This window comes from Lissotriton helveticus, chromosome 11, assembly GCF_964261635.1.
Source record: "Lissotriton helveticus chromosome 11, aLisHel1.1, whole genome shotgun sequence".
Classification (NCBI taxonomy): Eukaryota; Metazoa; Chordata; class Amphibia; order Caudata; family Salamandridae; genus Lissotriton; species Lissotriton helveticus.
Window position 1 is genome coordinate 232,790,495 of NC_136072.1, and position 576,716 is coordinate 233,367,210.

Sequence of the window (576,716 nt, forward strand, 5' to 3'; positions counted from 1 at the left end):
CCTAGTTGCACATACTCACTGTATTGAACTATTGTGATTCTATCTAGGACCCTAATTCGATATTCCCGATTTATGCCCTTATATGGTTATAACAAATAATATCCTTATAAAGGCATAAGAATCATATCCATATTTAGTCATAGCCCATGCAGTCCAAATACGGCAAGGCTACTCCCATAGACTCCTAGAAAGTACAACGCGTTCTTTAAACAAACCAATCCTCCAGCAGCCCGGGAAATCCCCCTGCTTTTGTTTTGATTTGCACAAGAACTCCTGGAGTCCAGAAAGAACTGTTAGTTCTTAGTGACGTCTTATGTCCAACCTTACGTCAAACTCGGCACCTTTCAGGTATAAATATACCGACGTTGCCTTAAGCAAACACACAGTGGTTTGGAGCATAGCGGCTATCTACTTGCCCGAAGCCCAGCTGATGCGAGAGCCGAAGGAAGCCGACCCTCCCATTTTGACGCACTGAGAGAGACGCTGTCTTTTTCTCCAGCCGAGAAAATCCAGCTCCGGTGTTTCCAGTCACCCTTGCGGGTCACTGGGAGATAGAGTTCTGAGAGAGAGATACAAGACCTCCTTCATTCTAGAACCAAGGTACGGAGCTGATTAAACCCTTAAGAGAATTCTTGATTCAGATTCTTGGCAAAAATCAACTTAACTTAAACTGCAACTTACTTACTCCTTCCCACGTATTAGGCTTAGGTCAGGTACACCGGGGTAGGCGTATCTTAGAATCACCAGTTGAGTACATTAGTCAATGTTTTTATGTATGTATATATTTTATCCGTTTTAAAATATCATATTGCTAAGAAACTATATCCATGCTTTTACAGTATTATTTCATAATACTCTTTTTACTGTACGCACTTTACTTCATGATAAGTATTGCAATTGTGGCAATTAATTTCTCTTGCATGAGAAAGAAGACTGCTCAATAAATAACAACTTTTATTGAAAACGCCTGTCTCTCTATTTCTCTGCACTCTGGTGAAATTAAGCATGCACGATTGACTTTTTTTTTTTTTTTTTTTTTTTTATTGGATTTGTGTAGCAGGATAGACAAACAGAAACAGAGAAAAAAAAAAAAAAACGAAAATAAAAAAAATAAATACACCAAAATAAAAAAAAACAAAAAATACAACTTCATATTAATCTTACAAATACATGTCTTCAAATAGTTCATTCCATGGCTTATATACATTCTCTTATCAGCAAAAAAAAAAAAAAACATTAAACACCGCTGAATTAATTATGTCCCGTTAGTTCTCCAATTAGTTACCGGGGCCCATATCCGTTCACCCATAACTCGCTTCCTAATACCTTTAGATTCATATAAACATAGTTCAATATTATGGATCCCCAACAATCTAGTTAGCCACATTTGAAAAGATGGTGGGTTTACATCTTTCCATCCTGCCGAAATCAGTATGCGAAAAACTGCCACAAAAATAAACATCAAAGCAACTTCATCTTCCCCAAGTTTTAAATTTGCATCTACACCAAAAATCATCAATGTCGGGGATAATAGAATATTGTGGCCAGTTAAAATATCCCAGAATCTCCCTATTTCATTTTTAATAGTCTCAAGACATATACAGGAGAAAAACATATGCAGTAAGTCCGCTTGATCCTCATTACAGCGAGGGCATTTATCATTTTCAGTTAATCCCCAAGCATATAGTTTTGATGGTGTATGATACAAATTAAAAACTGTTTTATAATGTTGTGCACGTAGGTTAGATGCTCTTAATACCCGTTTATTCATTACCAAAGCAAGGTCTAAATCTACCTCTGGATCATTTAATTTGGAAGACCAGTTCGTTTCAATCTTTTCAATATCGCCAGGAAAGACTTCCAATAAACAGCTATAAATAGTTTTAATCTTATTACTATCCCTTTCTAGAATCTTAATCAGTGGCAGTTCCTGTGAGGTAAAAGCTCTTGGTCTTAAAGATTTTATAGTACGGGCTAATTGGCCGTATAGAAGCCAATGACTCCTAGGAATGCCATATTTATTCTGAAGTACCTCAAATCCCAAAACCTTCCCTTCTTCCGTTATATCTCCCAGGGTAAGAATTCCCATTCTTTCCCACATCAAAAAATTCCTGTCGTCTCTCAGTTGGAAAAAGATACTAGAATTACGTAACAGTAAGTGAGGGTTAATTCTTGAAACATGAAAAAATTTTAGAACAGTATTCCATGTCTGCCACATACTAAACAGAGTTTTTAATCGAGTTTTTTTGAAGAATTTCCGCATTAGTTCCCTCCGAAACAGCCCTGGCGCTCTATCACCCATAAGCATTCTAAATACTGGGATAGGATTTTCTTCTAATAAGGATCCAGTTCTTACCTGAGCTTTTGACTGTACTAAAATTTGCATTTGAAGCAAGAGGCATGACCAATGATACAACCGCAGATTTGGTAAGGCCAACCCACCCCTATCCTGCGCGAGGGACATATGGTTAGTCGATCGCCTTATCCTGCCATAGTGCCATATAAATCTTATAAATGTGGACTCCAGCTTTTTCAGGATTTTTTCTTCAATTAGCAATGGAATTGCTCTAAATAAGTACAATACTCGAGGAAACATTAACATTTTAAGAGCATTAACCCTCCCTATCAGAGAAAGATGAAGCACATCAATTCTCCTTAATTCCTTATCGATAGCATTTATTAAGGGGATGTAATTCTCCTCCACTATTTTTTCCACTGAGGCATGAATCTTTACACCCAAATACGTTGCGGATTCTACATATCTATAATCAGTCTTAATTATGTTTTTGGAACAAATAATCTGGGTCTTAGTATCATTTAGCTGATAACCAGAATTTGAACCAAAGACTTTGGACATTTTGATCAGAATAGGTAGTGCCTGTTGCGGATTGGGGGTGATCACAGCTAAATCATCCGCGTACGCCAGGATCTTATTAGAGTATCCATTATGAACAACTGGTTCAATTCTTGGATTGGCCAAGATCTCCTGAATTAGCGGGTCAATGTACAAGGCGAATAAAATCGGGGAACATGGGCAGCCCTGCCGCGTCCCTCTCCTGATGTTTATTATCCCTGATTTCTCACCATTTACCAACACTCTAGCTCTTGGTTCTACATACATCGCCCGAAGGGCTTCGATAATTTTTGGGCCAAAGCCTCTACCAGCCAATATGTCCCATAGAAAGCTCCAATTGACACGGTCAAAAGCTTTTTCTGCATCGAGCAGAATCATTGCCATCTCTCTTCCCGCTGCAGCCCGAGCATCAAATAGGCTAATGGCTCTAATTACATGGTCTGTCGTTCCTCGGCCAGGGACAAAGCCGTGTTGCCACGGGGAGACAAGATTACCAATGATCCCCCTCAGCCAATTAGCTAAAATGTTTGAATATAGTTTAGTATCTGAATTTATTAATGTAATGGGGCGATAGGAACCCGGGCTAGTTGCTGGTTTCCCTTTTTTATGGAAAATTATAATAGTCGTTTCTCTCCAAGACATTGGGACTGCGCCAGAGTAAAAGATCCCATTAAATAGGTCCAATAGTAGAGGTGAAATCTCATCTTCTATAGTTTTATAGACTTCAAGAGGTATACCATCTGGTCCGGAAGCCTTCCCAGAGCTTAACCCCCGAAGTGCAACAAGAACTTCATTCACTGTAATATCTTTATCTAGGTCTTCTTTACACATTCTGTCTACTTTAGGGCCTCTGTCACATATTTCTCCCCCTTCCTTGCTTCCAGGTTTTTCAAATTCGTACAGCCTTTGATAAAAGTCTTCAAATACTCTACGAATATCCTTCTCTTCCGTATACTCTATTCCTGCTTCTTCAATTTTAGTAATAGTAGTCTTTGTCTTCGCTTGCCTTAGTCGAAGGGCTAGGGCCTTACCTGCCTGTTCTCCTGTCTCATATCTTTTAGCTCTTGAAGATTGAAACTCCCTGATAGTCTTCTGTGTTATTTCATTCTGTAGGTCAGCTTTTGCAATCATTAAAATTTTTATACTCTCTGCACTATCTCTTCCCAACATAATGTCCTTCACATGATGTTCCTCTGCACTCCCTACTTTCAGCATTAAGTTATCAACTTGTTCTCGATCTTTTTTCCTAAGTCTTGCAGAGCAGCTTATTGTTTCTCCCCTTAGAGCAGCCTTGAACGTGTCCCACACTATATTCCGGGAAGCACTGTATCTATTATTATCAAAGAATTCTGTTACCCATTTTTTAAGATGTTCAGTAAATCTTTTATCCATTAATAATTTTTTTTCAAAAGACCATGTATTTCTTTTTCTTTTCAGGCTGCTCACCTCATATGTTATTAATAGTGGATTGTGATCCGAGATTACCTTTGGGAGTTTCGTGATATTTACTTTTGACAATTCTGAAGAGGAAATAAGAACATAGTCTAATTTTGTGTGTTTCTGGGCAGGATAGGAAAAATATGTGTACCCCGGGTATTGTGGTTGTTTAACTAGCCATATATCCTGTAATCCATGAGAATTAATAAGAGCATCAACTGAGCGATAAACCTTAGGTTTCCGTCCTGTATATGGTTTTAGGGTCCCCCAATCTGCCGAGATATTAAAGTCACCTGCAACTATTAGCGGGGTGGGCCATCCTACTAATTCTACCTCTAAAAAGTCAAATATATCTGGATCATCCTGATTTGATCCATAAATTACACAAAGTGTTACACCTAGTTCCATTTCCGCTATTACCCACCTTCCATTACCGTCCGCCAGTACTTTTTTTGCCTTTCCCAGAGATGTTCGAGACAAAATTGCTACTCCCCTAATTGTAGAGGTCTGAGTTGAACAGGCAACTAGCTCAAAACCATTCAGATAAAGCAAATTGCGCTTTGCCCACGGAAGATGGGTCTCTTGTATACACAAGATATCAATATTCTCATGTTTAACTATATAAGCCAACCTCTGTCTCTTTTTCCAATCATTCATGCCTCCCACGTTTATAGTGCAGATTTTAACATTTGTCATTTAATTGAATTAAGGTTCCAACATCTAGACCCAACTTCTTTTTAAATAGCCACTGCCAACAATTTTGCATTCCTTTATATAGTTGATCAACAATGACAGGTACTAGGTCCATTACTTTGCCATATAACAGAAAAAATACATTTTGTCTTATCCTACACCACTCTCCATTTTTTCTTTTTCTCCTTCGTCCCTCCCCCCACCCCCCACCACCACTTATCCCGTGCACCCCCACTAGCTCCCCCCCCAGGTGACCCCTGGATCCCCCCCTACCCTCCCAAAAATGTGAGGCACTCAGACCTAGCTGAGTGTATGATGGAATGCAGTGTAAGCAGTGAGGACTGAATTATAATAAACATCAAGACATTTCTAATTAGTAGCTCCACTTGAGTCTAAAAATTCTTTAGCTTTTATCTCTGAAGAGAAAAACAAAGTCTTCCCATTATGAATAATTTTTAGTTGAGCCGGATTAACCAGGTATGCCTGCATATTTGCGTCCTGAAATTGTTTTATCATTCCTCTCAATCGCCAGCGTCTCTCCACTGTAGTATGGCAGAAGTCTGGCCTCACAAAAAACGAAATTCCTTCCACAGTACGTTTTGCATTAGGTCTTGCCTTGTCAAAAATGGTTTGTATTAATATAAAGTTCCCAAAATAAATCAAGATGGCTCTTGGTAAATCTCCTTCCTTAGCACCTCTCCTCAAATTTTGCGGTGTACGATGGACTCTTTGAATTTCTTTGGACCAGTCCCATTCGTTGAGCTCAGGAAATGCCTGTCCGAATAATTTAATCACGAATGTTCTGATGTCGGAGCCTTCGGCCCCTTCAGATATTCCCAGAACTCGCAGGTTATTCCTGCGTTGTCGATTTTCCATCTGTTCGAGTTTCCATTGGATGTCCACCAGTTGTGCATTTTGTTGTTTAGTACTGGAGACAGCCACTGCCATATCGGATTCTACCACTACTATCCGATCTTCCAGATTAGCGACCCTGTCGTTGGTGTTAGAGCATGCCTTTGACAATTTCCGCACTACGCCTTGCATCTTTTTCATCGCAGAGTGAGCCTTCTGACTATCTCTATGGGTTTCTTCCCGATGGGCAATAATTTCTTGATGTATGGATTCTAGCAGCGATATCTGGATATGTTCGTCATCCATGTTATCCTGGTGAGGATGGTCAGAGGGAAGCTCCCAGCTTAACTCTCGCTGTGTGGTCTGCAAGCCATTATTCGGTATTCCAGGTGCTTTCATAGCTGTGGCCGGTTGTTCTATCTCAGGGTCGCTTTCCGAGTCTAAATATGAGGTGCAAACCTCGTCCTCTTCCTCAGACCATTCTTGCCCATCTGATGCCGAGAAAAAGGCTTCATTAGAAGCATTTTCTTTACCTTCATTGCCTTCTCCTGCATCATCTATAATCCCTTCATCGCCTTTAAGCAGGTCTTCCTTGCTCTTGCCACACTGAGGTTTAGCACGAATACATTTGCCCAGTTCCTCATTTCCTGCGCTTCCCTCCTGAGAGATTTCTGCCACCTGAGAATTGTTTATAGATGGGGGCTCTTTTTCTGGGACAGTAGTAGATACATAAGATTCATCTAACTTGGCTGTATTCGGAGCCAATCCAGTACCCCCTACAGTAAGGACATCACCTTCTGCCCCCCCAGCTGTATTTATCTCCTTAAGAGTCTCTTTCTTAGGAACGTTAGGGGTATTGCTAGTCTCATTAGTTCCCTCCCCGACCCCCTTCTCCTTACCGGACTTTACAAGCAATTCCGCAATTGAGATTGGAGGGGGTTGGATCCGGGCTCCATTCTGTTGCTGCCTCCTCCTGACACGCTCTTCAATCAGAGGAGTACGTGTTATCCCAGTTTCTGTACCATCCTCAACAAGCGTCTCCTCTCGTAATTTCTTCCGTGCCTGAGCAGCCTTGTTCGAGGCATTCACTTTCGGAGCCATGTCACAGATTTTTTTCCTCCGGATGGGACCGCGGCGTTCCAGAAAGTCACACCCGCTCTGTGCTGCTGTTTCGTCTTCGCCTTCGCCTCCGCCTTCAGGATTCCTCTGCCCACGGCAAGTACGTCGGAGGTTGACCCGCCCTCTGAGCGGAGCTCGTCGTCTCCACCTGTGCTGGAGGTAGGACCAAACCCCCGCCAGGTCCCGTAGAAACCGTAGTGCAGAGCCGCGGCAAGAGAGATCGGAGAATACCATCTGCACGTCGTTACTTTGTATCCATACTTGACATCGCTGAAAATTTTAAACACAGAGCGAAAGGTATTTGCGGAATGAGTAGAACGTAATTCACCCGCAGTGTTACAAGTTCGGCATCCCGGCTAGCTTCATGTATAGGAGCTCACAGCCATACAGCCATACGTCCTCACTGCTCTGCTGCTACGGCCGTGACTAAGCAGCCGCCATCTTGCCTCTCTGCATGCACGATTGACTGATTGAAATAGCTGTCTATTGTTTTCACACGACTCTAGAGATATACTCTTTATTCTGAGGGAGCAAAGTTGTCATGTTTATGCGATTGTCAGAAACTAATCCCTTCTTGTCTAAATCAGGAGAGTTAACTCTTTCCTGAACATTCGAGAAAGTATCTAGTGACCTCTGAGCTAGCTGGCAAAACTAATTAAGTCTAATATAGTCAGTACAGACCTAGATGACCTCAGTCCTACGTCTAAACTGCTGTTTATATTATTCCAATGCGCAGAGCCTATTGGGAATATAGGAACTACACTACAGAACAGTTAACTGTTTAGATAATAGTTTGCTGCCATTAAGTAAAATGTTTTAACACAATGTCTACAGAATGCCAATTATTTGTTTGGCAAACTAAATAAAGCATGAAAAAAACACTTGTATTACAAACTTTATACATGTTAAATTCACTTTCTGACCGCAGCTGTTACTAGACACGAATTGTTAATCTCTAGAAATGCACAGAACACATACAGCGGCTTGCTCACTGCCAATAATGACCATTATTTTTCAAAACATCTCCCATGCCTCATTCTAGATGGAATCTGAATACGGAAACAAGGACCAGAAAGTTAACACACTGCTCAGATGTAGAGTTTCACCAAGTTGGCCATTTATTCATAAACATACCAAGAAAAGTTTGTCAGTGCAGCAGAATAATGTTTATATAAGGCTGTAATAAAGGATAATGAAAAACACACTATAGTGACGAATCCAGTGGAATCCAGGTTGAGAAAAGCCAAACAGTACACTTTCAGTGCAATCCTCCCAACACATTGTAGAGCGTTGCTTGTCAGAGTATTGACCTCAACATATTCACCTGCAAAATTATTGACTTCTGCATATCAACTATGACAAGTATATATTTGCAAGTATACATTTACTATTAACTGCACATCTGTTGTGACTTGACATATCTTTATTAAGAAGTGGCAGAAAGTACATTATTCCTTACAAAACATGGTCATACCACCACCCTTTCAATAAACCAGTAAAACCCTCAACGTCTTGTTCCTTCATATGAAATATGTTATGGTTGCAGACATACAGAATAATGAAGTAAAAGAGCAACCTGCAGCACAGAATTAAACTTAACTAACAGCAGATGGTAATTTGTTGAAGTACATATGTTTAATGTAAAAAGGTCTGTATCGCCACATATGTATTTACACGCTGAGATTCTTTCTTTTCTGTATGAACTATGTTGAAAAAATAAGCACACTGCTTTTTCTCCTTTCTGCTGATCACAGTATGTTTTTGCGGTCTGACTCGACAGATCAGCTGTCGCCAGACAATTTTGTGAGAACCTCTGTAGCTTTGGCTCCACCCACATATTGGAACCAGAAGTACATGTTTTGATATGGGAGAAGTTGTGTGCTTACACAAAAAAGTGCTAGCCCTCCACACAGCAGTGATCATTTTGTTGATTTACCGAACTGCCTGAGCTCGAACCTTCAAAGGCACACACATGCCATTGTAATGCTATTAAAGTGTCTTAGATAACTAGATAATTATGGCCTTTTCTCTGTTAGCAGCACAGATGGGAGGAGGGTGCATTAATGCACATAGATTTCCAGGTGTAGTTTGAAAGTGCATTCTTAATCCAGACCTATTGCCATTACCAATACATGACTTTGTTTAAACTGAAGCTGTAATTATGGCCTGCATTTCACCTTGACTGTTAGCTTTAACAGTAGGCTTTATGGCATCACAATTCATTTGTAACAAGGTAATACCTCTGAGCAGAGTCATATTATAACAGGTGACTTGAAATGGCACAACTCCACGGTAATAAGGGATTTAAGTCATGCTTTTATATCAGAGTTATACTGAGATTGCAGGCTTCCATAAGTTTCATCTTTCGTCAAGTTACACATTTGTGGAGTTGAGAATAGTAAATTTATCCTTACCTACTTATATTTAACTTGACAATATGGTGGTAGTCTCTATTTGGGAGTGAATATTTGTGTAGATATTAAAAACCCGTTATTCTAGAACTACACTGGCAAGACTAAGAAGATAAGCCCTTCAGTGCCCACATCGTCCCCAAGTCTTGATTAACCTCACAATGACTCCATGAAGATCAATCACTGTTTACCGTTAACTGTACATAAAGGAGATAAAAATGCACTTCTCTTGAGAGAAAACATTGTTTTCTGCATCCATGCACGTCTTTACATGAGTGCCAGAGTGTGATGAGTAATTCTTTTGAGCATTAATTCAGATATATTAACTCAAGCTCAACTTTTCTATATTTGACGAAATTAGTCGGATTTACCATTCTTAAATATACAGTTATACTGTTGAATGCATCATGCTCTAGGCCTGTCAAGGCTTACGGAAAGCTGTTTATAAATACCAATATAAAACACAAGCTTATGGGCCACATTGAGACATTGGTGAACAGAATACTCTCACAAAAGCAGCCGTTGTCATGTCCATTATATTACACGTGTATTTTAGTTTACAGCAGTTGTAATATAGGAGTCATGATATCTGTCACGTTTTGACAAAGCATCCTATCCTCCAGACAAACTCTAAATAAGGCCCTAATTTACCTCTCAGTAAGATCTGCCACCAGCCACGGTCTGTGCAGGTAACAGGGTGGGGCCACGTGATGGGGGATTTCGAGGGATGATGCAGAGGAAAAGTTAATTATTTAATTTTCCCTCTGCATCGTCCCTCGCAATACCACCCCCACCCCCCCCCCACCTGGCCCCACCACCCCACCGCTGTTACCTGCACGGAACACGGCTGCTTGCCACTGTCCATTTTGAAGGGAACATGCGATCGTTCAGGGATTTCATTAGAGATGGTATGGTGGTTACTGTATTTTACTTTTGGTTGGGGGTTCGATTTATAGTGGTATATTTATAGTTTATTAATTTCAGTTATGTTGTGTATTTTATACTATGACCTTGGAAGGTAAAAGTTGTTCAACATTATAAGCTAAACCAAATACCTGAAGTAGTTTATATATTATCGTCAGTAAACATGTAATCTATTTTTACCTCAATCATTAAAATGTCCTATGAAATCCTGATTGAGTCAGAGATGTACATTAGTGCAGAATTGTTTTGTAAGAAAGTAATCTTCAATGTTCTCCTGTGAAGTTTTGTCCATGTGACGTCTTTAGTAAAACAAGAGTGAGGAGTTTACAGTATCAATCAAATATGTTGTCCCATTCTGGGCTGTCAAAAGCTCAGTTGTCAACTTGGCCAAGAGTCGGCTATTGAAGATATTGGAGCAAAACAACCCAACATCAAAAACTGTTTCAGATACATTGCTTTCTAAGAATGGCCCCCATTAAAGTCTTTCTAATCTACTGACCTCGTAAATAACCATTACTCTGTTTTAGGCACTGCCAAGGTTCATTGCACTATGATTAAATCTGCTGCAAGCATAAGATTCTTTTACATGTGGTAATTTATCATTGTATACAAGACAAGTCTGCCTTTGTAGCCACATAAGATTATATCTGTATTTTCTTGGAAACAGCTGGCAGGCCTTTTATCCGGGGAGACTGAAGGGCTGAAAGGGCAGTTTGGAAGACATCTCAAGTAGAAGTTGTATTATCAGCATTTGCTAGTAGTTGGCAATTTTAAAAGGTAGCGAAGGAATATATGGGAGAAATTGGGAGAAGCTATATAGTTCATTATTAGGTATATATTAAACATTAGATGATAGAAAAGATCCCCCTAAATGACCACCTTGTCTGATGTCTTAATGTGAATTGATTCTGAGTCATACCTTAGAATCTTTAATTGGGGTGGTGAGTATAATGAAGGAATCAATTCTGTCTCTGGTTCTTCAAGAAGGAAGGGTATGCCCAAGTAGGAAGGGTATGCCCACACAGAGATCTTAAGCTCGCTGTGCCTAGCAATCAAGCTTATTTTACAAATAAGACAGATGAAGATTGAAAAATGTCTTGGGTTTGGTTGTGTTTTATATTCTGAGGGAGTGTGACCTAGTAATTGTAGCAGGAGTCATTCCTCACTACAAACAGTGCAGATCCATCAAATGTCTCCAAGGAATGTCTGGACATCCATGACAATCCAGCTGATTGCATACAGCTGTGTCTTCTAAGCACTCCAATGGTGCCAATAGTTCACATTATACAGTTGGTGTTCAGGATGGTACATAACATACACCTTGCTATATCCTGTCTATCCTGAACTGTTTGAGCCAGAACAGCCAGCAAGCGCTCTCTTGCTTTGTCTCATGAGGCATGGATGTTCCTGCCCAAAAGTCACATCGCCTTCAATGCTTATTGAGAGAAACATTTTCTTACCAGAGGCATTGATACATATTGACTACCTATCATGTAGGGGTGGAGGGGGATGAGATCAAAGGGAAGGTGTTCGGTTTGACTTTACCGGTCGTTACCTGTATTTAGGTATGGGGTATTTTGTTAAAAAGTCAGGGTCACCAATCGCTGGCTAGGGTCTCCTGGCACAAGAGGGTTTGAACATGGATTACAACAAGTGGCCATGAGAATGTCGTTAAGAGCCTTGTTAAATGGTTCTTACATTGGTGGATCAACTCTGTCTCCAGGAAGGTATTTAGCCCCCCTGACATTTTGGAAGTGTAGTGATGCGGGAGAAAATTTGCAGCCTCCATTCATCATCAGTGTTAAGAGGGAAATTTGGTAAGCCCTAGACCACGTCAGAGCTGGAGCGGACTACAGCATCCAGTCTCTGATACTACTGGAGTTGAGAAAGAGGTGGAGGATCTGGCTGTATGAATACTGGTTATGCCTTCGTAAACTCATAACCCAGTATAGGCCTGGCATGAAACAATGTCGGTGTGGGGTTGGAGACTGTAATGGGATTCTCTCCAGTACCAGCACTGATAGAGTCGGCAATTGCATTGACATAGAATGAACTGGCATAAAACTTGAAGCCAGAGTACATAGTCTGGGAGGAACAGTTGGTATTGGGGGAGGGTCTTCTGGCAGAAGTTCAGCTAGAAGCCCCTACTGCTTTGTGGCCCGGAAGGCATGCCAGAGAGAGCAGGCGGATTTAGGAAGGCCTGCAGCATGGGCTTTTTGAAGGTCACATTTGGTGCGGGGTTGATGAGGGCCCAGGAAATTTAGAATACGCCAGGTGCAGTAGTGAGACTGACTCAGTCTCAGAAGACGCTATAAGTCAAAGACCCTTGGAGTATCGCCATTGCGACCGGTCGCCAGAGTTTTAGTGGCACCATAGGCTAGAGTCCTGCTGGGCTTTCTTGTACGTATGGTATGTTTCTGACTTACTTGAAGACTGAGCGATAATAGGACTTTTTTAGGAGGGACCCTGCAACCGGTATCGAGACAGCCTGTCACTTGGAGCATGAGTGGGACCACTGATTCTAATGTGGCATCCTCTTTATTTTTTTTCCGAGTTTTATATACCGCAAACTTGACCCAAAGGTATCGGAGCGCTTCACATGAGCACCAGTTGCGTTACAGATGAACACATTAATTTTTTTTGCTGTACGGAGAGATCAGGTGATCTGCTCAGAATCACAGGATGTTGAGCATCCCTGCCGAGACTCAAACCCCATTCCCCAGCGTTGACTGCTCTAGCCCTAAGGCCACATCCTCTCCTTTCCCAGGCACAGGGTTACAAAGCTTCACTTCCCACTCTCTGATCAACTTCAGGTGCATTACAGCACACTTATAGCACAACTTCAAGTGTTGCCCAGAGCCCAATCACCACAGGGACATGTCATGAGGGTCCGTAACGGGCATCTGCTTCCTATAGTCATGGCACAGCTTGAATCCTATCATATTTGGGGGAGACCTCTTCCCTAGTACAAGGCCTGGTAGTATATCTATAGTCTCTAGAAAAACCGACAAGTTGGAAGTGGATCAGTGCACAGCGGTGCAGCCCTGCTCTATCAATTATGGTGTTATGCAAGGTCACCACAGAGCCATATGACGCCACCTGGTGGCACACAGGAGCATTGCTAAAGCAAATCTTGGATCCGGTCTAGTGTCAGGTGAGGAATCTGTGATCAGATAAGTATCCATCAGAAGGAGGAAATTTGCCATCATGCTCAAGACACACTAAAGATGTTATTCAGATGCTCAACTCAACCTTTCTTGTGTGACAGGAGTTCCCTGTTGCCTAAGTAGCCTCTGTGTTAGAGTTGTGTTAAGCCTATTCAACTCCAGAGTGTTCAAGCAGCATGGATTTGACTTTCCTCTGCCAGAAAGTGGAGTCACCAAACTTTGGTTTAGATCATAAACCATCTTCTTTCAATTGGTAGTGCAGTGTTAAATCAGGTTTGCATTATTCTTCCAAGTAATGCTTACATTTGTTTACCTAAATGCATAGTTCAGTAATCAGCCCGTTGACCATATAATCATTTTATAGTGCTTAAAACAAGCCAATTTTGCATCGGCTGTAAGTTGGTCGAATGAAAACTGCCAGCTATTCTCATGCACAGCACACAAGAGCAGATTTGGTGCTGATATGAACACACATCACAGAGGTTCTATGAGATATTCAAAGGAGAGCCATGGCTCTTAAGGGCACTGACTCTATCGCAACAAAATGGAAATTACTAAATGCCCTACACATAAAGTGCAAATATTCCTGCTTCAGAAGAAAACTACAGAGTAAACACAGATTCCAATACTCATCTAGGTGTGCAAAGGACAGAAAAAATATAACAAAGATGAGATGCATGGCTGAGGGCCTGTGGAAGAACAATGTTGAAGATAAGTCTCGCAGCCTCTACTCGGAAATTAATAAACTTGCTCAGCTCCCTACAGTATGTGCAGTCTGCTTCCAAATGAGAATATTAAGCGGCAGGACAAGCAATTACCAAAGACCAAAGCCATCTCTTGGCACAATGCACGTGTGTACATAAGGAATGACTGAAGCCTCCTGACAGTTGGGAGCATTATTTCTCGTTTCAATCCAGTGACTTCTCTCTTAAAACAGTGCCTGAGGTATTGGGTTGTGGTCGGAAAGGAAATGTCTCGCGGCAATGCAATCTTGATATGGAAAGTAAATAGTCTTCTTAGTACGGAGACAGTCGACAAACCAGATCTCTGCGATGACACCACATCACAGTACTCAGTACATCATAACAGTACCTAAGAGCCTAGACTTCATATGGAAAGAATGTACACAAGAAGGGCAGAAAGTGTTTGTGAGGAAAGGCATACTTTCTCTGGATTTGAATGATCGGTAGCTATTATTGCCTTTAAAGTCTGATGTAGAAGGCTCTACCAGCCATTAATGCCCCTTCCAGCGTTAAAGAGGGTGCAGCCCATTATTGGGAGGTAGAGCCTGTTACGGAGGGCTCTAAGGCTATTAGAAAATTCCACCCCTAGATGACAGAATATTCTAAATAGGAAAACAAAGGCCTCACGGAGCCCGAGGCGGTTGAAGTCTCCTCAGACTCCATGAGGCCTTTGTTCACAGCAACAGCTGTGAACCAAACATTGGAATGTTGATGCTCCGGGCTTCTATGGGCCGTTTGAAGCCCAGAGCACTCCATTGTCTTCAATAGAGCGCTCAACATTCCAAGGTTCTAATTTGTATTCGATGTAACCTTGTATATTAGTGTACAGTACAATACCTACTTCTCCAATAAATCTTAATTATATCCTATGCGATTACATAAAATGACAGGGTAAGCATTAAACGAATAGGACTTTGAAAAAAGACTAGGATCCAATGTATATATTTGATATTTTAAGTTTTTGTAATGGCTGTTTTTGTTATAAGACGTAGAGCATCTAGATATGGATAGTTGTTGCACTAGTGAAATGTGTTTAAAGCTATATATTAAACTCTTACTGCATGGCATGCCAAAAGTTTTTTTTCAGAATACCATTCTCCATGAATATACATCAAGCATTTTAAATCCTTATACAGATATTGCAAACAGTAGCAACTTAGGACTTTAATAGGAAAGTAATGTCCACGGTGGAGGCGTAGTAAAGATGTTGTCTAGTTGTTAAACATATTGCAGTTTAAATTTCAGGGTACATACATATATGTAATGTAAATATAGGCTTTCCATGCTTCTGCAAAAACATGCATCATACAGTGGCGAATTACCACTTGTTAATTCTGTCCTTTTAAAATCAATTGTTCCTTCTACATGTTCTGAAAAGGCACAGGTTTACTTTACTTTTAAAATTCTTTGGCAGCTAGATTGCATTAGAAGGAGCAAACTATCAGCACAAGCCAGGACAGAAAAGGAGAGAGTGATTTTGTCTAGCCTCTCACAATCCAAACACTTTAGTATCCACAGATGCCTTCAGGAGGGAGTTTCCAGCTGTGACACACCCTCCCAGAGTGGAAACTAGAAAATTAAAAAAAGACACAAAATTCATAAGAATCAGGATGGTTAAACAGTGACAGCTTTAACTCAAAGGACTGTGTGTGGAAAGAAGATAGGTCGGACAGAATACTGAGAGGGAGCGAGAAAGAGAGAGACATGTAAAGAAGTTGACAGTGGATAAGCAAAGACACACACTAGCAATTATGTGAAGGTCAATAAAGAGAGACACATGCTCATATCAAGAGATGGGCGAGAGAACATTGCCAGGCTCTATGTCTTACCTGCCTTCGGCTTGACCCAAGATAACGCTTTCCATTCCAATAATTCCCACTCATCTCTACGGTCAGCACCAGTGCTGTGAAGCCAAATCAGAGCCAAAACAGTTGCCCAAACAGTAGAATCAATATCCTAGTGGGCAAAAAAGTAAGAAATGTAAAAAAGTAAACTCCACAAAACCTTAAAGAAGGAGGATGCTAGAGAACGAGAGGAATGCTTAAAAAATGAGTAAAGAACAAATGTACAAATAGTGTGTTAGACCTGGCCCTTTTTGCAGGGTATTCCCTTAACTTTATGCCTTTCTCTGCCTAATTTTCTGATCTTCTTTTTGTTAGCTGTAGGACTTTGGGCACTTTACCACTGCTAATCAGGGCTAAAGTTCATGTGCTATATCCTCTAAACATGTAATGACTGGTTTACACCTGTTTGGCATATATATATATTTTTTTAAGACCTTTATTGTATAAAATGAAGACAAATACAGACCTACAACCACCAAGGCCGGTCAGTAATGCGAAGCAAAAAGAAGAAATCAGTACACAGCTCATCAGCCGAAAACCCGAGGGTTCGGCAGCGTAGAAGCATGATGTGGTTCGGAACATCTGGTAGATGAGGATAAACTAAAGGTTTTTATATTTTTTAACATACAAACAACAAACAAGAAACCTCACAAGAAAAAGAATCGAGGCAAAATTATCAATATAGGGGCCGCTACGTGTGGCATGAGGGAGACAACAAAAAGCAAGCATCAGGAAATCATGGAAATGGGGGGCGGGGACCAAGAGCGAGCAATATTTCACAGAGAATAGAAAGTCAAAATACTGGAACGTACAGTCAAGGAGATCATGTAGTGTCAGGGGGTTCTGCAAGGGGAGGAACACAAATCTCACCACGATACGAGTTCCACTGACCCCAAATCCTATCCCACTTCCTGGGCCTACCTCGGGAGATGTATAACATTTTTTCTCTAAACATGCACCAGTCCATGTTCTCCTCCCAGGCTGAGACCAGCGGTGCCCTATGAGACCCCCAGAGTTGAGCAATGTCTCTTTTTGCGATAATGTTGCCCAGCGTGACCCATTGAGTCTGAGCAACGGTACAATCATTCGGTTCCCAAACATTCAGCAAACAGCGTCGGGCCTCAGGAAGTAACCCGACTCCCGTCACTTCTCTCATCACCGCATGGACTAGATTCCAAAAAACCACCCCCGCCGGGCATCCCCATATAATATGGAGGAAAGTAGCAAGCAAACCACATCCACGCCGACATAACCCATCCACAGAATAACCCATATGTATCAATCGTGGACCCGTGACATAGATACGATGAAGAATCTTGAGCTGCACCAGTCGGAGACGCGCCGGAATAGCGACTTCCTTTGGGGAGGATACTGCAGCCTGCCAGTCTTCATCGTCTAACTCCAGCCCGTCACCAGTCCATGCCTCACGGAGCTGTATGAGAAGGTCCGAACGGGTATTAATACGTTTTTTGTATATGCGGGAGATAGTGCTGTCGGGAACATGCCCATCCAGCACTCTATCCTCCAAGGGAGAAGACTCAGGAATCGAGGCACCAGCAGGGAAGACCGAATCGAGCGCATGGCGGATTTGAAGGTATCGGAAATATTCTCTGTCACTCAGCTTATATTCCCGTTTCAACTCGTCAAAAGTTTTGACTCTATTGGTGGCCCAAAGATCACCCATTTTGCTGATACCGATAAGGTCCCATCTATCGAACCCCTTCGAAGACCACAGACCACCCAATCTCTCAGCTGCATATAGAGGAGTTGCCCTAGTGAGTTTATCAGTCCAGCCCGTGGCCGATGTCGCACTATCCCATACACGTATTGCCACCGCAGTGGGGCCCGTCAAAGACCTCCTGTCGGTCTTGGAATAAAGCGCTCTATTATAATCGCCCCCCGGCAGTTGCCACCTATCCATATCATAAGCGGGATTAGGAACAGGACCATACATGGCGTGGTTGATAGCACTTAACTGGGACGCCCAATAATAGCGTTTGACATCCGGTAAAGCTATACCACCGTCATACCAGGGCAAAGTCAACTTCGCAAGCGCTATACGCGGCCGCCCGCCCCAAACCAATTTCCTCTGGAGGCCCTCGATTTCTCTGAAATAACCAGCTGGAACCAGATCCAGCGTGTTCTGGATGGCGTATAAGAACCGGGGAAGGGACATCATTTTAAACAAAGCCGCCCTCCCCAAAGGGGAAAGAGGCAACCCACACCACAACGCCACAACCGACCGAAGTCGGGCGAGTGGAGGCAGTAGATTCCGCTCGAAGCGGACCTTGGGGTCCATAGAAATGTAAATCCCCAAGTACTTGAAACCAACACTGGAAACAGGTATAGGGCAATAGCGTGGCAGAGAAGGCTGTCCACCCGTAAGTGAGTAAATACAGGATTTAGTCCAGTTGATAACCAAACCAGAGTTCTTTCCGAAAGAGCACAGAACATCAAACAGGACACCCAACGACTTACGGGGAGAAGTACGGTACAATAGAATATCATCGGCATAGAGAAACACCCGATCCTCGAAGGTAGGGGACCACCGTATGCCCTTGAGCGAGGGCTCCCAGCGGAGCCACGCGGCAAGGGGTTCAAGAGCCAGCGCAAAAAGGAGAGGCGACAAAGGGCAGCCCTGTCTCGTGCCGCGCCCGAGGACAAAAGGATCCGAGGCTCTTCCATTAACCACCACCTGTGCAAGCGGTTGTTCATATAGAAGTTTAACCCACCCAATAAACTTAGGACCAAACCCAAATTTAGCAAGGGCAGCCCACAAATAGGGCCATTCCACCGTGTCGAAGGCCATCGAGGCATCAAGGGAAACCAAAATGGCCGGTTCCACAAGAGACCCCGCCCTTGCCAAGACACCGTGGAGGCGTCGGAGATTAAGTGCAGTATTACGGTGAGGGATAAAGCCAGACTGATCGGGGTGCACCAAATCGCCGATCACTGTGATCATGCGGCCCGCCAAGATTTTGGCCAGAACCTTAGGCTCTACATTTAAAAGCGAGATCGGCCGATATGACGAACAGTGTTCCCGGGGCTTTCCGCCTCCATAAGCTCCCTGTCCTAGTCCGATAATGTAGGCAACGTGATATCTCGGAGCAACAGATGCGAGTCTTCCTCAGGTCTGTCCGAGACCGGCGAGTACACCTTCCGAAAGTGCTGGGCAAAGACCTCAACGATCTCGACCGGGTCCACAACTCGCACACCATCCACTCGTTCAATAACAGGCACCACACGATTCACTCTATCGTGTTTATCGAGCCAAGCAAGCAATTTCCCCGCCTTGTCACCCACATCATACAGGCGTCCCTGCTGTTCACGATTCATCGCCTTAGCCGCATCGGTCACCAGAGCTCTATATTCAAACTGTTTAAGCGCCAAGGAGTGCAGGCTATCAGGTGTAATCACAGATTCCATCCGTTCCTCCAACTCAGATATATCGTTTTCAAGTCGTACCACGTCTGCAGTCCTGCGCCCCCTTTCGCCAGCAATCAAAGAGAGACTCTGACCCCGGATCACAGTCTTACACGCCTCCCATAAAGTAACAGGGGAGGATACTGACCCTTCATTCTCAGCAAAGTAATAATCCACACACTTAACCACTTCCTTACTAATGTTGGGGTTCGAAAGATGCCACGGATTAATAGGAGCGACACGACCCCCGGACTCCAGCCGCACATCAATAGTGAGCCACAGTGGGGAGTGATCTGAAATCCCCCTTGCCAAATGCCTAATTTCTCTCACGGAGACCATCTGTGCCGCTGGTATAAACATGTAATCAAGTCTCGAGAGACTACCATGGGCCCCCGAATAAAAGGTGTACTGGAGTTGTCCAGGATGAAGTTGTCTCTAACAATCCTCTAATCCCAGTGTATCCATGAAATTTCCCAACCATAGCTGCGACGTGGGGAGGGTTCTACGAGGGCTACGATCCTCTTCTCCACGGACAACCGAATTGAAATCTCCACCCATCACCAGCAAGCCATCGGGGAGTCCTAGGACCACTCCACCCAAATCAGAAAACGTGGTAGCCTGCAGACCAGGGGGAACATACACAGACAAAATGGAGATCGTCTTCCCCTCCCACCGACCTACAACAGCGGCATAATGACCCCTATCATCCAGCACCTCGTCATCTATCTCGAGGGGGAGGGAGTTCCTAACCAAGATACCCGCCCCTCTCGACCCAGTGGTAAATCCAGAGTGGGCCACCAAACGATAGCCTCTTCTATTCAGTGCGCGGCACGTATTTCCTACCAGGTGCGTTTCCTGTAGGAGAACAATATCCGGGGAGTGCCGCTTCAAATACTGTAAAACTATCCCCCGTTTTATTCTATCCCCGAGACCATTAACGTTCCAGCTCAACACCCTCAGCCCCCTACCCCCCATCCCAGACAAAAACCAACAGCCCCCCGCCACAAAGCAGGCACAAAGGATAACATAGCGACCACATCAGAGCCTCGAAACAAACAAACAAGTAAAGACCCCCCCTCCTCCCCCCAAGGAACCCTCAACACGCAACCCCCCACCCTGCACCCCTGCGGTAGACCAGAAAGCCACCCCAACTTGCAGTGTGCCTGTCGCCCCATTAAACTAACCACCAAAAAGAGAGAGAAAAATGTCCCCTGAGGAGGAAGAGTCCCGAATCCCCCCACCCCCGGGTATCCACAGCGTATAAACATAGCAGTCACAGAGCCACTGCAAAGCGTCCAATAATGGCTCATCGGCACCGACTCACTATTCCTGTTCTTCCAGCCCGCCTTCGGCACCTCTCGAACTCTCCGGGTTGGCATGCTGTGTCGGCAAGCTGTCCAGCCAGTCACTGGCTACCTCAGGGCGATCAAAGAAAAATGCACGTTCGTTATGCTCAATCCGCAGGCGAGCCGGAAAAAGCATGGCATATTTCAGTTCCATGTCCCTGAGGCGTCGTTTCACCCCCGTAAAGGCCATACGCTGCTTCTGCACTGCCTGAGTGAAGTCCGGATAGAAGCTAATCGATACATTTTCAAACTTAGTGGGACCATTAGTGCGGGAGGCCTGCAGGATAGCGTCTCTGTCCCGAAAATTAAAAATCCTGGCTATGATAGGCCTCGGAGCTGCCCCAAGCTTGGGCTTCCCACCTGGAATCCTATGAGCACGCTCCACCGCAAAAAGACTACTAAGGCCCTTTGGTGACAGATAGTTCTGGATAAGGTCCTCTACCAAAAGATCCGTTGGTACATCCGTAGAAGTCTCCGGAACGCCTACGATGCGAACATTATTTCGTCTGGCCCGGCTCTCGAAATCGTCCAGCCGACGTGCAAACGAGTCTCTGGCCATGCGAAGATCGCGGACCTCGGTTTGAAGGTCCGAAACATCTGTAATTAGGCTTGCTGTCTTAACATCCAGAGATTTGACCCGTTCGTTGGTTTTCCCCAGGTCCGTCCTGATAAGGTTGACCTCAATCGCAACCGTATCCAACTTAGTAGCAAGAGTTTCATATTGCTGACCCATCGCAGTCTGGATATTGGCAATGGCACCCATGACATCCGCCAAAGTCGGCTCCTCAGTCGCAGGAGTACCGTCAACAGCCTCTCCGGGGCCCCTGCTCGATCCACCCAGGGAACCCTTCGGGCGAGTGAAGCGTTCTATAGTCTGGGTCTGAACGGCTCCCCCTCGATTCGGGCCTCTGGTGTTACGCCTTTCAGCGTCCGTCCTGCCCGCCATGATGGTCGACGAGCTCCGAAGGGTCCTCTGAGATCTGGGCAGAATGATTTCCTCTATGGCCAGTTCATTAAGTCGAGAGGTCAAGGAACAACAGCCAAAGGAGAGCTGGCGACTGAATCAGGGCAGCAGTAGCAATCAGCAATGAGTCGGCACCAACAATGACCGAAATCGAAACCGAAAGTACCACAGAGACAGCGGAGACGTCTCTCCAGCCGTTGTTGTTCAATTGCCACCTGGGCACCTCGGGAACTCAAGCCCCTGGATGGCCTCTGCCGTAGGCCTCAGATTACAGGGTGCAGCAAGTCCAGTTCCCGGCGGCCAAATCAAATTCTGGAAAAAGCTTTCAATATCAGCAGGGCATCAACAAGAAATACCCGTCGTCCAAATCAGGATTTGTTGCAGGATAGATGAGGGTGGCGGAAGGGGTCTCGGGAACCCTCTGCTCACGCGTCCATCTTGGGTCCGCACGTAGCTCCTCCTCCCTGTTTGGCATATTTGATTTACTTGTAAGTCCCTTGTAAAGTGGTATACCATATACCCAGGGCTGTAAATTAAATGCTACTAGTGGACCTGCAGCACTGCTTGTGCCCCCCACAGTCATAGCCTTTCAAAGCTGTTTCAGGCCTGCCACTACAGGGCCTGTGTGTGCAGTTTACTACCACCTTAACTTGGCATTTAAAACTACCTGCTAAGCCTTAAACTCCCCATTGATTACACATAGGTCAACCCTAGGGTAGGCCCTAAGTAACCCCATAGGCAGGGTGCCGTGTAAGTAAAAGGTATGGCATATGCCTTTATGTGTTGCATGGCTGTGTGAGACCTACTCATTTCATAGGCGAGCATTGGTAATTTCCTTATCTATTTTTAAGTGGAACTTTCTGATCGGTAAGGAGTAGCGTTGCCATGTTTGTTATGCTTAGAATAGTGGTGATAAATCCTGCTCACTGGGGTTGTTGGATTTTACAATACTATTTTAGAAATGTCACTTTTAGAAAGTGGGTAGTTCTCTGTGCTTATGACTGTGTGCTTTGCAGCAAGACTCTGTAGGAAGCTGGCTCTGTATATACCATACCAAAGTAAGGTCTAGTGTGCACAAGGTCCAGTGGATCCCCAAAGGTAGGCAGAGGTAAAAGTAGATAATACCTTACTCTCCATTTGTGGTAGGGTGGGCGAGCAGTAAGGCTTTATTAGAGGGTAGTGTTAAGCATTTATTTTACACGCTCAGGCTAGAAATGATGTCACATACTCAAAGACTGAACTCAGACCAATTTGTTTGTATAAAAATATTATTCAGTTATTTTATTTCTAGAACCAAGCCAGGCCAGGCCTGGAACAGGTAAGTGAAATAATACTTTCCAGGTATATTGCAGTTGAAATACAATTGAGATGCAGTTGGATGCAATTGCTTTGTTTACAGGTAAGTCAACAGTCAAAATTACTTTACAGTTACTTTTGAGATTACCTTCAACGTTAATTTTCAGGTTACCTTTTAAGTTACTTTTTCTACTGAGTGTGATATGCCTAGATATCACACTGGGACGTATCCTAGAGAAAAGGGAAGTAATTCAGTTTTTGAACATTTGTATTTTCTTAGGTTTTCATACAAACCAAGTCCACACTTAAAACAATTTTCACAAGAAAGCAGTCAATGCAGTCCTATAGGAGAAAACAAAGTTATTGGTTTACATGTAAGTACTTGGTTTGGGGAGTTGGTTTTCTGGTGTTAGAACCAGGGTTTCCCTAGGGTCAAGGACAAAATTTCAAAACACCCTCAGCGGCACTAGGGCAATTGGGTGCAGAGTGATGAGGCCCAATGTTCTCCAAAGGGGGCCAGGAGGCCTCTGGTTATTGGCTGCTTACGAGCAGGCCTCAAGGTTGTGGGAGCAAAGCTCAGGGCAAAGGGGGATCCGGTTTAGCACACAAGGTGCACCCACACTGTCATAGGGGTGGCTGAGTGCAGGGTGCTGGTTTGGCGTTGGGTGCCTGTTGTTTTTAATGGAGATTGCCAGTTTTGGTTTTTAGCTGCAGACTCGGTCCAGTAAGTCTTTCAGGAGGAACAAACAACTGCGCAGGTATGTTGGATGACTCGGGGACGTAGGTGCATCCTCAGTTCTCTTCTCTAGGGCACAGGGCCGCTGGATGCAGGGGTGTCTTTTGACCTTACTGGACCACTCTCAGTCATGGGGGGTGGGGTCTCCGTGCAGAGACTGTAGGCAACGTTAGGGAGTCCTGGAGGTGTCAACCCACAGTGGGCTCAGACTCTGGAGCGCTGCGGGGCCTTGCTGGGACCAGTAGGCCACTCGGACTCGGGCCGTAGGCATCGGTTGAAGTGGTGGTTCCATGCTTCGGGTTTCTTTGTCCTCAGCAGGCTCAGAGTCTTTCTTGTCTGTTTCTTTTGAACTGAGCCGCCGTTCACAGAAGATCCGGTCTTTTTGGAAGGCAGTCAGTCCTTCCAGGGGTTCCGCAGGTTGCTGGCTGCAGGACAAGGTGACTTTTGATGCAGGATCTCTGGAAACTGTAGACAGCCCGGGAGGGCTGGGGCCAAGTCAGTTCTTCTCTGCAGTCTCCTCTGCTGGGCGTCTTCTTTCATCCTTCTTCTTCGTAGGTTGCGGGAATCTCCCTTCTTGGTTCAGGGCTGCCCCCTAAATGCTGTATTTAGGGGGGTTTTAGGGCCTTAGGGTGACTACATGGTTGGTGTGCTCACCCCACATGGGGGAGTGGGCACTATCCCTAATCCTGATTGGAGATTGTCTGCCATCTGCAAGATGGCGGGCACTGAAGAGTGGGCTTCACCTTACCTCCTCCAATGGAAGGGTGGGGTTGGCAGAGGTGGGCATACCTTCTGGGCTGTGCTAATGTTCCCCACCTGTCTTCCAGTGGAAAAGGAGGGGAGACAGGAAAGGGGCCTGCTCCTGATAGCAGGAGAGGCTGAGGGGTCACATTACAAAGGCGGTAAGGCCTTTGAAGCTCTCCTGCCACAGATGGCTATTCCTGGCCTGGCCCAGGAAAGGCTTTGTTTCTGAGCTCAGGGAGCGAAGACTTCCACCCCAGTGATCCAGAAACATGATTCACAGGCTGGTGTGTACCAGTCAGGAAACGCACCAGAAGCTGGTCGTTTTTCAGGGGGTATCTCTAAGATGGATCAACAAAGTGGGTTGCTGAACTGTTCCTTAGATAGGACAGTGTGTGTATCTGGCGTGACCGGAGGTGAAGATGTAACACCTTTGGGCATTCATTTTGTTGGAAGTATTTGCCTCACACACCCATACAGGTGTCATGCTTCATCATCGGCGCTGCTCCTCGTCGGGGAGGCGGTGCAATCCCCGACGGGCTCACCTCAAAAGGGGCTCTTTGGCGGAGATCTTTTAATTCCAACTGCCTTTGGGGGGTGTGCGGGTGGTACAGTATGTAGCCTAGGTGGTGATTTAAAATGAAGTAGAGGGTACCGGAAACTACTTTATTCTGGGGGTCCCCTACTGCAATTAAAAACGTGAATCTAATTATCTGGGTGCCAGCAGGTTAGGTATAGTGGCCCTAGATTAGATTTGTAACGAAATTGGTCAACATGTTTCTCGCATGGGCTAGGTACCCGCGATTCATCAGGACCTATAGTGGGTGAAAGGAAGGTCTACAAACATTAAACAACATGCTAGTGTCATGTGCCTAATACCGAAATTGTGGAATACTTGATGTTACCTCTGTAGCTTTATCCTATGCCTAAATGGGAAATAAGAGTACAGGGTTAATAGCATTGAATGATCGCCAGAATAGATACAAGGTGCTAGACCAAATAACCACACAGTGTCATGCTAGTGATCGTGTATTTTTACTAGCTTCAAGTCGGCGTGACTGTATTGTGACAACGTGAATTAATCCTGTCACACCAACCTAGTATAAGTGAAAGGTTTAAAACTAGCAAGTATAAAAACAGCAGCAGGCTATCAGGAGAGACCACCTTCTTCTCTTTTGAAAAGTAGGTCCACTATGTGATGACGTGGTGCTCACTAGGTGTGCATAGTGCAGATTGCCGTAATGTAAGGATAAAACCTGACTCACCTAATGGTCAGGGACTAAATGCCACAACAATGCTCGGCGGGTTGGTACTGCCAGTTGGGGCCCATTGGGTGTGGCTGGGGGTGTAAAAGGAAGGCGTGTACAGAGTCAGAACACGACTTGCATCAAGGTAATCAAAATCCTATGAGGATTCAAGTTCAGAACCCCCGATGTTATCAGACTGGCAAAGAAACAATATACGGGTCCCAAAAGCGTCCCTCGTATGTCCTCCTTACCTCTCCGTCACCGCGTACTGGTTACCTCACCTACCCATCGCTGCCGAGCTCGGATAGATACTGGGGCTCGGTGGCGGTAGCACTTTCTAGGTGAAAGCGTCACTGTTCGGTGCGTGACTCCGCCCCCAACGTCAGGTGCCTAACTCCGGCCCCAATTTCAGGTCAGGTGATAGTATGAGTAACTGGGGCGGCCATTTCAGCAGGGTGGTCGAAGTCTTATCAAACTAAATATCGGACCAAGTTACGTTAGTGGCTGCTTTGTAGGAGAGGGTATGCCTCACTCTCATATACCCAGGGAGTTGTTATTTGTTGTAAGAATATTAGCACTAGTTGTTCGCCCCTTGTGCCAAAAAATATATGATGCCGCATTGTATTGGTCAAGGCTAAGGTTTTATTGAGGATGAGTCAGGAAGTTGAGAATAAGCCAGACAATTGAGGGTGGGTTTAACGCGCGAGATGTTGATCTCAACTAGTCGCGTTAGGCGCCCCCAACGTCAGGTGCCTGACTCCGTCCCCGTTATCAGGTCAGGTGATGGTGTAGGTAATTCTGACGGCCATTACAGAAAGGAGGTCGAAGTCTATTCAAACCAGATGTCGGGCCAAGTTAGGTAGTGGGTGCTTCGTGGGAGAGGGTATGCCTACTCGCATATACCTAGGCAGTTGTTATATATTGTAAAAATGTAAGCACATGTTGTTCGCCCCTTGTGCAAAGATGTAATATTACCGTGTTATATTGTGTTGGTCACGGCTACAGTTAGTAGAGGATAAGTCAGAAAGTTAGGGTGGGTTTAACACGCGGGATGTTGGTCTCAACTAGTCGCGTAAGGTGCAGAGTAAGTACATGTGTCAGGAATTCCAGCACGGCTGTATTATAATGCGTGCCAAGGAATGTCCTCATTCAAGCCCCAACTGTCTGACGATAATCGGTGGATCCACCTCTGTTCTTTGTGAAACAAGGCTTGTTTTGTGCAATTGGGGCTAGATTCAAGTACAAGCCATTTAAGAGAGTCAGTTGTGTGGTTAGCTTCCACATAGTGTTTGCACATCTTAGTATTGGTCTTTCTACATCGGAAATTACTGCGATGTTCAGTGATGCGGGTTTTGATCGGACGTGTCGTCATTCCTATGTATTGTAGTCCGCATGGGCAGGTAAGCATGTAGATACAGTGTGAGGTATTACAATTGGTATGTCCCCTGAGCTCCCAATTGAAGGTGTCAGTGAGTTGTATTGTCTTATGTACAGATGTGTAAGCACAAGCTGTGCAAGAGCCACAAGGATAATGACCCTTCACAGGGGGCAGATGCCATAGTGTCTGTTGAGACCCCTTCTTGGTGACTTTGGGTCTCGTGCTGATCAGAATGTCTTTAACATTCTGCGATCTTTTGAACGCGAATCTAGGTTGTTCAAAGGTTAGATCTCCTGTGTTCAGGATAGCCCAGTGGCGTTTGATCACACTTTTGACTTTGGTTGACGCGGGGGTGAATGTTGTGACACAAGTTATGGGTTGTTTCTCTACAGGTACCAACTCCCGTTGTTCGAGGAGAGCTTCTCGTGGTTATTTTTAGCTCGTTTTTGTGCTGTAGAGACATCTCTTACAGGGTATCCTCTATCCAGTAGATTCCTGGAAAGAATTGCTGATTCTTTCTTGTAATCAGTTAAATCACTACAATTTTGCCGGATTCGGAGAAATTGCTCAAAGGGGAGGTTGGTGCGTAGAGCTTTGGGGTGGTGGCTGGTGTAATGGAGCAGGCTATTGCGGTCGGTGGGTTTTCTGTACATCGTGGTACTAAGGGACCCATCTTTCAGTTTTATTGTCAGATCAAGGAAGGCAATTTCACTGGGTGACACAGACATCGTGAAGCGTAGGAATGGGTTCAGAGTATTGACCCATTCAAAGATGGCCTCATGTAAGGTCGGTGGTCCTGTCCACAGGATCAGGATGTCATCAATAAATCGCCTCCACATCTTGATGTTATTGAGGAAGGGATTAGACTGGTGTTGTATGTGTCTGCCTTCAAAATCAGCCATGTAAAGGCATGCCACCGATGGGGCAAAAGTACTGCCCATCGAAGTTCCTTGTGTTTGATGGTAGTAGTTCCCCTTGAATTCAAAGAAATTCTCTGTTAATGCTAAAGTGGCACACTCCATAATGAATGAAGGTGGGGTAGCAGAGTTCCAAGTTTCCAGCCCAAGTATCTCCTCGATTACTCCTAGTGTGTCCCTCTGTGGGATGTTTGTATAGAGGGCCTCCACATCGAGAGTAATCAGGAGATTGATCTGCCCGCTATCCTGGAGAGTTTCCAGTATGCGCAAGACATCAGAGGTATCTTGGATGAACGAGGGGGTGCGTCTCACTAGGGGTTACAGGAAATGGTCACAAAATTGTGAAAGAGGTTCAAGGATGGAATCAATCCCCGAGACTATAGGTCGCCCGGGTACCGGTCTCGTCTCTTTATGGATTTTAGGAAGAATGTAAAAATAGGGGACCCTGGGTTCTTTTTTCATCAGGAAGTCCGCCTCTTTCTTACTGATCCACTGTTCACATTCTGCACTGTCTACCAAGCCTGTTATTATGGTTTGTAGGCGTGGTGTTGGGTCACACGGAATAGGAGTGTAATAGCGTGTGTCACTTAGTTGTCTTATGCACTCAAGGTCATAGTCTACGGTATTCATAAGGACTGTGGCACCACCCTTATCCGCCTGTTTGATGGTGATCTGGGGATTTTCCGCAAGTGACTTGAGTGTATGCATCTCATTTTTAGAGATGTTTTGGTAGGTTCCCTGCTGATCCAATGTCCTAATGTCTTTGAGCACAGCCTGCTCAAAAGTCAGGAATCATTCGGAATCATCCCATTATGGGGGGTGAAGGTGAAGGGGTTATGGAGGCCAGAATCTTCTATAGGTTCACCTAGTCTACCCTCAAAAAAGGCTTTAAGCCTGATTTTACGGAAAAAGGCATGAACTTCCCGAGTTTGTTGGAAGAGGTCAATTCTTGGAGTGGGTACAAAGCCCAGTCCCTTTTGTAGGACTTTCTCTTCTTTCTCAGTCAAGGGCCGGTCTGATAAATTAACCACCAGACTCATTTTTGTCCCGATCTGTTCGTATTCCTCGTGTCCATTCCCTGGGGGGCGCGTATCCTCCCACTGTACTCTTTTCTCCGGAGCGTTGCCTCGCTTTCGCCCTCGCCCTCTGCCCCAACCTCTGTCTAAAAAAGGGGGTTGCATAGAACCCTGTGGGGCATGGTAGGGAGGATATTGCGGGGCGTAAGGTGGTTGGAACTGTGGAAACTGTGGGTAGGGCCACATGGGAAGTCCGTGGGGTGGCCCATGGGGAGTGAAGTTTTGATAAACGTGTTGGCCCCGTCCCCTGCCACTTCTACCTCTTGGTGGTATCTGTGGCAGTCCACCCTCCCCGCTACTATCAGATACACTCTAAGATGCCTTCAGAGTGCATTGTATAATAAATCCCACACTGACATCAGTGTGAGTTTAATATGTTGAGAAGTTTGCTACCAAACTTCCCGGAATTCAGTGATGCCATTATGGTGCTGTGGAGTTCGTAATGACAAACTCCCAGACCATATACCCTTTATGGCTTTACTGCACTACTGTAGGGGTACCGTGCTCATGCAACTGTACCCTCACCAGTGGTACAGTGCACCCAGCTAGAGGGATGTCTTACCTATACCATAGGCAGTGGGTTACAGGCAGGCATAGCGCACAGTAATGTGTGCCATGTCAACTCTTCACTTTTCTCTGCACCAAAACACGCAACCTGCAATGGCAGTGTGTGCTGCAGCCCTTCGAGGCCTTCCCTGGTCACAATGCCCTTGGTACCCGTGGTACATTTTACAAGGAACTTGCATGTGGCCAGAGAGGTGCCAATTTAGGGTACAAAGGTACAGTTTTGGGAAAGAACACAGGCCCTGGGAACCTTATTGGCAGGGACCCAGGGCACATCAAGTAAAAGTACATCAAAAATCCGGTAAAAAGTGGTGGTGGGGGGTTACTGCAATAGAAACCCGGCTTCCTACGTCTAGGGCTGGGTGACAACTACACTTGGTGCATACTTTCCAGACAACAACAACACAGGATGGGCTGGGTGTGACAGGGGCTATATCTGCATTCATCTGCATACAGATATTCTTACTGGGCTGGGAGAGGCGGGACACAATCATATTTGTATAGGTCGGGTCCTGCCCTCACACAAAAGGCTGATTTACCCTTCACAGATAGTCTGGAACAAGGGCTAGATTGAAAGGGATTGTTGCACACTTGCAAGGGTTCCTTTTGAAGTCACCCATTCATCTAAGACTTTTTTGAGTATAAGTACTGGGGCCCTGACCCCATGTTTTAGTATACTACTGGACCTAGAAGAAGTTACACTGGAGCAAAGGCTGCTGTGCTGAAGGATTGCCATGTTGCTATGCCTGACTGTTCTGAGGAACTGCTTCCCTAGCTGACTATTTTCCTGTGTTTCCAGCTTCATTCCAATATTTGTGTTATTCATTACACTCATGAAGCCTGTTGTTTTTAGGTTATAATTCAACCTATGGTCATCTATATCTAAGTTGGAGTATTTGTTTATCTAACATTGTGTGGCCTTCTGGCCCTTTTTTCTATGTCACTTACCCCTTCCTATACTCACTGCACATTCCCCTTCCCCTTCCCAGGGCACGGTAACCAACAAGTTTTTATCTTTGTAATATCAATTGTTGCCCAAATTCTTGGCTTTGCTTCATTGCAATTAAAACAATGTTAGCAGATTGACTCTTTTGTTTATATATTTGGACTACCTGTTGTGGTTTACGAATAATTGTGTGTGTGTCTATTGGGACTACATTCCTGTGGCGGGAGAGTATTGATTCAGCACCTGAGCGCTGAAAGCCCCCTCGCAACTGGTTGTCAGGACAACAAGATCACCGATGGAGATCCTCTCCAGTTATGTAATTTCTTTTTCTGCCACCGCACCTCGGGAACCTCCTTCAGCGTGGCTACCGTGCGGCTGAGTGTTTGTGCAGGGCGTCCTCGGAGGAGCCTGTATTTACTCCCCACCCTGTCGGAGCAGCCAGAGCCTGACACCGTGTTTCAGGGTCAGTGAACACCACCAGCGACAAAGCAACCCCAAGAGCAGCTTCAATGTCCTCAAAACTGACCAGGTGTCTTGAGCCCAGCAACATGGCCATGTGCCTAAGTGATTTATTTAGTTGCCTGGCTTGGACCCGAGTGGACCCAACGTCACTGTACTGTGCTCCTCACAGTGGGGACAGACACTTTGCGGATGCCTCCAATGCATACCCTGTCCGTATCCCAGACTCGAGCGGGCCCTAACCACAAGCGGCTGGCCCTAGCCTACGACTGAGGGTCACAGGGATTTATTTTGATTAACTGAATAGGACCAGAGAGGTCCCAGCAGTACCGTGCTATGCTTCGCATACTTTCAAATTGCCTACTACAAAACCCACAGTTGGACTCTAATTGACCTACAGCAAGCATGCTGGCTTCCAGGACTAAAGTATTTACCAATACTCGTATATCTTAAAGCACTACTTTGATTCCTTTAAAAGTGAATATCTCTGAATCTACGAACTGGATTTTTGTCCTTTTGGTTTTATTTTACCTATAAGAAATTGCCAAATGTTCTAAACCTGTGGTGTATACATTGGGTTAATATTTGTGTGTGTTGCACAAACGCCTTACACATTGCCTCTGATTATAAGCCTGACCTGCACCACCTTTACTAGAGCATGAGCACAGGATATCTTTGGTGTGTAACTTATTTACCCTGACTAGAGAGGTGGGTTCTGCCTGGCTTAGGTGCATACCCTAGCCAACTAGAAACTCCATTTCTAAAAGAGTATGTTACTGTAAAATTAAAGTAGCATAAAGCACGTAGACAGACAATAGTATCAACATGAGGTCCTTCATGGAATCAGACTCTTTAAAGCACTTCATTTCAAAGCCAGGTTTACTAATGAATGTAACCATATAGAATGCCTGATGACCTCTACAAAATGGTACTTGATAAAATCTCCCAGGTTAGCCAAAAGCAGGCAAATAACTAGTAAGGTACTGATGTTTTTTCTTCAGAAGAAAGAAAAGAGAAGCTGCGTTATATAGAGTTGTGAGATGAGTCAAATAAGAAACCAAATAGCATGATCTCAGTCACTGATTGTCTAATATTAAATCTACATACAGACAAGCCTCGGGTAAAAAAAAACACATAGGAACTTTCTATCACTGCAAAGTATGTGGCTTTAACTATGCATTTTCTACACATTTCCTTTAGAACAAAGAAATCAAAAAGATCAAATGACGTGATCTTCTTCTAGATGGTGCCTAACGTTACATAGAACATGACAGCATATTTCAGGGATGTATGTGTCACGCTCCCTGAGGAAGCTTCAATGAAAGTCAATGGTCTGGAGGATTTTGAGATGGACATGAGAGTAGGAGACTGAGCTGACCTAACATGATGAATTCTGACAGTCACCAATAGTAATAGGGCACGCAGTTGTGTTCTTGCAGTAGCTCACTGATATGGGCAGCAGCCACTAATGAGCAGTAGCAGAAGGAGATTATATACTTAAGTCTCTGCCTCCAAACAAGTCAGTCAACATGTAGATGTGGTATCTAGCGTGGAACCGAAAGCAAAAGACCACAGTGACTCTGCAGCACCACCATGCAGGATCTGAAGTGTCCGAAGGTAAAGGAGACACCAAGAGGGAATTCCAAGCAATAGTCTCTCTGATCAGTATTCCAATCAGTCTCACCTAGCCACCAAGTGCGATGAGGTGTCTACTGGCATTTAGAAGTATCTCAGTATGACAGGGCGAGGCCCTGTATGTTCCTGCTGAATCACTGCCCTAGCATGTGTGCCTCTGATCATGCAGGAAGCATGTGTTAGGAAGTATTAGGTGTCAGTAAATTGTTAATATCTTCACGCTTCCTCTATCAGATGCTGGCATCAGGGATATATTCTCCCAAAAACAATGTAGACGGTGTTCATTAACAACAAAGAGGGGAAGAGAAAAACCACCTACAACATCGTGTTGTCTCTCTCAAGGTTCACCTCCACTGAAGTATTATAGATTCTAGCTAACAGGTGCCATACCAATGAAGTGTGCTAGAGAACACCATGATTATCACTGTCAGTCAGCCAGTGTCCACTGTCACTACTTGTGCATGCGGCTCACAAATCCAGGGTTGTACTACCAATACTGAGCCGTATCTGATGGGTACCAGGCTTGTGCTTAGGCCAGTATAGGCCCTGGTAACATCAGATGGTGAATCCCAGAGGGTCAGATTCCTGCCCCCAACATGTAGTGTACGGGGATCGCCACCGCCCTAAGTCAGGGTTTATGAACTTGAGGGTCTTCCCGATCCACCAGACCTTTCTATGGCACCTCCATCTTGGGTCCTTGTAGATTCTGCCCTCTCCACCACATGTGTTTAAGAAAACCACATTCTGAAGACTGTCAGAAACTGGATCGGTGACAGCCCTCTAGTGTCTTTTGATCTTACCATTAACAACCATAAAGGCTGATTAAACTCCTTTATTTCACATTTCTACTGATTACTGTTTTGTAAGTTGAGAGAAGTTGATGGAATTGGAATGTGGTAATATACAGGCCTTATAAAACACCCTGAAAAGCACTGGTGCTGCTCCTTCTTCAAGTGGCTGATTTGAGCATCCTAATTATAATGTAGGCAATATATGTGATTTCATTATTTACACTTTCACTGCCCAATTCACTAAATGACAAAGCTAGTATACTGACAAAACTCTGCATGGTTTAACCCTTCATGTACTACTTACTTTAATAGCTTGACTATCAATCACCATAAAATGTTTGTTGTTTCGCAACACAAGAGAATTTTTAAACCATCATATGAACTAAAACGTGTTTAGGTGCCAAATGTTTATAAATACTTAGGTAAGAGTGCTTTTTTTTTGTCTACACCAACATCTGAACGGAATACTTAAACCTGATAGCAATTTTAACAATGTATTGAGGTTTCAAAGTCAACAAATAGATTAAGGGGCATATGTAGGTAATTTTCATTTTGCGATTCTCAAATTGAGATTTTTAGGGAATCGCAATTAGAGAATCGCAAAACGAAATGTAGGTAGGATTAGCAAATTTTATTGCGAATCCCACTTATTCCTTATTTGCGAATCGCAAATTGCGATTCGTAAATAAGGAATACCTTCCCATTCATTCCTATGGGCTAGAAGGCCCATAGGAATGAGTGGGAAGACATTCTCAATTTACGATTCTCTAATTGAGAATCGCAAATTGAGAATGCAATTTCAGGGTTGTAAAGGTGTCAATAGGACACCCTTTTGCACCCCCCCTGAAATTGACATGTGTGCACATGTGGCCCACATACATGCCCTAAGGGCATGTATGTGACCCACATGGCACTTTTTGAAAAATGCCAAAAAGTGCATTTATCTAAGAAATTGCAAAATACCACCAACCTGAAGTTGGTGGTATTTTGCGATTCCTTAAGCCAAAAGTTGCACAACTTGGGTGCTTCCTACATTGCATTTAAGGAATCGCAATTTGCGATTCCTTAAATGCAATAGCAAAATAAGGAATCAAACATTTTGCGATTCCTTATTTTGCATGTGGGTTTTTGTGTGCTACATAGCACACTGCCCTAATTGCGATCACAAATGCTGAAATTCTGCGAATTTCAGCATTTGCGAGCGCAATTAGGCTTCCTACATATGGCCCTTGATTAGTTAACGAAAACATATTGAATGGCAGATTTTTTAATGAAACTCAAATTCATGTCTCAAGGGTATACAAGAGGAATGGCCATTCTATGAAGAGAATACCAACTATTTGTATTGCTTAGTCATGTAGCCTTCTCTTGAAGAAAAATAGAGATAAAAAAGAAAAGCTTAATCAATAAATATTTATTCCTACTTCTACAGGGTTTCCTTTATGCTAGAGTTGAGTGTAAGCTTCATAAAACAAGAATGCTATACAAAACCTTAGGCATTCTGAATTCAGCTTTGGTGTGTGTCAATATGTACACCCATATCATGTTGAGGTATACTAGTGCATACTCCACTTTGTTGGAGAGTCTAGCTTTGCTTGGTCTGTGAACTGGAGGTCTATGTTAGGTAAGATAGGGATAATGCACTCGCGTCCCAATCCTATCTTAGTGTGAAAAACAATTATGAAAATAGCTAAAACAAATGGGTTTGGGTGAATCATAGTTGGGCTCAGTACAATGTGGATTGTTTATAGCCTTAAGTATTTTAAAAGAGGAGCCCTAACTAGATGACATCAAGCCATAATTTGCAAAAAAATGTGTTTGCAAAATTAAGATTTGAGTTGCTGCCTCTGGATAAGTATATTGGAAGTTGGATGTTGAGGATGGATCAAACAAGATTCCTTGTCATATGTAATTGCAAAGGAACCCATCAAAAGATCATGAACCACTTGTTATCTTCATGTTGTATGCACTATACAATCTAAACAGGAAAATGCGGAGGTTGATAATAGGTAATTATGCAAAAAGAACTACCAATTTTCTTCAGTACCATTCATATTTTCTCGAATAGATGTATCCTAAACTCCGATCATAAACATAGACAACATGAATAAAGATCTCTCACACTTTAACAAGTAGAGGTTAGCCTAATAGTGATGTCTCCTTTCAGTTACACTACTGGTATTCGCAGCAAGTACAAAGTTAAAACGCCATTGTGGCTTTGATATTACTCATCGCGCATTTTGAATAATACAAGTACATAAAATTGTGATTGCAATAAAGGGAGGGATGATGAATCCTTATTAGGAGACTCCTTGTTTATATGCTGCTTTTAAGTGCTATGTTTTTAAACATAGGTTACCAGAACGTTTTTTCAATTGTAGTCTTAATCGCATGAGGGGATGTAGGTTGGGGAAAAAATGAAAGAGTACCATGCTATATTTACTTTACCTCTGTGTGTGTTTTTTTTGTCTCTCCATAAAATTACATTTGACATACAATGAATGAATTCTTTGAATTTTGTTTTGTCCTCTTTATGATTTTAAAATGTGTAACCCCTGATGAATATTTATGATTGACTGAGCCATTCCCCTTTGCTAGATTGGTTCATGCCACGTAAGTGTCTATAAATATACAGTAATTACTGTTACATCATTTATTATAAATCAAACATACATGCTAACTATAAAACTAATGTTTCAATCTTCTGGGTGTCCCTTAATTTTATACCACTATTTCTATCACAATATCTTGCCTGCTTAGAAGGGACGTCTTCAATAATTTCACAGTTCTTTATTATGAACCAGGAATTGAATTTGTACAGTGTGCCAGTAAAACTCAAGTTTTTCTACCTCTGTTGGATCAGTTATCATTATTTTTCCTTTATTTGCTTACTTTTTAAGAAACTGTGACAAAAAAGTTAATCTCTACTGACAAGTTGACACATGAATGTTTTCATTTCATTTTGCCAATAATTCTACAAATATTCAATTATACTCTATTCTAGGGTCTGAAAATCAAATATGATATAGAGACTTATTCTCACAATTGTCTTACTCCTATTGTATCTTAAAACCTGCAGATATGTTTAATCCTTCTGCAAAGAATGCCTTAAGCTGGCAGTCACCTGGAATGAAAAAGTGAGCTTGTTTGCTCAATTTAAGAAGATGATCCAGGCGTCATCCCTTTGCCTTCACCAGATGAGGCGTACTCCACAGTTTGACACAAAAAGTTGTAGTTGAGACATTGATTGTGCTAACTAGACTACACCCATGTCTTTAGCTTGTTGTCAGTTTATTAAATGGTGCGCCCAGAGTGCCCAAAAAGGGACAGATAGCATAAAATGTAATCTGTTTTTCTAGCCCTGTTAAAGCTCCATCGATTGACAGTAGGAAAGAGTCATCTAAAAGAAACTCAACTTGACTTTAAAGTGCTTACATGGCCCTTACTTACAATCTGTACGAGTGAAAGAACACCCACATTCACCAAGATTAACTTTCAGTTTAGGTGAAGCGGAATTAATAGATTCCAAACTCAACATTTAGGTGATCACCAGATTGCAAACTAACTCCGAAATCATGAAACTGGCCTTGCCTGAGTTAGAATGCTTTCAGACATTAGTTTATTTTGCCGAAGTGGTACTACTTTCATGTCCGAATAAACACTGCAATGACTGCATTAGTATTTTAACTTCATACTGGTAACGGTGTCAAGAATCGGCTCACTTTGCAATGTTCACAAAGCATACAGTTACAAAGGTTAACTTTGTCAGAATACAGCATACACAAATAAAACAGTCAATATGGGGGCTATATTTACTGCAATTAAGACAGAATATAATAGGAGGCATGACATTTTTGTAAAGAAACACTTCTGGTGATCACGCTAAAATCTTTACATTCCTCTCTCAAGCCACATAGAACGAAAGACGGACCAATTATATATAAATAAAAACAATATGATCACAAACTTTGATAAAACCTGAATTTCCTAACAGCAGCAAAACCTGTACAGATATAACACATTCATTTAGATCCCTGACATCACTTTGACTAAACAAGCCTAATGTTCTCAAAAACTTTCAAACAAAGTCAGAAAAAAAATCCAGTCCAACATGTCCCTAAATATGGTCAACAGTTAATTCTAGAAGGAATTTTTATATCCAAGAGACACAAGACCTGATAGAACTCAGTACATTTTTGGTAATCGATTGACCAATTAGGCTGTGCTACCTAGGGAAATTGGTATTTATTTGAAGAACATAATCAATTTACACATTTGGCAATCATATTTTGTTGATTGTATTGTATCTGCAACTTACTTGTTTCTTCCTTTTAAAAGTAATTGGAACACAAAAATGTTTCTGTTCACGTCGGGTCTTTCCCAGATGGAAGTTATTCTCATGCTTGAGATAGGATCTCTTGCACTCATAGGGAGAAACTAATTTCAAGTTTCAAAATCTCAAAAATCAATATTTCCACTGACTATTACCTTGTTAGGTTTATTTGCCTCGAGCTTCTCTTCAGGTATTCCCAGGGCAGACGCAAAATCTGTGTTCAAGCACCAGGAGCCATCAGCATTCTGCAGAGAAATAAGTCTAAGGACAGAGTCTGTCTCCTTCTGTTCAACTAAGAGAGAAATCATATTGTAAGAGAAGAGCAGTTGCCAATATTTAACATATATGAACCAATTTAACAACATTCCTGCAAATTAAATCGTCCCTTTGAGATGGGTATACAAAAGGACAATGGAAAATTTCACCGGACCCATCAAACCTGAGATACAAACCAGATGAAAAACTGCATGTAAGATGTGCAGCTTGTGAGCTGTGTTGACTAGACCCAATTCAACCTTGTTTCACCCCTTGGAGTTCTGCTCACAGTTTGGGAAACAATGCTCTACAGTATTTTGACTTTACGAACTTGGAACTCACAAACCTGTACACGCTAAGGAACCGAGACTGAGATGCATCACACGTCTTCACTTTTTTCCCAAAGACAAATACCACAACCCTTACTGACAAACCTAGGAAACAAACATGCCCCTCAATTGGAAGAAGGCACATAGAGACAAGAGCAACAAAAGAATAAGAAAGGAGAACAATGAATGGACAACTAGAGACACCAAGATGACCAATTTTAGATATAGTCCTTTAAATAAGTTGGCTTCCTCTGGATTATTTTCTCCTTGGCAAGATAATGATCAACTGTCCAAGTACATTCCCATCACAATCATTCTTCCACCTATGTTAGCCTAATATCCGACCTCTCCTGAACATTAGTATGAACATCTTTCAAAAGCTACTATTTGGGATGCTAGTGTTTAGGGAAAGACTGTTATCAATGGCAGCCAATGCGAAGAAGGAAACAGCACTTAAATATGCTCCTGGTCAACAAATCAAGCCTACCAGAAGCTGAGGCAGAAAACTTACAAGAATAGCTATGATGCCCAATGAATGTTAGTAAGGTAAAGATCACCAATGTATATACTTATCCCACACAAACCCCCAGGGCTTATTGACTGTGAACTGGCATATGATGAGCAGAACATGGCATCCCTGGAACTTTAAGAAGATTCTATTTTCTGGAATAAGTCATGGAGATACAGGATGCATATTCAGAGGTGCTCAACATCCACTGTCAGAGAAGAACTTTAAGTCAGTAAGTTCCAATGCATTCTCAAGTATGTTCTTAAGATAGGACATAAGGAAATGGACCCAGTGCTAATGTCTACATAAAACACCTTCAATGTAAGAGGCATGGTAGGCCTTCGATGTCCAGGACATATAAGGTGAAACAGAGTAATGCTCAGTACAGACTGCAAAATCTACATCAAGTGCTTGCAAATAGAATGCCATATTTATTGCCCAATTTTATCAGGGTGGATTTCTGCAAGTGTGTTCAAGCATCATTTGAAGCACGAAACCTCTTTCCATCGAATGGACATTTGATCAGGTGTTTCAAGAATTCCTGAAGAGGTAAATTCTGCCTACTTGCCGTCATCACAACCATAACAGAAGCCAGCAATTGGTGGCTTTGACCAGTGTTATTATCCCTGCCACTTTAGTTTACTACACACAAAATATTATACATTTAGAGACATCTTCCTTACCTTGGAAACTACAGAAATGGCACTTTCTCTCAGTTTTATTCTGTGTATATACATTTTAGAACAGCCCTACTTGTATTTAAATATGGGAAATGTTTGGCAAAATCCTAACATTCGTCTTCCAGCTGCTTCACACACACTTGAGGTTGGGCATTAAGATCCAGAGAGATTCCCAACTCTTTGTGGTAGGGCTAACCCAAAATACAATCCCTTGCATAGCCTAATAACTTTTACCCAGGACTACTGAACTCTATGACTGCATAGAAATACCCTTTCATGTTTATTTCTTGTTCTGGAAGAACGAAGAGCAGAATCAGCTTGCTGCTTATTGACGTTCACACCATGTGCCAACAGGTAGGGTAGGACTCCATTTGAGCTCTTCAGAGATTGTACGTCCAACTCGAAAACGGTTCGAAGATGCTCGATGTGGAACAATGGTTGGGTGATGGTATTACTGAGCTATGAGTGAGTGGAGTCTGAGGAGATGAAGATGGTGGAAAGAAAGCAGTGCTCTGAGGTGTAAAAAAAACTGTCAAGAATTGTGAAGTGAATGTGGGTGACTGTATTAGAATTTGTTTGCCTGTGGAGGTTAGGTCATGGTACAAAATTACTGAACCATGAACAGAAGTAAAATAGTTTAACAATGCTGTAAAACAGCAGATGTGCAAATTTGGAATTTGAGTGGTGTGGCTATTCTGTGCAAAACCCCAATGGATCAAGATGTTCAAACCAATGTTCGGGAGAGGTCAGATATTAGGCTATCATAAGTGGAAGAACAAGCGTGATGGGAATGTACTTGGCACAGTTGATCATTATCTTGCCAAGGAGAAAATAATCCAGACGAAGCCAACTTATTTAAAGGACTATATTTAAAATTGCTCATCTTGGTGTCTCTAGTTGTCCATTCATTTTTCTCCTTTCTTATTTTTTTGTTGCTCTTGTCTCAATGTGCCTTCTTCCAATAGAGGGGCATGTTCGCTTCCTAGGTTTGTCAGTAAGGGTTGTGGTATTTGTCTTTCGGAAAAAAGTGAAGACGTGTGATGCATCTTAGTCTCGGTTCCTTAGCTTGTACAGTTTTGTGAGCTCCAAGTTTGTAAAGTCAAAATACTCTAGAGCATGGTTTCCCAAACTGTGAGCAGATTTTTGGTAGCTCACGAATGTCCAAACAATAAATAAAGATGCCTTTTAATGCTGTATTCATCAGGTTACATTTGCTGTGCTTCAAAAACAAGGATCCAATGTCAGACTCTGTCTTCTGACAAATTGCTATTTATTTTTAACAAGGGGATTCGTGTTTACAAAATAATCTCAGTTTACAGTCAGAGAAAGACAAGTAAAGTGAACTACGTGCCAATCTTGCTGAGATAGAGGAAGTGTAAAAGGAAAGCCTGTAAGATTACATTTGCTTGTACCACACAATAACAAGTAAACACCAGTAAATGAGCTGTACACGTTCAGTAGTTAGGAAAGCAAAAATTAAGATTTGTTTGGGTAATTCTGAAGTGTGATGGAATCAAAGATTTTGATAGGATCAAAACGAATCAAGACACTTTATGTGGTGATGCATAAATGCTAAATATTCACGGAAACCCAATTTCCATGTACTGTCATTTGTGTGCAATATAGTTTTATTATTAAAACTGTATGTCTGCACAAATTTAGTGGCCATTTCAATGGATAACGTGCTGTCTGAGAATGACAGTGCGCTACCACATAACACTTTAGTTACATTAAAAAAAATTACCAGCCTTACATCCATTAAAGCTAGGTGGGTCGCAAATGTTTGTTGTTCTAAAAATTGGTTCATGGTACTAAAAAGTTTGGGAAGCAATGATCTAGACTGCCTTTCCTGCTCAGCATTCTGCAGTTGACTTTCTTTTGGTGGTCTAACATTTAGTTGCGAGTGGGTTGATTTTGTAAATGTTGTCGTGGTTGACAAACTAATATTTTGGTTGGTCCCAAAAGACCTTGACACAGACCATGGTACAGGTCTTTTTATCTCTAGAGCTAGTCTCTGTTTTGACCCTCTCACTCACTTGTAGATAAATGTATAATAAAGCAGAAGTGTGTTCAAAATTGCTTGCTTAGCTTAAACTATACCAAGTGGGGTGCACATTTACATGGTAACAACCTCATTCTTTCTGAGGGTTTACATAAAATCATATAGGCCACCCTGTCCTTAAAACTCTTCTTCTTAAAAAAACACATCAAAGCTTCCAACATATATTCGCAAACCTGGATCTCACTACCACAAAATGCTCATCTAATCAAGTAACTGTGTTTTTTTTCTGAAACTGTATAAACAGAAACTTGTTTTATTTGCTTAAATCATTTAATCTACTACTGTTAGTAAAGGACATAAATAGTTTGAATTGACACTGTTCCTGGCACCTATTAAGTCAGAAAGACAAATGTCTGCTGTTGAGGGCCAAAAAAGAGCCCTACAGAACTTGTTAGCATAAGCATCTCAAAGGATATGAACCTTGAGAGGCGTTTTGTAATAAGGAATTTATCCAGGTGAACGATAACATTGGGCCAATAGTGGGATGGTGCAGAAATCTGAAGCCTCTAATGAGAACTTACATATCTAAATGGTTACACAAAAAAGAGTTACCTAACTTTGGTAGGATTATGTTACTTACCCTGTAAGCATCTGTTTTTAGCATGTAGTGCTGTAGATTTACATGCTTTGGATACTCCTGCCATCTAGTGTTGGGTCCGGATGCGTGCAAGTTGTTTTTCTTTGAAGAAGTCTTTCAATTCACGAGGTAAAGTGACTCCTCCTCTTGGAGATAATGCGCATGGGCATCAACTCCACTCTTAAATTGTTTTCCTGCAGGCTGGTGAGAATAGAGTGTAAGTATCAGAAAAAGAGATTTCCATGAATATGAAAAGGTAAAAGGAACTGCAACGACCACAGGTTCCCAGGGAGGAGGGTGGTTGCATGTGATTCTACAGCACTCCATGCCAAGAACAGATGCTTGCAGGGTAAGTAACATAATTCATTCAAGACATGTGTGGCTGTAGATACACATGCTTTGCATAGACCGTAAAGCGGTGCCCTCCAAAAGTGGTGGCTAACCTGTGGGTGCTGCAGTTGTTTGAAAAACTGTACTTAGCACTGCCTGACCCACATTAGCTTGTTGGCGTGCTAGAACATCCACACAATAATGCTTAGTGAAAGTGAGTGATGTAGTCTATGTAGCTACCATACATATGTCAGCTATTGGGATATTGCCCAGGAAAGTCACGGAAGCCCCTATTTTACCAGTAAAGTGTTCTCTAGGGGGTGTAAATAAAGTCCTTTTAGCTTTGGCGTAACACAACTGCCTGCATTCACTTCTCCATCAAGAAATGCCCTGATTTGGATATGGACTTTCTTTTGTGAGGGGGTAAAAAGTTTGATTATATGGAAATCTTTAGTTCTGTCAATGTAATGTTTTAACATCTAGGGTGTGAAGAGCCTTTCTGCAACCGAGTCTAGATGAGGAAAGAAAACGGATAACAACTGATTTTAGGTGGAAGGAGGAGCCCACCTTTGGAAGGAATTCTGGGTTGCTGCAAAGGACCACCCTATCCCTGTGTAGTTGGAAGGAAGGCTCTTCTAAGGTTAGTGCCTGGAGCTCCTCAACTCGACTAAGTGAAGTAAAGGCAATTGAAAAGGCGACCTTCCAAAATAGAAATTGCAGGGAACAATTATGTAATGGTTCAAATTGTAGACCCATTAGTCTGGTGAGAACAATATTGAAATTCCATCGTTTCAGACTAGTTCAGCTCAAAATATTACATAGGGTATACATATCCTGCACAACACTGGTGAAGATGGACCGCAGTGTGGGTGTAAACCGTAACAAAGTGTGTGTGTGTGTGGGGGGCGGTGAGATCGTTTTTTCATATCATATGGACGTATCATGAGATTCAGGAATCCTGGCAGGCGATAGTGTCATGCATGTCAAGGGGTGGTGGGAGAGGAGCTCACTCTCTTGCCTAAGTGGTGCCTTTTAAATGTGTGGAAAGACACCTACTTGGGAGAAGCAGACCAAACCAGGGTAACTCTGCACCTGATGCTGGCAAAACGCAATATAGCTCGCCACTGGGGGGCTATCCACCCACCCAAACTCCAAGACTGGAAAAGAGATATGGACTGGTATCTGCTGGTGGAGAAAGCAGTCTATGTGAAAAGAGGGTGCCCGAAAACATGGGAGATAATTTGGAACAAATGGAACAAATATAGGGGTAATCCATGCACGCCTCCAGATGGTGAAACAATTATTTCGGTAATTCATTGAGAGACTAACGGAGGGTGACATCAATATAACGGTGGGCAAAAAAGCCTGGGACCCAGCAATGATTAAAAAGGATGCCATGTGACAAAGTGTAATAATGCTTGGTTGTGTATTTAATAATGACAATGTAAAACTATTTGTACTGCTCTGTTACGATAAAAAGATGAAAAAAATAAATATTGAGATTCCATGTAGGTGCAGGTGGAACTCTGGGTGGAATTACTCTTTTAAGGCCTTCCAGAAAGGCTTTAATAACTAACAGTTTGACTAAAGATTAATGTTGCTTGTTTGGTAGATCAGCAGCCACTGCAGCTAGATGTAAGCATATTGAAATGAAGGCAAGGCAAGAGAGTTGTACATGTAGAAGGTAGCAAACAATGCTTTGTACCGTTGCATTAAATGGATCAATGTGCTTGCTAAGGCAGTAAAAAGACAAATATTTTCCATTTATCTGCATAGCATGCCCTGGTTGCAGGCCCAGGTGCTTCTTTGAGGATCGTCATACATTCAGGTGGACGATTGAGGTAACCAAATTCTATGACCTCAGTAGCCAAATCACAAGGTTGACTTCCCTTGGGTTTGGATGCCCGACTTCTCCTTGGTTCTGAGTGAGAAGGTACGGGTTGAGGTAAAGCTTCTAGCGGCGAAGTATGGACAGTTTGAATAGCGTTGTGAATCAGGGCTGATGAGCTCAAGTGGGAGCTATTAGGATGAGGGAGAGAGACGTTTGTCTTAGCCTCCAATCCAGAAATGGAAGAAGAGGGAGAGGCGGAAAAGCATAAGCAAATATCCCAGACCAGTTCATCCATAATATTTACAACAAGGGGTGGTGAGGGACAGAGTCTCTGAATTAAGCAGAATACTCTCACCCAGTCAAAAGATCAGGGCTAGATCCAACACCGTTTTTTAGCTCATTGCACCATCCCAGTTTCAGAACCTGGCTGTATGCAAATTAGTCTGTTCCTGCCCCAGTGCATGATGGGAACAGGGCAAACCAAACTACAAAAGCCAATTCTTACACTGGGAAGGAAACAAGCTTCCGGGGACCGGTTTCTGGCATTACAGCCGTCTTCGGCCCGGCTTGCTTGAATCCTGATGGTGCAATGAGCAAGGGACTCATGTCTGAGTATACCCTTCCACGCTTAGGGTGGACAAAAATATTTACAACAAGGGGTGGTGAGGGACAGAGTCTCTGAATTAAGCAGAATACTCTCACCCAGTCAAAAGATCAGGGCTAGATCCAACACCGTTTTTTAGCTCATTGCACCATCCCAGTTTCAGAACCTGGCTGTATGCAAATTAGTCTGTTCCTGCCCCAGTGCATGATGGGAACAGGGCAAACCAAACTACAAAAGCCAATTCTTACACTGGGAAGGAAACAAGCTTCCGGGGACCGGTTTCTGGCATTACAGCCGTCTTCGGCCCGGCTTGCTTGAATCCTGATGGTGCAATGAGCAAGGGACTCATGTCTGAGTATACCCTTCCACGCTTAGGGTGGACAAAAATATTTACAACAAGGGGTGGTGAGGGACAGAGTCTCTGAATTAAGCAGAATACTCTCACCCAGTCAAAAGATCAGGGCTAGATCCAACACCGTTTTTTAGCTCATTGCACCATCCCAGTTTCAGAACCTGGCTGTATGCAAATTAGTCTGTTCCTGTCCCAGTGCATGATGGGAACAGGGCAAACCAAACTACAAAAGCCAATTCTTACACTGGGAAGGAAACAAGCTTCCGGGGACCGGTTTCTGGCATTACAGCCGTCTTCGGCCCGGCTTGCTTGAATCCTGATGGTGCAATGAGCAAGGGACTCATGTCTGAGTATACCCTTCCACGCTTAGGGTGGACAAAAATATTTACAACAAGGGGTGGTGAGGGACAGAGTCTCTGAATTAAGCAGAATACTCTCACCCAGTCAAAAGATCAGGGCTAGATCCAACACCGTTTTTTAGCTCATTGCACCATCCCAGTTTCAGAACCTGGCTGTATGCAAATTAGTCTGTTCCTGTCCCAGTGCATGATGGGAACAGGGCAAACCAAACTACAAAAGCCAATTCTTACACTGGGAAGGAAACAAGCTTCCGGGGACCGGTTTCTGGCATTACAGCCGTCTTCGGCCCGGCTTGCTTGAATCCTGATGGTGCAATGAGCAAGGGACTCATGTCTGAGTATACCCTTCCATGCTTAGGGTGGACAAAAATATTTACAACAAGGGGTGGTGAGGGACAGAGTCTCTGAATTAAGCAGAATACTCTCACCCAGTCAAAAGATCAGGGCTAGATCCAACACCGTTTTTTAGCTCATTGCACCATCCCAGTTTCAGAACCTGGCTGTATGCAAATTAGTCTGTTGCTGTCCCAGTGCATGATGGGAACAGGGCAAACCAAACTACAAAAGCCAATTCTTACACTGGGAAGGAAACAAGCTTCCGGGGACCAGTTTCTGGCATTACAGCCGTCTTCGGCCCGGCTTGCTTGAATCCTGATGGTGCAATGAGCAAGGGACTCATGTCTGAGTATACCCTTCCACGCTTAGGGTGGACAAAAATATTTACAACAAGGGGTGGTGAGGGACAGAGTCTCTGAATTAAGCAGAATACTCTCACCCAGTCAAAAGATCAGGGCTAGATCCAACACCGTTTTTTAGCTCATTGCACCATCCCAGTTTCAGAACCTGGCTGTATGCAAATTAGTCTGTTCCTGTCCCAGTGCATGATGGGAACAGGGCAAACCAAACTACAAAAGCCAATTCTTACACTGGGAAGGAAACAAGCTTCCGGGGACCGGTTTCTGGCATTACAGCCGTCTTCGGCCCGGCTTGCTTGAATCCTGATGGTGCAATGAGCAAGGGACTCATGTCTGAGTATACCCTTCCACGCTTAGGGTGGACAAAAATATTTACAACAAGGGGTGGTGAGGGACAGAGTCTCTGAATTAAGCAGAATACTCTCACCCAGTCAAAAGATCAGGGCTAGATCCAACACCGTATTTTAGCTCATTGCACCATCCCAGTTTCAGAACCTGGCTGTATGCAAATTAGTCTGTTCCTGTCCCAGTGCATGATGGGAACAGGGCAAACCAAACTACAAAAGCCAATTCTTACACTGGGAAGGAAACAAGCTTCCGGGGACCGGTTTCTGGCATTACAGCCGTCTTCGGCCCGGCTTGCTTGAATCCTGATGGTGCAATGAGCCAGGGACTCATGTCTGAGTATACCCTTCCACGCTTAGGGTGGACAAAAATATTTACAACAAGGGGTGGTGAGGGACAGAGTCTCTGAATTAAGCAGAATACTCTCACCCAGTCAAAAGATCAGGGCTAGATCCAACACCGTTTTTTAGCTCATTGCACCATCCCAGTTTCAGAACCTGGCTGTATGCAAATTAGTCTGTTCCTGTCCCAGTGCACGATGGGAACAGGGCAAACCAAACTACAAAAGCCAATTCTTACACTGGGAAGGAAACAAGCTTCAGTTCATCCATAAAGCATTGCCCTTTGATAGTGGGTGTGGGAACCTGAAAGTAAAGTTTGGGCATTCTGTGTTGTCTGCTGTTGCGAACCGGTCTATCTGTGGAAACACCCAGCTGTTGAAGTATGGGAGGAGGACTTGAGGGGTGGAGTTCCAACTCGTGGAATTGCTGCATCCTGCTGAAGAGATCGGCAAAGTTTCTGTCAGTTCCAGGGAGTTGTTCCACTATCAGCTGGATGTTGTAATATATTGTCCAATGCCCAATAGTATGAGATGTGTGATAACTGTAGAAAGTGTGTCCCCTTCTGTTTTTGGTTATAGTACATGGCTTTCATATTGTACGTTTGGACTAATGCAACCTTGCCTATCAGGTGGGGTAAGAACTCTTTCAACGCTAGGTGAAAACAGCTTGAAGCTTGAGGTGGTTGTTGTGGAGACCATGTTGTTTGGTGTCCCAGAGATCCTGAACTGAGGTATCCTGTAGGGGAGCACCCCATCCTGTTAGGAATGCATCTGCTGTTCCACCACTGCAGAGAGTGAGGAGTAAGGCTACCTACCAACACTAGATCTTGTAACAAACCCTGTGACTGAGACCACTGGTGTGATAGACATTCCTGCAGCGGACATATGTTTAATATAGCATGTGGTACTATGTAGATGCATGAGGACATCATGCCTAGCAGACACATAACTATTCTGACTGTCAATTGTTGATTGGTTTGAAAGTGTGCTCCCATTGTGGGGAAATGTTGTATGCTTGCTGAATTGGGATAGGTTAATTCCACGTTTGTGTTGAGAATAGCCCCTAGATACAGCTGAACCTATAAAGATGGGATTTTTTACATTGATGGTAAACCATAGTTGATGAAGCAGGGCTATGGTGACTTGAGTGTGTTGGTGGTACAGAGTAAGGGTACTGGCTTTGATAAGCCAGTCGTCCAGATACGGGAAGACATGGATGTTTTATCTGCGTACGTGCTGCTACTATTGGTAAGCATTTGGGCTACACTCGGAGTGCAGTAGTCTCCCCGAATGGAAGAACTTTGAACTGATGGGATCTGCCAGCTATGACAAACTTGAGGTATTTGTGCTGTGCTTCTTGAATTGGGGTCTGAAAGTAGGTGTCCTTTAAGTCTGGTACTGACAAAGTTGCCTTGCTGGAGAGGTGGGACCACGTCTTGGAGGGTTACCATATGGAAATGCTCTGACAGGGTGTAATGATTTAAAGGCCTCAGATCTAAGGTGGGCCATAATGAACGAGAAAGTACAGGGAGTATACTCCTGATCCCTGAAGTTGAAGGGTGATGGGTTCTATAGCTCCTTGAGCATGAGAACTTGAACATCATGTTTGAGCAGTGCTTGAGGTGGAATGTTTGGTGGTGTGGTAATGAGCTCCAGCCCACAAAATATATTGGATAATGTTCAACACCCACTGATCTGTTGTTAGGGATCGCCCGGTGGGGAGAAACTGTTGTAATTGACCCCAGACACATGTTAAAGGGTCAGTGTGCGAGGCGAAGAGAGTCGCTGTTTTTGGCAGGTGCAGCACCATGTGAGGAAGCACCTCTGCCAAAACCTTTTGAGTTGTTACCCCTATAGGTGCTCCTGTAATAGCTGTGTGAAGGGGAGTTGTGAGTTTGTGGGCGATAGATGAAGAAGAGGCATCAGAAGATGCTGCTTTTGAGCCTGCTCTATATGAGGAGTGGTGACAGGAGCCATGGGGAGAGGGTGTTTTGAGTGCACCTATGGACTTAGCAACCTCAGTGTCCTTCTTCATCTTCTATAACACTTGGTCGACTTCTGGACCAAAAAGGTGTTCCTTGTGAAAGGGGACATTTAAAGTAGTTTGCTGGACTTCTGCCTTGAAGCAAGATATACGCAGCCAAGTATGTCTGTATAATAATACACTAGTATTAATATCCCTGGCAGCTGTATCGGCAAAGTCCAGGGCACACCTAATGGAGTTATTGGAAATTAGTTTGCCCTTCACTACGAGTTCATTCTCCCATTTCCTATGGTCTTCTGGAAGGTACTAGAGAAGTTCCTCCATTTCGTCTGTTATCATGATAATATCTTGCTAGTAGGCCTTGTCTATTTGGAATTCGCCAATTATTGGCAGACTGAGCATCTACTCATTTTCCTGAGGCATCAATTGGCTTAGAATCTTTATCAGGAGGTGGATCGTCAGCTGTGTTTTGTGAATGAGCCCTCTTACGGGCATTGGGCACAACTAACGAATCAGGATGATGTTGCCCTCGGGTCAAAACAGGGTGTGAGGGTGTGGCTCTGTATTGTTTGTTGACCCTAGGAGTGATAAAGCATGCTCGTGCAGGGTCTAAAAAGATGTCATCGGTGTGACGCAGCATGCCTTTTAACACAGGGAGGAATTCGGTAGTCCAATGTGTACTGTATACAGTTTCAAATATAAAGCAGGACCTGGAGGTACTTTGCAGCCCTGCTGATGAAATCCTTATAGGTGATTTTGTCCTCAGGAGGCAATTGTTTGGCAGGGTACAGGTCTAGATCTTTGTCCCCCTGGGGATCAATGCCATAATTGGGCCAGGGATATAGAGGCTGTGGTGCATCATAAAATTAATCTGCCTTCCCATGCCCACCCATGTAGAAATGTGGGGACCCCTGCGGAGTAATATCTAGGGGATCACCCCGAGAATGAGGTGGAGAGGGTGCAGGTGTTGGTGGAATGAAGGGTGGAGGTGGTGAAGAAGCTGGAAAAGGTTGCAAGGGACTGGTAGCCTAGCCTGTCTTCCTCCTTTTAGCTGGTACTGGCATGTCTATTGGTTCTCCAAAGAAAAGTTAACGCTTGGTTGGAGGGAGCACTGACTGACAGTTTTTGTTAAGATACGGCCAGACTGAGGCTACAATTGTATTTTGTTCTGTCGTGCATCAAGCTGTTTCTTCATTTTATGGAGGATTCATTGCACAGGAGTACTGGGGCGGATTTCGATGCAGATCCCAAAATGTTCAGTGCAGAGATGGTCTTTAGTTTTGGAGCCGAATTGGTCAGAGCCCATGATGGATAAGGGTGGCTCAGTGAGGAAACCAATGACTTTGGCTGTGCTTTCAGTGCCGAGCTCAAGGTTGGGGCATCTGTAGTAGATGTTCAGTGCCGACCATGGCCTGCTGGCAGTTGTGGGTGGGGAGCCTTATGTTCAGTCGGGACCAAATTATTTTGGTGCTGGGACAGGGACGTCAGTACTCATGGTATGGTGACCCAGTGGAAGGTCCTGCCTCTGACGGTCGATCTACAAGTCCAAGCCAGAATTTTTTATGGAAAAAGCCTAGTCGTTGGCCGCAGAGGCCTTGTGGAGTTCTTCTTCCTTGACATCCTGGTGTCCAAAGATGTAGTGTGTATCGCTGACCTCTCTCCGCTGCATCTCCCTGCGACGTGCACTTCGGTCCTGTAAAGCTTTCTTCATTCGAAATGATCAGCAGGCCTCTCATCTTTCTTCCCTGTGATCGGGAGACAGGCACAGGTTGCTGAGCTGGTGATGGTTGGTTCGTGGGTACGCAGTGTGGCACATCTGGCAGAAATGTAATGGCGTCCATTCCAGCAGCAGAGCATGTTACGAGCTGAGGAGATAGAAAGATAGGCCCAGCTGGGCGGGACCTGAAGGCCTCTGTCTGTGTGCATTGATGCTACAGGCGTTTTTCAGATTTTGAAATGTAAAAATGGGAATGCTTTCAACAACAACTGACGAGGGTTAGGGTGGACTACGAACTCAAACCAATGCGCCCAAAGATGGAAAGAAAACAATCTAGCAATGGAGCTAATGCCTATGTGATTATTACCAAGAGGAGGAGTCACTTTATCTCATGACTCAAAAAACGTCAAAAAAGAAACAACTTGCACACATCCGGACCCAACATTAGATGGCAAGAGTATGCAAAGCATGTGTATCTAAGCCACACATGCCTCAAACATAATATTTCTGGTGAATATTCTATCTACCTTGAGATTCATCACCAACTGACTCTTCCCCGAGGAGCCAGACTGGATCGGATATCATGAAACAGCTCTCCAGCACCAGCAGGTGATGTAGAGGTATCACATCTACTCCAGCAGCGCCTCAACAAGCGATTTTCCGATGCTCTCTCAGTTCTCATTTTATTGTACCACACTCATGGTAGAAACAAGCCTGACAAAATGGAAGAGATGCAGTGTACAAAACTAAATTGCCATTTTATCAAGCTTTGTAAGTCCGATCCTTGCTGATGTGTGGGTAAGTGGGGACTCTTTAGTGAGAGAGTTCACTAGAAATATCATAACCAAAGGTAAGTATATTTTTCTTCAGAAGGGTCTGAGTAGAAACAGAAGACACAGGGTTTTGCATCACAGAAAACAAAGTATACCAGCCCAGTGCATCCCATAGGCAAGGCGGTTAGTGAGCAAAGGCTCCCAATCAAGACCCATGGTTAAGCTGAAAATTCTTAAGCCGGTAATGTCTTGGGTGAGTAAAAGTTGCATTACAACCAGAAGAATGCAATGCAAAGATCGCATGGCACTGAGCCAGCACATTTCAGGAAATGGGTACACAGCAAAGTGAACAAAATACAAATAATAGCGGAGGGTCAAAAAAGCGAATTTCAAAGAAAACGACTATGTGAGAGAACCAGTGGCAATAGTCCACTAATCAGGGTACATCATTCGAGGTTGTTGAAAAATACCCATCAGTAGCTCTTCCTTGGCGCCCTTTTCATCATGTGGGTTCCTTCTAACCATGAAGGATGGTATTTTAGTATGGTCAATATTGACAGCATAAGGACCAGTGATGGTATGACTGGGTCACAGGGGGCTACTAAAAAGCAGTGCGAGGGGGTGTGGTAAAGTGCAAAAAGTGCAGGGTAGTGATATATAAAATTAGATAACTTTGAGGAAAATTTATTTATTGCAGACCTCAGAGTTTCTAAGAGTTAAAAAGAGCGAAATTGGTAGTTTCACCTAATAGCTACCAACAGGTTGGGCAAAAGTGCCCAAACACGAATGCCTCATTTTTATAGAGCCAGCAAGCTAATTAAAGTTGCTTTCTCTTACCAATATAGAAGTTGATATTTAACAAAATAAGCAGATGATCCACCCATGCTCTCTTGGGGCAGCATTTTGGGAGAAGGCTTGTGACTAAGGCTTGCTTTCATTATCCTAATGCTTCAATCAAAAAGGTCCAAATCTTTTGAAGGTCAGATAGTGGATCCAAAGCCAGTGCAGTTCATGGCAAAATAGCCAACAAGGTGTTCCATGGCAGAATGGCAGCTGTCAGGGCTGAAAAGATGTCCGCATGCCCATCGAGGTCAGAAAGGAGTGGTGGCCACCTGCAGAAATATGACCAAGGATCTCATATGCAATTTGAGGACTGAAGGATTATAGTCTGTAAGGCCCTGGTGATTACCATCTCTTGAGTAGGGTCAGTATCAAAAGTGGGAAAATCCAGAACCAGGTCCAGCAAAACCGGGCATGGAGACAGGCATCAGACCAGGGCCTATGCCCACTAGGGCATGTGTTAAATCCAAAGATGAAGTTAAGGTCCGAGCCATCAAATGAACCAGCAGACTGCACAACCTGCTCAGTAACCAGCAGCAAAATCATCAGCAGAGTCCCTTGTTCCAAATGATGAATAATGCAAGAGAGGGTGTCTCCGATGAAGACGTTTTGATCTCGCTGATTAACGTGGTTGCATGTCATCTAAATTTGGTCTCATGTTCACAGGTCATCATTGAAAGAAGAAGCGCACATCTCGGCCAAGACTAGAAGTTGTGCTCAGGCGCCATAATCCGAGGGCTGATGTCATAGATATATGAAATGGATTTTAAACACAATACTACTGGATGCGGCATAAGCCTTAAAAGCACAGAAAAATTACATTTAGAAAGAAAATTCCATCCAGATTCGCATTAAAGAGTGCAGCAAAAACAGAAACTGACACCAGAGCTCAACATAGAGCTCACTGACAAAGCATCAGGAAGAAGGAGTAGTTTCTTACCTGTAACTCCATTTCTGTAGTAGGGGTATCTCTGTTATAGTCATAATCTTGTGAATAGTCCCGCTCAGGTTCGGGGACCCCGCATCAATCGAAATAGTCTCTTAAGTTGTCTTCTTCTGCAGTCCTGCATAGACACTTAAGAGAAAATAAAAGACAAATAATGCAGCCTGACATTAGCAAGGCTACATTGGCCAGCACTTCAGCCTGAAGTGAAAAGGATAGCCAAATAATATCAAATTTTACACATTTTGCTAAGTTTCACACATAGAGAAACTCCCCTTCACAAAAATCCTTTGAAATGATAGAGAGGAAGGGTTGGACAGACAAGCCACCATAGGCTGCCATTATGTGTCTGGATAAGGGATACCGTACCTTTGAGGAACTCTCCAGAGACCCTCGCTATGCCAGGATGCACAGCCAGAGTCCTCTTACTTTCAGTTCTTTTTGGAGGTGTATAAAGCCAGGCCTGTAGCATACAGTACATTATCATTTGCTCCACCGGGGAGGAGGGCGGGCGCTTATGACTATAACAGAGATACCCCTTCTACAGAACTGGAGTTACAGGTAAGAAACTACTCCTTCTGTAGTAGGGAATCTTTGTGTAGAGTCATAATCTTGTGAATAGAATGGCAAGCCCATCCCAACAAACCAACCTCGCGGTGGAGGAAACAGACAACACCACTACTGTGCAAACAGATTTCTCAACGAAGCCTGCCGAACCTTAGCATCTGCTCTGGCATCAGAGTCCAGACAGTAGTGTTTTACAAAGGTATTGACCGACTTCCAAGTGGCAGCCCTACAGATATCTGCAATGGGAATATTACGTAGCAAAGCCGTTGTAGCCGCTTTGCCCCTGGTGAAATGAGCCTTAGGCTTACCCCCTAAGGTTTTGTTAGCCTTCTGGTAACATAACTGGATACAGGACACAATCCACCTAGAGATGGACTGTTTTGAGGTGGCAAGATCAGTCCTGAACGATCCATAATTGACAAACAATTGGTCTGACCTACGAATGTCCATGGTCTTATCCAAGTAGAACTTCAACACTCTTCTGACATCCAGGGAATGAAGAGACCTCTCCGCTGGAGTGGAAGGATGTTGAAGAAACGTAGGCAAAGTTATCGTCTGATTGACATGGAAATCAGAAGTCACCTTAGGAAGGAATTTAGGGTGAATACGCATAACAACCTTAGAAGCATGAAATACAGTATAAGGTTCTTGGCAACACAATGCCTGGATTTCACTCACCCTGCGGGCCGATGTAATGGCCACAAGGAAGGCCGCCTTTCAGGATAAGTGCTCTAGCGAAGCCTTATGAATAAGTTCAAAAGGTTCTTTCATCAATCTGGCCAGCACCACATTCAGCTCCCATGAAGGCGAAGGACGCCAAACAGGAGGAAACACTTTCTTCAATCCTTCCAAAAAATCTTTAATCACAGGAATCTGGAAGAAGGATGTTTGTGAAGGGCATTTCCTATACGCAGTTAATGCTGCGAGGTGAACCTTAATAGAATGGAAATTAAGGCCAGATTGAGCCAAATGCAAGAGGTATGGAAGGATGACATCCTCCTTGCAGGTGGTAGGATCATAGTTCTTGGACTCGCACCAGATGCAGAACCTTTTCCACTTGTAGGCATAGGACGTCCTTGTGGAAGTTCGCTTCGCCTCCTTGAGTATCTCCATGCAATTGTCAGGTAAATGCAGGTGTCCATATTGCACTATCTCAGGAGCCATACCGCCAAACTCAACGTTGAGAGGTTGGGGTGCACCATCTGCCCCCCGAACTTCGTGAGAAGGTCTGGCCGACACAGCAGCCGCAGGTGGGGATGAAGAGACCAGTGAAGCAGATCTGTGAACCACCACTGTCGAGGCCACTCCGGAGCAATGAGGATCATTCGTGCTCTGGACTGAGACAGCTTGATGATTACTGCCGAAATCAGGGGAATGGGTGGAAAAGCGTACAGAAAGCTGTTTGACCAGTTGATCCATAGCGCATTTCCCAGAGTCCCCGGTTGGTAGAAACTGGAGGCGAAGTCTTGGCATTTTCTGTTTTCGACGGAGGCGAACAGATCTATTTCTGGAGTGCCCCATCTGTTGAAGATGTTTCCTAGCACCTCGTCGTTTAGAACCCACTCGTGGTTTTCTTGGACCAGCCTGCTGACTGCGTCCGCCTGAGCATTCTGCACACCTGGCAGATGGGTAGCCGTTATCGTCAGTCGTCTGGTTAGCAGCCAGTGCCAGATCGCCTGCGCTTCTTGTGACAGTGTGCGTTATCTCGAGCCCCCCTGCTTGTTGAGGTAATACATTGTGGTCGTATTGTCCGTCTGTACAAGCAAGGAGTTGGCCTGGAAGGACGGATGAAAGGCCTTCAGTGCCAAATGAACAGCTCTTAATTCCAGAAAATGTATGCGATACGTGGATTCCGCCGGGGACCACGTTCCTTGAATCTGTCAATGGTCTGAATACGCTCCCCAGCCATGGAGAGAAGCATCCGTCATGATAGTCTGAATGGGACCTTATGGAATGGAACCCCCTTGAGGAGATTCTCTGCTGAGCACCACCATCTCAGGGACTGTTGAGCGGGTAGAGACAGTCGGATCCTGTCGTCCCAGCTCCCTCGTTTCTGGTCCCACTGATCCTCCAGACATTCCTGCAGCGGCCTCATGCGGAGGCGTGCATGTGGCGTGAGGAAGATGCATGAGGCCATTGACCCCAGAAGAGAAGACACCGTCCTCACTGTCGTAGATGGAACGGACATGAGAGCCTGAGCCTTCCGAAGGATTGATAAGAGTCGCTCCTCCGAAGGAGACACGCTTGCTGAGAGAGTATCGATGGAGGCTCCGAAGTACTGTAGGCACTAAACAGGAGTCGGAACAGACTTGGACATCTTTATGTGCAAACCCAGCTGGTTCAACAAAACGGCCGTCCTGTTGAAGTGCAATTGCGCTTCCTGGAAGGTGGAGGCTTTGATCAACCAGTCGTCCAGGTAAGGGTAGACGAACACCTTGTTCTTTCTCAGATGCGCTGCCACCACTGCCATGCATTTTGAAAAAGTCCTGGGTGCAGACTTCAGTCCAAACGGTAGTACGGTGTACTGATAGTGATTGGTGCCGACTAGAAAGTGCAGGAATGTCCAGTGTTTCCATGCAATGGGCACATGGAAGTACGCATCCTGCAGATCTATTGAGCAAACCCAGTCTCCTCTTTGCAGCTGAGGATAAATTTGGTGCAAAGACAGCATGCAAAACTTCTCTCTGCGAATCCATTTGTTTGCTTGTCACAAATCCAGAATGGGCCTGAACTCGTTTTTGTCCTTCTTACGTACCAGAAAGAACCTTGAGTATAGACCCTTTACCCTTTGAGACAGAGGGACGTCTTCTAACGCCCTTTTTCTTAACAGGGTATCGGACTCCGCTTGAAGCTCGCGCAGCTGGGACTGTGAGCAAACCAGTGGAATTGCTGGAGGAGGGCTGACAAAACGAAGACTGTATCCATTGCAAACAATATTCAGCACCCACTTCTCCGGAGTAATTTTTCTCTCCACTCTGCCAAGTAATTTTGTATGCTTCCCCCCACCGGAGCGGGTAACGGACGAAGGGGAAGTAACTCCTCAGGGCTTAGACCCGGCCGGGCCCTTGTTCGCCGAGGAGGACTGCTGGCCGCCTCTGCCCCTCTGACGCTTCTGGAAGGGCTGCCGCTGGTATTTCTGCTGCTGTTGTTGCTGCTGGCCAGCTTGATGACCTTTCCCTCGCCTCTGGGAACTGTACCGCCTCTGGAAAGGACGGAAGGACTTCCGTTGTTCCTTTGGTTTCTGCAAACCAACAGCCTTCAGCGTCTCTACTTCCGCCTTCATGCGGGTCATTTCCTCACCCGCATGCGTCCCGAAGAGGGTCGATCCCGAGAATGGCAAATTCGCGACCCTCTGTTGCGCCTCTGGCTTAAGAGAGGCTTATGAGAAGTCTTCTCGCCTATCCCTCGGGAGGAGCTCAATAAACTGTTGCAGGGACTCCCACAAGGAGCGGTCATAGTGACCCAAGAGCACCGAGGCACTTGCCACTTTCATCGAGGTGGCAGCCGTACTGCAGACCTTTCGTCCAGCTGCGTCCATCTGATGGCTCTCCTTGTCCGGAGGGACCGTAGACGAAGGGGCAGTCAAATGCTGCTTCTTGGCCGCTGTCACGATTACAGAATCCGGGACAGGATCTGACCTCAAGAACGCCGGATCAGAATCCGGGGGCTGTACTTCTTTTGAAGTCGAGATGGTGCCGACTTCACCGAGGCTGGCGTCAGATACAGCTCCATGGCCGGTTCCTCCAGTCCTGGCAGCAAAGGCAACAAAGGGCGAGAGAGATGTCTTTTGTGCAAAGTCTCAAAGATCACAGAGGTGGGTACCGTCAATGTGATCCCTAACTTCGCTGCCCCCCTCAGCAGCACATCCTGGAATGTCACAATGTCGTCCACTGGCGACACTCTCATAGGAGGAGGGTCCGATAACGTGGGAGAATACCTCCGGTCACTGGAAGAGTCAGTGTATCGGGACCGTGACCTTTCCCTCTGGACCTTTACCTAGACCTCCTGGGTCTCGCAGGAACCGCCGGCCTTGGATGAGGCGGAAGCGAAGGAGTCGGAACCGGAACCCCAGGTTGTGGTTGTGGAGGCCAAAAGCGGGGGAGGAGGAGGTGAGGTGGTGGAGGAAGAGGTGGAGGAGGAGGAGGAGAAGAAGGCTTCCTAGGAGGAAGTGGCGGAAGAGTAGGAGGTATAGGATTCCTGGGCCTAGAGGGCGAATAGGTCCGTGAATAATCAGATTCCGGTGACCTAAGCACCCTCCTCTTCTTACGAGTAGGCCTCGAGGAGGATGCTCTGGAGGCACACCTCTTTGCGGATGAGCGCCGGCGCCGCCGCGAACAGGAACTCGCCGATGAAGACGATAGACTAACCACCGAGGCACTAGACACCGTCCTGGGCCTTGACTGTCTCCTCAACGTCGATTTTTCTCTCGACGTCGACCTCTTCGACTTCTCTTTTCTCAGCGTCGACAAACTCCTCAACGTCGAACGTCTTCTCCTTGACGTCGACTTATCTCTCCTCGACGTCGACCTTCGCGTCGACAGCGAACGGCGGTGTCTCCTCAACGTCGAGCGCCTTCGCCTTCGGGACACATCGCGACGTCGATGTTGTGTCGACGCCGGTGAAGTCCTCGACGTCGACCTCGTCCGTGGTCTCGACGTCCTTCCCCTCGACGTCGAACGGCGACATGCCGCTTCGACCCAGAGCCCTGGGTCAACAGGGAGCATATGGTGGTCATACCTCTCGACGCCAACGTCGAGGCCCTCGACGTCGACCGGGACCGGTGCCTTTTCACGGCCTTTTCTTGACTGGGGAGCCCCCAGAGGCCGATGCACGGGCAGAGGACGATGACAGAGTCCCATGCCCAGAAGTCCCACCTGCTTCTTGTCTCCTCTGCTCCAGGCCTTGGAGACGAATCTTCTCCCTGTCACGCAGGGTCCTCCTGGAGAAAGAGTGACAGATTTCACAGGCGTCAGGGACATGGGTGGAAGGGAGACATAGTATGCATACTCTGTGGGAGTCAGATTTAGCCTTCTTCCTACCACACTCAGGGAACTTGTCGAATAAAGCTGGCATTTTCGACAGAAAAATTTGGCCAAACTGGCCAAAAAGCACGGCAACTGGAAGAGGAAGACCCCAGACGTCGAGTGAAACACTCAAAACACTGCAAAAGTGCCAAAAATGTAAGTAATACCCAAAAAGGTAGAGCTCAATGCTCCAGGGTCCTGCTAGCAGGAGCCGGAAAAAGAACTGAAAGCAAAAGGACTTTGGCTGTGCATCCTGGGATACCGAGGGTCTCTGGAGAGTTCCTTAAAGGCACTGTATCCTTTTTCCAGACACATAATGGCAGCCTATGGGGGCTTGTCTTTCTAACCCTTCCTCTCTATCATTTCAAAGGATTTTTGTGAAGGGGAGTTTCTCTATGTATGTGTGAAACTTAGCAAAATGTGTAAGATTTGATATTATTTGGCCTTCCTTTTCACTTCATGATGAAGTTCTGGCCAATGTCGCCTTGTAGTTTTAGGCTGCATTGCTTGTCTTTGAATTTCTCTTAAGTGTCTATGCAGGACTGCAGAAGAAGACAACTTAAGAGACTATTTCGATTGCTCCGGGGTCCCCGCACATGGGTGGGACTATTCACAAGATTATGACTAAACGCAGAGATCCCCTACTACAGAAGTACTGAAGTTGAGATGGAGCCACAGCACCACCAACTGGTGCAGGAAAGCCATTTCAAGCTGCTGTCACCTAGGGGAGTTTCATGAGGTGAGGAATCTGCAGATAGAAATAACCATCGAACCAACTGTATTGTCAAGTGATGAAACATAACTTTTTTGAAGTCTAATGGCTGAACATCTACTTATTTTTGGCATGTAAATGAACCAATCCCATTGTTCCCTCATAGACCAAGAACTTCAATGTAACTCAAGCCTAAGCCTCAAAACGGTCTTCTAAGGCGACCTTACAGCTCAGGCTTTACACACAGTAATAATTTCCACTATAGAATCCACTTTCTTGCTATCTCTCTCTTCTGTTCAATTGTTATTGATTTCCAAATTTGCTATTAATAATATTGTCTGAAAAACAATATTTTCTTGTTTTTAATTTATTTCTGTCTGTGAAAGGCTCAGGTGCCCCAAAGTGGTATTTAATCTTAACAATGATTTGCCTTGATGAGCATCATTGATAATTAAAAACACACTTAAATTAAAGAAGAAAATAATGCAGGCACCCGGCCTCCTGGAGAATAGGCTTCCTGCAGGAGAGTGAGACCATCTGACCACTACTTAGTGCTTACCTGCAATATCAGCACTGTTGGCACTGTTGACACTGAAGGTTGAACAGTCTTGCATCAAACTGATACCTCCTAAGTGTTGGGAAGGTGCTGTAAAATAAAACATAACACTGATATTATTTCAGACATAACAGAAATGTATTACGTTAAAAGCTCCTCCCCAGCTCACAAACTCAAACATTGTTCTCACACTAGACACTGGTGTATTTGTGTGAATATCCAACAAGAATGGTAAACACATAAAGGCGACTGTACTAAAATTGGGTATTTGTTGTGTTTGAGTGAGAACCCACCCCAAAAAATAACAACACTTGTCAGGGTGAACCACTAAAGTGACCAAATAAACCTGAGCTTAACCCACTGGTAGCTTGGACCAAAGCAGTTAGGCTTAAATTTGAGGCAATGTGTACTTCTCAAGCACACATACAGAGCCCTACACATCACAGAACCAGAATACCTGAACAGCTGCATACACTTTCGTCAACCCACCAGATACATACGCTCTGCCTCACTCTCACACCTTCCACGCATTTGCGAAGGCAAACTTGGAGGTTGCTTATTCTCCTACATTGCAAGGAACACATGGACCAACCTCCCTCCCAACATATCAGAACCCTCCTCATGACTTCTTTAGTTCCACAAGAAGCTGAAGACCTAGCTCTTCGTATAAGTACTTTGGAGCTCTCATACCTACACACCTAGCCAAGTGTCTGGATACCCTCTCCGGCGATTATTGCGCTATATAAATCAATATAACATGAAATATTGTACAGTGCCTCAACAGTAATAAAACTGAAATTCAAAACAATAAAAATCTATTTCCTCTGCTCCACTACTGGTCAAACGTTACTTGCTACTCTCTCCATAATTATTCTACACGGAAACCTCCCTTCATCAAGCCGGGCCAGCGTTGATTGGCAACGGAAATAAAACAATAAATACCCAACCCAGAGCCTTGAAAAAGCCCAGTGGGCGAAATGCACGTTGGCTGCTGTTGTTCTTCGTATAATGAGAAAATGGAAATAAATGTTAAACGTAAAAGACCTGATTCAGAAGGGTGCTTGAAACTTTATTGAAAGGACACTTGACAAGGAGAATTGGAACGCATCTCGAGGAAGAATCTCCACTATTGTTTGTTTCACTATCTTATTGGATTATAGATATAGTGATCGGGTGTGCTCTGATGTATTGTGGTTGATCAGTCCCCAGAGTCTTGCAATATCTGGGGATTACTTTTTTGTAGAAGGGACATGGCTACTAGGTTTACCCCCACAAAACTGCCACTAACCGCTATGGCATCTCTCAGATCAAGAATTATAACGGTACCTTCTACGGTTCTACTAATGCCGAAGAACATTACAAACCACCAGAAAATCATCAACTGAGACATAAGAAAATAGCTAAATGTCTTCTTTCCATAACAGTTTCAAAGTGGATAATGACAACCCGAACCCTAATATCAAAGAGAAGCCAACAGCTAAAATATAATAAGAAATCAGAGAGCACAAAGACAGGAATCCCAATCTAAAATGTCACTAGCACACTAAATCTCACCATTCAAATACCTACTCATATCATATATTCCAAATCCTGACAACAATCACCCACTTGTGCAGAAATCTAGTCCAGATTTACAAATCCCACCACTAGAGCAAATAAATAGTTCACAATTATAAGTCCCAATAATTCCTAATGGCTCAGTTCAAGCATACTGACTAAATCATACATACAGCTTTCCAAGAGCTACTCACAGTTGAAGTTCAGGTTTTCAGAGTTATTTCTTTTAAATCATCAATGCCAATCAGTGCAATCACTGTGCTTTCTCTTAAGCTACTACAGTTCCCTCACATGTTACTCAGTTGACTGTCTATCAGTGTGTGACAGTGGAGTTTACTGAATTAGCTCTACATTCCAGCAGAGGTGCATGTTTCCCAAGACTCCTTGAGGGTGTTGAATTTACCATTCAAAGCTATCAACACCTGTGCCTTTACCTCCTCTGTATCAGACAAAGTTAATATCTGCTGGAGGTGAAATATAAAAAATAACAAGACACAGAAGGGAATCTAGCCTGAAGTCCGAAACTTCATAAGTCATTGACAGGTAAGCATTGTTTCTGTCATTCAGTGGCATGGCTATAATACAAACTCTGCCAGCAACATTAAAGATCCAGCCTTTACCGGTGGACTCTAGAAAACCTCATTAAGACTGTACCCTACAGAAAATGTCTAGGAAAATATTGCTTGCATCCAATTCTACTTATCCTCTAGAACCTTCTTCTCCCGAACTCTCCACATTCACCTATGGAGTCCTATGAGCACCCCTCTTTTTCTTCAAACTGTACCTTTACTACTTCCCATCTGTGCTGGTTTTAACAATTTCTGTTAAGTTTTACTTTCATTTGCTTTCTAATCTATACAGAGTTTGATATTATAGTAACGACTGCTGCTGGGTCCATCTTGGTTTATTGTAAAATGCTTTGATGTCCTTTGGGTAATATATGCTCTCTAAAAAAAAAAAAAACACTATCAAGTGACCGAGGGTGGGGTTAAAACCATGAGTCTACAGCTGCTCACCACGCAACCGATACTCAAGCACAGTACCTAATCTACAACATGGGAGCCAATGGGTTATTACCCCACCAACCAGACACATTCCTTATTGACTTCTCTGAAGGTAAACTGTAGACTAATCTCGAAACGTACCATTTATATGTAGGAAGCAATGATAAAATATTTAAACTCAAGTATAAAAGTAATACCTGATCTGCTACGTGGTCAGTTAGGCCACGGGCAAGAACACCATCATTTTACAGGCTCACATTTAAAGTTGACATCTTTCTGGAACGTTGACACAAGACACACATTTGTTTGCGTGCCCTTATGGTATAATATTCACTGAAATGGCTTTGTTTACATTTTTTTGTAGGCATATTATCAGAGCCTTGAACATCCATACGAGGACTAAGTTCACTGTGCAAAATGTTAATGTCTGTTGTTCACTTGGGACAGCTCTGCAAGAATAGAATCAATAATGACAGCTTGACTGGGCTACAGGCATGGTATCATGGGTGATGTTTATTATATAAACAACATAACTACTCTGTTTAAACAGAGGAGCATTTTGCTGACACTGTCAAGTTCGTACCATGCCGGAATTCCAGCCCAGCTGAATCCTGTTTACCTCTTGAGAAGGATGTTGCCCAGCTCTACACCAAAAGGGGCCTATATTAAACATACCAGCAGGTAACTGGGGAAGTTTACCCACAAGGATTCTGGCGGATTTACCCACACTAGGCACACTAGGATAGGGAGAGCTAGGTAGCAGCATAACTATAATTACATGCAAAAATATAATCCATGTAACACTACAATGGTCGAACTATTCTTTTTCTTTACCGTTCTTGTGATGCTGATTACTCTGCTTCGTTTCATTCTATCAATCAATGCACAAATCTTACACAAGAATATTATTGCTTCAATAAAGGTTTGAAATGCCAATTCAAGTATTTCTTGTGTCTCCCTTTGGGCAAGCATGCGTTGCTAAACAAAACGGGTTAGATCTGTTTCCAAGATTTCCTTTGGAAGTCAGCGTTGTCATGATCGGAGGTTGCACATACCAACTGTTACCTTTCCAGGTTAGTGGTACAGATGGTGCACAGTGAGTTAGCCAGGACTAAGGCCTAAATAGCCTGATGGTGTGCGTGAACTCCGTCTTGCACAGTTTTGACGTTTATGTTGTTCAAAAGTCAGTCAGGCATTATGTTTAATCAATTAATATTGTGATGTCTGTTCAACTTTAGAATGGTCCCTATGTATAAGTTAAAGTATTTACTGTTAGCAGTACTTGTTGGAATATCTTGTGCAGCGCTTCAATGCCTTTTGGTGCCTAAACAAAGCTTACACAAGACTACAAATATAATTCAGATACAAAATAAACTCAGGCAAAATTAAATACTCATAACCATCATCAAACACACTAGGAAGCAGAATTGCTGACAATACTCTAATATCTTTGAACAGATCTGTTTGCACCTTCACTTGTTTGATGTTTGCCATCAAACTAATGTTAAACAAGGAATAAATAGCTCTATAGTACACTAAGTCTCTGGTGCGCCTGAGACAGAAAATCCCAGATAACTATTGTAAATGATTTTGTTGTTGCTTTGCAGCAGAGTGATGGATGAGATTATAGACATTTCTACATGCATCCCATATGGGAGGCTATCTACTGGTCTTTTTGTTTTTTGATAAACACAAGAGCACGCCCACTGTTGTATATGAATTTAGGACCCTAGTGTAATTTTCCCGATTCATGCCCATATGTAGGTATTAATCACCCTATCCTTATATAGGCATAGAAATCATTACCATATTTAGACTTAGCCTATGCAGTCCAAATACGGCATGGCTACTTCCACTAGTTCCGAGAATCCACAACGATTTCTTGGAAAAACCCGCCTTCAGCAGTTAAGTTAGGGACTTCCCCTTGCTTGAATATTAATTTATCTAAGAAATCATGGAGTTTTCAAAGAACTGAGTCTTTGATGACGTTATTATGTCCAACCTTACGTCAAACTCGGCACCTTCAAGGTATAAATATGCCCACACTTGCCAAGGCAAACACACAGTGGTTTGGAGCAGTTCGACTATCTACTTACCCGACGCCCTGTCGAAGCAAGTGCCGAAGGAAGCCGACCCTCCAGCAGACGCACTAAGAGAGACGCTGTCTTTTCTCTTGCCGAGAAATCCAGCTCAAGTGTTTCCAGGCTACCCTTGCGGGTTGCTGGTAAATCGTGGTCTGAGAGAGAGATACAAGACCTCCTTCATTCTAAACCAAGGTACGGAGCTGATTAGATCCTTAGAGAATTCTTGGAGAGATTCTTGGCAAAGAATACTAAACTTAAGCTACACCACACTTACTTCTTCCCTTGTACTAGACTTAGGTTAGGTATACCAGGGTAGGCGTATTTTAGAAGCACCAGTTGAGTACTATTAGTCTTTATTTATTAATGTATGAATTTTATGTTGTTCTGGAGTGGGTGAAAGGATAATATCCGCCAAAACTGAGTAGGACGAAAAATCTTATGTATTAGTTTTTGGTTTGTTCAACGTTGAAGGATACAGTGTTCCAAAATATTGTGCACCTAATCTTTGTTTCCTTGAAACTTGCTCTGCAAACTTTCATTAAACAATGCCGGATAAGGGCAAAAACAACGCGACCCGTGGACCTGCAGTAAATGCAAACCAACCGGGTTTAGACGTTACAGGGTTTAATGAAGACGACGATGATGCTATATCATTCCGGAAAACTATAGCCATAAAACCTATAGAAAATGGCCTATCACCCAGAGGTGGTAGAGTTATATTTGTCATAGAGTCACATGAATATCGACAGACAGAGGTATTCTATTCATGGATTATCTTTCCACAAGAAAATCCAACAACACATGTGTTCCACTACTACAAAGTAGAGGAATCTCCAGCGGAATACGTCCCTTTTGAGGACGTTGAAATTCCACTAACTTACCAAGAGCATCAGCTCTGGTTTAAACATCAAAATCACATTACCAGGCTGCGTCCACTCGGTAGACCAGGAGCTACATGGCCGGTACTAGCCAGCTATCGCCACATCCTGACATTGAAAGGCTGACAGGCCAAGAACTGTTAGCATAGCTCAAACAGTTAATTAAAATACATAGACAATTGGTTCAATATGTCATGCGGACCTTAACAGTCCAACCTGCTATAAGGATCCCACAGCACACCCCTCATCAGGGGAACACAAACAAAATTACACTTCAGACTATACAATCAGTCATTGGTAAATTGCCCACAAAAACGGAACAAATTCCGTTCTGGTTAGCTCAGAAAATTACTCAAATTGAGGCAGTATTCCCTGATAGTACACCTCATGAGAAACATAGAATTCTGACAATATGTTTACCAACGGGGATTGCACCACATGTGGAGGACTGTGACACTTGGGGTACAGTCTTTGCTTCAATCTACACAAAAACACATGGTGTTCTGTCTGTGGCGGTAATACCAGACGTCCTAAGACAGATTCAAAATGAATACGGACCTGAACCTGCCTTAAATCTTGGTATGAAATTAGTAAAAGATTTAAAACAGGTCTCGGCTATACTGTTAGCCAACATTAAAGGTGAAGCAGCATCCGTGGCAATCAGCCAAAAGCTAAAAGAAACAGATATAGCAGAGCAACCATATGAACTTGGAAGAATGATTGAAAAATCATATGAAGAACTAGGTAGATATAGTTTGGGTGGGAAACCACTAAAACCCCAACTAATTGAAAATCCTGAAAAAGTTTTTATTAAAAATAATCTCACTACTAAGTGGGAAAATAATAAACAAATACTTCCTAAAGAGAAGCGTTCTCAGTTCAGAGGAAGGTCTCCCCAACAGGAGCCCTCTGAAAAGAGATATAACCTCAGAAATAGGGATAATTTGAGAAAACCTGATAGATATCAAGATTCTGATATACGTTCCTCTCGTACCTTTCAGTCTTCCTCACAGAAATTCAAAAGAAGAGGACGATCAGAACAAAAAGAAGAACGTGTGAAGTCCAAAGACGATCAGCACATTCCAAAAAATAAGAAAACTCAATTCACGAAGAAGAAGGTAGCAAGCGTAAAGATCAGACATGCCGAGGATCTTGAGGACACAACTCAAGAACGGGGAGTGGGCCCAGACAATGCTAGACAGCGCAGCAGAAGTCACCATAGCTCGCAAGATCCTGAAGGATCATCTGGAGACAGTGGACTTGAATGAATGCATTCAAGTTGAAACTGCCGACACTAGGGTTAGTTCACCCCATAAGTTTATGAAGTAACACTCCGGATGGAGTGGGACATAACTAGGAAAATAAAAGCACTCTTTTGGGAAAAGCTATCTAAGGGTTATGACATTCTTCTAGCTGAACAAGACTGGACACCTGAATTTGTCAGGGAGTGCCCACATGGGGAAGAGATAATTATGCCAGCCTTCTCAAATCCCATTCCAATTTATAAAAAATACACATATGCCAGGAAATGGGCAGTATCTCAGGCTCCAGCATTATACAAAAATCACATAGGATGGGATGAGGATTCTCCTCACCATAAAATCCAGTAAAAAAATCAACCAACAATGCAAAGGCAATCCATACTAATATTATAAAGAGAGAGCCCAAACCTTTGAGGCGGGTAATCTCAGTAACCACAGCACCAATCACAACACCCAATACAGCGTTGGAAAGGGCAGTTGCAGCAGAAGGACAGGCTATGCAGACGGACACCATATACATTTTCCTTTTTTTTTTTTTTAAATTGTTTTTATTAACTTTTCAAGAAACAGTGGTGTTCATCACAATCATACAGTGCAAGACATACAATTGTACCGTACGACACCATATACATTTAAAAGGTAAAAGAACCGTGCCAGCAAAGTAGTCCCTTGTGGGCATGTCTGCGTTGTGCTGTGGGCGTGGGCGTGACTAACACTGGGGGCATGTGGTACGGCCATCACATCGTGGGCTGTGGGCGTGTGCTGGGGGCCTGACAAATGCTGGGGGCGTGACAAACGCTGGGGGCGTGTGTCCGCCCTTCATGCCATGTGAGTCGTACATACAAGTGCCAATTACGTTGCTGCGCAGCATCAAGGGGCACACTGGGGGCGTGAGAAATGCTGGGGGCGTGTGTCCGGCCTTCATGCCATGTGAACGCAATTGCGCCGCATCAAGGGGCACGCTGGGGGCATGAGAAACGCTGGGGCGTGTGCTACGTGGGTCGTACATTAATCAGAAGATCGTCTGATGTGGCCGTGTGCTGGGGGCATGACAAACGCGTTCAGCTGGAGGCCTGGTTAGTAACATTACTGCAGCCTCTCCGGCGTGCTGTTACTGAACTCTCTCATTCAACTAAATTAGACGCGCCTTCTTCCATCAACCAGGGTTCTAGCTGGGCTCAGGCGGCGGATCAGTACACTAATTACACGCGCCTGATAACATCAACCAGGGCTGCAGCTGGGCCTCAAGCGGGGGAACACGCAAATGAGCGTGTCTGCGGGGACAATTACTGCAGCCTCTCCTACTCGCTGTCACTGAACTCTCTCATTAAACGGATTTACCCGCGGCTGATAACTCTCTCATTCAAAGACATTACACGCGCCTGCTAACATCAACCAGGGCTGTAGCCGGGCTCAGGGGGCGGATCACTACACCAATTACACGCGCCTGCTAACATCAACCAGGGCTGCAGCTGGCCCTTCTCCGTCCCTATTCTAATGAAACAAAAAATGTTGTCTACCGCGAGATTTTAAAATAAATTGCCCATGCCAAATACACACATCACACAATCTATTTCATACCCGGACAACGTCGGGACGGGCTGCTAGTACCCTATAAAACAGGAAGCTAAAAAACAGGTCAGGGAGATTTTAAATCAACTTGAATACCAAGGGGTGATTGAAACATGCACCTCATCTATGAACAATCCTTTGTTTCCTGTCTCCAAGCCAGACAATACATATCGTCTAGTTTTGGACTACAGACACTTAAACTCTTGTTGCAAAACTTTTGCAGTACAAAATGCACACAGTGCAGCACTGATGAATAACATCGTGCAGAAAAAATACAAAACGACATTAGACATTTCAAATGGTTTCTTCTGTCAAAACATTGCACCAGAAAGTAGGTACTTGACCGCTTTCTCAATAATTGGGCACAGCGACAATTTTGCCATCTCCCCCAGTGATTCAAGAATAGTCCAGGGTTATTTTCAGCCAGAGTAACAGAGTTACTACAAACGTATGATGATGAGGCATTATCTTATGTCGATGACATCTATCTTACAGAAGACGACTTGGACGTGCACTTGAAAAGAGTGAATACCATAATACTTGGGTTCACTTCTGAAGGGTACAAATTCGATTTTATGAAATCACGAATTGCCCACCACAACGTCCTATTCTTAGGATATGAACTTTCAAGTGTAGGCAAAAGCCTGGCAGCAAACTTTCTAGAGAAATGTGCGCTGCTCCAACCTCCAAAGACGCTGAAAAATTTACAGTCAATTCTAGGTTTCCTGACTTTTGGAAGAACTTACGTTCTGAATTAAAACATCTCTAAGAACTAATCAAACCTGATTTCAAACCAACTAATTGGACTCAAAAACAAACAGAAATGTTGCATTCAGTGCAAACAGACATGTTAGCAAAAACACAATTACGTGCGCAACCTTGTGATCCGAATCATCCCAGGGAGATGCGGATTCACATACCTGACCTTTAATGAAGGTGAAAAGGTACCAATAGCATACAAATCACACTTGTACACACAAGCTGAAATGAAATTCACTTTAACAGAAAAAATTCTGACAGCGGTCCAAACTGCAGTAGCAAAAGAGAGAGCCCTAGTGCAGGGAAAACGCATAATGATTGTTACACCTGTACCTGCCTTAGAGGCAGTAACAAAAGCAAGCATTCCAAATGCTAAGGCTTTACATCCGAGATGGATACAATGGGTTAATACTCTTGCTGCAACAGACGTTGAATACGTTATTGACCCCTACTTGAAAACACAAGAATTTCTACAAGACGAACACGAATGTCCTCTGCCGACCAAAATTCTGCCTCTAGAACATTACGGATAAATAATTTAAACAGACGGATCAGCACAGCCCGCCATTGGGGGTAAACAAGCCTATAGTGCTGCGTGCGCGATTGTTAAAGGTCGCTTGCACAAAGGTAACTTTAGACCTATGGTCACTAAAACTCAATCACTCGGAGACTGTACAGCTCAGCGAGCTGAACTACAGGCTTTCAAGATGGCGCTTGGAAATGCCGATTGCGAATTCCGAACACTCATAGTGTGCGATTCGTATTTCTGTGTTGAATCTTACAACCAACACTTGCCGAGCTGGGTTCAAAACGGTTTCAAAAACAGAAAAGGTGGCACAATTAAGCATTTTATGCTTTGGGAACAAGTAGTTCAATTACAGAAAGAACTACAAAAGACTCACGTGATTCATGCACTGAGTCATCAGAGTGATGGCGTTCACGTTGCAGGGAATTAATTGGCTGACGAAGCCACAAAGGCAGCTGTGCAAACCGCTTCTGTAGCTACAATCACTCGTTCAAAAAGAGTAATAGACGGTGAAACATTGCTAGCAGTCAAAGCCTCAATGAAAGGTAGCTATGCAGCATTACCTCTAAACTATCCACTCACGTATACATACATAATTGATGCAAACTCCGTTCCTTTTGCTCGAGTCCCTGGAGTGGGGGACAGAGTAATTCCAAACAGGAACCGGAGAGGTGCTTTGGTTCAAGAAGCACATATGGGAGAGGGTCTGACACATCAAGGGGTCTTAAAATCTCTAATAGAATTAGAAGAGATGTTCTGGTGGCCAGGAATGAGCGTCCAAGTTTATGAATTCGGAATTAACTGCGATACCTGTTACGGATATCATAGTTTTGAAAACCACCAGATACCTGACTACAGTGTAGCCAGCCCAGTTCAGACACCATTGTTAGACAGCATTAGACTATCTACAAGCAGACGTCACCATAGACGGAGGCGGTCCCAGAACTATTAGGACAAGATTTATTTGGATGTGGCCTCAGTGCTTGGCTGACGCCCAAACTGTTATAAAAGATTTGCGAGTCTTTATCGGCACATACGCAATCGCCACGCTACATTCTGACCAGGGTCCTGTGTTTAATTCTTGGGCTTACAAGGAGGCCATGGCCAGTTTGGGCGTTGCATTGCGGTACTCAAGTCCATTCCATCCTGAGGGACATGCGGTAGTGGAAAGAAAAAAACGTGACATAAAGCAATCTATAACAGCTAGGGTATTAGGTTCGGGTGATGGGTGGGTCAAACATCTAATAAGTGTCCAACGTAGTCTTAACAATCTGCCAAGAAATTCTCTGGGTGGAATCACTCCATATGAATTACTGTTTGGTACTAGAATGATAATCAAAGACCTCGATTGTCAAACTTCAGTGGTGGAACAAAAACCCTTTGATATCAAAGATTGTTAGGCTATTTTACAGAACTTAAATGAAACAAGAAGTCTGAGTAACACAATACAGAAGCAAATGACCACTGAAGATAAACCACCTGTCCCAGCAAGACCTATCTGGAATCCAAAGATTGGGGATCTAGTCAGGGAAAAGATCGCGGTGAAGAAGGAATTTGGGCCTTCTTACAGAAAAGCAGTACCTGTCTCAGCTATCCACGGGACAAGATCAGTGTTACTACCGACGCTTGCTGGTAAAAGGGAGAACAGAGTTGTGTCCATCGACCTGGTCAAACCACATCATGTGGCCGATAATAAGTAGTAGGCCCAGTGGACTCCCAAGATGTAGCAGACAACCAAATCTTGCTACAATCCAAGAGGTTCAAACTGAAAGACTTATCACATTTGATAAACCTGCAGTGAGAAAAGAGGGACTATGCAACAAATCCATGGAACTTGTGCCTCTTGAGACCCAAATACCTGTCTACAATGATATAGCATCTGACTATACAAATATGACAAAGGAAGAAGCAGCTCCAACGATTCAAAACAATCATGATGCTATTTCAACAATTGACAGAACTGCCTCTGGCTATTTTATCAACTTTGATACCTTTTCTGAGGATCCCAGTGAACCTGAAACAACGCCAGCAAATACAACTTTCAAAGAAAAGATAACAGCACTCTTTCATCAACTTGAAAATACATATCTGGTTTCACCATGGGTAGAATTTTGGATTGTGTTAGGTGTGCTTTTTCTCATACTTTGGCTCATTCTTGTTTTAAGTTTGGGAAAGATGATAGATGGAAAATACAGTACAATGGACACAGCAAGTATGAATATCAACTTGCTCCTGAAACCTCACAAATCATCTCATCATGAGCGAAGAGACCTGTCATCAGTGAACATCATAGCCGTTCCTATACCTGGGGGTATAGCATGGGACACAACTGATTATGACATTTATGGCCCGGTGGAACTGTTGAAGATTCCACACCAGTTTAAGGTTTCTTTGAGTGTCTTTGTTTCACCCAGCACATTTTCTGATGATTGGGACTTTGAGACTGTTAATAACATGATGACAGATTTAGAAATGTCAGCTAAATTCACAAAACATGAATACTTACGAGGTTCATCAGACTATGAACAAATGTATTGTTTTAATCATTATGGTCACCATTATTTGCACAAATCTGCAAACCCTAGAAATGTTGTTACTTACAATCAATGGGAACATTGTCCAACACCGCCAAAAGGAAGCTCAAAAACATTTTATGAAAAGTTTCCATACTTCTCAGGGTTTAATGTCACAAATCCAGAAACGTTTTATTTCAAAAATATGAATAAGACCGGAATGAAATACATGTTGACCAATACTAAACAAATTTATTCTGCAAACTTTTATGCTCAGCTGTCTACATTAGGTTTTAACTTTTGGAAAGAAAACATTGAGACAAAAAGTATTTGGGGCACAAAAGACTGGCAGGTACAAGGTTTAGAAGCCTTATTCAGAGCCTGCATTATCCCAGAAAAAATAATGTTTTTAAATGACACTGTTCAACAAACATCTTGTCTTGGCTTAGCTAAGATAAAAGATTTAAACAAACCGTCCATACGTAAGCCCTCGCCTGACAGTAATAGCACTGCGGATGAGGAGGTAGACGTAAAACAGATTTTAAAACACAACAGAACTAATCCTGATTGGAAAAAATGGTTAATCTGGCCCACACGTACTAATAACTGTCAAGATAGATTCCTGAACAAAACACAAGGGTTCACAGTGAATAGGCCAGATCCAAGATACTCCCAGAGACAACATCCAGGGATAGTAACAACTTACAGTCTAGGAAAACTATGCCTTGAGTGGCTACAGAAATCCACACTTCCAGAACTTAAACAACACTTATCTTTACTTAAAGAAGGCGTTGATTTACGAGACTTCTTACTTGGACCTCGTAAGCCACGTAAAAAACGTTTCATAAACGCCGGTATATACGCTGCTTACAACGAAGCATGGAAGGTCACACAAATGGAAACAGCAGAAAAAATACGAGAAATTGATTAATTTTGAGAAAGCTCTCTCTGTAGTGGACAATGGGTTAACGACTCTGTCCACCAGAATTTATTCTTTGGACAGCATTGTATCATCTGCCATTGACATAATAGAGCAAGACTTGCTAATGTTACAACATGGCCAGTCTCAATTACGTTCTATAATGCTGCTAGGCTGGACGTTACAAAATCTCTGTTCAGGCTACGTGCCATGGCATCTAATCAACACCATGTCATTGTTTACTGTATTTAACCTTACAGATAAACAAATATCATTGGCACAAAGAGGAGCAGACTATACGGTGCTGAGCATTGAAAAACTGGAAAGATTACCATTAACTGTTTCTGAGAAACCATTTGTAGAATGGATAATACATGGCACCATCACAATACCAGTGACGATTTTCCAATTTCAGTACTGTCTACAGCACATACTAGCAGGCATGTATGAAAGGTTGGATAAAGAATACATTAAGTCGGCCTGGAATTTACCATACACACACAAATGTTTGAGTGGGGGAAAGGAAGTATTTCTTAGTGGTAAAAATTGTAAGAACTCACTAAGCGGTACACTTTTGTGTCAAGGTATTAATTTACACTGAGCGTGTGATGGTTCTTCAAATAACTTTTCTTGCCACCTGCACGGTTCACCAGCAGCAGTGATAGATCCAGTTTTTAGGCAGCTATCCAATGTACATAATGTTGAATGATCACAGCTGTTCTGGCATGTTGCCAGGAAAAGCCTATCTAGTTAGTGTGTCAGCCAGGGTCACTTGTTGTATGCAAGTATTGTTTCCAAAAAGCAAGTCAGACAGGAAGTCGGCGTTATGGCCTTCACTGAATATCTCTTCTATGCGAATTGATACTTTAAGCAGAATGAAAGTCATTCTTTTACAAAAAACTGTGCCACTGACCTCGTCTAGAGAAACGTATGATCTGCAAGTTTCAAAGACTTCTGCAGAGATACAAGCATTATTATCAACAGACTGCCCAGTACATTTCGCAGAAATGTTAGGTCAAATCTTAAACATGTCTGAGACCAGCGGCATCGCACATGTATTTAAGATGATTTTTTCTGGACTGTTAGCTCCCTTTGAAGCAGTCCTCTGCTTTTTTTCCAAATTTCGTGCACTCTTTGTTCGGCGGCCTGCCTCATTTTGGAACTCGTAGCAGGAATTCTATTTTTATTCCTTCTGCTCCGATATGGCAAGTCCAGTCACCAATGATACCCAGACTACCATGGAACAAGCCCTCCTAGCCATGCGGTATCGTGCAAGGATTACAGAGATTCTTGGCTTGGCTCATTTAAGAGATGTGAATACCACTTGGTTCCTTTCGTTCAGACCAATCTGGCAAGATTGCATCTTACCTGTTCTACGATGCCTGCTTTGCGGAGAAGAATGCGTGTTGGACATTTGTCTTACACTTCCATCAGTACTGCCATCGAATGTTGACACCTTGCTAGGTTCGGTAACGACTCATGCATTGTGTTGCCCCCAACGGCTACCAATCCTGATGACGGCATTCATTGAGGTCTCACCGGCAAGTCTAGCTGATGGTGAGATACGAGGAACAACAGGCACACAGGTACCATCTGATATGAACATGGCTAACGCGGCAACTGATGCTGACGGCGATGTTTCTCATCTGTGCACATTTGATCTACTTGATGAAGTAGTTCCGATTTCACCTACTGTGGTAGACTATTTCTTTGCCAGCTTAGACGATCTGATGTTTTCTCCTGACACAGAGAAAAACTTTTGATTCTTGCACACAGCGTTCCATGAACTCTGAAATTCGACCTTCAATTTTCAAAACAAACCGTCTAAACTTGAGAAGCTTTTTTGATACAATTTTAACTTTTTCCAAAATAGAACTTTTTATGGCACAGAGTAATCTGCTTAAAGTAGAACTATTCTTAGAGAACAAGAATTCTTTTGAACACTTCCTAAAGGCAATATTTGGCCTTGTCCTCAAAACCAAAACAGTTCATATATTCTGCTATGGGATGGTCTCGACCTTTCTTCTGTACTTAAGAGCCATTTCATAAATATACATTTGTGATTCATTAGGTTAGCATTAATCATTTCATGCTATATATCATATATGAATACACTTTGCTCAAATGCGTACAGTTTATACTCATTTCGTATATAGCCTTTTTCAAATGCAATTTTTGTATTTTGGGTGGGACTGTAAACACATGCTTTAGATATGTTTCAGTACTTATAATTTAGTAATGTTGAACTTAATAAAGTGGAGTGGGTGTTGTATATGAATTTAGGACCCTAGTGTAATTTTCCAGATTCATGCCCATATATAGGTATAAATCACCCTATCCTTATATAGGCATAGAAATCATTACCATATTTAGACTTAGCCTATGCAGTCCAAATACGGCATGGCTACTTCCACTAGTTCCGAGAATCCACAATGATTTCTTGGAAAAACCCGCCTTCAGCAGTTAGGGACTTCCCCTTGCTTGAATATTAATTTATCCAAGAAATCATGGAGTTTTCAAAGAACTGAGTCTTTGATGGCGTTATTATGTCCAACCTTACGTAAAACTTGGCACCTTCAAAGTATAAATATGCCCACACTTGCCCAGGCAAACACACAGTGGTTTGCAGCAGTTCGACTATCTACTTACCCGACGCCCTGCCGAAGCAAGTGCCGAAGGAAGCCGACCCTTCAGCAGACGCACTGAGAGAGACGCAGTCTTTTCTCTTGCCGAGAAATCCAGCTCCAGTGTTTCCAGGCTACCCTTGCGGGTTACTGGGAAATCAAGCTCTGAGAGAGAGATACAAGACCTCCTTCATTCTAAACCAAGGTACGAAGCTGATTAGACCCGTAGAGATTTCTTGGAGAGATTCTTGGCAAAGAATACTAAACAAGCTACACCTCACTTACTTCTACCCTTGTACTAGACTTAGGTTAGGTACACCGGGATAGGCGTATTTTAGAAGCACCAATTGAGTACTTTTAGTCTTTATTTATTAATGTATGTATTTTGTTATTTTATATGGCTTAGAAACCATACTATGCTTTTACAGTATTATTTTATAATACTCTTCGTACTGTATGCATTATACTTTGCAACCAGTATTACGATTGTAGCAGTTCATTTCTTATGATTGAGAAAGAAGAACGTTCAATAAATACCTTTTATTGAAAACGCCCGTCTCTCTATTTCTCTGCACCTCTGGTGAAACGAAGCATGCACGATTGACTGAGTGAAATAGCCATCTATTGTTTCCGCGACTCTAGAGATTGATTTCTTATTCTTGGGAAACAAAGTTGTCATGTTTATGCGGTTGTCAGACACTAATCCCTTCTTGTGAATTTGAGAAAGTTTCTAGTGACCTCTGAGCTAGCTGGCACTCACAATTAAGTCTAATATATTCGATAGAGACCTCAGCCCTACATCTAAACTATAATATATATTATTCCAATGCGCAGAGCCTATTGGGAATATAGGAACTACACTACGCCACCAGGGGCTCACTGCGCACATTCACTGCACTTTGTGGGCAACTTTAAGGCGATATATAATAACCGGGCAGAATGTGCACTACTACGGCTCTGTCAAATCTCCTAAATGCAAGGAAACAAAATAGGCAAACACTTGGTTAGACAACTGAGGGAAAAAGGGGAAAGGAATACATTGGAAACATACAAGATGGGGAGGGTCGGATAGCGTCCACAGATAAAGGGAAGGCTGACATATTCAGGGCATTTTATGAGAGTCTTTACACAGGGGAAACAAGGGACATAGAGGAACAAAATCGATATCTCCACATGTTGAACTTCCCTAAGGTCTCACAAGAGAGGAATGATGCTCTCGCGGCACCTATCACTAAGGAGGAGTTGGGCAAAGCCATCAAACCCCTCAAGGTCAATGAGGCTCCAGGTCCGGATGGATTGACGCCACATTTTTCTAAAACCTTCATGCCCGACCTCATCCCACACCTCAAACTCTTTAATAATATGGTAGAAGAGATAGGGACGGCCCCATCCATGGCTGAGGTGGTGATCACAGGGGAAATATGAGCTCCTCTGCACTTCCTACCAGCCTATTGCGCTCTTAAACTTAGATGTAAAGCTTTATTCAGCTATCTTAGCAGATAGGTTAAATTACCTAATGCCACACCTTGTCCACCCTGATCAATCAGGCTTCATAAAAGGCTGGCAAACCCATGATAACATTAGATGGGGCCGTGCACCTGATCGAAAAAGTGACTAAGCGAAAGATACCAACTGTTCTCGGGGGACTGGATGCCGAAAAGGATTTTGGAAGGGTGTTCTGGCCCTTTCTTTTTAACACACTCAAAACACTTCGGTTTTGCAGATAAATGTACCAATATGATCAAGGCCAACTACATACAGCCACGTTCCAGAGTGCTGGTTAATGGGACAATGTCTGCCCCCTTTTCTCTTACTAGAGGGACCAGGCAGGGGTGCCCTTTGTCACCCCAGCTATTTGCTCTTAGCATTGAACTGCTGGCGATGCATATCCGGGAGACCCCAGAAATAAAGGGGATTCCCTTTGGGGGAGATGCACACAAAATATCGCTGTTCGTGGATGATGTGCTTTTATCCCTCACAGAGCCATCACTCTCACTTCCAGTGTTGCAGGCAGAGCTGACTAGGTATGAGACAGTGGAGTGGCTTAAGGTTTACCTAGATAAATCCTATATACTTAATCCCACACTTCTGGAGGCTGTGGTTTAGGAGCTACAGGACCGTTCTCCACTCCATTGGGCACACCACTCTCTACAATATTTGGGGATCCAACTGACACCACGAGTAGAGGGGTTATACAAGGCTAACTTTCCACCCACACTGATTCAGCTTCAAAGCGATCTTCAACGTTGGAAACCTCTTTTTATCTCTTGGTTGGGTTACATACATGCAATGAAAATGACGGTGCTCCCTAAATATTTGTAACTCTTTCAGGCTCTACTGATAGAACTGGATAAAGAGCTCCTCCCTTAAATAAGATCGCTCTTCACTCGCTTTATCTGGCAAGGCGGGAGGGCTCGCTTATACTTTCATATCTTATGGCGTCCAAGGGCTTAGGGTGGGGTGGGTCTACCCAACTTCGGCCTTTACTATGAAGTGGCTCAACTGCGGATAGTGGCAGAATGGTCTAAAAGGGAGTCGGAGAAGCACTGGATTCACATGGATCGGGCCATTAAAGGGAGAACAATCTGGGACCTCATATGGAAGCTCAAGACAGAGAGACACACCAATGCATACTTCAGTACCCTCACCACTGCTTTAAGCTCTTGAGGGATAAGCTTTTTCACAAACATACAGGAACTATCAAAAGGCGTGTCCAACACAATTGCCCCAACGTATCCTGAAAAGGCCATTGAATGAAGCCAGGCATGGTAGAAGATGGTCATCGATGACCACCAGGGACTGCCACAGAGTGTCTACATGTCCAGCCCTGAGTGAAAGATCGGATTCACTACATTCTGCCCATCTTGAAAGACCATGACAAAGTAGGTGGTCCGAAAAGTCAAACAAGGCTGTCTGCATTATCTTGGAGAGCTCACACGAATACCTTGCCAAAAGGCATAGTGGAACTGAGGGCAATACCCTCTGAGGAAAACACCTTCTTTCCACATAGTCTTAATCCCCTTTAACTCCCGATCAGGAGCGGCAGTGGAAAAGGACCGCAGTTTTTGCTTAGAACAGATAGAAATTTAAGGAATCTTGGTGGTGGTAGGGAGCCAGGTGGTTCATCGAGGGGCAAAAGCTGATCCGACCCATGAGAAAAGAGTAATGATTGCAGGAGCGCATCAATAAAGGGAAACAATCCCTCTAAAGCCAAAGAGGATAGCTGGAGGATCTCCATAAGGAGGTCTGGCTTATTTTCTTCCATGTGGAGAAGTAACTCAAGTACCTCATCTGCCTTTTAAGACTGCTGTAAAAGAAGCCATCTACTCTGTTGGAAGCCCAAAGTGCTATTGAAATGCATATATCACAAAGTATTGAGTCTCAGAGAATTTAAGAGAATCCCTGTTCAGAGAATTTAAGATGGCAAGAAGGGTCCAGTGGGTGGGCTTGCGTGGGAAACTCTTTCTGGGAGACTGTATTGTTTTGACTTTTAGATCCCCCCAGCTGGTTAATACAATATTGCGAGAGAGTGGGAACTATGCCATAGCAAGGGGTGAAATTAATATATTGCCACTCGGTTTCTTTTATCACCCATCCATCGGGACCCAGTCGGCCTAGGGGTTTGGTAGAAATGTATTAACCCAGGACTGTGTTTATGGTATGCCAACTTGTAATAGATTTAATTTGCTGTCAGGACTGGTGGAGACCGATTGACTTGTTCTGCCAATCTCAGAGCCTGCTGGGAATCACAAACTTCAGAGTCTGGTAAATCAGAATCAGAATCCTCCACTTCTCCTTCCACAAGGTCTACAACAGTAAATATCACTGGACCTGAATCGTATTCTTCCACTGACCACTGAAAATTCGCTAGTAATCCGGGCCTAGTCATGAGCAACAGACAACCAGTTCCTTATAGTAAGAGCCAGTACAACACACAAGCAGAGACTATCAGTTTAGGTCCTGCCCTCGATAGTCCTCGGAACAAATCCTCTATCAATATACTTAACTGGAAAATTGCAGGTCTGCTTTCAAAGGTGGTGAACGACACTTGGCTTAGTTTTGTTCACAAGTTTAATATTCTTTGTTTTCAAGAAACGTGGGCTACTTCTGTGACACATATAGAGGGCTACAAAACCTATTTTCCATCAGCACTACCGTCACCATCCAGTAGAGTTAAAGGAGGTTTGGCCATTTTTGTTTCCAACCTAGTGGAGATTAAGAAAATTGTCCCAATTAAACTAGAACCCAATTTTCAAATAATAACCTTGCACTTGAGTAAAACCGACATCTTTTATAAAAACTTACACCAGGGAGAATTAATAACAGTAATAAGACACATTTTTCTCTCCCTGCAGGAATTAATCAATAAGGCTACAAAAGATGTGGTAATCATTTGGGGTAGTGATTTTAATCAAATATTGTGTAGGAATAGCGACCAGTTGACCTGTGGTCTCATGGATGAGATTGAACACCTGATAACACACTTTCCCCACACTACAATTGGGGACTGTCTGAATGAAACCTTTTTTGGTCTAGACCTAGGCTTGGCTAACGACATGATAAACCCTTCAGTCCCGCTTATTCCCACTTTCAACGGTAGAGGAACCCCTAGTACAATAGATTTTATTTTCATCTCCTCTAAAGCTGGATCACGAGTTTTAAATTTCAAGACTCATGATAATATTAGTAGTGATCATTACCCTAATAGCATTACCCTATCACTTCTACAGAAGTCAGATAGGTGTAATACATCGAGGACACTGGGGCAAAACACTCAGATTTTAGACAGGCTCAAGGGGTATTCACTCAAATGGGACAAAGTGAATCCAGCAGTTATTACTACAAATGTAGTTAAAAAAATCACGAAAGGCGATGAACAGTGCCTTGACATCGCCACCTGCAACGAGGAAGTCATGACCAATTTTATGAACGTAACTAAAACAATAAAAAAAGCCCTTTTTGCTAAACTAAAAGATAGAAAGCCTAAAACAAAAGGATGGTTTAACAGTAGCTGCACTAAAGCATACACAACACCAAAAGTAGCACTACATAAAACAGAACAGGGTGCCCAGGAAATCGCCATCCTCAGAAGGGAGTACAACCAAGTCATAAAATCTAGGAAAACCGAACTGAAAAAAGAATTATGGGATCAACTCCACAAAAGTTGCACCTTAAGGGATAGTGTTGCTTACTGGGCAGTCATTAAATCTCCCTTCCTTTCAGATTCTAGAGATAACCCTAAAATTGATGTGGCGATAGACGAACAAATATGGGTTGAACACTTCGCTCGGATATTTGGCCTCCCCTCTAAGGGGCAAGAAGCGTATAATGCACAGGAAAAGACCAATCCTGCACCCAAAATCACTCCATTTCCTATAGCCCTTGACATAACGTACAACTAAGTAGAGCTTGCCTTGATGGCTAGCAAAAATGTAAAGGCGCCAGGCCCCCGATGGGGTCCCAATTGATTTCTTCAAATTTAATTTGGACCTGTGGACCCCAATTCTGACCAGAGTTCTGCAAGCATCATGCGCTGTGGGGCTTGTTGACTCATGGTCAGAATCTATTTTTGTTCCTATTTGTAAAAAAGGGGACCGTCAATCGCCCTCTTGTTACCGTCCGATCTCGTTGCTGGATACTCTAGGGAAAGTGGCGGGGCGAGTTATTCTAGACCGCCTCCAGCATTGGGCGGCGATAACAAGATTTTATCAGACATACAATTTGGGTTCCGAGAAGGCCTTGGCACCATCGAACAAGCTCTCAACTTGTCTCTTTTGATGGGCAAGTACATAAATGCTAAGGGGGGCTCTATACATGGCGTATGTCAATCTATCAGCAGCTTTCGACTGCGTCAGCCACTCAAAATTATGGTCTATTTTACTGGAAATGGGGGTAGAGCAGGCTCTCGTTAATTTCCTGCACGAGCTATATTCGGACGCTACAGCAAGAGTGAGGTACGGGGTTGGGGGGGGACTAACGGCGTCATTCGGGGTAGAGAGAGGGGTTAGGCAGGGCTGTGTCCTGGCCCCCTTTCCTTTTACACCCTATACTAATGGCTTGGAACAGGACATGGTAAAAGGGTCCCAGGACCTGCCTACTATTAACAAATGCCCAATACCGGCCTTACTCTACGCCGATGACGCCGTGATTTTAGCTCGCACCCCTGTAGAATTACAATGTGCTCTTGTGAGATATAATACTTTTATGGCCAATCTGGACCTGAATATCAATATTAAAAAAACCTTTGTTTTTTCTTCAGGTTCCAGAATTAAGAAAACCAAGGCTATTTTTATCGATAATGTAAAACTCGAGAGCACCAACACGTACCCGTACCTGGGAATTGTAATAGATCACAAAAGCTCTTGTAGGCAGGCTATCAAGTCAAGGAAACTGCTTTTTATGAGGTCAACAGTGGCGCTAGTAAACTTTTCACGAAGATTAGGAAGAAGGCCCCCCACTGAACTCATCAAGCTATATAAGGCTAAATGTTTAACCATCGCAACTTATGGGGCCGGAGTGTGGGGCTACGGAAAGGTAGATGCTTTACAAAAGGTCGAAAACAGTTTTTTAAGGTTCCTCCTTGCCGTGCCACAAGGTACTGTGACCTACTCGTGCCATTTGGAACTTGGTCGGTCTTATTTGATAGACCTAGTTAAAATCCAACCACTTCTTCTATGGCACCGTATCTGGTCGTCAAATAAAACTATTTTCTCTCAAGGGTTTATACAGGACTGTATTTCTCTAGAGAATGCACATAAGATTGGGTGGATAGTCTACATTAAAAACTTCCTGTACGATCTGGGTATGGCAAAATACTTCCACTCTCCCATCCTAATCTCAGAACTCTCTAAAAAAGCATTTAAAAAACATTGTTTGACGCACCTAGAACAACTGCGGCTGACTAATGAGGTCAGTAAACCATCAGTCCAACATATGTTAACAATTCAAACGACTTTGACCATCCAACCCCATCTAACCTTTAACTTGTCCAGCTATGAAAGATTCCTATTAATACGGTTTAGGCTGGACACTTTTTACCGTCTAGTTACCTTTCCAAAAATTAATGACCGGGCAAAGTCTTTACCAACCTGCCCTTGTGATGATGTCTCTACCCAATCTTCAATTCACACAATCTTATTTTGTACGTTTTATAGTGAACCAAGAAAACGTTGGCTGATCCCGATTTTAAAAACTATGGGTCTCTGAAGGTGTCGTCCTGCATTTATCTCTCTCCAATTTTTGGACAAGGAGTGTATTGCGAAGGCCATAGTTACATTTTTGAAGTTTGTCGTTCGACACAGGTCAAATTTAGAGTAGGTTATGAAAATTAAATTTTAAGATTATATTTACTTCTACTCGCTGTATTGCTCAAGATATTTTAGATTGTTTTTAAAGGATTGTACTTTTGCACTTTACAATTTGCTATAGCTGTAAATGATTTTTCTATATGTATCTTTTTAGGAAAATGAATTTTAAAACCATTTGCTGTACGAACATTTTAAATGTAATTTTATGGTTTTCCTAACTGATGGAAGCTGAATAAAGGATTTTGACTGACCGAGTCTCCTACCATTTTAGAGATAATCCTCAGTGTCTGTCCCAGTAGGAGGGAGGAAGTTTTCCGCCTTGCTACTGTCATCGTTGCCATGGCCACTGATCTATGTATGGTATTTTGAACAAAATATTGAAATCAAAATATCAGAACTCTAAAATAGTAGTAAAAAATAGTTGTGATGCAAAAATATCTTGGTATATAATATCGTTATCCAGAATATAGATTTTTTTGTAAGTAATATTTTTAAGAATATAGTTTTTAATTTAGTTAATACTGTGATAAAAATATGTTTTTTAATTAATATTGTAATGGGTTTGAGCTATTATACTAATTTTAGTTCTTAGTATTGTTGGTTTAAATGTTATTTGTTTTAAAATGTAGCTTGTAATTTAAAAAATAAAGTTTTTTATGTTATTAGTGATTTATAGTGGTGTGGCGGGATGTTGGGTTTATAAAGCTACAGGGAGGAAAGTTATTATTATTATAATAAGTTTAATTTAGTGTTAATTTATTTTTCATTTGTAAATCGTTTCTTAAATGGTCGCCAGTAGTTAGTTATGGTTAGGACCTAGTTTCCATAGGAAAAGCATTTTTTTATTTGCCAATAACTTTGGCACGTTTGACAACTCTTCACCAAATGTTTAAATACGCATTGGCATAGCCAATAGGTCTCGCTTTTGGAACTTATAAGTATTTAGTTATGCAGCAAAATATCCTAGGTGCAGCAACATTGACTGTAGCACGGTTGAACACTTATAAGGTCCCAAAGGCGAGACCTATTGGCTATGCCAATGCTTGTTTTATACTGTCTACACGTTTCAGCCACTTCATTCAGGCCTCATCTGGACAAGGGTATAAGGAACAACATAAAGCATAATAAAGAAAATCAAAACTACAGGTACCTCCAATTCAATTCCAGTTACCTATGTTCATACTCTAAGATGTGCTGATCACCCGGACATGCAAAAGTGCCCATATAGCCTAAACTCAAAAGAAATAGTCAAAGCGTATTGTGAAGTAAAATTGCTATTAAACAAAGTCCTTGAATCTAAAACGACCAGAAAGCAGCATAACTGCAAAAAACCTACTGATCGGACTAATCATCCAAGAAAAATCACAATAAACCTTGTTTCCATGCCATCATCATGTTACAGTGTTACAAAAGTGAATACAATTAATCAAGTGGCGTCACCCACCTTAGTGAGTGTGACCCTGTGGGCCTCAAACTTCGTGGGCACCACCTGTCTCATGCATAAAAAAAATATATTTTTACAGAACTCACTTGTGAAGCCTCACCCAGAGGGCTCGTGTGTGCCTGTATCACGGTCTCAACACTCACTGTGTAGTACAAAGAAACCGGTCCTCAATATTACTTGGACCCACCCACACGCTTAAGGGGAGACAGAGCAACAAACCATCAATCTCAATGGAAAATCACTCTCAACTGAATAGCATATATGTGGATAAATACTCTATCTGACGTACCTTACAACTTCAAAGAGAGCACTCGATCCCATTAATGCATGCATACGAGTGTTCCTGAATGAGTCTTAATCATTCATGAACCAGCAAGTCTTTACATCACACTGTGGTGACAAACATATATATGCCTGCTCAGTCTACAAGTGCCAACTACACCTCCGGGATATTCTAAGTACCCTTCTGCAGAGTAAAGTCCCTTACCCCAAATGCACTCCTCCACGGACACAGATATGTTCCTCCTCTATTACGGACAAACACCTTCGCGGGATCCGCGTTATGCCTATGATTAAAGATAGCCTCCCTCTGACACTAACCAATCTTGTGATCTCTATATAAGTGCAATGGAGGAAATACTCCATGTACCTAAAGCGCGCTACTGCTCGGGGCCCTCCCAAACGGGTCAACAAGGAATCTTATAATTACCAAAAAACACACAAAAGCAATAATGAAATATAAAGAAACTGCAATATTATAGCGAAATGACATCCAAAAAGTGACACCTTCCCCCGATTCTACGTGAGTGGAATGGAAACAAGCACAAGCGTGCGAGGCAGCAGGGGGAGGGGAGAGAGGAGGGGGCCTGCGCGATTCCCTTGCGGGAGCGAGCAGCAAGGCGTGATAATTGCTAACATATGGCGCCGCTGCTCGCTCCCGCAAGGGAATCGCCAAACGTGCACGTGTTGCCATTCAAAGCAATGCAACGCATGCACGTTTTTGCCCACAAAGTTGTGCCAATTACTAAAGGTCTTTTTCCTATGCAGCGCATGCACGCTGATTACGCGAGACCTAAAAAATGAGTGCGTCACTCACATCAGATGCTGTCTTGAAAGTATCAGGGTGATTTGTCAAGAGAGGGCTGAGAAAAAGGATTTTACCCCTGCAGTTTCCCATAGAAATTTGGAAAAGGACTACAGCCCGAACCGCTGAACGGAATTACACCAAATTTGGCAGGAAGATAGCTTATGGTCTAGAAAGCGTGGTTTTTGTTATTTTGTGTATATCCATTCAGTAGTTTGAAAAATATAAAAACAAATTGTATATGTAGGGACGTGGACCCTCAGTGGATCCACACACGGTGAATCTGCAGCTCCACGCGCCACAGCAAGGTCCTGATTTGCTAACCGCAACCTGAGAGAAAGGTTGCAGCCACCATTTTATATATCAGGAAACAATCCTAGGGGCTGAACAGTTGCTTGTAAACTAACTGAAGAGGTGAGGTGAGAGCTTTTCTGACCACACATGTGTGATAACATTTGTGGGAAAAGCATGTTTAATGGGCAGTAAAATGCCAGACATTTTGTTTTTTTGCTGCACTTGAGATCGGCAGATCCCTATGCTAATCCACGAATCTCACTACAAATCAGAAACAGGACACTGAGTCAAATACATGTGTATCAACTAAAGATGGGGACACCCAGTCCACGTAGATGCAATGTACGGGTTGTAGAAATATGAAAAAATGAATAATTATTAAAGTATAAAATATTTAACTATGGCACATATTGAAACACATTGGGATGCAAGATAGTAATACACGTTTGGCCAACTGGGCATGAGACTAAATGTGACACTAAGTGGATAAGATTGCAGTAAACGGATATTGTTAACAACTAATAGTTTTTCTAAACAATGTATGAATATATTGAAGATATACGTATATCTTGTGCCATATAATATGTCTATATATATAAATAAAACATGTGGACTTTGTATCAATTCACCTTGACAAACGTTAAAAGATATTGTAATCTAAATGCGTGTGTGTAGGAACTACTGATCCCACAATGCCTCATAATGGGTTGAGTGGGAGACTTGTATGTAAGTGTAAAAGTGAAAAGGGACTACGCTAAAACACCGTGATTAACACCGTGATGGTCGAAACACGTAGGAGTAGAGAGATGGAGGAATAAATAAATTAACTAAATCCCAAGGAGAGTGCTGCGATATTTTTCACTTTTGATGACGAATACATATATATATATATATCAAAACCAAAGATGCCCCAAAGCAACGAGCGCGCACACAGCTTAAGAGGAAAACCTTCTGGTTTATTTTCACAAAGAACAGGCATCAGCTTTCAAAATTAGATATCCCAACGCGTTTCGAGGCACCTGCCTCTTAATCATGGGTGATTAGCAAATACAGCAGATTGACTCTGAAACTTTCCCTCGCAGCATGCCTAATTTAAATACCCCCAGTGGGCTTTGGCAGTGCATTAGTGTGGCAATATCATGCTGGGACCTGTAGTTCATAAACAGAGTCACTTACAATTTAAAACCTTCAGTGGGCTCCGCTGATAAATGCTTATTTTAATCTATTTACTCACACACACATACTCACACACCCACTTCAATACACACACACACTCTCACACCCACTTTGACACCCAGACACTCTTACACCCACTGTGGCACCCATATAGATACTCCCACATCCACTCTGACACCGATACAGACACTGTCACACCCACTCACACAGACAGTCTCACACCAAATGACACCCTCTCACACCCGGTGACACACCCAGACAGCAGGGCTGGACTGGCCGTAGTGGGTATTAGAAGGCTGGGGGTGATTTTTGACCCATGGGGGCCGGTGTATCGCCCCCTGTAACAAAAGCAGCAGCAGTGCTTGACACTAGCACCCCCACACACAGACAGGTACTCTTTCACCCACGCAGACAAACCAACTATGATGCCATACAGTCTCACACCCACACACAGACCGGCACTCTCACATGCCCTCATACACACAGACACTCACACCCATTCTGATGCCCATACAGTCACACACCCACACAGATGCTCTCACGCCCACTCTGACACACATACCTCTCTCACACTCACTGAAACCCACTCACACACAGTCATACACCCTATCACAGACTGTCAGACATCCAATCATAGACCCACTTATCTTCTCACACACCCACTCATAGACCCGACACACACTTACGCACCTACTCACACACAAACATATGCACTTACACACCTACTGTTAGAGTGATGAACCACTCATATATGCAATAAGACATTCTCTAGTGCTACTGGTATGTATTGGATGAATGCTTTAGGTTTGTGAATCTGCAAAGGATAAACGAATCCGGATGAGATTTAAGAAATTGGAATCGTTTAAGAGGTGTAGGTGATTACACATAGTACAGGATGCAGTCTTTGAAGTTCTTGGGAAACAAACGGTTGCCTTTCTCTGTCAAACAAATGCCAACATTTCCATATATATATACCCTCCATGTCAAAGTGTAAATTGTTGTTGTAAATGGAGCCCAAGTAGTGGTTTCCAAGGAATGCAGAAACAGTTTTAGCTACATGTTTCCAGGCTTTGTCTATCTGTGAGCAGAATTCGTTTCACCACTTGCATTTCTGTCTTTGGCAAATGTTAGAGAACACCAAGGCAGTGTGAAGGAAAAGTACCATTAATTGGGCAAAGGTATCCTTCATTCAGATTTCCAGTCCAACCCAAGTAAGTGTGCCTCGGTCATTGCCACCACAGTGCACAATCATGAGGTCTGTATGTTGGTAATCTGCAATGCTTTCAACCATAAGCAGCAATTGATGCCACTTTAATCCTCTATGGCCAACCCAAGTAATGAACACACATTAGGCAAGCCTAAATCTTTGTCAATCTTTGTTAATGCCAATCTTTCTTGCATACACTCTAGCCTTAAACAAAGCACTCTGAAAGTTCTCCGTAAGGTCCTAGACATCCTCCCCATTGAATCAAGAAAGACCATAGTCCACGCCTTGGTGACCCCCCACCTTGATTATGGGAATGCTCTGCTTTTGGGATTGAGCAAAAAAGGCCTTCACCAACTTCAGTGTGCTCAAAATGCCGCCGCTCGCCTTGTGCTCAAACTCCCTCGCAGAGCATCTGGGAAAACCGCTTTGGCTAAATTCCACTGGCTCCCTATTAAGGAGCGAATTAAATTCAAGTCCCTGTGCTTTGTGCATCGCATTGCCCATGATAAAGGTCCGAACTACCTGAAAAAACTTTTTGCCATACATCGCCCCATCAGGAACCTGAGATCATCCGGAACGATGATGTTCACTCCCCAAAGTCACCAGAGCCAGGATGGGTGGGTGTTCGTTCAGATACCTGGCCTCCAAATGTTGGAACGAGCTCCCGCTTGATCTTAGGATGGAACCCTCGGAAACTAGGTTCCGGGGAAAACTCAAAACTTTCCTTTTCCCCCCGGTATAATACCTTAGTCATCCCTCTGCACTTTTTTGGCCCTCTCTCGTTCGCTCCTCTGGCAATTTAGCAGTATTTAGCGCGGGGACACACTGTTTTGTGTAGCCAGGCGCTTTAAAAATGTTTTTTATTTATTTATTTATTTATTTATTTATGACCCACGCTCCACACTCTAACCATTTTGAAGGCAAGCAGGAGTAGCAGGAGAAGTCTGGATTGGAAATAGACAATTTTCAAAATGAAAAGCAGTTAAAGTGGAGGACAGCACCTAATTTGAAAAAGAAAAATGGATTGGATAGTGTAAATATGCAGATTGCTAAAATTAGGTTGCGATTTTGATATAAAAATGTAACTAGATCTGTGATTGACTCTGGAAAAAAATTAAAAATGTTATGCTATTTGGGAAATGCTTATATTTTCAAGCAGTCAACCACTCCTGCTGTAGTTGAACTTGAAGCTAATATGAAGCTAAGACGCTGCTCACAGTAAGTGTTGCAGAACTTTTGAGCTTCTGTACAAGAGAGTGTTTCCAAGGTGGTTGCTATGGAAACTGAGCTAAGACAGTGTGGGAGGGAAGGGTTCTGAAGAAACTGTACTTTAAAATGTAACATTAGACTGGTTTAGACACATTCCTCATAATTTAGAGGAGTGATTTACGACTTCAGTACTATCTCATAAAGTTAAATGTAGGTGCAAACTTATAGTAGTATAATGTTAAATGGTTAAATGGACTCCTGCATAGATTTGCAAATCCACTGAGGAGTTACAAGAGGAGGCCGCACTGAGTGTTGTGGAGGATTCACGGTTTTGTGGAAAAAATACAACCAAATTTGACTTTTTTTGCAGGAAACACAGAAAGAGTTAAATAAATACTGACCATTTACAAGTGGTATAACAAAAAAGAAAGATGAAAGGAAGGGTTTGATATGTTAACTATAGCAACATACGAAAGAGCACATGGTGAGGGGTAGCCCTTTTATCTGCTTTTCTACTGACAAAGTAGTTGGTTTACTGGATTTCTGACTGGAGATTTCACTTGAAAACAGATGTTACCAGAAGTTGAAATAAAACTGAGAGAAAAGCAAAGACCTTTTACAGTTATGTTAATTAGGTTCAAGAATATAAAAGTAAATTCAGAAAAAATAGATAGCGTATGTAAGCTGAAAGAAAATGTGTAGCTTCTAGACACTATACTAGAAGGAAAATAGAAGGGTGCTTAGATGAGAACTTAAGAAAAAAAACAGTGAGCTGAAAAGGAGAAAGAGGAGTTGGTTTACTGAATGAACATTCATTTTATTACACCCGTTTAAATATGTTTCAAATTAGATCTGTGTGCTTGCTTATAGTATGTAATTTAATCGTATGTAATTTCCATACACTCATACAGTCAGGCAAGCACTTACCGACTCAGCTACACTCCTACAAAAGCACTTATGTACCAATCACACATATAGCCAGATAGCGACTGCACACTCACTCACACATCCATAAGACCATACACACATCCAATTACTGGACTGTACGTTCAAGCTAATATGCTACAGGTCACCGGGGCACTTCAATGCCTCACAACAGCAGGAATTGATCACGGTCATAAGTAATATTTCTATCTCTCGCAGCAGGCTGCTGATATTGGGCGATTTTAATATATGGGACAATGACCAACTACGCACAGCTCTGTATAATATCACTGCAATCCTGCCACAATCTAGGGCTGAAACAGTGGATAAATACTCCCACACACATACTAGGTAACACACTAGGTCGCGATTCCACCTGGTAAATCCACCTCGCACCCGCTCACTACGGGTGTTCCACAGGGATCATCTCTGAGCCCCACTCTTTTTAATTTATATGTGAGTCCGCTGGCTGCGGTAGTCAAACGCTGGGGCCTGTCAATGGTGTCCTATGCGGACGACACGCAGCTGGCGGTCACACTAACTGAGGACTCACCTGTGGACGCCTTGAATTTCCGAGAGGGGTTGCGCGCGGTGTCCAATTGGATGAACCAAAATTGCCTCCAATTGAATACAAAGAAAACTGAGGTGATGGTGGTTGGGAAGCAACCTGGACGGTGGAGTGACAACTGGTGGCCCCCCGAACTAGGAATGATTCCGGCGCCCGTTATGGAGATAAAAAATCTCGGGGTATGGCTGGATACCACACTGAGTTTTACTTGCCAAACTAAGAGGGTAGCTGCCTCTTGTTTTGGTATACTCAGGGGCATCAGGCCAGTGCTTAAGTTTTTCGATGCCCCTACTAGACAGCTCGTGGTTCAGGCCTCTGTGCTGTCTAGGATAGATTATGCCAGCGCCCTCTTGGCAGGTACGAACAAGGCAGAACTCACACGGCTGCAGCGAGTTCAGAACTCCGCCGCAAGAGCGGTATTAGGATTGCCTAAACGCTGCTCAGCATCTAGAGCATTGCAATCACTCCATTGGTTGCCTGTGGCTCGCCGGATCGAGTTCAAGGTGCTCTGCCTAGCTTTTAAAATTCTGAAAGGTACGGCACCACCTATCTTGATGAATTTACTGACCCCTTATGTACCCTCTCGTTCCTTGAGGTCGATGGGGCAGAATTTGTCTGTTGTTCCTCGCTTTCTGCTAAGCAGGATGGGCGGCCGCTCATTCCGAGTAGTGGCGGCGAAACTGTGGAACTCACTTCCCAGTGAAATTCGAGCTATGGAGGATTTACTCCTTTTTAGACGTGCTATTAAAACTGTCCTTTTTAACTAAGTCCTCTGGATTCAGGTGCGCTTAGTGATGTTGTGTTGACCTTTCTTTGGCGCCAGGACGCCCCTTTGCTGGGGTAGCTGTGCGCGGTACAAAAACCTATAACATAACATAACATAACATAACTAGATTTAATATTTGCGGCAGAAGACCTACTGACCTTGGATACTATTCTTCCAGTAGGTTGGTCAGATCATCACCTCCTCAGTTTTAATACCCACTTCCCGATCCACACAGGATCCTTGAGGTCACAGACCAAAACCTACATAGGTCGCGACTGGAAGAACCTGATGAAGAGGAAAGAGGAAGGAAAACTCGATCTCCGCCAGGTCGGGACCTCGTTCAAAATAGAGAACGATGTCACTACAAACTACCTCTCTTTTTGCAACGAGATAACTAAGAAACTCGACGCCATTATTCCGTTGAAAACAATCAAGAAAAGGGGAAAACCCTCCGCACCCTGGTACACGGGCAAACTGAAAGAACTGAACAAATCCTGCAAAAAGGCGGAGAAGCTCTGGAGGAAAAATTACTCAGACCAGGAGAAAGTGCGATGGAGGCTTACCATTGCACAATACAAGAAGGAAATAATTTTAGCCGAAACAAGCCACTTCGCAGACTTAATCCACAAAAACGCTCCAATAAATCCCGCGACACTTTCAGGCTCATCAGAGAGCTTTCCCATACCGCTTGTGCTGATAGCCAAATCAAGCCCTCACAAGAACTCTGTGATGGCCTAGCAGTGTTCTTCCAGGAAAAAATCAGTAAAATCGTAGAGGGAATGAATAGCAAATCCATACCCACAATGCAGGATAACAGCTTTCAAGCAAACAAAGATGGGAAGGTGGCATATGTTAGTAACCCCTCCTCTAACGCTACTCTGGAAAACTTTGTGGTTCCTACAGAACAGGAATTTTTACGAACAGCTCTTGATACTTCATCAGGCTCCCCTCTAGACCCTCTTCCCCATAGAATAGCCAAGAAATTCGAGGATGACATTCTCCCAGCGCTGCATCAACTCTGCAATCAGTCTCTTTGCACAGGCTCTGTGCCAAAAAACTGGAAATTGGCGGTTGTTACCCCGCTATTAAAAAAACCAAATCTGGATCCAAGCTGCCAAGGGAACTACCGACCAATATCCCTCTTACCATATCCAATAAAGATCATAGAGAGATGGGTCAGTAGATCCCTAGCCCTCTTCCTTGAAACCAACAACATTCTGGAAGAGGAGCAGTTTGGATTCAGACCAGCTCATGGCACAGAGTCAGCTCTGCTGACAGTCATGGATGACCTGCGAATGAGGGCGGACAGGGGAGAATCAGCAATCCTGATTCTGCTTGACCTGTCCGCCGCGTTCGATACGGTGAACCACGGCATCCTGATAGAAAGATTAAAGAACATCGGAGTCGGAGGTGTCGCGCTTGACTGGTTTCGCTCTTATCTGACGGACAGATTCCAGGCAGTAGCTATTCCTCCGTACCAATCAGAGTTCATCGAAGTCCCGCATGGGGTCCCACAGGGGTCTGCTATCAGCCCCATACTTTTTAACATTTATATGCAACCCCTGATGCGAATTATCAAAAGCTATGGCATCAGCGTGACAAATTACGCAGATGACACTCAGCTGATAATTTCGCTCCAGGGAGCCCATGCAAACTCACTGGACACTTTCCACACCTGCATGCTGGAAATGTCACTCTGGCTCAACCAGAACTCACTACAATTTAACAGTGAGAAAACTGAAATACTGCACTGCACAGTAGGAAAAATTCCCAAAAGTTTACCTCTAGACTTTTGGCCTCAGCTGTTAGGGGACTCGCCCACCCCAGTGAACTCAGTAAAAAATCTCGGAGTCACTATTAATAACAAATTGAACCTAGAAACTAACATCAATAAGCAGGTCAGCTGCTGTTTCGCTTTACTGAGAGGACTCCGAAGGCTGCTACCTCTCCTGCCCCCGCAGACCAGAGCCGATATAGTCAGGAGTACCATCCTCAGCCGCCTGGATTACTGTAATGCTCTTCTGCTGGAATCCCCTGCCTATCTTATTTCCAGACTTCAAAGTGTCCAGGCGGCAGCAGCCAAACTGGCTCTCTCTCGCGAGCGAAGATCCTCTACCACTCTTGCCCTGGCCGATCTACACTGGCTGCCCATACATCAGAGGATTTGTTTCAAATCCCTATGTATTGTTTTTAGGGCAGCTCATGGCCTAGGCCCCCAACCACTCCAGAACAAATTTAATTGGTATGAGCCCACCCGGTCTCTTCGATCCTCATCTCTAAACTTTATTAGCATCCCTAGGATCAAGAAAGCCACCTGTGGGGGACGAGCCTTCAGTATAGCTGCAGCCCACCTATGGAACAACCTCCCTATCGACATTAGAAAGACAAACGAATTTATGACCTTTCGTAAAAAGGTGAAGACATGGCTTTTTCCGAAAGTTCCCAAATAAACCCTCCTATATAAACAGTACCATGTCCTTTGTCCTTCCCTGTCCCCACAGAGTTCCTTAGCTATATGTACTCAGCGCCAGGATGCCCGTAGGGTTACAGAGCGCTTTACAAATGCTTAAATAAATAAATAAATAAATAAGTTTGAGTACTAGTCGGCCCTTGCAGTCAGGGAGGGCATCCACAGAATGAAATCTGCACCACAGGGAGAGTTTTTTAAGAGTACTACTTCAGCACTCTTGAGAAGGGAGAATCCTGATTGTAGTTGACTTTAGAATCTCTGCCCCTAAGGGTACAGCCTCTGAGAAGGAGGGAAAGGAGTAGAGAAATGACTGGGCAAAGGTTTCAGAGGAGAGAGGGGATCCCCCACAGAAAGAGAGAGAGATCCCAAACCCAGTCCCCCGAGGAGCTCAAGAACACACAGGCTTAGAGGGGGGGGAGGCTGCAGCTGGCCCAGGTAGCTGCAGAAGAGAGATAAGCTGAGGCCGAGAAAGCCTAGGAGTAGAAAAGGGTCTTGTTGGCTCGTGACGTGACTGTCAAGTAGATGGAGTTGTAGGCCAAATAGCTGTTAGCATCTAACAAAAATGGTGGGAGCAGAATTACTGTGTCCAGTGCAGGACAAAGAGTCCATATACCTAGAGACTTGGTGCCTGACTGTAAGGAGGGAGGTGATATAGACTGGTTGTTTCAGACATATGAATCAGCGCTAGCAGTACAGAGGATCTCTGAGGAGGATTGGGGAGCTGGCCTTTACAGTCATATTACTGGTGATGAAAGGTGCGCCTTGGTGACCCTAGAAAAGGGGAAGAGGTTGAGTTATCCTATTATGAAGGAGGCCGTTGTCAGTAAGTATGAATGTACCACAGAGGAGTGCAGGTTGAAAAACAGGGGCAGCCGGAAAGTGTCTCACCAGTCCTGGGAGGGTTTTGTGGGTTACTTTTGAAATGTTTGTAAAAAGTATTGCTGTTTTTTAAGAAGCTTTTTCTACCAGTTTTATACTTTTTGCGGGTTTTTCCCTAAAGAGGACTGGCAAGAAAAAACTGGTCTCAGACTGTGAAAAACATGATGGTTCAATGGGGGGCAAAGAAAACAATTAAGTATTTCTGCTGACAGTACTTAGTGATGGAGAAAGGACTCCTAGAAAAGAGACTTGCTTGGACGCAATCCTCTCATGTAACTTCTAACCTCATATTAACCTTGTATCGTGTGAAATGAAGATGCACAACAGACGACGCAAAAGAAAAAGAAGCTTGCCTATGTGTTTTACCAATAAGTAACTCAAGCGAGATTCTAAAATGGCCGCTAACTGAAAAACTTTAGTGCGCATGCGTCTACTGCAATGACGTAGTATGACATGCAGTCGCTTGGAGGGAATTTCTTGCACTTGCGCAGTTACTAATAAAATGGCTGCTTTGAAACTCACATGCTTTGCATCTTCTTTGCTGAAAACTAAAACAATCTATTTTACTAATGCTAATGCGGGAAAAGCATTAATAAGTAAATGGGGTTAGAATAGAGATAGGTGGTATACAGTGAAACCATTTATTTTTTATTTTAACATTTGTCTTTTTGACTCTTTCAATAGTACGTATAAATGGGCCTTTTGCGTGAACCAAAGTCTGTTCCCTCCTGATTGCTGCACATGCGTAGTGCAATTGAACTCGAAGAAGTGATGTGACTCTTGAACACCGTCCAAGGTTGAAAAGGGATACATATCCTGGGAAACGAAACGACAGTCTACTGACACGGATGGGAACCCATGAATATTTACAAACTTGTGATAATTAAAATGTGAATGCGGTAGGAATAAAGACTGGTGAATAAAAATGAAGGGGTGGGATTTAAAACAAAGAACCGAAAGACTATATTAGGGGTGCTACGCTAGCGTCGGTGGTAGAGAGGTAATCTATCTATCCTGTCCTGATTCCTGACCTGAAGCCTTTGGTCGCCAGATCGTTCCTTGGGGACCCTTCCCAGCTCCCTGGCCAGGGGGTTGGTTTTTACACCATACTTGGTAAATATAATTATATGTCTGTATATGTGCCTATGTCCTTTTCTCTCTATCCTCTCCTTTCCATGCATCGTCAGTGCATAGTATAAATGTATGTATTTCATAGTTGTATAATTGAATCGTCCTTCCTATGAGAGACGGAGACTGTTCTGTACTTTGTAAGTGGTTCACGTGAAATTATTCTTAGATAAAGATTTAAAGATTTAAAATATTAAAATATTTCCTGACTCTGTGATCATTCACATTTGAAAGAAAGCTGATTTATGTAATTTCACCATCAACTAATTCAACTAATGGTCCATCGACCAGAGGAAAGAACTTTTTGATCAGTGAAAGATTAGTTAGAAACCAGAGGTAACTAATCTTGATATGGTAAGAAACTCATAAACATGACCCCAGCGGTTATTGCCAGGTTGTTGTGAATGCGTGTATGGGCCCAGGTAAGTATATCGTTGGATTAGCTGTTGCTGGTAAGATGCTGGATCATTTGGGCATGTATGTGAATGGAAGAGCAGTACTTCCAGCTTTATGCTTTTTTCCTCTCTGTCTTTTGGAGTGGTCTACGTAATATACTGCTCTTTGTGGTGCTTCTTTTACCCACAAGAGCATATGAATATAAGGAGCACCTCTTGCTCGGTACTTTTTGTGTAAAGAAATCAGTAATTTCTGCATAAAGTAGTTTTTTTGTTGCAGATGAAGGACAGCATGCTTTAAAATATGTGCTTAAAGTACCTGCAAACATTTGCCAAATCCAAAGAGCTAAGTCCTCCTGGTGTCTCGAATTTGATGTCTTCGATGTCGCAATGTGTTTTTGTAAAAAAGTTATGCAAGTTATCCCATATATATTCTACACAGCTCAGTGTTGGAAACCAAGTTTTTTTGTACAAGCTTCATGAATATTTTTTCCACTATATTCATTGATGATTCTTTCAACAGTACATCACTTTTGGGGTATGAGTATTGAACCTGAGAACAGGAAAAAGGGAAAATTCATTCATAGAACACATTTGGATGGTGAGAATCATGTGGCAATTCGCAGTGTAAGCACCTCAATTACATTTGTGAAGGCAGTTGCTGTTATGATTGCAGCTGGTGGTGGTTCTGCCAAGAGTACTCTGTCCTCCATGATTTACTTATAGCCCCACTCTGGAATTGTTTTTTAAGTGCTTCCACGTAGAAGGTGTCCCATGTAACTAATTTGTTGCAGTGCCCCTGGATAACTGCTTGCAGTAAGTATTGCAGAACAGCTATTTATCTGTAACATTTTTTTCCATTGCCAGTATTGTAGGATGCTTCAAACCATCACTTGTTTTGTGCTTCCTGAAGTACTTGTGCACAAAGGTGTGTAAATAGTTAAATAAGTTATGTTATGATTATTTGTTAATTGTTTGGTTACATTGTTTTGTAATGTGTTAATACAATGTATTTGTAAAGTTATAAAAATGTATCCTGGTAATTTTAGCTATAGGCCACAAACATACCCACACAAGTATTCATACATGAACTCGCACACAAGTCATTTATACAGGTACTGACACACCCACACATACACTCATACAACCACTCAAAATCCAATAACAGTCACATACCCATATACACATGGAAACTGTTACTTAGATAGACTCATACATCTATACAGCCAGCCATTCATACAACAACTCACACACTCATACAGTAATTCACAAACCAAGCCACACACAAATATAGTGACTTTTAAACCCAGCTATACACTGATACTCTCACTCTTATGCCCAAACAGATACCAATACAGCTACTCTCATACCCAATCACACACTGATTTAACTACACATTCATGCACAGACCAACGAAGACACTGACACACCCAGGCAGTCATCTATACAGCCAATGACCACCTCAGGCTCACATAGATACAACCTCTGACACACCTAAGGACTCACTGATACAGTCACTGACATACCCAAACATGCACTGATACAACCAATGATATACCCAGCCACACTCTGATACAGAAACTAACACACCCAGGTGCATACTCATACAAGCAATTACACTCCCAGTCACATATTTATACAGCAACGTAGACATTTAGTCAAACAGTAATACAGCGTCTCAAACATCTATATACATACTGATACAATTGACACTAACACAGCCAGACAAACACTAATGTATCCAATAATATACACAGGCACACACTGATGCATACGCTGACACACCGAGGCATACACCAATGCAGACACTGACACAGCCAGGCAGACACCACCAGGCAATGACACAGCCAGCCAGCCATTAATGCATTCAATAATACACCCAAACACACACTAATGCATAAACTAAGACAGCCAGGCAAACACTTATCCATGCACTAACACACTCAGCCACACACTAATGCATATTCTCACACACCTTGCCAGACACTGATGTAAACACTGACACAGCGAGGCAAACACTAATGCAAACACTAACACACCCAGGCACACACTCATGCATAGACTGACACAACCAGGCACGCACCAGTGGAGACACTGATAAACCCAGACATACAGTGTGAAGACACTGATACATACAGTGATCCAATATCACAACCAGGCACACACTGACATACACCGATGCATAGACTGACACATCCAGGCATACAGCAATGCAGACACTCACACACCCAGCCAAACATTAATTCATCCACTTACGCCCCTAGGCATACACTTATGCATATACTGACACACCCACTCATAATTCAATACAATCACTCTGACACATTAGAAACAGAGAGTAAGCTCTTTGTTTGACCAGATAGTGGTTCTAACAAGAACTATTTTTTTCTAAAAGGGTTTAACAGTTTTTTGATTTTAAAAAAATGTTTTCAACAAAAAATGAACAGGGAAGTAAAAAAGGGTAAGGATGGGGAAATGTAAAGATGCAACTGGCATCGGCTTTTCAAAAACATTATGTAGTCGCCGGCTGCAAAAAAACAACAAAAAGAACCCTACCAGCGATACCTCTTCACTGTATCCAAGAATGGACCCACAGAAGAAATTTTTCCAGCGACAGCCATGTGGAGTTTTGTGCAGTGAATAACCATGTAACTCAGTTCTTTGTAGACAGCTGGTATTGTAATGACTGTAGCTGATGATGGTTCTCCCAAGGATGCTGTAGAGGTCAAATGTCCTGCTACACCTGCTTTCTCCTATATCATCCAGTTGTAGACCTTGTTGTGAATTGTTTCTAGGTGCTTCCCCATGGAACTTGTCCCATGTAAATACTTTTTTGCAGTGCCTCTGGATAACTCTTGCCACAAATATTACACTGCACATATTTTTCTGATACCTTCTTTTCCCCAGAAGGTATAGTATAGTGCTTCCACACATCACTTTCTTTTCTACGAGGTGGTGTGTCTTCCTCCTTACCTTGTTTCTTCATTTACGGTGGGAGCGCACGCCGGTCCAGGATTCTGACAGCATTTTCTTGATGATGCCCGTTTCGTGACATATAATCTTGCTGCCAACTTTTGTTATCCATCTCTGAACTTTGTAGCCACGGTGGTAAAGGGTATTTTCGCCCACACTTCTGTTTGTACTTCTACATTGAGTTTAAACAGTAAAGAACATATGTGCACAGTGCAGCACTATCACTTCACACTTTGGTTATGAGGCAGGAATTTAATATATTCAGGTTCCATTTCTTCCTGACATCGATTCAGTGCATCCCTTGAAAAAACAGATTGAATCTATGTTATGGCTACCTTGTTCTGCTCCCTCCATTCTTTGTTTTTATTGGTTACTTATCTGGAAAACTATCAGAGTGTGCCCTGAAGAAGGTGGGTGGTCGGCTGATCGCCGGCACCAAAATGTGCATCTACACCAGCGCTAGAGCCACTGGGACACCAATCAAAGATTATAACATGTATAAGGATAATCTATATGTAAAAAGAAAAACAGACAATTTATACGATATGTATTAATAAAACAGGTGAGTTATTAATATAGTTTTGGAATCGATCATTCTTGTTAGAATGTCTTTATGACCCCTTTTGGGTGGATTGTTGAGGATGTTCCATGCTATGGCTCTACACATGTTTTTATAGTATGAATGATTGAGTGCATGGATTTGGTATGAGTGGCATGTGTGAATTTTGAGTGACTGTGAGATATGTATTCTAAATGGTGGGAGGTTTAGGATTTTTTTTAATTACATGGTTTATGCGATGCACAGCTATCGCAATGAGTGCAATTGAAGTAAATTGACACTGAAAGAAGTCGATCGTCTCTAAAACATCGCCAAACAGTTCTTCCGCCTCAATCTCGGAGGATACTGAGGAATATCGTTGTGCCATGTAGATGTTTACCTCAGAGAAATGTGCGCATGTTGTATTGGCTGCATATGAGTAAAACTACCAGTCAAAGAAAAGTCGATATGCCAAACCAATAAAGTCATACAAACATTTTCCAAAGATTACATTGAATATGATTGGTTGCTCGGTACCTTTGATCATCGATAGTGGTGCATCGATAAATGCTTGAAGAGGAATACAATGAAGTATTTCCAGTGCCACGACTTGCACCATCGAAAACCAAAGTATACACATGGACTGCATCGACACCCATAAAAAGTAATGGTTAGTTTGTGGCGACAATGAAACAAAATTAACTTGCAAGCACTCATCCATGTCCTTCAAGGTACAGTGTTAAGTGCCTGTCTGCTTAGTTGCAGTACAGCTGCTGATATGGGACTGATATTGGTGAACTACGATATGAATGTTTATCAGTAAATAGCAAGTCAAACCCCTTTGTTGTTTAATGGTTAGGGAAAACACAAGACTATGAAAGTAAAGTTGCATATTAATGACGAGGTCTGTCCTTTTGCTCAGAGACCTAGATTAATTGCTTTCCATTTACAAGATGCTGTTAAAAAAGAACTTGAATCATTGCTTAAGCAGGACATTATTGAGCTTTCGATTGGTCTTACACAATGTGTTTCTGCCATAGTGGTAGTGCTTAAAAAGGACATTGATGAAGCTGTACACATATGCGTTGACATGCGTCAAGCAAATAAAGTAACTGAATGAGAATGATATCCAAGTCCACACATTGCGGACATAATAACACAACTGAATGGTGCAAAGGTCTTGTCTTGATTTAAATAAAGGTTATCATCATTAATGGACACCCTCCTGTAGGTGCTCATGATATTCTCACACTCAGTTTTGCATGATATTTGAATGTCTGATTATTGCATGCTCTCTTTCAGAGCCCTAATATAGTACCAATACTAGGGTGACAAAAACATCTCATATGTAGGCAGGACGCTGTTCACGAGTACTATGTAAATGGTCTAGAATATTAAGAATAACAATACCCACAGGATATATGTTTTTTCTAGGAAAACCTATATGATTGTTGCTTTTCTCACGAAGGTGGCATTTCAGCTGCAAGAAAACTGATTTTCTTGTTAAGTAATGTTAGTAATATTGATAACCATTTGCTTGTGATTTCAGGACAGAGTCACAATTACGCTCCTCCTCACTTCACTCCATCCCCCGGTTGCCGGTGTAACTGCCAATAGGCCCTATTGCCAAATTAATCCTTTACCCTATTGAATAGGTTAAAGGATTAATTTGATTGCAAAAGTTATGGACCATTAAAGAATTAAGATCTAAGGTGGAACAAATAATACTCAAATTTAAAACAAAATTCCCAAATTCCCTATTCAAGCGTGCTACAGAGTGACACATTATCAGACGTTGTAGCCCTTTAGAATTAATGGAAGCAGAAATGACGTTCGAGTTAACATGACAAGAGTACAAGTAGAGATATTGAACTACGATTTACAATGCGAGTGTTGGAAAATTCTTGCATAGTGCATCCAACTAATGAGGGCACATTCTGGGGGAGTGCGAAAGTTGTTGTTACATACTCTCCCTGCTTTAGGGACTGCATTGGACAATAAATGTAAATACATTTCTGGGTGGTATCTCTAAAATCGATCTAGTGCAGACGTACTCTCCTTTCACGTTAAAGTTTGATCAGAGACAAGACAACACAGGATGCAAAAAAAACAACAGGCTTTTACCTTCTCTTACATTTTAAATGACCAAATGCCGTTGTGAAAAACAGCAAATGCTAGCAGTCATCGATAACATATGAAAGGGTAGAGATGCCTTCAAGGGAATTCGTTTAAGAAGATATTTATGACTTTCAATGTGATTTGTTTAAGAATCAATTAATAATCCTCATCAGAATTCAATTCGACAGAATCCAATTTAAATCAAACAAACATAACTACATGTATAACAAACATAAACACAAGCCAGGTGTATAGAAAAAGAAATTTATCAAAATTTTTTTTTAAAACAATTCATCTGATATACAGAAAATAATATAGGACTGCAGGTTGACACTTAGTATATGTACAAACAACTCAACAGAACCTATAAACGCCTATCCCAAAAGCATAGTGAAAAAACAAACAGGATGAAGCGGAGGTCGACGTTTCGGTCTCCTACAGAATACTTGATGAGACCATCTTCAGGACTGATGATACTTTAAATCTGTATATTACAAATTGTAATAGCGAGTATTGTGACTGTTGTAAATTGAATTTCAACAACAGGGACACATCACGTAATTTAGTGGTGGACAAGGGTGCTCGAAAAAAATTTTGGGGCATATCAACCAGTCTTTAGTATTGGTAAGCCACAAGAATACAGAGTACCGCTTTCACTCGGTACGTCAGTCAGGCAGTAATTCGGCCGAATAGATCAAACAAAGAGGATCTGACGTTGCCTAGCATCAACTTCAAAAAACTTCCGTCAATACGATAGCGTACTACCGGAGGTCCACAAGGCGGGGGTCCTGTTACTATCAAATAGGCGGCCTATTTGATAGTAACAGGACCCCCGCCTACGTACGCTATCGTATTGACGGAAGTTTTTTGAAGTTGATGCTAGGCAACGTCAGATCCTCTTTGTTTGATCTATTCGGCCGAATTACTGCCTGACTGACGTACCGAGTGAAAGCGGTACTCTGTATTCTTGTGGCTTACCAATACTAAAGACTGGTTGATATGCCCAAATTTTTTTTTTGACCACCCTTGTCCACCACTAAATGACGTGATGTGTCCCTGTTGTTGAAATTCAATTTACAACAGTCACAATACTCGCTATTACAATTTGTAATATACAGATTTAAAGTATCATCAGTCCTGAAGATGGTCTCATCAAGTATTCTGTAGGAGACCGAAACGTCGACCTCCGCTTCATCCTGTTTGTTTTTTCACTATGCTTTTGGGATAGGCGTTTATAGGTTCTGTTGAGTTGTTTGTACATATACTAAGTGTCAACCTGCAGTCCTATATTATTTTCTGTATATAAGATGAATTGTTTTAAAAAAAAAATTTGATACATTTCTTTTTCTATACACCTGGCTTGTGTTTATGTTTGTTATACATGTAGTTATGTTTGTTTGATTTAAATTGGATTCTGTCGAATTGAATTCTGATGAGGATTATTAATTGATTCTTAAACAAATCACATTGAAAGTCATAAATATCTTCTTAAACGAATTCCCTTGAAGGCATCTCTACCCTTTCATTTAATTACCCAAGCCCTCAAGGGTAATCTGGGTCGCTCACTTCTTGTATCAATCGATAACATATGTCACCTCCAGAGCCACCAACACTGAGGGACCAGTTGAGCCAGGGGAGGAGGGGAAACAACTGATAGAAAGGGGCCGTCCAAGTTCTGGCACCCACGATCCAGCTGTGAGGGCGGGGAGGTAGCATCAGGAGTACCAACTTCTGCCGAAGATCTCAACAGACACTGAGGGGGAGGAGAGCGGGGCTGAGAAAGCAGATCTGGCCGGGAGAGCTGAAAAAGCTGTGCTGGATCTCCACCCCCTCCATACACAGCATAGGTCTACTTGCACGCGGAAAGGCGGGGCACAAACAGGCAGCCGCAATGAGGGAAGTCGCCTTTGTTCTATAACCCTGGGGGCTCACACTGCCGCACGGTGCTCTAACTCCCACAGAGAAGGATTGCAATACAACAGCCTCCCAATCACCAGAGCCACAGGAGGAGCTTACACTTCGCTTGCAGCCTGGCCTCCCAGTGTTAGTGCAACGACGGTGAAATCTCTCCTGCAGCGCTACCACACACTGCAATACAATAACACTCTGTGGATGTGGTTAGGCATACACGTCTCCCCGAAGCATGGTATACAGTATTTCTTCTGGATAGTCAAAAAATATTTAACTTGTAGATACGAAGAAAGAATATTAAAGGCAGCGCTCTGCTCAATCGGTGTAAACTGGTAGTTCCAGCACGCAGGTAATGCAAAATTTTGCTATTTCCTGCTTCCCATAACCCGACCCCACGCAACGAGCACAAGACACTTTACCATTCACTTAGATAGACTGCACCCTTAGCAAAACACAAGTTTACAAGCATCTACCATGCAAGAGCAAAGCTAGATAACAGGTTTCCAAGTGGATGCAACTGATAAGGAAAGAACTAAATACGCGAATGTCTAAGTTTTGTTTTCTTGGCCCCTTGCAATATTTGAGAAGGGAAAACTTAGGAAGACGAATTAACACTGCCCAGAAACGGCAAGGCTATATTACCGTCAACACCTCACTCGACCACTGGTAAATATCCTGCGACTCTGATTTTCGGGAGAGCAATGACAACCAAGTTACCTCAATGGACCAACAAAAGAGAAGGAAATGGGAACACAACTCATAAAAAGGACTTGGATAACAAGCAGAAAACTAAAGCCTATGCGGACAAGAGGCAAGACACAAAGAACATCAAATTTAAGAGAGGACATCTAGTGATCGCCCAACAAACGCGCAGAATGAAGTCTGAAGCTTCATATGGTGCTGAGCCTTTCTACGTAGTGTCCGCCAAGGGACTTATAGTGACCGCACATTGTCCTGGAAATTATTTTATCAGAGACTCTTCTCACTTTCGGCCTTTGATTCATCGGTCTTCTGATCGAGATGGTAAAGCAAAGATAAAGCAAAGACTGAACCTTAAAACTCAGTGATTGGTGTTACTTCTTCATTGTCTTCGACGATCTGACACTGAAGATGACAGCTCCCAGTAACCAGATCAGGTCGAATATTTGAAGCGCTAAGAAGGTTGACTGAAGAAATGCAATTGTATATGTTTATATATGGGTATATATATGTATATATATATTCATTCTGCAAAAAAAATTGTAATTTTTCTAATTAACAGAGGGGGAGATGCAGTGCCTTGCGAGCTTTGTGACGGAACCTTTTTTGGCTCCGAACGGACTCAGTAGAGCTGTGACGTAGGTTTAGAATGTTGAGTTGCAGCTACATACACATGAATAAAGATGTGTAATACTAAGCTCTGTGTGTGGCGTAGTTATTCGCTGGTACCCAGGCTGGGGAAGACGCTACAAATGGCTTCACCCTCTCCTAGTAAAGTGGGAGAAATTACATGTTTTTTGTCCAGTGCCCATCTAAAGTGAACTCCCAAATGCCTCACAGTGCAAGAGCCTCCCATCACCCATTAAAAAGCTTAAAACAGAATGCACCCTAAAGACTAGCGATTTCTGCACAGAGGTACAAGCCACTGTCCTCTCTCAGTTACACTATGGTAACTCTATTCTCTCAGGCATTCCTTGCTCTTTTTTTAGAGCCAATGAACCTGCTGAATATATTTACTTCCTTTAAATGTCATCACTTGCCTTAACAATGTCCAGACGTTTCAGTTTCCCCTTCATTTCCCAGCCACCACTGGCAGACTTCTGACACCATTAAACCATTGTTATGGCAGCAGTACTATGTGCACCAGGTGATGAGACAGTGGGACTCTCTCCAGGTTTTTATGTTTCAATCATGCAGCAATACCATTACTGGGCACTCATATGGTTATATTACTCACCCTACACTCATATAGGTACACTGTGGACCCTGCACTCAAATAGGCTGACTCCCCCTTGCACTCGCATGGGCACAATTCTCCCCCGCACTTGCACATATACAACTCTCACTACACTCAAACAGGCAGCCATGCCACTCACCCTGTAGTCGCTCAGGCACATGACTCACCCTTCACCCACACCTAGGCCTGCACTCACACAGGTACAATCCTCACCCTGCGCTCAAACTAAAAGGCAATGTTGCCTTGATGAGGATGAAGCAGCAAGTAGGGGAAGAGCAAGAGAACATAGGCAAGGGGAAGGAAAGCAGAGGTGCTCTTTGGCAAAAGCAAATGCTTGATCTTACATGTGGCACTTGTATGAACTTCACATTCCCTTCACTCACTGCTTATACTTGGTTGGGCTTATGGGGTAAGCTGGTCTCTGATGCCTGCAGACTCCGGCAAGCAGTTGGGTAGCAGCCTGTGCGCTCTTCACCTTCTCGTTGTCAGCAAGGCCCTTCATAGCTTGGAGTGGCAGGGCTGTTGAGTGGCCCTGGCACTGACATAAAGGGCTCAGAAGCTAGATGCAGTGATGAAGACAAAGAACTACAAGTAGGGGCAGGGGACCAACAGGAGTGGGCTCTGAAGGCCAATTATGCAGTCCAGATACAGACCTTTTGGGAATCTGGAACCAGATGTCAGCTGAAAATAGGATGGCAAAGCGTGGGCCTAAAGATGACAATGTAAGGCTGTGTAGGGGCATGTGGTCTTAAACAGGAAGGCACCGGTAGGGACCAGAGGCATGCAGTGTAAGGCTCTGAACCTAGAAGTGGCAATGACCACAGGGAGCAGTCAGTGTGCAGCTCAGAAGGTAGATGTGGCAGAAGGTAGCTAAATATTGACTGCTAGCAAGGCCCTGCTCACCAGTGGCCGAGATCCCTGGCATTGCCAGTGTAGGGTACTGCATAACAGGCAAAAACTGGCCTTCACGGTGTGAGAAGAGGACTTTGCCTTGGCCCAAAGAATGGGCTAATACTGGGTAACTCTTCCATCCCACAAAGAGGAGATGTGGGTATTAATAGAGAGACAAGGCAGGTGGCTAACATCCAGGAGATGGAGAGGACTAGCTAAGAGCCCTTTAACCTAGGGCCCCTGCAGTTGACCAGCCCTATACCTCACCCTCCAAGGGGAGCATTTGACTGGCAAACTGTGCCCACAAGGGATGCAGGTGACTAACCCTCAGCACCTTGCCCTAGGGGGGACAAATGTGAGCTAATCTGGCTCATAAAGCGCCCTTGGCGGACTGCATCATAGTAACTGAGGAATGACTGAGACTAGGAGTGTGCCTGTTATTGGTAATTACTCTAAACCAAGGGACTGTAGATGACTACTACTACAAATAGCTATAGTGATAATAATAGCTATTTATATAGTGCATCCCATAAACCGAAGTGTGTGTAGTCAGTCAGATACTATAATTCTTGCTCAATTCACAGATACTCCTTTTTTAACCTCCGAAAAATGAAGGATTGGGAACCTGCGTTAGCATTCAAACCAGTAAGCTGTACTCCTTTCGTTCGTATCTAGCAGTATCCCAATGAGAATATATTTAGCGAAAGATAGACCACATACATTTTAAGTTCTGACTTTTGCCTGGCTATCTCATACACAGTCATGAGTTAAGATGCTTTTACCAATGCATCAAACAAGTCTTCATGGTCCCTTTAAATGCACTGCCACAGAATATATTACAAGCTGTCTGATATTGGCAGCCAGGTGTTATGAGGCTAAGTAGTATTTCACAGACAAATGTACTTCTGTGAAATCAAAATTAGGTTATAGATGTTTAGCTCATATAATGGTAAGTGGCAAACAATCTGAGCAAATTTGTGAGTTACATTGATTGTAAGGACACACTACAATTTAAAAACATGCAATTTAGGAATCATTTTCCAGATCTGCTAAAATGATATGAAAGTCACATTGGGACTACATAAATCTAAGGTTTTTACTTTTGAACAAAATGGCATTTGTTTAGTCTTGTGCGCTGCTATAATATACTGCTAACTGTATAGTAAATGTATATTGTAACACACCTGGGTTTTGTTGATGTTTAGGACAACAAATTATTTATACCTAACTCCAACAGAACAAGCTTCTTTCTAGGAGGAATGTGGGTATGAATTTGAGCGGAACTCTGTTCTTACCTGACTTCTTCGCAGACTTCTTGCACGGCATTCCTCCCCCTTTCATCCTCATCATCGGAGCTTTAAAAAAACATGACACAAGTAGATATAAATTCAGATGGATAGAAGGTCTTTATAGTTTAAATGTTCTCATGATCCCCTCCCATGTTCTCATGATCCCCACCTACCTTTTTCTATATCATTGTAATCTTGCCTCTCCAGATAGTTGTTGAGTTAACAACATCTACCACTATAGTCAACAATGACTTTGAATATCCTAGTCTAGGAATAGATGCTTTAACAACAGGGCAAAACTGAACATTTTGGTGCTGCCATGCTGAACTCTGGAATTCTGAATCTTTATTTCGAGAACACCAGAAACATTAGGAATCACATTAACCTGAATGACATTCTCATTCTTGAAAAAACGATTTCTAAACCAGTAATTACATACAAGAAGCTTTAGTGACAAATATGGTGAAACAATTGGAAATTACTGTATATAAGGGAAGTTAGAGAATGCAAACACAGCGGTAAAGAGATTGTGCATTAGGTTAGGTGTGTGAAGGGGCCGAGACATTTTTCCTACATACAAGTGAGGATGCAGTAGTCGACTACTTATGTGTGCACATGATGTGCCTTTTAGATATGTTGTCCAAATCTTTCTGGGAGTGGAGGAGAGTAGGAAGTTGACAGATCTTTGTAGGAGAATAGTATTCCAGATACTGGATGCATTTCCGAAGCTTTTTGTTCTGAACCACCCTTTTCTGCTCAAGTCATTATTGCCTGTATTGCTTTGACCACTGGCAATCCTGAGGTTGTCTGGAAGGTCGAATGGCATGTAACAGTTGAAAATCTTGAATGGTATGCAACAAATCTTGAATGTAGAGACAGTTGGAGTGATCCAGTCTTACTTTATCAGTCACTTGATTTGTGAAGCCCTGTACGGTACAATCTCTAAGGGTGGCAGTGGATAGTCTAGGTTTATGATACGTAGGACATTTCTTGCACCCCTGTAGGCAAGGAATGGGACTTTTATGGCAATTCTGCAATATGTACACATTAGTAAGGTAGGATGCAAAACATTGCAAGATCATGTAATTAAAAGCAGTCTGGGAAGTGTTAAGCAGGACTTGGTGGTTGATAATGTCAAAATCCGCGTAAAGTTTAAAGTAGATTAGGAGACATGCAGCCATTGTTATCGGAGGTCAATGTCCTCATTGATGAAGTGACCTACAGAGAACTGAAGTAGTTCGTTTCTGGCCAGTGTGAAGTGTGACCACTTTGGTGCATAACAGGGCGTTAAAGTAAGAATGACTACTGATTTTGTCAATCTACACCTTGAAGAGGTTGTTGATCATGCTATTGAAGTCTACGAGATGTTCTGTTGGGTAGCTTGATATGGAATTAATACAGTGCTTTATAGCTTTGACGAGAGCTTTGCTTTTAGTGGAGGTAGCTTTTATTATGTTGACTTAGGACGTTACCTTGAACTGAGTCTTGGAGCTGTGCAGAGTGTTTTCCAGACCAGAAGATCTTGGCACTGCATATAAAGCAGCTTGAACTATGATGAACAGTTCCATATGGATGCATGGGTGAACATGCTTGGTTGGAGCATACGGGTGAATATGTAAAGTTAGTTACTTGCAGCTGTTGATGGTCCTGCTATGGCAGCAAGTGCACCAGCTCCTCTTGGAAGAATCAGTGGTGTAGGTTAGAAAGAATTGAATTCCTGCATGAAGGTCTTCTGCTGTGTTTCAAGAGAGTGCCTGGGGAAGCATGGCCTGCCCATTCCAGGATAAGTGAATGATGGCAACAAATAAGGAGCACCTTAGGCAAAAGATGTTGCCTTTTATACAAGTTGAAAATATGTTGTGTTGTCTGATGTCATTTGCCTTAAAAAGATTGAGGGATAAACAGATGATGCTGGGAATAGATGATGCAAGCTACGGTGATAAAAACACAGTGTGTTGTGTGAGTGTTATATGTGTGATGAGAGAGATATGAAAGGGGCTGATGAGGCTGTGCACAGGAGATGTGTGTTTGGCAGAGGTTTGTAATCAACGTGTATGATAGCAGTTATGCTGTTGGTTCAGGTGGCAGAAGGCACATCGTGGCTTCTGAAATGTGGCGTCAGGCCACAGAAGCAGCCAATTTTTCCTGTGACCCTTCTAGGCCATAAAGTAACCAAAAAGAGACACCGCTGTTATAGATGTCCATGTAAGACACATTGGGAATGTTGGAAAAGCACAAGAGACCTGATCTCCGCAAACCAATGTGAAGTCTTTCAGCTCAATGTACAAAGACCTTTTGTGGTCGCAAATCCTGCACCTCGCATATTCAGTGTTTGCAACTGCAAGAGGACTATTTTGAATTTAAAAACCTATTTTGTAAGTCGAAAAGTATTTCCGACTCTTAAAATGGGTTCTACAGTCTAAACCCAATATCAATTAGGAAGGGTTGAAAAAGTTATGTTCCTTCCTCTTTGTAAATTGGTTAGCGATGTATCAATGGTTTGCGACTAAGAATCCAGTCATAAACCACTGAACACTACTCAACACCTCAGGAGGGCATTAATTCTCTAGGAACCCATTGCCCTTCAGGAATAGAGTTGTCAGCCTCATAAAGAGTAAGCTGTGGTCTGAAATGGGAAACTTATTTTTTAAAGCAGCACTGCTTCCCTTAAGGAACAGGGGCTGTTTTTTAAATGTATTTAAGTTGCCCATTTGTAAACGTAGGGGTGGCGGTCTGCTGTTCCTTGCAGGCCACCATCCCCGTGTTTGAATCAATAACAGGCTGTCGCAACTAGCAACCTGCATAGTTAATATTTGTTAGGTAGGTAAATTTACAACCTGTCCCCTCCCGAGATATGAGATTTTGCAAAATGGCTTTTTAGTGCGTAGGTCATACCACAAAATTAAAGGCTGGTCACAAAAGTAGGGGTGAAAGCTACAACCTATTTTAGTGATTAGTCTTTCAGTACATCAGGCCTTATGTACTTTACTTGGACGTGTTTGGGTAAGGGTGCACCTTCCCTTCCTGCAGAAACATTGACTAAGGTTTAGGACTGCTGGGTCTTGGTTTGGAGCCTACGTGGCTGGACACTAAGTTTTGTACTTTATTTTTTAAGGCTTTTATATTTGTGGCTGAATGGAGCCCAGCCCCTGGTAGGAAGGCACAAAAAGCCAAACCATACAGCTGGAACAGAATTCTTCAATGACAGGGTTGTCCGCCCCCTAATTTGTCCAGAGAATAAAAAACTATTGACATACATGCAACAAGTTAAGGCTTATAAATATCTTTCAACAGTGAACAAGCAATGCTTAGATAACATACATTAGATCCTGGTGACCCAAGCAATTTCCACCTAATTTCCTTACTTTGCTAGCTGGGCAAGCTTGTAGATACAAAATATCCTACTTCAGCTACAACAGTTTACAGAATAGAACTCTTTATTCAATGCCTGGGGTAGATGCACATCAGTGATACAATATAAATTTGCACAACAATCCATGATTTAAGAAAGCTTGTTTATTCAGGTAATGTGGATATTATTATAAAACTTTTCTGCAGCGTCTGATACCACTCATGACCGCATCCTCTTTCCTACACCTAAAGAAGCCGGATTAAGGAGTCGTTTTCTTCAATGGATTGGGTCCATCTTTCCAAAAAAAACAAATAGATCCTTATTCTATTCAGATTAAAAACCTCTCACCTACAGTGTCCTTCAGGATTTTGCCCTATCTCAGATTCTGTTCAATTTTACTTGCTGCCACTTGCATCACTTTTGCTTGAGTTTGGGTCAATATTCCGTCTATCATGTGAATTATACTGTTATATCTAAGGTTTCCACCTTACATCTTCCCTGTTTCTCTTCCTCTGCTGTTCAGCCAGGGAGAGTAGAATGTTAGTGTGAATGGTGATGTCATTGGAATGTGTGGTGTGCTGTGAGTGGGACTGTCAGTTGGATCCTGGGCTGAGCAGCAGAGAGGTCGCTCCTGGTGGGGGTGATTACATCTTTACTGGAAAACATCTAAGATCAATAAACTTGTCATCTGTAACCAGTGGTAGAAGTGGGCGGGATCGGAAGGGCACGGCGTGCCCCTACTTAAAAAAATTATTTCCGTCCGTTCCCCTACTTCTTTTTTTCAAAAAATCGTCCCGGGACGGCAAATGATAACTTTTTCCTTCAGCTTCCAGGGGCTGCTTGCACTTCTCTGTTGAACTCCAGAGGCTGCAGCAGCCCCTCCCTGAGCTCTCACAGACTGTGGGTAGGCCATTGTTCATTCCGAATGAGGCCGATTATCCCCTTTGGAATGACAATGCACCCACCCTCTCTGCCTTTAGCATATCATGTGCCAGTGAGATCAGAGTTAGTGATTACAGAGGAGCTTTCCCCAAACAGAGTACTGTGGGGAATTTGCCCATCTTGTACACAGAGTGAACTGGGCAGGCGACAGGGCAGGAGAGGCGACAGGGCAGGAGAGGCGACAGGGCAGGAGAGGCGACAGGGCAGGAGAGGCATCAGGGCAGGAAAGGCAACAGGGCAGGAAAGGCAACAGGGCAGGCGAGGCAACGGGGCAGGAGAGGCGACGGGGCAGGAGAGGCGACGGGGCAGGAGAGGCGACGGGGCAGGAGAGGCGACGGGGCAGGAGAGGCGACGGGGCAGGAGAGGCGACGGGGCGGGAGAGGTGACGGGTCAGGAGAGGTGACGGGGCAGAAGCAGTGATTAGGCATGAGCAGGAGCAGTGACCGGGCAGGAGCAGATAATGGGCAGGAGTAGTGAACAGGGCAGGAGCGGTGAACTGGGCAGGCAAAGTGAACAGGGCAGGCGAAGTGAACAGGGCAGGCGAAGTGAACAGGGCAGGCGAAGTGAACAGGGCAAAGTGAACAGGGCAGGAGAAGTGCACAGGGCAGGAGAAGTGACGGGCCAGAAGAAATGAGGGGACAAGAGAAGGGAAGGGTCAGTAGAAGGGAGGGGGCAGGGGAATTGAGAGGGCAGGGGAATTGACGAGGCAGGAGCGTTGATCGTGCATGAGCAGGAGTACTGACTGGACAGGAGCAGTGAAAGGGCAGGAGCAGTGACGGGGCACGAAAAGTGATGGGGCAGGAGAAGTGACAGGCCAGGAGATGTGATGAAGCAGGAGATGTGACGGGGCAGGAGACGTGACGGGGCAGGGGAAGTGACTGGCAGTAGAAGTGATTAGGCATGAGCAGGAGCAGTGAATTGGCAGGAGCATATAACGGGCAGGAGCAGATAACGGGTAGGAGTAGTGAACGGGCAGGCGAAGTGAACAGGGCAGGCAAAGTGAACAGGGCAGGCAAAGTGAACAGGGCAGGCAAAGTGAACAGGGCAGGCAAAGTGAACAGGGCAGGCAAAGTGAACAGGGCAGGTAAAGTGAACAGGGCAGGTAAAGTGAACAGGGCAGGCAAAGTGACGGGCCAGGAGAAGGGAGGGGGCAGGAGAAGGGAGGGGGCAGGAGAAGGGAGGGGACAGGAGAAGGGTGGGGGCAGGAGAAGGGAGGGGGCAGGAGAAGGGAGGGGGCAGGAGAAGGGAGGGGGCAGGGGAATTGAGGGGGCAGGGGAATTGACGAGGCAGGAGCATTGATCGTGCATGAGCAGGAGTACTGACTGGACAGGAGCAGTGAAAGGGCAGGAGCAGTGACGGGGCAGTAAAAGCGACAGGGCAGGAGTGGTGATGGGGCAGGAGATGCGACGGGGCAGTAGAGGTGACGGGGAAGAAGCAGTGATTAAGCATTAGCAGGAGCAGTGACCGGGCAGGAGCGGTGACCGGGAAGGAGCGGTGACCGGGAAGGAGTGGTGAACAGGGCAGGAGCGGTGAACAGGGCAGGAGCGGTGAACAGGGCAGGAGTAGTGAACAGGGCAGGAGCGGTGAACAGGGCAGGCGAAGTGAACAGGGCAAGCGAAGTGAACAGGGCAGGTGAAGTGAACAGGGCAGGCGAAGGGAGGGGGCAGGGCAATTGAGGGGGCAGGAGCATTGATCGTGCATGAGCAGGAGTACTGACTGGGCAGGAGCAGTGACGGGGCAGGAAAAGTGATGGGGCAGGAGATGTGATGGGGCAGGAGATGTGATGGGGCAGGAGAAGTGATTGGGCAGGAGACGTGACAGGGCAGGAGAAGTGACAGGGCAGGAGAAGTGACGGGCTGGAGAAATGATTAGGCATGAGCAGGAGCAGTGAATTGGCAGGAGCAGATAACGGGCAGGAGCAGATAATGGGCAGGAGTAGTGAACAGGGCAGGCAAAGTGAACAGGGCAGGCAAAGTGAACAGGGCAGGCCAAGTGAACAGGGCAGGCCAAGTGAACAGGGCAGGCCAAGTGAACAGGGTAGGCAAAGGGAGGGGGCAGGGGAATTGAGGGGGCAGGGGAATTAATGAGGCAGGAGTGTTGATCGTGTATGGCTGGAGTACTGACTGGACAGGAGCAGTGAAAGGGCCGGAGCAGTGACGGGGCAGGAAAAGTGATGAGGAAGGAGAAGTGACGGTGCCGGAGACGTGATGGAGCAGGAGACGTGACGGGGCAGGAGACGTGATGGGGCAGGAGAAGTGACGGGGCAGGAGAAGTGACTGGGCAGGAGAAGTGATGGGGCAGGAGAAGTGACTAGGCATGAGCCGGAGCGCTGAATTGGCAGGAGCAGATAAGGGGCAGGAGCAGATAATGGGCAGGAGTAGTGAACGGGCAGGAGCAGTGACAGGGCAGGAGCAGTGAACGGGAAGGAGCAGTGAACGGGAAGGAGCAGTGACGGAGCAGGGGAAATGACAGGGAAGGAGCGGTGATGGGGTAGGAGAAGTGACCGGGCAGGAGAAAGTGACAGGGCAGGAGAAGTGATTAGGCATGAGCCGGAGCAGTGAATTGGCAGGACCAGATAAGGGGCAGGAGCAGATAATGGGCAGGAGTAGTGAACGGGCAGGAGCAGTGACAGGGCAGGAGCAGTGACGGGGAAGGAGCAGTGACGGAGCAGGGGAAATGACAGGGAAGGAGCGGTGATGGGGTAGGAGAAGTGACCGGGCAGGAGAAAGTGACAGGGCAGGAGAAGTGACTTGTACTTATGTTCCTTTCCTATTTATTTATATACTATTGCATGACATCCACTGATGTGTCTGCAAAGCATACCTGTTGCCCTGAATTTTTGTCCTCACTTTTGACCTCCTGTCCTGAATTTTTGTTGTGAATTTTGACCCCTTCTCCTAATTTTTTATACTCACCATCCTAAATATGCGCACATGCCAGTTGGCCACCCTACTCTGCAGTGCCCACGACCTCCTCCCCCTTCCCTTCTATCAAGGGGCCTGCAAAGCATCACTGAAAGGGCCATCAGACAACTGTGAATTAACTGGTGACACAACAGAGCAGAGCAGATTGTTGACAATGCAATATCGGCCCTTGATTAGCAGTGGATTCCAGAACAAGGAGTGTAAAATCCTCTGTGAAGAGGATGCTGTGGCGCAGGGAGGCACACATACTAGTTTATTTTAACAAACTGACTACACTGAACGGGGTACCTGTGCACCCTAAACTGGAAACACAGTGATCCATGACGTTTATATCTAATATACATATCTGTAGTATTGCATTGAAAAAGGTAACTATGCCGGACTGGCCGTTCCAGGCATCAGGCGTTTTCCAGGGCAGTTTTGTACAAGTGCAGGAGTTTTAAAAACACTGCAAAGTTCTTTGTATATTCAGCAGGTTTTGGTCAACAATACAAGTGCCAAGATAACAAATAATGATCTGCTGGAGAGAGATGGGAGCATGTTTTGTCTAATGGCTGTTTTCCTCACCTAAGGTAGCGCAGAGGGGTAATATGCCTGCTGGAAAGAACGTGTACCATGCATATCAAAGAGCAATATTTTATGTGCATGGTTCAGTGGGTACTGCTTTGTGTTCACTTCCCGAATGAAAGGACACTTGAATACATGTGACCTGGCAGTTCGGGCTGGACTGTTCCCATTGGGCGCAGGATCAAGACTGATTTGCATATGGATGGGTCCAAACTGGAATGGCATGGTGAGCAAAAAATCGATGGATTTAGGCCAAGATCGCTGTACTGGGGTGAATGTATGACATTGTTCTGCATTCTGTCGACCAGTTGTTTTTTTGCTATATTATGATTGAGCAGCTAGCTGGCTGACATGAAAATGAAGGGGCCTTTGTGGGTTTCCGTGAGTCTAGATTCTCCTGAAGAGTCCCTTTCTCTTCTGAGCCCTGCTTAACCCATGTGTACAGGAGGAGCCCTGTATTCATGTCCTCAGTGTTTGAGACAAAAAAAACTCATGGATTTCTGAACAATGAGAGTAAAAGCATTAAGGTAACATATTATTCCTGCTTATATTTCACACGCTTTACATAAACCTGTATTCCCCATGAGTGTTTGCTGTTTCCTGAATTAAATCCCAAATAAACATGTTCATCCATTGTTTTAATTAAATAACATTTAAGCTGTAACAGGTCAGTGAAATGCTAAACGTACTAAAAATGGTATGTTTTGCTATTTCTAGCCACACCCCTGACTCTGCCCACTGATCCAATCTTTGGTTATTCCCACCCCCTGATTCTCCACCCACAGTTCCCCTACTTTTTTCCCCCACTTCGACCACTGTCCGTAACCTACAAAGTCTACTGGAACTCTTTACTACGACACAACAGATGCCAAGTTGATTTTTGCTCTCTCTTATTTGGAAAGACAACAGACTACTTAACAAGATCATCCCCTTTGGCCTCTGTCTTGCGTACAGTGCGCAGATGGACATCAACCAGTTTTATGTGGCTTACACTGCAAGGACCAAGTTTCTAACAGGCCCTTTTTCTCCCTCCCGATGGGAACTTTCTTGGTGGCTCTAAATCATCGACCTTCCCCACCCAAAACAGTTTGTAATCTAGTGGTCTATATGGATGGCACTTTGTCCTTAGATCCCCATCTAACCAGAGTCGCCCAAATCCACTTTATTTAGCTTCGGATTTAAAAAAAGATCCTGCTTACAATGCAGCTAATTTTCATATTCCATTTATGTTTTGATTCAAACTAGATTAGACTATGCCAGTGCTATTTTTTTCCCTGCTCCTTAAAATCTTCTCCATCGTCTCTAACTTATCTAGAGGATTGTGACCTATTTGGTGATGAATACACAAGGATGCCCTCATATTAGCCTGATGTTGAAATTGTTAGTGTGGCTATCTGTTAAATCCAGGACACTTTTAAATCGGAGACAATTGTTTTATTTCACCTTGCCTTCTATTTTTTCATAATTACATTTGAGAACACCAAATGCATGAGCTCAGGGTGAGATCTGCACAATAACCTCTCTTGTGTAATAAACCACACCATCTAACTATCCGCCCAGCGGTCACGGCATTCGCCGGGGTCCATTTCCAAACTGGACCACCACCTTTGCCAGTGACTCGGTGTAATCATTGGGACAGATAACCAACACCCAAGGAGTTGCACCAGATTAAGAAGTCAGTGTATGGAGTTGAAGTGGGGCTCATTGATGTTTCCTGATCCAACCGACAGATCCTAGAAGCAGCCCTGACCCAATCTACCACTCTCGGAGGCAAAGGGTCCCTCCATTTCAAACAGATTTCTCTTCTGGTGATAAAAATCAAATAAAAGAGCAACCTTCTGCGGGACCACCTCAACACGTAGTTAGTACTCCATCTTCTCCTAGGAGGATAAGTATTGCGTTCGATTTGATGTCCCGACCAAAGATACCTTTTAGTGCAAGTTCTATTCTGCCCCAAAAGTCACTCAGGCACGAGTATTAGACAAAAAAATAAACACCGTTCACTCCTACACAACCACACCTTACACACTTAGGGGGAGGTTGAGGGGCAAACTTGGATATTTTGTGTGGGTTTTAATAAAGACGATTAATAGTGAGGAAGTGGTTACCTGGTTTGACAGTTGAGTAGAGTCTTAAAAAAGAATTCTTCCATACCGTCTTAATATCTCCCACAAGAAGAGTTCCACTTCACATCGAATAGGGGGGCGGTAGCATCTTTTCCTCTACCACCAGAAGTCTTTCATACCACCTTGCGACCTCCTTGTTCTTAGGTCTAATGTCTTGAAGAGAATACTCCAACTCACAGTCACGCCGATCTCCTTTTTAGATGCCACAAATCAAGAGGATAGTTGGATAAACTTAATTCTGGACAGCTCATTACCAGTTTTAGCCTTTAGTACTTCCCAAAGATGCACTCCGTCTGATAACAACAGATCTGAACAAGTTGTAACCCCCACTTTCCTAAGTGGAAGACTTAAGGCGCCCTTCAAACATTCTGGGGTTCTGGGAGAGTCCCAAACTGGGGCTAAATCTGAATATTAACCAATGCCCCACCTCCTCCTGACGTTATACCATGTATTTAAGGCAGATCTTAATACTTTTAATCAAACTTTCTTAAAATACCTGGGAGCACCAAACTTATACAGGAAGACCTCCCCACTCCAATGCCTTTCCATCGCCCCCAAAAGTTTCCCCCAAGTGGAACCATCTGCCTTTACCAGGAGCATTCTAATATTTTTAGATGGAAAGCGACCCAGTACCAGTTAAAATCGGGTAAGGCCAATCCCCCTTTATTCAGCTTGAGTCTGAGTTTTTTCCAAGACAACCTAGCTCCTTTATGAGCCCAAATAAAGCTCAAAACCTTCCCCTGAATTTTGTCAATACCTTGTTTTGGAAACCCAAGAGGGAGAGCATTAAAAAGTTAGGTTAATTTAGGAAGAATGTCCATTTTTATTAAATTAACACGTCCAAAAATTGTCAACGGGAGAGTTTTCCATCTACTTAATAGGCAGTCAATTTCTTTAGTGACCCATAACAAATTAAGCTGCGGAATTTCATCTAGATCACTCACTACTGTAATGCCCAAATATCTAAAATTGGAACTCACTCTCCCCTCCCAATCTGTGATGTTCCCACACATAACCTCAGTTTTAGCAGTGTTTACTAAGCAACCTCTGTGCCCTCCCATACCTCCCCTAGGGAACCTCCCCCAACCAATATAGGTATAAAGCCTAGAGGCCTTCAATTTCGGCAACAACAAAAAAATAAGCAAGCTATATAGGGCCAACCTTCTCATCTCCCACCTCATACCCACCTCATACCCCGCCCCTCTATTTGCTGGCTCCCTTCCTTATTTCCTCAATCAGCATATCAGCTTCCTCCATGGAGAGATGGATATACATATGGTTATTCCACATTGAGGCAGAACATTTTAACTGGGCAATAGCACCAAGTTTATTCAATTCCTCCATCCTTTTCCCCAGCTCCCACTGCCTTAGAGCGGTAGCATTGCAGACATCTGACCTTATCAAAAAAGAATAGGAGCCTGCTGAGAAAGAACCTTCTTTCAAAGCGGAGGACAGAATAGCCTTCTTAGTAGTGTAAGTAAGGAAGTTGATTACAATTCTCCTTGGCTTCTTTCGCCCGGGGTTCCTCTTAAATGGATCTTGATGTACCCGCTGGATTTCAGAAACAAGGTCGCTATCTGACCAATTTTTTAAGGCTGTATCCTGTAGCAGTGAAATTAAAAAGGCCTTAATATCCGAGCGATCCACGTTATCAGGGATATTGACGAGTCTAAGATTGTTCCTCCGTGTGTGATTTTCAAGACGTTCCAGATCCTCTTTCATCTCCCTGTTTTGACAAGTTAACCGGCTCACCTCTGCAGACGTCTTGTCCATAGCTTGTTTAATTATAGGGATTTCCTGCTCCCAGTCCTCGTTTCTCACAGAAACTTCCTCAAGTTTCTGGGCTAAAACAGCACAAGAAGCCTGTATTGCCACCTGATTCTGCTCAGAGATCGAAACCTGCTCTTCATTTCCTCCTTGAAGGCCAAAAGGATGTCCACCAGTGATTCTGAGCTCGCCTGAGGGGGATGACTAGCGACAGGAGTTGATTGAAATGGTTGTGAGAGTTCCTCCTGTCCATCGTGGAGATCATCTTCGCGTGCATGTAATGCCCCCAGCGCCTGAAACCGATTTGATGTAGAGATAGGGATTGGGGTTACAACTTGTGGGCCCATTTAATTAGATAGCCTTACAGTCTGAGCCACCAGCAAGGAAGAGTCAGTAGAGATCACTGTATCAGAACTCTGGATTGAACCTGCCGAGGACTCCATTCTGGAAGAGCTAGGAACTCCAACAACCACGGGGATGCAAGGACCTTGTAAAAGGATTTCAAGGAGGGGGTGGCCTTCACCTTAGATTGAGCTGCCTTTTTTCCTCTGCCCCTATTCCTGGGGCTCTTATCACTCGTAGTAAAAGTAGATGTTATTTTCTCTGCCTACCCACCTGGGCCCTTCTCAAAAGGTTCTGGTGATTTACTGCAACCCTTTGTCGTGATATTTATATCAATCCCAGGTTGGAAAGGGGGCAAAGCTTCTAGCCACTGAAGAGGTGTTATAGGGCCCCCATAGTGTGAAGAGTATATCTGCACTCTTTCCTGATTGATAGAGAGTGTCTATTCTGCGTTGTCTTAATCTTCTCCATAGGGTGGAAGGCGAGTCCCCCACTTGTCCCTCTGGACCCTTCTGTAGTCTCCATCACAGAGCCCCTATAATAGAGTATTGAAAAAGTCACTTCAGTTTTATTAGGGTAGGGGTGTGTGGGCTCAACCTGATCAAAACAATTCCCAAATGACACCAGCACCCCACGACGGACAGACCTTACCACAGTTCGCCTCAGGCCTGTCTTCCCTGCGTAGCTCTAGGCAGAGAATAGCCTCCCGCAGAATGCCGGAACACGGTCCCACCGCCATCGGACTCATCATAGATAGACCGACACCACGCATCCGAAGGGCTCCTTGAGCCTGCCGGTGCAGCGGAGGGGGCCGTATTCCCTACAACGGTGGTGGTGCCTACCATGTACCCCCATAGGGATTACGATGTCGCTTTCTGCCCATCTGTTCAGGGCAGTTAACCTGCCATGAACAGGCAGGCGGAAAGGGACTTTGGGGCCTTGACACCTGGTCATCTGATGTGGGTGCTGGGGGGCACTACATATCCCTGCACCATGTGCCTGCCACGTAGGGCAGGGATAGGAACAAGGAGAATATTTTGGATTGCTGCGAGTACTGCAGCCAGCAGCACCAGCCGCAATGCAAAGAAGACGCAGTGCGAATGCCTTGCAGGCAGTCGCATTGTCATCCCTATGGGGGGACTGCTATCCTTATCGGGAACTTGTGTCCTGTAAGTTTACCAAAATGTTCCCCACTACAGGGGGCGTGGCCAAGATTTCAATCATGGAGGGTGTGTGAGCTCTGAGCTCCATCTCGGCCTAACAGAAATCCCGATCCAGCAAACATCAATATCGTAATTGGTGACTCGCAAAATAAACTATCATTAACGCATTACAACTGCCCCGAGGGGGTAAAGGAGAAATTCTCACTCGCCTGAGGAGGTTTTGGAGAGAGCCATTAGAGCGAAGATGAAGAGGCCTAAATGGACAGGTGAAAGCCTGAGACCGAAACGTGATATACGACACTTGAGAGGGGTGACCGTCATCTAGGGGTGTTCTCGGCATCCTGGCCTCCACACCTCGTAAGATCCATCAATTCTGGGCGTTGAACAGATGCAAGGGAGGTGAAAAACCCCTAAACAGCATACAAGCGCTGAACGGAGCACAGTCTCTGTCTATGCCGCCTGCAGTGAGCATGGAGGGGGATCGGGACAAGGGGCAGGGTCCGGAGGCGAAGATAGAGTAGCCTGGGGAGAGGCCTCGGTGCAGCAGAGACCTGGAGAGCCTCTCGGGGCTTAGGGTGAATCATAAACAGGCACCGCACTGCTGACAACGCCCTACTGAGGCCAACACAGAAACGTCTGCCGAGGCGAAGAGGGACCTCATGTGTGGCCAGTGCAGTGACCGGAGGTGCTAGGAACGGTACCTGGGTTTGGCGGTCGACACCCAGACATAACCCCCTGCTCCGACCCCCACATCTCAAGAGGTTTGCTGGCACTGGGTGACATCCTGGGACGGAAGAAATAATAGGCCTAGGGCAGGGTGGAGGGTGTGTTGCAAGTGCCCCCCCCGCCCAGGCTACCAACATCATACACCAAAGGAGACTTGCTGAGCAGGGCGCAGTCTCCGCCTAAGCCGATTGCAGTGGGCATTGTGGGTGGTCGGGGTCAAGAGTGAGGCACAGAGACAGAGAAAGAGCAGCCTGGAGAGAGTCTTCAGAGCAGAAGAGATCCGGAGTGCATCCTGGTGCCGAGGGCATTTCATACATGAGTGCAGAACTGCCAAATACAAAACAAAAATTTCCTTTCTGTGCTATTATACTTTTAGTTGGTGACCAAAGGGCCTACACCATAGAACATAATCAGTTGCGAAATCACATTATAGCACAATCCTTTCAATGTTACACAACACAAGTGTTCAATATCCAATTCTCAAATTTTATTTTGGTTAAAACATTTCATTGTATTTAAAACCACAATTTTATATAGCATTTCATGTTACTTTGTGATCAGGATCCTGTGCTCTGGTACATATATACACACTATTCTAACAATCCCGATTTACGGTTTACTCAATCAGAGTCACTGGTCCTCCTGTTATTAAACAAGATTTATGCTCAGATCACAATATAATCCATAAACCAAACATTCAATTATTAAAATAAAATTACATATAAAACAGTCCTTTGTCGACGCGTTTCGGTGCTGTTTGTAGTATAATAACACCTTCCTCAGGACGGACGAATAAAAAAAAAAAAACAGGTTTGATCTTCTTTCTATGGAATGAATGCACATAATTACTATAAGTTTATAGAAGAGAACGTACGAACAATACATATTGTGTGCTAGTTGTAACATTGGGCTGCAATGTGGTTCAGTTTTATTGATAAAACTAACAGGCTTACTTAGGTTAGTTGTATGTAGGTCCTTCTTTATCTTTAGAGGCCAACGAAGATTCATGTATAATCAGGAATCGTTTAGATGTACGTATAATTCCACGATAGAAGTTCCTATAATTTTAGAAAAACTATCTTTAGCATAGAACCAAATGCATTAACCGTAACTATCTTACATTGGGGATTGGATTATAATGCCCACTTACTTAAAAACGGGTCAGCTTGATTTTGCGGTGTCTATGCTTTGGGTTACTGCGTCTTTCAATCTGCGCACAATAGTTCCTTTAGTTCAAGTATCCCAATTGCCTCTGTGATTAATCAAACATTTGCTTTCAATAATAATTTTACTCAATTTTAGCCCCATAGTTCTGTAGCTTTAACTGGAGGCTCCATACCTGTTAGTTCGCGGTATGTCGATTACTGCGTCTTGACTGTAATCCCACATCAGTCACCTTCGGGACGGCGATACCACTGTCAAGTTGATATCTAAATAGTGACATTCACTTATTACACACATTTTCTTGGCATGTCATATACAGCTACAGAGTTATTTCGTCCTCACTTTACTTATTTCTCTGTTTCAGGACATACTTCAAAGTTTGTTTAGTCTATAGTTGTATATTTCTGCAAGATAGATGCAAGGATCGTATAAATCGCATTTCTATCTTAAGCCTCCAAATACCATGTTTTGGGGCTCAGTTGTACGTCCTAGCTTGCTGTTATTGCAGAGTATATATCTCTACATGGCCTGTAGTCCGTCCAAAATTTAATCACTTTCATTATATTGATAGTTCCACCATATAGTTCAAGATGGCGTTTTTTTTAAATGTATATATTTTATCTCGGGTGAGAATGGTGTTTTTCTATCTATCACCCCTCTTTCCCTGTATCTATTTAAAAGTTCACTACACTATAACCACGTTTAAGGGCAGGGTATCTACCCGGCGAAATTACATAACGCTCCTGTGCCCCCTCGGGTTTCCTCGCGCTCCTTACCGCTTGTTTCTCGAACCGCTCCCGTCTGACACCTTTCTGCTTCCCGTGCTGTATGGGAAGTGGTGCGTGTTCCTCTCTATTTATGCGGACCACCTATTCACTAGTAATTGGCGTGATTGGCAAAATTAACCTCCGTTAATCCGCGGCGCCTGTGTGTAAAAAACGGTCACCATGATTGTAGTTTTTGTCAATGCGTGCCTGTAGTTTTTACTAACTCCTCCTATCGACACGCAATACTTCTTACGGCCAAACATTACCGTAGTTTATGACTATAGCTTTAAATCTGATGGTTATTTTCATTCATATATCTTTTAATTCACACACGGAATAATTATTGGGAGTTGTTTGTGCATCAAATTTAGTTTCCGTGTACAACTGTATTTTTGTGTATGTAACTACGGAGTTTATTATACCGGCTCAAATATCGTTTATTTTCGGCACAAGAGAGCTAATGTTTATTTGATTGAGTAACTACGCGGATCTCATCCCAGGGGCGTATATCAATGAACCTTCGTAGAAAGAGAAATAAACCCAGTCCTTCTTTCATTTCCGCATTTCCACCCTCGCTCTGCCTCGTATTCTCTACAGTTTGGCTTGAGTAGTGCGAGATGTTTATCGTATTGCGATCATTGTATGCTTCTCAAAAACACAAGCTATCATAAGATGTGCGAGGAATTCAATAAATATATATTTATTTATCTCACAATTTAGCATTATTAGTGAATTTCAATGACATTGCACAACTTAGGTACACACAGTATTGCCAAAAAATACGGCAGCCTATTCATAATAATGAATGCACTAAAGAATACATTTTGTGAGTACTTCCAGTTTGGTCATTCTCATGAGTACTTTCATTCTCATCATTATCATTGTATATTGTATCAATGCATTTCTCATGGTTTACATCATTAATGATACAACAAAGTAAAATGTAGTTATCAGTGTGATCCTCTAGTCTCATTATCCAAATTATGTCTATGTATATTCAGACTACAGGTGAGGGAATTGATAAAGACTTCATTTTATCATTCTATCCCATTCTTCACGTCCATTCAGTCCTAAATAATAGGATTTGAATTTGGACATAAAGAATTGTTCCCTCTGCTTACGTTTCTTATTAGGGTCACCACCTCTGACTGAAATTTTGATCTTTTCTAAGATGAACCATTTGATGTCCTCTATATTATGTTTTTCTGTGATCCAATGCTCCACTAAAGGGGCATTTCTTTTTTGATTTTTTATCGCAGACTGGTGTTCCGTGAGGTGTAACCGCATTTCACGGCCCGTTTCTCCAATATAACACTTCTGACATGGACAGATAATTATATTATATAGACTACGTTAGATGTGCGGCAATTTACATGCTCATTCATCCAATGAACGATGCCTTTTACTTCTAGTTTGTCTGTTTTTACAACATTTTTACAGTGTGTACATGATCCACACGGGAAGTTTCCTCTAATTGGGGTGTTGTTTATAACATTTTTTTGTACCGACACTTTTGGTTCTCTAAAAGTCTGTACTAGGTGGTTTCTGATAGTTTTATTTCACCTGTATGCATAAGTCGGCTTAGCTAAAGCTGTCGTCCCTGCTTTATTCAGTGTGCTCCAGTTTTTGTTGATCAAATTCTTAACCTTATTGCTCATGCCATTGTACTCTGAGACCATAATGATCCCGCTACTTGGTTCTTTCTTTTTTGCTTGACCTTCCAGTAGGCTTTCACGGTTATAATATTTCGCTCGTTTATACGCTTCTTTTATTAAGTTAATAAGCGTTTCGGATAGCCTCGTTGGGCAAGTTTGATTTTCAATTTTTCAGCGTGTAGTTCAAAACCTTTTCTGTCGCTGCAATTACGCCTAATGCGTAAAAATTGACTAAATGGTATCCCATCTTTCTGGCATTTGGGATGATAACTGGTGTGGTGCAACAGAGTGTTGCGGTCCGATGGTTTTACATACAGTTCCACATTCAAGAGACCACTATTTTCATGGATCCTGATGTCTAGAAAATCTACTGTCCTCTGGCTCTTAGTGGACGTGAATCTGAGATTTTGGTCACCACAGTTCAACCAATCTAAAAATTGGTCAAGATCCTCTTCAACTCCATCCCAAATGAAAAAGATATCATCTATGAATCTTGACCAATTTTTCACATTTTCAAAATATGGACTCATCTCGTTGTATATGTGCTTGGTTTCAAAATTGCCCACATATAAGCAGGCAAGGCTCGGAGCACATGTTGCTCCCATACTGGTCCCTTTGATTTGACAAAAATAATCTTTCTTAAACAAAAAAATATTGTTTTTCAGAATTGTATCAATGCATTCTAGAATAAATATATCGTGAGGGGTCAGATCACCCGACTCACCCTTCAAGATCTCTTCCATCATGCTGACTGTGTCTGCTTGTGGAATGTTCGTATATAAAGCTTCAATGTCGAGACATACGAGCCATTGTTGTTCTTTATCGAACGACAGTCCTTCAATCTTCGAGATCATGTGTGTGGTATCCTTAATGTAAGATGGTAACTGAACCACTAAAGGTTGTATATAATGGTCCACATATTTACTAAGTGGCTCAGTTAGTGAGTCGATACCGGATACTATGGGCCGCATAGGGGGATCATCCATACTCTTGTGGACCTTAGGTAGCCCATAAAGGGCGGGGATCTTTGGAAAATCGTTAATTAAGTATCGGTATTCCTCGTCACAAATAATTTGATCGTCCTTGGCGAAGGTAACCAAATCCCTGACTTTCTTTTTTAATTTGTCCCAGTCCTTTGCCTTGCAGGTTTTACAGTGATCTCTTCACAGGCTGAGTGAAGAGATCACTGTAAAACCTGGAGACAAGGGGGGGGAGTATAGTGGTATTGAACACTGGTGATTATGAGAAGAGGATGTTAAAATTATTAAATAATCCGACTCACTAACTGAGCCACTTAGTAAATATGTGGACCATTATATACAACCTTTAGTGGTTCAGTTACCATCTTACATTAAGGATACCACACACATGATCTCAAAGATTGAAGGACTGTCGTTCGATAAAGAACAACAATGGCTCGTATGTCTTGACATTGAAGCCTTATATACGAACATTCCACAAGCAGACACAGTCAGCATGATGGAAGAGATCTTGAAGGGTGAGTCGGGTGATCTGACCCCTCACGATATATTTATTCTAGAATGCATTGATACAATTCTGAAAAACAATATTTTTTTGTTTAAGAAAGATTATTTTTGTCAAATCAAAGGGACCAGTATGGGAGCAACATGTGCTCCGAGCCTTGCCTGCTTATATGTGGGCAATTTTGAAACCAAGCACATATACAACGAGATGAGTCCATATTTTGAAAATGTGAAAAATTGGTCAAGATTCACAGATGATATCTTTTTCATTTGGGATGGAGTTGAAGAGGATCTTGACCAATTTTTAGATTGGTTGAACTGTGGTGACCAAAATCTCAGATTCACGTCCACTAAGAGCCAGAGGACAGTAGATTTTCTAGACATCAGGATCCATGAAAATAGTGGTCTCTTGAATGTGGAACTGTATGTAAAACCATCGGACTGCAACACTCTGTTGCACCACACCAGTTATCATCCCAAATGCCAGAAAGATGGGATACCATTTAGTCAATTTTTACGCATTAGGCGTAATTGCAGCGACAGAAAAGGTTTTGAACTACACGCTGAAAAATTGAAAATCAAACTTGCCCAACGAGGCTATCCGAAACGCTTAATAAAAGAAGCGTATAAACGAGCGAAATATTATAACCGTGAAAGCCTACTGGAAGGTCAAGCAAAAAAGAAAGAACCAAGTAGCGGGATCATTATGGTCTCAGAGTACAATGGCATGAGCAATAAGGTTAAGAATTTGATCAACAAAAACTGGAGCACACTGAATAAAGCAGGGACGACAGCTTTAGCTAAGCCGACTTATGCATACAGGCGAAATAAAACGATCAGAAACCACCTAGTACAGACTTTTAGAGAACCAAAAGTGTCGGTACAAAAATTTTTTATAAACAACACCCCAATTAGAGGAAACTTCCCGTGTGGATCATGTACACACTGTAAAAATGTTGTAAAAACAGACAAACTAGAAGTAAAAGGCATCGTTCATTGGATGAATGAGCATGTAAATTGCCGCACTTCTAACGTAGTCTATATAATTATCTGTCCATGTCAGAAGTGTTATATTGGAGAAACGGGCCGTGCAATGCGGTTACGCCTCACGGAACACCGGTCTGCGATAAAAAATCAAAAAAGAAATGCCCCTTTAGTGGAGCATTGGATCACAGAAAAACATAATATAGAGGACATCAAATGGTTCATCTTAGAAAAGATCAAAATTTCAGTCAGAGGTGGTGACCCTAATAAGAAACGTAAGCAGAGGGAACAATTCTTTATGTCCAAATTAAAATCCTATTATTTAGGACTGAATGGACGTGAAGAATGGGATAGAATGATAAAATGAAGTCTTTATCAATTCCCTCACCTGTAGTCTGAATATACATAGACATAATTTGGATAATGAGACTAGAGGATCACACTGATAACTACATTTTACTTTGTTGTATCATTAATGATGTAAACCATGAGAAATGCATTGATACAATATACAATGATAATGATGAGAATGAAAATACTCATGAGAATGACCAAACTGGAAGTACTCACAAAATGTATTCTTTAGTGCATTCATTATTATGAATAGGCTGCCGTATTTTTTGGCAATACTGTGTGTACCTAAGTTGTGCAATGTCATTGAAATTCACTAATAATGCTAAATTGTGAGATAAATAAATATATATTTATTGAATTCCTCGCACATCTTATGATAGCTTGTGTTTTTGAGAAGCATACAATGATCGCAATACGATAAACATCTCGCACTACTCAAGCCAAACTGTAGAGAATACGAGGCAGAGCGAGGGTGGAAATGCGGAAATGAAAGAAGGACTGGGTTTATTTCTCTTTCTACGAAGGTTCATTGATATACGCCCCTGGGATGAGATCCGCGTAGTTACTCAATCAAATAAACATTAGCTCTCTTGTGCCGAAAATAAACGATATTTGAGCCGGTATAATAAACTCCGTAGTTACATATACAAAAATACAGTTGTACACGGAAACTAAATTTGATGCACAAACAACTCCCAATAATTATTCCGTGTGTGAATTAAAAGATATATGAATGAAAATAACCATCAGATTTAAAGCTATAGTCATAAACTACGGTAATGTTTGGCCGTAAGAAGTATTGCGTGTCGATAGGAGGAGTTAGTAAAAACTACAGGCACGCATTGACAAAAACTACAATCATGGCGACCGTTTTTTACACACAGGCGCCGCGGATTAACGGAGGTTAATTTTGCCAATCACGTCAATTACTAGTGAATAGGTGGTCCGCATAAATAGAGAGGAACACGCACCACTTCCCATACAGCACGGGAAGCAGAAAGGTGTCAGACGGGAGCGGTTCGAGAAACAAGCGGTAAGGAGCGCGAGGAAACCCGAGGGGGCACAGGAGCGTTATGTAATTTCGCCGGGTAGATACCCTGCCCTTAAACGTGGTTATAGTGTAGTGAACTTTTAAATAGATACAGGGAAAGAGGGGTGATAGATAGAAAAACACCATTCTCACCCGAGATAAAATATATACATTTTAAAAAAACGCCATCTTGAACTATATGGTGGAACTATAAATATAATGAAAGTGATTAAATTTTGGACGGACTACAGGCCATGTAGAGATATATACTCTGCAATAACAGCAAGCTAGGACGTACAACTGAGCCCCAAAACATGGTATTTGGAGGCTTAAGATAGAAATGCGATTTATACGATCCTTGCATCTATCTTGCAGAAATATACAACTATAGACTAAACAAACTATGAAGTATGTCCTGAAACAGAGAAATAAGTAAAGTGAGGACGAAATAACTCTGTAGCTGTATATGACATGCCAAGAAAATGTGTGTAATAAGTGAATCTCACTATTTAGATATCAACTTGACAGTGGTATCGCCGTCCCGAAGGTGACTGATGTGGGATTACAGTCAAGACGCAGTAATCGACATACCGCGAACTAACAGGTATGGAGCCTCCAGTTAAAGCTACAGAACTATGGGGCTAAAATTGAGTAAAGTTATTATTGAAAGCAAATGTTTGATTAATCACACAGGCAATTGGGATACTTGAACTAAAGGAACTATCGTGCGCAGATTGAAAGACGCAGTAACCCAAAGCATAGACACCGCAAAATCAAGCTGACCCGTTTTTAAGTAAGTGGGAATTATAATCCAATCCCCAATGTAAGATAGTTACGGTTACCGCATTTGGTTCTATGCTAAAGATAGTTTTTCTAAAATTATAGAAACTTCTATCGTGGAATTATACGTACATCTAAACGATTCCTGATTATACATGAATCTTCGTTGGCCCTTAAAGATAAAGAAGGACCTACATACAACTAACCTAAGTAAGCCTGTTAGTTTTATCAATAAAACTGAACCACATTGCAGCCCAATGTTACAACTAGCACACAATATGTATTGTTTGTACGTTCTCTTCGATAAACTTATAGTAATTATGTGCATTCATTCCATAGAAAGAAGATCAAACCTGTTTTTTTTTTTAAATTCGTCCGTCCTGAGGAAGGTGTTATAATACTACAAACAGCACCGAAACGCGTCGACAAAGGACTGTTTTATATGTAATTTTATTTTAATAATTGAATGTTTGGTATGGATTATATTGTGATCTGAGCATAAATCTTGTTTAATAACAGGAGGACCAGTGACTCTGATTGAGTAAACCGTAAATCGGGATTGTTAGAATAGTGTGTATATATGTACCAGAGCACATGATCCTGATCACAAAGTAACATGAAATGCTATATAAAATTGTGGTTTTAAATACAATGAAATGTTTTAACCAAAATAAAATTTGAGAATTGGATATTGAACACTTGTGTTGTGTAACATTGAAAGGATTGTGCTATAATGTGATTTCGCAACTGATTATGTTCTATGGTGTAGGCCCTTTGGTTACCAACTAAAAGTATAATAGCACAGAAAGGAAATTTTTGTTTTATACTGTTAATACCCGGTCCTTTCTGGTTTCTGGGAAACTCTCTTATTTTTTAAGAACTGCCAAATACGCCCCTCTACCCACATGGAGGCCTGGAGGCACAGACCCATTGCTCTGTCGTCATAATAGGAGCTTCTGCTGCAGCAAACGGCACCCAGACGTGATTCTGTGGCCAACGTGGGCAAACAATGCTGTAAGGAGAAGGCTTTGGGCCAGATGGAGGGGAGGCTCTTGCAACTACCAGGGCCCTGAGACAATATCGTGGGAGAAACGGTAAGCCTGAAGACTCAATGGAGGGTTCCCCGAACACCTGACACTAAGACCACTCTGTCATAGACCTGTATACAATTAGAGAGTTCATCAGGAGAGCTGCGAAGGGATGGGACCAGGCCCTTGGGGTGATCCCATCTTTTACCCTGCTTCTCTTCTGTGCAGAGATATATGAACTGCAATGTATGATACAGAGCACCCCATTAACAGAGTAGCAAGACAAGTGGTGACGGATCTGAGTGGTGGGTTCCTGAGTGCAGAGGGAAATTGGGTACTCAGCTAACACGCCACTCTAATAAGGCGATGCTTAGAACCTCCCAGCTGTTGGATGACTAGCGTCAGACTTGAACAAAGACTCATTGACACCAGAGAGGGAAGCAACGGCATGGACGACTCTCCTCACTAACACCTGGACAGGGTGCTGGCTGCCATAGCAGACACCAAAACATCCCTATAGCAAGAAATTGGGGTGGTCTCTGTTGGACTGGGCCTTCCGAAGGCAGAGCACCACAAGCTAACAGACAGAGTAAAAGAAGTGGAGAGCTCAATAAAAGAAATACGACATGAACAAAAATTGAACACCTCCAGGAGAGAAGAGCTCAACTCCAGGAAACAATCCTAGAATGAAGGGCTGAAAATGCGGAAGGTCGCAGCTGATGCAATAACATAAGAGTAATAGGCGTCCCGGAGGGCACAGTGGGAACAGACTTGGTGGCATTCTTGAAAAAGTGGCTGCGATCAGTGACTGCTCCTGAACATCTTTCACAATTCTTTGCGCTGGAGAGAGCCTACAGGGTTCCAGCTCGCCCACAGGTGCCAGGAAGACCGCCATCCCCGTTCTGTCGTAGCAAGACCCCTTCACTATAGGGACTGTGACAATATTTTACAACAAGCCCACACTCATGGCCCTAATATAATGGATAATAGTAAAGAGTTAATATTTCCAGATATCACAGCCAAGGTACAGGCCCAACGCAATTCTTTCCTTGACGCCAAAAAGGCCCTCCAGGAAGCCGGAGTCCAATACTCCCTAATGTTCCCTGTGAAGCTTAGAATTAAAAGATGGTGCCACACACTTTTGTGAATCTCCGGAAGAGACCTGGTCCTGGCTGGAAGCATACAAGGCGGGCACAACCCTACCTAGGACATAACAGGGCCCAGGCACCGACCTACCCTAACAGAAAGAGGCAACGTTGCCCAAGAGAAAAATGCAATTGCAAAAACCTACAGCCTCTCAACCTGAACAAGACAGACAAGCGGAGCTACAAGCAGTGGCACAGATTATATCACCACATAATTGTGACCGAAATACAGATGCCTCATGAGAATAAAGATACGCATCCTCAGAATCTGGATACTCCATTGGGAGTGATCTGCCACTGCCAAAATTAACCCTACGGTCAGCAGATGACATTCTAGGAACACGCTGGACTCAGGGCTAACCCACAGGCGTGACACTCTCAGATGATCTGACACAGGACTCGAGATGGAACGAAGAGGCCTACAAGGTTGCCTCCATGGATGGGAAACTCGGCACTGCATTAACTTGACTTCCTCCCCGAAGCACAGGGTTCTGTCTGTCATATTGGAGGCAGCATTCTTACTTAATGTATTGGTTTGTTTACAGGTTTGGGTGATTAGTGATTGCTCTGTTGCCCTTGAGTAGGGGAGTTGGGTTTAGGAACTTAAAGTTATGCATTCAGAGGTCAAAACATAACCCCACTCTGTCCACAGGACTAAATCATACTCTAATATTTGCATGGCAGTAGCAAACACTCCTCATAATGTGTAGGAAAGTAGGATCTGCTTCTTATGGTTATCCCCACTTTTTGCAGAATGTGATGCTGTTTTTGACTAGCCTGACTGGGATCCTGCTAATCAGGACCCCAGTTTATCTGCTTTCTCCCTAAACTGTTGAGTTATGGACTTAGGTACACTCCAGATGGGATACTGGTGTACCCTTGTCAGTCCCTAGTATATGGTACCCACGGCATAGGTACCCCAGAGGTATATGGCCTGCAGCATGTATTATGCCACCCATGAAAGACTATGCAAAACGGAATGCTGGCGACCACAGGCACATTTCTGCCCTCCTGCTTCTGAGTCAATCGTGAGCAGGGGAAGGGAGAACAATAGGCATCCTGTCACAGGGAGGTGTGACCACCCCCCAGGCAAGATTTAATGTATTAGGACTGGGTGGGTGCACTTGCCAGTGCCTGAAAGTCTGCATGAAGGGCATATTTGGTGTCCCTGTGCATAGTTCAGCTCAAACCAGTCCGGGGAGCTGTTGGCTTCCGCTCTGGTGCGAAATTCGACAAAGGACTTGGGAGTAACCTTCCCACTGTCCAGCCCTTCCCCTGGGAGGGTCCCCTGAATCTTCCCTACTCTCTGCTTGTGGTTCTTAAGGGCTTACTTGGGTGTAGGTCCCTATATTCTTCATGGATAAGATTCAGAACTGAAACCAATGCAATTTTACCGCCTGGGTACTCTGGACTTCTCTGGACTTCGTTTGGGCATGACTTTGTCTCCCTTCCAGTCTGCTCCATCGTCTGTGCGGGTGCATCATACAGGAACCTTCCAAGGCCTGTGACGCATCAAGGACAACCGAAGTAATCTCACTTGGAGTAAAGGAGTAACTCCCCTACATTCGTAGGCATCTCAACACTGCTGACCAGTTTGATGATCCCGAGCTCCTGCCGACTCAGAAGGGTTCAACAACACAGGTGGTGGTTATCTACATCTCTCGAGCTGCCCTCTCAGAAAGTCTGAGGTCATAATTCCTCATGAGGGCTGGATTAACCCAACACCTGTGCACTGCGTACTTTTGGAAGTGTACATGCTTTTGGCAACTTTGCAACAATTGCTTTGAGCTCCAAGTAGCCTCAACCTCCGTCAACTTCTTCCACCAAGATCTTCAGCCACATCGCCTCGTGGGCTTCGTGGCCTGCTCCTTTTCTTGAGGTGCTCTAGGTCCTCTCACGACTCCTGTGCCTCTGGTCTGTGGGTCCAATTGAGGGTCATCTTTGTTTTCCTTGGGCTTCCCAGGTTGCTCGAGGCTTGCCCTGACTCCCCTGATTGTGGCGAGTAACCTGGTGCTTGCTGGTCAAACCGTGCACATTCTTTACTTCATGTGTGGGCTGCAGTTGCCAAGGCTTGTTGGTGCTCCCACCGGGAACAGACTACTCAGCATTTGACATCCTTTGTGGGACAGTTCGTAGCCAGCTCCTGGTCATCCTCAGCATCCCTCGTCCTCGTAGCTGCAGAGTCAAGGGCACCGTCGACTATCCTGAAGCACCAGACATCGGAGGGCATTTGTCTTCCAAGGCTCCTGGTCACCTCCGAGTGACATAGACACTGTCCCCTCTGCTTTCAGGTACTCTTCATCCAGAATCCAAATTTGGATTCCATCAGACACTTTCTCCTCTTACAGCAGCGACACTGTCCTGAAGTCCTCCATTGGGTTCAACAGCGGTTTCCGACACCACTTCACACCTATGCACCCGGCTTCCCTGGGATAGGTAACTTGGGTACTACGGTATCCAATGGGGGGGGGGGGGTATCTCCAACCTTCTGTCCGCCAAAAGATTTCTTCAGGGTCCAAAGGGCAGGGTCCTTAAACTTTGAAATGAAAGCCGCGACTTACACATAGTACAGAGCACGCAGTCGTGTTTACACACTGCACACGCACTCCGTGGGGTCCCAATCTACTTATCTTGGGTGATTCTTATACCACTTTCTTAGTATATGGTTTGGGCCCCTTGGGTCTCACTGTGTATTAGTGCTATTTACTGTGATTTCTTCTCTATAGTATTGTGTGCTTTGTGTCTATCTCAGTGTAGGAGATACTACTACGTACTAGATAGTGTTATACAATAAATACATATTTTTATAAATACTTTGTGTGGTTCTCTTTAATTTAATCTATACTATAAGATTGCATTCTGGTAAAACAAGCTGCTTTAAACTCCTTCAAGACTAAGCCTGAAGGCTGCTCTCCACAGCTACCATATGAATAGCAATTCAATTTATAAACTTTTTTTCGATTTTAAAAAATAAATCACAAAAGTCATCACGAAACCACAGAGGGACTGAATTGATTGGTAACATTACACTGACACAAGAAGCATGATGTGAGTGTCACGAACAATTATGACTTCTATTAAAACAATAAATAATGAAATACAACTATAAAAACATATCAAGTGGTCCCCGAGATCATTGTATCTTTTGCATAAGAGCATCATCATACAGAAATAAAAGAAATCCACAAGCTATACATTATAAAATGTTAAAAAAGGAGGTTTAACTATGCCTCCCTGCGTACCAACGAATCACCCACGCCCATCCCAAAAACTTGGCTAGAGCAACCACAAGGGGGCCATTCACTGCTGTTTTCAATAATCCATAGGCCTCACTGTGGTCCCTTGTACCCATGTTTAAACACACTGGTTTCAGCCAGCGTCTTCTCGGATTACAAAGCGCTGGACAAGCAAATAACATATGTTTCACAGTGTCACGCTGGCCTGGGCAAAACCGGCAATCACTAGAGTTAGAACACAAGTTAGACCATTTAGAGGTAAAGGTCTTTGTAGGTAAAGTTCCTACTCTGAATTGATGGAAAAGTTTTCTATCACAAGACGATGTGATGAGATCCCAATATGGTTCATACTTGGGTTCGTGTTTAGTTTGAAGAAAAGTGCTAGACATAGTTGAATTGCATGAGGATGCAAATTACCTGGAATATATGAGATGCCAGTATGCACCCTTCAACTCTGTTTTGCTCGGGAATGGGCTGTCAGCCGAGGCAGTCCACAATTGGTTCATACCCAATTCACAGAGAACATTTTTGATACTCCAAAACCACCCAATTTTGTTGCTCACGTCCATGTCGCAGAGTTCTAAAACCGCCGAAGCATAGATGGCAAGTTCAGGAGTCACCCAAAGCCTTCTCCAGTATAGTAGTAACCTATAACGGACTACATCCCTGATGAAATGGCACCCCAGATCCAAATACAGGGGAATCAATGGGGTAGATTGAGGCAACCCCAGCAATGAACGAAAGAATTTATTTTGTGCCACCACCAGAGGCCTCATAGTTCGCATGGGCCCATAACTCTGAGCCATATAGAATTGAGGCACTAATTTTTGAGTTATATATCTGTAGTACTGGAGTTACGGGTTTGGTGAGTGAGCGACTATGCTCCCTGAGCAGCACACCCGAAAGTTGGGCATGTCTGACCGAAAGACAATCAATTTGCGGCTTTCAGTTCATCCGTTTGTCTAAAATTACACCCAAATAGGAAAAAATCTCAGTTTGCTCTAAGGCCCCACCATGCATCCTAACTTCACCGATAGCCTTACTATAGTTCTGGAGAATCATGAATTTAGTTTTATCTACATTAACTGCTAGGTCATGATCTGCACAGAACTCTTCAAATCTATTTAGCGCGCGTTGGAGTCCTTGACGTGTCTTTGATAGCATAAAAGTATCATCGGCGAACATTAGGAGTGGGATCTTTTTGCCACCAAGGTTGGGGCGTCCGTTGGGCAATTTTCTAAATATTCAAGTACCCCATTAATGTAGATAGAAAAAAGGGTGGGTGCGAGAACGCATCCCTGCTTTACCCCCTTCTCCACCAAAAATGTGTCGGTGTGTGTCCTAAACTGTTCCATCTAACCTGGGCATAGTTGTCTGAATACAATTTGACCACAAAGGCCAGGATTTCCAGTGGCATACCCAGCTTTATAAGATTTTGCCACAGTTTGGAGCGCGGTACTAGGTCAAATGCAGACCTACGGTCCACAAAAGCTGCGTAAATTGACCCTTTCCCCTAAGTAACAGTGCGCCAGTAGATGAGAATGAACCTCAGCACCTGGTCCACCGTACTAATTCCATGACGAAAACCTACTTGTAAATCTGAGAGAATGTTAAAATCGTCCATCCATACCTGCATTCTAGACAAAATCACTCTTGCCACAACCTTCTGAATGCAGTCGATCAGACTTATGGGCCTATAATTACCTGGTTGGGATGGATCCCCCTTTTTGTGAATTGGAAGGATAACCGCACCTGCCCACGAGCCAGGAATCGCTGCTCCTTCATCAATGGCGTTCATCATTATTTGGATGTACGTTGCCCAAGATGTCAGGTCTTGGACGATAAGATCTGCAGGGACACAGTCAAGGCCTGGGGCCCTACCTTTTGGAACTTGGTTGAGAGCTTGTTCTACTTCCATTTTGGTAATATTAAGTGGAGCAGAGGGCAATGCCATGACAAAAGTGTCCTGGGCCCCCAAAGTATTTGCAAATTGGCTGCTATAGTGGCTGATCCACTGATCCGGTTCCACATGATTAACTGGAACATTACTTGGAGTACCTCTTGGAGTACCTCTTCCCCATTTTACCAGGTGCCAGAAACGAGTCATATCCCTCCCTGAGCAGCCTCAAAAAGTTTCGCCCAATGAGCCTCATCCAATTCACGTTTAGCTTTCGATTTAGCCGTCTTGTAAGCCTGCCTCAGCTTTGATAGTGGCCTGATCCTTACTCCTGATTGCCCTTGCCAAGGATTTGTAAGCTAAACGACAATTAGAATTGTACCACGCTGCCCCCTTTGGGGTAGATGAAAATGGCCCTTTTTTTGGGTCTCGCTGGCAATGCATCCTGCAAGGATGCATTTGTCCAGCTGGAGACCAATAGCGATCAGTCTGGGGGGAAGGAGGACAAGAGGGTGCACGAGCTTTTTCAGGCTGGATTCGTGTGCGCGAACGCGCACGTTCCGTCCTGCGCCGCCCTCCCATACTCCCAGCCTAACGCGCATGCATGCATGCACACAGACAGACACACACACGCGCACGCACACACGCACTTACACAGACACGCAGGCACCCAGACAGGCAACCCCCTCCTCCTCCCCCACAGTCACACACGCATACACACAGACTCCAAGACGCACGCACGCACGCACGCGCGCACACACACATACATACACAGCCCGCCGCCGCGCGCGCGCACACACACACATGCCCCCCCCCCGCCCTCGCAAGCCAGCCACAAAGCCCCACTCACCGGCAGCAGGACTCTTCCTCCCTTCTTCGGCACCGGGGCGCAGGGTAGGCTCCTGCCTGCTCCGGTGCTGCAAACAATCGCGGCTCTTCCGGCTCTTCCGTGGGAGGCGGGGTAGGCTCCCGCCCTCCTACTTCCTGTTTCCGGTTGTCCCGCCCGGCCTGCCTGACTTCCTGGTCGCAGGCCGGCGGCGTAGCGCGGTTGCGCTTCTGGGATGCCATGTAAGTTATGTAAATACAAAACATATTGCATTACAAATGCTATAGGTATCACATTTGCGAAAGTTATAACTATTGGCATTGTAAATGACAAAGCTATTAATTTAGCTATTTAAAAAAAAAAAATACATAAATAAAAACTTTGCCATTTACAATACCAATAGCTCAAACTTTCCTAATGCGAGACCCATTGCATTGCAAATGCTTGTGTTAGTAGTAAAAAAACTTTTCAGTTGGTTAAAAAGATGCTCATGAGTCTGGGGAAACCTGTCCCATGCAACCCCCGTTACGGCCTCTGTCTGGAGAATGTCAATAGTATTAACTACTACATTGTTCCTAGCTAGCAGCTTCTCAGGACCAATTGCGACCTTACACCATTTGAGACGTCTGGTGTCATTGGATAAGTTGGCTTCTATAAAGTCCGGACAATCTACCACACCTTCTCCACAATTAGGGCCAAATACCCGCATTGAGACTAAGAGTGGATTATGATCGCTCTCAGGTCGGGCTTCCACCTTCATATCAAGCAATTCTGGCCACATTTCCTTATTTAAAATAAAACTGTCTATACGACTAGATCAAAGACCGTTGGTAAATGTCAGTGTCCCTGGTTTGTCGGACTTTGTACGCCCATTAGCCGCTCTCAACCCATGTTCCAGGCAGAGAGCTCTTAATGGGAGTGCTGCACTCGTCCACTTTTTTATTGGAGGAAGTTCCAGTGATGGAATCAACCACTGGTCATTTTCCTCAAAGCTAACATTCATGTCCTCACAATCAAGCGGTTCATAGGTACAGTTAAAGTCCCCTGCAATTATAATGTTACTATTGTCTCTATGATGTGTTAAAAAGATGTCTAAAAGATCAATTGTAGCTGATGCCTTCCCTTCTTGCTGTCCCCTGGAATAAACATTAACTAGTATAACGTCGGGGAGATTACCCTGTAATAGTTTCACTATAAGGATATCATGGCTGTCAATGACAATCTCCTGAAGTTTATAAGAAAGGAGCTGTCTGACCCAGATCAATATGCCCCCCTTCGGTCTGTCCCTATCACCCTGTACAGCTGGTTTGGAGAGGTTAGTAAACCCCTCATAAAATACTTGGTCCACAGCCCAGGTTTCTTGTAGGAATATGATATCTTGTTCTTCAATAAATGAAGTCCATTCAGTGGTTATACGTTTGGTTGCAAGCCCCGCTAGGTTCCACGAAATGATTTTGAGTGCTGCATGGGGTCCCCCTTGTACAATAGTTGATGAGCCTAGGTCTAGATCTGATTTTGGGGTAATTGGTACTTGATCGTTGGTTGTGAATGATGAGCCCTCAGTATTGTCACCGAGCCCTAATGTGACCGAGAGGCCCAAGCTTCTTTCGTATAGTACTAGGATCCTCCAACTACTTGAATGGGGAGGTCCACTGCCACTACGTACATTAGCCTGACCTTGGTGAGCTGGACAGGACTGGGTCTCCAGTCCCAGTCAGTCTATCTCCTCCAGGTTTGTAAAAGATTGAAATCTATTAAAGGTTGGGACAGAGAACTCATATCGCCCCTGTGCTTGCGGAACAAAATTACGTTCACCCATGGCTGTCAACGGTGGCCGTATATCTTGATAAAAAAAACATATGGATAGCTTTCTAAGGTCCTTTGAGACCTCTAAATCACCATAAGGGTTGTCTGGACTGGTGCCCACTTATCTTAGTGGACATCATATACCAGGACAGGTTCTCACAAGATCATACTCTAATATTTGCATGGCAGTTGCAAACACACCTCATAAGGGGAAAAAAGTTTTATCTTGGAATGTTAGGGGCATGGGGTCTCCCATAAAACGCCACAACATGCACAGTTATATACAGGGAAGTGGAGCACACATAGGGATGCTCCAAGAAACACATCTTACAGCGGAAGAAAGCCTCCTTCCCCGCAGAAGATGGAGGGGGCAACTTTTTCCGACTTCATACTTGGCATACTCCCAGGGGGCTCTAGTGTTGATACGCACGGGGACTCCCGTTGAAGCTACACATACACTCACTGAACCCAAGAGCAGTTACGTGATTGTTAAGGACAGACTACTGGGCAGGGAGGAGACAGTGGGAAGTGTCTATGCTCCTAACCATGACCAAACAATTCCTACACAGGCTGTCCGAACCACTAATGGGGGTTGCAGAAAATGACCTTCTACTGGGAGGAGATTATACCTGCGTTGCAGACATAGGTTTGGATAGGTCTACTCAGCCACTGCATGGAACAGTGGAGAGCACAACCACAAAAGGTCTCCGCAAATGGCTGGGACATTTGGGCTTGGTCGACATTTTGCGACTCCAGCATAAACACCCGCTAGACTATTCATACTACTCATCACTATATCGCTTACACACCAGATTAGATATGTTCCTCTGCTCGACGCATCTGAGTACCTGGGGCACACCCGGTCAGACCACAGTCCATTGATCCAGTCTCTGTCCCTGGCTCCCGAATCTGTGGCCATCCCGGTCTGGCGTTTAGACCCTGCCATGCTGGAGGACACCTTTTTCCAGCACACATAACATTAATCTATTTCCGACTATTTCCAGGCAAATCAGGGCACTGAGATCCTCGCTGATCGAATGGGAAGCATTTCAAAAAGTAACAAGAGGCCAATGCATGGATCAGACAATAGGTGTGAGGAGGGAAATTGATAGTGAGCTCCATAAATTAGAAACCCAGATTCACTCCTTGGAAACCAGTCTAGGGGTGCAGGAAGACACTCAGAGACAACTCTCCGAAGCCAAGAGCAAACATAACACAACACTGGCAAGATCGCAATTATTAGACCTCAAAGCCTACCAGAAATGGCAACACATCGAGGGTGGGAAATCAAGGAAGTTATTGGCATGGCTGATTAAGCCAGAAAGCAGGGGCACCCCCATTACTCATTTACAGGCAAAGGATTGGAGCTCAGTATATTCACCCAAAACTATTAATACCGCCTTTTTAGAATATTATACGACATTCTATGAGAAACCAGCAGATCTGCCTGGCGACCGCATAGACAGATATCTAGAAACACTGCAATTGAATAGAGTAGGACCTGATTTACAGTAAACTCTGGGGGAGTCTTTGAGACGAGAAGAGTATCATCTGTGAATAAAAGGGTAGAGATTTTTTGCTTAGCTAAGGCGGTGACATCCGCTGAGATGGCTCCTAAGAGCTCAATAATGTTAATAATGTAGAGGGAGAACAAGGTTGGTGTCAGGACGCAGCCTTGGCGGACCCCACGTTGTACTTCAATGGGGTCAGTGGCCTGTCCCTGGCAGCCCCATATAACCCTGGCAAAAGTCTCAGCGTGGAGCCTGACAAAGAGTGTGAGATAATTCAGTGCATACCCATTTTCTTCAGCACCTGCCAACATTTGTCCCTTGGAACAAGATCAAAGGCAGGTTTTAAATTTATAAATGCGATGTAAGGGCTCCCTTTGCTCAGTTCAACTACCTTCCGATAAAGCATAAAGAGGCGGAAGAGCTGATCGATTGTGCCAGTTTTCCGTCGAAAGCCCGCTTGGAGGGGGGAGAGGATGTCATTCTCCTCTATCCAATCCGAGATTTTTGCGAGGAGCGATCAACAGAAACCTTTCTGGATGCAGTCGATCAGGCTAATTGGCCGATAGTTGGCTGGATTAGACCGATGGCCTTTTTTAAAAATAGGAATCACTTCCAGCTCTTTCAAGGAATCTGGGATCCTCCCCCCACATGAGAGATCGATTGAAAGTGGGGCAGGTACTGATAATTCGTTGTCAAACGTGCTAAAATGATTTTGCCAGTCATTGGCTGGAATATTATTTGCCAGAGGAGGGGATCTTTCGTGATTGTCCTTACCCACGAGTAGCCAAAACAACCTAGGATCTGGGTGCAAAATGGACTCTCAGTTCTTCCCACCTCATTTCATTCCATTCTCTCTTGGTCTTAAACTGCGCCAGCTTGTATCTCCCCCTCAGTTCCCGAATTAACGGGAAGTCCTTTGGCATTAGGGCTAGAGACAGCCATTTTTTCCAGGATCTGCACTCCTTTGAGAACCATAAGGTAGTCTTAGTCGGTTTGACCTGGTTTGAGTGAACCCTGTGCGAGGGAACAATGAAATTCCTTGCCAAGTAATCAAAAACCGTGAGATGTAGGGCACTACAACTGGATGGTGTAGTCGTATCACTTGTCCGTGAAGACAGCACCTCTAAATGGATCTCTAGGTCATGTTATAAAGTATTGAGTTTTTGTTCATCAGCCAGAAAATTCATAATCTCTCTTTATGCAGATGACATTCTTCTGTACTTAAAAAGAGGCGACTAAGGGATCACACGCACTATGACCATACTGGGGGAGTATGCAGATCTGACGGGTATACTTGTGAACACATGTCCTTCCACTCACACCTTCAATCCCTCGCCCACTAACATTTCCAAAGGACATAAACTGGGCCCCGCTCTTCAAAATACTTGGGTATACAAGTGTTCCATGAACAAATGGATCATATGGAGGGTAACCTGGGGCAGGCAATGTGCTCCCATAAATCAAACACTTTGTTTTGGCGCTCCCTTAAACTTATCACTATGTCTAGGGTGGCTCTATCCAAAATGGTGGTACTGCCAAGACTATTATATTACTTTGTCAATCTCCCAGTGGTGATCCCAAAGAAATGGTCCAGAGACTTAGACACCATGATGAAAGAGCCGATTTGGCATGAAGTGGGCTGGGAGCGCCAGTCATCGAAGCATATTACTTGGCAGCTTAACTCCAGTGGCCTGCACAATGGTTAGATGGGACGGGACTGGAGACTATAGATCTACAGACACATACAGATCAAGGGGGAGACTACTTGCAAAATTACTGAACGCAAAGGTGCAAATTCAACCCCAGGGCACTTTATTAAAGGTAGCGCTGAAATGCTGGAACAGAGGCACCCTCTATACGCACCTGACCGTCCCCTGGTGGGCCTTCAGCGCGGCGACACTTCCTCCTTTTTCACAGAGGCCCAGTTAAGAGAATGGACAGTCTTAACAACCCACGACTGCTACCAGGAGGGAGAGCTGATCCCCCATGATGATCTTATCACTTATTACGACTTGTCACCAGGCCAATTCTTGAACTATCACACATTATTGCAATCTTTTAGAACACTTTGTGGAAGAGGCAGCCAAGAACCGGGCACATATGCATTACTGCAAGCAATGGTGACACTGGGGTCGGCAAGACACCTTATAAAATGGATATTCAGAGCCCTTATGAAGATGTCAGAAGGTTTTCTTTTAATTAGTTGAAGTGAAATGGGGGGACCTAAGAGGTAGAGAAGTGACCGAGGCAGAGTGGAACAAAGTCCTGAGTATCCCAAAGAAGATTTCTAGGAACTCCAATTTTAAATACACTCAGGTTAACCTCTTACACATGACCGACCTCAACCCACACAGACTCTACATCATGTTAGGAACCACAAGACCGGCAATGCCCTAGGTGCACAACACCAGACGGAGGATTTGGGCATATGGTGTGGGACCATCCGGTTGTGAAAGGAGATTGTTGCCAGATCACCAAGATCTTACAGTAAGTATTGCCACACACAATACCCCTCACAGCAGAGGTCTACTGAGCCTGTTCCCAAGGCCCTAGGCCCAGAAAGTGGGCACTAAATTTGTAGATCTGGCGCTGGAGTTGAGAAAGAGGTGTATAGCCCTTTGTTGTCAGACTACAATAAGCCCGAAAGCATCTGACTGGGAAAAAGATGTTACAGCCTGGGCAAGGCGGAGGAGCGGGCACTGATAGAGGAGGACAACTGAGGCATAAGATGCTGCCCACTTGTAGGACTGTGGTTGGAGGTGTTGCTGGAGTGGGATACCAGGGGAGGTGATGGGGGGGGAGGGTTCTTCGACCACCACACAGAACCACAAACACTCAACCTCATCTACCCGCAAACAGGTCCAGTGCGAGGGAATGAACAACCCATTTGAAAAGTAATTCATTCCCCCTAACCAGACCCTAAATATGTATGGACCTCCACTTACAGATTGAAGAGTAACCCATTACAGAGTGAGGGAAATTATACGATGAACTAGCTAATAAACCCCTGAGTGCTTTCGTTGTTCTAAAGTTAAAAGGTAATTTTGTTTTAATACATTCTATCATAATGCACTGAGATATCGATCGGATGATAATACAGAAGACTCCCTTACGACATATGGCGAAAATTGAGCACTGAGGTTATTCCTGTATTGATTCTGCTAACAAACACAATGTAACATTGCAGGTCTTTAGAATGAGAATGTGTAACTCCTTCAGCACTGCATGCCTAATGACATTGCGTCTTTATACCAAAAAGCCAAATTGTATATACATAGTCTAAAAGAAAATACTAGTAAAAAGATATTTAATAAAAAAAATTCCCCATTGTACAGTTGATACAAGTTTTGAGAAGATGACTAAAATATTGGTTAAAACTGAAAGAAACTCTAAGTTACCTTAAAACAAATACCAGCAGTTTAGATTGTACAGTTAAAGAGTACATGCAGGCAATGCAGTTGAAATGTGGGATAATTCCCAGTTTCACTCCATAAAATAGGGGTTAAAAGAACCTGCAGCAAGCCTCGGCCCGGTTTATAGTCATTCCAAGTATATCATTACTTCCCTTTATAAGACTTAAAACCTGTATCTCTATTTTCACAAAAGATGTAGTTTATGTCAGTAGTGAATTGAATCTCCAAATCTGAAGCAAAGTGAATAACTCCTTCTGGTGAACCGCTTTATCTGTGATGAGTAGGAACCTTGGTTCATCTGGACATTGCTATTTCTAAGAATGTTTTTACGTTTTTGCTTTTAGCATTTTGAGTGAAGTAACCACAGTTTTGTTTCAGTAGCATGGAGCAAAGCAGGCAGTCCAAACATCCAATTCTCACAATTGCCCACATCGGACGAGGAGGAACAGCAGGACAAGCTAAAAGTATTGTAGCAGAGTTTAGCAATCCCAATTTGAAATATTTATTGCGAACTATGTACTAATAAGTATTTACCAATTGCTAGGCTTCTCATATCAGACTTAATGGGAGTAAAATACATGCTAGGTGTTATATTTACACTGCAATTGTCATAATATGAATATGAACTGGGGATGACCAGTAATGAAACATCATTTTTATTTGAGACCTTACTTAGGGCCTGATTTAGATCTTGGCGGACGGGTTACTCCGTCACAACGGTGACGGATATCCTGTCTGCCAAAATATAAATCCCTTAGGCTATAATGGGATTTATATTTTGGCAGACAGGATATCAGTCACTAATTGACGGAGTACCCCTTCCACCAAGATCTATATCAGGCCCTTGGTCACAAGCAGTAATCAAGTGATGTTGTGGAAACTACAAAGACCAAAATGCCACTGGATAGTTTCTTTATATCAAGTAAAATAAATGTTGTTCATAAATATAGGACTTCAGAATCTCTACTCCAAATATGACTTGACTGAGCAGTGAATCTCAGGGATTCATAAAACACCTGCCTGATAACATTTCAAGAAGCCACGGACAGAGTTAGGCTACAAACATTTTGATTGTAAAAGTAAAACACTGAATACTGGATATCGAAAGAGATTCCATTGCCCCTATTGAAACGTGAGTCAAACAGTATATTTTTTATAATGTCATTACAAACTGTGTGTTTCATCAAGACAACCCATCATGCTTTTAGAAAGTTTGGGACTAGGGGCCAGATGTAGGTAATTCATATTTACCGACTCTTAAATACCGAATGTTACCGATCGGTATTTAAGAGTAGGTAAATATGAAGTGGGGAGATGTAGGTATTTCCAGATGTTGAAATACCGAATCGTTAGAATTCTGTATTTACCGATTCGGTAAATACCGAATCGGTATTCCCTATTGATTCCTATGGGCTGTGAAGCCCATAGGAATCAATGGGAAATACCGATTCGGTAATTACTGAATCGGTAAATACCGAATTTTGCAAAGGTGCAGGGGGTGTCACTTTGACACCCTCTGGCACCCCAAAAATAGGCATGTGCGCCATGTGGCACACAGACATGCCCTAAGGGCATGTCTGTCTGTCACATGGCTAGGTGTGCATGCACACATGTGCATGCACACCTGAATTCGGTATTTTAACACCCAATTGGATTGGGTGGTAAAATACCGAATTTGTAGGGCCTTTGGGACTCAGAAGAGTCCCACCTACATCTGGGATTTACCGAATCGGTAAAAATACCGATTCGGTATTTTACAGAATCGGTAAATTTACCGAATCGGTAAATTTACCGATTCTGTAAAATAATGCCCCTACATACCAATTCTTACATACCGCTCGGTAACGGCCGAAAATACTGATTTTCGGCCGTTACCGACCGACCTACATCTGGCCCCTAGTCCCTAAAAGGCGGCATTCAGTCATCAACAAATAAAAAAAATAATAGGTTCCCAGATGGGCATCAATTTTGGCAAGATTACCTGGCATAGGTGGTGGACAGGCAGAAGGCATGCAACCAAAAGCTAAAACAGAAGAAAAAGAAAAGAAAGTCTTAAGGTTTCTGCAGCTTTCAATTACCAACAGAAATTCCTATATTTGAGGAGTGAGTGGAAGGTTAAAGGTGTTCCTTCTGGATAGCCATCTCTTTTTGTAAGGATGCATTCAAGGCACCTGTTGAATGAATGGAGTTTTCCTACCTCTACATATTTACTGTGTTGATCAGCAGAGTTTTCAATTAAAAGTCTGACCCGTGGAAGATATGAGAAATCCACGATCTCCGACTTGTGAGTTAAAGAAAATGTGCACCTGTGAAAATATATGTTGTGGCTTCATTAATAATATTTGTATACAAATTATGCTGTAGTTACCAGTAAATGATTTGAACAGATGTGCACCGCGCCAAAATTAAGTGAACAGAGAAAGTATGCAGGGTAACCCGTAACCATCTGTGCACCATTGCGGCAAAATCATTTTTCTGCACAAAAAGCTTTGGCCGCATCAGAATTTTTGTACTAATTTGGTTCCAAAGTACATGCTTGGCATGAATGCTTAAATTATGTGAAATAGGCCATTTCCCTTAGTCAAAGAATCTCCAGTCATGACAACTGCCTTTGTGACCTGTTTACCGGTGGTGGTATGTAGATATAAATGCACGTCTGGTTCTTATGATGCCTTCAATTTCTCGTCTTATTTGCTTTAAGTTTGCCAACATGTTCCCAACTGTGCAGTAGATACAGATGGCAAGGAACTACCTTGCCTCGTCACGGAGGCTTTGCAGAACTCTGGCTGATCTTCAAGGATTTGCCATGTTTGGGGACATGTTCTTATTAAAGACAACTTCGGGTAGTCGCCGTACTTACTTGTTGATATATTGGTTCTCACATTGAGGTTCCTGCAAATGTACAACCATGTTTTGTCGTGTAAGTGCCATGCCTCAAAGCTTCCATATGCTATTGTATTGTGGTCGGTAGTTCTTTGAGTGCTCTGAGTTTTGGGACTCCATGTACGCGGTTGATTTTCAGCAAACTGCAGAAAACATTAAACAGGCAAAGGTAGCAATTCTTGTGAAGATATTTAGCAAAAATGTGGTACGCAGGACTTAAAACAATGCCCTTAGATTGATTTATGATCTTTGAAGAAAAACAAATATCAGAAGCAAGGAAATGTTTGCACTGAATATGTGTCAATGTTCAGATTACCTCTAAGGCTGACTGTCTTACTTTTAGAGCCCTTGAGACTTAGCAACTGATTACCTAACATTAAAACATTATTCCCTAGAAACCCTCCATGTCTTTGCAAAGGTCCAACAATCTTCATATCTACATGTGGGCATCTGCTAATTTGTTCACCTTTAAGGTCTGTTAAAGGCCCATTTGTTGAGATGCAACTTAGACTAGTGCTAGACTAGTGCCTAAATAACTCTCTGGGTGTTAGTGGGCAATGTAGTTGGTCTTACTAGACCTAGTAATTGTAGAGGTTGGTAAACAGGGGGGAGTTCATACTTTGTGGCTAGCAATCTACCTGCAAACGTGATATTCCCAAAAAAGGTTCCACGAAATGAAAGGATAAACTGAAATTAGATTTCACCAGGGTAGGTAGAGAAAAGAATCTCTGATCTGGCCAAGACAAAGCAGAGCGGTGAATTCAATGGATTCAGTTCCTCTATCACCAATTGTTGGAAACCGGTTATTTCTGGTAGGCTAAGGCTTATGCCAAAGCCAGGCAGAAACCACCATTCCAGTCAGGGCAAGGAAGTCACACGCCAAGATAACCCCTGCTCACCCTCTAGGTAGCATGGCGCGAGCAGTCTAGGCTAAACTTGGAGGCGATGTGTAAAGCATTTGCGTCAGCGCACGACAGCATCAACATACTAGGCACACCACAAAAGAGACTCCACACAAGGTTATATTAAAATAACTTTTGTATTGTCAAAACATATCAGATAGAAATCACACGTACATTGTGCCAACTGGCACGGCAATATTCACAAGGGAAATCACACATGTACATTGTGCCAACTGGCACGGCAATATTCACAAGGGATTATTTACAAGACAGGGCCACATGGGCCACTGTCTGAATCAACACTTTGCAGATATAGAAATACTTGTCAGAAATTAGAATAAAAGTATATAAACTTCACTGTCACACAAAGTAACAGTTATAGATCACATCCAGTAACTACTGGGAACAGGTAAGTACCACCTACGCAACCCTAAACTCCTTGGGAGACTGTCACGCAGGGGACCAGGACCTTACTAGGACCACCTGTACTAAGAAAGAAGAACCACCTAAGTATCACACAGCATTTAGGGGTCTAAGAAAGAATACATGACTCATGATGCAATAAACCTACATTCAGAGGAGTAGAAACGACAACCACCTAAGAATAAACACATTTAGGGGTATAAACCAGAACACCTTACCCATGATGCATGAACACATTCAGAGGAGTAATAAAGAGAAACACATGAGGCCTAAAGCATTCAGAGGTGTGAAGAATAAAGCACATGATGCAGTAAAATACATTCAGGGGTGTTAAGAATAAAGCACATGATGCAATAAAATACATTCAGGGGTGCAGCGCAAGAAGACACATGATGCAAATACTATCACATGAGCCACTACCTGTGGCAGTCCCTAGGCCAACGGCCTTGTTGGGGCTCAGGCGCCCTGAGTCCAAAGTCAGGGTGCCAGTCTCAAAGTACAAAAAGCCTAAACGTGGCAGGTGCCCACAAAGTGCTGGGCACCTGGAGAACAACAAACTTGCGCCAGGGCCCTCACTGGCCCTTAGGCGCCAACTGCGCCACTGCTGGAGCCACACAGGCTCTGGGCATATCCCACATGCCCCAGACGTTGGAGCCACAAAGGCTCTAAAGCACCATGCCAACCGTTGGAGCCACACAGGCTCTTAAAACAATGATGCCCCCAGGAGCCTCACCGGACTCTAGCCCTCACACTCGGGGGCAGGAGGGGACGAGCACCGACAATATGCCCCGAAGCCCCCCCCCTCTCGAATATGGCCCTCTCTGGAGCCAAACGGGCTCTACACACCGTTGGGGCGGCCCGCTGCCATCCGGGGCCGCCCTGAAGCAGTGCCTCTAAACCGGCACCAACGCGAAGCAATGCGGGCCCTCAAGAGCCCCTCGCGGGCTCTGTGCTCACGGTGGGGCGACCCACTGCCATTCGGGGCCGCCCTTCCTTGGTGCCTCGACCGGCACCACGAGAACCCATCTGCTCCCTCACGGAGCAGCAGCATCACGGAGCCCCCCCCAGCCCTCTTGACTCACCGGGCTGTTCTCGCCGGGGGCTCCTCTTCGCCCGGTCTCCCTCCCTGGGACCGAGTCTCTTCACCGGCAGCGGGCGGGGCTCTCCTTCGTTCGCGGTGGGGCAGGCACCGCCAATGTGCCTCGCGCCCCCGCCGCAAGTCTCCGCCTGCCGCTCCTCCTTCACTCGGGGCTCCCTCTGCACACGGGAGCCCCAGAAGCCGACCACACACCTCTTCAGAGGCCGCCGGGTTCCCTCAGATCACGGGAGCCCGGCCGACCCGCCGCCATGCTTCTCCTCCGCCTCATCCCTCGTGCCCCCGGCCTCAGGGCGGCCCAGCCAATCCCGTCGCGGCTCCTGCGACGAGCCCCTCATGACGCGAGGCCGCCAACCAATGGCAGCGCGGCCTCGCCGATGACACGACGATCCACGGGCCAATCCCGTCGCGGCCCCTTCGTGGTGGTTTTTCTCCGCGGCAAATCGAGGTGGGCCCTCGTAAATAATTAAATCAATGCAGGCAGGAATCCTCAGCGCGTCCAGCGCTATAAGCAAGCAGGAAGGCGCTCCTAAGCGCTAGAGAGTCCAGAGAAAGCGCTCTCAAGCGCTCGGGGGAAATGAAGCGCTCCAAAGCGCTAGACAGCAGGCAGAGCGCTCCCAGGCGCTCAAGGCGAAGCACAGCGCCTCCAGGCGCTAGGAAACAACTCCAGCGCTCTCCACATGAAAAGGCAGCTTCTCCATGCTGCCATGGTCCCAGAACTTCCCCAGGGGTAAAGCCAAGTCCCCCCTTCAGCCCAGGCAGGCAGAAGGGTCCCCCAGGAGTCCAGGAATCCAGGCATCCAGGGGCTGGGCAGCGCCCACCCCTGGTAGATCCAAGTCAGCCACAAGAGCAAAGACAAGAACATTTTGGAAGGGGAACAGCCCCTTCTTATACACAAAAATGCCTTTGAAGTACTTTGAAGCTTTCGTGCAAGGTGAGCCCTAAGCTCTGGGAGTATCTGGTTTCCCTCTCCTGTCAGCCTCAGGTCAGAGGTGACAGGGGGCCATCGGGAGGGAGAGTCATCCAGGGTGGGCCGACAGACACAGCCTGGCACCACCAGAGCTCTTTCCACTCCTCCCTAACAGCAGATGGGGGCCTTTCATATATGGCTGACTCAGACCCCCTCCTCCGGGGCCCTGCAGACCCTGCAGACCCTGTCCTACTCAAACCAGACAGTCCATCTACCAACAGGCCCAGGCATGCCTGGGCCAGGCCCATCAGCCAATCACGTGCTAGCAGACTCACTACACAATTATGCCAACTTCTAAAAGTGGCGCTTCTAGACTACACACAGCCATGCCGCATACACCATTCTGCAGCATTCATTCTCACGAGTTCATACATATCAAACTCGCCCCTGCACTCCCCATGCATCAGGAATCTACCATGGGCATACATATTCCCCATTCATTCCTATGGGAGGGCAGGTCACTCACCATCCATACACAGAAAGCACACGCACTTTACACTGTACCACAGTGAAAAAGTGCGCAGAGGCCTATAATCACCAACCCAGGTTCCAAAAACAGGCTAGGAAAAAGCAAAAAAGTCACGGGGTAAACCTGCCCAAAGGACCGGGTCCAACACCAATTATATGTCTATTGGCAATTCAAGTGAGAGGGCACAGGGAAAGGCAACAATACTATGAATGTGAAGGTAGTTAGCTAAATATTGTAATCATGCTACCACCTATATACCTGCGCTAATTTACTGCTGTAAACTTTAGAAAGCTAATTATATAGCAGGGCCAACACTACATATAGGCTGCTCTGTTTTACACTAAAACAGACCCTTGTGTTTTATTATCTCCACCAAACTAGCAAATAGTCAAATTGAATCTTAGACCTCGAATCCAAGCGCCTCATTATTTTGGAATCCTTACACTTGCAGAGTTTACCACACTCAGAGATTATTGGGTGCAATAAAGTCAGCATGCTTGGAGTTATCGCTATTTAATCTCTGGCACGTAAAACTTTAAAACATTTAGAAGGTGCTACTGTTTTCATCACAATAAATTTCTATCTCCAGCTCAGTGGCGGTGCGTCCATTGGGGGCACTGGGGCGTTGCCCTACTAATGCCACGGCCTCATTCAAATTATTTGTTCTTCTTTTCCGACGCTAATTCCAATCAGGACTCCTGGGTCAGAGAAGTAGAACGAGGGACGCTGAAGGGGGTGGGTGGGGGTGAGGAGGGTCTATTGCAGCACTCAGGGAGTTGAGTGACAGCTGCGCACTAGACAGATAGCAACAGTGTGCGTGTTCGTTTTTGGGCTGGTAATTTTTACGATCAGCCCGAACATGCGAACTAGCCTTCCCCTTAAGAAACAGAGGGTTGGTTCATGCCACAGCCCCGGTCTCCTAACGGGCAGGGAATATCTCTGCCCTCAAGCCAATCCTGGAGCTGCTGGAGCAGCCTCAGTAGAGGGGTTGGAAGTGATGCCGTGGCTGTTCCTGTTTGTTGAAGAGCGCGGGACCCTGGCCAGGAGCAGTCGAGCAGAGGTGGCGTGGACCGGTAAGTTTTCTTTTACTATATTTTAATTTTAAACTTCCCTGGCCCCCACCCCCCCAACGAGCCGAGCTGCGGCTTTCTTGTGTGTGTGTGTGTGTGTAAACCTAGAATGAATACATGTGTACTTGCATGCGTGTTCGGTTCTACGGACTTGTGGTTCTAAAATATTTCCTGTTACCTGGGATATGTGAGCAGTTGCTGGGAAATTACCAGAAAAAGATTATTTATGCCACGGTTTTTCGGTAGTATGATCTTAATGGAAGGATTTTCAAATTTAAGGAGATGTAATCTTAAAAGCATTAAGAATGTGCTATAATCGCAGTAATGATTTTGAGATTTCGTGAAAGATAACCTGATTTGCGGTTGATATCCTGTGAACGAAATACAGGGCCTATCAAACAACCCATGTTGAAGATCTGTGAAAGATGTACTTCCCAAAAAAAGTAACAATCTTCAAAGACTTTCTTAAAACTGATCGCCATTGAGCCGTAACATTTGGCACACGCACACACACAACATGCAAACACACACACACATACACACATGTACACATGCACACACATACCCAATCGTGTTCACCTACACACACTCACACACAAAATGCCTTTCTCCCATTTAAGAGGCCATTGGTTAACCCTTATCGAGGGATCGGAAAGGAATGAAACATTTGCAGGTCGACAGGTCTGGTGTGTAGATGCATCTGTGAAGTTAACTCTAGGAAACTTGGTGGCAATGGATACACGTGCTCCTGTGATACTGCCCTAGAGCTTGGCACTCAGCCACATGTACAGCTACACTATGACGTGACTGCTCCAGCCTTTGTCATACTCGCCATCATCCACTTGATACAGGCCAAGATGGCGCGCACCTCCGTAGCCAAGCTGTGTTCTAAATTAGTGTTTGGAATTTGGAAACTCTGAGAGCTGTGGAAGGTTGATGTGCATGTGTTGAGGGCTCCGGAAATTTGGAATGTTTTCATAATGCGGATTTAGAAACATTTCTATATTTAGTTGCCTCAGTGTTAAATGAAAGCTTATTTGACATCACAGAGGCTGTTGGATGAGGTTTCTGCAAACAACTCAGCTGCCTCATCGCCCTGAAATGGGTTCCATTTCCTTGTATCACATTCCAGAATCCTGCGCCCACAATTACCAACATGTCACAGATAGAGAGCAGGCTGGAGCGACAAAACGAAATGGCCCAATCCATACCGCTGCACTCTTTCAGATTTTGTTTCAGTAATTAGCATCCTAGCACCCAGCATCCCTTCTCTTCCATGCGGAGACAGAGAAGGAGATTGGCATCACAAGCTCACTGCCGCTCAAGGAGGTATAATTGGCTCTCATTGGCCTTCATGAACGAATCCTTAGACCCTGCATTCTCCCTCCACTACCCGACTCCCCCCCCACTCCCCGCCCCCACACTAAGTGTAGTTTGGAGTTACTGGTACTGAAAAGAGGGAATATAGCATCCTCAGTGGAATGTGTCTGTATATGCATCTCCATACACCAGAGGAGACACATTGTATTTTCATGTTTCACGCGCTCCCCTCTCTCCTGCTTTGCAGTCCACACTCTAGGTATAAAGAGGACGGCTGGAAATATTGTCTTGTTCAGAGGCAATTAACTGATTCTGTGCTGTGCCAAATTTACAGGATAGTTAGACCCTGTCGTTGAAGTGCGCGCCCCTTTAGGAAGAAGAAGGGTCCCTCGGCCTGGCTAACATAACCACATTCACTTTACTCTTCACAGTCAAAAAGGAGGGGAGCGTTGGTCTAGACTAATTATTAATTAGTTTAGGCCAACCCTCACCTAGTTTTTGACTATGAAGAGTAAAGTGCATGTGTTCTCAAATTTGCTTGAAAATGCATGTTTTGCCCGCTCATTTTTCAAATTTGTGTCGGGGGAGAACCCCCCAAACCCTCCTTAGGTCATTCGGGCTCGCTCGCTCACCGCGATGTGCTCCACCACTAATTTTACGCTGCACCACTTTCAAATGTCACCGGCCGCCACTTCTCCAGCTTACTGGTGAGATAAAATGAACTCCACCCGCCAGTGCACTAGTAAACAGTCTTTGTAGAGTTGATGATTCATTCAGTTTCTTTTTTAATAATTAGGCTTTCACAAAAAGCCAACGCGAACAATATTTCACAATACACAAAACACAGTCAAACCACTCTTGGATACACATTAAAAAGACAAGTTAAAAATCTAATAAACCACAAATAGATTTAAAAAAAGATAAGAAATATCTTACTGATTGAGAAGAAGGAAAAATGTTAGATCCAGAACTAAAGTTACTGTTAGAGTATTAAGATCTAGAGACATTCTGTGCAAATAAACTGTTCTGCAGATAGAGAAGGTGGGACAAGAAAACATAACCTCCATTACACTGTGAAATCCAGACTTGCATAATTTACAGACTCGCCCAGCACTTGGCACAGAATACAGACTCGAAATGCTCATCTCCAAAGGAAGCCCACCAACTTCTCAAATTTTTTAAAGGATAATTGGTGGCTCACCCCATTATTCCGAAACAATAAGTAGGTCCATAATGTGTAATTCTTTTAAACAACCTTTATATTCGAGAACATTTCTGGCAGTGTTTTGTATGTGGAACAAAACCATATTCGCATAGTGCCCCTCTCGCATCATTATTTTGAATGCTGCTTGCCTAGAAGTAGATCTAACTTGTTCCCAGATGAAACCTAGCAATATTCTTAATAATCATATTGTATGAATTCTTACCATCTACCTGATTGCGTATGACTTCAGTCATTGTCAAAAAATACAGAATTAAATGTTTCAAGCTGAATATCAATCTTGATAATCTTACCTGCCATTGGCATACTTTGGGCCATAGCCATGCATGCTGAAATAGAAGTAAAAACTAAATTAATTTTGAGGCTTCTGTAGCTTCTCATTGCTAATAGATCATATATTATAGTATGAGTGGAGTTATTACTCTGCAATGATGTTATGAATTTACATTTTAGCTCTACACGGATGCTCTGGTTGTCTTGTTCACTATATTTTACCTAAAAATGTCCTCATAATACAATATGTATCACTGTGTGTGGCTTACGATATTGTACCTGGTATTTGAGGTTCCTGATCATAATTACAGACTCATCACAGCCTTACACAAGTAGTATGTTTTGCCATGAATATTAGCAAAGAAGTCATAAGACCATCTACTGATTAGCATGACCTTTGTTTTGGTTACCTTTTTCTTTATATTATTTATAATAACATAATAATAATCCACATTTGTATAGCGCACAATCACCCGTAAGGGTCTCTAGGCGCTGGGGGCCGTCGGGAAGATTAAGCAAGCTATTGCCCAGAGTCACATGGTGCTGGGCTAATCTGCCGCCGGTGCCGGGGATCGAACCGTGATCCCCAGAAGCCGGAGTCAGTCGCCCTGGCCGCGGCGCCATTTAGTGATGAAGGGTAGAACAGAATGAGAAATGTGTATCAGTGGCAACAAGAAGGGAGGCCTCAGGTTAGCCCAAGAATAGATGGAAAAGATGTGCCTAAAGCGGTTTCCTGAAAGCGGTGAGGGACAGTTGTCTTCTAATGTTAACTGGAAGAGAGTTCCAGGTTGGAGCTGCTTCTCCACGAGAGGAGCAAATCCAAGCAAATAAGTTCTGAACCTAGTAGTCTCAGTCTGTGGAGTTATGCCTTGAATTGTTTGAGGCCTCGGAGGATTGGTAGCAGAACAGAATAAGGGTGGGCTGTTTCAGAGGCAAAGCATCATTGTTTAAATGTGACTCTTGTATTTAAAGGAAGCTGATGAAACCTTGGACAATGAGAGACGATGCAGCCACAATTCTAGGCTGCAGGGAGAAGAATGGCTTTGAGCAATACCCCGCATGGCTGAGGAGCACCTGCTAGAGGAGTTATTGAGTTTGCATCTGAAAATCATAAGGACATGGAATGTTATTATCAATTCTTCTGTAGACATGAGAAATTTTATTTTGAGAGGGAATGATGGAAGAAGTTGTCATTTTTAACTACATTATTGATGTATGGTGTAGGTGTCCAGGAGGCATCTACGATGAATCAGACAGATTTCACCATTGTTCCGTTTATTGTGTTAAATCTTCATGGTCTGGGAGGTTGAGTAAACTGGGATCCAATTTGCTTTATTGTAAAGGAGAGAAGAGGATGAACTCTGTTTTATAGAGTGGAAACGTCCACAGTAGTAAGAGGTTTTCAGGAAAATTTGCATCTGAATATCAGTGGAAGGACATATCTGCTCACTCTAGATTCAGAGTTAAAGGCTTTAGATATACGCTGAAAAGAGCAGGTGTAAGTAACTATCTTTGGGGTAAACCACATGGCTTTTCAGCCTTCTTAGAAATGCAGTTACCAAGCTTCACCACTTGCTGCTGCACCGTAGATAGAAAATAAGGGAACCATCTGAGTCTTAAGTGTTTGAAGTCCTTGTAGTGTTCCAATGTGTGAATTAGTATGCTGTGGTTAATTGTATCAATGGCAGATCATAGGTCCAAAGGAATGGGTAGGGAAAGAGTTACCTTTGTCCAACAAACAATGTATATTATTCAGGACATTTAGGGATGTAATTTGAATGCAGATTCCCAGACGGAACCCAGAGTAGCGGAATAGTTCTACTTGAAGGTGAAGCTGGTTGGTTGGTTTACAACCACAAATCCTATTGCTTTTTCTAGCCACAACAAGTCTCACACAGGTTGGTATTCTGAAAGAATTCTCAGTTAATGGAGTTTTTTATTTTTTATTTTAATCAGGCCAATCTTTAAAGAATCTAGGAAGATAACTTTTTTCAGCCGGTGGGTAAATTAGTGCATGTAGAGAAGTCACTGTCAGTCAGCGCCAGGATACCCGTGGGGTGATAGTGCGCTTTAGAAATTCTGTTTACATTACATTACATAACCTTGAGAGGCACAGGTTGTGGAGTTAAGAACACTTGCTGCTGAGCCAAGGTTGTAGGTGCAAGCAAGAGAATTCAGCCGGACTATTAATTACTGTATCACAGAGGCGCGCAGACTGGGTGTAAGTAATGCTCAATCATTTGTTTTTTATGTACTCAAGTATGCTCACTAGCCTATGAAAGTCAGGCTGCAACGTTATTATTACTATTTGTAGAGCACAACTTTTACCAAAAGGTGTCCTGGCGCTAATATAACTATAACATTTAAGACTCGTATGCAGCCGAGATGGAGGGTGACACCGGCGGTTATAGGTGGTTGATCTAGATGACTGGTCTGGGAGGAAGAGAAAAACGGGTAAAAGTCAAGCATGTGTTCCACATTAGCCACCACGATCTAGATCCCAATTACTTGGTCATCCAAATATAATATCTGAACTTGACCTGGGTAGGGGTGAGATCATGTCTACTCAGAGGAGAGCTCCCTAGATTAGCAAATACATTAATAGCAAGCAGAATGGTGTTTATACCCCTGAAGGGAAATGGAAGCAACTAACACGTACTCTATGCATTTTGCACTTTATACTGAAAGTAAGTCCTACAAGTAACTCCTCTACAGGACTAATACCTACTTAAAGAAATGGAGGAAAGCTGTAAGGGGTCTCCAACCTTTGCTGTAATAAGAGCTACTTATGTTCAATGAAAATCATACTGAGTTACTAATATTATTAGTTTTGTAATAGTGGCCACTTCAGATGGGAGCACATTAGTGGCCATACTGTGAAAGATAATCAGCCGTGTTTGCCTCTGTGCATTGGGCAAGGTTGCTAGGAATAATGTGGAAATGGCTTTTTCAATTTGGAATGCATCAGGACAATACGACAACCATAGCTGCAATGCCCCTGTCACAAGGTAATAATTTTAGTTATGTCTCCCCAGCGACTCATGATTATCACTCAAATACCAGCTTTAAATATATTTTTAGAAATCCAGCCATTTGTTTGCAAACATCAGGTAAGGCCCTGATTACGAGCTGAGTGGTTAATCCCGACATGGGTGTTAAACACGGTTTATGCACAGGTTGAGATTACGAGTGGTTAGGGATTTACCTCATCAGATAATTATTGGATACGTTGAATAACTAAATCATAATTAAATTTCGGCAGGTCAAACCGGCTGAAATTTTATTGGGGTAAAACATATGGTATTTTTCTGTATCAGGTGGATTTTGGTGCGTTAACACCCAAATTTGCATGTTATTTCCCAGCAACTCGTAATTTATCACATTCTATATAAAACGTACCCCATGGTAACATTATTTAACATGTGCAATAAACAACACCTATACTCTTAATCAGGCCCCAAGTGTTTGAGTTCTGAAAATAAACACATTTCTGTCTCCTCAAATACAGGCGTTTCAATTCTGAGATACATATATTAATTCAACCAAGCAAAAGCTTTTACTTTAGTAGACTGAACAGCACACATGCGAGCCACTAGCAGGTAGCTGGAGAGTTACTAGTAGCTCACGAGCTACTTGTTGGAGAAGTCTGGGTCTCTTTTCAAAATCACCATTGCCCACCGCACCTATAACAACTGAACGTTGATCTTTTGGGAAATTCTAAACCTATCACTGGCTACCTTTAGTTATGAAACAATTACGCAAAGAAAGAACCATTTAAAAGAAAAAAACAAGAAAATGCCTCGGAGAGCAGAAAAATGAAAAAATAATGGGAGAGACAAACAACAAAAGGGAATATTGATGCGAAATTGAAGAGGAAAGGAACATATCATTTTTCAGATAATAAGACAACGGTGTAAGCATTCACTGTTGATGAAAGGAACATACGGAGAAACAGAGATAACCTTTCACACATTGAAAAACTACTGCCCACTTTTTTGGGGGGGGGGGGCTTTTATCAATTTTCTTAAGTTTACTTTGATTTTACTCTATAACCCTTGCTCTTTAGTTTTTTTTAATCGCTCATTATTGAAGATTTTAAATGTCATGGAAGACAATACTGTGAATGCCCTAATCTTTTCTAATGCTTCATTTTTTTCAGTGGATGTCTGAATACTAGACTGCTTTAGAGATTGGAAATAAGACTAACAATCTGGCTACATTTAAATCCTATTAGGGATGTAGCAACAAACATTCGGTTTTAACTAATATCTAAATATTTTAATGAACAAAGCAAATGTATGCTATTAGGTTTAAATAATTTGTTTTGAACATGTTTCAATACCCATCATCTTAGAATTTTAATAATGTAATGAAACAGACTTACCCATAGGAGCACCCCTCAGACCCATCATGTAATTCCGACCACCTTTCAACACAAAGTATTGGAAAACATTAACAGCCAAGTAAAAATAAACAGGCACCATAATATATAATACATACATGTAGAATATGCAGATATGTATATATGAGATGCATTCGCTGTATTTAAGTTGAGGTCACACATTCTATAGCAAAGGAATTTTGTTTTATTAATAACCTTGGTGTCATATGAAATCTCTGCATGAAACTTCTGAAAAAACGTTGAACCACTTTGAGTTCCCACAGGCAAGTTGTGTGTAGCTCCGTCTGGGAGCGAAAATAGGAGCTGTCAAAAAGTAACTTTCTCACTTTAATTTCTATAAGAATGTTTGCTCTCCGATACAGAAAAAAAGCATATAGGATTGCAACAAACTTGCAATGAAAGTACAAAAAGATATGTCTTTTCTTACTTTGGTGTAAATCCATGCAGTAGATTTTGAGAAATTATCATTTAAAAAACATTTCAGGGTGGACTTGAAAGAGTTAACATGTAAGAGATGTTGTCACCAAGGGCTAAAAAAATTAAACTAAAGGAGCATAAGGGACAAGGGAGCGCATATCCAGATCCCATGGCTCATGTGAGTGGGGGCCCCAAAGGAGCACAACACTTACTTCAACAATTTTAAAGAAGTACATCTTGTGGTAGAGTTCGTGCACCACAAGCCAGAGCTCACTGCAAGATCGTGGAAGCTAGTGGGAGCTCTCGCAGAGATTGCAGACCTGTTACTATGGTCTGTGGGCCTGCTAGTAGTCCAACACTGCCAGGGGCAGAGACGATCCAATTGGAAGGTCCAATAACAAGGGAAAATGTATTGATGGCGATTAGAGGGCTCAAGCAGTGAAAATAACACATATATGGACAGGTTCTCAGTAGGATTGTATAAGATTCTTGCTCGCAAGTCATTAGGACGCCACGTAGACGTATCTACTGTATTCAAAGACTCAAGAGTGGTAATACTGACCTTGCAGGAGGCCACCATTTCCTTCATAATGAAACAAGGTAAGGGCTCACCTACACTCCTCTTATTGGCCAGTTTTAATGCTTAGTACTAGTTATAAGGCCTTTATGAAAATCACTGAGTTTTTGACTTACTGGTACATCCGGAGCTGGCAGGACTCATTAAAGGGAGCACTACTGATAATACAAAAATGTAATACAACTTATTGACCTACCATAACAGAGAGGTGGTACAGGTATTCCTGGACACCAAGAAGTCTTTCAATAGGACAGAGTGTGGCTGCACATGAGAGTTGTAAAGAGGAAAATCGGCTTTGCAGAACCCCTATTAGGATGGATAATGCACGGGAACCACTCACTGGTGGCTAGTTAGAGTTAACAGCATTGGTCATAAATGGTAGGCATTTGCAGCTGTTCTAGAGAGTTATACCCATTATTTCTGTTGATGCTTGGAATTTTGCTGCACCCTTCAGAACATTAAATAAGAGAACCAGCACAATAGGTGATAAAAGCTGCATTTGTTTATCACTACAAAAAACTGCATAACAAACTCTAGTTGTAGGCCTACGAGCTTGTTTAAGGATATCCATACATTGTTGTGCTAGTTTTAAATGTCTGAGGTCTAGACTTCAGAAGCAGAATCTCTAGGTTGAGCTGTTTGGGACTGGGGTTTGAGTTCTTCCCTTGCTCTTGAGTTAATAGGTGTGGCCATAGAGGTAGTTACTCGTATGCCTATAGAGATAGATATATTATTTACAACAAGGGGTGGTGATGGACAGAGTCTCTGAATTAAGCAGAATACTCTCACCCAGTCAAGAGATCAGGGCTAGATCCAACACCGTTTTTCAGCTCATTGCACCATCCCAGTTTCAGAACCTGGCTGTATGCAAATTAGTCTGTCCCTGGCCCAGTGCATCATGGGAACAGGGCAGACCAGACTACAAAAGCCAATTCTTACACTGGGAAGGAAACAAGCTTCCGGGGACCGGTTTCTGGCATTTCAGCCGTCTTCGGCCCGGCTTGCTTGAATCCTGATGGTGCAATGAGCAAGGGACTCACATCTGAGTATACCCTTCCACGCTTAGGGTGGACAAAATTATTTACAACAAGGGGTGGTGATGGACAGAGTCTCTGAATTAAGCAGAATACTCTCACCCAGTCAAGAGATCAGGGCTAGATCCAACACCGTTTTTTAGCTCATTGCACCATCCCAGTTTCAGAACCTGGCTGTATGCAAATTAGTCTGTCCCTGGCCCAGTGCATCATGGGAACAGGGCAGACCAGACTACAAAAGCCAATTCTTACACTGGGAAGGAAACAAGCTTCCGGGGACCGGTTTCTGGCATTTCAGCCGTCTTCGGCCCGGCTTGCTTGAATCCTGATGGTGCAATGAGCAAGGGACTCACATCTGAGTATACCCTTCCACGCTTAGGGTGGACAAAATTATTTACAACAAGGGGTGGTGATGGACAGAGTCTCTGAATTAAGCAGAATACTCTCACCCAGTCAAGAGATCAGGGCTAGATCCAACACCGTTTTTTAGCTCATTGCACCATCCCAGTTTCAGAACCTGGCTGTATGCAAATTAGTCTGTCCCTGGCCCAGTGCATCATGGGAACAGGGCAGACCAGACTACAAAAGCCAATTCTTACACTGGGAAGGAAACAAGCTTCCGGGGACCGGTTTCTGGCATTTCAGCCATCTTCGGCCCGGCTTATAGAGATAGATAGTTACAGTAGGGTTGTGAACCATGGCTGCCATGCCATTGTTGGGACTATTAGGATTAGCGTCAGAGAGGTTTGTGTTAACTTCTGAACCACATATGGAATGAGTGAAAGAGGATGAAAACCGTAAGCAAATACTCCTGATCAATTCATCCATGGGTCATTGCCCTTGGATACTGGGCGAGGGAACCTGGATGCAAGGTTTTGGCATTGAGGTAAGTGGCAAATATGTTTATTTCCATGTCCCCCCACGTTTTTAAGTGAACAGTTAAGTAGTGTCTGATCGATTTCCCACTGGTGCATCTATTGAGGTGTTCAATGAGCGTATCTGCGAAGCTGTTGTCCACCCCAGGTAGATATTCTGCTAGAATTTGGATTTAGAAGTAAATTGCCCTGTGCCAGATTCTCTCTGAGAGGAGAAATAGCTTTAAGAAATGTGCCCCCCCGTTTTTTAACATAATGCATTGCAGTCATATTGTCTTTTCGAATCAGCACTATTTTGTTGTACAAGTTAATGCAAAAGGCTTTGAGATGGAGTTGAATTGCTAGCAACTCCAGACTGTGAATTGCTAGCAACTCCAGACGGTTGATATGCAGGTGTTTTTGAGATACTGTCCATAGATCACAAACTGTGAGATCTTGCATGTGTCCCCCCTCCCCCCCCTTGAAGGGATGAGTCTTTAGTAACGGTGGTTTCTGGAATTGGGGCTTTGTAGGGCAGGCCCTGCAACAAGTTTTCGCTGTTCCACCACTACAGAGTGCAATGATTTGCTAGTTCCACCAACACTAGATCTTGTAGACCCCCATTCACTTGAGACCATTGAAATTGCAGAGTACGTTGAAGGGGACGCATATGTAGACTATCATCTGGTGCTATGGCTTGGTATGAGGCCATCATTCCTAATAGACCCATCCCATTGTTTACTGTGAGGTGAACTTGTGGCTGTAGAGGTAATGTCTGGAGGAACTTTGTGACTCTTTCTGCACTGGGATATGCCTCGGCTGTCATTGAGTTGAGTGTTTCATCTAGAAAAGCCTTAATTTGCAGGGGTTGCAAGTGAGACTTTTATATGTTTAGTGTAAACCACAGTTTGTGTAGAAGGTTTATTGAAGGCACTGAAAATGGGTTGGATTTTTGATAAGCCAATCGTTTAGATATGGGAAAACATGTATTACTTGATAACTGCAAGGCGTTTTGTGAAAACCATGAAGCCATTGTGACCCCAATTGTTAGCACTTTGAATTGATAATGTTGTCTGTTTTGCTGAAAGAGTAGGTAACGTCTATGTGCTGGGTGAATGGGAATATGAAAATATGCATCCTTGATGACTTTTGCTGTCACAAAATCTCCTTGCTGTAACAGTGGTATTACTTCTTGTAGTGTAACCATGTGAAGGTGTTCCGAGGAAATGTACCAGTTTAATGGCCTTAGGTCTAAAATAGGTCTTAATGTTCTGACTTTTTTGGGGATGAGGAAATAAAGTATTTTGTTTTTTATCTAGCTTGTCCTGCAAGCATTCAAGAATGGGCTCTTTTTGCTTTTTTCTGTGGCCCTGTACTATCTTTTGTTAATTTGTGCATCTTTTTGTGGTGCCGACTGCTTGTGTGGAGGTTTGGATAACAAAGCTTTTGCGGCTGAACTATGTTTCAGCTCCAATATGGTTTTTGGTTCTGATGTATGTTTCTGTGGCTCTTAGACCTTTTTCGGATCTGAGGTATACTTATTTGGCGGATGAAGCGTGTTTTGGTGCCAAAACAAATTTTATTGCTTTGAAATTTTCAACGCTTGTCAAAGGCTTTCCAGGCACTGAGTACTTCTGCTTGTGTGCCTGTTATGGAGACCTCCATGGCCCAAAGGCAGTGGGGCTCCGAAAGCCGGTATGGGTGTTCTAGGATTTTGAGCAGCTTTCATCACGGTACTCATGTGCCCTTGTACTGAGTCGGGCTCGGAGTCCGAACTGCCTCCACTGCTAGCCAGCAGTATCTGTACATATGTTGGCTTCATCTGTGCTTCCGATTCTTCCTGTCCTTGACTGGGGGCGATTGGTCCCCGAAGATATCGGGAGCACCTTCTGTGTATCACTGCATGGTTATGTGGGCCCAACGATGCTCTCTATATTGCAGAAGTGTCTTTTTCTATCTATCTAAACGCTAAGCACGTTGTGTTGAGGAGATAAACATAGATTACAGACTTTATGTAAGTCTTGTATAGAATATTTAGCCTGGCAGTTAGGACAATAACTGAAGGGCATGTTTTCCATCCCTTGTGGATGTAGTCCTGTAGAATGGAGACGAAGAAGTCGAAGAACAGCGGGCCCGAGCCCAGGCAGGCGCTGTGAATATAGTGATATCACCAGTTTCTGTCTTCTGGAGCTGAGATTTATTGGTCCGGAGAGACTACTGAAAGCCTAAGAAGGCTTTGAAGTAGATTGAAGCTTCTGTCCCGGAGCTGCTATAACGGCGTCCAAACCCGATGGCAGTAAAAAACAATCTAACAAAGGAGCCGAGTAACAAGCGCTATACACACAGGAGGAGGGGTCACTATACCTAGTGACTTGAAGACTTCTTCAAAGAACATGACTTGTAATCCTCCGAGCACAACATTAGATGGCAGGCTAATACTATGCATATGTATCTATGGCCAACAAGTGCTACGATTAATTATACTCACCCGGTACCATTCTGCAAAGTCTGCAACTTGCCTGTTTCCCAGAGGCAGGAACAGGATTTAGTCCTGGTGACTACGAGGGTGTCAGTCAGTGCCTCATTAAGGGCCCGATGTAGGTAAAATAGATTTACCGATTTTTAATTACCGAATCATACCGATTCGGTAATTAAAAATCGGTAAATCTACGTTGCAAAATCTCTGTAGGGCATTGGTTTTGACCTCCACAGTGGGCTTTTTTAAGTCGAAAACCTTCCCTGCTATCTCATCAGTACAGCAAAGGACGTACACCTTTCTGTTGTTGGCACAGTGGGAGTACACAACCCAGTGTCAAGGTGAGTGTCCAACCCACTTGCATCTTGAAAAACACTGATAAAAATTAGCATCATTGTGAGAGCGTTTTTAAATAATAAAAAATAATGCTAGATTTAAATGTGTTTTATCTAGCATAACCAGACTTTTGGTAGCATGACTAGATCTAATCAGCCAGCATGGACATTCATTTTACAATGACAGAAAGAATGATGCTTTTAAATTAAATGAATGTGTTACCTATGTGCATGTTTGACTTTCCATTTCAGAAAATAAGTGAAACAGAATTAATTTCATGGTGCTGTTTACTTGTTGAGCTGAAATGATTTAATTTGTGTTCCTGAAGAAGGAAGTCATGCGCAGTACGTTTGTATTTTTGCAACATCTCAAGGTTCTTTACCCTAGTCTACTCTAAGCAGTTAAACAGTCTATTATTTTAATGTGTTGCACACGTCATGTTATTGCCTTCATTTTCTATGTAAGTGTTATTATATTTATGCTTGAAAGTAGGTGTTCCTATATGTATCTTATTTAATGAATCACAATATCTTAAGCTATTGTATATGAAGCTTTATCAGTACAGCTTAGCTCTCACCATGTCAAGTGTTTGGTTTTCACTGGTTGAACCCTATAAAATGTGTCCATTTTGGAATGTGTGCCAGACCTATCTTGCTTTATGAACTGTACAGACTCAGTTTGTTTTATGACTGCCGCATGGAAAAATGATCAATGCTTCCCCTACATTGATAGGTTACCGGATTGCCGATTATCGAAATGAGGTTTTAAGGGTAAGAATTGGGGTAAAACCTGGTTATATAAACAAATCTGTAAAATGTGCAATGATTGATAAGACGGGAAGATGCACCTGTTCCTTGGGCACCCAATGTGATCTGCTACATATTTTAATTGATTGTCAGAATTTCCAGGATTTACGAATTATGTTCTTAAAACCAATATTTAAGAAAAATGAGGTTAAAACAAGGGCCCAGGCTGTGACCCTGATGACTGAAATGATCCATCTAGATATTGCCGTTGCTATGGGGAAATTTATGCAAAGAGTGAAGGCATTTTTTTTATACCTTTTAATGAGGTTTAGCAAATAGTTTACCTGCATTTTAGGTAACAGTGGGTTTTTAGATTGAACATGTTTTTAGGATGTATTTATGTGTGTTTAATGAAATGTTCTTTTAGATGTATTTTAAAAAAAGTTTCTTTTTACTAAGATATGTATTGTTTGTGGCCCAATGGTCCGAATAAACATGAATTTACTACTACTACATGTTAGTCTGTCTATTGAGTTATACATAGACTTTTCTTGCCTTTAAAACTGAACAATCTCTATGCCATTCTGCTTGCTGATTTATACTCTAAGGCAGACTCCACGTTAGACTGCCTATTGATTTATAGCTAGACTTTACTTGACTTTTGAACTAAGCAGATTTAATTTTTGATAATCACATTTTATTAAGTTTTCATGAGCCAACAGAGAAGGCAAGAACAAAAAGAAACAAAAACATAAAAGTAAAACTTCAAGCTGATCAACCTATACCCAACCCCACCCTTCCCCAACCCCTGAGCAGATTTAGATTATGTGATTCACCAATCATTCCAATGTGTAAGACAGACTATAGAAGTCTCACCATTTACCCCAGATCTTAAAAAAACCTTTTGAGACACCTTCTAGCATCATAAATGGATTCCTCTAGTTTTGAGCAACAGTCCATCCCAGCATGCCACGGTTTCATTGTTGGAGGGGAAGTTTGTTTTAAGAACGGGCAATGTCTTTCTTGCTGATCAAAGTCACCATCAAAATTAAGGATATGTCTCCCCGGGGTCCCCTCAGACCTTCTAGTATCCCCAGCAGAACCACTTTAGGAGTCAATTGTATTGGGGTGGCCAGTACTGTTGAAAGGGTAGTGTCAATCTGGTAACAGTATGATGTGAGTCTAGGACACAGCCATGTCATAAAAAAACTGATTACAAGGATTGGCAGCAGGGACATCTGGGAGCTGGGAGCTGTGACAAGTTTGGCATGGCCCAATCTTTGAGGCGTCATAAAGGTGTGGTGGATATACAACAACTGGACAAATCTCAGTTGGGCTGACATCATCAGCTTCCTGGGGGCCATGCAGGCTTCCCTCCAATCCACCTCATGTAAGTCTCCAACCTAGTCCTCCCATCATGAATGCAGGAGGTCCAGGGATCCTGGGGTATTTTTTACCAGGGCTCGGTATAGTTGGGAGATTCCCTAATCACCTAGTCTCCCAAACATCAGCCGGTCTTTAAGGGGATTGAAGTCAGGGTGGTCTTGTAGTTCTGTAATGTAGGAGTCAAGAGCATGCCGTATCTGCAGATATCGATGAAACTGGATAGTAGATCGAGAACTACATTTGCAATTCTGTGAAGGAATACATGTGGGATCCACACCAGATGTTGGGTAGGGTGGAGATGCCTCTGAGGTTCCATCACTGCAACCCCTCGAGTCGAGCTAGTTGTTCCAGCCAGCGGCTACACCAGAAAGTTCACTTTAGTTACTTTTAGTAATGAAGAGGGGAGTAGGAGCCCATATAGGTAGTGCATCATCCAGTCTAGCCCTAGGCTGCTAAGCTCTTATTGATAGGATGAGTCGTTCCAGCCCCCAGTCAGCCAGTCATTTATGACCAGAATATGGGATTCCCATTAGTATAGCGAATGTCCACTGCTCCAATACTTTTCTCGTAAACAGGTTAGCGACAAATCTTCTGGGCTATATGGGGCAGATTCCCCTGCCAAAGAAAGGTGCGAAGTAAGATGCTGTTTCCGTGAACCAGTAATTAGGAATATGGACCAGGTAATTTTGCGGTATGTACAGGGACCGAGGGAGTATCATTTGTATTAGTGTGACTCTACCGAGGAGGCTCAGGGATAAAGAGCACCATGTGTTTAGGCTGTTTTTGGTGCTCTTGAAGAGGGGGTCAAGTTAAGGGCACAGGTTAGTTTCAGCATGGTTGCCACATGTATACTTATTTATCTGAAACTGAGTCGCCTAAGGGGAATGCCTGGGTTCCTGTTCACCGACGCTACATCGCTATGCAGGGCGAGAAGGAGGGACTTTGTTGTATTAAGATGCAAGCCTGAGGCCTCCTCGAATAAGCGAACAAGTTAGAGTGCTCGGGGGTCTGAGGTCGTCAGGTTCTCCAGGTAGAGAAGAACCTCATTGGCATATAGCGCGATTCTGTCCTCGGAGGAGTTAGGCCAGTGCCATCCTTTCAGCTTTGCATTACAGTGGACCAGCCATGCCAGGGGCTCGATGGCCAGTGCAAAAAGCAATGGGAAAAGGGGGCAACCCTGGCAGAAGCCCTGTTGAATCAGAAATCTGTCAGACAGTATCCCATTAACCGGGACCTGGGCCATGCATGGGGTTGAAATATAAGAGAGATCATCGCCCGAAGCAGTGGCCAAAGCCAATGCAATGCTGAACTGCCGCCAATAGTCCCAAATCTATAGTATTGAAGGACTTTAATATCTACATTAATTAACAATATAAGGTGATAGAATCTGTAGTCCAGCGAGGGCGGAGGGTTTTAGGAATAACAACTATAGTCGCTAAGTCCAAGTCTATTGGTAAGGACCGTTTGTTGATGGTTTTGATATTCAGTCGAAATAGGTGGGGGAGTCTAATTGGTCGTGAAAGGAGGAATAATATTCAAGAGATAAGCCGTCGGGCCAGGGGATTTCCCAGCGTTAAGGTCCTTGATGGCAGTATGGATTTCGTCATATGTAATCAGTTTGTCTAGTGCTGATGATTGGACCGCTGTCAGAAAAGTAAGCGGGATGTCATTGAGGGTGGATGCAGTCTATGTAAGGACATTGGCTGTGGGCATAGAGCCGACGGTAATCGGCTGTAAATGTTGCAGCATAATCTCGGGGCAGTCTGGATCACAAAGCAGGAGTCATCAGCCACAGCGGGCATGAAGTGGAATGCGATGTCCCGGGATACAAGTCTTTATAGAAGTGCCCCATTTTTGTCACTGTGTTCATAAATGCGTAGGGTGGTCACCCTCCAGCACTGGTGTGCATTGCTGAAAAGTAGGGGCCGGAGACCAGTTCTGTCTATATCTAATTGGCGGATGAGTAGCTCTGTGGGTCACCCTGGTCTTGTTATTAAAGATGCATATCTTTAGCTCAACAAAGTTACACTGCCTGTCTTTTTCTTTAAGTCTAAGAAAGCTTCTTACCCGGCCCCATATCATGGGCTTGCTAGCCTCTCATAGAGTGCCGGAGTCTCACACAGAGCCAGGATTGACATCAAAGTAAGATGCAAGTTCCTTGGCTCAGTGGTCTTTCAGTCCCTCATCAGACAGGAGCCAAACATTGAGGCACCACTTAGGTTGACCAGAGGGGCTTGGGCCCACCAGTCGAAGGACCTGTGGGTAATGGTCAGACACACCCCAAGGAAGCACTGATGCACCAACGGTAGCCGGAACATCGGTAGCCCAATGGAAAACATCATCAATCCGGGACATTTCACGTATGGAGGCCGACACATGCTAGTATGTTTTTGTTTGCTGATTCCAAGTCCTCCAGGCATCACAAAGGCCCAGAGAAATAATCCATCTAACAAGGGAGCAGGCTCTGGCTCATCTGTCCTCTGTGCCGGGGCCACGGACGTCTGAGAGTGGGTCTACCACTGCGTTGAAGTCACAACAAGAATTAGGGAGCCAGAGGGCAGGTCAGCTCCTACTTGGGTCAGGTCTCGAAGTGTCTGGGTTTGCATGTGTGGTGGGACATAAACGCTAAAGATAGTGTATTGCCTACCCTCTAATCCACTCGCCACCACCACGTATCTGCCCTGCGGGTCGTAAAATGTCTGCATTATTGTAAGGGGAAAGTTTTCGTGGATAAGGATCGCCGCACCTCAGGAGCGATGAATGAAGCCCACGTGGTAGACTTGGGTGTACCCTAACCTACCTAGGAAGGAGCATTTAGTACCCAGAAGGTGAGTGTCCTGTAGTAAGACTATGTCTGGGTGGTGTCGGCAGAGAAATTTGAGAACCTCCATGCGTTTTATAAAGTTCCAAAAGACCATTAACATTCCAGGAAAGATGGGTGTGTTGCATCATGGGCATGGCCAAAATGTGTCATGTGTAAAGGGTCAGAGAAAGGGCAAGTCAGGGCACCACTGACAATAGGCAGCAGTGAGAAGCAAGACATATAAGGAAAACAAAGAAGCAACAAAACATCAGGAGACAAGCAAAAATAACCAACAACATTACCTGCTAATCCCTCCCACCCCATACCTCCACCTTGTATGCATCTGTCACCCTAAAACAATCCCTAGTGAACAGGGAGTACATAGTGGGGCCTTCAAGGAAGTCAGAAATCTCCTCCTTTTAGACGAGTCAACAGAAGAATATAAACAGTAGGAGGCATCCTAGGTGAAGAATGGAATCTGAGCAACATGCAGAGACCTAAGTTCAAGATGACTGCATCACAGGTGCTTTGGCTCCATGGGTGCAGTTGTCCCCCAGCTTCTGAATATCACAGAGTGGTGGTGGTGGGGGGGGGGACACCTCATTCCTGGGGGAGGCTGCGATCGTGGGTAGTTGGAATCTGATGATGCTGAGGAACAAGGCCAGCCTCCTCCACCACCCCTGACCTGCTGCAACGGCGAGACCGAGAGAGGGCTGTATTCTTCTGTGAGGTGAATAAGGACCCCGCTTTTGTGCATCCGGCATGGTTGTGGCTGCGGAGCGTCCACTGCTTGGTAGCCCACTCCCAGGCCACCTCCGTGGTGTTGAATAAGTGAGTACGGGAGCTGTTCACCACTCTCAATCGGGCAGGGAAGAGAAAAATGTAGGGAACCGACATAGCTCACAGTTTTAGCTTCAGCGCATCAAAGGATTTACGATGTTGGGTCGCCTTTGTATAGTCGGGAAATTTCATGACCGTCGATAATTGAAATGAGAGCATTTCTTGGGCACAGGGCTCACATAATACCATGTTGCGGTCTCTATAGTTGGAAACATGAATGATCATTGGGCGTGAGGGGGCCCCAGGAGGGGGTCTCGGAGCCTGCTGCATTCCAAACCGTGGCGAAACGAAGACCTCTGCAATTTAGGAGTGTATCCAAGTCTTAACAAAGCTTGTTGAATCAGAGGTCTTAAAACTCTCAGGGAATCCCACCAGGTGAAGATTGTTCCTTCGAGAACGATTTTCAGCGTCTTCCGCTCTAGGTTCAAGGGTCTGGACCATGACCTGTAGGGCAAAGACTTTGATTTTAATGTCTGTTGAGTCGTCTTCTAGAGTTGATTCCGGATCTCGGACTCTTCCCGCCACGTTGCAGAGGTCCTGTCGCAAGAAGGCCACTTTCAAGATTCCAGTTTCCAGGGCCTCTTTAGATGCTTGGATGGCTTGAAGGATAAGAAGTACTGCCAGGAAGACCGGGTCAGATGCTGATGGCACTCCCCCCAGGAGCTTCTTGTGTTCGAGGGTAGTGGTAGCGAACTTCCAATCTTCGGTTGGTAGCTCGGGGTAGGTTGTTATCTTTCCCCATCTTCGTACCGGAATGGTGAGGCCGTGGGTTGGGCCACTAGGAGTGGAGCGCCACAGTAAGTGTCGGCGCGCTAGTAAGCAACAATGCCCGTGAGTATCCGCATAGGCCCGATTGTAGCAGGCAGCAGGCAGAGTAGGGCGCTGGATAAGTCCTCTCAGCCCACTTGCCCAAGAGATGAGGCACCACGAGCAGCTAAGGCAAAAGTTTGGAGCCAGATGGAGGCAGGCAAGGAGGTCCCGTACATGGCAGTGGCGCCCCGTCAGAGCAGCCAGTGGAGTCTCGACCACCGCCTGGCTGGTGAAGAGAAGCAAAGCGGCAATAGACAGAGAATGAGGCGTCCTCCAAATCACCAGGCAAAAGTCAAGGTGGCTAGGAGGCCGGGGGAATCCATGTTTTCAGAGTCTGGTGTTCGAGGGCCAGCAAATGTAGCCCCCGGGGTCCAACCCACAAAGGCTCCTTCCCCGCAGCTGGCACATCAACCATTAGCGCCCTCCCCCACCCCCGGCTCATCTGTTAAGACAAGTGAAAGTATGCAGGCCTCTGAGGGATCGAGCTGCCACACACGAGGCCCCGGGCCCGCACAGGAGGTCCCACCGTCCTCAGGAAGCTGCCAGTAGATGGGCCCAGATCTGCACTATATTTAGTGCACATCAGCAGCAGAGCAATGCGGCTCAACATGCCCGCAGCTGCCAGTAGGTATATTTAGTGCCAGAAAGGCGAACAGAAGTTTCAGGGGTCTGGGGCCCACAGGGGCCAACAGGAAAGCAACGCCACCCCCAGGACCGCAGTAGAGGAAGGAATTGTCCTCAGAGGCCCACGGTCGGTGGTGCAGCATGTTGCTGTCTCAAATGCGGTTGTTTGAGCCAACAAGGAGACAAGGCAGCGCTGCAGCCCTTTACTTGCAGCCCCACATGGCGGCCGCAGGTCCTACTCCAGTGTGGCTGAGTTGAGGCGTGGGTGCCCCCCCCCGTGGAGCATCAGTCCTATGCCGCAAGGTTTCACAGCAGGTGAGGGGGATGCAAGCAATCTCAGTGGACTGCACCGCACTACCTGGTGTTCCTCCCAGGGTCCATAAGCATGCGCCCAAAGGCATGGGTTGCCGCTACAGGGCTCACACCATATTGCGTGGGACATAGGCAGGTCAGTGACAGATGGGGGTACAGGGGGGCCAAGATGAGCAATCGTGTCATTCAAGGGAGGTAGCAAGGGGAGTTGAATGCCATCAGACAGACCCAGGGAGCCAGGATTGCAGAGGATACAGTAGGAGGTCTGAGGAGCACCCTTAGGGCATGCCCTCCATTTTGTCAGTCACTGACCTGAACTGAGTAGATTTAGGTAAGACCACTTACTGAACTATACGTTAGTTTAATTTCTTTGAAGGTGACCATATGATAACCTCTCACATTTGCATTATTAGATGCATTACTGATTTGAATAACTAATATTTGCCTTCTGTAGCGATTCTAAAATTTGAATGCACCTTTATTTCTTTTGCTTGAACAAGGGCCCTTGTCTTATGAAATGCACAAGGCCCCAGTCCTGTATCTCAACACTTATTAATTAAAAATGTTGACATCATCCTGCTGTGGAGAATGCTAGGCCTCATCACCACAGTCATCCCCAAAGGCCTGTTGGTTCTGATCACAGTCTGAACTGGAAAGTTATTGTAGCATTGTGGTACGGTTCCGAGATAAAAGCATGGTACTGTCTGAGTTAGAATGAACTGGGGCAGGGTGCATCAGTGAGGTGTGAAGAAGCAACCTCTGTTGAGGCCAAACTGTTTTCCGCTCTGAGTCGAAGAGGAAGATGGAATCAGGTAGCCCTCCAGCATCTGTACCTGTCGCGATGTCGCAGGGACCAGTGAGGATTTTTGTGTTGGAATGGAAGTCTACTCCAGTGTGGAACACAAGGTGGGTTCTGTAGGCACAGACAGTGCAGAGGGTGAACCCACCAGCGGTATCCCGACTGGAGGCCTTCAGGATCATTGGGGCTCGAAGATGCACCAGAGGGAGCAGGAAAGATGCAGAGTATTCACAACTTGGCCCCTCCAAAGGCACCAATTTTTTTTGCCATATTGCAAATAGAATCAGAAACTCAGGTTATATCCAAATCAGTAGTGGAAACGGCTCTTTGGTTGTGAACTGAGAGAGAGATTGTGAAGCACTGTGACATCCTCCCAACTCCGCATGTTGAAGGTGGCGGGATTGGGACGCATCTCGCTTATCCTTCAACCACTTCAATTTCATCATACCGGAAGACTTGGTCCACGCAGGAATGTACTCCAGAGTGGAAATTCCACACCCTTGAATTGGAGCAGGGAAGGGACTTCTGAAACTTATTTTGGTGTTCGCTGACATACAGCTTGGCTTCACCGTCCCTGATCATCTTCAGGTTCAGGAGGGTGGACTTCTCACAGCACTTTGAGCCATGAGTCGAGCCCAAACAACAGAGGCAGAGCTTGTGGCAATATGTCACAGACAGTTCCAACAAGACTTAAAATCTGCAGTTTTAGGAAGGGACATAACTCCCTTTCACACTGAAAAATAGGGTCTTGACAAAAAAACTCATCAACTGACAAGAAACAATTTGGGAGGGAGCCTCAGATTCACATATAAAGGCACAGAAAGAAAGGAATGGGCATCAGCACGCAGAGGATGGCGCTTAAATGTGGCCCCATTAGTCCCTTCCACAGTAAAACAAGGTATGTGCTAAGCCCCAGAACGCCACGTACCAGCACACACCAGCAATGCTGTTTAGATCTTCTGGATAGGGTCTAGAGCTTGGGGATACTCTAGAGAATCAGTGGTTAGAGTTATCCATTAGACATGAAAAATTATAGTTGAAACCTTTTTTCATGCAACAAAGAAATACATTCAGGTCAATATCAATAGAATACAGAAAATATAAATATGGATAGACTCAGATGGAAACAGAAAATATTTAAACACCACCAAACCTGTAGGCCATGGTTCTAAGTTATATGGAATGGGGTGGGGTGTTTCCCACAACTGATAAATATTATTTCCCTTGGGTGAGGCATTTAGTGGGAATGGTAAAAACCTACTATTGCAAATGTTCAACTTCCAAATGAGGAATATCACACAGAATCAAAATTTAGCACTGCAAATTCTATGGGTTTCCCCCCACTTTCCAGACCTTTTCACCATATACATTTCAGCAGGTTTCACCTGCCAGAATCTGTGAGGGGAAACTGTGAGGTTGGGACTACTATCCCACAATTTGTAATTCCAATCCCTGTACAAACTTATTTTTTCACAGAGATTGGAACTTGGTCCTGGACTCGTAATCATATTTGATGGTGTACGAAGCAGTAGTCAGATGCTCTGCTGGAGAATAACCTTGGTCTCTATTTCCCTTGCCTGGAGAGTGCTATCTATCTTGTTTTGAACACCATATTAGGAACAGCAGTGCTAAAAAATATTATATTCCAAGTTATCTTCATTTAACAAAGTTACAATGTCGGATGGATATTCGATAATTTGTAAAAGTTTAACAAATGCGTTGTAATGTATTTAGTGTCAACGCTTAGACAACTCCCTTTGATCTTTTAGCTTTGTCTGCTTGTCCACCCATAGAGTCCACTTTACTTCGATGCCCAACTTCCTCTCTCAGCCCAAGTACTCAGCTTTTTGGTCTGTAGAAGCACTTATAACTTCATGTAGGTGGAAACTACAATTTCAAATTTTGGAAAATTCTGACTTTTAGAATTAAAAAAATCAAAAGTATAAATATTGTGATGGCCAGGTATAATATTTACAAGAGTGGAGTTACAGCTAATTAGCACATGTTTAATTGAATATTACAGGAGCAAGACAAAAACCTAAGCTACATGTGCTAACAGTGACAGTTTCAAGAATGTGTTTAAGTGTGAACGTACACCCTAAGCCTAGATTTAAAAAGTCAAATTACGTTTTCAGAACACATTTTCACAATTTTTAAAACACTGCCCAGGAGTTAAAAAACTGAGCAGTTGTTTATTTAAAAGCTTTCTGCCACACAATAATAACAATTGTCAAATCTCTTCAAAGACACTTTATACTTACAGTATGGCCCGTAAAATCTAATCATGCCCCAGTATGTGATGAATCTGAATATGTTTCTTCGCCTGAAACATTAACTAAGGTCCACAAAATGGAATGCTCTTTGCGTATGTTAGCTTGAGGTTGGCCCAAGAGATAAATATTAATCTCATGGGAGATCTGCATTGCACAGTTTGAATACCACTGCTTTAGATGGTCACTCATGGATTTAGCCACCCAGGTGTGGAAGCCCAGGGGCTTTTTAAATATGCTCCTCCTTGTTGTACGATGGATCTCTTAATTCACCTCAACCAATTCATGGCAAAAGGTCATCAACACTTTATAAGTTCCACTTCTCTCTTCTCAAGAATGTTGACAATGGTTGTGTAGTTTAAAGCAGCATATTTATGTTTGGGCACAATTATTCTTATTTATATACAATAATTTCTGTAAATTCACTTGCTACTATGTAAGTGCCTATCTTGAAGTTCTGAAAAAGTTCTATGGACTAATGAACAGGGTTAAAAGGGAAGTGAGGTTCAGAAATGAGCGATGCCATGATTAACCCTGATCCGGGTTGTAATATGGGGATCGTGGTGTTTGTAATTCTTTTAATATCAATATAGGATGACATTTGAATAAAAGATTTGAAGGATTTATATCCACACTGTGTCAGCCAGTAATTTATTTGATTTAGAAATTGAGTAAGAGGGTTATTCAGCAGAGGCTAATAATGGGACAACCGCCATACGCCAATGGATGCCCCATCCTCCCTCCTCATAGATCCCCATTTGCATTTAGAGTTGGGAGGAACTGCTTAGTTGATGAAGAAGGAATCTCAGCCAGATCAGCAGTTAAAAACATTCTGTCAGCAGGCCAGTCGCCATATGACTGTCATCCTCCTCGCATCAGAAGTAGGGGTGGGCGGTAAACTCCGCTCCCCCGCCGAGTTTTGCCCATTCTGTGCTATGCCTGGAGTGCAGAGTTCCAGAAAAACTTTGCCAACCGCAGTGTGGCGGAGTTTTCATTGAGCGCAGCTCACCAACATTAAGTTGGTGAGAGCAAGAGACAAAATTGAGGTCTAGGATAAGTTGCGGCGTGATTTCTCAATGCATGACGGTCATGGCAGGTCACTACCATTGGCGCTGAGAAAGCTGCCACTCGTGTAGAAAATCTACTTGAGTGTCAGAAAGAAGCAGCCCCCTCTGGTGTGCCGCGTATTGCCGTTCCTGCTGATTTTACAGCTTCCAGTGCTAAAAATCAGCACTAGCAGCATGACGCAATGAAATTCTGCAGCTCGTAGAACTCCACGGATTCTCACAGAGTTTTTATGGAACTACAAGAATTCCACAGAGAGAAACTGGGTGAATTCCTTCACCCCCTAATCGGAAGTCATGTCCTTTTTAGAGTAGGGCTCCAGAGGCTTATTTTTTCTGCTCGGGATGTCCATGCAAACCACAGCAATCTGCAGCAGGAAACAATTCTGTCCCTCATGAAGGGAAAGAAAACTGAATTGCTCTATTTTTCAGAAACATTCTTGGTTTCAGGGTTTGGCTCTAAATAAAGGACTTTGTTTCTGTGAAACCGCTCCTGTTGTGTTGCAGGAAGCAATTTTAGCAAAATCTTGCCAAGCATGTTGCAGATGGATTGTCAGAAGTGGGATCTCCCTTACCCCAGCAGTCTGGTGGCCCACTCTACAAAAGCTAAGTGACTCCTTATTTATTTGAATGTACCACTCTTAACAACACCTTGTCATTCCAACTTAAAACTGATGGATTATGGGGGAGGCTAGGTATCTTATCGTTAAGGCAAAAGTCCTGTATCCCAAGATCTACTCTAAAATCATACTTCTTAAATTCCTAGGTGACTCTACGTTCTAGCTTTCATTTGACAATTGTAATTTACCTGTGCTAGTGATTCTAATTCATGCACAACAGTGCTGCTTCTCTAACAGCATATGTTCAGGGTTCTACACTTGCATATTTTCCTTACTAACAAACCTGCTTTTTCTCCATCACACTTGTGCTGTTGCTGAGTAAGCAGTCATGCAAATTGGCTGCATAGCTCAGTGTTGATACATTTTATCTGTACAACCTGTGGTACAGGTCATTAGATCCTCATTATTTTGACTCAGCCATTATTGTGTTTCTCAGGTTAATACAATTCCAACAATTAGGTTGGGTAATCATCACACTTCTTAAGTACAGGTCTACTAATCTCCAAGACTGTGATAACAAGTGCTATATAAAATCTCATTTTTATTTTGCTTTCCCTTGAAATACTTGACATATAGCCACTCATTTTTGTGACAATTCAAACTTAGCTCAAGTGCATTAGAGCACCTTACAACAAAAGCATACAACGCTACACATAGCCCCCTTTTTGTTAGGCACTGGAAGATTAAGTGATTTGTCCACAATCACAGGATGTTGAGCCCAGGCTGATATTCATACCTGGTTCCCCATGTAACAAAGTCAGCAGCTCTAGCCTCTAGGCCACATCACTTGCCATGTGCACCTCCTCTACCCATAACATTGATAGCCAACACTTACAGACAAGGAGAAATATGAGCTAGTGTGTAAGTTATCTTTGAAATCAAGAGAATCGAGACACAAAAACAAGTTGACGTTCTTGATGCAAGATTTATTTCGAAATGCGGGAAATATCTATTTGAAAACTGCTGACATTGCAGCTCTTAGTCACAATGTATTGTCTAGCACAAAGCGTTAAGAAATTTGGGCCTTTACATTTTTCTAGGACTTCAATTAAGTTCAAACTCTCCTTCTTGGAGCTCTCCAAATTACACATCTACAGGACCTCGAACAACCTTCCTGAGTTGCACCTAACACACTCAAGTGGCACTTTTAATAAATCAGGTAATTTATGCCAAGAACGGCCTATGCAGTCTTGTCTTTCTTCTACATTTTCTCCTTTTCCCACTTTTACAAAAGGAAGCATGACTCAATTCTCTACTTACCTGGCAGTGGTATGTTCCGCTGTACAAGGGGCCCCTGAATGGGCTGGTTCAAGTCTTTGTTCACTGCAATGAATGCTGTGAGTGAACAGATAACTCCCGACTGCAGGCTTGTCTCCAGAATTCTTTTCTTCACTTCTTTGTCATCACTATTGGTTCCTGTCTCCAAGTCACGAATCATATTCTTTGCTGCTAGACGGTGAATGGGGAGTCTAGGAAGAGAATAAAACTAGAATTATTGGTTCATTAAGGTTTTTTTTTCCTATTTAAATCTTTTTATGGATTTTTGTACTTAAAGCTCAAGGTACATTAAATAGTAGAGTGTGCAACAGCATCATATCACTTGTGCATCCCCTTCTAAAGTCCAAATATCCAACCAACTCAACTTTAGCTGATCCCAAGCCAATGAATCCCCTCAAGTATGCAAGAACCTATGGGAGGGTTTGAGTAGGGGCCAGGAGATCTATGACTTTGGTGAAGCATGAAGGAGGGCCCCCTGCCATCCCATCCTATGGCTGTACCCATCCCAGATCTCTCACCAGCTCCCAATGTGTGCCCCACTACCCCATCCCAGGAGTCCCATGATTCTAAAGCTGGCGACCACCTCCTGCCAATGTTCAGCTGTCTTCTTTCGAAGTCACCTATACTGGTTCATTAAGGTTAAACTAAAAATATGTCTACTTGCCTAAAGTAATATATTATGATAACCTCTTCATGGGTCAGTGATAATGCATTCTCCTTGCTCCATGTGGTTCATTCTTCCTCTTTAAGTATGGTTTTTGCTTCTATCATCTTACTTGCTGGTAGGTACTCGCTAAACGTTTGAAGACTGTGTAGAATGTAATGGGTGACAAGAGTATCCATGGAAGTGGTCTCCCCAATTGCATCCAACTGTTTTCTGATTTAATTACAAAATCCTTAGCTATTGCAGTTATCTAGTTAGTCTGTGGAACCAAAGACCAGGGGTAAAAAGACAAAGATGTTGTGCCACCAACCCTCCTGTGCCTGAGGTTCACAAGGATGGACTAGTATCACAATTGCCGCAGACCTGTCAGAGCCTGTGTAAAATACTTTTGATATATACAAATTAAATATCAGGAAAATGTTAGCACAGATAGATATCAGAAATGAAAACGGGAAAGTATATACCCTATATTATATTAAGTGCTAAAAAGGGCCTGCAGTTGAATTCTGACACTATGCGAAACGGATATTAATAATAGAAACCTGAAAAGAAAAAACAAATTTTGTAACAAAGGCTAATAAGGCCTTCTCCTTCAATTTCTGCTAATATGCCAGAAAGACATAAAATCGGATGTATGACGGTACAACGCGTACCGTCACAACGCGTGCTGTTACAACGCGTCCCTTACAACGCAAGTCGTTGCCACGACTTGCGTTGGGGGCGCGGATGTCGAATAGTATAATTTACTATTCTAACACCAGTCCCTGTGGACACTAGGGAAGGTGTTGAAATAGTAAATTTACTATTTTTAATCTTCTAGCGCCCTCCAGCGCAAGTCGTGGTAACGACTTGCGTTGTTACGGACGCGTCGTAACAGCACCGCGGGGAAACCTCCGCGTTGTAACGGATGTTTCCCCATAAAAGGATGTATGACGGTACAACGCGTACCGTCACAACGCGTGCTGTTACAACGCGTCCCTTACAACGCAAGTCGTTACCACGACTTGCGTTGGGGGCGCGGATGTCGAATAGTATAATTTACTATTCTAACACCAGTCCCCGTGGACACTAGGGAAGGTGTTGGAATAGTAAATTTACTATTTTTAATCTTCTAGCGCCCTCCAGCGCAAGTCGTAGTAACGACTTGCGTTGTTACGGACGCGTCGTAACAGCACCGCGGGGAAACCTCCGCGTTGTAACGGATGTTTCCCCATAAAAGGATGTATGACGGTACAACGCGTACCGTCACAACGCCTCATAATTTGTGAATGCACCCTTTGTAGAGTCGGTGTTAGTCCATAGGCAGGGCCCTAAGGTGACCGGCATAGCGTTACTTAGAAGTGAAAAGTCCTTGTGTGAGAATCTGAAACTTGGAGTTCTTATACACTATTTATCTTAGAAATGGGAGCATTTCTTGTACCTCCATTCCCAGACATCAGGTCAGGAGATTTCAAGGTGTACTTGTGTGAGGTAATGTGAAAATAATGCATGGACTGTACATGCGATTATCGGAGTGGCTGGCGTTCATATGCTATTGTTCAAATAATATTGCTGAATAAAGTCAACAACAAACATCAATTAAATGTATATTCACAATCTGTACACACAATTCAAAATACTCATGATCCAACAACAGTGTCAGATCATCATCAGATCAGAAAATTCTTTATTCGATTTTAAGAATTAATAAAAGCAGAAAAGCAGAAAATACAAAATATCAATTCATTAAATATATACATTTAAAAGTGCATTAAACTAAGCAATAAGCTATCAATTTATACTTTTTCTCTTTCTCAGTATGCTTTTTTAAAAAACAGACATGATTTCAACACAATACACATTGCTCAGTAATTGAAGAAATAAAAAGGCCGGACGGCATTGCCGCCATGTACCCTTCTTTAAAAATGAAATAATCCATCTGGCCCGTTCATTTACATAGAATTTACAGAAAAGAGTCACGTGCATAGTCGTTTGATTTGATAAATTATCGCACGGACAAAGACAAAGCTGTCTGGACCAGTCATTAACTGTTGGAAATGAAACCAGATGATGAAAACAATCGAACCTAGTCAAGATGTATCTATCGTAACCTCTTTGACACCATACTAAATAAGGTTGAATGGAGCTACAGACCAGGGTAAGTTGATGCTGGGTCATTGTTTTTTGTTAAACTCCAACCCCATTCTTACAATCTCGAAGTGGTTCAGACACACAGCTTTAAGGTCTTTTCTAGATATTGAATGTAAGGAATCAGGGTTAACATAAAACTCACGTCTCCCAAAATCGTTAGATAATTTCCTGATGTAATGTAGCCAAGGAATTCTTCTAGCCTGGTCCAGGCCCATAGAGTCTCTAATAATATCTCGGTTTAACCCAAGATTGGGTCTGGTCCAGGCTCTATGCCAAAGTAGCATAGGTTGCATTTTAATCACATCGGTAATGTGATGGATCCCTAGTTCACTGTGACAATTAAAAACAGCTGCACTCTGAGGAAGAGCTAGTATTAATCTAAGAAAAGCATTTTCTACCACCTGAATTGGTGTAACATCATAAAACCCCCAGACCACTGCCCCGTATGTAGTAATGCTTATACACTTGGCCTGGTAGATTTTCAATAGATCTCCGGCGGCCTTCTACACTTTTTCTTAAATAACATCACGGCCGCTGTCGACCTTTTTTAATAAAAGATCCCTACTCTTTACGGCAGCGCTCCAAGAACCAGTATCCTCTAGCAAAATGCCAAGGTAGGAGAACATATTAGTTGGTTTAATATTATCGGTCCCAGCTACAAGTGTACAACGTTTGTTCCTGCCCTTACCACAAGACATAACAAAGGTTTTCTTCACGTTGAGCCTCAGTCTCCTATTGCCCATGAAGTCAATGTAAGTAGTAAGGGCCCTCTGAAGGCCAAGCTGGTTTCTGGCAATTAAAACCGCGTCATCCGCGTAAAGAAGGGAGACAATCTGCTTGTTGTTGACTTGCGGGGAATCACTCATGCTGGCCACCAGTTCCTCCTCCAAAGCATTGGTATATAATGAGAAGAAGAACGGGGCCAATACGCAGCCTTGTCTCACTCCCTTCTCCACGCAGAAGGACCTGGTACACTCCCCTTTTAGAACATACCTCACCTTAGCTGAAGCCCCCGCGTATAGCTGTCTCAGAAATAATACCAGAGACTGGTCAACCTTAAGCCCTTCTATGATCTGCCAAAGCCGACTATGATTGACACAGTCAAAGGCGTCGGTAAGATCTACAAATACCGCAAATAATTTTCCCGGCTTAGCCTGGGTATATTTCCCATGTAAAATTGAAAAGTTTAAAACCTGCTCAACAGTACTCCTTCCCTCCCTAAACCCATTTTGTACGGGGCTTAAGATGTTATTATCTTCAGTCCACTCTTGCAGTCTATTCAAGATGACACTTCCTGCAATTTTCATAAATGAATCGAGGAGGGATATGGGTATGTAACAAGCAGGATTTTCCCGGTCCCCTTTTTAAAAAATAGGTATTATTATGGACTCTGACCAGGATTTAATAAAACCTTAGCACAGCTGGCCTCGAGGACTCGAGTTAGAAGTGGGGACCAAAGCTCAGCCGTGAATTTATACAAATCAATCGGAGTCCCATTGGGTCCCGGGGTCTTTCCGCATTTACTCTCTTTTATTGCCACCATTACTTCATCATGTGTAAAATGAATGTTTATCGGTGAAAAGTGAACACACTCGCCCAGTAGTGTTGCCTCATTGGGTTCTGAAGTATTATTGTCCCCGTTACCATAAACCAAAGAAAAATAATCGACCCAGGAATTTTCACCAATTGCCACTTCAATCCTAGCTCCCTCGTTATTCATAAAGAACGGGGCCTTTACTGCCTGCCACAAAAGTGAGCAATCCCTGCTAAGAGATGCTTCATAGAGGTTGTTCCAGGCCTGATCTTTTATTTCTTTCAAAGAACCAGGTAAGGCAGCTGCAGCACTATTAGAAGATGTACAATTTGAGGAAAGACATACCCTCCCTCACTCACTAAAATAGAGAAGCAACATACCCTGCCCATCAATGAAATCAACGGGAGAAAACTGGAACTAATATCAGATCAGATTGGATCAGAAAATGCTTTATTCGATTTTAAGAATTAATAAAATCATAAAAGCAGAAAATACAAAATATCAATTCATTAAATATATACATTTAAAAGTGCATTAAACTAAGCAGGAACGAATATCACAATTGTTCTGGAATGTGTACGAGATGGAGACTGTAGATGAATTCTTTAACATTGTCGTTAGCAAACAGTTTCTTGAGGCCACATCTTGCAGCTCCTGAAGAGTATTTGTGGTATATTCTGTTCAGTTCCAGTCACATTAAAAAGGAATGAACTCACTTCTGCTCGTGTTTTTTCTGGTATTGAGCATCAGAGCCGGAAAACTCCAGAAGGACCACAAACCAAAATTAAGACGATACTAGAAAAAAAGCCTAATTAAATCTCATTGATGAAGCAATTTTACATTACATGAAAGCAAATTGATTTTGAAAATAACTAAAATAGTAAGAGGTATACTGGGGGACAATCTGGCACAAGACTACATAGTAACAATCTGAAGACAATCTCTTGGGGCAGACCCCTGTAACTCTAGGCCAATCCAGAAGTACTCATACAATGAGGCAGATAGGCTGCTATAATCCGTGTTTTTCCTAAATACTACTATGTTAAATGTATAGGGTACTCTTAGACAGAACATGAGCAATATTTCATGGCAGTTGAATGTGAGAAAACTCCAAAGCTGTGGAATGTAGGTTTATATTTGAACTTAAGGCTCCCTCAGGCTAGCCTCAGCTTCTGCCACTCAAAAAGCTCAAGCTGCTCCAAATAGCATCCCATAGTACAGGAGCAGAAAGGGAGACTGGGTATTTACTGCGGGTCCTCGGGATATCAATTTCCAAAGCAAAATATGCAAAGGACACTGAAAAGCCCTCTGTGTACTAAAAGGAAGTCAAAGGTTTAGGTTCAATTTCTTCGTTTTGGCATCAATGTGACAGTGAAGCATTCAGAGTTGTCTACCACCAACAAATCTGAACTGTGAGTATGAACAAGTCTATCCGTAAATGGACAATGGTCTATTCAGGGTCAAATCCTTATTTAAAACCATAAAGAGATTCCAACCAGTCTTAAATACTCTCAACAGCACCTGCATTTCTATTTTGATGTCAAAATACAGTAAATATTGAATACTGCTATGTTTCATAGAAAGGAGTCAATGTACCAGTGCAGTCATCTCTACTTTTGCTAGCGCGGGGACAGTTAAACAATTATTAACGTCTAGTATTGGTGCTGTTTAGCGCACACATATAGCTATAAATGAATGATGGGCTGATCAAAGACTCCAATATGGCTCACTTACACATACGACTGTGCACTCCCCTGCACCAGGCACAATTTTACTGATTATTGTTCCTTACGAAGACGTCCTATAAATGCCACTTTCTTCCTTTAAAGTTAGGGAGGAATAGGAGGTTAGGGAGGAATGAGTGAGGGTCTTTGACTGCTGGATGTTGACTGGAGCAGTGTTTTGAACCAGGTCTTGGTAGAGTACATCAGTACTGTAGCAACACAAACACACTTCACACAAGGCCATTCTGGACTAAGAAGCCACTCAGATCATAAAAGAGAGGAAAAAAGTCATGCTTGGCTCAACAGGGACTTAATGAGCTCTGTTGGTGTTGATTGTGGAAAATACATCACTAGTCACAAAGGCCAGCTACAATTGATTTATTATGGAGAAGCCAAAGCAGCCACAACCACCATTGAGTCTTGGTAGTGGAAAGTACATCACTAGCCACTAAGACCAGGTGCAATTGATTTATTATAGGCACGCCGAAGTAGCCGAAACAACCTTCATGAGTTTCAGTAGTGATGAAATCACAGAAGTCAGGGCGATTGCCATCCTCAGCCTGACCAATTCATCAAAGGCAGTTAAAGAAGTTAAGACAATGTTGACATCATTGGTTCAGCTGGTCAACATTTTGCCAGCCATACAAGAAGCATGAGAGGCCCTAGAATGCAATATAAACTTGATGGTACTTGACCTGGGACTGCTGTGTGCGTATTCAAAAATTCTGGAAGAAGGTGAATGAAAACCAGCTGACAATGCTACGACTTGAAATGGAGGGAATGCATGCACTGGTGACAGACATCTCATAAATAATCAGATACCAGGAATACTATGCCAAAGAGGAGGTCAGAAGTTCACAGTAAAACCATGAGCATGATGGCCTGCCTGAAAAGACCAAAGGTCATAGAAGACTGGTTCTGCAAAAAAGACCTCCTGTGACAGCAGAGCTTACTACTGCTAAACTACAGCAATCGTGACCTGCTCGTGCAAAGAGAGAAACAACACAGTCCCATCATTGTTGAAAACAGCAATGTGCTCTTGTGTGTCTTCTAAAATGTGGCAGCACAACATCAACAAGGTCTCTATCAATAAGTTGAACTAAATTGTTGTAAGCTAGGACTCAAATACATAACATAACATGTGTATTTGTAAAGCGCATGTTCACACATAGGTCTCTTGGCGCTGAATAACAGATGTTTATTGTTACCCAACTCAATGGTACTCATTGTATTATCAACCTCAGATGGATGAGAGGCTGAGTGGACCCACCGGGATTTGAACCTGTGACCATGAGGTCAAACACAGGCCCCTGCAGTGGATGCATTAGTCTACCAAGCCACCAGACCTGGTGGTTACTCTTTCCACTAAATTTAAATTCCTTGCCATGCCTCACTTCTTCTCAAGTTCCTGGGAGGCATGAGGCTGGGGAGAGAATTGTTCTGCGTCAAACAGAAAACACTCTGCACTGGATAACAGAGGGTACAGCACTCATGAGGTATAGATGCAGACCTAATCAAGAGCTGGGTCTTTTTAGGAAGAGAACTCTATTTGAAAGGTAATCTGCTGCGTCTCCAAAGCGAGCTCATGGTCTACAAAAACAAACTGACATCCGCTGTGTCCAATGCAGAAATAGGCTCAGAGGACTCTGAGCAGAGTGAGAGCAAACCACCAAATATCCCTCCGTGAACTGCAGATGACCATGTCTGAAACAGGAGAGGAGCTGAATTGATGTGAAATATTTAAATTTCTTTGGTACACATCTTCAGAAATACTTGCTATAGCAAGGCAGAGTGATCAGCAATGTTGGATATATTTGGGAGCATTGTAACGGACAGGGAGGTGAGTTTTAGGTGAATGATTTAACCTCCCCAATCTAAACCCTAGATCAAACACCCTCCCCTCCCGCCATGGGAATTTGACAATGCTTTCCTGCCATTTCTCTGAAACGCTTTTCCATATTTGTGGTTTGTGTTTGTAAGCAGGAGCAATTTTGAACTTGCCCTTGTGGAGGAGGGGCTCGGTATTAGTTTCTGGTGGCTCTATAGAAAGGCTGCAACACCCACACCATTCTGCTATTTGAAATATAGGAGGTATGAGTAACTTATTCAAGGGACACAGTGTAAGAAAGTGCCCTTTTCAGCATGGTAATTCCCACTTTTTGCCTTGTGTTTGATGTGAATTCAACTGGAAGTGCAATGGGTTCCAGCTAACCAGACCCCTCAGTGTCACATCTCTTTTTCCAAACTGTACAATAGTTTCCCCCAATTGGCAATACCTTTAGTACCCTCTAAAACTCCCTAGTAAATGGTACCCCTTTAACTTAGGGCTTGAGGTACTAAAGAGGGTCCCTAAGGGCGGCAGCATTAATTGTGCCAGCCTAAGAACCCCCTCGCTGAGCTCATGCAAACTGCCACTGCAGGCATGCATGTCTTGGTGTGGACACAAGTGAAAACCTGACATGGCACACAGCCTGTGTGCCATGTCTGCCAACACTGCATGCAGTATAAGTACACCCCTACCGCAGGCCTTATCGCCCTAAGGGAAGGTGCACTATACTACATGTTAGGGCATATCTGCACGAGCAGGTATGCCCCTGTGCTGGTCAGTACCATTACTACGAGTACAAGTGATCAGGAAAGCCGTTTCGAGAGAATGTGCTGGACACTGGTAAACACAAGTTCCCCAGTTAGCTGATGGCTTCACTGACAACAGCGATGTTTGGTATGAAACCTCTTGTATTAATGAACCCACATTGATGCCACTGTTGAATTCAGTAATACATGCACACAGAGGGCACCTTAAAGATGGCCCCTGACAAACTATCAACCACTAGTGTGGTGACTGACTAGTTTTCGTCAGCCTGCCAACAGAGACAAGTTTCTGACCCCCAAGGGCGAGGGCCTTTGCTCTAAGGGGACCATAAATGGGCCTGCTCGGGCAGGGGATGTTTTCACCTCCTCCCACAGGATGCTCTGCGGATTAGCATTCCAAGGCCAGGGAGCTTTAAAGGGCCTACCGCCTTTGGTATGCAAATCTGGTTTCTCTCACAGAGAAGAAGCTGACTCCCTTTGTCTAGAGCCATTTGGCACCAGGAGAGGTGGGAAACTTAGCGAGTCTAATAGGCATGTCCACCTTCAGGCTAGTGCCACCCCTAAGGTGAGCTACCAAGGGTGGAGGCGACTTTTCAAAGTTAGCTATCTTGGTGATGGCAAAATCAGGTATTCTGGGACATAGGTATGATCACCTCCCCAAGAAGTGGTCATATAGGGGGCATAGTGACCCCAAGGGTAGGTAACCCATTGGCTACTATCCTAGACTACATCAATACCAGAGAAGCAGATCCTTCTGACAACAAGAAGGGCTGAAGAGCTGTGAAAGCAATAACTGCAGAAAAAGTAACTGATCTGGCACCAGCCCTGGCTCGCCCGTTCGCCTATTCTCGACAATTGCACCTAAGTTGCCTCATCCTGCAACCACTTATCCAAAGACACAGGAACTCCCGTAAACAGTGGGGCTGTTTCCCTGCATCTTGCAGGTACCAAAGACTGAGCTGTGAGGTTCCAAGACCGCAAAAGCAGGCAGAAGGAAGCACCCCTGCACCTGAGTCGCCTAGCCTGAGCTGAAGTGGGCCAACGGTGCTAACGCGGTCCCCCGAATCTCCAGGCTCGAAGCCCACCTGGGGTTACTCCGCTGTGAACTTCTCAATGCTGCCTGCAAAATCGGTTTATAGGTCCCATCTACCACGACAGCTCCCTGTGACTAAACCCCGGCACCTAAGGACACCTCAGCACCAGTTGCGGCTGGCCCGTGGAGAAGAGGTCCAAAGGTGTCCCCCAAGCATCGTGAGGTCTGAGCACCCCTGTTAGTTCAGCGTGACTGACCTCCCAGTCTGACTCTGCAGCCTTTGTCCACAAAGGCCAATAGCCATCGACCGGCATTGGGCACCTGACACTGTTTGGCACTACTGCAGCACCCAGACGCCCTCGTGCCACTAGAGGTGATCTGTTGCCTAGAACCTTGCCCCTTCACACCTCATGTGCCGGAGGTCAGTCTTGTAAGTTGCTGAAAAGAACTTGTATGTTGTATTTGTTTTTCCTTCCATAGGATAACATTGCAGCCTCTGAAAACTGTTGACTGTTTACTTGAAAGGATAATGTTACTTACCCTGTAAGCATCTATTTGTGGCATGTAGTCCTGTAGATTCACATGCTATGCATACTCCAGGCATTTAGTGTTGGGTCCAGAGTTGTGCAAGTTGTTTGAATATGTCTTTCAAGTCACAAGACCAAGTGACTCCTCCTCTTGGTGATATTGCACATGGGCATCAACTCCTTTGTTAGATTGTTTTCCCGCAGGTTGGTGAGAAAGGAGTGTAGGGTGTGTCCAAAAACAAAGATCTCCATGCTAAATGTAAAGGTCATATAAAAATGTAATGTAACTACAATGGCCACAAGGGTTCGGGGAGGAGGAAAGGCACATGTGAATCTTCAGCACTACGTGCCACAAACTGAAGCGAACAGGGTAGGTAACCTAATCAGTTTGATTGGCATATGTGGATGTAGATACACATGCTCTGCATAGACTATAAAACAGTTCCTCCTTAAAAGCAGTGGCTAGCCTGTGGGAGTTGCAGCTGTCTGGAAAAGGGTACGTAGCACTGCCTGACCTACATTGGCCTATAGTGTTTACTAAATGTGTGTGGGGTAGACCATGTACCAGCTTTACAAATTGTCGACAATGGGAATATTTCCTAAAAATGCCATAGTAGCTCCTTTTTAGGTCTCCCCTAGGCAGTGCTTGCACTGTCTCTTCGAGACATGCTGTATTCAGGATATGAAAGACAATGGTCCTAAACCTAGTTCAGATAAGGTTTGAATCTAAAATTCCTATTTGGCATATCAATATATCTCTGAGCCTCAGAGACCAGATTTATAGGCTCACAGTACTCAATACATTATTCACAAAATATAGGGAAAGAGTGCAACACAACATGACCTCGTCCAACATGTATTTATTCTCAGATGTCAAAATATTCTGACAATTAAGAGTCTTAGTTAAAAGAGGTTGCTCCAGGGGAAACGTGCAAATAAGGAAGAGTGCTCAGGTGTAAAGGGTGGTGAAAGGAATTCAATTAGGTGACAAGGAAAAGTTTTGTACATTCAGTATTGTGGACCAGTTGTAAATCACCGTCCTAACAGGCCTGGCCACATTCACACTAAGTATGTTCTGTTTTATGAACACGAGACCGATTGCATTTCCAATGCAATTGGTCTCACCAAAGAGTTGATTTGTGTTCCTGAAAGTTTTACTTCTATCTATGTAGAACTTCAGGGCTCTTTAACATCTAGGATATGAAGATCTTTCTACTACAGAATCAGGGTTAAGGAAAATAAAGGGAGCTCAATGGATTGATTGATACAAAATTGAGAGACTACCTGAGGTAGGAATTTGGGATTAGCAAGAAGAACCAGTTTGTCTCTATGTATTTGAAAGAATGTTTCTTCTAAGGTTAAGCCTAGAGCTTACTAAACAGTCTGAGTGAGGTAATGGCAACTGAGAATGTCACTTTCCAAGAAAGAAACTGAAGGGAACATGAGTAAAGAGGCTCAAAAGGGGGACCTATGAGTCTGGTTAGATCAATGTTAAGGTTTCAAGCGGGTGCTGGAAGAACCCGAGGATGAATTACTCTTTTTAGACCTTCCATAAAGGCCTTAATGACTGGAATTTTGAATAGTGATGGGTGTTGTCTGTTCTGGAGATAGACAGCCGCTGTAGCAAAGTATAACCTAATGGAAGCGTAGGCTAAATTATCCTTCTGCAAATGCAGTAGGTAGCAGGAAATATATTGCACTGTAGCTTTCATTGGCTCAATTTGTTTGGGTTGGCAGCAGTAAACAAAATAATTCCACTTTTAATCATTACGTGTTCTAGTTGTGGGTTTGCGTGCTTGTTTAAGAATGTTCATACATTCTTCAGGTAAATGAAGATAACCAAACCCTATGATCTCAGGAGTCAAATTGCTCAATTGAAAGCTTTGGCATCTTGGTGTCTGATTTGTCAATGATTCTGACAGAGAAAGTCTGACCTGTTGGGGAGCTTCCCGTGAGGAACCAATGTGAGATCAAACAGTGTTGTGAACCAGGGCTGACACGCCCAACAGAGCTACTAGAATCATAGTGAAAGATGTTTGCCTAAGTCTTCAAACCAGAAAGGAAAGGAGAGGGAGAGGTAAAAAATTGTAAGCAAATATCCAAGACCAACTCATTCATAGTGTGTTGCACTTGGGTAGTGGGTGTGGATACCTGAATGCAAAGTTTGGGCATTTTGCTTTTTAGTTGTAGAGAAAAGGTCTATTTGAGGAAAACCCTACTTTTAAAGTTGGGAAGGAGACTTGTGGGTTAAGTTCCAAGAGGCAACCATTCCTAGCAGACACATCAGTGCCAGAATTGTAACAGTTTTGTTTGGCTGGAACTGTGGTAGAGTTATCTGAAAGTTCTGAACTCAAGCGGTATTGGGATAAGCTAGTCCTAACTGTGTGTTGAGGATAGCCCTTAGGTAAGGTTGAATTTGGAGAGGTTGAAGATGACACTTGGGAATGTTTATTGTGAACCCTAGTCTGTGAAATAGATTCACTATCAATTAAGTGAATTATTAACACTGAAGGTGGGTACTGGCTTTGATGAGCCAATCATCCAGGCAGGAAAATACATAAATGTTTTGTCTGTGTAGGACTACTGCAACTACTGCCAAACATTTTGTGAAAACCCGAGGTGTTGTGGTCACCCTGAATGATAGAGCTTTGAATCGGTAACGTTTGCCTACTATGACAAATCTAAGGTATTTACGGTGTGTGGGGTGTATTGGTATATATAAGGAAGCGTCCTTTAGGTCTAGTGTAACCATAAAGTCACCCTGTTGGAGAAGTGGAATAACATCCTGTAGAGTAACCATGTGGCAATGTTCTGAGAGAACGTTTTGAATCACATGTCTGAGATCTAAGATTGGTCTTATTGGCCTGTCTTTTTTAGGAATGAGGAACTACAGAGTATACAACCAGTCTCTGCTGTTGAAGTGGGACAGGTTCTATAGCTCCTTTGAGAAGGGCTTTAGACTTCTTGCTTGAAAAGTGTTAGATGATCTTGTTAAAACCTGAGAGTGTGTGGAGCGATATTGGGTGGTGTAGAAATGAGCTCCAGACAATAGCCATGTTAGATAATGTCCGGTACAGACTGGTCTGTGCTGATGGATTCCCAGACTGTGTTAGATGATCTTGTTAAAACCTGAGAGTGTGTGGAGCGATATTGGGTGGTGTAGAAATGAGCTCCAGACAATAGCCATGTTAGATAATGTCCAGTACCGACTGGTCTGTGCTGATAGATTCCCAGACTGGGTGGAGAAATTGTAGTCTGCCCCCGAAAGGTGTGGAGTGTTGATCCACACCTTTCGGGGGCAGACTACAATTTTTGTTGTTGGGAAATGGAGGGACCCGAGTGGTGGATTTGTATGCACCCTTGTAGCCTGAGCGATGAAAGGACCATCTGGAAGCTGTGGTCTGTAATGCTCCCATGACTTTAGCTGTGTCAGTGTCTCTTTTTATTTTGTCCAGGTGTTCTTTGTCGAAAGGCATATGGAGAACTCCCTGCTGGACATCTGGTTTGAAGCCAGAACACTTAAGCCATGCATGTCGCCTAAGAAGCAGGCTGGTATTGACAACCCAAGCAGCTGTATCCGCAGCATCTAGAACACATCGGATTGAGTTGTCGGTGATGGCCTGATCTTCTTTGAAAATTTGTTGTCCCCTTTTTCGGTGTTCTTCAGGGAGGTATTGTTGAGGTTCCTCCATTTCGTAACGATGAGCTCTGTCATAACGGACCAGAAGGGTTTGAGTATTGACAATACGCCAATGATTAGCAGCCGGTGCTGCAACTCTTTTCCCCGCTGCGTCTATCCGCCTACTTTCTTTTTCAGGTGGCGGAGTGTCTCCAGTATCCTGGCTATTTCCTCTTTTATGAGCTGTTGTGGCCACTATGGAGTCAGGTGGGACTTGATCCCCGATAAAAATTTTAGTCAGAAGGGGTTGCTTTTTATTTTTTGTCCACCCGTGGGTTGATAACTGGAGCATGGACTAGCTCTTTAAAAATATCTTCTGAATGCTTCAGAATGCCAGGAAGCCAGAGTAGATAATGTGTATCCCTATGCGTGGAAGATGGGGCGTCAAACAAAACTTCCTGTTCCAAAGAATCTTTGTGAAGATCAACATTGTAGAATGCAGCTGCCCTGGCAATGACTTGTTGGTAAGAATTGGCCCCTTCTGGAGGGGAGGGACTAGCAGGATACAAATCTGGGTCGTTAGGGGAAGGGCATCAGGGTTTTATGCATCCCATTGGTCAGGGGCCCCTAATGGCCCTTATAACCCTCCATCATCTGTACCTAGTGACCCTGGAGGTGTAGCATCAAGTGGGTTATGTGTTGGAGAGGTAGGAGGTGAAGGAGGGGGTGGAAGTGGTAGTGGGGAAGAGGAGGAGGTGGTGGTGGTGGAGGGTGAAGTGTAGGACTGGTGGCTTTGTCTTTCATCTTCCTCTTTTGAGGGATAGGGCTGTCCAGTGCTTCTTGGTAGGAGAGCCCCTTTTTGGTGTGGGAGAAGCAAGGATCCATCAAGTACCTTCCTGGATTTCGATTTTCCATTGTTAAATGTCCATTCGCATGGTAATAGGTTCGACCAGAGACATGGAAGCTGATGAAGATTTGGAAGGTTTCAGCTCCAAATATTTCAGAACCGAGGGTTTCAGTGTGAATCAGTTTTTTTTGGTCGGCACCGATGTTGATGTGATTGGTTGCTGGATCTGTCCCGAAGGGCGTTCTTGTTATTAGATTTTGGCTCCGACCTAGTGTGGGGCGATCGAAGCAATCTTTTGCATCCGACAATAGCCCGAAAGTAGTGGCGGCCTGGTGACCTCTGAATGTGAGTGTTTGGAGGCGTGCATGGGTGTTGGAGCTGGCTCAGTGGAAATGGTTCTCGTGCGCTGACCTGATTTATACTCATTTCCATATCGATCTCCTCATTGGCGCCAGAGCTTTCATCAGGAGAAAAGATCCCCTATACCTCCTCCAATGCTGGTTCCTCCTGGGCATGTCCTTACCAAAAATGTTAGGGTGTCATCAACACTTCTGCGAGACATTTTCAACCGACGCCCCCTTCGATCCTGAAGAGTCTTTTTGGACTAAAAAGACTTACACATGCCGCAGTCAGCCTCACAATGGTCCAGAGAAAGACACAAGTTGCACACTAGGTGTTGGTTGGTGTGCCGATATTTCGCATGACAGCGCGGGCAAAACTTAAAGGGTGAGTGCTCCATCAGAAAGGCATCCTCAATGGAAAATATGTGCACCGTGGTGTAGGCCTGAGACAGAGACGGCCTGAAGGGTGGTTGAGCGAAGCCTGAGCCAACGAAATTTGAAAGCAGCGCTAAATAGATACTAAATAGAACCGAAGACTCGCACTGAACAGAGTTGACACACAGAGCAGAGGCAAACACATCCAAACCCAATGGAGGAGCAAAAACAATCTAACAAAGGAGTCAATGCCCATGCGCAGTATCACCGAGAGGAGGAATCACTTTGTCTCGTAACTAGAAAGACTTCTTCGAAGAAAAACAACTTGCACCTAACACTAGATGGGAGGAATATGCAGAGCATTTCAACAGCCACACATGCTTACGAACAAATATTTCTCTTGAAAAATGTACTAACCTGACGATATTGATTCTGGTGCGTAAACATATATAAAGATACGTGTTATTTTTTTAATTGGTGTGGATCTCCTTCTTGAGCTGTGTGCATAATTTATTGACTATTGTGTGTATTTGCAGATGTCGAACACTCCTCTATGATAAGCTGAAGGCTGATCAACCACACTTCCCCCTAAAAGAGCCCCTTGAATTGCTAGAGCAAGCCCATGTTCACTCGTAAGGGAATACCCAGGCTCTTTGCCTGGTACATCTTGTTTTGATATACTACATAAATGTTCTCCCTCGAATGAGAAAAAAACCTCAAAGACCTGTTGGCATATATAGGTCCGAGGACAAGAGAGGGTAGTAGTGCACCTATACAAAGAACTATAATACCTGTCATGGGGCACAGCTGCAGTGTCTGATACTTGAAAAAAACCAAGAAAAACTATTTTTTTAATAACCAAATGACTTGGCAACTGAAAAACTTTACCAACTGCAACACAAAAAGGGTGGTACACTTGATAACTTGCCCGTGTAACCTAAAATATGTGGGTATGACAACCAGATAGATAAAACCAAGACTATGTGAACATCGCAGAAGTTTAAGGTGTGGCTTTGCGACCACTATGATGTCAACCCACTAAATAGAGAAAAAATATACAACATGGATTACCAGTGGGTCATCCTAGAACACATACATGAAGTTGTGGATTCCAACTCAAGACTGCTTGAAAGGAAACAATGATGGGTCTTTAAACTCAAAACGCATACAGATGGCTTCAATGATAATACTCTGTGGGGCCAATTCACCAGATGAACACTAAGCATCATGAAAATATAACCAAGGGTCCTTTCTCGTACATCACAGAGCCCCTGTCACTAGGCCCGGTACAGATACCAGTACATTGATAGTATAATCATCTGTAAACCTCCCCTTCATTGTTTCCTCAGCACCCTCTATAATCATGTACATTATGAGTTGGGTTTGGGGAGACGGATGTGGTATGCACCCTATGAACATCAATACCCAAACTGTACTGGGTGCCACCCCTCTCTCTCCTTTTTATAACTCCTTTTATAATCATGTTTTTACCTTTCCAGTTAAGGATACACCTTGGCACATTTAAGATCACATCATGTGAAACAACTCCCCTACCCGTTTTTTCCTATCACAGGTTAAGGGACACCCCCCCTTTTTTCATACTATGAAACTTGGGTTGCCAACCTTCCTACAGGCTAATGGAACCATACGAGAGGTTCAGTTTGAGACAGCCATTTTGTCTTGCCAATGTGTGGGCTAGTTGCTCTGACAACACAAGAAAGCATTGTTCAGATGCCTGTCTCTGGATTTAATTACGCGACGTCCACCGCTTGAGTAAGATGCGGTCCCCAGTGGTGGAACTAAATAGGCTGGCAGAGGTAGAATTTGGGGTCGTAAGCACGGCCTTAACTTTATCGCTGGATTCTTTGGGTAATTTAACAATGGTTTTCCTGTCTTTCTGATCATAATAATTAGTTTCCGAAGAGTATGACAACAAGTTCACCTTTCCCCGGAGGAACCACGAGGCATTGTATAGACGTCTTATATGTATGTGGTGTATTTACACAAGTGCTCTTCTCCCTTTTTAAAGAAAACTTTACGTACCATTCTGACATAACCATTTGGAATACAGAATGTTTGGCTTATTTAAGGGGTTCCCCTGGGAACTGCACTAGATGTGTTCGCATAGAAACTTGATTGCACGTTTATTCACTTGGAGGTGCACACATAAGGATATTGATATATTCTGAAACAAAGGAAGGCATGTCCACACAGCCACAGGGCTGCTTTTTACCTCTCCACTTTTATTTTCACATATTTACTGAATAATTGCCAATAAGGTGAATCACCAACAAGGCGGTGATTGTATACATTTCATCTGGTAAATTTTAAAATATTGGATAATCCATATAATGTTTATGGCACTCTATAATGTATGCTTTTATGATTTTGTTTTAAAAAAAGAATTGAATTGAATAAAGCTTTATTGAATTTGTATACATTTCATTAAGCATGCACGTTTTTATGCATATAGTATAAATAGCAGTTGTGCGCCCAGAGAGGTAGTTTCCCTAGATCCTGATGAAAAGCCAATAGGGGTACGGCTGGAAACATGTTGATCTTGTAGGAAAGCAGACTAATGATTTCTCTCTCCTACTTACCCCCTTATTAAAACAAACCGACTAGGGGTCAGATTCAATTAGTCATATCCACTAGCCAGGTATTTTTAAACTTCACTCTACACTAAAGCCCCCACTCCTATTTCTCAAGCATCCTCTTTATCATTATACAAAAAGTGTTCCCACGTAGTTCATAGGTTGCAACATGCCTCGTTACGCAGCGGAACAGGATGGACCCGATGATTACGCTTGCCATCAAGGGGTAACCCTGTTGGGTGAGGGTTTCACAAGAAAACTGTAGTTTTCTCCAGTGGAGGGTCGACCTTCTAAACACAGCTAGGTTCTAGTTTTGTGTAAAGATTTAACATGGAAGATGAACCTAGCATTTCCTCTCACTCGGTCTTGTTTTTGGTACATACTACATAAAGAGGCAGCTTCCTACACACAGGATTAATGTATACTTCAAAAATCAAGGAGCACACTGATCTATTGCAGGCAATGCACCTGATGAATTTGGAAGAGGAAACATTGAGAAGGAGGAGGAAGGACCAAGACTGCAGCAGAAAATACTCATCAGAAGTTAGGGGTGTCCAGATTTGGATCGAACCTGGGGTGTCATTGACAGCATGCAAAGAGCATACAGAGGAGTCAGGGAAGTTTGCTTTGAATAGTGAAATATCAGCCTGTTGACTGTTCTTTCAATATATGCCCCAAACACTACGAAAGCCAATGTTTGAGACAGCCTTGCACTCTTGCCTGTGATGGTGGTCCACATGCCATTGATGATGAAAAGAGACTTTAACTGTGTGATGGACAAACTACTGGACAGGTCTAAGCCCTCAGAGTAGGGAACAGTGATAGGTACGAAGATAAGGAATCTGAGAGGAATCATGGAATGCTGGAGTTTGACTGATGTGTGTAGGGAGGTGTATTTGAGGGCTAGTAAATACTACCATCTTGCCCCATGTATAATCTTCATACATGATTGTACATGATTCTCTGCACATAACCCTTACGTTATAATTTCACACATGCTGGTTCATGTAAAAAATAATGACCAGCATTTTAGTGTATATTTTACTATCAGGGTTGAATAGAGATATTGGGTGCTTATTTTTAGGCTCTTTTGGGTCCTTTGCATCTTTCAGGATAGGAATAATTGTTGCTTCGGTTGCTGTGCTTTTAAGAGCACCAGAGTCTGCAAAGTGGGCAAAAAGGTTCTCAAGTGGATGAATTAGGACAGGACCCCAACTACAAAGGAATTAGTCGGAATCCTCAAACAAATCTCAATACACTTGAGATGGGCCGGGACACAATTTATCTGATGAGCCAATACCTCCCCTAACCAACACCTCCGATTAAATGACCAAATGAAAACAAAATCTGGAAAAATACTTCACAAATATATGTTCCCCCCGAAACCTTGATAGAAAAGATTCAAACTACAATAACAAATCACAAATTATAATGAAGGACAAACAACATCAATTTTTCTCAACAATATCAGGGTGTCATCCCCTCCCTAAAAAGCCTGTCCCACGATACTCACCCCTCTACTCTCCTTACTTTGTTTTATCTCCTTACTTTTATATAGTTTGTTCAGGGTTTTCGCTCTCTTTTTGGAATACATTGTTAATATTTTGTATGGGGGCTCATATATGTGCTATAATGTACTTAACCATTATTTAACCATGGTATGCCTGTACTGGATATATAATTACCTAATATTAACTGCACCTTACCGTTTTTCAATGATTAGCTCTTCAACATACAATAACATTTCTTTGAAATTAAAAAAATCAGCCATGCTGAATAACTAGGTAAAATGATTTCAGATCATAAACTCTTGACATTGGTCCCTGTGTGGGAACACACTCTATGTACATCCCGAATTGGAGGTTATAGGTGGGAGCCCTACACGACGTAGCTTATCGGTATAAAGAAGGGAATCCATTGTCTAATACATTGTCTAATACAGGGTCACTGAGGGTTGTACTAATTAAATTCAGATGTTAATAAACAGGACCAGCAATAAAGACCTCAAAAGGAGTCTGTAAGGTATTGAATAAAGAAATTGAAAAATGAGATAATGAATCAACCTCCAACATAAACAAAGGTTCAATGTGAATTAACATTTGAACGGCTCAGAGCTATTCACTGCTGCACGCATGTTGCCAAACAAACATGAAATAGAGAAATCTGGATGCCTACCAGCAGATTTAGCAAGTGCAGAGGCACAACATACTCCAAAAGCGAGCCTAACTGGACAATGGCCCACACTCAGTCAGCTTTTATTGCAGTGTTTGCTGGGTTATTACTTTGTGCTGTATTACCAAGCCACTGATTTAATCTGCTTCACATAAATTGAATGCATCATGTGTAAAATGTCCTATCATACCAGCCACTGGTAAGATCCTTGGGTAGTGATTATGTTCCGTCTGAGTTTTAGGTCGCCTTCTTAGATCATCTCAGACTAAGACTGTTTGACATTTATAAAGAAGCCAGAAACGAGAATGCATAGCCACATAGAATCAGGGAGGCAGTAATGGTAGTTCCACCTAAATATCGCTGCAACGCATTGGGTGTCACCTTATATTCAGAAGGATTACAAGTAAAGAGCTATTTACAGCACCTGATAAATAACAATACCCTGGGGTTTGTTATTTATCGGGTGAGATAAAGAGAACACATTAGGAGTTATTCGGGCAATAACATGTAGATTTTGGTGTTTAACACACATTAATCTGCACAGTACGGTACATACAGATTTTTCCCTGTTAAATTTCAGCAGGTTTTACCCACCAAAATCTAACAAATGTTGGGGTATTTAATGCATACAATACTTATATGATGTGTTCAATAAAGCCAAACTCGTAATCTGGGGATTACGCATGGGATGGAATTAACCTCCCATTTTGTAATCAGGGCCTTTGTTTTTTCAAAGTTCAACCTGAATAGCCACATATTGGATAGAATTCTAGCCGCCAGACTGTGGAGGATTCTACCTACACTGGTGCAACAGGATCCAAACATCTTTGTGTCAGAAGGAAGCACATTGCCATATATTCAATGATTATTTCGTATACTGGAGAAGACTGTTGGCCTCCACTTGATCTGGAGAAGGAATTCGATACACTAGGATGTGACTATGCTTGAAGTGTTGAGGGCCATGAATTTAGTGATGGTATCCTTGCCCGGATTCAACATGTGTACTGTGACTGTGTTTGGTGGGTTAATTTTGGGCACTTAGGGGGTACAGAGAGGAACTAGTTTAGTCTGTCCTCTCTGCCCTCAGCTGCTAGCCCTGCAAAAGAGCCACTGTTCAACACTATGTGAATCTAAAAGATGAATATGGTCTACAATTAGACGGCAAGTAAAATGCTATGTCTTTACATGTGGATGGTATACTCTTGTTAGTAAGGGACCAGGACTGCAGCAATGGTTTCCAAATTGGAGGAGTTTGAGGTGGTGTCGGGTCTGTCAATGAGTAATAGTAGATTCTGTATTTTCCCTTATGGAGTCACTCCTAAACACATGGGGTGTGACATGACAATATAGCACTGAAGAGGAGTGAAATTATTATTAGGTATATAGGCATACACAAGTGGTAATTGACAGGAATATCCTACAAACCGTGATGGTAATAGAGAAGCTAATATTTGTTTGGAAAAAATGACCACCATCAGTGGCAGACAGGGTTGCACCCTCTAAAATGATAATTTTACCCAGGTTGCTCTATTATTCCACTAGCATACTGGTGGCTTTTCCACACATAAATTTGAGACAACTACAAACAATGCCAGGCGACTGATGGGGGGGTGGCAGAGGCAGAAATACAGATTCTGATTACACAAGGTGGATTTGGTGCCCTATACTTTGAGACAGATTTCTCAGCTGCCCAACTGCAGTGGGTGATGGACTAGCTCCCTTTGACTTGCTCAAGTGAAACCAGATATTGCAGCCAGACTATTAGGGACAGTAGAACATACATTCTTGTGACTCAAGCTAATGGTTGGGGGAACAGTTACATCTCACTTTTGACCTAGCTTCGACCTCAGGTCAAGTATATGGAGCAAGTCAAAAAACCTGTTTCACAGACCTCCACAACGTCACTCCGAATCATATAGTCGATCATGGGCATATGGGGTCTTCTGAATATCTACTTTTTGCAAAAGTCAACCACATGCATCTTCTATGGTGAGGGCCTGGGCTCCTTACATTACAATTTCCTGTTGGGCTTTAAATAGAGAGAATTTTACCCAGAACCAATCAAAAAATCTACAATTTGCCTTATCTGGGATAGCAAGGATGGTCTACAAGTGACCCAATAATATCTGTCTAGAGATCTCTGATGCTTGGCCAAATGCAGTGCTCAACGTCTACAGCAGTTAGGTGACATCCTCTCTTAACATGAAGTCCAGTTTATTATCCCAACTGTTAAATTGTAAGCCAAGGGCTTAGTTCAGGAGCCATTTGCTACATGAACCCATACACTGATAATACAGCAAAACTTAAACTAGCCAAAAGGACCTCAATTTGTCTGAACAAAGAAACAGATTCCATAAATGGCCATGAGAGAGGATGATCAAAGCTTTGCATATACCTGAAGTTAACTACTTTGATTTGTGGACCACTGTGCTGAAAAACATATCTATAAGAGTTAGTTTCCTAGCATCAGGCCCAAAATATATCTACAAATCTTTTTTTTAGTTGTGCAATATTACTCCCATTCACCAGTTCCAAGAACTTCTATTTGAAAACCATGACGAGTTTTTTTTCCTTTTTCTTTCTTTATTAATTATAACAACTTTAATATCTTCCTAAAATAAAGAGGTCAAGTCCATCTGGGTCTCAAATCGAGGACAGCAGAAACTTTACAATGTGGTTGACAGCACTTACCATTTCAAGGGTCTCTATTATTCATCCTGACTCTTCCCAATCAGCTTATGGAATTACTCAGGCAGAAAAGCTTCCACAGCATGTTATTTTGCCATGGATTATCTCTTACATTTATTTCATAGAGGGTCCAATTGAAGGTGCTTGCCTTGAGGAAGGAATCCATGCCCGTTCTATCAAAGACAGCCTTTGCTCCATTCTTATACAGACAAATGTAACAAGGCAGGCACAAATACCACCCCTGCCGTTTAACCACTCAGTAAGCTCTATTTTCTGGGAATACACTCATGGTATAATATCCAGCTTGGAGAGAATGTTCCATTGAATGTTTTGCCTGATCCATTCTTGCAACAAAGCACTGTTCCATGGGTTACTGCTCAGTCTCAACATCAACACTAATTGCCCAAACTGATTGTAACATAATGATTTAACAGAATATTTTTCACTATTTCAGATTTTATCTTCAAAAAGGGTTTTCAAAATAAACAGAATAATAGTTGGAGAGTGTAATGCACTCTAGCTCAATACCTGGACTCTTCCTTCAGCTGCAGAGAAAACGGTAGCGCATTCCTGAAGCTCTCGTCCTTGAACGTGTATTCCAAAGAAACTTCAGCAGTGGTTGAGTGATCAATCTACACAACACAAAGAGTAAAAGACAGGAGGAGAAAAAGAGGGTAAGAGTGACAAACATAATGCAAGAGTTTCACTAAGCACTAACATCAAGCTCAGATTGAGCTGTTTTCCATGGAACTCTGCACCAACATTAGTATCAGGATGCTTTACATCAGACAAGCACAAAGACACATTTTAAATGTGACAAGGAGTCAAAACTAGCCAGGTAGATGGATTAAGTCAGAAATATCAATGAGAAAAAAACACATCTCATAAATAGTTGGAATCTGTGGGCAGAAATATATAGAAACAAATATCTTTCACACAAACATTAAAGGATTCCTGCAAAAATAAAGGGAAGGAAATTAATGGATGCAGTGTTTCCTTCTGAACCCCACACTTCCTCCATCCAAGGTAAAGTCAATGACTGGACGACACTTCAACACCCTAGAGCCTTTTTCATACTTAAAACATTTTCAATTAAAAGAAGTGGTAGCGTCAATCATGGGGTGCACTACTATGAGATGTGTCTAGTGACATCTTAATTGATGGATGAAGGGATTGATGATGCAGTGTGTGGTGGTTGAGGTATAGAAGTAGCCAGGTATATTGAGGCATATATTTTTCTGCAAGGGTTCAAGAAAAATAAAAGCTGCTGCACAGCTGTCTATAAACTCACCTTTCCTTTCAACTGTGCATAAAGAATTGACCTCTGACCACTAAAGATGGCATTAGGGAGGTGAGAGAGGAGCAATGACTCCACACCATTTGGAAGCGTCCACTTCAAAGACACATCTTTCACCACAGGCTGTAAAGAACATTTCAAGGTCTGAAGCACCTGCACAAGAGCAAAATAATAATATGTAATTACTTGAGAGAAGGAATGAAGATTGACCCCAGGACACCCCCCATGCCGCAAGGCTCGCCAGCTGTGCCCCCTCGCTGCTGCTCATTCTCCCTGCTCCGATCTTGCCTCATTTTCGTGCTCTCTGTGATTATACTTTTACTTGTGATTGTACTTCTGTTTTTCTACTTCTGTTTTAATAGATAGTGCGCTTTTCGTTTTTCACGGTACCCTCTGGTGTGCCCCCACCCGCTCCCCGCCGCTGCTCCCTCGCAGCCCCGCCCCCTTTTCATTTCTGTACCCCATTGGCCGCCCCGCTCCGGCCTCTCAGCTATTTTCCCTCCCACTTGGCCTCATATGGAGCCCGCGCGGCGCAGGCGAGTGTGACCTGACCCCAGGACACCCCCCACGGCTCGCCAGCTGTGCCTCCTCGCTGCTGCTCGTTCTCCCTGCTCCGTTCTTGCCATATTTTCGTGCTCTCTGTGATTACATTTTTACTTGTGATTGTACTTCTGTTTTTCTACTTCTGTTTTAATAGATAGTGCGCTTTTTGTTTTTCACGGTACCCTCTGGTGTGCCCCCACCCGCTCCCCGCCGCTGCTCCCTCGCGGCCCCGCCCCCTTTTCATTTCTGCACCCCATTGGCCGCCCCGCTCCCGCCTCCCAGCTGCTCCTCCCTCCCACTTCGCCTCATATGGAGCCCGCGCGTACGCGCAGCGGGCGAGCCGATGGTGCGCCAAAGGCAAGCCCGTCCGCGCCTGGACCGCGCCCAGCGCCAGGACCCCTGGTCCCCGACGATGCCAGCCCACACGATGGACTTACGAAGCCGCCACCCTCAACGCACTCAAACCCGACCGGAATCCCGCCTGCTACCGAGCCACCCCGAACCGCACCCACAGACCCTTCACCTGTCAAGCTTGCAATTTTACCTCCCTCCGGACCTGCACCGCACCTGAAAGGCCTGGCACCAGCAACAACCACCTCAAGTGCATCCTGCTCAACACCCGCTCCGTTCACAGACACGCCATCGAACTTTGGAATCTGCTCGACACAACGTCCCCGGATGCCGCCTTCCTCGCGGAAACCTGGATGAACGCCTCCTCAGCGCCTGACATCGCCATAGCCATCCCGGACGGTACAAGATCACCCGGAGGGATCGCGTCAACCAGACCGGAGGAGGCATCGCCATCATCCACAGGAACACCATCCACATCACAAGCAACTCCGACGACACCTTCACCGCCGCCGAACACCTTCACTTCCAGATACACACCGACCCCAAGACCACCCTCAGAGGCACTATCATCTACAGACCCCCGGGACCACGCACACAATTAGCGAGGCCATCGCAGACTTCATCAGCCCGCACGCCCTCACCTCCTCTGACTACATCCTCCTAGGAGACTTCAACTTCCACCTGGAGAACAACAATGACAGCAACACCACCACCCTGCTGGACAACCTCGGACTCAAGCAACTGGTAAACACCCCCACCCACTACGCCGGCCACACGCTTGACCCCGTCTTCTCCTCCAGCAAACACATCTCCTTCAGCCACTCCACTGGACTTCATTGGACTGATCACAACTGCGTCCACTTCAGCTTCAGGAGAACCACGACCCACCACCACCCGCAACAGGTTCCCCGCAGGAGCTGGAGCAAGATCACCGCCGACCAGCTCACCACCTCCCTCAGCCAGAACCCTCCCGCCAGCACAACGGACCCCAACAAAGCCGCGCGCAACTTCACACAGTGGCTCACCAACTGCGCCAACGACCTTGCACCACTGAAGAACCCTCCCAGCAGACCCGGCAGCAAGAAAACCTTGTGGTTCACCAACGAACTCAAAACATCCAAGAAAAACTGCCGCACCCTCGAAAAAGCCTGGTGCCACGACCAGACTACAGAAAACATGACTGCCCTCAAGAACGCCACCCGCGCACACTACCAGCTGATCCGCACCACTAAAAGGACAACATTCAAAGAAGGACTGGACAACAACACCCACAACAGCAAGGAACTCTCCAGCATCGTTAAAGAGCTCTCCAACCCCAGCGCCGGAAACGACGTCACACCCTCGCAAGACCTCTGCGACTCACTTGCCTCCTTCTTCCACCGCAAGATCGCCGACATACACAACAGCTTCAGCGCACCGACCTCGCACCCAACCACCGAACCAACGCCCCCCACCACCACCCTCTGCAACTGGACACCCGTCAGCACCAAAGACACCACCCGCACGATGAACACCATCCACTCCGGATCCCCTACCGACCCCTGCCCCCACCACGTCTTCAACAAGGCCCACTCCATCATCGCACCCCAACTCCGGGACATCATCAACATCTCCTTCACCACCGCCACCTTCCCGGAGAGCTGGAAGCATGCAGAGGTCAGCGCCCTCCTGAAGAAACCGACAGCAGACCCCACCAACCTCAAAAACTTTCGCCCCATCTCGCTCCTCCCTTTCCCTGCCAAAGTCATCGAGAAGACCGTCAACAATAAGCTTGCCGCCTTCCTCGAGACCAACGGATCCCTCGAACCCTCACAGTCCGGTTTCCGAGCCAACCACAGCACCGAGACCGCCCTCATCGCAGCCACCGACGACATCAGATCCCTGCTTGACAACGGGGAAACAGCTGCCCTCATCCTCTTGGACCTCTCTGCAGCGTTCGACACAGTCTGCCACAGCACCCTAACACAGCGCTTCAGCAACATCGGAATCCAAGAGAAGGCACTGGAATGGATCATCTCGTTCCTCGCTGGAAGAACCCAGAGTCCGCCTCCCCCCGTTCGGATCCGCGGCCACCGAAGTGATCTGCGGCGTACCTCAAGGATCCTCGCTCAGCCCCACCCTCTTCAACGTCTACATGAGCCCCCTCGCAGACATCGCACGCCAACACAACCTCAACATCATCTCCTACGCCGATGACACCCAGCTGATCCTCTCCCTCACCAACGACCCGGCCACCGCCAGAGCCAACATACACGAAGGAATGAAGGACGTCGCCGAATGGATGAAGAACAGCCGCCTGAAGCTGAACTCGGACAAGATGGAAGTCCTCATCCTGGGATCATCCCCCTCCGCCAGGGACGACTCCTGGTGGCCCCCTGCCCTGGGCACCACCCCCAAGCCAACGGACCACGCACGAAACCTGGGCTTCATCCTGGACTCCTCCCTCATGATGACCAGACAAGTCAAAGCCGTCTCGTCATCCTGTTTCAACACCCTGCGCATGCTCCGAAAGATCTTCCGTTGGATCCCCACCAAAACCAGGAAGACGGTCACCCAGGCACTCGTCACCAGCCGACTGGACTACGGGAACACCCTCTACACAGGAACCACTGTCAAACTGCAGAAAAGACTCTAGCGCATACAGAACGCATCCGCACGACTCGTCCTGGACATCCTCCGCCACATCCACATCTCCGCCCACCTGAGAGACCTGCACTGGCTCCCCGTCAGCAAGAGGATCACGTTCAGACTCCTCACCCACGCACACAAGGCTCTCCACGACCTGGGACCCAATTACCTCAACAACCGCCTCACCTTCTACACACCCACCCGCCAGCTGCGATCGACCAGCCTCGCCCTCGTCACCGTTCCACGCATTCGCAGAACCACCGCCGGAGGAAGATCCTTCTCCTTCCTGGCGGCCAAAACTTGGAACTCCCTCCCCATCCACCTATGACTGACCCAGGACCATCTCTCCTTCAGGAGGCAACTCAAGACCTGGCTTTTCGAGCAGTAACAGACCCCTTCCCCCCCAGCGCCCGAGACCCTCCGGGTGAGTAGCGCGCTATATAAATTGTTGATTGATTGATTGATGCATGTACTTTTACCTAGAGATACTGTTAGAAAAATATACTAAAATAATTTTGAGTATGAAGACATTATTGTCTGTATACGTGAAATATTGCAGAGTATCAGTTCAGGGAAGGAGAATGCCTGAGATCGAAGAGGAAAGAAAAAGCAAAAGGTGTTAGAAAAAAACACTTTGTCCTATAAATAGATATATAGAAGAAAAGTAATTTCTGGTGTCAGGAGAGGCAAGACTTATTCTCCATCAAAGAGTCTCAGATCTTTCTTGCCAGCTGCAAAGCGTATCCCTTTGCAGGAGCTGATGGAGGGCTGCAGAGGAGACATCAGCCTAGACATTGGTCTGAAGTGATAATATGTGAAAAGGCAATAGACAGGACAGAGCAATATACAAAAACAGTACAGAGAATTGCAGTTTTCAAATCTAGGACATCACAGTGTTATCAGCACTTAAGGTTATCCAGTGACAAGCTTTATCACCGACTTCTTCCTGAACTCTGAGGTTCGGGACATGCTGCGACCTCTTTCCTCACAAGGGAGCACTTTTTTAAGGAAAAATGGTGTAGGATCTATAGAAGTTGATCTATAAAAATGCTTACGCGGAGTGATCACACTTAAGGTCCAAGGAGTGATAATATCTCCAACTAGCCCATTTCCCACTCGTTTTTAACCCCGACAGACGGGCTTGTGAAAAAATACTAATTTGGGCATCGCCTGACCAATTTTTTTTAGAGGTACTATTAACACAAGAAGAACCAAGTGTCTGAGGTCGGATATTGTTGTGTATAAACGAATCTTACAACCAGGCGCCTTCAGCAAATGCTTCTAATTCTCAGGTTATTGGGGCAAATATTCCCATATTTATCATGTTCTTTGAAGGTAATTTAAATTTAATCGATTTAAAGTGGAGTTTTATGCTTAAAATGTCCATTAGATTTAAACTTATTTCATTTTTCTTGGTATTCTTTTTGGCTTGTCGAAGAAGGTAGTAATACCTTCTAGCCAAATCAAGCGCAAATAATATTCAAAAGAAAATAAATAACCGAGAGTAAGGGAGGCAGACAGACAAGTTAGTGAGTTAGTTGGAAAGATTTTGCAAAATGAAGAGCAGGGCTAGATTGTTCACAAAAGATTAAGAGGTGCCTGGTATGTCTATCAATATATAAGCTTAATAGAAACAACAATCTCACCTTAGGTTGCATCCTCTCCTTCCCAGTGACAAACTCACATGTACCGTGACCTGCTCGAGCAATTCCTTTAATTAGAGCAGTAGATGCACCTTCTCCAATCCCAAATGCAAAACATCTGCAAAACAACAGAAAAACATATCATCCAAAGAACTGCACATCCATTTAACCCACCTAACATACACCAACCAACATCATTAGACTGCCTGGCTGTGAAGCCCACAGACATCAAAGTTCTATCTGTTCAGCTGAGTCAGCAAATCTTCTGCCCATTTACATTATAAGTAATAATGCTCTAAACAAGCATATGATTATGTTACTATCCAAACATCAATTGTCTAACAACTGATTTCACTTCTATTTGTTTTCAAATTGCTCTCAAAATAGCTCAAAAAGTAGGATATGATCGAGCAAAGGCATAAACATGTAAAAATAGGATTATGGAATCCCACACAAATTACTTATGATAAGCAAGCATTAGTTCAAGCAAACATGGTGGGTGAAGATTACAGATATCACAAACAGAAATGGTAACGTAAGTCACGGACAACGTAAACATTTGCATCACCATCCCACCTCTTGAAAACGAATCCTTCACTAAAATGTAAAAAAATAAAGCATTCTTATGCAAAACCCCTCAAAATTTCTCTCAATCGCAAATACCCACATAAAAGTGAAAACGTAATTGTGTTGAAAGCACAACTGCTAATCAGTTGATCAAAAAACAAACACTGAAAAACTAAATACCTGCCGTAAAATTAAGAGAAACATATACAGGTGGGAATAAAGCATGTTTTGGTGCAAATGAAACACGAGTTCAACTGAGAAGGGCTTAAATGTAGAGGATGAATGGAGCTTTGATCACAAAAGTATGTATTTTCCACAACAAAAATAGTGACATCATCTTCAACATTGTAATTAACATTCTTAAGCAGCATCTTGATGGAAATTGATTGAAAACACTGATGTAAAAAATGTTGTAAACCTGTAAATCCATGTTAAAAACATTCGAAAATAAACAGCATTTATTTCATTATCAACCATATAACTCCAGCATCCAGACGATATTGTTCATCCCAGGATAGCCCCTGTAATGTTGTCCATGAAACGGACCAGCCCACCAGACACACATTGTAAGGGGGGGGTGGCGGCTGATGACACCGAGAGCGTGCTGATAATGGGCTGGCCCAGCGTCTGCTCGGCCAGCGCGTGTGTGGTTAAATAAATAGCCCAGGGCTCTGGTTGTGGTTTCACTTAGCTGCTGGCCACTAATGAACACACGTGTGCCCGTGTCTCTCTGGCAGCCCTGCCATTCACGACACTACATTGGCGATGAGGTGGTCTCGCCACCCCGCCGATCATCGCTGCTGCTCCAGTGCCTGCTACCAGCACGTCCTACATGAGAGCACCCCAGCCATGCCTCCCATTCAGGCTACCTTGTCTCCAGTGCATCGGTCGCTGCGCACGCAGCACCCGCGGCCTTCAAGACCGGAGTCTGCTGCAGCGTCTGTGCCCTGCATCGCACCCCTGGTGCCAGCCAGTTCCACCTGCCTCGGTGCAGCGCCTGGCCGTATGAGACCCACTGCTGCCTCCGCTACGCTGCTAGCCGGCCACGCATGCGTGCCCTCGCTCGAGGTCCAGCTGCATTCCGGCCCTCCAAACCTGTCTGAGCCACGCCGGTGAGTGCGATCACGCGCGAACAGCCCTCGAGCCCCCCCAAAGAAGTGCGATGCACGCCCTGCTTAACCTCATTTGGCCCTCCCGCTCCAACCACGGCCCCAGGAATTGGTGTGTGCTGCTGACGCTGTGTGGCACGGAGGTGCACCTTAAACAGGCCCTCTACGCCGTTGAGATCACTGCCAGGCCCTGTCCCGCACCTGCAAGCCACAGCAACGCACATTCTTGGACATGCCCGGTGGCCTCGCCTGGCGCTGAACAGCAGATTACACCGCCAATTAGCTGCTTTGCTGCGCCCTGCTGCATTTGGGCCTACTCGTGGGGTCTACTGGTAACTGTCCTGCATACACCGGCGGCCCAGCCTAATCACGCATGCTAGCACACCGCCATGGCTACGGTGCCCCCGATGGAGCCCTTCGCTATCACCGGGCCCCCGCCATCCCAGACAGCTCGCTGGAGAGAGTGGGTGGAGCGCTTGGAGAACTTTCTAGAGGCTGCGGAAATAGAGGCTCCACGGAGGCGGTCCAAACTGCTCCATCTTGGTGGGGCAGACATCCACAAAATCTCGAAGCAGATCAGAGAAGGCGGCCTGCCCAGAAACGCTACGCCATTACCGCATACTTGGCGGCCTTCACCAGCCACGATTACAAACTGTTCCTGCTCCGCCAACCTCGCCAACTCCCAGAGGAGCCAGTAGATGTGTTCTACGCCAGGTTCAAGGAGCTAGCAAGCACGTGCATCCTCCCAGATGAAGACAGCGAGGTTCGCGCCCAATTCATTCAAGGCTGCGCATCCTCAAAGCTACGGGAGCGAGTCCTGCAAGAATAAAATACACCAATGAGGGACATCCTAACGCTCGGCCGCTCCAAAGAACTGTCGAAGGCCAGAGCTGCACATATGGATCCCAAACCTGCCATCTCCGTCAAGACGGAACCAGTGTGTGCCATTTGGACCGATTCCACTGAGCTGCGTCCCAGAACAATCCGGCAAGCAACCTCCAAAACCGCACAATCGTCCCGCAGCCGCCCGTGTGGGTGGTGCGGGTGTACTACCCCTCATGATGGAGCATGCCCGGCACAAGGCAAAACTTGCAGTACCTGTGGAAAAGTGAACCACTTCTCAAAGGTGTGTTCAGTGCTGAGAAGGAAGCAGAATGGCCCGCCCCGGAGGGTGCGGACGACAGAATCATCCCCCGACATCCCAGCCAGCAGAGACATGGATGACGACAAAGCAGATGCAGCTACCATCCATGTAGTCAGGATGCTGAACACTCTTTCAGCTGCCCAGCCTGCGGCACCCATGTGCACCGTCAATGTGCAAGATAAAGCGGTTGCAGCCCTCATCGACACAGGGGCCACCATTAACCTCATGGCAGCCAGCGTGTACAGAACCCTGCCGAATACTCAGACGCTTCGCCCCACCAGAGTGCAAGTTTGCGCCTACTGCACTAGGCGCCCGCTCCGACTGTGTGGAGTATTCCAGTTAGACCTCTCCAACGACGCAGCCCGCCAACGGGCCAAGGTGTATGTCTCACAAGAAGGCTCAGGATTCCTGCTAGGGTGCAGGACCGCGCAAGACCTCAGCCTGATCCACTTTGCTCTCACAGTCCGGGCCAACGACCTTGACCACATGCTACAAGGGTTTGCAAACCTTATTGAGGGATCGGATGCCTGAAAGGCCCTGCTGTTCGCCTTCATATCGACAGGTCAGTCGCCCCAGTTGCCCTTCGCCACCGAAGGAAAGCCTTCAATCTTCGGCCCAAGGATGAAGCATAACTCCGCCTCCTGGAGCACGCAGGAATCATCGAGAAAGTGAGCGGCCCCACCCCATGGGTGTCGCCCATCGTCGTCGCAAAGAAACCCAAGCAACCCGATGCTGTCCGCATCTGTGTGGACATGAGAATCTCCAACCTCGCCATCAAACGTGAGCGCCACCTGACCCCGACGGTGGACGACATTATCGGAGAGCTGTCCGGCTCAAAATGGTTCTCAAAGATGGACCTTCGGTCAGGATACCACCAAGTTCCACTCCACCCGGATTCACGTCCCATCACAACATTCTTCACACACGCAGGGCTCTGGCGCTACACTCAACTCACTTTCAGAATATCGAGCGCCGCAGAGGTATTCGAAAACATCATCAAGAACGTTCTTCAAGGGCTAGATGGCGTCCTAAACGTCAGTGACAACATTCTTGTACATGTGCCCACACTAGAAGAGCACGTCCGACTCCTCCATGCCGTGTTCTCTTGGCTCCAGGACAACGGCCTCACCCTCCACCATGAGAAGTGTGAGTTCTTGAGCAGGGACATCAGCTTATTTGGATATCGCTTCTCGGACCAAGGGATAGGCCCAGACCCGGACAAGGTCAAGGATATCCAGGACGCGCCCGCACCAACATCAGTGACCGGAGTACGCAGCTTCCTGGGTATGGTCACGTACTGCGGGCGTTTCATTAAAAACCTATCGGATCTGACTTGCCCATGCGTGACCTCACCAAGTCCACCAGCCACTAGGTGTGGGAAGCGCAGCAAGAGGAGGCATTTCAGAAGACCAAGGCCGCCATCTCGGCCAACACGACCCTGGCTTACTTTGACCCCTGGCAGTGGATGCCAGCCCAACGGGCCTAGGGGCCGTTCTAGCTCAACAGCAAGCCGTGAGTAGAACCCTCGCACCCACGGAGCAACGGTACTCGCAAATCAAAAAGGAAGCCATCGCGATCCTGTGGGGGTGCCACCACTTCCATATCTAGCTATATGGGCACCCGTTCGTGATAATAACTGATCACAAGCCCCTTATCCCGCTGTTCCAAGGATCCTTATCACGTTCTTCCCCTGTGGATAGAAAAGTGGGTACTACAAATCCAAGAATTCCAGTTCACGGTGGAATATAGACCAGGCACCCACAACCCAGCCGATTTTCTATCGCGGCATTCCCGCCCAGTCACAGAGCCAGAAGAGGCGGAAGCCACAGCCACAGAAGAGTACGTCAGGATGATCATCAGAGGTCCAGAACCCTCCCCATTTCCCTGGACGAAGTGGTACAGGCCACGCAGGACGACTTCTCCAGATCGCCATCCAGGCGCTTTCCTCTGGAGATTGGAAGCCCCTCCATAGTCCGGCGCCCTTTCGCACCACAGAAGCACAAACCACATTGAAAGCCCTATACCAAGTGCGCAACGAACTGTCAGTCTCCACCGAAGGTTGCCTCCTGAGCGGGCCTCGCCTTGTCATACCTGAACGCCTGACTCATCAAGCGGCTCTCCTAGCGAACGGTGCACATCAAGGGATAGTGAAATCAAAGAATCGCCTTTGGAGTAAGGTCTGGTTCCCCGGGTTGGACCGACAAATTAAATCCATTGTCGAACAGTGTCCTGTGTGTCTGGTGATCAGCCTCCCAAACCACCTCACGCCAGTGATCACCGAGGATGGCCCCACCTCCCCGTGGGAAAGGGCCAGCGCAGATTTTGGCAGCCTCCCAGGCGGAAAGTACATACTGGTAGTCGTGGATGACTTCTCACGATACCTGGAAGTGGAAATTCTGACCTCCACAGCAGCGGTGGACATCATACCCAAACTGGAAAAGGTGATAGCCACCCACGGCCTCATCGGGGAACTTCGCACAGACAATGGTTCACCCTTTACAAATGCTGAACTCTCCGAATTCCTGTTGTCCCACCGGATAATGCACGGCTGAGTGACCCCCAGATGGCCCCAAGCGAACGGAGAGGTGGAACGACTGATGTGGACGCTAAACAAGACAATCCAAATAGCCATCGCCGAATTGGCGTTATATCAATTCCTCCGGGAGAATCGTCTCACACCGCACTGCACCACCGGCATCCCTCCGAGCCGCCTCTATTTCGGCAGAGCCGTGTCGGATACCATCCCACACCACCCAGCATGGGCAACATCTCCGACCCCTCCAAATCAGTCAATGGACCGGCGAACAAAGACCAACCAAGACGCGTCCATGAGGAGGAGGGCAGAGGATAGCCCTATCGTAGTCAGCGACCAGGTGTTAGTGCGGGACCGCCACCCTGGCGGAAAGTTCCGGATGCCATTTGAGTTAGATCCATGGACAGTGATCGGAATCAAAGGCACTATGGTCACAGCCTCCCGAGGAGCAGAAAGAGTGACCAGGAACGTATCGTTCTTCAAGAAGCTTTCCCTGCCCGACTTCGAAGAATTCCCAGCACCCAGTGAGGCCAACCCCGAGGAACCAGTTGGCCCGTCGGAGTCCGGAAGAGACAGCAGTCATTACCTGGCCCGAACGGAGAAGACGGCCAAACCACCCAGAGTCTGGTAAGACTGCCGGGCCAGGAAGCGCAAGACAGCAGGGAGAGACCCGAGGCGGATGGCTTGGTGGACATGTCCCTGACCCCTCCAACTAGGGACAGTCAGAGGTGGTACAACTTATGACCCCATCCACGGCTGTCCCAGAGGGACCAAGACTTTGTTGCCCGCTGCGGATAGCTGTGACCTGGCGAGTGAAGGACTCTGGTGAACCAAGTAAGACTGTTCCACAAATGTTTTAATTGTCAGATACTGATGATTGTTATTTCAAAGTTTTGGAACATGTACCCTGTTAGTAATGTTTTGCTCTTTTGTGTAAAGGAGGAATGTAATGTTGTCCATGAAACAGACCAGCCCACCAGACACACATCGTAAGTGGGGGCGGCGGCTAATGACCCCGAGAGCGTGCTGATAATGGGCTGGCCCAGCGTCTGCTCGGCCAGCACATGTGTGGTTAAATAAATAGCCCAGGCTCTGGGCGTGGTTTCAGTTAGTTCCTGGCCACTAATGAACACACGTGTGCCCGTGTCTCTCTCTGGCAGCCCTGCCATTCACGACACTACAGCCCCTACCAGTACTTAATGTGGTAGTCCTACTCCACGTAAGGGTCAGGCATACAGGCGAATGAAAACAAACTCACATATTTAATGTCACAGCATTATGTGTTCATGATTTATTTAGATCTGAAAGTTATACATTGCAACGGGACCACATCTGTTCCATACATACTGCAGACACTGCGTTGAAGCAACACAACCCTGCCTCCAGGGACAGCTTCTCCGCTAAGGAAGAGAAGAGTCGCCCCACTGCTTCAAAGCAGTGCAAAGAAAAAAAGAAAATAATAACGGAGCGTTATTATCATTTTATTTTGGAGGAGGATAGGCTGCTGCTGCACTTAAAGTGCGCAACCCTGTTTGGACCAGCCGTTTCGGGCCGGCCAAACAGTCATGCGCACTTTGCATGCTCTCCACCCAGGCTGCATTAAAGCCTGCGTGGAGAACATGCTAAGGCTTCCACTCCCTCTTTGAGCGCTGAACCACTGCGCCCAGACATATAACGCTATCAACAGTGTCTTGATTTGTTAAGGGAGTCTGGAAGCCTGGGTGCTTCCTGTTCCTGCTTTGAGGGGGAAACTGCCATTACAACGCGGCCGCTTCCACACATAACCATAATCACGCATGAATTACAACGCATACGTGGTTACCACGAATAGCATTTACCACGCATACCTTTACTACGAGATGCGTAGTAAAGGCATGTGTGATAAAGTTAAAAAAAAGGGGGGAGACCCCCCCCCAAAAAAAGTGTGGGTTTAAAAAAGGGGGCTTGGGGGGTCTCCTCCCCCAAAAATAAAAATAAAACGCACCTGTTTCCGTCGTTTACAGTTTAAGAAGAAAAAAGATATGAAGGCATTCGGCATCATTAGAGGAAACGGAAAGACACTTCCGCTTCCTCTTAAAGACGTAAAACGATAATCGGAAGTGCTTGGAGTGGAGAGGTAAGGGGGAATGAGGGGGTGATGTTGCGCACGGGTACATTTTAAGGGTACATTTTCAGGGTTAATTTGTAGGGATCGGAAATATCCTTTAACATGAAAATGCCATTAACATGCATAGTTTAACAACCAAAATCGTAAAAGTATGCGTGTTAAAGGCATTTTCGTGGTATAGGATATGTGTGGTGATGGCATTCGCGTCGTAACGCATGCGTGGTAAAGGCATGCGATGCAATGGAATGTGTTGTAATGTCATACAACCGCTTCGAAGAGGTGGCAGCTCGCAGCAGCGACCAGCAGGTAAGTTTTAATTTTTATTTATGACCTAATGTATTTTGTGTTAACCTTCTAACTCATATTCATTGTTTTTTTACTCCTAATATAAAGAGTCCTTGTTTGCATTCCACTAACTATTAGTCCATATAATGTACCATCTTAGCTCCCGGAACCTATTTTCCAGTAGATTTTGCGTTGTTCAAACAGGCAGATTGATTATGCATAAGTGAGTCCGGAAGTTCTATGGTCCTTTAAAATAAATCAAACTGAAAAAACAAGTGAAAAAACAAAGTTTATCACATGAAATATTTACACAACACACAAACTCTGGTGATATTGTAAAAGCAATGTCAATATGATAATGCGCAGGCCTGTACACGCCTGAGCATAATCAGCTGCAGAGGCCGTGCTTACCAGATATGTCAGAATTTCCAGCTAACAACCTGAATACCAGAAAAGCACCAGTCTTAGACACATCGTAATAGAGTCGTAGTGGATTTACAGTCTTGCACAGAAAATACTTGCAGAGCCACCCGTCATGGAAATGCAACTATCTGGAACTCACATTCAGGCAAGATGCACGGACAAAGGGGAGAGTAAACATAACAAAGCCTTTCATAATCCCAATTCCAGTTACTAATGCATATAATATACAAGCCTCAACATCTACTGGGCATGGGAGGCACTACTGCATTTCATAATACCCTCAAAATGTTTCACTGGCTTGTGGTATGCCACTCCCATCCCAACACAGGCCTGCCACAGGGAACAGGCGTTATGCATGAACCCATATTTATTTATTTAAAGAGTTTTATATAGCGCTGGCTAGACCCGAAGGTATCAGTGCGCTTTACATGAGAATCAACAATGTAACACTGCAAAGGAAGAACTTTTGAGGGAGGAACTGGGGTTTGTGCCTACCTCAAAGATAATGCAGAGTCTGTTAAGGCCAGGACATCGGCTGCAGGTAGGCCTCATGAAGCAAAACATTGCCATCAAACCTCCCTAGCCAGGACACCAATGGATGATTCCTACCAGACTCACTGTCAGACTATTGTGACAGGCAATTGGCACAATGCTACCATCCAGTCAAGAAACACCTGATGAATTTAAAAATACATCCAGATGACAACCAAATCCACGGTAGGATAGAGAATGACCCTAACAACTGACTTCCATACCTCCGATCACATATTCACTTTTTTTTAATTTATTTTTTTAGGTGTTTTATATAGCATGAACTAGACCCATAAGGTATCAGAGCGCTTTACAGGAGCACCAGTTGCGTTACAGATGGACACATTCATTTTTGTTAGGCACAGGGAGATTGTTATGGGTGACATCGCCAGTTCTTGGCCTTCCCAGAGCTGTTCTTCTTGCAAGATGATGCCATTGGAGTTGGTGCCTAAAGACACAAACTGCCAGTTGAAATCACCTCCCATCACTTTAAAAGACCCCACTGGTAAAATTGCCATGTGAGCACAATCAACTCCTCAATGGGCGATTCCTGCCCCCTCCCCATGGGTCTAGAATGAATATTATGGATGTGGACATCTATTTTATGTAAGGTGGATGCAAAGGATATCCTCAGAGGCTATATCTACCTGGTTTGCCAAGCACCCAAGATGGGCACCTACCCAGGTGATTAAGCCTCCTGAGGATCTGCCCCTTCCTTTCCCTCTTAACAATTGCATCTTTACTAAAGGAGGCAAACCCAGCTTTTCGGATTCTCATAGTAAGCCAGGTTTCTTGAAATAGACATATATCATAGTTCTCTATGAATTGGCTCCATTCCATACATTTGAGCTTCGAAGCAAACCCAGCGACACCCCATGTGTGTTCCCTCACTAAACATTTTGTTTGGTCCTATTTTCCATAAATTTGTTTCACAACCCCTCTAGATGACTCTCCTGGATTCACACTGGCCTCACAGGGACCCTGTCATCCATATCTTCCAACCAGATGGTCGCTGCTCGATCTAAAAGAGCCCTGAGCTTCCACCACATTATTCGTGACCACCACAGTGCCCCTCACTTGGTCTTCACAGGGATACAGGCTAGTTGTTTGTATGGATACCTGCATAGGTGTATTGGATTGCTCTACGTGTATACTGGGTGATGCACCTTGTGGGGGCTCATGGACTGGATCTGTATACAGCTGGGGAGTAACTACTGTTAGATCCCTAACCTCGGTGTTGATAACTTCTATAATTGATCTTATGTCTCTTCCCTCAGGGCCGGTAGTAAAACGAGCAATAATTTCATAGCAGAGACGGAGATGGACGGGGTGATCACAAGGTTTCTGTGGGGAGGGGGAGACCGCGCATTGCCCTCGCCCGCTTGAGGATCCCGCCCTTTGACGGAGGCATGGGTATGACCGATCTCCACCTATACTACCTAGCCACCGGGCTCCTGGTCATTCACAACTGGTTCACCGGGGGCTGGTCTGACCCAGCTTATAAAACGGAGCTCAAGGTTATGGACTTCCCCCAAATACAGGCATACTTATACGTAAACACTATACCTATAGGGATACAATACCTATAGCGATATCGCCGATAACCAGAGCGGTCCTGGTGGCCTGGCGCATGGCCCAGCAACACACACGATGGGACAAACGACTGAGCCAACACACGCCTCTCTGGCAAGGCTTGTGGCTAAGGGAGGTGGCGACCCTCAAAGGATTCAGACAATGGGATCAAATAGAGATATCACTACTAAATAACTCCTTGTGTGACTCCGCTCGGAGGGATGGCTGGGTCCCCTAGAGGAAGAGGTTTGGCGCAACGCCCTTATGGCTTGCAAAACCATCACGACCTCGCTCAAACTACACCTCATTCAACTATACTATCTGTACGCGGCCTACCTCACCCCAGCATGCCTACATAAGGCAGGGTTACGTCCCTCCCCAAATTGTAAGCACTGCGGCCAAGAACAAGCAGATTTTTATCACATGATTTGGACATGCCCAAACCTTGCCCCATACTGGTTAACAATAGAGTCAGAACACACACAGGTCTTGGGTTAATGGACGGCCTAGACGGCTCCAGATCGGATAAATTATTCCTTGGGACAGCAGTTGCAGTGGCCAAACGAGATATTGCAGCTACTTGGGTGCAGGTTAAACCCCCAAGCATCGCAAAATGGCACCGGGGAGTGGATTGGTGCGCCACAAAGGAAGAACCCCTATTGGAGACTTGTGGGTACCCATCCAAGTACAACAGGGTCTGGTGCAAATGGCTAAATCAACTGGAATAAATGTACCAAAGCGCACTTCTGTACACATATGTAATGCTTTTATGTCTCGGTGGCTCGCTCAACCAGTAATCTGTTTGTGTTCAAAATTTACTTCTGCGGTGTAGACTTGTACCATTGACAAATGTCTTATGCTGTTAATGTGTTTGTTCTTAAAATCAATAAAATTGAGTATCAAAAAAAATGCTGCCATCCAACTGAGTAGATCTCTAACAATTAAACCAGTCCACAGACCATAAATATCACCAACCATCTCAAGTCATGCAAGCAACCAACAAAATCAGGTTTGACAGCAGTCCAAATGAGCATTCTTTCAAGAGTACCCATTCAACCACCAGTTTAGCAATCCAACCCACTACCACATGATCATCATGATGTCCATCAAACCATAAAATTGCCCTAACATTCAAGACTCCTACCATCCAATGACTGGCCACATGTGAATTAACTCTGGAGTACCAGTTTACCAGTATAAAAGGGAGGATGAAACCAGTGACCAGATCAGCATCTGACCCACTCCCCTGTCCTGTTCTTAAACAAATAGCAAACATAAAAACTGAATAATAGACTTTCTGGCATATCAGCCATTCCCTGCCACAAATGGAGATTCTGTATTTACAGATTTTGTAAACACAGATTCTAATATGTATGCAATATTGCTGTGAAAAAGGCGTGGAAAGGTATAATTCAAGAACTATCCAGATACAATAATGGAAATTGCATGATGAATTTCTGCATATCAAACGTGTTTCATAGATACTTTCAGCCGTGTGCTAGACATTTCACATTTGACCAGACTCTAGGCACAATTGTCCAATGTCTGCATTTCATACATGGAAGTCAGCTATAAAGATTAGAGGAAGATTTTTTTACTGAACAGCAGCATTTATGTGCTAAGTTGTCATTCTACATGTTTTGAGATTGATCTAGTACCCTGTGGTGTTTTCATCATATGTGCTGAGGGAGTTCAGTTGCACTGAGGCTCCTGGAAGCCTGCAGTGTCCTTGCACAGCAATACAAAGGAATTCTTCACAAGAACCGGTGGGAGCACATACTTCACTGTAACTCAAAAAAGAACCAACCTAAAGCCTTAGCACAGAGACATCTTTTCTTGGCATTTATCCTGTAATAATGGAAGGATGAAAATATTGTATAAGCCATCAGTGAACGTTAAATTGCGTCGCAGAGGATGGGATGCTGCAGACTCCTAACAGAGACAAACCATTATATAAGGGAGAACCATGGAATGTCACATATTGGAGTAGTAATCACAATGAGAAGGTCCCAGGGGTATATTAAAGACCCTTCCTGTTGAATCCCCTGAACAGAAATGACACCAACATAAGTCAACAGTGAGTCTACACACACAGACAGAGTACCCAAATATACTAGGGAAAAGTTTAACAAAAACGAGTTCCCATCAGTCCACCATCGAGACCGCCCTTCATCATCTGGGATCTCTTTTGACACATATAACTATTGCTGTTGAAGGTGAAAAAACCTGCACTGGCTGTTAACAAACCATGTACCAGGAAAAGCTCCTCCCCAAGATTGAGCTTAGAGGGACGACCGGTGTACCGACGGAGAGTGCCGTGCATCCACTACCTGAGCTCGCGCCAGGTGAGGTGGGGCTTCTCCTTCTCATCGAGTGGGATGAGAAGATGATTGTACAGTAACCCACACTATCCAGGTGATATGGTTTATTTTTTGATCTTTTTGATCTTATTCAGCAGTAGCACTAATGGTCCTGAGGAAGCAGCAGGAGATCTCGAGACTCTATTAGACTGCAGAAACATGTCGACCGTACATCTCTATTAAGTGGTTATTTGTTATGCCACTAATCTGCACTGTTTTTATTGATTTAGGAGTGTGACGGTGGTTATTAAAATTGTTGTCCCTGATCACGACCTAATTTTAGAACCCTTTTTCTTATTCTTTTCACAACACACTTTATTCTATGCACTGCTTTTCAGTACTCCACTAGACACGCCATTTCTCACATCTACATAATTGCTGTGGTTTTTCCTGGTACATGGTTTGTTAACAGCCAGTGCAGGTTTTTTCACCTTCAACAGCAATAGTTATATGTGTCAAAAGAGATCCCAGATGATGAAGGGCGGTCTCGATGGTGGACTGATGGGAACTCGTTTTTGTTAAACTTTTCCCTAGTATATTTGGGTACTCTGTCTGTGTGTGTAGACTCACTGTTGACTTATGTTGGTGTCACATATTGGAGTAGAACACGGAATCTGGCATGATGAGGAATCTAAAACGTATTCTGCCTTGCAAAAGGAAACAGTTCATGGCAAGACATACATGGAATGGTATTTCTGAGATACAGTAATAGTAGTAAATGTTTGACTAGACAAGGAAAAATGATATATGGGATACGGGGCAGATCAGGAGAAGAGATGAATGAATACACAGTTTAATGGGGAGAGGGGTATTGAATCATGAGTTAGGGAAGGAAGAAAGACAATGCTGGGAAAGTGAGAAAAAGATCAGAATTTTCTTACCGGTGTTTAGAGCTGTTGGCTTGGACCTCTGCAATCACTGCTTTAGTGTTCCCAACCTCTCCATCTGTGAAAACAAAGAGCTGCGAAGGGAAAATAATCATAAGAGAGAGTAACACGAGGTCATAATGAAGGCATCTGTAACAAAACAGTTTGATAGTATGGTGGAAAGGGCATATAAAGCTATTTTCATCGGTTTCTAAACCCCTTTTCTGGACATGCCAACATTACAAAAGAAAATTGTTGTAAATGTAAAGATAGATTTGCATTAATTTATTTTTACAGTTTTTAATCCATGTCCTCGGTACTAGAAGGCATTTTATTACAATTTAAACTGGATAAAACATGCAACCAAAAAGACTAAATGTTAACATGTCTTACATAGCAATATACCAATACCAGTAATGTTTTCATATCTATAAAATATCTGAATACATTCTAAATGTATCAATATAATTTTCTAGAGCAGTGTTAGACATATAGTTTGTTGACGAGGACAGCTGAGGCACTTCTGGTGTAGCGCTACCCCTGCAATAGCAAGTTATGTGTCTGTAGCAGGAATTGTACAGTCAAAGCATCCATAATGTTACACACATAACCATAAAAAATTCTGACCAAGAATAGTTCATTTTTCAACACATGGTACTAAAGCCTTAAAATGCTTTTAATTTATGTAACATACTGAACTTTATGTCAAATAAGGAATATGCTACTTACCAGTATGCATCTGTTCTTGGCATGTAGGGCTGCTGACATTCATATCTATGCATAGATCGCCGCCTAGTGTTGGGTCCGGATGATTGCACATTGTTGTCCTGGAAGAGTCTTCGAAGTATCATGAGATAGGTGGCTCCTCCCTTGGACTACAGTGCGCATGGGCATCCACTCCATGCTCAGATTGTTTTTCGCCATTGTGGCAGAGATGGAGTGTGATACAGTAAGTGATGACCATGCATGAGAGTAAGTACGTGAAGAGTGAATGCTACAGCTGTGACAGGCACCGGGGAGGAGGGCGGGCGATATGAATGTCAGCAGCCCTACATGCCAAGAACAGATGCATACTGGTAAGTAGCATATTCCGTTCGAGGCATGTGGGCTGCTGAATTCATATCTATGCATAGAATACATAGCAGTACCCTCCCTAGCGGCGGTTGCCCGTGCCAGCTGCAGCAGTCTGAAAAAGTGTTTTGAGAACAGCCTGACCTACAGCAGCTTGCTGTTTTGAGTGTACATCCACGCAGTAGTGTTTGGTGAATGTGTGTATGGTGGTCCATGTGGCTGCTCTACATATGTCCTCTAGAGGTATGTTACCTAGGAAAGCCATGGATGCCCCCAATTTGCGTGTGGAATGCGCTTTGAGGGGGAACTGTTAGCGTGCGTTTAGCCTTTTGATAACAGATTTGGATGCATTTAACAATCCATCTGGCTATGCCTGATTTTGAAATTGGGTTGCCCTTGTGCTGTGGAGAGAAGGCAACAAACAGCTGTTTAGTCTTCCTGAAGTCTTTGGTCCTGTCAATGTAATACAAGAGAGCCCTCTTGACATCTAGTGTGTGCAGCTCTCTGTCTGCCACGAAGTCAGGATTTTGGAAGAAAACAGGCAGTTCAATAGTTTGGTTGATGTGGAACTGTGATACTACCTTGGGCATGAATTTGGGGTTGGTGCGCAGCACAACCCTACTAGCATGTATCTGTATGAAGGGCTCCTGAATAGTGAGCGCTTGCAGCTCGCTAACCCGTCTGAGCGACGTAATAGCCACCAAAAAAAACACTTTCCATGTGCGAAACTGTATCTCACAAGAGTGAAGAGGCTCAAATGGCGGGCCCATGAGCCTGGTGAGGACTATGTTGAGGTTCCACACAGGCGAAGGCGGGTGTCTTGGAGGGATGACCCTTTTGAGGCCTTCCATAAAGGCTTTAATGGCTGGCACCCTGAAAAGGGACAGGCGCTGTCTATTTTGAAGGTAGGCCGCCATGGCCGCTAAATGTATCCTGATGGAACTGTACGCCAAATTACGTTTGTACAGGTGCAGCAAGTAAGCTATGATGTTTTGGGTGGAAGCATCCAGCGGAGATATGTTATTATTGGAATAATAGATAATAAAACGCTTCCATTTGGCTGCGTAGCAGGCACGTGTGGTAGGACGCCTAGCCTCCTTTATGATGTCCATGCAGGCAGGGGGCAGGCTTAGGTAACCGAACTCTATGACTTCAGGAGCCATATCGCAAGGCTCAATTGTTGCGGATCTGGGTGCTGAATGTCGCCACGGCTCTGAGTGAGGAGACTGGGCGTGAGTCTGAGGCGTTCGTGGGGCACCACGGAAAGCTCTAGGAACGTGGTGTACCACGCCTGCCTCGCCCACGTTGGAGCAACCAGGATCAGTGCCATGGAGTGTTGCCTCAGTTTGCGTGCCACTAGCGGTATGAGTGGAGCTGGAGGAAAAGCATACGCAAATCTGTTCGACCAGTCCATCCATATCGCATTGCCCTGAGACTGCAGGTGTGGGAACCTGGCGGCGAAGGCGTGGCATTTTGCGTTTTCGTGTGTGGCGAAGAGGTCTATTTGTGGATGACCCCACCGCTGGAAGTATGGTTGGAGCACTGATGGGTGTAATTCCCACTCGTGCATTTGATGACTGTGTCTGCTGAGCAGGTCCGCCATCTGGTTTTCCCTGCCCGGGAGGTGTTCCGCCATGAGGAAGATGTTCCTCTGAATGGCCCACTTCCACATGCACTGTGCTAGGTGGGACAGTTGTGGAGAGTGTGTCCCCCCTGTTTCTGAATGTAATACATTGCAGTCATGTTGTCCGTCCGGATCAGCACAACTTTGTTGCAGAGATGCAACCTGAATGCCTTCATCGCTAGAAAGATTGCCATCAGTTCCAGTAGGTTGATGTGCAACCTCTGCTGCTGCGGTGTCCATAGGCCCTGCACTGTGTAATGGAGGACATGCGCTCCCCAACCCTGGAGAGATGCGTCCGCTGTCAGCACCAGCTGTGGCACAGGCTCCTGGAACGGTCGTCCCTTGCAAAGGTTGTGTGGGTTCCACCAATGCAGAGAGCTGAATGCACGACCGGTCACCAACACTAGGTCTTTGAGATGTCCTTGAGCCTGGTTCCACTGGCGCGCCAAGCATTCCTGAAGCGGACGCATGTGCAGCCTCGCGTGAGGGACTAGAAAGATGCATGAGGCCATCATGCCGATGAGCTGCATAAACACATGTGCTGGGAGTGAATGTTGCGGCCTGAATCTTTGAATCAGAGTTTGCATACAGGCGACTCTCGCTAAGCTGGGGTGCGCTGTGGCAGTCAGCGTGTTGATCTCTGCGCCTAGGTACTGACGTACGTGTGCAGGCTGCAGATGAGACTTTGGGTAATTCAGAGAAAACCCTAGACTGTGGAGAAGGTGTATTGTACGGGACATGTGGTCGGCACACTGCTGGGCCGACTGCGCCTGGACAAGCCAGTCGTCTAGGTACGGATAGACGTGGACGTTTTGCCTCCGAAGATGCGCGGCCACTGTCGCCAAACACTTCGTGAACACTCTGGGGGCAGTAGTGACCCCGAAAGGCAAGACCTTGAACTGGTAATGCTGGTTGTGGATGGTGAACCTTAGATACTTCCTGTGACTCTTGTGAATAGGAATGTGGAAGTATGCATCCTTTAGATCTAAGGTTGCCATGAAATCTCCTTGCCTGAGCAACGGGAGAACTTGCTGTAATGTGAGCATGTGAAAATGTTCTGAGGGTATATACTGGTTTAGGGGCCTGAGGTCCAAGATGGGTCTGAGGGATCCGTCTTTTTTTGGTATGAGAAAGTACAGAGAGTACACCCCTGTTCCCTGCTGTTCCACAGGCACGAGTTCTATGTCCCCTTTTTGTAGCATGGAGACGACCTCCAGCTGCAATAAGTGCATGTGCTCTGCGGACATAGGACGGTGCCTTGGGGGTATGTTGGGTGGAGTGGAGGTGAGCTCCAGACAATAGCCGTGTTGTATAATTTGTCTCACCCACCTGTCTGTAGTTATGCTTTCCCAGACTGGCAGGAACTGCTGGAGCCTTCCCTCGACCGGGGTGGTATGGTCGGGGGGCAGTGACAAGACGTCACTGCTTGGTAGTGGCACAGGATCTGGCATTATTGTTTCCACGACCTCTGCCCTTTGCGCTGTTTCCACGGTATCTACCTCTATTGCTCTTGGCATAGGTGGATTGTGAGCCCCCTTTGTTGTATTGGGCCTGTTGTGACGCCTGCCCCCTTGAGGCTCCCCTGTTACCGGAGCAACGAAAGGAGCTGCCCCTGAACTGCTGAGACTGCAGAGCCCCCATGGATTTGGCAGTGTCAGTGTCCTTTTTAATCTTCTCAAGTGTGGTGTCTACTTCTGGACTGAAAATGAAGTCAGGGTTAACAGGCTGATTGAGCAGGTTAGTCTGGATTTCTGCCTTAAACCCAGAGATGCGCAGCCAGGCATGTCTCCGGAGCATTACGCTAGTGTTAATAGCCCTAGCTGCTGTGTCGGCCGCATCCAACGCGCACTTAATGGACGCGTTGGAGATTAACTTTCCCTCTTGTATAAGCATTTCTGCTCCCTCCTTATATGTATCTGGAAGGTGTTGGAGGAGTTGTTCTAAAGTGTCATAATGTGCCCTGTCGTATCGTGCCAGCAGGGCTTGTGTATTGGAGATCCTCCAAATATTGGCCGCTTGAGCAGCCACACGTTTTCCAGAGGCTTCAAATATCTTTGATTCCTTGTCCGGAGGGGGAGCATCACCCGTTGTCTGGGAGTTTGACCTCTTGCGAGCATTAGCCACCACTAAGGAGTCCAGTGGGAGTTGGCCCTTGATGTACGTGGGATCCACGGGCGCAGGCCGATACTTGCGCTCAATTCTCGGGTTGACCACCCGTGCCTTGGTGGGCTCCTTAAAAATGTCACTGGCATGCTTGAGCACACCTTTGAGCATAGGCAAAGTTTTAACTGAACGTTCAGATGTGGAGAATGTATCAAAAAGGAAGTCCTCCTCCACCAGGTCAGCGTGCATATCTACGTCGTGGTTATGCGCCGCCCGTTCAATGAGTGCGTTAAACGCAGCAGTGTCCTCAGCAGGGGAAGTCTTGACCGCATATGACTGAGTGTCAGGGGTGGTGTGAGGGTCATCAGGGTCAACAGTGTCAGCCCATGGCTGGGACTCATCCTGATCCTGGTCCACAGGGTAGTTGAACTGTTCCTCATTGTCACCCTCATCGACGTCTTCAGTGGCTGCAGTGGTTGAATAGGGATACCCCTGCCTATGAGAGGGTATAGGCTTCAAAGAGAACAGGAGAGGTGGTGGAGTCCCTCTTCTTCTTGAGCGGAATTTTGTATGCCTCCATAGGTGTTTCAGGCCTGATTTTCTGCTTGTAGATGGTGAGCCTGCCTGAATCAGAGTCGATGAAGAACTTAGATTGTTCGTCGTAGCTTGGAGGCTGAAAATGAACATCGGTCCGAGGGTGTGCAGTTGTGGCTGCGGGCGCCGACTTGGAAGAGGCAGCAGCCGAAGGAAGGGGCACAGCCTTAGGCCGAACTTGATTGGAGTAGAAGACATCGGCGACTGACCAATGAGCGTCGAAGACTTTGCCTTGGATCCGACAGACTCCGAGTGGTCCCCTTGCTTGTGCAACTTCGTCGACTCGAGGCGCGGCATCGGAGCGGGGATGCTGGCACCGGTGTCGGAGGTGTGTCCCTTCGGGGCGGTTGGAGTTTTCGACTCGAAGGATTTGAGCAGGTGCGTCTTTTGTGCCTTCGGCTCGACGGCCTTCTTGGCCTTGAGCGCCTTCGAATGGTCGCCATCTTTGGACGTGGGCTTTGACGTGGACTCCGACGTGAGAGTGACATGTTTAACGGCAGACATAGTCTTTGCCGCTCCGACCTTGGGGTCGACACCCCCTTTCGGCTCTGAGGGGTGGAGCACCTTCAGTGACTTGGACGGCCCCGAAGTCATCGATCCGATGGCTGTCTCCGACAGTTTCGGTTTCGGCCCACTGGGCTTCGGTTTCGTTTTTTCCACTAACGGCGGTCCATGGACCAATGGCTCGATGGAACTGTCCTTAGTCCGGCCTTGAAGCGGGACTATAGAACGGGGTCGTAGATCTTGGCTAAGGCCTTCCGGCGATGCCTCGACCTGAGCCGTGGAAGAGTCTGAATGAGGCCCCGCTACTGCGGTTGGGCCGTGTTCCTCGCTGGAGTCGTCCTCGACGGCCCCGAGGGGTAGTGCGTCGTCTCCTACCTCGATGGAGTCTTCATCTTGGACGTCGATCTGTTCGTCGTCCACGTAGTAGCTGGAGTCATGTTCTGACGCGGGGTCCGAAAGGTCCGCGTCGTCTCCCTGCACATCTGCGCTGTCGTCACCCCCGAAGATGTTCTCGGGTTCCGGCGCTGATTCACGTGCCGATTGTCGGGCAGCGGGTCGAAAGCGGAGAGTCTTCTTCGACCTGAACTTCGAACAGGCCATACAACTGGCCTCATCGTGGTCCGGCGAGAGACACTTGTTGCACACCGGGTGCACGTCGATGTGTGGATATTTGGAGTTACAGACGGGGCATCGCTTGAACGGGCTCCGTTCCATCTTCAATCTGCGACGGGCCTATGGCGTCGAAGACCAGAAGTCTTCCGAAGTCGAGAAAAAAGTACGGAAAGCTGAGAGCGCCGAGCGAAAAGACAATACCGAGGCCCCTAAGGCCTTTTGGCCTCGAAAAAAGAGTAACTATAACAGATTCCGAACAAGAGTTAAGAAGTACATCCGAACCCAATGGCGGAAAAAAACAATCTGAGCATGGAGTGGATGCCCATGCGCACTGTAGTCCAAGGGAGGAGCCACCTATCTCGTGATACTTCGAAGACTCTTCCAGGACAACAATGTGCAATCATCCGGACCCAACACTAGGCGGCGATCTATGCATAGATATGAAATCAGCAGCCCACATGCCTCGAACACAAGAGGGAAGACTTTTGTGAAAATAAGACTTTAAAATAAGGTATGCCTTTCCAGCCGCAGCATGAGAGAATTTGACAAAAGTCACTGAGTGCTTAAGTCAATACTACAAAAAGCAAGCATTAGCCTCAGGGAACTGTCAGTTAACATGGTCTCTAGCTAGATGCTGAAGGTTATGAAGGTTTCAAAAGTCTGACTTCTAGAGATCATCTTTTGCACAACAGCAGGTAGCAGCTGCCAATTTCTGTGATTTGCAATGTACAAATAATTTTGTCCTCACAGTGGCCATATTTGGGCTAGGCCCTGTGTAGTAATGTTATCCACGCTGGTTGCCATTTTTAAACTGTCAACCCACTACCACTCTACTGCTTTCATCCTGGTGTGTTCATATTCTTTCCTCTCTCTATCTCTATCAGCTGGGAGGAGTGGCAGGTGAGCTAGTTTGTGAAAGTGCTGACCAGGTTGCTCGATCTCAGTTCAAGTCCTTTTAAGGCAAATACCTCAAGTCTTTTTTTGTTTTTAGTTTTATATAGCGCAAACAAGACCCGAAGGTATCAGAGAGTTTTATATGAGCTTTACAGATGGATTCATTTTCTTAGGTACAGTGAGATTTTTTCCCCCAGAATCACAGGCTGTTGAGCGTCCCTGCTGAGACTCGAACCTGGTTCCCCAGCTTGGAGGTCGACTGCTCTAGCCATTAGGACAAATTCTCTCCCCTTCTTCATTTGGTGTGGGTTTCTTCACGTATCCTAAGGCTCCAGCAGCCTTAAAATGTTTTCATATGCCAGGAGCAGGGGCACATTGTAGGACCCCTCCCAGATCCTCCGACATCAGATTTATGATCACACCTTAGCAGACATGTTGCCTGATGACATGAGAAGTGTGATCCCAACCTAGCAGAGATGTTGCCTGATGACATCAAAATGATGATCCCGACCTAACAGAGATGTTGCCTTTATCCTGTGGTCAGTGGGATACATGAAACTAAAAAAGGCAGTGGGGACAAACCCTAGAGAGCACGTGCCTCATGGAATCCAGTGAAAGGAGCCCGGTTAGCACCTATGACCTGTAGCTTAACTGAAGCTGGAGAGGAACTAGTGCTGGAGGTTATGTGTGGAGTCTGGGACGGATAGTGAGACCTGGACAGAATGTTATATAATTCTCTAGTGGGTGAAGAGCACCCTATACCTGCTGGGCACCAAAATGTGCTCTGAGAGCCCCATATTGTGATGGTCTCCGCTTCCAGGCATGGAGCGTCTGGTGCACACAAACTGAGGCAAATGTGATCTTAACTAGTGACCCAGTGTTGAAAAGCACAGCACATAAGCCCCTTTGGTGGATAAGCTGATTCGATACCTTCAACCTGCCAGCAGAATATACCTGGTGTCGCAGCATGTGGAAGAATCTGTGCCAGAATGACAGGAAAGCAAGCAAGGGTTACTTTTGCCACATATTGGAGCAAGTACCTAGGGGCAGCACAGGGGTCTTATGGTCCCCATGGATGACGGTGAACTAACAACCGGTGGGAGAGCCTGGCTGTACTTAATCAATATGCGGTGTTCAGATTTGAGTGAGAAGACAAGTACACAGAAGCTGTGAAAGCTATAGAAAGCAAATTGGAGGGCGTGTTGGGCTAGGTTCGCAGTGCTGATCAGGAGCAAGAGCCGTCTACACTTAGGATACAGGCCCAGGAATTGTTTTCATTATAATTTACAGTACCATGAGGATGGACAAGTGTGAACTACTTGTTAGCCTGCTGGGGTGGAGGCACCTCAAGGTACTAGGGGTCCCGCATACATCCCGGCTTTAGAGAATGCGATGCCCCAAAAAGATCCACTGGACAGATTAAGTAGCGTCACTTGAGAAGTAATACCCAGCACGCACATTTTGACATGTTATAGAAGCTACACGGGTGGTGTTAGGAGACTCTAATTTCATTGTTTTATTATCTGTGAGAAGACCCTAAAGCTTGTAGAATGAACCTAAAATGTCTAATTACCACCGTAACCATTTGATGTCACTATGATGGGCAATCCAACAATGGCGTACAGCAAACACCTAGGATCCTGGTTCATCTAGACTTGCATTAATTAAAAACCCTATTTTAAGATGGCACCAAACTAAATTGAAGTCACTGTGTCATGACCTTGGTCCATTTCCATCATAACCCTTCAAACTTGTTGGCTGAAACTATTTGTTGCTATTTTTGTGTTCCTATGGTTGTTATTCCAATGCCATATGCAACAAAAACAGAGAACTACAGACACTGGTGGTTGGGCTTCTGATCGAGCTGTGTGGAAGACAAACCACCTCAGACTCATTGGTGGAGCTTAGTGAACAGCATTTAAGGTTGCCAGCAACAGTAGCAAATGTTGCTTGAGATTGCTTCCACCGGCGTTGTGGAAGTGATTTCAAGTGGTGCCTAACAAAACAAAAATTGAATGCATCGGTCTCTAACGTAACTGGTGCTCATGTAAAGCGCTCTGATACCTTCGGGTCGAGTTTGTGCTATATAAAACTTCGAGAAAAAAAAGAAGGTATAACAAGCAAAGGCAAAGACCACAAGTCTGGGATTGGCAGCCAGCCTTCTGGCAATTCTTGTTTGGTCATAACTTTTGCCAAACTTTGTTTGCGTATATGCCACACCCTTCTCAATGTAAACCCCAAAAATATTTTGCTACTGGAAAAAGATTTTTTGGTCTAAAAAACCCCCCCACATATTACTATAGTAATCCCTACCATTGAAGGGCACTACTTGGTGTATGTACGTATTCCTTGCGAAAGGGCGGCATGCCGTCACTCATAGTGAAGTCAGCCAATTGCTGAACTAGGCTGACACACTTCCCCTAATGCAAACTGGAGTGGGTGGAATAAATATGTGAATGACACCAACCACAAGCTAATGGATGAAGACTAGCCCCTATAAGTAACTATGCTATACACATAATGTTGATAAAGTCAAAATGTCTAGGCTCCTAACAAAGACCTGGCATTGGCTTCAAGGAGAGGGAAGGAGAGGGAGAGTAAAAACATAGGCAAGAAAGAAAGAAGGATAGAAAAAAGGAAAGAGAGAAGTAAAGATAGAAAGAAATCAGACAAGAAAGAAGGAAAGAAGGAAAGAAGGAAAGGAACAGGAAAAAGAGAAAGCAGACAAAAAAAGAAGGCAAGAGAAAAAGAAGGAATAAGAGGAAAAAGGGAAAAAAGGGAAAATAAAAAGGAAAGAATTAGGGAAGTAAAGAAGGAAATAAATAACGAGACGGAAAGAAGGAAGGAAGAAAAAAGGAAAGAAGAAAGGAGGAGAGAAGGAAAAATGGAATGAAAGAAGGCAGTATTGAAAGTCGAAAGAAAGTGAGAGAAGGAAAGAACAAGAGAAGGAAAGAAAAAATAAAATAGAGGGAAAGAAAAAAGACTGGCATGCCTAAATTAGGCTGCCAGTGCGACTATTTCCAACATCGTCACGAACGACTAATAGTCTTTGCATCCACATAGTCAATTCAACATCTGATTCACAGCATCAGGATTATGGAATTTTACAATTGTACACTGAACATAAGATAGTGGAAAATCCCATCCCTAACTATAAATTTTCTAACAGAGGATAATCCATCAGTATAGTAGATTCTCCACAATCGTTAACTTAAGTTTAGGGATGGATTAGTGGGGAAGTGCCCTGTAAAATGGGATAAACAGCATTCTGTAAAGTGAAGATGAGAAGGTATTTATTCAAGACATAACAACTGCAGATGGTGCCCCCTCTCCAGCCAGCAAACAACTGCCCAGAAAGAGAACTCCACTAAGTCACAATAGATAAGAACAATAGAACATAGGATATACAATATTCTGGCTTTATAGATACAGGTGACGTTATCACAGGATACAACACAGCCATAAACTTCCAAGGTATTCAAAAATCTCAGTACTTATTCTACATTACTAGAACTGCCTCCTGACATGAGTGAGTAAGAGAAAGGGACACAATATAGCTATGTTTCATAAGGGGTAGAGATGCTATCTTTTCACAAAGAACATATTTTAATGAGAAAAGAAATATACACTTTGTAATGCCAATTTCTAGAACATGTATTCAACCATCAGGTGCCACATATACATGCAAAGTTTAAGTGCTCCTGCAAAGCAAGAACTGTGTGAACAAACCTAGGATAGTATAATTCAGGTGTTTCCTGTGTCCATGTGAGCACAGGAGTCCATCCAGCTGCTGAGCACTGGTAGATACTGTAGGGTGAAACCTCCTCTGGCAGCTACTGAGAACCTTATTTTTAATCACTGCCACCCGCCATCACAGTTATTAAGGAAATTTTTTAAACATAATAAATGCATTTAAACATGTAGGAGAGTCAGATTACATGATCTGTTGCACTATGGGATGCTGGCTCCCCCTTCTCCTTTCAGCATGGACAAAAGCAAAGTCAGCTGTGGCATTTGAAGACTGGGCAAGCACACATTTCTGTAAGAGGTCAGAAACAGGGCATATCAATTAAGAACCATATGAGAAATGGAAACCTAAGTATAAATAATCAAAGTCTTTAAGAGTTTCAGTTAAGATTCTGGAAGAAAAACTAAGCTGACTACAACCAGCCTCCCTACCAGCTGGGGTCAAATGAGGGCACCAGGGAGAGGCAGGCAGACAGCCAAAAGCACTCTGTGGGCAAGAGTCAATGTGATTTAGATTCTGAGCAAACATGACTGTTGCTTCTCCAACTAGCTGAAAATACAAGCATTGACAGAACCAAAATGTTTCACCTATGCGAGAGCTATTGGTTTTGCCAATGTCTTTTAGCCTTGATGTACAACAGCATAACTAAAAGGAAAGTTAGAAAACAGTGCTATGACACAGCCAGCAGCTTTCGCTCCACATCATAGCGTTTTCTGGGGTGATGGGACAGGCAATAAGGTAAAGGGGTAGGAGTAGGGCAAGCAGGAGAGGTGGGTGGACAAGGGGCAGCAACATAGAGAGGATGTGGGTGGGGGGGAAAAAGAAATAGTACTGCAGACAGACACTAATACAGAGGACGTAATCTGTGCTTGGGACACACTTCACAGAAAGAAGAGGAAGTGGTGCCAGACACATGCTGGCCAATTAGCAGGCAGCAAAGAAGAGTGACAATGAAGTCAACAAATGATAAGTAATGGGCAGGCTCCAAGCCCATTACTGTAAACAATGCCAATTGTAAGGAGAGTGCAGGCACTGTCAGCAGACAAGACCTAAAAAGAGCCAGATGAAGGTAGTGTTCTGCGAAGATGCTTCTGAGCAACCGACAGCCGCCGAAGGCCTGCAGCAACTCCCTCTCAATGCACTACATGGAACATACGTCACACAGAAAGGATAGTAAGGTATTATAGACAGTGTCTTCCTCTGGACACAGTTAACAAGGGAGGGCTATGGACAAATAAATATTAAAGATCTGCCAATCAGCATTTCCATATGGAACCTGGTTGTTTAGGACTATTTACTTATATGGTAGACAGAGCATCTCTGAATTGCTTCTAGTAGCGAGCGGGAATACAACAGTAATAAATTGCCATTATATGTATGGATAGAGAGATATTAAAAGATATTAAACAACAATGTAAAAAATGACAGTGTTTGTGTGAGAAAAAAATACAACTTTACTGATGTTTTGAGAACTACAAAGTTGGAATCGTTAAGTAAATTACACAAAAACTACAGTTCATAAGAGCACATTCGAATAGTTGCATGGATGGAAAAATTTGATTTTGAGTTTGCTTCAGAAGGACATGAGAGAGCGAGCACTGCAGGTTAATCAAGAGGAGAGAGGCCAGCACTGAGGATCTGCAAAGGCTAATACTCCTATTTCTGGATCATGGTATAATAATACGGGCCGATGATGAGAAATTCAGTTTTTAAGCAATTTGAATTAAAACTACTATGACCAACCCAGGATTCAATTGCCTGAAACCCATTGGATTTGCTGTACAGAACGGCTGGTTCTCCAGACACCCTAAAGTGGATATGGGTTTTGTTCACAAAGAAATGGAATTGAAGGTGATGGTTGCCGAGAATTCCCATACGGACTCTGATGAATATATTGCCTTGTGAGAGGACTAGGGAGCCCAATAATAATCCCTCTGACAACTGGGCTAGTTGGAGAAGACTGATTTCGAAGTCATATTACTTGGCTTTGCTTGGACAGAAAGAATGCAAACTAATTAAAAAGTTCTCAAGAGACTATGGCACTGATGAGTGGAGTCTGTGTAGAAGGGTGTGGCTCCTGATTATTGAGTAGGGAATACAATTGTACCTTAATAGCTCAACCAAAATAATGGGACCATGTGTAGATTTTATATAACTTGCTCCACATATATGTATCTTGACAATATACATGTGTTCAAGGTACATAGATGTAGAGTGAACAGTAAACCCATACTTCCCGATATGCACTTAGCTTTCAATACTTTTGTCCTCGATGTCTCCCTACAGGTGATCTTTATGGGTGTGTCTCTCTTATAAAAGATCCACAGAAGGGGTACCTTATGCCTGAGGGGGAAGCCTAGTTCCCTGCCAGTTGCAGCTGCTCATGTACCTTTGCACATCATCTCAGATCACTCCCATCTCTTACATTGGGCTACAGCTCCTGGCGAGTTTGTGATTGTTGAGCCTTTTTTCCCTCTTGCCGGCCCTTTCTTATGCTAGGGAAAGCTACAGAGAGTAAGGAGGAATGGGGTCAGATGGGGTCTGCTTCGATCTGCTTGAGACTCACCATGGGGGTATCAGACAACTTGTGGCTAATTCCAAAGGCCCTCACTCAATTTACCCTCTTAAGGGAAAGGCCATGGCATGAAAGAGCCACAACTGTTTCGTGACAGTACTGGGAAACTATCAGGAAAGAAGGAGAGGAGCTCAGACATCACAGGGAACTCCAGCGTCCTTCATCTACCAGTGCAGCATGGGGAGCACTTGATAGGATTCTCACCCTTCATATGCCTGGGCGGGAAACAACCTGAATCCTTCTTCATCCTAGCCTAGATAATTGTCGGCCCCGGGGATCACTTAGCACAAGGTGGGCACCTCTGTAGCTAAGGGTAAAATGGATAATTATTATGTGAACGGCAGTCACCATTCTTGTAAAAAACTGACCCTGTTGTGTACCAGCATAATATTATGTGCAAGTAAGGGTCCCTAACACATGTCATGGTCTGCAGCAGATGAATCATTCTTGAACATGTGAGGAGGGAAATGCGTTAGGGAACTAATCCAGGACTGGTTACCCTAGACATTTACTAAAGTTTGGTTAGTATCAATTGTACCAAGCACAACACTCTGCATTTGAACACTGGTTAACAAGTATGGAAGTAACCTTGAAGACAAGAAGTTATAAGGAGTCCTAAGACATGGGTGTCCAGGAAGGATAGGTAATCTCTAGAATTTAAGTGGGTTACTAGGCATCGAATCCCATCCGAAACCAAATGTTAGCAGCCCACAGTAAGGATGATGCTACCCAATCACTGTCCCCTGTATTTCCAGTTCATATCCTGCTGTTGATCATCAGCAAGACAGTATAAACATTCCTTTGAGTTCATATGCGGTACAGAGGTCGGTGTATTATAAACACACAAATTAGGAAACACTATCCACCCTGCGAAGAACCTTAGAAGTTGCATTTATGCTAACAATAAACATGCAGGCACGAAGACAGTAACAATAACAGATTAATATAAAACCAAAGAAAGACCAGAAATATCTACAGTACCCAAGGTTTTCTGCAGTATCTTCTTCTGGCATTACAGATGGCCGCCTCAACTGCATTCCAACTTGAATTAAGGCTTTGAGAGGAAGGTGATAAGGTATATGCTGGACTTGGCAGTGGTCACAAGAAACACAGATTCTCGTGCTTCCTAACGTATTGAAAGCAACTCAGTTCCTGCCGCCATTTAATGTGGTGATTCACAAGAGCTTGGTGGAAGCATATATGTTGTTCATTCTGTATATGTAGCCACTTCGAAACCAGATGGAGGAGGCAGGCTTGATCCTCCACCAATACGTAAGTGACAGATCTTCTTAAAACTTTTCTCAATCCTGGATATTATTGCAAGAAATGCCATTCAAACCTACAAAATTGGACTTCTTCCAATTCTCTCATGCTTCACCCAGAGGAAACAGAATTCAGCCTAATCTGTTGACCCCAGGGCAGTAAATTCAATAATGATTGGCTTGAAAAGGTGCACTATGACTTCACTTCTTTTATAAACAAACAAATCACTATGTATGTGCCTTAATGCCTGTGTAACCATGGTGCTCAAGTAGATCATGTTGCATCCAAATGCCAAATCATTCCTGCATCGTGTAGCCATCAAGAACTATCATAGATCCATTCAGAAGGAAAGAGCTGCCTACTATGCAGATGAGATCAGAAGCAGCAGTAATCCTGCTAAATGTGTCTTTTCCCTGCTTAAAGACCTTAATTCCTCAGGGCAGCCTAAAGCCACCCCTCTTTCTTCTAATCAGCAATACGAGATCCTCACTGCCTTCTTTATCAAGAAGGTCGAGGACGTATACAAGACCTTCCCCTACACAGAAATTAAGGCTGGCCCCTCCATGCTGTCCCGCGATACTCCTTCACTCTCTGTCTTCCAAGTGCTCTCTCAAGAAGTGATGCGTACAATCTGCAATAAACTTAAATCAGGATCCCCTGCAGACCCTCTTAACCAGAACAATTCCAGAAATGTCGACCTCAACTTTTTTCCCCCTTCTGCAAACTCATCAATCAATCTTTGTCTTCTGCGGTAGTCCCCGTCGCTTGGAAACATGCCAAGGTGGTCCCTCTGCTAGAGAAGTCCACGATGGATGCCTCCAAACCAGAGAGCTTCCGCCCTATCTCCCTTCTCCCGTTGGTATCCAAGATCACGAAGCTTACATCAATGCCACCTTCACGAAGTTCATAGAATACAACAATCTGCTCAACCCCTCCCAGAACGGCTTCCGCCCATGTCACAGATCTGAGACCGCTCTTCTTGCTGTAACAGAACATCTACGGGGCACGATAGATGTCAGTCGCACCTCAGCTTTAATCTTATTGGATCCGAGCGCTGCGTTCGACACCGTGTCCCATCAGATCCTGCTGCAGCGCTTGGAGGATATCGGTGTTGACGGCTTTGCCCTGGGCTAGTTCACCTCTTTCGTAGCAGAGCATACTTTCCAAGTGTCCACCCCCACCTCCTGCTCCCAGGTACACGCTCTCCACCAAGGGGTTCCTCAGGGCTCGGCTCTGAGCTCAACCCTTTTTAAAATCTACATCCAACCTTTAGCAGCAGTAGCTAGGAACAGAGGATTAGCTGTGGTATCATATGCGGATGGCACACAGCTGGTGGTAGCATTATTTGTTGACGCTGGGCAGATGCACTTAAGTTTAAGGAAGATCTAACAGCCATTTCAGACTGAATGACTGCCAATTGCCTCCAACTTAATGCCAACAAATCTGAGATCTTGTTGGTGGGCAAAGACATCCGTCTATGGAGTGATCATTGATGGCCATCCTCTTTGGGTCTCCCGCCGGCCCCAAAACCGACAGTTACAAATCTGGAGGTCTGGGTAGTGTGCGCTCTCACTTTTCAGGACAAAACTAAGGCAGTATCCGGGGTATGCTTTGGCTCCTACGAGGGCTTAAACCACTGTTGGACTTCTTCGATCCTACCACCCGTCAGGTGATCATCCAGGCCACAATACTCTCCAGACTGGACTCTGCTAGCTCCCTATATCTTGGGGCCAACAGAGCAGAGATACTTTGCCTACAAAGAGCACAAAATGTGGCGGTCCGGACTCTCCTAGCCTTTCCGCGAACCTGTTCCACTACTACCTCCATTCGCAAACTGCACTGGCTGCCGGTGGAGAAAGGTATTAAATTTAAAACTCTTTGTATCGCCCACAGATCCATGAATATTCAATCTCCCACTATTCTGGCCAGTCATCTGGTGTCCTACATACTCACCCGTCAGCTGCGCTCCATGGACCAGCATCTGGCGGTTGTCCCCCAGGTTAAGAGAGTATGGACTGAAGGGCGCTCCTTCCACGTACTAGCTCGAAAGCTTTGAAACTCCCTCCCCGCAAATATCAGAAACATCCAAAATCATTCACTCTTCCGTAAAGCCATCAAAACACATCTTTTTCTTGCATAACTTATCTTTCGTGTGTTTTCTGGTCTGCCTATGACAGTTGCATTCTAGCGCTGGGACGCCCGGTTGCTGGGGCAGCTGTGCGCTCTATACAACTCATAACATAACGTTCGAACGAAGCTCCATCCATTTCTTTAGCTATATATATATATTTGCCATATTGTACAGAATTAATGTTAGACAGAACAGACAATGTGCACTCCATTTTACTGGTCACCCCAAAACACTCCTTTACCCTAATGAAACAAGTAATCCACTCAGCATAAATGCTTACAACTGGCATGAAAAGTTGTGGCCAAACTTCCTTTGCTTTAAGGGACATCCAATATTGCAGGCGATGGTCACTAGTCCCTACCCCTGTGTTCACTGCCTAGCTGGAAACGGCAATGTGAGATGCAGTCCTGACTCACATGTGACAAGCAGTTAGACTTTAAAACAACCGCGAGAAACGCTATCCCGACTCTGCCTTTCCTTAAGGTGAACACGGTACATATTGGTACGTTGCGTTGAGCTGCTTACTTCTCCCAATTATTTAATCGGTAAGTTAGACCTTATCCGTCTCCGTGACTTGCTTACTTCTACTATTCTGCAAGCTCGCTTTGCTATAATTTTCATGCGCACCCATTTGTGAATCGGTGGCGTGCTGACCGAAATTATCCACATACTTTCAAATATAATATTTCATATAGATAAAAAGCAGTTAATTAATCCGCAATTTGGGTTGTTAAGAACAATGTCCATAGAACAACAATTTATCGGGTGGTTTCCAAGTTCTGTCTCAACGCGTGTTTCAGCAGCTAACGCTGCCTTGCCTTCCTCAGGAGTTCCACCGCCAAAAAAGTATATTCTACAAGAACAATTGCATATCACTACCATGTTACAAAAGAATTAACAAACTAATAGTGTCACTCGTAGCAGTCATTTTGCCCTAAACTCTTTCTGCTTTGGATTCTGGGTTGCTGAGTTGCTGAGGTCTGTTAGAACTGCCAGGAACTGTGTGCGGACCCTGACTGAAAGGACGCCTACTGTGGGAGCCCGGGACTGCGAGGACCAGCATTCCTTCATCGATCTCCAGCTGGTGCCTCTTCCCGTGGCAGCCCCGCCTCTCCTCACCAGTACTTGACTGCTCGCGGCCCCCGCTCTGCGGGTGCCGCTCGTAGCAGTCATTTTGCCCTAATCTCTTTCTGCTTCGGATTCTGGGTTGCTGAGTTGCTGAGGTCTGTTAGAACTGCCAGGAACTGTGTGCGGACCCTGACTGAAAGGACGCCTACTGCGGGAGCCCGGGACTGCGAAGACCAGCATTCCTTCATCGATCTCCAGCTGGTGCCTCTTCCCGTGGCAGCCCCGCCTCTCCTCACCAGTACTTGACTGCTCGCGGCCCCCGCTCTGCGGGAGCCGCTAGTAGCAGTCATTTTGCCCTAATCTCTTTCTGCTTCGGATTCTGGGTTGCTGAGTTGCTGAGTTCTGTTAGAACTGCCAGGAACTGTGTGCGGACCCTGACTGAAAGGACGCTTACTGCGGGAGCCCGGGACTGCGAGGACCAGCATTCCTTCATCGATCTCCAGCTGGTGCCTCTTCCCGTGGCAGCCCGCCTCCCCTTGTGTATTTAATTACGCCCCCATCGCGCATCGCGGGACCAGCCGGGCTACGCCCGGGCAAAGGGCAGGCCGTTTGAGAAAGGTCGAGTCCGGGACCGGGCTATCCCCCTTGCTCTTGCTGTTATCTTGGAGTTTTTATTGCTTCAGTTTAATTTCGTGAACTATGGCGACCAGAGAAACAAGGAGCAAGAGCACGCTGGCCGCTGGTCCAGCAAAAGGTACTTTGGACACTTATTTTGCTAAAGCAGGGTCTCTTTTGATTGATGAAATCACGATACTTGAAAGGCGTATATCCCAAGAAATGGAATGGGTAAAATGATCCTCCATGGGTCCCATAGCGCACGCAAGGACTCCGGAAAATAGATTGGATCGCATAGTTTCAGATAATGGGGAAAATGTGGTCAGTTGGACGCTAGCCCTGTCTCACTTAACCAATTCTACCTTTTACAACACAGACAATGATATTAGTGCCCCTGAAGAGTTTAGTCTTTTACCCCTACCCCAGACTCAAGTACAGCCCACTCTCCCCCTACCTATTGTCATTACGGCTAACACGGATGGCACCAACGATAGTGTTAGCCGCCCAATGCAGGGGGAAAGGGAAGGAGCTATACCAAAAAGGAAAAGAGGGGCACAAAATCCTGGGGGGCGAAAGGCTAAAATCGCAAAGCACAACTGTACAGTGGAGGGTAACAGACAAGGACCAAGTAAAAAAGGACGCATACCACCGGATAAAATCACGCTATCATCTATTGTGAATCCACCTCCACAGACAACAGACACGATAATTTCTTCTCCCAGTGTAAATACAGGCGTCAATGATGTTACTCTTTCCAACATTGACGCACTTCTTAAGACATTATTGAGCCCTCTAGAAGCACGCCTACTAAAGATTGAAGCCAGGCTAGTGACCATAGAAAAAGCAACTGTGCAATTCGCTGACAGTTTTAAAATAAATAATAATGTTGTTAGAGGCGGGGCAGAGCTCAGGAATAAGAAGGTTACACCAGCGCCCATAGCGAAGGATGCTGGTTTAGCTCCCAAGATATCACAAACACAGCCGCCTATACCACATACTGCAACCCTTCAGGTGACTGATTGCGCTACAACATCTAGCCACCCTGAAAAAAAAGCTATAGGCTCACAGGGAGCACATGTCATCACCAAAAAACCTAGGCCAGTGAATCTGCCACCAGAGGCGAGCCCATACACAGTCATTTTGGCCGGTGTACCAGAGCTGAAATCCGATTCCAAAGAATCTGTCTCCGCTCTGAAAAACAAGGTGGCTAATTGGCTTACCATAAATAGACCTCTACCCTATGGAACATCGAGCGAGGTTCTTATGGTAAGGAGAGTCCCATGGCTAGGCAACACAAGGAAGTCAATCAACGGAGATTGTGTCCTAATCAATTTCAGGGATCCTAGGACCGTTTCCCACATATGTAGATGTCGCACCCTGAGCAGGGGACATCTATCCAGTCCCTACCCCTATCCTTTTTCTACCCACCACTGTTCCATGCACGCGAGGAGGAGGGATGGGATACAATCTCCAGGAGGGGGAGAGGCTGGGGCGACAGAGAAAGAGGAGACTTTGACCGTCCCAGATTCCAGCAGCCTGACTATTTTCCAACATTCAACAGGTACAGCTGTCTGGACATGGTGGATTGACAGAACTGGGGCAGGAGGGGGGAGGCTAGTGGTTTACATGGGGGCCCTAAAGAAGGAAAAATTACTCCACCTACTGAATACCTTGCCAAAACCTTGGAGAAGGACCATTGCGAGGAGCAAAACAATTCTAAAGTGGCTTACTCGAACACCGCAGGACCCCCATCTAACACGAGGGAACCCATAGTCGAACAAGGGGAACGACCGCACATCGTTAAATCATTGACGAGTCTAACTGATACGGCCACTCCTCCTTCTCCTATCTTGAATCCCAGACCACCCTCTTTCAAGATATTATCCTGGAACATGGCTGGCCTGGGGAATGAATTGAATTGCCCAGACTGGAGTTCGTTTATTGAGGCCAAAGATATATGCCTGTTCCAAGAAACCTGGGCAAGAGAGGCTTTCTCCCGTACAGGTTTCGCGGTATTCTCTATTACAGCAAAGTGGGGGGGGGGTAAGGGGAGTCCATCAGGAGGTCTCGCAACCTGGGTGGCTGTCGACCTGGGCTGTGAGGCCACATTACTCCCCACAGCTTCAGAGGACATTCTTGGTGTTTTGCTGGAGTGGCCGAACTTGAGTAGATTGGTTGTGGTAAATGTTTACTCCAGGCCGGTAAACATCACACAAAAGTCACACACCATCGAGGAACTCTCAGTCTTTCTCAGTGACATTCCCCAGGGTACACCCTTTTTGGTAGGAGGTGACTTTAACTGCCACTTTGAGCCCCTCTTAGGTTTATTGGATGGATTATCCCAGGAGGAGGATGCCGTGTGGTTGGTACCCCTTCGGTAGCTCCCCCCCTAGAGCTTGGACCCCTCTAGCTGTCCAAATTACTGCTCTAACTCTGAAACACGGCGTGCGGGCTTGCAATGGACGTACAAGCTCCGACATCCCCCCCAAATGTACATACCATAGAGAGGGCAGGGAGTCCAGACTGGATTATATTCTGGTCCAACTCTCTCTGTGGTCACATATCACTGACTTCCGGGTGATACCTAGGGAAGACAGCGACCACAATGCGCTCGAACTGGAATACGCCCTTCCCGGCCTGGAAGATAGAGGGGCTGTGGCAGACGCCGCTTCCCCAGGGTTGGTGCTGACGAATAATAGACGGAGAGTGAGGTGGGAGAAGTTGGCCTCGAATCCAGAGAAGGTTTCTGGGCTCTACTCCCGGCTCATCCTTACTCTTGAAAAGGTGTGTGCAATAATGGAGCACCCCACCTCCCTGGGCACACACAAGCAATTGTGGGTGGCGCATGAGGACCTCATCAAGTCTGTGGCCGAAGTCCTTTTTTCCACAGGTAAGAGGGCGGGTGGTCGTTATAACCGCCCCACTTGGTATAATGCTGTATGCCGCAAGGCCAAATTAGATCTCCTGACTTCGATTAAGGAAGGTACAGATAGATCTGTGATACAGGCCAGGAGAAGGGACTATAAGCGCCTGATTACCCATGCCAAAAGTGAATGGGAACAGGAAAAATGGGAAAACCTCACTATATCACTAGCTAACAGGGACTCTCGTAAATGTTGGCGTATTGTCAACACGGGGTCTGAGGAGCTAGCCTCGGCTATCGAACCGAACATCTCAGCCAAGGCCTGGCAAGATCACTTCCAGTCCCTTTACAGGGTTATTGACGAGGCCTCTGACAACCCTCCACCTACCACAAGCGCACTAGTGGAAGGGGACCCCTTCACAGAGATGGAGGTACGAGCAGCCATTGCAGGGATGATCCCAGGCAAAGCGCCGGGATTGGACGGCTTGCCGGGCGACTTATTCAAACAGGAGCCTGATGTATGGGCCCCCTACTGGTGATGATATTCAACGCTGTCCTGAGGGATATGGAGGTCCCCTGTACTTGGCTGGGCGCAGAGATTGTTCCCATATTTAAGAAGGAATCACCTCTGCTCCCAGCGAACTACAGGCCCATCAGCCTCAGATATACCCCAGAAATTATTTGGTAGGCTGATACTAGATCGCCTCCAAAATTGGATAGAGGAATTCACCATACTTAGTCCCTACCAGGCGGGATTCAGAAGGGGGTCTCAACCATGGACCAGATCTTCCGTCTGAATCTTCTGTTCTGGAAGACCGCGGTAATCGAGGGCGGCAGTTTGTACGCTGTTGTTTGTGGAATTGCGAGCCGCCTTCGATTTAGTACCAAGAGACAGACTATGGACCGTACTGGCGGAGTTATGTTATGTTATGTTAAATTTAATTTCTATAGCGTACGGCTACTCGAGTGGAGTGTCCCGGCGCTTTATTTTTGGCAGCTCAGAGAAGAAACATAACACCATATAAAACTTTCATGAACAGTAAACAGAAAACACACTAAAGGGTAAAAAGCCAGGTTTTAAGGCCCTTCCTGAAAGATAGAAGATTGGATGTACCGCGCAAGGCCAAAGGCTCCAGAGCTGTGGTGCCCTCAGTCTGAAGGAGCGCCCCCCGATACGGGCCTTCTTTACTCAGGGAACTGCCGCCAAAAACAGAGATTCAGATCGCAAAGATCGGGCCGGGCGGTAGAAGACAAGCCTGCGCTGCAAGTATTTTGCTCCAGAGCCAAAAAGCGCTTTATGAGCCAGGGTCAACGCTTTGAAAGTTATCCGCTTCCGGATGGGCAGCCAATGAAGCGACTGCACAAGGCCGGACACTCTGGCTCGCCTGTGGAGGCCAAAGATAGCGCGTGCCGCAGAGTTCTGCACAACCTGCAGCCGCTGTACAAGATAGTCCGGAAGACCCAGATAGAGGACGTTGGCATAGTCCAATCTGGAGCCAATTAAGGCTTGCACAGTGATCTTCCTGTGCTCTTCTGTGAGCAGAGGCAGGAACTTCCGGAGCATCTTGAGAATGCCAAAGCATGTGCCAGTCAGACCAAGCCATCTTAGCCATTCTGATAAGATTACACCAGGGGAACTTTGCACGTGTCAGGTGCGGTAGAAATGGGGCACTTTCCTCTCTATATCCTTAAATGTCTACCAGTCTATTCTTTTCTTTCATGTCATATTTAAAAAAAATTCAACCCTTCTTCTTCTTAGACTTCTATAATACACAATTTGCACTTTTTATGTATTTACCTGTTTCACATGGCTCCATTCAAGCTCAATATAGATGTGAACTTGTATCTTCCTTTATGAACTGTATCATCATTATTATAAAGTATGTCTAAATGTACATTGTTTGATTCATTAAGTGACACTATTAGTTTGTTAATTTTTTGGTAACATGGTAGTGATATGCAATTGTTCTTGTAGAATATACTTTTTTGGCGGTGGAACTCCTGAGGAAGGCAAGGCATTGTTAGCTGCTGAAACACGCGTGGAGACAGAACTTGGAAACCACCCGATAAATTGTTGTTCTATGGACATTGTTCTCAACAACCCAAATTGCGGATTAATTAACTGCTTTTTATCTATATGAAATATTATATTTGAAAGTATGAATAATTGACTGAAGTACATAACATTGCTCATGTCAATTTATGCCCAGAGATGTAGAACCATTATGCAACCTCTTTTTAGAAACACTGCCATGTATAACAAATAAAATTATTTTTGTATTTTTCTATATACTACTGTCACTATTGATTATTTGACTAATCTTTTGTATTATTGTGCTATTGTTGCGTTCTTTACTTAATTGAAGTTGCCCTAGCCCATTTACAGTATGTCCTGACTCACTCCTCCATGGCTCACAGGGTAGTCAAGGGCCAGGTTAGCCCAGTAAATTTAAACTGGCTCAAGGAGGACTAAGGCACATGAAGGGGCTACAGGTGAGTGGGTGGCACATAAAGGGGTGGCAAGGAGGCCATGGCAGGGTCACAGAGGGGCTGCTGGACACAGTCGGGTATTAAACAGGGGGTCTGGATGGGGGCCATGGCACAGGGAGTCAGGCGGGCGGCTCACCACAGAGAGATTGCAGTAAGGCGAAGGGGCACCCAGGGAGGCACGGAGGCAGAGGTAGAAACACCGTACTGACACTTTATCTAACCCGGCATTATTTTGGTTTTAAGTGTCATCATATTTAATTAATGTTAATATTGCATGGTCACTTACAACACAAACAATATGTTTACATAACTGGATCAGAAACTAACAGGAGGAAATTGTTAGCCTAAACTGAAAAGTTTCTCTCAAAATCCCTGAGAAGCTACCATTTATGTTTATGTCTGTGATCTAGGACTTCCTTTGTGACAGGCCACTATCTCACTTCCGGGAGTCCAAGCGCCTGCTGCTTGACACACAGTTGAGCTTCCTAGTGGGTTACAGTACTGAGCCTTCCCTACTCGAAGTCTCTGAATTCGTAAAGGAAAGCCTTGACTTAAATTCACCTGTCATGGTAATGCTACTTGATCGATCTTCAGCATTCAACACCATTTCCCACTCCATCTTACTTGACAGACTCAAAGGAATCGACATCAGAGATCAGGACCTGCGATGGCTAAAGTCTATTGAGGATAGCCCACAGGCAGTCTTCTTCCTCCCCTTTCACCTCTGCCTTTAAACCATTTTTGGGTGGTGTGCCTCAGGGATCTGCGCTGAGCCCCACCTTTTTTTATATTTATCTTGACCCACTGGCAAAACTTGTAGAGGCATGGGGATGACACTCCACTCCTCTTTGCCTTCCAATACGAATCTCCTGAAGTTGAGTTCTTTGAAATTGTGTCTGAAGGCAGTAGTCAAACGGATGAATGAAAGCTGCCTCAAACTTAACTCAGTTCCAAAGAAGAAGATTTAAAAAAACAAAAAAAGATATCTCCGGATCCTAGCATCTGGTTGTGATTAGAACTGGGTGCTCGCCCAGCCTCTACTGTTACACACCTTGGAGTGAAATTTGACTCCAACCTTTCATTCGAACTCCAAATCAAGGCAATATCAGCCTAATGTTTTGCTACACTGAAATCATTTAGGAGGATGCTCCACCTTTTCCCAGTGGACTCTCGCAAGACAACTGTCCATACACTTATCACAGCACAACCTGACTATGCGAACAGTTTGTACTTGGGTTACCCTGCCTATCTAATAAAGCATCTTCTATGTGTGCAGAACTCTACTGCCTAAATAGTCCTTTGCCTACCTCTGTGTCTAAACATCTTCGTCTACTCCACTGGCTCCCAGTCACTAAAAGAATCCAATGTTAGGCTCTTGTTTTTGCTTTCAGGGCCCTTATGTATAAGGGTGCAGTCTACCTCCATAAGGAGTTCAAGCAACATTGCCAAAGCAGATCCCGGAGATCGAATAATCTCAAGCATTTTCAGCCACCCTTGCATTCAGAAGGCTAGAAGAGGCAGTAGATCCTTGGTCTTTCTTGCTGCCAAGCTGTGGAATTCCCTTCCTCTTCACTTGCACTGTTGCCCTTCGGAACCTATTTTCAGAAAAAAATCTTTAAACCTGGTTGATTGATTCTTATTTATAGGGCACCCTACTTATTGATTTTTAACTCTCGCTTTCCTATGTGCCACTAGCGCCAGGACGCCTCTTCGGAGGTAGCAGTGCACTTTATACATTTCTTGCATTGTATTGTATTGTATTGGACGTGCTCAGTTTTGATAACCTCGTACAACCGACCCTCCTACTACACCCCTTTTCCTATTCAATTCTGCATCTTCCATATGGCTCCCCACTCTTTTCTTACCTATTGCAATCCCCAATCTAACACTTCATATCTTCCTCATGCTTCCTCAATTGCCTCTCTCTTCCATCCCAAATGTTCCTACTTCTTACCATCTTATCCAATTACCTGCTTTGGGTGTCCCGGTTTTTCAGCTTTGCTGTAAATATTCTTCAAAGGCTCTAAAATCTCAGTGCCTCCCATATCTGCCTTCATTTCTTCTATTTGCTTCAGAGCAGACTTCATGGATTCTTGGGTGTATTCCACACTATTCCTGTGAGACACGGGAAAAACAAGGCTCACTGTAAAAACAGTTGCAAAGAACTACTCAAGAATTAAAAACAGTTCACATGTATCGCAATACAGTCTGGCTTGGAGAGGTATGACAAAAGAAAGCACTATTGTTAACCCATCTCTGACTGCTGTAGATAACACACAGAATTTTTTAGAAGAACTTCAAGCATGCATATACTTTTTGTACACTTTGTAAATTGAAAAAAGAAAAATATAAATAATCTAAGAAATACAATAAAAAGATAAACTCCATCATGAATAGGTGGGTGGAATGCTGATTTCATACAATGGACAGTCCCAGAGGAGAGCTTTAGTGCATCCCTATAAAGAAATAGAGGTTGTGTGGGAGTTTATTACTTTTTACTTTTGAATCACTTCCCCCTTACTCCCAGACCTATAAGTGATATCCGAGCGGGAACCTATACATATCTATCAACAAGGTGTCCTGCCCATAGCCTGTAGTTTTTTGAGCTAGTACTGCCAAGCTTCTTACAAGGCCAAGAACAAGTAAAAAGTACTTTTAGCCAGCATTTAGCTAATACTAGAAACTCTGATGTGAGGTATGTACCCTACGTTAAGCTGAATAGAGAACATCTTCACATGTCCTTTCCTCATCTTCTTACAGTGGAAGGATTGGAAAGTAACACATGGCTTTATGTTCCTGTCACTGGACTTGTATCTCAACTGCAGTAAAGTTAGTGCTGGCCAGATCAAGGGATGCTCTGCTTAGGCAGAATAAACTGCGCCTATAGCAGAACTCTTGGGAAGATCTCATGATGTGGTTAAAACAGATTGACAAAACCATCATAGGGTCTATGATTTCCAGGCCACAGAAGCTGCTCCAATGACCAGAAATGAGTAATAGCCTTGGCCCTAATTCACAGAACACTATCTTGTGTTATGTGTACTTGCGAAAAATACTATTCGCAGAGCACATGGTTCCCAAATCTATTGCATGTAATGCAGCCACAAACTACCTTCTCAGGTAGGGAAGTGTAGGGGTGCCAGTTCTAGTCGAGTTATTAAGAGCCTTATCTACACACCTCTCCCACGGCTAAAGGCAAAAGATGCGTGTCCTTGCATACAATTCAGCACTAATCAATTTTTTGTCTTCCACAGTCTCCTGAGAGGACAGTGTCTATGTGCGGAGATTTAATTCTGAGTGAGACAATAGTTGAGCACAGCCATGTGTGCGACTGGCGGAGAAATCAAAAAAACAAAGTGAAGCAGCTCCAGGGGGTTTACAGGTATCAAAGCCACTGGAAGTAAAACATAGTGTCAGACCATGGAAAGGAAGGATGTGGAAACACATCTATTATCAATTATATCAATAATTTCCTGGGTGCTTTATAAATGTTACAAAAACTACGAGATGAACGTGTGGAATCAGAATATTAAAGTTACCCATATTAAATTTTTAGACTGCCTGTTTATTTTATGGTTATTTGTAGGGGTGGGCGATAAATTCCACTCCATCAGAGGTGTTTGTGGAGTTTTACCCACTCTGCGGCACACTTGTAATGTGGAGTTCCAGCAAAACTCCACCAAACACCGCGTTGCAGAGATTTTTCTCGAGTTTAGCTATTCAAAGTTACGTTGGCAAGTGCAAGTTAGAATAAATGTTCTCTAGTGAGATTTGTGGGTACTAGAGCGGCACCTGGTGAGATTTTCTCAACACTGGCAGCCGAAGCAGTTTGCGGTGAGAAAGCTGCCGCTGAAATAGAAAATCAACTTGAGCGGCAGCAAAGAAGCAGCAGCCTCCGGCATGCTGCGTGGTGCAGTTTGCAATGATTTTGCAGCGTGGCACAAACTCCTGGTGCTAAAGATAAGAGCAATGCACTGATTTCACTTGTGGAACTCCACAGAATCTCGCAGAGTTTTTATGCAGCTTCACAGTATTCCGCGAAGTGAAACTTTGCAAGTTCCGCCCACGTCTAGCAGTTAGCTTAAAAATTATTGTTTTCAAATAGCGAAATGATAACTAAAAATAGTTATTGAAACCATGGACTATACTATTTGCTTATTGGAAATAAACCTAAGACAACAGTACTTAATTATGTAGTCAAGAATGTAAACTTTCAGTAGAAAATAAACTTTGTACTATTAAAAAACACAGCTTGCAAAAGACTGTTAAATGTTTCATCTTTAGAGTAAAGCGAACAATGGACATTGATTAGAACAAGAATGCTTAGGTTTCCTTGCCAGACCTGGGGGGACATGTACCTCTTGCTGTGGGGTGGGAAACACCCTAGATAGCCCTGAAAACCCTGCAGTTTGGCCAGTTTAATGGGGGACTGTACCACCCAACCTGGAAGGGTATTATTGGGTAGCCCACTTAATTGTATTAAGGGCTGTTTTTTTGCCCCATTGGATCACTTGGCTTGGATTGGGCTGGATTGGGCACAGTGGGGGTCAAGCTCCGCTATATTACCTCTATGGAGGTGTTGGGGAGAGGTGACTGCTTACAGGGGAGCTGGTAAGGGGTGCAATCTCCCTAATTTTCTATACCTTGAACAACGACATGCCTGATACCCTGACACAGTTGCAGGAGTAGTGGGCAGCAGAGGTGGGGGACCTGGAGGATATTGATTGGGAGGCGACATTGATGTACAAATAGAGAGATATTGCACAGAGTATATTATCATAGGAAGAAGCTACATGCTGCGGTTAGAGCACATAATCCACATTGTTTAACACCTTGGCTGCTAGAGGGTTTTTCCCCTCCTGCGCTGAGCTTTCATGATTCCCATTATACATGACGAGTTGACCTTGTCATTAGCATGGAAAAGGTTAAGGTGCCAGGGTAAAGATGGCTTCTTTATTCACACGCTTTAGGGCTGGGCAGCGATTACTGAAGAGCTCCGGGGGATTGTGCAAGAATCCATTCTGCTGGACCCAAAATATAACCTCTTTCAGATACCCAATGATGTTGACTTACCCCGAGCAAAGATTCTATTCTGTGGCCTTGACCTCGTGGTGGCGAAGAGGTGTATACCTCGCTACTAGATAGTGCTGGAATGTCCTACATTACATGAGTGGAACCTGGGCATGGATATGGTGGCCGAAAAAGTAACATACATCTGTAGGGGCAATCCCTAAAGTTTATGCAAGTTATGGCGTGGTTTCTTGCGTTACTATTCAATACATCTACGAGATGATGATGAAGACCGGAGATAGGACAGGCTCAAATGGTTGTGGGTGTGTGGTGGACCGATGCATAAAAACTTAATGCTGTTGGTATCTGCTGCTTATTTATTGGCCGGTGCCTGCCTGGCGAGAGGGTGGTGAGGGGAGATGGGGTTTGTTTTTGAGGATTCTTGTGATTTTTATACCAGTGCTAGAACTGTGCTACCTATATTCTGTTTGATGTTGTTCTGTATGACTGATGAGCTGTTTGGAAAACTAAATAAAAATGTATTTGAAAAAAAAATAGAATGTTTAGTTTTTTTTCCCCTTGTATGAAATAATTGTTGATAAAACAACCGGTAGTGGTCAGGGACAGTGGAATTTTGCAATTCTGTGGAGGTTTAAAACATAATTATGGGTTTAACTCACTTGCCACATAACAATAGTAATGCCAGAAATTGAGCCGCATAATTTGCACTTTGCTTGTATCATAGTTTGGATTATCCAACAGAATAATTTGGTCCTCCTTTGCACTATAACCCTTTTTGCCCCGATAATGGAAAAGCTCTGCAAAGTAGTTTAAATTCTATCATTATAATGATGAAACCCATATATCATGAGACCTGTGAAATATTTACTGCATATACACAAAGTAACTTAATTGATCAAGCTACTGAAGAACCCATATTCAAAACAGGGTCAATATGTTTGTGGAGCAAGATTAGTGACTCGGAAGGTCCCCACTAAAGCACTTTAGAGACAAAGCTACCTTAAGATCAGATCAGTGCAAAAAGGCAATCCGCTTTAAAGAACAGCACAGTAGTTTCTTCTCTTAAGTGGTACACAGAGTGCACAGCCCATACAGACACATACATCTAGGAGTGTCAAAATATGGACAAAAGTTTATTGTATCATGCTCAACAAATAATATTTTTGATATAATAGGAAATAATCATAAATCTCAACTTAAACCTGACACTCACGGGAAGAATGACTGGAAGTGACTTCCAAAGCCGAAAACGTTGAAATAACAGCCAAGGGGCAAACTCTTGAGTAGGAGTACCATTGTTTCCTGAATGACAAAAGGATGAGATAGACCAGTGTTAAATGTAAACAAGCAAAAAAGTCATTGATTTGAAATCTCTTTTTTTCCTGAACAGCCCAGCTACGCCAGTTGTTCTAAACTAGTGTGGCTAGCTACACACGGATGGCCGGTCACTAATATGACTTGGTCTCCAAAAAGTAAAGCGAAAGAACGCCAACAACTGGAAATGAAGCAATAGTATAGTGATTTAAAACACAAGGTCACCCACATTGAAAGTCCAAAAACTAAATATAAGACAAATTCCAGTATATAGCAGCTGTGAAAATACGCTAAGCACACCCTAGGTATGGTTCCTAATGTCTAAAATTATCTAACAAAAATGGTGGAGCTTGACCAAATCCAACTTGCTAGCCTAGAGTGTTTCTAGCTATTTCTAAATATACAAAATTTAAAATATGTTTACCTTATAGTGGGGCAATAACATTAACAGCTACATACAATTACACAGAATATTAAGCCATGAAAATAGTTTTAAAGGATGACCATTGATTTATTCACCAAACTACACCTAAAATTACATGCATGTAGTATTTATTTATTTGAAGGTTTTATATAGCGCGAACTAGACCCTTGTGGGTATCAGAGCGCTTTACAATGTCAATATCTCAGATACATAGGCATGGTAAAATCAGTCATTAAATAGTACATCAGCGGTTCTTCGCCCACAGATGACAGATGTTACCCCAATGAATGGACTTTTAGCCCCTTTTAATTTATGTATTGAAGATCCAACATTGTAGTAAACAGTATACAAGTCGATTTATATCAGGACATCTTTGGTAGAACAGGAACTTGAAAAAGCTGATCAAAACCAAAATGCAGTTTATTTTTACGAGTATAAGCACCTGCTGCAGCCTACTCTTGTAATAGCATTCATGTCATAATCTAAATATGGTGTTTTTGTAGAGTCAACAAACATAGCATTAGCAATTGTAAGAGGTGGAAACACTCTAACTGATGTCAGTTCTACAAAAACTAGTGCCATTTCAACCCTTTACACCAAGGATAGATCTTAATACCATGTCACTCATGGGGCCTAAATTGGCAAACTTTCCTAAGTCTTGCCATAGATATTACGAGGAAAATGCCAAAGTGACTCTTCTTTCAGACATCTTGCCTACTGCTGGCTAAGCTCTGGGAGGTATCATGGGATGGTTAAAAGTATTCATCAGAAAGACTTCAATATTTCTCAAGTGATCATTATTTCTGGACTAGGCTACAGCCCTGGGTCGCTTAGCAAACAACATTAATAATCTGTCAGTGTTAAACTAATATAAAGACAAGGGTGGCCGAATCCACTTTCACCGTTGGTCAACCACTAGCACAAACTGTGAATTGCTATACTATTGAAATGGGCATGATGGGTGGACTCAGGGAATGGGACGAGTTTATGGAAGAAATTGAAACTAACAATTAGATCTATTTCAAGAACAACCTGACTTTTGAATGTCTGTAACAAGGCAGAGCTACTGAGCTACTGACTCTCTTAGGGGCCTAATTTATTACAAGTCCCATATGATATAACGCACTCGTAATAAGGCGGAGGAATATCCGTCTAGTTTGTGATAGAGTAACCAATCCATAAAAATCTAAGGGCCAGATGTAGGTGCCCAAATACCGGTCGGAAACGGCCGAAAATACCGATTTTCGGCCGTTTCCGACCGGTATTTGGACATTGTTATGTAGGTGAGTAAAATACATTCATATTCGGTAATTTTACCGAATCGGTAATTTTACCGAATATGTATTTTCAAATTTAGGTAGCACTGTTAACAGTGCTACAGGGCTTACAGGATTCAGTATTTACCATGTCATACTATTACATTGTAAATAACGAATCCCTGTGTACATGCACACCTGTGCATGTACACCTGTGCCATGTGGCACACAGACATGCCCGAAGGGCATGTATGTGTGTCACATGGCACACAAGCCTGAAACAGGGGTGCAACAGGGTGTCAAAGTGACACCCTGTTCCCCCTGTCAATTCGGTAAATTTACTGATTCGGTAATTACCGAATCGGTATTTGCTATTGATTCCTATGGGCTTCAAGGCCCATAGGAATCAATGGCAAATACCGATTCGGTAATTAGCGATTCGGTATATACCGAATCTTACCGAATCGGTATTTTTTACCGATTTTTTACCTACATAGGTTTTACCGATTCTTAAATACCGAATCGGTAAAATTCGATATTTAAGAATCGGTAAAACCTATTTACCTACATCGGGCCCTAAGTCATGCCCGTAGCCTAGACCATCCTCAATATGTAATCTGATTAAATGTCCTCAATTTGTTTTTCTATCTTCCACTTGTATCGTACAATTTTTCTTTCATTTTGGATTTTGTTTCATGCTTACCTTTCTTGTGTATGCTATAACTTGCTCAATAAAACATGGAAAAAATAAGAGCAGGACTGCACAGACATAACCTGCTCACAAGCTTTAGAAGTGGCTTTTTTTAACAATGCAAAAAAAGCCTTTGCTTCTTGAGTCTTGAAGATTCATTTAAAATGCACTGTTTGGCAAAAGGTTAAAAAATAAATTTTAAAATGTGAAGTTTTCTTTCTTCTACAGTAAACGCATATCAACTGTGACATTGAGCTATTATCTATTTATCTGCTTGATAAGCTAGCTTGTAATTATTTAGAGCATCTTTAATCATGTAACACAGCTTTACATTTCATGTTCGAAGCTGTAACGGTTTCCTTGTGTGGCCACCAACTGCTAGTGGGAAATCCCAGCTTTAAAGGCCGCCATGTGACTGACTCGATGAGAAACATTGCCCTAGGTTTCCTGAGATACTTTTGAGTTAGTATGTGAGAGGAACATTAAGACTCTGCTACAGACTGATTACAGCTGCACTTCGTGACCGCTACAAGTATCTACATTGCAATTCACACGGGTCTCTCAGTTCATGTGTATCTACTGGTCATTTTGGCACATTAGACTATGTAGTAACAGGGAAAGAAAAAATGTGCCCTGTATCAGATGGGTTGGTCAAGTGGTGAACTCAGGAACAGACTTTGAGGTTACTATGTAAACAGTACTATTGGCAGAAGTCAGTCATTAAATACAGAAGTAAATAAGCAGTGAAACTTGAATGCTAAATAAATCAAAACAAAAGCAAATGTACAAGATTTGGAGGGCCAACCCCCACTCACATTAGAGGTATAGTCATCGATAGAAGAAAGGGCCACCTAATAGTCAGTCAAAGAGACATAATGCCCTTACCTTCGCTCCCCTATTTGTTCTATGTAGATATATTGAGGAAGAGACAATATATAATGCAGATCCCCAGTCAGGCCCTTATTATGAGTGGGCAATTAATTATGATTGGCCCAGTGAAGAGAGCGACCATACCAGTCAGAATTCCAAGTTTCCCTTACAGATTTTGGCTGCCGATAGCGTAGACCAGGCTTCCCGCATAATATTTCACAAAAACATGCAATACTAGTTAATTCCCCACTCAAGAAATTACTGAGATGCCTAGTAAAGGTAATTTTGGAGGGTGGGGAAATAACGGTGATTAATCAATTTGGGCCACTCATCCAAGGTCCAAGTAATCAATTAATTGCCTTCATGCCCCTCTTCATTTACTATGTGAAGATATTGGGTCATGAGAGGAGGAAGAGAGGGAAAATGCTTATCAACTTTGGATTTTTTCCCCATGCATTGCCAGGCTTTTCCCATAGCCTCTTGTACTCCAGCAGGGGCACAACCTTTTGAAAAAGTCTGGCCAATACTCCAGGACTTCTCCATATTGTTGGGTTTGTACTTTCTGGCAGAAAAACAAAGATTACTCATGCCTATGAACCCAAGCCGCCACATTCACTCAGTTGAGGAGAGCAACACTTACTGTGGCTCAGCCTCAACTGAAGAGAAACCAGCCTTTTGGTGCCATTCCCTTGGGCACCCACATGAATTCCGTTCTGGAAGGTATGAACACCTGTTCAGTAAGGACTTGCCCATGAAAGAGGGACCATGATGCATTGGCATACTGTATTTTTTAAATAAAAGCAAAGCATTAAATGACTAGATCTCTGTAGTCTTACCTTTGCGCTGTCTATGCGCCGCGGAGAATCAGGTTCACTGCTCATACTACAACCCATACTTCCAGAGCGATCCATGAGGAAGATGAACTCCCCACAGGTGGCCTGCTCCTGGCTCTCCGGGATGTTCGGGTAAAAATTTAACATCAGATTTACATACGACATCAGGGAACCTTTTGGAAAACAAAAAACTTCATTTTTAAATTTAAGAAGCTGGGGATTACAAACTGCTACAAATGAGGCAGGAAAGAAGCAAAAAGAAAAAAGTAAAATTGAGATAGAAATGCAAAACGAGGGCACAAAGGAAGAACAAAAATAATGTCTGAATATGTTCAAAGTAAATGTTTAATAGTCAATGTAGCAATAGAAAACAAACACTATAAACACCGGATCAATTTAATTCGAGCATCAGAGGTTGCACAAGAGCAGTTCAGATTTTCCTTGTAGGAGGATGTTTAGATAAAATCTTTCTTTGAAGCAGTATTATAAAGTTGAGGCAAACCATTCTTTTTCTTTGAAATAAAAAAATGAAGATGTTTTGCTCCGCTGATTACGCTTCTCAAATTTAAAGTAATTTGGTTATTACTGAAAGCGCCTCCTTTTGCAGTAGCTACAGCACTGCTTTTTTAGAAATAGACAAGGGGACATTGTGGAGAAACTGGCTTTAGCGTCATCGCTAAAAGACCTATAGCAGTGGCACACCTTGAACTTGGCCTCCTCAGAATGAATTTACACCCAATAATCTACATACTGCTGAATGTGGTTTTAACACTTGATACATGAAGCCTGTTGATAGGCCTGCAGAAAGGCGTGAGGTAGCTCTCTTAAATGTTTATTTGCTATCTTATTACCTTATTGGGAGACGTACAAGGTATATTTTACATTGAAAAGGGATTTCAAAGAGGCAAATTTCAGAGCATACATACATTGTTTTGCATATAAAATCAAGGTAAATTTTGATTGTTCAGCCCTATTAACCCCAGTTGAAGAGATGTTGCCAACAGATAAATAAAGGGAATATTTTGAGAAAAATTTGTGCCAAATAGTGGTCTTAGCTGCAGAAGACTAGTTCCAAATGTTGAACTAAAACATCTGAGGATATTTGCCCTTGATCAAGTAGGGAATTTAGACAACATCTTTTAAAGCAGGAACTTAGAAACTGTCTATGTGGATAGTCCACTGTATAGCAACATGTAGCTTCATCTCATCTCAACATTTCAATTGCACTGCATACAGCTTGAATCACGTTTTAATGAGCTAAACCTGCGCATGCAAATGTATTAATGTATTCATAAGATAAAAACAATTGATCGTTCAATTTGATTTTACAAAAACAAATTAAGTGGAGTAATTGTAAGAGACAGATCAAGTGAGAAGGCAGGTATGAGAGATGCAAACGTATAGCTGGGATTTTAATAGAACAGGCTTTCTGATTGGCCAACCTGGGTCTGCACTAGGTAGCCCCGCCTCCACAATGACACTGGGTTTGTTGACCTCATTGTAATAAATCAAGAGCTCCACATCTTTGTCAAACTTGTGGTCATCTGCAAGAGATACCTGGAGAAAGACAAAGGACAGGAAGACAAAATGTTTTATGTGGATCTGGAAAGTATTACAGAGATGTGAGAAATAAGGATACAGTACTTAGAAAAATATACACCCCTTTGGTTGTCTTTTTGTATGTAAATCAGTTAGCTGTACAAAATTGTAATTTTGCATTTAATGAGTCTGTAGCCAGTTGATATCTACCAATGAGATGCATAGCCAAAATATCATTCAGGCCAGAATTCACATATCGCTACATCTTGTTCTTAAAACAGCTGTCTGTGAGGATCAGAGGTTTAATAAAGAACCAGTGTTAACTAGGCTCACTGAATGCGCCAGTTCTGGGGAGACATGTTGCAGGAGGGGGGAGAGCATTTTACTCTTCCAGCAGGCTGAATATGTACCTAATCTTATTTCTACCCTCTGTTGTTACAAGTTCTAGAAATAGAGAGGTCCCAATAATATTAATTGTCTTACCTTGGGTTTGTCTTGTATATTTAAACATTTTCCACGTTGGAGCTAATTTAAACAGAGCAGTCTCCAACAGTTTCCAATGTGTTTTTAAACAGTTCACATCATTGCACAGATAAGCATGGTTAATGGTCCAGTAAGCTAAATTGTGTTACATCCACAAATACCTTCCTCAAACATGTGAGATAAAAGTCAGAGATTGGGTGTGGAACAATTTCCTCAAGAAGCAGCAATTTCTCATTTAATTTTTCAGTGTACTTTTGGATCTTCATCTCAGAGCCATAAATGAGCCAGCAGTAATGCAAACATTCTGTATTCAGGAAAAAAGTGAGGCCCATCTGCGCACAATGTTGATGCGACACTAGCAGTGAATTTGAAGACTTTCCTCTAGATGATGCTGCAGTGAGTGATCAAACTTAGGACCCTGTGTTGTTAATGCACATATGAAATCAGCGGTCACAAATTTAATTGTAAGAGTAAGTCCTTCCTTTTCCAAGGCCTAATATGTTTTCGATTGACAAAATGGTTAAGGAAATCTTTAAACCTTGAATACTTTGAACAGGTAACACATGGGTAACTGCAGCAAAGAAGCCTAAAATGCCGTCTTCTGCTTTGTAACTGTGCCTTGTTTCATAAAAGCTCACACTGCTGCTATCCATGCCACACCTGTGTTACAGGTTAGTGGTTAACAACTTTTCCTTTCCACTGAACAAGAATAAAAAGGGGTTGACACTATGAAGCTAAAGGAGAGCAAATGGACAAAGGGGACAAAAGAATACTAGGGGTGCAGGACACAGGTGAACAGTAGCACAAAGTTCACAGAGATGAATAGAATGCAAGGGGCAGTGCAGGCCGCAAGGGGCAGGGCAGGATGTAAGGGTGAAAATGGAAATCTCATGGTGCAGTGAACATCCTGGGGATACAGTCAATAGAAAAGGGTGGTAGATGGAAGTGAAGCGTCTAAGAGGAAACCACATCCGGCAAGAAGGAGCAGAGAATGAAAAAGTGCAGAGCACAGTTCAAGGGGGTGCCACTTGTGTCTGGTGAAAGGCTGTGAAGGATTCCCTTGAAAAGATAATAAGTGGAGCGCAGGTCCAGCAACGACTCCCAGAGAGAGGAAAGTAGAGATAGTGACCCATATGTGAGGCAGCTTTTTGTGCCCTTTTCTCTCTGACGACAGAGCAGGAAACAGATAAAGGGCAGGGAAGAGGACCAAATAGAACAGTACACCATCCAGCAAGGCAATGAAATAAAAAAAATAGAAGGTGATGGAACAGTGTGAGTATTGGGGTGAGTGGAGACAAACCAGTAGACAATACTGATAGCAGTGTAACAAAGTAACAGCTACAACAGTCAAAGAGATGTCCCACTTGGAGAAACAGTCCATGGAAGACTCTTCACAGACACCACAGGCATCAAAACACTGTTTATGTCTTTCGAGCCTCATTTTACAGTCAAACAGGGCTAGGTTTCTGAAGGTACTCTCCGACATATCAAGCTGAATTAATTTTTACAGAAGGTAATTCTTTTTAATGTGTAAGAAGACCCTCATTTTAACAAGTTGAAAGATGTATGTCCAAAGTGTAACACCAGTCGATGCCTTCATTCTGGTTTGAAACTATAAACTTCAGCCCAAGACTAGAAAACTGCTTCATGGAAACAAAGAAGGGGTCACAAGATGCTTGTGAGTGACAACTGTGACAGAACACTGCATATATGTGGTACTATGTATTATGAAGTGTAAATTACTTGCACTTACTGAAGCTACTGCAACTCTCATCTATTTGTGTTGTGCAACCTCAAACCTCAATAAGAGAAGACCTATTTTCCATCCCATCATATAAAAAGAATATGTGAATCAACTCCCTTCTAATTGACTCTAAAAATCCAGTATTCCATCAGAATACTCAATAACTTGATACACACAAGATGGCACATACATCAACCAGCGAGCAACTGTATCTAGCATTATGCACCAAGCCCAACCTTGTGAACTCGAAGCCATCGTAACTAGGTTCCACATGTTTGGCTGTAAATACAGCCAGCTACCAACAGCGACCGCACCACTACAAGTAGGAGACAATCTAGCTCAGGTTATGTTTCTCCACCCGTACTCCAAGCATTGATAGTGAAAAATGTAGTGTAGTCCCCCTCATCTTTTTAGCTGGGGAATTAAGCCTAGTCCCATGTCCCTTTGTAACACAGACTCAGTTGAGGTATCTTCGATCCTCCCCTCTCCCGTAATACACTACGCTTCTGAACTGGAGATCCTGCAAGACGGTAACAAGATATAAATGGAGATTCTCTTATGCCCTCAGACAGTGCGGTTACCTGTAAATGACATGGGATCTGTTCAGCTATACGTCTCAGAGGCCTGCGACTCTGGACTGACCTGCTGATGGTCACTCCCCAGGCATAGCTAGCTGTGATGGCTGAAGTGTCTAGCTGTGGCAGCATCAATTATGCTTGAAGACAAGCCTTATATACTCATGTGGAATAACAAGATACTGCTGTATGTAGCTGCACACAGGTATGTTACTTCTGAAACATTAGCACAATCGCATGTAGAGGGAGGAAAAAGCTCAAAGACTACTCCCTAAAATAGCACGTGTTCTATTTCCAAAACTTGCTTTAGATTTAAGCGCAACATAACTCTGTCCGTCTACAGAAGAATCTTCTTGTTTCAGGGACAAAAACTACTGAGGAGGTGGAGGAGGTAATTACTTTAAATATGCCTCAGATATGCAATAAGATCATGCAGCTGCTGGTGACCACACATGCCTGGAAAGCAAGGGTAAAGGATGCTGATGCCAGGCCGAGAAGTAGCAATATACTATCTATTGGATTACCAGAGTGATTGGAAGGCCCTTCAGTTGAGCTCCTCCTGGAAACTTGGGATCATAAAGACACTGACAGTTACTCAGTGGAGTAAGTAAGTAGATTGTTGCCAGCCCTTTGAATCCTGGGTCTATTCCCAGTGCTATAATGTTAATATATAATATGGAGAAGTGTAGATGTGCTGTGGAATTTAATATGAAAGACATATGGGAGCCCCAATACATGTTCTGGTCTGTGGCTGAGCTCTGTTTGTTCCATTGCTGAATGCCGTTGTTGCTCGATGATCAGTTGTATGGCTGTTCCTACTGTAAATGCTAATGAAAAAAGTCAATAAATAGCCATCCCTTTATCGCAGTATTCGATATTAGGCCAAAGGATGGTGATGAGTTATTGCTATGGGATATCATTTATTATTTACGTACTTAGAAGCACAGTACCCCACCCCACCATGGTTAGTGAGCATTTGAATAGGGCACCATACAATGAATAGTTAGTAAAGAGGAAAGCTTACCTGGGCAGATGTCTTGTCCTCCTTAAGGTACTTTAGGGGGGTCAGGCCACAGTTGGACTGCACTCGATTGACACCATGAGGGGATATGACCTCTGCAGACATTTTAAGAGAATAGGGAAGTTTTCCTGTGGGCACGCGAGGTATGTCTGCGGTAACACTCTTGACCTCAACATCTGTGGAGATGAAAGATATGAGAAACAAAATGAGAGACAGAAATAAAGAGAGGCTATGTTCAAATATTCCATTTCAGATGAACACTGAATATTAGAAAACAAATAAAAAGGAGTCGCGATCCAAGATGGCCGCCGCGAAGTGAGCTCCTTTGCTTTTTCGCCCGTTTTTAATTAAAAACGACGAATTGAAGTCAGCAAATTGCCGCAAATGAGGTCGCTGGGCTAGTTTTGGATTTACCTGCTGCCTGAGGTGGTTTGAAGCCGATTTGAGGCCCTTTTTTCTGCTCTGTGGTTCCTGCTCCCAGCTCTCTCACGAGGTATTGCCTGAAGTGTCTGTCAGGGGGGGCGGAGATAACACCAGGAAAGGGCCTGGCTTGGGCCTAACCACTCCCACAGCCCTATTTAGCTGCTGCACCTGTTTTTCTTGAAGAAGAACTTAGTACTATTTTACTTCATATTCTCTGCTTTAATTACTTGCTCATTTTACTTCTAATTCAATTATTTTTCTTCTCAAAAATGGAAAATAAACTTTCTGCTAACAATAAAAGGAGACAGCAGGTTTCACCTCCTCCTTTAAAATCTAAAGTGGTGGAATCATCTGAACCTTCTCTGTCTTTAATTATAGAAGAAATTCAAGCTCTTCGTGCTAATACTGATACTATTGCGACAGAAATTAAAACTGTGCGAAAAGAAATGGCCAGTTTGTCCATGAAAGCATCTGATTATTCAATTAAAATACAAGATAATAAATCCAAAATTGATGCTTTTACCCCGCTGGTGGCGAAAATCTCTCCTATGGGTACACATCTTCTGGACATGGAAAATCGTAATCGACGATATAATCTTCGCATATTTAATTTACCAGAAGAAGTTGTGCGGTCTAATTGCCGATTATATTTGGAAAACCTGATTCCTGGTCTTTTAAATATCAAATTTCCAGAAAAATTTGAGGTTGATTAAGCACATAGAATTCCCTCTCATCGCAATCCTCAACATGCCAAACCCAGACAAGTGATATTTAAAGTTTTTCGCCATCATCACTTGGTTTTGATCAGGAAAGCTGCAAGAGACATTCCTTCACTAATGGTTAATGGCAATAAAATCTTCATTCATCAAGACTTTGCTAAGGAAACGGTTGCATTGCGTAAGGAATTCTCTGACCTTCGCCCTCAGTTACGCAGTCTTGGATACAAATATGGCCTTTTTGACCCATCTACAATGCGCATATGGAAAGACACTTTTTCAACATCTTTTCATCGACCTGCAGACCTCAGACATTTTCTTGATCTTCAAATGCAACACTCAATGGATACTCACGACACTACTACTTGAGAATGTTTTTGCTGACCTCGTCATAAGTCATACTTCAATTTTGGGCTCCAACGGTTTTAGGCCATGCTTGTAAGGCGCGTGTGCATCTCACTGTTCATATTTATGTTTTTTGTTTGTCGTTTTTCAACCTATCCTTCATATTTCATACTCTTTAGAGCTACTTGCACTCTTTTATATGTTCTTATCTCAATCATCCTCTTCTTCTCTTTTTCTTCTTCCATTCTTTCGTTATGGCTAATGTTAAAGTAATTTCGTTAAATGTAAAAGGTTTGCGACATCCAGTTAAGCGTACTAAGATTTTAGATTATTTAGGTCGTTCCAAAGCTGATTTTTGTTTTCTTCAGGAAACTCATGTTGATGATAAAATATTAGATTACATGAAAAAGAAATGGGTTGATTGTATAGTTTCTTCTCCTGCTCTTGGTAAAGAAAATGGTGTAGCAATATTAATTGCAAAAAAGTCTCATTGCCAAATATTAAACAAATTTACTGATGCAGAAGGGAGGTACTTAATTGTTAAAGCTAAAGTTCATGATACTATTATTTCCTTAATAAATGTTTATGGTCCTACTGCGGATGAACCTAAGTTTTGGTCTAATCTTGCTACTGAGGTTCTTAAACTTGGAACTGTTCCTTTAATTGTAGCAGGTGATTTCAATGTTGTCTCCGATCCTTTATTGGATAGACTGTCTCAAACGAAATTTCATACCTCTAAAGTTTATTTTGCTTTTAAACAATTTCTTCAAACTACAAAGTTAGTCGATATTTGGCGCCTCCATTTCCCTACAGATAAAAATTTTACTTTATTTTCTACTCCACACAATTCACACTCTAGAATTGATTATATTTTAGTTTCGCGACAACTTATTGCTAATATTTCAAACCCTGAGATTGGAAATATTGATGTCTCTGACCATGCCATGATTTCTTGTATTTTAAATCCCCAAACATCATCCCATAAACAATCTAGATGGAGAATGAATTCCAGCATTGCTCTTAACGACCGTAATAAACCAAAACTTTTATCTGCTATTTCAGATTACTTTCAATTGAATCCTGAAGGTTCCACTTCTTTGATTACTCGTTGGGATGCTTTTAAAGGCATATATTAGAGGGGCTACTATTTCTATTATGGCTCATGAAAATAAGACTTTTAATGCAAATATTACACGTTTGAATAAGCAAATAGCGAAATATGAACGACTATTTATCACCTCCAATGATTTAAAATATAGAGATACCTTACAAAAGTTGCGTTATGAGTTTAATAAATTTCTTAGTAAAAGAGCTGGGGTCCAACTCTCCAAAGCCAAAGCTAAATTCAGTTTTAATGCAAATAAATCTGGTAGACTCTTAGCGAATTACCTTCGTATTAAAAAAGACAAAACACAAATTACTTCCATTCGTAGTCCTACTGGTAAAATTGCCATCTCACACATGGATATTGTCAATGAATTTTTAGAGTTCTACTCTACCTTATATAATAAACCTGATTTTAACGATGATTCCCTGGTGGACGCCTTCCTATCCTCCTGTGATTTACCAAAACTTTCTCAATCAGATAAACTTGGATTAGATTTACCCATCACATCAAACGAAATTTTGTCTGCTATAAAATTCCTCAAACCAAATAAATCTCCAGGTCCTGATGGTTTACCAACAGAGTTTTATAAAGAATTTCAATCCCAACTTTCACCCTTTTTACTTCAGCTATTTACTTTATTTACATCTTCAGGAAATATGTCTGGTTCTTTTTCGGAAGCTTTAATTATTGTTCTTCCTAAACCGGACAAAGACCCCACTCTCGTTTCTAATTATCGTCCTATTTCTTTAATAAATCAGGATTGTAAATTATATGCAAAAATCTTGGCCTCACGTTTATCCCCAATATTAGATTCTATCATTCATTCTGATCAATCGGGATTTATGAAAAATAGATACTCAGCTAATAATAAAAGAACATTATTACATGTCATTGAACAAGCACAAACATTCACTAGTCCCTCAGGTGTTATGGCTTTAGATGCCGAAAAAGCCTTTGACAAGATTCATTGGCAATTTTTGTTTCATACCTTCATTTCTTTCAATTTTGGTGATAATTATATCCGTATGATCTCCGCCTTATATTCTACCCCTACAGCTAGATTATTTATTAATGGCCAAGTATCCACTCAATTTTCCCTTTATAGAGGTACACGTCAGGGATGTCCCCTTTCCCCACTTTTGTTTTTACTAGGTATTGAACCCTTTCTTACTTCTATCAGATAATGCGACTCCATTAAAGGAATTAAGGTTAAAGATGTTGTGGTTAAAACTTTGGCATATGCTGACGATGTACTTTTGTTTATTAATGATCCCATATCTTCGTTTCCTTCCTTAATAGATATAATCTCTAAATATTCATTGGTGTCTGGATATAAATTAAATTCTAATAAAACAGATTTTTTTCCCTTAAATGTTTATTGTACCCCTGATATGATTCCCATGCGTGAAATTATTTGGCAGAAGAAAAAGTTAAAATATCTGGGCACTTTATTTTTTTCTTCCATTAAATCTACAATGACTTGAAATAGTGATTTTGTTTTAAATTATATTAAAGATAAAACGTCCAAGTGGTCTGCATTGCATCTTTCATGGTGGGGACGTATGGAATGCATTAAAATGAATATTGCTCCCAAAATTTTTTACACTCTATCTATGATCCCCATTCAATTCCCATTAAAATTTTATAAAGATATTGATAAACTTCTTTCTAAATTTCTTTGGAATAATAAAGCAAAACGCATTAGTTATAAAAAAACTAAAGATGTTGAAAAGTAATGCTGGTTTTGGCATTCCAGATTTTCTTCTGTATCATAAAGCGTTTATTATGAAACAAAGTGCTATTTGGTTTAACCATACCTTTGTGCATAATCCTCCCACGTGGTTCCTTATTGAAAAATCCATTGTGAATCCCTTTCCACTTACCGCTTTACTTACCATGTCAAATAAATCCTCTTGTCTTCACAAATCTTGTATCATTAAATCCTCTAAACTAATTTTTAATGATCTTGATTCTATTTTTGAATATCCCATGTCTAATACTGTTGATTTATCGCTATGGTTAGTAATGTTATTAAATTAAATAGACACGTTCGTTTTTGGTCCTCATGGATTAAAACTGGGATTTTTTACCTTAAGGATGTTTATTCTAATAATACTTTTATATCATTTCAAATGTTACAAACTACATTCAGTTTAGCTAATTCAGATTTTATTAAATATGAATATTTAACTAATTCTATCTTGGATTCATTCTCACACGCTATTCCCTCTATTACTCATACTGATCTATCCACGTATATTCAAACTGTATCATCTAATCCTCATTGTGTTTCTATTTTATATAAAAAATTGTCTAACAATTTAGGTTCGAATATTAATATGCTTGCAGAGTTTTGGAACAATGAATTATCACTTTCATTATCCATTGATTTGTGGGAATCTATATGGATCTCCAATATATCTGGTTGGTTACCTGTTTCTCGGTTTCAAACTAATTCTTATATTTTATTTAATTGCTTATGGACACCATTACGATTATTTAATGCTAAAATCCTTCAATCTGATACTTGTTGGCATTGTAATTTGCACTCTGGTTCATTGCAACATATGCTTTTTACTTGTCCTTTAATAACTAAATTCTGGACAGACGTATGGGTCATTGTTCAAAAGATTCTTAATATTCAAGAAGACTTATCTTATAGTCTGTTAATTTGCAAATCTGTACTCTTGTCGCAAGATTTAGATGCAATTGAATGTAAACGGTTTAATTTCCTAATTTCAGCTGCGTTAAAATCTATTACCTTTTGTTGGAAAGATGCTTCAAAATTATCAGTTCATAAATAGTGGTCCTGGGTTATTTTTACGAGAAGAGGTGCACAATTATCTTTATCTGGGGTTTGTCAAAATTCTATTTCTTATCATTTATTTTGGACTCCTATTGATGTTTATTTATCGCATTAATTATAATACTTGCTTCTTTTTATGATGCCAGATTGTTACATATATTGTTATTGTATAAGTAGCTCGGCTCATTATCTATTAATTATATGATATTAATTGTTCCCTTCCCCTCCTTTCCCTTTCTTAAGTTATCATTGCATAAGGATTTCTTCATATTTTGAATTGCGAATTTCATATATTTTTCTGTCTGTCTTGTATATTGTTCCTTTTGCTTAAAATTTCAATAAACTATTTTGAACTTAAAGAAAACAAATAAAAAATAAAATCAATCAATCGGCTTCAAGGTCATCCATCTTCTAATTGCCTGAAGAGGGTTAAATATCCCAATTAGAATAGGGTTTAGTCTGACATTATTTACACTACGATTATCTAGGTGTTGTTTCCTGGCTTGTTATAGATACTTTATCATCAGTTTTTCAACTGTGGTATCTTTCTTGAGCATAAAAGGGGCTGTCGTTGCAATGTTTCTGTTTAGAATTTTCTATCATTTATATTTTTAATGTAGTTAGTGTATCTTCTAATCCTGAAAGCCTTAAACTCAGCTCAAACTCCAGCCAATTTTGTGACTCAGCCCCCGATTGCGGATTTACAATTTAAGAGATTTACATGTGGAAGCCAACACAAGCAATAAAGTATGCCAAGGCACAGTCAAAGTTTAGAAATGTTTCACTATTCACAAACGTTACTTTTGTCTCATGCATACATTACACAGGCTGACCTAAAAATGCTGATTTGAGTCTATTTTCCTCCTAACCTCACACATGTGTAGTGTAAATGTTGGTATTTTTTAAATATATTTTTCTGTGGTTTATTGCTTTGCTGTAAATACTGTTAAGTTCATGTCACCTTTGGGAGCTTAAGGGCGGATTACGATGACGGTGGGACTGCCAACGCAACACTCTTTACCGCCCACCATTTTACAATGGCGGGTGGATGGATGGCAGTCGGAAAGACCAACCGCCACGCATACGACGGGCTTAAGGAGCCCATCAGTGCATCTGAGGGAGCCGCAATCCCTACAATGGTGGCAGTGCCTGCCAGGCACCACCATAGGGATTACGATGTCCCTTCCTGCCAGCCGTTGCAGTTTACCCGGCATGAAACGGCAGGCGGAAAGGGACATTGGGGGCCCATAGCGGGCCTCACTTACCCCGTGGCCATCAGACACGGGACCTGTGGGGTCACCTATGGTGCTCCCCTACATATACCTGCACCATGTGGAGGGCACCGCATTGTGCCTGCCACATAGTGCAGGGATATGCAAAATGTGAATTTTTTGGACTGCAGCGAATACTGCAGCCTGCAGCACACACCGCATTTCAAAGAATACACTTTGTGACCGCCTTGAAGGTGGTCACAATGTAATTTACGTTGCGGGACCACCAACAGCAAGTCAGGCGGTCCCATTTCCAAAGGGATGGCAGTCTGACCGCCATCCTAATCAGGCCCTTAGATTGGTATATTTTACCACTTTTAATCCATCGTAGATCTACTGAGAAAGGGGTATTTTGCCAAAAGTAGATTTACATCTGAGTAAATCTACATGTGTGAATTTACTCGTACACTTTGTAGTAAATTTACTACATTTCACTAGTCACCATTTCAGAGTGCAATGTACTATAAAGAATTACATGTCAGGTGAAGAGCCACATTTACAAGTGTAAAGCTACTACAGCCTAAAAGGATCCTGGAATAAGTCCAGCATTACATATGGCCAGCATTACATATGGCCAGCACTGGTACTGCAGCCCTTCCCATAGAAAATAATGGCATCAGAGACCTAAAATAGAACCCCCTTAGCAAATAACTTTTAAATAAAATATTTAATTTTGTTTTTATAAAACTATACAACTATACATTTAACATATATATTTTATATATATATATATATATATATATATATATATATGAATATATTTTATTATGAAATCTTTTAATAATCTTTAATTTAATAATAAATAAATATTTTGTTTACCAAATAATTACATTTGAAATAATGTTATACCTTTTTGCATTTTTTTAATACACAATTAAGCAAATCTACACATTCTGCTTTAGGTGGGGTTGTGTTTAAAAAACCTTTAAAAGTGAATTTTAATTGAATATATTTAACTCAAATAAATATTTAATTCAATGTGAAGTTAATACTCTAAAGTTACACTAATAACGTTTCACATGTGGGTAGAGTTCTCTGCCATCAGTGCAAAGATCTCCCTGTGAAAAAGTGTTGGAAAAATGTTTATTAAACTCAAAAAGAAACTTGTAAAAAAATGTATGTTGCATATTCATATATGTTAATTTAAGTATTTATTTTATTTACAATTTAGATCTAAAAATAAAAAACAATATATCTTTGAATCAAATATTTAAACATATTTAGTTAAAATTATTTAGTAAAACATACAACCTTAAAATGATATTTACTTATTATGTATTAAAAATTACAAAACATTATGTATAGAATTAATCTAATCAATAATTATTTTTCTAAAGCAATAAAGGACATTTATATTAAATATTAAAATATTTACCTTAAAATAGTTTTTATTCTTTAGAATATTTTTAACAATTAATCAAAAGTAGATACATTTAAAAAAAGTCAAAACAAAACTTTATTTTAGCATTATTTCCTGTTGAATTATATTTTAAGTCCTTGGCTCTAGTTTCTTTCTATGGGAGGGTGTTGCAGTACCAGTGGGTGGCCATATGTGTGACTGGACGTACTCCAGGTATCATCTGAAGTACACTGACTAGTGTGTTGGGTAGTTTTTTGCTGTAGTAACTTAAGAAGTGCAGTTTTTGAATAACAATGGCCTTAATCTTTGGTGGGTTGGTGTCTGTCATTCCCTTAACCCCTCCTTAGCCGTAACTTAACCCCTCCTTACTCCTCCCTAAACCATTCCTCACATTTAGAAGTCAGCATTGCCCTTTTTCCAACTACTCCCCCAGTACCTCCCACATTTATTACTAAGTAGCAAACTTATATGTGTGAGGTTCTCCCCACAGAAAAGATATGAGATGTGGAGGATGAGATTTATCCTTGTAGGTTTGTGAAATGCATTTTGCAGTAACTAATTGCTGCTTGTGAATCGGACTAAAAAAGTGGCACAGGAATGTTTGTGAATAGTGTAAAAGTAAACAATGTATGATGGCAAACTCGCTACATTATCTTTTCTTGACCACTACCCATACTCTATTCTATTCTAGGAGGAATGTTCATGTGCACAATGTACTTGTCTTGCTTTTAATACGAATACACAACATATCATGAGCGTTTGTTCCACCTTTGTGAATCATTCACTGTATGCTTGTGCATATCATGACTTTTTCTAGGCATAAATCCAACAAACGTTCAGTCGTACTTCTTTCATCAAGTTCTGGTCATTTACTGAATAAACAGATGGCACAAGCTTTAAGCTGTGATGCTGACGTTTGCTGGTATCCTGAGCTTGGTGGAACAATGTGCAATCTGATAACCAACCACCAGCAAGCAGATTCTTCCCCAGCCAAAATGGGGGTGCAGATTGCAGTTAAAGTTAGCAATACATCATAGTTTTTTTATGAGACCTAATGCCTTTTTTTTTTAGCACAACTGAAGAACAATTAACAGAACATCTTGGCATTAAGTAACATTGAGAGTAAACAGCCAGCACAAATATTCAAGTCATGGAATACAATCTAATTCAACAAGTGAAAACAAGCATAAAATAGAACTAAATTGCTTGATGTCTTAGAAACTGAAGGGAAAGCAGGTGCAGTTGAAAGCAAATCCTATGTGATTAAGTTTGTTTCAAAGAAGTAGTGTTAAAAAATGATTCAAAAGGACACACTGAACATAAAGTCTGTATAAAGATTTCTGATCTACTGCCTCCCTCATTTTCATCGTTCTCTCACCTCGTGGAGTGTAACGTGGATTCAAGATGGTAGGTAAAACAAATCGGACAGCACCATCGGGTTCCAGTGCCAGCTCCCTCACGAAGGACAGAGTGACTGCTGCTTCCTGATTTGGGGGTAGGTTACCGACACTGCAAGAGAAGATGTCACCAGAGCTGCTGTCCTCCTCCAAGAGAAAGGCCTCCTGCCCCTGGCTGATAGCATCTGCATACGTCTCCTGGGCCTGTAAGGTTTAATAGACACATTAATAGATTTACTATTTCCAAAGGATTCAACCCATCACATTTGACATAACCTGAAGGACACACCTTTAAGATTCACAAGATTAAGTTGGAGGGTAAAAGTGAGAGGCAGTGTACAACTAGTCCATGACAATTTTGATAATGAATCTATAACTATTGCCTTGATGGAACACTCCTAATATTTGTAAAAGATGTAACACTAACCGGTAGCTTGTATGCCTAGAACTAATCTTACCAAACTGCCAAAGAATTCTCATGGTACAGAATATGGTGAGGAGAACATAATTAAATTATTTGCCCAGCCATTCTTATGACCCTGTGAAATTGCAGGTTGAGGTCCTACGCGATCAAAATATGCTCCATTTCTATTTAAGAAGGAAGTAATAATACAAAGTGACCCCCATTACCTGCTTCTTCTCTTGAATCTCGGCTACAATTCTCTTTCCATCCACCATGGCCTCAAAATTGTAGACAGCTGAATCATCATCCATGGGAAACACAAATACAGCCTCCAACGGGTTCTGCTCCTCATTCTTATAAGTGAGGGTTGCCGAAACATCAGCCACAAAGCCTTTTATTTGGACATCTACAGAGATACCCTTAAGTGGAACTGGGAAAGAAAGAACATGTCAAATTATATCACTGTGGTCTAGAGATCATCTGTCAAACTATTCTGAACTAGAAAGAGGGAACAACACCATCTAAGAAGCAGTAGATATGCCACCAAAAGACACAGGTCAATGTGAGAGGCCAGAAGCACAATATAAATTTACAGATACAAGCAACGTATTTCAGTAGATACCAAATAGATGCATAAGTAAACATATTTATGTCACTCCACGTTATGTCTCATAAGTCAAGAATAAAACTCAAAACACACAGCATACAAGTAAAAAGGTAAATCAAGAAGGATTGGCCAAATAAACAAGATAACCTATTTCAAGGATGCTTCCATTGCTTTTGATCATAGTTTGTATATGTTGGTAACTTCCAAATAACTATACAACTCACAGGACTACAACGAGGTTATCGAACATCATCCAATGAAACCTATGCAGTTGACTGCCCAAACTTTCCATTACTTAAACTACAATACTAAAATCTCACCACTATCACGGATTTGCTTACTCATTATATGCAGACATAGCCCTACAAGCTGCTCCCTGCCAATGACAGAAATGTTGAGGATTAGATTAGTGATCTGGTCACAATTATGTCTCTCTGTAGTATGACTGCAAAAGTATCATTGCAACACCCAGTATCCTCACCTAACCCTAGGGAGTTCTCCAGGCAGATCGATCAATTTCACTACAATCAATGGAATGCAGCAAAGTAACTGAGGTGCAATCAAAATGCCAATGTGTCCAAGTTTCCTTGCAGTGTTAAATTTATGGTTGGGGGATACTCAAGGTTGATGAGCCAGGTCCATAGCAATCAAAACCCAAAAGTGAAGTAGGAATTCAAACCACAAATCAAAGGTACTACTGCTTCAGAAAAATGCAAGTAGGTTAACGAGAAGGGTCCAGACAGGGTTGCAAGAAGCTTCACATATCATAAACTGGTTTCAGTCAATGCTCAGTGTGCCAATTTATACCACAGAACAGATTTTTACAACTTCTGGCACCCAAAGGAGGTCTTACACTTCAACTTAGTAAGGGCTGTTTATGGTTGACATTCTTATGTTGCAGATGCGTCGATTTGTTCAGGGACATGTACGAGACTGCTAGGCACCTAATAGTGAAAAGGTTAGCAGTCCTATCAGGGTTCTGTGCTGATACAGCAAGGTTTCATACGTAAGAATCTTGCTCGGACTCAATTCTCTCGAAATAACATGTAATAAATTAACCAACATGTTTTGTGAATACTAATAATTGCACCACACAACGTTTTCTTTATCTAGGGGAAGTTTTTATATGTGCTTTACTAACAAGTAATCCGAGTGTCTAAAAATGGCTGCTGAAAACTCGGGAACTCTTTTTGTGCATGCGTCTACTGCATCTACGTAGTATGACGTCTTTTGCTTTTGGTGGGAATTCTTTGCAGCTGCGCAGCAATAGCTAAAATGGCCGCTTTGAACCTCATATGCTAATGCATATGCTTTTGCTAAAACTAAACCTTGCATGTCTTGCTAATCTGCTAATGCAAAAGTTAAAATAAAATAATGATATTAGAGTAGGAATAAGTGGTATGCAGTGCATTCATTTATTTTCGTATTCTAACGTGTATTTCTTTGACTTTATTATTAGCTCGTATTTGGGCCTGGAGGGTGACTGAAATCTCCATCTTGAAATTTTGTACGCATAAGTCGGGGACACTGAAAGGCCTCGAGCGATGACATTGAAGAGTTGCCAAATCCCATCTTACCAGCGATGCGCCTGAGAACTTTACCTCTTGACCAGGAGAGGGCAAGAAGAACTGTATAAAAATGATATACATCATACATGAAATAATGTGAAAGTTGCTGCAAGGATTAAAGCATGGGAAAGTAAAATTAAGGGTGGGAATTTAAAACACTTAAACCAAAGAAGATGACTTCATATTAGTATGGTGTGATGACCTCTTCCCGTCCCACTGAGCAATCGAATGAAGGGAATACACGAACATTGAAACATTTGGGGGTGGTACATACACTGAGAATAGTATAACTAGGGTAGGCTTAGTCAGTTAGATTGTACGACTTGTCACAGACCTGTCACTGACCCAACGTTGCGGAAGAAGATCGTGGATGCCACGGAGCTCAGAGGGCTGGTTGAGCACTGTAAAAGAAGAAATCGGGGGTTCGCTGATGGAGAAGAATCTGTCCATCTAGAAGGGAACGAGAGCCGCGCCAGAGAGGTGTCCTGTCCTGCACCTGTCCTGATCCGTTGGCTCCTGACTAGTCGGGAGCCCTTTCTTATCCCAGCCCTTGGCCAGGGGTTGGTCCTCGCACCATTCTAGTTAAATATAAATCTGTGTGGTATGTCCTTGTACTGTTTCCTTTTTCCACCCTTCCCAGGTACCAATGTCTAGAGATTTTGCTAAGTCTTTAAAGAGTTTTGCTTTGATCATTATTTTTCTCCTGAGAAGTTGGTGATTGGCATGTACTGGCATTTGACTCATAAAATATTGCATAGATAAAGTTTTAAAACTCTCCCGAGTCAGTGGTCATTCAAAGAATAAGAATAAATGTTCCTTTGTGTTTCTTATGCTAACAACCTGATCTATCGACCAGAGGAAATTAAGTACCATGTTACTATGGCTTGGTAAGAAAAAGGTGCACAGGTAAATTATCATTTAAGTCAGATAAAGTCCAGAAACTCAGCGCAGGATTGCCAGCTTATTGTATGAATGTTTATGGGCCCAGATGAGTATGATGTTTTAGAAACAACCCAAGCTGGTAATCTTCCAGTGCTTCCAGAACTTCAAATATGGATAAGCCTGAAATTATAACCTAAGAAGCAGCCAGACTGATATCCACATTGTTAGAGATGAAGGAACAGTGCCAGCACAAGAACAGAAGCAGAACTGCTGGAAAATTAACAGAAGCAGAGGATGCTCAGCGTCAGTGTTCACACATTCTTGTGAATCATAGGCTGTACATTCTTGTATAGGCTCTATTCAGTGAGTCACCCTCCAAACACGCCACCTCAGTCGGAAGGGCCTCATGCTTGCCCTAGCTAGGGCGACTATCTTCTGATCTCCATTTTGCAACATCACTTCAGTGTCACAAAGATAGTGTAGCAGTATGGCTTCTACATTGCCCTAGATTTGGTCCTGGTGTCAAAGTGAACAGCAAAACAAAGCCCTGGCTTGACGTACCCTCTTGGTAGACATACCAGAGCTTCCTCAATATAAAGAACACCTCAGATGCTCACTTGTTTGAAATTAAAACAACCCATGGAAAACCAACGGCAAACAAAACGCATACACGCTGCTTACTAGGGCAGAAGCAGCTCTGATGACTTCCTCCTTTAGCAGGGAAAACAAAGCAGAAAACAATGGCAGCTTAGTTTATATCAGGAAGTCAATAGCACCAACATTTAGAGAAGGGCTGGGGGCAGATTAATGGGAGCCAGTTAGTAAGGAAGATAATATGTTTTAGTCAGTGTTTTATTTGACTCAGCTTTCCAGGCCATGCTGAATATGGATTTCCTAAGAGCACTTGCATGCAAGTTGTCATTTGTACAAGGATGAAGGCACATACAGAAGAACCTCAATACTCTGCTTAGACCATTAAATTCTCTAATACTAAACCATTCACAAAGAAGTTGACACATAGCCATGCCCACTCAATCACAACCACAACACACAAGTTCATAAGGGAGTGATGGATACCAGTTATGTGGAACTGAACTGATTTTACAGGAGGGGCCAGGAAACCCTCTCCAGTGGGTGAAGTCTCCCTTAATAGTTGGGTAGGGAGCAGGAGTCACTCTTTACTGGAAGTTTGGGTGGGTGGGTAGGGTGGAAGGTTCCACTTGGCCAGCAGAGCCTTGTCTTCATGAGGAAGAGCAAACTAAAATATGTTCCACACTCCACAGGTATTAAGTTCAATTAAGTTCACACTGATCACAGTGCACTCACACTGATCCACATGCACTCACAACATTCACCCACTCACCCTGCACCTACAGTGATCACAATGCACTCACACTGATCACAATGCACTCACATAATTCACCCGCTCACCCTGCACTCACACTGATCACCATGCACTCACACCATTCACCCGCTCACCCTGCACTTACCGTAATCACAATTCAATCACACTGATCACCATGCACTCACACCATTCAAAGGTACAACATGGAGGTCAGACATGTAGAAATGGACAAGGGGCGCATTTTGCCCAGTGGTGCCAAGATGTTTGCCTCTACAATCAATAATTAGCATGGGTATGATCCCATAAGGAGCTTGTTCCTATTACATGTCCTTGCCTTGCACTCCACACAAAAAACTTGACATCAACAAATTATTCATGTAAGTCAGCTTTCTTCAGCCTTTGAGAACACGGTTTGCCAACATCAGCAGAAGACCTCAGGAAACCACTGAACAAGAAATCAGATCTCATCTACTTTCTGACCCAGATGAAAAACTCAGTCTTATACCCAACACGATAATTCTATCAAAAAGCTAAGTAAGAAACCAGAAAAAAATGGGGAATCAGTTTATCCCATTAATTGCTTAATGACCCAATATCACAAGATGTAAATCAAGACTCTTATTAACAAATTTAATATTTTCCTTACCAAGTGAATGGCTCATCCATTTCTACAAGAGCCATTGTTTCAAACCTTAACGCACTGGCGTAACTCTTTAGTGAAACAGGACATCCTTCACTCAATGGAGAAAGTCACCAATGAAGCCCAAACGAAAAACAAAACATTCGCAAAGCCAATAGAGGTTGACTTATTAACCTATTAGCTTTGCCAATGCGATCTACCACGAGCAAAAAAAAAAAAAAAGGTGCAACAACACAAACGTTTTCAAGCTTGTCATGATGCTGCTGGCAGCTGTATCATTCTGCATGGGCGCACATGTGTGAAGACACGTGCACCTGCATGTGGAATGATGCAGGTGATAATTTAGACATTTTTGTATGTACTTTAAAAAATGTGGCATATGCCACTTGGAGTCCTTATTAAAATAAACTTGTGCAAAAGCAATTTCTTTTTCCCAGCAAAATTGAACAAAAAAAAATAAAATACAAACATTTGCACCTGGGAACATCGGATGGGGGAGCAAAGGAGGAGTAGCTATGGGGTATTGAGTGGGGAAGAAGTCGACAAAGCGCTTGGCAGCAAAGGAAAATGGGCTGAGGAGCAACAGAGAAGCTTCAGGAAGAGGAAAAAAATCCAAACAAGCGTTGCAAAAGTCAATAGGTTTTTGACCATGAAAGACATATTGGCTTTGTCAGTTTTTTTTTTTTAATATAGCGCAAGCTGTTTTGCCTCATGGCATAATGAAAAAAAAAGGCACTTTAAAGTGGCCAGCACTTACTGCGTTCATGACGCTTTAAACCATGTTGCACAGCAGGCCGCGCTGCTGTGCAATATATGTAAGAACAGTGCGGGAGGAATGTTTTAATTATTTTTTTTAAACCAAATGTAAGTACAGAAAAAAAATAGGTATGCTTTTTTTAAATGCATTTAAGCTTTACTGCACATAGGGTGTACACTGCAGGCCGATTAACATTCTATTTATGACTGCAATGGAAAATCCAAAGTCCTAACCATATGGTACTATAAAACCACCCTTTTATCTTTCAAGTAGCAGTTACTGTTTCTTGAGAGGCTAAGCTGGGGAGTGCATTCCCAATGCAGAGGGGTGAGTTCAAGTTTCATCTGCCCGATCAAGGTGAAGGAGAAATGTGCACTTCGGCCCCCAGCTTTACCTGGTGCATATTTCGCAGCTGTTGAAAAGGGGCTCAGTGTTTCCAAACAAAGTTGCCTGTCCTGTACTTGTGGGCACATAAAATACTAGGGCGACATGTAACTGCTTTAAGGCATGAAATGGAGAATCAATCCTGCCAATAAACGTATCAATCAAGCCAATACAAGCATTAACAAGCATTTGCAATGCAATAGGTCTCGCATTTGCGAGAGTTTGAGCTATTGGCATTGTAAATGATAATGCCATTTATTTATATGTTGGTTTCAAAACAGATAAAAAAGGCAGTGTCATTAACAATGCCAATAGCTTAAACTTCCGCAAATGCGTGACCTATTGCATTGCAAATGCTTGTTTAATGACCTGGCCATGCAGCACATCATCAATTTGGGATACCTGTTAATTCTTTAACAGCTAAAAAAAAACAAAATATACAGTAAATGTAAATGTATATGTATTGCGACTTATATAGCGCACGTATCACCCGAAGGCATCAAGGTGCTTGCCTTGGGAACCCGTCCTGGTTTTTCCCTGTGAGATAACCCCTACTGGGTATCCCCAGGGTGAAAGCCAGGCATCCCGCAGCGGGTGGGCCGCCGTAGTGGAGATTAAGCAACTATTGCCCAGAGTTGCAGCGTGGGACCCCATGATTAGAATAGGCACCGAGGCGAGAATTATCGAGTCCGTGGACATTTTTGGGCTCAGGACCCTGCCGCGTCGGGAATTGAACCCTGGTCCCGGGCCACACCTCTGCATCAGGGTCTGCCGCTCTAATCAGTGAGCCACACTCCTCCACAGGTGATTACGATTCTCTAAAGCCTGACTCCCATGCAAAAATATAGGTAAGGGTTTATTTTTTATTTTGTTTGTATTCTGCATTTGTGATGCTGAAGTGCTAAGTATGTCTTTCACAATCGTTTTTGTCAAATAATAACCTTAGTATAAAATTAAAGGAATAGTAAATTATGTATACCATGTGAGAAGTCTGTATGAAAACCTAGCTTATCTGTGTTCAGCTCTAGTTGCTGCCCCTTCTTTATGTGGTTGTAGTTCTTTTGTTTTCTTGTTAAACTTTGTTTGCCTTACAAAATCCACGCATTTTATTTTGGTCAGTTCAGACGATGGTTTGGTTTCCCTGCACTTGAGTACAAAAATGAGTCCTGTTGCTGGAAAATAGCACCGGGTCATAATAATCACATTTTGTTTCTAATACAACACTTTCTACTTCGTTTTACTGTTTCTAAGAGCTAGAGGTTGTAACATGACAACCCATTCTACATTCAGAGTTCTCAAGTTACCTATTTCCAATGCCTGTCTAGCTCATTCAATCCAACTTAATTATTTGCATTCTGGGACTTGTAGTTTTGATGTTATAATGGTGAACAGGACTATACATCCCAGAATGCAAGAGAGAAACCTGCACAGGATGAATTGTTCATCATATAAGTAATCTTCAGTTGTGTGATAGTGATTTCAAACACACCCTGAAACTTTAAAAGTGGTGTTATTTGGTTATCTGAACTACTTGGTTTTGTTCACATTGTAATTAATACATTTTTACTTTTACCACAAAAGGAAAATATTACAGTCGGCTAACATTTTAGTTGCATGGTCGCGATCTTGCATTGTTACACGAAATCCTCACAACTTTTTTTTTGTTTGTTTATTGATTTTCTTAGGTCCATAACACATCGAAAAAGGGGGAATGACGCCCAATGCTGCACAATACAGGTAGATACTATGGGGGCACTAGTGTGTCTTCATGTCGTGCTGGCGCTATCATACACAATACATTAAACTGCGTTAATTACTTCTATATGGTGCAAATCTGTTCTAGTTTCTGTACACACCTTCCTATAAATTTGCGGCAGAATATTAACACAGGATGATAGCTGCCATCTTAGAAGCTCTTCATCCCTACACATTCCGTGACATCCATGAAATAAGCTGAATGCGATAGGGCCATTAATCCTCAAAACTATGTTAATGCGTTTCATAATTATCTGCGGTTCATTCCAAGAATTGAGCACCGGAACAACATAAAATACCAGATCATGAGTAACCTCTGTGTGCTGCACTTGTGGTTTTTTTGTGCTTATTTTGTTATCATGAAATGCTTCCTCTCATACAAAATTGCTGCAAGGACGTTAATTTATGGTGCCAAATTCCGATTTTGTGTAATTCTGCAAATATGAAAATTTTACGCACCCATAGAATTTTACATTAATAAACATGTTACATGAAACAGATCATACGCCTCATCCCAGGTTTGCAACATTACTTTACAGTCACTGAATCCCTGTTTACACAAAAACAGTTCCGAAAGTGTAATTTCAGATAAGTGAGCGAACACTTCACCTTCTAAACTAGGTACATAAAAAGATTTGAAGGCAGGAGAAACAGCAGAAGTATCTAAAAAATGCGTAGGATGTGCTGGGTCAGCCCTGGGTGACGCAGCCTGCTCTGCAATGAGCGGAGAGGAGCAGAGTACCACAGATGGGTGAATTGAGCAGACTGATGTATGGTGCTGTGCAATGCAACACAAGGGTTGGTCTGCCGGAGGTCTCTTATCCCAGCCGATTAAGCTACTGCCGCTGGGCAGATACGGCAGGCATGCTTTCAGACTGGGTTAAAGAACCAATCCAGCTCACCTAAAGATGCATGCAAGTATTGGAAAATAGCGACAGAGTGTGCTGCGTCCTAGTGATCTGCAGCGGCGGTGGAGGGGGCGGGGGGGGGGTCGCCTGGCTGCCGGCGCTATAGAGGTGCACCTCGAGATGAAATTCCTCTTGAAAGCAATGCAGCAAAGCCTCATGTCAATTGACGGGAAAATAACGCCGTGAACCATCACATTACACTATGGCCACCAAATTAGAAAAACATGTAAACAGGCTCTGCGTGGCAAAACTATGATTCTCAGACATTGAAGGCAACTTAAAACAACAAGAGGTGGACGGGCGGTGGGTGCGCACAAGGTGGACGGGCAGTGGGTGTGCGCTCAGGGTCCCGGGACGGTGTGAGCTGCTCTCCGGCTGCCGCCCCACCCTGCGTGCCACACGACAGCTGCCTCACATACCTTCACCCGGGGCCCACCGTCAGAGCTGTCTGCGTCCCACTCCTGAGCTAAAAACAATGGCTGTGACTGAGCACCTTAGGAGAAACACGCTGTGAAAGTGAAAGTGTGGGAGAGCGCGAGAAGAGACACGCGCGTTCACATCGCGTGTCTCCTAAAGCACACGCTTTCACATCGCGTGTCTCCTAAAGCGCGCGGTCACAGCCATTGACTGCAATGGGTTTAATGAGCTCGTGCACCTCTCCTGTCCCACTTCGTGAGCTACACGGCGACAATAAGTCTTGCTGGCGACAGCGCTTCGCGCTGCGACGCCAGCGAGACCTAAAAAGGTTAAACATGAATCAACTGAGTCTTAACCCCTCCCATGCTGGTGACGAACCCCAGCCGTCACGCCCCGCAGTGGGCGTGTGCTGATGACGGCTGGGGTTCGTCACGGCCCCGCCCTGTTCATTTGTTTACAGCACACGGGGGAAATCGCGGCCGCAGCGAAGGGGTTAATAAGGCCGACAACATCATAGAATGAAGACCCTGAAATGTATGGTCCTTCTTTTAGAATCCAAAAGTTTGCTCTAGACACTTACAGACAGGCACTGTATTCAGAAAAGATTTTGGGAAAACAAAGTCACATCAGGGTGTATTTAGACTTCAGTAGCAACTAAGCGAATCCACTATAGTGCTCTGAAAGCCCAAAATGTATCCCGCATGGTTGCTTCTACTGAACACAAAAAAGCTATTCCTTTTTGTGTGCTTTTTAAATGGGACAGGCTACTTAAATACATCAAGTGAGTTGGGCATGGACAAGAATTGAAGATGGAGGACCTTCTAAACTAGCTTCATGTAAAGCATAAGGACTAGGTTTTCAGTAAAGAGGTTAGTTATATTTTAACTTGCATGGTGTCAAAGCCACGTGTCATAGGGTGGCTCATTTCCACAAACCCAGCCTTTGTGAGGTCTGTGTGCTGTAGATACAGTTTATGATTACAAACCGCCGACAACAAATCATCGGCTTTTGGGAGCAGGACTGTGATCCCAAGGCCCTGCCACCTCCAGCTTGAATGAACCACGGTCAGAATCTATACAAGGCTGCTGAGAGAGGGGAGAGCGAGAGTGATGGGTGGGGGAACTGGGGAGGAGTCGCCAGGGAGACAGTGCCAGCAGGATAGATGCATACATGAGAAACCAGTCTCGCAGAATGGCAGTTCTCCTGAAAAGTCCCTATGTTTCAGCTCCAAGTAAGGCGAGGTACAATCATGATGCTTAAAAGTGCGTTCAACTCACCAAACATAAGCGTTCTGTGGCTGAAGTGCGCAGGAGGATTTCTCTTCTCCATTTCACATTGGAAAGTGTGCCATGAACTAGATTCTGAATTCAGGAGTAGCTCATAACAAGGACATTGAGAAGGGGTGAGAAGGCACGCAGGGTCTGCAAACATACACTCCTAAGAAGAAGGTCAGAAACAAAAAAAGTATCTTTGCACGTGGTGGCCATTGGAAGGACACTGGCAGTAGAGATAGGAAACGGAGCTTGGTACAAGCTCCATGGATGACAGAATGACAAGAAGAATGAAGGAGAAAGTGGAAGCCACAGGGGGCCCAGACCAACGAGATGCAAGTAAATGAGAAAGACGGGAGAGCCAACCAATGATAAGTAAAGGTATGTATAGGGCGCGCTCCGAGCCTGCCGCAGGGGGCCCAGACCAACGAGATACAAGTAAATGAGAGAGACGGGAGAGCCAACCTATGATAAGTAAAGGTATGTGTAGGACGAGCTCCGAGCCTGCCGCAGGGGGCCCAGACCAACGAGATGCAAGTAAATGAGAGAGACGGGAGAGCCAACCAATGATAAGTAAAGGTATGTATAGGGCGAGCTACAAGCCTGCCGCAGGGGGCACAGACCAACGAGAAACAAGTAAATGAGAGAGACATGAGAGACAACCAAAGGTAAGTAATGGTATGTTATAGGGCGAGCTCGGAGCCTGCTTTTAACCTTTTATTTTTATGCGCACTGTGGACGAAATCTAGAAAGGAAAGAAATGAAAACTAAAAGACAAGTTGTAGGAGCATGCATCTTTTTGCATGCTCATCCCCATTTTGTCTGGGCTGATGGTGTTGTATATTAGACAAAATAACCCTGTTAACAGGACTAAACCTTTCTTTAAATAGTAGTAAGTCCCCCTAAGTAGGCCTTACTGCCCATAATGCAAGTTGCATGACAATTAAAAGTACGACAGGTACATATATTTAAGGTTAAACATGTCCTTACAGTGAATAAGCCACACAAGCTATTTTCAATGTAGCAAGGCTTGCTGTTCCATAGGAAAACACTGGGTTACATTTTTACATTTAATAATGCTAATTTCAATAACATCTAGAAATATCATTTCCAATTTTGATAGTTATTTAAAATCCAATTTTAATGGTAAAATCAATGTTTTAATAACTATTAAGGAAAATGCACTTTTAAATTATCTTTTCCATATCATAAGCCTTTGGAGGACAACTTGGATGAGATCCAACTGTCGCCTGGCAGCTAAAGAGCCCCTTTGATGAGATGTGAAAACTGCTCCCAGGACAGTACAAAAGTCTTGGGTTTGGGGAGGTGTTACAGTTTCTCTGCAAGGATGGCCAGTTGTGGCCAGGGAACTTGTCTAACGTCAAAGAGGCCGACTCTTGTCACAGACCAATGATCACCTGGGCAAGGCCATCCCCCTCCAAGTTAGGCAGGTATCAATGCCAATGATAGCAGCTGACACAGAACTGGTTGAAGTGACGACAAACGGAAGGGTTGTTCATTTTCTAGGCTACACCTTTGGGGTGGGCACACAGGCTCTATGGAGAAGGAGAAGGGTCCTGCCATGTTGAATTTAGGTAGAAAGGTGCAGTGTGGGACTGTTTAATAAAAGGCAAACGGGAACTGTTGCGAAAGTGAGTAGTATTACCCCTCTGTACTTTTTAGCTATTAGTTGGGGAAGGGCTAGGAGCCCCCCACCCACCTGCTAGTGCTAGGCATAAATGTGGCCTCCCAGCTTCAGACACTACTGAACCTCGGGAAGACAAAAGGACTGAACCAGCTGTTGAGATTTATGAGGAGACCTTAAGAGCTGGACCTGCTCCCACTTGGACCTAGGGCAATGAAGTGGACTCCAGGGGCCAACTTTGTTGACCGCCTCTTAAGCTATAGGGATACAAAAGGCTGCAAGAAGCACCTTTGACTGAATAACCCAGCTGATTAGTTCCAACTGGACCTGCCTTGGACCTGCTGGAGGCTTCTGCTGGAGTGTCTTTACCCCAAGTGTTGTTCCATGAGGTTCTAGGACCCTTTACTGTGTCAATGTGTACTTCTAAGCAATGTTCCCTCTAATTATTTTGTCTGTGTGCTGTAATAGCAAGTTTTTGAGCACACATTTCCTGACTGTGTGCACAATCGAGAGATGTAATGAGCCACTGAGGAATGATCATAGGCAGTGTGCTACTATACGTGATGGAAGTTGTAGCAGTACAAGGTCACAAAAAAAAGGCAAAAGAACACTATACACTGTCAAGGAACAATAGTAACACCATTTAATTGCAATTATGATGAAGACTCATGCAGAAGTACTCTAGTGTTCAATAACTGGGAGGATGTCTCAGTGAGTTAAATAGCTAAGATTGACAAATGCTGATCAAGAGTGCTTGAGCCTAGGTAGGCTGATTTAGGACCCGATGAGAGCTCAGCTGCCATGTTATATTGTCACAAACCTGCCGTATATCCCATCTGTCGTATTACAAGTGCACCTTAACCTACTTGTAATATGGCGGATAAGATATCTGTTGCGTTTGTGATGGAGTAACCTGTCCACCAAACTCTAAATCAGACCCCTAATCTTTTATGTACAGCACTAATTAATGGTAGGAAAAGTGTATCTAGCACTATATAAAAAGCAAGTTATCATTGTAAAGCTACATTCAAATGAAATAGCATGGTATGTGAAAGGGTAAGTTCTGGAAGCGAAGTCGTGACTTATAACTGTATAAGCCTGATCCTACTACTGTATAAAACTGATCCTACTGATCAAGATGGAGTGGGAAAACCTCGTTGATGTTTGAGCCAGATCATTGTATTTGTTTTGTTTTTCCGTTCAAAATCAGAAGATAGACTCTCTACACATTGGCAAGTAAGGTACCTAGAGAACCTCACCACAACTCCTAGAAATATAATGTCCACAGACACCACAAACACTTATAACATTGGTCTGCGAAAGAGGCTAAGCAGTGGTTGAAAAATGAATAAGGCATGTAGTGGCTAATATTTTTAGGTCTAGCCCAGGGCCCCCTTTAAAATAAAAATCATAAATAAAAACATCAACAATTATAGCAATTATTCTGAATGTGTACAAACAAAGTTCTCAATTGAAGTGTCCCTCATGTCAGGATACTTTCTCCTCTTTTATTAAATATCTATACGCACCCTCTGGCCAAACTGTTGAAAAAAGGGGGTGCACATTTTTATATGTACGCAGAAGATACACTTTGGGGTTGTGAAGGACCAATCTAATACTTCTTTTCTAGTGCAGTCTTCTGGTATGCTCATGGATGTCACAGAACTGCTTGAAATTAAAGACTGAGCTGCTAATTATTCATGAGGGCACACATGCCCTGTGTTCTCTGACCGGGCCTTCGCTAATGAACCCTTGTCCTCCTTCTGGACAACAATCATTATTATTATTATTATTAAGAAGCTTATAAAGCGCAATGGTTACTCCAACCGGAGTGTCCCCGAGCTAGGACATAAATGAACCCCAGCAACCCTCCCAAGCTAACCACCATCCAACGTGGACATCCACACAGAGATGGCACCCTACTACTTTAGAACTCCCGGGGGTGATGACGGAGGAGCCAGGTTTTCAGTTTCTTGCGGAACAGAGACTCCAACTCAGATGTCCTCAGATCCACAGGGAGCTCATTCCATGCCTTGGCTACAAGGAAACCGATGGATCTCCCGCCAGCCCGAACCTTCCGCACCTTGGGCACAGTCAATTTAGCACTGCCTAACGATCTCAGATTACGGGCAGGCTGGTAGACCATCAGGAGGGGGAGAAGAAAATGCAGCCCCCTTTTCCTAAGGATTCTATGACTAAAGCATAGGGCCTTAAAGGTAACTCTGGCATGGATAGGGAGCCAATGCAGTTCCTTCCTTGGGATATTCAAGATAAGCCGGGCTGCAGCATTTTGGACCTTCTGCAAGGTGTTTCAGAGCCTGTACAGTAGTTCTTTTAGCATCCAGGGGGAGGAGGTCAAGAATCTTACGTAGGATCTTTAGAATGTCGAAACACGTACCGGCCACAGCAGACATTTGCTCAGAGAAGGAAAAATTTTCATCGAACCACACTCCCAAATTTTTCACCTTGGCTTTCGGCACTGGGCTAGGTCCTAGTGCTTCTGGCCACCAATGCTGCAACCAGAGAGACGGCTGTTTTCCAACCACCATCACCTCTGTCTTCCCTGCATTTAACTGGAGGCAACTCAGTCTCACCCAGTCCATAAGCTCCCCTAGGCAAGTTCTGAAATCGGCAGCCCTTCCAGATTCCTTCAATCTATTATTTGGGAACCTATCCTGAAGCGAACTTATATTTGGCTCTCATGCTCCCAAGATTTCAAGCTTCTGCCTTTTCCATTTTAATGCTGCATGAAATATTCTGCCAGTTACACATAATTAGATTTCATGCTTCTCTGATCAATGCATACGTTCAGTCTCGGCTCGATTATGGCAATGCAACTTGTATCACACGGTGACAATCACTGAAACAATGCAGCAGCCGTTTGATTTGCAAGGTTCCAAAGTACCAAAATATTTCACCTTTCTTATAACAATTACATAGGCTTACGGTCCGTTAAAGAATTGCTATTAAGTTCTTAGTGCATAGAGCTGTTTTTCAACACTTCCTGTATTATATTGCATGTAAATTCTGCTGGGACAAGCAGCCCCTGATTTGAAGGTCGAATAATAAGTTTCTTCTCACGATCCCTAGAACTGTCACCTTTGGCAACAGCGCCTTCTCAATTGCAGACAGTAGGAATAATACTTCTTTACCTTTATCCATTAATTTTTAATCTTCACTTATTACGCTTGAAATATACTTATTCCTAAATTAGCTCTGCCACGGTCAGCCAGTATCAGTATCTGCCAATGTTAGGTTATTATAGTACCAAGAAACTTTGGTGTCCTCGTGCTGTATTAGTAACCTTTACATAGCATAACATACTTTGACTTTGAGTCGTACCTCTTAATCAGTTGGTCTGTTCAGCTCTCACTCATGTTATTTTCACCGACCACAGCATTCAGCGAAGGGCAATGAGTCAGCCCACTGCTACCACTAGTTCTCTTGCAATGATACTGGCATCATTCCGCAATGTACGCAATCGTACATGATCAACAAAAATCTCTCAGTTTCCTCACCTGACCTACTAGGAGTTCCACAAGGCTCCACCCTATCTCCCACGCTATTCAACCTATAGGTCGAACCACTTACCGATCTACTACAGCAAGCGAACATCTCCTTCCACATGTACGCGGATGACACCTAACTGTACATCAAGATCTCCTCTATCGAAGAGATATGGACAATGAATCTAGCTCTTGAAAACACTGTCTAATGGTTATCGACCAACTTCCTCAAGCTAAACTCTCAAAAAACAGAGTTTCTCTTAATCCCCCCCTTAATAACTCCACTGAGACAAAGGAGTCGATCAAAATGATCACTGCTCTGAACTGCACGCCGATTTTGGTGGACTCCTCCATTTCACTTGGAATCACACTGGATAAGTACCTTAACATCCAAACTCACACCACCCTGTTGGCTAAAAATGCCCGCTTTCGTCTCAGCTATCTCAGAAAAATGAAACCATTCCTCAAGAACTCAGCCCTCAAAACTGCAGTTCAGTCCTTAGTTATTTTGAGGCAGGAATACGGATGTATGACCCTCTCAAGGCTTCCCAAAATCTCAACCGCCCCTCTAAAATCCTGCCTCCATGCCGCAGCAAGACTCTTAAGAGGACCTAGGAAATACAACCACATATCGCCACACCTGCAAGCACTCAACTGGCTACCCTATGAAGCTCAAATTCACCTAAAATGGCTTGCATCACTCACAAGGTGCTACACCACAACACCTCCAGTACCTAGATCAAAAACATACCTTATTTGGAGGAAACAGACATTAAAGGAGCGCAGACAATCTACTTCTGAAACTCTCACGCATCAAGAAGAAAAAACTTCCAACAGAGCATTCTCCGGAGCAGCGCCAAGAATATGGGACTCGCTTCCACCATACATCAGAAAAATCTCCTCTACTCCTCTCTTTAAAAAGGAAGCAAAATTATTCTTGATGAGCAAATTCCTTCCTTAAATCCGGACAATCACAACACCAGCTCTACAACTTCCTAACTACCTCTACTCGCGGGACACTGAGACTGCGAAGTTAAGACCTACAGGAACTTGAACTTACTTTCTTGTTCAGAAAAATTAACAATGCTGCTATTCGCTGTTAGTTTTTGATTTTGTTTTTTTTTAGTCAATATTCCCTCCTTAAAAATGTACACCCTGCTCTCTATGTAAAGTGCTCTGATACCCTATCTTGGGTTTGGTTCGCGCTATAGAAAACTAAAAATAAATAAATAAATAAAACTTTGCCTGTTCGCATGTGCACCCCTAATTCAAAAGAATGGTGTTTCCCTTGACCGGGCTGGTGAACTAATATATTTTCCTTCCACAAGACCTTTTATTTTCCATTCATTATCCTGTTTTTTTAAATCCGTGTGTATTTCAAATAGGTATTCAGGTTGCTGCAATTCAAATAGCCCTTTTGTTTGTGCAAATAAGAATGATATTATCTCATTATCTTCATAAGAACTGAAAAGGTTCTCTACACCTGTATTATGAACACATGCCTGCTAGGAAATGTTGCTATTGCTCTGTTTAAATTATATGCCTTGGTTATTTTACTAATTTTAAAATTTGTAGTGCAATCACATGACTGACAGTTTGGGTGGTATCTCTTTTCTTTTGTTTATTTTTGTAGCACATACATTTGCATTTCTGAGTAATGTATATATATATACATTACTCAGAAATTATATTGTTTGTAATTGACCATTGCATCAGCTCGATTCAGAAAAGGGGGTGGTGATGAACAGAGTGCCTGAATTAAGCAGACCACTCTTACCCAGTCCAAAGATCAGGGCTTGATCCATCACCGTTTTTTAGCTCACTGCACCATCCCAGCTCAGAACTTGGCTATATGCAAATTAGTCTGTTCCTGTCCCAGTGCATGATGGGAACAGGGCAAACCAAACTACCAAGCCAATTCTTATACTGGGAAGGAAACAAGCTTCCGGGGACCGGTTTCTGCCATTTCAGACGTCGTCGGCCCGGCTTGCTTGAATCCTGATGGTGCAATGAGCAAGGGACTCACATCTGAGTATACCCTTCCACGCTTATGGTGGACAAAATGATTCAGAAAAGGGGGTGGTGATGAACAGAGTGCCTGAATTAAGCATTGCATCGGCTCGGCAAGGCCAGAACTCTTGGACTTTTTGGTTTTCATGCCTTTTTAAAATAACGCACTTCTTGTTTCCCATCTCAGTCAGTTATGTTTACGTGCATTTTTAGGGCAAACTGGTCAACAGTTTTAAATCTGAAAAAAATGTAAAATGTCTCTATTTAGAAATAGTACCTGATTTTACCATGTTCATAGGCCCAATGGTAGAGAGAGCTGAGAGAAACAACAAATGCTTTCAGGACCCATGAGAGTTATTTTGTTGAAGACAAAATGTATCTTTTTGAGCAATATGTGCAGCAGAATCTGCAGAGGCCTTAGTGTGCCAGCCAGAGGGTGATTTTGGCTCACTTACACGAAAGCTAAATATAGCCATGCATAGGTCAGTACCTGTATCACAAAGGCACCCGTTTTAAACTTTGTTTTGCTTTGGTGAGGCCTGAGAAGGGGTGTAAGACAGCAGAGAACTGTCCAAGTTGTGTTTTGTGCAGTGTCTGAGTACCTAAGTTTAATGAAATTAAGGGCCCATTTCAGGGTTATAATTGCTGTGTATTCCCATTTGACTTTCAAATGCACACTCTCAGACTCTTTGTGCACGGCAGAAAGGCAGCATGTGCGCTGGCACACAAGCGCACACCTAAGAGGGAACATAGCTCCTAACATCCTTAACCTGGAACTTAAAAACCTTTTGGCTCCAGAGACCTCTGGGACACCGGGACGAATCTGGAAACTAAATTCAACAAATGTGTGTTGACTCTAGCCCAAAGATTCAGGTTGCTTCTACTCTGATTTTTTCTGCAGCAGCAAATCCATTTCAGCAGGATGTTATCAGAAGGTATACTGAATAAGAACCCTATTCAGTTACAGCTTGCAGCCTTGTCCTGGAGGAACCAAACTCAAATAAAGTGCCTATGTTCAAATGTAGAAATCTTCATTGGGAGAAGGTGCCAAAACTATCAGGCCGATGAAGAGCCTTCCTTAGGCATAATTTTTGAATTTCTCCTGCTCTGAGCTTTCCTGTCAAAAGTCAATAGCTTAACCAGAACCTCGTTCTAGGACTATCCTGCCTCAGGGAGCCCTTCACAACCATGGCCTACTGCTGTGCCCTGCTGAGGATGTTTGACTTTCAATTCTGAGACCAAGTCAGAAAGTACAACTTTTGACTAGGTTGAACCTGGTTTATGTATCTAACCTGCTGTTCATTGCAGTCGGCCTTAAATCATGCCTAGGTCACAATCAAGCGCAACCAGATGACAGCATTTAGCAATTAACCTTTTTGTCGATATTTGTATTTCAAAGTTTAAAATTCATAGCTTCCGTTTCCCTTATTGGAATTTTGGCATTTTGTTAATAAATTATTCACTATCTTTAAAAATATTTTGGCTGCTTTTTTAAAATCTTTTCAATTGGTTTGATACTTGTAAATGCTTTACATATTTTCTTAAATTACGCCTGTCTGCTCTGTGGCAAAACTACCAGGGGTTGAGCTCTGGTGTAAATTACTGAAACCTTTATTGAACCTTACAAGAGTAGTAAAACCACTAACTAATAATTTGCTTTCTCATAAAGGCCACCTAGGCAGAAACGTAACCACACAGTTTGGGGGCAGAGCCACTGCTGCTGACTGGCAGCAGGCGAGTGGTGCTCATTTCACCAGCTAAGAGTGTGTATGTCATTTTGGACGGCGGTCTTGCAACGGCCAGCCTGACGTGCACTTTAAATCACTCCACTCAGCTTGTTGGACAGCAGGCACGGGCCTCGAGTGCCTGCAGGAGTGTCGAGGCAGCCTGCTCCAGCCAATCCTGGCGTTGCTCTCATGCTGCTTAACATTACCAGCAGCAAGAGAGCAGGGCCCGGATTGGTGTGGAGGCTTCAACTGCTGTAGAAACCATAAGAGCCGAGGAACTGAAGCACGAGGAGGAGGTGAGCCAGTGGGGTGTGCAGGTACATTTTGATTTCTTTCCCACTGACAAACACTTACTTCAGCCTCACCCTAAACTCCTAACCTCTCAGTCATGGTTTGTTATAACCACCGCTCATATTGATTGATGACTAACAGCTTTGGTGTTTACCTCATGCTGGTCAGTGACGCCCACCTCTAAGTAAAGCAAATGCAGGCCGGCTTTGTCAAGTGAACGCATATTTGCAAAACATAAGCCCATATTGAAAAGCACATCATCCGGCCTAGTCTGCAAACATAACCTATGGTTTAAGGTAACAATTTGACTGACGACAGCATCTTGGGATTACTGGGGATAAGCCTAAATACGTTATACAGTCATGTGTAGTTTTTATTGAGATTCATTGCCGGTAGTTTTTGGGATTAGCTTGAGGAATACAGATCAAAAATTCTTGAAGCAAACATCATGACCATTCTTTCTTCAGATGTTCTGTTTCATTGTTTTCTTTTGAAATACGCCAGTTGGCTTGAGAACGGCGGGCTACCTTTTTTGAGGAAGAAACCTCCCAGTTTTGGCTCTGAAATTGTGTACGCATTATTCCTTTCTGGTCATGGGTTTGCATTCAAAACGCCAAAATCAAATTTGGTGCAGCGGCTGTGTTGATGCTGTTCTAATGGTTTTCTCTGCTACTTAAATGAACTGACCTTGGAATTGGACCTTAATTCATTGAAGTAAAAGATAAGGAAAATGCTCGCATTCTAGAAAACCTAACGGGCTCCCTGTGGAACTGTATGGCAGTACCCATCACGCTATGCAGTATACAAACCTGACGCTATACACTGAAACAAAAATCTTAGTATGAAGATCACTGGTCAGTGCAGATTCTAGTGCAAAACGGCTCTGTACTGAGGCACATTTTGTAACTTGGCCATGTCTTTCAAGTACTGGATGATTTAGACGGTACACGATGAAGCAGTAAAGATATTCATAATAATGATTACAGAAGAGTTTTTATTTAACCTCTGTGCAAAGCTCACAGTCTGAACTTTTAGAATGGAACTTCTAGTACTCTGGAAAATAGTAGCATTTCCTAAACAACATTCAAATGCTAAAAAAATAATGCATGGTACAAAAGGTAATTTTGTTGTCATAAAGCTGCAAGATAACCCAAACAGATAGTGTGGGATGCTTGCAGGACCCTAGCAAAAATGTGTGTACCCAGAGTTTAACTTGTACCTTGAAGCCCCCACTAGTTCATCCCACACCAACCTCCCATAAGGGCTGGTGGGGCCAGGTTGTCTAGGTTTACATTTCGAATACATCGATTCTAAGCCATAAAATAAATTATTTCCTTATTTAATTTGGTAGCATCTTTAGGGTATTTCGGTCATTCAGAATAGCCAAAGCAAAAACAAGCAAACGATGGACGGAGCGCTGAAACTTTTCAGACACACCCCCAGTCACAGATCTGGGTTGAATCCATCGTCAATCTTTAGCTCACTTCTCCACCCCAGTTCAGACACAGATATATGCAAATTAGTCTTGGTCCTGTGCCTCATGGGAACAGTCCAGCCCGAACTGCCAGGCCAGGTCTTTCCTGGACTGGAAACAAGTATAATGGGACTGGTTTCGGGGTAACACCCCTCTTCAGCCAGGCTAGCTTGAATCTAGTGGCAAAGGGAGCAAGGGACCCACGTCTGGGCATACCCTGCCAACTTAGGGCAAACAAAGCAAACACAAGGAGACGATGGACAGAGCGCTGAAACATCTCCTTGTGTTTGCTTTATTCAGAATATCCAACCAGAACATCAGTGAGACATATCACTCAGTAAGCAGTATACTAAGGCATGCGTAATCCATCTTCAAGAAAATACTTCAGAAGACTTGCGCAGCACGCTTAAAAATGTCCAAATAACCTGGTTCCACACAAACAAGTGAAACGCTTGTTTGGCGTTTGCTGCCATTAGGTGTCTATCTTTTAAATAAGCAATCTTCTTTCTTGAGAACATTTTGCCATAGATTGACAATACTCAGCAACAAATCATACTCTACCTTTATGCATGTATGATATATACGTACGCATATACAGGAATGCAGATTTCATATTTGGCCTATATTAGTATCACACATTTATAGACTAAAGATATAGATTTGCAATCAACATTTTTACACTTGGTTGTCCTAACATCAATGTCAAAGTTTGTTCAATATTTTAACTTTTTATACTTTTATGATAGGAATTTAGTAACACATATAAACTAATGAACACACTTCCCGTTCAATCATGTTCCCATGACATCACAACTGCACGCTTATAATGCAATATACTGTGACGTCACACATACTTCCAAGCAGCCCAGGCAGAAGGTAAGCACAGGCACTCTAGATATCAGAAAGGCATGCCCCTGTTGTTCAAATACCCCCCAGACGGATTTCTGAGGTCTGAAAGCTTTCCCTATTCAAAAGCCACCTCTCCACTGGTCTGCTGTGGTAAGACCGACAGCATTCAATTCAAAATATGGCACTACGAGTGATAAACCCTAGCACCTCGGTCACACCACTGTGCCATTAGTGCAGCACAATCTGTTAATCTAAATCTGGCAATTTGGTCCATGGTTGGACTGTTGCCCCACCAAATATTTAGCTCACCAGCCTCCACATCAAAATTAAAGGAAATTACCCAATGATACAGTGATTAAATTCATCTTATGTAAAAATGACAAATTATATGATGATACAACATGTTAATAGTGCATAACCATTTCAAATCATGACGTTCGGAACGAGGGATTGTCCCAGGACAGCTGCTCTGCTGGACTTACAATTACAGCTAGTATATTTGTTGGCTTGAAAATTGATGTTCTATATTTTATACCTAATCCGAAGGAAACTGCACAGTGTTGCTATGATTATCCAATAAGCCTTGAGAAAGCCCTGGTTAAATAGACCAAGTAGGGCGAAACATGTGTCGGCTGTTTGCACATTCAAAATACAAAATATTACAAAATCAAGGATATAACCAATAAAGATTTGTGTTAAAAGAACATAAGAAACTTGCTTTTCTTCCAAACTTATCAGAACCAAACAGGATATTTTCCGGGAGAATTAATTTCAAATAAATGAGGAGACAACACTCAAATTTTCCTACGCAACCTAAAGAGGAGTTTGAACGTTCAACCACCTTTCAAATTCAAACTAGTAGTACATTTCAAAGCCTAAAAATAAAAAGATCACTAGCAAAGAGTAACAAGCAAACCACACTTAGGGCTTTAACATAATCTCATATTTCCCTATGGGAGCATGTACTACGGCTGGTTTACGGCCGCAACACATGCTCCCATAGGGGAATGTGGGAATGCGACCACACCATGTGCGGTTCAATCATAATTAGGCAGTCAGGACCACAGACCAGAGGTCGGTCAATCCTGTTTCCTCCACGATGTCAGTCGGAAGTAACTCCGACCAACATCGCAATAGGTTTTTTTATTTTTGATTTGTCTCATGGAAATATCTCTGGGAATTAAGAGTTTAATCTCAGACTTTGCTTTGTTTATTGCTTTTTTCTAGTTAATGTACTCATGAATACCCTATAGCCCCTTTATCTTACCACTATTCTCTTAAACCCATTTATAGGTTTAACTTTTTAAAATATTTATTCTTTTCTTTTTTTATCCAACTTAAATAATGTTTTAGCTGTGATAGTCCTTCCTTTCCTCCCGTTTCTTGTGGCCTAGTTTTCATTTATGTATTGCCTTTCTGTAAACTGAACCCCTATTACTTACTGGTTTTTACAGACGTTGCTTGTTTCCTTTATTTACGGTTCCAGTATATATAACCCTAAAATGTATGCATTCTAAAGTAATTATACTGAGAAATATATATCACATCAGCAGGATTCAGCAGCACGTCATGTAAAACATGTTTGTACAATTTGATGGGTTAGCCTTTGCCATTTCAGTTGACATCTCCTTTTCAATCATCGTCTCCATTGTAAACAATGTTACTAGAAGACATCTCATTCTGTATTCATCTTATTATTTAGTTGAGCACACAATTACATTTTTAACAACAAAGGCAGATTCTGAGCTCTGTCTTCAAGAATTTCTTCAGCCAAACATGAAGACACAATATTGTAAGTCTGAAATTTTCCATCTTGACGTAATTGACCATCATTAGGAAAAATCAACACTGCATGGCTTTAGCTTAAAGAGAACAATCACAAAGAACTGAGACCAAATAAAATTCTGAACATCAAAAATATAAAAAAATAAAATAATAAAAAGAAATTGCATGAAAAGTTTTTTATACAATATTTAAGAGAACTGTAAATAAAATCAAAAAAATCTTGGGAATCACCTAACCCTACTCTAGGGATGAGTAATACCACTATGAGACCTAGTAGGAGGATCATGAAATCCAAGACACACAAAGAGTCAGTGCACGAGACATGAGCCATATATAGTCACTGTACTTAAAAAGGGGTAAGACCACACACCTGGATCCTTGGAAGCCGTGAGGAGTCCACAACAGCAGCTCATGTCAGCCATTACTGCCTGAGGAAAAAAAGAAAAAAACATTAAGCACTTCATTTGGCCACTAATTAAATTATGATGTTGCATGTTCTCTTCCTCCTCCCTTTTCCCCCTTCCACTCCTTCTCCTCAATTTGGTAGAAGCAAAATGGAAATGACGAAGATAGTATGGAAGACAGGATTAATACTCTCTCAAGGTAACAGAGATATGAATCACTAGTTAAGACCCACCAAAACGCAAACTGCACACACTATGACAGGTTGATGGGTGTTAAGTCAAATGAAGAGGTTTAGACCTCTTTTTGAGTGAACAAGAATGGCCTTTGAGAGATCTTTAGCTATCTTGCCAGGCTACTGTTTTATCAACAAATAAACAAACAAAAAAGTCATACCTTGAGAGGCTATTGGTCAGTAACCCTGAGCCCTTTCGGGCATTGCAATTTATATAGTCATATGTTTTCTAATACTCGCAACAATTTAACAATGCTACTGTTTTGGCTGATAACCCCTAAAATATCTTAAACTATTAAAACCTGTAATCCAAACTTCCCATATTCAGGTAGAGAAGAGCAAAATATGTATCTTTTTTATCTAGAAAACATCAACAGTGTTTGATCATTTAAAAATGTAGCAAAATATTTTACTGCAGCCTGATACAATGACTCCTAAATTGAAAATACAATGTCTGTGAATGAAATGTACTTACTGCCAACTGACCAGACAGCTTGTCACGTGAATCTCTACATCACATTAAATGTAACACATTAACAATCCTAAACATCTGAAACAGTATCTTTTGGCGAGCTCCCCCCACCCCCACCCCAAAAACAGGCCACTTTTGAAACTTAAAATTGTGTTACCAGTCTCTGAAAATGGGGAAGATATTCAGAGTAAGGATACAAAGTTTTTTTGTTTTTTGAACCTCAGAAAGTGCGCTCCTGACGTAGGCCATCTAAGATTTTTAACATTTCAGATTAGGAAGCTTTAGACTATACAGACGTCTATTCTTGTGGAATTTGTCTTGCTTGCAATGTACAGATGCGTTGTTTCATGGGAAAATCTGAATATACAGTTTGAATGCACGATTCAATATCAACCTTGTGACTGTTGTTTGTTTTCATTAGATTTCAGCATACGTTTCTATATGTGTTCCCCCTTTTTATATATAGAAATTACGGCTTGTTGTAGATGCTAAAGAATGCCATTTTATGAAAGAAATCAAATAAACCCCGCTTGCCATTGCCAATGACATTCAGTTTATTGTTAGCATTTAATTTATTTATTTATTTATTTTGAAAGTTTTACATAGCACGAACAAGATCTTTGCAGAGATCAGAGAGCTTTACAAAGCAGGGAATACCAACAAGAGAGTGAATAGCAGGTCATTAGGTATAGCGAAATTATAGGTAGAAGTGAGATGGGTAGGTACGTGAGGGAGCATAGTAGCACAGGTAAATCAATAATGCAGGTAGATAGTCAGGTAAGTGCATCAATAATACAGGTAAAACACATAGTCGTAGGGATCGAGCAGAATAATACAGGAAAAACACAGTCGTAGGGATCGTGCAGAATAATACAGATCGGTGCAGAGTCTTTACAGATCCACGTTAATAGGTCAAGTGTATTTGGCTATGAGAATAGCTTTTACTTCTTTCTTAAAAAGAGTGACGGAGGATATGAGCCTGGTTTCAGGAGGGAGTGTGTTAGTGGGAGGTTCTTGCTGAATTGCTTTGCAGAGACGTTTCAGTTCTTCTGTAGTGCTGCTATTATGTGCAAAACAAAAACTACCCTGAAGTGGGAAAACACCAGAGTTGATCAATCTTTGTAATTACTTGTCAAGGCCAGACTTGTATGCACGTGTACCTCAAGTGTACTACAGACCTGCATTAAAAAGCAGGAATAAAGTGTTGCATTGTCTCCTTCCAAACACTAAAAAGATATCCTCTTACTGGAAAGCTGGGCAAGTAAATCTCAGAACCTGCCCTCCACATTACCTTTTTTTTTTTAGAGGGCCAAGTGTGGCGATATGCAGGCTTTATGAAATCAGCGAGCTATGTGAATTGGGTTCAGGGGGGCTTTCAGCTTTCTAGGAGGTATATGTAGAATTTTTGAAACAAAGAAGAGAATTATCCATATCAGTGGCAAAACAAAAAGCTACAAAATAAAACACGGTAAAAGAAATAGGATAAACAAGCACTGGCATGGCCAATTGGCCTGACTTGATTGCAGAGCTATTGGTTTAACCAATGTGGGTTTCCTCTGAATGCTTTCCATTAAAGTATAAAAGAAACCATTCAAAGATGGCCACCACTATGTGCACATGGAGACAGATGCACTAGTGTTCATCGTGTAATGGGTATTGCTGCACTTTGTCCAAAAACATTGAACAATGGTCACCGTTACATGGTCATGCAAGAGAGCGCACGGGTGGCCATCTTGGAATGGTGTGCCTGTACTTTAGTAAAAACCATTCTATAAAAATGGACGGTTAAAAAATAAAATCAATAACTAAAATAGTCTTTGCGCCTTCTGTACCTGTGTCCTAGGCAACATCAGTCACGCAGCTAGTCAAACTTTCACTCTTTAAGTGTTGTTGATCGCGTATTAACACTGCGCAGATTTTTGGCCTGATTGGGATGGTGTAGGCCGACCAGTGTGTTAAATAAACCCTGTTTGCGCATGGGTCAGAATTACAAGTTTAGAGATATTGAATACCTCAGGTAGGTCAAAAGTGCCAACATTTAACAGGGGAAATTATCAGGGTAAATATCGTACTGCGCGGATTTGGGTGTGTTCAACAACAGAATCTGCAAAATATTTCTCGAAAACTCGTAATAGCCTGGAAACAGTGTTTACAACGCTGTTTTCACAACGCATGGCTTTACAACGAGGTTGTTACAATGACTTTGTTATTACCACGCATGCCATTACATAGCAAGTCGTATCAGCGACTTGCTGTAGGGGGCGTGCAACACATGGGATTGTTTTGGATTTTAAATCTAACACCTTCCCTGCTGTTGCACAAACTGGAGTAGGAATAGTAATTAATACTAATCCTAAATCCAGCGCATCCCCTACAGCAACTCATTAATATGACTTGAGATGTAATGCCAAGCATGGTAACAATGCGGTCGTTGTAACGACCGCGTTGTAAAGCCATGCGTTGCCATGCGCATGTGTTGAAACATCATACATTCGTAATAGCCACTTCTTTATCACACTAGATAAATAACAATGGTGTATCGTTATGTATGAGGGCTGCTATATTGCACCTTGTTTCCTAACAATCAGGCTCAGAGTCTCCTTAGATCGGTGTGGAACTAATCCAGACAACATTAATGTCCATTGGCACTCCTGTTTCTGATCGTGAGAAACGAAATTTGAGTGCCAAGATTGTTTTATGTCTTAAAAAGTGGGTACTGGCCATGGAGATTAAAGTTTTAATATGTTTGGGCAGAAATTTCGCAATTTAGACTTTAATACATTTTACAACCAGTTCTGACGTTCTAAAGAGATGCTGGGGATTCATTTTACAGAAAATCTGTTGTGTACAATTAATTAGGGGTTGCATGGATCAAAGGGTAATTTTGTTAATTCTAAAATCTGTTTATGATACTTTAACTTAGTATCCAGCACTTGAAGGCTCTTAATACTCAAGTTAGTTTCTATCCACACATAAAGTAATCAATTATTCATAAGGAGAGACTCTGCTACTCAAGGTATGACTGCCATGTGAATTCCCTTTTGTTCTTCCATTTACTATACTAGATTCAATTTTACGCCCCATTGTAATAATAACTGACCGTATATGTCACAATGGATATTATATAATTGGGCGCTATTGTGGTTCCTGTAGCCATCGATTGCAGCTACGTCTAAGGCAGCATAGTCTGGGAGGAAATCCAAGCATGAAAATCAACCAGAATCCTATAAGCAGCTTATGAAAAAGAAAATATTGCAGTTTGACCTGGTTCCAATTATTTTTTCCTACAAATGGGAGTTTGTGGGACTTGTAGGAACATGAATGGTAAACAAAAGGTAAGTTTTTCTTAGCACCATCAAAGATATGCACAGTAATCTCTTTCTACCCCTGAGCCACTGATAAGTGTGCAGAGTAGAATTCCACTCAGCACAACTTGTAATCAGGGCCTTAACATGCAACTTTGTTTAATACAATATAAAATTATCAGGAAGAAAAAGCACATCAATAAAAACATCTTGCGGCAGAATTAAACTTCTGAACATTAGTAGTTAAAAACATTCATTTTGTTGGTTCAGGTGGCATCTTTTTGACAGTGAAGTACTACTGTGAGAGAAAATGCTCCATGTCCACATAAATAATTTCCCTTGCCAACAGACAACAGAATATCTTTTTGCTTTTCTCCTGTATCTATTGTGGGATCCTGTCCCCAACAATGGAACGTCCACCATTCTGACCATCAAGCATTTATGGGACTCTCTATTATTGACTTGGAGTTGTATTAGCTTTTGCCAATCTCTGAAGAAGCCTCAAATATAGGAAAAAGTGGATTGCCAGCATAGCCAAAGAAACGTTACATTAAAATCACGAAATATGCAATTCTTGCTTTAACAGACAATCCTGAATTACATGTTTTATCAGTGACGCCGTCAAACCAAATGCATAGATTAGTAGTTGTTAGGTCTCGCCTACACAGCGCCAATGCGCTGCTTAGGAGGGGACCTCTTGAAATCGATCTGCTTTTTAGCCCAAAACTTGCATGCTTTGCATTGCTTTCAATTGCAACACATGCATGTTTGGCGTTTCCCGTGCAGGAGCGAGCAGCGGCGCCATGTGTTAGCAATTATCGCGCACGCTCCCGCAAGGTAAACGCTGCGTGTCCCTGCTCTCAGCCGCACTCCCACTTGTTTATCTGCTTTGCACCTGCAGTTTCGCAGAAATGCCTGAAAATCTCAGAGTAGCCACTAGAGAGCGCACGTGCAGCGTTACGAGCCAAAGAAATCAGAACGTTTATAGGGCATTGCGCACCCTTGTTCAGTTATCTTTGAGCAGGAAAAACGTTGCAGTGCCATCCAATTACTGTATAGCACCGAGATTTTCTTTTCCTTCATAGAATGATACCACCACTAAAATTGTACGTCTGCTTTTTTAAGATAATACGGAAAGATACTTTGTGACAAGAAATAGGAAACCGGTGAACCTAGTTTAAATGCCTCAGCCTAGCCCAATTACAATGGCAGCATTAGGGCTTCTGTGAAAGCAGAGGTTTGGGACCGGTCGAAGCAGAAGCGGTGTTCTATTGCTCTAACCTATTGTAGCAAGTAGATCACATTTCAATATATGAATCCACAAGGTTTAAACAGGACATATGAGATCTTTTTTAATTGGCAGAGTATCGAACAGTAAACGAAGAGTCTCTGGAACACAGGCCAACTGTTAAAATAAAATATACGTGCATTTATTGGCAATGCATATTATTTAATTTTTGTAATATTAATTACGGAAGTATAAAACTTAGAAGGACAATATGAATTACAAAAAAGAGCAGAACTTAAAGAAACAAGCAGTGGCTAAGTCAATAGTTCTGGCTTGCTTGTAGTAAAGCTTTTATACGCTGGCATGTGCAAATGCTGTTCTTGTGGTAATAAAAATGTTGGTGTTATTAATGATGGTGGTAGTAATATGTTGGTGTTTATGGCTGTGTGCTAGTGGTAGTAAGTATAGTTGTAGCAAACCTGTTGTGGGTAATGGTGCCATCTGAGTTCCTGTCAAATAAATGTATTTAAAAAAAAGTCTACCGCCATAAACAAACTTTAAAAAAAGCACAAAATGTACATACAACAGGTTGGCAAGAGAAACTGTTGGCGCTTGCTTCTAGAATCTATAGTATATCAATATTTGTATACAAAATGCCACAGGAAATAAGTGTAAAGCTCCGCCCCTTCCAACACCTTGCGTTATACAAGTTTCATTAGTTCTCGAAGTATCCCCGCACTCACTGTTCAGTAATCAAATTAGCTATGTGTAGACCAATTCTTAATTATTAGCTCCATATGGTGCAAACAAGCAGTCAACGTGTTCTTTCATGGTATTTATGAAACCGTCGACTTTCATCAGAACTGGAATTTTAACCTAAAGAGGGAACTTAATTAACATGTCACTTTATCAGAATTTCTGTAACCACACAGTGAGTCATATGTCACCCACATCTATCCATTGTGTTACCAAGTGAGCAAACTTGGATGGGGGATCACATACATGATACTGCACATGAGACATTCCCACAGGCAGCAATAAAACATGAAGCATCACATTTACACTACATATCTAAGTGGATGTCTGCAATAAATCTTAGTTACAAAAGTAAGATGGAACCCGCGTAGCACACCAATAGTGTGAGAATGAAATAGACTGGATACTTTGCCTTAAATATATTTTTCAGGTAAGTGTTATAGTATTAAATATAAATGTTAGAACAATTATGAATTGAGAAGGCTTTGAGAAGGCTTTGGAGATTATGCATTACAAATGAGTTTTCTACTGTAATGCTTGCAAGATATATATTAATTAAGTGACATTTCCTTTACTGGCTAAACGTATATGGGAGTATATTTTGATTTAACAATCTTATTATTCCTTCTTAATGATATCATATACACTTGGTAATATGAGGTTATGAAACGCAGATGGGATACATAGTAGATATGGTGTAAGGAACTTTAGTATGAAACTAGTTCACAGGATTCTGGTGGTTGTTTTTTTATTTTGTTTCATTTGAAGGTGCATCTGATATAAATAACATGTATATTACAGATATATTAGTGAACCTTGTAACCAACTGACTCAGAGTGACTATAACGGCTTTTACTGGACTTAAGACAATTAGATTTTTTGACAGAAGTATAACTGTGGTTTATTTTGACTTACTACGTGAGCCTGACACCTTAAAAACAAGTTCTGTCTTCCAAGATAATCAGGTGGAAAAAAGTGGGCGCAGATGGAATTTCGTGGTAGTCTGGTTTCACTAAGAGTTATGACACACACGCTGACTGTATGTACAATAGGGGGCTAATAAATAAGTGTTGTTCTACACTCTCAAAAAATGACTGAATTCCATAAACAAATCTATGAGATAAACAGCGGAAAGTGTAAAGATTGCATATTTCAGATATAAAACAGTCCCTCATAGTCCCTCAGTAGTGTTATGTGAGGTGATAATACTTCTCTGGCTGGAGCCAAAGCCCATTCTTCGTAGCGCCTAAAAAACTGTGCATGGACCTGAATAGTTAACAGTAAAACGTTGCTGAAGTTTGTATTTATCAGAGTAATTCACATAAGAATGGAACTGAGGTAATCGGGTATCCAGACTAATACTTCTGCATAACCCAAGGCATATAAATCCAGAAGACATGGGTTTTATCCTCTGACTATCAACACAAAATAATTTAAGACAACTATTCTCCAAAATACGACATAAGCCCTCAGAAAAGGGATTTGACTTTACTGAATGGCCCTTTCTTCTCACAGCCGTCACACCATTCTGAATTCAGTTATTCATTTCTTATCTTTCATTAAACTGAGATACCTATTGCAAAGGAAAACGACCAAGAGGAAGACATACCACTAAACACAAACACATTCATCATCTCCTTCTGTATAAAGCATATTATAATTTGCCAAAAGAATGCAAATGTGTACTATTAATTATGGGAGATGTTACTAAATACCTAGTTCTTACTATAAATCTATAGGTCACACCTAATTTGTGCATGGACACTACACTCAAATTGCCTCATACACTAGGTATTAAATGGATTGCTTCCTTAATCAAATACTTAGCCAGTGGTGTTTCTACCTAGGAAAATATATCAATAAAAGCATACATAATCTCTATTTTAGCTGAAGGAGCGAATAAACTAATGCATATTTCAGCTACCTGTAAACTACCAATCATTAAAACTGTTATCGCTCATAGGCAGTGTGTTGGGGCAGAAAGCATGGCTGATTAGACATGCCAGGAGCAGTTTGCCTAAGGGTGAATCCTTTGGTAATATCCTAATGCAAATTGCTTAAATTGTCCCTCAACCCTCCCGAATTAAAGTGGAAATGAATACCTCTCCTATTGCTACCTGAACACACAGGGGTAACTCCGAAACACCCTTTCACATTTTGTCTCCGAACAAGCCCCAGTCTCTGCGCTAAAAGAGTGTGAACGAGGCTGCACCGGAGAGGCGACTGCAGGGAGCTGTGAATGTGGTGAGTAGGTTCTGGGGCCAATAGTCCTTTAAGTGTGGATTGGTAGTGCACGGTACTAAAGCAAATAGCCAGGTATTTTATTACAGCCAATCTTACCATTTACCAAAGTAGGCATGGATTTTGGAATTCCTTATCCCCTCTGACAAATATGGGGGTTAGACGTTTACACTGCTATATTCCTCGTTAGGCCCCATAAGATGGGTTGAAGTCATGCATTGGCATAAGCCGGTGCTCTCTGCTGCTTTATCAAACAAAGTAGGGCAAACCAAAGTCAGAAACTGACCTTGCTTGCTGTGGACAGAGAAGCATTGAATAGCTCAGAGTGTAAGGTATATGTGTAATAAAGTCATCTAGAAAACTCGTTTATATAGCATTTTTGATGATATATAACGAAATGGCCAGAGCATATGAATGGAGGGATTGCGATACATATTGGTTCGATCAATGACTTCCCTCAATGATCAATATCTAATATGTTGCTATTTTTTCAAGCATTTCTATGTATCAGATTTTCGCCTTTAATTTCTGCAATAATGATGATTCATATATTGCACTAGAACACGGCATTATATTTAATAAAATCTTGTTAAAATACGTTGCATGGATTTCTTGTGTGTCCATCAATTAAGCAAACGAGCTTCAGAACTCACAAGTAGATATAATCCTGCGGTCTCCGACAGGAATGATCAATATCCAATGCACATGGTCTCCAGCTAAGTCGTTGGAGGTGAGCATACATACTACTGTTCGTCCTTTCTAGCTCAAGTTGGCAAGTTGGACCAGAGCGGTGCTTGCAAGGAGCTGTAAAAGTCAATCTGGATAGTATTTACAATGGGGCCTGTAAATAATGTATCAGTCCGTGTAATAGCATCCTGCCTTATCACATGTGCACCTCCATCTGAAAATGAGTGCACTACAGCTCCAAGGTTAGTGGATCAGTCCTTTAGCTTTCCATTTTCATTTTTTTTTTAATTAGGATGCTCCCTAGATACTGCTACTCTGCTGCTTGCCACTCATGCCATCTATAATTTGGCCACATCTTATGCGGCCACTGCTTCTAAACCGAGAAATTGGAATGACACCGTCCTTAGTTGATCATTTTAGAGTTATAAAATCTCACACATCTTGGATCGGTACAACAATAACACAATATGGTGCATCGTCAGAGGTTCATAATCATCCACGCCTTCTCCCTTTGCCACTACTTTTTCCTTTCTCCTTTAACCCTTTGCTGCGTTTCTCTCTCTTCTTCTGGGTCAAAGTAGGCAAATTAAAAGCAAGTCACAGTCTCCAAAAAAAGAGTGGCAGTGGGCCACAACTGAAACCACTGGCTAAAATTCGACACTTCCCAAACACACAAATCAGTTCATTTACTGGAGATTTAGTACATTGATTCAGGGTATCTAAGAAGTCTTACTATAAACAATGGAGCAAATCTCTGGGTGCCACAACAGACCAATACTTGGAAAGATAACGAGATTGACCCAAGGGCACTATTCAGAATCCTCTGTGTTTTAAAAGATGGATTGTGTATGTGAAAATCACTAAAATAATATATTCAAAGTTATCTATCTCATTAAAAGATGTCAAGGAAAAGGTTACAGTTGTGAGCCCTACTACATTCATGATAATCAATGTATTTGCCTATAAAACATTGCTACCGAGTTTCTAACTATGTGCTATTGGTGAATGCAGCACGAGAAAGACTCAAAGACAAATTAGGGAAACTGATATTAACGTAGTCAAAGATGAATACAGGAAAGGTCCCCAAAATGAAGGAGTATTTTTCTGTTCTTATGAATAATTGATGCTCGAATGTGGCCACAAGTGCAGGAGACAGATAAAGGGAGGCGTTCGGCTTCAACTGATTCAGGCCGCTCGAGGACATGAAACATCATAACTAGAAACTTTGTATACAGCATGCTTGAACCATTGTGCATTATAACAATTTGTGCAGATCACTGTTGCCAGGTACAAAACAATTGCCCTGGCATATATTTCTTGCCCATATGGTACCTTCTCCCAAAATTCTTCACAGCCCTTAAGCCCACTAGTGGATCTTTCCATGCCTTCCCCGCTGCCTTTTAGAAATAGTAGTCGCAAAAGGGAGATGCCTATCAACTGTACACAAGACAATTTCAATCAGCAGACACACAATCTTAAAGTGGCTGAAAAGCAATCACCTCAAGCAGCACTACTACAATTTACCACATTCACATTTGGGATGGTTAGGTTGCAACAGTACATATATCTGCAGAGACCCCATCGTGGTCTATCTGCTTCTCTTTAAGCAGGTTAAAATACTTTGCCCATTCCTTCTATTGCCACTTGTCAGACCCCGTTCAGCAGGCCTCAGGGCAGGGGGTGCTATTGGACCACATATGTTGGGGTTCAGGCCATATGGCACTGCTTTTTCAGGGCCTGCTTGACTTTGGCTCTACAAATATGGCCAAGCACAAACCTTTCCATGCTGGACTCTCAATGGTAACAAGTGTGAACTGTCACAGGCGTCTCAGGTAGGTTAGTGCCGGGGTACTCATGCCCAGAAATCATACTTGTGCTCCAATGATCCCTCCTTCCAATCCCCATTTGGTCTTATTACTCAGTTTCTCAGGCCTATGCCCATTCGGGCTCTCACCCAGTTCGTAGGATCAGCGCTGGCCGTATTGCCTCCTCCTTAGCAGCAAGATTTCGCTAGTAACATGAAGCATCCAGTTGACACACAGCAGTCTTCCATGGGGCAGTGTGGGAGCTGGACATGCAGCGCATGGCCCAGAGGGTCGCTGCAGGAGCAGGCGTTTCTGTCAGTGGCCTTTCCCAAAGGAAGCAGACAGTAGGTCTCAGCTTATGGCACAGCTCAATCTGGCACACTGGTGTATACTTAGAACTTCTTATTAAGAAAAAGGGTCACATGCCTTCAGGTGCAGGTTCTTCGGCATGGCGTTCACCATGCACCCTATTCGGCATGCAGTGCCTTGAGCAGTTCACCTTGATTCTTCATGAGGGCACCCCTCCATGGTCACATGGTATTTAGGGCTGGTCCTGGCCCAATAGCACATTTTGGCAGTAGCATGATCAAGTGATCCATCTTGTGCAGTACTTGGGCCACTAGCAGGTTCTTATCTAGGCTTCAGTGGAGCTGAAAACTGAGACACACAGCTCCATGTACCTTGTACGATGAAGATAAGTGACGAAGATCACACTGCCCAGTCCAGCAGTGCATCAATTCCTTCAGCGCACCTGCTTACTGGATATCTGTCAGACGGACCCTAAGCCTGGGTCAATTCAGGCAGTTCCTTCTATTATCTGCTCCTTCTTCAGGATTGGCACTTATTTTCATTGAATACAGTCAGATTGTCTTGTCACCCAGGGCAGTCCAGAAATTCCGCATTCAGATCGCCTCTGACTGGGTCGCGCCGCCTCTGCTCCTGGGCCGGGGTCCCGTGTTCTGAACAGGAACAGGCATGCTGCAGCTCCCTCCCCTCCTGTAGGCCAATCACAAGACTGCAATGGCAGCGTTGTGATTGGTGCGGAATCCTGGACGGCGCCCATGCATGCAGCCTACATAGAGAAAATGTAGAGTGTGCATGACTGCTTTGGTCAGCCACAGGGCCGACCAAGCAGTCAGGGCACTCAGAGTGGTGCAGGCCACTCCACCCTGACCCGACCACCCGCCGGCCCCAACCAGGTATACGCTCCCGCCCACCCCCACCCAGGTATACCCCTGCCGTCTGCTTTGTCGCAGTGCAAGAAGCAGAAAATAAAATGGTATTTAAAATACCATTTTATTTTGTATTTGTATTTGTATTTCTATTGTGTATTTCTAAAGCGCAACTATCGCTCCGAAAGGAGCATCCTGGCGCTAGATAGACAGTGTGCAAAAGCTCAGATTAGGGGACTAGATGAAGGTCATTACATGATCGTCTGGGAGGGAATAGATCCATGTTTCAAGTTGCTTTCTGAAATGGTTTTCCTGAGTTAAGGATCTGAGGTTGTTGGGAATTGAATTCCAGGCTTTAGAAGATAGGAAGGTTAAAGACTTGCCTCCTTTAGTTTTGTACTTGAATTTCGGTAACTTAATCAAGTTTTGACCTGAGGATCTTAAAGTCCTTGAAGGATTATAATGGGGAAATCGTCTGATGTGGTAGGTCGGGCCGGTGCGATTGAATGCACGGAAGGCTATGATTAGGATTTTAAACAGTATTCTTTTGGGTAGTGGCAGCCAGTAGAGGGTTTTCAGGGCGATCGAAGCTGACGATCTCCTGGGTAACTTGAGAACAAGTCTGGCCGCTGCTTGCTGTACGCATTGAAGTTTTTTTAAGAGTGGCTTTTTTTTTTTACACCTGCCATCAAGCCATTACAGTAATCAAGACGTGCAAGGATTAAGGCCACTGCCACTGCCTTTCTTGAGTCTATGGGTAGAAAGTCAACAAACTTTTTAAGTGATTTTATAATATTGAAACAGCTTCCTGCAACATTCCTAACGTGCTGGTCAAAGGATAATTCGGCGTCAAATAGAACGCCCATATTCCTGGCTGATACCACAGCATGAGGGGGTGCAGGGGAGTCCTCCGGCCACCATTTGCTGGGACAGAATTGGGTGTTTTTCCCCATGGGGAGAATTTCTGTCTTAGTGGTGTTACATTTAAGATGGTTTCAATCCATCCAGCGGAAGACATCCCTCAAACACTTTTTTAAATTCAGCTCGGCCTCTGTGGAATTGTTCTCCAAAGGAACAATAAGCTGAGTGTCATCTGCATATGATGTCACTAATATGCCGTATGACTCAATTAAAGAGATGAGAGGGATCATATAGATGTTGAACAATAACGGGCTTAATATTGAGCCCTGAGGGACTCTAGAATGTATATTTTTCTCCTTGGAAAGAAAAGGGCCCAGGGTGACAGTTTGGGATCTGTCAGTCAGGAAGGAGATTATCCAATCTAGTGCTACGTCTGTAATTCCAATGTACCTAAGTCTGTCTATCAGTATGGGGTGGGAGATGGTATCGAACACCGCCGTGAGATCTAATAGGATCAGGACGGCGTTCTTCCCTTCATCCTGTAATAGTTTTATTGAATCAGTGAGTTCGATCAAGGCAGTTTCCGTGGAATGGTGAGGACGGAAGCCCGATTGTGGAGAGTGGAGAATATGGTGCGTTTCTACATAGTTTTTTTGTTCTTTGTGGACCATTTGTTCCGTTATCTTGCCCAGAACGGGGAGAAGTGAGATCGGGTGTAAATTTGCAAGATCTGTGGGAGGTTTATTTGATTTTTTCATCAGAGGTTTTACGATTGCTTGTTTCCATTCGCTAGGCACAACGCCTGAGCTCATGGAAGCATTGACAATCTCATTTATGATGGGATTGACAACCTCAATTAATTGATGAAGGATTCGAGGGGGGCATGAATCCGAAGGGGCACCTGATTTACATGTCAGGATTGCTTCCCGGGTCTGGGAGAGCGTGGCCGGAGTAAAGGCTCTAATACAGCCCATCGGGTTCTCTCCACAGTCTGGAGGAATGGGGGGCAGGGCTCGACAAGGTGGTAGGAAGTCCTTTTGTATTAATGACATTTTTTCCTCAAAGAAGTCCGCAATCCGGTTGCAGAGATCTAAGGATGGTGGGATTTCTGGCTGTAGGACTCTTGGATGGGTAAATGACTTGACGATGGAGAATACCGTTTTTTGTTTGGTTGTATTGATGGCATTAATATAGAAGTTCTTCTTAGCTGTTTTGATGGCATTGAGGTAGGTTTTCCTCTGCTGAATGTATAGGCTTCTGTCTATGGGATCGTAAGTTTTACGCCAGCTACGTTCTCTTTTTTTACATAGTAGATGGACTTTTGCTAGCTAGGGTGTAAACCAAGAGGCGTTTATCTTCCCGTTTTTCCCCTTTTCCTGGGGGCGTTTTGGTGGTGCCCGATCCTTGATCTCCTGTCGCATCCAAGTGTGAAAACATTTGGAGCCCTGGATAGCATCTCCAGGCATATTAGGGATAATTGCATCAATGATGGGGTGGAGTTTAAAATTAGCCTCTACTCGTGTCCAGTTGACATGGTTCGCTGGATTATAGCTAAGTTTTATAGGTGGTTGAGGCCGTGGATACTTAATGTGAAAGGGAATCAAGCAGTGGTCTGACCAGATTTGAGGGACGGGAGTCTGAGTCTCCAGAAGGGGAAAGTTAGTGCATATCCCATCAATGGTGTTACCGGCTTGATGGGTGGGCTGTGCAACTATTTGTTGGAGAATAAAGATTTCTAGAGTTTGATGAAAATTAAGTGCGTGTGTGTCAGATGTGGATTCTAGTTGTAAATTAAAATCACCCAGAAGTGTAAAATGTGGGTAGCGGAGCAGGAGTTGTCCCAGGGAGTCACTAAATGAACCTAGAAACACCGTAGCACTGCCTGGGGGGAGGTAAATCAGGCCTCCTGAAAAAGAGGAGGATTCATTTAACTTGATGGAGAAACCCAGTCCCTCTACTCCTTTTAGGGGAGCTAAGTTGAAGGAGTGGCATTTTATATTGTTTTTGAGCACCACAGCTACTCCTCCTCCCTTCCCTTTCGGTCCATCCTGTCGGAAGAGAGTATAGCCAGGTGGAAGAGCAACTGTTAGGTCAGGATTACTGTTCTCTGTCAGCCATGTCTCGGTTATGAAGAGACAATCTAACTTTGAATCAATAATAAGGTAATTTATGTCTTGACTATGGCAGCCCATAGAACGAGCGTTTATCAATCCCCCTTTGAAGTGCGAGGTAGTGGCAATAGTATTGTTAGGAGGAGTTTGAGTCTTAACTGGAGCCCAGGGCGAGTACCAGTGACAGGACCTGCATGAAAAAGGTCCCCTAACTTTATCCATATCGATCTTGCAGGGACAGCCTGAAAGCATGTTGAGGCTCTTAAGCTCCCTCACCTGGTATGGTTGGGCAGAAAGGAATTGACCAGCCCTTCCTGTCCCTGGCGCGTACTTAGCGCGGACGGGCGCAGACGGGCTTTCCTTTGGCGTGCCGCCGTCGCGCCCGCTGCGCCCGCCCGCTGCGCGGACGAGAACCGTTGTTCTTCATATACTGGTGGAGGAGGGTGGGAGGTGTCGCAAGACTGGAGCGCTACCCTTCTTCCACCCCAAGATGGCGGCCGTCCCTGTGTCCGATCGCGTCAGCTGCCAATCGCTGCGCGTGGACCAGGGTTCTAGGTGGTGCAAGGGCAGGGGTGAGCGTCAATTAAAAGGAAAGTGAATCTTCCAAAAAAAGCACAAAGCACAAAGCAATAAAAGCAATATCAACAGTTTTAAAATTGTCCAAACTAATCCCCGGCTTTCCTCCTCAGGGGAGAATAGTAATGCACACCGAATATGTGCGCGCGAGGTAGGAGGCCGATTTTATACCTGGGAGGGCGGGAGGCGTCGCAAGACTGGAGCGCTACCCTTCTTCCACCCCAAGATGGCGGCTGTCCCTGTGTCCAATCGCGTCAGCTGCCAATCGCTGCGCGTGGACCAGGGTTCTAGGTGGTGCAAGGGGTGAGTGTCAATTAAAAGGAAAGTGAATCTTCCACAAAAAAAAAGCACAAAGCAATAAAAGCAATATCAACAGTTTTAAAATTTTCCAAACTAACCCCCGGCTTTCCGCCTCAGGGGAGAATAGTAATGCACACTGAATATGCCACTGCGAGAAAGCAGTGAGGCAGTGTTCCAACGCCCTAATGTAGCAGCCGCCACTGATGTCCTCTCCACGTTAACTTCAAAGCCCAGCCTTTGTCTTAAATGAGGCTCTGCCCAGCAGGACACTCTCCATGTGGAGTGCCCACTACAGATGTACAAAGAGGTGTGAGCAAGTTGCCCTCAACTATTTAGAATCCTGCCTCACAGGGATCAAGGATAGAAACAAGAATTTTGGCCCCTTCAAAAGACTCCTTTCTTTAACAAAAGATACTGCAGGCCTCACCCCGAACCCCTCCCATCTCTTAACTGCAGCTATAGTTAGAGTTATTTACAGCCCAAATTATCAGGAAGGACCATGGTACTTCTTCAGAAAGCCTGTCTCCTCTTTCCTCACTATAGAGTCCTGGTTCCCCTCTCCCATCTAGAGGATGCCAATAATACACTAAAGCTGTCTGGGGAAAACCCCTCTTCGCCATCTTGTTCTCTGGTCCAAGTTGAGGACTTCCAAATTAGAACTCTCAAACGTCTATCTTTCATGCCCAGAACACCATCAACCCTAGGACACATTAAAAAAAGCACAGGATTGCGACGTTCATAATTCTGGGATAATGGGAGCAACATAAATTAGATGAATGGGCCTCCAAGCACAAATTAACATTTGTAAAAAGGCCTGTCACTATAATTCCCGAATCATGGTCATGCTGGCACCATCACGCCCCATGCATGAAATCCGCAACAAAGATGGCAGCCCTCTGTCACTATGAGGGAGCACCCATCCTGGTTCAGGTTAATGTCCAGAACCTATCATAGCCAAAGACCAGCCTAGGTCAACGCACTGACACATGATTGGTGTGTGGCATGACCACAAATCAAGCAAAGCAGAACATAGGTATATACAGCGTGAGCGCACAGGGCAGGGGACACGACTGTACGTCATGCAGAGAAGATTCCGGTCCAAACACCACCAACCATAGCAATGATGAAGCATATTCAGAAAAAAAACCAAGCGCTTAGTGTATATAAAATAACACAAACAAGATGCACAACTACTTTTACATTGCCTGCGAGGGTTTTACTTTGAGGTCTGGAGTTGATAAAGTTTACTTAGATGTATCTACAGTGGCAACTGGCATCACGCACTGCACAGCCTGCCTTTGAGCCCTGAAGTGCCATGTTGCCTAAGATTGCCTCATGGCCCACAGCTGAAATGCCGGATGTAAACATGTCTCTACTGGCAGACTATTTCCTAAAATGATTAGTTTATCTTTGACTGAAGTCCCATATGTGGTCTCCAAGTCCAATTGCATCAGGGAGGGCATTTGAACGCCCTGCAGCATTTGTACTCTTGAATTTGCCAAGTAGTCGCTTTCTACCAAAGCTCTAGCATGGACAATCAAGAAGTACAAGTAGATGTGGAAATAAATCAAATACAGTTGACTCTGTAATCATGTACAATAAAAGTCAATGTAGCACAAGAGGCAAATTGTATCAAATTAACATGTATTTTTATAGAAGAACAGTGATGATTACAAAGAAAACGAGAAGGCGCAAGCATCATTGAGGGTGGATGTATAGGGCCATATGTAGGTCATTTCTATTTATCGATTCCTAAATACCGAATTTTACCTATTCAGTATTTAAGAATCGGTAAATAGAATGTAGGTAAAAAAATTGGTATATTTTACCGATTCGGTAATATTCGTTATTACCAATTCGGTATTTAGAGAATCGGTAATTAGGAATACCTTCCCATTTATTCCTATGGCCCTCCATTCATTCCTATGGGCCTGGAGGCCCATAGGAATGAATGGGAAGCCATTCACTATTACTGATTCTGTAAATACCGAATCAGTAATAGGGGGAGCATATTCAAGGGTGGCAGGGTGTCACATTGACACCCGGTTGCACCCCTGAATCGTGCATGTGTGCATATGTGGCGCACATACATGCCCTAAGGGCATGAATGTCTGCCACATGGCACTTTTAAAAATGCACAGAATTGCTTTTTTAAAGGTATTCGGTATTTACCACCAACTTGTAGTTGGTGGTAAATAACGAATCCTTAAACCAAAAATGCACTCACTTGAGTGCTCCCTACATAGGATTTAAGGATTCGGTAATTTACCGATTCCTTAAATTAAGGAATCAGTATTTTACCGATTCCTTAAAATAACTAATCGGTAAATTACCGAATCCTTAAATCCAGCCTCCTAAATCGCAAAGGGCTAAATACCGGTCGGTAACAGGAAATTTACAGATTTTCGGCTGTTACCGACCGGTATTAGCCCACCTACATATGGCCCATAGCCCCTAATGCTTTCAGAGTACTTGCACAGTAAGGCTCTACAATCTTTTTAAGGCTAAAGTCTATGGCTTACATCATTTTACAGAAATAACATACAAATATTCAGCTAATTTCAGGTTTCTTCACTTCTTGCTACAAGTCTAAATTTCCCACCCGGTGTCAATGGGGTTCAGTGTTTGAAACAATGAAGTAATTATTGTGTTCCCTTTTCTGAAGTTCAGGGTGTAAATTTGCAGAGCTCAACAAAATCAAAAACCGAAATGGTTCAACGGTGATTGCAAAGCTGTGGGTAGGAGGGCTACTGAAGAGCTCTGGTAGCCGAAAGAAGCCAAAGCAAGGAGGGCCTGACTTAGAATTTGGTGAACAGGGTACGCAATCACAATGGCGACGGAGTAACCTCTTCGCCAAGCTCTCAGTCTGCCTGCTTGATTTAGAGGCGGGTACATGCCAGGTTTACACCAATGGAAAAATATACGCTGTTGGAGTAAACCTTCGTCTAACAGCCCCTTGGTAGTGGGGGCCAATGGAGGTAAACAAGCAGTAAGATGTTTTTTTTAATTGACTAGCAACTTATATGACAGAGCTTTGATGACCCTTAACTCTTGCCACCCAGGCTCCTATATACCGGTGGCCAACTACACAAACCCTTCTGGTAGGGAACATCTTTATATGTATTTGAAAAGTGGAGAAAGCGAGGACCAGGGTTTGGGACGGACGGGGTTGTGAAGCCATAAGAAATTAGGCTATTCGTGGGAAAACCAATGTGTGCTTCACACATGGTAAGAAGGACTGAACTGAGGGAGATGGATAAAGCGGTAATGCAGGTTTTCATATTTACTCGGACGACGGCAATCTGAAGTGGGAAACTGTTACCAACGTTGTGGTTCTGCCCGTATGGTCATTCTTTGTTCGGTAGAGTTCCAGTAATCGACCACACTTTCTTTTTCTGTTTTAAAGTGTTTGTAACACCATTTGAACGGGTTATTAGCATACTTATTATTCAGGAAATTAAATATGACAACATCATGACAAATGATTGGTGACAGGACATCTCGGGTAGACAATGATACTACTTTAGTTTGGTTACCAAGGTTCCCATGTAGACTGATCAGCAGTACAACATAAAACATTATGCCATGTTAAATTAAAATGTGCATATAACAAAAGAAAGATGTTCTTGGTAATCTAAAAAGATAGCGTAAGAACCAAAAGACAGAATCATTGTTACACAATTATAATATTAACTATGGCTGTAAATTTGATGGGGTGTCCAAAATTACCACTGAAACTTGCGGGGAAACCCCGCCCCATCTGGTGTTCCAGTCTCTGTGTCCTCGAAGACGCCCTCACATGAAGTGAACAAAACACAATCAGGAGTAACAAAAAGGTGTTTATGGATTTTCTAAGAGAGGGCCAGTAAACTTCTCTCCCAGGGGTACAGATAAGGTGCGCTGCATACTATTAAACTGCAGGCAAAAATCTGATTCATATCTTGATAAGGAGGGGCAGTTTTGCCCACTAAGACTAGGGGTACACATTGCGTGCCCCCAAATCCAGCAGATCCAGTGTTCTACTGTTAGAGTAACCAACACACGTGGAGCACTACCAGTGGTCTTGCAGATGTCAAGGACATGGGGCGGGGGGGATGGGGTGGTATAAAATCAAGCCAGAACACTTGAAAGACGACAGGATACCTCTCAGTACAGGGCCTTTCTTCCCTAAATCGTTAAAAGCTTAAACATGCACAATAAGCCATGAATTAGTGGGGTTTACATAGAAAATCTGTTGCCATTGCAGTAAATAATAACTAAGGCTCCCTGTTTTCCGTTTTTACTGATAAATACAGACTGAAAAACATTTATTTTCCTGTGTGTATTTATTTTTAAATATTGATGAAAACGGAAATTGGGGTGTTTTTGAGTGATTCTAAATGATGTCTATCATGACTGCCAGGTCAATAGCTGGTCAGTTTGACAGGCAATGGGATTAATAAAATATAGGGATTTTAGTAAAGAGCCTTAAACAGCAGTAGATTTGCATAACCTTGATACTAAAATGTACATATTTTCTTATAGGTGCATATTTTAAAACATGAGTGTGTATATGTTATTGAAACGTATCAGGCGTTCAGGCACGAGTGCACATTAACTGGTTAAATAAACGCAGAAATATACACATTCCAGCTACACTTTTTTTCCACAAAACCTAAAATAAATATGGATACATACAGGTAGAATCTGCAAAAAATAAATATGGATAAATACTGATGGAAATGACAAAAATATAAATACCATAAAACTGGGATACCTAATAATAACTCACAATTAAACGGAGGCATCAAGGGGCTTATAGCCGGGACTTGCCGAGATCTCCAGGTGTAAAGGTTATTTATTTATTTATTTATTTGAAGGTTTTATATAGCGCGAACAAGAACCTTGCGGGTATCAGGGCGCTTTACAAGGTAATTATCTCAGATACATAGGCATGGTGAAGTCAGTCATTAAATAGTACGGCAGCTGTTCTTAGCCCCAGGCCCGGTTCTAGAGGGTGGGCCGGGTGGGCCCGGCCCACCCAAAGATGAGCCTGGCCCACCCAAACAGGAGCCTTGGCCCTCGCAGTGAGGGCTTGAAGGCAGGCGTGCAACGCACAGGTCGTGTGTGTCAGCCCGGGGAGACAGCTTCCCGGGCGCACACACACACAGACAGACAGTTTAAGATTATTGCAGCCGCACCAAAGTACTTAACAGGTCTTTAAAGACCATTAACATGTTAACGAGGCTTTGTTTACTTTTTTCACCCCTTCATCTCTGCATGTTGAAAGGGAACAAATCCTTTCTTGGACACCGGTAACCTTTGATAACCTTTGCCTACGTCCTGCTGCGTTGATATTTCTTTTTCTATGCAGCGCAGGGGAAAAGTGGTCTGTTTATTCCTAGTCACCCCCTGACCCCTGCAGCTGCTTATCACATCAGGCTGTGACACAAAGTATGACTAATGGAGTAGGTAAGAGAATGTGTTACAAAACAAATTATTTTTAAAATCTGCACAGGCCCAGCAGGACACATACTTCGTATGCACTTCATTTAAACAGTTTTTATAATTTCATCGTAGCCGATGCTGGTCAACAATAAAACAATACAAAATGCCCAGATAAAGTTGGTGATTAATGATCCTGCTTTAGAGCAATCATTTGTCTGTTAGTATTTTTTAAATGCAGACGCACTGTATTTTTATGTGGATAGCTCAGTGGGTTACTGCCTCTGTCACAGAGATCCTTGTGTTACTTCAGAAGTTAAAATCCTAACAAAAGGCAGTGAACAATGAACTGCCACCAAAGAGCTGCAAACAAACATGAATGGTATAATTAGAACTTCGCTTTTTTGGTTTTGTGATATAGTTAGAACTTCCCCAGTCTTTCATTATTCTAATGTTGCTAAAATGAGTATGTTTGGGCAGATCTACATTTTTATCAGTAAAGCTGACCCCCATGGAATACTCTTTAAATCCTACGGTTGTGTTTCCCCAGACCAAACCCCCTTAAAATATACTGCCCACCAGAATGGATGACACGTGATTCCTACACCTTGTAATCCTCACACACTTACAGAGACAATGACATTCCCTGTAGACTGATCTACATACTTGTATGATTCATTGTCTCTGTAAGTGTGTGCGTTGTGTAAAGTACTGACACACACTACATTGATATGAGCAGCACTATACAACAAATTAAATGCATATGAGAGAGAGGATACGTAAACATGAGGGGCACTGGTGGAGGGTGGTAGTAAGGGAGTCTGAGGAGGAGGTCATGAGGGGGAGGGGCTACAGAGAGATGAGAGGCACTGGTGGAGGGTGCCAGTGAGGGAATCCGAGGAAGAGGTCATGGGGTGGAGGGGGGAGCTAGGGAGAGATGAGGGGCACTGATGTAGGGTGGTAGTGAGGGAGTCTGAGGAGGAGGTCATGAGGGGGAGGGGCTACAGAGAGACGAGGGGCACTGGGGGAGGGTGGCAGTGAGGGAATCCGGGGAGGAGCTCATAAAGGGGAGGGGCTATGGGGAGATGAGGGGCACTTGTGGCGTGTGGCAGTGAGGGAATCCAAGGAAGAGGTCAATAGGGGGGGCATGGATGGATGAGGTACACTGTTGGAAGGTGGTAGTAAAGGTGTTTATGGAGAAAGGTTTTTGGTGCAGCGCCAAAAAAGACTTTTGCATCAGCGCTGAAGCCGGCCCTGTCATGGCCTTTCTGTTTTTGTTTATTTAATTGGCAGTTGGGCCATAAGGGCCACTGTGGAACATACTTTAAAGTGCGTGCTAATTATATTTATTGCTCTATTCAATGTTTTAAGTATGTGGGGATTTTACTAAAGTTTTTACCGGGAGATGGTGCCTGACATGGGGCGGGGCCCAAGGTCATCTGTGAGATAAGGTGCACTGGAGAGGAATAGTGGCTAATTAAGCTTGTAAGGGAGTGCGTTGAAGAGTCCATGGTCAGGTGGAGGTAGTAATGAAGAGGGATTCTCACTGAAGGCTCGCACAGAGGGAGCCCGAGAAGTGTCACTTGCCTGATACTCCCACCTCAGACACCTCCTCTTCCCATCAAAGGGACATTACATAGAAAAAACACTTTTTGAGAGTGATCACATTTAGAAAGAGATTTTGAAAAGAGTGCGTTTTACTGGGCCTTGTAAGACTAAGAAGAGATAAAGGAAGGCCCTGAAGCAGGCCTGCCTAGACATATATGCGACAAATCGAGCCCGCAGTGGCCCACCCAAATGCGTCCTTGGCCCACCCAATTAAAAGTTCCTGGAGCCGGGCCTGCTTAGCCCACAGATGACAGATGTTGCCCCAATGTATGTTATGAATGGGTATGCAACATGTACGACAGGCCCAGGAATTAGGAAACAGCAAGATAAGGTATCTACAAAGTCCTTGAATTTGTGGACCGCACTGTTAAGAAGACGGGCCTGGCTCGGACTTTCCCAGATTATAAAGATCCAGTTGTCAGATATGTCCGACAGGTGGGACTTACATACAGTTACACTTCTTGGTTCAATCTGATTTGCTATCGCTGTCACCCGGCCTCCCCTTTAATTCAGCTAAATGAATATCTCACTCATTAGCAACGAAAACAAGTTTAAAGATCTAATCTGGTCTCATACGTAGACACTAATGTAAAATAAACGACAGAAAATGGGCTGGGCACAGTGACGCGCCTCGGAGAAGCGCAGAATGACCCACTTCAGTGATAAGCACAGAACTCTTGCTGCCGCACCCTTCTTGAAAAACAGCCCTGCACCTTTAAAGCTAGGAACATAAATGAGCAGTTTCAGTTAATAAATAAAAAAATTTAAAAAACGACGAGAGCAAAAAAAGAAGAAAATACCTCTTTTCTCAGCCGCGCACTCTTGGACCGTGGACAATTCTAGTAAACTCGGTTACTGCAGTGGTTCACCTTCTGCGCAAACGTCTTGTCTGTCTGGCTCTGATTCAGGGGGCAGGTTTCCTGCTGCTCCGGTCACTGCTGCCTCTTGAGTTACTGTGATACTTCCTCCTGCAAGAGCTGGGTTCAAGCCGAGCGCCTTGTGACTTTCACTTCTGCTCCTAGGCACATCAGACCCGCCCACTTCTGCTGCACTGTCTGAATGTCACTGTAGCAGCTATCTTTACTAGCGAGAAACACTCCCCCTAAATGCCCAGCCCACTGCCGGGAAACATCTGCGTATTGCTAACTCCTGAGTCAGGGCAGGGAGTGTCTAAAAAATACCAACCCCCGCAGATAGCAAACATACCACCGAGAGCTTTGGTTTAAGCAAAAAACAATGCTGTGTACTTTATAACATGCTAGGGTGGAACTGCTAAAATCAACAGAAGTGCTAGAGCTTGAGCCCAGAACACAACCCAACTGTCACTTTTAGGAGATTTGGGTCGGGTGAATTTGTAACATACAAATTAATTTGCTTGATTTCCGTGTCTTTGTTAAATCCTCTCAAGGCGTGGGCTGTAACATGAGCCTCGCTCGTACAACAAAAGTCCCTCGTTTAAATTAATGTCTGGTCTGGAGAAGGCTGCCGGAAGGCAAGAAATTATGGGATCTTTACAGGAGTTCCCATCTCAAGACAGCGAGTAGAGGCTTGGTGTCAGAAAGCTAGCTTTTATTTAGGACACGGATAGTAAGTAGTATGCAGTCTCTTGCTCTGTTTAAACCGCAGCCAAGCAAGAAACTATGTTTCTCAGTAAAACAAAAACATTAGAACTACTAAATGGCAGCACAATAAAAACACCCACTAGGAGGACGTGGAGTAACCTGATAACTATCTTCAATGAGAACAAATCTTCTTTTCTTGTAGTGAGTCAATCAATGAGGTATAGAAATAATCAAAGAACATAATAATATGTAAGCCACATAATGAACAAGTCTGTAAAACAGTCTGAAGGGAGATGAGCAGCTTCAAAGCAATCCAGCCAGTAGAAAAATCCAGGAACAGTTTTTAGGTCGAGCCTAGCTCGTTGCTCTACCAGACTGCTGTAGTAGAGTATGGGAGAGAAGCCGCGCCCACTCTCCTTCCATATTTTTCATTGGCTTGTGTCATTGTCTTTTGTAAAGGCTCCCTTCGGATACCTTAATAGGCTTGTTAGTCTCTCTTTAGTACGACCTTGTCTTCATTTGTACCCTCGCAAGGCGACTGGCCCTTTTAGTTCAGTTGTTACTGCAGGCCGGACATGCGCTGCTTCAGATGAAACTGCTTGTGTTTTTTTAAGCAGCACAGGCACCTGATTTTAATCACTTTGACCTCGCATTATCTCATTTCTGTTTCAACCCCCCCGCAAGTAAAATGGATTTAGAAATGATTAGCGAATGAAGTTAAGTGAATCCCAGGTAGCGCATAATCCTGTGCTAATGGGCTGAAGCTGACAACAGCACAACTGTGTTACATACCATCTGTACTAAAGCCACCTGATGGGTTGTTTTCAAAAGCCTGTTTTATTAACAACACCACCACCATCACCACCAATGCCATCACCACCAATACCCCCACCAATACCACCACCAACACCACCACCATCAATACCACCACCTCCACCATCAATATCACCACCTCCACCAATACCACCACCATCAATACCACCACTACTACCAATACCACCACCAATACCACCACAACCACCACCACCAATACCACTACCAAAACCACTGCCACCAATACAAATACCACCATCTCAGCACCTCTCACTCACTAGTAATAGCAGGGTCACTGTTCGAGGCCAGAGCTGCAGCCGAGACCACTTGTTTTTACACGGAGCCTTACTGAAACTGACCGGGACGTCAGCGGCGCCCATCCGTCAACGCCCACATCTCGCCGCACCCGCTCCGCGGGTGCCGCGTCGCGCAGAGGGGCTCAGGGCACATCAAGGAAGGCTTGGTTGCTGTTGTTGGCTGCGGGTGAGAGGCGCTAGCGGGGCTGCGAGCGCGCAGGGACTCCAGGAGCCAGGAGTCCCTGCGAGACCGTCCATCACCTTCCGGTCCGCTCTCCCTGCTGGCCCCGCCCCCCGCCCTGCTGAGGATTTTTAAATCTCCCGCCACTGCCTTTCCTGTGGGTCACTTGTTTTTACACGGAGCCTTACTGAAACTGACCGGGACGTCAGCGGCGCCCATCCGTCAACGCCCACATCTCGCCGCACCCGCTCCGCGGGTGCCGCGTCGCGCAGAGGGGCTCAGGGCACATCAAGGAAGGCTTGGTTGCTGTTGTTGGCTGCGGGTGAGAGGCGCTAGCGGGGCTGCGAGCGTGCAGGGACTCCAGGAGCCAGGAGTCCCTGCGAGACCGTCCATCACCTTCCGGTCCGCTCTCCCTGCTGGCCCCGCCCCCCGCCCTGCTGAGGATTTTTAAATCTCCCGCCACTGCCTTTCCTGTGGGTCACTTGTTTTTACACGGAGCCTTACTGAAACTGACCGGGACGTCAGCGGCGCCCATCCGTCAACGCCCACATCTCGCCGCAGCCGCTCCGCGGGTGCCGCGTCGCGCAGAGGGGCTCAGGGCACATCAAGGAAGGCTTGGTTGCTGTTGTTGGCTGCGGGTGAGAGGCGCTAGCGGGGCTGCGAGCGTGCAGGGACTCCAGGAGCCAGGAGTCCCTGCGAGACCGTCCATCACCTTCCGGTCCGCTCTCCCTGCTGGCCCCGCCCCTCGCCCTTCACGCCCCCTATTTCTTCCTTTCCTCCTCCCGCAGCGCGGGACGCAGCCCGGGGCGAAGACCGGGCAAAGAGCGGGCCGTTTTAGGCCGTTAGAGGCCGGAAGAGACCGGACCGGGCCACCCCTCTGACACCTGGTCTCTTCCTATACTTGCCCTTGCTTCGCTAAGTTTGCCCTTCCTGCTTGAATCCTCTCCATGGCTTTCAGAGGATCCCGGAGTAAGTCTGCCCAACAGCATGCTAACACTCTTGAAAATTTCTTCCCTAAGGCCAGCGCTGCGGCCAAGAAAAGTTCCACAGTGCCAGATACACTGCTTGAGGCGAATACCGAAAATCTGTCTCAGGAAATCCTAGTTTCTCCGTCAACTGATGCCAGTACTCCAATAATCCTCCATAACACTCATCTATCACTCCTGGATAGCATTGATGAGACAATTGAGTCAGTGCTCCAACAACTTAGGACCCCGACAACTCAACCAAGGGACAGTCAGCCCTTGTGTCCTTCCGGGGTAGTGGAAACCACTCCGTATGTGAACTGTGTGGAATCAATTGAGTCTTTGGAGGAGGGTCAGGCTTTACTGTCAACAGACTCTGTAGGTCGTGGAAGGACTCACCCACCGAAAAGGAAAAGGTCAAGAGAGATAACAGGCTCAAAAAGGGCTAAAGTGGATACGACTATTCCAATACTGGATGCCAGCACGGATATGTCGGCATCTTCTGATAGTATTGATTTGGGCTTTGAGTCTGACCAACCAGATTCACCTCATGTCACAGCTGAACCAGGGTGCTTGGGGCCATTTATATTTGGGGGGCCCCCACCCAACCCTTCAGATGCTCTAATTAGTTCACTTACGGTCATCTTTAAGAACTTGTTGGAACCGTTATCTATAAAATTAGACTCTATAGACGCGAGACTCACAGCTATAGAAAATGCGCATTTGCGAAACACTTCTGGTGGGGGGTTGGGTACAAGCGCACAGCTGGCTCCTCGAGAACCTGGGGGGAATGGTCCTCTTACTGTTGAAACATGCACACAGGCCCAGACTGGGGTACTACATAGCACTACAGTCAACCATGCCCCCCCACTTCCTCCTTCACAAACCCGTAGGCCCCCTATCCCCGCACCAAGAAGATCTAAGCCACCAGTAGCACCTGAACCAAGGAGTGTGGGGCGCGACACTAATGTACCTTTTGGTCACACTACCAGTCCTAATACCAGGCGTAGGGTGGTTAATCTGCCCCCGGAGGCAGTGCCCTATACGGCAATAATGGTGGGAGTTCCTGAGCTCACTGGTGGCACCAGAGAGCCACAGGACTCACTTCGTAATAAGGTAATTAGTTGGCTCAATATTAACAGACCCCTCCCCCCCAATATCAAAGGAGATGTTCTAATGGTTAGAAGGATTCCATGGATTGGAGTCACTCCCAAGAATAGGGCTGGGGACTGTGTTATAATTAGCTTTAAAAGCCCACTAGTTGCTCCCTACATCTGCAACTGGCTGGCAAGGCCGGATAAGTCTAATATAGATCTAGTGTCCCTCTCAGATTTCTATCCACATGTGACCAACTTACCCACGGGGAGGGAGCAGAGCTGGACTAGAGTGGGCTTCGCAATTGATGGCTCACGGAACAGACCGAAGCATAACTCAATCCCCGCTCTTGGTAACTTTGTTCACCAGAACAGATTTTCTTGCCTGGACCATGTAGACTGACCACAATGGGGAGCTATACCAAAACACTCTGTAAAATCTCCCCATGCGGTCTCAGTTAGAGGGGCGGACTTTCCCCACCCTGCAGCTGAGGTAAAGACCCAGGCTCTTTCCAATGAGGGGGGGATCTCTGAGGGAGGTACCCAAGTGCAAGTACAGGAACCATTCCACTTAAGCTCTGTCCCCACATCGCAACTGGAGGAGCGTGCTGTACTATCGATCTTGTCGCCCACCACACCTGGGTTGGGCGTTTTGGCAATGCACATATGCGATACCGTGCCCGCACTAAGCGAAGTTTCCCTCCAACCCCAAGGCTTAGCACTAAGTGAAGTCTCCCTGCAACCCCGAGGCTCAGGGCTGGTTATACTGTCATGGAACGTGGCGGGCATTATGAATAAGGTGGGTACTCCGGAGTGGGAGACCCTGGTCGATGGGAGTGACATTCTTCTCCTACAGGAGACGTGGGCAAGGGAACCGCATTTTATGAGGGGGTACGATATTTATGAAATCCCGGCAAAGTGGAATGGCAGGGGGAGACCTTCGGGCGGTTTGGCAATCTGGGTGGCGAGCCACATTGGGTGTCAGGTGGAAAGTATGGATACTCTCTCCCAGGACATCCAGTGTGTTCTCCTCAACTGGCCTGGTAAAGGGTCCTGGGCAATTGTAAATGTCTACTCTCGACCAGTTGCTGTGGGCAATGAATCTTCCACTTTAGTCGAACTCTCATCCTTTCTAGGTCAACTACCAGCTGACCTGAAATTAGTGATGGGAGGGGACTTCAATTGCCACTTTGAACCACTCGAGGGTCTAATGGAGGGACCATTCACAGCTGAGGATGATTACTGGGGAGTTCCCCCCTCCTCCTCACCTCACCCCAAAGCATGGTCCCCGTTGGCAATACAACTCACCTCCTCACTTTGAACTTTGCACTGAGGGCGTGTAATGGGCGCACTCCCTCCGATACTCCATCGGTGTGCACATTTAATAGAAAGGGGCACGAGTCCAGGCTGGATTATATTTTTATTGATATATCCTTATGGCCTAAAGTGCAAGACTTCAAAGTGGTATCAAGAACAGATAGTGATCATAATTCTCTCTTCTTGGAAATTCAGCACCCAACTTCCGCGGTAGGGCTGGCAGCCACTGACGCCGGAGGTGACCAGGGGGACATACTCCTCACTACAAGTAGGCGACGGGTGAAATGGGGGAAGCTGGTCAATAATGAAAATGCCATGAATAAGTTATATGGTATAGCACTCCCCATGTTTCAGGAGGTGGATGCTCTCATTAGTCAACCTAGACTCTTTGACTATAATGAGAGACTTTCTGGCATCCATCAGACTTTGGTCAGGGACCTTGCAGATGTTTTTAACCCGGAGGTGCCCTCAAGAAGGAAAGTTACCCGTATTGCGACTTGGTACACTCCTACCTGTAGGAAAATCAAATCCGATCTACTTTCAGCCATCAAAGAAGGTAGTGATAGGGAGAGGGTTGCAACCCTGAGGAGGGAGTACAAGTCAGCAGTGGCCAGCGCTAGGGCTGAGTGGGATTGGAACCACTGGCAGGAACTGTTTGAAGCCCTGAAGTGCAGAGACTCTAGGAAGTTCTGGGCTCTGGTTAATAACGGTACAGGGGTGCTCACGTCTGCTGTAGAGCCTAATATTGCCCCCTCTATTTGGGAGGCCCACTTCGGAGCATTATACCATGCAACCACACTATGGCCCGATGGGTTGGCGGCGGAGTTTCCCTGCCCCTCAGATACGGCCCTGGAATTTTCTCTAGGTGAGGTGAAGACAGCATTGGAGTGTCTGGCCTTGGGGAAGGCACCGGGGTTGGACAAGTTACCCGGTGATCTGTTTAGGCACCATCCCGATATCTGGGCCCCGTACCTTCTCATTCTATTTAACGCTATACTAGGAGGTATGGTGGTTCCTCCCTATTGGTTAGGGGCCGAAATAGTGCCAATCCACAAGAAAGGTTCCCCTCTGAACCCAACAAATTATAGGCCAATCAGCCTTATAGACGTCCCCCAAAAGCTCTTTGCGCGTCTTATTTTGAACCATCTATTAGACTGGGTAGAGGACAATGACATCCTGAGTCCTCTACAGGCTGGCTTCAGGAAGAACACGTCGACCATGGACCAGATCTTCCGCCTCGTCCTCCTTTACTGGAAGACCGTGATGATCGAGGGGGGAAGACTGTACATGGTCTTCGTGGACCTGAGGTCAGCCTTTGACCTAGTCCCGCGCAGAAAGCTGTGGGAGGTGCTGTAAAAGCTGGGAGTTCCCCCCCAGCTACTTAACATTTTAGTCAGGCTGCATGAGAACAACTATGCGCAGGTCAGGTGTGGGAAAGATGGCAAATTGTCATCCAGGTTCCCCGTTTCTCGAGGGGTGAGGCAGGGTTGTGTCTTGGCACCAACCCTGTTTTGTTTGTACATCAACCATGTCATCTCCCACCTGGAAAATGTCAATAACAACGACGCCCCTTGCCTGGCAGGAAGGAGGGTACCGGCAATTATGTTTGCCGACGATACCCTCCTTCTTTCCAAATCCCCCATGGGGATTCAGAGGATCCTGGATGGATTTGGACTTTTCTGTGCTCAGCACGGGTTGGAGATAAACACAGAGAAGACAAAATATATGATCTTTAATCCACCCACTAAAACAAGGCCTAATCCTACCCTGGGGACGGTCAGCCTCGAGAGGGTGTCCACCTTCATATATCTGGGGGTAACATTACAGGAAAACTTATCTTGGGACCACCAGATAGTACGCTCAAGGGTAAAACTGTCTCAACTGACCGGTGCAATTCTGAAGGTGGCCAATTCTTCGTCCTTTAAGCCTGTGAGCCCGGCCCTCGAAACCTACAGGTCCCAGGCCAAGGCAGCGGCCATCTATGGCAGTGAACTTTGGGGGCATAAAGCGGCGAAGGACTTGTCTACAGTTGAAAACAGTTTTTTAAGGCGCTTATTGGCTCTTCCACGTGCAACGCCACTTTTGCCCTTGAGAATGGACCTGGGGCTCCCCCCTATTGCAGAGGAGCTTGTGTCCAAACCAGTGAAGTTCTGGCACAGGCTCTGGTCTACGAATGAACTGCACCATTATAGGGAGGACCTTACCCACGTCATGAGCCTCAATTGTGGTGGAAAAATTCCTTGGCTTGTCTCTGTGAAAAACGAACTGATTGCAATGAATCTCCGTGACCTTTGGGAGGACCCAGCGCGAGGCTGCCAAGCAATCTCGCGCAAAGCCCTGTCAAAAATTTTTAAGGACAGGTCCCTTGCACTTTTGGTAAACGCTCAATACAGTGGCACCCTCACTTTGCGATTTTTAGAATCCAAAAATTCATACACTTTTGAACCTTTTATGGATTTTATTTTTCCCATCCTGGCGAGAAAACTCTTTGTTCAATGGAGGCTTGGCACACTGCCTACTAAAACTTTTACATCCAAGTGGTCTAACACGGCCGATAAATTTTGTCCCTGCTGTAAAACCCACTTGGAAGACGACCTTCACATTTTGTTTGTGTGCCTCGCCTACCAAAGGCCCAGGAAACGCTGGATAGCACCACTTTGTAAAAACCTAGGGTTCAGAGAGTATGCACAGGCATACAGGATTCTGAAAACCAGTACCTTGGGTCACATTGTGTTTGCCGTCTCGAAATTTCTTATGGCTATATGGTTGATCAGGAAAAAAATATCTGCTGAACCCTCTTGAACTTTTAGTGTCTTAATTATTCCCACGCCGGGATGGAGTATTTTATAACATGTATTTCTCTTAAATATAATGTGTAATTTATTGTATGTGTTGTTTTTTACTGTCTCTTTTATGGTCTATATGACCGAAATAAAGAATTTTTGGAATTGGAATTGGTTTCAACCCCCCCGCAAGTAAAATGGATTTAGAAATGATTAGCGAATGAAGTTAAGTGAATCCCAGGTAGCGCATAATCCTGTGCTAATGGGCTGAAGCTGACAACAGCACAACTGTGTTACATACCATCTGTACTAAAGCCACCTGATGGGTTGTTTTCAAAAGCCTGTTTTATTAACAACACCACCACCACCAACACCATCACCACCAATGCCATCACCACCAATACCCCCACCAATACCACCACCAACACCACCACCATCAATACCACCACCTCCACCATCAATATCACCACCTCCACCAATACCACCACCATCAATACCACCACAACTACCAATACCACCACCAATACCACCACAACCACCACCACCAATACCACTACCAAAACCACTGCCACCAATACAAATACCACCATCTCAGCACCTCTCACTCACTAGTAATAGCAGGGTCACTGTTCGAGGCCAGAGCTGCAGCCGAGACCATCCGTCCCTCCCTCCATGCCTGCCATAAAGCACAGCCTGCCATGCACAAGGAGGCGAAGCCAGGACCCTACTACAACTGGAGTGTTTTTTATTATGCCAAAGATAGCAATGACATTACACAATGCCACACTGCACATTCAAATAACGGAGAGGGCAGGAAATAGGCCCCTCCCGCTCTTCCTCCTGAGTCGCGACAGTGTAATCACAGAAATAAAGGTGTTGTAGCGCTTTGTTAGTGTTTATAGCTCGGATAATATGTAACCCTCACTTCACACTTTGTCTCTGTGTAATTTACAACACTTACACATCGTCTTCACTGCACTATTTATCACTACTCTGAAGACTTCGCAGGCCGGTCTCTTCCTCTGATATTTACAATCTAACAAGCGATTGAGAAGGCCTTTTATTGTAATTCAATACGTCTAACAATTGCGAAAGTTTAAACAATTAGTTTTGTAAATGACAATGCCTTTTATTTATGTTTTAAAACTTAAAACTTAAATGAAAGGCATTGTTATTTACGATGCCAATACCTCAAATGCGCGTCAATGCAAATGCTTGTTTTAATCCTGGACTTGAGAAAGTAACCCAGTCTGTATGGTACTGCAGAAAAAGAAACCAAAGAGGGTTAATGAACAGTGGTGGGATAATAGTTGCCTCCAAGTCTTTAATAAAATCAATAAACACCAACGCTTGGAAAATCCCACCTTTATTACAAGACCGTAGGCTCATATTCTGCATGTTCAAAACACTGTAATAGCATAATTAGAAACATGAGGAATTGGTTTACAATAAAAAGTTCTAAAGGTATTTAGATTGGACCAATCTGCAGATTTGAGAATGTCATGAAAACTAGCACCTGCACAGAAAGCACTAAAAGTATCAATGTTATTCGAGGTAAAGACATGATCCATTTGACCCAACAGGCTAGGGTGGGAGAGGAAACAGGTTTATGGGGTTTTTGAAAAGAAATGAGCAATTGAGTAGAAGAGGGAGATCTCAAATCTTCAGTGCGTGTAACACACATTTTTAAACGGTTTTCTATACACAACTTTGTGAACCTGAAATGAAATAGCCGAGGGAGGAGAGCAATGGAAAGAAGACACATCTAATGCTTTAATATCTGAAACACGTTTTAATGAAATTAAACATAAAGCTTTGTCAATTTTGCAACAAGTTGCTTTTGAGATGGAGAGATGCGTTGTCTTGCCATGGAATAAACAATTTGAGCACCAAATTGACATCCCACATTATATTATATTTAGGAACAGGAGGTTTAACACATTTAGTCTCTTTAAAAGTTGACAAATCAAAGAATGTTCTCCAATGGGTCACCCATTCACTCATTGATGTTCAGCTGAAATAGCTGATCTTTAACAGTTGATGGTGCAATATGCTTTGTCATGAGTAGATAGCAAGACTAGGAAATTAACTACCAGAGCTACATCCAATGAAAAGGGATCTGAATTCCTTTCCATACACTAGGTACACCAGGAGAGCAAGGCTGACCTGTAAACCTTTGAAGTGCCAAGGGCCCAAGATTGTTGAACTAGTTTGATAGCTTCTTCCGAAATTCCTGGGTTTCTCCAGTATGACCTAAAATCCTCCAGGCGATCAGAAAAAGGGAACTTTCTAGAATCAGGCTGATGACCCAGAGGGTTGAGCAATAAGTTGGGAAAATGAGGGGTTGAGCAATAAGTTGGGAAAATGAGGGATCCCAAACAGGGAAGTCTGAAGCCATCTCCAATAGAGTCTGATACCAAGGTTACGCTTGCCGAAAAGGAGTTATTAGGATCAGAGAAGTGTGCTGTCTGCATGCTTGAGCTAGAACTCGTGCAATTAAAAGAGGGGGGGCATAAAGAAGAGTCTATGGCCATGATGAAGAAAAGCGTCTGTGGTCAGAGTTTGTGGGTCTGTTTTCCACCTGAAAAAGGAAGGAAGTTGGGAATTGAAATGAGAGGCTAAAAGATCTATTGACATATTGCCGAAGGTGGAAGAAAGATGATTGAACACTGCAGGATGCAGTCGCAATTGCTTGAATCATTGAGGTGTTCTGGAATACCCATCTGCTCCAACGTTTAAATTACATGGGAGATAAACTGCTCCGACTGAGAGATTTTGTTGAAAACAATGCTCCAAAGATGTTGGGCGAGATGTGTTAGAATCTTGGACTTTGTACCCCCAAAGTGTCTGATATATCTGACTGCTGTCAGATTGTGCATTCGCAGAAGGATGGTTCAGCTTACTTCCGTTTGTAAAGAACCGGATGGCAAAGGATCCTGCAAGCATATCTAAGCTATTGATATTCAAGAAGGACTCCTTCAGAGACCATGTACCTCCAGTTGAGAATTGACCACATCTTGCACCCCAACACGTCCGAATTGCATCAGATTCTTAGACAAGATCTGGGGTGCCTAGAAAAAATTGTTCTTCTGTTCCAGGCATCTAAATGTGTCAGCCACCAATGGAGTTCTTCTCTGGATTCTGGGTCTAACCAAACTGGGTCTGAATAGGCGAGTCCTTTGTGAAGATGTCGGATTTTTTATATTTGTAGAGCCCAATAATGTAGAGGGCCTGGAAAAATTGCATCAGTTGAAGAAGCTAGAAGGCCTACCAATCGGGCTAGAGACCTGAGGGAGAAGTGAGACAGAGTTAAGGAATGACGGATCTACTTTTTAGGTCCGACCTAAAGCATTGCTTTAGCAATGCTTGTTTGTCAAGATTCTAGTAAGCGGTCAGAAAAGTCTACCAAAACAGCGGATTAGCCACAGTTCATGTGATCCATGTGCATGCACAAACCAGCCACGTCACACCACCATTTGTCTGTGCCTCGCATCAGACTTCAAAGGCTGCCGCTCCCCCGCCCGCCGCATCAGACTTCAAAGGAATGCGCTTCTCTCCCTATATTCGCGTCTCCTGCCCCCTCCTCCCACACCATGTCTAGGCCCTCCCCAGCCGCCCCTGTGCAACAGCCACATACCTGGCCAGCGGAGGTCAATCTGCGGCCCCCCCGCCCCCGCGTGCACATCTCACTCTACTCTGTGCCTCGGCATCAGACTTCAAAGGCTGCCGCTCCCCCGCCGCCCCCCCCCCCCGCCACAGCAATGCCAAGAGCTTGTTTCTGGACGAAAGCCTACCGTGCTTGTTCTGAATCTATCTCTGACCTTCCTTTTACCACTCTCTCATTTATAGTCTCTCTTATCTCCTAGCAAGTATTTCGTTCTTCCCGTCTTTCCTCCCTTCTCTCTCTTTCTTTCACTCCAGCTTTCTATTTCTGTGTCTTTCACTCTCCCTGATTTTTTCTCTCTAAATTTCAATCTATTTTTTCTCATTCTCTATTACACACCCGCTCTCTCTCTCTGTCTCACACACACTTTCTCATACACACACACACACTTTCTTTCTCTCTCTCTCTCCCCCTCTCTCTTCCTCTTCCTCTCTCTCGCTGGGAGTCCTTTGTTGTTATTGTGCTCCGGACCATCGAACGGGCCTTATTATCCAGGTATCAAAGCCCATTTGTCACCTGCAGCAGAAAATTGAGTTAATGGACAACTAAAGGCAACTGTGTAATATCAACTTGATTACATCAAACTAGCTGCAAACCTAATTCTGCGGGATGACACTGCGTGGAGCCTGTCATCTCCAATCACCAATGCTGTCGGGAATCCATCAGCTTTACAGCTAATTAGGTGAACACTAATGAAGCTGGCAAAACAACTTTTCTTTTTTTATGGCTGAACAGACCTTTCAGTTCGGAATAGGAAAGAAAATCAAGATTTTGCTCAAGGTTGCTGCTGGGAACTGTATTTCCTGAATTCACAATCAGCAGACATCTTTCCGGCTGCCAGCCTCCCTCCCCCTCCCTTTATCCTACACTCCTCTCGCTACAAAGCGATCAACTTTTCATCGCTGTCGTTGTGCCACGAAAGCATCCATGAACCTTCGAACTCGCAGCTGTGAGGCCAGTGGGAGACAAATCTGGGCCTGCTGCTGGTGCCCGCTCGCCGCGCCTGTCTGCACGTGCCCATCGCTCACTCGGGGCCAATGCGCGTTTTTTAACTCCTCCACTTTAAGTAACGCTCGGACTGTTCCTACGACACTTCTTCACTGGCCATCAGGCCGACACTTCCGGGAACTCTGAGCAAAGGCCCTTTCTGCAGAGCTTTGGAAGTCAATGTGGACTTGCCGCAGAGAAGGCAACACATTTCACTTGTTTCCTTCAGGTATCCATGACACCATCAGGACAAATGATCCTTTAAACGGACTTTACCCGTGTCCTATTGCCCCTTTCTAGTCATTAATATGGCATCCTAGCACACCACCAAGCATGCAAATCTGCATCTGCTCTGGAAACCATATGATTGTAAAACTATATATGTGCGAGTATGTGTGTGTATTTTTATATATATATATATATGCAGTTCCACTTCCTTCGCAGTCACCGGGACACCAAAACAGCGGTGCAATCCAGGGGCAAAGGTTACCCTGAAAACATTCAGGCTCACAACGCGTAGTCAGCACGGCTACGCAATGCACTCTCCCTGACAAAAGGATCGATCCCACTCCTTCTTGTGCGTTTTCAAAGTTTGTTTAATCCATCATGTGCAGCATCGTGACTGTAAACAACGAAAACAACCCAACGCGTTTCGGCGAACCTTCGCCTTGGTCACGGATAATTACATTGTCAGTATTCCAAACGTTAAATAAAGTTCACACGTGATATGTGCTCAAAATAAACAAAGGACTTTCAACCCCTATTTCGCGGCCATCTTAGAGTGGAGTAAATAACATGTAACTGATGGATCCTACATCTTAGTTTAAATCAAATATATGAAGACAGTCCTGTCAACTATTATCAGGCATGGAATATTGCATATAAACATAAATTCTGTTTACAAAGCATAATTTTAGCACATATAAATGTAACACCTTAATCTACCTAATTATAGGATCAACGCAAATAGTATTCCTAAGGGTGTTTGACATATTCAATGCGTGCCCCCATACGGAAAGGATACAAAATGCTGACCTGAGAAATAATATAGTGGCATAGTATATCGTAAAAATTATTGTCGTCAATGGACACAATTCAGCAAATGCATGATCCCACGTGAGATTCTATCTTATGCAACTCTAATGATATACTTAATCCGCCTAGGCAATTATAACAAGTTAAACGTCCCAAGTGAGAGCTAATTCTTAAGTCAGCATACAAATCACCAGTCAACACCCAAGTGAGGTTTCTTCCTGTGCTTCAGTGTACTTCCATTACCTGAGATAAAAATAAAAAAATGGACCAATCAGAATTCGTATGCAAAATCAATCTCTTATAGGCCCTAGCTGGGTTATTGTAAAGTCTTAATAATAAGTGAAAATAAGTGCATAACGTGAAACCAAAATAGAATCAGTTAAAAAATTGCAGAAAAGCACGTATTCAAATGCAGGCTGTTACATATTTACACATTAAAACATTCTATAGTGTTAGCATACTATTATGTCCTGAATAGAGTAAAAGATATCACATAATTAGACAATGTTGAGATAAAGTTCTTATTCCCCCAAATGCCATTTCATTTCCTCCTCAGAATTAAGCCCATTCGGCATCAGGGTATCTAATTCGATAATATATCTACTCTCCAGTTGTCTGAGTTTCCGAATTTTGTCACCCCCTCTTTTCATAACAGGAAGCTTGTCAATCACAAAAAAATTCAGCAAGTTCCTGTTGCTCTTATGCTGTTCCTCAAAGTGGCGAGCAATTGGAGAGGTTTGGTCTTTATTGTCAATTGATCTCATGTGCTCCAGGACACGTTTTTTGGCTGGGAACATAGTGCTTCCCACGTACTTCCTGGAGCAAGGACATGTTAGTACATAAACACAATATTCTGATAAACATGTGAGATGTTTGTTGATAGTTCTTTCAACAGCTTCTATAGGGAAGAAGACTTTCTTGACATTGTTGCTGTACCTGCACGCCTTACATTTCATGCAGGTATAAAATCCTTGGACATCTGTACCCTTACTGGTAATACTGCTTACATCATTCCTACTCAGTTTGTCTTTCAAGGAATGAGCCTTCTTATAAGTCATGTTCGGGTTATCACCCAGAACATTCGTTAAAGTCGGTTCAGTTTTAAGGACATTCCAATGACGATTAAGACTCTTTTGTACTTCCCAAGATCTCACATGGTAGGTAGATATAAATCTTATCACCTCTGTTTTTCTTTCAAGTCTCAAATCATCCTTGGAAGTCAGTAAGGAAGAGTGACTGATCGCACTGGCTTTATTCAGTGCTGCTTCTATGACCGAGGATTGGTAGCCTCTTTCAGTGAAACGTTCCCTCATGCATTCACTCTCAGTCCAGAAATCCTGGTCTGTGCTGCAGTTTCTCCGAGCCCGGAGAAACTCACCGAAAGGAATACTTTTTATTAAGGCTTTAGGGTGTCCACTATCCGCGTGTAATAGAGTATTACCTGCGGTTTCTTTGCGGTAAAGGTTGGTTGAGAGTTTACCATCACAAACCTTGACACGCAGGTCTAGGAACACCATCCTCTCAGTACTCATTTGACCCTCTAGCCTGATGTTCAGATCATTCTTGTTCAAATCCTCAATGAAACCTACTGCCTCCTGTTGTGATCCATCCCAGATAATGAACAAGTCATCGATGTACCGTAGCCACAATTTCACATGGCCACGATACATCGGGTGGGTCCCCTCTACTTGCTGCTCCCAGCTCGCCATGAATAGATTAGCAAAGCTGGGAGCAAAGCAAGTTCCCATCGCCGTACCTTGTCTCTGTCTATAATGCTTCTCATTAAAGACAAAGAAATTGTTCTCCAGACAAAATCTCATCATCATGATGATCATTTCAGTATGGTTTAGATACGAAATTGATCTGGAGTTCAGGAATTTCCGACATGCCTTGATACCATCATCATGCCTGATAGATGTGTAGAGGCTACAAACATCAAGGGAAATGAGTATGTAGTTGTCCTGCCAGATAAAGTCAGACAATTTTCTTATAAAATCTCTGCTGTCTTTGAGATAAGATGGAACTACTTCAACAAAGGGTCTCAAAAAGAAATCAATATATCTTGACGTATTCTCTAAGAGAGAACCAATCGAAGACACTATTGGCCTGCCCGGGGGATTGCTGGAATCTTTGTGGAGTTTTGGCAATAAGTACAGTACTGCTACTTTAGGGTGGCAGTTCAATAGGAACGAATATTCGTCCCATTCAATAATACCACTCGAACGCCAATCGTTAAGCATCTCATGATAGGTACTGTTACTCTTATCGATTGCCTGTAGGGAAGAAACTTCATAACACTCTTTCATATTCAATTGTCTCATTCCCTCCTTGATATAATCAGCCACATTCATTTAAAACAACATTACCCCCTTTGCCAGATTGGCGAATAACAATAGAAGTGTCACCCTCTAGTGACTTCACAGCTAATCTTTCCTGCTTACTTAAATTGTCATTAGACCAATGTTTTTTCTTAGCCATAGTCTTGAAGTCATTGATGACCAAGGTTTCAAAAGTATCAATGCCACATGCTGGTAGTGTGGGATTGAATGTGGATTTGGGCTTAAAAGAATTAGGATAATTCAGATCTGTCTTAAAACCCATCGATATTGCATCACGTGGAGTATTAGCTGGCGTGCCCAACTCCAAGTCTTGCATGGCAATTAAGGTAATGACTTCATCAATGGTCTCTTGTGCTGGCTCTATACTTGAAACATTACTGGCCATGTTCTTGACCTTGAGTTTATTCCATTTTTGTAACCTAAGTTTTCTAGTAAACTTAAACAAGTCTATTCGTTCCTGGGAGTAATTAAAATTAGCCGAAGGGCAAAAGAAAGACCAAATTGTAGAACATCATTTTCAACATCAGACAGTATATGAGAGGATAAATTTACCACGTTCCGTCGATTCATTTTCCTTTCGTTTTTTTCTGACCCCGTGTTTCCACTCCCACTGGGGTTGTTGTGTTTCCACTTGTTCCAGCCGCCCCTCCTGATTGACTGTTGGTCTTTGGAGTACTTCCTCCAGGATTTCCTCTTCCTCTGCCTTTTCCTCTGTATCCCCTTCCTTGCCCCCGTCCTCTGTCTATTTGCCAATTTTGTTGTTGTGATGTTTGATTCATCATCTTGAATTCCTCCCAAAAATTTTGAGCCTTGTTGGTGCTCTTGGTTACATTTTTGGTTGCCAGAACCTGGCCATCTTCTGATACGTCACTTTCCACTACCTCCTCTTCTGAGAATCCTGTTGCCGCACTTAAAGCATCAATATTGGCTTGTACACCTTTCCTTTTTATATTGTCATACTTGCGGCTAAAAGTAAAGATCCGACCATCCTGATAGTCGATTTTATCTCTAAGAAATTTTCTCTCTTTTTTTGCCACAATTTCATCCTCATGTTTGGTAATTTTTTTGTTGATTTCTTCCATTTTCTTTGTGAAATTTTCATTAGTATCTTCCTTTATTAATTCTTCTTTGAGCTCGGCAATCATTTTCAGCAACGCCATTCTGTCTTTCCATGCATGTTTGATCAGAATCGATAGCATCCGATTAGAGCAGTCCATTACATTTTCAGCCCACTCTCCTGCCAGCTCAATATCTGGTTCCTCATGTGAGGGGGCAATTAGAATCCTCAAGCCCCTAGGGATTCTCTTTTCCTCTTGGTATTTTTCTAGGGTAATTGCCTCCCACCATCGTGATATCTCTTTTCATATTAGTTTTTCTAGTCTTTGGTATTTATTCAATGTCACTTTACCAGATGGAGCAGGATCAAAGCTGGAAGACCCACTCGCGTTTGACACAAACATCGTTTGTGCCCGCAATCTCCTACGTGCTTCTGCATCATCATTCATTGTTTACTTGTTCACGCGGGGGCTTCCCCCTCCTGCATGCACAGTCTTCCAAGTATTTGAAAATAGCACAGCGTACTTATTTAGTTTAAAGGATCTGTCAGGGACCCACAGCACCGAAAATCAGTATGAACATCAACTGAAAAACGTGCGCGGGAAAGTTGCGTTTGAAATGGACTAGTCAGACGGAGAGTTCCGATCAGTGGTACTGAGCAGTTTAAAAGCGATCATGCAATTTCTTCTCGCAGACGCGGAAACGTAATACTGGTGATTTTCTCAGCGCTTTCACACATCTGTGTCAGAAAATAGGTAGAAATAAACTCACCCACCGCGTTGCCACGTCCCGTATCAGAGTGCAAGCATCCCTTCGCAGGAAAGCGGCTCACAGCGGAGAGAGTTTTCTTTCCGACACACGTCCGGTGAAAGGCTTCCCCCAATCCGTTACTGCTCACCCAACTGTGACAAAGTCAAACGCGGTCAACCGGCGGCAAAAGTTTATGCAGTTCCACTTCCTTCGCACTCACCGGGACACCAAAACAGCGGTGCAATCCAGGGGCAAAGGTTACCCTGAAAACATTCAGGCTCACAACGCGTAGTCAGCACGGCTACGCAATGCACTCTCCCTGACAAAAGGATCGTTCCCACTCCTTCTTGTGCGTTTTCAAAGTTTGTTTAATCCATCATGTGCAGCATCGTGACTGTAAACAACGAAAACAACCCAACGCGTTTCGGCGAACCTTCGCCTTGGTCACGGGTAATTACATTGTCAGTATTCCAAACGTTAAATAAAGTTCACACGTGATATGTGCTCAAAATAAACAAAGGACTTTCAACCCCTATTTCGCGGCCATCTTACAGTGGAGTAAATAACATGTAACTGATGGATCCTACATCTTAGTTTAAATCAAATATATGAAGACAGTCCTGTCAACTATTATCAGGCATGGAATATTGCATATAAACATAAATTCTGTTTACAAAGCATAATTTTAGCACATATAAATGTAACACCTTAATCTACCTAATTATAGGATCAACGCAAATAGTATTCCTAAGGGTGTTTGACATATTCAATGCGTGCCCCCATATGGAAAGGATACAAAATGCTGACCTGAGAAATAATATAGTGGCATAGTATATCGTAAAAATTATTGTCGTCAATGGACACAATTCGGCAAATGCATGATCCCACGTGAGATTCTATCTTATGCAACTCTAATGATATACTTAATCCGCCTAGGGCCTAGGGCGGATTAAGTATATCATTAGAGTTGCATAAGATAGAATCTCACGTGGGATCATGCATTTGCCGAATTGTGTCCATTGACGACAATAATTTTTACGATATACTATGCCACTATATTATTTCTCAGGTCAGCATTGTGTATCCTTTCCATATGGGGGCACGCATTGAATATGTCAAACACCCTTAGGAATACTATTTGCGTTGATCCTATAATTAGGTAGATTAAGGTGTTACATTTATATGTGCTAAAATTATGCTTTGTAAACAGAATTTATGTTTATATGCAATATTCCATGCCTGATAATAGTTGACAGGACTGTCTTCATATATTTGATTTAAACTAAGATGTAGGATCCATCAGTTACATGTTATTTACTCCACTGTAAGATGGCCGCGAAATAGAGGTTGAAAGTCCTTTGTTTATTTTGAGCACATATCACGTGTGAACTTTATTTAACGTTTGGAATACTGACAATGTAATTACCCGTGACCAAGGCGAAGGTTCGCCGAAACGCGTTGGGTTGTTTTCGTTGTTTACAGTCACGATGCTGCACATGATGGATTAAACAAACTTTGAAAACGCACAAGAAGGAGTGGGAACGATCCTTTTGTCAGGGAGAGTGCATTGCGTAGCCGTGCTGACTACGCGTTGTGAGCCTGAATATATATATATATATATGTATATATATATATATATATATATATATTACCTACTGGCGGCCGCCAGTAGGTATATATAGTTAGGATTTTTTTCCTATGGGATTTTTGAAAATTCTATGTCGAATAACTTTGGCGTTTGAGGACGGAATTGGCTGAAATTTTCAGGAAAATGGAACATTTTGTTTCTGAGCAGCCCCCGAAAATTTGGGAGGGTTTTGTGAAGGGGGGTCCGAGGAAAAAGGGGGTCCCAAAACGTGTTTTTCCCATGCAATTTTCCATAGGGCGGTTGGACTCACTTTTAGCTCGAATGGCTGAATGGATTTCCACGAAACTTGGCAAAATTGTAGATATTGTTTGCCCGATGTGCCTTTGCTAGGTCTCAATATATGTGCTCCAGTGGATTTTGATAAATTAACGTTAAAAAAAAATATATATCTGTAACATCGCTCCGGTTAGTGCCCCGGTTCGCGTACCTGACGCGTAACGGAACTTCGCGAAGCGAAGCTGATTGGCTCTCCGGTGTCTGTCAACATTCTAAGCAGTCGGGAGCGGCCGCCATCTTGTCTCTCAGTAGGATCGAGAGACAAGAGGTGTAGAAAAACGAAGGGGGAAATTAATGAAAGGGGGCAAGGTAGACCCCTCCTGACCCCCTAGGATTGATGAGGGGGCTATTAAAGGGTCCCGCAGGGCAAAAAAAATAAAAAAAATTAAAATTCTGTTTTTTCGCGGTAGAGGCGCTACCCGGTACGCGAACCGGGTAGCTAACCGGTAGCGTAACGGGAGTCCGCCATCTTGTGTTTCGGTCAAATTTAATCACAAGATGGAGGAAAAACAATGTGGGAAATGGGTATAAGGGGGCACGGGAGACGTATCCTGACCCCCTAGGTTTTCTGAGGGTGGCTGAGGAGGCCCATATGTGCGGAAAAAACCCCACATTTTTTTTAAAATTTTCGCGCGGTTAGCGTCCGGTGCGCGAACCGTGTAGCGCTCCGGAAAGCGTAAATCGTGAAAATTAGTAAAAAAAAAGTTACATTTAAAATTTGTTTAGAGTGATCACAGTTAGGGTAGCTCTGAGAAGAGCTTTTGGGTCTGTGGTAGATTTAGGTACTTATAAGTAGGTACCAATACATAGTCTTAAATTCAGGATGAAAATTCTGTTCCCCTCATCTGAGAAGTGCACACCATCTCCTCTGTAGATATCTTGCATGTAGTAACGCAAGTTATTGTTGTAGATGGAGCCCATTCCATGGTCTCTCATGTAACCTGAAACAGACTTATTTACATGCTTCCTCGCTTTCTCAATTTGTGGACAAAATTGGTTGGACCACCTCCATTTCTGCCTTTGGCATATATTTGAATATACCAAGGCAGTTTGAGGAAAAAGTGCCATAAATTGCTCAAAGGTGTCCTTTAAAAGCATTTCCAGACCTACCCCAGTCAAAGTGCCCAAGTCATTTCCTCCACAGTGCACAATTAACAGGTCAGGTTTTGGCAAATGCAAAAAGGTTTTCACCAATGGTATCAATTGGTGACATCTTAATCCTCTGTGGCCAATCCAGTTGATTTCCACATTTTGTAAATTGAGGTTGTGTAAATTTCTGTTATCAGCATACCTTTGAGCCCAGTGGATGTAACTATGTCCAACAATCCAGACAGAAAACATGGTGAGAGGAGGTTCTGCTGCAGTCAGATGAAGTGTGGGAATGAAATGGCAGTTGAAACAGTAGGAGTTTGTAATGAAAAAAACTGTGGAGTTTCAGTGCTAATGATTCAGTAGCAGTGATTGGTGGATTTTGATTGCTGAAAACAGAAAGTTAGGGTGCATGGATGAGTTCTTTGAAAGATGTAATTTGAATGGTCAAGAAAAAATCATTTTATGAAAGATTGCACTGGATACGCAGGTGTACTGAGAGTTCAGAGTTCAATTGAAACATTGTTGTGTGAACTTGTAAACATGACAGGTCTTTCAGGAGGTGGTTGCTATGGAAAAAAGGCAGAAAGGGCAGAGGGGGGAAGGGTGTTGATTTGAAAAAAGTGAGGGAAGAGTTTTGATTGGGTGATATGAGAGATATGTGTGATGAATTACAGCATTTCTGTGCCTTTGTTGGTTGCAGCCTCTGGAGTGCATACCCTTTGCTCTGCTAAAGAAAAATTGGTGTGTGTCTGAGACTGTTTTGAAACTCAAAAAGTATTTGCTAAAGTGAGAAAAGATTCATTTAATTTAGATAGAGAATAGTATGCTTTAGGGAGAAAATTATGAAGAAAGTTGTGTATTTAAAATGTTGCTTTGTGTCAAGTGTTTTTCAAATAGATTTAGTTTGTTTGAGTTTCATAGCCAAGTTAAAAGTGACGCAAAAGTGGTGCAAGGGCTTTAAAAAAACGCTTTCATGTGTGTTAGGGCATTTTAAGTCACTTCCCCATGAATCTGGGTGAATAATTTGCTTACTTGATGTGTTAAAAAACGTTTCTAGAAGTCAATTAGGTATCTTGATAAGTGCTGCTAGCCAGCATGGGGCATATTTAGAAGGACTTTGAGCCACTTTCACGTTATTTTCCCTATGTTAAAGGTGACGCTAAAGTGATAAAAGGGGCTTGTAAATACACTCTCATGTTTGAGCCACTTTCATGTTATTTTCCCTATGTTAAAAGTGACGCAAAAGTGGTGCAAGGGCCTTGTAAAATATGCCCTCATGTGTGTTAGGGCATTTTAAGTCACTTCACCATGAATCTGGGTGAATAATTTGCTTACTTGATGTGTTTAAGAACGTTTCTTGAAATCATTTAGGTTACTTGATATGTACTGATAGAGTTTCATAGTCAGCATGGACCATATTTACAAGGCCTTTGAGCCACGTTCACGTTATTTTCCCCACGTTAAAAGTGACTTTAAAGGTGGTGCAAGGTCCTTGTAAATACGCCCTCATGAGTGCTTTGCAAATGTAAGTCATTTCCCCGTGGTGCAAGGTCCTTGTAAATACGCCCCCATGTGTGCTTGGCAAATTTAATTACTGACAGGGTGTGCTTGTACATAGGAGCTGTGTTGTGTTTTCAAATTATGACCAGAAAATCGTTTTTTTTAAAAAAAGAAATGCTTTTTACATTTATGAGAAGGTCAAAATGGTGTCTGCTTCTTTAAATAAATATTTCACTTTCCACCATGAATATGGGAGAATAATTTCCTTGTTTGCCGGTTTAAAAACACGTTTCTTGAAGTCATTAAGGTTTCACAATATGTTCTGCAAGAGTTTCCTAGTCAACATGGGGGCAAATTTACAAAGCTTATGAGCCACATTCATGTCATTTTCCCCACGTTAAAAGTGACTTTAAAGGTGGTGCAAGGTCCTTGTAAATAAGCCCTCATGAGTGCTTGGTAAATTGAAGTCATTTCTCCATGGTGCAAGGCTCTTGTAAATACGCCCGCATGTGTGCTTGGCAAATTTAAGTACTGACAGGGTGTACTTGTACATAGGAGTTGTGCTGTGTTTTCAAATTATGACATGAAAATGGTTCATGAAGAAAAGGAATGCTTTTTACATTTATGACAATGACAAAAAGGTGTCTTATTCTATAAATAAATATATCACTTCTCACCATCAATCTGGGAGAATAATTTACTTGTTTGTTGGTTAAAAAATCGTTACTTTAAGACATTTAGGTTTCACAATATGTACTGCTAGAGTTTCATAGTCACTATGATGATAATGATATACATTTAGAACTGTGTAGGAGGCATGGAGAAACTGAGGCTTCTGTAAGTGTCAAGGGAGGTGAGTAATGTACATTGCTCTGTTGCATACAGTCCTCATCTTCTGCGTACTCTTGGATATGCTAGACTACATCTGCACAATGAGATACCTAAGCTGAGGAAATACAGGTGATGTGATTGTGAAATGAGCAAAAATATTTGCAAGTTTTTCAATTAGATCACCTGTGTTTCGTAACACTACAAATCACATTGTGCAGATGAGGTTTAGGCCTGTCCAGGGAGACAGAGGAGGTCTGGCCTTTGTTCAAGAGTGCAGTGGACATGACTCATACCAGCTAGCATTGTTATTTGTGTAGCGCTGAGCACGCTTTACTTAATTACGAATTGTACGATTAAAACGGTTCGTTTTTATTGAATTTTTAAAATTGTGTAAATCTGTGTATTTTCACACTGTAATGCATACAGCATACTTTTAGCCTATCTACACGCATTTCCGCCACTCTTTCACGGCTCTAGCTGCCGTTAGGGCTTTAGACCGGGGCCAGGGATTTCCACCTACGGCGGCCATTTTGAGTGTGGGCTAGAGTGGTGAGAGCGCTCTAGTGTCCCCTATAAAAGGAGTCCTGGGACAGCGCTCGCGAGACCTTTTACTCATACCAGCTAGCATTGTTATTTGTGTAGCGCTGAGCAGGCTTTACTTAATTACGAATTGTACGATTAAAACGGTTCGTTTTTATTGAATTTTTAAAATTGTGTAAATCTGTGTATTTTCACACTGTAATGCATACAGCATACTTTTAGCATATCTACACGCATTTCCGCCACTCTTTCACGGCTCTTGCTGCCGTTAGGGCTTTAGACCGGGGCCAGGGATTTCCGCCTACGGCGGCCATTTTGAGTGTGGGCTAGAGTGGTGAGAGCGCTCTAGTGTCCCATATAAAAGGAAACGGTGGTCTCCCGCGCTAGCGTCGCGTTTGCGGGGCGCCGTCGCTGCGCCGGAGTCTCGCCTGAGTCAGCCCGTCTGCGTCCCGGAGGCGCTCGGGGCGCGAGCCTGGTGGTTTTCTTTGAGCTCCCGGTAAGATATACACTAGAGATGAACTTTTGTCCTATAATGTACACACGGCCCCTTGTCAGCGAGTCATCCCCTATTATGCAGGTGCTATTACTAAGTGTTTCACGTGCGGGTGGATTCCTGATTCCACTGAAACTCTTCAGTGCGAGCTCCCCTCTTTAGGCAGTAAATGTGCATTGTTAAACACTAGGTCCCTCCCCCAACACGCTCTTGACATTCATAATCTTTTAACATATGATGAAACGGATTGTCTCTTTCTCACGGAGACATGGCTTGGTGAGGGATCGGAACCTGATCTGGCTATTGCCATCCCTCCCTCGTACGCTATTTTCCGGTGTGACAGAAGTAAGGGAAGGGGAGGTGGAGTGGCGCTCGTTATTAAGAGGCACATTCCTTGCACTATCTTGCCCGTGGAAAACCTACCAGGCTGCGAGACCCTCGCCTTTTCCTTGGCCCTTTCCCCTCATCAATCTTGTTTGGGGATCTTGCTTTATAGACCCCCTGGCCCTCTCGGCTCTTTTACTGAGGATTTGTTTTCGATTATTTCCACACTTAGTCTCAGGGCAAAACACTGCCTAATCCTAGGGGATTTTAACATCCACATGGATAAGGGCGAGGATCCTGAAGTGCAAAAATTCCTGGATATGACATCCTCGTTGGGATTTCATATGCACTTGCAAGCTCCTACACATGAGAAAGGGCACACTTTAGATCAAATTTTCTCGACCGTGCCAGTGTCCATTTCCTCCCTTGCCCCAGTCCTCTGGTCGGACCATTTCCTAGCGGACTTTGTGATAGTACATAATCTAGTGGCCGATCGCAATGTGCAGCGGCAAACAGCACGTATGCCTAGAGCCTTTCACAAAGTCACCCCAGCTATGATTACCCGGGACTTAGAAACCTATCCTTATGTTCTCCCAGGTAGGTTGGAGGACGATGTAGTGTGTTTTCAGAACTGGCTCACCGCATGTCTAGAAGCTCTGGCACCATCTCGCCAGGTCAGGTCAGAACTGGCAAGAGCATCCGCTCCGTGGTTCTCAGTTACACTGGCTGGTAAGAGAAGGCACTGCAAGAAGCTGGAGAGAATCTGGCGGAGGCAGTATGACACATCTGCTAAGCGGTCTTATAGAGAAGCAGTGAAGGAATATCATAGGGAGATTACGGCAGTGAAAAAATCCTTTTTAGCTAAAAGGATTGAGGAAGCAGACAACTCCTGCAAAGAGATCTTTAAGATTGTAAAAGAATGTATTTCTCCCTCCTGCTGTGCTCCGACGTCTGTCTTTTCGGAACCATGGATTACGGAGCTTGCAGCATTTTTTTCCAATAAAATTCGTACCATCCAGTCGGCCTTGCAAGGAGCCCATAACATCTCGGATTGTGGCTCTGTGGCTGACGGCTCTCTTAATCCATGGACATATTCATCTGTATCGGACACAAATATTCCTATTCTTGACTGCTTTCCTGTTTTAGAGCTTCAGGCTTCGCTTGACCTCTTGTCCAACTTGAAATCTGGCTCTCCACTTGATCCTTGCCCTGCCAAGTGTCTTGCGACCTTGGCGCCTGCTCTTAACTCTATTATCAATCCCATGCTTAATCTATCTTTGAGCTCGGGAAAAGTCCCCTCATCTTGGAAGCAGGCCCTTGTTCTCCCCCTTATTAAAAAGCCGAATGCAGATGCCAAATTGCACTCCAACTACAGGCCAATCTCCTTGTTGCCCGCTCTGGCCAAAATAGCGGAAAAGCATGCACATACCACCTTAACCAGCTTTCTAGAGGTTAATTCCTTATTACATCAGTCTCAGTCTGGGTTTAGATCTAACCTGAGTACAGAAACCGCTCTACTCGAGGTGACGGAGGCTGTGAAGGAAACTCTAGACAGGGGTGGAAAGGCCTTGCTCATCATGCTTGATCTGTCGGCGGCCTTCGACACCGTTCCCCACGACCTTCTCCTGACAAGACTCTGGGAGACTGGCCTGAGGGGAACGGTGTTCGAATGGTTTCAATCCTTTCTGGCCGACCGCAGACAAACGATCTGGGCCCCCCCCTTCGCCGCCCCTATGCCGCAGCTTGAGGTTGGGGTCCCGCAGGGCTCCATACTCAGCCCCTCCCTTTTTAACATCTTTATGTCACCTTTGGCGGCACGGGTGGAGGAGCTAGGGGCTCAGATCGTGTCCTAGGCGGACGATACGCAGCTCCTGTTCACTTGTGACAGGGGCTGTGATTTCAACGGGGAGACCATCCGGAAATGTCTGGAGTTTGTGTTTGATTGGTTCGGGAAAAGCGGCCTCAAATGCAACTCAGACAAATCCGAGATATTGTTTTTTGGTTGTCCTGCAGACTCAAGATGGAGGCACTGGTGGCCTGCGAACATGTTCCCCCCTGCCAGCGATTCTGTTACAGCTAAGAAGCTGGGCATGTTGGTTGATAACACTCTTTCCTTCACGGCCCAGGTAGCTGGCCTGACGGGGAAGTGCTTTGCCATACTAAGGATGTTAAGAAAGTTTCTGCCGTATCTATCTTTGCAGCACAAGAAGATTATGGTGCAGGCCCTGATAGGGTCACACCTGGACTATGCTAACATCCTCTACCTGGGTCTTCCTGAATATCTCCTGACCCGCCTGCAGATAGTCCAAAATTCGGCAGCCAGGGCAATCTTTGGTCTTACCAGAAGGGCCAGGGCGAGCAACCTCCTTGTGACTCTGCACTGGCTGCCGATTCGGAAGCGCATCGCTTTTAAGACCGTAACTACAGCCTTTAAGGCGCTTCACAATTTCGGCGCTGGTTATTTGCAGAAAAGGGTCAACTTCTATCTACCATCTAGACCCTTGAGGTCGGCTGCCCAGGCCAATGCCATCGTGCCGGCAGTGAGACGTGTGCGCTGTGGAGGCCGCTCTTTTAGCTACCTTGCCCCCCGTCTCTGGAACACTCTGCCCCTGACGTTGCGAACGTGCTCCAATTTGTTTGCTTTCAGAAAGGGACTTAAAACTTATCTCTTTGCCCTGTAAGCTGTTTTGTGGTGTCTGGTGCCGTAGGGCTGTTTTTGTTAGTTTGCTGGTGTTTGTGAGAGGATCTATAGCGCTGGGACGCTCTTTGAGCAGCTGAGCGCTTTATAAAACCCCCAGTAACATAACATCACATAACTCACTTCGTTGGTAGGCCTGCACATGTATTATCTCCTCTGAACTCTTCAACAAGCCTAAATTTCATCTGCAACCCTGAGTAGGCCTCACCTCAAACAAACCTCTGGATAGGCCACACCTTATCGGCATCCTGAATCAATCATTTAAAATGTTAGGGGCAGATTTATGATGGCTGTGCGCCTCTTTTGCGACACCGTTGCGTCACTTTTGTGACGCAGCAGCAGTGCAAAAGATGCACCATGTTGCAAGATAGGCCTCACTTCATCTGCAACAAGATACCGTCAGTTTAAACTGTATACATTTAGGACTGTGTAGGGGGCATGGAGAGGCTGAGGCTTCTGTAAGTGTCAAATTTGTTGCATACAGTGCTCTCCTTCTGCGTACTCTTTGATATGCTAGACTACATCTGCACAATGAGATACCTAAGCAAAGGAAACACAGGTGATGTGATTGTGAAATGAGCAAAAAAAATTGCACGTTTTTCAATTACATCACCTGTGTTTCCTAACATTACGAATCACATTGTGCAGATGAGGTTTAGGCCTGTCCAGGGAGACAGAGGAGGTCTGGCCTTTGTTCAAGAGTGCAGTGGACATGACTCACTTCATTGGTAGGCCTGCACATGTATTATCTCCTCTGTACTCTTCAACAAGCCTAAATGTCATCTGCAACCCTGAGTAGGCCTCACCTCAAACAAACCTCTGAATAGGCCACACCTTATCGGCATTCTGAACCAATCATTTAAAATGTTAGGGGCAGATTTATGATGGCCATGCGCCTCTTTCGCGCCGCATCACTTTTGTGACACAGCGGCGGCGCAAAAGAAGCGCTATGTTGCGATATATTTACAACTTGATGCATCTAGGCAGATGTGTCACGCTGTAGAGTCCTGCGCCACATGAAACCTGCGTCAGGTTTCATGTGGGCGTTTTGTTGCAGGGTGGGCGTTCACTTCCATGAAAGCCCTGTAAAACTAACACAGTGAAATTTACAAGATTTCACTGAGTCAGCTTTATGGTATTGCTGAATCAAATCCTTACGCCTGTTTGAAACAGGCATAAGGAGTGACGCACCATGCAATGTGTGGCTTGCACCTGTGCATTGCAGGAGTCATGTCGCGCTTGCAACGTGATTCCTGCAATGCGCCGCTTGTGCGGCACAGATGCGTGACACATCTGTGCTGTTTTTGCCCCATGGTGCTCCGCATTGTAAATGCGGCACACCATGGGTGGCAGAGCAGCGGCGCACGTTAACTGGTGCATCCCTGGGGATGCGCCAGTTAACATAAATCAGCCCCTTTACATTTAAGTATGACCAGGGGACACAGAGTCGGTGAGGCTTATACAAGGTTAAGAAGAGATGAGTCCTGTTCACTGAAAACTTGGACATACGCCTCACCTCCTCAGCATCGCTGGACATGGCTAAATAATATCTGCAAAATGTTACTCTTGTTAAACAATTTTACTAATATAGTCTCTGAGATTTGTCTCTCACTCTGCAACATCTCATTGTTGTTCTCTTTCTTTAAAGATAACGACAACATCAACCATGAGTGATAATGAGCAATCTGTTGATCTCGATCTTATCATTGAACTTGTCATTGAAATGTCAGTGGAAGTAGATCCCTTGGATGATTTATATCCTGTGGATGATGAAGAATAGGATGCTGATTTGTCAGAATTGTATGACATAGGGTGGGCAGCTGACCTGCTCGAGCCTATTGAACTATAAAGACTTTTAAAAATAAATTTAAGTTACTGGAAATGAAAAATAACCATGTTAACCGTTTTATTTAAAATTAAATACAACTTCAAAAACAGTTTGTGTGAAGTGTCTTTGATAAAATAGTGAAATATGCTAATAAAATTAGTTCAGATTCACATATAAAAGAGCACAGGTCAAATGTAGAAGCATTCCATTTCTTTGCTACTATTTGTGAGTTTTAAATTTGTCAATGCACTAAAAATTATTGTATGTAGAATTGACAACTAGTGTGTTAATTTTTTGACGACTGTTATTGATTTACTGTTTGGTAATAGTGGTTAATAACATTTTTTATTATATTTTACGACAGATTCAACTGCAGATCATTTCAAAATTAAACCATGCCTTCGAGGCAAAGAAGGAGAAAGGCTACAAAACGTCAAACACAGCAGCTTACTACATGCTTGCAGCAGTCCTCTACAATAAAAACTCGTCAAGTCACCAAAAAACTCCGGGTAAGACAACGAAATCTTTCCTAAGAAACATTTCCAGAAAAAAAAGTATCACTACAGAACATGTTTTAGTCCAGAAGAAGAGAGTCAATTTAAACAGGAAGGAAAGGCCCCTTAATAAAGTTAGTGGTAGAGCAGGAGAAAACTCTGTGAGTGCCAGTAGAAGGCACAATCAATTTAGGGACATTCGTACACGAATGTTCCGCAACAGGATAATTGTAAATTTGATGAAAAATGTAAAGAAAGGTCAACAGAAACTGGCTTTTTATAAGAAAAAGAAAAATTTTGAGAAAATTATTGATCACGCTTTGGAAATGAAGCGAAAGTTATTTATTTTGGTAATCAATAGAATTAGGAAACTAAACAAGGCAATTTATGAATTCAAAACAAATAGTAGATGGAAGAGAATAGTTAATTGTACACATTTTTGTGAAGTATTTTCAGGAGAATGGATGCATAGTTCAAGTTGTGAGGCATTTTTCAATGAGGAGAGTTACTTTCAGGATAATGATTTGGTGCATGCAGTTGACACCAGTGGTCGAGCATATGAGGTGAAATACGGTTGTCCAGTTGAAAAAGAAAAACTTGTGTAAACAGAGGCAGAAGAGGTGTTAGGTGATGAAGTTTTAGGGAGACGTCCTAAGGCTCCAGTGTACACCTGGAAGTGTAGTAGTATTTGCAGTGTGCGACAGGATTCCATCAATTTGCTTTGTGATTTTGTACGGACATTTAATAAGAAAAGTTTAAAACAGAAAATGAAGTTGTTGCAGGAATTAGATCCATGCAGAGTGAGAGAAGTGACAGGTTTACATGGTCATTCACTGGCTTGTCTTTCCAGAAGAGTATGCCAGAGTGTTTTTCATCATTTCAGGATGCTAGCAGTCCATCATAATAAAGTGAGGAAATTAGTGAGAATGTTGTATTTTGCTAAGAGTCCAGCAATTAAGCTTAAACAATTAAGCAGTGCTCTTTTGCATGGTTCTGAAGTAGATGTGAAGAATATTTGTGAAGAAATTGAGTTTTGTTACTTTGCAAGTAAAGAGGAGAATGTTGAAATTGACCCAGAAGAAGAAGGTAATGTGGAAGAGAGTGTACAGGTTTCCAGTACAGATAATTTTCAGAAGGAAATTGCCACGTTTCAGGTGAAATCAAGTGAGAGGCCTAATTTCACTTGTGTGTGTTGTCGACGCACTTATTATAAGAATCAGACTAAGTTAGTGGATTTATATGCAAAAAGTGAAAGGGAAAATAATAGTGAATGGAAGGATTTCGCAACATACTTGATGGTAGAAAATTGTTTTGATTTGGGATCGGATCAACGTGTGTGTACTTATTGTTGTAACAAATTAAATCAAAACCGGATGCCTGCTAGAGCGGTTTATAATAATCTGGAATTGGTTGACATTCCTTCTGAATTGAAGGATTTAAATACTTATGAATCTATTTTGATTCAAAGTGTCCATCCCTTTCAGGCTATTGTACGAATGGAGCCAAAGACAGGGAAATTGCCTCCATCAGATTTACAGAGAGGATTAAAGGGAAGAGTTGTTTATTTGCCTCTAGATTTGAAGAAAAACATTAATACAATTGGAGTAGAGAAAGTGGAAGAGGAACCTCTGGTTATCTTAGTTAATGGGGTTCTGACAAAGAGTAAGACAATCTGGCAAGATTTAGTGGATGTTAGGAAAGTCAAAAAGGCAACATTGTATTTGATGAAAAACAATGAGTACTACAAGAATGTATGTGTTGCAGGAGAGGAAGTAAGTGAAGAAGAGGACAGCGATTTGTGTGCTGGACAAATTGAGAAAGTAGAAGCCTCTAAAAATGAAGAAATATATGAACATTATAGTGTTCATCCTTTGCTTTCCAAGGAAGTCATGGGGAATGCTATTGAGTTGTTTCAAATGAAACAAGCCAAAGGGAGTCCCATTAGTGTTTGGGAGGAAAGTTTGGAAGCTCGGTGTTTCCCACAGCTATTTCCGACAGGTCAAGGAGGAAGATATGATGAGCGACCTGATCAAATTCCTGCTTCTGAATACCGGACTTTACGATTGTATGCAGAAGATCCTAGGTTTCGTCAATGCATTCCCTATTTGTTTCATCTACTGTTTGAAAGTGATCTGTCTGGACTGTCATATGCAGTGAACCACATCTTGAAAAGTGGTGTACAGATGCAAAATATCTCAGCAAGGGACTTTATGGATAAAGTCAATGTGCAAGACAGTATTTTGGATTCTCACCTGATTAATCTCATGGCATGTCAGCGTGGTACTAATGAGTACTGGTACCGTCGTCATGGTGATTTAAAATGTATGCTGAGGAACTTAGGAACTCCCACATGGTTCCTCACTCTCAGCTGTGCCGAGTATGGCTGGGAAGACTTACTTGAATTTCTACGAGAGGCAAATGGAAACATTGAAAATATCGAATTCAAGACACCCGGAGAACTGTGCTCTTTGGATCCAGTGAATGTATGCAGGTACTTCAATCATAGATTTGAAGCTATGATGTCTTTCATCATGAACAAGAAAAATCCACCTCTTGGAGAGGTGTTGGATGTCTTCTGGAGCAAGAGGTGCTCCTCATATACATATGCTGCTATGGATCAAAGATGCACCCAAATTTGGAACAGATCCGGATGACTTAGTGATGAGTTTCATAGAACAGTATTCTACATGTGCTGTTCCAAAGACACAGGAAGACAAAAGCCTAAGAGAACAAGTTTTACGCTTTCAAAGCCATCGTTGTGGAAAGTACTGTTGTCGTAAATTCAGAAACAAGGACAAGTTCTACACAAAATGTCGTTTCGGCTTTCCACGACCGGTGATTTCTAAAGGAAGAGTGAACAGTTTGATGTCTTCGCTGCGACATAATGTGACGAGGAAATCACCCAAAAATACATACAATTTGAAAAGAAACGAAGAGTCCAAGTACATCAACGACTACAACCCAGTGATTTTGTCCATGTGGAATGCTAACATGGATATACAGTTTGTGGCTGATAACTGTATAGCTGTGGCTCGGTATGTGACATCTTACATCACAAAAAAAGAAAAGACAGAATTGAAGGATATGTGGGAGGACATTTCCCATGAAAAGAGCCTCAGTAAGAAGTTGTACAGTTTTAGTCTGAAGATGTTGTCGCATCGAGAAATCGGAGCTTACGAATGTTCTGACCGGTTATCTTCAGCAAGTCTCTATGCCAAATCTAGGAGTATCATTTGGGCGAGTCTTGGTCTTGCTGCAACGCGTAATCGAGTTCTGAAACCTGTACGGGAAATTGAGTATTTGGCGGAAAAGGAGCCAAACAGTACAGATATTTTGAAGACCAACATGTTGGATACATATTATCCAAATAGAAGCAGTCACCTCGAGAATGTTTGTCTGTATGAGGTTCTACAAAATTACATATTCAAGAGGAACATCAAAGAAGATATTGATAAAGGAGTGTATGCTATAATTGGAAGTGAGGGATGTCTGGTCAAGCACAGAAAATGCCAATTGGTAAATCATCGAAAATTGAGTGGCGAATCTCCTGAAAGAAAAGAGTTTTTCTATTTAGCTCTTTTGCAACTTTTCAAGCCTTGGCGTGCAGAAGAGGAACTGCTTGGAGATTTCCTCTGTTACGAAGACTCTTTCAATGCAGCCAAGGAGACCATAGAATGTCCTGTTTTTCCAAAATATTTAGAAATGTTGAATGCGGAAATCGAGCAGGAAGCAACAATTGCAGCCGAGATTGCTAGAGACAGTTCTCAGGACAGTCAGAGTTCTGTTTCATTGAGTCAGGATCCACTAGGAGGACCAGTTATCGAAAATGAAGCTGCCACTGCCATGATTGAAGTGGAAAGAGCCATGGCACATGCTCAGGAGGATGCGGTTAACTTAGAAGATTTGGAAAGACAACTCAACGTTGAGCAGAGGAAAACATATGACGAAGTTACCATGCAAATTGATCATGGATTAAGTCATGAGAAGAAAGAGTGCTCATGTACGTCGTTGAAGCCTGTCCGACTGTACGTGAGTGGAGAAGCAGGAACTGGAAAAAGTTTCCTCATTAAAGCAATTTCATGTTATTTGCAGAAAAGGACTGAGTCATCGCTGTCTTGTGTTGTCACCGCTCCAACTGGACTGGCAGCACATAACATTAAAGGTATTACTTTGCATCGACTACTGATGCTGCCAGTGGAGCATGATAACAAATTACAATACCACAAGTTATCTGGAGATGCTTGTTGTGAAGTTTCAAGAGTCTTGAGGAAAATGAAACTTCTTATCATTGACGAAGTACGCATGGTTTCCAATGTCATGCTTGCCTTTGTGCATTTGAGAATGCAAGAAGTTCTTAAAACAGAGTATGATGTGTTATTTGGTGGCAAACACATCATTGTTTTCGGTGATCTTCTGCAGCTGACACCAGTGAAAGGACAACCAGTGTTTAAACTACTTACACATGAAGACACCAGGAAGTGCCTAGGGAGCATTGGCAACGTTAATATATGGTTAACCTTCAATTATGCTGAACAGCGTGAAAATATGCGTCAAGCGAAGGATGAAGATTATAAGAATATTCTACAAGAAGTTAGAATCGGAAAAGTGACCGAGCATGGGAAAGAAGCTTTACATGCACGATTATTGTCAAATTTGTATCCAGAAGAAGACGTTCTGCCAGAGAATATTTTTCAGAAAATTACTGAGAAGAAATCTGGAATATGTTTGATGCCAACTCTTGCAGAATGTGCCATCTTCAACAACAAAATGTTGAATTTAGAAAACCAAGAGATTGTGAAACTGGAAGCTATTGACAGAATAGAACATATGGGAGCAACAATTATTTTGTCTGAGAATTTGAAATCTAAATTGGATTCATTAGAGAAGACTATATCTAAAACTGCTGGTTTTGAAAAGACTCTGAATGTGTGCTTAAATTGCCGTATCATTTTGAGAAGGAATTTACATGTTGAAAGTGGTCTGGTAAATGGATCAATGGGCAATGTTGTTGATTTTGAGAAATACAGAAATAGAGATGGAATTGAATTTTTAAAAATTAAATTTGATGGCATTGAGGAGTACAGCTAATTGGTCGTTGCTCTGCTAGGTTTTTGCTTGTAAAAGACTTATATGTTCGCCGTAAGCAGTTTCCTGTTTGCTTGGCATATGCGGTGACAATCCATAAATCGCAAGGTTTAAGTGTAGACAGTGCATTGGTGAACATTGGCAGTTCTGTGTTCAAGGAGGGTATGGCATATGTGGCATTGTCACGAGTCAGAACTTTATCGGGATTGTACTTGATTGAGTGTGATGTCACAAACATTTGTGCGGATCTAGATTGTGTTAAGGAATACAATAGGTTAAGAAGAGAGTATGCGCCACATTTGCCTCAATATCCTTTGTTTGAGAAACGTGTGGTAGGCCGGAAACGAAGAAATGTGACCAGTAGTAGGGAGGTTGTAGCAAAAAGACGAAAAGTCGATGAACCCGAAATTATAAGCAGAAAGAAAATGGATTCTGTTGAAGATGTTGTTGGTTTTCAATTTGAAAATAGTTCTGGTGTCAACTGCTATGCTAATGTAGTGGTTAATGTTGTCTTTTCTCTAGAAACTTTAAAAGAAGAGATTGTGATCAATTCAGATCAAAGTTTTTGCTGTTTATTGAATTCCGTGTTAGAGAAATGTAGCACTGATGGAACAAAAATAGAAAGTGTGTCTGAAATTCGAAATCTGTTAGACAAATGTTCAGGTCAAACGCAATTCTCTCAAAATATTCAGCAAGATTGTCAGGAGTTTTTAATGTATATGATTGATGTATTGCAAGATGAAGGTGTAGATGTAGATCATCTGTTTGGCCTTTCTTATAAATGGCAGCATGACTTCGAGAACTGTAGGGTATCAAGTACTACTAGTGTAAGATTTATATATTTACCTTTGCCAGACAGTAAATCAGTGTCCTTTAATAAGCTAGTAAAAGCAGCCGATCACAACATGGAGTGTAGCCAATGTAAGTCTGCAATGCTGTCCACATTATTTATTCGAAGATATGGCCAGTATGCCATTTTAATGTTCCAACGATGTAGGCCTGATGGAACTAAATTGACAACTTTGATTAAAAATGTTGTGGCTTCGCAGTTGTCAATATCAGGAAGGACTTTTGTAACTGCAGCAATTATATATCATGACGGTCCTTCAACAACATCAGGACATTACACAGCTTATTTGAAGTCTAGAAACGGCTGGTCATTCTGCAATGATTCTGTTTTAACTTTAAAAAAAAAATTGCCTTTTGACCTTAAAAATTCTTACCTGGTGTTTTTACAACCAAAATTTTAGAGAAAGAATCTCGGGATTTGTTCTGAGGAATTTCAAGAGGTTCTAATGGCTCCTACACTATTTGGCCTTGAGGATGAGTGTAGTACAGAGTGAAAAGTTATTTTTAAGTTTTAAGTAGTTCCTGAAAAAAAAGAAGGTTTTCTTACAGAAAGTAGTGGGCACGGATTAGTTAAAGGACAACAGAGTATTTCCCAAAGCAAACGGTGTTCTTACCATAACACTTGACGTCATGGAAAAATAACTGCACTTTGAATGAGTTCAGAAAAACTGTTTCTTTTAATAAGCTAATTCAAGCAGCCAATCAAAACATGGAGTAGAGATAATGTAAGTCTGCAATGCTGTCCACATTATTTGTACAAACTTTTGGTTATAATGTCATTTTAAAATTCCAACTATATAAACCTGATGAAAGTAAGTTTTCAACTTTAATTACAAATGTTGTGGCTACACAGTCGTTGATTTTAGGAAGAACATTTGTAACTGCAGCTAATATATGACATGATGGTCCTTTGACAACATCCGCTTATTAAACAGCTTATTTAAAATGTAAAAAAAGCTGGTGTTTCGGAAATGATTCCCATTTGACTATGAAACAATGTTGCCTTTTCACTTAAAATATTCTTACTTTGTGTTTTCAGAAGAGAGAATTTAGGGTAGGTAAATGGCCTATAATGATTCTAGGAATTGATATAATTTTATGTACTGTTTTAAATTGCTTTGTGATTAACTGTGATCAAGAGAATTAAATAATTGTAGTAGTCATAGAGGTAGTGTAATGTGCCTCATAGTAAGCAGTATCAGTGTCATAGGAAATGTGGAACATGAGTGAACAAGAAGGGTGAGATATTACTAGTACAGGATTGTGAAAGTGATCTTGAACGTTTTCTTTCTGAAAGTTGTGGAAAAAGAAAATGACGGGATTTGCTTAGAAGAATTCCAAGAGTTATAAATGGCTCTTACACTATTTGGCCTTGAGGAGAAGTGCGGTAGAGAGCGAGAAGTCATTTATTGTATGTAACATACTTGTCAAAACGATGGAGCTGTTCTTTCAGAAAGTGGCGGGCAGAAAATAATAACAGCACAACAGAGTATAAGCTGTTCATAGGACATCCTTCGACGTCATGGAAAGTAAGTTACTTTTGAGGAGTTCTGATTTTTGATTGGTTATGTTATATGGGTTTTTTAAACACAATCATTTTGATTGTGTTTTTTTCCCCCCGCTGTTATATGATGAATACCTTCAACTCACTGTTTTTAGTGAAATTTGATATATTCTGAGAACAGCAAAAATAAACCATTTAACATGTATAATTAATTCTGTACTTTGTATAGTGTAACCGGGTCCCCCATGCGCGCCCCGCTGTAGGGCGCGACCTGACCATATGTGACCCCCCCCTCTTCTATCCACAGCCCACGCAGTACTCAGAGTGGACCAGCCCGGATACCTACAGCTGCGACGAGGAAGAAGTCTGGCCCTTTAACAGGAACGAAGGTGAAACAGAGGGGGAGGAGCCCAGCAGTTGGATAAAAGGAGAAGACGCCCAACACCAGGTGTGTTTATACACCGGAGGAGCGGTCAGTGAGGAGAAGAGCGGAGTGGCGGGAAGCAGCGAGGAGGAGAGGAGAAGCGGAGGACGAGAGAGCAGAGAAGAGGAGCGGAGAAGGAGAGGACGAGGTGACGGGAAGACCGAGTGGCGAAACAGCAACAGGTGGCTCAGCGAAACCAGCATCGTGGAGGAAGAGGAGACGCCGACTCGAGACTGGAGCTGGGAGCCGGACGCTGGGAGCATCCCGGACTCTACACCACAGACGGGTGGACCCGAAGGGAGAGCCGAGGACGAACAGGAAACGCCTGGAGGCCAACCCCATGATCCGCCCAGCCGTACGCCAGGAGGGGTACAGCTCACAGAGGTGCGTAACCGCTTCCTGGGGTGGTTTAGGAAAAGAGCTAGACGGATAACCTAAAGGGGGAAGAAGCCTGAGAGAGGGATCCCGGGTAGCCTTCACAAGCACCTCCCCTCCCTAGTGCTTTATAGTCACGTACCCGACGGGGTCCACTTCACTGGGTGTTTCCCTCACAGCCCCTTCCTTAAGCCTACATCGGAGTAACTGTTCCGCCATACTGATACCCGCCTCTCTTCTGTTTTCCCCTTTCTGGTGTCGGCGAGGGTGGACAGCACGGAGCCTCCAGAGCCCCACCGAAGGAGGAGCCCAGTCCGGAGAAGAGAGGAAGGAGTACTCCGGAAGACCCGATGAGAGAGAAGTAGATCACCCCGACGAGGAGCAGTTCGCAGAACATGTACTGATTCCCTGTTTGATCAATTAAAAAACTGTATCACTAAGACTCGTCTCCTGCCCTTTCCTGGTCCCGCTGTTACAGTGGTGGAGAATGCAGGCAAAATAACCGTCTGCGACCGGAAGATGGAAGGAGTAGTACAAGCGTTAGTGCAAGGGCAGGAGAGACTGGAAAGGTTGGCTGAGCAGCAACTCCGGGCGGCCGAAGCCGATAGAGAGCTGATTAGGACAGCCGTGACGGCAAGAGCATTGGACCCCCCCCTTTCGGCAGGCCCGGTAACCGTGAGCAACATACCACACACCATAGGAGGGGTCTCCCTACAGAAGTACCAGCCTGGAGAGGACCCAGACGCCTTCCTCTTAAACTTCGAGCAAGCAGCCAGAGCCTGTGGCTGGCCCGGGGCAAAATGGCCGTTCTTTTTGGCCCCATTATTGGTCGGAGAAGCCCAGGCCGCATACCAGGTGGCTAACCCGAGAGGAGACACCTCCTACTCTGACATCAAAAAGATAATCCTTGATCATCTAGGCTTAGACCGAGAAGCCTATAGGCTCCGATTCCGGAGAGAAAGAGGAGTATCCGGAGAGACGCCGAAAACCCTCTTTGTTCGGCTAAAGATGGCCGCAGACAAGTGGCTCAGCCCCAATGATAGCACAAAAGAGGAGATAATGGACAGGATATACCTGGACCAGTTCTTAGAGGCATTACCCTTTGCCACGCAAAGATGGCTAAAACAGCACCATGATCTAACAACTACTCAGGCCGTGGAGATGGCCAACACCTACTCCCGTGTGCAACAGAGACCTCTACAGACCGCCGAGACAGAAAAACAGAAACCGCCCTTTAGACCGGAGAAAAGACCCATGAGGGTCCCCGAAAATCCGAGACCTCGTACCTGGAGAAACGAGCCTCTCCCTCACACGGGGCCCCAGTGTTTTGAGTGTGGGACCTGGGGCCATATCGCTAGGCTCTGCCCTAGGAGAAAACCGACAGACGAACCCATGGAAGTGGGGTACTTACCCCGCACCGTCCTCTATTCAGCGGAGATGGGACACGCATACCGCGTAAGTATGAGGATTAACGGTAACCCCGTGCAAGCTCTCCTAGATTCGGGATGCCGCCAGTCGGTAGTCCAGGCCCACCATGTGCGTCCCCAGCAACTCATCCCCCACGAACAGGTGTTTATACGGTGCGTCCACGGGGATGTGAAACCCTACCCCGTGGCCGTCATACCTTTCGAACCACAGGAAGGACCCCCCTCCCGGGTACGAGTTGGGGTGTTATCCACGCTACCAGAAGACCTGATCATAGGAACCGACAATCCGGCCTTTCTGTCGATGTTCGAACGAAGCATGAGTAAGGCGAAGGGGAGGAGAGAGACGACGGGACCCCCATCGGCTGTAGCAGCCTTGACGTCCACAGATCCCTGGACCTTGGACCGCAGTTTCCAATTCGCCCAGGCAAACGATGCCACGTTGTTCAACGCCTGGGAAAGCGCTCACCACAACCAGGACACGGAGCCCATTCGATATCCTCGTCTGTTCATCAAAAACGGACTGTTGTATCGACAAGGAGGAAAAGATGGCCCTGAACAGTTGTTGGTTCCAACATCGTTCAGGGAACAAGTACTGTTTTTTTCCCATTCCCACTTGGTAGCAGGTCATACGGGGGCAGAAAAAACAACACAGAATCTCCTGAAATGTTTCTATTGGCCCGGAATCTATAAAGACGCAATGACATATTGTCAAGAATGAACATATGCCAAACCCGAAACATGACCCGACCCCCAGCGGTGCCCTTGCAACCCCTCCCTATCATAGGGGTTCCTTTCGAAACAATAGGGATGGATATCATCGGGCCTCTCCCGAAAACAAAAAAAGGATACTCATATGTCCTAGTAATCGTTGACTACGCCACCAGATTCCCTGAGGCTTTCCCCCTTTCCTCTACCACCTCTAAAAACGTAGCAGACAAAATGCTAGAACTATTCTCACGAGTGGGTTTCCCAAAGGAAATACTGACAGACCAGGGGACCCCCTTCATATCCCGCCTCATGGGAGAGGTATGTAAAGTGCTACACATCCACCAGATACGTACCGCAGTGTACCACCCTCAAACGGATGGACTCGTGGAAAGGTACAACCGCACCCTGAAAACCACATTGAGGAAAATGCTTGAAGTCAACAGTAATGAGTGGGATCAGGTACTCCCCCTTGCCTTGCATGTAATCAGAGGACAGAAACAAAGCAGTTTAGGGGTCTCAGCCTTTGAAATGCTGTACGGTCGACAGCCAAGATCGCTGTTGGATATGACCAAAGAGGCTTGGGAGAAAGAAACCCCTGAAGAGACAGCAAACACCCTGGACTATGCCCGTAACCTGCGCTCCAAACTAGGAAAGTTACGGGACCTGGCGTTCGCCAATTTGGAGAAAAACCAGAACAAACAAAAAACCGTCTATGACAAAGGAAAGAAATGGAGGAAAGTGGAGAAAGGGGATTGGGTACTGGTGTTGTTGCCCTCATCCACGCAAAAGTTTAAAGCCGAGTGGAGCGGGCCGTACCAAGTAGTGGAAACGATTGGTAACACCAGCTACAGACTACAGATGAACGCTAGGAAAAGACAGGTGTATCACATAAACATGTTAAAAAAATGGCTGGGGAAACCCCCTACCGAAATACACCTAGTGGAAGGGGAGAAGAAACAGGGTCTCACCACAATCCCACAACTAGTCATCAACGAAGATCTGAGACAAGAAGAAAAACAGGAGTTGATGGAAGTCCTTAGGAAACAGGAACGAGTATTTTCCGACCTTCCGGGAAAAACCGCCCTGGCAGAACATCGAATAGACACCGTTCCAGGAAAGACCATAAAACTCCGCCCCTACCGGATCCCGGAGGCCCGACGACAGGACATATGACGCGAGGTGGCCGACATGTTGAAACTCGGTGTAATCCGCCCTTCCCATAGCAACTGGTCTAGTCCGATCGTTCTAATTCCCAAACCCGACGGTACAAGAAGGTTTTGTATGGACTTCCGCGCCCTGAACGACATTTCTAAATTCGACGCATATCCCATCCCGCGGATTGATGAACTCATTGAGAAACTAGGTGATGCTAAGTACATAAGCACCATAGACCTTACAAAAGGGTACTGGCAGGTCCCTCTGTGGGAGGAGGATCGCCACAAAACCGCGTTTTCAACCGCTGAGGGACACTACGAGTTTACGGTTCTACCGTTTGGCCTGCACGGAGCACCCGCCACCTTTCAGAGGCTAATGAACAATGTGCTACATGGTCTAACAGCCTTTACGTCCGCCTATCTGGACGACATCGTGGTGTTCAGCCCCGACTGGAGGACTCACCTGGTTCATTTAGAGCAAGTGCTGGAGACCCTCGACCAAGCGGGATTGAGGATAAACGCCAAGAAATCGAGAATGGCCTTTCATAAAGTAAAGTACCTGGGGTATGTGCTGGGTCATGGTCTGATTGAACCCCAAACCGAGAAAGTACGGGCCATTTCAGAGGCTCCATTTCCCACCACAAACAAAGAACTACGGGCGTTTTTGGGGCTAATCGGATACTACAGACGTTTTATACCGAGTTTTGCACAGGTAGCAGCCCCCCTCACGGATGCCCTACAGACAAACTTCAAACAGGCCGCGTTGTCACACCCCACTCCAATCATGTTGGACGCATTTTCCGAGTTAAAGAAAAGGATCACCTCAACACCGATTCTCAACTCTCCGGACTTCACGCGGCCATTCGCTTTGCACACTGATGCGTCCGATTACGGGATCGGGGCTGTACTATCACAGGAGGGCTGTGACGGGACGGACCATCCGATCCTGTTCATCAGCAGAAAACTGTTTCCACGAGAACTCAAATATGCCACAGTTGAGAAAGAGTGCCTGGCTATTCGATGGGCCGTAGAGAAGCTGGCCTATTACCTCGAGGGCAGGTCCTTCTCGCTATACACGGATCATGCTCCTCTTACGAGGATGGCCCGTAACAAATCCACTAACGCCAGGGTCATGCGCTGGTTTTTGGCTTTGCAGCCTTTCTCCTTCAGGGTGTGTCACAAACGGGGGGTGGACAACACGGGGGCGGATTTCCTGTCACGTCACCCACTTCCCGATCGGAAGTGTCCAGAGGGGGAGGTGTGTAACCGGGTCCCCCATGCGCGCCCCGCTGTAGGGCGCGACCTGACCATATGTGACCCCCCCCTCTTCTATCCACAGCCCACGCAGTACTCAGAGTGGACCAGCCCGGATACCTACAGCTGCGACGAGGAAGAAGTCTGGCCCTTTAACAGGAACGAAGGTGAAACAGAGGGGGAGGAGCCCAGCAGTTGGATAAAAGGAGAAGACGCCCAACACCAGGTGTGTTTATACACCGGAGGAGCGGTCAGTGAGGAGAAGAGAGGAGTGGTGGGAAGCAGCGAGGAGGAGAGGAGAAGCGGAGGACGAGAGAGCAGAGAAGAGGAGCGGAGAAGGAGAGGACGAGGTGACGGGAAGACTGAGTGGCGAAACAGCAACAGGTGGCTCAGCGAAACCAGCATCGCGGAGGAAGAGGAGACGCCGACTCGAGACTGGAGCTGGGAGCCGGACGCTGGGAGCATCCCGGACTCCACACCACAGACGGGAGGACCCGAAGGGAGAGCCGAGGACGAACAGGAAACGCCTGGAGGCCAACCCCATGATCCGCCCAGCCGTACGCCAGGAGGGGTACGGCTCACAGAGGTGCGTAACCGCTTCCTGGGGTGGTTTAGGAAAAGAGCTAGACGGATAACCTAAAGGGGGAAGAAGCCTGAGAGAGGGATCCCGGGTAGCCTTCACAAGCACCTCCCCTCCCTAGTGCTTTATAGTCACGTACCCGACGGGGTCCACTTCACTGGGTGTTTCCCTCACAGCCCCCTCCTTGAGCCTACATCGGAGTAACTGTTCCGCCTTACTGATACCCGCCTCTCTTCTGTTTTCCCCTTTCTGGTGTCGGCGAGGGTGGACAGCACGGAGCCTCCAGAGCCCCACCGAAGGAGGAGCCCAGTCCGGAGAAGAGAGGAAGGAGTACTCCGGAAGACCCGACGAGAGAGAAGTAGATCACCCCGACGAGGAGCAGTTCGCAGAACATGTACTGATTCCCTGTTTGATCAATTAAAAACCGGTATCACTAAGACTCGTCTCCTGCCCTTTCCTGGTCCCGCTGTTACATATAGTGAATTTTAATCTGTACTCGTCTTGTCTCATGCTCACTCGTCTTTTACTACCTTCTATCAATCCTCTTTACATACTCACATTGACTTTTGTTTTATTCTCTTTCACCCTTGTTCTCTAACTCCACTTATCTTTCAACCTTTGTTTCCCTATTCCAACTCTGCTTTTTTCTTTTCTCCCTTGCACCATTTTCCAGCTTTTAGACCTTCTGCTTCGCTTGTCTTTTCCATCTTTCCTCCCTTTGTTTTCTAAATTAAATATTTTTGGGTTCTCCTTTTTTGGTGCAATCAGTTAGTATAACTCACCCTCACTCATTTATCTTTCTTTGTTGCCTCACTCAGTCTGTATCTGATACTCTTTCCTTCACTTCCTCTGTCTCCTCTCTCCCTCACTCTCTTTTCCTTATTCACCCTTTCCTTATATAGTTTACCTTACTCACTTTCTTTTAGTAGCTTACACAACTTCAATTTAGTTTTCTCTTCTATCCTTCTTTTCTGTCACTGAAAGTATCTTCCTTTTTTTTCTATTAGTAATTTGCTCCCTCACTGGTCTAAAGAAAAGGTAGCTGAATCGCGCTACCAGTGGGACACCTTGCGAATCATTTACCTGGCAGCGGATTGCTAGTGGCAGCGGAGTTCACCTTTCTTCCCTTTGTGTCCGTCGGCGGCTAGCGGTACCCGCTGCGCGGGTCCCGCGTCGTGGGGGAAGCAACCCTAAAGCAAGTTGCAACCGGAGAGGGACATTGCTCACCAAACTTGCAGGGCTGCGAGCAGGCGGAGGCGCAGGACTACCTGTCCCAGGAGCGCCCGCCCGCCCTCATTGAAGCCACCTGGGCAGCTCTCCCCGCAGGCTCCTCCATCTTCTTCCCTAGACCATACACATTAACCGGCTTCGCCCCGCTGCGCGGGAGCAACCGGGAGAAGCCCAGGACAAGGGCGGGACCGTCTGTGGCCGTCCGGGGCCGCAGGAGGCCGGGCTGGGCCCACTCTCTTTTGTTTGTATTCCTTTGATCCTATATGAACCTTGACACAGGCTTTGGATATGTCATCACCGTCTCTGGAGGGAACACCAGCGAAGGTGGGAGGAGGTAAAAATGGAACTTTGGATAATTACTTTACTCGGGCGCAGGGTGACGGGGATAAGGAAACCTCTTTGGAGCAGCGTAGGGCGGAGCGCCGCTGCTCTATTGAGAATATGAAAAATAGGCATCTTAGTGACGTCATCCCTTATCCTATCGCCCAAGAGGGAGGCTCCTTTAACGTTAGCCAGGATCTACTATCCCAAGATGGCGTCCCTCTACTACTGCAGGATAGTATTCCCAACCTTTGCTTACCCATGGAGCAGACCTCTGATGCCATCCCCCCCCCCAGTCCTAGCATTATGGCTGTTGATTTAGTCACTCAAACGCCCCTTGTAGTTAAAACAAGGAAAGCCAAGCCAAAGCAAATAGTTCTGGCAGAGGTGCATGGCCCACCACCAAATAAGCGTAGAAGGAAGATGAGGGGAGGGCAGGGAAAGTCTAAAATCCCCCATTCCGACTTCGGAAAAGCACCCAAGCCCCCTCCTACTTCTGATAGGTCAATACTGAATGAGCATAATGCTACTCCGGTTAAGGGTATTAAAACTAATATCGCTGACTCTGTTAGCGTCCAAGGGGCTAATCCATCTAATATATCATCCCCTGTTACTTCTATGGGGAATATAGAATTTCTACTTAAAACACTGCTTCTGCCTATTAGCGAGAGCCTGAAGAAAGTAGAGATCAGACTCACTATCTTGGAGGCAACCATAAGCAGCCTGAAAACCTCGGCTAATAAACAGAGCAGACCCCTTGATTCGAATCCCCCAACCAAAACTTCCCTTAACACCCGAAACCTCCCAATCAATGCGGGACCTTCTATAGCAACAGCTGATGTCCCCCCCCCCGCAGCCACTCATGGCCAACCCAGCCCCATTACCATGTAGTAAATTTAATATTCCATCTCTACAATCAGTAGGCCTAGTTCCCCTTGGCATACCCCCTGGCATAACCCCTGGGGATAAACCTAATGATAGTATTGTCCCCCTATTCCCTGAGAAGCCTGCTACCAGACCACGGAGACCCGACTTGCCGCCTGAGGCTAACAGCCTTATGGTGGTTTTGGCGGCCGCTCCCCCTCTTGAAGTGGGCGAAGGTGAGAACTTTCACTCACTCAAAACAAGAATCATCAAATGGCTGAACTGGAACAGACCCCTCCCGGTCCATCTCAACAATGAAATCATTATGGTTAGAAGGGTACCTTGGCTGGGGAAAACTAGAAAATCAATAATAGGGGATTGTATTATGGTGACTTTCCGAGACCCTAGGACAGTATTACATATATGTGCTGGGTCAAACAGATCCCCTGATTCCACCATACAGACTTTGCCAGTGTCTTTTTTCTTTCCCCCCACTCGTATGCATCATGATCCACTACAAAGCAATTGGACGAGGGTCGACCGGAGATCTAGATATCGGGGGTATGCTGCACGACCGGTTTATCACCCTCCGGAGACACCCTTCTACGACTTTAACCGATTTAATTGTCTTGATGGATTGGATGGGGTTGATTGACTGATCTCAGCCCCTGATCTAAACCCTGTGAACTCTGACAAAGGTTCTGGTGAACCATCTGATCCAGACCCACTTACCTCTGACATTGGTCCTGGTGTATCATCGGGTATTAGTTCCCCCTTTACTCCTACCAGTGTAATCCCCCCCGCTGCTGTTCCGGCGCATCTGAGACTAATCTGGTGGAATGTGGCCGGCTTAGCTAACAAGCTGGACAAACAAGACTGGGTTACCTATATTGAGTCTGGGGATGTTTGCATGTTCCAGGAGACCTGGGCAAGGGAAGAATATATTCAGCAGGGCTACCTGTCATTTTCTATCCCGGCTAGGTGGGAGGGTAAGGGCCGCCCCTCAGGTGGACTTACAACCTGGGTGGCGTCCTACCTTGGGTGCCAGGCTTCACGCCTACCGGTGCCATCGGATGACATTTTAGTGGTCCTATTGGCTTGGCCAAATCTAGCGAAACTTGCCTTGATAAATATCTACTCTAGGCCTGTGGGAGTATCGCGAGAATCTTCCACCATAGAGGAGCTCTCAGCTTATTTATGTGACATTCCAAGGGGCACCCCCTATGTAGTGGGAGGGGATCTAAATTCTCATTTTGAGCCACTGTCTGGTCTTCTAGAGGGATTCCCCATGGAAGAAGAGCTCAGGTGGTCAGTACCCTCTGTAGTAGCACCTCCCCCGAAGGCATGGACACCTCTAGCACTCCAGATTACTGCCCTAACCTTAAAGCATGGAATCAGAGCTTGCAACGGGCGTACTAAGTCTGATACACCAAGCAAACCCACGTACAATAGAGTGGGAAGAGAGTCCCGCTTGGATTACGCCCTTGTACAGCTAGTGAATTGGTCATCCATTCTGGACTTTAGGGTTACTGAGAGACTAGATAGCGATCATAACGCCCTAGAACTAGATCTCTCCCACCCTGGTAAAGAAGCCTCTATTACAACTAAGGACGAGAATAAACCTGAACTTCTACTGGGTAACAACAGGAGAAGAATCAGGTGGGAAAAATTAGTAACGAGCCAAGTGAAACTCCCGAGGCTCTACGCAGGATTAATTCCAATATTGGAAAAAGTGGGAGATTTAGCCAATGATGTGGGCAATAAAGATTCCCACATTAAACTACATCAGGCACATGAGGACCTTATAAAGGGAGCGGCATTTGAGCTCTTTAGCAAGGTACAGAATTCTAGGAGGGGGCAACAACACAAATCCTCCTGGTACAATGCAGCCTGCAGGAAGGCAAAGGGAGAACTCCTTGGAAATATCAAAGAGGGAATAGGCGGAGAGAAGCTACGTGAAAGTAGACGGGCATACAAAAAACTAGTTGCTCATGCCAAAACTGAATGGGAGGAGGGCCAATGGGAGGAGCTTACTAGCTCCCTCGCAACAAGAGACTACCGAATGTTTTGGCGAGTAGTAAATGGGGGATCGGGGAGCCTCCATTCGGCAATAGAGCCAAATATTGCAGCAGGGGTGTGGCAGGCACATTTTCAGTCACTCTATAGTCCAGGGCTAGGAGAAACCATGATTGCAGTCGGTAATGGACCGGCAGAGTATGGCGGGGACTTGATCACAGTGGGGGAGGTTAGGGCAGCAATTGCAGGACTGGCATCGGGAAAGGCGCCAGGATTGGACGGTCTCCCCGGGGACCTGTTTAAGCAGGAGCCCGATATTTGGGCCCCCTACCTTGCTACTGTATTTAATGCAGTCCTGCATGGCATGGAAATTCCGAGTACTTGGCTGGGGGCAGAGGTGGTTCCTATATTCAAGAAGGGCTTGCCTCTGCTCCCAGCCAACTACAGACCAATCAGTCTAATTGACGTGCCCCAGAAGCTCTTTGGTAGGATACTGTTGAATCGCCTCCAGGATTGGGTGGAGGAAACTAACGCCCTCAGCCCATACCAGGCGGGCTTTAGAAAGGGAGTCTCCACAGTGGACCAGGTTTTTCGTTTGAACATCATCTACTGGAGGACAGCGATATTCGAAGGCGGCAGCTTGTACACCATATTTGTGGACTTGCGGGCCGCCTTCGACCTGGTGCCCAGAGGGAAACTCTGGAGTGTTCTGGCCGAGATGGGGCTCCCCCGGACATCCTGGCAATTCTACAGAGATTGCACCAAAACAACTATGCCCGGGTTAGGTGCGGGAAGCTTGGGAAACTAACGGACAGATTCCCCGTTGACAGAGGGGTTAGGCAGGGTTGTGTACTGACACCGACCCTGTTCTGCCTCTTTGTCAACGGGGTAATCGCCCATCTCAATGGCATTGAATACACTGATGCCCCAAAATTGAACGGCAGCAGGGTACCTGCAATTATGTTTGCAGATGACACCCTGCTGCTGTCCAAAACCCCCATGGGGATACAGAGGATCCTTGATTCTTTTGTGGTTTTCTGCACGGAAAGGGGGTTGGAGATCAATGCTATGAAAACAAAGTTTATGGTCTTGAACCCAACCCAAAGATCACGCCCGAACCCCCTGCTGGGATCATCACGTTTAGAGAGAGTCTCCACCTTTGAATATCTGGGTGTAACGTTAAACGAAACCATGTCCTGGGGTACACACCAGACTAGGGCAAACCTCAAATTAGTGCAGACCACAGGTGGCATCGTACAGATGATGAAAAGTTCCACATATCGCCCACTGGGGCCGGTTATCCAGATCTATAAGGCACAGGCCAGGGGTGCCATCACATATGGGGCGGAACTGTGGGGCCATACATCTGCCCACAGTTTGTCTATAACGGAGAACACATTTATGAGACAGATAGTTGCACTCCCGTCTGGTACACCGCTCCTCCCTCTGAGGATGGACTTGGGCCTGAGACCCATAGCAGACGAATTGGGCCTCAGACCCATAGCCTTCTGGCGAAGGTTATGGAGCAGTGAGGAACTTTCTAACTACAGGGCAGAACTGAGGGAGTTTCTAACCCACCCCAAAGCCCTACAGATCCCCTGGATAAAATATATAAAAAAGTCCTGTATGAGATTGGGGTTCCCAGACCTATGGTCCGATCCAGCTAATGTGTCACTTAGGATCCCACGAAGAGTCTTGGCCAATGCTTATTATGAGCAGAAACTGGCTATATTTTTAGACCGCCAGGGAGAGGGGTCACTAACATCTGTATTTACACAATGCAAGGATTCCTATAGGCTGGAGAGGGTCCTGGACGGGATGACTCCTGTGCTGGCCAGGAAACTATTTCTCCAATGGAGATATGGCACACTGCCTTTGCGGCTATACACTAGCTCCTGGTCAACACCGCCTTCTACCAAGCAATGCCCGGCATGTACCTGTGCTGAGGAAAGCGACCTACATGTGGTCTTGTTCTATCCAACTTACAAGGCAGCTAGGAAATATTGGCTTCTACCACTTATTAGAAACTTTGGTTGCAGGGAATACCTCCCGATGTATAGAATTTTAAAATCTGATGTCTCGGGACCAACGGTGTTTGCACTAGCCAAATTCCTTACAAATGTCTGGCATACTCGCACCCGTATTTTAAAGTCGCAGTTGTCCACTTAACTATAAGAATATGAATTTTAATGTATGGCTTTTTATTGCACATTTCCGATGGTTTTATATTGTACTATATGTGTTTTACTGCACATCTTTGATGGTCAAATCGGCCGAAATAAAGATTGAAAATAAAAAAAATATATATTTACTCAATTACAATTTCTTTTTGTCTCTGACTGTCTATCACCGTTTCTTTCTCTTTTTTTCTGCATGTTTATCTCTAACTTTATTTCTTTGTAAAATTGGATGATTTTCAATCTTTTCCCTTGTCTTTTCTTATTTTTAAATACATGTTTTAATATTTTTCAAATTTTTGTTCTTTCTTGCACAGATTGAAAGTGTAAAAATAACAAGTGACTAAGTTAACGACAATTATAAGGTAAGTGTTTTGTACTCTTTTCGTTACATTTCTATCACATTTAACTTCTATTAGTTCCACTGCTTCATTTCTTTAACCCTCAGTTTCCTGCCTTTGCTACTTCCCTCATTCCTTTTTCTATTACTTACTTACTCTACTCCTTCCACTCCTTTTCTCAGTCCCTCTGTTCTCATAGTTCCTCACTCCTGTTCACTCACTCCGTCTCTATTACTGTCACTGTCTCTGACTCATCACTCTTTCACTACTTCTTCATTATGCTTTCTCCCTGTAGTTCAAGCACACTATGTTATTTACATTTCTTTGCTGTTTCAATTATTCCTTTTCTGTCACTTCTTCTTTTCTGCTTTCTGTTTTTTCTCTCTGTTATTCCACATGTTTTAACCTTAGTCACTGTCATACATCTTGTTTTATTCCTATTTACTTTCGCTCACTGTTTTCTTAACACTTTCCCTTTGGTTGTTCTTTTACTCCGGTTCTATCCCTACCTCTCATTCCACATCCTTTACTGTTTTTCTTCTTAATTTGAACATTCACTCACATTCTCTAAGAAACTCTTGTTTATTATTCTTCTACTCTCCTTTTTTTCTTTCACATCCTTATCTATGTTGTTTTTCTCAATTATACCCTCTTACATCTTTTCTTTGGTAAATAGATCTATTAAATAGTATCTCTGTGTTACTCCCTCTAGCTGTCTTTCTTTTCACATTACTCTCTGTTTCCTTTCCTTATACTCACTCTTCCTTTTTTTAATTTTTTTGTTTTTGTTTCGCTTCCGGTTCGCGTACCGGCGCGCGAACCGGGAAGCGAATCAAAAGAAATAGAGGTTGCCAGAGTGCTAAACATTCTAGCAATTTTTCATAAATGGGAGGTAGTTCTGAAAAGAACTTTTTTTTAAATTGTTTTTGTTGTTTTATATATATATATTTTTTTCTGAACAATTTCTTTACTTTTTTTGTATTTTTTGAACAGTTTTATATTTTTTTTGTTTTTTTGGGGGGGGGGAACGAAAACCATTCGTTATAAAGGGCTCAACAGGAGCAACAAAAAAAAGATAATTTACTTTCTTGGGCCTTTTGGACATTTATGATTTTCAATAGCTCTGTTGATTAAAGTGATGCTACTCTCCCTATAGCAAATTAATTTGCCACATAAAATGCAGACTTGCTTCACGACCCCGAAGATCATCTGAATGTTTGGGACCGTCTCCCTCGCCTCTGGTCCCGTCACTGCCTCTTCTGTTGATGTACTGGCCACAGGAGGGGGGGTTTCCTGCAGGTCACGTACCTGCGCAGCACTATAATTTATAGGGTGCCACCTCTCCATGTGCCGATGCATGGTGTAATTACCAAAGCTGTACTTTTTATTAGTCCCTCTGGACAGAGATTTGTCACAGATTAGACATGTGACGTAGCGGGCAATTACTTTTTTTTGGCCCCGGGGAAATGTAAAGAATTGCCAAATATAACTGTCCTTCACATGGGACCTCCTTGGCTCCTCAGGCAAAAACTGTCTCCTCCCTTGCTCCTCTTCCTCTTCTTCCTCTTCTTCCTCCTCTTGATTAAGGATGACCTGAGGAGGTGGTCCTTCCTTCCTAGGAGGTGGTGGTGGTGGTGGGGTGCTACTAATGAAGCCATTTCTTGTTAATCAAAATAGGTCTTCCTCTCACAAAGTTGAAAGTCAGAGTGAGAAAAAAGGTGGGGGCTTTCATCATTTGGGAATTTTTTTTTTTCTAAACCAATGAAAAGTGTTATTTTTAGGTCACATGACCTAGCCTTACATCATTAGGAAACCAAAACTGAAATGAACCAATGAAAAGTTTTATTAACAAGTCACATGACCTGTTACGCTTACGTTACGCGCTCCGCGCCGCGCCCCGGATCGCTTCCGGGGTGCTGCGCTTCGCGCCTCGGTTCGCGCTCCGGAGCACTTCCGGGTGCGCTAACGTGGCGCGTCATAAGACGCATTACGCGACAACGCGATACGTCGCGCTTACGCGATGAGTCACGATGTTGTTTTCTAACGCGGCAGTTGCGCAAACGGAACGTTTACCGGTTCGCGGACCGGGTCGCGCCACCAAATTGAGCTAACGGGAAGCTACCCGGTGCGCGGACCGGTAGCAAACCAAAAAAAAAAAAAATAAATAAATACATAAAAAATTTGTATTAAAAACATAAAATATATTTTTCGATTTAAAGAAGAATACATTTTAAAGCTTTTGATATTTGCTATTAAAAAAGCATTAAAATTCACTGAAAAAACCATAGGTTATAGACCATATATAGTTAGGAATTAGCATTTACAAAACCTTGAAAATTCACTGAAAAAACCATAGGTTATAGACCATATATAGTTAGGAATTAGCATTTACAAAACCTTATTTTACTCACACAAAACCATTGAAATTCGCATATATAGTTAGTTGCACTAACTATATATCGCGCACCCGCAATCCACTGCTGATCATGTCACATATTACATCATTCATGACATGGTCAGTGACATCACTGATGACATCACTGATGACATCTCAAATGACATCACTGATGACATCTCAAATGACATCACTGATGACATCACTGATGACATCTCATTTGACATTACTGATCACAAATTGATGACATCATTCATGTGATAATACGATGAACCTCTTCAGACTCTAATATAACCTTAGATACACTCAGTGTAAACAGACACTCACAGACTGTCACTCATCCATGAAGTTACACACACACCTACTCAGTCATGCAAAGAATCAATCACACCTCCATTTTCTCAACTATACATTTATACACACCTTACTTATTCAAAGATATACTAACACATATTTACTCTCTTATACAATCCTGGATACAAGTTCACAATGATCCATACAGCCACTCACACATTCACTGGCTCTTATGCACAGTTATTTATATATGTCAACTCTCAAATGTACTGTGTTTTACATATGTACTTACTTTGACATGTAGCACTGAGATATCCATTCACTCACCAATACACTTATGCACACAGTCAACCGCCCATACAGCTGTTTCCACATGCACTTTTGAACCCATACATCTAGTGAATCAACTGCTCACACATCTATGCACAGAGTCATACACCTCCCAGCCACCCACACACACACTCAGTCTCCCATACAAATACTTGGGCAACCAATCAATAACCCATATAGTTACTCATATAGCTACTGATCAACACATGCAGCAGTTTACAGAACAACAGATATAATAATGCACAAATTAAGACAGTTTAGTCACTAACCCATCCACTCAGTGAGACACATTTAATCACTCACTCATACAGTCAGTCATACACCTACTAAATCCTTCATCCAGACACTTATAAATCCACTCATTCTTCAATATGTAAGACATATTTTAACTTTACAGAAACATACAGTCACTGGTTGTTGTCATTAGTGATGTCATCAGTGATGTCATTTGAGATGTCATCAGTGATGTCATCAGTGATGTCATTTGAGAAGTCATCAGTGCTGTCATCAGTGATGTCACTGACCATGTCATGAATTATGTAATATGTGACATGATCAGCAGTGGATTGCGGGTGCGCGATATATAGTTAGTGCAACTAACTATATATGCGAATTTCAATGGTTTTGTGTGAGTAAAATAAGGTTTTGTTTAAATGCTAATTCCTAACTATATATGGTCTATAACCTATGGTTTTTTCAGTGAATATATATATATATAGATGACAATAAGTAGTCTTTGAACTGTTTCGGCACTGTCCATTAGAGCAAAACCTTCAAATAGGTTTGAGAGGTCTTGGTCTGCAGAAGATTGAAGTCAAATGTGGACTTTGCGCAGAGAATTGTGTGATTTGCTTCTCTTTATGTGTCCATCACACCATCAGGACAAATTCCCTTTTTTAACGTTCGGGCGCCCCCTCTTCTCTGTCCATTAGGCCAAGGCCTTAAACTTGAGCGGAGCCAATGGGCTTGCTGTAGAAGAACAGAGACATATGTGGACTTGCTGCTGGTTTCTGGGTGCGGAGAAACCACATGCTTCACTTTTGTTTATTAACTTCCTGTACCCCCTCTGCACTGTCCTTTGGACCTAGGCCTTCAACATGATAAGAGCCAAGGGGGTTTCTGCAGAAGAATGAAGTCAGATGTGGACTTGGTGAAGAAGCTCACAAGGTTGACTTGTTTCCTGCATGTGCCCTTGACACCATCAGGACAAACTCTTGTTTTTAACCTTCTGCACCCCATTCACTGTCCATGAGCCAAGGTGCTTTCAGCAGAGGTAACAGAGTAATGTGTGGTCTTGCCGCTGGTGCTGAGGTGCAGAGAAGACCACAAGGTTCATTTGACACCATGAGGACAACTTCTGTTTTTTTATCTACCTGTGCCCTCTCTTCACTGTCCATTGGGCCAAGACCTACAGCTTGATGTAAACCACAGCACTTTGTGTGGATAGACATATGTGGACTTGCTGCCTGTGCTGGGTTTGGAAATCCCCACAAGATTCACTTGTTTCCTTCATGAGCCCATCACACCAACAGGAACAATGGCCTTGTTTCACTCTTCTGAAATAAGTAACCTTTCTGCTATCCATAAGCCCCCCTCTCATCCATTAGGCCGAGCGCACCCTCACTCACCCTCACCTATCCTCACACACCCTCACTCACCCTCACATACCCTCACTCACTGTCACTTACCTTCACCCACCCTCACTCACACCTCCTCACCCTCACACCCCCTCACACTCACCCTCACCCTCACACACCCTCACCCCTGTCACCCTCACCCCCTTACCCTCACACCCCCTCACCCTCACACACCCTCACTCACCCTCACACACTCCCACTCACTCACCCTCACAACCTCACACCCTCACACCCCTCACCCTCACAACCCTCTCACCCTCAACCTCTCACACCCCACACACCCTCACACACCACATCACTCAGGAACACCACCACATCACTCAGGGACACCACCACTTCACTCAGGGGCCCCACTCAGGGGCACCGCCACATCACTCTGGAACACCATCACATCACTCAGGGGCACCACCACATCACTCCGGGACACCACCACATCACTCAGGGACACCACACACAAGATCACTCAGGAACACCACCACATCACTCAGGGACACCACCACATCACTCAGGGGCACCACCACATCACTCAGGGGCACCACCACATCACTCAGGGACACCACCACATCACTCAGGGACACCACCACATCACTCGGGGACACCACCACATCACTCGGGGACACCACCACATCACTCGGGGACACCACCACATCACTCGGGGACACCACCACATCACTCTAATACACCACCACATCACTATAATACACCACCACATTACTCAGCCCAACCACATCATCACTCAGCACCACAACAGCCCTGTCCTTGCTTGCTACCAACAAGCATTGCCATAGCCAATAGGACTCACATTAGGAAAGTGTAAGCTATTGGATTTGTGAATAACAATGCTATTATTTATATATTTTCAAAGCCAACACATATTAAAAAAAATTGTCATTTACAATACCAATAGCTCACACTTTCCTAATACGAGACCTATTGCATTGCAAATGCTTGTTTATGAGAGAAACCTTGTGCTGAGGAAGTTGAAGGATAAAGCAAGAAGTGTGGATCAGAAAACCCCGAAATTCAAACTGTTGTGCAGGGCGTACAGTTGTCTTCCGTGTTGGAAGAGAAGGAGTGGGGCAGGTCTACCGGCAGGATTATCAGCGCCAGAGCGACTCGTGGCAGTCACTGCCCAAGCCCTGATCCTACGCCCAGAGGTGCATATTAAATTTGTTTTGGACTTCCGCTGCACGGAAGGAGGAGAAGGGGTGGGGCAGGTCTACCAGCAGGACTACCGGTCTCAGAGCGACTTGCGGCAGCCATCACTCACACCCTGATCCTTCGCCCGATGGCGTATAATGATTTTGTTTGGGCTCCTGCTGTGTGGGAGGAAGAGAAGGAGTGAGGCAGGGCCACCGGTCCCAGAGCGACTTGTGGCAGCAGCCGCCCACGTCCTGATCCAGCGCCCGTAGATGCGTATTAACTTTTTTTTGGGTTCCCACTGCGTGGGGAATGCCTAGGCAAATGCCTCGACCCTGGCAGGCCCATCTGTGCCCGTCCATGGCTGACCGAGGTTGGGCTGGGCCCACTCTCTGAGGCCTTCGTAATCACATCCCAATGCCTCCACTTGATCAGAAGTCGCCGACGCCACCAAGCCACTGCTTGGAAACCAAGTCATCTGCAACTGAGAGGTACTGCCTTCTGACTATAATCGCTAAACTTTAAATAGTGGCCTCCTCTCCCAGGCCCTTAGTTTCTGTAGGCGTGCTGCTGCCTTTTGAGTTTCTTAACATAAAGTTCATCTGCTGGGACCATGGGCAAAAAAAAAAAGTGCGGTACAGTTTCATACCCATTAGCAAAGTCTATCCCTAAGCCTACCTCAATAGATCGGATGTTTGAACGAGCTGTTAGTGCCATCAGCAACAAAATCGCCTAAACCAAACGAAGGCTCTCCATAAATTCGGATGGCATTAGCGGGGGACTATCTTATCTGTCCCCTCGCCCCCTCCAGACACATCAACTGTTCCATCCCATACCAGTTCTGACCTTCCCTCTATTCAAGGAACCACAATGAATTGTGTGACCACCTCTCCCACAGGCTCCCACTCCATCACTTCCAATGCTGCAAACAATAAGTCCTTTCTCCCCATATTACCAAAGAAACCTAAATGCAGCAAGGCCGGCAAACAGACTGTAGTCCTCTTTTATCTCCTCCTGAGACCTTTCAAGCATCTGAGTTTGAGCCAGTGACTGTTTTAACATCAAGTCCAGGATTCCCAGGTTCTTCCACACTTTCACAGGAAGATAAGTCCTACATCATTAACTCAATCAACAATCTTCTGGACTGTCATCTAAAGACTTTCTCAGAAAAACAACAACAATTACTACTGCACTCTCACCCCTGGTCTCAAGACTGGATACCATTGAGTCCAATTTGACTGCATTTGGTACCAGCATCTCAGGTCGCTCGAAAGGAAATCTAAGTGGCACCCCTACCAGGCTTCGCACTGTGAACAGACTTTACAAACCTATAGAAAAGCATATCCCACAAACACAGGGCCCTCTTGCACCAAGAAAACTTGCAGTCCCCGCAGATCATTCATATAACACAAGTCTTTTAACCAGACAGAAAGTAGTCCAATTACCCACTTCTACTTCCAATTTAATTAACACAGTGAGGGACACAGAGGGTAGAGTGACTCCAGCACACCCCCAGTCGCAGACACAGTTACCAGTTATTAATCTTCCCCAGCTGCATGCTCGTACGTGGCTGTCTTGATAGAGGTACCCTCTCTGAGGCCGCACTAGCAAATACAGAGGCATGCCATTTCAGCATGTTTAGGATATCCTGCACGTAAGGAGAAGCGCATGGATTGGGGCTATGCACTCAAAATCCTTGGGAAATTGCACTGTGATTAATTTCAGATTTCCAAATTTGGCACACAATCTGTTATTTAGCGTCAGACCTAGTTATCGGGTCAGTACAGGTTAGGTTATTTTTATAGCCCCCTCGCCTTTCTTAGGCAGTGTCCATGCAACTTATCCTTAAATTGTAGCACACATGTCACAAGCCCAACCATCTGCCACGGGCCGTTAACACACCGCTTAGATAATTTCATACAGACTGACTAAGTTAGTCTACTACCCTCCAATGTTTTGACTGCAGCCCAGGCCCCACAGCAAGTACCTTCTGTCTCGTGCCCTGTACCTATATCTAATAGATTTGATACACTCTCCTACTCAGATTGACTCATCGGCCCTAAAGCAGTCTTAAAATCTGCTACTGCTTGTATTACATCTATGTCTGATAACATCTACCAACACCCCCTCCTTGAGGACAATGGAAGACACATTTCATGCTTTGCCTATGCAATACAGATCTCTATCTGTTCCTAGTTGGAACATGGCAGGCCTTAAAGGGAAGATTAACAATGAAGACTGGAGTGCTTTTGTTTCCAAGTTGGATTTAATCTTCTTGCAGGAGACCTGGCTCATTGCTGCACTGCATTTTGAGGGTTATGCTTGTTATTCAAGTCCTGCTACTCCCTCTTTTCGTGGCCGCATGGCCGGCAGATTAGCCACCTGGGTCATCTTAAATCTCCAGCTAGAGGTATCTCAGGTTAAATCTAGTTCTTCTTTTTTGTTAGCGTTAATAATCTGCATACCAAAAATGAATGTGTTTTTTTATTTGATTATTTTTGCAATAATGATATTATTAATGCTTGTTGTACACATACAACAGTCTGTTTAATTTAAAAACTTAACTACAAACTAAGGCTGATTTCCGTGGCTTCCAAGTTCACTTTTTACTCTGCAGTAATTTTAATGCAAAGGTTAGCGTTGCCTCAGAACACAAGATACTTGTATGAAGGGGCACTGCATTATGCAAGATACAAGGGGGACAGAGCTACTTAAGTATCTCCCTGCTCACGGCCTGGTTGACCTACTCGCAATTCTAGGAGCGAGCAACACATTAACATCATTTAGAGGGGGGTGAGCTTCCCTTATAGATCATATGTTTGTTAGCCCTGACTTTGTACCTTGGTTCTCCAAAGGAGAGATCCTGCCTACAGACTAGGGTGATCACAACGCCCTAAGCACCTTTTGCTCCTACCGCCTAAGGGTTTAGCCACAGTAGTTATCTAGCCTCCGTTGTGCAGCACTCTGCGGTTGGCTTAAGACTAGTTTGGTTCTTGAAAAACCCCAAAGACTCATTAGCAGGCTTACTTAAGACAAACTTAAATAACTATCTTTACTGCCTTGCAGAGAATTAACAAGACTCAAAGGATTTACATTATAATAGGCTAATACACACAATCAGGGAGTCCATGCTCAAGCCAATCCGTAGTTTGAACACAAACCCAAGATGGTTTGACTGAGCTTGTTCCCTGGTAAATAGAAAGCTGAAGAAAGGATTAAGAGTGAAATCTTCCTGGCATGTACTGAGTACAAAATTGCACTTTCAAGCAGGAAGAAGGAAATATATAAACAAGATTGGGAGTTTTTGGAACATGCCTCTCGGGGAAAGGATAGCAAATCCTTTTGGGATTTAGTAAAGCTAATCATATTCAGGAATTCCCCCATCAACCCCCTTCTGCAAAATAACATCTTGGGCGAGGACTTGGTCACCCACTTTGCTTCTATTACATCGAGGATGCACCAGTTATGTCAGCTATCCTCCATAATAGATTGCAGAACTCCCCTCTACTCTTATTAACACTGTAGATAGTGGAGTCAGCCATCCATCATAGCAAAGGTGGGAAATCCCCAGGTGCAGATGGGGTACCTATGGATCTGTTGAAATCCATGCCTGAAATATGGGCTCCCCTTATCACAAATACATTCAACATTTGTTTATCAACTACTATTCCTCCCTCATGGACCACCACAACAATTGTACCTATATTAAAAAATGGGGACCCTATGCCGCCAAAGTGCTATCGACCTATTTCAATCATCCATAGCACTATTAAAGTCATTGGAAGAGTCATCTATGATCGCTTGGTGAAATGGGCTGCTGACAAGGATATACTCTCCCCCTTCCAATTTGTTTTCCAGTCTAAACTAGGAACCACCGAACAATGTTTGAACCTGGCTCTGACTATTTCTAAATATACTAAGGCCAGGCGCACCCCCATTTACCTAGCTTTCATGGATTTACCCACTGCCTTTGATTCAGTGAACAGAACCAAACTTCGGCTAATGTTGTGGATCCTCCCTGGTGAAGTTCTTGTGCTGCCTACACTCTAGCCCCTCTGCTTGGGTCTGTTTAAACTCTTATGGGGAGTTTTCTTCTTATTTCCCTCTGAAAAGTCGCGTGAGGCAGGGGTGCATATTGGCACCTTTAATATTTATTTTATAAAATAATGGCTTAACAGCCCACTTATTTACCTCCCACCCAGACGTACCCAGGATTGCAGGCTCCTCAATTCCTGCTTTACTGTATGCAGATGATACAGTATTGCTAGCCCTCACTCCAAATGCATTGACATCAGGTGGACTGTTTTGCCTCTTTTATGTGCAACATGAACCTAAAAACCAATTATACTAAGTCTCACATCATGTCCTGTGGCCAATGCAAACTAAGGCTAAATAAAATCAGTATTAATGGGCATGTCTTGACGACTGTTGATAACTTCTGTTATTCAGTGTTAACCTTTAGTTAGTCAGGTTTGTGGAACCCGCACCCTGCCCAGGCTAGTGGAATATTAAATACATCTGCTGGTCCAGTCTGTAACCTCATTAGACCGTATATTAGGGGGAATGTGTTTCTATCATTGAAGGTCTCTAATTCATAATGTATTAGTGTAGCCATCTATGGTGCAGAAGTCTGGGGTTTTAGTAAATGCTGTTCCTTATAGGCTGAAGAAAAACACTTTTTGCAACGGTTGCTGAGCTCAACGCTGTCCACTTCTAGTTTCATTACCCACTTTGAGTTAAATCAGTAATAGATAGAAGATAAGATGCAGCTAGCGCCACTTTTATTATGAATCAGCATTTGGTGGAAACCAGCTGCTAAGCTTTGTAAGGACATTTTATTTCACTGCTTGACATTGGACAAGTGGTACAAAAGGGGGTGGTGATGGACGGAGCATCTGAACCACTCAAACACTCACACCCAGTCAAAAGATCTGTGTTTAATCCATCACCGTTCTTTAGCCCACTCTGCCACCCCAGTTCAGACATGGCTATATGCAAATCAGTCTGACCCTGTTCCTCATGGGAACAGTCCAGCCCGAACTGCCAGGCCATGTCTTCCATGGACCGGAAACAAGCATCCTGGGACCGGTTTCGGATTCATAATTCTCATCAGCCAGGCTATCTTGAATCCAGTGGCCAAGTGAGCAAGGGACTCACGTCTGAGCATACCCTGCCACACTAATGGTGGCCAAAAGTGGTACAAAAGGGGGTGGTGATGGCCGGAGCATCCGAACCAATCAAACACTCACACCCAGTCAAAAGATCTGGGTTTAATCCATCACCGTTCTTTAGCCCACTATGCCACCCCAGTTCAGACATGGCTATATGCAAATCAGTCTGACCCTGTGCCTCATGTGAACAGTCCAGCCCGAACTGCCAAGCCATGCCTTCCCTGGACCGGAAACAAGCTTCCGAGGACCGGTTTCTGGCATTACAGCCGCCTTCAGCCCGGCTTGCTTGAATCCAGTGGCAAAGTGAGCAAGGGACTCACGTCTGAGCATACCCTGCCACACTTATGGTGGCCAAAAGTGGTACAAAAGGGGGTGGTGATGGACGGAGCATCTGAACCAATCAAACACTCACACCCAGTCAAAAGATCTGGGTTTAATCCATCACCGTTCTTTAGCCCACTCTGCCACCCCAGTTCAGGCATGGCTATATGCAAATCACCCTGACCCTGTGCCTCATGTGAACAGTCCAGCCCGAACTGCCAAGCCATGCCTTCCCTGGACCGGAAACAAGCTTCCGAGGACCGGTTTCTGGCATTACAGCCGTCTTCAGCCCGGCTTGTATGAATCCAGTGGCAAAGTGAGCAAGGGACTCACGTCTGAGCATACCCTGCCACACTTATGGCGGCCAAAAGCGGTACAAAAGGGGGTGGTTATGGATGGCATGGTAGAGTGGGTTAAAGAACGGTGATGGATTAAACCCAGATCTTTTGACTGGTGTGAGTGTTTGATTGGTTCAGATGCTCCGTCCATCACCGCCCCCTTTTGGCCGCCATAAGTGTGGCAGGGTATGCTCAGACGTGAGTCCCTTGCTCACTTTGCCACTGGATTCAAGCAAGCCGGGCTGAAGACGGCTGTAATGCCAGAAACCGGTCCCCGGAAGCTTGTTTCCGGTCGAGGGAAGGCATGGCTTGGCAGTTCGGGCTGGACTGTTCCCATGAGGCACAAGGTCAGACTGATTTGCATATAGCCATGTCTGAACTGGGGTGGCAGAGTGGGCTAAAGAACGGTGATGGATTAAACCCAGATCTTTTGACTGGGTGTGAGTGTTTGATTGGTTCAGATGCTCCGTCCGTCACCACCCCCTTTTGTACCACCTGACATTGGACAAAGCCTGTTTTATACCTTGGTTGAGTTATATACGGGACACTTTTGGATCCCTTGGCATATCCTCTTGGTTTATTGAGCCCAATCGTATTGCCAAGATGGAGGTGAAAACACTATTTAAGGACTACTGTGCAAACACCAGGCTGAAAAACGAGCTATCCAAACCCTTGGTGTTGCATTATTATAGTCTTCTATGTATAGATGATTCCCCCTTGTATTTATCTCTCGATTTGTCAAGATGGAAGCAGTCACTTCTTTTTCATTTCAGAGCAGGGTCAATTTACTTGTCCATATTTTTTAAACACTCTTTAGACCCAGAGGTGAACATATTTTTCACCTGCTCCTGTGATAATCAATCCACACAGTCAATATTGCACTTTATGTTTTTCTGCAAATTGCATAGTCTAGAATGAAAGCACTTTCTGATACCTTTGTTATGGAGGTTGGGTTTCCGACATTGTAGATCAGCTCTCATTCACCTACAATATCTAAGTTCACATGAGATTATTTTCAGTGTCTGTGCCTTCTTCAAAGCTGCTAGCAGGGCCAGACAAACCATGATAAGTTGACTTGTTAAAATTTTATGTCCAATATAGCTTGGTATATGGACTTTGGTTGAGATGTTCTGGCCCAATTTTGGGGGATGTAAGGAGCACATAGAGGACCCTATTTGAGGTGTTTGTTCTCTTTCCATTCCTTTTACCCGCTCCTTTAAACCTTAGCCACTCCCTTTATGAGTGTAATGAAGCTCTGAAATTTGATTATATCATGCACCTTTCAGCTTATCTTAAACATGATAAGTTGACTTGCTTTTAACGTTAAGTTCTTTTTTAAATGTATATGTGTGATTATAGCCATGGGCAATATTTATATGTACTTTTATGGTCTATTTTTATTTAGACCGAATAAAGTGATATTGATTGATTGATTGACTTCTGGGTTTTGATAAGAAACCCTAAACGAAGAAGATCCTGGCAAAGATGCAATAAGAAAGAAGAAGATTATTGTCTTGGCCATAATGAGAAAATCATTGAGTTACAGTATGAGTCGAACTCCTTGCATTCTGAGAAAGGCCACAATTGTTCTAAGGATCTTAATGAAACACCAAGGAGCTGAAGGGAAGAGCTTTGTAGTGATAAACGGAATTTCCTCATTGAAACTTGAGATGTTTTCAGTGAGAGGGATGAATGTAAACAGTGGAGTAAGCATCTTGAAGGTCTAGTCTGATCAACCAACCATCTTGAAGCAGGATATCCCTGTGATGGAGAATAGTCTCCATTTTGAAATGATGATATACTACAAAATTGTTGAAGATTTTTAGATTTAAAACAATATGACATTTCTTGTTGTTTTTTTCTAAACCAGAAAAATGGTGTTGAGAAAACCTGGGGGATTAAAATGAATTGGTTCTATAACTTGTTTGGAAAGAAGAGATCGAATCTCATTGTGGATGATACGATGTTGATCTTGAGAAAAAGTTAGAGGATGAGGAAGTTGAAATTGTTCTGGAGGTTGGTAAAGCTCTATGAAACAGCCTTGTACTGACTAAATTATCCAGGGATCTGTGGTGAGAGAAAACCTTGAATTTAGAAACAGAGCCAATCTGCCTCCGACTGGAGGAAAGCCAGAGCTGGAAACTCTCACCTGAGTATTGTTTTCCCTTGTTTCGATATCCCCTGGACCGGAAACCTTTGGCGCTGCAGGGATAGAATTGAGGCTTGTATCTGGAGTAGATCTCAACTTGAGATTACTGGTTGAAGGAGCACCTGTTGGGGTATTGACCCCTACAGGAATAGCAGCCGGCAAAGCGACTCCTACCTTTGGTGGCTCTAGTGAAAACCAGAGAGAAGAAGATCTTTTTAAAAGAAAGATGGGTTTTGTCCATTGTAGCAAAGGTAGAAATATATTTCACTAACTCTTTGATGAAAGAGTCTCCAAACAGTAACCCTTTAGCTAAGCGACCTTCTTCCTTTGAAGCAATAGAGCCTGATTTAGGGTACAATTTTAACAAAAGGTTTTTTCTTCTCTCCTGCGAAATGTGAGCATTTGCGTTACCCAGGATACAGATACCCTGTCGGGCCCATTTGGAAAGACTCTCAGGATTGATTAGAGTGCGTTCCATTTTGGCATCTTCCACCAAATTCAACATCCTGTCCTAACAGTTGGGCCAGGCTCTGTCTATGCCCTTCTTATGTTCTTTACCAAATTTTGTGAAGAACATCAGCATAATTGGGTCAATGACATGGATAGCTGTGATATTATTGGGGTGGTAAGGGGGGACATTCAGTCTTTAATTTGTTTCTAGTGGTCTTATCGAGAGCATTGTCTAAATAAAAGGAAACATATTCACCTACATGGTCTGCAGGGAAGCATTCAGTAGAATTGGGATGGTAAATACAAGAGGGATTAAACATGGGTTGTTCAAGGTGGTCCACTAGTTCTTGAGACACTGGGTGAGAATCACCACCGTTACGAGGAGGCCCATAATAAGTAGGATCCGCAGATCCATCCAAATTATTTGTGTCAGACAACACACCATCATCGACATCAGTGTCTCTTAAATGGGATATGTGGATAGGGGAAGAAGGGGGCCCCAAAATAAAAACCTCTCAGTGGAAGGACCAATTTATACTGAAACTCCTGTTGAAGACCCAGAAAGGGACGCTACAGGTTTCCTGCCCTTACAAAGGCATTCGTTGTCGGAAGAAAACATCATGGAAATATAGGCTTCCTCATTTTTTGAGATGTCCAGTATAGAGACTGAAGCAGCCTGTTGGACAGAATCCTTTACAAAGGATTTTAAATATTCTTTGAATAGTTGAGCAAGTTTCTTGCTTGGCTGCTGTTCAAGTAAAGCAAGAAAAGACTGTATTTTATGAGCCTCTAGTCTTGTAAGAAAATGTTTGTTTTATAAAATAGATAATGACTAATGTAAAGTAATGTATTCATTTAAAACCAATAACTCTCATAAATTTCAACGCTCAACAGGAATTTTACACACAAGAATACATTTTAAAGGCAGCCTAGAATACAACAAAATGATAAATTAAGGCCTCCCACTACTTGTGCAATTGTTACCACAGACATGATAATCAAAGATTCTAAATGTGGTTTGTCCAACAGCATAGAGGCCATAGAGGGCAGATTTTTAAGAGTAGGTTAGTATTCTAGTGTTTGGTGGTTACCTGACTAATGTCATCGCACAGCATTAGAGGAGTATTCCCGCTGATCCTCTTTCTATTTGAGTACGATTACCTGTGTGCCAGCTTCTGGCAGCATGTTTGGGAAGAGTTTTGCACCGAACGACTGCTACAGGAGAGGGAGGAAGGGTTGGAATGGAGGTGTGTAGTTTGGGATACACCGCTTTGCACATTCTAGGTGGCAGCAAGAAGCACTGTACTCTTTTTAGGATTTTTATTCCAAAGTGTTGATTCTGGCACTTTACTTGGAGAGGGGGGATGCTGCCTGTCCTACAAAGTCCCATTCGGGGCAGGGAGTATTGTGATTTGTTTTTTTAATGAGTCCTTCCCTTGCTATGGGTTCCCCTTACCGTCTCATTGGATTTACCTGTAACTTCTCTTTTGTCAGCAAAATAAATAACAAGCGTGGGAAAGGTATTTTTTTGCCCTCACTTTGTGACCATATTTTGTAGTCCTCTTTACTTAGTCTATGGTGATGGTGGTCATAATTCAAAAGGAAACTTTGTGATCGAACTGGCATTTTCTATAATCGGTGTTCTAGGTACAGCAATTTAATAGTCACCATTTTTACTGCCCAGAACCGTGTAATTTAAGATCTCACTGGCAGTAGCCATGCAGGTAAGAGCGGTGGGGCTCTGGGTAGGGGGTGGGCAATAAAAAAGACATTTCCCCACCGCCCTTACTGGTACGGGCCGCGGCTGCGCACTGGACTTTAGTGCATATTGACTCCGTGTCCTGTTGTTATTTACAGCAGCTGATCTGACCAAAACGCATCAATCACGCATTTGTAAATCTTACAGGCTTTTGCATCTGTTACAGTGCTTTGTAAAAACAAAAAATATTTCCAGAGGTAATGTTTTTCAGCTTCACGATCACGGTACCACTTTCCAATGGCCTAATTTCTGACGAAAGCCGACCTTATACTTTTGGTGTCCATTCCAAAATCGAGCAGTAAGTGTGACTGAATTTCGGACTAAGGAAGCAGGAAGGCATTGATGGTTATTACCTACTACGCACTCCAGCTCTGGAAATTCAGTAAAGTTCCTGAATGTATTTTTCTTTAATATTGTGCAACTAACTCTTACCCTAATATCAGGAGAGAAGGGCTTGATGCTTCTGTGATGGAACTTTTGTTGTGTACTGTGGAGAGGGCCATTGGAATTATGCAATTTTACGGCACTTGGCGCGTTCCACATAGTTATGGATTTGCTACATTTGCCACATAATCTGCAGCTTTTAACAAAAAAATGATTGTAGGTCAAATGAATCAAGTTACTAAAAAAGTGTTGCAGAGCAGTGGAATGCCCTTCTGTTACTTATTGCTGTACTAGAGTGTTACACTGGCATTAATGAGGTGAAATCTTTGCCAAGATAGTTTTAACAATTTTAAATGGTAAAATCATAGTAACAAGTAGAAGTAGTTTGATAGAATTGGCCAGAAAGTAGATGATGGCAGTTGGGTTAACAGAAGTAGCTGTAATGAAGTTACAAGGTAGCTAATGGGAGACAGAATTGAGCAACAGATTATTCAAGGAGTGTGTTACAATGGATTGGTGAGAGGAAATCTAGTTTGAGGGTTCTGCGAACAGGATTGGACTGGGAACACCAACCAGCCCTGGCAAAGCTGTCTGGTTGAAAAATACTTATTGGGGATATCTTAATAGATGACCCAGATAGCAACTCTGCCCATTGCTTTCCATTGTTTTTTATTTATTTTGCCACTCCTATTTCTTTTTTTTTGCTTTCTATCTGATGGGTTTACTTGTTTCAGCCAGTAGATCTAGTCTCTGTCCCTCCCGTGGAGCACAGACTGTTTATTTTGACACGCGCCCAATCGCAATAACTTATATGTTTAAAAAAAGAAATAAAAAAATTAATTAAATATAATTTCTCTGACGAGTTCCTTTTATCCTTCCACAAGCGCTGCTTTTCGGGAGCTTTTTGTAAAAGCACTCCATGTGAGTCTAGTGCCTATGTTTTTCCGAATTCAATTTTTTTCTCACTTCTCCCAGTACGTTTCTTTTTATTAAAAAATATAATTTTCAACTTTGTTCTTCAAGCAGCTCTTACATACGCGTTCATTTTTATGCAACTTCACCCTTCAAGCCACTCTTCTGTGTATTTTAACTCATTGTTGCGTTCTTCTGTTTGTTTGCTTCCACCCCTTCCTGTTGCTCGGCCTCTGCTTTCCTTCCTTCCCTGCGGCCTCTGCGTGGCCTCCCCCATGCCCTCTGTGTTACTTGAAGGTGCTCTCATATAGGTTAATGAACAAAAAGGAGGTTTGGTAAAATAAGGAATTTGCTTATCTTGACCCAATTTGGAAAACGAGCAATGCTTGGATTTAACCCAGATTTTCCAGTTTCACACCACAATTCAACCACTAAATCACAATCTCTTTTTGAGATCAAATATTAATGATTAGTCAGTAATTCTTGCAGGATAAAATTAGAGCATGGGTGACAGCCAGAATTCACATTTTGCTTTCATCCGTTTTACATAGAGCGAACCTTGTCCAATGAAAGAAGAGCTCTTCACATGCGACGCAGACTACAAAAACACTTTGGAACAGATCTAACGAAAAGTGCCGCAGGGCAAGCACTTTGGCTGCGCCACACTGCAACACTTTCAAAGCACAGTAATGCGACATTTTTATAATAATATGTGGCATTCCTGTGCTCTCCCCTACGCTGGCACACAAACAGCTGCCATGCGCTGGCTCCCTTGCTTTATGGTGCAAGGATACCTGCGTCATGGGGATATTGTTTTTGTGTAGGAAGGTAAACCTTCCTGCGCAAAAAACAATCACTACAGGAATTGAAAGAGGAAAAAAACGAGGGGAAATGAATTTTTTTTTCCTCATTGCGCCTCAGGTGGCGTAGCAATCTAACACATTTACAGGTTTACAATTCCTCGTAAATCTGGAAATGTTCCATGGGTGTCACGTGGGAACACCCACAGCAATACCCATGGAATGCATCTTTCACGCAAAGTGTTGCGTGTAAAGGGGCCTTATTTACAAGGACAGGAAAAGTCACGCAGGGTGGCTTTTCCTGTCCTTGTAAATATGGGGCAGTAAAATGCGCTGCCTGTGCGTCACGAAAAGTGACGGACTGTTGGCGCAAGGGACTTGTAAACCTGCCCCTACGTTTTTTATGACTCAGTGATATTTGCTAGAATTCGCATTGCTTCCAGTGAAAGCTCGGCTCGTTTTGAGCTAGAGGTTCCAATAGGACCTCAAGCTGAACCAGGCCTTTGGCTCAAGCTTTCAATGGCTCCCCCACTTCTAGTTCCAATCAGAGGCAGTTCCTCCACAATGGCGGAGGGGCATCGCTTCACTGCAGAACGAAAAATAAAATGATAATAAAACAACATTGTTATCATTTTATTTTTCACTGGCAGATGATGCCGCAGAGACTAGGACGGGGCTAGGCTATTCTCTCTTGACACTGGCAAGGGACTGAGAGGAGAACTGGAGGGCACTTGTAAGTGTGCATGTCAGTTTGTCCGGCCATCTTATGCCGGCCAACCAGATATGCATACTTAGAATTTCTCCACCCAGCTGTATTGTACAACAGGGTGAAAAAATATCACAGGCTCCCAGACCCTTCCTGAGTGCCTAACCAGACCTCTTAAATCAATACAGGGGAGGCTATCACAGCATAAGAGCAGCGTCTGGATTGGGTGTGGAGTCTGGGAGCCTGTAATGGCCCAGGTACTTTCAGAAGAGAGGAGCAATGAGGCAGCCGACAGAAGGAGAAGCACGTAGGTGTGTTCTTTAATATTATTTGTCCCATTCGCTGCCCCACCACTTTATTTTGGCAGCAGTCACTGCTGGTCCAATGCCATTCCAGCTTTCCTTGTAGCTCAACAAAAAATAGGTTGTACACCACTTTTGTATCCATGGAGATCGCTTCCTGACGTGTGGGGTTACACTGATTTATCCCTTGCTGTGAACGGGTACGCAGTCTATAAAGAATGTTAAGTGTTTTTACCATTTTTATCATGAAGAGCAGTTAGCAGAAAGAAAAGTAGGGTGACCACCTGACTCAATGTCACTACAAACGCAGTCTCCAGTCCTGAACTTTTGAACTACAAGTCATTGATTTAAAGTGTGCTGGTATATTTAGTTCAGTGGCAGAAAACAAGCAAGACTACAACACCTAGAATGCTTTAGAACATAGAATGAGATGCAACAACAATCCAAAGTGTAACAAGCAACCACTCTAGCAAAGTACTAAAGGAAGCAAGACAAGTCAGTCTTTGCTTGTGATTTTTTTCTTAATTCCTTTTTAAGCAAGGAGACATGAAAGACTGGATGGGATAAGAAAGTTTTTCCTGTTCCAGCTTGCCCACTGATATACATTCGAATAGGTTTAAATGATGGGCATGGACATTCTTTTTTTCATGCAGTAAACCATGCTGTATCTGTTGTGTCATTTGCTGATATATTTCTTTTTGTTCAATATTTAGGTGTTCTCCCAAGTTTTCCAACTCAATAATGTCCTGTTGTGCTTGTTGCATTGCCATTTCAACTTTATTCATGGCTGTTGCTGCCTCATTTTCAAGAATTGGTTGACTATCTTGAGAACTGTCTCTAGCTATTTCAGCTGCAATAGTAGTTTCTTGTTCAATTTCTTCATGTAACATTTGTAGATAATTTAGAAAAATTGTGCATTGAATGCTATCTTTACATGCATTAAAAGAATCTTCATAGCAGTCAAAATCTCCAAGTAATTCCATTTCACTACGCCAAGGCTTAAAAGGTTGCAGAAGTGCTAAATAGAAAAATTCCCTTTTATCTGGAGATTCGCGACTGAGTTTCCTGTGGTTAATAAGATTTCCTTTGGCATGATTTACCAAAAATCCTTAACATCCCATTACTGCATATTTTTATTCATTCATATTTTCTGTAACATTTCTCTTAAAGCTGTAATGTTTCAGTACTTCAAAGATTTTTTATTTTACATTAACAGTGGTTTCTAGGTGGCCAAGGAGGTCCACAGAAAATGCAAGAGTTGCACTAAGGTTATACTTAACCAATATGCCTGTATTTAAGTGGGCATTTAAGAAATTCATGCCAGTAGGGACAGTGAGGTAAGTACTTCAACAGGGACAAGGAGAAGTTTAAATGATAGACATTTATTTGTAGTAACAAAAAAATAAGTATAATTCAAGTGCTCACACAAAGTGACAGCAAGCGTGGAGTGACACCTGAAGGTGACTATTAAAATATATACATCGCATTGACAACAGGAGGTAGAAACTCCTAAGATCCATTTTTTTTTACAATAAGAGGAGTTTCTTGTTGTAGGACGTCGATGCCGTTTCGATCTCATATACTAGAGATCATCATCAGGACAGTAAGAGTGTGAAAAGTGGAACAGAAGCACCTGGCGAGGGCCAGTGTGGTACTCGGAAATAAGTAGCTCAAGTAGCGTGGGACCGCTGTGAATGGCGTCTGAAGATAGTGCGTGCTGAAGAGAAAAACGGGGCTATTAGTAACCCGTGGTGCCTAGGATGCGAGCCGGTGTAAAAAACTTGCTGGTAGCAGTGGAGTGCCCGGATCAGAGTCAGCCATGAAGGAGGGGCCCACATAGAGCACGGCATTAGTAATGAAGAGCGTTAATTGCAGGGGGATGCCTGGTCAATAGGTAACGGTGAATTAGGAAGAAGACACTTTCATCAGTATCAGTTCCAAATTTCGGTGCATTCTTGATCCATAACAGCATGTGAATATGAGCTGCACCTCTGGCTTGGTGCTCCTTTCTTCAAAATAAATTAATAACTTCTCCAAAAGGTGGATTATTTTTATTGCAGATAAAAGACATCATAGCTTGAAACGCATGATTAAAATATCTGCACACATTTACAGGATACAAGTAACACAGTTCTCCAGCTGTCTTCAATTCAATGTGTTTCACATTTGAATTTGCTTCTCGTAGAAATTCAAGTAAATCGTCCCATGTGTACTCAGCACAGCTAAGCATAACAAACCATGTATGGGTTCCTAAGTTCCTTAACATACATTTAAGTTCTCTGTGACGACGATATCAATACTCATTAGTACAATGTTGACACACCATCAAATTAATTAACTGAGATTCCAGATGATCATCTCTTTGTTGAACGTTGCCCAAAAATTCGTGAGCAGAAACATGTGTAAGATGAACTCTTGTTTTTAATATGTGGTTCACTGCATATAAAAGTCCAGACAAGTCACTTTCAAACATAAGATTAAATAAATATGGAACACACTGACAAATTCTTGGATCTTCTGAGTACAAACTTGTACGATATTCTGAAGCTGTAATCTGCAGAGGTCGTTCATCATATCGACCACCTTTTCCAGTGGGGAAGAGCTGTGGAAAACAACAAGCTTAAAAACTTTTTCCCATACACTTATGGGAGTTCCCTTTGCTTTCTTCATCTGGAATAATTCAATAGTGTTTCCTATCACCTCTTATGAATGTAAAGCATGTATACTATAATGTTCATGAATTTCTTCACTCCTGGAGTTGTCCACTTTTTCTATTTGGCCAGTTGAAAATTCCTTACCATCTTCTAAAGATATTTCTTGTTCTTCCACACATAAATTTTTATAATAAATATTGTTCTGTACAAGATATAATGTAGCCTTTTGAAGTTTGGTGGCATCTACTAACTCTTGCCATATTTTCTGACTCTTTGTTGGTACACCATTAACTAGAATAACTACAGGTTCACTTTCCTCTCTCTCTACACCAACAGTTTCAATATTGTTCTTACAATCTGAAGGTAAATGCACAACTCTTCCTTTCAAACCTCTTTGTAAAACGGGTGCATAGATTGAATAAGAATAGACTCATACGTATTTAAATCTACCAGTTCCGGAGGAAGAGCTACCTACTCTAGATTAATATATATACAGCTCTAACTGGCATTTTGTTCTCTTCTAATTTGTTGTAACAATATTTACAAATACATTGATCACTACCCAACTCAAAACAACCCTCCACCAACAAATAAGCACCAAATTCCTCCCACTTATCATTGTTTTCTTTTTCACTTTTGAAATATATATTAACATTACTAGTTTGTGTTCTATAGTAAGTATGTCGACAACAAATACAAATATAGTTTGGTTTTTCACAAGAAACTATCTTAAACTTTGCAATTTCTTCTGCAAACTTCTCAATAGTACTATCTTCCACCTCTTCTTCAACACCAACACTTTCTGTGCACTCCTCTTGAGGACCAAAGAAACGAAACTGTATATCATCAGAAACTTTTTTTACATCCAATACTGAACCACGCAAAAGAGCTGTGTTTATTTCACTTAAAGATAATGCAGAACTTTTTACATAGTACAATCTTCTTACTAACTTACACATTTCTGAATGATGTACTGCTAACATTCTTACATGGTAAAAAGTACTTTGACACACTTTTCTAGAAAGACAAGCCAAAGAATGACCCTGCAAGCCAGTATATGTATCTCACTCTACAAGGATATAGTCCTTGCAATATCTTAATCTTCTGTTTAACACTTTTATCACCATAATCCAGTAAGAGATGTTGTAATATATCAATAGATTCATAGATTCCTGTCGTATACTACAAATAATACTGCAATCCCACTTATACACTGTTGCTTGTGTACGTCTCCCTTGAACTTGTTCAGCAATTACTTCTTCCACATTTCTAGAAAACATCTTTTCTTTTTCAATTGGACAACTGTTCTTAACCTCATAACCACGACCTCTGGTATCAACTGCATGAACTAATGTATTTTGTTGAAAATAGCTTTCTTCATTAAAAAAAGGTTCAGTACTAGAAGTGTGCTCCCATTCACCAGAATTCTTTTTCCAGAAGATAGTTCTATTAAGCAGTCTTTTTCTTTTACTTTTCTTCTTCAACAAGTGCATTGTTTTATTTAATGTTTTTATTCTCTTCAATACTAATATAAACAATTTTCTTTTAAATTCAAAAGCTTTTTCGACTACACTTTCAATCTGTTCTTTCTTCTTGTAAAATGCAGATCTTCTTTTATATTTTTTGCAATCTTTCAATACATTTTGTAGTACACTACTTTTATACATTCTCTTCCTAATATCGTTATAGTCTTTCATCCTTTTTTCAACATAGTTTGTTTTCCTATAACCTGATTTTGCATTAATTTGTCCTTTTTCGTTTGCTTCTGATTGCTTGTAGTACTTTTTTTTTCTTTTCCCCATTTTGAAAAATCGATTACATTTTTTAAAACACTTAACAAATTCTTTCGTTCTCTTACCAAAAGACTTTTTCTTCAACGTCACATGTTGTACTTTGTCTAATTACTGCTTTTCTCTCTCCTTTAAATAGTTCTATTTTCTTTGTTGTCTTTTCTTTTCAACTTTTCTTGCCATATTGAATATTTCTTAATAATTATGGAGAGTATCTAAAAAACAGTAAAGTTTGTTATCTTTCTAAAAATTATTTAATATTATTAAAATAATGTTATACAAATATTATCATCTTTAAATAAAAAAAATACATTGAGCAGAGACTACGTGAATAGATAAGTGCAACAGTAAGACCTGGGTGATTCTACAACTACAAGGGTAGTACATAACTAGTGCTTGGGTGATTGCATCACTGAAGGGGTAATATCTTGTGGATTACTGGAATACATAGCAAATGAGTGGGTGATTTTATAACTGCATGAGTACTGCTTACGTGATTGCAGGAGTACTGAAAGAATGCCTGAGTGATTGGAGGAGTGGAAAGATAGTGCCTGGGTGATTTTATAAGTATATGTGTACTAGCTGAGTGATTACATAAGTACAAGGGTGGTGTGTACATAATTAGAAGAGTACAGGGGTAGTGCCTGAGAGATGATATAAGTTCATGAGTAGTGGCTGGGCGATTGAAAGAGTGCATGGGTAATACCTGGGTGATTGCATGAGTGCATATGTAGTGCCTGGGTGATTTCATGACTGCAGCGGTAATGCCTGGGTGATTGCAACAGTGCATATGTAGTGACTGGATCATTGGAAAACAACTGCATAGGTAATACATGACTGTTTTTATAACTGCATGAGTGTTGGGCCTAACCAAATATAAAGCAGAAGACTATTACAAGACTCAACCATAAGTCTCTCCATGTTGTTAAAAGCATGCATACATATGTCTCTACCTTTTCAAATCATCATCATATCTAAAAGAAATATATATATACAATATTTCTGGAATATAGTAAAACCTAGAAACTGAGACATGTAATAGATCTGCTTGAGTGGTCGCATAACTCCATGCCGAGTGCTTGGGTGATTGTTTGACTCCAAAAGTAGTCGCTAGGTAACTGCAGGAGAAGATGTATAGTAACTGCCTAATTCATGACTGCGCACACAGAGGTTGAGTGCATGGATACGTGTATGAATAGCACCTGAACACATAGATGAGTCACAGAGTAGTGCCTAGCTGAATAGATGAGTAAAGCAGTAGAACCTGGGTGGTTCTTTGACTGCAAGGTTAGTACCTGGGTTATTACATGAGTGCATAGGTACAGCCTGCATGATTGCATGACTGCAGGGGTAATACATAACTAGTGCCTGGGTGATTGCATGACTGCAGAGGTAATATCTGGGGGATTTATGGAGTACAGAGTAAGTGAGTGGGTGATTTTATAAGTCCATGAGTACTGCCTGGGTGATTACAGAAGTACTAAGATACTGCCCGAGTGATTACAGGAGAGCAAAGGAAGGGCCTGGGTGATTTTAAAAGTGCATGAGTACTGGCTAAGTGATTACTTAAGTACAAGAGTAGTGTGTCCGTGATTGAAAGAGTGAATGGATAGTGCCTGGGTGATTGAAGCACTGTATGCCAATACATTGGTGACAGCATGAGTACAGGGGTAATGTCTGGGGAATTAAAGACCTACACAGGTAACACCTGGGTGATTGCATTACTACAGGGGTAATATCTGGGGATTTACATGACTGCATAGAAAGTAACTGGGTGATTTTATAATTGCATAGGTACTTCTTGGGTGATTGCAGCGCTACTGAGGTAGTGCCTGAGTGAATAAAGGAGTGCAAAGGTAGTGCCTGGGTGATTATATAAAAAAATGACAACTGGCTGAGTGATAACATAAGTACAAGGGTAGTGCCTTAGTGTTAGAAGGAATGCAACGTTAGTGCCTGAGTGATTATATAAGTACATGAGTAGCGGCTACATGAATCAAAGAGTGCATGGGTAATACCTTATTGATTGCATGGGTGTATAGGTAGTGTCTGAATGTTTGCATGAGTGCAAGAGTAATGCATGAATGATTACAGCAGTGCATATGTAGTGACTGGATCTTTGGAAGACTGCATGGGTAGTAGTACTTGGCTGTTTTTATAACTGTATGAGTGTTGAACCTAGCCAAATATAAAGCAGCAGACTATTACATGACTCAACCATAAGGCTCTCCATATTGTTAAAAGCATGCTTACAAATGTCTCTACATTTTCAAATCATATGTAAAAGAAATATGTATACAATATTTCTGGAATTTAGTATACTGGCTACCCTATGAGGCTACCATACGAGGCAAGAATACACCTAAAGATCGCCTGCATGACCCACAAAGCCCTGCATAGCAATACCCCCAGCTACTTAGCACGAAAGCTTGAGCATTCAGGAGGATGCAGACTATTGCGTAGTGCGAGTTCATTACTATTGAAACCATAATCCTTCCACAAAAAGAGAACTGATTGCAGAGCATTCTCAGGGATCGCTCCAAAGATTTGGAACTCCCTACCTCCAGTAGTTCGCGGAATCACTTCCTTTACCTCCTTCAAAAAAGAAGTAAAACTGCTCCTAAAGAACAAACTCACATCCTAAGACTTTAACTCTATGATGACTACCAGTATCCTATGCTACCCTTATACCACTGTCTACCTCTTTTGTACTGAATGACGTACATCAAATGAATGTATACTACCTCAACCACCTAATATGTAATAACCTGTGTATTGTAAAGCGCTCTGATTCCCTCGTGGATCACTCCTTAATAAATACTAGTCTCCTATACCACCCATATACTCCTATCTACCTCTTATATATTGTATGGCGCAACAACTGTATATTGTAAAGCGCTCTGATACCCCGTGGGTCATGTTTGCTCTATACAAAACTTTATAAGTAAATAAAATAAATAAATAGTGAAACTTACAACTGAAACATGTAATATATCTGCATGAGTGATTGCACAAGTTCATGGATAGTGCGTGGGTGATTCTATGACTCCAAAGGTAGTCACTGGATAATTGCAGGAGAAAATGGATAGTGATTGGCTAATTACATGAGTGCACACATAAAGGTTGAGTGCATGGATAAGTGTATAAATAGCACCTGAATTCATAGATGAGTCACTAAGAAGTGCCTAGGTGAATAGATGAGTGTAACAGTAGGGCTTGGATGATTCTATGACTGCAAGTGTGATGTGTGGGTTATTACATGACTACATAGGTAGACACTGTATGATTCCGTGACTACAGGAGTAATATCTGGGTGATCATTGGCGTACATAGCAAGTGAGTAGGTGATTTTATAAGTGCATGCGTACTGGCTAAATGATTGGAGGAGTGCATAGATCCTGAAAAGGTACTTGGAGGAGTGCAAAGGTGTTGCCTGGGTGATCCAACCAGTGTATAGCTAATGCATTGGTGATTGCATGAGTTCAGAAGTAATATCTGGGGGACTACAGGAGTAAAAGTGCCTGGGTGGTTTTATAAGTGCATCAGTACTGCCTGGGTGATTAGAGTAATACTGTGGTAGTGCCTCAGTGACTGCAAAAGTGTAAAGGTAGTGCCTGACTGATTATATTAGTGCATAGGCACTGGCTAAGTGATTGGAGGAGTGCATAGACCCTGACAGGGTGATTGGAGGGGTGCAAGGGTGGTGCTTGAGTGATTAAACCAGTGTATAGCTAACGCACTGATGATTGCATGATTGCAGGAGTTATGTCTGGGGGGTTAGAGTAGTACATAGTTAATGCCTGGTGATTACATGCTTGCAGGAGTAATATCTGGGAGATTACAAGAGTACATAGAAAGTGCCTGGGTGATTTTATAAGTGCATGTGTACTAGCTGAATGATTGGAGTAGTACTGAAGTACTACCTGAGTTATAGGAGGAGTGCAACAGTGAGTAGTAGCAGAATACTGAAACTGCAGCAAAAAAGCGAAGTCTATGACATGGTGTACACTTTTGTACTGCAGCTTCAAAATTCTGTAACTACTCAGGGTATTGGGCATACTCAAAATAAAGCATAAAAGCTAAACATGAGTTTGTTATAAATCTCACCATATTCCTGAAACTATACATGCATATATGTCTACCTTTTAAAATCATCATCATAAACAGAAATAAACAAGCAGACTGAACTTTACATTTCAAAGACACACCTACATTTCTGCAGTGTATTTCAAGTGTACCTTTCCCCACACTCATAGAAAGTAGCCTAATCAGTAATCTCTTCTGCTAAAATGTCTTAAAACTCACTTTTGTGCTGTAGCTTCACCATTTCATGAATATTAGCCCTAGTCAAACATAAAGTAGCAACCTATAACATGTATCTACCATAACTCTAACCATATTCCTAAAAGCATGCAAGCTCCTAACTATACCTATTGCCAAAAGCATTACACATATTAGAATACATGTGCAAGTAGAAACATAACCACACTCACAAGACCATAAGGCCGTAAAAATTGGCAGACTACACTTAACTTTTCAAACACACCTAGATTCATGCAGCAAATTTAAAGTGAACTTTTACACAGACTCTTATAAAGTACCACAATCAATAATTCCTCTCCCAACATATCTTAAACCTCACTTTTCTACTACTACTGATTCACTATTCTAGTACTAATCAGGTATAAAGCATAGCTAACAACAAAGCAACACTTCACTTATCTTTCATGAAAGTCTCTCCATATTTCTAAAACCATGTATGCTTATGACTGTACCTTTTGTTAGCAGCATCGTATATAAAAGTAATACACAGATGAATGTATACCTCTGTTTTATACATCTATCATCTTCAGGCACATAACACATATCAGAGTATGCGGTATATATGAAATATACCTTCCCACACATCACACAAATTACTCTGATAAATAACACCTCCACAAACATCTCAAACCTCACTTTCGGGCTGCTCCTTTACCATTCTACAAATACTTACAATGTTACACCAACCCAAATACAAAGCAGGAACCCTTCACATGTCTGTACTAAAATTCTCACCATATTCCTTAAAGCATACATAAATATGTCTGTAGCATAACACTATTCAAACCTTAAAAATTCACAGAACAAACTTCCAATGTCAAGCAAACACCAAAAATGATGTGACCTATTTCAACTGTACCTCTCTAGAAACTTAAAAGAAGCCTATTCACTAATACCTTATGTCAACATCTTTTAAACATCACTATTATGCTGCATCTAAATTATTCCACTACTACTCTTAGTCTTCAGCCTACCACATAAAAAGCAACAACACCTCTTTGTTATACATCAAATGTATTAGACATATGCTAATCTTCCAAAATATCCGTGTGATGGTAGGTCCATACAGAGCATCCTTCACTTTTTACTTTTTTTGGAATTTTTATACGGAAACTAGGAAAGATTTTCTCCGTCCAATGTTTTAAGAGAATTGCCTGTATTCCGATAAAGCTGGTTTTAACTATATACGAAATTTGGAGCATGTATCAGTCTGTAATGCAGTAATTTGTTATATAATGTTGGTAATTAAACAAAGGAGTAAACTTGTTTACTTGGAAAAATTGAATTATGAAATAATTTAAACTGTATCTTTTTCTATGAAATGTATAATTGAATAATGATTATGCTCATTTTAAAATGTTAAACTGTTGACTATTGAAATTTATGTTTATACATGGATTTTATTGTATTTGTTATTTTTTATAGTATGCTTTTATGGACATTATGTATGATCCGAATAAAGCTTGATTTGATTTGATAAGACATAGGAACATACATATACAAGTAGAGACATACCTGAGACAGAAGTCCATGCACACCTTTAAACTTGACAGACTTCACCTCCAATTTTAAAGCAACACCTGAAATTATGCACAATACTACAAATGTACATATCCACACACTAAAACAAACTACCATAATCACTAATCCTATTTCCAATATAAACATATTACTATACAAAATCTATTTCAAACAACATTTAACTACAATAAATCAAACTACAATACACACTTTTACATTTAATAATTTATTTCAAACATTACGGTTCTTGAATAATTTTTGAAGATTAAAAATAAAGCTATTACATAAGACACCTCACAAATGTATAACTCACCTTACAAATTGATTTGTAGAATTTAAAACATCACAAACTCATAAAAGATTTTCTTATCCACACAATCGTTGTAATGCACCACTCTCAGCAAGGTAAAACCTGTAATGGCAAACTTTCCCCCTCTTTTTCCACGCAAATACATATTAGTAACAAATCACATTGCTTCCTACATTATTTAAAAATATAAAACACATTTTGATTGGTTACACATATTAACCCTTACCAACTGACTTGTAAAATTGCGCAAACTTCTTCTAGAATATTTTGGAGTCGCAACTCCACCGTGCACCGACGAGATGGAGCAGCGAATCTATACTGAAGTTCAAAAATGTATTACAAATAAAAATGCCACTATTTTTTAAAGAACACACCACTTCTAAACATAGTTCTGACTTGGGAAATTCTACTTTAATAACATATCACTTATGCATAAATTACAATTCTATATTTTAAAACCACAGATAACATTCAACCGTCCCCCATTCTGCTTAATGCCAGTTTCCATAGTAACAGTTCATGGAACATTCAACTGAACTAACAGGTTACAAGTTCACCATATTTTCAAGTTCAGCACACAATGTTGCAAATGCAAACAGCAGGTGTGGTCGACATTTGCAAAATATGACCTTACCTATCAACTGTACCTTTCAAACATTTTTTACTGACCAATAACAAACATGCTTTTTAAAGAAGGTAACATGCACCCTATTTTTCAGTGTACAATGTTCTTAAACAGCCAATCATTTCTCTACTTTTTTAAAACAGCATCTTGTCCAGACATACCTTCAAGATGCTTTCAGTATGGATTGTTGGGCACAGCTATGTTTTCTGGTGCAAAAGATATGTCAAAGACCTAGCTCTGCAAAATGTGGATATTAAATGGATTGCACAGAGAGGAATAAAGTGGCACCAATTGATGCCTTTGGTTAAAACCTTTTTGCATTTCCAACCCCAAGACCTCATGATTGTGCACTGTGGTGGCAATGACCTAGGTACATTGACTGGGGTAGGACTGGAAATGCTCATGAACGATACCTCTGCTCAATTGATGTTGCTTTTCCCCCCAAACTGTATTTGTATACTCTAATATATGCCAAAGACCGAAATGGAAGTAGTCAACTCAATTCTGTCCACAGATTGAAAAAGCTAGGAAGAATGTCAATAAAACTGTTTCTGCTTACCTTGGAGACCATAGGATGAGCTCCATCTATAACAACAATCTACGTTTTGATATGGAGTACACTTCACAGATCATGGGAACAGAGTCTTTCTCAACAACGTAAAGTTCTGCATCCATACTAGCTACAACAAACTCTTGATGAAAACAAGGGCTCTTTTTAGAGCCACCCTATAACACAATAGTAAATCTTATTCTTATTTAAACATATTTTTTTTTACATTTTTCAGGATTTGGGAATCCATCGCAAATTTGCAAAAGCATGAATTCAATGCACTACAACCAAACACACTTTTCAAGTTTAACTATTAATTTTATATATTTTTAACAACTTTATCCACAGTCATCTTGTCATTAACTTCAATCGCACTTCCTCTTTAAAACAACTTCACAAATACAACACTACCTTCTAAATTATGTACCACTAAATTATTTATTTGAGGTGAATTCGCAAATCCAATGCACCATTACAAGGGGGGCCACGCTGAGAGCCAAGTCGCAGTCGCGACTCAAAAAAATAGAAAGAAAATAAACGCCCTACTTCCATTATTCGGAATTCGCCCCGGGGACCTCATCCCCAGGGCCTCCCAATTTTTTTAATAAAAAAAAATTGAGGGGAGGCCGCGTGCTCCCCCCTCACTTTAAAAAAAAAAGAAAAATTAGAGGAGGCCGCGTGCTCCCCCTCCTAATGCCAATTATGGCCCCTGGGACCTCATCCCCCAGGAGCAGCCTTCCTATGTAAACAAAAAAAAATCCTGGGAGGGGGCTGCATGGCCCCTGTCTCCTGGGCAACTTCTAGCCCCGGGACCCCATCCGGCCCTCAAGGTGGGGACCATGGAGGGAGCCCCAATGCTCCCACGGTCCCTGCCAGCTCCCGGCCGGCATTGCTTTTGGGCAAGGGGAGATGCTAACATGCAGCTCCCCTTGCCCAAGAGCAATTCTGCTTTGCTTCCTTGAAGCGAGAGCAGGTTTCCTGCTCCCGCTTCAATGAATAAAAGAGGTGTTTGCTATGACAGGCCATAGCAAACAGCAATGTCCCGGGGTGGGCACCCCGGGACATTGCAGGAGCCGGCCCTGGGGGGTGGCGGTCCCCAGGAGGGGGGCCACGCAGCCACCCTCCCAACATTTGCACAACCCCTGGGAGGCTTGGGCTGGGATTGCGAGGCCCTCCATAAGCAAAGCCCCGGGGAGGTAGCAGTCACCGGGGGGTTGGGGGGCCTGCGAGGACCCCCACACAAAAATCAAAATGCCCCAGGAAGGTGGAAGCCCCCAAGGCTGCATGCCCCCACACATTATCAATAAAGGACGGTGGAGGTGGTGGTCCAAGGGGCTGCGGGGGCCACCTTGGGCCCCGCTATATAATTACATATTGCCGCTGGGACCTGGCCCACCTGGGGGCTTACAGAAAAGGAAGTGTGGGAGACCGCGCTTCGTTTTTTAAAATTTTCTCTGCGGGATTCGCACACCCAGAGCGACTTCCGCTGAAAAAACTGCTCAATTTTTTTTGGGGCCCTGGGGTCATGACCCCTTTCCTACATTTATAAACTTTTTCTACATTTTTCATGAAACTCGGTTCTACTGAGTAACAAAATGGCTGCCAACACACTCTATTTGGAGTGCTGACGGCTAATTAGAATGAAGGTCCTGCTCGGGAGAATTCGCGGTTTCTCCTCCGTGCTCCGATATCGATATTTTTATTTTTTTTATTTCTCAGCAACTACTGAACGGATTTACACCATTTTTAAAAAAAAGTTAATTCTGAACCAAGAAATACCTTTTTGCCAAATTTGGTGTAATTCAGTTAAGCAGTTCGGGCTGTAGCGTGTTCCAAATTTTCTATGGAAATTAACATGCGGAAAACGCATTTTGGGACCCCCCTTTTTTCTTGGCCCTCACTTGATAAATGACCCCCAAACTTTCAACACTGGAGCTAACCTGAGCTGGTCATTAGTATTAAAAATATCGCAAAGATTCGTCAAACGGCGCCATAGATATTGGCAAAAGAAAAAACGCTTTGTGAATAGAAACAAGGTCCTAACTATAAATACCGCCAGTAGGTAATATATATATATATTTCACCTACTGGTGGTCGCTATAGTTAGTTAGTACTATATTAAGTAACAGGAGGGGTAGTTGGGCCCCCAAGGTTGACCGATAATCCACCTGTGGTTAACCCAGTCAGGCTTAACCTAGGGGCAATGTGTAAAATATTTATACAGCACACCAACAAGGATAAAATAAAAACACAATGCAAGAAAAGTCCCACACCAATTAAAAAAATTGAGTACAGTTTAATACATTGACACCAAAAATATAAAAAACCAATTAGTAGAACTGCAAATATGTAATTTTAAAGATTTAGGTAAAAATAGTGCTTAGAAGAACATAACGTCAATTGTAGTTATCAGGCCACGCCAGACCGGGACAAAGTCACAAGTTCAGGCCAACTGTGGTGGAGCATGGGCTGAATACAGGGGCCAAGTTAATACCACTGAGAAATGGACCTTAAATCCTGTTTGCGGAGTGTTGCGTCCCACAATGGCGGTTTGCGAGAAGCAATGCGATGTCCATGTCAAGGATGCGTCACACAGTGGTGGTTTCGATGAGCTACGGTGTGGTTTTGTGTCGAGGCTGCATTGTGCTATGTCAGTCTGATGAGGAGCTGTGAGGTCCACATTGTGAGTGCCCCACACAGGGATGGTTCAAATGAGCTGTGAAGGGTGTGATGTTGGCTTGCGTCGTGCTTCATTGGAGTGCCTATGTGAGTGCAGGGCAAATCACTTAATCTCCCCATGCCTACAAAAATGAATGTGTCCTCTATACTGTAACTGATGCTCATGTAAAGTGCCTCAATACCTTTGGGTTGAAATCGTGCTATATAAAACTGCAACAAAAAAAAGTCTAACCTTACTTTTCAGGAAATGCATTCTCACACTGTGGCAGCAGAAGGAATTTTCAAATGTAAGGAATAGGCAGAATGGAGCTGCAGCGGCTCCAGGAACCTGTGAAAAAATACCAACGCTTAGTTAACATGTAAATGGTCTTTTAAAGACCTGTCAAATTCTTAGATGAGGCTGAGATGAGGTGTCAGCCACTATCCAGCCGGCCCACGGCAGTTCAAGAACTGTGTGTCCGTCCGAGAAGCATACCTCAGCCCAGGCTAAAACACACAACAGTGGGGGGCCAGAGGGGTGGGGGTGGATGCTAAAGCTCTTTCAGATGTATGAGCATTGCACACCTCGATAATATCTTAATTCTGATAGTTGCATTTCTGCATTCTCAGGATTTATTGAGAATTTATTTGCCAGGTGAACCTGACGAAAAAGGATCCTACAAAACACTTCAGAATGTGGGGATTACATTAGGCCCGGGCGTAGTGGGGCGTAGTGGGGCTCCGCGGAGCTACGCGGAGAGGGCGAGAAGCTACGCGCACTCCGCGTAGCCCCACTACGCACCTCCCTCCCGCTCTCCCCTACATACTTTATTTAAGCAATTACACTGATTAAAACAATTTTAAAGCACTTACCTTGTCCGGGGCTCGTCCGGGGATCCCTCTTTGAATAGCGTCCTTTTCCTGGATACCAATGCGCATGCGCGGCCGCCCGCGCATGCGCATTTGTTTCCAGGAAAAGGACGCTATTCAAAGAGGGAGCCCCGGACGAGCCCTGGACAAGGTAAGTGCTTTAAAATTGTTTTAATCAGTGTAATTGCTTAAATAAAGTATCTAGTGGAGGGCGGGAGGGAGGCGGGTGGCGGCCGACTCGGCTACGCTCACGGAGTGGGCGTAGTGTTGCCGGCTACGCTGTCTACGCAAAATGCATAGAAGGCAACACTACGCCTACTCCGTGGGCGTAGCCGATTCCTCCGCCCATGGTTAGATTACATGTGTGTTACCTATGTGGACCGACCAATTTCCCACTGTTGCAGCAAAAGTACTTAAAAAATTTAAGGAACTGGCAGAGTGAAAAAAAAAATTCCATTCACAAGTAATCAGTCTTTTAACTTGGAAAATTGCCAGAGGAGACTGAGATAAGGAGCCATCCACTGCACACCACTCACTCTGCATGCAGATGACGCTCCACTCATCTGTCATTCTCAACACTCACCGTGCACTCGCAGCGATCACACTGTACTTAAACTGCTCAATTTTATTCAATCTAAGCCTTTAGGGAAAATTCCAACCATGGTGTAGTGGAAGTCATTTCTGACTTATGATATTTGAAAAAAATGGGATCTACTCCTAGGAAAGGCCATGCTTCTCTCAAGCACCGTGAAAGTGCTGGAATATTTCATAAATGCCATTTCAGGGTCTATAAATGTAGAGTAACGAGCGCACTCCTTCTCTTATTGTGATTTCATTTTCTGCTTGAAATGCCAATTGAATGCGTGCAACGCAGCGCTGTGCACGTCCCACACAGCATATCTAAGATAACTCAAAAACGGGCGACCTCTGCACACCGTGCTGTTTGCACTGCTAGAAATGAGGGTGCTGACCTCTCAAAATTAACCTGATTGATCAATTTTAGCCAAGTACTCCATGATAATCTTTGTTAATCCACAACTTTAATCAATAGTTCATCCATCTTTGTTATAATCTCTCCGGAGACAGTGGTGATAATATAGAATGTTTTTGTTTTATTTCGAATTGTCAAATGTCATTTGCTGCCATCCAAGCTTAAACAAAGACACGTGCTTGTAACATTCCGTAAACCGGTATTTTTTCAAAACAACCCAATGCATTTCAAACAAAGTTCTTCGTCAGGGGTAGTGTAAGTAAATCAGAAAAAAGCTACATAAAAAACATTGTCCTGCCTTTCATATTAAGTCCCAGCAACTTAAAATCACATCAACTTATCTTCCCTCAATCCCCCACCTGAATCCCCTTCTGTGTGTGCTAGAAAAACAAAACTTATTGAAAAACATTTCCTCCCCAGCTTGTCTTTGCCTCTCATTCCCCACGTGAAAACCCATGTTAACTTCCTTAAAAAACCCCAAACGTGCTGCCTCCCATTTATAGAGCCCATCTCAGCAACCTCGCTCCTTTTATCTCGTTCCGCCGAAACCGGCAGTTCGTTTCTGTGTTTGTCTTCGTAGTCACTGCTGCTCAACACCCAACATCACTGATCTTAAAACCACCCTTCACACGTTTTCCTTATTAAAGCCCAATTAACCTAACCATGTGACCCACCCCGAGTCGTAATTCTAAACAAAAGCCAACAAGTGCCTAACATACCCACAATGCACCACCTTTGTCAGCAAATACAGTGCACCCCGTTCTGAAAAAACACATATATCTAAACTTCCCCAAGCAAAAAGTCTTCGTGCACATAAATGAACCATCATTGTTCGTGAAAATGCTTATAATAATAAATTCTGAAGCATGATTACTGCAACCAAAAATCAATGAAGTGTGATTATTTCATGTAGTCCAGACTGAATGACGCTACCAACAATCCGTCACTGTTGTTTCAATATCAAGCTGTCTCCAAGGTGATTTCTTATTTAGAATACTTAAGTTCATCAATACGTGCTCTTGTGGGGTGCGACTTCGCGTTTGGACGTGAAATTGCAGTGCAAATAAATGTAGAGTGACGAGCCCACTCGTTCCCTTATTGTGATTTCATTTTCTGCTTGAAATGCCAATTGTATGCGTGCAACTCAGCTCTGTGCACGTCAGGGTCTATGGCATTTTAGCAAATCTGACCCAAATGTTTTTTTTAAAGTATCAGGGGAGGAGGCCACTTTCTCCGAAACCACCTACAAGAAGTCTATTTACTTGTTTTGTTTGCTGAAATTCGGGGAATATATCACACCCCACCACTTAAAAAGACCTTAAGACAGCCTTAGTGAGGAGAATTGGCAGGGTGCAGAGGGGGCATTTTAAGAGTAGAGTGCATACATGTCTGCAGAAAAAACAGGAGCAGATATTTGGCAATGAAACAACAGCATTGTCTAATTGTAAAATGGATGTAATTGCTTACATTTCAAAAGGGGCTAGGCATGTTGCTTTCTTCCCCTTTCTGTATTTCTTCCCATTTTATAGCCAAAATAGGGCCATGTGGTCAGGGCGGAAGTATGACGTGTTTGTAATGCCCAGCACAAGTCAGCATTCTAGTGCTGAGCCTGTAACTACACTGAACACCCACCCACCACTGATGTCACAGGTCATGTGACACAGTACCAATAAAAGAGGCCGAGCGCACGTGCTCTGGGCCAGTTGCACCGAGCAAGCAGTGTGTCCTGCGTCCAGTCATTTACCCAGCATGAGGGCCTTAGGCCCGACCCTACAATGGCGACGAGGGTAGCTGTGTCCACGCGTGCCACAGCTCTAAACATCATCGAAGGAAAAGGGGGTGAGAATGCTGCTCGCCTGAGAGCACCCCCTGCGAAGAAACGGGCCGGCCGCCGAGAGGCCCGTGGGGCGTGTGTCGAGCCCCGGGCCTAGAGAAGAAGGAGGAGGTGACCGGGAGCTCACCCCGCACCTCTCCAGCCTGCCGTGGTCCGCCCTGCCGTGGCGGAGCCCCAAGAAGACAAGCGGAGCCATCGCGGTGCCCACCCGCGGAAGCACAGGCCCGTCGGCCGAAGGTGAGCCCCAGACTGTGAAGCACTAAAAGCGGAGCCCACCCGCTATGAGCCACGAACACTTAATACGCCCCCTGCAATGAGAGCGGCGCCAGCTATCGACTTAAATTAAGCAAGGCTCGCGGAGCCCACCCGCGGCCTGCCTGCAGCGATGCGGCGTCGGCCGCTATTGCCCCTGTTATTGAAGCAAGACTCGCGGAGCCCACCCGCGGCCTGCCTGCCGCGACGCAGCATCGGCCGCTATTGCCCCCGTTATTGAATCAAGACTCGCGGAGCCCACCCGCGGCCTATCCGCAGCCACCCCTGCCCCGCCGCACAGCGGCTGACCAAAGCTACTGCGGCGTAGGGGAATGGGCCCGCAGCGTGTGGGGAGCTGCTGGGCCCTGGAAAAATAAAGCGGAGCCTACCCGCTATAGGAGGAACTTTGCCCCATCGAGGAGCGAGCACGGCCACAGCCCCCACTTCCTTCGCGGGTGCAGCCGAGTGAGCCCGCCGCGGTGAAGGAGGGTTAAATAAAAGAGAGACCAGCAGGTTCGGGCAGCAGCGACGACCCTTCTCCCCGCCCCGCGCAGCGTGTGACCTGAGGGGCTGCTGCGGGCGGGGAGTGCAAGATTGAGACAGCGCAATGCCCGCAGTGAAGAGCAGAAAGCGCCTGGAAACAAACAGAGCAACTCACCTTAGTGAAGGGGAGCCTTCTGGCGAGCCATCCAGCAGTGACTGTTTCAGGCCGCACTCCGGGTCCTCTACTCCAATGACCCCAGCGAGAGCCGAGCCTGGAAAAACGAACTCAGCAGCCTATAGAGAACACTTCCAAGGCTGAAACCAGTGAAAGCATCACGGCCATCTAGTGGCCTTTTGGGGACACTGCAGTGAAGGGGAAAAGACAGCTTCCAGATAAGCCTGCACAAAGGCGAGTGATCATTGCAGCTTTGCCCTAGCAGCCCCAAGTGTGCCACAGGACAGCAGACTCCCCACGTAGGACACTAGCAGCCAAGTTAAATACCACAAGGTGAGACAAGACTAGGACAATCAAAGTGAACACAACGGCAGCACTGAACAGCAGGCGCAAGAGTGGGTGCAGAACACTGCCACACCGGAACCCCACCAAACAAACACACAGCCAAAACCACGTGACCCCCAAAAGCGATGCCTAGAGATTGAGAGAGAACCACCTGCGGGCAGGTGGCTACTCCCAAGAAGAGAGGAACGTGCCACAAAGCACAAGGAAGGTTTGCAGCAAAAGACTACGAAGGGCAGCAACCTGCCCGCCGTCACGTCCAAAGATGTATACAAGCCATCACACTGCCGAAGAAGAGAAAAGGTAATGGCGCAAGAGCGCGCCAGAAGCATAAAAGAGCGCGAAGACAACCCCAGGAACGCGCCAGAAACCCCAGAAGCGCATCAGGAGTGCAGCAACTCCACGCAGGACACTACAAAGGATCGCAACCACCAACGCAAAGGAGAAGCAAAACAGAAGAAAATCCATGGAGTGGTGACGTAACCCTCCAGAAGCGAACACCCAAGAAGCATCTACGCCACGCCAGAAGAGAAGACAGCGATGCCTGGTGGCCACAGGTCATCGCTGCAACAAAATGGCGAAAGTAAGAACACCCCCACACGAACCAACAATGGTTCTGGAACTCAGCACCAGGACGTGCGAAAGCGCATGACGCAAATGCGCAGCAGTGCGGACAGCACTAGCCCAAAGCAGCAAGTCACAAGAGAAGACATGAAGAGCGCACCCAGATGCGCACCAAACCAACTCAACTGCGATGAACAGGAAATGGTTGCGCAGACAACCCGCAGCATTGAAGATACACCACAGAAGCAACCTGACCACTCAGCTTGGTCACAAAGCACGAAGTCGACCAGCCAGATGGTCGCAACAAGAAGCCTACCTGCCGGACCTCGGCAGAAGGGACCAGCACGAAGTCCAAGAAGCTCAGCACCACAAATCCTACCTGCCAGACCTCGGCAGAAGGAACCAGCACGACGTCCAAGAAGCTCAGCACCACAAATCCTACCTGCCAGACCTCGGCAGAAGGGACCAGCACGACGTCCAAGAAGTTCAGACAATGCACGGTCCGACGACCTAGACCCACGAACTTCAACCACACAAATTAACGAAAGCAACAGGAAGAAGAGGTGAAGGTCGCGACGCTAACCCTGGGAAGCGAGTAATGAGAAGTTAGTGTCCTAGGACTAGGACAAGACCAGGAAGACACGTGCAGAGTGCGCGCGCTGCATGGGGAAGCCTGGCCAGAGAAGATGAAGAAAAGGGGAACAGGGTACGTTGCGAAAAGAGGAGAAGAGAAGAAGAAAGATCGGAGCGGCACACTGCCACCGAAGAAAGGAAGGAAAGAGAAGTCAGAGTGACACCCAGTCACTGCAAGGAGAATGAAGAAAGAACAGAGTGGCCACTGCCACTAAGAAGAAAAGAAAGAAGACGCAATCAGAGTGGCACGACTGTCAAGCTAAGAAGAATGAAGGAAGAACAGAGTGGCCACCGCCACTAAGAAAAGAAGAAAGGTGACAGGCACTGGAACACCGGAGTGCAATGGAGAACAAGCCTGGTAAGAGCACCGGCAGAGCAGACCAAAGACAACCACCTACGAGTCATCCATCCACATGGCGAACGCAGAAGGGAGCAAGATAGACTGTTGAAGACATCTACCTCTGGAGTTGGCGGAAGATCGAATGGCGAGAGTGCTCACACATCCAGCTGATGAACTGACCACTCCACACCGACCCGTGGCAACCCAAGAAGAGGCCTCAAGGAACTCTGGTGGCAGCAAGTCCCAAACGGGAGACAGATCTACAGAAGCACGTCTGCAGGACTCAAGAGGATGAAAGCCTCGAGAGCAATGAAGTGAGTCGACAACTCAACCTTCAGGTGGAACTAGGACACAACGGTGAGGCTCGTGGAGCGCCCTGCTCACGGCCCGAAGGCTATGGTAGAGCAACGCGACCAAAAACACCAGTCCAGTGGAAACCTGGCAAAGAGGTCCTCCCGGACATCTTGTGGCAGAAGAAAACCGGCGAGAGGGGCATCCTAGTGAGAGGGATGTTCGCACCTACTCTATTCACCTGCTAAGAAACACACTGAAGCCTGCCTGGAAACAACACGCAACCAGCTTGGAGAAAAGAAGCCGGAAGGCAAACAACAACCACGTCATCCACCTCGCTTGAACCATTCGTCACCAAGAGAGCAAAGCAAAAGGCAGGGCTGAGAACAGCCGACAGAGAAAGAATGAACCCGCCGAACAACTAAGAACCGTGCCACCAAGAACTGCTAATTCAAAACGCAAGAACTGCTAATTCAAAACGCAAGAACTATACTGCCTGCGGCTTGCAAGCAGCCAAAGAGACTCTTTTGAAAGCGCAAGTCCAATGTTATTTTCTGTGTTTTCTTTCCCCCACAGGTGTTTGGACTTTTCACGTTTGGTTTACTTTTTAACCAATTTGGGGAGGGATGTAATGCCCAGCACAAGTCAGCATTCTAGTGCTGAGCCTGTAACTACACTGAACACCCACCCACCACTGATGTCACAGGTCATGTGACACAGTACCAATAAAAGAGGCCGAGCGCACGTGCTCTGGGCCAGTTGCACCGAGCAAGCAGTGTGTCCTGCGTCCAGTCATTTACCCAGCATGAGGGCCTTAGGCCCGACCCTACAGTGTTCACGCATGCTTTTACAAAGCGTGCCTTTATAACGTGGGCAATACAATGGATGCGTCATTATCATGCGTTCCATTACAATACAAGTCATTACAACTTGCCTTATGGCTGCGCTGGACTTTGGAATAGTATAGTTTGTAATTCCAACTCCGGAGACAGTGGGTTGGTGAGGGAGGAAAGATCGACATGAGACTGTTAAGGCTTCAGCAGCTGTGGTGTCCGTCACAGTTCTGGGAGGGGAGGGCAGAATAAACTGCTTCGTCTGCACAGCACAAATGTAAATGTGGAAGAAAAAAACACGCACAGATGCCTTGGCAGCATTACAGTGTTTGCCACTGCCATTTTGAAAGTGGGAGCATCCTTATTAGGAAGCTCTATTCGGCAACAGGATTAGCCTATCAAGAAAAATATGGTCCACTCTGTAGTTAATGCATATAGTAAGAATGTTATGATCCTTTAGCAATATTATTAGCTAATACATGGTAGATGAGTCTTCCCATTGAAAACTGCCACATAATTATGTTTCTTTAGGTGATCGACCACCCCTCAGGAGTCAACAGTAATGTGACAAGCACGGTTTCTCGGTGGCAGCACACATTTTCTGCCCAATCAAAACTGTACTCAAGGTAACCAATGTGAGGGCGGAAACAAAGCCCCTTTCTCAGGTGTGCGATTTAAAACTCTTTTTTCATTTCAGCATATAGGGTCAGGTGACTGCTGCTATGTGAAGTCAGAGTCAAAAGTAAATCTCTGAAGTTCTGAAACACATCCATTATCTATGGTGCTTTAAAAAAAGTGCATCACAGCACTGTACAAGTATCTTAACTTTTTCGGACCACAGCATGGATTTATGTCATGGGTTGCCATAACATAACTCATTACCCAGAAGCAGGGGAGTGGTTTTATAACACTCAGTTTTATTCAAGATGATATTGTTTTCATTTATTTCCTTTCATATTTTTATTGCCAATAGACGGGCACAGTTCCTATCTGCGCCCATTGTGACTTTGATTCCCCTTGAAATCTTAGTAAGTGAATGACAGGACTACATGGAGCTAGGTAGTGCACAGTGCACAATTGTCCTGTTGAAATATGTATGCTTTCTAGTGTAGCATTTTCATGCAACATTATATTTTCCTAAATTAACATTGGCTCTCTTATGGTTTGTTCACTCTGTACATGTTTAGTGGACTCCACTAAATGCGTCATTGCACTGATACTAAACTAATGTATATTTGTGTCTCAAACTATAATCATTAATGCACAATCATTAAACTCAATATGTATTCTTTCCAATGACTGACAATCTATACAGTGCACACCTACAGGAATAGCCATTGCTCAACCGTTATATGGTGAGCAGCATGGATATTTCATTTTGTTTTCCCCTGAACAACAACAAAGGAGTAGGTAGCAGGGAAATCTGAGTGGAGCCAAGACAACTGATGCCTGTCTTGCTTCAGAGGAACCTGCCCTATGTCCTGGAGAGATGACCTACAGCTGCAGAGCAAACTATACTCAAGGGACCTGAACATGAGACAGGAGATCTGAACAGGGATAGCTGACGATGGGCCTCAAGAGCACAAGAACAGACTAGCTAGAACAGTTCACATGAAAATGGGTCCTCTAACCACAGTACCTGAAGAGACAATACATTAGGACATCCAGGGCCAGACTGGGAACCAAAACCGGCCCTGGCAAAGTGCTCAGCCGGTGCCGCTGAGCTCTTGGCTGGGGCCGTTTTTTTGCTGATTTTGTTACAGGGACGATTTTGCAACTATGCTGCAAAAAAGGCCCTGTAACAAAAACGGCCCACAGGGGTCCCAAACCGGCCCTCACCCGTGTGGCGCACCGGGGGATTGCCCGGTGCCCGCTACAGCCAGTCGGGCCCTGAGGACATCCTGATTCCGTGGGAGCACAGTCAAAGGCCTCGAAGGCCCTTGCTGTATGTCTGGCACACCTGCTTTACTTCCAATGCTCCAAATGAATTTAGACCCCTTGCTTCCCTCTCCATTGCTCAATCACAATTCCAACTGTGCCGCACAGTTCACTAGAAAACAAATCATCAAAACAACCACTCACCTTCAACCTCCCTACCACACAAGATTTAATCAAGACTGCAAACTCTTGTAGACCAGCATGATCACTGGCAGATTCATGTCATGCTCACGTATGCGAGAGCACACTTATTAATAGCTCTGCAGTTAATCAAGCTCAGCTAGAGGTAGCAACAACTCCTTGGATAATGGTCTCCTCTCAAGATAACTCCCTAACACAAAGAGGCCTTCAAACAAGGGCGCCTTCTCAATTCCGGCCAGTAATCAACTGTTTCTAGACAAAAAGATTGAAATATCCGTGTTGTAAACGAAGTTGGGTGCTTGTAATCAAGTAGTCCAGTAGCCAGTAGAATAGCTTCCAGAAGTAGGTTTCTAGAACCTTTTTCAGTAGCATATAGCCCCACACACTTGCGGCTCAGCCCACAAACTCCAACTGACACTCTCAACCTCACCAGGCACTCAAGCATTCCATTACATCACAAGCACTCCAGCTTTTCACTGCACCACATTCCTACTGGCTCAGCAGCAGGGAATAGGTAACTGTGGTGTTGAAGCATTCCATGTTTGGAATGCATGAGACATCATTAGTAGAATAGAATGTACGCTAAGGATTCAGGAAGGACCGTTGTTGAAGGGACAAGGTGATGGGCGTGTTGTATTTATGATCCATGCAGAGTTGTCAATAAAGGATGTTGAATATACTTTACTGGGAATGAGTATACTTTACAAATTGGCGACGGAGGACGGGCAACTCTGCACGAGCCCACAGAAGCGGAGGATTAACGTTAAGCGATTTAAGTGAGGAGTGAAGTTTTAAACGGTGCAGCAACACGGAGGTGAGAAGAGACGATGGATAATAGAATGTAAAGATTTGAGAAAGGCAAATTTAATAATAAATTGAGAGAGACTTACGAGTGAAGAGGCGTGAGGAAAGCAAAGACGTTGTGCCCGTGAAAAGCAAGAGAGGTATCACGCGCACTGAGGACGACGTAAGGAACCAACGCGAGAAGCTGAAGTATCGCGTATGGGAAGGGGATTAAGGCATAACAGCGTGAATGCGAGAGAGGCGGCACCACGCAGAATCAAACGTAAAGCGTCATAGATGCGGCCATTTTGGATTGGGAAAAAAATACATTGGGAATGGGAAATTAACAACAAACGCAAGGAAATAGGATTATCGACGAGTGAAGGAAAGTAAAGGGGTGACATTGTGAAGTATGGTGAGTGAGATATCATTGAGAATTTAAAAAGAAAAGGAATAAGAATTTAATTGCTGTGCTGTACATGGGAAATGAAAAATGTAAGGTGTGTGAACAGTAAAAAAAATATATATATTTTAATTTGAATTGAGCAGATTGTAACAAAAGACAAGCAGTACAAATTTTAAAAAATAATTTTTGGAGAAGAAATTGTAAAAAAAAAAAAGAAAGAAAAATATAGAGGGAATATAAGAAGAAGTAAAAGAATGTGTGCAGCGCAAACCTTCACATTGACACCACGAATACCATTCTTGACAGAACCTGGAGAACCAAAAATTAGATGGCAAGAATAGAAAGTATATTTCAAAAACTATATGTTCACTATAAAAAACGATGATATGACACCAGAAATAAAAAAAGGTATATTATTACACTCCTTGGGCCCAGAAGGAATAAGACAATATGAACAAATGCAGAAGAAAGAAAGAGGTGAGGATGAAACAGATGTTTATGAAAATACGTTAGATGACTTAGAGAGGTATTATGCACCAACAGTATGTGTAGCTATTGATAGGTACAAGTTTTTCAGTAGGAAGCAGGAACAGAATGAGAAGATAGATGACTATTTAAGTGCATTGAAGATGAAGGAGAAATGTAGATTTGGACAAATAGAAGAAGAATTGATAAGAGACCATGCTAACAAATAATAAAAGATTGCAAGAAAGATTGTGGACTATGGGTGATGGAACATTGAACAAGGTATTTGCTGTAGTGAGAAAAGCAGAAGTATCTGTGAGATGTGCAAAAGCAGCACTTGATGAAGAAAAAGGTAAAGATAAAGAGGAAGTGTGCGTTGTAAGGAAAACTATAAGAGCAAGCAGTGTGGGTTTGGAAAGGAAGGACAGGGAAACGATTGGATTAGAAAAGTTGGTGATTTCAATCTTCAATGTGGAGATGGCCAAATGCAACTGTCTGTGCCAAGGTGAGAGTTCATCCGTAAACACTGATTGCAATTGCTCTTTCATGGATTGAGCTGGAGCACGTAGAATGCAGATGTAGAATTTTATTAAGTCTCCCAGACAATGAAGGTCTGCACTTGCCAGGCCCAGCTCAAGTCTCAGCCTCGCCCTCCTTGCATGCTGGGGAGCCGAAAATATTTTCTTATAGGCCATTATTTGATAATTCGTTAAAAATGAATCCATTTTGCCAGGGAAGGCCATGTGACCATAGGACACTTCCGGGAGCAGTTTGGCGCGTAGGACCCTTAAGATTGGCTCGGCTGTCGGGCTGTGCAATTGTCGATTCAAGCGCCTCAGACTGTGAATGACCCCTGCTCCCTTGGGACGAAGATGTTTAAGATGGGAAACTTGATTTGCCTTTTCGTTAAACCACACTCCTAAATAGTTATAGCTAGTGCAGGACACTATGTGCAGATCGCCTGCTCGCCAGGACAAATTTTTCTTTTTTTTATGTTTCCCAGAAATCATGACTTTGGTTTTTGATTCATTCATCAAAAGGTTGTTTTTTGTATTATATATATTGAGGGCAGTGAGCGCTCTTTGTAGGCATGTTTTTGTATGGTCCATGATAATAATGTCATCAGCGTATTGCATGACCTGTAGACGTATGCCACCCAGTTTTGGGGCGATCAAAGATGCACCTGCCAATTCTTTAGGCAAATCGGCAGCATAAAGATTGAATAATAGCGGAGCTAATACGCAGCATTGCTTTAGACCATTTTTTGTTGCAATTTTTGCAGATACTGTTGTGGCTCTTGTTTTGATCCTCACCGAGGTTATCTGATGCAGAGATATGGGAAACATCCTTAACAACGCAATTTTTACCATGCACTACCATTACGACGCAACTATTACAACACAAGTCATTACAACGACTTGCGCTGGAGGGCGCTGTAGGATAGGGAATAGTTTAATTTTCTATCCAACACCTTCCCTACTATACACGGGGACTGGAGTTGGAATAGAAAATTAAACTATTCCACTATCCAGCGCCCCCCAACGCAAGTCGTTGTAACGACTTGCGTTGTAAAAACTGCGTTGTAATGGCATGCGTGGTAAAAGCATGCGTTGTGATGTCATACAACCAGAGATATCAGTGCAGAGAGAAGTGCAGGTGGTATCCCCCATAAATTTAGTTTGTTCCATAGTGTCCCTCGGTTGACTCTATCGAACGCTGCACTGAAGTCCTCAAAACAGCAGGATAACGGTAGTTGATTGGCCAGAGTAGCTCTCCAAGTCAGATAGGACAGTGCTATTATATTATCCGTTTTGGAAGAGTCTGATCTAAAGCCTGACTGAGTGCGGGGAAGAATGCTATTTTCTGTAACCCAGTTTTCAAGTTCTACCAGCAGGACGCGAGCATAGGTCTTAGCTTCAATATCCAATAAAGCTATTAGCCTATAATTTGCCGGATTTGAGCGATTGCCCTTTTTATGAAGTGGATGTAATATTGAGCCCTGCCAGGTGGATGGAATTGTAGCTGTAAGAAAGGATTGTTTATAGAGAGGTGTAAGGAGCTCTGCCCAAAACGATCGATTTGATTTAAAAACTGTAGCAGGTATTCCATTTGGTCCTGGCGCACCATCATTCCTCATGGGGCTAATAATCTTATTTACTTCAGCTTCAGAGATGCCTAAACCCTGGGTGTTATCATGATTTGGTGCTTGAGGTGAGAAGAGGGCTGGCAACTCCCCTGTCCCGCTCCTGTAGAGCTGATTGATGTAATTCACCCAAACGTTCTCGGGTACCCAGTTCTCCTTGGACTGGCCGCTGTTACTGGCTTGGTTGATGTATCTCCAGAATGGAGCTGGATTTTTTTCCTTAAGAAGAGAGAAGATTTTAAGCCAGGCTTCCTCTATTCGTTTAATGCGTTGCTCCCATGCACGTTTCTTATGGGCAGCTCGAAGCGATCCATTTGTGGCACCCAGCAGTGCTTTTTTCCCCTTTTTGTCTTGCATTTGGGGGAATTTGACGCCTCCATTTGCTTTCCGGCATTTCCTTATTTGGAAGCTGGTTTAGATTGTTTAACACCTGTTTTTGTTGGGCATCCTGTATTCCCCCCAGCACCCAATGCAGATCTAGCAGGAGGGTGGGCCAATAGTCTAAGAGGGCTTGTGAACCAAAAGCAGTTTTTAAATGATAATTTTTAATAGTCCATGCAGACAGTTTTGTACTAAGATTGGTAGTCCATTTTATCCTGCGTGGGACTTTGTCACGTTCTTCGACCGTAGATTCGCCTATAGATGTAGATTTACAAGATGCCACAGTAGAAAGGCTAAAAGATGCTCTAAGGGGCCTATGGTCACTCTCTACTCGATTATCGATGTCAAAGTCATTCAGATGCAAAGCTAGTGTGCTACCAATGAAAAGATAGTCAATTGTAGAGATATTCCTGTATGTTGCGGGCAGGGTCCATGTTTGATCCTTTGCTTTCTTAAGTTTATAAGCATAGGATATGGACCAGGCATCAAATAAGGCTTGTGAAACCGCTGCCTCTTTATGGTGTTTATTCTCGTTGACTGTTTTGTCGAGAAATCTATTATTGAAGTCCCCGACTATAAGTGGGTTATGATGAGGATATTTAATGAGAAAATCTCCAATGATAGCTGCCTGATCGTTGAGTGCTTGATTTCTCTGGTGCAGGGCTGGATTAACATAGCAATTGAATAGTAACAATCTGAGCGGATTATAATGATTTTTTATTCCATTAATAAGTAGTACTTGGATCCCAGGTGAGGGAGGTGCAAGTGTGATTACTTCCAACCTTCGGGAGTGCTTGATGAAAACAGAAAGGCCACCCATTGGCCGCCCAAAAATATTGCATCTTAAAGCCGGGACATGGATTTCGAAGTAACCGGAAAGAGCTGTAGTTGATGTTGCCCATGTCTCCTGGAGACAGATTATATCACTACTTTGAAGGTAGTGTAGGGCCAGCCACATTCCAAGAGATGATTGTTAAGTCGTTATTTTGCTCATTCAATGTATGAATTGGACACTATGCACAAGTTTGCTATAGGAAAGACAAAACTACAAGGATAAAATATGTAATAAGAGAAGGAAAATAAAGAAGAAGAGTCTGAAGATGATGATGAGATTTTTATAATAAGGGACTTCATTTTGGATGTCAAGAGTAAAGGGAGAAGTAAACCGAAGTGTGAAATTGTTGTAGCTGGTGTGAAAGTGATGTTGGTGGCTGATTCAGGGTCGCCCTATATTATTGTAAATTTGGATATGTGGAAAGAAAATTTTGTAAAGGAAATTGGTGGTGAGCTAAAAAAAAGTGATATGAATCCAAGGAGTTTCACAGGTGAAAGCATTCCTATGGTGGGGTGTAGAGATGTAACATTTGAATTCAAAGGAAGAGTAGCTGAAGGGAGAATGTATGTTGCTGAGTATGGACCAAGTGTGTTGGGATGGAGAGATCAAGCGAGTTTAGATATAATATTGAATCCCAAAGGGAAGGAACAAGTTATGGTATTGAGTGATGGTGATGATTTAGGAAAAAAATTTAAAGAAGATTTTGGAGATGTTTTTTCAGAGTAGATTGGTATGCTAAAGGGGTTCAAACATAAAATTAAATGAAGGAAAATGCTGTTGCTGTAAATTATAAAGTAAGAAACCTTCCATTTGCTGTAAGGAGTGAATTGGAAAAAGAATTGGTGAGGTTGGAAACATCAGTAATAATTGAAAGGATTGAATCGTCTGAGTGGATGTCTCCGATAGTTGTGACAAGGAAATCGAAAGGCAAGATCAGATTGTGTGTGGATTTGAGGGGTGTGAACAAGGAGACTGAAGTGGATAAATATCCTTTACCAAAGATTAACGAGTTATTGGCTAAAACAAAAGGGATTAGATGGTTTTCAATGGTTGACTTATCGTAGGCATACCATCAAATTGAATTGCATAAATCAAGCAGGAAGATAACATCATTTAAAACACCGTTTGGATGCTTCCAGTATATCAGGATGCCATTCGGGCTAGCCTCTGCGGCAGCAGTTTTTCAGAGGATAATGAGTGAGATATTGAAAGACATTTGTGGTGTGTTATACTTTCAAGACGACATCTTGATAATGGGTGAGAACAGGAAAGCGCATGATCAGAGATTAAAAGAAGTATTCAATGTTTTGAGAGACAAAGGGTTAACAGCTGAGTATGGAAAATGTAAGTTTGCTAAACAAAAGGTGGCCTATTTAGGACACAATATTAGAATTGATGGTATATCCCCCAAAAAAGAACTATTGGAAGCGGTAAATGAAGCACCTGAGCCAAAGAATAAAGATGAATTACGTTCGTTTTTAGGCTTGGCTGAGTACTACTCAAAATTTTTAAGAAATTTGGCAGAAAAATCATATGATTTGAGACAATTGTTAAAACAAAGGAGTGCATTTGACTGGAATGACAAATGTAAGGAAAGTTTTGAAACTTTGAAGAGGGAGATTTGCAAAGCAGCACCTATTAAGGGATTTGATCCAGAATTAAGGAGTATGTTAACTGTAGATGCAAGCGGGAAAGGTTTGGGTGCGGTTTTGACACAGAATGAAGGTGGTGACAAGGAAGTAGTTATTGGATTTGTGTCAAGAAGTCTGACACCGACAGAAGAACTCTACTCTGTAATAGAAAGAGAGACCCTTGGATGTGTATGGGGAATGGAACATTTCAGAGCCATTTTATGGGGGAAGGAATTTGATGTAAGAACTGATCATAAGCCATTGGTGAATTTATTACCACGAATGGAATGGTAAGAGCATCGGCAAGAATAGCAAGGCTTTCAAGGAGATTGTAAGATTATAACTACAGGATCAAATATATGCCAGGTGTACAAAATAAAATTGCAGATTGTTTAATCAGAATACCCTTACCAATTAAGGAGGTACCAAAGAGTATGTGGGATGATTACCAAGTTGCTGTAGTTGAGGAAGAAGGTGTGAAGTCAATTGGAAAGGAAGAATGGATTTTGGAATATGGAAAAGGTGAATTGTTGGAAAAAAATAAAAGAAAAGTTATGGAAGGATGGAAGGAAAGGAAACCAGATGTAGCAGAGGAAATACGTTTTTGGGAAGTGAGGAGTGAATTGAGTGTAGAAACTGGATTTGTGTACAGAGGAGGAAAAATTATACCACCAAGAGGATTGAGGAAAAGGATAATAGATCTGTGCCATGAAGGACACTTTGGTATTGTTAGGACGAAGAAAATAGTGAAAGGTTCATATTGGTGGCCAGGAGTAGATATTGAGGTGGAAAGAGTGGTGGGAGAATGCAATGAGTGTGCAGATTCAGATAAAAGTTTAAGAACAATGAAGCCACAATTGTCACCTATGAAATGTCCAGAAATGGTTTGGGACTTAGTTGCTATTGACTTTTTTGGTCCTGTTCAGAACAAAGATAAGGAGAGTAACTTTATTATAGTTTTAATACATTACTTTAGTAAATGGGTTGAGTTGGAAAGTGTTGAAACCGTGATAAGTTTTCTAAATGGTGTATTTTTGAGAGAAGGGTTGGCAAAAAGAATTGTGAGTGATAATGGCACACATTTCACTGCATTAAAAATTGAAGAATTTTTTTAAAGGAATGTTATAATTCATGCTAAGATGTCGGTGTATCATCCTTCAGGAAATGGCGCAGTAGAACGATTTAATCGTGTTATTAAAGGGACAATTCAAATTGCTTGTGAAAACAGGAAAAATTGAGAAGTTGAATTAAAAAAAATGTTGTGAGGTTATCGTTTAACACCATCTCTCACTGGTTTAAGTCCATTTGTTTTGATGAGTGGTAGGGAGCCTTTCACAAGAGATAATATAGGATGGATGGATAGTTCAAGACATATTGAATGGTCACCAGAGAAGGTAAAGGAGAATATAATAAAAGCACAACAGGTGTATAAAAAGAATTTTGACACAAAGAATGTTACAAGGATGGAAGAACTTGAAGTTGGAGATTGGGTTAAAACTAAGAGATGGGGTAAAGTAGCTAAAGGAGAAAGTATGTTTTCTAAACCATTAAAGGTGGTGGAGTGTTTGAAAAACTCAGCGAGACTGAGTGATGGGCGAGTTTGGCATATGAGTCGAATAGCTAAATGTAAGAATATTAAAAAAGCACAGGAGGAGGATGTTGGGGAAACTACACCCTTGTTTGATGAATGGTTGTGGGAGGACGAAGTTGAAGATGAAGTGGAAGTTGAAGACGGAATTGGTCAGCAAACTAATGAAACATGTGAACAAAATGGTATAAGTTCTAGGAGGTTGGGAAGACTAGGAAGAGTCATTCATACTCCTCATAGATTTAGAGATTATATGTTGTCATAGATGCAAGTTATAATTTAATATATTGTATATAGTTATTATCTTGTTTTTATTATTTTATATAGGAGGGAGGTGTGTGGTGTTGAAGCATTCCATGTTTGGAATGCATGAGACATCATTAGTAAAATAGAATGTACGCTAAGGATTCGGGAAGGACGGTTGTTGAAGGGACAAGGAGATGGACGTGTTGTAGTTATGATCCATGCAGAGTTGCCAATAAAGGATGTTAAATATACTCCACTGGGTATGAGTATACTTTACAGTAACTAAGGGAAAGGTTGTACAGTACCAATTCAAGTCACAACTATCAGCATTAAGACAACTAGCAACATCATGTTATTAATGTTATAGGGGCTTTTTTCTGGACTTACAATGATAAACATTTTACAAGCAAATTGTTCTGCCACAGAAGGGATCAGTGAATTGACAAATAGGGTGCTTTCTTGAAATAACATTGAGAAAACGTGTCTTATGTGATTTGGATTACAGTTTGTAGTTGTCAATGCACTCAATCTACTTTTTTAAGGTCTTTGTGAGTAGCTTAAGAACAGTGTCAAATCTACAAAAACATGTTTGTTACAAATCCAGGTTTGTCAAATATTTTTACATTGCACAGTTTGTCCTTTATTTTTCTCATATTGGCTATGAGAATAGCTCCAACCCCACTTCTGGAAATACTTGTCCTGCCTAATTGCTGGAAGTGTTAGCCCCCCCCCCACCCCACCCTCAAGCCTGGGTCTAGTTGCACCCTTGGACAAAGCCATTGTGAACTAACTGTTGTGAGGGTTTCACTGTGGTCAATAAACCTCTGTAGAAGGAGGCAAAGGACGTAATGTACAGGAAACGTATCTAAAAAGCAGATAAAATGAAACAAGCATTGGCAAAGCCAATAGGTCTCGCCCATGGGCGAGCTCTGAACTTTGGCAGTCGGTGGGATGTACAAGGGGAGATTTGACGGGGTGGATAAGGAGATGCTTTAAAAAAGTGCTATGAAGCTGGCTGCTTCATAGCATTTTTTTGCCAGTATTGACAATAATGAAGTGGGACAGCCCTACACAACAATTTCACTGTTTAGGGAATTGGCTAAACACAATTCCTCACTCAGCACCATACAAGCTCACTCGTTCAGCATGTACATCAGCAACGAAAGAAACTTGAGTGAGTGTACCATAAAGTCATCACAAGTGGTGGGTGGGAAAGACTGAGTGCAATGTAACTGGTGCTCACGTAAAGCTTTTCAATACCTTCAATCAAATTGGAGTTATATAAAGCTGTTGAAAAAAACGCATTGGCAAAGCTTTGCCAATGATTTTTTTTCGGCGACGGTGGAAGGTCTCAAAGCAATAATGTGAGGATTTTTGGGGAAAAAAGCAACAGCGGGAGGGTGGGAGGCTGAATTGGAAACAATGATGGGAGAATGAGGGAAATTGAAAGCAGCGACAAGAGGGTGAGGGAATTGAAAGCAGTGACGGAAGGATGCAAGCAGTGTAATTGAGCGCAGCAACATGAGTGTGGAGGGATTGAAAACAACCATATAAAAGTGGGAATTTTTTAAAGCAACAAAACAAAAATAAATCTGCTCTTGTGTAACGTAATACAGTGATTATGTAAAGCACTCCAACGCACACGGGTAGATGCCTGAATCACCATGCGAGCAGATGGTGTAAGGATCCAGAAGTAGTTTCCGCAGGAGTGCCAGGAACCTGAAGACAGGCCCAACCCTTCCCCCCTGCACCGGTTGTGTCTATCAAACTCTAGAACACAACGGTGATATGGAGGGAAAGGAGGGAACAAAACAAGGGAAGGCAGGGAAGAACAAAACTCCACGGACTGGTACCCTCAAGTGGAAGCAGTAGCTAGAAAGGATGTATGCTGGTTAATTGCAATTTGAACTCCAATTTATTTATTTAGTTTTGGAACTCCTACGGAGGTCCACCAAAACACATTAACAATTTAAAAAGACAAACATTGCATACAGTACAAAATTCCTTCCTTATACATTACTATAACATGATATCAAACGTAATGTGAAGTGTGCAAATAATGCTATACTACGTAAAACAATCACATAACCGGCCAATAAAATGTCTTATGTACATACTAAGTAATGTGCAAATGATGCAATGAATACAGAGAACATTAAATAGCCAACCAGTTGATATTAAGTCGAAACCAGAGGACTACTGTTAGACAAAATTCTAATAAATAAGCAAAAACGTTCTAAAAAATTGGTATATCTTAAAACAAACCATTTCATTCGCCGGTGACAAAACCAGAGAACGTGCATCCTGAGGGGAGTGAATATTAAATTTGATAAATACTGGTTTTAAAAACACTCGCCTGGCACTTTGCAGTTTTGGACATACAAATAAGACATGGTTAAGATCTTGGATTTGCAACTGACACAGTTCACAAATTCTCTTCTCTCTAGGTGTTTTATCCCAGATCCCAGTGACGTCTCTTAACGGGAGCAGATTGAATCTCAGTAGGAGTATCAGCCTTCTAATCCCATGAGGGATATTCCAAGTTAAATAAGGTTGTGGTTTATTCCCCAGTGTACTCCCACTGACCGCCACATTACTGGGCCTGGATTTACTTAAAGTAATGTCTCTAGCTAAACTGATAGGAGATCTAAATTTCTTTAAGAACAGTTTCAAACCAGATTTAGGCATTGGAGAGGCGGGAGTTGAACTAAGACCAAAACTGTCAATTGCACATAAGAAGGACCTAAAAAACGTGGATTGTGCTTTTAGATTGCAAAAGATTTCTATTCTCAGAGCAGCCCTAAGAGTACCCTCTTCCCCCAGGAAGAGAGAGTTACCCCACCTAAGAACTGCTGCCTGGGCTAGAATAAAGGATGAGACTAATCCAAATTTGAGGCGCAAAACATGTGGGGCAGCCAGAGAATTTAAATTACAGATTTGGCGCATAATTCGTCCTTCTACCTTATCAAACATATGCCAATGATTCATGTCCACCACCTCGGCAGCATATATTATTGAGGGTGGGATTTTGACCTTAAAAACAGATAAGACATGGCTGAAATGGCGTCTCCCGCAGGTTTTATAAAATCTATTTAATGCACTTGCCTGGGAGATGGCTTTACTAACGCAATGTTTAATATGTTCCAAGTCTCGACCTGTTTTGGAAAAAACTTTACCTAGATATACATATGAATCAACCAATTCCATTTTTTCAGAACCAAGCATCCATCTTAAACATTTCTTTATTCTGAGCCCCTTCTTACGAAAAACCAGGATCTTACTTTTTGCAATGTTAATTTTTTTAAAATGGACCTCTGCATATTTGTATAAAACCTCCAGACGGCGTTGCAGGCCAATAGGTGTTAAATCGAATATTGCAACATCGTCTGCATACAATAGAGACCCAACTGACATTCGACCAATTTTGGGGGCATCCCCTCTCGCCAAGTTCAAAGTGCCAGGGAGGTCAACGATGTACAGTGAAAATAAAAGTGGTGCTAATAAACAACCCTGCTTAAGCCCATTGTGCGTTCTAATTTTGCATGTTAACCCCCGCGAACCTCCCATTAGAACCTGGCACCAGGTGTCAGTATGCAATTCCATGATCAGACCCAAGAGATGATTTGGAATGCCGAGTAAAACAAGTTTTCTCCACAGTGTCTGGCGGTCCACCTTGTCAAACGCCGTGGAGAAATCAATAAAAGCTGTATAAACTGGCATCCCTCGGGAGAAAACATATTTCTCCACAATTGTCTGAACAACCGCTATATTATCTAAGGTGCCATGGTTCTTTCTAAAACCGGCTTGTTCCGGCGGAAGGATGTCCTGATCATAGACCCATTGATGTAAGTGGCATAATATGCTTTTTGCAAATAATTTGCCGGAGGCATCCAGGAGAGCGATCTGCCTAAAACTAGTCGGCACCGTTTTTAGTCCTTTTTATACAGGGGGACTATAATGCTCCCCTTCCAAGAGGGGGGGATTTTATTCATAAAGAAGCAGTATTTAAAAAGTGGCTCTAGAAAATCACCCCATGCTTCTGGCTCCTTTTTGATTAGTGCAATTGGGATATCATCCGGCCCTTGTGCGCTGGAAGTTCTAGCGATCTTTATGTACTTTATCAATTCCTTTCCTAGTGGAGGACCAAATTCAGTAAAGAAAGCGGATGCAGGTTTAACCTCCTCAGGCAACACAGGAGAAACTGGACTATTATTACTATATAATAGGGAGATGTAATCCACCCATTCCTTTTCGGGAATCGGTATCGGAGTAGCTCTCTGCCTTGAATCACAGTATTCAGCGATCAAGTGCCAATATTTTCTCGAGTCCTTGGTCCTTGCAGCTTCCCGCAGCCCTATCCACTTCGCATCAAGCTCCTTTCTTTTTTCGCTGAGCATGAGGCGACTTCTCACTCGCTTAAGGCGATTAATTTCCTGCTGTCGACCAAGGAGATAATGTATGTGCTGTTTTCGAACAAGATGGTTAATTGCTTGTTTTAAAATTAACATATGAGACCTATCTTGTTTATACGTGCGGGGTTCAGAAGATGTGGAGCTTAAATTACAGATCTTCTTCATTTGCGCCTCAACAAAGAATATGATATTGGAATGAGTAGTACCTTCCTTTTCGACATACACCATCTTCACGATAGAGCCTACTTCAACAGTATTTTTTTGCGTCCAAAAGGATCGACCATTTCCTTTATTAAAAGTGGCCACGCCCGGACCGGCATTCCCTGAGTCCAGGGTGGGTAGATCAAAAGCCACTGACATACCCACTATACAGTGGTCGCTCCATACCGACGGGCTAACAAAAAAGTTATCACAAGCCCCGAACATTTGGTAGGAAACAATCACATAGTCTAAAAGGCTCTGGGTATGTTGAGAATGAAAGGTAAAATGGGCTGTTTTATCGGCAGGCACTCTCCCATTTAAGATAACAAGATCCGAACTTCTGATGCTATCAAGCAAGAGAAACCCCCGCGTGTCTGTCTTTGCTTTATTTGGTAATATGATGTCAGGAATGTGCCAGATTTCCTCTTTATCAGTATTGGCATAAATCTCAGTGGCAGAATTTGAAATTTTAGCCTTTAAGTCCCCCACTACTATCACTAGGGGGCAATCTTCCCGAGTGGCTATTTCCTGAATGAAAGAGAAAAATACGGGCACAAGATGATCAAAATTTTCCCCAGGGGGGATGTACAAGTTTGCCACAAGAACGGAGGAGGGCGTGTCAGAATCTCCCAAACATGCCAACTTTAAACATATACAGAGGTTTGAGAGGTGAAAGAAAACCTTCTGTTGCTGGTTAATAAACAACAAGCGACAATAAAGCACAATACATGGTATAATGTCTGTATATTCACCTCTATACTGGTATGATGTGCATACGAACAATGACCAACTCAAACTTAATTGTATTTCTCTCCCCTCACCGACAGTGAAAAGAACTGTCCCTTGCCTAGTTAGAAGGAATGTAGTTAATTCTCTAGTTTTCACTAAGAGTGGGGAAAAGATTCTAGGTTCTTTTTCTCTTGTGGTGAAAGGCTTAAACTGTGAAAAGAAGCTTGTCTTAATCATGGGTCTCAGGTCTATGATATCTGAAAGACAATATCACCAGCATAAACAGATAGGTATCAAGGCCAGAGATATGATTGTATAAAGAAGCGCTAAAACGCTTTACCCAGTTTTGGTTTCTGAAGCACTGTGACGACTGCCAGTCTTGAAATACCCGGGAGTTCAAAGAAATGTAAAAATAGGGGAAAAAAATAAGGGAATTCTCCAAGCGGACCACCCCAAACACCAAACCTCCTGAATCACCCGGCACCTGCTCTCTACTAGTCCGGCCAACCGACGGAAAAGAAGTCCGGCCGGTGGGCGGAACTGCGAGACGCAGGCTGAGGCTCCGGAGGGACGGAGAGAGGAAAGCCGGCAGGGGGGAATCAGGAAAAATAGGTAATTACGGGTCCGTCGTTAACTACTGACGGAGGCGAATTGGGGGAGCCTTGCTCAGGGAACAGAGCATAAAGACTCCAACAGAATTGCAGGAAACAGGAAAACTCCAGGAAAAGCAGATACTGACGCGCGGGTCCGGACGTCAGGATACAAAGGTGTGCAGTGAAAGACGGCTCTGCGGAAGTGACGCGACGCCAAAGCCCCGAAACACTAGAGCGCGAAGCGTCATGCAATGGGGAAGTCAGGCTTTAGACCCTGCCTGACCTCCCTCGCACATGTGCAGTATGGTGCGGCCATCTTTGTCGGATAGCGTGAACTGGCAGGCGAGCTGACAGGCGTGACAGTACACTCCCCCTACAGTCCCCCCCACCGGTTTGGGCTTGGTAGGGTGTTGCCTGTGGAACTTCCTGACTAGTCTAAGTGCATGTACGTGACTATCTGGTTCCCAAGTACGCTCTTCTATACCATATCCTCTCCAATGAATGAGATACTGTAGTTTCCTCCTGACTCTCCTAGAATCAATAATGGCTTCTACTTCGTATTCCTGCCCTTCATCTATGTCTATAGGCGGAGGGGATGTCGGCAATCTCGTACCAGGCTCAACAGGTTTCAGTAGAGACACATGGAACACTGGATGTATTGTCATAGAGGTAGGAAGGTCGAGTTTCATGGCTACAGGAATCACTACTTTCAGGATCTTAAAAGGACCTATATATCTGGGTTTGAATTTACAGGTTCCTTTCAGGGTAATGTTTTTAGATGACAACCATACTTCATCTCCCTGCAAATAAGGGGACTCCTTACGTCTGTGGAGATCAGCTCCCTTCTTGTACTTGATCTTAGCCTGTTCTAAATTGTCATGTGTGAACTTATGAATTCGTTGTATATCTTGTATCAGTTCACTGGCTGCAGGTGTAGAGTAAAGAGAAGAAGAAGTGGAGTTGAAAGTGTGGCTAGGTATGAGTCTGGGATGATAACCATAAGTGCTGAAAAATGGTGTAAAATCTGTGGATGAATGATGACTGTTGTTAGATGCCATTTCTGCTATCCAGACCAACTCATCCCACTCTGTCAAAGATTGTAAGGCTTGACATCTGATATATTGCTCAAAACACTGGTTAACCCTCTCTGTCTGCCCGTCCGTCTGGGGGTGGTGACTAGATGAGAGTCTCACATCTACTGATAGGAGTGCACATAGACCTTGCCAAAACCGGGATACAAACTGGGTACCTCTATCTGTAATCAATACAGAAGGGAGTCCATGTAACCTAACCAATTGTTGTAAAAACACCGTGGCCAATTTCTTAGCGGGAGGGAGTCCTGTCAATCGTATAAAATGTGCTAACTTATTGAATGTGTCCACCACAACTAACAATGTATTGTGTCCGTTGACTGTGTGAGGCAACTCCACTATAAAGTCTAATGAAACCGTATGCCATGGACTCGGATGTGTGAGTAACGGATGTAACAGCCCCACAGGGTTTTGATGGGATACCTTGCTCTGGGCACAAAGGTGACAAGTTTGTATGTATCTACTGGTGTCTTTTCCCATCCCTGGCCACCCAAAAAATCGTTTCAGGGTTTCCAGGGTCTTTCTATACCCAGGATGTCTCGCTAACTGATGGGAATGGTACCCGTCGAGTGCTTGATGTTGTAATTCTGCGGAAGGAAGAACTAGACCACAGTTAACATAGTAATATTCTCCCACCTTGACAGCTTCCTGTGACTGTGTGATCTGTTCCATCTTATCTGACTCTTGATCTTTCCTCACTTTCTCAAGGAAATCCTCCTTTGAACTAACCCCTCCTACAAATCTATCGTGGGCTATAATGGGAGGTGGTTCCCTATCTTCTTCAACAGGATTATAACCCAACCGGGATAAGGCGTCCGCCTTACCGTTCTTGTGTCCTGCCCTATACCTGATATTAAAATCATATTCACCTAAGCTGTCTCATAGAGAGTGCTCTAGCGGATTTCAAGAATTGAAGATTACGGTGGTCAGTTAACACGGTTACTGTATGGTTAGCCCCCAACAGGTATTGCCTCCACTCTTCGAACGCCTTTTTAATGGCCAGTAGCTCCTTGTCTCCTGTACAATAATTTATCTCGGCGGGAGTAAGTTTGCATGAAAAGAAAGCCACTGGATAATATGTTCCTGTTTCTGGATCAGCTTGAGAGAGTATGCCACCCACTACCACTTGGGAGGCATCTGCTTCTACCAGAAAAGGATAGGCTGGATTGGGATGACGAATATAGGGGCTTGATTGAAAGCCGTTTTCAAGGATTCAAAGGCGGTATTGGCTGCTTGGGACCATTGGAAAGGGACACCTTTTTTTAACAAAGCCGTAATAGGAACCACAACCCTGGAAAAGCCATTGATAAAACGGCGGTAGAAATTAGCAAAACCTAATAGGCTTTGTACTTCCTTGACACACCTAGGGGTAGGCCACTTATGGATTGCTTCCACCTTTTGTGGATCCATACGTAACCCCGTTGATGACACGATGAAACCTCGAAAGGCCACTTCCTGAACATGAAACAAACATTTTTCTAGTTTGCAATAGAGAAAATTATCCTTCAGCCTCTGTAAAACCTTCCGAACGTGACTCTGATGCTCCACCATGGAAGAAGAAAAGATTAGTAAATCGCCAATGTATGCTATGACGCATTCTTCCAGTAAGTCTCTCAACACTTCATTAATGAAGAACTGGAATGCCGCAGGGGCATTACAGAGCCCAAACGGCATCACAAGGTACTCGTACAATCCGAACTTTGTACAGAAGGCCGTCTTCCATTCATCTCCCTCCCTGACTCTCACAAGATGGTAAGCCCCCCTCAAATCCAATTTCGTGAAGATAGAAGCGTTCTTTACTCTGTCAAGGAGGGAGGAAATCAAGGGAAGAGGGTACTTGTTCTTGATGGTAATGCTGTTTAAAACTCTGTAATCGATGCAACACCTCAAGTCCCCTTCTCTCTTAGGGATGAAGAAGAGAGACGAAGAGGCAGGAGACCTAGAGGGACGAATGAAACCTTTTTGAAGCATGTTATCTAAATAGTCACGTAAGTATAGGTTCTCCTTCTCAGTGAGTGAGTACACTCTACTGCAAGGTATTTTAGCACCTGCCTGTAGGTCAATACGGCAATCATATGGCCTATGAGGTGGAAGACTCGTAGCTTGCTCTTCATCAAAGATTCCCTGAAATTCGTGGTATTCAGAAGGCAAGGCTGGAATTTCAGAGGAGGTGCAAATTTCTTCGGTCTTTCTCTCATACACTACCCCTATCACATGTTCTCGGCAAACCTCCGAATTAAACTCTATGGTTTCATTAATCCAATCGATATTGGGATTGTGAGTGCCGAGCCATGGTAACCCGAGTAAAACAGGAAACTGTGGGGACTGTATGAGGTCAAACGCTAACTGTTCTTGATGTGTCTGTAGCAGCACTAATTGCAGGGTTACCGTTTGATGGGTGATGGGTCCTGATTTTATCACACTACCGTCAATTGTAGTAACCTTTTCCCATATCTCCTTAGGTTTCTGTTCAATAAAATGCTGACGAGCCCATTCCCTATCCATAAAATTCCCTGTAGCCCCGGAATCCATGATATGAACATCCACAGTCTTGTTGTCATGTAACAACCGAGCCGGTACAAAGAAATGACTCGGATGGTTTGTCGGAACGTCAAGGGAAGAAACCTGAATTACCCGAAATCCCAGTCTCACAGGACCTCGGGCTCTCTAGTTTTCCGATTTCTTGGATTGTGGAGGTTTGGTGGGGCAGGTTCTCAGAAAGTGTCCGGCTTTACCACAATAGAGACACAGCTTATCATCTCTCCTCCTTTGTCTCTCTTCGGGACTCAAAGGACCTCTTACTGTCCCTATCTGCATTGGTTCTACCTCGTCTACTGTCTTCTCGGTTTCTGTCTTTTTCTGATAGACAAAGGGCTTGTGATCTGAACGTCCTCTCTCTCTCCTTCGTTCTTGAATTCTGTTGTCTAGCTTTACTACTAAGTCAATGAGGTCAGGGCAATCTTCAGGTGGATCTACTACTTGGGATAAAGCATCCTTAAGGTCATCAAGTAATCCCTTATAAAACAAAGCACTATGTTTTTCGTCGGGCCAACCTGCCTCTACTACTAGTCTTTGAAAAGTAGTGATATAAGCAGAAAGTTCCCTTGTTCCCTGTTTCAAGGACAATAGTTCAGTATCAGCCAAATGCGTAAAGTGTGTTTATCTAAAAGCTTCTTCAGTTATCTCCTAAAAGTCGCTTAATCATATAACAGGGGATCATTCCTCTCTATCAATGGTATGGCCCAATTGGCTGCTGACCCTCCCAAATATGATATTACAAAGGCCACCTTTGATTGGTCGGTCAGAAAACAACTGGCTTTACACATAAAGTGCAGCTGACATTGACTGATAAAAGCAGTGAATTTGGTGGTGTCGCCAAAAAAGCGTTCGGGTGGAGCTAAAGGAACGGTTGTGGGATTGGATATATGTATGACTGGTGATGAAGGACCGGCACCAGCTCCTCCCCCTTAGAGTCGGCCCTTCTCTCTCTTTGTAAAGCATCCACTTTACTAGATAAGGCTTGAGTCTCTAACTGTAAATTTCCCAACATATTAGCCAAGTCTTCCATGGTTACGGGAGTCATGGCACTCAGGCAAAAAAACAACGTGGGCTTCGCGCTCTGCAAGGATCCAGAGGTAGTTTCCGCAGGAGTGCCAGGAACCTGAAGACAGGCCCAGCCCTTCTCCCCTGCACCACAATCTAGAACACAACGGTGATATGGAGGGAAAGGAGGGAACAAAACAAGGAAAGGCAGGGAAGAACAAAACTCCACGGGCTGGTACCCTCAAGGTGGAAGCAGTAGCTAGAAAGAATGTATGCTGGTTAATAAACAACAAGCGACAATAAAGCACAATACATGGTATAATGTCTGTATATTCACCTCTATACTGGTATGATGTGCATATGAACAATGACCAACTCGAACTTAATTGTATTTCTCTCCCCTCACCGACAGTGAAAAGAACTGTCCCTTGCCTGGTTAGAAGGAATGTAGTTAATTCTCTAGTTTTCACTAAGAGTGGGGAAAAGATTCTAGGTTCTTTTTCTCTTACCCTGTGGTGATAGGCTTAAACTGTGAAAAGAAGCTTGTCTTAATCATGGGTCTCAGGTCTATGATATCTGAAAGACAATATCACCAGCATAAACAGATAGGTATCAAGACCAGAGATATAATTGTATAAAGAAGCGCTAAAGCGCTTTACCCGGTTTTCGTTTCTGAAGCACTGTGACGACTGCCAGTCTTGAAATACCCGGGAGTTCAAAGAAATGTAAAAATAGGGGGAAAAAATAAGGGAATTCTACAAGCAGACCACCCCGAACACCAAACCTCCTGAATCACCCCGCACCTGCTCCCTACTAGTCCGGCCAACTGACGGAACACAAGTCCGGCCGGTGGGCGGAACCGCGAGACGCAGGCTGAGGCTCCAGAGGGACGGAGAGAGGAAAGCCGGCAAGGGGGAATCAGGAAAAATAGGTAATTACGGGTCCATCGTTAACTACTGACGGAGGCGAATTGGGGGAGCCTTGCTCAGGGAACAGAGCGTAAAGACTCCAACAGAATTGCAGGAAACAGGAAAACTCCAGGAAAAGCAGATACTGACGTGCGGGTCCGGACGTCAGGATACAAAGGTGTGCAGTGAAAGATGGCTCTGCGGAAGTGACGCGACGCCAAAGCCCCGAAACACTAGAGCGCGAAGCGTCATGCAATGGGGAAGTCAGGCTTTAGACCCTGCCTGACCTCCCTCGCACATGCGCAGTACGGGGCGGCCATCTTTGTCGGATAGCGCGAACTGGCAGGCGAGCTGGCAGGCGTGACAGATGGAGGGACACTTAAAAAACCTAATTAATGTGTACCTGGTCCGAGCCCCACAGAAACAAGCATCTGCAATGCAATAGGTCGGCATTTATGCGAGTTTGAGCTATTGGCATTGTAATTGACAATGCCTTTTATCTATGTGTTGTTTTTAAAACAGATAAATAAATTGCATTGTCCTTTACAATGCCAATAGCTTAAACTCATGCAAATGCAAGACCTATTGCGTTCCAAATGCTTGAAAGCATCGCTGAGTTGCCCCCTTCTGTCTCCCATGGCCCCTGAAGAGCTCCCCATTTGCTACAAGTTAAATAAACAAGCCGGTGGTCACAACTGTGAACGAGAGACCCTCCTGCAGTAAGAGAAACTCATTAAAGAAAATAGTATTTACAGACTAAAGAAGACATACCATGTAACAACCGAATAAAAGGGCAAGTCTTCAGGGGAGGTTGCAAATGAAGATAAGGCGGTACGAAGGAGGGACTAACAAGCCTAATAACAAATCAGAAGGCAGCATTTACGAAGGACAATGACACAAGCCAATAACAAATATGGGCGGAGAGTGGGCGGGTTTCAAGTACATACTCCAATACAGCATGACTCGCAGAGCAGCGCATGCGCTCTCCAGGCTCGACCTAACTAATGAAGTGACTCATAGCAAGTGCTGCCCAATGAGAAGGTAGCAAATAAGAGGAATAATGATGCCAACGAATGGTAAGTTATGGGTGGGTTCCAAGCCCCTTACTGACCACAAGTGTCTCACAAGCGAAAGAGCTCATGCTCTTGCAGGCTCGACCTAAAAAGGAGACAGAAAATAATTCACATCTTTCTAGGGAGGTAAAATGCAGGCAAAAATAGATGGTATTTAAAATAATTATAAACATAAAATGCACTTTGAGACAGATGTGTCACTGAATAGCAGGAGCTACTTTAAGTGGATGTGAACAATGTGCATAGATTTAATCCAGTCCCGCAAAGTGAAGGTAGCCGATACGTAAAGCGGGCTGACCCATTGCCCAATACTGTATGCTTGGGTGGTTGAAAGCAAAATGTGAATGACAATTTGACAGACCAATCAATGAAGCCACTGACCACATCACCATCTATACAGCTATATTTTCTGTGAGTTTTTTGGGGAGAAAAACGTCTGGTGAGACATTTAAAGCGGTCCCCAAGGCCAGACCTAATAAAAACTTAGCACTTTCTTGGCACTATTACCATTGTCTTCTGTTTTATATATTTTTAAAGGCTCAGGCTTTTCTTGTTTGTACCAGTATTTACTGTGTCTTGTTCAGAAGAATACATCCATAATTTTCAGTAAGGAATGACAACTGAGTTATCCTGCTAGCAACGTCTGAACTAGTTCTTTTTAGTTTAAAGAAAATAAACGTCTGCTCTTCTCATTTAATTAGCAGTAACATTTCAAATACATTCCCACACTATTTATTATTATTATTCTTTATGGATTTATTTGACCTCTATTCGTGTTTGTATGTTTTCTTCATACCATTGGTTTGGATTTAATGTGTCTATTAAATATACAGGTTGGATGAAAACGTGGTACAGCAATTGAAATATTTCCCATCAAGGCAAGCTCTGTTCTCTTACAAAAGTTGGCCTCGTTATCAATTAAAACCTAAAAACATATTCAATAATATTTGCAACACTCAGCACTAATAACTCATGTAGCCAATATATATTTCAGACATACTTCCCTGGATTTGGAATTACATATAGGTAAAGAGCAATTGGAAAATATTTTTTGAAAGTCCATCCAACATATAACAGACTGTGAGTGAGCAGTGGCCGCACAATGGGTTTAAAATGGTTCATCCCATTTCAAAAATAAATTAAAAGAAAAAAGCATGTTATAATATTAGAAGCACAGTTTACCCAAATGAGTAATAAAGAATGGATGTGACTAGGATTTGCAAATAATATAAGTTTCCGCTGAAATTACCTGTAAACAAAAAAAATCCTCGTTAATTTGTCAATCTCGAAGAATGGAAGTATCCTTTTTAGGTCTCGTGGCGATTACAGCGCGAAGCGCTGTCTCGCCAGAGATCTATTGTTACCGACTGTGCTTCCCAGGAGACAGCACCTGGCAGCGCGCATTTCCTCTCCGAGATGGCGATCGGAGCGGGCCACGCGCACGCGAACGTGCGCGCTGTGGCCAGCTGCTGTCTCCTGGGAAGCTCCAACACCACACACGCATGCGCATTCACACAGACACACACACGAGCGCCCATGCACGTACGCACATACATACAGACACCCCCCGCACACATACACACACACACGCACACACACACGAGTGCACCGAGGCCCCCCCGCCGTCGCACACATACATACACACACAAGCATACACACACACACACACGAGTGCACCGAGCACCCCCCAGCCCTTTTCAACTTACCTGGCCAATCTCTGGGGACTCCGCTCTCAGCACGCGGCAGGGGCAGGCCCCGGGCATGTGCCTCGTGCCCCCTCCGCAGAGTTCACGCTGCGGCTCTTGTCAGCTCCTTTCCCGAGGCTTCCTCTTGGTCAAGGGAGCCCCGCAACACTTGCACAACCTCCTGCTGGTGGCCCCGGGGCTCTCCACCACTCACAGGAGCCCCGGGCCGCGAGACGCATTTACTCCGCCTGCCTCCTCTTCCGGTCCGGACGCGGCCCCGCCCCCGTCACAGGCGACCTTGCCTAACTTCCGGTGCGGCCGCGGTGGGATTCCGGGGGCATTTTCTGCCACACAAACCTTGCCAGAAACGGAGTGTTACTTTGTATCGTGCCTTAAGGGACACGTTTGTAAAATCGCCCAGCGCCCAGACGGATTGTGAAATTTCATCAGATTATCGGACTGGTATCGAGAGAATAGCTCGCATTTAATAATTCGCGTAATGTGATAGGAAGGACGTTTTTACAGGTAAGAACATGAGCACGCAGAGTTGTTTATTATTATTACTACCTGGTAATAAGCCCGACTTAATTGTGTGAATTAAAAGGTGCGTTTTCCTTTTTGTAATAGTAAACCGTTTGGATTAAGTGAGACTGTAACATATATATACACTGCTCACATACACTGATTTCAGTAAACATAAACATTAAACGTGACCTTTACGTCAGAATCACATGTACGATCTGCCCGTTGCGTTTTCTTATATATTCTTAAAAACGTTTAAATCAGAATGTGCCTGTTTCGCATTAAAAACAAGACAAACCGCATTTCATTGGAAATAGGGTTATCACTGCTTCGTATTTCTCATCCTTTCTACTTTATAAGATTACACTTTTTATCATGAACTTCTATTCTATAATGGTTCACATCGGGGAATTGCATTTTTGAGAATAACAAACGCACGAAGGCCTGATCGGCTAAAATCTTCACAGATCAAAGGTCGAGGTTGCCCCGAGCATCTCTGGTTTGCAGCAGGAGTCGGGGCGAGATGGCCAGGTTCAAACCTTGGAAGCTGCGGCTACCTCCTGGCTTATTGCAGAGGTAAACCGTGTGAAATAAACCACAGGTCCAGTGCCTCTGTGAACCATTATACAGGAATCTCAGTTTGTGCCTTGAAAGATAATATGTGACCAAGGCTCTAAAATGTAGATAGATGGGGAATTCAGCGCCCTGAAGTGGCCAGTGGGTCAAACCTAATAATGAACTAATGAGGCTAGCGGGTGTAAATTACAACTGACTCTTACGTTCATATTAACCGCCCTCTACTGATCACAGTATACTTGCTGATAAGATAGCTATCTAGTCTTATCTAGCATTTTGAGACCCTGGCAACACATAATGTGGGCCCCCATGATTTGATCAACTTTTTAAAATGTAATTACTACATTTCTGCTAGTTCAAAACCTGCATGGTGTTAAGTAATAATTATACATTACATTTTCAGAGATGGGGTCTCTTAAAACAGTTGCAACATGTCTTGGTTTAATCTCAAAACCCTTACACAGACATGTCAGAGCATGAAATATAGATAAGCAGAGCGAAAACAGTCTGAGAGGTAGAATTAAAGGTGATATCGAGAGAAAAATAAATTCCCCATGACGCTCCTTAGAGGATTGCGCCCTGGGCTGTTGCCCAGTTTACCACTGGCTAACAATGTCTCTGCCCTTATGTGCATTCAAATGGTAATTGAAACAATTCATTTCTGCTCTGAGGAAATGCATATTTGGCCGAATACTCTGTTTGTTTCTAAAACAAAAGTATCTGGGGAGTTGACTTTTTTTTATTATTATGTTTCCCTCCTCTAAAAAAAAAAAGTACATCGTTAGTACTAAAATAAGTGGCAGAATTCACACTACGACCGAGCACCGACGATTTTCTATATGCACGTGCACAGGGTTAGGGAGGGATAAGGGGTGGGTAGTAGGGTAGTTGGGTAATGGGAGTTGGTGGGGGAGGGGGTTAATTTTCTCGGTTTTTACTCCTATTCTTGCTTGGTCTTAGTTATTACAATGCAAACTGTACCACGATACTTGGTGGTGATCTCCTGATTGTGGGGAACCACTTCTCTTATTCTGCTCAAATCAATCAATAAAATTTGTTGTGAAAAAATAAGTGGCAGAAAAAGATTCTGGCCAAGTTGTAACTATTGTTGAGTTGAATCGGTTTCTTCTATAGGAAAGTATGCGTTTAAAACACCCTATTATGAGATGTATTTATTTCATTTACATCTTCACCCCTGCATTCTGCATTTCTTCTAATGATGTGTTCCTATCTACAAATCCATAGCGTGTTACCTTTAATACCTTTATTTTTTTCTGGTCCTCATCTCTACGACAGGCGCGTAGGGACCATACAGATACCGTGTATGCGCGCTTCAAAAGCTTAATACTTCAAACAGAGTAATGTAACATACCTACAGAGAGTCTCCCTCAACATATTTTCATCTCAGACACAGTGACGTAGCCAGTGAGTGTGTCATGGGCCCTAGTGCATAGGAAGAAACTTGTCCTCCTAGCTAAGGTTGGAATTGCAAAATACATCAGTAATCAGGCCCCGGTGCCACTGCACATGCTGCACCACTGAAAGCCACGCCCCTGCTTAAATAGCATCCTCACTTCAATTAATCTATTAGTGATGTGTCTCATTCTTTCGGAGTCTTGCAGGCCTGTACATACAGGTGCTGTGGCCTTGGAACCCGGAATTAGACCCCTTTAAAAAATATGTAATGGGCTAGGATTCCCACATGGTTGGTGGCTCTTGGCATTGACTCGTTTGTGGGGTGAATTATGTGGTCCAAACGATGGCGAAGGGGGAAGGAGATAGGATTTCCACAATGTAGGTGGTCCTTGGTGTTGACTCATTTGTGCGGTGAATTATGCGGCACAGTGGATGACGAGGAGCGCCTCTGGGACTCGATATCTATTTTTGCAAGTTTCCTGGAATCGCTCTCTAAAAGGTGTGTAACTGTGCCCTTGGTGTCTGTCTCTATGCTTCATTCTGTGTGTCGGTATGTCTCTGCCTGTGTGTCTCTATGTCTCTGTTTGTGTGTCTCTGTCTGTGTGTCTCTGTCTGTGTGTCTGTGTGTCTTTGTGTCTCTGTCTGTGTGTCTGTCTGTGTGTCTGTCTGTGTGTCTCTGTCTGTGTGTCTGTCAGCATCCTGTTAGGCGCATGGGTACTCACAAACTTTCTCGGGGGGGGGGGGCGAATTTACAGGGTGGTTTGTGGCCAAGGGCAGCACCCGTGGGGGCGGGGTCAGAGGGGGCGGGGCTAGAGCAAAAAAAAACTGTGACCAAGACGTTGAACACAGGCCCCTGCAGTGGAGCATTAGACCACTGAACCACCAGGCACAGCATACACATGTCTGTCTGTCTGTCTATCTGTGTCTGTGTGTCTCTGCCTGTGTCTCTGTCTGTGTGTCCCTGTCTGTCTGTGTGTCTCTATGTCTTTGTGTCTCTGTCTGTGTGTCTCTGTGTGTCCGTCTGTCTTTGTATCTGTGTGTCTCTATCTGTGTGTCTCTTTCTGCCTGTCTCTGTATGTGTCTCTGTATGTGTGTCTCTGTATGTGTGTCACTGTATGTGTCTATGGTGTCTCTATCTCTGTGTCTGTCTGTGTGTGTCTCTGTCTGTCTGTGTGTCTCTGTCTGTGTGTCTCTGTGTGTCCGTCTGTCTTTGTATCTGTGTCTCTATCTGTGTGTCTCTTTCTGCCTGTCTCTGTATGTGTCTCTGTATGTGTGTCTCTGTATGTGTGTCTCTGTATGCGTCTCTGTATGTGTCACTGTATCTGTCTATGGTGTCTCTATCTCTGTGTCTGTCTGTGTGTGTCTCTGTCTGTCTGTGTGTCTCTGTGTGTTCGTCTGTCTTTGTATCTGTGTGTCTCTATCTGTGTGTCTCTTTCTGTCTGTCTCTGTATGTGTCTCTGTATGTGTGTCTCTGTATGTGTCTCTGTATGTGTCTATGGTGTCTCTATCTCTGTATCTGTCTGTGTGTGTCTCTGTCTGTCTGTGTGTCTCTGTCTGTGTGTCTCTGTCTGCCTCCCTCTCTGTCTGTGTGTCTCTGTCTGTGTCTCACTTTGTGTCTGTCGCTGTGTCTCACTTTGTGTCTGTCTGTGTGTGTCTGTCTGTGTGTCTCTGTCTGTGTGTCTCAGTGTGTGTGTCTGTCTGTGTTTCTCACTCTGTGTGTGTCTCTGTCTGTGTGTCTCTGTCTATGTGTCTGTCCCTGAGCTATTGGTGTTGCATTATTTAGCTATGCCAATCGCTCAAACTTTAATAATGCGAGACCTATTGCATTGCAAATGCTTTTTATAGCAAGTTTCAGCATAAGGGACTATTCTCCAATAACCTTTGCACATCTTCGCTTAGCATGAAAAACAAGATATTACCTCTTAATTATTTATACGAGAACGTAAGAAACCTTCCACGCGTGACTAGCCCCTGAACTGATTTATTTTTTGTTGTTGAGAATTTTCATGGTGTATATGTGCAAGAAATTATAAACATAGGTTTTCTAAACATCACTATTGGAATGAAAGTAAAAATCAGGAAATTGAACACCACACACAGGACCTATCTTTAGTAATGCCATTGTGGCTTAAGTTAACATTTGTAGGGGACGCTGTTCGGAACTTTATTTATTCTCAGTCAGACATTTGTAACGCGGCAGAGTCTAAAAGTTAAACATTTTGCCAATACCTACCTTGCAGACAATGGCCAGTAGATGGAGCTCAAGTACAGGACAAGAACATATCGTTGAATAATGTGAGCAGGGTTATGAAAATGTTAAACATTGAACGGTAAAATGAACAACTTTCATTTCATGGTAGTTTGGGAAACTTTGTGGCTGAAATATACTTTTAATGCTGTAAAGTGAAAGGGGAACTGCTCAAGGTATAGTAGCATAGTCAGAGCAGTGGATAATATTACATCAGCAAGGGCTGTTAGAAAGAGCGAAATCATGACTTTGCTGTTTAGTGACAATATTAGATAGAGTCCATTGAGGAAATGAGAGAAGCTGTGTGCGAAATCCCTCACTACCTCTTCTGAGACTGCACACAGACAACAAGCATTTACAATGCAATAGGTCTCGCAGCATTAAAGTTTGAGCTATTGGCATTGTATATTACAATGTGTTGCATTAATTTGTTATCAAACTCTGAATTGGTGTATAAAGATGATTTGGAAACTGTCAAATGTTGCTGAATAGTAAGCAACGTTGTGAATAATATTGTTTGCTAGTCATCCTTGGGTACCAGAGTACTTCACTTGAGGCAGAGGTATTATCTTTAGACTACAGGTGCCAGTGCCGCTTGAGCTAGAAACAGGGCCAGCTTTAGCAGTGGTGCTGCCCGGTGCAACATACTTTTTGGACACCCCCGCGTCCCTCTTCCCCCACCTCCTCCTCTGATTCCATCATTACCACCATGTAAAAAGTGGACCTCAGCTTTCCTTAGGCCCTCTCTCACATACATTTCATTTGCTTTATAGTGCTGGTAAAGGCTGGCTTTACGAATCCGCTCAGATATCCACCCAAACACCGATCTGTTCTTTGCAGCAGATTAACCCTCTGCACTACTTTATGGTGAGTCAAACCTGCTACTAGACAAACCTCTGATCTCTCTCTATCAGGAACATTAATCACAAGTTATCATGACATTTTTATTGCTGCCTGAAACATGGATTACAGGGAACTCTGCAGCAGGTGCTTTTAAATTGCATGTTACTGTTTTAGTAAAGTTAGAGCTTCTTTGCAATGAAAAAAATCCGCCGAGTTTCATGGAAACAATTTAAAAAATAGAAAGTCAAAATGAATGAAGACCCCTAGAAAACTCCCACATGTTTAATCTCAGAGCACTTACGCCGGAAAAAAAACCACGTGCATCCAATGCCAACAATATGAGTATAAAATTCAGAAAACCGTTCTCAAGCAGTTAAGGTACTACAAAAAACAATTAACATTAGTAGAACATATAAAGATCTAAATACTGAAAAACAGGTTGCCGTGAAATTCATATTCAGCCCTACACAGGCAGCCATGCTTCAGCTACTCGGTACTGATCCGCAGAGGGCCTTGAGCAACATACTGGGTAGTATAAGGATTCTCTCTAGAAATGTCCTAGGGGAGGACAAGAAACGTCCGAATACTGACACACGCTGACACTAATACAGAAATGCCCAGGGGTATGTATGGTTAGCAGATCAATACCATTATCAATGTGAATCAAGTTCAGGCTCTGGCAGTTCTAATTACTAAAACTACTGCAGTTTGTATGCATGAATGAAGTAGATAATATATGCAGATATCAGAACCTCGAGCAGATTTCTTAAATAAATAAAAAAGGAAGGAGAGACCCTAGTGATCTTCTTGGCTCGTGATGAAGGCTGTTAGACATGTATGGGCAGAAACAATCAGCCTTAACATGGCATTGTAGAACAATAGATGCAGGCGCACAAAAAAACTGCAAGTGACCGCTTTTGTTGACATAACAACCCAGGATAACAATGTACTGGGAATAGGGATATTTATCAGCTGTAATTAAAAAAACTGTGTGGAGGTTGAGACAGTCAACAAAAAAACTGAACGGTCGGGGTAAACCTAGGACGTGTGGTGACCCTACTTTCAACAAATGTAATTACAAAAACTATCCAACTCAGTACAATCACATTCTGAAGTATTTTATGTTTTTGGTTTTATTATTATTATTATACTAAGCTACATGCTCAGCCGCACAATTAACAATATACACTCTACTGGTTAAAAAAACAACTAATGTAACTGAGTGAAAGGCATTATAATAAACATAAATAGGCAGTTACAAAAAGTAACTTGTAGCAACTAAACGTTCTTAATAGTAGTTATTTGGGTAAACAATTCCATACGTGATCAACTGCACCCATGAGACACTTCACTTCACAAGCCACCGGCAACGGATTCACAGGCATTTCAACCTTACTTGGAAAAGTGACAGATGCCGACTGAAAAGGGATTAGTTGCAGTCTCCTTCTACTATGGACAATTGGATTAGTTGTAGTCTCCTTCTACTATTGACAATTTACATGTGTGCGTTGTGTCAGTTGTTGCACAGGAAACACACACACATAGACAAGGTAAGTGAAATCGTTGTATTTGGAAGAAACGTAGGCAATAAAAAAACAGTCCGAGTGCGCAAAGCAGGTACATTTAGGTACGCCCACGGCGAAAGCCGGACATGTCGGGACATAAAACACTGAACGTTTTCCCTTACCGTCAAAGGCAGCTGCCTCCTCTAAGGGAAAGTCCAGAGGAACTTTCACCTCAGCCTTCCTCATTAGTTTGTTGTCCTGTTGCTCAGCAGTGAAATGGTTAGCAGAAGACGACCCTGCACCGGCATCTCCGCGATTCATTGCGCTCTGCGAGCAGCTTTCCCACGGCGGAAAAACACCCTTAAAGCTGCTCTCCCGAAGCCGCCCGCTGAGCTGTCCCACCACCACATGGAGCAGCGACAGTTGCAACAACATGTGAGCGAAACCGAAACCTTCCGTGGGGCGGAACTTCCGTCTTCGGAAGCCCGCGCACGCGCCCACGGAGTGCCACGGAGAGAAGCAGTGCTGGTGACGCGGGGCTCCCATGCCCGAGGGAGAGCCCCACGGTGGCGGCTGAAGTCCGGAGTGGCGGTAAGTGGGCCTTACTTGTGGGGGGGTGCGCTTGTGTGTGTGTGTGTGTACGCGCTTGTGTGTGTGGCGGGGGCGGTCTCTGTACGTGTGTGTGCGTGTGTGTAGGTGCGCTTGTGTGTGTGTCTCTGTGTGTGTGCGGCGGGGGGTGGGCGAGGGTCTCTGTATGTGTGTGTGCGTGCTTGTCTGTAGGTGTGCTTGTGTGTGTGTCTCGGTTTTTGCGCATGCATAAGCAAGGGGAGGTGTGGCTGTGTGGTACAGCTTTCCAGGAGAGGAGACAGGAGCTGGCCACAGCGAGCGCGTTCACGTGCGCGTGGCCCGCTCAATTCCGAGCGCGCGGCCAGCTCCTGTCTCCTCTCCTGGAACGAAGACTCGTTGACAATAGCGTCTCTGGCAAGACCGCGCTTCGCGCGGCTAACGCTTATGAGACCTAAAAAACAATGGTAGTTCGTAGTTGTTTTATTGATATTTGTCTGCCGAGGGCTAAATATGCTGTGCGGCCAACTGTAATCGAATGCTCCCCATGGACCAATAGCCTCTTTACAATTGCAAACCCCTGCTGAGATTAACAGACTGCCATAAATCATCCACAAGAGTTGGTGTTAGGAAGAGCAGATAACATGATTTACCGTATTGTTGAAAAAAAAAAAAGAAACCTTCAAAGCCTTAACACGCTGGCTTGATTTCAAAATGTAATAAGAATACTCAAATTCTAAAATAACATATGAAAAAAGAGTCAAAACTTCATAGCCTTTACATGGCGACTCAAAATACAAAGATAATTATAATAAGGAAAATTAAGAAAAACAAATAAACAGCACACACAAAACGAAGTATAACTTTCAAGCCTTTGCACGCTGATTCCAACGATGACAATTTTAATACCGAGATAAATAGAAAAAAAGTTACAAAATGGACGACTTGCAGATACAAAGCAGAGCTACAAACAACATTTACAGTAAAATGTTATACAAATTGATATTTTTAATATGATGGAGTGCCCTTATTAGCTTAAACAACATACGACAAACAAATAAACATTTCCAAAGCTTTAAACACCGTCTCCACAAACAAAGGTACAGAATAAACAAATGTTTTTGACATTTTCAAATGCTTTACATGATGTCTCTGAAAACAAAGGCACCGAGTAAACAAAGGTTTGCCCATACAAAGCTAAACTGCCAGCAAGAGTTTGTGTATTGCCGAAAATATACACACAAACAACACACACAAAACGAATGAAAGCTTTACCAACATGACAAAGACAGAGAAAACCACACAAAAAATAGTGCACACAAACAAATGTAAATGCACACAGGTAAAAGGAGACAAGTAATACCGCATTTTGCGTGGGCGGCAACTACACATGAAAGGAGGGGCATATAAGCTAAAATAACCACATACAAGCAAGCCTTTGCAAAGAACAGCTAAAGTTACCAATTAAAAGCAGAGTGAGTACAGCATGACTCACAGAGACAGCGCATGTACTGCCTAGGCAAGACCTAAACACGGAAAAGAAATGGATAAGTTAGATAAACCCCTCTGCAAAGCAGGCCCTGTTCTAGGAATTTTCATCTGGATGGTTCAAGGGATCCTTTGGGTGGGTCAATGCAGGCCCAATTTTTGTCAATTCTATAGGTAGCCTACAGACCCAAGATTTTCGTTATATCTTCTTCCAGACAGGCATACAGTGCATCTAGAGAGTTATTTGAGAGTAAGAGCTGATGTCTAAACTCAACAGCCCAACTCTTATAATTTCCAGCTGGGGAGGATTTAGCACCAGCACCAGGTTTTTAAGCAGAGTGCAATAGAAGTTCAAGGTTAAGGAGTTCCCTGTTACCACACCAAAGCGTTGGCATTTTGCACTAGGAAGACTGGCACTGGAAGCTTGATCCGGGCTTGAGCCTGAAGCCTGGCTCTGACTCAGCATTAGGTCTTGTTGGAACTTCAAGCCTATAATGAGCCAAGCTTTCATGTACCCTATGCCTGCCACCCTCAATCTACCCAGGATGTTGCACTACGACGAGAGCTTCTAACGTTGGAACTGAATAAGCTAGGTTTGAGTCTCGGCATTAGCTTAACATCCTGTGATTCTGGGCAAAATCGCCAGTGCCTAAAAGAAATGAATGTGACAATGTATAATGTTACTGGTTTTCTTGTAAAGCGCTTCAATATCTCCAGGTCGAGTTCACAATATATAAAAACGGAAGAAAACTACACAAATGAAAAGGGGGGGCCCTCGGCCCCCCCGCACGCATGGCGGCGCGGCGACCGCCTCACCCCCTCTCCCCTCGGGTCCTTCGACGGTGGGGGCGTGCCCTGGGGGCGCGGCCCACCGCCGATTGGCCGGCGCCCCTCCTGACCCGGAATCAATGGACTGGTTCCGGGTCGGGGGGGGCGGGCGTTAGGAGGGGCCACCCGGCCCCTCGGGAATAAGAGGTAGGGAGCGCCCAGGAGACCCCCTTGTCCCTGGACGCTCCCTCGCTGAACGTTGTGCCCCGCGTTCGGGGCTTCTTTGTTTAGTAAATTTTTGCCTCTTTCTTCCAGATTTATCGAGCGGTCCCGGAGGATAACGGCGTGGAACCGCGTTGGGGAGCATACTCGGCTGGGGAAGCGAGGCGGCCTTTTTCCCTTTCTTTCTCGTGTTCCTTTTCCCTTCCTGTTGCAGGTGAACCCAAGGGTTTACGGAGGAGGGGGAGCCCAGCCGCTTGGCGCCAGCCGCGTCGCGAGATCTGTGCTCGGTAGGAGATCACCGTCGGCGAGGGACGCAGGGCGGCAACAAAGTACGAGCTGCGCTCCATCTGGTAGTGTGCACGTCGACCGTCTGGCCCGAAGGACAAGGTATTTGTTGGTGCGGGGGGCAGGGACGAGCAGCGGGCCTGCTGCTGGAGATCGAGTCAGGTCGGAGTGGTTCTCTGGTGCACGGGGAGGGCGCCACGCAGTGTGCCGATCTATGATTACGCGCAATTAGAAAAGCGGATTACCTAAGGAGCGCTGAGCAATAGGGGTGAACTGAGAGCGTTTCTTTTTTCCAGGCATCTTCAATTTAACCGGCACTATAAGGCCAGGGGTCGCTTCGAGTAGCTCACTAAGTTGAAAGTTCCTGAAACTTGTGAAGGCCAATAATTGTTTGAAAAGGTCGACCAGGGAGATCACTGGTGCATGTATGTCATCGTTTTAATTACTGCTTAGCATTGTAAGGAAATAATTGCCAGTACTGATTTATCTGAAAACGAAGTGTTTCCACTGCTACATGTATGTCATCGTTTTAATTACTGCTTAGCATTGTAAGGAAATAATTGCCAGTACTGATTTATCTGAAAACGAAGTGTTTCCACTGCTATATGGTATAAATTAATAAGTATTGTGGATCAAGCATACAAACGAGGTGGCTTTTCATAAAGTGTTTCTCATTACTGTGGCAGAAACGCACTATAAAGGGGAATAGGTGCAAGTCTTGGCTCGGAGGTGCACTGACCTTTTGCATAAGTGTGTTTTTTAAGGTCATTGAGGCAAGGTGTTTGGGTACCGCACAGCACCTGTGAGGTTCACAGGGAGGGTTCAACCGTCCCCTGTATTTAAGTTGGGTGTCCTACAACTTGTTCCTCCTTTATTACACGGTACTAATACTTGTTTTCAATTTCAGGCAACCTTAACTACATATTGGCACATTTCAGCAGACAGGGCACGCAACGTGGTGAGGGCTGTGACCGCAGATCACCGTCGTCGACGAGGATACAGGAGGGGTCGGTAAGAGGGGTACGGGGGGCTAGCATTCATAGCTCCTGGTGGCCGCCGGGTGGGTCTACATTAGGTTTACTCACCCCCTTACATAAGCGGACAAGCCGCTAGTGTTGCGGTCGCCGTTGCATGGTGCTGAAAGCCCCCTGGTGACCCTCCATCTGAAAGGTACACACAGCTGACCGGTTGGGAACTGAGTAGGCAGCGGGTGTTTTTTGGGGGTTAGCATCATGCCAGGTCCAAGGGGTGGAAAAAGGGGGTCCAACATGGAGGCTATGATGCGGGCTATGATGCGGGAGATGAGCGACATTAAACAACAGCTAGGACAAATTAAGGAGCGGGAAGCCCGGTTGGAGGATAGAGATGGCGAGGCACCGGGCCCGTCCGGGAGACCGGTCCGCAAGAGGGTGGCACCAGTGCCAAGAGGGGAATTTGTCACCCCGCAAGGGAAACCTAGGTCCAAAAGACCCAAGGAGGCGGTACCCACCCCAGGCCCAGGGGATACGTTACCCGCCGCACCGCCCGCGGTGGTCCCACCCCCGCATGTGCCTACACCCATTGCCCCTGTGGGGCCGGTGCCGACAGGTCTACCAGTAGACGCTGGGGCTGCTTCCGCACCGGTGCCCACAATCCCGGGTACAGGCGGGCCACACCCGACGCCCGCTCTGCCAGCTGTGCCAGGACCAATGGGCATAACCCCAGTGGTACCTGTTGTCCCGGGGGGTAACGTAGATTCAATGCCACCCGAATTGTTATCTCAGTTAACGGCCATGATGCCATGGCTCCAAAAAGGAGGGGCCTTCCCGAATTCGGCAGACCATGCGGCAGAGGCGGCAAGGTTCGTAGAAAAAATCAGATCGGCACCGATCGCCGACAGTGTTGCATTGCCAATTTCTTCTCCCCTTGCAGGTCCAAGTGTTCCCCAGCTGGACGGAGTACAAGGGCAGCCGCCCCCGGTGCCCGCACTTGGTAAGGAAGTGGCATTGCCGCTCTTGGGGGACGGCGTAGTACCTTCCAGGAGCGAAAATCTAGCTCAACATGTGTCTTTAGCTGTTAAAGAAATGATTTGGGCTGATAAATACGTGTACATTTATTCTTTATTATTGGATAATAGGGAAATGGAGCAGGCAAAAGCACTGAAAGAGTGGATGCTCCCGAGTGAATGGAGGGCGCAGTGTACTAGATTCAGGGTTGAGGAAAATCTCAATAATTGGATGCAAGCATGGGCCGTTTTTACTGCAGTTAAGGCTGAGCGTCCTCCAGATCTGCAGGCTGCATTGGCTTGCTATTCGAGCAGGATTGTGGGGTGGAGTCAACAGTATTCTGGGGAAGCATGGAAGGGTTATGATGTAAATTTTAGGAAGGCGTTGGAATTCAATAGAGCATTACCATGGGACTCGGTAGATTCCATGGCCTGGCACAAACAGTTCTCTGACACTGCACCTCCCCCTCAGTTCGGTGCGGGCAGGGTGTTCACTAGACCGCAGCAGCCCTTTCGGCCCCCCCAAACGAGTGAAGTGCCTGGGAAATTTAGGGCAGGTGGGCCAGAAAAGAAAGGGGTGTGCTGGGATTTTAATAAGCGTACCTGCACAAGGGCCGCGTGTAAGTTTAGGCATGCATGTGCCTCCTGTGGGCACCCCTCTCATCCAGAATCTACCTGTAGGTCCAAGCAAGGTAACACGGGACAGAGGGGTAGGGGAAGACCACTATAAGTCAGACACGTCACGCCCCCCCACTCCAGTGGATGTGGTGGCAATGATTCCATTCTTGAACAGATACCCTGACCACAAAGCGGCCACCCTACTCCAGGAAGGTTTTTCCAAAGGTTTTAGGATCCCGGCCGGGGGATACACAGGCAGTGCGCACTGTAGGAATCAATTATCAGTCACACACAATCCGGCTGTTGTGGCCGCCAAAATTGACAAGGAGCTTTCCTTAGGCAGGATATCTGGCCCTTTTTCTGCAGTGCCAGTACACAATTTTGTGTGTTCCCCACTGGGAGTTGTCCCCAAGAAAGAGAAGGGGCAATTCAGATTGATTCATAACCTATCAGCGCCAAAGGGGGCCTCACTGAATGATGCCATTGACGAAGGTATCTGTAGTGTTAAGTACGCCTCTTTTGATCAGGCTGTGACCTTATTACAGGCCACTGGACCCGGGGCGCTGATGGCGAAATCAGACATAGAGTCCGCCTTCCGCCTCCTCCCAGTCCACCCGGCAGACCAACATCTTTTAGGTTTCACCTTTAGGGATAGGTTCTACATGGACAAATGCATGCCTATGGGTTGTTCTATTTCTTGCGCCTACTTTGAGATGTTTAGTTCATTTCTTGAATGGGCCATGAGACAGGTGACAGGCCATCAAAGGGTCATGCATTACTTAGATGATTTCCTCTTCCTCGGTACAGCGGGTTCTCAGGAGTGCGCACTAGCATTGCAGGAATTTTGCGTGCTCATGCGGGCTTTTGGGGTCCCGCTTGCGCCTGGGAAGACGGTGGGCCCGACCACCTGCTTGGAATTTCTGGGCATTGAGATTGACTCAATGGAGAAATGTTTTAGACTACCTAAGGACAAGGTGCGCAAATTCAAGACGTCGCTACAGTTATGCCTCCGGAAGGAGAAGGTCACTTTGCAGCAATTACAGGAGGTGGTAGGGCAACTGAATTTCGCACTAAGAATCATCCCAATGGCTCGCCCCTTCTCTCGCTCCATCGCGCTCGCGATGAAGGGGCTGAGGGAAAAGCACCACCGCACGCGCCTATCGTCTGAAATTCGCCAGGATATGCTTATTTGGATGGCATTCCTGGAGGATTTTAACGGTAGGGTGGTCTGGCCCGGCCCGCTCACTACATCAGCGGAGTTAGGACTATGGACTGATGCGGCCGGTAGTGTGGGCTTTGGTGCCATCCTAGGGAATAGGTGGGTCGCTCAACAATGGCCAGAAGAATGGAACACATGGGGTTTGCTCGGCAACATTGGCTTCCTGGAACTGTTTCCAATATGGGTGGCACTGATGGTTTGGCCCGAACACCTATGTAACCAATCAGTGGTGTTTTGGTCAGATAACATGACAGTGGTGGAATGTATCAATCAACAGGGGGCGCGGTGTCCTTTCATACTTCGTCTGATCAAAGAAATTGTTCTGCGGTGCCTTAAACTGAATGCTAATTTTAGAGCCAAACATGTCCCTGGTGTTTTAAACAATGCTGCTGACTCCCTTTCTCGCTTCAAAATGCAGGTTTTCAGGGAACATCTCCCCACAGCAGACCCCTCGCCAGCACACTTCCCAGCGGTACTTTGGCAGATTGGTGCCCCAGATTACAAGACCTCGTGGTCGCTAGCTTAGCCCCCAGGACCAAGACGGCGTACGAAGGGGCGTTTCTGTCTTATTGTTCTTTTTTGGGGCCGCAGTGGGGAGTGCTTTGGGCGAAGGAGGATGGGTTTGCAGCCTATTTAGAATGGATGCACAAAGAGGGGCGCTCAGTGGCAGCGGCAACCAGACATAGGGCAGCAGTGTCATTCTTCGCCCAAGCTAGGGGCTTCCGGGATCCCACCAATACCTTTATGATACGCAAGGCTTTAAGGGGATGGCGCCGTATTCAGGGACACCAGAAGGATAAGAGGAAGCCCATGGGGTTGGCCCGGCTAACAGCCTTACTGGGCACGCTGGAGATTGTTTGTAACTCAGAGTGGGAAGTGCTTCTTTTTAGGGCGGCATTCTCCCTGGCATTTTATGGGGCACTGAGAATTAGTGAACTTGTGGCAGGATCTAAGGCTGACATACTAGGTGGCTTGCAGAAGGCTGGGGTGACGATAAGGGGTGACACCATGTGGGTGATTATCCAGAAATCAAAGACCGATCAAGAAGCTAGGGGTCAAACCATAGTTCTGCAACGGGCCCCCGCCAACCCGTGCTGCCCGGTGAGGCACGTGGAATCACTCATGGGATTATTGGTCGGTTCAGCAAGCAGGGCGTTGCTCTGTCACGCCGACGGGAGCCCCTTGACCAGGTATCAATTCAGGAGAGTGTTCGAAATAGGGGTTACAAAAGCGGGTCTTGATCCTAGAGATTTTGGATCTCATTCCTTCAGGATTGGGGCAGCAACTGAGGCGGTGGCGGGGGGCCTCCCAGTGGAAAGAGTGAAGACAATTGGGAGGTGGTCGTCAGACTGCTATAAACGTTATGTTCGGATTGACATGCTATGATTACCTGTCACTCACGCTTGGTCTCTTTTCCGCTCTCTTACAGTTTCTCAGACCTGTTACGCAGGGGAGGAATTTGTCGTCGGGCACCGCCAATATTCATCGGCACGGAGCGGCGACCAGGAAACAACAAAGAACAATGTCTGGATTGTTGGTCATTCATATGTGAAGCGAGCGGAATGTGTCTTCCTGTCAGGTGACAAGAAGGAAAGGGCGGCACAACTAGGGTTGAATATCACGTTCTTTGGCAGAGGAGGGTTGTGTCTTCACGAGTTTAGGGGATTCTTCCAAGGGCTGTTAGCACGCCAGCGGGCTCCACCGTCAGTGGTGATACTTCACCTTGGGGAGAACGATTTGGCAACATTGGGCAGGCGCATCTTGATTGAGGAGATTATCTCAACAGCGGGTTGGATAGCTAGGACCTGCCCCGGGTGCACACTAGTATGGTCACAACTAATACCTCGACTTCAGTGGCGGGGGGGCGATTCAGTCAGGGCGTTGAATCACTCGGTAAAGAGGATCAACACACGGTTGGATAGGTTGTTCCGAACCCCCGTGTTACAGTCAATACCTCATGGGTGCATCTGGGGTCAAAAGTATTACTTGAAGGACGGGGTTCACCTGACAGAAGAGGGCAATGTCCTATGGGCTGACAATATCTGGGCTTGGCTAGAGGGCTGGGGTAGGAGGATGTGTCCTTAGATAGGGGCTAGAGGGGGAGGCCAGATCGTCGGTTAACAATACTGGCCTGTGGCGGTAAGGTCATTATCGGTGAGCACATATTTGAGGTCTGAGGGGGCGGGCATCATCCTATGGAGGTTCCCGCCCAGGGGGAGGGGCCTGCGGGCCACTCCCAGTACTCCAGGGGCAAGGTAATATGCAAAGGAGCGCGGGTAGGAGTAGTTCACGCTTTCCTTAGGCTGGTAGCCACCCCGCGCGCGTGGACTCATGACGCCACCGGCGCAGAGTAAGGGCCCTCCTTTAGTGGGTAAATGGAGTTTGGGGCGTAGACCGGGCAATTCCCGGGGTAACACTGCGCATGCGCACTTCTAAGGGGAAGGCGCAGCTTGTAGGACCTGACACCGGTAGTGACCCTGCCATATGGCCAGAAATGTACAAAAATCAAGATAGGATGTTTAGTTAAGCTAGGAACAACTTGTATTAGAGTTTTGTTAAGGTCAGGCTCTCAAACTTGTTGATAACGATTGTATAACTGAATGTCCTGCTGATTTTTGTATTTCATTGTTGATTATGCAATTAAAACCCTTTTTTAATTTCATACTTTAATAAATACGGCCGGGCGACTAGCGCCCGCCTTCCAAAAAGTAAACACGTCTCGTGTCCACGTTCCTTGGTGTTGGGTGCCGGATTGGGGGGGAGGCGGCAGCTAGTCGCTGACCATGTGAAAAGGGGGGGCCCTCGGCCCCCCCGCACGCATGGCGGCGCGGCGACCGCCTCACCCCCTCTCCCCTCGGGTCCTTCGACGGTGGGGGCGTGCCCTGGGGGCGCGGCCCACCGCCGATTGGCCGGCGCCCCTCCTGACCCGGAATCAATGGACTGGTTCCGGGTCGGGGGGGGCGGGCGTTAGGAGGGGCCACCCGGCCCCTCGGGAATAAGAGGTAGGGAGCGCCCAGGAGACCCCCTTGTCCCTGGACGCTCCCTCGCTGAACGTTGTGCCCCGCGTTCGGGGCTTCTTTGTTTCCCACCCACCATCCCTTGGTACAAAGTTTAAGCAGCGTTATGCCCGGTCTAATGGTAAGTCTCATAGGTATAGACCGCGGGAGAGAGTAGGTTTTGTTGTATTTTGTGATCTGTTGTCAGGACTTTTTTCCCTTTGTAGAAAAGTGATGTATGAAGTGAACTATATTTGAAGATATGTGTCTTTAGGCCTTTTTTCCCTTTGTAGATATACGTAGATATTGTGATTATGAGCAACATGTGTGAACCGAATTGTAATTTTATGCCATGTGTCGTTAGGCCTTTTTTCCCCTTTAACTATGCGTGGATACTGTTATTTATTAGCCAGTGTAGTTGTCCTTTAGACTTTTTTCCATAGGTCGTCGTATTTATTAGGTATGGGGCATGCGGTAAGGTCATTATCGGTGAGCACATATTTGAGGTCTGAGGGGGCGGGCATCATCCTATGGAGGTTCCCGCCCAGGGGGAGGGGCCTGCGGGCCACTCCCAGTACTCCAGGGGCAAGGTAATATGCAAAGGAGCGCGGGTAGGAGTAGTTCACGCTTTCCTTAGGCTGGTAGCCACCCCGCGCGCGTGGACTCATGACGCCACCGGCGCAGAGTAAGGGCCCTCCTTTAGTGGGTAAATGGAGTTTGGGGCGTAGACCGGGCAATTCCCGGGGTAACACTGCGCATGCGCACTTCTAAGGGGAAGGCGCAGCTTGTAGGACCTGACACCGGTAGTGACCCTGCCATATGGCCAGAAATGTACAAAAATCAAGATAGGATGTTTAGTTAAGCTAGGAACAACTTGTATTAGAGTTTTGTTAAGGTCAGGCTCTCAAACTTGTTGATAACGATTGTATAACTGAATGTCCTGCTGATTTTTGTATTTCATTGTTGATTATGCAATTAAAACCCTTTTTTAATTTCATACTTTAATAAATACGGCCGGGCGACTAGCGCCCGCCTTCCAAAAAGTAAACACGTCTCGTGTCCACGTTCCTTGGTGTTGGGTGCCGGATTGGGGGGGAGGCGGCAGCTAGTCGCTGACCATGGTAGTAAAAACAAAGCATTAAGATAAAAAGGAGAGACAAATGGATAGCCATATAGTGGCTGGTTTGTTCAAAGTGAAAACATAAAACCTGGATAAATTGGAGCTTCCCCACTTAAATTGTATGAGCTTGGGCAAATAATTTATTTCACCAAAACTTGTTTTTCTTCATATGTGCGCATGAAAGCACATTCAAATACATGAATCAGAAAAGGAACTATACAGAAACATATTGTGTTTGAGTTAATAGACTAATGTTGCTCTATAACAATCTGGGCCACATACAAGGTCTATATGACAACTGTCTTGCCTCTTGGTTCACTAATGGAACTGTTACCAGGGTGAGGACTGGGTAGGAATGAATGTAAGCTCATGTTTAAAAACTAATCACTTTTATTAAGTACTTCTCTGTGCAGTGCTATATTGTGAGATAAATGCCAAAGCTTCCATAAGTTAAAGAAATGCACATTTTTGAATTTTGAAGAGACTGTATCATACTTGACATGATGTTTGTTGTATGTTTCACATAGCAAACCTTTTCTGGGCTCAGTGTGAGCATGAGCTGCAAGGGCCAAGCTATAGCCTTAGCTCGACTTTCCCTGGTAATTTCTTTTCCGCCCACATCTACCCCAAAACACACCACTCAATTCCAGTTTTAAAGACAGTGGAAAAACATTTCGACGTTAGGACGTTGAAATAGAGGAAGCACTTAAGAGGTGCCTTTTCTGTGGCCTCTTCTGCTGTGACTTGGTGGGCCAAAGCTCATGTTTGGGTACAGGCCCGGACTGACCGTTGCGGGCACCGGGCAATCCCCCGGTGCGCAATAAGTGTGGGGGCCGGTCTTGGGCCCCTGGGGGCCGTTTCTGTTATAGGGCCGTTTATGTAGCATAGCTGCAAAATCGGCCCTTTAACAAAATAGGCCAAAAACCAGCCCCGGCAAAGAGCTCGGTCGCACCCCCAACCTCCCCCAGTGGGGCCGGCCGAGCACTTTGCCGGGCCGGTTTTGGTTCCCAGTCCGGCCCTGTTTGGGTGGGCCTGGCCCACCAAGCCCCCCTGCTAGAACCGGGCCTGCTGTAAAGAAGAGTTCCTGTGGATAAGTCCTGAGTTATTGCTACAAGTACATCACATCTTTTATAACTCAAATAACTGCAACTTTGTATGACAGTGATTTTCTTGTTGTGTATATCCAATATAGACAAATAATTTTTCACCAGCCTTCAGGACCTGCTAGAACAAGACCTGGTGTAAAGGAAAACATGGATTGGCAACTTCAACTGTACACTGCATTCCAAATTTGACTTGTCAAAACCAATAACACGATGAGGGCAAATGCGCTTGTGCGCACAATGAGTTATTACAAGAAATATCGGCAATCAATATCTTAAATGACTTTCCTGGCGCTCAACTTCTTGCAGCCCACCGTCAAAGCCACTCAGACTAAAATTAAAACACAAACAGAAGGAGCGCCAAAGTAAACAACATGATCTTGCATAATGAAGTCATGCAGTCCATAAAGAGTCAAAAGAGTTCCATGCAAGCTTCCTTTGTACTTGTATTCAGTTCTTTTATTGTAGTTTTTCACTCGAAAAAATAGTCTTTCTTGATGAAGATATCAAACATGAAGAAATTCAACACATCGTACAAATGGCTGTGGAATGTGTATTTGACTTTTTAGGGACTGCATGACTTCATTATGCAAGATAATTTTGTTTATTTTGGCACTCCTTCTGTTTGTGTTTGAATTCCAAATTAGACATCAACATAATACTTAAGAAACCACAAAACATGGATTTATTTCCACCACACAAAAATCTCGAAAGCCCAAGATACTGAAGTGTGTGGACACTCTTTTTAATCCCATCTGCAAAAGACATTCGCACATAAACTTTGCTTAGTTGTGGTGTGGTGGACAACTACTGCTGATTTTTAGAGTACAAACTCCTAGACATGGCTTTATCGAATCATAAGCGTCTGAAGCTAGTTTGGGAGCTGGTAAGCTATATCACCTCTATGCCCATTTTGAGATTACAACCTACAGCTGCATTATATTTACCAATCGTATGGGAAATAAAAAAAAGGCAATTATTTTTTTACGTAAATGTTCACTAGACAAATGATTTACCCTATGGGAGGAATTTGAGGTTACAATATGTGGAATATTAATGGAGCAAGGCATGGAACGAACAAAGATCTACAATATAAGGGTGGGCGAAGTTCGCGAAGTAGCGCTACGCGTAGCTACGTGAAGTGCACTTCGCACTGCGTGAACTACGCGTAGCTATGCAAACTGCGTAGTGCACTTTGCAAAATGCTGTTCGCACTGATTGCACTGTGCCGGATGCTTGTCCGCACTGTGCAATCAGTGCAAACTGCATTTTGCACAGGGCAAGCGGTAGTTTTCTGCCGCTCTATTAGATTTCTACTCGAGCGGCAGCTTTCTCAATGTGGACTGGTAGTTTCTCATCACGAGCGGACGAGAGCATACGCAACCACTTGCAATGAGAAACCTGACCTCCCCGTGTTGAGAATCTCACTGGGAGGTTTATTTTCCATGCTCGCAATAGGTAACTTGATGTTGCTGATCGCAAACGAGGAAAAAGTCTCGCCCGATGTGATTTTGCTTGCTCGCGGTCACCAACTTGATGTTGATGGCCGCGAGCAAGCAAAAAATGACTGCTATGCTACGCTACGCGTGTTTGCACTGTGCTACGTGCAATTCGCGTAGTGCGAAGTAGCGCAAACTTCGCAAATTACGCAAGCGTAGTGTAGTGCTTTGCCCAGGGTTATTAACTACAAGGCTAAATAAGGAACAGGAATCTATCTCAGTGAGGACTGCATCTCAACGATACTCAGAGAAAAAGTAGGAAATAGCAGATGGCATAGACAGATTAGGTATTCATGGCTATCGAGCATATGTAATAGGATAGGATAACATGCAGAAGGGGATATAAATGGCCTCAAGGTTGCTTTGCTTGTCGAGAGGCAGTGGAACCAAGGCTGTAATGGTCTGAAAGGTTTGGAACGGTGATAAATTGACAGAGCTCAGCATTATTAGTCTGAGATTCAGGGACTTCTATGAAGACTTATACTGGCAACAAATCAGTAAAGGCACTGAACAAATTGTTGGTTTACTAGAGAAGGCAATTGTCCCAGCATTGACTGAAAAGCAATCCCTAGATACTGTTGTCATAAAGTGCGGCATGAAAAACATGAACATGAGTCAGACCCATGGTGGGGACTGCTTGCCACTGAATATTTAGGACATTTTCAGTTATACTGGCCCCAGGTAATTAGATGTACACAGTGAAGCACTTTAGTGTGTGTGCCTGAAACCACGAGGAAGGAAAACATTTTGGTGCTTCTGAAACTCGGGAAATATCTTCTACCCTACAATTCTTACCAATCATATGCATAATTAATATACATAATTATATATTGAAGTAACTCTCGGGGAGTAAGTTGTTTAAAGTTGCCCAATCACAACTACAAACATTGGGTGCCTGTTTTTGCTTATGAAGCAGTTGCAGAAAAATCTTGCACCAGAGTCCTTATGCTCTTGGGTGCTAAAAACCCTTTGACACAGTGGAATGGCTTTTGATGTAAGAGACAGTGAAGCATTTTGGATTGAGGATATCTGTCTTGCAAAGGGTTCTCTTCTATATAACGAGGTCTGTGCCAAAATAAAGACTAACAATCAACTCTGTCCAAAGTGGGCCATAGGCAGGGGAGCGCAGGAAAGTAGTATTTAGCTGACCTTAATATCTACACTTTTGATTGAACCACTGGTGCAGCTTCTGAGGCAGAGATTCAAAGCAGAAGGGCATACTGGTAGGTAATCAATTGCATATTGGGGTTGCGCCTAACTTTGGACATTGCATAGTGCACTTTCACCACTCTCCCTGCCCCTGATTCTTCGCACCGAGCACTTTTACACTGCTCCCCTATAGTGCACTTTCACCACTCTCCCTGCCCCTGAATCTTCGCACCGAGCACTTTTAAACTGCTCCCCTATAGTGCACTTTCACCACTCTCCCTGCCCCTGATTCTTGGCACAGAGCACTTTTAAACTGCTCCCCTTGCTGAAGAGGAGAGAGGCCACGCACCAGCACCGGAAGCCAAGCGCAGGAGCGCTTCAAAATTCCTCAAGGCATCCCGCAGCACAGGATGTGCCCGGGCTAGGCTATGGTGAAGATGGACCAGTCTTAGCCCGTCATGGTCCGGAAGAGGCCAGGTCGAGCTACCCCCTTGATTGATTGTCTCTGGGACCTGGGCACACAAGGGTGTGTTTTAACTGTTTGATGGTAAACCAGGACATTAGTTTTCCTAGCGATTACGTTATCTGGAACCCTGGTGCAGTGGCTTGTTAGTGGCCTCAGTGTTGGGTGCAGCTGTCATGCATTTGCCCTACCTGCACTTCCTAATGTTGTAGGAGTAATGGGCATTGACATTTCATTCTGAGTCGTGGGCTTCAGGTTTCGTCTGCATTGGGTAAGTCTGGGAAATCCCATGTAAGGGCACAGCAGTGTACATGATCTGCGTGTGCTTTCATCAATGCGCGCATTGCCTGACCTCCGAATGGTGAGGCTTATACATCTGTCACCAATGTGCAACAGAAGTTGTGCACCAAAGTACAACATGGTGGATGGCATATGCTCATATGCTCATGGCCATTGTGGACTGTTATGTTGTAGTCTGTATCTGTGTTGTCCCCTTCTGCTCCATCAAGATATGACATTGGCAACATGTGGTGGAGTACATCTTTGCCCCCATCAGGGCCCTAGGTGTACTCAGAGCTATTTGTGTGTCTGGTTGAACAGATCCACAAGCAGGATATTGTGCTGTGTGGTCATAACATGGCTCACTTATGCCCCGTTAGCGTGTTGACACACAAAATTTGTGTTCAAAATTGAGGTCGCACAATGTTTTTGCACAGGGCGGTGTGCAACAAGGAGATTTCATCAACTTTAGTGACGCTTTGCTTACATATGAATGTTCTGTTGATGCCAATGAGCTGACCCTACATCTCTCTTTCATGCAGCATCTCCCATGGGCACGGAAGGACAGGGGACGGACACCAGTGGTGAGGCATCAAGCACAACTGCCGCACACGAGCACAGTGACACAGATGTGACCAGCGCTTTGGAGGGGGACAGGAGTCTGCTTGAGGAATCACAGCCAGAGACGCAGAGCTCAACGTCATCGGACGCCAGGGGTGACGCATCTATGTTTGCAGGCACAGGGAACGGGGACTATGCATCCTCTTTCACCACACAGCATACAGTGCCCACCCTCCCACCTACTTCCACTAGTGCTGCCCGTGTTGGCACAAGTAAGAAGGGAAGAGTGTCCTTCACCCCAGGCACTGCTGCCCCTGTCCCCCCTGCTGCCATCAGTGCTGAGTCTGTGGACCTTTTGCACCAGCTGTCTGTGGGCCAAACAGCTCTCCTCAATGCCTTTGTAGACCACAACAAAAAGTTGGCACAGGTGGTTACTTTCATGGAGGGCATTCATTCAGACGTGGGTGACCTACACCGGACTGTCCAGTCTTTGACCTTCGCAGTGACGGCAGCCATTCAACTGGCACAATCTTAGAGTCCTGCTCCAGTCCCTTTGGCCACCCGCCTGCGGCCACATCTGACGATAGTGACCACACGCCAAAATAAGGTCTGTGCCAAAATAAAGACTAACAATCAACTCTGTCCAAAGTGGGCCATAGGCAGGGGAGCGCAGGAAAGTAGTATTTAGCTGACCTTAATATCTACACTTTTGATTGAACCACTGGTGCAGCTGCTGAGGCAGAGATTCAAAGCAGAAGGGCATACTGGTAGGTAATCAATTGCATATTGGGGTTGCGCCTAACTTTGGACATTGCATAATGCACTTTCCCTACTCTCCCTGCCCCTGATTCTTCGCACCGAGCACTTTTACACTGCTCCCCTATAGTGCACTTTCACCACTCTCCCTGCCCCTGATTCTTGGCACAGAGCACTTTTAAACTGCTCCCCTTGCTGAAGAGGAGAGTGGCCACGCACCAGCACCGGAAGCCGAGCGCAGGAGCGCTTTAAAATTCCTCAAGGCATCCCGCAGCGCAGGACGTGCCCGGGCTAGGCTGGGGTGAAGACGGCCCAGTCTTAGCCCGTCATGGTCCGGAAGAGGCCAGGTCGGGCTACCCCCTTGATTGATTGACTCTGGGAACTGGGGCACACGAGGGTGTGTTTTAACTGTTTGATGGTAAACCAGAACATTAGTTTTCCTAGCGATTACGTTATCTGGAACCCTTGTGGGTTCACGCGAAGGAGGACTTTAGGACCAACATACTTGGAACTGTTGAGACTATTGATATATTGTGACCCCAAGAAAAAGTGTAACTTTCATGGAATTGGTGAAATGACGCTGGGGCTGCTCCCCCAGACTGGCAGATTGACACGCAGGAGCATGACACCACTAATGACCTTCATCTTGGCAGTGACACAGCCTGAGCTGGTTGCACATTTGAAGGAGCATCTGCAGCAAGCTAGGGGTGAGTATTCTTGGAAGGGGGACTTGGGCTGTGAGTGGCTGCATGTGTTCACAGCCTGGGCCAGCGCTGGGCTATGTGATGTTGGTAGTGTAATGCAGTGGCTTGTAAGTGGCCTCAGTGTTGGGTGCAGCTGTCATGCATTTGCCCTACCTGCACTTCCTAATGTTGTAGGAGTAATGGGCATTGACATTTCATTCTGAGTCGTGGGCTTCAGGTATCGTCTGCATTGGGTTAGTCTGGGAAATCCCATGTAAGGGCACGGCAGTGTACATGATCTGCGTGTGCTTTCATCAATGCGTGCATTGCCTGACCTCAGAATGGTGAGGCTTATACATCTGTCACCAATGTGCAACAGAAGTTGTGCACCAAAGTACAACATGGTGGATGGCATGTGCTCATGGCATTTGTGGACTGTTATGTTGTAGTCTGTATCTGTGTTGTCCCCTTCTGCTCCATCAAGATATGACATTGGCAACATGTGGTGGAGTACATCTTTGCCCCCATCAGGGCCCTAGGTGTACTCAGAGCTATTTGTGTGTCTGGTTGAACGGATCTACCAGCAGGATATTGTGCTGTCTGGTCATCACATGGCTCACTTATGCCCCGTTAGCGTGTTGACACACAAAATTCGTGTTCAAAATTGAGGTCGCACAATGTTTTTGCACAGGGCGGTGTGCAACAAGGAGATTTCACCAACTTTAGTGACGCTTTGCTTACATATGAATGTTCTGTTGATGCCAATGAACTGACCCTACATCTCTCTTTCATGCAGCATCACCCATGGGCACGGAAGGACAGGGGATGGACACCAGTGGTGAGGCATCAAGCACAACTGCCGCACAAGAGCACAGTGACACAGATGTGACCAGCGCCTTGGAGGGGGACAGGAGTCTGCTTGAGGAATCACAGCCAGAGACGCAGAGCTCAACGTCATCGGACACCAGCGGTGACGCATCTATGTTTGCAGGCACAGGGAACGGGGACTCTGCCTCCTCTTCCACCACACAGCAACAGTGCCCACCTTCCCACCTACTTCCACTAGTGCTGCCCGTGTTGGCACAAGTAAGAAGGGAAGAGTGTCCTTCACCCCAGGCATTGCTGCCCCTGTCCCCCCTGCTGCCATCAGTGCTGAGTCTGGGGACCTTTTGCACCAGCTGTCTGTGGGCCAAACAGCTCTCCTCAATGCCTTTGTAGACCATGACAAAAAGTTGGCACAGGTGGTTACTTTCATGGAGGGCATTCATTCAGATGTGGGTGGCCTACACCGGACTGTCCAGTCTTTGAACTCCGTAGTGACGGCAGCCATTCATCTGGCACAATCTTAGAGTCCTGATCCAGTCCCTTTGGCCACCCGCCTGCCAGTGGCCACATCTGACGATAGTGACCACACTCCACAGACCTCAAGGGCAAGATACAGCACACGCAGCACACAATAGCACAGCCCAAGCGGTCCACGGTACAGACACCATCCCCACAGAAAACTAAAGCCACCCCAGAGCGCAAAGACAAAAGCCCGTCAGGCGACACCAAGAGCCACAAAGCCAAGAAGCAGACCTCAGGGTCACAAGCCTCAGAGGCATCCCCAGCCCAGGACTCTCCTGTCCCAAAAGCATATCGCAAAGACAAGCAGACAGTTTCCCTGCCCGCTGCGAAGGTGGTGCCTGGTAAGAGTATACATAAGAGGAGATCCAAGGTAGATTCACCCACGACCTCAACTCCCATCCAAAGCCTTGTGAAACAGGGAAAGGAGGGCATTCTAGGGGGTACACCTGGTAAACACGGGATGGAGGGGCAAAGGCAAGGCCAGGCTAAGTGTCCTGCTGGTTACAGCATGTCCCCAGAGGGAGGGCCACCGTCTGCACCTGATACAGCTTTGGTGGTGAGTGTGCCTGTTGTGTCCACACCACTTCCCAATAATCCCAAGACAGGGAAGCCATTTAGAGTCCCCAAGAAGTGGAAGAAAGGCACCCCTCCACAATCTCCTACCCACACTGTGTCTCACAGCAGCATGACTCCACCTCCACGTGCCACTACACCACCTGGTCCAATCAGCCCTCCGACTTCCCAGGCCACTGATGCCTTGTAGTATCTGGTATTTTCCCTTTAAATGCCTCGTTCTCGCATGCCTTCACATCTTGTGCATCCTTTGAATTCTAGAGTTCTGTATTCCACAGTGCACTGTTTGTATTCTATGATGTACCTTGAGGTTATTCTACTTCCTGACATCGAAGTACATGGATGTGCTTTTCTTCTTACAATAAAGCTATATTTTAACCATTAATTATCTTGCTTCTTTGAATACTACAAACTGGCTACGATCGGGATAAAGAAGAATAAACCATTTAACTTATAATTTTGGATTTATTATACCAACTCTTCATTTTATGCCGTTTTCTTCTTCATGAGAACATTTTTGTTCATCTACATTATTATACTTCTACTTCTGCTAACCTACGAACCAACGAAGCATCCTACGATCCTACTCCTGTAAACCTTTGAAATATAAATATATATATTTCTTTTGGAATATTTTACGATAAAAAAAAAAGAGAAGAAGGAAAGAGAAACTACTGCCGGAGCTGTATTGTGCTACTCGAGAACTGTGAGTAAATATACAAGGTTTTTTTTTGAAGCAGCATTTAGTGGATTTTCTCGCAATCAGACTTTGTGCGTGTGTGTTTACCTTCAAACGCTTCCTCAAACGCTTCCTTCTTTGCTGCATGCTACCTCGCGCTTCAGTGCTCCATTGCGCTGGTGCTTAGCAACGCCTCAGGAAGACGTTTTCCTCGCACTTGTGACACGTCAGAGGTCAATCAACGTGACCATACATTGTACGTGCAATCAACGTGCCGCCACATTGGATTTCTGTGAATTTATGCTTTTGGCTTCATTTCTTCTACAGACTATCTCGCATATTTAATGCGAGCATCGGCATCTCTACACGCGTCAAATATTGAATGATTACATCTTCATACAAGCACATCAGTACTTCGTTTTCTTTTTCATCTTTATAGTTTTGGGCAGCATTACTAAGAAAGTGAAGCAAATTTGTAAGTTATTTTTATTTATTTATATTGTTCCAATTTTTTTTGTTTATCTTCATTCAATTAATTTGTCATCACTGGCATCATGACAAACACTACTCCTGCTTCTACTAGTAATGTACCTAGTACCAATTCGATACCTACATCTGCTTCGTGTATTAATATAAACATCAGCACACCTAGAGACTTTTTGACTTCACTTGGAGAACCAGTTATAAAATAGTCTGAATGGAAAGAGTACTTTCCTAATTATATTGCTACTTTGGAGGACAATGTTGGACTATTATCTCCTGAACGGAAAATGCGTATGCTTTTACATAGCTTGGGTCCCGAAGGTTTGAGAGTTTATAATCAGATGCAGAAACCGGATAGAGCAGGCGATGGTGACATCTTCAAAAATGCAATTTCTGACTTGACTGAACATTACTCTCCTACTGTTTGTATTGGTGTTACCAGACAAGCTTTCTTCAAAAGGAAACAATTGGAAAATGAGACAGTGGAAGAGTACGTTTCTCAATTAAAATTGCTAGCCATACATTGTAAATTTGGAGTTCTGCACGACGAATTTATTCGTGATCAAGTTGTTGTTTGTTCTAAGAATAAAAGTATTCAAGATAGACTATGGATTGAGGGAGAATCTAGTCTGAAGGATGTGATTACTTTATTAAAAAAAGCTGAGTTATCTGATAGAAGTTCTAAAGCTTTAGCTGATCAATCTGGAGCTACTACTTCTACTTCTACAGTTAATAAGGTTTCAGCAAAAACTAATAAGGAGTTACCGGTCAAGAAGAATGATAGGAAGTTTCAATCTAATATGAATTCTCGCAGAAAGTCTTATAACTCTAAATCCTTCTCCAAGAAAATGTATAATGATAGTAATTCTTTTTCCTTTGCTTGTTATCGTTGTGGAGATAAGAGCCACAATGCAGGGTTTGAGAAATGTCCCGCTAGATCAGTTAAATGTTCTAATTGTGGAGTTGTGGGGCACTATGCAAAAGTCTGTAACAGAAGTTCTTTACAGTCATCTAAAGTTTTCAATGTTAATGATACTGATTCTTCAGATTATGATTCTGACAACGATACCCAATCATCTGAAGAGTTTCAATGCAATATGGTAATATGTACTGACAAGAGTGTTAAAAGTTACTGTTAAATACTGTGCATTGTTGTGGATAATGAAATCTTTTTGTTGTACTGTAAAGATTTTAGAACATTGTTATATGTTTTTATAAAACATAATTTAGGTATATAGATATATATAAAATTGTTTGTTTGTTTTTTGTTTTAGTAAAAGGAGGATGGTAGGTATTTGTTATTTCAGAAAAAGGGAGGATATGTAGTATCTGGTATTTTCCCTTTAAATGCCTCGTTCTCGCATGCCTTCACATCTTGTGCATCCTTTGAATTCTAGAGTTCTGTATTCCACAGTGCACTGTTTGTATTCTATGATGTACCTTGAGGTTATTCTACTTCCTGACATCGAAGTACATGGATGTGCTTTTCTTCTTACAATAAAGCTATAATTTAACCATTAATTATCTTGCTTCTTTGAATACTACATGCCTCTACCTCAGCTGGGCCTCTCTCTCCCCGACACACAGCCACCTCCCAGTCAGCCTGACAGCCAAGTCTGAGTGGAAGTCCCCCTCACACACCTGTCTTGCCCTCAACAGTGCCTGGACTGTCCATTGTTACCCCTCTGATTGTGTTGCTGACCACGGCAGGGTACAGTCACACACATTCCCTGTGCAGCTTCTCATGTACTTACTCTGCAATTTGTCCTGTCCACTGGCCTTCTTGTTCCCTGCTGTTTGCCACTTGCCTATGTTGGATCTCATGTAACTACTCTGAACATTGCACTGGCCACTGGCCTTGTTGTTCCCTGCTGTTTGCCACTAGCCTGTGCTGGATCTCATGTCACTACTCTGAACATTCGACTGGCCACTGGCCTTGATGTGTGCCCCTTACCTGTGCAGCTTCTCATGGACCTACTCTGCACCTTGGACTGGCCACTGGCCTTGTTGTTCCCTGCTGTTTGGCCCTTACCTGTGCAGCTTCTCATGTACTTATTCTGCACTGTGTCCTGGCCACTGGCCTTGTTGTTCCCTGTTGTTGGCCACCTGCTTGTGCTGGATCTCATGTGACTACTCAACATTGGACTGGCAACTGGCCTTGATTTGTGCCCCTTACCTGTGCAGCGTCTCATGGGCATACTCTGCACCTTGGACTGGCCACTCGCCTTGTTGTTCCCTGTTGTTGGCCACCTGCCTGTGCTGGATCTCATGTAACTACTCAGAACATTGTCCTGGCCACTGGCCTTGTTGTTCACTGCTGTTTGGCTCTTGCCTGTGCTGGATCTCATGTACCTCAACTGCACTTTGTCCTGGCCACTGGCCTTGCTCTAGTCTACTTTTTTTGCCTATCTGTGTAATATGTAAAACAAAAACCAAAAAAACAGTTACTCCTGTTGTCTGCCTTGTCAGTGTCCTTGCTAAATAAAATGTTTTCTGTGTGGGTATGGTTTACTGTGACACATGCACTATATGCCACTTCAACATTGCCAATGGCTTGTTTCCTCTGATCAAATTGTATGCACTTTGGGGTCCCAGACTTGTCCATCTATGGGTGTTGGGTTAGCTGAATGTGTGTTTACTGAGGAACTGCTTAACTTCATGGGTGTGGTGTTGTCTGTGAGCTGTTTTGAATGTTGTTGTGGGTGTTCGTGGTGTGTCACTCATATCTGCATGGAACTGGTATGTTTGTTGTGCACCCACTGCTTGGTGTGCATGCAGTGCTGTGAGCGTATGTTGCCTTGTTCTTGCCTGGTGTGCATCCCCTGATGTCCTGCTGTGTTTGCAATGTGATTTCTTGGCATGTGCGTCTGTTGTGAGTTTGATGAGGCTGTGTGCAGTGTTTGGGCTGTGTTGTCTCTTGCAGCTGACAGATGCTCTGTGTGTGGTGTTCTATTTGCATGTAATTGTGTGTGTTTGGTTGGTGTGTTGTGTTTCATTCAGATGTGTGTTGCCAGTGTGTTGTGCCTTACTTGTGTGTCTGTCACGTGAACTTAGGCCTATTCTAGTTCCTGTGCTTGTGTTAGGTGCATCCGTGGTGTTTTCTCCTATCATGTTTGGGCTGTCTCTTGTCATTCTTGTGCATGTGCAGGCATGTGGTACACTGTGACACTATGTTGATTTGATGGGTGGTGTGGTATGTCTGTCTGTGTGTCATTGTAGGCCATTGCTCCCAGTTTGTGTCCATGATTGTTTTGTAATGGTGCACTTCTTGTCTAAGTTGTGTTATGTTATCTGTGCATTTTTCCTGGCTGATGAGGTTGTGCATTTCTTTTGTGTCTGTGCTCCCATTGCCTTTCCACAGTTTTGCTGCACAGACCATGGCTGGTCTTGTTGTGGTTCTGTGTGTGTTTTTTTTGAGTTATGTGTTTGGCTGTTGTTTTTGTGCACACATTGGTTCATGCTTCCCTGTGTGTGTGTGTGATGTTTGTGGATCCCCCATGGATTGTGATTGTTTGTCAGTGTATTGACTGGACATTCTTGGCACCCTTCTGTGTGTTTGACACTGGTGTTGTGTGCTGCAGGTGTGATGGGGGGTTGTATGTGTGAAGGATCCTACTTGTGTGTGACAGTCATGGAGTGTTGCAATGGGCCCTGTGTGTTGTGCTGCTGACACACTCCTGTCAAGTAGTTGGATACAGATGTGTGGCTGTTGACTGTTTGACTTCATACCCTTCCTTTCTTCACTGTGCCTCTACATGGGTTGCATTGCTGTATCCCTGAGTTATTGCATTGAGGTGACTGTGGTTAGACTTCACTCACTGCGCCAGCCATTTGTGATTTGATGGGCTGAGGATGTTGTTATATGTTCCTTGTCTAGCATGTGATGTACACATGCTTGGTGGTTAGTTCCTTGGCCTTCCATTTGTGTGCACCTTACTTTAGTGTTCCTATGTGTTGTCCTCCATTGCTGCTGGCATGTGGTCTGTGTATGTGGTTGTGTGTCAGTGTGGGGTATGTCTGTGTGACTTGGAAGGCTGTATGTCCAGTTGAGCGGTTGTTCATTATCTGTGTGTGTGTTCATTTTGTGCTTAGACTCAGTTTCCTTGCCATGTGTGATGTTGTTGTGGTGTGTGGGTTGCCCTGGCCCTGTGCTTCTGTGCTGTGTGTTCCTCTGCAGCCACACCTGCTGTGGCTGTGACCCTAACTGTTTGGTGTGAGGTGCAGGGTGTGGGTTCACCTGGCTGGTTATTGTGCAAGGGGGACCACAGGAGGGGCACATGGCATGTCCCTTCATGTTGGGGGGCCTAGTGTGTGGAGGGTGGAGGTGTGGCCCTGTGGTCTTTGTGCACTGCTCATGCCTGGCGCTGGCCTTGCCTACTGCACTGTGCGCATGTCACGCGGCTCCACCGCTGCTGTAACGTGACATTGCTGTGATTTTGCGGTAGATGGGTGACTCGGATACAGAGGGGTGATTTTGTGTCAGGTAGGACATGTGTGGGTACACTTGTGGATATGTTCCTGTCCCCACAAGGGTGTCTGGTGTGGCCAGGAACACCATATCAGCCCAGGAAGTCCGTGTTGTGGCTGTGTGCGGGATTGTGTTTTTGCGTACCTGCGTCATCGTCCGCAACGGTCCATGAGTTGCTGGTAATGTATCAGGTACAGCACCGGGAAGACGTGTAGAGCTGGGTCCTGGACTTTGGTTTCGCGCTCCGCTGTCGTGCTTCTGCCATCTCTGGTTGGGCTGGTTCTCCGCTGCGGTGTGACTGGCTGTTCGAGGCATCCTGATTTGCACAGCGGACGGGATGTCATTCAGCATAGCAGTGAGTCACCATTGGCTCCCACCGCTGCGATGGCAGGCGCACTGTGATGGCAGTTTGCGTCGCACCGCGGCTGACAGGGAATGGGTTATGTTTGGCCATAGTAATGTGGCGGGCGTGAGGACCGCTGCTGGAGTGCGGAAAAATGCATTTTCCGTCACCACCAGCACCGCGGTGGTGCCTCCGCCCACCATCATAATAGACCCCTTAATTTTGAAATACTGTGGAAAGTTTTAGACAACACCAGGTAAAATTAGGCAGTAGTATAAATGGAAATGCTATTGTGTGAAGGTATATAATAGGAGGCAAAGATGGCGACTTTGGAGCCAAGGAAAAAAGTGAAAGTCTTAGTGTAGGACTAACACGGAATCCTGAGAAAAATTCTTAAACTATAGTTTTGTTGTTTAATGGTGCTTGTAAAAAGCACTGCAATATATGTAAATGTAGTTTGGTGTATAAGCAATGTTGTTAACAATTATTTGGCGTGGTGAGTCCCAGAAACCAGCAGCACAAATTAAACATTGTTGTTATACAAATGTGAGATTTGTTTACCTTGTACAAGTTAGAAAAGCGAAAGAGAACGTTGATAATAACATCAACGTATATAAATACTAGTTGTAGTTAATTAAATACTCAGGAAATTCCAGCTCAAATGAAGCACTATTAGTGATGGAAATACCATTATATATAGTGTAGCAGGCAAGGGGAACAAAGTTCATGTTTTGGAGTGAAACTGTGATCTTGGGCAAAATTCTTAATCTTTAAATTCTCTGCAACGTTCTGGAAAATACCAGCTAAAATTAAGCAGCAGTATAATTGGAATTGCTATTATGTAAAGCTATAGCATAGGAGGGAAACAGTGAATTTGGATTTTAAGAAGAAAGTTAGATTCTCATCGTTGGACCAACATTCTGTGGTTCTGAGCAAAATTAATTAGGGCAAGTGGGTTACAAAAAGAAACAAAAGCATGTAAAACTACAAACAAACCCAGGCAAAATGCAGAAAGCAAACACCATGTTGTTACCGTCTCTTTTTCATGGTTGGAAAATTTAAAAACAGACACACAATAGCAATATTATGATTTTGAAGCGAAAAAAGCGAAACAAAGCATAAAAACTACAAACAACCCAGGGACACTTGCAAACAGCATGTGTTGGCATCAAAATGTACAGGTTAGAAATAAGAAATACGTGCACAATAGCAACATCAATTTATGCAGGCTTGAAACTAAAACAAAATCATATAAAAGTACAAAACTCACAGGGGAAATTGCAGTAGGCAAACAGCATGTTGTGGCATCACAGCGTATAGGTTAGAAAAAAAAATAGAAAAACGTGCACAGTAGTAACATTATGATATCCGAGATAAAAAAGGAAACCAAAGCATGTAAAACTACAAACAAACTAAGGCGAATTGCAGAAGGCAAACAGCATGTTGTTACTTTATCTTTTGTACAGTTAGAAAATCAAAAATACACGCCTAATAGCAACAATACAACTTCTGAGAAAAAAAAGGAAACCAAAGCATATAAAAGTAGAAACAAACCAGGGCAAATTGCAGAAAGCAAACATCATGTAGAAAAGGCTTTCTTCATTCTATATATCTGTTTTCCTGTGCCTACCATATAAAATACTTAACGCGTTCTCCGCAGCTAAGATGCGATGCGGTGAGGGGATCCTTCAACGTTAAAAGAAATTAACACATTCCAGAGTTCGCCTGCCGGCCTTCTGCGCAGCTGAGAAATGATGAGAAAGGCTTTCTTTGTGTTGAAAACAAAAAAAAAAGTTCAACAAATGAACACATTCCAGAGTTGGTTGCATGTTGGTCTTCTGCGCAGCTAAGAGCAAGCCCTTCTTTGTTACAAAAATAGTCGAAAACAGAAAAAAACTAGTTGAAAACAAACCAAAGTAGAGAAAGGTGGGATAATACTTGTAAGAGGGCCAGTCGCCAGGGACATAAACCACCCACTAAAAGAAGGGACAAATGCAAAATGTTGCCACTGAAAGGAAATGATTTTATACAGCCACACAAAGGAGCTAATGGGGAGTGATAGGTGTTATTAAGGTCCCTGGAGAAGCTACAACATGTCTCGCAGAACAGTGCATGCGCTGCGATGCCCGACCTAAAAAGGCAATCTTTTCCAGCAATCTTGGTGTTGAAGATCAATACGTTTTTGAAAGTTTACCTCCAATCACGCCTTCAAGAAAGGACAAGGGCTGTATTGAATATTTAGAAGCAACTTCCAGATTAAAAAACAAATTTACAGAACAGCTGAGGGGTCTATTGGAATGATTTAACTTCAACAAGAGGAAACAATCTTCATCTGTGACTGTTGAAGAATACATCTATGCGCTCAGAATTCTGGCTGCCAAATGCAATTTTGGGGTGTCTGTTAATGTGTCAATTAGGAATAAATGTGTCTTTGGATGTAATTCAAAGAAGATTCAAGAACATCTTTCATTCAGGGATCCAAATTTCCAGTAGATGTATTTTTTCTGATGTTTTAACTCAACCCATTAATACTGTTCAGGTCTCTGAATCTGTTAATGTTTTGTCTTTCAGGTCTTAAAACAACAAGACTTTTAGTAAGAAAAATTATTTTTGCTACAGGTGTGGCTCAAAGGCTCATTTTAGCAATAATCCTGTTTGTCCTGCGATTGGTAAGAAGTGTTCTAAATGCCATAAGATGGGTCATTTTAAAGGGGTCTTTAGGAGTGGTGGGGGCATCTCTAGGATAGGGTCTGTGGATATTGCTTTCATTACGGAGGATTGGTCACATGACCTCTCCAGCATTGTACTCACCCTTGAAGTAGACTCAATCAAGGCCATGCTAATCAAGGGACCCATATGTGATGTGTATATAGGTACCACTACGCTGGACATGATGGCATATTCAGGTGCACCGATCACCATAATTTCAGGTGTTTTATATTAACAAATTTGGTCTGCAACCAAACCTGTAGTAAAACCATATGTATTTCCGAAGGCATATGGTGAGAAATACAATGATATGCTTGGGTTTTTCATGGAAACTGTAACATGTTTAGGTAAAAAGGCTTTCACCAAGGTATATGTTGCCAATAAAGGCAAATTGATTTTAGGGTGGCAAGACTTGGGTAAGTTAGGCTTGATGCTGGTTCCTAGTTCATCCAACCCAGTCAGAATGTGTGATGTGAATTTAGCCTCTGTGCAAGAAGCTGAAGATGATCTTGTAGCTGAGATGTTAAAATCTTTTGCTGACATATTCTCCAATAGAATTGCCATGATACAGGAGTTTGAACACAAAATTAAGTTGAAGAAAAATGCCATTCCTAAGTTGCACAGTTAGAACTTGGAGAAAGATCAAGTGATTACTGAGACTGATTCTTCTGAGTGGGTCAGTTCCATTGTTATTGTTCGTAAGAGGGATGGCAGTATTAGGTTATGTGCAGACTTTAAACAAAAATCTACATATTGACTGTGATCGCTTGCCTAAGATTAATGATTTGCTGTTGAATAGCAGTGGAGCAAAATCTTTTTCACTTCTGGATCTCGGCTCTGCATACCATCAAATCCCACTCACTGCAGAATCTCAAGACCTCACAACTCCCTTTGGGGCATACAAATTCTTAATGCTCCCATTTGGTCTAGCTTTTTCAGCGAGTCTGTTTTTAAAAACTCCTGGATTCCATACTAGCTGGAATTCCTGGAACACAAGCCTATCATGATGATGTTCTAATCTTTTCAGAAACAAAAGCAGAGCATAATGACAGCCTATCTAAGGTATTAGAAGTGTTAAAAATGTAGGCATCACCCTTAAACCTGACAAGTGCAAAATTTGTAAAAATAAAGTAGACTATCTTGGACATCACATTTCTGACACTGGCATACATTCCAAATTTTCACTCATACAAGAAGTTCCTCCTCCCAAGGATAAAGAAGCACATAGTTTTTTTTTAGGAATGAGTGAATATTATGCCAAATTCATTCAAGGGAATGCTATCATTGTTCAATCCCTTAGTAATCTTCTGAAAAAGTATACTCAGTTCCTATGGGATGAGATGGCTGACCAAGCTTTTAATACAGTAAAAAAAAATCACCAATGCTCATGCTCTATCAGCATTTAAACCAGGTGCAAAATGTCTAGTAACTGTTGATGCCAGTTAAATCGGTATAAGTGGTGTGCTTTCACAATAATGCAAAAAAGGAATTGAGTGTTCCCTGGATTGTTGATCTGTGTATTTTTGTGCCTATGTATTTGACCAAAAAAATACCGAAATCTAGGCACCACTGAACAGACGGTAATTGTTTTTAACCATTTGTGAAGATTTTATGTCTTACAATGTATTGAATACTTTTTTAACAAAAAAAATTTATAATAAAAATTCTGAAGTTTTTGTACACAAAATCTATGTTTTTGTGGTTCTACTATAGTACAGAGTTGATGAATAGGCTGAGTGACAATATAGTGAGATGAATGAATGACTTGGTTCCCCATTTGAATCAATAACCCAGGGAACACTCAATTCCTTTTTTGCATTCTTACCCTGTTCCTGTGGGTGTGACTAGAAGGGTACTCTCTTTCCTTTTTAACCTTTCACAATAATGAACACACTATTGCTTTTGCTTCTCGCTCTCTCAATTCATCGGAATCTCAATACAGTATCATTGAGAGAGAAGCTCTAGCTTGTTCCTGGGCTATTGAGGAATTCAAGACTTACTTATGGGGATGAGTTTCATTCTATTCACTGATTACAACCCATTGATTCATCTCCTAAATGGTAATGGGGAGTTACATAACAAGTGGGGGAACCCAAAATCCACTGGACCTGGTCATATACAGTAGAACACAAGGGTGTCACAGTGGAAATATATTAAGCATTATTAACAACATCACCTTAAGTAGTTCAATGTATCCAGTTTAATTATATTTAAACATATTCACATTCGTATTAGATTTGCAAAAGTATCTATATATTCATGCTAGGGTGCTCCAGAGGGAAAGGAAAGGGGAGCTCTAGGGTGTGCTCTAGTGAAGGTTGTTAGAAAAGGAAAGGCAATGTGCAATATTTACATCATAGAATGATAGTAGCACGTTCAGCCACATTGAGGGTTACATCTGCATGAGAAAACATAGTATTCCAATAACACAGTATATTAATTGCTGTTGTCTGTACGTGAAAACAAATGAGACCGTCAACGTTTCAACCCCAAAAGTGTATGAAGGGAAGTTAGATCATGAAAGTAGGGTCTTCATCAGGATGTGTGTAGACATCTTTGTTGCACCGAGAAAAATCTAGTGGATCCACTCGAAAAGGTAGGTCTGTAGGCTCCTATGTCGAGGAGGCTAGCGCTTGCATATGAGTTGCGGCTTTGTACGTGTTGGTGTTTAAAGTCTTGTTAATGGACAAGAGAGTGAATCACAAATACTCGAAAGTTCCAGAACAAAATTAATCTCAATGCAATCTCCACGCTCGGTCGAAGTCACTGGATAAATGGTAATGGGTCAGGAAAAGACTTCTAGGTTGGTGAGATTGTTATCATGCTCGCATAAGTTTTGAATAGTTTTAATAAATTATTTTTCAAAACTTTATTTTGTTCATAATGCAAATACTGTCGCAGTAATAAAATTCTTATCTAATATTTTTGATTATGAAGGACCCCTCAAGGAATTAGTAACTGACAGTGGTACACACTTTATGTCAGCACAAATGAAGGAGTTTGTTGAGAAATACCGTATTAGACACCTCAAAGTGGCATAATATTCTCCAACTTCCAATGGTTTGTTGAGAGAGTAAACAGATTTTTGAAAGAGGGTGTGCAAACCGCTTTGGCAACTGGAGTACCAGTTGATATTTTCCTTAAACAAAAGGTGTGGACATATCATCTTACCCCACACTCCACTACGGATGTGTCTTCTTTTCTACTAATAAGGAAAATAATTCCAAAGTCAGAGTTGTTTCCTGATGAGTTAAAAGACATGTTGCCTAAAGATAAACCTTGCTTTTATAATTTGGCCAATGTGGTCAAACAATGAGTTGTGGCTGCACAACTGAGACAGAAGATGTATTATGATACGCACACTGTTGTCATGGCAAGCCGGAAATGTGGTCTCTAGGGGATGGGAGAACGTTGCGAATGGGAGACCGTTAGTGAAGCTTGTACGCAAAGGAGCAATTGTGCGCTGTGCCAGGATCGTAAATAAACTACATCCACAACTATACTGAGTTGGATAGATCTTTACACATCCATGGTGTAAAGTGTTTTGAGTTTGATAAAAATGACTGGGTTCTTATCAAACATCCTAACAAGGTAAAAAAGGGACAATCTGTACATTCTGAGCCTATTCAAGTTGAGTAAGTGTCTAAAGGTTCTGTTTTCCTACAAGATAAATAATGGTGGAGTAAAAGAGATTTAATCAAATTAACACTTGAACAGGCATGTGAAATTTGTAAATAGAAAAAGTCGGAACCTGAAAGTTGGCTTAATTTGGGAAACAATCTTTTGGGAAATTATATTTTGCCTTCAGACTCTGTACAACCTCAGATTTCTGCAAATTTTGCTGATGCTGATCTTGCTGGTGAAAGGTCCACTGATAGTGCACATGATGATATTCTTGGAGACTGCAATGATGATTATGTTCCCATTGCATCTGACTCCAATCCTCTGGTTCACTCCACATCGGCACCCAATACTCCCTTTCCAGCTAGGTTTAAAGATTTCTATGTACATTTAAATTTTAACTTTTGTATGTTTATGAAAAAGGGGAGATAATGTAGCATGGGGTTTATCAGATGTTTACGTGCATGGCCATGGGAGTGGCGTTCTGTTCACATCGCAAGCATAGTCAGGCACACTGTTTTTGTTTGTACTGTGATAACATGCGGAGCCCCGCGTGCTGTTTATATTTGTATGCCATGCAACATACAGAGCTCATGGCTGCATTCCTTCCTGATTGCATCGGCAACCGTATCTTGTCAGATGCGGTTGTAATTTCAGGGAAAGCGGATCTTGGCCAGAGGGCTCCTGCTTATTTGAGAATTCACCTTCAATTATACATACGTTGGATATCTCCTCGTACCTTCATTCCCCCGCAGAACTTACCTTCACATTACGCTGTGCAGCCGGCACATTATTCCTCTGAGCAATTATATGACAATTTAAACATGTGACCAGAGAATGTAAACAGATCTCTCTAGCAAATGCATTAAACGCTGAAATTATCTTCCCTGTATTATCCCTTGAAATTTTCTAGAGTCATAAAGATTTCTTCAGCAGGTGTATGAACTCTGTACGTTAGCTTAAAATGCAGTATGTTTGTGACCATTTAAATAGGCTGGTATACCTGTCAACTCATCTGGCAGTTGTCACCCTCTTTTCACTCGGTTTCACCCTTCTGAAAAAAAAATGCCTCAATGTACTCTAATAATGTCGTCCTCTTTACAAACCTATTTCACCTTCTGAAAAATGCAAAAAAGCGATAAATGTCCTTTATTTTAATAGGATCACTCTCTTATCACCTGACTTCTCCCTTGTTTTAAAGTCAATGAGTTGACAGCTATAAGCCCGAACAGCTTTACTATAACATTTTAATGTCTTGCTATTTTTAGGAGAGTTTGTAGAAAACAATGCTCACAGTGATTTTTTAGATCGAGCCTGAGTCAGCGCGCATGCGTTTCTCTACAAGACTGCTGTAGTGGAGTATGGAAGAGAAGCCCCGCCCACTCTCCGCCCATATTTTTCATTGGCTTGTGCCTTTGTCCTTTGTAAATGCTGGCTTCTGATTCCTTAATAAGCTTGTTAGTACCTCCTTAGTACGGCCTTGTCTTCATTTGTAACCTCCCATAGCTACTGGCACTTTTATCTCGGTTGTTACACAGTATGTCTTTTTAAGTCTGTAAGTACTACTTTCTTTAATGAGTTTTTAGTACCGCAGGCACAACATGCTTTCCTGCTGCTTGTTAACTGGGCTCACCCATGCCACACGAGGTGTCTACGGGGTGTCGAGCCGGGAACCGAACAGCTGTCAGCAGGCAGGGGAGCCAGGTGCAGCGCTTTGGAAGGGGGGGCGGGGTAGGATGGCTGTGATACTCTGGACCACTTTCCAGTAATTTACTGTAAGTATTTGGTACCCTGGGAGGGTTCATCGGACCCTCAACACACAGCAAAGTATCAGAGGTGGGCGGTCCCACATGTGTTTGTGTGCCGAAGATCACAGGGCTCACTCTTCTGAGACGGGATTGAGTGCATGCTAGGTCTGTTCGTTCCACGTTCGAACCCATGGCACATGTAGCATCCAGACTGTTAGTAGTTCCTAGGGTTTCACCGTTTTGAAGAACTCTCAGTTTGTTAAAAGAGAAAGAATTGAAGCACAGGGTGATAAAGGGACTTCCCCAGGATCACACCGCCTGACAGAGTGAGGAAGCCAGATTATAATACGGATTTCTTAGTCGCACAATTAATGATGTAAACACTAAACCACAGGATTGCGCCATTTCTTCTTCAGTCATACGAGTCCGTGACCTCACACTGGTTTCCCTTCACATTCATCCCAGGCACTACATGGACAAGTTATTGTCAGGGGCACTAAAACACAGGGATGTACAAAGGAGACGATGCAGATAAGGTGGGTGATATGCACAAGCCAACATACTTCTTCCTGGTGAGAACTGAGTCTAAATGTAGCATATTGGAATAGTTTTATTTTTCCTAACAAGTCGCATTCGCTTTAGGTAAGGGCCATGCATTATTAAATGTTTGTCGCAACGCATCAGAGGAAAACAGGGCGTCCATAGAAAACTGACATTGACCAGTGTTCATTTGGATTCCCGTAGAAACCCTAATGAACTAAAACTCCCATCTGTACATGGGAAACCGGCCACGTCAGTGGAAGCGATAGAACAAAAACGCTTCCGGTGCTCAAATCTGGGCTGTTTAATCCATACCAGAAGCTTCATCTCGGACGAAGGGAGGTCCGGTAAGGGTGCTTCGTGCACCACTGTGTCTAAGTCCTTTTCGTATGCTGGAGCAAGTTATGCTGTGGCTTGTGTGCGCTGCGTGCTTGGAACCTTCTGAAGTTTTTAGGTCGAGGACCGAAGGCTGGCTTGCCAGCCGGAAGTCGGAGATTTAATGTCTTTCAGTAGGGTGCTTAAACCCGCCTCTCTCCTCATCTCTCCTCCATTGGCTGGCTTCCTAAACGGAGGCCAGCCATTGGAGGAGAGAGGCATCACTCGAAAGAAGCTCCGTCTCTTTCGGATTCGGGGGCGTGTTCGTGCTGTTCTTTCCACTTTTTAGCCACGCCCCTTTTTTGAACGCCGAACACGCCCCTGAATCCGAAATTTGCAGAGCTTTGCGGCCATTTTTTTTCTCGGTGAACGCTGGCACGAGTGGATCCTGCTGCCGCTCCAGAGTCTCTGCGTCTGCCGGTGAGGATCGTCTTGTCTGTGCCGTTTTTCCTCTGCCACCCTGTTTGTGCATCCAGATCTCTCGCCCCCCTTCCCTCCGCCCGCAGCTCTCCTTCCTCCCACTCTCGCCCCCCCCTTCCCTCCGCCCGCAGCTCTCCTTTGTCCGTGACGAACCTGTGCCTATTCCAGCCAATGAAGAGTTAAAAAAATAGATGTGAACCGTGCGAGCAGGGTTTGAAAGGCGTGTATCTGTACGTGTATCTCGCCTCACATTGGCTCCCTCATGTCACCCACATCCCTCGCCATTCATTTGTCTTCCATTTCCATCTCCTTTCCCATCTGTTCACCACTCCCTCCCCGTTCACCTTTCTCTCTTCCCTCCCATCAAACGCCGCCTCTGTTTGATCACTTCCTCTGGATGCCGAGCCTTCCCATGCCGGGGTTCAACTCTCACGGAGTCAGGCATGGAGGTGCGGCCGCTAGAAGAGACAAACTTGGGCCCTGGTGAGCCCCGTAACAGCATGCAGCGGCCCAGGCCAACCCGTGCCGCCACACGTGGCAATACCGGGGAGAATCCACCCCTGCTTGAAGTGCGGGTAATCAATCCCCCGTTACATCTATCCTGTCCCGTACTCCCCTTGGCTACCTCTCACGAGTGAATTTAAAGAGCCGAGACTACCGTCTTAAACTTTTGTTTACACAGCAGATCAGAGACTGAAACTTAGAAAAACGTGACAAAAATGTCACTATTTGATATGAAGAGTTCAAAAAAAAGATGTGAACCGTGCGAGCAGGGATTTGAAAGGCGTGTATCTGTACGTGTATCTCGCCTCACATTGGCTCCCTCATGTCACCCACATCCCTCGCCATTCGTTTGTCTTCCATTTCCATCTCCTTTCCCTTCTGTTCACCACTCCCTCCCCGTTCACCTTTCTCTCTTCCCTCCCATCAAACCCCGCCTCTGTCGACAACACTAACCTGCCTTTATGGCCCAACTCCTTCCCACGTATCCGACTCCTGGTCCATTGCCGCCTGGCACACCTGCTTTAGCCCCCGTGAACAACCACCCCTTTGCCCTTCGGTCCCGTTCCCAGGCACAGTTCCCAGGCACACAACCTTTCAGGCGCTATAACCAGCCCGATTATGGGAAGTGCACCCTTAACTCTTTTTCCAAAATTCTACTTCTTTCCCTTCATTTGCTCCACCTCGTTTTTCTGCACTTTAGCTTGCTCTTGCCCCACCTGCACACCTCCTGCTCACCGATGGCTGTGTCTATGATTGCCTGCTAGTTGGGCCGCCCATCTCCTAGCAGTCTCTCACTTGGAAGGACCAGGGTAGATTTCTGCAAAGTCGGGGCCCGTGCAGAAGGGGATGGAGGACTGCCAACGAGCCGACTTCCTCTCACGGCTGACAGTCAGCTGAGTGAGCCTGCAGTGGTCCAGGGCCGGGCACCCCCGCCGCCTCTGCAGTCCAAGGCACTGGCAGGGAGTCGCCCCTCTCTCTGTCCCCTTCATGCAGGGATGCGCTCCGGGTGGTAATCCGGTTTGTGTTTGAGTGTGTTTGCCTGTTTGTTTGCTGCTGGGGTCTGAGCTGTGTGATCTGCTGCCCGTCCCTCCTCCTCCTCTTTAGATCTGGGTCCCCTGCATGAATGAAAACAATGCATAGAAACACATTGCTGTGACCCGCTCTTACCGTACTCTCCCTCCCCCAGGCCTCTCATTAAAACATAAGGCAAAGTAAGTAATTATTAAGCAAGTATGTTGTTTTAATGGCCGAGGAACGTAACAGAAAAGTGCACCTCTCATTTGAATAAGTCAGGGAGCAAAAGGTTGTTTTTGCCAGTAAATCAGTCGTTCTTGCTACAAATCAGTGTTTTACTCATCATTGATTTATTTTTGTCATGTCTTTATTGTTTATTACACATTATTTGGGCATTTTTCACAATTTGACATTCATGGCAGTGTTTAGATGTCTTTCCACACGGATTTGTTCTCCCTCGCTGTGCTTGCTCCCCTGCCCCCTGGCTGTGCTTGTTCCCCTGCCCCCTGGCTGTGCTTGCTCCCCTGCACCCTAGTTCCCCTGCCCCCTGGCTGTGCTTGCTTCCCTGCCCCCTGGCTGTGCTTGCTTCCCTGCCCCCTGGCTGTGCTTGATTCCCTGCCCCCTAGCTGTGCTTGCTTCCCTGCACCCTGGCTGTGCTTGCTTCCCTGCACCCTGGATGTGCTTGCTTCCCTGCACCCTGGCTGTGCTTGCTTCCCTATACCCTGGCTGTGCTTGCTTCGCTGCACCCTGGCTGTGCTTGCTCCTGTGCTTGCTCCCCTGGCTGTGCTTGCTTATTTGGGCATTTTTCACAATTTGACTTTCATGGCAGTGTTTAGATGTCTTTCCACACGGATTTGTTTTCCCTCGCTGTGCTTGCTCCCCTGCCTCCTGGCTGTGCTTGCTCCCCTGCCCCCTGGCTGTGCTTGCTCCTCTGGCTGTGCTTGCTCCCCTGCCCCTTGGCTGTGCTTGCTCCCCTGCCCCCTCGCTGTGTATGTGACTCTGGGTGTGTGTGTGTGTGGCTCTGGGTGTGTGTGTGTGGCTCTGTGTGTGTGTGTGTGTGTGGCTCTGGGTATGTGTGTGTGGCTGTGTGTGTGTGTGTGAGGCTCTGGGTGGGTGTGTGTGTGGCTCTGGGTGTGTGTGTGTGTGGCTCTGGGTGTGTGTGTGTGGCTCTGGGTGTGTGGGTGTGTGTGTGGCTCTGGGTGTGTGTGGGTGTGTGTGGCTCTGGGTGTGTGTGTGGCCTATGGGTGGGTGGGTGTGGCTCTGGATGTGTGTGTGGCTCTGGGTGTGTGTGTGTGTGTGGCTCTGGGTGTGTGTGTATGGCTCTGGGTGTGTGTGTGGCTCTGTGTGTGTGTGTGTGGCTCTGGGTGTGTGTGACTCTGGGTGTGTGGCTCTGGGTGTGTGTGGGGCTCTGTGTGTGTGTGTGTGTGTGTGGGGCTCTGTGTGTGGGGGGGTCTATGTGTGTGTGGGGCTCTGTGTGTGGGGGCTCTGTGTGTTTGGGGCTCTGTGTGTGGGGGGCTGTGTGTGTGTGTGGGGGGCTCTGTGTGTGTGGGGCTCTGTGTGTGTGTGTGTGGAGCTGTGTGTGTGTGTGTGTGGCTCTGTGTGGGTGTAAATGCAATAGGTCATGCATTTGCGAGCGATTAACCTATTGGCATTGTAAATGGCAATGCCATTTATTTAACGATTAAGCTATTGGCAATGTAAATGACAATGCCATTTATTTAAGATTTAAAAAAAAAAATGTCATGAGCAATGCCAATAGCTCTACCTTTAATAATGCCAAGACCCTTGCATTGTAAATGCTTGTTTACCCCTGTTGGCGAGTCCGGGCTCCGGATCATGCGGGGTGAAAAAGAGCAGAACATCATTGACAACGAGATCCTGACTCACATTTACTTTACAGCATTGGCTGCATGGCTGCTTTCAAGGCGGGTTACAATTTTGTGATCAGGCTTGATCCCGCTAATCAATCCAAGTCCGCTCTAGGGGTGTTGCTGCGCCCTGAGCTGGAATCAATCAGTTTCGCAGTTCTCCTATGTTGGCAAGTTAGGGGAGATCTAGCTCATGCAGGGAGAACAAGCGGGGCTCACATAGCGCTTGATTGTGTTCTAGCAAGGCTTGTTTGGAGCATCACCAGTCCCAGGAAGTTATAAGAAAGTGAAACTCTCAAATGTGACTATCTTTATATCGACTTCTGTATTCTTCGTATTCACTGCCATTCTATAGGTAGTGCCTCTAGCAGTATTTCAGCTAATGGAAACCTGAGTTAAGCTTATGGTTATTATTTGGTTATACAAGCAGGCAACGTGGGCTCCTTAGTCTGAGAATCTATTGGGGGTTTTGATTCTCGGACAGTACTAAGAGGCATAAGGTATTGCCCTCTGGGACAAATGAACATTAGTATTTCTTAAGGGTTAGTCAACCCCAATGCTTGTTTTATCCAGCGATATTGACTGGGTTTGTTTATTTTTATATATGCCCACAACAGGGGTTGATCGAGCGTCACTGGAAGGCAGACTCTCCACCCCTGTTTTCTCCACCTGTGTATAATCTTCGGTATGTGTGTCTTCTTCAAAAGTATAATATAAGCATTATGTTTGTTGGTATTCCCTAAGAAGTATTGAACCCTTTATTTCCCTCCTTAGATCCACAATTTGAGTTCATACCTCACAGCTTCCCATACTGGAACAAAGTTTATTTTGTTTTACAGGTATTTATAGCTTAGGAAGGGTGGGGGTGATATTGTGGACCTCTTAGAGAGACTGTGTTCTCAACGATATTGCTTTTTGTTGAAGGTCTCCTTCCCCGCTGTTCCCATCCTTCCCTTCTCTCACATGATCACTTCATCAAGTCTGTATACTCAAATCAGACCTTGGGGCTATCAAGAGGTGGATTATATGTATCAACATACAATCCTCAGGATTCGAGGCCCTGACAATGTTCAGATCCCTGCAGGCACAGCTGCTTGTTACTACAGCTGGAGTGAGATGGAAGCTGAGCTCAAAGTCTCCGTGCTCCCACCCTTCAAATTCAGAAAGTGTCTTAAGGTGCATCAGTCGCCTAGAGGAGTTATACCAGTATATTTTTCAATCTATTCACCAGTTCATTCAGCCATCCATACTGGTCCCTTATTTCATCTCAATCCATTGATCTTTCCGTACATTCTTCCATTACTCCAGCCCTACATCCGTCTGTGGTCACCCACAGAGGCTTCATAAGATCATCCGGGACAGCAATGCCTTCGACGCTCACATCTCCCACGTTCTACCAGGTGCAAAATGTATATGACACGAAGGAGCAATGCTCAGAACTCTAATGGTGGCTACCCTTAGCCCTCAGAGCTTGCTGCCTTTTCAATAACTATTCCCTGGCAATATTTCACCCCAGGTACTGCGTGACAATGAACATGGATGTGACACTTTATCTGAAGTTAACTTTAATGCTGGTTTCCTTGCAAAGTTTTGAAACTTGAGGATTTTTGCATCCTTTTACCTTGCAACATCTTAGTGTGAAACAGCTGTATTTGCTCATCACAGTCAGGAAAATTGCAAAAAAAAGTCTAAGATTACCCAGAATTGCCCACATTTTCACAATGTTCTGTTCACCCCTATTTTTCACCCCTATTTTTATGTTGAGACTGAGTCGGCGCGCATTCACTGCTCTGTGAGGCAGCTGTAGTAGAGTATGGAAGAGAAGCCCCCACCCACTCTCCGCCCATATTTTTCAGTGGCTTGTGGCTTTGTCCTTCGTAAATGCTAACTTCTGACTCCTTAATAGGCTTGTTAGTCCCTCCTTAGTGCGGCATTGTCTTCATTTGTAACCTCCCATGGCAACTAGCCCTTTTGCTTTGGTTGTTACACGGTACGTTTTATTAAGTCTTTGAACACTACTTTCTTTAATGTGTTTTTAGGTCTCGCTGGCGAAAGCGCGAAGCGCGTTCTCGCCGCGAGACTATAGTCGCCGGCTCAGCCACCAACGAGTGGAGACTAGAGATGGCCACGCACAGCATTGTACAGCATTGTATGGTCGCGCGCCTGAGCTTCTACCGTAGACAGTATGGCAGAACATATCACGACGCGCGCCTCGTGAACAGTTCACGTGACTTTGTTCACCTTTAGGTTTCGGTTTCGTTTTTTGTACTTGTGCGTGGTCGTTGGAGAGGAGGAGAGGAGGAAGGAGCGGCGGACATCCCCTACTCAGAGACCCGGGGTGAAGAGGAGCAGGGCAGCGGGGAGTTGTGGCCAAGTGTCGGCGCCCACGGAGGCACCAGGACGAGCAGCAACAGAGGCGGCGGAAGCGCTGGAGGAAGGGCAGCGCGGATCAGGGGGAGTCTGCAGAGGAGCAGCCGCCGCCCCACAAGGCCAAAAGACTGGTATGCTTGTGCAAAGTTGTTTGTTGCATTTGTTTCCAGCAATCCCTAAACAATGGAGAGTGAATGTATTTGCACTGATTTTTAGGACAGTTTTAATAGTGTGTGCTTTCATGGATGAGTGGTTTCATTTCATTTGGTTACTTTTTAACGCATTTATGCTTTCACTTGATAAGCCACGATGCTAGCGGTAGGGGAGAGTTGATGACCACATGCCTACGATTTTACAATGATGGATCCGCGAGCGGGGCGCGGGGACCAATGCTGCCTGCTCGTTTGCGATTTCGGATTTCCAAAATGCGCACTGGGTTGAGTCGAGCAGTGGCATTTGAAAGCAGTCTAGTGTATATACTTTCCTTGAATCAGCAAGCAATGTAAGGATGCCACATCTATCCGTGTGTGTTTAGGGCGCGGGCTAGTTGATTTGTACCCACTAAGTACACATTAACTGCAATGGAAACTCAAGCAGTTTTGGAGCATATCTTTCGCTCAGTTGGCTACAAACCCGCAGGTCCGTGATCGGCCTTTAAGAAATGCAGTGATGCTGGAGGTTCTACCTTCCCGCAAAAACGTTTCTGTACAAGCTGCCCTAACATTGACTTTAATGCATTGGATATTAGAGGCACACAACACTTTCCACCTGCATATTAATATTTTTAAATCACTGTAGAATCTTTCTTCATTTGTACATCATCCCTCTTTCCAGTAGATTCTATGTCATACTTTGTGACTGTAAATCTGGTTAGAAAACTAGGGTGGAAACACTGGAAGTTACACAAAACTCATAATCTCAGTCTGTGCACAGCTGAGGTAAACTGATCCTACTGGCCCATGCAGCAGAGGAAACGCGCAGTTAATAATCCCTGCAGGTTCAGATGGCAGACACATGATCCCAAATTTACAAGCACAATCTGCAGATGGCAATAGTAGTAACAGTTATAGTAATAACTGGCCTCAAGAAATAGGATCACATCACACCCAGTCTGAGGGAACTCACGGACGTCTATTTCCGGCCTGCACCTTCTTCAAACCCAGCTGCATCCCTTCTTTAGGGGCACTGAAGGGGCATATATACGTATATTACCTCAGGGCATTGTAGGAGAGACTTCAGTGCTACCTTTGTGTTGGCCATTAACTTGACTGAGTTTAAAATGACTGGCTTGGGAAGGGACAAGAGATGGTCTGATTGGGTAGCGAGTCTAGTACTTTGTGATGTTTGGCATATGTGTCTACAGAATACATACATACGTAAGCTGCCCCCAAGACTGACCTACTAGACACAACAGACTCACAAATCTTAGCCTAAGGGGATGTCTGATCACTCCCCAGTCATGTTCAAACTTCGATTCCTGGGTGTGGGAGGGGGTTCCACCAAGTCTTCAGACTCAGTGCATGGTGCAGAGTAGACAAGCAATTGTACACTTTCTAATGCAAGAATTGAAGCCTATATGGACCTTAATCTTGGCTCGGTCGAGTCACCTAGCATGCATTTGACAGCTGGGACGGTGAACCTGCGTGGGGTTGCCAAAGCATACTTGAAGGTTAGTGAGAGGGATAAACAGCAACACACTTTACGTAGAGAACACTTGTCTGCTGCTGGAGCGAGAGGAACGTGACTGGCCAGGGGAACAAGTAAGTCCCAGTTGGAGGACAAAATAGTTTTGCTGAGCTAACTTTCTTAATGAGGCATGCCAGTGCTGGATTACAGCCTCCAGGAGAGTCTGTGAATGGGGCAACAAGTCTGGCATATTACTGTACAAGCTGGCGACAAGGGATGTTGCTTCCAGCGTGATTCTGAACCTTGTGGATGTGGCCGGCAGGCAGGTCTCAAATGCATCGGACTCTTGGTCTGCCTTCATGGCCTACTACCAGACCTTATAGGTGGGACAGGTGCACAGGAGTACTCAGCCCCTCTTACCACTGATCTGCCTCTCCCTATATGGTGTATTGGACGTGGCTGACCTGGATCAACCTGTCCAGGTGGCAGAGCTAGCTAGGGAAGGCCTTGAAGGAGATGAACTCTGGAAAAACGTCGGGGCTGGCCAAATTCAGTTGCTCCTTTTGCCAACCCAGCTCATCCTGTACAGTGAGATGAGGCCATTGAAAAAGGCTGGTTCCCCCTGACATAGCCGTCATTGCTTTTATTCAAAAGCCTTGCAGCATCCGTACCAATGGGCCTCTTATGGCCCTAGCTTCCTCATAATTGTCAAAATTACAATCTGTGCTAAACAGTGCGAACAAGCTCCTTCAGGTGTTAATGCTACCAAAGTGGCTTCATGCCCCAGAGAAGCACCTGGTCATGCATACGCAGAGTGCATACCTCCCTATGTCTGCTGCACAACCTTATTGACCCTAGTGCCCTTAGCTTATCAAGGTTTTTTTTTTGGGGGGGGCTATTTTTTTTTTTTTTATTATAAAACCTTTATTGTGCATGAAAAGTGTACAAATACGGGCCCACAACCGTCAGGCCGGCCACAATACTTTCAGCATAAAAGCAAACATTACAGATTCCCAGCGGCCCCAGGATAAACAGTAGCAACACACGGAGTAATTCTTCAAACGAATACGTGCCACCAGGAAAACAGGAGCAGTGAAGGTTAGGTTTTAAAATTTTTAGGGTATAAAACTTAAACAGGGAAGAATAGAGATCAAGGAGTACTGAGTCCGCGTTATAACTGCACATCATGAGTAGGCAACAGCATAGTACAAAATCACCCATAGAAGCGACATCTAAAACAACATGGCGGATCAAGGCAAAACAACAGGAGCGTAGACAGGCAAGCACACGCCACGCATAGCGCCACCCACTCCTACTAACCCTACCTTCGGACCCAGGACGGAAACAGGTAAAGAAAAGCGCAGAAAATAGAAGGCCCATAGAAACGAACTATATGAAAGTAAACCCTCCCCCCCCCCACCCTACATCAATGCGGAGGCTACGGCCTACCCCCCCCCGACAATGTGTCTGTCGCCCACAAGAACCCGAAATATAGAAGGAGAAAAGAAAGAAAAAGAAAAAGAAATCCCTAACATTGGAGGAGGGCCCATCCCAAATCACCCGAACTCCCCGGCCATAAAACCTCGTCACCCCCCATAATAACGAGTAGAGCGTCAATATTTATAGAAAGCAGGGAGAGACATCAGAAAGCACTGCAGCACACTTCGAGGAGGCGTCCCGTCTCGGGCCCCCACCCGCCCCTTAAACACAGTAAATACAAAAGAAGGTCACGCCTAGCCCTGGCCAGATTTCAAGCGTCCATCCAAATATGGCCCCGGATGACACTCCGCCCCAGACAGAACAAAGGGATAAGATGGCCGCCCTCTACATGGAGAAGGTCCCCCTGCGTGGATCATACAAACATAGTCACAAACCATGGCAATCCAGAATAATGTCGCACCCGAGTCCACCCAATGCAGCACAAAACAGCAACTGAAACCCAGAGCATCTCCGGCCTGGGCAACGTAGAAACAGAGTCGTATCCCCAGCTGAGCCACGAATGAAGACAAGTGTCCCTTGTCCAACAGGAAAGGCTGAGGCAGGCAGGGAAACAAAGTAGCGTTCACGACATGGGCTGGCGGTAGTCCCACAAAGGGCACAGTCTCAGGATGTTCCACAAGCTGATAATTGCGCTGCAACAATGTTCCCATGCCGGTTTCAGGAGAGGCTCGGTCGAGCACACAAGGGGGGTCAGCTGGCGAGGCATTCTCCTGCCCGAGAATGGCTGCGTCCTGCCTCACACCGAGCGCACAGAAGCGAACATGCCAGTCCGACCTCAGCTCGGCTAGCGCTGCAAGGATGGAGGCATGGGTGATGGAATGTGGCCGATCTAGTGAATCGGCAGTGCGAGGAACGACAAAGGGGTCCGATCGCAACTCAAGATCATGGAGGGCGAGATCCTCAGGGGCAGAGACTGAATCCATCCGTACCGCGGAGGAGACGACCGCCATATTGTGTACCAACCTAGGGTCCCCGCTCATTCGGGTGGGACACACGATAGGCAGCCGGGGTGTAATAGCGTGCACTGGATCCTGTAGGTACCGGACGGCAATCCGTCCCGGCGTGTAGCAATGGCAAAGCGCAGCGGCCATTTCCACCTCAGCGAATTTAAAGCAAGGCAGCGCACCTTAACATCGATATGAGGGGAAAGGCATTATGAACTCACAGCCGGTCGAAGAGTCCTTCCACAGGAGGGATCAGTGCGGGCACCTGACAGGCAGTCATGGCGGGGGGCGCAGGCACATCACTCGCAGGCGGGAGCCGTGGAGTTCCGGCCGTCTCCAGCTGGGCGCATCGACCCGGGGCACTGGTCCAGGGCTCGGCTTCGGTCGTCAAGAAAACCCGCCTTTAACACCAACAATCGGGCAGGTAGGAGCACCGGAGGGACGCCACCGGCCACAGCGCGCCTCGCTCGTCCTTTCGCGGCTACTTTGTCGCCGGATAGTAATCAGGATATATTAGCAGCAAAACAGGCTCGGGGAGCCGGGTGATTACACGTCCGTCTCCGTCGCCATCTTGGCTCCTCAGGTCGGGGGGGGCTATTTTTGATTATTTAGACTCTGGTTTCCTCTGTGGGGTGCTACTGGGCACATAATTTAGCGCCATATTTATGTCCTGTGTCGAGCCCTTTACACCCACCACCAGGTACATTTAAAGGTGAATAGAATACTCTTTTCCGCATCTTTAATCCTTAGGGGTACATTGAATGTAAATTGTAAAAAAAGTAAATTGATACTTGTATAGCGCACTACTCACCCGCAAGGGTCTCAAGGCGCTTGTACGAATACCGCTGTGGAACCCATCCTGGCTTTCCCTGTGAGGTGTCCACTCCTGGGCACCCCCAAGGTGAAGCCCCGGGAGCCTGCCGCCCAGGACAGCGAGTCATACCCAGTGACTGGAAGACCCTCCCTCGTGGGAAGGGAGGGCGTGCTACGGAGGGTTGCCATAGGGTATCCCTGCCCCCTCCCCACAGTGCACGGGGAACAGCATCACAGTGTCTCCACCTCGCATCAACCGTGGCCAGTAGTGTAAGGAGGCAGGTCGGTGGTGGCAGTCCTGCTGATATCCTGCCCCTTGGTTCGGCCCCCCCACTCCCCAAGGGGAGGGGGATAGTGGCTGGACCGGGGGTCTCAGTGGAGGCCACCCCCGGGAAGCAGAGCCCGAGCACCAAGAATTGGCGGGAGATAAGGGAAGCAAAGGCAGGGAAGGAGAAAGAGCGGGCCCACCAGGCAATTGGGCTGGGCAAGCTCAGCCATAAATCTAGTGTAGGAATGTGGTAGGGAGATAAGTGGTATTTAAGGGTGGGCACCGGGCACAAGGCCCTCTTTCTCAGGGGAATGTTGGCAGGAGAAGACCCACCCTCTAAGGAACAGGATTTGAGGGGGGCTGGACAAGGGGGTGAGATTTGTCGCAGAGGCATAGTGTGCTTGCAAGAGATCCTGTGGGTCGGAAGAAGGGACAACAGGCGGTACTTACAAAGCGATCCAAGAAGAATACAAAAAGCAGGTGGCGCAGCGGGCTCAGACTACAAACGGGGCAGGCAGGACCCAGGGGGTCACTGGCAAGCTCCCGAGCTCCCTGTGTTCAGGTGAACCGGAAGCAAACAATTAATTGCGCAACTCGGGTGGGGGCGGGGACAAACGCCAACCCGGAAGGGAATGTGTGGGCACCGGAAGTGAAAAGGTCACCCGGCTGGGTGGGAACCGGCTGGTTACCCGGAAGTGAGTGGGCACCGGATGCAAAAGGGCCATCCGGTTGGGATAAAGCAGACGCTTACCCAAGGAGTGTGTGGCAACGGGAGGTAAAAAGGTTACCCGGTCGGGCTGGAAGCAGAAGCTTGCCCAGAGAGAAAGGAAAGGTGGCGTCCCAGGGAGGGGGTTACCTTGGCAAGGATAGCTGCACTGAATGTAGGGCACAGTGCAGAGACAATGGGGTTAAGGACGGTGATAGGTCACTTTGGCAAAGTTAGCCGCACTGAATGTAGGGCACAGTGCGGAGCGGATGGTGCAAGGACGCAGGCTCGCCAGATAAATAATGGTGTGTAAAGGATCGCTTGTAAGTGGTAATGCTTAATAAACTGCGGCCTCAATTCTTCCATAAAAACAAACTGTGTGGTCTGAATTTATTGGGATTCGGGCGGTGCGACCATGTGGGGGGTGCCTCTGCTGAGAGCCCAGAAGAGGTGGTAACGACGGAGGCTCTAGTGTTTATTTTGCTTCCTGTGGTTCATTCATTGCTACAGCTCCCCGCCTCTCACGTGTCTCTCCTAGGCCCGGCCCCTCGCGTGGCCTCTCCTCCGGTGTCGTCGTCCTCCCTGATAACTCTTCCCCCGCATTCCTCGTTGTTTGACTTCTTGCAGCTGGACAGCATTAAGAGCATTTGAGCGCATAACAGAGGTCGACCCCGCGGCGATTTTCAGTTTCATTCACTTTTCCTGGCGTCATGTTTATTGCGTTTGCCACAGACACGTCCACGCTTTCAAGTCGTTCCATGCCAGGAGTGAGTAGCTTATCCCCTCCTCTTTTTTGTTGCCGTACTTGTACTTGCAGTAAATGGGAATTCATTTCCTATTATAAATGCAAGGCCACAATTCAAAGGAAACAAGCAGCACCACCATCTTTCTCCGAGGCGAAGCAGAAATGCCTCGGAGTAAGCAGCGTCATTTTCCGATTCGGGGCGTGGTTTTTGTTCTCTCCTCTTCCCATTGGCTGGAAGGTAAAATTCCAGCCAATGCGAAGAGGAGAGAACGAAAACAAGAAAAAACACCCCCTAATCAGGAAAAGACGGGGCTTGAACCGAGTGACGCCCCTCTCCTCCAATGGCTGGCCTCCGTTTAGGAAGCCAGCCAATGGAGAAGAGGGGCGGGTTCAAGCCCCCTACTAAGAGACATTAATTCTCGGCTGCGCGAGCACTGCTGCGCAGTCCAACATTAGGCCGAGACCTAAAAAGCACACAATGGTACGTTAAAAGAAAGAATGCCAGCCCTGCACCTGCCACACAGACCCCAACAGAGTTTATGTCTGCCTCCCACCACCGCCCCCCAGAACTGATGTACCTCACAAGAACCAAGCGCCACATAAACGTGGGCTTAAGCGATGTGACAAGTGTACATTCATTGTACGATTTATGCAACTAGAACTAGAGACAGACCAGACATCCTTGCAGGCGACTGACAGGGTTCTCAGTCGGTACCAAACTGCTTCCCTCCCAGGATGTGGGCCACAAAGGCTCGTGTAGGAACACCATCCTGCAAAAACTGAGAGCTCAGCGACAAAACAATCCTAGAGTCTCCAAGCCGAGCCATGTCAAGGACTTGCAACCATGTGGTTTGAAGCTAAAAGGTTGGGTTTCGGCACTATCCCACTACTGAACTCCCATGCAAACAGCTCCATCATCGGATCTGCAGCCCACCGACTGCCATTCCCTGAAGATGATCCGCTCCCAAACAAGGCGTCTTGGGGAGGTATCTCCAAGCTAATGGAGCACCATCTGGACTCACCGGGTCTACATAAGAGGCAGTGCCAATAAAGCAATAACAAACAGGAGGAAAGCCATGCCGCTCCTAAAGAGGAATCGGCAGACAAGGGTGTGGGGTAGGGGGGTTAACCCTTCCAATGAGCACAGAAAGCACCGGCAGCAGACTCCACATGTGTTTGCTAGGGGTAAGGTGGGGCGGCGAGAGGCCCGTGTATTCTAATTAAAAAAGTAGCATTTATTAAAAAAAATTAATAAAAATGCCACGTATTTCAGGTGGGGAGGGAGGTGGTCAACACAGACAAGGGAAGGAGTGGGAGCAAAGCAGCACAGACAAAGGGCAGCACTTTGAGATAAGAGCAGAGGTTGGGACACCAGCAATAAACTAAGATAAATAGCCGAGACAAAAGAGAAAGTAGTGCGAGGGCACTATATATGACCGATGGTGAAATAAGTCAATTGTAATGTGTGCTGGTGCACAGCATTATGTAGTTCCTATTGGTAGATTAGTTTAAACGAAGTTTAGGTGCTCCACTGGTGACGTCTTCCGTCTGGTGGCGTCTAAGTATCATGAGTAAACAATGTGTTTCCAAATGAAATAGGTCACATCCCCTTGGGCACACTCTGGGGTTCCTGTAAACAAGGACTCCACAAATTCTTGTATTGAGTTAAATCATAGGTTTATTTTCTCATTTTCATTAGTATTCAAATGCTGTATCAGAAATTCACATCATTTCTTGTCACTTTAATTCTTAAACTGATTCTGTTTCATCATGAGCTCAGATAGCTCCTATGCATTTCGGGCTTGCTGCCCTTCTCCTGGGAGCATCTCTAAAATATGAAAACCATAGCACACATTTTACAAACATATCTACATTGTTACATAATTATATCACATGAGGTACAATCGCTGTGATTGGTGAAAATGTGCTGTGTTAGTGTTCCCTTGTGCCACTCGGTGTGGATTAGTGATTAAGTGATGCGCAAAAAAAACGCGGTAACAAAAACTTACATCGAACTCTTCGTGACGGATCACTGTAAATCTGTAAGAGAAGTCAAAAGTTCTGGTTACGGGCTGTGTTAGTGTGAAATTACCGTCATTAGATCCGCGCTGCTCCACAAACTTACTGGATAAAGTTGCGGTTGAAACAGCATGTATCGGCTCTATTGCAGCATTGCCGAACTGCATCGGCACTTCCGTATACAAAATTCGGCATCCTCGTGTATTAGTCAAAGGGATTTGGAGCACCCTGCTGACACGTCACAGCTGAATTACCTCATGCATCATGGTCGATGTGGTTCAGTGTTACTCGCTTCACACACAGTTCTCACAGTTTGTTGGCCAGTGCCAGTACCAGTATTCTTTTCAAGTGTATCCCCAGACTCGTGTTTCTAGATTCCTCTTTCATCAGTGGGGAAAATGTTCATAGGTCGCTGGAACCAACAATGGTTAAAAACTACAGCGACTTCAGAGTGCGAACTTACTGCATTTACCAGGATACAATGGGGTCAAACAGCACTGAGACGACAGCAGGGTGCTCCTGCCCCCCTTTGCTATATCCTCGCATATTAGTCTCATGTCACGTGCTGAGGGAGCAGCTTGGCAGGCACCACAGCCCGTATAGCGACGTTGGGCTGTCAAGGGTGGTGTTTAGTTTGCACAGTGTGTACGTGACAATTCTTGCCATGCTTTTCATTTTGTTTAAGTACAAAGTCGAACCAGGCTCCCAAATAATTATAGTATTGCACACAGTCCAACCTTAGCGGCTCCAGCCAACATTTGGCGAGCCTCTTCTTTGGGTACTTTCCGAAGACCACAACTTTTATTTTGATCCCATTGACGACGAGCTCATGCCTGAGATTGAAGAACTTTTTGGAGATCGATTTTCGTGTGATCAAGCAGCACTAAATCGTCTGCGTACTGCATTAGAGGGATTTTCCTTTTGCCAATTCCTAGGGGTGACTAATGCCATGCAAGATAAAGCCGGACCCAAGTCTGCTGTGTACAGGTTGAATAGCAAAGGGACCAGCACACAGCCATTTTAATCCTCAGTCTGTGTTGATCTAAGCAGTGGCTGTCTCACCCATGATGAGTTTTACTCATACCCAGGTCCTCGTGTATAAGGACGATTGCTCGTAGCAATTTAGGGCAGATGTTCCACTTCCCCCATAATATGCTACGGACAACTCCAACAAACACGGCTGACTAGCAATAAAACATGCAAACTGCTATGATCTTCTGATGTTGTCTATGTTCATTATGGAGTGTGGAGCACTGTGCCTAGTGCATTCCACATTCTAGGTGGATGTTCATGGTTCTAGACCCTGGCAGTTGCCGATTGACTGGCCAGGGAAGAGCCACATATTCTGTACTCAGAATATTATCTAAATAAATAACGTATTCATCTACTACTAATCCGCTTCGTACTTACAATTTAGCCTGTAACATTTTGGCGACGTTTTGGCCAGCAACCCCGAGTAGAGGTGGCGGAATTCACGCGTGCGCAGTAAAAATACCTTCATTTGCCCATAACTTGAAGCGGAAAGTCGTGAGCTGTAACCGGAGCCTTGGACAGACGTCTGCAGTTCCTTGTGAGTGATTTTCATCCATTATTTCATTCGCTTGGTACCAGTGGTGGAGCCGTTATTTTAAAACGTATGCACAAGCGCAGTCTCGAGCTCACAGCACTTCACAGACTGTGTATGCTCGATTGCCTACAGAAAACAGTGTCTGCGTTACGTTTATCACTTTGGATGTAACAAGCTCAACCCTCCATAAAAGCACGCAGATACGACGTCGGCGACCATTTTAATTGGTTGAGATTACAATAGTACTCCGGTAAGCTGTTCGATCGGCATTTCTTCAGGAAAAATATATATACAGAATAGTCTAAGGTATTTAAAAGGAAAATGCTACTTACCAGTATGCATCTGTTCTTGGCATGTAGAGCTTCAGAATTGCACACTATGCATAGATGGCCACCTAGTGTTGGGCCCGGATGTTTGCAGTTTGTTTTTCTTGTAGAGAGTCTTTGGAAGTCACGGGATAGCTGACTCCTCCCTTGGGTGATACTTCGCATGGGCATCGGCTCCATCCCCAGATTGTTTTTCGCCATTAGGGAAGTGATGGAGCTAAGAGATAGTGATGACCATGTGTGTTTGTATCTAATGTCAATAACATTAGAACAGATAAAGGTAGCCGGGTGGGCGTGTGCAATTCTGCAGCTCTACATGCCAAGAACAGATGCATACTGGTAAGTAGCATTTTCCGTTCGAGGCATATGAGCTGCAGATTGCATACTATGCATAGATTATATAGCAGTACCCACACTAGCGGCGACCACCCGTATCTGTTGCAGTTGTTTGAAATAGTGTTTTAAGTACAGCTTGGCCTACAGTGGCTTGTTGTTTTGTTTGCACATCTACACAATAGTGTTTTGTGAATGTGTGCGGTGTAGACCGTGTAGCTGCTTTGCAGATGTCTTCTAAGGGAATGTTCCCTAAGAATGCCATGGGAGGCCCTATTTTTCTTGTAGAATGGGCTTTTGGAGGAATTGTCAGTGTACGCTTAGCTTTATGATAACATATTTGGATACACTTAACAATCCACCTGGCAATACCTGTTTTTGATATTGGGTTGCCTTTATGTGGTGGTGAAAAGGATACAAAAAGCTGTTTTGTTTTCCTGAAGCTTTGTGTTCTTTCTATGTAATATAGTAATGCTCTTTTGACATCTAAGGTGTGCAGAGCTCTTTCTGCTACTGTTTGTGGCTGCGAGAAGAAAACTGTCATTTCCACAGATTGGTTTAGATGGAATGATGAAATTACCTTTGGCAGGAATTTAGGGTTTGCACGAAGAACCACCTTATTGTGGTGCATTTGCAGAAAAGGTTCTTGAATGGTAGATGCTTGCATTTCACTAACTCTTCTTAAAGAAGTAATGGCTACTAGGAAAGCCACTTTCCATGTGAGAAATTGCAATTCGCATTTGTGTAAGGGTTCAAATGGAGGACCCATGAGATGTGTGAGTACTATGTTTAAGTTCCACACAGGCGAAGGTGGCATCCTTGGAGGTATTATTCTTTTGAGACCCTCCATAAAAGCTTTAATGGCTGGCACTCTAAAGAGAGACAGGTGCTGTCTGTTTTGTAAATAAGCTGCAATGGCATCTAGGTGCAACCTGATAGATGTGTAGGCTAAATTACACTTTGGAAGATGTAGTAAATAGCCTATAATGTGTTGGATGGATACATCTAAGGGATTCAATATGTTGTTTTGACGGTATATCACAAAACGTTTCCACTTAGCCGCATAACATGCTCTAGCGGTGGGACGCCTTGCCTCCTTGATAACATTCATGCATTCTTGAGGGAGTTTAAGATAGCCAAACTCTATGACTTCAGGAGCCAGATCGCAAGGTTGATCTGAGCTGGGTCCGGGTGCCTGATCTCTCCATGGTTCTGCGTTAAAAGATGTGGAGATGGGTTTAGTTTTTGGTGTGGTACCACAGATAGCTGTAGCAGTGTGGTGTACCACTGTTGTCTGGCCCACGTTGGAGCTACTAGTATAAGCGTTAGCGAGTGTTGTTGCATCTTGCGTACTAGTAAGTAATCATTGGCAGAGGAGGAAAAGCGTACGCAAATAGTCCTGACCTGTTCATCCATATCGCATTGCCTTTGGCTAATGGGTGTGGGTATCTGGCAGCGAAGTGTGGGCATGTTGAGTTGTCGTGCGTGGAGAAGAGGTCTATCTGAGGTTGACCCCACATTTGAAAGAACGGATGAAGAACTTGTGGATGAAGTTCCCACTTGTGCATCTGCTGGGTCTGCCGACTTAACAGATCTGCCAGGGTGTTCTGAACCCCTGGGACGTGTTGGGATATTAAAAAGATGTTCTGAGGTATAGCCCATCTCCATATCTGCTGAGCTAATTGAGAGAGCTGCAGAGAGTGTGTCCCTCCCTGTTTGTTTACGTAATACATGGCTGTCATATTGTCTGTGCGGACTAAGACAGTCTTGTTTACAACTTGCCTTTGGAATGCTTTTAGAGCTAGAAACACAGCTAATAGCTCCAGATGGTTGATGTGGAGTAGTTTCTGCATTGGTGTCCGCTTTCCCTGCGTGGTGTGATGCAGCAAGTGGGCTCCCCAGCCAGAGAGCGATGCGTCTGCTGTTAGTGTAATTTGTGAAACTGGCTCTAGGAATAGTCGCCTTTTGACAGGTTTTTTGTGTTCCACCATTGCAGAGAGCGATGAGTCCGACTGTCTACCAACACTAGATATGTTAACTGACCCTGAGCCTGGTTCCATTGACGTGCTAGACATTCTTGAAGCGGACGCATTTGCAGTCTTGCGTGAGGTACTATAAATATGCAAGATGCCATCATCCCTTTGAGTTGCATAAACACCCGAGCTGGAAGCGAGTGTTGTGATTTGAACTTTGTTAGGAGCGTTTGCACACTTGTTATCCTTGCTGGAGAGGGATAAGCTTGTGCTAGTTGAGTATTGATTGTAGCTCCTAGGTACTGTTGTTTGTGCGACGGTAGCAGATGTGACTTGGTGTAATTTACTGTGAAGCCTAAGTTATGAAGTAACAGTATTGTATTGTGAGTGTGTTGTACATATTGGTTGTATGACTGTGCCTTTATGAGACAGTCGTCTAGATATGGGAAGACGTGGATGTGCTGTCTTAGGTGTGCTGCCACCACTGCTAGATATTTGGTGAACACTCTTGGCGCTCTGGGTACTCCGAATGGGAGTACCTTGAATTGGTAGTGCTGTCCTTCCAGCACAAATCGTAGATACTTCTTGTGAGCCTGATGAATTGGGATGTGAAAGTAGGCGTCTTTGAGATCTAGTGTGACCAGAAAGTCGTCCTGTAACAAGAGTGGAAGGACTTGCTGAAGTGTGACCATATGGAAGTGAACTGATTGTATGTAAGCGTTCAGAGGTCTGAGGTCTAGAATAGGTCTTAGAGAACCGTCCTGTTTTGGAATCAAAAAGTACAGGGAATACACTCCCTTGTTCCTTTGATGTTTTGGAACTATCTCTATTGCATTTTTCTGCAGGAGAGAAAGTACTTCTTGTCTGAGCAGCGTTAAATGATCTTGTGACATTGGACGCTGTTTGGGTGGTATGTTTGGGGGGGTAGATGTTAGTTCTAGACAGTAACCTGACTGAATTATTTGAAACACCCATCTGTCTGATGTGATGTCTTCCTGACAGGTATTGCTGTATCCTTCCCCCGACAGGAGTGGAATGGGGCGGGGGAAGGGAAGGGGAGTCATTGGGTAGGGGTGGAGGCAGAGCGGGAGTTGTTAACCTCCCCTTTGGTAGCCCTTACCGTAGGTAGACTGAGTGGGGCTTTTGTAACCAGTGGATGGTGTATCTGGTGAGTACCCTCTGTTCGCACCTCTATATGTGGAGCGACGAAAAGAACGTCTGGGAGCCTGCGACTGCAGGGCTCCCATAGATTTTGCTGCGTCTGTGTCTTTCTTCATCTTTTTGAGGGAGACATCTACCTCGGGGCCAAATGAGTGTTGTTCATCGAATGGTAGATTGAGTATGGCACTTTGTGCGGTGTCAAATGTGTCCAGGAGGACCCCTCCTCCACTGCATCTGAGTGCATGTCTACCCCATGGTATTGTGCTGCTCTAATCGCTGATCGCAAGCAGCCCGGTGGCAGAGGGCTTGTGCGCGACTGTTGGAGCGCTGAGGCAACTTAGTTTTAAATTTTGTTTTATCCTGCTGACTGCGAGCATGGAAATCCATTTCCTTAACTTTTATCCTGCTGATCACGAGCAGTGACGCTAATTTTAAAAGCTCCTTCATCTCTGTCCTGCTGACTACTAGCAGTGACACTTACCTTCCATCTTGCTTGTCACCCTCCTAGAAGCCAAGCCACCCGCTGTGGGCTGACCGCTTAACGGTGCTCCCCAGCGGCCGCGGCCGCCATCTTGGGTTGGGTTGGTCGGCGAGTTCGATCTTCGCCACACCCCCCTCGTCATCATCCTATTTAAACATCCACTATGTGTCAGCGCAGCGGGCGCGTCGTAGGCGCGCCGGAGTTGCGCCTGAGTTAAGCCCGTCTGCGCCCGTCCGCGGCCGGCCGGGGCTAGGGGCTCGTCCTTATGCCCCTTTCATCTCCTATTCCTCGGAGAGCCTTAAACATCTGCAAGGTAATTGGTCGCTTCCTTTTTCTATCAGTAGCACCATCTCCGCTCTTGGTCTCACTCCTTCCCCACTGCTGCCCCGTTTTCCCCCTCTTTCTCCCCTTCCTCCCCTGTCTTTCATCTTACTTAACACCAGGTCGGCGGTGAAACATCACCAAGATCTGTTTATCCTGCTTGACTCCCACAAGCCAGACATACTGTGTCTAACCGAGACCTGGTTCTGTGAGTCCTCTTTGCCATCCCTCTTAGCTGCCCTTCCCCCTGCTTACGCGGTCCTCCGTGCCGACCGCCCGGCAGGCAAAAAAGGGGGTGGCGTGGCGCTCATTGCTAGATCGGAGTACAACTTCCAACTCCTCCCCTCCACCTCTATCGATTCCACTGAGTACCTTGTGGCTCGCTCTGCCACTTTCTCCCCCCCGCTTATCTGCTTGTTAACATATCGACCACCCCAGCCTACTCCCCGGTTTATATCAGCTTTTCAGGACCTACTAGCCACGTTGGTGGTCAATCATGCTTCTGTCCTAGTACTAGGTGATTTTAGCTACTGGCCCAATGATTCTTCTGAATGCCCAGCTTCCAAGCAATTTACAGAACTGCTTCAATCATTGAATTTTATCCCCCACATCCAAGTTCCCACACATGTATGCGGACACGTGTTAGACCAAGTCTGGTCCCTTAACCATTCTATTTCTTCCATATTAGTGTCCCCATGCCCATGGTCTGACCATGCCTTTATTTTTTTCTCTCTCCACCTTAACCCCGCTGCTAAGGTTCCGCTGGCAAAAAACATCTGGGCACGGAACTGGAACCGTGTCGATCTTACCTCATTATCATCCTCCCTTTTAATTTCCTCACCTGATCTGGCGGGCCTACCCTCCTCACTACAAGCTACTGGGATTGATACCTGGCTTGCGGGAGGCTGTAACTCAATAGCCCCCCTACGTCGGATATCAACCAAAAGACCAAAGGAGGTGAATCGGTGGTTTAATGAAGACCTAAAGGAAAAAAAGCTGTCCCTCCGGCGTGCTGAGAGATTATGGAGAAGGGATTACTGTCCCCTGCAGAAAACTTGTTACCTCACACTATTGCAGGAGTACAAAAAAGCTATTTTAGGAGCTAAAACTGCCCATTTCTCATCTAAATTCTAGCAGCAGAGAACCAATCGAGAGAAATCTTTACCATCGTCCATGATTTAGCTTTTTCAGAGAGGATCATTTCTAAACCTCTTCCTACTCAATCCCTGTGTGACTCTCTGAATCACTATTTCCTGGACAAAATCTCCAATATTAAGACCAATATCCCTCCTCCTTCTGCCACTTATGTTGACCCCCTTCCTCCCACCCTTCAACCTTATCTACTCTCGATCCCCCCTTTCACGGAAGAAGTGTTTCTGGAAACACTCCTTAAAGTAAAGTCAGGTTCTCCAGCCAATATCTGTCCGGCCCGTATTCTCCAACGAATTTATTCCGTTTGCACTCAGCCCCCGATCACCTTCCTCAATAGTTCCCTTGCACAAGGGGTTGTGACTCCAGCTCTCAAATCGGCCACTATTGTGCCTATTTTGAAGAAACCAGGCGCCGATCCATCCACCCCAACTAATTACCGGCCCATTTCTTTGCTGCCCTACCTGGGCAAGGTGCTTGAGCGCCATGTTGCCTCGGCACTTAGTGCCCATGTGGAGGCAACCGGGGGTTTGGCGTCCTGTCAAGCGGGTTTTCGGCCTAGGCACTCTACCGAGTCCGTCGTGGTGTCGGTCCTGAACAACCTCAGGGAGGGCTTGGACCAAAATAAACATCAGGCCCTGGTGCTCCTCGATCTTTCCGCCGCTTTTGATACGGTGGACCATTCCATCTTGCTTTCACGTATCAGAGCGGCGGGAATCGGGGGCTCAGCACTAGTCTGGCTCTCGTCCTTCCTGCGGGATCGCACCCAGGCGGTCCGGCTGGGGGAGTTCACGGCAACTTCACTTAAGATCACTTGTGGTGTCCCCCAGGGTTCCTCTCTCTCTCCTCTTTTGTTTAATCTCTATATCTACCCTCTTATCTTTGCACTCCAGCTCGTTTTCAATCTTTCCTCTTCTTCTCACGCTATTTCTAATTTTCAAACTATTATGATTTTCATCAGGGACTGGATGAGCCACAACCATTTGAAGTTGAACCCGGACAAAACGAGCTGGTCCTCACTGGTGGCTCTTCCAGTCCCTGGAACTCTTCCTTTTGGCCCTCTTCCTTTGGTTCCCCTCCCATTCCCTCTTCTACAGGCAAGACCCTAGGTATTAAAATGAATATTCACCTTACCCTTCAGTCCCAAATCAGCTCTGTTGTCTCTTCTTGCTTTCTTATTCTCCGCACTATTCGCACTGTCTCCCGTTTTTTTTCCCCCCTGGCACTTAAACTGATTATGTCTGCCCTCGTGATCTCCCGGCTAGACTATGCCAATGCCCTGTACAATGGCATTCCGGCCTATAGCCTACGCAAACTTCAGCTTGTGCAAAATCAGGCAGCTCGGCTGGTGTACGGCCTTCCCCGTTTCCATCATTCTACACCATTATTGAAGGCGCTACACTGGCTGCCTGTTTGGCGCCGTTTACTCTTTAAAACCGGTTGCATGGTTTTCCAGGCACGCCAGGGTAGGCCCCCTGCTTTTATCTCCTCCCTGTTAAAGGAATATATCCCTACCAGACAGCTCCGATCATCTTCCCAATCCCTTCTACAGGTACCTCGCTACAAGAGGAAAAAGTGGGGAGGGTCCAATTTCTCAGTTTTGGCACCCACTTTTTGGAATTCCCTCCCCGATCATCTACGAGCGATCAAACACTACTCCCTCTTCCGTAAGGACCTGAAAACGTTTTTGTTCAGTCAAGCTTTCCCACAGTAATTTTCTTCTTTTACTCTTTTGCCTCCTACGTCCTCCTAAAGCGCCAAGAAACCGTTTGGTGTACGTTGCGCTATATAAATATTTTAAATTCAATTCTAATTAGTAACTGGTTGAACCCCATGGTGTCTTCTGGTGGTGAAGGCCTAGACGGGTATATATCATCTTGTGGAACGGCTGGGACGTCTGGTGTATTGTAATCTACCCATGGGTCTGGCGAGTCTGGGGGATCAACTGGCTCATGTGGATCAGCCCCTGTGTCTGATACATCCTCCCCATTATCATCATTTGTGCTAGATGGTACAGGGGAGAGAGGTGGTGAAGTATGGGGTGGAGGAGTGGGTGCAGGAGCTGGGTAAGGTACATGCATAGGTGAGGTAGCCATGTCCTTCTTCTTTGGGGCCGGAGCTGGTGCAGGCGCCTCTGGTGGTTGTTTCTTTGATAATGTCAATCGACCAGTCTTTGGGTCTTTAACAAGAGTCTTTTGCTTTGGATCTGGAGCAAACAAGTCTCTATCAGGAGTATGACCTTTCGGCGTGGAAGGATGTTTCGGCGCCGGTACGGCTTCTTTCGACCTTTTATCTTTAACGGGGGAAGCCGAAGTCTTTTTCGGATCCAAAGGCTTTTTCGTTTCTCGGGTGTTTTTTTCGAGTCTGACACTCTTTTCGGCTCTGATGGGTGCTTCGGCTCCGGTGGTTTTTTGGTGCCGGAAACTTTCGACTGCTTCGAAGTTGGTTTGGGTGCTGAGGAAACTGAGTGTTTCGGCGCCGATGGCTTTGGTGCGGTAGTAGATGTTTTTTTCGGTGCCGGTAATTGTGTGCTGGCACCGAGCGGGGGTCGACTCGAGCCTGAGTCGCCCGAAGGCCTTATTGACTTCTTGGCCGAGCCCGTAGGTGGGGCCATCGAAGTATTGTCTCGGTGTGCACCCGAGCCCGAGGGCGGGGGTATGACCATAGCCTTCTTTGGGTGTGTCGAGGAAGTGTGGGGGTCGATGGTTTTACTTACGACCCGCTGCGCTGGAGTCAGGTCCTCGACATCTGAATCTTCTGCCTCCGATTCGCTGTCGACGTCGTGTTCTTCTGGGACGTCAACGCCTTTGTGGAAAATGTCGTCCGGAATCGGAGCCGAAGATCTTTGAGCCATTGTTCGTCTGGCTCTCCGGTCCCTGATAATCTTCTTGGAGCGGAAAGAGGCACAGGCTGAACAGTCCTTGGCCTCGTGCTCCGGAGAGAGACAGAGGTTACAGACCTCGTGGAGGTCAGTGTGGGGAAACTTCGACCCACATTGAGGACACCTTTTAAATGGCGTCCTTTCCATTAGCTGGAGTCGAGGCCTAGTTGGGCCCGAAGGCCATATTCGACGACCGGAATAGACGTCCTTGGAGTCGAAGAGTTGTGTCGACTGGAAAACGCTTTGTAGAGTAGTTTCTTGAAGCCGATGAAGATTGCACGTCGACGGTTAATCGGTTCCAACACGGAGCGCTGGAACCACATCCGAGCCCGGTGGCGGAAAAAAACAAGCTGGGGATGGAGCCAATGCCCATGCGCAGTATCACCCAAGGGAGGAGTCACCTATCCCGTGACTTCCAAAGACTCTCTACAAGAAAAACAAACTGCAAACATCCGGGCCCAACACTAGGTGGCCATCTATGCATAGTGTGAAATCTGCAGCTCATATGCCTCGAACATCTATTTATCTTTCAACGTGATCATTAGTGCTTATGTCAAAAGCACATCCTGCACATTGAAGCATTTTATTTCTCTAGTGGCAAGAGATTTACCTTAGCAATGTGGCATTATGAACATAATAGCACAAAGTCAGCATTTTATATTTTTACAAAGACATTAAGTCAGCGTTATACAGCTTCTCATTTTTACTGTTATTCAACTCACAATGGAGAATCAAAGCTCAATAATATATCCCTCAATTTTCGTGGCTTCTCCTGGTCCTCTTTCAATAGAATAGGAACATTGGCTACCCATGTTCTAAAATTACATTGATGCCATAGATGGTTCGAAATTTAGTGCTGCTAGAAAGAAAACATTGTTGTTGAATAATCTTGGCAAAGAAGGACAACACATTTTAAAATATCTACCAATAGCAACTTTACCTAATGGCAATGCCATTGAAGATGTGTATCTGGAAGCCAAAAAACGCCTGGAAGTTAGGTTTGCTAAAGAGATTAATATGGTCTTAAACCGTTATCAATTCTATACGCACAGACAAGGAGAAAATCAGTCTATTGTCAAGTTTGTGTCTAAACTCAGAGAACTATCCTTAAAATGCAAATTTAGAGCTATGACGGATGAATTAGTACGAGATCAACTCGTCGTACAATGTAAATGCAAGAAAACGCAAGAACGACTTTGGGCAACCAAGAACCCTTCTTTAAAAGATGCAATAGACATAGCAAAGGTCCTTGAGCATTCACAGTATTGTATGCGTGAGTTAAGTAAGAAAGAAGAAAGCAATCCTAAAAATGTCTCAGTAGTCTCTAGCGACGATTCGAATGTGGCAGCAGTATCCAAATCAGGAAAGTTCTTCCAAAGAGGCAGACAACAGTTCACATCATGCTATAGATGTGGAAGCACATCCCATAATGCGGATTACCGTAAATGTGCTGCCATTGACAAGAATTGTTTGAAATGTGGACGCAAAGGTCATTTTTCAAATATGTGTAGGAAATCGTTCAAACAAAGAGTAGCTATGATATATGATACTAATACTGATACTCTGTCTCAAAATGCACGTTTACCCTGTACCACTTATGATATTCCTTCACAGGCTGATAGGATTTTGAGTGTTGATGATCCTAATGATCATATTGGTAGGAGAAACAGAATTAAGGCTGAATTTAAAATTAATGGCGAAGTAGTACAATTAATGGTGGATTGTGGTTCTATGTACAGCATTATTCCAAAATATATTTATGACAAGTTGTGGCCCAATATTGTATTACAACCTAAAGACATCTATCCAGGAGGGTATCAGGGTGAAATGATAGACCTTATTGGTTATATGAAATCTATAATTGAATTCAGTGGTAGATCTGTTGAAGGAAAAGTGTATGTTGCCACAGATGGCCAACCTATCCTTGGATGGATGCATCAGTTTGATCTTTCCAACATTATTGATCCCAGGGCTCCCACTCAGGTACTTATCTTTGATAATCCGTCATTAGAGAAAATATTGGAGGAAGCTAAAGACGTCTTTAGAGATGAGTTGGGTTGTTTTGAAGGTTACGTGCATAAGTTAATCTTGAAACCCAATGCTGTTCCAATACAGCACAAAGTACGCAGAACACCTTTGATAGCTAGGGAAGCTGTCAAGGGAATGCTGCAAGAAATGCTTACTTCTGGTGTAATTGAACCTGTTGAGAGCTCAATGTGGGTTTCTCCAGTGGTCATTACTGAAAAATCGGATGGAAAATGTAGGTTCTGCATTGACCTTAGATCACTTAACCAAAATGTGATAGTCAACACCTTCCCTCTCCCCAATATTAATGATTTGATAATGGCATTGAGTGGTGGGAAACTCTTTTCCAAACTAGATCTGAAAAATGCGTACCACCAAATTAGGTTACATGCGGAATCCAAACCCCTTAAGGCCTTTATCACTATGGAAGGCATTGATAAATGTACCAGAATGCCTTTTGGTCTCTGCTCTGCGGTGAGCATATTTCAAAGACTGATGAATGTACTCTTTAAGGGCATGAAAAAGATCGTCTTTTTCCAAGATGATATTTTAACATTTGGAAACACTGTTGACCAACATAACCACCCACTCCGCGAGGCCTTGTTCAAAATCGGAGTGTCAGGGTTAAATCTTAGACGAGACAAATGTACATTTTTAGTAGATAAAGTAGATTACCTAGGGTATGAAATTACAAATCTTGGGGTGAAGCCTAAACAGAATCTTTTAGATGCCATTTGTTTAGCTCCCGTTCCTTCAGATAAAGATAAATTAAGGTCCTTTTTAGGATTAATAGAATACTATTCTAAATTTGTCAAGGATTGTTCGACTAAAACCGCTGATTTAAGATCTCTTTAAAGAAAGGAGTTAATTTTTCATGGGGCACTGTACAACAAACATGTTTTGAAAACATAAAGAAAGGCATTTGTGATGCAGGAATTCTCACACCATTTGACACTAGGCGTCAATATGTACTCACTGTTGATGCCAGCGCTACAGGCCTCGCTGCTGTCTTGGCTCAAATACCTAATGGTCGAGAAAAGACTGTGGTGTTTGCATCCAGACGTTAACCTGTTCAGAAAAAAAATATTCTGTAATAGAATGGGAAACCTTAGCTGTTGCTTGGGCTTGTGAATATTTTAGGACCTATCTTTAGGTTCCAAGTTCACAATTAAATCAGATCATAAACCTCTCATTAGAGTGTTGCTACCAGGAGGTGACCCAAAATGTTCGGCGATAGTGACAGGTCGTTGAATAGTTTGATGCCACCACTCTCAGTCACTAAAGGGTTTCAGTTTAAACAAGCATTGGCATAGCCAATAGGTCTCGCTTTTGGGACTGTATAAGTACTTAGTTATGCAGCACAATATCCTTGGTGCAACGACATTAACTGTTGCATGGTTAAACACTTATAAGGTCTCAAAGGCGAGACCTATTGGCTATGCCAGTGTGGCTCACTGGTTAGAGGCGGCAGACCCGTAAGCAGAGAACGGCCCGGGACCAGGGTTCAATTCCCGACGCGGCAGGGTCGTGGACCAGGGTCAGCGGACTCGATAATTCTCGCCTCGGTGCCTACTCTAGTCAGAAACCACACTCGGCAACTCTGGGCATCAGCTTGCCTCATCTTCACAACGGCCCCCCCAGACCGCCGGGGATGCTTGGTCGCACCTTAGAGATACCCATCAGGGACCATCTCTCAGGGTGAGCCAGGACGGGTTCCCCAGCGGTCGAAGCGTGGAGATACTCCTCCGGGAGTCGATTCCTAGCGCTATATAAACCCGCAATTATGCCAATGCTTGTTATGTGATGCTGTCGCCCATCACTGAGCAAACTGCAAAGCGTCAGTAAAGTATTTCAGTGCTAGTGAAGTGTCCCTGGCGCACTTGGGGCTGACAATAAGCCAGCCTGTTATCAGGCCGATAGCAGAGCCAAGAGGCTGCAGACTAAATAGGGGGCAGGCAGGGTGTCCCGAACTCAAAGGCAGATAAGGGCCGGCTTCCGAGGCTGTCCTGATCAGAGTTAAAGGTTGGTGACGGAAAATCAGCCTCTGCTCCCAAGTCATTGTTATCTTTCTGGGTTATTTTCAAGTCTGGCCAGGCTTTGAATGCACTAAATAAAACAAGAAAACAACTTCCTCCGTTTGGAATAGCTAGAAGTGCCCTGGGAGAACATGTTGTTTTGGGCTTCTTGGGGCCAAATGGGCTCTGTTTGTGGAGTGTCCTCCTAAAGCCTTTTATACTGACATTTACTGCACTCTGTGTGGAGTAAATTTAGCTCACTAAAAGCTCCTGGAACCGACAGCATGGCAGTTGATGAATGGAAGCATCGTAAACATAAACAAGAGATAAGCAGAGACTGGAAATGGGGGAGGAGGCAAACGAGAGAAAAAGAAATGCAGAAAACGTGACAATGGGAGAGTTGAGACACGCTGATGCGGAGGGAGTAAATTTAGCTCACTAAAAGCTCCTGGAACTGAGAGCATGGCAGTTGATGAATGGAAGCATTGTAAACATAAACAAGAGATAAGCGGAGACTGGAAATGGGGGAGGAGGCAAACGAGAGAAAAAGAAATGCAGAAAACGTGACAATGGGAGAGTTGAGACACGCTGATGCGGTGTAAAGGGAAAACATTTGCAAGGAGAGGTGGAATTTTTAACGGGCATCAGAAGCAAAAAAAAAGACGCTGCGAGGCAAAGAGAGAAAGGGACGCGGGACAGATAGAGAAAAGAAGAAACGGGTAAAACAAGACGGAGGGCATTGCTGTGGGGAGGGGGGAGGAGAAATGTGACACGGCGGGCAGGGGAGGGGGCTGAGGGTGTGAAGCAGCAGGGGCCTGAGACGCGGCCGCCTTTGATGTGGTAATGCGAGGCAGGCAGGCAGGCGGCTGGTGGCATTGTGCACACGCTTTTTAGGGCTTGCGCTTGTGCAATGACCTAAAAAGCACATGCACTGCAAGAAATCGCCAGTGGAATCGCCAGTTAGGTAAACTCTCGATAAGCCCCTATATATCTCGCTCCCGCTCAATGCGCATGCGCATTGAGATAGGTCGCTCGACCTAAAAATGATAAAAGGACGCGCCGTAGTGGAATGGCGGACATCCCGTGAGCTCCGGAGAGTTGCAGGCTTCAAGGGAGATTTTAGCCTCTGTTTTCTTCCTTCTGGAGCCGACCTTCGACGTGCTCGGTCAGCGGAATATGGCCCGCTTTGATAGCTTGCAGTCACGGAGCATTTGACGCAGATTTTTCGGTGTTTCGAGCTTTACATCCCAGCCGCTGCATCAGGACACGGGCGGCCGCCATTTTGTGCCGCTGAGCCCGCGTCCCCTCACAAGTTTCCGTAACACCTTCGGTTGTTCTTCCTGTGACATTGCTGCACACCCGCTGCCCATAATTTGCTGTTGTCCATCAAGGTATGGCGTAATTGCTCTACTGAATGCCCTTTGCGTGGATTTATTCCTCTAATGCCACCATTATTCTGACTTTGTGAGAAAACGGCCGCCATTTTACAATTTTGGCGTGAAGATGTGTTTTTTCTCACATTTTTCTGGTATCATGCCCTGGTGTTTCATTTCTGGCCCATCCTTCAAGTAATATATGTGAACGCTTTGCTGTTATGCCATTTAAAAAAAAAAAATTTTGGGCTCTCTGAGGATCTTTTTATCCTATTTTCATGAAGAGTCCGAGCGCCCGCCTTACTTATGCCTTACCTGAGTAGACTGTGCCTCTTGCTTGTTCCCTGCCTCTGAACTAGTATTTTCAGGTCTAATTACTCTACATCCTGTTCATTATTTCTGTGACTGGTGACCCTCCTTCTCCGATCCACACATCCTCGAACCCCGTTTTGGACTCCATCTTGGAGGAGGTACACAGTCTCCAACACTTCATGTCTGCCACTAATGAACAGCTCAAACAAATTGAAGAAATATGGGTCGTTATGGAAGGCAAGGTTTTGAATCTAGAGCAGCGCGTCAGTGATATTCAAGATGTATCTACTAAAATACAGCTTCTGGAAAAGGAAATTCAACAGCTAAAGCTACATACAGAGGATCTTGAAAATCGTAATCGTAGAAATAACCTACGTATTTATGGGGTTCCAGAGAATCTTTAGGGGTCCGACATGGTGGCCTTTATTCGTAGATTCCTACATGAACTTTTAGACCTTCAGCCTGCCTCTCATGTCCTTAATATCCAGAGGGCTCATCGCCTAGGTCGTCTTACTTCCAATCCATCTAAACCTCGTGGTAATATTATTCTATTCCTCGAGTTTACTGAGTTAATGACTGTCCTCAAAGCTGCCAGACTTAAACGTCGCCTCTTATGGTCGGGCCATAATATCTTTATCTCTCAAGATCTGTCAAATGCAACGAACGCCCGACGTAAGGATTTTTTTAATCTTCGCCCGCAAATGAGGCAACTGAACATTCAATATGGAATCCTTCATCCATGCTTTTGCAAGATTACTCATAATGGCCATACCCGTTCATTTGAAGATCCTCAGAAGCGCCGCGAATACCTCCAAAGTGTTTCCTCACCTAGCATGGACACTAATACTGGATGACTTGTCTTTTTTTCCTCTCCTATTGCCTACATTTGTTGTGTTATTGTAAATGCTCTGGCTTCATCTTGTTTTCTCCCTTTACGTCATTCTTTCCTTGAGGCTTTTTCTTTTCTTCTCTTCTTTCTATAGCCCTTTATTGCTCTCCTGCTGCTCCGTGGGGTCTGTATTTCCCTCGGCGTCTCCCCGCTCCCGATGTCTTGGTGTTCTTTTTCCTCTCAGATCTGGCTTTCTTGCCTTGATTTGTCTACATTTTTCTTTTCCTTCATCTGTCTCTTCCCTTTCTTCCTCTTTGTCTGTACTTTCCTGTTCTACCAATTTCTCTCTCCTTCCTTCTCTTGTAGCCTTTTTCGTTTTCTCTTTCAAGTTCACTTTCCTATTCATCGACTTCTGTTATTTACCTTGTTGTTCTCAGTGCTCATGGGCGCTCTTATTTGTGTCAATGTGCGTTTGTTAGGTATCATATGCATCTGTAATGAATTTGTTTATTGTGTCTTTGTTGTAGCTGTTCTCCTGAGGTGTGTTGGCTCCGGGTGTTTTCCCCCCTTCCTTACCTTCCATCGTGTGTAACTTTGTAACGTCGAATGTTCGTGGTCTCGGACACCCCGTCAAGCGTCAAAAGGTATTGTCCCATTTATCCAAGCTAAATTCACAGGTTGTTTTTCTCCAAGAGACCCATTGTTCGGATGTAGAATCTTCTAAGCTCAAAAGGCAATGGGTGGGTCAAGTTGTGTTTTCTCCTGCTGTCAACAAAAAAGGGGGTGTTGCGATTCTGTTTCATAAAGGTTTATCTGTCCAAATTCTATCTTCTCAGTCGGATGTTGACGGTCGCTGGGTACTGGCTAAGGTTGTGATCCAAAACAAACCAATGGTTTTATTAAATGTATATGGTCCTGTTCGTCCTGACCCCAAATATTGGATTGATGTTAAAATTCTTATTTCCTCCATTGATTGCCCTAATATTGTGATTGCTGGAGATTTTAACCAATGGCTGGACCCCTTTTCCGACAGACTCTCATCAAGCAAATTCCATCCTGATAAAACTCATAAATGTTTCCAATCGGCTATTTCCTCCCGCCCCCTATACGATGTTTGGAAAACCTGCAATCCTGATACCCTGGAGTATACTTTATTTTGGAATGTCCACGATACGCGGTCCAGGATAGACTATATCTTAGTTAGTAAGTCTCTACTTCCAGCACTCCAGCAGTCCAATATTGGCTCTATTTTTATTTCGGATCACGCCCCAGTGCATGCGGCCCTTGACCTTTCCCTTACCTCTTCTAAGTTTAGTCGCTGGAAATTCAACACATTTCTTTTGTCTGATAATGTGTTTTTAAAAGAGGTTAAGAATTTTATAGCTGAGTTCTTCACCTTTAATAACCCGGCTGACACATCTATTTCCAATAATTGGGATGCCTTTAAAGCTTCTCTGCGAGCTTTCGTAATCTCCTATGTGTCTAAAAAGAAGAAACTTAACAGAACTAAATATGCGGATCAGCTTAAGAACATTAAACAACTGGAACACTCGTATTTCTCTTCTAAAGATGCAGATGCCCCCCATAATCTAATTAAAGCAAAGTCTGAATTGAATAAAATTGCTACAGTTGAAGCCAGTAACACTCTCTTGAAAATTAAATCCAAATTCCATGGGGGTCAGAACAAGGCTGGTCAAAAAACACTTTATTCGATTAATAAAAATCATAAAAGTATACTATACAATAATAATAAATAATGCCAAGATTACATTAATACAATAAAAACAGTTTAAAAATAGATTTCACATAAAAAACGTCAATTCATTGTTATTTTGGTAAAATCACCTACTTATGCCACCATTATATCATTTTCGCCAGTCTCATCTTCCTGCTGCGAATGGATACTACAAGAAAATTAGCAACACCAAACATAGTCACTGGGGATTCCATTAGCTGCAGGTAAAGTAGTGCTGGCTTAATTTGTAAGAATCCCTTATCTTTTAAAAGTGGGAGAATAAACTTTTTCCTACCTACGTTATAAAAAGAACAGAGGACTAAAAAGTGCATTGTGTCTTGGGGTGAGTGGCCATCACATTTACAAGGCACCGCTTCCTCAGGCCTACACCACCCCTTAGGATCAGACAAGAATAAATGGATTTGGTTAAATCGGAATTTTGTTATCAACCATCGATGAAATGGGACCGTTATGATACTGAGGTACGGTTGAATAGATAGAGACGAAGTTAGTAGGAAATATGCCCTGACGGTGGGTTTGTTTAGTTGCACATGTTCCCGCTCTCTAAGTTTCTTAAAATTAATCCTAACCCTGTTGATATCAGCTTTTAACAGCCCTTCTGGGTTAGTAAAAATCTCTGGGCGTCCCAAATCCATAGCGGTTGTCTTAATAAAGGACAACCACTGGATTTCCTTTGATTTCTCCAATTTCATGCAATCTCTTAAAATCTAATGATTCAGGGTGAGTTTAGGGTTCAACCATGTTTTCATCCATAATAAAATAGGGGCTAAGCTTATGATGTCTGATATATAGCCCATCCCTAACTCTTGATGGACCAAAAAGGGCACTGAGGAATTTATTTTCCTCAGTCTGGATAGACTTAGGTTGTTTGTACCTCCATATGCCAGCCCCATATCTTGCAATAGAAATAGACTTAGCTTTGTAAATGGATAAAATTGCTTCACACGGTTTCCCCCCTAACCGTTTAGCAAAACCTAGGATCGCGGCAGAGGACCTTCTAACCGCATTAACTTTGGTGGTAAGTTGTGGGCCCCAGGTATATCTCTCGTCGAACACAACTCCCAGGTACGTAAAAACTTTCACCCTGGAGATCGCACAATCGTTACAAAAGAAGGTTTTGGTACTATATTTACTAGAGCCCAATGTCATAACGTGTGATTTGCCGTTATTAATGACTAGATCCAGAGATTTCATAAATTCTCCAAAGGAGTTTAACAGTCTTTGTAGGCCAAGAGGTGTCCGTGCCAGTAAAACGGCATAGTCCGCGTATAGGAGTACTGGGATGGACGTTCCTCCCATACACGGAATATCAGGGGATGCCTTTACCAGTGAGTCTTCCAAGGAATTAATATATAAGGAAAAGAGCATAGGGGCCAGGATGCACCCTTAGCGCATCCCTCTGCCTGACTTGAACCTGGCAGTGCATTTCCCCTCCTGTGTCATTCTTATTGTCGCGTACAGGTCCCTATGGAGCTCAGCCAGGAAATACACCAGTGAACAGTCCAACCCCAGGTCCAGTAGTATGGTCCACAACCTTGACCTATTAACTAGGTCAAAGGCTGTGGACAAATCCATGAAACCCAGGTAGATTGATCCTTTGGCTGCCACCGTGTATTTGTTTATAATTAAGTGTAAATTGAGGCACTGGTCTTCCGTGCCTCTACCAGCTCGAAAACCATATTGGACGTTTGATAAGATCTCATTCTCTACAACCCAGTCCATTATTTTCGCCAATATAACTTCCCCAAAATGTTGATGGAGGAATCAAGTAGGGATATTGGCCTATAGCATCTGGGGTCCCCCCTTTGGCCCTTTTTAAACACAGGAATGATGGTTGAGCAGGACCAAGTTGCTGGGGATCTTGATACAACTGATGTATTGAAGACGTTCGTAAGTATTTTGGCCCAGTATTTAGGATTAATCTTATATAGATCGGAGGGCACACCATCTGGGCCAGGGGCCTTATGGCCAGCAGTTCCCTCTATCACCTTCTCAACCTCCTCATTTGTAAAGGACAATGGTAGTCAGGTCGAATTAATCGAAGGGACCTCAAAGGCTTCGATCTCCAAATTGCTCCCATAGATTGCCTCAAAATGATTTAACCAATCCCTTTCAGAGATATTAATTTCTAGTACACCATTCTCGGCACCTGAAAATAGCGGATTATTGACTATTGCCCAGAATTTGGAGCTATCCCATATAGTAGCCTTGCCTGTCAGTGCGGCCCAGGCGTCCCTTTTGATTTCGTTTTTGCGCGCCTGTACTGTGGATTTATAAGCTTTCCTCAGCTGCATAACTTGCAGTTTGTCCCGGGGAATCTTTTTGAGAGCCCGTATGAGCAAGTTATGTGCTCTGGAGCAGTTTCGATCGAACCAGCCCTTACCAGGAGTTATTTTGGGCTGGGTTTTCACTGTAAGTTCTTTGGCCACTTGGAGACAGATTGTCTCATAAGAGGCAATAACGTCCCCCCCTGACTTGAGGGGTCTGAGCATACATTAAGTTCAGCACCCACTTTCGAGCTAATGATGTTAAAAAATTCATCTGGAATTACTTTATTCCACTTTAATCTCCTCCCTTGGTCCTTAGGTTTAACCTCGATTACAGCTTTAGAAGCAGTCTGTTTATTAAAAAAGGAGGTACTATAATCCAGCTCCAGGACCACAGGATTATGGTCACTGTACGTGGAGGGGACGGCATTATAGAACGTTACAAAGCCTAAAAGGGCCGGAGATATAAATATGTAATCTATAATAGATTCACTCTCCCTGGCTCTATATGTCACCACCCGGTCATTCCTATTAAAAACCCAGGTTCATACAGATCCATAGTTGACAGGAGATCCTCCAGAGCTTCCCCCTTTAGGGTATGTTCAAAATGTTGGGGGGATGAGTTAGGAGGGCCTTCCTCATCATCATACTGACATTTTAAATGACACAAATGGACATTAAAATCTCCCATCAAAATATAATAAACATAAGTGGTTTGACTTTCCATATAAGATTTTAAAAATTTTACCAATGAGAGGAGGTGCTCATTTGGGCTCTCACCTACCATGGAGTTATAAAAATTAATGAGTAAGAGAGTTGTATTGTTAGTCATATTAACTTCAACTATCTGGTAGTTGGGAGAGGTGGATTCTAGCATTTTTGCTGAGCCTTCTAAGTTTACCCATTCCAGAAGCATCAATCCTCCTCTGTTTCTCCCTGCCAACGAGCGGCAGGCAGGGACAAAGTATGATGTGTAATCAGTGACCCAAAACTTACACTCCCTGTCCCAGGTCTCTTGAAGGGCTACTATGTCATACTGCTTCACGAAATTTACCCAGACCTCATCATCCCTTTTTGTACGTAGCCCTGCAATGTTCCAGCTTAATACTTTGACCGTCTCCCTCAGCCCTTCTTTGTTCTTAGAGGTAATTGGGGGCAACTTGGTCGAGCCATCCAGTCAATCTAACTCTTCCAACTGGGACAAAGGGGAGAATCTGTTTTGAAGGATCAACACCTCCCTAGTCTCCCTACTAGACGTAATAGGGGGCTTAGGTAATAACCCCGGTTTTTGGGTTATGCAACTGGGTAGATGATCTCTAGCCGATTGTGCTGGGATATTGGGGGTGTGCCAATTCGTGTCCCTCCTACTCCAGACTTGTGTACTTTCTGCTGCCTGTGGCTAGTGTTGGGACTAGGATAAAAAAAAGCCCAACTGGAGTGCTCTTATGCCCCCTTCTTCAGTATTTAAATATGAGGCATCCCAGAACAAACGTGATGCCTCTGTATGTTTATTGAAATTTACAAGGAGGCAATCTCCCTTCAGATGTTTTTTTGTGTGACCCAGCCTTCCCACCCGTCTACCCATAATGATGCTAGAGGAGATTAGTTTATCACCTGTACAGTTGTCATTACACCAATTCTTAATAAATGCTATCAGGGAATCTGAGGTTTCTACCTCCCCCTCCCCCAAAGGGGGGACGTTCACCAGTATAGCAACTAGGGGGGAGGCTTCGGGGGGAAGATTAATGGTGGGTTGGTAGCCCGGGACTGTTTCCGTCGTGATAGCCCTCCCAACCTTCATTGCCCTAGTGTGGCAGGTGGGGCTCCTAGGGGCTGGGCCCAAGAGCGGACCCTTGATGCCATTACCTCCCTTGGGCAAAAGTGAATTACAATGGGGAATAGCAGGGCATTGGCCCTTAATAAGAGATGTCAAAGTAATGTTATCCCCCCTCACATATTCTCGCCCCTTTGGGACCCCAGTTAGTTGCTTTGGAGGACTTTCAGTCAGAGTCTTGGGTTGGTCATTGGCTGACAAGAAATCATTAATGCGCTCAAATTTTTTTAAGATCCCTGCTACACATTCATTCAGGGTGTCAATAATATCTTTGGCAATCAGTGTCAATTCAGATTCAAGTTTCTCCGTGAAAATGTTCTCCACCATATCTTTGATAGTTCCTTCTAGGTGGGCAAATGTCTTCGGACCTTTTTCCACCCGGGTAATGCACCTCCGCTTCGTCTTTCTAAGAAGTCTCTTGGCATGCTTTTTAACAGGCTCCTCCCGTATGGGTTCACTCAGGGTTTCAGAGTTAGGACAAATTTTAGGAGCAGGGCTCAATGGTATGATAGGATCAGGTGGAACAGAAATGTTTGGGGGCTTGATTACGACCAACGGCTCCAATGGCACCCGTCTGAAAGATATATTACCATTAGGCATCAGAACCTGTGGTAATGTTTTGTTAATATCCAAGCCCAGTTCACGTTCAGTGTTTTCTATTTCCTTGTTAAGAACCCCTACGGCGGAGGTCAAGTAGGAGATTACGCTGGCAAATTTACGTGGAATTTTAGCATTGGTGCTCCCACCATTCAAGGATACTTGCAGTTTCCGCTTACCCATGTTACTGCGAACACCTTAGGGGGGAAGCCCGTCCCGTCCCTTGCCGTCCCCGGACGGCCACAGACGGCCCGCCCTTTGCCCGGGCTTGGCCCGGCGCCGTCCGCGCGCATCCGCAAACCCAGGAAGTGGGCGGTGCTGGTCGGTGTCGCTGAGCTTGCTGGGAGCTGTAGTTCCGCCCCACAGCGGCCGTGCAGGGTGACAAGCAGCGGCGGCGGGAGGAACAAACAGCGTCAGGGCCCCAGGAGCGAGTGAAGACTGGTAGGTGTGCCTCGACCCTGCCTCGGCCCCGAATGTGTCAGCAGAGGTCCCCCTTGGTGTAAAGGGCTGTCACCCCTGTTCTGCAAGAGAAATACGGAGACATTATAACTGTGAATTAATCAGAAAGGCCCTGGTATGATCCCCAAATCAATCTTTTGATTTAATTACCTTTTTATTGTGATTTTATACACAAGACGTAGCCACAGCCCATAAGCATAGAACACAAATACAAGAAAGTATAGGGACCCGCCCATAAAAGCACAACTCAATTGGACATCCCAGCTGTGAGGAGCGCCTCCCTAAGAGTCCGTGACAGTGTTCCGGAGGAGGTGGTAAGGGAGGGGGGGATCGAATACCTAAATAAGTACTTGTAAAATGAAGATGGCCTGTAAGCGTGAGTTTGTTTAATTTTGAATATTTCCAGGTCGTCTTTACGTACATGAAGCGGTTGAAGTCAGGGTTGCCAACTTTCCCAGAGGAAAAATACCAGCCATCTGTTCATGTTTTAAAAATGCAAAGGCCTAAACAGCGTTCTTAAGTAGAACTTTATATAAATTTTGTATCTTCATTTTTAACATGGTATTTCTATGTTTGTTTTCTTTATCAGTAGAGGGTCATAAAGACAGCTGTAGAACATAATTTAAAGTATTGTCATCTAATATGTATTGTATGTATTGGCAACAGGGAAAAATATGGACCACAGACATGGCTCAAAACAGCACATTTCTATATGTATTTTATAGTTTTTTTCACTTTCGTAGTAACTGAATATAAAATAATGCACACATCTTAAATTGAAAAATAAATGCATTTTAAATTAATTGGTGATAAAAATGCACCATTGTGTTATGGAACGTCAGTTGGTGAATACAACCACTGCATATATCTGAGAGTCACAGAATTGACTGCTGCTTGGTGCTGTGCAAAAATAGTGACTTGTGCATTTATAGTTCAATAAGGACCCAGCATCTTACAGAAAGCATTGACAATATGCAAGTCATTATTTTAAAATTGTATTACACTGAGTATAAGATAGCCAGTCGCATAATATTTTTTTACATGCTAAAACAAGCACTTTCAAAGAATACAATTCAGGAATGGTTAGTTTTAATAAAAAATATGGCAACTGTTTTTGTAGGATTAAATATACATAAGCCCTTGGTTTCTATACATTCGGTCAACCTTAACCAATGTTTACATGCACATGTTCGTTCAGGTGAGTTGTGGGGGTGATAGCGAGGAGGCCAAAACGGTCATATCCAGAGCCCTGATCATTCGGAACCAAGGGCCTCAGGGTAATGGCCCAGGAGAAAGAAAAGGAGCGAAATCCATGAATAGCATCAAAAGAGATGGCCCAGAGAAGGGGCTGCGATGTGGGATTTAATTATTTTGGTTTATGAATGGAGAGAGGCAGCTTCCAAATTTCTTCAAAGATAAACCCTTCAGAAGGTGTTGAGAAATGCAAGCTAATTTTTTCGGTCGAGCGTAACAGCTGTTGCTGTCTTTAGCAAAATGAAAACGTAGGTATTGAAAGCTTAATTTCTGAACTGGGATAGATCACCTTGAATAGGAACCAGGAGTGACTTATTCCAATTTACCCTTAGACCAGATGCCAATTCGTAAAAGGACAGTATTTTCAGAGTGCGAGGCCATGAAAGATGAAGGTCGGCCAGAAAGAGGAGGACGTCATCTGTATAGAGGTGACCGCCGCCAACCCCGGATCTGGGCGTAACAACCGATGAGCCTTGCAAGGGGTTCATGGCGAGGGCAAACAGAATTGGGGAAAGTGGGCATCCCTGTCTGGTTCCCCTATGAATTTGGAATGGCTCCAAGAGTATTCCATTCACTCGCACTTGGGCTGCTGGCCATCACACATAGGCCCAGAACTCAGGGCCAAAGCCCATTTGTTCTAGAACATCAAGCAGGTATGATCAATAGACCAAGTTAAAGACCTTCTCAAAATCTATTAAGAGGAGGGTGCTTGGATCTTGGAAGGTCATGGCACGGGCCAGGGCTGCCTGAACCCAGCGTATGCAGTGCCTAGTACTACGGTTGAGCATGAAGCCACATCGGTCTGGTTGAATCAAGATGGGAAGGACCCTTTGGAGCCGGCTGGCAAGTATTTTAGCCTTTACCTTCATCTCCACATTAATCAGGTAGATAGGCCAGTATGAAGAGCAGCTCTTGGGTTGTTGCCCGTCCTTTGGAAGGACCACTATTGTGGCTTCTTCAAGGTCTGTGGTGAACTGACCAGTGTCAAGAGCCTCTTGAAATATGTCAAGGGCATGAGGGCTAACCGGGTCACAAAACGTTTGGTGGAACTCAAGAGGAACCCATTGGGTTCTAGGTTTTTTCCTGATTTTATACCGGTCACCATGTCTGTAATCTCCTCAGGTATCAGGAGCCCTTCCAAATCTGTGTGCAGAGATTGGGAGGGGGCAGAGTGAGTATCAGCATTGGGATATCTTAAAGATGGAGTGGTACCATTCTTCCTAAGGTCGGGATGTTAAGCAGAAAGGTGTTAGTAATATTTAGCGAATACAGACTCAACCTTGGTGGAAATGCACCTGTGAATATTCAGTGGTTCTATTATTTCAGGAACAATCTTAGAGATAGTTTCCAGCCAAAATAGTAACTTACCATTCTTGTTACCCCACTCATATACCTGCTGCATGGAAGCCCTCCAGCAGTGCAGAGGCTCCTCAAATGAGATTTGTCTTAGTGAGGCCTGAAGGATATGCTGGTGGCGATCCAGGGTCGCTGATGGGGTAAGATTAGTTTCTCCATATTCAGTGTTTAGGTCTCTAGTGAGGTTATTTGGTCAAGCTTGTCTTTCTCTTTACATCTAGGGAAGCTCTGCAGTAAGCCTCTGATGGTGGTGTTCCCCAACACCCACAACGTCCCTGAGGATGTGTCTTTCCCTTCATTTTGATTAATGTAAACCTGATGTTCGGATTGTAGGTATTCGCAGCATTGAGTGTCAAATAGGTGCCATGCATCAAACCTCCAGCTAGAACAGTGTATGCTGCATAGTCATCCGTAAGAGGTGGTGATGAGGGAGTGGTCAGAAATTCCCAGAGCAAGGACTGTAACACCGGACAACCATAGGATATTGGTTGCTTGCAGGAGGAATAAATCTATGCGGGAGAGTGTCTTGTGTGCAGCGTAGGCGTCACACAACTCCATGTCCAGCCAGGTCGAGAGCTCTTTGGTTCTGGATCGTTGGTTCACTGTAGGGAGGTCTGAGCAATCAACAATGGGGTTGTGGGAGGCATTGCAGTCCCTCCCCTATAATTGTACTCCAATAGGGGAATGCAAGAGTCACATCTCTTATCACTTCTAGGGCTTGAGTGAGAAATTGGGGAGGTACGTATGCACTTTTTTTGTAGTGTTCCCCCCCAACCCCTCAAACCCACCCCCGTGACTTGCAATCTCTACAATGCAGTCTTGAGTGTCTCGCATTTGTACGTTACCACCAAAGGGAATGCTTTATAGAGGAGAAGAACCTTGCATGTTATACTCGGTCGTACCATAGTGCTTCACGATAGGGCAGTGGGTCCCCAACAAATGTATTTCTTGTATCGTCAGTACAGCTGGAGTGAAGCGCTTAACATACCGAAGGATAGCAGTCCTCTTAATGCAGCCCAGGAGGTCATTGCCATTCAAGGACAACATTGTAAAGTGCGGCACCTAGACCGGGAGTGGCCATGAGCAGGCAGTGAGCGAGTGTATGCAGGCCAGAAAGTGCATGTAGGGCTAAACTCAAGGTGTCATGTTAGACACTTACCCAGGATGCATAAGTGTATGCCTTTGTATATGTAGGTACGAAACAGAAATTCAAGTAGAACAGACCCCACGCCCACTTCCACATCTTCATACTTCTCCCATGTAAGCATCTGTCGCACTGAAACGCTCTTAACCATTAACCATCATCTGAGTGTTGGGTAAAATATGTAAATGAGGGTTCATCCTATGCAGGATATTCAGGACAAATCTGTGGTAAAATTTGCACGTATGCTCTTTCTTGTCGGTTCCCACATACTTACCCGCCGCTACCTGGGGTCACCCCACCCCCAGTTCTAGTATAAGGGTTCCAAGGGGATCAGAGTTTTAAGCTGCTTGGAGGTCTATCCCTCTAACCGCTCCAGAAACTGAGTCTGCCAGTGTCCGAAAATACAAATGGGTTGTGGTCGCCTCATTTCTCTTTTTGTGATCCTGTTCTTCTTCAATGTTTGTCTACAGGTCCTCTGCTTTGGAAGCCTGCAGGGTAGTGGTTCAGGGATGGATTGCCTTCTTTCGGTACCCCATTCCCAGGCCTCCTTGGGGTTTCAAAGAAGAATGTTTTCAAGTCATGAATTTCCGTAGGTTTTGCAGACAATATGAGTATATACTGCACGTTTATAGCTCAAAGCTATAGCACCCAGCATTGGATTTCCTCCATTGTTGGAAAGCTCTATGGTGTGGTCAGGAAAGATCATAATACAATGGGAGTAATAGGTCGGAGTGCCTGACTGGCGGGCCTCATGAAGGATCACATCTGTCTCTACAGTTGTGGACACAAGCTATCAGAGGGTACGGGGTGAGTACCGGGGTCCAGTGTTGGGCCAAGGAGCTATGTGCCCCCTCAATCACAGACCAGGGTGACTGTTTCCCCTCCGCTATCTATGATATAAGCCATGATTCCAGGGATTTGTCAGGGTGTGGGCCTTTACTACCTTCCGGAAAGCCAATGAACCACCTGGTGGTGGTTGGTGGTGTTGACAATGAATGCTTAAGCATGGACACCTAATCATCCAGTGATGAAATTCATCCTTCTGCCTCTGTGATAGCGACTTTGCACAAGTCTTCAAGTCTTGGCGTATCAGGATCACATCAACATCCACCTCCCCTATCTTACTCTCAACTGCTTCTCAGGAAGATTGAATAGCCTGCATGATTATGCCTAGGTCAGTGGAAACGGTTTGCTGTTATCTCAGGAGAGGGTTTGGTTTGTGGAAGCTGTATTGTGAACTTGTCGATTTTTGTCTGGGGCTGGGCCCCCTGGTCTTTCTCATTACGAGGCCCTCAAAAGGGAGAGCCTGATATAAAGGGCTAGGAGGCGAGGTTGTCAAGCCAGTCTATTAGTTTCTGCTTGCTGTGTGTCTTACTCGGCTCTCTCCCATGTGCATTGCCAGGCTGCTCCCAGCAGGGCCTGTCACCTGGCAATAATAACCCAAGTGATGGGACTCCCAAAGTGACCCTCAATGGTCTACTTCCAAGAAGAGCAGTAGGGAGGCTTTTAATAGAATGGTGTGATGAAAGGCTAAGCTTCAGTTTGTTGACCCCCCTCCGGCTGCCAAGGTGAGGGACCTTGTTGTGTGGGGACATCATAGAATGCACTAGGATGTCCCCAGGAATCTGTCTCAACCCAAGTAATGTGACACTGTGCTTTCACCACGAGGAAGGTCAGATGGAAGCAGGAGAACCCCGGGTCCCGTTTACGCTCATCAATCGCATTCCCCCAGCAATACCTGCTCGCTGGAGTTCTTTGTGATGCCCAGGCCACAGGTTCTCCAAAGTGGTCTCAGGGTGACTGCCGCATTGAAGATTCAGCAGAGAGTCCAGTGTACCACTAAGCGGTCGTAACTGGCTCACGTGATCGGATCATAACTTTTTTTTAAATACATTTTTTTTCACTGCCTCATTTTTATTAAAGGAACTGGTGCTGCTTAAAAACAGATTAGGAGCACATTGGGGGAGGGGAAGCAGATAGTGGACCTGCAGTCCATTGCCTGTTTCCCCAGATTACCATTCATGATTCCAAAAGGGTAAGCTATCCAATGGGGACAAATTCTTATTTGCGAAGCTGTTACCACCTCCTTAGAGTACTTTTCAGTGGTGTGTAACTGCAATTGTGCTTCCATACAATTGACATATCTCAAACAGATTCCTAGTTAGGAGGGTGCACCCCTTCCTCACTACAATTCAGAATGAGTCACCAAAAACATTCTGTAAATAGGAAAGCCATTTAGGAACCTTAAAGATAATTAGTAAATAGTAAAATGTCATTTTGCGGCCACAAACCCGGATATTTTGTGCATTGCAGGGTCTGCAATCGCAAAATGCTCTAATAAAGTGGTTCTTAACCGCTGATCTCGGAACCCCTGGAGGTCTGCAAAGCCTACTCAGGGAGGCTTAAAAATGTATATAATATTAATACATGAATACATTTTTTTTTTTTAAATGTTAAGTAATTGGAAATTGGAGGCAAAAAATTAAGTTTGTATCCTTAGATTGATCTGTGGGAGCAGTGCAAGTGCAACAAACCGAATATACTAGGTACGATGAGTTGCCTGAATTGAATTTAGAAACATTTCAACCTTCCTGTTAAAATTTAGATTTGTTTTGATTTGTTTGTGAATTAAATAAAATATTTAATAATTTGTGTATTTGTTTGATGAATGTTTTTTGTGTATTTTTTGTTGATTGTTGTGCAGCTCAAAACTTTGTAAATGCTTAGGCTGGGGTCCCTGGCTTCCAGTAATGACTCAGTAGGGAGGGTCACCCGATTTAAAAATAATCCAGTGGGGGTCCCTGGGCTCCAGTAATGATTCAGTGGGAGTCTTCAGAATAAAAAAGGTTAATAACTATTGCTTTAATACATTAGGCCCATAATCACAGCATATCTCTCTAGGCATAAGCTTGGCTTCACGCTCTGCATCATCATTGCTTTTCCCAGTTCCTGAATTTCAGTTTCATCTCATTACAGCTTAACCACACTAAACCCCTTCCCTTTAATCCTTCAAATGCCTCCTCTCTCTGGGTCCAATCTTCTCAAAATCACATGCATGTTTGCCTTAATCCATAAAATATCGGACATTAACCAGTTACACAGAATTAACCACTAACCTTAAATTCTGGAGTAGTGTGCTGCTCAGTGAGAAGCACTTCAATGCCTCGTCAGGGGTAGTAAGTGCTATATAAATGCAATTACATTGTAGATCTTACATCAGCAGGCACTACATAGCATGAAGTTTTACTACCTTTACTTCTGTAGCACTTTACTTTACAGGTAAGTAAACATATGGCTAGATTAGTTATAAAATATTAGTTAATTGATGGTAAGTAATTAATAATTCTTTGGTATATATGTATTTTAATTCAAAGGAAATAATAATTGTATTAATGACTAATTAGTGATACGCACTTTATATTTAAGTACTGTTAAAGTTATACTGGATTGTATATAGTATATGAATATCGGGGTATGGGTTTATTAGTGTGGAGGAGATGGGTAGAGTCTTGGACTAATGTTTTCTGAGGCTGCAGGTGTGGGTAGTAAACTGGAGTAAAAGGGTAGATACAAACACCTAACAATTTTATAAACAGATGTTAATAGTTATATATTATACATTAAAATAAAGGCACAATTAATTAAATATATGTCTATAAATGATTTACTTTACAATGAATCAAATTGAGTATATTAGTAAAATGTAAACAAAATCATTTTAGCACACCTGCAATTATAAAAATTACAATTGCAACTAATTACAATTATTAAAGTGGTTCATAAACTATAAACTATACTATAAATGATTTTTATACTTACAAATTGGCAATAGCAGGAATTAATTAAAATAAAAAATGAGTTATAACAAAGTTAATGTAGTATAAAATAAAGTTAATGTATTAATGCATTTGCATATCTATATTATAAATGAGAGTTTGCGCACACACATATATATATATATATTACCTACTGGCGGTCGCCAGTAGGTATATATAGTTAGGACCTAGTTTCCATAGGAAATCCGCAACATTCTATTGGGAATAACTTTGGCGCCGGTTGATGAATCTTCGCAAATTTCTCAAAGAAGATGGCCCGCTCCACTCCGCTCCTTTCCTGAAAGTTTTGGGGGGATTCGTAAAGTGGGGGCTGAGAAAAAAGGGGTTCCCAAAACGTGTTTTCCATAGGACGATTAGACACGGCTACAGCCCGAACGGCTGAACGGAATTACTAGAAATTCGGCAAAATGGTAGAGTGATTCGCAGATCACGCTTTTGCTTAAATGGTGTAAATCCCTCCAGTAGTTCCTGAGAAAATTAAAAGGAAAAACATGTGTATATCTGGGCGGAGCCTAACCACACATCTCATCGTGAGATCTGATTGGCTGTCAGCACTTCATCCAAGAAGTGTTGGCAGCCATCTTGGGACCAATATACATGATAGCACCTCATTAAAAAGCATTGCAGTTAATAGAAGGTTTTAGGACTTTAGTTACATTATAAACCATTTGTTGATGGTACCATACTCTTTTTAGGAATTGTGGTGTGTTCTAAGGTGATTTTACCATGTGAAAAAGCCTTCTGCTGGGATATCATGAATCATGTTTGAAAGAAAACTATTATCTCATGCTTTTACCACAGTGATTTGGAAGAGGATCTATAAGCTAAACAGAAAGCATATTTTCTGTAAATTCACATTATCTTTCTCAGTCATGTGAGAATGAAGTCTGACATTCTCAGTAAAACATGTACATCCAACAAGGACAGAGACTGTCAGTTGATTCCTTTGTGTTCTACTGCAGCCTCCTAGAGTGTTCTAAAGAACAACTAGAGCGCTAACAGTCCTACTTATTACAAAGGTATGGCACACCTGAAGACATCTTGATTGGAATAAAGTGGTAACTCTTAAAACATTTAATTTAAAAAGGAACAAAATGAGGGGGTATATTTTACCATAGAAAGTATGATTAGTGCTGCAGAAAGAAAAATTAGGGCACATTTTGAGTGACTTCTCAAATCCTCTTCTATTTCATTAAAAAAATCTGACATGCAGTCTCCCAAGATGGCCACCAGAGACAAAAGAGCCCAAATGTAGCCCAAATATCACCCAGATGTAGCCCAAGTATAGCCCAATGACAGAATGTCCCAGAGTGTTCTAAAGAACAACTAGAGCGCTAACAGTCTTACTTATGACAAAAGTATGGCACACCAGAAGCCATCTTGATTGGAATGAAGTGGTAAGTCTGAACACATTTAATTTAAAAAGGAACAAAATGAGGGGGTTCATTTTGCCATAGAAATTATGATTAGTGCTTCAGAAAGAAAAATTAGGGCACATTTTGAGTGACTTCTCAAATCCTCTACCATACCAGCAGCAGACTTCCCTGGTGAGCAGTAGCTTTACTACAGTGATCTAATGAGCAACTAGAGTGTTAACATTCAGAATTTATGGCAAATGTGTGACACATCTGAATGCCTTCTTGATGGAACCAAAGTAAACAAGCATTAAAAATGCAATAGATCTCGCCCTCGTTTAAGTTAAAGCCATTCTGTTTGTAATGAGGTGGCTTTTTAGCTTTGCTTTTATTAGTGTTTTTCAAACTTTCATGTAAATAACATACATATGTATGTATATGTATGCATGCATTTATATTTGTATTTATATAGATATGCAGATTATATATGTTTATATATGTATGTATACATATATATACACATACATATATATAAATGCATATGCATATATATATGTGTATATGTGTGCGTGTAGAGAGAGGTAGAGATCTAGAGGTGTAGAGGTAGAGGCGTAGAGGTAGAGAGGTAGAGACTAGTAGAGAGAGGTAGAGAAGTAGAGAGTGAGTAATAGAGAGTAGAGAGTGAGTAGTAGAGAGTAGTAGGGAGCATTAGAGAGAGTAGCAGAGAGTGAGTAGTAGAGAGTAGTAGAGTGAATAGTAGAGTGAGTATTAGAGAGTAGTAGAGAATAAGTAGTAGAGTGAGTAGTAGAGAGCAGTAGGGAGTGAGTAGTAGGGAGTAGTAAAGAGTGAGTAGTAGAGAGTAGTAGAGAGTGAGTAGTAGAGAGTGAGTAGTAGAGAGTAGTAGAGTGAGTAGTAGAGAGTGAGTAGCAGAGAGAGAGAATAGTAGAGAGTAGTAGAGAGTGAGTAGTAGAGTGAGTAGTAGAGAGTAGTAGAGAGAGAGTAGTAGAGAGTGAGTAGTAGAGGGTGAGTAGTAGAGAGTGAGTAGTAGAGTGAGTAGTAGAGAGTGAGTAGTAGAGAGTGAGTAGTAGAGAGTAGTAGAGAGAGAGTAGTAGAGAGTGAGTAGCAGAGAGTAGTAGAGAGTGAGTAGTAGAGAGTGAGTAGTAAAGAGTGAGTAGTAGAGAGAGAGTAGTAGAGAGTGAGTAGTAGTGAGTAGTAGAGAGTAGAGAGTAGTAGAGAGTGAGTAGTAGAGAGTAGTAGATAGTGAGTAGTAGAGAGTAGTAGAGTAGTAGAGAATGAGTAGTAGAGAGTGAGTATTAGAGAGTAGTAGAGAGTGAGTATTAGAGAGTAGTAGAGAGTGAGTAGTAGAGAGTAGTGGAGAATATTCCAAAGTTTGGCACAGCACCACTTGCACAACAAGTCCAATCAAATCATATCACTTAGAGTCCTTATTGAAGCGCTGAATCTTGGTGTATATTCAAATGCTTTTATTTTCCGTAAGTTTATGTACCACAGCCAGCCGACGCGTTTCGTTCTGTACAACAGAACTTCTTCAGGGCGTTCTTATTTCCTTCAAGTTATGTCGGTATCCTGTTGACATATAACTAGATATTTCTTCCAAATGTTAGACGAGACGTAAGTACATTCTTATTCAAAGTGACTAGGTATCAATTTTACCCACACAATTCGGGCAGACTTGAGTAATTTATAGCATCCTCAAAGTCAGTCTTTCAAAAATTCCAAAGTATAGGACATGATAATCCAAATCCAAATGTTTCTCAAGAAAAGTCATTTTCAATCGTTCGGAATATCGGCATTTGGGCAGATATGACCCACGGACACGGTTTATGACTTTTCTTGAAAAACATTTGGATTTGGATTATCATGTCCTATACTTTGGAATTTTTGAAAGACTGACTTTGAGGATGCTATAAATTACTCAAGTCCATGGATGCTGCTGGGAACGCCCCCAGCAACACCCATTGCACACCCCTTTAACGCAGGACACTGCGTTAAAGGGACTGATATTAATCAGGCAGAATTACGCCACAAAAAGTGGCTTAGTCCTGCCTGATAAATATCACTCAGTCTTGTGCGCCACCGGAAAGTCACAAAAAGTGCATCATTCATGACATGGTCAGTGACATCACTGATGACATCACTGATGACATCTCAAATGACATCACTGATAACATCACTGATGACATCATCCATGTGACAATCAAATACACCTCATCACACACTAGTATAATCTTTCATCACTCACTGTAAAATAGAAAGTGCCATATTTGAAACCATTGACACACCAATAGAAATTTCTAAACACCCACTCAGTTATTCATAGAACTCAGTTTCAGTTTTTCAGTTTTTAACGTCTTTATTTCGAATTATTCTTCATAAAAGACATACATATGAACAAAAATACATAAAATACAATTAGTTTAACAAAGTCATAAATATTTATAAACAAACTAAACAAGAAAATAACGAGAAATAGTTAAAAAACTCAATTAAACGTACATATAAAGACGTCAAGGGAAAATTATTAAAACATTAGAATATATATTTATATAAGAAAAAGAAAAAGCAGATCATCAATACTGGTCAGACCATAATATAGTGGGCTAACATACTATTTAGGTTATTCTGATCAAGGAGCTACGAACTGACTTAACCCTTATTAACCAGGCCCACCCAAGGAATTTGGCCATTCCAATGGATAGCCATTCAGCAGTATTAGTTCTCAAAATATACGATGCTTCACTACTCACTCGGGTGTTTAGTCTAGTACATATAGGTTTTAGCCATTTGTATCGTGGTTCACGGTAAGCAGTACATACAAATAAAAAATGACCTAATGTTTCTTTACAATCGGTACAACAGGGACAGAGGGATGACTCTGACTTCTGCCAGCCACTAGTAAAAGCCCTTAGTGGCAGTGTACCTACACGAAACTGGTGGTATAGTTTCCTATCCAATGTTTTAAGGATAACATCCCAATAGGTCTCTGTATGGGGGACTGCTTTGTGGAGCAAGAACTGGCCTGTCAAGTTCGGTTTCTCCGAAAGAGCAACGTGTTCTTCTTTTACCGTGGACCAAAAGAGAAGTTTAAAATCTTTCTTTGTGGGAAAGGTATGAGAGCCCGGCTCAGACCAAAGCAAGGGAAGACCCATTTCAATCAGAGTGTTCCTAATTAGCTTAAACCATGGTATATCACCTGCCCCCTGTTGCATTCTCACATCCTGTAGTTCTTGAGCAAACATGGCAAGTTCCGGGGTGGACCATATGCGTCTCCATAACGCCACCATCCTAAAAACGGCTTGATGTTTAATGGAGTAAAAGCCCATATCCATCAAGAGTGGTAGGACTGGTGTTGAGGGAGGGAGACTCACTAGATTTCGAAAGAATTTATTCTGAATCCTATCTAGGACAGCCAAGTCCACACAACCCCAAATATCAGCCCCGTATAATATGGCTGAGCTAATTTTAGCACTATAAATTTTGAGAGCGGGCAATACTCTTTTGGTCAAAGAACACCGCTGCTCTTTCACTAAGCAACCGGACAAGCGAGCGAATTTCAGACTAAGCGCCGCGATTTGCTCTTTCCATCTTAACCTATAATCTATTGTGACACCAAGATATGTCATTGCTTCAACCTGCTCCAGACTAGACCCATTCATAGAAACATGGCCCCGCAGTGGTTTATTTTTTGTCAGGACCATGAACTTGGTTTTATTGATGTTAATTTCTAGATCGTTCTCATTACAGAAGTCTAAGAATTTGTTTATAGCTGCCAGTAAGCCCTTCTGTGTTTTAGCCAGTATAAGAGTATCATCTGCGAATATTAAAAGGGGAAATTTAGTCCCACCCAGTGAAGGAGCATCAGTGGGGGTATCTGAGAGGAACTTAACCACTTGGTTAATGAAGAGTATGAATAGGGTAGGGGCCAGGACACAGCCCTGTCTCACTCCACGGGTCACGGGGAAGGAATCTGTGACCTGGCCCTGACGACCCCATCTGACTCGAGCAAAATTCCCCTCATGCATCCTGATGGTAAGTTCTAGGAATGCAGTTGGAACACCCATCCTCCTCAGAGCTGCCCACATCTTCCCTCTGGGGACCAAATCAAACGCTGATTTGAGATCCACAAATGCAGCGAAAATCGTGCCACCTCTCAGGAACACAGTTTTCCAATAGATCATGACGAATCTTAATGTCTGATCAACTGTGCTTATATATGCCCTAAAACCCGCCTGCAATGGAGACAGAATATCAGCTTCTGTCATCCATGAGTGGAGTTTCCCTAGCAACATTCTGGCTATTACCTTTTGAATGGCATCAATAAGACTGATGGGTCAGTAGTTTCCCGCATCAGTTCTGTCCCCTTTTTTGTACACGGGCAAAATCTCGGCCCCTTTCCACGAGTTGGGGATCCTAGTCCCTCTGGCTATCGCATTCGCTAAAATTGTTATGTACGGGACCCAGTGCGCTTGGTCATACTTAAAAAGGTCCGCAGGGATACAGTCCATACCTGGGGCTTTACCATTCTGCACTTGTTTAAGAGTAGAAATAGCTTCCGTTTCAGTAAAGACAATGTGATCAAGTGATGGCACCGCAGACTGTACACTGGCATCTTCCCTAATAATAAGGGAGATCCGTTCCGTGACACTGAACTGCGCCTCATAATGCTTGACCCATTGCTCAGCTGGGACATAGTTAACCGGAACATGCAGATCACCTGTCCCTCCCCATTTTACAACCTCCCAGAATTTTTGTTAGTAAGATGAGGTACTTGCCTGATATAAGTCTAACCAACGCTGCTCATCCCATTTAGTTTTTGCCTCTGTTAGTACTTTCCTGTAGTTAACCCTTGCTAAACTTATTTCCACAGTTGATTTGGATTTGATAGCAGTTAACAGGGAGCTATGGGCAAAGCGACAAGTTTTGTCATACCATTTGGTCCTAGTTTGTGCTGGGCCATTTTTCCATCCTTTTACGGGTTCAATAAAAAAAGATTTGATTTTATTAAAAAGAGACTCATGGATCGTCCCAATTTGATCAAGTGAGGTTCCTTCATCAAATATGGGTACCATCAAGTTTGTAACAGCTAAGACCTCAGTAGCAACCTTATTAATAATGGTGGGGTTGTCTAGGAACCTAGCCCATCTTACCCTTCTGCAATCATTCGTAAGACCAGCATCTGCTGTAACGATATTGGTTGCAGAATCCATAAGAAAACCCTCATGCATTAATAGTTTTATTACCAGAGGATTATGATCACTTTCTGGTCTTGTGACTACTTCCATGTCCTCCAATATTTTCCAGTACTCTAATCTTATCAAGAAGTAGTCAATGCGGCTCGAGTGCTGGGAATTGTCAAATGTGACCTTTCCCATCGAATCTGATTTAGTCCTACCATTCGCTGCACGCAAATCCCATTCAAGACAAAGACCTAACCACTGCATAACAGCCTCAGTGACTTTTTTAACTGGAGGGATAGATAAGTGGGGATTATTCCAAATCTGATCAATTTCCCCATAACCCCCATTGTCAAGGTTGGGAAACGGTTCAAAAGAACAATTAAAATCTCCTGCCACCATAACACATTTGTCTCTGCTAATATTGTTCAATAAAGAATCTAATTCATCTGCCGCTCTCGCGGGCTTCCCACCTGGTTGCCCTCTTGCGTAAATATTAATCAGGAAAAAGTCCTGATTGTTTTTACCAGATAGTTTCAAGGCTAGAATGTCATTGCTTAAGGTGGGAAGGTCTGTTATTATGAAGGCTAAGGATTGTCTTATCCAAATAACCAGACCTCCCGAAGGACGTCCTTTCGGACCTTTACAGGCTGGTTTAAAGTAATTAAGATAGCCAACCCGATAGATAGCGTCAGTTGACCAGCTTTCCTGTAAAATAATTACATCATGTAAATCCATAAAGGAACCCCAATCATCCTCTGACAGTTTCCCCTTTAATCCCGCTATATTCCACGACAAAACTGTGAGGGTGTGAGTTGATTTCTCTTCCATATTGACAGTTAAATTCACAGTCTCTTCAGGGATCAAAGGTCTAGGTATAATATTTAAGTGTGTTTCCCTTGCTATCACCCCGTGTGTTATTTCACTAGACCATGAAGCAGTCTCTTCCCTAGGGGCTCTCAAGTTGTTTGGGGAGTAGTTCACTACAGCTCTAGACAGCCCAGTGGCTAAGGGTTCTTTGTCAAGTCAATCCACACCTTCCAGACCGGATAGCGGGGCAAACCGGTTCGCAAGGTGGGGATAAAACATTGGGTAGATCGGGGTATCAAAATGAAATCTTCCTCTAGGCCTGTCCCTTCTAGAATGATGAAGCGGAGTTTGGGGTCTATTTACATATAGAGCTGGATAAAAATAATGCAACGATAGTGTTTGCACGTCCCCAACTCTTCCAAATCTTGGTTCCCTACTAATAAATTCAGCCACCCATGGCTCTCTAAAGCTAGTTACCACGCAATCCCCCTCAAGATCTTTCTTACCAAAACCTACCCAGTCCACCCTCCTTACATTAAGGATTTCAGGATTTAGGTTGGGAGGGAGCGGGCGATTTTTGTTAAGCCAAAATATGACCTTATTATAAAGATCCTTGTGTGTTTCCCTCTTACCATCACTAAGGGGAGCCACGCCAGTTAAAATGATGGTGTAAGGCACTGACTCCGGAGGGAGGTTCACACATTGTTTCTTTGGGATAGGTTTGGTGTTGGGCTGGTAGCTAAGATCATGACCCTTAATGGAAATGGGGTTTTTCTGAGCCTGGGGATTTTTTATAGGCTTAAGCCTTGTGGAACTCTCCGTGATAGTTGCTTTCTTGGGAACAGAGACAATTTTTTGCTGCGGGATCTTTGAAATAGGGGGTCCCGCTTTAGAATTATTACCCCCTACCTTGTTAACCATGGTAGTAGGTTTCGGAATGATTGGGACAGAGGGGGTCAATCCTTTGGGTGCTAAGCTGGCAAGGATTCTATTGGAAGTCGCTATATTGTCTTTCACCAGCTTATCTAATTTTCTTTCTTATCCATTTTAGTATTTAATAATCTTGTCCTTTCGAATAGCGGTAAAAGTAAAGATTTGATTAGCAACTCTATCTTGGCCAAGAATATTCCTTCTGAAGTGCTAAATGTGGCGTTATGTTCCTCTATTTGAACAACCGCATTAGTATTAAGTAGCTGTGAGGGGGATAAAATAGAATTTCCCAGACCCTCGGTTTGTTCATCTGTGGCCGATGAGGCTATCCTTTTGCGTTTCCCAGGATTGTGAGTAGGTGTATGTTGTGAATGGGAGAGGGAATCCATTTGTTCAGTGCTAATATTAAGATTTGGCGAGTCTGAAAGACCAGATTTCTCACTAGACTGATCTAGATGAATAATCCCACCATTTGGCAAGTTGTCTTGCACAGTATTATATGCACTTTCTTGGTTTGTCCCCACTAACTCCACAGTGTAAATCTCGGGAGCAGTTGCCAACACTGACTCTGCATTAACATCATGGCTATCTGTGATCAACAAGGAGAGTGGGACAGGGGAGACAGCGTCATTAATTTTGCCAAGAGAAGAACGCTTGCCTGTAATAATGTCTAGCGAAAGGCGTTTTTTCAACTAAGGCGATCTCCTTCTCCAATATAGCAGTTGAACGTTTAAAAAACTGATCGATAGTCCCAGTAAAAGTACCATTGGAGGTGGAGACCTGAACTTGCCTTTCTTTGCCTGACCTTAAAGTCATTTTTAAAAATACAAAAAACGGGATTGTCACCAACCTCAATGTTCAATCAACAAATTTGCAAAGTTTGTTCTTCCAAATATAAGAACTCAACCGTAACTTTGGTCTTTGGTTTGTTAGCAAACTTAGGAGTAACTAATAATTAATACCAAGTAAAAAGCTTACAAATAGGAAGAAAACGTTAGAAAGGTGGCCCAGCCCGGCCTCCTGCGGCCCCGGACGGCCACAGACGGTCCCGCCCTTGTCCCGGGCTTCTCCCGGGACGCTCCTGCACGCTCCCGCTAGCGGGTACTGGCCTTCCCTTTTGTAGATGGACCGTTGGTTTGCAGGCGGTGCGTGGTGGACAGGGAGAGCGGCCAGGTGTTGGTGGGCGGGCGCGGTGTGCAGAGGCTTCTGGTCCTAGAAGTCCTGCTCCGCGCGCTCGCAGCCCTGGTCCAGTCCACACGTACACAGTCCTGCTCCCTGGTGACACTGGAACGCAGCGGGACCCGCGAAGCGGGTTCCGCAAGTTGTTTGAAAGAAAATAGCGGTCCAGAAATGCCCTCAGACCTCGGCAGCAAACAGTCTCCGGTTATAGGCGTCCCACGGCGGTTTCTCCACTCTGCCCTTTAGTAGGGTTGCAGGCGGGGCGTGGTGGACAGGGAGAGCGGCCAGGTGTTGGTGGGCGGGCGCGGTGTGCAGAGGCTTCTGGTCCTAGAAGTCCTGCTCCGCGCGCTCGCAGCCCTGGTCCAGTCCACGCGTACACAGTCCTGCTCCCTGGTGACACTGGAGCGCAGCGGGACCCGCGAAGCGGGTTCCGCAAGTTGTTTGAAAGAAAATAGGGGTCCAGAAATGCCCTCAGACCTCGGCAGCAAACAGTCTCCGGTTATAGGCGTCCCACGGCGGTTTCTCCACTCTGCCCTTTAGTAGGGTTGCAGGCGGGGCGTGGTGGACAGGGAGAGCGGCCAGGTGTTGGTGGGCGAGCGCGGTGTGCAGAGGCTTCTGGTCCTAGAAGTCCTGCTCCGCGCGCTCGCAGCCCTGGTCCAGTCCATGCGTACACAGTCCTGCTCCCTGGTGACACTGGAGCGCAGCGGGACCCGCGAAGTGGGTTCCGCAAGTTGTTTGAAAGAAAATAGGGGTCCAGAAATGCCCTCAGACCTCGGCAGCCAACAGTCTCCGGTTATAGGCGTCCCACGGCGGTTTCTCCACTCTGCCCTTTAGTAGGGTTGCAGGCGGGGCGTGGTGGACAGGGAGAGCGGCCAGGTGTTGGTGGGCGGGCGCGGTGTGCAGAGGCTTCTGGTCCTAGAAGTCCTGCTCCGCGCGCTCGCAGCCCTGGTCCAGTCCACGCGTACACAGTCCTGCTCCCTGGTGACACTGGAGCGCAGCGGGACCCGCGAAGCGGGTTCCGCAAGTTGTTTGAAAGAAAATAGGGGTCCAGAAATGCCCTCAGACCTCGGCAGCAAACAGTCTCCGGTTATAGGCGTCCCACGGCGGTTTCTCCACTCTGCCCTTTAGTAGGGTTGCAGGCGGGGCGTGGTGGACAGGGAGAGCGGCCAGGTGTTGGTGGGCGGGCGCGGTGTGCAGAGGCTTCTGGTCCTAGAAGTCCTGCTCCGCGCGCTCGCAGCCCTGGTCCAGTCCACGCGTACACAGTCCTGCTCCCTGGTGACACTGGAGCGCAGCAGGACCCGCGAAGCGGGTTCCGCAAGTTGTTTGAAAGAAAATAGGGGTCCAGAAATGCCGTCAGACCTCGGCAGCAAACAGTCTCCGGTTATAGGCTATACACACATCTAAACTCTTACCTATAGATTCAGTGTTATATACAGTGAATAATCAACAGAACACTATCAAATATACTTATACGCCTATTTCAACATTACACACCAGCACACATTGTATTCACTTATAAAGACATTCTTCTGACTTATGCAAACAATTGATTATACTTACATTTACTCACCTACACACTTATACAAACACCACTTCATCTATTTATATAGATAGTAACTCACACTTAGTGTGTTATAAAATCACTATTACAAGTATAGAGTTATCCATATAGTGACTCATACAATCATTAAGTCTTAGACACACTTAATTAGATATAACTGTCACATACACTGCCTTTTTTTTTCAAGTTTAATGGAGATGTACCATTGAGAGAAATATTTCATCACCACCACACCCATAAACATATACACTCACTGAAATAACTGTTATAACATGTAGTCTTAACCACATATACCCACGCCGCCCCCGCGCCAAAAGCGCCGGTTAACGGACATCGCCCATCGTCCTTGTGCTGATTCTGGCGGCGGTGCGGGGGAGGCGCACAGGCTGCTCTGTGTGCTTTGTGTGCTCCTGTACAACGAGGAGCAAGTTGTACAGGAGGCTGGTTAGAAAGCGAGGAGAGAGGGGCGCGAGAGGAGCGAGGTGCCGGCTGGAGAGCAGCAGAGAGCAGCAAGTCAACCACGAGGAGGAGAAGTGTGTGGAAAGGGCGAGGCACACGGCGGTCTGTGGCGTTCTGTGGCAAACCGTGGAGTAAACCGTAGAGCCACAACGCCATAACGCCGGCGGTCTGAGGATAGTCTGGGTGCCAAAGAGTCGTATTGCCTGGACCTGGACCTGGAGCCGGGGGTCTGAAAGCGGCTTTGTGCGGCTCTGTGCTCTGTGCACCGCGGCTTCGAGCACCACAAGGGGAGAGCGCTGGGGGTCGGAGATTGGAGCTTTGAACCAGAGATTAGAAGTGGCTCTGAGCACTGTGTGCCGTGTCTGTGTACCGCGGCTTTGAATACCACGGGGGGGAGCAGTCATCCCGGCGGCCCTGAACATTGTGACAGGCTGTGAATGACTGCCGCAAGACCCTGTGAGACCCTGTGAGACCCTGCAAACGATCCGTGAGTGTGGCGGGGGAGCAGGGAAGCGAAGGCTGTGAGAGGGCTGTGAAGAGTGGGAGTCTTGATTGCTACAGTCTATTGCCACAGTCTGTAGTCTGCAGGAGTCTAAGTCTAAATCTAAATCCGCTGAATTTGTGAATTTTTGTTCGAGAATCATGAACTCTTGACAGCGGTGTACATTCAGTAGGAGGAGCTTGTGAGCTTGTGAGCGGCAGTGGCAGCGGTTTGGTGTGTGGTGGGCACACCGTGAAAGAAATCTTCACACGCAACCCGCAACCCCTGTAATTTCGATAACCCCCCTCTTCCGCAGCAGCGGGAGATTGGCCAGCGGACGGCGTCGGGAGAAGTGAAACCCGAGGCAAGCCCGCGGACCTCGGGCGGCAGCAGGAAGTCGGATATCATTTTTTTTCAGTTCTATATCTACCTTTGATCCTCGGACTGTGGATTGTGGACCTGTGGACCTGTGGACCTTGGACTTTGGACTTGGACCTTGGTGACTCGTGCGTTTTTTGCCTGTTTTGGATACTGGGAGTAGTTATTGATTCATCTCAGATACAATCCGGATATAAGTCTTGCACAATATTTAGGGTGGTGTGCGCTGGTTATAATTTTAATCTCCAAGTGCTTTCTCTGACCCAAGAAGTCTACCACGAGAAGTCTATCACGGTCATCATAGTCACCAGAGCCCCAGTTGCCAGACGGGGGTCGGTGTGCGGCTCAGATTGGGCTACCGCTGAATCGCTCAGGCCTCGGGTAAGGTGTCACATGAATAGCCGTGGGGTTCTGCGGAGGTATCTGGGGGATATCTGAGGAATACTCTGTGGCGGATATAACGCCACTTAAAATCTGTCCTAAGGCGGTGCTTCACATCATTCAGTTATCATTTAGTTATCCTTTCTCTTGGAACGAATTGCTCTCTTCTGCTAGCCTTGTCACATCTCTAGCTGGAGGAACTTTAAGTTTAGGTGGTGATAATCTTTTTTACCATGGTAATGTCTGTTAGGCGATTGCGTTCTCAGTCTAAAGTAAAATCTGTAAACCCTCTAGAAGCCATTAACCATAGTGTCAAGAGCGACAAGAGTGACAAGAATTCGTGGAGTCCCCCAAAACCTCAATAATTAATCCGTAGACGCAGAATTGGTGCTCACCTAACTCTTTTAAAATCATACCCATCAATAACATCAATGTTCTCTAAAAAGGGAAGAAGTTTTAAGAGCGGAACAGGGCAAAACAATGAAGAACTTGGAGTTGTGGGAAATGAGGAGAATTCAATGGAGGTGATAATGGACTCTGAAATAATAGCCGAGAATGGATTAGATAGCAATATATCAGGACCAGAACCACTCTTTCCTGTAATAATAATACAGAAATCTAATGGGGACGTAGGCAATGTAGCACCCCCTTCTATTGTAAGTCGAGCTGTTGTGTCATATCAAGAAGGGATGGAGAAAAATTCGGGTCTGGAGATGGAATTGGCTCTATCTAGGAATGAGGTGGCAGTTTCCACGTAGAGTAAGGGTGGCGAAAGTGAGGACGTTACCCCTCTTTCTCCACTAGCAGATTTGATAACCCTTTTTGAAAAAGTACATGACAATGTAAGTGTATCACAAAGGAGTTTACTAGACTGCTCATCAATAAAAAGAAGTGAACTTTCCCCTAAAAGTGAACGTCAGAAAGTCCATAGTGAACTTAATGGGCGGGCAAAAACAGAAGACCTCACTCTTCCGGATATTGCCATTCAATTGGAAAAGAACGCTGAAGGACTGAAGCAGTTAGAAAAATCGGGTTCTCAATGTTTGGTTATAGACCCCCTTCCGAATAAGGAAATATTGTCTCCTCAAACAGGAGTTCATTTACACATGCCAATTATGTATAGCAGTACACCTACTAAATTCTCTTTGACATCAGATTTTCATGATTTATCTATGCCCTGTGATAACCGGTTAGGGAATTCAGCGTTTTCATTGTCTAAAAATGAGATTGCAGGTTCAGGGGGGCTAACGTATACATTTACCAAATTGGAAAAAATGTTAGCTGCAATTTTGTCCCTGCTGGAGAAGAGTGCCTCTAACTCGGATCGTATCCTCAAAGTCCTAACGCCCATTTTGGGAGGGGTTTTAGAACTTAAACAACATAGCCAAGTATGTGTGAAGTGTTCCTCCCCTATATGTAACAATCCTTGTCAAGGTAATGTCAGAATACATGATGCGGCTAATGGCTTAGGGTTAGGGGAACCAAATAATCAGGTGGAGAATGTTGGATGTTTGCCGTCTGGAAGAAATCTTACACCAAGCCCATCCCAAATTATTGTTAATGACTCTGCAAAGGTTCCCATTGAGGGGAAAACTGTAAATGTAAAGGTCTCTCCAGTGACAGAGACAGTGCTTGTTTTCCCAATCTTTAATATGAACAAGTCCAAAAAAAAAATCCTCATGATTCAGCTGAAATAATTAATATTTTAGAAACTTCTGGGGTGGGGGAACATTTATAAGTGAGGGAATTGTTAAAAACCATTGTAGGAGGAAAAGGAAGGGGAAAAATCGCCGGTTCCCAAAGCGTAAGCAGAGAAAGCTGCGGTTCCAAAGCGTAGTACAATCGGATCATTCTAATTTCGCTCCTGATGATCAAAATAATTCATCAACAGTGGGAAAACAGAGGATGAATTAGAGTACAACTGAGGAGCAAGATAATGTTCCCCAGCCAATTAGTCTGACTAGTAGGTCGAGTATTTCCCAGAATGAAAATGGGTTGGGTGAGGCCAGGAAAAGAAGGTATTCTAATCTGGAGAGTAGCACAGGAGTGACGGTGGATAATATAAAAATCTTTGCACCATCCCCGAGTATAGAACTAAGTGGGACCCCAAGTGAATCAGTGGGTCCCGCCCTGATCTTCACGAAGCCTGATGTTAGTAATGGTGGGGGAGTTAGTTGAAATATGACTACATCGGTTAATAACAATAAAGGGGGTAAATCCACTGATTCCATGAGGAGTCCTTATGATACGAATGTATTCAGGTCCCCAGAGTTAGGTACTGGGCATGTGAATAATGCCTTAATTTTTATCCCTCTTTTTGATGCTGAGCCAATGACATTGAATAGAAGGGCCCTTCTAGGAATTCTATCGGAAATAGAGGATCTAAAGTTAATTTCCTCTAAAGATATTGAACTGGTCCTTTTAGACTGGAGGCACATACCTCAGGTCACCAAAGCAATCTTTACTTCAGGGGTGGTGTCCTCCCTCGTGTTAGCAAATGCGGATGGCTTTAGGAAAAGAGGAATAGATGTCATTGTTTGCCCCACATCCCAGGGTGCTTCGTTGAAGCGTCTCGAAACTTCTCATTTTTGGCTAGGGATAGGATTAAATGACCATGAGGGTGAGAATAGGAATACTAAATTTGAGGATTTGGAAATTACAGTTGGGAGGGGATCGGGTGTAAGAAAAATAAAGGTAGTAGCACCCGAGGTTCATGAGGTTTTTGGCATTGATAGTGAAGATGAGGTGTCAAAATGGAACTGGATCGCAGGCACTTTGAATGGGGCTAAATCTACTAACACTATCCCCATTGAGCGGAGGTAGCCTACTAGGAACAATCGTGTCTTGGAATATGGCGGGGCTAGGAAAAGAAAACTTTAAGCTTATTTCCTTAGCACACCTAGACCCCAAAATAATCTGCCTCCAAGAGATGTGGGCAATTGAAGAATTCCAGTTAGATAACTACTACGTGTATTGTAGTGCAGCAAAAAAATCTATAAAGGGGCATACTAGTGGAGGATTAGCCATCCTGCTAAGTTGCGAGTTAGTATGGGTCCCTGAGATATTTATACATCCATCAAATTGCTGTATCTGTGCAAAGTTAAAATTAGAACAAGACAACTTGGGATGTGCAACATTTCTGTATGTGGTAAATGTATATACTCCTCCTGGGAAGGCGTCCACCCCACTGGTCGACTCCATTTGCACTTTTGTGCAAAAGTTATGTAGCAATGATGAAAGAGTGTGTATCCTGATGGTAGGAGATTTTAATGCCAAGATAAATAAGGCTCTCCACACCACTGGAGTCAAGCTATCCGGGCTGATGAAGGCTGATAGCCAGAAACCGGTCCTTGGATGCTTGATTCCGGTCTGGGAAAGACATGGCTTGGTATTTCGGACTGGACTGTTCCCATGAGGCACAGGGTCAGAGCTGATTTGCATATAGCCAGTGTCTAACCCAGGGTGGTGTGGAGTGCAAAAAAACGATGGATTTAGGCCCAGATCTCTGTACTGGGGTGAATGTATGACATTGTTCTACATTCTGTCCATCAACTGTGTTTTTTGCAATTTTCACCCGAGTGGGCTGGGTATGCTCAGACGTGAGTCCCAGGCTCTCCACACCACTGGAGTCAAGCTATCCAGGCTGATGAAGGCTGATAGCCAGAAACCGGTCCTTGGATGCTTGATTCCGGTCTGGGAAAGACATGGCTTGGTAGTTCGGACTGGACTGTTCCCATGAGGCACAGGGTCAGAGCTGATTTGCATATAGCCAGTGTCTAACCCAGGGTGGTGTGGAGTGCAAAAAAACGATGGATTTAGGCCCAGATCTCTGTACTGGGGTGAATGTATGACATTGTTCTACATTCTGTCCATCAACTGTGCTTTTTGCAATTTTCACCCGAGTGGGCTGGGTATGCTCAGACGTGAGTCCCAGGCTCTCCACACCACTGGAGTCAAGCTATCCAGGCTGATAGCCAGAAACCGGTCCTTGGATGCTTGATTCCGGTCTGGGAAAGACATGGCTTGGTAGTTCGGACTGGACTGTTCCCATGAGGCACAGGGTCAGAGCTGATTTGCATATAGCCAGTGTCTAACCCAGGGTGGTGTGGAGTGCAAAAAAACGATGGATTTAGGCCCAGATCTCTGTACTGGGGTGAATGTATGACATTGTTCTACATTCTGTCCATCAACTGTGTTTTTTGCAATTTTCACCCGAGTGGGCTGGGTATGCTCAGACGTGAGTCCCAGGCTCTCCACACCACTGGAGTCAAGCTATCCAGGCTGATGAAGGCTGATAGCCAGAAACCGGTCCTTGGATGCTTGATTCCGGTCTGGGAAAGACATGGCTTGGTAGTTCGGACTGGACTGTTCCCATGAGGCACAGGGTCAGAGCTGATTTGCATATAGCCAGTGTCTAACCCAGGGTGGTGTGGAGTGCAAAAAAACGATGGATTTAGGCCCAGATCTCTGTACTGGGGTGAATGTATGACATTGTTCTACATTCTGTCCATCAACTGTGTTTTTTGCAATTTTCACCCGAGTGGGCTGGGTATGCTCAGACGTGAGTCCCAGGCTCTCCACACCACTGGAGTCAAGCTATCCAGGCTGATGAAGACTGATAGCCAGAAACCGGTCCTTGGATGCTTGATTCCGGTCTGGGAAAGACATGGCTTGGTAGTTCGGACTGGACTGTTCCCATGAGGCACAGGGTCAGAGCTGATTTGCATATAGCCAGTGTCTAACCCAGGGTGGTGTGGAGTGCAAAAATACGATGGATTTAGGCCCAGATCTCTGCACTGGTGTGAATGTATGACATTGTTCTACATTCTGTCCATCAACTATGTTTTTTGCAAGATAAAAAATAGCTCAATTGCATCCTTTTCCAATTTGGACCTGGAGGAGGTTTGGTCTATACCAGAGGCTGTATTCCCTTCCAATTTAAGATCTGATAAACGTGGCCTTTTACTGTTGCAAAATGTGAGAAACCTTGACCTTATAGTATTAAATGGCAGATTCCCAGAGGACTCACCTGCAGCCTTCACCTTTCACGGGTCATATGCCAATTCCCTTCTCGACTATATGGCAGTGTCATTTCAACTGTTTGGGGCATGCTCCTAGTTTAAGGTTCTTCCTACTAATTTGAGTGACCACAACATATTGGCTGTAAAAATAGCTTTAAACTTAAAAAAAACTGAACTATGGAATCAGAGGAATGAGATAGTAACATATTCTCGAAGTAATGGCCGCACTTATTGGTCACATAAGAACCTTCCGAATCTTCATTGGGTATTTAAGAACATTGCGTTCAGTTTAACCTGGGAGAACCCGAACGTGAGATATGACAGAGTCATGACTGCTGTCAGAAAGTTGGGAAGAAAGATGAAAGGTGATAGCGCCGCCCCCAAAGTAACACTTCCTAATGAAATGAAAACTCTTAATAATAAGATAAATGGGTTGATCAGATCCCAATTTATAGACCCATGGCCGTCAAGACAAAAAGAGATATATAGATTAAAACAGGTCCGGAAAAGGAAAATAGCTGCAGATCGCAGGGCCTCTGAAGACGAAAATGGGTTAACCTTCGGGAAGTGGCACTCTTGGGGGATACCAGAAAGTACTGGGCATTGATTGCCAAATACTGTGACAGAGTGAAATCTCAGCCCATGTTGATCTCTGAATCTGAATCTGAATGGTCTACCTACATATCCCTATTGTACGCCCCCAATCCTATAGATGCTGGGGTTGAGGGGTTCAATGGGTCCACATTCTCGGTAGAAGAGGTAGAAGCACCAATAATGAGCGAACTTGAGGGATACATTAAGGGGCGAGGTACTCCGAGGCAATGGGGCCGGATGATGTCCCTGTAGCCATAATAAAAAAGGACCGTGGCGATTGGGCAAATGTGTTACATGCCATGTTCGTCCATTGTTATAAGTTTGGGGATATCCCTAATTCCTGGAAGGGCAGTATAATAGTACCTCTATATAAGAAAGGCCCTAAAAGTTCTCCTGCAAGCTATAGACATATCTCCCTTTTGGACGCAACGGGAAAACTTTTTGCAAAAAAGCATCCTTGTCCACCTGCAAGAGTGGGTATTTGGTAATAATCTAATTGCCCTTGAACAGTCTGGGTTTCGGAAGAATAGTGTCACCTTAGACAACATCTCTGTCCTGCAAACCCTAATTGATAAATATCCTGTGGGTCGGAGGCTTCCGCTGTATACAGCTTTCATTGACTTCTCCACAGCGTTTGATAGGGTAGATCGGGGGAAGCTGTGGAGGAAACTGATAAGGATTGTTAAGAGTAATAATCGCTCTCCACTCTTCTACCTGGACTCAAGTTCTGTTAGGGGGGACCCAAGGCCTATCAAAGAAAATCACCACCCACATCGGGTTGAAGCAGGGGTGCCTCTTGGCCCCTTTACTCTTCTCAATTTACATAAATGACCTTCCAAGCCGGGTAGGGGAGAGTAAAGGGGACCCTCCACAAGTGGGTGATCTAAAATTAAGTTGTTTGCTGTATGCTGACGACGCAATCATCATGGACCTAACTCCAATCGGGTTGCAAAGACGTCTGACGGAGCTGGTCAGGTATACTAATGAATATTTTCTAAAAATAAACACTTCTAAGAGTAAGGTGATTATTTTTAGTCAGAAAGGCTGTAAGGTTAGATCAAATCTGAAATGGTTTTTGGGGGATGAAAATATGGAAATAGTGACATTTTATCCTTATTTAGGAATTTTTTTTACAAATAGGTGCTCTTCTAACAGACATTTAGATCACTGCAAAAGTAAAGCTATTTCACAAGCTTCTGCAATTAACCGCTTGTATAAGCAATGCGGGAAAATACATTTTTCACATACTATTGCAGTGTACAAAATAAAGATTCCGCCGACCTTGAATTACGCATGTGAAACAATTGACGAATGTGAGTGGGCTAAGTTCGAGAAAGTGGAAGGTAAAATTTGGCGTCAAACATGTAACCTGTCACGCTGCAATAATTGCGGCTCTTAGGCTCGAATTTGGCCTTCTCTCAACGTATGTTTTGTCATTGGCAGGGACTTTAAGGTGGTGTAACGCTTTGATAAATGGTCAAGAACGTCTATTAAGGCTAGCATTGCACAAGGAAATTTTTGATAATTTATTGTGTAAAAGTGTAATTTTTAGAAACTATTTAAAAGCTTTGAGCATTTTTGGTTTAGACTTAGTAGGGGCAGCAGTTTTAAACAAAATAGCATTAAAGCAATTAATTAAAAATCCATATATGTGATCTCACGAGAAAGAGATCTGAAAATATGCAGAGGGAATAATAGACTGGACTGCATAGCGGAGAGCTCAATTATTAAAAATCCTCAGACGTATGTTCTTTGGAACTTGAATCATGGTGTACGCAGAGTGATTCTACTCTCCAGAATGAATTTGTTGCCGTTGAGGATAGTAACAGGAGCTTGGGAGGGTATCCCCAAAACTGAAAGACTTTGTGATGGTGGTATCCAAGATTTTAATCATGTTTTGATTGTGTGCCCAGCACTTAGTTCAATACGACGCAAATTTCTAAGGCATGGTTTCCTACATTACAATATTTCAACAGCAGAACAGGCACGCAACTTTCTTCTGCACCCCCCGTCAGAAGAGATATGTTTTAAGATTTTCTGCTTTTTTAAAGAATTTTTAAATGTATATTAGACGCCAATAAGTAGGGTGATCAGTGGATTATGTAGTACCTTGTTTAACTTCCCTTATCTTAGCACTTTTGAGCACTTTAAGCATTTTTAATTCGTGTAACATTCGATAAGTAACAATTATTTATTAGTATGTTTAACAATCCTGTTTGCTACTTAACTTTCTTGTGCATCTTTCGAGTTATTTTGGTTATATTGTTGCTAGATAATCATTCTGGGCTCTGTCCAGGATTAGGGCATCTATGCACTAGCACTTTATCTCAATATATTTGCACCTTCAGTAGCACTTTACAAAATCATCTGTTGATAACACTGTTCTCTGTCCTCGACATAAGAAATGTTTTAATTGCTTTTGCTTTTGTTAATCTGCTGCTTGTATATTGGATAACAATTGTATAAATGTAGTTGAGTTTATTAATCTTGGGCTAAAGCCAAAAGGGTCGAATCAGATATAAGCCCTGGATAAAGATTACGGTTTTATTGCGTCAGCACATGTAGATTGCAAGGGCACTTTACATGGCATTTTATAAAAACCGGCCGCTATTTTTCATTTAATAAAAAATAAAAACAAATACTGAATGAACTATTCACACATTTTTTGTCAATCACACCCCCCCACCAAACCACATAGACATTCATTTACCCATACAAATACTCAGTTAAGAAACCAATAACAAATATAGTCTTTAACATAGCAATTAAGACAAAGCAATAAAGACTTTCACACAGTTTAGTAACTACACATTATATATAGTGAGACTCTACAAATTAGTCAAGGAAACAATCAATGACACTGTTACTAAATCCACCATCCACACATTTATATTTATATATCCACTCATTCTTCAATGCAAAGTAGTGTATTTATAATACATATTTAAATATCAAAGCAAACCACATTCACTGGATGATGTCATCAGTGATGTCACTGACCATGTCATGTAAAAGGTCCAGCTAACAATAATATATATATTTATATATATGTGCGCGGACGTGCGCGGACCTTCGCGGGCGCGAGCTGCATGCTGATTGGCTGCCAATGTCTGTCAACACTCCAAAACAGAAATTGTTGGCAGCCATCTTGTGCCTCGGTAGACTGAGGCACAAGAAAGCAGAAAAACAAACGTGTAGAACTCAAAAAGGGGTAGGGTAGAAGCATCCTGACCCCCTAGGCCTGCTCAGGGGGTCCCACTAGGACCCCCCAAGGCAAAAATAAATAAATGTTTTTTTCGAAAAATCGCGGGGTTCGCGTACCATGCGCGCATGGGTCCGCGTACGTACACGTACGGTATGCGGATGGTGCGCATACCTTTCCGAGAAAGCTGCATGCTTATTGGCTGTCAACACTCCAAACCAGGAAGTGTTGGCAGCCATCTTGTGCTCGTTAGACTGAGGTAAAAGAAAGCAGAAAAACAAATGTGTAGAACACAAAAAGGGGGCAGGGTAGAAACACCCTGACCCCCTAGGCCTGCTAAGGTGGTCCCACAAGGACCCCCAAGGCCAAATATATATATTTTTTAAACCCGGTATGTTTTTTTAAAAATTACCCCCCAGGGGGACAAAATCGCGGGGGCATAGTGATAAAGAAGTGTGGGGGGTGCCCAATCCCCCCACACTGCCCCGGGGACTGTCGCCCTCCGGGGCAAAGCAACACAGCCCCCTGGTGCATACTGGAGGCTCCTGGTGGGCTAGTTGGCCCCCAGGAACCCCCAGTATGCAAGGGGAATTAGTTCCCCCTCTGCAAACATGCCAGTGGGCTGCGTTGCAGAGAGGTGTAAAAAGGGGCATACAGACGGACGCCGACCAGACCCCTCGATCGGAAGACGATAAATATAAAAACTCCAGTCACTCCATACGTCCACGCATTGAGCCTATTCCTTCTTTGGCCCCATGCAGACGGACGTCGACCAGACCCCTTGATCGGAAAACGATAAATATAAAAACTCCAGTTAATCCATACGTCCACGTATTGCTATACACAGGACGAAAACCGTCGGCTAGCATCCTGAAGCTCACAGACCCCACGTGCGACACCTCGCTGACGCATGTTAAGACTGCCAGTACGACTAGAATCGTCAACAGAACTATTTAACGAATTATCTAAATCGAGTCATCAGGTTATCTACTTATCAACCACTGGGTAGCCATAACACGTAGCTTCTTACCCAACAGGAGCGACTCCACAGCTTAAATTCCAGAAGCTCACCCTCAAACGACAAAATATATGAAATACGAAATTAAGACCCAGATTAACGATACACTACACAGCTCTTAGCCTTCCAGACACATCACCTTCCATTCTGTACCAAATTTTTCCCATCCCGCCTATGTGAGAACCAACATCAGTTATACGTTCAGGTTCACTTGGATACCTACATGGCTCCCTGATGAAGGCCTCCAGCCGAAACGCGCGTAGATGATGATATACCTAGCCATGTTTTAATGTATAATATGTTTAATTTGTAAAAAAGCCTTCGCACAGATCTCAATTTAAACTTTTTCTGACCATGAAATATGTATAGGATCCGATCATAATTGTCCATACATGCAGATAAAAAGTCAAATGTATAATGAAGGCATGTACACAATAACCATGTATATCCAAATAATAATGTGCTTTTTACCATAATGAATATTTAATAAAATAATTTTGTATCATGTATTCTGTTCAATCATAGTTTATGCTGTCACTAGTCCACCTTTGTCCTTTGTTTAAACATTAGTTCCTAATTATTTTTCTCAACCCGTAAAAAGGGGCATAGCCTCATTACATCTCTGTGCAATGCAGCCCCCTGGCGCATACTGGAGGTTCCAGGTGGGCTAGTTGGCCCCCAGGGACCCCCAGTATGCAAGGGGAATTAGTTCCCCCTCTTCAAACATGCACGGGGGCTGCGTTGCAGAGAGGTGTAAAAAAAGGGTGTGGCCTCATTACACCTCTCTGCAATGCCGCCCCCTGGCGCATACTGCAGGTTCACAGTGGGCTAGTTGGCCCCCAGGGACCCCCAGTATGCAAGGGGAATTAGTTCCCCCTCTGCAAACACGCCCGGGGGCTGTGTTGCAGAGAGGTGTAAAAAGGGGAGTGGCTTCATTACACCTCTCTGCAATGCAGTCCCCTGGCGCATACTGGAGATTCCTGGTGGGCTTTCAGGTCTTATATAGTTAGGAATTAGCATTAAAAAAAACTTTGAAATTCACTGAAAAAAACATAGGTTTCAGGCATTATATAGTTAGGTATTAGCATTTAAAAAACCTTGCAAATTCACTGTGATGTCACTGACCATGTCATGAATGATGTAATATGTGACATCATCAGCAGCGGATTGCGGGTGCGCGAAATATAGTTAGTACAACTAACTATATAGGAGCAATTTCAATGGTTTTGTATGAGTGAAATGTCCAGCTAACTATAACACCTCTAAAACTTAGATTTTTTTGAGTGAATTATAAAGGTTTTTTAAATGCTAATTCCCAACTATATAATGCCTGAAACCTATGGTTTTTTCAGTGAATTATAAAGGTTTTTTAAATGCTAATTCCTAACTATATAATGCCTGAAACCTATGGTTTTTTCAGTGAATTTTCAAGGTTTTTTTAAATGCTAATTCCTAACTATATAATGCCTGAAACCTATGGTTTTTTCAGTGAATATATATATATATATATATATATATATATATATATATATATATATATATATATATATATATATATATATATATAAAGATATGCATGTATTAGAAAATGAGTTACTTACCTGTAACTTCAGTTATCCAGTATTGGTATCTTTCATAAAGTCACATGCTTGAACCATCCCCGCCGTCAAGGTGGGAGTCCCACAGTACACTTTATAATAGCAGTAATTAATCTGATCAAATGCAACAATGCATTGAACAGCCACTGCATTAGCCCATCCGTATCCTTTTGTAAAAAAGAACCAAAGTTAAAACACAGCCAATCAGACATCAACACCCTCTAGAACACTCCACGAAGAGGCAAGTCACTCAGATTTTCTAGCACAAGTGACAAGAGTATGGATAAAAATAAGCAAAGCCTCTCCAGGGAGGCGAATGGGTCAGATGTGAATCTATGAAAGATACCAATACTGGATAACTGAAGTTACAGGTAAGTAACGTATTTTCTTACCCAGTATTGGATCTTTATTAGATTCACATGCTTGAATCAGAATAGCAAGCAGTCACCAAAGAATAATTGATTCAAATTCAAACTTTGAGGATGGCGGGTCCTATATGAACAACAAATATTAAATAAATGAGTATAAATATATATATATATATATATATATATATAAATATATATATATATATTCACTGAAAAAACCATAGGTTATAGACCATATATAGTTAGGAATTAGCATTTACAAAACCTTGAAAATTCACTGAAAAAAACATAGGTTATAGACCATATATAGTTAGGAATTAGCATTTAAAAAACCTTATTTTACTCACACAAAACCATTGAAATTCCATATATAGTTAGTTGTACTAACTATATATCGCGCACCCGCAATCCACTGCTGATCATGTCACATATTACATCATTCATGACATGGTCAGTGACATCACTGATGACATCACTGATGACATCTCAAATGACATCACTGATGACATCACTGATGACATCTCAAATGACATATTTCGTTCCTCATTGATTGATTGTTTGCCCGAACATTGACTGTTTGGGAATTGGTTCTTTTTGGAGGTATTCCCTGTTTGCAAATAAACGTAGGAAAATCTTTGCAAGTAGTGAAAGGGTAGGTAATGCGGACCTTTCTCCCCCGTTGTAATCTGTCATGCCTATCTACTCCCCACTGATTGATGCACCTGTTTCACCCGGACCATTTACTAGAGATAGGTCATCTGGCCCGACCAGAGAGCACCCCTAGTGAAAAGGACATATGCAATAATAACGAAGTGATCACTGTATCCTGTTAACAGAAACTTTAGCATGAAACAACCTGGAAAGAAAGGAATAGGAAAACGAAAATCAGTAGGCCACTGATGAACTTTTTATTAAATAACAAACAAAGAAACGATAACAATACGTAATGATAAAACCTATTATTGTCCTAGAAACAAGAAACGTTAGAAGTAAGCCCGTAATAAGAAACCTGAAAACAGTAAGAGAAACCAAGTGTGACATTGCAACGGCCACAAGGCAACGAGGCTTCATCGCCCCTCACTGCCCCAAAACGTGTCTGTCCCACCGCCTGCCACGGCCAAATAATGGCAAACTGGGAAAGATACAAGTCAGCAGACATCCGCCCCATTCTGGAAACTTCCAAAGTGCAACAGGTTTGCGGCTACGCCCAGCCGGAAGCAACACATATAAGGCGGGTCCTGCTGCCAACCGTCGACCGGAGATCATCACGTAGGGTGTAGCCGGAGGAGAGGCCGAGGCCAACGGGACCCGGCCAGGGGGATTGCTACGACAACCCTGGAGAGTTGCAAGGGGGGGAATGTCTGTGTCCTCGACCCTCCCCTCTCTCTCCCAGTCCGGCCACCATCAACCAGAGGCCGAGGCCGACGGGATCCGGCCGCGGTGGCGGTAACACTGGAGAATTGCAGGTTGACCCTCTCTCTTTCCCAGTCTGGGCCAGCATCCATGGAGGGCCTGGGAGTGGAGAGGCCACTGCACGAAAGGCCCAGGAGAGGCACCACACGCCAAGGCCTGCCCCACCGGATGAGCCAAGGAACCCGTTCATGGGGCCAGAGCAAAGGGCGTCCGGCCGCCATCCACCGGAGGTCCGGCCCAAAGACGGACGGGACATTTCTTCTTTCTTTTATAATGGCTGCGACAACACTGGGGGGGGATGTCTTGCACATGCCTCCGACCCCCCCCCCTCGTCCTCATCGCCTGGTCCGGCCATAACAAATGTCAAGCGAGACGCCGTGGGGTGCACTGGGTGGGAGAGACGGTGCGAACAGGCCTCTCCCACCTCCCCAGGTGGAGGCTTCCCAGCTGCACCCTCAGCGCTCCAGGCGCCCGGAAAAGGGTTCTTCCACTGTGGCGATGCTGCAACGTCTCGCCCGGCAGGGTGGAGCCCGTCCGCTCATTTGACCCCGCGATCGCCGGTAGCTACCGAACTCTCAAAATGGCGGTCGACCTGGCAAGAGCGGGCCCAGCATAAAGGAATGGCCCGGTCACTGGTTGACTCCACCACCGTAGTCCTCCACGACCTTGAAGATTCTAGAGGAGCCGCGGGAGTCCCCAACCCCCGCAGACACCCCCGATGGGGAATGACTGCCATGATCGCCCGTGGAGTGAAGAAACTGTAGCCACGGGACGTCGGCGCTCCCATGCTGGCGCCAGCCTCAGTTTGAATGACTAGAATCCTGCAGACCACAGTTCGGATCAGTTCCGGTGAAAGCACAGTGTGACAGGGTAGGAAAAATTGTTGCACCCCCTCCCCTTTTTGACTGATGGTTCAAACCACCGATCCTTTCCTTTGCCCTTTTAACGGAACTTTGGACTGCCTGCCTTCCCCCCCCCCCCGGGGCGCCCCACGCCGTTATTCGGAGGGCGGCAACTTACTGGACATCACCTTGGTGCCATCCACATTTCAGCGCGTTCTGCTGCCTTGGAACTATTCGCACAACAGACCGCTACTGACGACCCACCCCCCGGGACGCCCCACGCCGGAAACCCAAATCAGTGCGGCACCCAGGCAACATCACCTGGGTGCCGTCCAGAAATCTGGACGTTGTGCTGCCTTGGGACTATTCGCACAACCGACCGCTACTGACCATTGTTCCTTCTTTTTCCCTAAAAATGTTTAAATGTTTTTACTGTTTTTGTTTTGTTGTATATATTTATAAGTTATTAAAGTTTTATATTCCTACTACTTTGTTGGAGTGCTATATATTTTTAATGTGACACATAATTGTAAAAACTTTGATGTACAAAGAGTCATCCCTGGAATCTTTCGCTTCAGGCTCGGTCCCCTCCCCAATCACAATACAGGATGGTTTTCAGATAGTAGGAACGCGTGTGGTGTGACGGATCTCATCGGGTGTGGGCCTTGATCTACTATAACTCCTTTGAAGAGGGGTGATTCTTTACAGCTGGGGCCATAAACTACATCTGCAGGGCTAGCTGATAGCCTGGGACCGGCCTGGACAATCGGACACAGAGGAAGAGGAGTGTCAGAGGGTGCGGTAGTGAATAGGGCGAAAGGGAGGTGTCGGGCGGGCACAGAGTGTGATTCTCAGGGAAGAGCAGCGCAGATGGGGGGAGGTTTATTGCCCATGCATAAGACAGAGAGCGGGGGTGACCAGTGCCTGGGGGAGATGCTTGCGAGGGTGGGGAGCCATGCTACGGATCGACAGCGTGCAGAGAGTGGGTCTGGTCAAGGCATCTAAAATGGCTGCCGTGCACGACAAAAGTGTGGCATTTGAAAAAAGGCAAGATGGCGCAGACAATGTTTTTCAACACTTCCTGATTTCCTTCGAATCGAACGTTAACAGACGTTGGGGCATATTACCAAAGTTAAGCGATATTTATCGCTAACGATGCTTAGCAACAAATTTTTTACCGCTAAGCATCGTCAGAAATTATCGCAGATAAACCTTGCTATTATCAAGGTTTATCGCAAATGCAATAAAAAACGGCCGCAATGCATGAATATCGCTGAAAAGTCAGCGATATTCATGCATTACCGAGCTAATGCTCTTAGCCATGTTATCCACCTCCCATTGGATAACATGGCTAAGAACTGCTCAAGGCAGGTGTTAGTTTTTGGAGATATTCGCGCTTAGCGCGAATATCTCCAAAAGTTGGTAATAGGAGATAGATATCTTGCATGTTGTAATGCAAGTTATTGTGGTATATGGAACTCATACCATAATCTCTCAGGAAAGCAGGAACTGATCCTTTTGGGACCGCCTGAGAAGGCCTAGGGGTGAGGGGTACTCTACTTTGCCCCCTTTTCACGTTCTGAACTATTTTATTTTACTCTCTTCTGTAATTTCACAAAATGGCAGCGATAGGATGCATCAGAGACAGACAGTGAGAGAAAGGAGGCCGGAGATGAAGAAGAGATGTCAAATACACATTGGAGATAATATAGTGGGAGAAGGGAAGTAAATATGAGTAAACTTACTATGTAACATAAAAATGTTGCACTCTATACTATAAGTCTCATTTTATACTACAATCACTTCGCTACAACCTCATAAATTAAAAATAAAAATGAATAATGTCTCAAACAATTTTTGATTTCTAAATATAAATTTATTCTTCTGAATTTTCATAATTTGAAAGAACTAGTAACATGTCCTCATCAGGAATTTCCTCTTCAATCATCTCATCAGGAATCTCCTCATGAAAAGTCTGCAATGATGATTCTTGTAACTCTATGGTCTCCAAACATTCGATAAATTCGCCGTCAAGAGATTGATCAAAAAAATCATTCAAGTCATCTCCTCCTTGTGAGAATATTTCATTATTGGTGCTGTCAATTTCAATAAATGTAGTGGATAATTCAAAAGAAATTGCCACGGTCTCTTCATTGAGATCCATTTTATTTTGAAATTTCTTGCTGTAAATTGCAGAAAAAAATAATCACTTTCATTTATCGTTTTTAGTAATACATAATATAAAACTAACTTTATCAAGTATTTAGTATACCAGAAGGACTGTAAATAAATAACAGAAAACATTTTTCAAATTATCTTAAAGTGTACAACATAGTTCCCCTTACAAATTAACAACTCACCTTTTTGAAAGTAGGAGAAGCGTTAGTACTGTGTAAATCAAACACCAGAAATTGAGCACCAAAAATTCCTCACAAATGTACCTCAGACAGTAGTATCACAAAATGGCTGTGGTTTCCTCTCATTTTAGATATATACATAACCAATTAACTTTCATCACACACAAATACAAAACCAAAGTAACATTTTAATTGGTTCTAAATTTCAACACTTTCAAATGTGTTTTCCCCATGCAATTTTCCATAGGACATTTAGATACGTCTACAGCCTGATTGGCTGAACGGATTTACACCAAACTTGGCAAAATGGTACATCAAACCTAGGGGGTCAGGGAGGATCTACTATGCCCCCTTATGGTCATTTGCCCCTTCGCTTTGGCCTCCTCTTGTCTCTCGATCCTACCGAGAGACAAGATGGCGGCCGCTACAGACTGTTTGGAATGTTTACAGACGCCGGAGAACCAATCAGCTTCGCTTCACAAAGCTCCGTAACGCGAAAAGTACGCGAAGCGGAGCGCTGCCCAGTCCGCTGTCACAGATATATATATTTTTTTAACGTTAATTTCTCAAAATCCACTGGAGCACATATATTGAGACATAGCAAAGGCACATCGGGCTACCAGTACCTACAATTTTGCCAAGTTTCGTGCAAATCCATTCAGCCGTTCGATTATTATTATTATTTTTTTTTTTGCCCCGCGGGGCCCTTTTAAAACCTCCACATCAAACCTACGGGGTCAGGGAGGATCTACTATGCCCCCTTATGGTCATTTGCCCCTTCGCTTTGGCCTCCTCTTGTCTCTCGATCCTACCGAGAGACAAGATGGCGGCCGCTACGGACTGTTTGGAATGTTTACAGACGCCGGAGAACCAATCAGCTTCGCTTCACAAAGCTCCGTAACGCGAAAAGTACGCGAAGCGGAGCGCTGCCTGGTCCGCTGTCACAGATATATATCTTTTTTTGAACGTTAATTTCTCAAAATCCACTGGAGCACATATATTGAGACATAGCAAAGGCACATCGGGCTACCAGTACCTACAATTTTGCCAAGTTTCGTGCAAATCCATTCAGCCGTTCGATTAATATATATATATATATTTTTTTGCCCCGTGGGGCCCTTTTAAAACCTCCACATCAAACCTAGGGGGTCAGGGAGGATCTACTATGCCCCCTTATGGTCATTTGCCCCTTCGCTTTGGCCTCCTCTTGTCTCTCGATCCTACCGAGAGACAAGATGGCGGCTGCTACGGACTGTTTGGAATGTTTACAGACGCCGGAGAACCAATCAGCTTCGCTTCACAAAGCTCCGTAACGCGAAAAGTACGCGAACCGGAGCGCTGCCCGGTCCGCTGTTACAGATATATATCTTTTTTTGAACGTTAATTTCTCAAAATCCACTGGAGCACATATATTGAGACCTAGCAAAGGCACATCGGGCTACCAGTCCCTACAATTTTGCCAAGTTTCGTGCAAATCCATTCAGCCGTTCGGGCTAAAAGTGAGGCCAACCGCCCTATGGAAATTAACATTGGAAAAACGCGTTTTGGGACCCCCCTTTTTTCTCGGCCCCCCCCTTGACGAACCCCCCCCAAATTTCCAGGGGCTGCTCAGAAACAAAATGTTCCATTTTCCTGAAAATTTCTGCCAATTCCGTCCACAAACGCCAAAGTTATTAGACCTAGAATTTTCAAAAATCCCATAGAGAAAAAATCCTAACTATATATACCTACTGGCGACACGGCTACAGCCCGAACGGCTGAACAGAATTACAAGAAATTTGGCAAAATGGTAGAGTCTGAATCGCAGATCACGCTTTTGCTCAAGTAGTGTAAATCGATCCAGTAGTTCCTGAGAAAATCAAAAGAAAAAAATATACATATCTATAAGTGCGCACACAAAACGGGTGTGCGTGAGCGGAATTCTGATTTGCTGTTAGACGTCTGTCAACATTCCAATCGGTCGAAATCAGGAAGTGTTGGCCGCCATTTTGTGTCCGAGACAGAAGAGAGCAGAAAACAAAAGTGGAAAATGTGAAAAGGGGGCAGGGTAGAGACTCCCTGACCCCCTAGGCCTTCTCAGGGGGTCCATGAAGGACCCCGAAGGCCTAAAAAAATCAACAACAAAAAAAATCACTAGGTGCGCGCACGTTGCATGCACCCTCGAGGCAGAAGAGAGTCAAAATCAAAAGTGGAGAACGTGAAAAGGGGGCAGGGTAGAGACTCCCTGACCCCCTAGACCTTCTCAGGGGGTCCCTGAAGGACCACAAAGAGCAAAAAAAAGTTAATTTTTTTATTTTTTAAATCGCGAGGTGTGCGCACGTTGCACGCACCCTCGAAGCAAAGATTTGTGAGGTGCGCGCACGTTGCGCGCACGTCAGAAAACCCCCCTCAAAAAACTACAGTTAAATAACAAGTTTGAGTGTTTAGATGTTGGTTGGCTCTAAAAAGAGCCGTTGTGTTCATTGAGTGTTTTTTGTACCTACAAGTAAGTACCGATGCAGAGTCTAAAATTCAAGAGGACGACTCTGTTTCCCTCATCTGTGAAATGTACACCGTCTTCTCTATAAATGCCTTGCATGTTGTAACGCAAGTTGTTGTGGTATATAGAACCCATACCATAGTCGCTGAGGAAAGCAGAAACACACTTATTCACATGTTTTCTTGATTTCTCAATCTGTGGACAATATTGGTTGGACCAGTTCCATTTTTGCCTTTGGCATATATTAGAATATACAAAGGCAGTTTGTGGAAAACGTGACATCAATTGCCCAAAGGTGTCCTTTAAAAGCATTTCAGGACCTACCCGAGTCAAAGTGCCTAGGTCATTGCCACCACAGTGCACAATTATGAGGTCAGGGTGTGGGAGATGCAAAGAGGATTTTACCAATGGCATCAATTGGTGACATCTCAATCCTCTCTGGCCAATCCACATAATATCCACATATGGTAAGTCAAGGATGAGAAAGCATCTATTTACTGTATACCTTTCACTCCAGAAAATATAGCTGTGTCCTACAATCCACACTCTAAGCATCTTGAAGGGAGATCTGGTTGTACTCAGATGGGGTCTGGAAATGAAATGGCAGTTTGAAAAGTAGTAGTTTAGAAACAAATATGGATGAGATTCAGTGCACTTGAAAAAGAATAAATGATTGGTGGTTTCTGTAAATTCAACATTGAAAACTAGGATGCAGGCTACTGTTTTTTTATAAGGAGAAATGCTAATGGTTGAGAGAAAATGATTGAAAGGAACATTGCACAGGATTCGCTGCTGTTTTGAAAAGTCAAACACCCTTGCTGGTTTGTCTTGCAGATGAACTTTTCACCTGTGTGTTCAGTTAGGTGTCTATGGATTGTTACCATGGTAACAGGCAGAGAGGGCAGTGGGGGAAGCTTGAATTTTATGTGAGATTGAAAGTGTTTCAATGTAGAACCAATTAAAATGTTAGTTTGGTTTTGAATTTGTGTGGGAAGATATTTGATTGGTTATCTTCAAGATTAGAGTGTAAAATGACAGGGAAGCTATGCCATTTTGTGCTTGCTAAGACATGCACTATTCAGAGGTTCTGCTTAAAAAAAGCATTTTTAAAGGTGAGTTGTTAATTTGTAAGGGGATCTATGTTGTGCAGTTTAAGTTAAATTGAACAATGTATTCTAATGTGGAAGCAGGAGTTTATTTGAACAGAGTCTAATTTTGAATTTGTCTGCTTTGGGAAAAATATTGTGAAAGGAGCATTTGGTATGTTGATGTGTTTGAGGAGATTTTTTTTGCAGTACTGTGCTGTTAAAAATTATATAATAATGTGCTTAGTTGATGTGTCTAAGATCACAGTGTGAGTGAGAATTCATTTCAGAAAAATGTGGCAGAATAATTTGCTTAGTTGATGTGTTATAAAATATGGCAAAAGATGTAGTCTTGTAGTGAGTCATTCCTTATGGCAGTTAGTGCTATAAAGTTGAAAGCAGCATATGTGTCAGGCCTCTGAATTCCCAAATAGTCTCCATGCTGTGTAATCAAGATCCTGGGTGTGCTGTAGAAATTGCATACCAACTTTTTCAGTAGCATGTAGAAATTATTTCAGCGAATTCTCATTTCTACATTCTTAGTCCCACCTTGAGCCCCTGCATTGCCTGTACACCACTGCACAGGAAACAACCTTTACAATGCACTACCATTACAATGAAACTTTAACGCAACATCCATTACATAGCATGCCATTACAACGCAACCATTACAACGCATGACACTACAACGCATACTATTACAATGCATGTCATTACAACGCATACCATTATAACGCATGCCATTACCATCCAACACTTACCCTACTGTTTCACCCCCTGGAGTTAGAATAGTAATTTTTACCCTTACACTATCCAACACTTACCCTACTGTTGCACCCCCTGGAGTTAGAATAGTAATTTTTACCCCTACACTATGCAATACTTACCATACATGCAATGTAATGTTATGCGTTGTAATGGTATGCGTTGTAAAGGTAGTATGCGTTGTAATGGAATGCATTGTAAAAGTAGTTTTTAAAAGTTCGTTGCAATGGTATGTGTTGTAATGAAATGAGTTGTAATGGATGTTGCGTTGTAAAAAATGTGTTGTAAAGGTGTGCGTTGTAAAGGTGTGCATTGTAAAAGTATGCATTGTAACGTCATACAACCCCACTGCACTGTCCTAAAATGTGAAACAGCACTCCCAGCAAGACTCTCTTTCACTGTAGTAATCATTTTACGGAATTGCAAGGCATACTGTCATGTGTCTAAGATCAGTGTGAGTGAGAATTCATTTCAGAAAAATGTGGCAGAATAATTTGCTTTGTTGATGTGTTTTAAAATATGGCAAAACATGTAGTCATGGAGTGTGTCAGGCCTTAGGACATTTAGTGCTAGAAAGTCCAAAGCAGCATGTGTGCCAGGCCTCTGAATTCCAAAATAGTCTCCATGCTGTGTAATAAATATCCTGGGTGTGCTGTAGAAATTGCATACCAACTCTCTCTGTAGCATGTAGAAATCATTTCAGTGTATTCTCATTTCATCATTCTTAGTCCCACCTTGAGCCCCTACACTGCCTGAACACCACTGCACGGGAAACAACCTTTACAACGCAACTTTTGCAACGCAACATCCATTACATAGCATGCCATTACAACGCAACCATTACAACGCATGACACTACAATGCATATCTTTACAATGCATGTCATTATAACGCAGTTATTACAACGCATACCATTACAACGCATACCATTACAATGCATACCATTACCATCGAACACATACCCCACTAATGGTAATGGTTGCGCTGTAATGGCATGCTATGTAATGGATGTTGCGTTGTAAAAGTTTTGTTGTAATGGTAGTGTGTTGTAAAAGTTGCATTGTAAAGGTTGTTTCCCGTGCAGTGGTGTTCAGGCAGTATAGGGGCTCAAGGTGGGATTGAGAATGTAGAATGTAGAAATGAGAATTCACTGAAATAATTTCTACATGGTACTGAAAAAGTTGGTATGCAATTTCAACAGCACACCCAGGATTTTTATTACACAGCATGGAGACTATTTCGGTATTCAGCGGCCTGGCACACATGCGGCGTTGGACTTTGTAGCACTAATTGTCCTAAGGCCTGACTCATTCTCATTCCATGAGTACATGTATTCCCATATGTTTAAACACATCAACTAAGTAAATTATTCTGCCACATTTTTCTGAAATGAATTCTGACTCACACTGTGATCTTAGACACATGATAGTATCCCTTGCAATTCAGTAAAATGATTACTACAGTGAAAAAGGGTTTTGCTGGGAGTGCTGTTTCAGATTTTAGGACAGTGCAGTAGTGTTGAAAGAGGTTAGTAGCTTTTGATAGGGATGGTGTTTCAGGGTTTAGGACAGTGCAGTGCTGTTCAGGCAGTATAAGGGGTCAAGGTGGGACTGAGAATATAGAAATGAAAATACACTGAAATGATTACTACATGCTACAGAGAGAGTTGCTATGGCATTTCTACAGCACACACAGAATCTCTATTACACAACATGGAGACTATTTGGGTATTAAGAGGCCTGACATACATGCTGCATAGATTTTTATAGCAGTACATGTCCTAAAGTCTGACTCACTGCATAAGTACATGTATTCCCATATTTTTAAACACATCAAGTAAGAAAATTATTCTGCCACAATTATCTGAAATGAATACTAACTCACAGTGTGACCTTAGACACATGACAGTATCCCTTAAAATTCAGTAAAATTATTACTACAGTGAAAGGGGTTCTTGGAGGTAGTGCTGTTTCAGGGTTTAGGGCAGTGGAGTGGTGTTTGAACATTATAGGGGCATTCGCTGAGGATGGTGATTCTGGATTTAAAGCATTGCAGTAGTGTTGAAAGAGTTTAGCAGGTTTTGCTAGGGATGGCGTATCAGTGCAGTATAGTTCAGGCAGTATAGGGGTCAAGTTGGGACTGAGAATGTAGAAATGAAAATTTCCTGAAATGATTAGTACATGCTACAGAGAGAGTTGCTATGGCATTTCTACAGTACACTCCGGATCTTTATTACATGTAGTGCTAAAAAGTCCTATGTAGCATGTGTGTCAGGTTTCTTAATTCCCAAATATTCTCCATGCTGTGTAATAAAGCTACTGTATGTGCTGTAGAAATGCCATTGCAACTCTCTCTGTAGCATGCAGTAATCATTTCAGTGAATTGCAAGGGATATTTTGATTTCTCTAGAATTAGAATGTGAGTCAGTGTGTTTCTGGGAATATTGTGATGGAATCACTTGCTCAATGCATGTGTTTGCAGATATGAGAATACATGTACTCATGGAGTGAGTCAGGCTTTAGGACATGCAGTGCTTTATACTCCTAGCCCTTACATGATACCATACACTGCCCAAGCACAGCTGCATTGTTCTAAACTCAGAATTATCAGTCCCACCTTGAACCTCTACAGTGCCTGAACACCACTGCACTGTCCTAAACCCTGAAATACCATCCCTAGCAAAACCTGCTAAACTCTTTCAACACTACTGCACTGCTGTAAACCCTGAAACATAATTTTCAGCAAATGCCCCTATAATGTTCAAACACCACTGCACTGCCCTAAACCCTGAAACAGCACTCCCTGCATGATCTCCTACACTGCCTGAACTCTGCTGCTGTGCCTTAAAATTACTTATGGAGTGAATCAGACTTAACATATAGCGCTTCTAATTGCTATGTAGTATGCTCATAGTGGTCTACAATTGTAAAAAAAAAAAATTAAATGTTTTTTTTTCTTCACAACGGATTTTAATTATCTACAGAAAGAAAAAACAATATGCCATCCAAAAGTGAGAGAAGAAAAAGATATAAACAGGCTTACATTTCCAAGAAAAAAGAATTACAAGATTTATCTAAAGAGCAATGTCTGGAAAAAACAAAGAAAGCTCCTGGTAAGTCAACAAAGGATTTTATGAGGAAAATAACACAATTTAAAAAAAACTGTGGACAATCAGGAAAAAAAAATATCTGTAACTACAAAGAAAAACCAGAAAAAAACAAAAAATTATGGAAAAATATGTGGGAAACAGTCTTTATAGTAATAGACGAAAAAATTAGTTTGTTGAGATTCGGAAGCGAATGTTTCATAACAGTTGTTGGAAATTTATTTAAAAATGTAAAGAATTGTAAAGAAAAGACAGCTTTTTATAAGGAAAAAAAACATATACAGACAATGGTGGACAAAGCTTTTGAATTAAAAAATAAATTGTTTGTTTTAGTAATCAGTAGGATTCGAACACTAGATAAGCCAATCAATGTTATGTAGGTCAAAAGTAAGTGGGAAAGACTAATTAATAGAACTAATTTTTGTAATGTTTTTTCTGGAGAATGGAAACATAGTTCAAGTTGTGAGCCGTTTTTTAATGAAGAGAGTTATTTTCAGAGTAATGATTTGTTGCATGCAGTTGACACCAGTGGTCGAGCTTATGAGGTTAAGAATGGTAGTCCGATTGAAAAAGAGAAAATTGTCCCTAGAAATGCAGAAGAGGTGTTAGCTGATGACGTTTTAGGGAGACGTCCTAAGGCTCCAGTGTACACTTGGAATTGTAGTAGTATTTGTAGTGTACGACAGGATTCAATTGATTTTTTTCGCAATTTTTTACGTAAGTATACTATGAAAAGTGTTAAACAGAAGATTAAGATGTTGCAAGAATTAGACCCCTGCAGAGTGAGAGAAAAAACGGGTTTGCAAGGTCATTCTTTGGCTTGTCTTTCTAAAAAAGTATGTCAGAGTGTTTTTCACCATTTTAGGATGTTAGCAGTGCATCATACTGAAGTGAGGAAATTAGTGAGAAGGTTGTATTCTGCAAAAAGTCCAGCACTAATGTTAAAAAAGTTGAACAGTGCTCTTTTGCATGGATCTGTGTTAGATGTGATCAACATTTGGGAAGAAATTGAGGTTAGTTACTTTGGTCCTGAAGAAGAAAGTGCAGAAACAGATACATTAATAGAAGGAAATGTGGAAGAAAATGTACAGAATTTTAGTGCAGAAAATTTTGAGCAAGAAATTACAAGGTTTAATGTCATTTCAGATGAAAAGCCAAACTTTTCTTGTATTTGTTGTAGACGAATTCATTATAAAAATCAGACCAGGTTAGTTGATCTATATTTAAAAAGTGAAAAGGAGAATAATAATGAGTGGAAGGAATTTGCAACTTATTTGTTGGTAGAGAATTGTTTTGATTTGGATTCTGATCAACGTATTTGTAAATATTGTTATAATAAATTAGATGAGAATAAGATGCCTGCTAGAGCTGTTCATAATAACCTTGAGTTGGTAAATATTCCTTCTGAAATGATGGATTTAAATACTTATGAGTCTATTCTCATTCAATGTGTGCATCCATTTCAGGCTATTGTTCGCATGGAGCCTAAGACAGGGAAATTGCCTCCTTCAGATTTACAGAGAGGATTAAACAATTGGTGTAGAAAATGTGGCGTTCCTACGAAGAGTAAGGAAATCTGGCAAGAATTAGTGGATGTTCGGAAAGTGAAAAAGGCAACATTGTATTTTGTAAAAAATAATCAATACTATAAAAATGTGTATGTGGGAGAAGAGGAAACAACTGTAGAAGATGAGAGTGATTTGCCAACTGCACAAATTGAAAAAGTGGATGTGCCCAGAACTGAAGAAATTTATGAACATTATAGTGTGCATCCACTTCACTCTAAAGAAGTGATGGGAAATACTATTGAGTTATTTCAAATGAAAGAAGCGAAAGGAAGTCCCATTAGTGTATGGGAAGAAAGCTTGGAAGCTCGTTGCTTCCCTCAGTTATTTCCAACAGGCAAAGGTGGACGATGAACGATCTGTGCAGATTCCTACATCTGAATACCGGACTTCAAGATTATATGCAGAAGGTCCAAGGTTTCGCCAGTGTATTCCATATTTGTTTCATCTTCTGTTTGAGAGTGACTTGTCCGGACTTTCTTATGCAGTGAACCATATACTAATAAGTTGAGTACATTTGCAAAATGTTTCGGCAAAGGTCTTTATGGATAAAGTCCAACAGAAAGATACTGTTTTGGAATCTCAGCTAATTAATCTCATGGCATGTCAGCGTGGTACTAATGAGTATTTGTACCGTCGTCATTGGGAATTGCAATGTATGCTAAGAAACTTAGGAACTCCTACATGGTTCCTTACTCTAAGCTGTGCAGAGTATGCTTGGGAAAATTTACTTCAATTTCTTTGAGAGGCAAATGCTAACATAGAAAATATAGAATACAAGACACCTGGAGAACTGTGCTCTTCGGATCCAGTTAATATATGCAGGTATTTCAATCATAGATTTGAAGCTATGATGTTTATCACAAACAAAAAAAAACCTCCTCTTGGAGAGGTTCTGGATTTCTTTTGAAGAAAGGAGTATCAAGCAAGAGGTGCTCCTCACATACATATGCTGCTATGGATCAAAGATGCCCCCAAATTTGGAACAGATTCAGATGACACAGTGATGAGTTTTATTGAACAATATTCTACATGTGCTGTACCCAAAAGTACTGCAAACACAACAATGATGGACAGAATGTGGATCAATGTCACACATTCACCCCAGTCCAAAGATCTGGGCCCAAATCCATCGTTTTTCCACTCCACACCACCCTGGGTTAGACAATGGCGATATGCAAATCAGCGCTGACCCTGTGCCCCATGGGAACAGTCCAGTCCGAACTACAAAAGCCATGTCCTTCCCAGAACGGAAACAAGCATCCGAGGACCAGCCCGGTTTCGAGGTAACACCTCTCTTCAGCCCGGCTAGCTTGATTCCAGTGGTGTAGAGTGCCTGGGACTCACGTCTGAGCATCCCCAGTACACTTAGAGCGGTAACTGCAAACACAACAATGATGGACAGAATGTGGATCAATGTCACACATTCACCCCAGTCCAAAGATCTGGGCCCAAATCCATCGTTTTTCCACTCCACACCACCCTGGGTTAGACAATGGCGATATGCAAATCAGCGCTGACCCTGCGCCCCATGGGAACAGTCCAGTCAGAACTACAAAAGCCATGTCCTTCCCAGAACGGAAACAAGCATCCGAGGACCGGCCCGGTTTCGAGGTAACACCTCTCTTCAGCCCGGCTAGCTTGATTCCAGTGGTGTGGAGTGCCTGGGACTCACGTCTGAGCATCCCCAGTACACTTAGAGCGGTAACTGCAAACACAACAATGATGGACAGAATGTGGATCAATGTCACACATTCACCTCAGTCCAAAGATCTGGGCCCAAATCCATCGTTTTTCCACTCCACACCACCCTGGGTTAGACAATGGCGATATGCAAATCAGTGCTGACCCTGTGCCCCATGGGAACAGTCCAGTCCGAACTACAAAAGCCATGTCCTTCCCAGAACGGAAACAAGCATCCGAGGACCGGCCCGGTTTCGAGGTAACACCTCTCTTCAGCCCGGCTAGCTTGATTTCAGTGGTGTGGAGTGCCTGGGACTCACGTCTGAGCATCCCCAGTACACTTAGAGCGGTAACTGCAAACACAACAATGATGGACAGAATGTGGATCAATGTCACACATTCACCCCAGTCCAAAGATCTGGGCCCAAATCCATCGTTTTTCCACTCCACACCACCCTGGGTTAGACAATGGCGATATGCAAATCAGCGCTGACCCTGTGCCCCATGGGAACAATCCAGTCCGAACTACAAAAGCCATGTCCTTCCCAGAACGGAAACAAGCATCCGAGGACCGGACCGGTTTCGAGGTAACACCTCTCTTCAGCACGGCTAGCTTGATTCCAGTGGTGTGGAGTGCCTGGGACTCATGTCTGAGCATCCCCAGTACACTTAGAGCGGTAACTGCAAACACAACAATGATGGACAGAATGTGGATCAATGTCACACATTCACCCCAGTCCAAAGATCTGGGCCCAAATCCATCGTTTTTCCACTCCACACCACCCTGGGTTAGACAATGGCGATATGCAAATCAGCGCTGACCCTGTGCCCCATGGGAACAGTCCAGTCCGAACTACAAAAGCCATGTCCTTCCCAGAACGGAAACAAGCATCCGAGGACCGGCCCGGTTTCGAGGTAACACCTCTCTTCAGCCCGGCTAGCTTGATTCCAGTGGTGTGGAGTGCCTGGGACTCACGTCTGAGCATCCCCAGTACACTTAGAGCGGTAACTGCAAACCCAAAAGTACAGTAGAAAAGAATTTAAGACATCAAGTCTTACGGTTTCAAACCCATCGTTGTGGAAAATACTGTCATTGAAAGTACAAATCTAAGGATAAGTTCTTCAAAAAATGTCGATTTGCATTTCCACGTCCAGTATTATCAAAAGGAAGACTGAACAATTTTATGTCATCTTTGCGACATACTGTCACAAGAAAATCACAGAAAAATACCTACAACTTAAAAAGAAATGAAGAGTCAAAATACATAAATGACTATAACCCAGTCATTTTGTCCATGTGGAATGCTAACATGGATATTCAATATGTAGCAGACAACTCGATTGCTGTGGCTCGATATGTAACGTCTTACATTACTAAATCTGAAAAGACGGAACTAAAGGAAATATGTAGTCAGGGACGGGTTTTAGTGTCCAGGAAGAAAGAAAGGCGCACTAGCCGTATTAACGTAAAGTTATAGTAAGAAAGCTTAATCAGATGGTGCAGCAGGGAGGGGATACCCTCAAAACCCCTTGATCTGTATAGCAAAACTACACAATTAGAAAATAGGAAAAGAACCTGCGCACACATATATGTTAATTGATTCAATGATCACAATTTTCATAGGAAACAAATAGTATAGTCCAGGCGGTGAAGTCGTACTTGATCTTGTCTGTTTATTAGTTAGGTAGATGGTATATTTTGTACAAACAGCCAGCCGACACGTGTTTCGTTGTGGAAAGACAATGTTCAACAACTCTTCAGGGCTCTGTGGCTGGATCCTAACACCTCATTGGGCCCTCCTCCGGTGATAATTCCAACCCGGTGGGGTAACCAAAAAGGGATAGTCAAGCGTAGGTCGTGTAGTCGGTGAGTAAACCAGCTATAAGGTGGCAGATACAGTACTGCGCGCCGAGTAGATCGAACAACTATATTAATGTTCTAGTCAAATTGTTCAGACGTGAAATCATGTGATAGGAACAGCAGCGAGTCCCCGGATCAATCCCGGTAAAGCACGGGTACGTGCCCTCCTGAAAGTACTATTGTATGTCAACTGCAGTCCACTCGGCGTCTTACTCTTGAATTCCTGTGAAAGTAAAGGAAATGTGGGAAGAAATTTCTCATGAAAAGAGCCTAAGTAAGAAATTGTACAGCTACAGTTTGAAGATTTTGTCTCATCGAGAAATCGGAGCATATGAATGTTCAGATCGTTTATCATCTGCAAGTCTATACTCCAAATCTGGAACAATCATTTGGGTGAGGTTAGGTCTTGCAAGAACACGAAACAGAGTTTTGAAATCTGTACAAGTAATTGAGTATTTAGCAGAGAGAGAACCAGACAGTACAGATATTTTGAAGACAAATATGTTGGATACATACTATCCAAATAGAAGTAATCATCTTGTGGACGTTTGTCTCTATGAAGTACTGCAAAGCTATACTTTTAAGAGGAATATTACAGAAGATATCAATAAAGGAGTATATGCTATGATTGGATCTGAAGGATGTTTAGTGAAACAAAGAAAAGGACATTTGATTAATCACCGAAAACGGAGTTGCGAAACTGCTGACAAAAGGGAATTTTACTATTTAGCTCTTTTGCAACTCTTTAAGCCATGGCGAGCAGAACTGGAACTACTTGGAGATTTTGACAGTTATGAAGAATCATTCAACGCAACTAGAAATACTATAGAATGTCCTGCTTTTACTAATTATCTGAAAATGTTGAACGACGAAATACAGCAAGAAGCTACAATTGCAGCAGAGATTGCTAGAGACAGTTCTCAAGACAGTCAAAGTTCTCCTTCGTTGAGTCAGGATCCACTAGGAGAACCAATTATTCAAAATGAAGCAGCACCTGCCATGGATGAGGTGGAAACAGCAATGCAACAAGCTCAAGAGGATATAATAGACTTAGAAGAATTGGAAAAACAACTAAATATTGAGCAAAAACAAATATACAATTAAGTGACAGAAGAGATTGAGCATGGTTTATATCACAAGAAAAAAAGAGTGCTCATGTACGTCATTTGAACCTGTCCGACTGTACGTGAGTGGAGAAACAGGAACTGGAAAAAGTTTTCTAATTAAAGCAATTGCAACTTATCTACAGAAAAGAACTGAGTCGTCACTCTCTTGTGTTGTTACTGCTCCAACTGCCAGAAACCGGTCCTCGGAAGCTTGTTTCCGTGCCAGGGAAGGCTGGCTTGGCAGTTCGGGCTGGACTGTTCCCATGAGGCACAGGGTCAGACTGATTTGCATATAGCAGTGTCTGAACTGGGGTGACGGAGTGGGCTAAAGAACGGTGATGGATCAAACCCAGATCTTTTGACTGGGTGCGAGTGTTTGATTGGTTCAGATGCTCCGCCCATCACCACTCCCTTTTGTACCGCTTTGGCCGCCATAAGTGTGGCAGTGTATGCTCAGACGTGAGTCCCTTGCTCACTTTGCCACTGGATTCAAGCAAGCTGGGCTGAAGACGGCTGGAATGCCAGAAACCGGTCCTCGGAAGCTTGTTTCCGGTCCAGGGAAGGCATGGCTTGGCAGTTCGGGCTGGACTGTTCCCATGAGGCACAGGGTCAGACTGATTTGCATATTGCCGTGTCTGAACTGGGGTGGCAGAGTGGGCTAAAGAACGGTGATGGATCAAACCCAGATCTTTTGACTGGATGCGAGTGTTTGATTGGTTCAGATGCTCCGCCCATCACCACCCCCTTTTGTACCGCCAACTGGGTTGGCAGCACATAACATTAAAGGGATTACTTTACATCGTTTATTGATGCTGCCAGTAGAGCATGAAAATAAATTAGAATACCACAAGCTATCTGGAGAAGCTTGTTGTGAAGTTTCTAGAGTCTTGAAAAAAATGAAACTTCTCATTATTGATGAGGTAAGCATGGTATCAAATGTAATGCTTGCCTTTGTGCATTTAAGAATGCAACAAATCCTTAAAACAGAGTATGATGTGTTATTAGTAGGCAAACACGTCATAGTTTTTGGAGATCTACTACAACTAACTCCTGTGAAAGGACAGCCAGTATTTAAAACAGTTACACATGAAGACACCAGAAAGTGCCTGGGAAGCATTGGAAATGTTAATATTTGGTCATATTTCGAATATTCAGAACTCATTACAAATATGCGACAGGCAAAGGACGTGAATTATAAAAGTATTTTTGAAGATATAAGAATTGGAAAAATGCGTGAACATGGCAAAGAAGCTTTACAGGCACGATTACTTACAAATTTGTTTCCATACGAAAATATTCTCCCAGAGAATATACATAGAAAATTTGCAGAAAAGAAATCAGTGTTATGTTTGATGCCAACTCTGTAAGAATGTTCAATATTCAACGAAAAAATGCTAAAGTTAGAAAATCAAGAAATTATAAAAACTGGAAGCTATTGATAGAATAGAGCACGAAGGAGCTACTATTATTTTGTCAGAAAAGTTGAAGTTAAAATTGGATTCTTTAGAAAAATCAATATCTAAAACTGCTGGTTTAGAAAAGAATCTATATGCATGTAAACATTGTAGGATAATTTTACGATGTAATTTACATGTGGAAAGAGGTTTAGTAAATGGAGCAATGGGTAATGTTGTTGATTTTGTGAATTACCCAAATACAGATGAAATTACATTTTTGAAAATCAAATTTGATGAAACTGAAGAAGTACAACAATTGAGTCGTTGTTCAGCTCGATTTTTGCTTGTAAAAGATTTATATGTCCGCCGAAAACAGTTTCCTGTTTGTTTGGCATATGGGGTAACTATTCATAAATCTCAAGGTTTAAGTGTAGATAGTGCTTTGGTGAATATTGGAAGTACTGTGTTTAAAGAGGGTATGGCATATGTTGCTTTATCTCGAGTCAGAACTTTTTCTGGATTATACCTGATTGATTTTGATGACACAAAGATTAGTGCAGATGTAAATTGTGTAAGAGATTATAATAGGTTAAGAAGAGAACATGCTCCCAATTTACCTCAATATCCAGTATTTGAAAAGCGTGTGGTAAGTCGAAAAAGAAGATATGAGAAAAATTGTAGCGAGGTTGCAGAGAAAAGAAAAAAATTAGATGAACCAGTGATAGTAAGCAAAAAGAAAAAGGATTCTATTGAAGAGGTTGTTGGTTTTCAGTTTGAAAACAGTTCTGGTGTCAACTGCTAATGTAGTGGTTAATGGGTTTTTTCTTGAAACTTTACTACAACGAATTGTTGAAAATCAGGACAAAAGATTTTGTTGTGTGTTGAATTCTGTGTTTGAGAAATGTAGTAGTAATAAAACTAAAATAGAAAGTGTTTCTGATATTCGAAATGTTTTAGACATATGTTCTGGTTTAAATCAATTTTCACAGAATATTCAGCAAGATTGTCAGGAATTTCGAATGTATATGCTTGTTGTATTGCAAGATGAAGGTATAGAAATTGAAAATCTTTTTGGCCTTTCTGATGAATGGCATCATGACTGTGACAATTGTTCGTTTTCAAGTAGTACTGAAATAGACACAGAAACATTTATATATTTGACTTTACCAGACTGCAAATCAGTGTCTTTTAATAATCTAGTTAGAGAAGCAAATCAAAACATGGTCTGTACCCAATGTAACTCTCAAATGTTATCAACATTATTTATACAAAGATATGGACAGTATGTAATTTTAATGCTGCAACGATACAGACCTGATGGAAGAAAACTGACAACTTTAATAAAAAAAATTGTGGCTTCTCAACTATCAATATCAGGAAAAACTTTTGTAACTGTAGCAATTATTTTCCATGATGGTCCTTCTACAACATCAGGACATTACACAGCTTATTTAAAATGTGTGAAAGGCTGGACTCATTGTAATGATACTCAATTGATTTTTAAACAACGTTTGCCTTATGACTTACCAAATTCTTACGTAGTGTTTTTACAACCCAAATTTTAGGGAAAATAATTGGCCTGGGAAAATTACTGCTGTTAAGAAAGGGTAGTCTGGTGTTGAAAAGTACTTTGAGAGTGAGGGTGATGAGGTTAAAAAAATTCTTGTAGTTGACGTAGAGGTAGTGTAAGTGTATCAGATAGTGGGTGATGTGGCTATCACAGGAGATGTTGATCATCAGTGAGGCAGAGGTGTTTTAGATTTGTTGTAGTTGTTGGAGATGTTGCTGACATTTTTAATTCCCTTGTAGAGGTTTCTTTTAATGGTATACAGCTGCTTGGTCAGATAAAGGATGAGCAGAGTGTGATCGGCATACCAGATGATGTTGAGGTTCTGATAGCATGCTAGTTGTTTAAATTTCTATGTACATGATAAATAGCATCGGGTGGAGGGATGTTTGAACATTACTTTATTTAGAGTGTATAAGAAAGAAGTAATAATGTTTTGTTACTTTGTGATTGTTGGTAATATCCCTTACTTACGTAAGAAATTGCTGTTCGAAAAAGACATTTAAGATATGTTTTTTTCTTATTGTTACAATCTTAATGAAAATGTAGAATGTTTTTTTTTAAAGACAATCTTATTGATTGACTTTTTTTGCCCGCTGTTATATGATTGAGTACTATTGAACTCAATGTTTACAGTGAAATTCAATTTATTCTGAGAACAGCAAAATAAAATACAAAACATATTGTACATATTATTTTGTATTGTGAAATATATCTTCCTCCATCACTACCCTTCTTTTGCTTTATCCCTCACTCTTTTCTCTCTCCCCCTTACTCTTTCCTTCACACCATCCCTCACTCACTTTCAGTCACTCCACTTCTCTCACTCCCTTACTCCGTTTCGCTCACTCCCCTTCCTTTATTCCCCCCCTCACTCTCCTTTCCTCCATCTGTCTCTAAGTCTCTTCCTCTGTCTCAGTCACTATAACTGACTTACTCCCTCACAGTCCCTCACTCTCCCTCTGTTTGTCTCTCTCACTGTCTCCCTCTCTCTCCACCAGTCTTCCTTTTGTTTCCTCTCTTACTATAAATCCTTCTCTCTCACTTACTCTATTTTCCTTTCTATTAATATGCTTCTTTTTCCAACACTCCCGTTCCCTCATCCTTATATCCCTTTCTTCACTGTCACTGCCCTTCACTCAATCTCAGTCCTCTTCCCGCACTTCATGTTCTCCTCTCTCTGCATCACTCCCATTCCCTTTCTCCTGCTCCCATTCCCTCACCCCCCACTCTCTTTCGCTCACTCCATCCGTCAGTACCCTTCCCTTATTCCCCTTTTCTCATTCCCTTTTGGTAACTCTCATTCCTTTAGGCTATCACTCCCCTTCACTCCATTTCTCTCTCCCTCACTCCCTGTTAGTTACTCGCTCTCCCTCTCTTTCTCTCTCACTCTCTTCCTCTCTCTCTCCCTCACCCTTCCTTTCTTTCCCTTTCTGTTTCCTTCACTCCTACTTCCTTTTGTATTATGAAATATATATTATAACTATTTTTTCTTGTCTTCCACAGATACTATATTTATTTTAAAAAATTACTATTAACGTGTCATTATTTATAAGGTAAGTATAACAAACAAAAAATACTTTTTCATCACTCTTACTTCTTTCTCATTCTTTAATCTTTCTCTTAGTACCCTTCCTTTACTCATCTTACTCACCTTTCCTCATTCTCATTACTCCACTTCATTCACATTTACAGTCCTTCTCTCACTATCAGTACTCTTTCTACATCCTCACTCACATTATCCAACTACCTCTTTCCCCTCTCTGTCCCTCACTTCTCTTTCCTATCTTCCTCCATCACTACCTTTGTCTTGCTCTATCCCTCAGTCTCTTCTCACTCCCCCTTACTCTTTCCTTCACATCATCCCTCACTCACCTTCACTCACTTCACTTCTCTCACTCCCTCACTCCCTTTCGCTCACTCCCCTTCCTTTATTCTCTCCCTCACTCCCCTTTCCTCCATCCGTCTCTAAGTCTCTTCCTCTGTCTCAGTCACTATAACTGATTTACTCCTTCACACTTCCTCACTCTCCCTCTGTTTGTCTTTCACTGTCTCCCTCTCTCTCTCCACCACTCTTCCTTTTCTTTCCTCTCTTTCCGTAAATCCTTCTCTCTCACTTACTTCTTTTTTCTTTCTCTTAATATGCTTCTTTTTCCATCACTCCCCTTCCCTCACCCTTATATCCCTTCTCTCACTGTCACTGCCCTTCACTCAATCTGAGTCCTCTTTCCCCACTTCATGTTCTCCTCTCTGTGCATCAGTCTCATTCCCTTTCTGCTGCTCCCATTCCCTCACTCCACCTCACTCTCTTTCACTCACTCCATCCATCAATACCTTTCTCTTATTCCCCTTTCCTCATTCCCTTTTGCTAACTCCCATTCCTTTGGTCCCTCACTCGCCTTCACTCTATTTCTCTCTCCCTCTCTCCCTCTGTCTCACTCAGTCTAACCACTTCACTCCCTGTCAGTCACTCATTCTCCCTCTCTTTCTCTCTGACTCTCTCCCTCTCTCTCTCACTCACCCTCCCTCTCTTTCCCTTTCTGTTTCCTTCACTCCTACTTTATCTCTTAGTCCCTTTTCCACTCTTTCAATCTCCTTCCTTTTCTGTCCTTTCCCTTTCGTCACCCTCAAACCCTTTCTCTCACTGTTACTGCCTTTCACTGTTCCTCAGTATTTTTCCCTCACTCCCCTTCCCTCACTCCCTTTCCTTCACTCCTCTTTCGTCACTCCCTCACTCTCTCAGTTACTCCTCTTCGTTCACTCCCTACGTCTCTTTTTTCCCTCTGTTTGTCTCCCATTCTCCCTCTGTCTCATTCACTCTAACTGCCTCACTCCCTCTCAGTCCATTGCTCTCCTTCTCTGTCACTCTTCCCCTCTCTCTCCCTTACCCTTAATCATCTTTCCTCTGTCTTTTTACCATTCCTCCACTCTCCCTCACTCACTTTTCTTCTCTTAATTTTATTTCTTCTCCCTCATTCTCCTTCACTCACACTCATACCCCTTCCCTAGCTGTCACTGCCCTTCACACACAGCCACTCCCCTTCCCCCACTCTACTTCCTCCTTTCTGTATCTCACACCCCTTCTCTTTTCCGGTCTCTTTCCTTCACTCTCCTTCCCTGATTAAAATCCTGACTCCCCTTCTCTCACTCCGCTTTACTAACTCCCTCCATCCCCTCACTCCACTTCTCTCTCCCTCACTCCCCATCTCTCGCTTTCCCTTACCCCCCTTTTCTCATTCTTATACCCCTTCTCTCACCATCACTCCAGTTCTGTTACTTTCACTCCTTTTACCCTGCTCTACTTCTCCCTCTCCGTGTCTTACTCCCCTTCCCTGTCTCCGTGCCCTGTTCCCCTTTTCTCACTCCCCCTCCCCCACTCTCCTTTCCTTACTGCCATTCCCTTACTCTTTCACTCCCCTTACCTGTATCCCCTACCCTTAGTCCTCTTGTTTCAGTCACTCTTTGACTCCCCTTTCCTCACTCATCATACTCCCCTTTCCTCACTCATTCTCTCAGTCCCTTCCTCCCCTTCACTCAATCATTTCAGTCATTCATTTATACACTACAAATTCATTAAAAAAAAGTATGACACAGTATATAAGAAATGCAGCTCTTCTTGGAGAAGTGAAGTTAGTTCTGAAAAGAACTGTTTTTTTGTCTTTTTTATACAGTTTTATTTTTTTTGTAAGAAAAAAATAAACAGGAAACGAAAAACTGCTCAACAGGAACAAACAAAATAAAAAATAAAAAATTAAATGCAGGAGCATTGGTGCTGCCTAATCTTCATTTCGATTAAGTTCACACTCTGCTCTCCATAGCAGAGGATCTCGTAGCAGAAGTTGCATTTCATATGTACATTAGCCAAAAGTGGCCGGACATCTAAATTTGATGTCTATGGAGATGCTGCTGATGATGAGGTGTTGGGGACAGCAGCTGGAAGTTCGGCAGCAAGGGCTCTGGTAGAAGCAAGTGAAAAGTTGTGAGGATGTACATTCTTCACATGCCGCATCATGGTGTGGATGCTGAAGGAATATTTTTTCTTTGGGTCTCCCCTTGAAAGCACACTTCCACAGATAGTGCAGGTTACCTTCTGTGCATTCACTTTCTTCTGCCCCTCTGGATAGGTGAAGAATTTCCAGATGAAGGACGCCTTCATCTTCTTAGTACGTGGCTGTTCTTCCACCAAGTCCACATCTGAGTCAGAAGAATCCTGTGGCTGCTGTTCTGCCATTTTGATAAGGAGAAAAGCTGGAACAAATCAGCAAACATCCTTCTCTCAGGACACTGAAAGATAGTGAGGGAAGTGGGTGGGGTTTTTGAAGATTCTGGAAAAGAAACTACTATAAACAAATCAAAAGTGTTGTTTTCAAGTCACATGACATTACGTGCGCACGGCAGCGCGCACGGGAGCGTGCACGTTGCGCGACCGTCGCATATAAATGACGTTTTACCCGATTTTCGTAAAAGCTTTTAAAAACGTGAAAAGGAGGCAGGGAAGAGACTCCCTGACCCCCTAGGCCTTCTCATGGGGTCCCTGAAGGACCCCGAAGGGCAAAAAAAACATTTAAAGAAAGAAAAAAAATCTCGAGGTGCGCGCACGTTGCAAGCACCCTCGAGGCTGAAGTGAGTCAAAAATGAAAGTGGAGAACGTAAAAAAGGGGGCAGGGTAGAGACTCCCATTTGAGATGTCAGCAGTGGATTGCGGGCGCGCGAGTTATAGTGAGTCCAACTAACTAGAACGTGGGAATTTCAATGGTTTTGTATGAGTAAAATGTCCAGCTAACTGTAACCGGTGTAAAACCTATGGTTTTTTCTGTGAATTTCTAAAGTTTTTTTAAATGCTAATACCTAACTATAACGTGTGTCAAACCTATGGTTTTTTCAGTGAATATATATATATATATATATATATATATATATATATATATATATATATATATATATATATATATATATATATATACCAAACTTAGAAAGAGCATGTAAAAAAAATAGCAATAACATGTCAACAGAATACCACTGATTTGAACAGCTCCAAAACAGAGGCTTACCTTATTGAAAAAGGTTGCATAAGACTGCTTGTCCTAATGCCGCTTCCGCATCTGTAGCCAAATCCAAGCAGTAATGCAGCGTAAATGTAGGCACACTTCTCTATTTTGCTGCACAGCAAATCTTGTCCAATGGCCCTCCTGCAAAGAGCACCACTGGGGATGATACTGCCCTCATAGAATGAGCCTTAGGCTTGAAAGTAAGTGGTCTGCTAGCTTTAGAATGGCAGAAATTAATAGGTGCTGCAACCACCTGGCAATAGTTTCTTTAGTCACGGAAGCACCTGTTCTTTTTAAACCATAGTCGATGAAAAGTTGGTCAGATTTTCGAATGTTCTTGGTATTTAGCAAATAAAACTTAAGACATCTCTTGATATCTAAAGTATGCAGAGATTTTTCAGCCAGGAAGTTGGATTCAGAATTTTCTTTTCTTAGAATAACCGGTTTATTAAAGTGGAAAGTAGGAGGAACCTTTGGAATGAATGCTGGGTTCTTCCTAAGCAGGACATAGTCATTAGTGAAACGGAGAAAAGGTTCTTTAATCGTGACGCTTGAATTTCGCTGACTCTCCTGGCTGATGTTAGAGCCAATAGCATTGCAACTCTCCAGGAAATAAACTTGAGCTCAGCCTTGTTTATAAGCTCAAAAGGGAACTTCATAAGTTGTGCAAGAAATGTATTAAGGCTCCATTCAGGAGGAGGAACTCTAATAGGAGGGAAAACCCTAAATAGTCCTTTCATTAATTGTTTCACCAGACAACAAGAACAAAGAGAAGGACCTTTAGAGAAACGTCCGTAACTGGAAATGGCTGAAAGATGTACCTTAATTCAGGTATAAATGAGTCCTGATTTAGCCAGGGAAAGAAAATAAGGTAAAAGTGAAAAAAATTCTGGAATTGAATCAAACGGATGTACATGGTTTTGAAGACACCATGAACAGAAGCGTTTCCAGTGAAGACTATAGGTTTTAATAGTAGACACTGCTCTCGCTTTAGATATGTCTTTACAGTCTTGTGGTAGATTTAGGTCCTTGAATTAATTGAATTCAGCAACCATACACACAGCTGGAGTGTTGCGGTATGTGGATGGAGAATCTTGGCCTTTGCTCACTGTTAGCAGCATTGATATTATTAGAAGGCGATAAGGTCTGCAATCTGAGAACAGGAGAAGCTCCGTGAACCAATGTTGGTGAGGCCAACACGCGCAATGAGAATCAGATGACATGGCTCTCTTCATTTTCATCAGTAGCCTCTGAATTAAAGGGTAAAGTTTACATGAGGATCCAGACCATCTCATTAGAAAAACATTTCCCCATGGCCCACTCTCTAGGTCTAGGAAGAACTGGCATTTACGGTTTATTATGGAGACGAAAAGATCCAAGTTGGGCTTGACCCACTTTATGAAAATGAAGTAGTCATCTGGTCTAGTTCCCATTTGTGAAAGGAGTTGGAAGTTCTTCTTAGAGTATCTACCAGACTGTTGTTCACCCCTGGAAGATGCTCCACTTTGATGGAGATGTGGTTCGAAATAATCCATTTTCTGATTTCCTGTTGTGGTAAATAAATAATTAATTACCGGTTCTATTTTTCAGGATACTCATATAAACAGATAGCTCAATAAATAAGAGTCAGGATTCGAGGTACCTTGAGTCACAGGCTTTAATCAGACATAAAGGACAGGAACAGGACAGCCTGCATGGGAATAGGATGGCAGCTGCCGGGGGCAGGATCTGGGAATGACTAACGCTCCCTTTCAGTAACAATACATTAGTATATATACCAAAACAAATACATTTACATTCAATACAGTAGGCGTAGCAGTAGGCGTGGATTCGTAGCAGTCGCGAAAGATAAGGGCAAAATGATGTAACAAGAAGGCGTGTACAGGGCGTATACATAGACATGTGATGTAAACGTAACAGAATATGTCATAAATGGGGCGGGAACATGGAGGGGGCTACCTGAGCAGCTGGGACCTCTAACCTAGTGGTGCGCGCAAACGGG

General features: G+C 43.9%; 1 protein-coding gene across 2 annotated transcripts; it reads right to left on the minus strand.

The window, feature by feature from the left end:
- Window positions 1–15,140: 15,140 nt before the first annotated feature.
- LOC144792790 (von Willebrand factor A domain-containing protein 5A-like) lies at window positions 15,141–320,421 on the minus strand. Of its 2 annotated transcripts, XM_078667986.1 has the most exons (22): window positions 320,118–320,421; window positions 296,505–296,562; window positions 272,541–272,743; window positions 271,892–272,114; window positions 262,488–262,660; window positions 258,565–258,679; window positions 257,126–257,295; window positions 252,948–253,036; window positions 248,674–248,818; window positions 222,564–222,643; window positions 209,055–209,169; window positions 203,881–204,039; window positions 203,118–203,221; window positions 179,732–179,940; window positions 160,486–160,527; window positions 156,122–156,157; window positions 147,455–147,496; window positions 108,491–108,550; window positions 60,283–60,369; window positions 38,052–38,188; window positions 16,030–16,156; window positions 15,141–15,769 (listed from the first exon to the last, which is right to left on the minus strand). In XM_078667986.1, the coding sequence occupies exons 2-22, from the start codon at window positions 296,554–296,556 to the stop codon at window positions 15,690–15,692; spliced, it is 2,448 nt and encodes an 815-aa protein (XP_078524112.1). In that variant the 5' UTR covers window positions 296,557–296,562; window positions 320,118–320,421; the 3' UTR covers window positions 15,141–15,689. The 2 variants fall into 2 exon arrangements, with proteins under 2 accessions (XP_078524112.1, XP_078524113.1); XM_078667987.1 differs by lacking the exon at window positions 147,455–147,496.
- Between the last annotated feature and the right edge of the window lie 256,295 nt (window positions 320,422–576,716).

What these genes read in the sequence shown, in the direction of transcription:
- LOC144792790 (XM_078667986.1), bottom strand. Translation starts at nt 296,556, where the DNA reads ATGGCTGACATGAGCTGCTGTTGTGGACTCCTCACGGCTTCCAAGGAT. An exon ending in AGGAGAGGATGCAACCTAAG is followed by an intron (nt 204,040 to 209,054) that starts GTGAGATTGTTG and finishes GCTCTTGTGCAG; the next exon opens with GTGCTTCAGACCTTGAAATG. An exon ending in CAGCTGAAGGAAGAGTCCAG is followed by an intron (nt 179,941 to 203,117) that starts GTATTGAGCTAG and finishes TTCTCTTCCTAG; the next exon opens with ACTCCCCATTCACCGTCTAG.